The sequence below is a fragment of the Leptodactylus fuscus genome, chromosome 3, assembly GCF_031893055.1.
Source record: "Leptodactylus fuscus isolate aLepFus1 chromosome 3, aLepFus1.hap2, whole genome shotgun sequence".
Lineage (NCBI taxonomy): Eukaryota > Metazoa > Chordata > Amphibia > Anura > Leptodactylidae > Leptodactylus > Leptodactylus fuscus.
Window position 1 is genome coordinate 58,264,073 of NC_134267.1, and position 525,038 is coordinate 58,789,110.

Below are 525,038 nucleotides of genomic sequence, written 5' to 3' on the forward strand. Positions count from 1 at the left end.
AACATTGGGGTACCTTTTTCAAAAGATTAGCAGCAATGAGTTAAAAACGTGGCCCAGGCATGGAATATGTTGCAGGCTGCCAAGCTACAGAGCCAATCCCAGGTTACGGCCATTATCACACATGACAACATGCCTGGGCCCAGGTGCAGTGGCAAAAACCACATTGCCGTCTCATCGAGGATGGCATGACTCACTTTGTAGGCAGTGTGCTGTCTGGCCCCCAAGCTGATGAGCTTCAGCACAGCCCGCTGACGTCTCCCCACACCAGTGTTGCAGCGTTTCCAGCTCGTAGCTGGGGTCAATTTAACAGCGGAGGAGGGTGGTGTTTCAGCCCTCCTCCCAGGAATGTTGTGTGGGGAGACAAGTCAGGCCACCACATTTTGCGACCCGGTCCACGCCTCAACTACATTCAACCACTGTGCCCAAATTGAAAGTTAGCGTCCCTGTCCGCATGCACTTGTCCATTCGTAACTGGTCACATGGAACTTTAGGGCTAAGCGCTGAATTTAGGGACCGCCTCATGTTTGGGGGAAAGTGCTGGTGTGGACGGCACAGTGCGGTGGCGCAGTAGACACTCTGCCCAAAAAGGGCAGAGTGTCCCCCAGCCGGGATTCCAACATCTCCTGGGCCAGATTTCTTGAGATGAGGCCGTTGAAGCCTTGGGCATGTGGGTGGGTTGCGCTGTACTTTAGCATGAAATGAAAGGCTTGGGAGATGGGGAGTTGCTGGGAAGAGGCGCATGATGGCGCGGGCAAAAGGAGAAATGGCAGGAAAAGGTGAGGATAAGGGTGAACTCCCCAAAGTGTCAGAGGCAGATGTGGAGGTGTCCTGGCTCCTGGTCTGGACTGCAGCGCCAGCCCTGTCAACAGTGGAAGAGGCAGTGGCCGCCAGCCCAAACGACGATTATCCTGCGCTTGCTCTCACCCACTGAGCCCAGGGCTTGCCTTCCAAATGATGGCACCCGCAAGAGGTGGTGAGATTCCTCTCCGCAGATCTCCAAACCATCTTGGACTTGCAAATTGCACTAAATTTGTCATGTAACTGACATGTATATGATGAGTCTATCCATTGTCTGTTCATTTTGGTGAAAGTCAGCCTGTCAGCTGACAGACAGCTGTGCTTGTCAGTGATGATGTCACCGGCTGCTTGTACCCCCAGTTTTTGCTGCTTAGCTTGCCTCCACATCCACACTGCTTTTGCCCCTACACATCACCCCTATCCATGCCTGTGCCTCTAGCCATAAGTCTGCCACCCATGGAAACTCATGGTGCAGAAAGTGAGGGAGCTGACTCTGAGGAACCCTTGGGTTTTGTAGCTGGTACTCCATCAAAGGTCTCTGCTGCTCACACACCCTGCTGAACATACGGTATCTAGGGTTAGAGCGTGTGGTGACCTCGCACAACAGTAGGTGCTTCAGGCAGATGTAGGCCTTGCTGGAGTGTATTGCGGCTAGCTCCAGGTACTGTAGACTTGGGAAAGTGGGTGTCCAAGTGCCGCACTTTCACCCTTAGCTCAGCTAATTTGGGGTATGTTTTTAAAAATCATTGCACCACTACATTGAACATGTGGGCCAGGCATGGAACGTGTTGGAGGCTGGCAAGCTCCAGAGCCCTCCAACAAGCTAAAAAACCTGGCCCCAGGGGCAGCGGGGATAAACAAATTGCCATCTCATCCAGGATGGCATCCCTGACCTCAGAGGCAATGTGCTGTCCGTCTCCCAAGCTGATGAGCTTCAGCCCAGCCTGCTGACGTCTCCCCACACCAGTGTTGCAGCGTTTTCAGCTCGTAGCTGGGGTCAATCTAACAGCGGAGGAGGAGGAGGGTGGTGTTTCAGCCCTCCTCCCAGGAATGTTTTGTGGGGAAACAAGTCAGGAAAATTCTTGAAACGGGAGAGTTTTGCATCTTTGCCCTTGCTGCCTATGGACATCCCTTTGCCTCTAGCCACCATTTTCCCTGCTTTGCTTGCCTCCACATCCACACTGCTTTTGCCCCTAGACATCACCCCAGTCCATGCCTTAGCTTGTACCCCCAGTTTTTCCTGCTTAGCTTGCCTCCACATCCACACTGCTTTTGCCCCTAGACATCACCCCAGTCCATGCCTTAGCTTGTACCCCCAGTTTTTCCTGCTTAGCTTGCCTCCACATCCACACTGCTTTTGCCCCTAGACATCACCCCAGTCCATGCCTTAGCTTGTATCCCCAGTTTTTCCTGCTTAGCTTGCCTCCACATCCACACTGCTTTTGCCCCTAGACATCACCCCAGTCCATGCCTTAGCTTGTACCCCCAGTTTTTCCTGCTTAGCTTGCCTCCACATCCACACTGCTTTTGCCCCTAGACATCACCCCAGTCCATGCCTTAGCTTGTACCCCCAGTTTTTCCTGCTTAGCTTGCCTCCACATCCACACTGCTTTTGCCCCTAGACATCATCCCTATCCATGCCTCTTCCCCTAGCCATAACTCTGCCACCCCTGGAAACTCATGGTGCAGAAACTTTGGTTGCTGACTTTGAGGAACCCTTGGGTTTTGTAGATGGAACTCCATCAAAGGTCTGTGCAGCTCACACACCCTGCTCAAGATATGGTATTGTAGGGTTTCAGCGTGTGTGAATGACGGACAACAGCCTGTGTTTGGACAGATGTAGGCCTTGCTAGAGTGTTTTTAGGCTAGCAGCGACTCCTGTGCACTTGCAAAAGTGGGCGCACAAGCGCCGCATTTTCAACAGTAGCTTCGGTACATTTGGGTATGTTTTTAAAAAACTTTGCACCACTAGGTTAGACGTGGGCCAAACATGGAACGTGTTGGAGGCTGGCAAGCTCCAGAGCCGCTACCAGGTTCCAGCCATTATCACAGGCGTAAAAATGCCAGGCCCCAGGTGTAGCAGGGAAAAAAAAATGCCATCTCAGCCAGGATGGCATCCCTGACCTCGGAGGCACTGTGCTGTCTGTCCCCCAAGCTGATGAGCTTCAGCACCGCCTGCTGACGTCTCCCCACACCAGTGTTTTAGCGTTTGCCGCTAGTAGCTGTGGTGGAGGTTGCAGCGTCGTAGGGTTTCAGTCTACTCCTGCCATGAATTTTGGCCTGGGAGAGGAGATAGGCCACCCCAGTTTGCACCCGGGGAACAGACTCCACCACATTCACCCTGCCTGTCATTAAAGATAAGCACTGCAGCATCCCTGACCACAGGCGCTTGTCCAAGTGTCGGTGGTCAAGTGGACCTTGCAGCAAAGCGCGGAACTAAGGGCCCACCTGATGTTGAGTGACACGTGCTGGTGCAAGGCGGGGACGCCACACCGGGAGAAGTTGAGACGGCTAGGGACGGCATAGTGAGGTGCCACAGTTGCCATCAGGTCCGGGAAGGCGGGAGTTTCAACAAGCCGGAACGCCAACCTCTCCTGGGCCAGCAGTTTAGCGATGTTGGCATTCTAGGCTTGCGTGGGTGGGTGGTTAGCGGTGTATTTCTGCCGGCGCTCCAATGTCTGAGAGATGGTGGGTTGTTGTAAAGAAGCGCCTGATGGTGCCTTTGATGGTGCAGGAGAAGGAGATAAGACAGAAACAGGGGAGGATGAGGGAGAAGTCAACAAAGTGGCGGAGGCAGATGAAGTGATGTCCTGGCTCGTCCTCTGGAGTGCATCGCCAGCACTGTGAGCAGAGGCAGTGGCATGAACGGCGGGCGACGTTTGTCCTGCCGTTGCTGCCTGCCACTGATTCCATTGCTTGGATTCCAAATGACGGTGCATTGAAGTGGTGGACAGGTTGCTCTTCTCAGGGCCCCTACTCGATTTCGAGAGGCAAATTGTGTAGACGACACTATATCTGTCCTCGGCGCATTCCTTGAAAAAACTCTACACCTTCAAGAAACGTGCCCTCGATGGGGGAGTTTTTCTGGGCTGGGTACAAAAGGGAACATCTTCGGACATTCCGGGTCTGGCCTGGCTTCGGCAAAGCAGCTGACCTCTGCCTCTGGACATGTCTCTGCCTCTAGCTACCCTTTTTGGTGCTGCACCTGCCTCAACATCCACACTACTTTCCCAGCTTGACATCTGCCTTGTCCAGGTGGGGTCGGTGTCCTCGTCGTCCACCACCTCCTCTTCCAACTCCTGTCTCGCCTCCTCCTCCTGCACAATGCGCATGTCAACTGGCTGCCCTGACAGCAACTGCGTCTCATCGTCGTCGATGAGGGTGGGTTGCTGGTCATCCGCCACCAAATCGACCGGAGATGGAATGGAGGAGACTCTAGTGTTTGAGCATCTGGACACAGATACTCGTCTGTTAGGTCCGTGGAATCGCGAAATGGAGGGGCAGGTTGCGGTACAGTCAAAGGAAGGGAGAACAGCTCTGGGGAGCAGGGACAGTTGGGGTTATTGTTCTGGGAAGATTGGGAATTTTGGGTGGAAGGAGGACAAGACTGTTGGGTAAGAGGAGGTAGAGGCTGACTGGCTGGTGGACAATGTGCTTTAAGCGTTATCCGACAGCCATTGCAAGACCTGTTCCTGGTTCTCGGGCCTACTAATCTTTGTACCATTCAGCCTAGTTAATGTGGAACTTTTGTGCAAAGCGCAGAACTTAGGGCCCGCCTGATGTTAAGGGACACACGCTGGTACAAGGCTCAACTCACCCTAAGTGCCAAAAACACTGCTGGTGCAAGGCTCTACTCATGCCAAGGGCCTCAATCTCTGCTGGTAGCTCAGCTTAAGGTCATGTAACTTTGTTTGGAAGGGCTCATGTTAAGGGCTAGAAAAGTGAATTTTGGAAGGTCTTACCACATCACACACACACACACACACACACACACACACTCAAAATGACAGTTAAGGGTGAGGGCTTTTGGAATTCCCATTGCCTATTCCATTTGTGGTTGTCATGGGGAACGTGATTTAAAGGGGTGGTTGTTACTGTTTGTTGAGCTTAAATTGGGGTTTGTGTCCATCCATTTGGGGAGTAAAGAAGGTTTCCAGGTATTTTCCCACTTTGATAGAGGTTTTTTTGAATGTGGAAAGTGTGTAGTTGTTAGGCAGTGATGTTGGGGTAATAGAGGGTCTTTGGTGTGTTAGATGCCCCCAGACATGCTTCCCCTGCTGTCCCAGTGTCATTCCAGAGGTGTTGGCATCATTTCCTGGGGTGTCATAGTGGACTTGGTGACCCTCCAGACACGGATTTGGGTTTCCCCCTTAACGAGTATCTGTTCCCCATAGACTATAATGGGGTTCGAAACCCGTTCGAACACACGAACATTGAGCGGCTGTTCGAATCGAATTTCGAACCTCGAACATTTTAGTGTTCGCTCATCTCTATTAACAATGAACGACAGTTTGACTCCCTATAAAAGCCCATGGAAACAATGACCAGAAGTGATTTATGGAGCAATGTATTAATATATTTTATTGTGGTGGGGGTATATTGTGCTGAACTACAGGAAATACAAATGTCGATTAGTAAATATTCATAATCCTATACATGAGGGATTTATGTAGCAATAATAACTTAAAGGGGCTCTATCAGCAGAATCATGCTGATAGAGCCCCACATATGCGTGAAAGGCTATTCAGGCACCGTAAATGTTATATTAAACTACCCCCCCCCCCCCCCCCCGTTTTAAAATAAAACCCTAAAAAAGAATGTTATCTACTTACGCATCGTGCACGCTGGGCGGGCATTCAGGGTGCGCCGTCTTCTTCATCCACGCCTTTTCTTCCTCCGATGTCCTCCGGTCCCGTCCTCCTCCGGCGCTCGCGAACTGACACTGAAATGGCCTGGGCGCCTGCGCAGTAGCCGTAGTAGAAGCTGCATGCTACTGCGCAAGCGCCCAGGCCATTTTTTTATATCAGTGTCAGTTCGCGAGCGACAGAGGAGGACGGGACCGGAGGACATCGGAGGAAGAAGAGGCGTGGATGAAGAAGAAGACACACCGTGAATGCCCGCCCACAGTGCACGATGCGTAAGTAGATAACATTCTTTTTTAGGGTTTTATTTTAAAACTGGGGGGGTAGTTTAATATAACATTTACGGTGCCTGAATAGCCTTTTTAAAGGCTATTCACGCATACGTGGGGCTCGATCAGCATGATTTTGCTGATAGATCCCCTTTAAGGGTGGGAATTGTACATGGCCTCCTAACTAAGCACCTTTTTTACTAAAGGCCAAGCCTACCACAGTTAATACATTCAGCCTGTAATGCTTTATGAAGTTATCCAGTGTTGCCCATGTTGTAACTTTACATATCTGCTCTAAGGATACTTGAGCAAATTCAAACCAGGAGGGAGAAGAGGAACTGGTTGAGTGAGCTCTAAGTTCAAGAGGTGACCACAAACCTTTCAGTTGATAATAATGAGAGATAATACATCTTGAAAAAGTGGTTGAAATTCCTCTACCCGGTATGAGTAAGACAATACTCCTCTTCTAACATTCAAAGTATAGAAGTTGTTTTACTTCTTTTTGTAGAATTTTCCAAGATATGGAATGTTCTATGGAAAACTGTGAGGGAATCTTAGGAAGGAAACCAGGCAAAACACAGCGTTTGAGACAATCCTCAGCAACCAGGAACTACGGTTCATTCATAGACAGAGCTTAAAGAGGACTTTTCACCAAATCGGGCACAAGCAGTTTTATATACTGCTGGAAAGCTGACAGTGCGCTGAATTCAGCGCACTATCAGCTTTCCCGATCTGTGCCCGGTGTAAAGCGCTATCGGTCCCGTTACTGTAGGGCTTTACAGTCAGAAGGGCGTTTCTGACACTTAGCCAGGGACGCTCTTCTGCCCAGCAGCGCCTATCGCGCTTTGCTGTGGAGTGGGGAGGAACACCCTCTCCCCTCCTGATAATACTCATCTATGGACGAGCACTGTGAGCAGAGGGAGGGGTCGTTTCTCCCCCTCCACAGTACAGCGCGATAGGCGCTGCTGGGCAGAAGGGCGTCCCTGGCTAACTGTCAGAAACGCCCTTCTGACACTAAAGCGCTACGGTCCCGGGACCGATAGCGCTTTACACCGGGCACAGACCGGGAAAGCCAACAGTGCGCTGAATTCAGCGCACTGTCAGCTTTCCAGCAGTATATAAAACTGCATGTGCCCGATCTGATGAAAGGTCCTCTTTAAATTACACTTATTCTGCTAACCACTGTTTTCCAGGATAGAAATTTAACGGAAATTTCCTGAAGTGGTTCAAAAAGTCCCACAATGGTACTGGTGGATTTGAGGATGGTCTGATTTTCATGACAGCCCTAAAGAATCTGTGTACTTGGGGATCATTAGAAAATATCCACTCCAGACAAGAGTTCACTGTCAGGGTATTTAACTTGAGACCCTTGCTCAGGCCTTCTTGAAGCAACTGAAAGAATGCTGCAACTATATCTGGAGATGTGTTGCTATTTGTGCACCAATCTGAATAGATGTGTCATATTCGAGTATATATTCTCGTGGTGTTAGGTTCTATGGAGGAAACTATAGTATTAATTATATTACCCAAAAACCGTGGTCCTCTGAAGATCTGTCTTTGAGTTTCCAGGCCGTGAAGTGGTTGCAGACTGGGTTGGGGTACTAGAGCTTGTTCTAGATTAGCAGTTCTTCTCTCCCTGGGAGTTTCCAATAATCCCCTGTGAGCGGTTCAGGAGAAGAGGGAAACAAGCCCTCCTAGGCCAAAAGGGGATAATTGCAATCACTAATATATTTTCGCTCTTGATCTTCTGCAGCACTTTTGGGACCATAGGATGAGGTAGATTGACATCAAGAAACTTCACCACACCACATTGGAGGATATACCTGTACATGAAAATGTTCCAGAAATGTATAGTCTTTCTGTGTGTTTGGCACTATAATACTGGTGTACAAGAATATAACAACTATAATACTGCCTGATGTGTACAAGAATATGACTACTATACTATTGCCTCCTATGTATATATATCTACTATAATATTACAGTTAATTACATCGGATGGCTGCAGTTGTTAATAAACTCTATCAACCCATTTTTTTGGCACAAAGAGCCCCCAGTGTGCATTACAATTGAGACTCATCTTGGGGGCTTTGCACCCCAGATTGCAGGGAGCCCTTCAGCTATGAAGATGTTCCTGCACTCAGGATGTTATTTGCAGCATTTAGCATGGTTTAGGGGTTACTCTCAGACTGTCTCAGTCATTGCCTGACCAACAATTATTTTAGTAGATAGTGTATATTACAGTTTTTCTGATTTGGTAATTTACACAGGAGGACTACTACTTCTCCATCCATGTAAAGCCGCCGTGTGTAAAATTACCTTACACAAGACTGCTTTAAATGGAGGAAGAAGCAGCAGTCTCATTTTGTCATATGTCTTTCACTCCATTATAAGCAGACATACATAACATACTTTACACTGGACCACCTGCTTTAAAAGTAAAGGCAGCCGTCCTATGTAAGGACACAAGCTTCCCAGGACATCCCTTGGCAAATCATGGTTTGCAGAGTATAAGGGACCTTGCCAACCAAGCAGTCCATATTTAGCATCCAGCTGGTCAGCCCACTGGGAACATTTCTAGTGGCATACATAGCCAATCCACCCCTACATGGAGGTACAGTATGGGATTGTGCCAATCTGTTGGAGCCTTATTACAAATCCATATTACAGTCATGTGCATAAATCTTTACTGTTACTGGCAGTCAGATCATCACATACATGTTATTTAATGGGGGAACATTTATCTTTTTATCTGTACTGGTTTTCAGATGCAGCAAAAGTGTAATTTTTTTGGTGCTGCTCATTTTTTGCAAAGTATGTTTTGGTGTATTAGGATTGCAGGAATTGCAACAGGATTTATTTCATTTATAAATTATTTACATTGCGATATATATAAGTGAAGCATTTTATTATGCATACATTACTTAAGATGTAGTGTATTATGCATGACTTTTACATATTTATATAGGCTTTGTATGTTTTACGACTATTAATATTTAAGTAAGTGTGTTAGTTGGGTTGTGCTGGTTTAAGTAGCATTAATAACATAAAGTGCTAAATCCACTAGGAATAAAAACACAAGTCGTGTTGTGCTGGTTACATATGTCTTCTTTAGTAAAATGCATTTTACTTAAAGGGAGTGGGGTAGCAAAAACAAGCTATTTGTAGACCAAGTTTAAAGAATTTTTAAAGAATTTTTTGTTATTGTGTTATAAAATGATTAATGTTAGGGTATGTTCACACGGCATTTTTTGCAAGCTGAAAAAAATCGCGTCACAGTTTTTCCACCTCCCATTGACTTTAATGGGTTTTGCTAGACGGAATCTGCCTGAAAAAAAAAACGCTAGCGGAAAAAAAAAAAGCAAGCGGTTCCCATTGAAACGAATGGGAGACCTTTTTGCAGGTGGACCTTGAGGCAGATTCAAAATCTGCCTGCAAAAAACTCTGTGTGAACAGACCCTTACTATTTAAATATATATATATACTAGCTGGTACCCGCGACTTCATCTGCGGTGATTGTAGAAGTGGGTATATACAGGCGCGGGTAAGGTTTTCGTACTGTGTATAAGGTATGGGATATAAAATGTAACTTTGTATCTTGTTGTTGCTGTAATTCTGAGAATACTCTTGAGCAAGCCACATAAAGTCTTTCCCTGTGCATGACAGTTTAGTAACTCCATGTGCCTCATATTAATAGCAATAAACCCCATCATGTCCCTAACATTAACCCTTGTGTAAGAGTTACTGATAGAGATGAGCGAGTACTGTTCAGATCAGCCGATCCGAACAGCACGCTCGCATAGAAATGAATGGACGTAGCTGGCACGCGGGGGGGTTAAGCGCGCCGGCTACGTCCAAGCGGAAGTACCAGGTGCATCCATTCATTTCTATGGAGTGTGCTGTTTGGATCGGCTGATCCGAACAGTACTCGCTCATCTCTAGTTACTGATATGTGAGAGACTTGGAGGTAATAATTAAGTATCTTCATTACTGAGGTCTGTTATTAGTACCTCCATATGTCTCACATATTAGTAACCCTTATATGAGGCACACAGGGGTTAATATGAGGGACATGATGGGGTTTATTCCTATTAAGGTGAGGACATGGAGTTACTAATACTAAACTAATAACCCCAAATGCCTGACATTAATGAGAATAGGAACTAAAGGAAGGGAGCTGTGTGTTTCTTACTTTCAGTTTGCTAGCAGCTTCCTGTCCTCCTCGGAAACGTTTGCAGGGTGCAGATGGCAGGAGCTATCACTATAGCAGGCAGAGACTTGAGCGATTAAGCTCCACCCTCTGGGTTTCCTGCACCCCTCTCAAAGGGGAGTGTCCTTATGCCTCAGCTCTAGCAGAGCACTGAAGGGACCTCGGACTTCATTTAACTCTTGCAGGTCCTTTGCTGCTGGCATGCCAGTGAAATATGGCAGGAGTGCCACTCTTGGCACGTGTGCCAGGGGTTGCTGACCTCTGCTGTAGAGGGTAATATGAATTTTGTGGCTTGCTATGGTCCAAAGTGTGTGAGATTGCAGAGATAGTGATGTGAGTTTGGGTTTTGTTGGGGTCCTGGGAAAAACGTATGTGCGCTATTGTGACAAAAAAGTAGCCTATTGCGCAATCCAGTGTAGTAACTATGTTTGTGGAAAATTTCAGCCAAATCAGTGGAGCGGGTTTTGCGTGATTGACCGCCAAACATCCGAACATCCAAAGTCACAAACCCACAAACTCACAAACATTTCACATTTATAATATTAATAGGATATATATATATATATATATATATATATATATATATATACTCTCACTGGCCACTTTATTAGGTACACCTGTCCAACTGCTCGTTAACACTTAATTTCTAATCAGCCAATCACATGGCGGCAACTCAGTGCATTTAGGCATGTAGACATGGTCAAGACAATCTCCTGCAGTTCAAACCGAGCATCAGTATGGGGAAGAAAGGTGATTTGAGTGCCTTTGAACGTGGCATGGTTGTTGGTGCCAGAAGGGCTGGTCTGAGTATTTCCGAAACTGCTGATCTACTGGGATTTTCACGCACAACCATCTCTAGGGTTTACAGAGAATTGTCCGAAAAAGAAAAAACATCCAGTGAGCGGCAGTTCTGTGGGCGGAAATGCGTTGTTGATGCCAGAGGTCAGAGGAGAATGGCCAGACTGGTTCGAGCTGATAGAAAGGCAACAGTGACTCAAATAGCCACCCGTTACAACCAAGGTAGCCAGAAGAGCATCTCTGAACGCACAGTACGTCGAACTTTGAGGCAGATGGGCTACAGCAGCAGAAGACCACACCGGGTGCCACTCCTTTCAGCTAAGAACAGGAAACTGAGGCTACAATTTGCACAAGCTCATCGAAATTGGACAATTGAAGATTGGAAAAACGTTGCCTGGTCTGATGAGTCTCGATTTCTGCTGCGACATTCGGATGGTAGGGTCAGAATTTGGCGTAAACAACATGAAAGCATGGATCCATCCTGCCTTGTATCAACGGTTCAGGCTGGTGGTGGTGGTGTCATGGTGTGGGGAATATTTTCTTGGCACTCTTTGGGCTCCTTGGTACCAATTGAGCATCGTTGCAACGCCAAAGCCTACCTGAGTATTGTTGCTGACCATGTCCATCCCTTTATGACCACAATGTACCCAACATCTGATGGCTACTTTCAGCAGGATAATGCGCCATGTCATAAAGCTGGAATCATCTCAGACTGGTTTCTTGAACATGACAATGAGTTCACTGTACTCCAATGGCCTCCACAGTCACCAGATCTCAATCCAATAGAGCATCTTTGGGATGTGGTGGAACGGGAGATTCGCATCATGGATGTGCAGCCGACAAATCTGCGGCAACTGTGTGATGCCATCATGTCAATATGGACCAAAATCTCTGAGGAATGCTTCCAGCACCTTGTTGAATCTATGCCACGAAGAATTGAGACAGTTCTGAAGGCAAAAGGGGGTCCAACCCGTTACTAGCATGGTGTACCTAATAAAGTGGCCGGTGAGTGTGTATATATATATATATATATATATATATATATATATATATATATACATTACTTAAAAATATTTCAAATGCTTCAAATATGTGTTATGATGTGGCTGCTGAGGTCCCCGGGAACTTGTGACATCAGAGAAGTGTCTGGAAGAGGCTTGAAGATGATAGGGAATGCACAACAGACGCCGTGAGGGAACCCAGGAGTAGTGAGGGAAAGTGAGTATCAGTGTTTTTTATTTCACCACACCTCCCCATAGCATACAATTATTACACTCTGGGGTCTGAGGAGACCTTGGCATCAAGTTTACTACCTTGAAGGGTGTCAAAGGTACCGGGCTAGGGCTGTCAGAACTGTGCCACCATCTTTGAGTTGCTGAAGGGAGCAGTGCGGAGGTGTGTGACAGAGATCAGAATCCAAGATGGCACCCACTGCCTTCCCTTCCTTCACTGCCAAGTGCTGGCTGCATCTTTGAGGGAAAGTGGAGAGTTGGTCCTTCTGTGTCCAACTCTTGTGGACCACGTACAATGAACAGGGGGACGGGATTTGGCCCATGGGCTAGAACAGGGGTAGGGAACCTTTGGCTCTCCAGCTGCTGTGAAACTACAACTCCCAGCATGCTCCATTCACTTCCATGGGAGTTCCCAGAACAGCAGAGCCAGTATGCATGCTGGGAGTTGTAGTTTTGCAACAGCTGGAGAGCCGTACGTTCCCTACCCCTGGGCTAGAAGAAGAAAGAATTAAACTGCCTTTTCCACAACTACAAATGTAGCAGATTTAAACTGAGTTGGTTAAACTGTTGCAAAAAATTTTTTCTATTGGAAAAATGTTTGGGCACAGTAACTGCAACAGAATGAATGGTTATGTAGATAACCTGTTTTCCCTAAGTCCCAACAGCGGCACAAAATGGGGTATTTTCTGCCCCTGTGTGCTGGTAGGACAGGCGGAATTTTTAATTAGCCAAGTTTTAATCACCTGGCTGGTCCCTATAAGAGGGCACCACACCCCTCCCCCTGCGTGTTAATACAAAGTAACCAACATAGGTCCTATACATAGCATCTAGTACATTGTTGTTATGTTTATACATCCTTATATACACAACACACATCAGTTTTACATTAAAATGCACGTAACAATCAGTACATGTTTTGTTTTGCTCTCCTCCAGTGATTTCTAGGGAGGGAGACTTGTGCCGCTGTTGGGACTTAGGGAAAACAGGTTATCTACATAACCATTCATTCCCTTGCGTCCCACCAGCAGCACAATATGGGGAGATAACAAATAATTCTCCACTTAGGGTGGGTTTTGGCGCTCAACTGAGCTAAACACTGTCCAGCCAAATGCCGAGGGCTCAGCAGTATGGCTGGCTAGCCTATAGTGTTTCACAAATGTGGAGTCTGAGCTCCACGACGCTGCCGCACAAATCTGCTCCAGCGGCAAAGCGCATCTCTCTGCCCAGAAGATGGCTACCGCCCTTGTGGAGTGCGCTGTCAGCAAGGAAGGTGGAGGTAAACCTTGGGACGTAAATGATATTTTAATGACCTCCTTCACCCACCTAGATATGGTGGGTTTAGAAGCCGCCAGCCCTTTCAATTTCCCAAAGAAATTGACAAACAGGTTTTCTGCTCTCCTGAAAGAGCGAGTGCGCTCTATGTATATCCTTAGACATCTGGATAAGTCCAATGAGTGCAGCTTGACTTCCTCCGCTGTAGAGGGAGCTGGATGGAATATAGGAAGCGTGACCAACTGACTTCTGTTGGAAGCGGAGGGTATCTTGGGTGTAAAACCCAGGAGGAATCTCAATTGGACCCGGTCCTCAAAGAAACTGGTATAAGGCTCCTTACAGGAAAAAGCCTGCAACTCACCCACCCTCTTGGCCGATGTTACTGCCAAGAGGAATGCCACCTTAAAGATGAGAAACTTTGGTTCAACAGTCTCCAGAGGCTCAAATGGCTTTTCGCATAGTGCCGTCAAGACCGTGCTGAGGTCCCACTTGTGGACAGGCACAGATACTGCGGGTCTCAATCTCCCTGCGCCTTTTAGGAAGGTGCTTACTAGAGAGTTTGAGAAAAACGCCTCCCCAGACAGGCGGACAGGGCGGCCACATGCACCTTCAGGGTTGCGACTGCGAGCCCCCTGTCTAGGCCGTCCTGAAGGAAGTCCAGGATCACCCCCACTGGGGGATCCACGGAGTCTACTTCGTGCTCCCGGCACCAGTCATTAAATATGTTACCGATCCTCTGGTAACTTTTGTTTGTTGACACTGCGCGGGTACATGACATCGTCTTCAGGACGGCTCTTGAAAGTCCTCTATTCCTTAATAGGGACTGGTCAACTTCCAGGCTGTCAAGTTGAATCTCCACAGATCCTGGCAGATCAGCTCTCCTTGAGTTACCAGGTCTGGGAGGGGGGGAAGCCTCCAGTATATGCCTTGACTCATCCTCATGAGCTGGGCAAACTCATGAGGATGAGTTTGCCCAAAACGCAAGTCCTTTTTGACCAGAAAGGGATTATGGCGATACCCGAGACTTGGTCCTGTCTTATCTTCATCAATACCCTGGGTATGATGGGAACTGGAGGGAAGATGTAAATCAACCTGAACCTCCATGGGATGGACAGGGCATCCACTGCCAAGGGATTGTCCTCCTGATACAGGGAACAGAAGGTTTCCACCTTGGCGTTGAGTCAGGTCGCCATAAGATCAACCTCTAGGCGACCCCATCTTTGGACGATCTGTTGGAACACTCCTGGATGAAGTGACCATTCTCCCGATACGGTGATACCCCGACTCAACTGATCCACTACTATGTTCAGGGAGCCCTTGATGTGAACGTGAGCGGATAGATGGGACAGGTTCTTCTCTGCCCATGTGAAGATTAAGTTTGTGGTTCTTTGAAGGGCCGGGGATCTGGTGCCGCCTTGCTTGTTTATATATATAACCGTTGTCCTGTTGTCTGACCGGACCTTGACTGCCCTCCCTTTGAGGAGGGGGGCGAAATGACACAAGGCAAGGTATACTGCCTGAAGCTCCTTCAGGTTGGGTGACCCCTCTTCCGGATGCGCCCAAACGCCGTGTATAGTCCTGTCGTGCAGGTGGGCTCCCCATCCCCCGTGGGACGCATCTGTAGTCAGCAGGATCCATTTTGTTGGAACCGTGGACCTTCCGTCTTTCAGGTGTATCCACCATCTGAGGGAAAGATGGGTACTGGGAGAAAGGAAGAACTTCTCCTGCAGTCCCCGTGGAGACCTGTTTCAGGCGCTCAACACTTCCTTCTGGAGGGGACGCAAATGCCATAAAGCCCAAGGGACCACCCTGGCCGAGGATGACATCAGACCTAAAACCTTCATGGCGGTCTGGATGGTCACCCACCGAGTTCTGAGGAGGAATCGGGCGGCCGCCTCTATCTTTAGTTTCCTTGGGCTGGAAAGATAGATCTGCATGTTCTGGGAATCCAGAATGAACCCGAGAAATTTCTTTAGGGTGGCTGGCACTATCTCGGACTTCTCCCAGTTGATCACCCATCCTAACTTCTGCAGGAAGGATACGGCGATCTGAAAATGCTGAAGAAGCACTGAAGTAGACTGAGCTTTTATGAGCCAGTCATCCAAGTAAGGAACCACGAAAAGGCCTTCTAATCTCAGAGCGGCGGCAACGGGGGTGACCGTCTTGGTAAAGACGTATGGGGCTGAAGATATGCCGAAAGGGAGGGCAGTGAACTGAAAGTGCTCTCTGTGGCCAGATCTCCGGCTGGCAATTCTCAGATATCTTCTGTGTGGAAGGAAGATAGGCATGTGTAGGTAAGGGTCCTTCTGATCCAGGGTTACCATCATCTCGTCTTGTTACATGAAGGCTGTCACGGAGTCTATAGTTTCCATCCGGAAGGGTTTTCTTTATAGGAACCGGTTGAGAAATCTCAAGTCTATTATCATCCTCCAGTCCCCGGATGGTTTGGGGACTAGGAAAACAGGGGAATAGACTCTGTGCCCTACTTCTTGAGGAGGGACCTTCTCCAAGGCCCCCTTTTGACCTGTCTTCCGGGACCGCTGCCTCTAGGATGCTCTGCTGGGCAGCAGGAAGGACCCTTGATTAAATAATTCCGCACGGTAGCAAAGTGGGCCAGACGGCCACCCACGATGTTCGGCCACCAAGAGCGGCGTACCTTTAAAAGGTCGGCTTCCTTTTTGGCTCCTCCCTGGCGCGCCCCCGGCCTGAACCTCTGGACCGGGACCTGGACCGCCTTTGAGGTTGGGCTCTGGGAGAGGCCCTGCGACCCCTCACCGGAGGAGGACTTCTACTCCTGGAGGCTTGCAGCAGAGATCTGCCTTTATCCTCAGCCAGACCCTCCATAAGGTCATCCAACCCGCCCCCGAAAACCTTACCAGGTTGGAAGGGTAAGCCGCAGAGTGCCTGTTTGGACAGCAAATCCGCTCTCCAAGGGCACAGCCACAATGGTCTCCTTGCGGCCGTAGTCTGAGCCATCGTTTTGGCAGATAACCGTAACTGCTGTCTTGAGGATTCCCCCAGGAAGTCAGCTGCCAGATGAACAGGAGCCATCGACGCCAGGATCTCATCTCTTCTGGATTTCAGCATCTATGTCATGCTCCAGCTGCACCAGATGGGGACGGAGAAAATCCGAACCTCAGTGGAGGATATTGCTACCGCCGACTGTGCAGATGCAGTGGAGTACGCCTTTTAAAGGTGGAATCTATTCTCCTGTCCAGGAGATCTTGCAGATTGGACCCATCCCCAGAGGAAATATGGTCCGGCGGGATAACTTCACCACCGCGAGGTCCACCTTAGGAGGAGGACCCCCGCGGTCGAGCTGGGCCGAGTCCACAGGGTACAGATTTTTGAACACTCTGGAGGCGACATGAGCCTTTTCCGGGACTTCCACTCTTGCTCCATAATGCCAGATAGGGCTGCGTCTACATGGAAGGCCCTCTGCCCCCCAGAGGTAGATGCGGAGGCTTCCCCCATACCATCCTGGTCCCTTGACCGGATGGCCTTCAGCAATGTTGACGTTTTGTCCCATTGAAAAATGGGTTTGCTGGCAATACTCGACTGCACCTCAGGAGTCATCCTCGACCTGCAGTCTTTCCAGGGAGGGAAGGGAAGCAGAGCGCCACTCAGTGCGCTGCTTCTTAGAGAGCTGGGTAATGGAGGTACGAATGTCCTTTAACGACTCATCCTAAAAGAAAGGAGGAGGAGCTTACCAGAAGTGAGGAAACCACTTTTCCACTTGTATTCTGTGCCGTACTCACCATATACTCCTTTACCCACACCACTATGTCTCTAGGGGAGTGTTCCTCAGTAGGGGGGCCTCTGCCAGGGAGGACCATACCACCTACACCCCTGTACACGCTTACCAACAGGTAAAGCGATGTCACAGTCCCGACAGGAAAAATGTTTCCTCTTAGCGGAGGATTTCCTTCTCTTCTGGGACCCAGGGGGGTGGTGGAGGAAGACATGGTGGAAAAAGGGTAGCAACTGCTACACTCACCTAAAAATTATTGGGTAAGAGGAATACAACCATAAGATAATAAGAGATTTCTCACCAGGCGTAGGTGATAATGCCCGAACTGCCCACTGGCGGCACAATACACGACGATGCAAGTTGTACTTAGCCGCTGCTGGACCGTAGTCAAAGACTAGGAGCCCCACTAGGGGATCTAGGAAGGCAGGGATACAAAGCACTGCACTACCTTTTAATGTGCCGCCTTTTTTTTTTTTTTTTTTTCGGAGGGGCGGGGCCACCTGGGAGTCTGCCCTTAACCCGCCCCCCCTTAAACCTCATACAGCCATCCAAAAGAGGGGGGCAGGGGAGAGGAGAGGGGAGAGGAGGCCCCTGCCTCCCTATATTCTCCTAAAACCCCTTTGCCAAGGGGACCATAATTTGATTCAAACGGTCGCCGCCGCGACCGGAAGTGCGGTTGCACTGGAAGTGTGCGGCCGTGAAATCTGTCCTCCCAACACAGAGGACCCTGACTAGGGTTCCGCCTCGCAGCAGTCCACACGCCGGAGCCAGATACACGCTGGGGAAGCGCCGGACCGCACGCTCCCCGGCCGAAGATGCCGGCACGCTGCAGGAGGTAAGTGAAGGGAGGGGGGAGGACGGGAGGGAGGGTTGAAAGCTTTGCTAATCCCCTCTGCTTCCTCTAGGACCATGGAAGCAGGAGGAGACAAGAACAGGACCCAGGACCAGGTAGACTTACCTTAGCCCTGAGCCCTATAGGAGGACACCAAGTCCTCCCCACCTGTCCACACACAAGACAAAAAAAAATACGCAGGGGGAGGGGTGTGGTGCCCTCTTATAGAGACCAGCCAGGTGATTAAAACTTGGCTAATTAAAAAGTCCGCCTGTCCTACCAGCACACAGGGGCAGAAAATACCCCATATTGTGCCGCTGGTGGGACGCAAGGGAAGTTCATTTGTCCATGATTTTATGGAACAGCTAACCTTTGTCCTAAAGACAGAATAACACCTCCATAAAGAAAAACATTTACAATTTTTCTTTGAGATATGGAATAGTTTTATTGCACAAAATCAGGAGCAACTTCTTTTACGTTCTTCACCAGTGTGATTGTCTATTACCATTATGTTTCTTGCAGGGACGCCAAAGGATTTCTTGTACCTTTAAATTCCGGTATCTCTATTCTAACTTATTATTCCTCCATGGTCTGTTGAAACATTTATGGCTATATATTTTCTCTTTATAAGGGCTAGTTCACACGGGGACATGGACGCTGATTTTGACAGCGGATTTCGCAGCCAAATCAGCGTCCATACAATGTATCCCTATGTGAACTGCTCGCTTTTTTTTTTCTGCTAGCTCGCTAGCAGAAAAAGAAGCGACATGACCTATCTTTCGGGCGGAAGCCGCTCGCGATGAGCCGCGGCTTCCGCCCAGCCGCAGCGCCCTCCGTGTCGGCTCATTCATTTGAGCCGACAGCGGAGGTGAAAGCCGCAACCGCGATGGTCGCGGCGGGAGCAGTTCACATAGTGTGGACATTGTATGGACGCTGATTTGGCCGCGAAATCCGCTGTCAAAATCAGCGTCCATGTCCCCGTGTGAACTAGCCCTTAGGTGAACTCATACTCCTTTGCATGATATGTATTCATGTTAGAAAGGTCTACTCAGGGGCGGATCCAGGGCCGGGCGAGCCGGGCAAACGCCCGGGGCCCCGCGCTTAGCCGGGCCCCGGGGCGCGGCCGGGACCTAACAAAATGGTCCCGGTCGGCATGTCCCGATTCCAACTGAGCTCAGCGTTAAAGCAGCTCAGCTCCTGCTGTAACGCTGAGCTCCGGCTACAATATGTGTATGAGGGAGAGAGAGGAGAGAGCTGCGGGGGAACGAGGAATGGTGAGTGCGTGTGTGTGAGAACGTGAGAACGGCATGACACTGGGGCAGATGGAGGGGGAGAACGGCATGACACTGGGGCAGATGAAGGGGGGGAGAACAGCATGACGCTGGGGCAGATGGAGGGGGAGAACGGCATGGCACTGGGACAGATAGAGGGGGAGAGAACAGCATGACAATGGGGCAGATGGAGGGGGGAGAACGGCATGACACTGGGGCAGATGAAGAGGGGGAGAAAAGCATGACACTGGGGCAAATGAAGGGGGAGAGAACAGCATGACACTGGGGCAGATGAAGGGGGGAGAATGGCATGACACTGGGGCAGATGAAGGGGGGAGAATGGCATGACCCTGGGCAGATGAAGGAGGGGAGAACGGCATGACACTGGGGCAGATGAAGGGGGGAGAATGGCATGACACTGGGGCAGATGAAGGGGGGGAGAACAGCATGACACTGGGGCAGATGGAGGGGGGAGAACAGCATGACACTGGGGCAGATGAAGGGGGGAGAATGGCATGACACTGGGGCAGATGAAGGGGGGAGAACGGCATGACACTGGGGCAGATGGAGGGGGAGAATGGCATGGCACTGGGACAGATAGAGGGGGAGAGAACAGCATGACACTGGGGCAGATGGAGGGGGAGAATGGCATGGCACTGGGACAGATAGAGGGGGAGAGAACAGCATGACACTGGGGCAGATGGAGGGGGAGAATGGCATGGCACTGGGACAGATAGAGGGGGAGAGAACAGCATGACACTGGGGCAGATGGAGGGGGGAGAACGGCATGACACTGGGGCAGATGAAGAGGGGAAGAACAGCATGACACTGGGGCAAATGAAGGGGAGAGAACAGCATGACACTGGGGCAGATGAAGGGGGAGAATGGCATGACACTGGGGCAGATTCCAGAGGTGTTGGCATTAGAGATGAGCGAACACTAAAATGTTCGAGGTTCGAAATTCGATTCGAACAGCCGCTCAATGTTCGTGTGTTCGAACGGGTTTCGAACCCCATTATAGTCTATGGGGAACAGATACTCGTTAAGGGGGAAACCCAAATCCGTGTCTGGAGGGTCACCAAGTCCACTATGACACCCCAGGAAATGATGCCAACACCTCTGGAATGACACTGGGACAGCAGGGGAAGCATGTCTGGGGGCATCTAACACACCAAAGACCCTCTATTACCCCAACATCACTGCCTAACAACTACACACTTTCCACATTCAAAAAAACCTCTATCAAAGTGGGAAAATACCTGGAAACCTTCTTTACTCCCCAAATGGATGGACACAAACCCCAATTTAAGCTCAACAAACAGTAACAACCACCCCTTTAAATCACGTTCCCCATGACAACCACAAATGGAATAGGCAATGGGAATTCCAAAAGCCCTCACCCTTAACTGTCATTTTGAGTGTGTGTGTGTGTGTGTGTGTGTGTGTGTGAGTGATGTGGTAAGACCTTCCAAAATTCACTTTTCTAGCCCTTAACATGAGCCCTTCCAAACAAAGTTACATGACCTTAAGCTGAGCTACCAGCAGAGATTGAGGCCCTTGGCATGAGTAGAGCCTTGCACCAACAGTGTTTTTGGCACTTAGGGTGAGTTGAGCCTTGTACCAGCGTGTGTCCCTTAACATCAGGCGGGCCCTAAGTTCTGCGCTTTGCACAAAAGTTCCACATTAACTAGGCTGAATGGTACAAAGATTAGTAGGCCCGAGAACCAGGAACAGGTCTTGCAATGGCTGTCGGATAACGCTTAAAGCACATTGTCCACCAGCCAGTCAGCCTCTACCTCCTCTTACCCAACAGTCTTGTCCTCCTTCCACCCAAAATTCCCAATCTTCCCAGAACAATAACCCCAACTGTCCCTGCTCCCCAGAGCTGTTCTCCCTTCCTTTGACTGTACCGCAACCTGCCCCTCCATTTCGCGATTCCACGGACCTAACAGACGAGTATCTGTGTCCAGATGCTCAAACACTAGAGTCTCCTCCATTCCATCTCCGGTCGATTTGGTGGCGGATGACCAGCAACCCACCGTCATCGACGACGATGAGACGCAGTTGCTGTCAGGGCAGCCAGTTGACATGCGCATTGTGCAGGAGGAGGAGGCGAGACAGGAGTTGGAAGAGGAGGTGGTGGACGACGAGGACACCGACCCCACCTGGACAAGGCAGATGTCAAGCTGGGAAAGTAGTGTGGATGTTGAGGCAGGTGCAGCACCAAAAAGGGTAGCTAGAGGCAGAGACATGTCCAGAGGCAGAGGTCAGCTGCTTTGCCGAAGCCAGGCCAGACCCGGAATGTCCGAAGATGTTCCCTTTTGTACCCAGCCCAGAAAAACTCCCCCATCGAGGGCACGTTTCTTGAAGGTGTAGAGTTTTTTCAAGGAATGCGCCGAGGACAGATATAGTGTCGTCTACACAATTTGCCTCTCGAAATCGAGTAGGGGCCCTGAGAAGAGCAACCTGTCCACCACTTCAATGCACCGTCATTTGGAATCCAAGCAATGGAATCAGTGGCAGGCAGCAACGGCAGGACAAACGTCGCCCGCCGTTCATGCCACTGCCTCTGCTCACAGTGCTGGCGATGCACTCCAGAGGACGAGCCAGGACATCACTTCATCTGCCTCCGCCACTTTGTTGACTTCTCCCTCATCCTCCCCTGTTTCTGTCTTATCTCCTTCTCCTGCACCATCAAAGGCACCATCAGGCGCTTCTTTACAACAACCCACCATCTCTCAGACATTGGAGCGCCGGCAGAAATACACCGCTAACCACCCACCCACGCAAGCCTAGAACGCCAACATCGCTAAACTGCTGGCCCAGGAGAGGTTGGCGTTCCGGCTTGTTGAAACTCCCGCCTTCCCGCACCTGATGGCAACTGTGGCACCTCACTATGCCGTCCCTAGCCGTCTCAACTTCTCCCGGTGTGGCGTCCCCGCCTTGCACCAGCACGTGTCACTCAACATCAGGTGGGCCCTTAGTTCCGCGCTTTGCTGCAAGGTCCACTTGACCACCGACACTTGGACAAGCGCCTGTGGTCAGGGATGCTGCAGTGCTTATCTTTAATGACAGGCAGGGTGAATGTGGTGGAGTCTGTTCCCCGGGTGCAAACTGGGGTGGCCTATCTCCTCTCCCAGGCCAAAATTCATGGCAGGAGTAGACTGAAACCCTACGACGCTGCAACCTCCACCACAGCTACTAGCGGCAAACGCTAAAACACTGGTGTGGGGAGACGTCAGCAGGCGGTGCTGAAGCTCATCAGCTTGGGGGACAGACAGCACAGTGCCTCCGAGGTCAGGGATGCCATCCTGGCTGAGATGGCATTTTTTTTTCCCTGCTACACCTGGGGCCTGGCATTTTTACGCCTGTGATAATGGCTGGAACCTGGTAGCGGCTCTGGAGCTTGCCAGCCTCCAACACGTTCCATGTTTGGCCCACGTCTAACCTAGTGGTGCAAAGTTTTTTAAAAACATACCCAAATGTACCGAAGCTACTGTTGAAAATGCGGCGCTTGTGCGCCCACTTTTGCAAGTGCACAGGAGTCGCTGCTAGCCTAAAAACACTCTAGCAAGGCCTACATCTGTCCAAACACAGGCTGTTGTCCATCATTCACACACGCTGAAACCCTACAATACCATATCTTGAGCAGGGTGTGTGAGCTGCACAGACCTTTGATGGAGTTCCATCTACAAAACCCAAGGGTTCCTCAAAGTCAGCAACCAAAGTTTCTGCACCATGAGTTTCCAGGGGTGGCAGAGTTATGGCTAGGGGAAGAGGCATGGATAGGGATGATGTCTAGGGGCAAAAGCAGTGTGGATGTGGAGGCAAGCTAAGCAGGAAAAACTGGGGGTACAAGCTAAGGCATGGACTGGGGTGATGTCTAGGGGCAAAAGCAGTGTGGATGTGGAGGCAAGCTAAGCAGGAAAAACTGGGGGTACAAGCTAAGGCATGGACTGGGGTGATGTCTAGGGGCAAAAGCAGTGTGGATGTGGAGGCAAGCTAAGCAGGAAAAACTGGGGGTACAAGCTAAGGCATGGACTGGGGTGATGTCTAGGGGCAAAAGCAGTGTGGATGTGGAGGCAAGCTAAGCAGGAAAAACTGGGGGTACAAGCTAAGGCATGGACTGGGGTGATGTCTAGGGGCAAAAGCAGTGTGGATGTGGAGGCAAGCAAAGCAGGGAAAATGGTGGCTAGAGGCAAAGGGATGTCCATAGGCAGCAAGGGCAAAGATGCAAAACTCTCCCGTTTCAAGAATTTTCCTGACTTGTTTCCCCACAAAACATTCCTGGGAGGAGGGCTGAAACACCACCCTCCTCCTCCTCCGCTGTTAGATTGACCCCAGCTACGAGCTGAAAACGCTGCAACACTGGTGTGGGGAGACGTCAGCAGGCTGGGCTGAAGCTCATCAGCTTGGGAGACGGACAGCACATTGCCTCTGAGGTCAGGGATGCCATCCTGGATGAGATGGCAATTTGTTTATCCCCGCTGCCCCTGGGGCCAGGTTTTTTAGCTTGTTGGAGGGCTCTGGAGCTTGCCAGCCTCCAACACGTTCCATGCCTGGCCCACATGTTCAATGTAGTGGTGCAATGATTTTTAAAAACATACCCCAAATTAGCTGAGCTAAGGGTGAAAGTGCGGCACTTGGACACCCACTTTCCCAAGTCTACAGTACCTGGAGCTAGCCACAATACACTCCAGCAAGGCCTACATCTGCCTGAAGCACCTACTGTTGTGCGAGGTCACCACACGCTCTAACCCTAGATACCGTATGTTCAGCAGGGTGTGTGAGCAGCAGAGACCTTTGATGGAGTACCAGCTACAAAACCCAAGGGTTCCTCAGAGTCAGCTCCCTCACTTTCTACACCATGAGTTTCCATGGGTGGCAGACTTATGGCTAGAGGCACAGGCATGGATAGGGGTGATGTGTAGGGGCAAAAGCAGTGTGGATGTGGAGGCAAGCTAAGCAGCAAAAACTGGGGGTACAAGCAGCCGGTGACATCATCACTGACAAGCACAGCTGTCTGTCAGCTGACAGGCTGACTTTCACCAAAATGAACAGACAATGGATAGACTCATCATATACATGTCAGTTACATGACAAATTTAGTGCAATTTGCAAGTCCAAGATGGTTTGGAGATCTGCGGAGAGGAATCTCACCACCTCTTGCGGGTGCCATCATTTGGAAGGCAAGCCCTGGGCTCAGTGGGTGAGAGCAAGCGCAGGATAATCGTCGTTTGGCCTGGCGGCCACTGCCTCTTCCACTGTTGACAGGGCTGGCGCTGCAGTCCAGACCAGGAGCCAGGACACCTCCACATCTGCCTCTGACACTTTGGGGAGTTCACCCTTATCCTCACCTTTTCCTGCCATTTCTCCTTTTGCCCGCGCCATCATGCGCCTCTTCCCAGCAACTCCAGATCTCCCAAGCCTTTCATTTCATGCTAAAGTACAGCGCAACCCACCCACATGCCCAAGGCTTCAACGGCCTCATCTCAAGAAATCTGGCCCAGGAGATGTTGGAATCCCGGCTGGGGGACACTCTGCCCTTTTTGGGCAGAGTGTCTACTGCGCCACCGCACTGTGCCGTCCACACCAGCACTTTCCCCCAAACATGAGGCGGTCCCTAAATTCAGCGCTTAGCCCTAAAGTTCCATGTGACCAGTTACGAATGGACAAGTGCATGCGGACAGGGACGCTAACTTTCAATTTGGGCACAGTGGTTGAATGTAGTTGAGGCGTGGACGGGTCGCAAAATGTGGTGGCCTGACTTGTCTCCCCACACAACATTCCTGGGAGGAGGGCTGAAACACCACCCTCCTCCGCTGTTAAATTGACCCCAGCTACGAGCTGGAAACGCTGCAACACTGGTGTGGGGAGACGTCAGCGGGCCGTGCTGAAGCTCATCAGCTTGGGGGCCAGACAGCACACTGCCTACAAAGTGAGTCATGCCATCCTCGATGAGACGGCAATGTGGTTTTTGCCACTGCACCTGGGCCCAGGCATGTTGTCATGTGTGATAATGGCCGTAACCTGGGATTGGCTCTGTAGCTTGGCAGCCTGCAACATATTCCATGCCTGGGCCACGTTTTTAACTCATTGCTGCTAATCTTTTGAAAAAGGTACCCCAATGTTCCTGAGCTACTGGTGAAAGTGTGGTGCTTGTGCGGATAGTTTTTAAAGTGTATAGTTGCCGCTGCTAGCCTCTATGCACTCCTACAACGCCTGTACCTGCTGGAACAACGGCTGTTGTGCGACGTCTCCACACTGCTGGCACTAAACATATCATGTGTTGAGCAGAGTGTGTGAGCAGCACAGACCTTTGATGTAGTTCCAACTCCAAAACCCTCGGGTTCGTCAAAGTCAACTCCCTCAGTTGCTCAACCATGAGTGGCCATGGGTGGCAGACTTATGTGAAATCCCATCCCATCCATTGCACTGGACACAAAACATTAGCATGCGCTCAGCACAACTTCGGATATGGCAGATGCGTTAAGCAGGGTGCAGGGTACAACACAGACCAGGCCCGAGCACCAGGAACAGGTGTTAGAAATACTGCAGCATCTGCCATTTCCTTCCAATTTTGGGGTTTTGGACCCGCCACCGACTTGTCTGGACCTAAGTGGGGATCATGAGACACAGTTGCCATCAAGGCAAGCTGTGGTCATGTGCGGTTTGCAGTAAGGGGGCAGTGCGCAATTGGAAGAGGAGTTGGTGGATGACGAGGCCACCGACCCCACATGGACAGGGGTGATGTCTAGGGGCTAAAGCAGTGTAGATGTAGAGGGAAGCTAAATCAACAAAAAACCTGGGTAGAAGCAAAGGCATAAACTGGGGTGATGTTTAGGGGTGAAAGCAGAGTAGATGTGGAGGGAAGCTAAGCAGCAAAAACAGTGGGTAGAAGCAAAGGCATGCAAAACTCTACCCTGTTGGAAGACTTATTCCTAGGTCTGGAACACGTTAATGGCCCCCCTGGACAAATTACTGCCACTCAGGGGCCTAGTGTCACCAGGAGGGACAAGTATAGGCGCATGTTGTGGGAATACCTGGCCGACACCAGCTCTGTCCTCTCCGATCCCTCTGTGCTCTACAGCCTAAACTTATTTTCTCATCTTTTTTTCTGAACTGCACATCTCTTGCCTGCTTCCTTTGGGATCTTAGAAATGGTGGTCCACTTCCACAGATGGTAACTTCAATAGACAGTGTAACGGGAGTAGCTGAGGGATCGCTGTCTTAACCACTTTTTGGCACAAAATTAACTTCCAAAGCCAAATATGGTGCAAGTATATGATGCAAGGACACCTACACACCTATCTCTGACACATTGGGGAGTTCACCCTCATGCGCCCTTTTGGCCTGCACCATCATGCGCCTCTTCCCAGCCACTCCACATTTCCCAAGCTTTTCATTGCAGGCAGAAGTACAATACAACCCACCCCCATGCCCAAGCCTGTAACAGCCTCATCGATAAACTGCTGGCCCTGGAGATGTTGGTGTTTGTTTATGCTTCTGGAGACCCAGGCCTTCCGTCAGCAGATGGCAGCTGGGGCACCTCCCTATGCTGGGCCTAGCCGTTACTACTTCTCTTGGTGTGCTGTCTCTGCCTTGCGCCTGCATGTGTCCCATAACATCAGTCGGGCCCAGAGCTCTGCGCTTTGCTGCAAGGTCCACTTGACCACCGACACATGGACAAGCGCCTGTGGTCAGGGATGCTGCAGTGCTTATCTTTAATGACAGGCAGGGTGAATGTGGTGGAGTCTGTTCCCCGGGTGCAAACTGGGGTGGCCTATCTCCTCTCCCAGGCCAAAATTCATGGCAGGAGTAGACTGAAACCCTACGAAGCTGCAACCTCCACCACAGCTACTAGCGGAAAACACTGTAACACTGGCATGGGGAGATGTCAGCAGGCCGTGCTGAAACTGATCAGCTTGGGGGACAGACAGCACAGTGCCTCCGAGGTCAGGGATGCCATCCTGGCTGAGATGGCATTTTTTTTTCCCTGCTACACCTGGGGCCTGGCATTTTTGCGCCTGTGATAATGGCTGGAACCTGGTAGCAGATCTGGAGCTTGCCAGACTCAAACACGGTCCACGCATGGCCTACGTTTTCCAACTTGTTGGTGCCATGTTTCTTTGAAACCTACACCATTGTGCCTGATATACAGGTCAAAGTGGGGCCATTTTCGTAAGTGAGAACTAGCCTCTGCTAGGCAGAAAACATTCAGAGCACACTCCTCTCATCTTCGCACCGTTGGCTGGCGGAGGAAGACGAGGGGGTTGGAGTGGCATCTGATGTCCCTATCCCACACGAGGCTAGAGGGTGCACTTCAGTGCATCCCATTGCTTCACCACAAATGGTGTGAAGGGGAGTGGAAAATGGAGGAAATGGAGAGTGACCCTTACAGTTGGGGCCAGCAAAGGCATGCCAAGTAACACACTGGCACACATGGCTGACTTCATCTTGGGTTGCTTTTCAACACATATTTCACATCATGAAGAACAAATAATACTGGATTTTTTCAAGCCTCGAACCCCGGTCTAGGTCTAATGTCTGTTCCTTTCTTATATTAGGGGAGAGGGAAAAAAAATTACTTCAGTGATACGTTTAGCGTACATAGACTGACTATTAATGTGTATCCCACTTAGTGTTGTTAGGGTTACACACCGTCACAACCTGGCTAAAGCTTCTATAGCTGTTAATAAAGTCAACATAACTTTACGGTATCCAAAAAGACAGCTGGTACCGACAGAGAGCAAGACAAATGTCACCCAAAGCTGTGAGCTCTGAACACCCACAGTGACTTTGGCGTCATCATCATTATAAGGGAGCGGGTGGTAATAAATAACTTGGCAGTGCCTAAAACCCAAAAAGCTTATACAACTATATTTACATTAAGATACACAAATGAAACTTTTCAGTAGCATGTCATGAGACAAGCTGATAAGCTCTTCCTTTGTGCAGTGCTATTTGAAAGTTAAACGCTGCCTTTATTTTAATTCTGGAGAAGGTGCAGACATTAGATTTAGAACATGTTGTCTTCATTGTCCAAATCCTCTATATAGGTAACGTGTTTTTCGGGCCGAGCTGTCTGGGAACGAGCTGGTGCAGCACTGACAACCTGGGTGAATATGGCAAGAGCCTGAGATGTAGGGTGAATGAATCCCCAAATTATTTGTGGAATTCCCAGTGAGACAATGGCACTGTATACCAGTAGCAAAAATTGTGGGTGCACGTAACCCCCATATATTCTTTGAATTCCCAGTCAGACAATGGCACTGTATACCAGTAGTAAAAATAGTGGGTGCACATAACCCCAATATATTCTTTGAATTCCCAGTCAGACAATGGCACTATATACCAGTAGTAAAAATTGTGGGTGCACATAACCCCCATATATTCTTTGAATTCCCAGTCAGACAATGGCACTGTATACCAGTAGTAAAAATTGTGGGTGCACATAACCCCAATATATTCTTTGAATTCCCAGTCAGACAATGGCACTGTATACCAGTAGTAAAAATTGTGGGTGCACATAACCCCCATATATTCTTTGAATTCCCAGTCAGACAATGGCACTGTATACCAGTATTAAAAATTGTGGGTGCACATAACCCCCATATATTCTTTGAATTCCCAGTGAGACAATGGAACTGTATAGCAGTAGCAAAAATTGTGGGTGCACGTAACCCCCATATATTCTTTGAATTCCCAGTCAGACAATGGCACTGTATACCAGTAGTAAAAATTGTGGGTGCACATAACCCCAATATATTCTTTGAATTCCCAGTCAGACAATGGCACTGTATACCAGTATTAAAAATTGTGGGTGCACATAACCCCCATATATTCTTTGAATTCCCAGTCAGACAATGGCACTATATACCAGTAGTAAAAATTGTGGGTGCACATAACCCCCATATATTCTTTGAATTCCCAGTCAGACAATGGCACTGTATACCAGTATTAAAAATTGTGGGTGCACATAACCCCCATATATTCTTTGAATTCCCAGTCAGACAATGGCACTGTATACCAGTAGTAAAAATTGTGGGTGCACATAACCCCCATATATTCTTTGAATTCCCAGTGAGGCAATGGAACTGTATAGCAGTAGCAAAAATTGTGGGTGCACATAACCCCCATATATTCTTTGAATTCCCAGTGAGACAATGGCACTGTATAGCAGTAGCAAAAATTGTGGGTGCACGTCACCCCAATATATTCTTTGAATTCCCAGTCAGACAATGGCACTGTATACCAGTATTAAAAATTGTGGGTGCACATAACCCCCATATATTCTTTGAATTCCCAGTCAGACAATGGCACTGTATACCAGTAGTAAAAATTGTGGGTGCACATAACCCCCATATATTCTTTGAATTCCCAGTCAGACAATGGCACTATATACCAGTAGTAAAAATTGTGGGTGCACATAACCCCCATATATTCTTTGAATTCCCAGTCAGACAATGGCACTGTATACCAGTAGTAAAAATTGTGGGTGCACATAACCCCAATATATTCTTTGAATTCCCAGTCAGACAATGGCACTGTATACCAGTATTAAAAATTGTGGGTGCACATAACCCCCATATATTCTTTGAATTCCCAGTGAGACAATGGAACTGTATAGCAGTAGCAAAAATTGTGGGTGCACATAACCCCCATATATTCTTTGAATTCCCAGTCAGACAATGGCACTATATACCAGTAGTAAAAATTGTGGGTGCACATAACCCCAATATATTCTTTGAATTCCCAGTGAGACAATGGCACTGTATACCAGTAGTAAAAATTGTGGGTGCACATAACCCCAATATATTCTTTGAATTCCCAGTCAGACAATGGCACTGTATACCAGTATTAAAAATTGTGGGTGCACATAACCCCCATATATTCTTTGAATTCCCAGTCAGACAATGGCACTGTATACCAGTATTAAAAATTGTGGGTGCACATAACCCCCATATATTCTTTGAATTCCCAGTGAGACAATGGCACTGTATAGCAGTAGCAAAAATTGTGGGTGCACGTCACCCCAATATATTCTTTGAATTCCCAGTCAGACAATGGCACTATATACCAGTAGCAAAAATTGTGGGTGTATATAGCCCCAATTCTATTGCTAGGGGACTTGCAGGGTATTTCTGAGGTGAAGGTGGGGGGGCACACCGTTGGAACGGGGATTTGGGGTGTATATATGGGGTATACGGGAATACACTGTCAGTGTGTTCCATTCAGGATCCTGGGAAAGCTGGGTTGCGGCGATTGAGCCCGTCAGTGCCACGTTACACTGACAAGCTTCTCCCTGGAATTGAAGTTATATGTAAGCCCAATATATTCTTTGAATTCCCAGTGAGACAATGGCACTATATGGCAGTAGCAAAAATAGTGGGTGTATATAGCCCCAATCCTATTGCTAGGGGACTTGCAGGGTATTTCTGGGGTGAAGGTGGGGGGGCACACCGTTGGAACGGGTATCGGGGGTATATATCGGGTATACGGGAATACACTGACAGTGTATTCCATTCAGGATCCTGGGAAAGCTGGGTTGCGGCGATTGAGCCCGTTAGTGCCACGTTACACTGACAAGCTTCTCCCTGGAATTTAGCTCTTATAAGAGCTGTTGGTTGTCTTCTCCTTCCTATCTAGCCTGTCCCTGCCTACCCAGAATCTAACCCCTAGCTAACTGGACGGAAACCTCCGTCCCCGGTGAATTGCAAGCTCAGAATGACGCGAAGCTGGGCGGCGCTGTTCTTTTAAATTAGAGGTCACATGTTTTCGGCAGCCAATGGGTTTTGCCTACTTTTTTCAACGTCACCGGTGTCGTAGTTCCTGTCCCACCTACCCTGCGCTGTTATTGGAGCAAAAAAGGCGCCAGGGAAGGTGGGAGGGGAATCGAGTAATGGCGCACTTTACCACGCGGTGTTCGATTCGATTCGAACATGCCGAACAGCCTAATATCCGATCGAACATGAGTTCGATAGAACACTGTTCGCTCATCTCTATTTACTATATATATATATATATATATATATATATATATATATATATATATATATATATATACTGCAGTTATACAAATATGGAATTGGAATTGAATTAAACTTTATTTGTGAGAATGTAATGATGATCCACAGAACTTGACAAAAGTTTTAGGCACATATGGAAAACATGGTGGAAAGTGAGAATGTTTTCAAATATAGAAGTGTTAATAGTTCATTGTCAATTAATAAAATAAGTGAGTGAACAAAATAGAAATTTAAATTAAATCAATATTTAATGTGACCAGCCTTTGTAGTGCAGGAAGTCATGATATGTCCCCTACAGAGCCCTTATCTCAAAATCATCAGTCCTGTCTGAGATCACATGAAGAGATGGAATGGTATGAGCGGGCCTACATTTACAAAAGATCAGTGGCTACTTCACCAAGGTCATCTCCCTGCCGAGTTCTGTCAAAGATGGTGTCTATTTTAAAGGCCGAGGGTGGTTACACCAACTATTGAATTTATTTGTTTTTCTCCTTTGCTTATTCATTTACTTTTGTTAATAACAATTAAACTAGACTTTTACTTAAATTAGCTATTTATTTTTATCACACTTTTATGTAGTATATCCCTCCGATACAAGACATTATAATTTTATTTTACATTTACAAAGCTACATGGTTTTTATTGCAGATTTTGCTGCAAAATATATATAGGAAGTGCTTAAACTTCTTCCTTTTGCTAAATTTACTCCTGGCTTTGGCTCAAAACATCAGAAAAACTGCAACAAAAAAGCTGAGTTTCCACAACGTGGGAAACATGTACATGAACATAAGCATATTGACATTTGTAAGCAATTAAGAGACATTTTTTTTTACAAATATAAATAACTTACATTTTTGCAAAGTTTTAAAGGGATCCTATCATTCAATCACTTTTTTGCTCCCTAACACGTCAGAATAGCCTCAAGAAAGGCAATTCGTCTCCTACCTTTCGTTGATTTCTCTGCACCGCCATTCGCCTAAAATCCTGTTTAAAAAAATAGGCACCACATTTGTCTAGTGCCAGTCCTTTGGCACTGTACCAGTCAGAAGAGAGTCCCGTAATCTATAAACAAGAGCACAGCAATGACTGCAATGCTCTCAACAAGAACTCTTGGATGCAAACCATCTAGTTCTGGAGATCTTGATCAATAAGTTCTCTATATCTCACACAGCACTGAGAGATAGATCTTGGCCACCCAAACCTTTTCACCAGCACCAGCTGCAAAGCCAGATGGACTTGTGCAAATTTGGACTCTACAAAGTGAAGTCAAACCAGAACCCACAACAAAATCACAAGGCATATCTAAACCAAAGTGATGAATCAGAAGAATAAAAAGGTCAGACCCAAAAGGTTAATCCAAAAGATATCATCATAGTCAAAAATCAGAAGACAAGTGAATATCCAGTAACAGGTCAATGGTCAGTAATGCAGCAATCCGGTACAAACAAGTTCAAAGCATCACTAAAGTACAAACTAATAGCAGACACCTGGGTGGGCAGGAACAGAGTTTAAATATCCTTACTCTGGGGTTAGCACTGCAGCCTTTCAGCGCTGAAGTCCTGGGTTCGAATCCCGCTAGGAACAACATCTGCAAGGAGTTTGTATGTTCTCCCCGTGTTTGCATGGATGTCCTCCCATTTTACAAAGACATATTTAAATGAATAAATAAATGAATAAATAAATAAATAAAACGTACATTGTGATCCCTATATGGGGCTCACAATCTACATAAAAAAAAAATATCCCTGCTCTGCTGCTGATTGGATCATCATAGCAATACTCTGAAAACTGGAAAAGCTTCATATATTGGCACGACAACCTAAAATTATCGCAGCTAGTTATGCAGCACTGAGATTCCTAGCATGCAGCCCTTAACCTGTGCAAATTGGTCTTTACATGTTCTTGCCCATTCAAGCCTGAGTTTGCTTTTTAATGGTTTAGGTGAAATTTGATTAGTTTATGGTCACTGTTACCCCAAGTTTTTCACAAACAGTGATATCCACAACAATTTTTGCTTTGTTACATATTACGAGATCCCAGAGAGAATCGCCTTTAATTGGATTTTCTACAAATTGGTTTTTAAGTTTATCCTGCAATAAGCTGAGAAATTTTCTCCCATTTGCAGATGAAACAGAACCATTACCCCAGTCAATATCCGTTAAAATCTCGAATCATGACTGCTGTACCTGTCTGTGCCGCCTTCTCCATTAGTTATACAGCTGTTTAAAGCTATTTACGTTTTATGCTATATCTGAAGCTACTATATAGACTATAGCCACAGTAACATCTTTTGCAGAGAGACCCAAAGCCTTTGTTATCTTGTTCATGGAACAATGTACCTGCATATAAATGATGATAATTGACATTTCATTAACAAAATACTAGTTTAAATTGCAACATTTCTCTGTTCTTTCAATGACATTTTTTGCACCTTAAACTTGATATTAAAATTAAGCAAAGTAGCATTTTTCTGCCCATGGTAACTATGGAAACATGCTAATACTGTATGACTTTAAAGTCCACATGTACTAAAAATAGTTGAGGAGTTGACATTTTAAAAATAGAAGTGAACAGATTTTCTTGGTCAGTTTGTTAATAACAGTCATTTCAATCTGTCATTCACGAAAGAGCTTTTTTGAGCTTAATGACTAAATAAAAATAAATATAAAATTCATATAGCATTGTTATTTTTTATTTTATTGTTATGTACTATATATGTTTGCAACAAAGACAAATTGTTATTGTTATTGGTGATAAGTATACTGTGGTTGTTGTGTCTCCCTCACAACTCCCTAAGGTGAGCAACCACTTGTCATTACTTTTTTGTCTGTTATCTACAACAGTAACACACTGGGCGTTGCTCAGTGCCTGTTTTTAGTTAAAAATATGCAAATCTAGTCTCCTGGATGGAATTAGGAGAACAGAGTGCACTCTGTACACCACCCTATAGAGGGCAGCATCCTTAACATCGTGAACGACTCAGTTATAAAGTCTTTTAATCATAATGTGGATTTAATAGCTAAATCAGTATTTCTGTCCCAAAAGATTTAGCAATTAAATCCACATTATGATTAAAAAACTTTATAACTGAGTTGTTCATGATGTTAAGGATGCTGCCCTCTATAGGGTGGTGTACAGAGTGCACTCTGTTCTCCTAATTCCATCCAGGAGACTAGATTTGCATATTTTTTACCCATAATCCCTAGCGGAGCAGGAATGACTTGTAAGTCTCCGTACTGCCTATGTAGGCGAACACTCTCCCTAATGTGGACGAGTGCCCCCATACCCTGGTCTATAGTCTCTCACCATGCTAAATCAGTATTCCTACACTATGCTGAGGATGGCCCAATAGGCCGAAACAGCGCTGTCCATAGTTGGGAATCTGTTCCTTTTGGGACAGAAATACTGATTTAGCAATTAAATCCACATTATGATTAAAAGACTTTATAACTGAGTCGTTCATGATGTTTAGGATGCTGCCCTCTATAGGGTGGTGTACAGAGTGCACTCTGTTCTCCTAATTCCATCCAGGAGACTAGATTTGCATATTTTTTACCCATAATCCCTAGCGGAGCAGGAATGACTTGTAAGTCTCCGTACTGCCTATGTAGGCGAACACTCTCCCTAATGTGGACGAGTGCCCCCATACCCTGTTTTTAGTTATTCACAGTAAAGTGCATTGATCAGGGAAAAACACACGGATAGATCCTTTATTCACACATTAGTGCAAAAGAGTCAGTGTGAATAAGGTGTTAATTATAAAGAGCCCCATAGCAAGTGCTGAAGGCTAAAAGTACCAAATTCTCCCCCCCCCCCCCCCATTTTCAACTGGGTAAATATCTCTACATAATTTACATTTGTGGTTTGTAATCTAATAAGTGTCAGACTCGGAAACCTGTAGCTCACCAGTAAAAAATTTTATGTACAGTGACATGCAAACATCCATTTGCAAATACCCAAAACCGTAGCAACACATTTTACTCAGTTGTAGATTGCTGCCTAGTCTTTGCCTAAAACTGTTTCAGTCCTGTGTGCCCTATCAGTGAGCCATGGACAGGTGCTGCGTCTTGATGTTGTCTGAGTCACTTGTGTCTATACAATGTAGAAGTAAACTTGGTTTGCTGGTTGAGATGCTGTATGTTGGGTAACTTTTTGTAGTTCAGTCAGTGTATTGTGCCATGCACCAAATATGCTGGAGTGGGGGGGGGGGGGCTGAAAAGCACTTCATGGCCACTACCTAGCGTTATTAGTGTGTGTGTGTGTGTGGGGGGGATTCACTGCGGCAATGCAGTACAAATAAGAAGCTTTTTTGCTCATTCAGAATCTATGCTGTGTCCAGGTTTATATCATCATTAATTAAGTAATTTAAAAGAACATGTACTCTACATACAACAGTACAGTATGTGTACAGTATGTGTATGCAGCAGAGCTGCTTGTGTACGTCTGCAGCAGAGCAATGTGTATGTATGTGTAGTGTGTCTGCACATCTGAGCAGTAGAAGCAAACTGTTATCCATTCAATAACCCACTTTATCTATCCTAGAACACAATACCAAGTACCACACAACCTAGAACAAAATGCTATGTAAATGATACTAACCCCTCCATTCCCTTTGCCTTTCCCTCACCAGAGAGAGTTCAAATAGTATGAATAGTTTTATCCTATATTTTTTGCTGCCTAAACCTAAGGTATGTCAGGAGGCATTCACAAGGAGTAACACGGCGCTGATTCCAGCACGATAACTCATGTAAGAATCAGCGCTGCAAAACAGAATCCCATTGACTTCAATGGGTTCTGTTTAATGCGTGTAACACATTGGAATCAATGGGAGGCTTTTTAAACCATTGATTTTAATGTGTTACGCGCCTTAAACGGAATCCATTGAAGTCAATGGGATTCTGTTTTGCAGCGCTGATTCTTACGCGAGTTATCATGCCAGAATCAGCACCGCGTTACTCCATGTGAATGCCCCCTTATAGTCAGTCTGGAAAATAGGGGAAATAGTTCACACCAACGCAGTTTTTTTTTTCTTTTCAAAGTTAAATAACCTCTATTTTATAATCTTTCTGGGTACTGTAGTCCCATTCCATTAACTACTTTAGCTATCCACCTATGAACCAGCTTAAGCTGTTCAATTTTTTTTGTACCTGAAACGTCACCCAACGTCACCCAATGTCATATGAGTAGCTATTAATAAAGTAATGAAAACATGTTCACATAATGTGTATTTATGCCATTTTGGATGTGATAAATGATGTTATTTACCTCTGATGCAGCTGCCTGACACAGTTAGGTTTACTGTCATCTAATTCCATGCACACTCATGTGTTTTCAGCCAAAATGTAAAACAAAAACCACTACATAAAAAATTTAACTTCATTTAAACAATAGATCATTTTCTTGCTATAAATTCCCATTAAGAAACAACTGAAATCCCATCACATAGACTGAGGGTGACATTTGAACAAGTTACAGTTGCTTATTTTAATATTTTTTGTGTCATTAGTTTTTATTAGGATTTTTGATTTTGTATAGCATTGAAAGAGGGAATTAGGGAAGAAGAGAGTGGGTAGGGAAGGACATATGGTAAAACTGGGTATCGGTTTCAAAGAACAAAAAATAATCAGAATTAACAATATCATGGCTTGGTGTATGGCTAAATGAAACTGAGAAAAGTTTTTCATGGCACTTGGAAGGAATTATTTCAGTCCCAAACAATGGTACCCTGAGGTGATGTTCATTTACAGGAATAAGACGGTATTATTCTAGCCTTTCAACCAGGATTCCCATGTCCTCTCCAAGGAGGAAAAAAAATATACCAAAAGTTATCACTAATTCATTTTATAATTTCCGTCAATGAGGGACGATGTTGCTTTCCAGTATTATGCAGATGACCTGATCTTTATCAGTTTTGGTTCATTGTAACTAATGGCAGAGCTACTTGTGTTATAATAACATACTGCAAATAAAGGTTTACAATCCCATCATAAATGTTTTAATGTTCCTCGTTGTCCACATCTCTAATATGTATTAACGTTAATCCCATTAAAGACGTAGTCTAATTTGAGACTAGGGTTTTTCATCTTAGTATTATAGAAGTCATAACTCTTTTATTTCTTCGTAAACATATTAGGGCTTGCACCATTTTCTTGTACATATAAAGTTTTGTTAGTTTTTATTAATTTTTGGTGGGCCATACGAAAAATATACAATTTTTTGAGGTTCATTTCGTTTTTAGTGAGTCATTATGATTGTGACAATAGTAAATTTCTATGAGTTTGTATTGTTTTACCCCTTTTAGGCTAAGGCCCGAGGGGACGTCCCGTAGCAACAAAGCACTGCTGGAAAAACCGTGGCGGAAATGCATTGCGGTTCTTCCCGCAGAGCTTTAAACAGAAAATCTGCAGAGTTTTCCTCTGCGGACTTTCTGTTACAATTATGCTTATGGGGAAACCACCGGCGTTTCCATAGGTATAATTGACATGCTACGATTTTCAAAACAATGCCGGTTTTGGAGATCGCAGTGTGTCCGCACAGTGGCTTCACCAAAAAGTAGGCATTGGATTCACTAGAATCCCATACACTTTGTCATTGTGCGGGCAAATCTTGGCGCTTCTGTCCCATGGGGTCCCAGCCTTACAAAGGGTTTTTTTTGTGAAGAGTTAATTGTACATTTTGTTAAAAAAAAAAAAAGTGCTTTGAAGTGATATATTCTATTACACATAAGATTTTTACTTTTTTGTTAGCAATGTGAGGGTTTGATTTTTGTGGGCCAAGCTGTAGTTGCACACATCTGTACATGACAGCTTACTGGCCAATGTTAAGCATCATGGCTACCATGACAAACCCCTTGGAACTCCATGATTGTAAGGGGGTGAGAGAAGGAACGTTCCAATTTCTCTATACACAATGCAGTGATCAGCATTGATTATGACAACTAAGGGATTAAATCATTGAAATCAAATTTATTTCTGCGTGCTGGCTGTAAAACACAGTTAGCAGCCAGTAGAGATGGTGCGGGCACAGCTATTATGTCAGCACCATTGCAATGCTGAAGTATTACAATTGCAAGCGCTAAAAATGATCTGTTAAAAGCAATGCATTATTACAGCAGACTGGCTAGTAGTTTGCAGATCAGAACAGACAAAATCTTCCAATCACGTGCCAAACACTGAAGCACAGACACAATATAACTCAGGTTATGTTTTTGGCTGCTATGTCTGTATACTAAAACAAGGGTACGGTAATTGAAAATGGTGCAACGTTTAACATATAAATCTACACAAAACTACTATTTAGATTATCTTTAATAGTAGACAAATTAGGATAAATGCACTAAAAATATAACTGTTAATAAAAGCCCATCTAAAAACTTTACAGGTAAAATAATGAAAAACAGTAGAATATCAACACCATATTCAGATCAAAACAGAACAGTCTTAACAGTAACCATTAGTTTAGGGGCAGCTAAGACCAGTGTTGTTTGGGCAGGAGCTATAGTGGGATAATAGGATATGAGTTAGGGTCTGACATCACCCTCTACCTGGCTAATAAGTAGTAACAACTGTGGTCTCAACAGCTCTACCCTTATCTCTATATGGTATTGTTATTCTATTGTTTTTTGCTATTTGAGGTTTGACCTGAAAGGTTTTTATATAAGTCTTTATTAAAAATTATGTTTTAAATACATTTATCCTTTGCTGAATTGTCTCTATTGAAAATAAGGAATACTGAGAATACATTGAACACGACCCCTTCTTGTTGATTATTTAGCTTTAATAGTAGCTTGAGACGAAAAGGGAGAAGCATGTGCAGGGAGGAAGCACAGTGAACTTTTGGAATTTCTTTTAATTTCTTAGCCTCAGAGTGATAGCAGATGATACCTCCATATGTCACCATTTTATTCTTCACTTCAGGCAGTGCTTCTAGGGGAGAACAGTTCCACAATTTGGCATTTGTTGAAGCTTGCCACATTAAATGCAATATTCCTAAATAGAAGTTATTACTCACTACTTAGGAGAGCTGCAGTAACACTGTACTTCACATATACTTTCAGGGATATTGCACAGGTTTTAAAGGTTAAAGGGTTGACTCACGAGATCATGATCATGACACCCTGTCTATATACCCTATTAGGATTTTCCCTGCTTAGATTCACTTCACCTCTCTGTGCAAAAATGGACCCAGCATGTCTCTATTACATTCATGGACTGGTCAGATTGTAAAGTTACATGTTTTCTGCTATGGCTGTAAAGGAAATGTATCATAAGATAAGATAAGATAATCCTTTAATAGTCTCACCATGGGGAAATTTCAGTGTGTTATAGCAGCATAATATAGATACAGCATAATAACAGTAATATATAACAGAAGAAGATACACGTAATCTCAAAATAGCAGATAGGAGAAAAATACTAGGAATCAATAAATAGCTAAGGAAAAAAAAAAGACTTCAGGATCATTTAGCTCTCTCTTTTCATTTGGTCTTAGGGCCCCTTCACACGGAGGATACTCTGGCTGATTCGGAACGTATAAACGTTCCGAATCAGCAGTGTTTAAAGCAGGTCCCATTGCTTTCTATGGGAGCCGGTATACACGCGCTCCCCATAGAAATGAATGGGAAAAAGCAGCCCATTCATTTCTATGGGGAGTGCACATATGGCAGCTCCCATAGAAAGCAATGGGACCTGCTTTAAACGCTGCTGATTCGGAACGTTTACACATTCTGAATCAGCCAGAGTATCCTCCGTGTGAAGGGGCCCTTATGTAGATTATGTAGCCTGACCGCATTTGGGAGGAAGTACCTCCAATAGCACTCCGTCTCACACTTGGGGTGAAGCAGTCAGTCACTTACAGTGCTGCCAAGTGCCGTCAAGGTCTCATATATGGGGAGGATTTAATCTCCAGTATGGAGCTCACCATGTCAGTATCCTTCCCCAGAACAGAGCTGGCCCTTCTAATCAGCCTGTCAAGTCTATTTCTGTCCCTGGTTAATATACTGCTCCCCCAGCAGGTCACACCGAAAAAGAAGCAACCAGTTGAAAAAGGCTCTAAGAAGTGGCTAAGTCCAAACACACCACAAGTGTCACTGACCGCTCTACCGCATGTAGAAACTTGTTCACACTGAGCAAAAAACCGGCTGCACGGAAACACTCCCGGACTGCTACTCGGGATGAGAAGATAGATGCAAAAGAGAAAAGTTCCAGCATGCCGTATATAATAAATTATAACTTTTACTGAAGCATGATTAAAAACCTATAACAATAGGTATGGATCCATGTAAAAGAAATACATACAAAAGCTTACACGTTTCAGGTATTCAAAAAAGCGATCCCTTAGTCATAGCATGTTTTTAATCATGCTTCAGTAAAAGTTATATTTTATTATATATGGCATGCTGGAACTCTAAGAAGTGGCCCCTGGACTCCAAAGGCCCTCAGTCTCCTGAGCAGGTAGAGCCTGCTGTGACCATTTCTGTGCAGCACATCCAGCTGATCAGCCTAGTCCAGTTTATTATTGAGGAGAACACCCAGGTACTTATAGGTCTTGACTATCTCAATGCCTGTCATCTGGATTTCCACCGGAATCAGTATGAAGAGGAATGGGGCAAGACCTATAAGTACCTGGGTGTGCTCCTTCAGTAGCCATGGCTGAATGGTGTTGAACCACTGGAGAAATCAAAGAACGTTATTCTCACATTGTTCCCTGGTTTCTCCAGGTGAGAGAGAGCTCTGTGAAGAAGGTGGATGATGGCATCATCCATCCCAATGCCCGGCCAATAAGCAAACTTGAGGGGGTCCATAGCAGAACACACTAGAGGGCATAAAAGTGTCAGGACCAGTCTCTCTAGGACTTTCATCAGGTGGGATGTCAGTGCTACAGGTCTGTAGCCATTGAAGTCCATCGGGTTGGGTTTCTTTGGGACTGGTACCACACAAGATGTTTTCCACAATTGTGGTACCCCTCCCAGCTTAAGAGTCATATTGTACCTGTGCGTAATAACACCACACAGCTGGTCTCCACACATTTTAAGAACTCTTGCACTTATCCCATCGGGTCCTTAGGCCTTGTCTGCTTTAATCCTCTTGATTTCCCTGCACACTTGAGACTCAGTGAGGATCAGATAGCCAGATGGCAATTGAGTGCAAGTTGATGGAGGTGGGGTCTTGGTTAGAGATGAGCGAGCACTGTTCGGATCAGCCGATCCGAACAACACGCACCCATAGAAATGAATGGAAGCACCTGTGACGCTGACTTTGCCGGCGGCTGGCCGGCGTCACAGGTGCTTCCATTCATTTCTATGGGTGCGTGCTGATGGGATCGGCTGATCCGAACAGTGTTCGCTCATCTCTAGTCTTGGTGTGTGAGTGGAGGGCGGTTGACTGACATGCTGGTGAGGGCATAGTTAGGGCCCCTTCACACGGCTGATACGCTGGCTGCTTTAGAACGTGTAAACGTTCTGTAGCAGCGGCGTCTAAAGCAGTTCCCATTGTTTTCTATGGGAGCCGGCATACGTGCGCTCCCCATAGAAATGAATGGAAAAAGCAGCCCATTCATTTCTATGGCGAGCGCACGTCTGCCGGCTCCCATAGAAAACAATGCGATCTGCTTTTAGACGCCGCTGCTACGGAACGTTTACACGTTCTAAAGCAGCCAGCGTATCAGCCGTGTGAAGGGGCCCTTAGAGTGGAGTTGAATCTGTTGAAGCATAGATTCAGCTTATTAAGCCATTTCCTGCCGCCTTCTATCTGGAGATCTGCCTTCTGCTTGTGACCAGATATGCCTTAAGGCTATACCACACATTGCTGAACCTTCATTGTTCCATTTGTAGTTCTTGTCCATCATGTCTTAAAGCTAAGTGCCACCGTAGGAAAAAAACACGGCATAAACACATTGCATTTTTTTTCCCCACAGCGTTTTCCATTGTATCTTTGCAGAGTTTTCCTCTGCCTTCCCTGTTATACATATGCGATAAACAACAGCTTTTTGGAAATGCAGATTTTCTACTGCAAATTTTTTTATGCAACGTGTGGATGGCAGTAGCCAGAATCCCATCCACTTTAGACATACTGTAAAATGCTACATTTTCGCAATGTGGGGCTTCAACCTAGCTTACCTACCTGAACCCTAACAGATAAACATTGAGGTTACAGTAGTCAGATTCAAGGTGGTCAGCTGATCGCCCCATGTTGCATCATCTCCACTGCAAAACCCCCCAGTGTTTTACATTATCTGCAACATGGCTAATCCCATCCACACATTGCAAATTAAAATCTGTAGCGGAAATGCTGCAATTTCAAAAGTGCGATCTTTTCTGGAGTTTTTTTTTGGCAGAGATTCGCTATATGGGCCTTAGCCTCAGGCCAGGGCCCCATGGGACAGAAATGCTGCAATTTACCCATTCTACAGTAATGGCAAAGTGGATGGGATTCTATTAAATCCCATGCTCATTTTGCGTTAAAAACCGCCGTACGGATGCGCTGCATGTCAATTATACCTATGGAAATGCCGGTGGTTTCCCCATGGATATACTTGTATCAAAGTCCGCACAGGAAGATGCCGCAAACTTTCTGTCTAAAGCACTGCGGGAAGAACAGCGATGTGTTGCCGCCACGGTTTTTTTCACAGCGCTTTATTGCTGCGGGACATCCTGTGGGGAGTTAGCCTTAAAAAGGATTTGTCTTCATAGAGGACGGACCATCTCCAGGTACTACACTTTGAGGAACACACTGCTTAATTTGGGAGAGGTTATTGTATTACAATATAAGAAAAGGCCCAAGTTGTTTGGATTTTACCATTAAGATTTTGTTGATTCTACTAAAGAGAAACAAAAAAACAAAAAATAAAATAAAATCACACAATCTAATACAAATATGAAATCACTGAATTTTAAAATACCAGAAAGAAGTTTTAGTTTTACACACAGTTTAAAGCCAGCCTTTTGCATTCATGCTGTAGCTTGTGATTATTGTCAAAGATTGAAAGGGCTTTCTCTGCAAAGCAGCAATGTCGTATCTTAACGTAAGCCTTTATTTACTGCTTTGCAGAATTGCTTGCCAAATATTTAAACAGAAGCTATTAATTTCTGGTGTTCCCTAAGCTGCCAATCCTCTCTTCAAAACAATTCTTATGTTTAAGAGGACCAGGACACCAACTGTTCAGAAAAAAATGAAGAGTTTTCTTTCCAGATGAACATTAGTTCCAATAGCTTAGGTTAATTGCATGACATCTTACCAATTACAGGGAAAAAACATATTGACATCCATTTTCTAGGCATGTTATGTTTTCTAATTTCAATTTTAGTTTTAAGTGAATAAAATCTGAATAAAAATATATTCCAATATAACCATGAAAATCAGATTTTTTTTTCTCTTGATTTGAGAAATTGAGAAATTTGAGAAAAGCAAATTAAAAAAAAAATGTTTTAAATGGCAGTTATTTTCTTTCACTGAGCTTGGTATAATATGTAATAATTAATCTGAAACACTGCATGTATGCACCTCATTTGTATAATAACTATACATGTATTATTTCCCTTTATCTTGCACCTACCTTACATTCCATACTTTCCCTTTAAAACCATGTAGGCATTGGATGATATTTAAAATATTATGCATAGAAGGTTCACAAGATATAAATTATATACTGTATTTGACTCATGCCTCATTTGATTTATAAATCATATATTTGAATATAAAGTCTCAGCAGAAGCAAATTATATTACAATAGTTTTGGCCTAAGCCCAGGGCCAAGTGCAGCAAGTAGACTTCAGATGGACTATTATATCTAATATAAAATAAAATTAGCGGTATGAGATTTTCTTAGGTTTCAATGAAGAGAAGCCTCTGGCTTACTAGGTTTATTGTAATTGATTTAAATGTTTCCACTTTCTAATATATGGTCACAGTGCATATAAAGAGGTGGTAAACAGCAGCATGGAGTGCCTCACCAACAGTCCATACAATGACGTTTACATTTTCCAGATTATAAATAAGTAACAGCCCACAGAGGGACTACTGCCCCGCCTTAGGGATAAACAGCTCCCTGCTTCACCAGTGATAATACCAATTAGGATCAATGAAATCACAACCACACTAGCAAGAACTTTGCAACCAGTACTTTATTAAGGTAAGTCTTTAGTATAGCAGTGGTTAACTGAGAACAGCCGAATGGTTGAAGGAATGGACCCTCAGCCAACTTATGTTGATGACCTACCCTTAGCATTGATCAATAATTTTAGCCTGGAAACACCCTTTAGCAAGTACATAGAACAGCAAAGTGCAAGCACACAAGACTATCCTTAGTGAGGACATAGTGTAAGTCAATAAAAGGAAGTCTGCTCCAAAGAGGTAAGCTGTAACACTCTAGGAGGTGCTCCAATGATCTCATCTGCATATTCACAAAGATGGTGATACCTTGGCCGTGGAGGCACCAGAGCAACACTGTTTGATTTAGGTAACACTAAGTTATTTATCTGAAGGGTTGATGTGCTGGGATCTGATGGCAGATTCCTTTAAGATAAGTTATCACTTTTAGGTGATCAGGAGTCCAATTGTCAGGACTCCCACAGATCATCTGAACTGTGGACTTCCCAACAGTTGGCCTGCTGCTTATCTAAACTTCATGGCTTATCTTAAAGGGAGACATCTCCCCCGACAATATTCAATTGGCACCACTATGTTACTGAGCATGTTATCGTGATAACCAACCTACATTATGTTATGTATATCACTATTGTATATTTGGAGGAACACAACTGAAAGCCTGGCCCAAGTGCACCAACTGCATCATTTATATAAAACTTAAAAGCTGATTTTCTCCAAATCTACAAATGTAACAAAGGTATGTTGTTTGTAACTGTAACGTGCTCTGTAATACAGTAGTGGCAGAAAATGCTAGGGGAGGTGGTAGATTCCCTTTAAAGGGAAATGTTGCCAGGAAATGACCTATTGTTTAAGTCATGTTTTTATATAAAACTTAGTTTATGTGGATTTTTCATGATGTTTTTTTTTCATTTTTCATGTTAACATATTTATATGTATAAAAATCATAAACATCTTGCTCTCAACTCTTGTCACTAAACCTAAAATTCCCTGTCTCCTGGAGATGGACCATGAGCCTAAGACAAAATGGTGTGAAGAAGACCTTATGAATTTTATGGGAGTGTTTTCTAGGGTTTTTAAGATTTATTTATTTATTTTTAATAAAGATAACATGGAACATTTTTAAAAACATCACCAAAAATTATTTTATGTTTAAAATAGTCTTGCAATTCTTAACTACATAGTTCCTAAAATTGTTTAAGCTTTTTGCATATACTGAAATAGTTATTTTCAAGTAATTAAATGAAATAGACCTCTTTTACAGATTGTGCAAACCCTTGACATTAAGCTGCATCACTTTTGCATGTGCAGGGTGCCTGTATCTTCTGACTGCATACATAGAGCTACAAATTAGGCAGAATCTGTATCTCACTGCCCCCATATGCGTCAAAACTGCTTGAGCAACACGTCCACTCAGAACTCTCCTATCTCTCGTCCAACCTGCTCTTTGACAGACTACAGTCAGGCTTCAGACCTCATCACTCCACTAAAACGCCCTAACAAAAGTCACTAATGACCTTCTAACCGCCAAAGCCAAGCGCCATTACTCTGTCCTCCGCCTCCTTGACCTCTCCTCTGCCTTTGACACAGTTGACCACTCCCTCTTGTTAGAAATTCTCTCATCCCTTGGTATCTCAGACTTGGCCCTTTCCTGGATCTCCTCACTGGCCGCACATTCAGCATCTCCCACTCACACACCACCTCCTCACCAAGCCCTCTCTCTGTAGGTGTCCCCCAAGGCTCCGTCCTAGGACCCCTCCTGTTCTCCATCTACACCCTTCGCCTGGGCCAACTCATAGAATCTCATGGTTTTCAATACCATTGCTATGCCGATGACACCCAAATATACATCTCTGGACCAGACATTACCTCCCTGCTGGCCAGAGTTCCAGATTGTATAGCAGCCATAGCCTCCTTCCTCTCCTCCCGCTTTCTCAAACTCAACATGGAGAAAATGGAGTTCATCATCTTTGCCCACCCCTTATGGCCCCTCCACCTGACCCATCTATCAAAGTTAACGGAACCACACTTACCCCTGTCCCACGGTCCTGATGCCTTGGGATAACACTAGACCCTGATCTATCCTTCAAGTCACACATTCAAATCCTCAACACTTCCTGCCGCCTCCAACTCAAGAACATCCACCAAATCGACTCCTTCTTCACCCCTGAAACTACTAAGATGCTCGTCCAGGCCCTCATAATCTCCCGCTTAGACTACTGCAACACCCTTCTCCATGGACTCCCAGAAAACACCCTCGCCCCCCTCCAGTCCACCTTTAACTGCGCTGTTCGCTTAATTCACCTTTCCCCCCGATCTTCATTGGCTGCTCTCCTATGCCAGTCCCTCCACTGGCTACCCATAGCCCAGCGAATTGAGTTCAAGCTACTAACGTTAACATTCAAAGCGATCCACAACCTGTCCCCTCCATATATCTCTGAACTAATCTCCTGCTACCTGCCTACACGTAACCTCAGATCCTCCAATGACCTCCTTCTCCGCTCCGCTCTCATCCTCTCCTCACACAACCATCTCCAAGATTTCTCCCATGCATCCCCCATACTCTGGAACTCCTTACCAAGACACATAAGACTGACCCCCACAATCACAGGATTCAAGAAGGCCCTGAAGACTCGCCTATTCAGGAAGGCCTACAACCTCCAATAACACTATCACCACACCACCATCTGAACAGTCTCCCCCTCTCCATCTGTCTCTATCCCCCTTTCCTCGTAGATTGTAAGCCCTCGCGGGCAGGACCCTCTACCCCACTGTGCCAGCCGATCACTGTCAGTGTTATATCTACCTGTATATTTTGTGTATTGTATGTAAAGCACCATGGAATTAATGCTGCTATATAAATAAATAATAATAATAATAAGGGAGATTTGGAAACAGTACATATAGTAACTGTATGCAGAGCAAGTTTAAGACGTGTATGGCCCTAGACAAAATCAAAAGCTGGGCCCTCATGCTAAAATAGCAAAAACATTATATTCATTCATTACAGAAAGTAGTGCTGTACTCCCATGATAGTCCCTCTTATAAATAATAGTTCCTCCCAAGCCTTATAAATAATATTTCCTTCTTTTAAATAATCCCCTTCTAAAAAGATAGTTCCGCCAGCCTAAATAATAGCAGTTACCTTATAGCTAGCCCCTTTCTTTTAAATAATAGTTCTCCTGAATTATTAATAATAAGTCAGGGGGAACTTTTATTTATAATGGGGGAAAATTTAAGGAGGAACTATTAATAATGTAACGGTCCGAGTCTAGTTTGGAGTTTTAAGTTGCTACTACTTGGGGGCTGACTTACTTGCAAGGCAAATACCGTAGTCAGGAGCAAGCCAATGGTCGATGCAGCGTCAGTATTAGCAGCAGAGCAGGAGAGAGCAGCTAGATTACAGGCAGAGAGCACAATAATCTCATAAAGCAGAAAGGCTGGGTTTAAATAGGAAGTTCAATTAGAGAACAGGGTAGAGCAAACCAAAGAGGCGGGAACTGAAACTAGAAGCTCCGGGAACTAGGCTTCAAATCAGTACAGGAGCTATCCACGGAGCTGAATAGTCCCTGGGTTCAAGTTCTAACAAATACAGTAATAAGGCTGGAGGAACTATTCCCTATTTACAAGGATGAAATTTATTTAGAATTACATTGGGGAAACAATTATTTATAAGGGCAGCCTATTTCTAAGAAGAACTATTAAAAAGGCTGCAGAAACTTATTTATAAGTGGGGCTATTTATAAGGAGGAACTATTAATAAGAAGGATGAGGAAATTATCTATAAGGAGGAGCAATTTGTAATATGGCTGGGGAGATTATTATGTATAAGGGTGTAATTATAAGGATGATCTATATTAACAATAAGGCTGGGGGAACTATTATTTATAAGAGGGTATTTATAAGAAGATACTACTAACAGGCTCTCCGGCCTGTCATTCTATTTCTTCTATTAAAGGCTATGCTAGAGCTGGTATTTTGCAATGCATTGCATTGCATTAGGGTTCAGACCCCCTGTGGTTCAAGACCCTTAGGGGGTCTAACAAATGCAAAAAAAAAGTATAAAAAAAATAAAAATATAAAAAATTCAAATCACCCCCCCTTTCTCTAGATCACATATAAAAGTACTTACATACTGTGAAACACATACACATTAGCTATCCCTGTGTCCAAAAACACCCGGTCTACAAATCTATAAAAATATTTTTCCTGTATGCTAAATGCTGTAGCAGGATAAAAAGTCAAAAGTGACAAACCGCTGTTTTTTCACTGTATTGAATAAAAAGTGATCAAAGCAATAGACATTCCCCAAAATAGTATAACGGAAAAGTACACCCGACCCCACAAAAAAAGACGCCCTATGCATCCCCGTACACAGAAGTATGAAAAAGTTATGGGTTTTAGAATATGGCGACTTTTAGAAAAAAACTTCTTTAACACAGTTTCTAATTTATTTAAAGGGATTAAAATGTAAATCAAACCATATAAATTTGGTGTCCCTGGAATCGTACCGAAACATAGAATACAGGTGACATGTCATTTTGGCTATGCAGTGAACGCTGTAAAAATCTTCAATTCCCCCTCATTCTGAATTTTTTTTCCCAGCTTCTCAGTATATTGTAAAGAACAATTAATGGTAGCATAATGAAGAAAAATTTGTCCTGCAAACATTAAGACCTCATATGGCTCTGAGAGCAGAGCAGTAACGAAACATGAAAATCAAAAAATACTGCTGGCGGGAAGGGGTTAATAACAAGGCAGGGGGACTATTATTTATAAGGGGTATTTATAAGAAGGAACTATTAACCCCTTAGCGACCCTGGACGTAATACAACGTCCTGAGTCGCATGGGGATGTATGGAGAGGGCTCAGGAGCTGAGCTGAAACTAATATTTGTAAGGGAGTATTTATAATTTGGTATTAGTCTCAGAGAAACTAAAATTGATGCTGTGAGTAGATGATAGTGGGGCCAGCATGGCTATTGTCAGCTGTGGTCCCACTATCACAGAAGATAGCGGCAATAGCTCTCTTGTGATAGCGAGAACACTTCTGATAATAGTGACAGTGGACCTGCTAAGATCTATACATTTTTCTTCTGATAACTGTATCTGATATATGCTATGCTAATTGATAATAAAAGTCACCTCCAGTAAAAGATTAAAATGTGCTTGTGCTTATGTGTTACAGACAATGGGTCAGACAGTGGGCCCACCTTCTCACCTAACCAATTTAGTTGGCCACTTCCAAAGGCACTAAGTTGTCTTCCTTTTACACCCTTGCTGGACTTGCTGCAGGGAGATAATCAGGTCAATACCTCTTGGAGTGGTCCCGATATAGGTGATGGCTGGCCTAGGATCACAGAGACACCGTTATGGAGCATCAGAAAATTAGACAGATTGATCAGGCTGAAGGTATGTGACTGGCAACAAGCTTGCATAAATAGGCAAAACGCCAGGACAGGCAGCTCAGGTTTTACAGTAAGGATCATACACAGAAGGTTAACAAAACAGGGTCAGGATTAACAACAAAGCCAGAAACAAGCCAAGATCTATACATTTAGAATCATTTAGAATCCAGTAACAGAATACTCCATCAGCAACTAGCACGCTAAGAACCTACATTGCTCAAGCACTTGGCAAGATGCTAAACCAAGTTGTATAGGTAGGGATAGTCAAGGATAGGCTGGGGACTGATTTATTGGTGTACACTGGCCCTTTAAGAGAGCAAGAAGGCCAGCACATGCACCCTAAAGGAGCATAACTAAGGGGTAGGAGAGAGAAGGAGAACCCAGAAGGAGGAGAGATTTTTGGCCAAGGTTAGAGCCAGCAGCAGGAGGAGACAGAGTGTAGGGGCTATACATAGTAACCTTACAGCAGGGACTGCCAAAGTTACATAGAAGCATCAGCAGTAGCTAAACACAATAACCTGACAGTGGGGACCACTAGAGGCAGCGGGATAAGCTACTTGCATCACAATTTGAATTGATATGTTTAGCAACCATACACATTCTGTCATTTTGAATCAATTTATTATTTATGTATTTATTTTACTCATTTATACAGGGTCATACATATTCTACACTACTATGAAGAGATTTTCGTTACTTGCTCTTCATAAAATTTGAATCTAGGAGGTCGGACCCCAATACTGCAGGACAGTACTACTAACTGCTGAACCACCATGCTACTGAATGCCATGTATAAGAAAACTTAGGGAGTGCTAGTAGTGGGCGGGCTATGTAGGAAAACAGGGAAGGAGTGTGAATGACAAAGGGAGGGGGAGGGAGTTAGAGAGAGAGGGAGGAGGAAGTCAGCTCTGAGTGAAGTGCAAGGCAATTGTAGGAAAACAGAACAGGAAGCTACGACATGTAAACAAATGCAGAAGAGCCAGGAGCTCCCAGAGAATCCAGAAATCACTCAAAACACTGCTAACGCTAGGTTCACACCTGCGTTCAGGGTCTCCGTTCTATGGTTTCCGTCTTCTGCATGCCAGAAGACGGAAACCATAGACCGGGTCCGGCCGTGAGCGGCGGTGAGCGTTTTAGGCTCTCCGCCGCGAAACCGGATTTTTTTTATCCGGACACAGAGTACTGCATGTCCAACTCTGTGTCCTGATTATAAAACCCGGTTTCGCGGCGGAGAGCGCAAAAAGCTCACCGACGCTCACGGCCGGACAGCTTTCTCACCCATTCAAATGAATGGGTGAGAGAGACTCCTGCAGGTTTCCGTCTCCTGCCTCTGTTTTAGGCAGGAATCGGAAACCTCAAGTACGGAGTGCCGGCGCAGATGTGAACGAGCCTTAAAGGTATTTGGTTGAACTTATAAATTGCACTAACCGACCTTTTTTGACAATATATTTTTTGCTAGAAAACTCCTTTAACACTTGAGTGGAGGGCTGGCAGATACTGCAAATATTTTGGAGCTGACGTTTGATAGTAAATACATACATAAAAAAGGAAGCCTGAGTGACTTTGCAATTCCCAGTTTTTTAGATTTTTCTGCAAGTTGTTGTACACACCGCTATATCCATCTCACTTGTTGTTTTTGTCCCAGAGAGTTGAGGTAAACTTTAAATGGAGCAGATAACAGACTTAGATCTGAATGATTTAATATCATTTATTAAGACATACAATGTATTTTACATTCTTTGATTTATTATTTGAGCCATGCCCAAGTATCCTTTGTCAGAAATGCACCACTACCCGTTGTGAGATTCAACACACATCAAAAATTTTAGGTAAAATAACACAACAGGTAAGGGGCCCATTCTTTTTTTGCCTGAGGCTTTTCAACCTCTTGTATATGTGTTTACATTTTGCATAAACAATCAGAAAACGAATTTAAAACTTTGGACTGACCTTTCTATTTTTAGGATTCTACAAAATTCTATATATAAATACACGTTATGCATTCCTATAGAAAACCTTATAAGCATGAATAGCATCTTTATAGAAAATGAATTCAGCTGGCAGAATCTTTCTGCCAAGGTAAAAATAGACTACTATGTTGTGCCAAGAGAGGTTTAAGAGCTATTCAAAGCTTTCGAATAATTACCTAATCATACTCTGATATGTGCACTTGAGCAAACTTCACATTTTATGATATTACATTACTTACTGTACACATTTTTGCCAGCAACCAAATAAAGTTCCACTATTTTAGATAGTTATTGATGTGTTCTTTATGCACAATGTCAGTCAGTAACATTATGATATAGTAAAATTCAACAAGCCTGCTACAGTTGTCAAAAAGTAGAAAATATCATATATTCTTTCACATGGGGGGGATTTGCTAATACTGTCTAGGGCTGAGGCCCCACCATGCAGAAACACAGCCTTTTTTTGTTGCAGATTTTGTTGTGGTTTTTTGAGCCAAAGCCAAGATAGAGCAGAAGGGAGAAGTATAAGATTTTCCTATATATTTGCCATTACTTTTGTAGCAATTCTTTGCTTTGGCTCTAAATACCGCAGCAAAATCTGCAACAAAATAACTGCGTTTCTGTAACGTGGGGCCTTAATCTAAAAGTTAGATAGTTCAAAGTGAGACAAGAAAATCTTAAATGTGCAAGATTTAACATAGGATCTGTCCAGTGGCGTAACTAGGAATGGCGGGGCCCCGTGGCGAACTTTTGACATGCCCCCCCCCTGACACCGAAGATCTCGACCGAGTCCCTCCTACGCATTCCTGCGCGCTCTATTATGACCAATAGTGGCCCCTGCACACAGTATTATGCCCCATAGTGTCCCCTACAGACACTATTATGCCTCATAGTGGCCACTGCACACAGTATTATGCCCCATAGTGACCCCTGCACACAGTATTATGTCCCTTAGAGGCCCCTGCACACAGTATTATACCCCTACAGTGACCCCTGCACATAGTATTATACCCCACAGTGACCCCTGCACACAGTATTATGTCCCTTAGAGGCCCCTACAGGAATAAATACTGTCACGTCACTCGCTGACCGCTATACCAGGACAATTGTGGATAAAAAAATCTGGTCATGTGCATTACAATTTAGTAACTCCATGTGCCTCATATTAATAGCAGTTAACCCTATCATGTCCCTCACATTAACCCTTGTGTACCTCACATAAGAGTTACTGATATGTGAGAGACATGGAGGTAATAATAAAGTATCTTCATTACTATTACCCCCATATGTCTCACATATTAGTAACTCTTATGGTGAGGCACACAGGGGTTAAAGTGAGGGACATGATAGGGTTAACTGCTATTAATATGAGGCACATGGAGTTACTAAAACAAAAGTAATCACCCCAAATGCCTGATATTAGTAAGTATAGTAACCCTAGTATGTACCTGTGTACCTGATATTAATAAGCCTAGTAACCCCAGTATGTACCTGTGTACCTGATATTAATAAGTATAGTAACCCCAGTATGTACCTGTGTACCTGATATTAATAAGTATAGTAACCCCAGTATGTACCTGTGTACCTGATATTAATAAGTATAGTAACCCCAGTATGTACCTGTGTACCTGATATTAATAAGTATAGTAACCCCAGTATGTACCTGTGTATCTTTAGTTTCATTTTCCTGGAGCAGCAGCTTCTTCTTCCTCTCCTCTTGAGTGCAGGACGGCAGGAGCTCGGCAGGGATAAGCCCCGACTCCTGGGCTCTCCTCAGCCCTCTCATTGGTGGGCAGAGGACAGGCGGAGAAAGGGAGGGGGGAGAGAGGGGGAACGTCCTGAAGCGCTGAGAGGAGCCAGACCTGCAGCTCCTGTGTGTCAGCCGTTGCTGCAGCTTCGGGGCCCCCTGTTGGTGGAAAGTATTCCACCAACAGGGGGCCCCGATCATTATACTCGGGGGTCCAAAAAGACCTCTGAGAATAATGATAGCAGCGGTAGCAGCTGTCACCGGGCCCCTAATGTCCCGGGCCCTGTGACAGCTGCCTCTGCTGCTATGGTGGTAGTTACGCCACTGGATCTGTCATATTATTACACTATCTAGTTTAATCTTACACCTTCTATCGGTTCTCTTAGTTTATGTTAGAAAGATATGCCAAAATTTAGGGTATTGCAACTGAGGCCATGACTATTTTTAGATCATAGAGCGAGTTCACACGGAGTTAACACGCACGCATTCTGGCACGTATACACGTGTCAGAATGTGAGCGCTCAAAACAGATCCCATTCATTTCAATGTATCGTTACGGGCGTATAACGTGCGTAATTTTGCGCACGTAATTTTGCGGCCCCTGATCCCGGAACATCTGCTGCTGTGTGGGTACATATTCCTGGCTCACAGAGCAAAGAGTGCCCTAGTACAAGGCAGGAGCCTTGTGGGATATTATACAGTGTGCACTATGGGACATATTCTTAAAAAGGTTTTTCAGGAATTGAACAAGCTATGGAGGAGCTGGGGAGGATGTAACATTAAGACAAAAAAACACAATAAGCTGTCCAGTGTCTGACACTGCAGCCCATTCAGTCATGCACTGTTCTTCATTCCCCCTGCACTCCATGTGACCACCAAGGCCAATTAGTGACCTGGAGAGGCATCATATGTCGCCAGCCCCTCTCCAGTGACTGCTGAGGCTGCCGATTAGGCCTCAGCTGTCACGTGGGGTACATAGGTCCTGAATTTTTTTCACAGTGTTTTTCACAGAACGTCCACAGAGTTTTCTGCTTCTATTATACCTATACTTAAAACCCGACATGCTGCAAATTGCAAAAACACAAGTGTTTCTGAAATTGCAGCATTTCTCTTGCAGATTTTTTTCTGCAAGTGTGTGTGGGATTAGCCAGAATGCCATCCACTTTGCAGATAATTTAAAGGGGCTCTATCATTGGGAAAAGTCATTTTTAACTAATCACATCCTTGCATAGCCTTTAGAAAGGCTATTCTACACCTACCATTTGAATGTAAATTGCCTCAGTGGCTTTTGAATAAGTCCGTTTTTATTCACATGCTAATTAGACTGGGTACACGATGCATCGTGCACCCTCTTTGCTATTGTTTCCTATGGGTGTATACAGCTCAGGCTGCTGCTGCTGCTGATGACTCATCTTCCTGTTTGCTCACACACATAGAAGATAATAGCAGAGACAAGTGCTGCTGGGAACTTCCTGTGCTGGCTGGAAGCTCATTAGCATATGAATAAAAACAGACTTATTCAAAAACCACTGAGTCAATTTACATACTAAAGGTAGGTGTAGGAATAGCCTTTCTAAAGCCTATGCATGGATGTGCTTAGCTAAAAACTACTTTTCCCAATGATAGAGCCCCTTTAAGACACAGTGTTTTTTAATGCAATGTGGGGCCCCAGCCTCACATGGAGTGATATGTAGCAGTCCTGTATAAATTTACAGTTTTAGTCTGACATGATAAATTACATAGGACTGCTGCCTATCACTCCATGTAAAGCAAATCTGTGCAAAATTATTTTAGACAGGACTGCTTTATGCCTGGCTCACATCTACGTTTGGCAAATCCATTTGAAATCAGTATTTAACATCAAAATCTGATTTCAAACTGTCCGGATGAAAACTGTGTCAGGGCGAGTTCACACCTCTCCGTTATCGGGTTTATGTCTTCTGCCTGAGAAACTGAAAAAGACACAGAAACCAGCAATCACTTTTCAAACCCATTAATTTGAATGGGTTTGCAAAGTGTCCGCCTGTGAGCGTCTTCTGCCTCTCTGCGGCAAAACCGTTTTTTTAATTGGACACAAAGTTGGACATGCAGGACTTTGTGTCCAGTTAAAAAAAAAACTGGTTTCACCGCGGAGATCAGAAGATGCTCACGGGCGCTCACGGGCAGATACTGATTGAAGGGTTTATGTCTCCTGCCGCCAGAAGACGGAAACCCACAAAGCGGAGGCGGGTGCAGATGTGAACCCGCCCTAATCAGTATGTAGTCAGTATGTAATCAATTTTTGCCCAATCAGTCTTTCTTTTTCTTCCCCCTTCTTCATTTTGAGCATGTGCAATACAGACAGAAACTGATTGCTATCAGTATGTAATCAGTTTGTAATCTGTTTTCCATAAACCTCAATGTTAAAACAAAACGGATTGCTTGCTGTCCGTCTGTAAGGGTCGGTTCACATTACCGTTTTAAGGCTAAAGCCTCACATTGCAGAAATGCAGCATTCTTGCCACTAAGGAAACGCCACAGAAAAAAACCGCACTATTTTGTGAATGAGATTATGTTTTTTGAAAATTGCAGCATGTAAATTATACTTGCAGAAATGCTTGCACTTTCCCTACAGGTTTAATAAGGGAAGAAAATCTTAAGATAAAACACTCAGCAAAAACACAATGGAAAATGATGCGGAGAAAAATGCAGTGCATTTCCTGCTGCAGTCTTTTCAGCAGGGATTTTTTGTTGTGTTTCGCTACATGAAGCCTTAGCCTAAGGCCAAGGCCCCACGTGGCGTTTTATAGTCACAAGTGAATCCCATCCACAGCTTGCAAAAATATATGTGCTGCGGACACGCTGCGATTTCCAAAAACGTTGCAGTTTTAGAAATTGCAGCATGTCAATTATACCTACTAGAGATGAGTGAACACTAAAATGTTCGAGGTTCGAAATCCGATTCGAACAGCCGCTCACTGTTCAACTGTTCGAACGGGTTTCGAACCCTATTATAGTCAATGGGGAACAGATACTCGTTAAGGGGGAACCCAAATCCGTCTCTGAAGGGTCACCAAGTCCACTATGACACCACAGGAAATGATGCCAACACCTCTGGAATGCAACTGGGACAGCAGGGGAAGCATGTCTGGGGGCATCTAACACACCAAAGACCCTCTATTACCCCAACATCACAGCCTAACAACTACACACTTTCCATATTCAAAAAAAACCTCTATCAAAGTGGGAAAATACCTGGAAACCTTCTTTACTACCCAAATGGATGGACACAAACCCCAATTTAAGCTCAACAAACATTAACAACTACCCCTTTAAATCACGTTCCCCATGACAACCACAGATAGAATAGGCAATGGGAAATCCTTCAGTCCCACCCTCAACTGTCATTGTGGATGTGTGTGTGTGTGATTTGGTAAGACCTTCCAAAATTCACTTTTCTAGCCCTTAACATGAGCCCTTCCAAACAAAGTTACAGGACCTTACGCTGAGCTACCAGCAGAGATTGAGGCCCTTGGCATGAGTAGAGCCTTGTACCAGCAGTGTTTTTGGCCTTGGAGTGAGTAGAGCCTTGCACCAGCAGTGTTTTTGGCCCTTGGAGTGAGTAAAGCTTTGCACCAGTAGAGTGTTAGCCCCTTTAAAACTCTTTGCCCCTAAAACAGTGGTTCCAGAACCATCACTCTCATTGTGTTGGATTGATGCAGTGGATTGGACTGAGGACCCAGACATTGACCTTGATTTTGATTGGGAAATTGATAACTTTTTGGCATCAAGTCCTGGGGGTAATTTTTATTTAGAGGACCGCAAAGGTGGAGAATTGGCTGCAACCACTACTAGCGGTAATGGTTCTCTAATATCAGACTCTACATTACCTATACAGGGTTCTGATCAGGTGCTCCAGTACTTTAGATGTAGATCAGAAACCACTTTCCCTTCCGACACCAGATTTAACCAAGCTTCACCATCATCATCCTGCTGAGATGGAGCCACTAAAGGAAACCTTGCCTTCAAAGGCATGTTTTGGAGCTGCGACTGAGCCAAATGTAAACACAGAGTCCTTTTGAACTGAACAAAATTCACCAGCAGTGTTTTTGGCCCTTAGGGTGAGTTGAGCCTTGCATCAGCGTGTGTCCCGTAACATCAAGCGGGCCCTAAGTTCTGCGCTTTTCACAAAGTTCCACTTGACCACCGACGCGTGGACAAGTGCATGCGGCCAGGGATGCTACATCTCAATCACGGCACACTGGTTGAATGTAGTTGAGGCTGGGACCGGGTCGCAAACTGTGGTGGCCTGCCTTCTCTCCCCGCCCTTTATTCCTGGCAGGAGTGCTGAAACACCACCCTCCTCCTCCTCCGCCGTTAAATTGGCCCCAGCTACGAGCTGTAAACGCTGCAACACTGGCGTGAGGAGACGTCAGCAGGCCGTGCTGAAGCTCATCAGCTTGTGGGACAGACAGCACACTGCCTCTGTGGTCAGGGATGTCATCCTGGATGAGATGGCAATTTGTTTTTCCCCGCTGCCCTGTCTTGTTGGAGGGCTCTGGAGCCAGCCTCCAACACGTTCCATGCCTGGCCCACGTGTTCAATGTAGTGGTGCAACGATTTTTAAAATCATACCCCAAATTAGCGGAGCTAAGGGTGAAAGTGCGGCACTTGGCGACCCACTTTCACAATTCTACACTAGCCGCTGCTAGCCTCAAAACACTCCAGCAAGGCCTACATCTGCCCAAACACCGGCTGTTGTCCGTCGTCCACACACGCTGAAACCCTACATACCATATCTTGACCAGGGTGTGTGAGCTGCACAGACCTTTGATGGAGTTCCATCTACAAAACCCAAGGGTTCCTCAAAGTCAGCTCCCTCAGTTTCTGCACCATGAGTTTCCATGGCAGGCAGAGTTATGGCTAGAGGCAGAGGCATGGATAGGGGTGATGTCTAGGGGCAAAAGCAGTGTGGATGTGGAGGCAAGATAAGCAGCAAAAACTGGGGATACAAGCAGAGGCATGGACTGGGGTGATGTCTAGGGGCAAAAGCAGTATGGATGTGAAGGCAAGCTAAGCAGCAAAAACTGGGGATACAAGCAGAGGCATGGACTGGGGTGATGTCTAGGGGCAAAAGCAGTGTGGATGTGGAGGCAAGCTAAGCAGCAAGAACTGGGGATACAAGCTGAGGCATGGACTGGGGTAATGTCTAGGGGCAAAAGCAGTGTAGATATAGAGGCAAGCTAAGCAGCAAATACGGTGACTACAGGCAAAGGGATGTCCAGAGGCAGCAAGGGCAAAGATGCAAAACTCTACCCTGTTTCAAGAATTTTTCCTAGGTATGGGACATGTTAATGGCACCCCCTGGGCAAACTACCGCCACTGAGGGGCCTAGTGTCACCAGGAGGGACAAGTATACCCGCATGTTGCGGGAGTACCTGGCCGACCCCAGCTCTGTCCTCTCCCATCCCCCTGCGCCCTACACTCATTGTGTCTCCAAGTTTGATTTGTGGCTGGAACTTGCGCTGTTCGCTTTGGAGGTCCTTCCCTGCTGCCAGCGTGCTGTCGGAAAGGATCTTCAGCACAGCCTGTGGAATCATCACCGATAAGTACAGCTGTCTGTCAGCTGACAGTGCTGACAGGCTGACTTTCACCAAAATGAACAGCCAATGGGTAGACCCATCATATACATGTCAGTTACATGACAAATTTTGACAAACTTAGTGCAGTTTGCTCACTTTGCAAGTCTAACATGAATAAGGGATCTGAAGAGAGCAACCTCACCACCTCTTACATGCGCTATCATTTGGAAGGCAAGCCCTGGGCTCAGTGGGAGAAAGCAAACACAGGACAATCGTCGCCCGGCGTTGCCAACACTGCCACTTCCACTGTTTACAGTGCTGGTGCTGCAGGCCAGACCACCAGCCTGGACACCTACATATCTGTCTCTGACATTTTGGGGAGTTCACCACCATCCACCCTTGTTGCCTGCACTATCATGCGCCTCTTCACAGCCACTCCCCATCTCCCATGTGTTTCATTGCAGGCAGAAGTACAGTGCAACCCAACCACATGCCCAAGCCTTGAAAGGCGCTCATCTAAAAACTGCTGGCCCTGGAGACGTAGGATACTCAGGCCTTCCATCACCAGATGGCAGCTGGGTCACCTCCCTATGGCAGGCATAGCCGTTACAACTTCTCTTGTTGTGCTGTCCCCGCCTTGCGCTTGTACGTGTACCATAACATAATTCGGGCCCAGAGTTCTGCGCTTTTTCGCAAGGTCAACTCGCCCACCAACGAATCGACAAGCGCCTGCGGTCAGGGATGCAGCATATCTTTAATGACAGGCAGGGTGAATGTAGTGGAGTCTGGGCCCGGGGTGCAAACTGGGGTGGCCTATCTCCTCTCCCAGCCCAAAATTCATGGCAGGAGTTAACTGAAAGCCTACTACACTGCAACCTCCACCCCAGCTACAAGCGGCAAACGCTGTAACACTGGCATGGGGAGATGTCAGCAGGATGTGCTGAAGCTCATCAGCTTGGGGGACAGACAGCACACTGCCTCCGAGGTCAGGGATGCCATCCTGGCTGAGATGGCAATGTGTTTTTCCCTGCTACACCTGGGGCCAGGCATGTTTCTGTTGAGTGATAATGGCAGGAACCTGGTAGCTGATCTGGAGCTTGCCAGACTCAAACACGGTCCACACATGGCCCACGTTTTCAACATGTTTGTGCAAAGGTTTTTTGAAACCTACACCATTGTACCTGATGTACTGGTCAAAGTGTGGCCATTTTCATAAGTGAGAAGTAGCCTTGGCTAGGCTGAAAACATTCAGAGCACACTCCTCTCATCTTCGCACTGTTGGCTGGAGGAGGAAGACAAGGGGGATGGAGTGGCATTTGATGTCACTGTCCCACACGAGGCTTCAGGGTGCATTTCAGTGCATCCCATTGCTTCACCACAGATGTTGTGAAGGGGAGTGGAAAATGAAGGAAATGGAGAGTGACCCTTACAGCTGGGGGCAACAAAGTCATGCCAAGTAACACACTGGCACACATGGCTGACTTGATGTCCGGTTGCTTTTCAAGAGACAAACTGTAACATCTCTGCCTGTTCAGGCCTCTGTGCCACCCTCTGCTCGCGTGCTGCGGCGCAGGAGGCGGGTGCAGTTTGGTTCTTGGATTAAAGTTTTTGGTCGCAATGCGTGAACACAGCTCTAGTTCTGTGATTGCATTTGAACCACACCCGTCTTCTGCCTATGTTGCCTCTGTCCATTAAGTAGTTAATCTGGCCTTGCCCTGTGATTGACAGCTGCCTTTCTGTGAACTCCATGGGCGGGTTCTTCCTCCCTATTTAGCCTTGGTTCCCATTCACACCAGTGCTTGTTATTGCCGTGCTCTCACTGTCCCTGTTTTGCTTATACTATTATACTTGACCTTTGGCTTTCCTCATTGACTATTCTCTTGACTCCGATTTGGCACTGCATCGCTCTCCTGTTACCAAACCCTGGCTAGCTGACCTCCCTTTGTTGTTGTTCGTCTTGTCTGCGTTTTGTGTTTCAAGTATTCAGGGAGGGACTGTCCTCGTGGTTGTCGCCTATTACCTAGGATAGGGTCTGGCAATAGGAAGGGAAAGCGGGGGGCTTCAGCTTAGGGCTCACTGTCTCTTGTGCCCCTCCCAGGGTTTAACAGTTCTGGGAATTGCTGTCTTAGCAATTCCCTTACACAAACGCATACTTCACATCATGGAGAGCAAATAATACTGGATTTTTGCAAGCCTCAACCCCCGGTATAGGTCTAATGTCTGTTCCTTTGTTATATTAGGGGAGAGGGAAAAAATTTGCAAAAATAATTGGCACAAGCAACTGGTGCAGAATATGATGGAAATGTTTCCGTAAACCCTCTTCGGCGTCAAAGAGGATATTTCCTCCATGAGGCTCACAACTTCCATCCGCTGCACAACCACCAGGGGAACACTGTACAAGGTCTGGTACACGTTAATGTTTCCCCCCCCTCCCTGCCCACAATACTGCAAATTAGGGGCCTAGTGTCATCATGAGGGAAAAGTATAGGCGCATTTTGCGTGAGTACCTGGCCAACCACAGACCTGTCCTCTCCGATCCCTCTACGAATTACAGTAATTGGGTGTATAATTTGGACCTGTATCCCTTGGGTTGAGCGTACATAGCCTGACACTTGGTGTGTATCCCACTTAGCTTTTGTAGGGACACACCGTGGAATGCTGGGTTTAGCGTACATTGTCTGACAATTAATGTGTATTGCACTTAGTGTTGGTGGGGTTATACACCGTCACAACCTAGCTAAAGCTTCTATAGCCTGACAATTAGAATGTATGTATGCCAAGGGTTTTTGTTTTTTTTTTTTGGGGGGGGGGCTACACACTGTCACAACCTTAGTGAAGCTTCATTAGCCTGACAATTAAAGGGGCTCTATCAGCAAAATCATGCTGATAGAAACCCACATATGCGTGAATAGCCTTTAAAAAGGCTATTCAGGCACCGTAAAAGTTATATTAAACTACCCCCCCGTTTTAAAATTATACCCTAAAAAAGAATGTTATCTACTTACAGATCGTGCACGCTGGGCGGGCATTCAGGGTGTGTCTTCTTCTTCATCCATGCCTTTTCTTCCTCCAATGTCCTCCGGCCCCGTCTTCCTCCGGCGCTCGCGGACACTGATATAAAAAAATGGCCTGGGCGCATGCGCAGTAGCATGCGGCTTCTACTACGGCTACTTAAAGGCTATTCACGCATATGTGGGGCTCTATCAGCATGATTTTGCTGATAGAGCCCCTTTAAAATGTATGTATGTATCCCCAAATAATTTGGGGAATTAACACTGACAACCTGGGTGAATATGGCAAGAGCCTGAGATGTAGGGTGTATGTATCCCCAAATTATTTGGGGAATTAACACTCAGAACCTGGCACTATATGCCAATAGCAACAAATGAGGGTGGTATGAAGGCCACAATTTAATTTGGGGAATTAACACTCAGAACCTGGGTGAATATGGCAAGAACCTGAGATGTAGGGTGTATGTATCCCCAAATTATTTGGGGAAGTAACACTCAGAACCTGGGTGTCTATGCCAATAGCAAGAAATGAAGGTGGTATGCAGGCCCCAATTTATTTGGGAAATTAACACTCAGAACCTGGGTGAATATGGCAAGAGCCTGAGATGTAGGGTGTATGTATCCACAAATTATTTGGGGAATTAACACTGACAACCTGGGTGAATATGGCAAGAGCCTGAGATGTAGGGTGTATGTATCCCCAAATTATTTGGGGAATTAACACTCAGAACCTGGCACTATATGCCAATAGCAACAAATGAGGGTGGTATGAAGGCCCCAATTTAATTTGGGGAATTAACACTCAGAACCTGGGTGAATATGGCAAGAGCCTGAGATGTAGGGTGTATGTATCCCCAAATTATTTGGGGAATTAACAGTGACAACCCAGGTGAATATGCCAATACCCAGAAATTTTAAATGTATGTATCCCCAAATAATTTGGGGATTTAACACTGACAACCCAGGTGAATATGCCAATACCCAGAAATTTTAAATGTATGTATCCCCAAATAATTTGGGGAATTAACACTGACAACCCAGGTGAATATGGCAATAGGCTAAGATTTCAGGTGTATGCATCCCCAAATAATTTGGGGAATGAAAACAGTCACAACCTGGGTGAAGCTTCATTATCCTGGGATTTTGAATGTATGTAGAGGAAATCTGCTTTAAGGGGATTACACACCGTGACAACCGTGATGCTGCATATATGCTCCGAATTTTCCAGTGTATACAAGTTAGGTGCGGGGGGGGTGTGGGCGCACACTGTCATACCCTATATACCCTTAATCCACATTCTATGGGCTGAACATTTCAGTGTATGCCATTTAGTTCCGGGGGGTACACTGTTAGAACGTGGATTAAGGGTATGTAGAGTATGTGGGAATACATTTTCAGTGTATCCCACTTAGTATTATCCCCACTGCGGAGAGCTGGGTAACGCTGATGCAGCCTGTGAATCCCACGTTAGCGTTAGTGGGTAGACACTGTGACAATCATTTTTTTTATTCTCCCTTCAATGTAGCTCTTAAAAGAGCTGTTGGTTTTCTTCTCCTCTCCTATCCTATCCTACCCTGCCTAGCAGAATCTAATCTAGAATCTAGCGGAAAAGGGAACCCACTGAAGTCAATGGGAGGCGCTTTTTTTTTAAGTCCATGGGAGCCTTTTTTTCCACATGGATTCTGACGCGGATTCAGCATCAAAATCAGTGCCAAAAAACTCAATGTGAGTGGACCCTTAGGGTTGGTTCACACTAGCGCTTGTATTCCGTCCACGAGGAGTCCGCATGGAGACCTCCCCCCCGAACGGAATACCAACGCTAATGCAAGAGCTGTGCAGTTAAGCACACGGAGCCCATAGACTATAATGGGCTCCGTGTGCTTGCCGCGCACTGCCCGCACAATTCATTCGTGCGGGCAGTGCGCGGCAAGCACACGGAGCCCATTATAGTCTATGGGCTCCATGTGCTTTGCAAGCACAACGCTTGCAATTGCGATTGCATTCCGTCCGGGGGGGTCTCCATGCGGACTCCTTGCGGACGGAATACAAGCGCTAGTGTGAACCAACCCTAAGCCTAAGGGCCCCTTCACACGGTGTAAGCGCGCCGCTCATTCTGAGCCGTACACGCGAGCGCTTCTAAACACTGCCCATTCACTTCAATGGGAGTGCGCATAAAGCCGGCTTTACGAGCGCTCCCATTGAAGTGAATGGGAAGTGTTTAGAAGCGCTCTTGTGTACGGCTCGGAATGAGCCGAGTGCTTACGCCGTGTGAAGGGGCCCTCAGGTAGTTTTTTCCATGGTAGTGTGAATGTAGCCTATCTCAGGGATCACCACATATCAATAATATGCTTATCTTGGATCATCTGATTATTACCATTACATATAAGAAAAGAGAGCTATACATATGAGGTACACTACTATACCCCACTGACATTAGAAAACTGAAATCTAAAAGATTTGCCAGTTGAAAGGTGTCTATATTCCTGACTTTTGGCTCTGTACCAATTTAATCAATTTCAATGACACTGACAACCCTGGTATATTTTATTTATATTTAATGACCGTACTTTACTTAAGCAATACATAAAAAGAATAGACGAAGACAGGATCATGGAAAAAGCTTTACTTCTCATTTCTTGTTTTGTGGCTGTGTGAAAGGGTTTGATTTTTTTTTTTCAACTGCCATGTGGGCTGAAATGTAATTCCTGCTGATTAGTAGGAGTAACTGCTGTGTGGAAAGAAAAAATGTAAGCTTTTATAATAACCAGTTTCTTTGAAGTTCATACTTATTTTGTTCCTGTTCTACATTTGTGACAAATGTATGAGCACTATTTTGAAAAAAAAGCAACAACCTTCTTATAAAGCATTAATTTGATACCTAATACAGTAAAGGCTCCATGAGATGATGCTTAAGCTTAGAACATATTCTGTTTTATTACTGAGCCAAAAGGTCTGTTGTAAAATGTTGATATACTGTAGACAAAGTAAAGAATTATTCTTATTTATTTATTTTTTAGGAAATGTTAATAAATTGTTCATCAGGTTGATTACATTGGCTCCATGGGAAAAAATAAATATTATTGACTTTTACAACTTTTAGTTAAAAATTGGCTTTTTTCTTTTTAATGAATAATTACTGATCAAAGAGCCCCTACATAAGGTTCACATCTGCGTCGGTAATCCATTCGGAGCGGTGGCCCCCCCCCCCCCCCACACACACACGAGATCTCCGCAGGGAACATGTGGACATGTCCACATGTGGACATGTGGACAGGAAAGTAGTTCACAATCCACTTTTCTGTCCGCATGTGTGGAGATCTCGCGGCAAGCACACGGACCCCATTATAGTCTATGGCAGGGGACCTCAAACTACAGCCTGTCGGCCATATGCGGCCCACAGAGGACATTTGTCCAGCCCGCTGCATGTGGCCCGCATGCCGTCACTCGGATCACTCAATAACGTGGAATCCGCTACAGGATTCCCCGTTAGTCTGCTTTTGCTGCTTTCAGTTGTATGTGCAAATGTACATACAACTGAAAGCTGTCAGTGTAGGCTGCGCGACCACGGCCTACACTGACTGCAGAATTAGACCTCTGCACAGACACAGGCACGATGATGTGAATCATTGCACCTGAAGGAAGAGGATGTGCGGCGGCAGCTCTTCATGGGTAAGTATAAGTGTGTGTAAGAGTGTGTGTGTGTACTGAAGAGCATTTAATTCTGTGTGTGTCAGTGTCATACTGAGGAGCATATAATACAGGGGGGTACTAAGGAGCATATAATACAGTGGGGGGTGTACTGAGGAGTATATAATACAGTGGGGGGGCATACTGAGGAGCATATAATACTGTGTGAGGGGTGTACTGAGGAGCATATGATACAGGGGGTACTGAGGAGCATATAATACTATGGCGTCGTGTACTGAGGAGCATATAATACTGTGTGTGTGGGGGTGTACTGAGAAGCATATAATAATGTGTGGGGGGGCATACTGTGGAGCATATAATACAGTGTGGCTGCATGTACTATGGAGCAGATAATACTGTGGGGGGGGGCGTACTGTGGTGCATATAATCTTATATTTTTTAAACTATATTTCGACCCTCCAGTGGTTTGAGGGATGGTGAACTGGCTCCCTGTTTGAAAAGTTTGAGGACCCCTGGTCTATGGGGTCTGTGTGCTTTCACTGCACACCACTTGCAAATGCGTCCAGTAGTCCGTTCGGGGGATCCCCATGCGCACTCCCCGTATGGGTTACCAAATGCAGATGTGAACCAAGGTTCACTCATGGCTTGTCTATTTTATTATTGACAACTGATTGATACAAGCTGGTGGTGGTCCTATTACTATCCAATAAGCACTGAGGGTTCACACTTGGTATTTTGGTCAGGTTTTTGAGGCTGTATCAGATCTTTTTTCCGAGAGCAGTTTTTCAGATCTTTTTTCCTGGAGCCGTTTGTTCCGGCTCACGGAAAAAGAAGCAACATGCTCATTCTTCAGGCTGATTCGCCCGCCAGCAAAGGTTTACAGAAACATTTCCATCATATTCTGCTCCAGTTGCTTGTGTCAATCATTTATACGATTTTTCCTCTCCCCTACCAGAACGAAAGACGAGATGTTTTTTTTTTATACTGGAGGTTGAGGATTGCAAAAATCCAGTATTGTTTGCTCTCCATGATGTGAACTATGCCTTTGTCTTTGGAGAAGCAGCCCAACATGAAGTTAGCCATGTGTGCCAGAGTGTTACTAGGCATGACTTCGCTACCCCCACTGGAAGGGTCACTCTCCATTTCTCTCCACTTTCTACTTTCCACTCCCCTTCACACCATCCGTGCTTAAGAAATGGGAAGCAATGGGTTCACACACCAGAAAAGGTGTTTTAACACATTGATGAGCCACATTGCAAAGGTTTCATAGGTAGGTCCCCCCATCATCACCCACTATTATACTCTTCTATAAGCTTCCCAAAACTGGAATTTTATATGGTGACATTCAATGGTTATGACTGGTGGAACTTTTTCCACCTGTCAGAAATGTTTTATACATATATCTCTAGTAATATTTGTTATTGCTATTATTTTAGCGTGAATATGAGCTTGGATTCATTTGAAAAAAATCTCATCTTTAAAATGATATCAAGACCATCATGATAACTCTTACAGATCCAGAGTGATTTGCTTTTGAAAACACTGTCGGGAATTGAGCTTTGCATTGGGATCTCAATGTCAAATAGGGTTTTTACCAGTGAATCACTCTGGATCTGTAAGGACTATAATGATGGTCTTGATGTCATTTTAAAGATGAGATTTTCCTCTTTAAGATGAATCCAAGTTCATCTTCATAGCCCTGCAGCTGTCCCCACAGTTTAATGTTCTTCTCCTACCATATAAAAAGAAAACAAAAACATCTCCAGTCTGGAGTCTGCAGGAAGCTTCAGGCCTGATGTAAGTGATGTCATCACATTGCGCCTGCAGCTCCTGGGGAGCAGGGAGTGGACTGCCCCCTGCTTCATTATTGTATGCAACTGGGCAACCTGGAATGGGACATCATATACAGGACTGTCCCAACGGGACCCCCACTACCATAGGGCCCAATGCAAGTGAACCTTTTTGGGGCAAAAGTCTTAACTTGTTGTTTTGTTTTTTTTTTTAACTCATTTTATTGAGAAAGTATATAACAAATTACAGTACAAGAAAAAAACAAGACATAACAGATGGCAAAGGGTACACAATCCAAAGCAGCCTTGGACCAAAAAATCTTGTCAAACAGAACAAGAACCAAAAACCATGCTACAAAGTCCATATTAGTAATTGAAGGCTTGCAAAAATCATCCAGTAGAAAGTCCAAATCCAGAAAGTCGAGATGGGACAATGGAGTTCACCAGCTTCCGCCGCATGGGGAGGGAGGGGGGTCTGGGAGCCATCCATTGCAGGGAAATCGCCTTCCTGGCTAAGAAAAGCGATTCCCATAAAAAGATATGTGAGTAGTGCGGCTATACCTCTTCATCTAAAACTCCAAACAGACATACTTCAGGTAAGAGTGGAATCGGAGTGCCCAGTATATCAGATAACAGGCCTACGACCTTTAATGATCGGACACTCCCAGATAATGTGCCAAAAATCAGCATATATACCAGTACATCGCAAGCACCCAGGGTGTCTCAACCTTCCCATTTTGTGTAAGTGTGCAGGAGTCAGATAGCTTTGATGCAGGATGTAAACTTGTATCAGCCTATTATTAACAGCAGGGGAAACAAACTGTGCTGACTCCAGAAGATCAGAGAAAGTATCGTCTGTGAGATCAGGGATAAGAGTGCGCCATCTCAGTAAAGCAGGGGTTTCCAAACTAGACATCTTAACCCATATAAGATGGTCATACAATGTCAAGATAAGACCTTGAGGACCTTGGGAACGGAGCATCACTATAAGAGGATATGCTGAAATGGTTATACTAGGTGAGGGGAACTGTGTAGAAATAGCATGACTGATTTGGAGAAATCTATAGAACTGGGAACAGGGGATACCAAACTGGGCGCTTAGGGATTCAAAAGTACAGAAAGCCCCTTGGTCATAAACATCAGCTGGAGACATAACACCAAGCTGCTTCCATCTCTGTGCACCCGGGAGGGCAAATAGTTCCATTAGACCCGGATTATCCCACATCGGGGTCTCAACTTATAAGGCGCTGTTTCCCAGGGAATCAATTTCTCCCTCTCCCTCTCAGTATTATATACTAGGTAATTCTAGATTTCCTGGGGGCATGTTATCTGGTTGTGGCGTGGGGTGGGAAAGCTTAGGACGATGCACTTCCCTGTGGATGACTGGTGGCTCTCCCCTGGTGACCTGCTCAACACCCCTGATCTGACCTCTTTGGGACTCAAAGAGCACTACTGCTTTTCGATTTCTAGTCACCTTTGCCATCACCAAAAGGTTCTAATAAACCTCTGCCTCCATTTGAGAATTCCTGCACTGGAGCTGGTCCTTTTTCGACACTCCCTGTTGGACTTCTAAACTCTGCTGTCACCGCTCCTCTTGGATACAAACCTCCATTTTTGGATAAGTGGGAAAACGATTTAGCCTTTTTTCTGAAAGCATCTCAGTCCTCCAGAATTCTGGAATTTCCTCAGAAGACCTTAATCACAAGCAAATATCAAGAAACCAGTCATAAACTGCTAACCAGATGGTACCATGTGCCATCAAAATTTCACAAGATTTTTATGACTGCTTTCTTACTTTGTTGGCAGTGTGGCGTGCAGGAGGGTACACTACTGCATATCTTTTGGAACTGTTTCGAAGTTAGAAGCATCTGGGAAAGGGTGCATTGGATGATTTCTAAGGTGTTTAAAGTCGAGCTCGCCTGAATACCAGCTTTTTATCGCCTACTCCTGTCTGATCTTTCTTTTTGAACATACCATAAGTCGACACTTAAACACTTCATAATGTGGAAGATCTTACTACTTCCTTTAAGATCACTCATGATTCATTAATGGCTGCCTGGACTCCTTAGATTCGCAGGAATATCGGGACCTCCTAAGTAGGAGTTGAGGAACTGGCTCTGTTTTGCTATGACCTACCTACCTTCTTGATGAGTCCCTGAAATTCACCTTTTTCCTCTTTTGCTATCATAGTTTTTCCTCCTATTTTCTTTTTTTTGGCAATAGTTTTGCCAAACTTGTCACTTGTCTTTGATCATTTCCACCTTGTATTCCCCTTTGAAATTGCCTTAGTTTGTTCTAATGTTCTAATATTTTTAGTGCCCTGCCTATTGATTTGGTAGTGGTTTGTTATTTCCATTATTTTGTATCAACAAAGAAAGAATTTAAATAAATAAATCTAAAAAATGTTTCTGACATTTGCATCTTTCCCCCAACTCATTTCAAATTTTGCCTCATTGTTCTTGTGTTTATTTATTCTTTATTAAAATTCTTCCCTACTGAACCTTATTTAATCCTTTAACATATTTAAAGTTTCAATCATGTCCCCCTTTCCCTTTTTCCTCGAGGCTATACAGATTAAAGGTTTTGTGCATGAAAAAAAAATCAATAAACTTATGTCTTACTAAGTTCCTTGAGTAAAACAAAAGCTGTTCTTATCTGTTTTTTTTTTCCATTGAGCATTCTTTCTCATACTCCGAAATCCTTATTTTCTATTTACAATCTGTTCTATGTTGAGGCTTTTGGCTCAGGAGCTTTCCCTACCACTGGGTACGTGTTATCTTCTTTGTATTTATTTCACCTGCACAGATTCAACTCACCTCTCTCCCTCTCATCTTTTATTGTCTAGTTTACATAACCATGAACACACAGTTTTGTGGTTAGTTTGTGTGCCAGCACACAGATCTCAGAGCACTCTCAATGATATTTATGAATCTTCTTCTCTTGTCCTCTCTGTGTGGTAAGAAGAACTGTCCGTGTTTCTTCATAGAGATGGCATGTTAATCAATGCAAAGCACTACATGCCTAGGATAGGCTTGTGCACAAAAGTGGAGGGAGAAGGTAATATCTGCATAAGGTCTTCTCTGAAGGATATTTCTGAGAACAAAACTGAGCCACTTACCGTGTATAGCAATACATGTAAACTGTAGAAGAGAAAAATTTTCATGTAAACCAACCTGAAAAGTGATGTTTATTAACAACTATATGCAATGGGCATAAAGGAAAAAAAAATGCTGATATAGCCTTTATATTCTTTAGTTCTGAGTCACCATGCTTCCCAAAGTTCTTCGGGTAGCACGGTGGCTCAGTGGTTAGCACTGCAGCCTTACAGCACTGGAGTCCCGGGTTTGAATCCTGCCAAGGACAACATCTGCAAGGAGTTTGTATGTTTTCCCTGTGTTTGCGTGGGTTTCCTCCCACACACCAAAGACATACTGATAGGGAATTTAGATTGTGAGCCCTATATGGGACAGTGACTGTCAATGTCTGTAAAGCGCTGCAGAATATGATGGCACTATATAAGTAAATAAATATAAATAGTCCTCTCCTGATATGTTTTATGCTTCAGACCCTAAACCAATTTTGCCAAGATGAAATCAGACAGCTAGTTACGTACATGTGCTGTGAATGACTAGCTGCTCTGGAAGCAGTGAAGAACTGTAGTAGAAAAGAGAAAACATCAAGCAGTCCATTCTTCATAAAACTTAAAGGGGTTGTCCCGTCACAAGGATCCTATCTATAATGCTTATTAATGTGAATGTAAGACTTTTCCTAAATACATTGCTTCAGCAAAACTGCTTTGTTTGGCCACTATCTTACTTTATTCATTTTTTTGTGGCCACAGCCCTGACCTAGCTGCTCCTGAGTCAAGTGATGTGTCAGCCTGCTCTCAGGGAGGAGGGGCTAAGTGCACGGGAGCGAGCCTGGAGGGGGGGGGGTAGTTTACCCTTTGGGGGAAGGGGCCGCCAATACAGGGTTAGACGCCGGCACAGGTGAAGCCAGCAACATCGCTATGCTTCTGCCCTGCATGAAGCCAGCAGCGGCAGAAGCGATGCTGCTATTCCGGGGAGGGGGGCAGAGGAGCGGGATAACAGCATCGCTTCTGGCTTCATGCAGGGCAGAAGCATAGCAATGTTGCTGGCTTCACCTGTGCCGGCGTCTACACTCTACGACTGTTAGACGCCAGCACAGGCACATCGCTATGCTTCTGCCCTGCATGAAGACAGCAGCGGCAGAAGCGATGTTGTTCCGCTCCGCTCCGGGGTCACATATGCAAAGCCAAGCGGCGAGATGCCGCCGGCCCTGCGTGCAAGCTCATAGACCAGTCTAGCCTTCACAATGCGAATACAGACCCGCAGGGTGTCGGGTCTGTATTTGCATTGTGAAGGGTAGACTGGTGTATGAGCGCGCACGCAGGGCCGGCGGCATCTCGCGCTTGGCTTTGCATATGTGACCCCGCCCACCAATGACGAAACAAAGCCGGAAGACAGAAGATTTTAAAGGAACGAAGACGGGTGAGTATGCGACGTGGGAGTACCCCTTTAACTTTTAATGGTTATTTAGGGTATAACATTGAAATTGAGGTTGCAAACAAGCATTGCCTCAGCTATACAAACAACATTGTGGGTCTAGCTGATGAGTTTTGGAGCACTCCTGTTTCCTTAGTTGTGGCTTTTTTTCCCCTCCCCCTATATCCTACTCTGTGATTAAGAACTGTAGTAGGAGGGATCATGTGTAAAGAAGGGGGCGGTGAGAACCAGGGAAGGCTGATGACACAAGCGGTGCTCAGGGAACATCAAGAAGATTTCCTGTGTTCCATGTAGGATAATTAGCATATCAATAAAAGCGGGCTAATTCAAATGAATAAAATATATGCCTGCAATAGCCTTTCTAAAGGTCATGCAAAGATATGCTTAGCTAAAAAGCCAATGATAGTCTCCCTTGAAGTCTAGGTCTTAGGTCCCAAGTCCTCCAACACAGCCCGGATTTAGTTCTTCATCCCAGCTCCTCTTGCATGCAAGACTCCCCAACATATTGTTCCAGATCCTCAACAATCCAAGGACAGTGGTGACTTTGACAAAGAAGTGGAAGATGCTCTTTTCTTCCATCCCTCATTACATGAGTGTGTTTCCTGATAGATGATAGATAGATAGATAGATAGATAGATAGATAGATAGATAGATAGATAGATAGAGATATCAAAAAGGGTACACTCCAAAAAAATGAAAAAAAAAAAAAAAAAAAGGAATGCGGCATACTTTATCAGCCCATACAGGGCCGGCGTCAGCGCACGGCATAGTCGGGCAAGTGCCGGGGCCCACAGAGCCTCTGGGGGCCCCCCGGCACTTGCCTGTCACAATTTCAGCTCATCGGCGTCCGTCTGCCGATGAGCTGAAATACATACGCGATGCAGGAGCTGTGAGATCAGCTCCTGCTTTAAAGCTCCGGCCCCGGCTTGCGTGTGTAGGCGCGATGACGTCATCGCATCACGCCTACACACGCAAGCCGGTCCGGAGCTAAGCAGGAGCTGATCTCACAGCTCCTGCATCGCGTATGTGATTGGAGGGAGAGCGGAGAGAGGAGCGTCGGGGGAACGAGGGAAGGTGAGTGATGTAAGTGTTTGTTTTGTATTACATATTAAGGTGAAACATAATGAAGGGGGCCCATGAAACTGGGGGGCAAATGAAGGGGAGGGGGGGAAAACGGCATGACACTGGAGAAGATGAAGGGGGTGGGGAGAGAACGGCATGAAACTGGGGACAGAGATGGAGGGGGCCCAAAGAAACTGGGGGGCAAATGAAGGGGAGGGGGGAACAGCATGACACTGGGGCAGATGGAGGGGGGGAGAACAGCATGACACTGGGGCAGATGGAGGGGGGGAGAACAGCATGACAATGGGGACAGAGATGGAGGGGGCCCAATGAAACTGAGGGGGCAAATGAAGGGGGGGGGAACGGCATGACACTGGGGAAGGGGGTGGGGAGAGAACGGCATGAAACTGGGGACAGAGATGGAGGGGGCCCAATGAAACTGAAGGGGCAAATGAAGGGGAGGGGGGGAACGGCATGACACTGGGGCAGAGACGGGGGACATTAAACTGTGGGCAGATGAAGGGGGAGAACGTGATGAAACTGGGGACAGAGATGGAGGGGAGACATGAAACTGGGGGCAGAGGAAGGGTGTATATGAAACTGGGGGAGAGATGGAGGGGGGCATATAATTTACGGGTGACTGTAGGAGGATTATACTGTGTGGGAGCACATAATAAATGAATGAGAATGGGTGGAATCAACATAAAAGAGGGCGGAGCTAAATTTGCAGCACATTTTGCCCCTCTTTCTACTCTTTAAAAGATTGGGAGGTATGGCGTTGGTGACGCCACACTCCTGCATGACGTCACTCGCTTCATCTGCAACGCACAGTGTCTCGACTCCCCCACCTCCTTTACAAGAGGGCCCACTGAGGCTCTGTCGCCCAAGGGCCCATAAAAACCTGGAGCCGGCCCTGAGCCCATACCTGCCTTTTGCTGTTCACACAGATACTCCAGCAAGTGCAATATGGAATTCTAGGGAGTTAAAACATTGCAGATGAGGCAGTGCAATATCAGGCTGGCTTGTTGCTGCAAATCCAGTAAAGTGTTCTTAGCCAAATAAGAATGACTGACATGTCCAGAGAGTTTCCTGGCCAAAAGCATTAACCGCTGAGGGCAATCAATGGCCTAAGGAAAGGGACATGGGCTGTCACAGGTAGTGACATTCCATGTCCTTCAGTGAGGCCATGGATTAGCCTCACTGAAGGACATGTGTGTTGAGAACCTCTGCCAAAATAAAACACTGGAGCAGCAGGATTGGATCACGCTGGGAGACACCATAGCAGCAAGGAGAGACGAGTATGTTTTTTTTTGGGGGGGAGGTTTTTGCATCACTCAGTCTAATTTTAAAAAAATATATATGCTGGGCAACCCCTTTAAGCTGCTATACTGTATAGCAAGACATCACCAAATTTAGCACATATCTGTGCAGGCACAAGGTGTTACTTTACTCCCCAATTGTAGATGACTGGGAGACATCCAGCGGGATATTTGCTGCTGCATACAGCGGATTAGTTCCTCTGCTGTGTGGCTTTTCTTCAGGGGAACTTGTGAGTGTAAATCTATGTTCACACGACAGTGAATAATGTCAACAGTGTCAAATGTGTTGTTTTCATGAATGTCACACAGCTATTCAAATGGTCATTAATTGACGGTCTGTTGTAATGGAGTGTCAAAATATAAGTCCTATTTTTTGTCCATTTTCACTCAGTTGTATGGGGGATCCATGTAAAAATGTGTCCCTTGGGCACAAGACGGCAATGAAATATGGATATTTTTCACCCCTGTTTTGCACCTTAATCATGTGAATGTAAACTAAGGCTGAGGATTTAAAGACATAACTCTTGGATTGAGGGTATAGTCATCAATCAATCAAGTGTGCACATAAGAGAGCTAAAAATATATCTAGACATATAGCATTATTCAATAAACCTGGAAAGGATATGATCACTTATACCAAGTAGGCAACTAGGCAACAACATACTAGGCTTGAGAAAGCACCTGTATTGGTGCGAAACGGCTGTTGCCAACGCCACTATATGTCACTTCTCCCTTCCGGCTCTGTTTTTAAACAATATGTTTTAATAAAAGTTTAAAGAATTTTTAAGAAAAAGATTGTCATTTGGGTGAGTGCCCCCCACTTTTTTCCTCTACAAAGTTTATCACTTATAACAAGGTAAGGATAACTATTAATAATCACACCCAATGGGATAAAATAAGAGCAGTTATTGCTAAACATTGATCTCTACATCTTAATCCTTCTCTGGAGCAATATATTACAACATTTCCAGCAATTACAACTAGAGGTTCCAAAAATTTGGGGGATTTTGAGTTCCATAGCCATTATCAGCAGAATAATCAGCACTTGATCTTGAGGGGAATGGCCCAAAGTGGGGTTTATACCCTTGTGGCAAGTGTAAGGTGTCCCCTAATATGGAAAGAGCTACGACTAGAGATGGGTGAACTGGCTGGTAGCTGGGTTTGTCCTGAATATTCAAAATAGTTTGGTTTTTAATAACTCCGAACAAATAGCAATTCTCTTTAGACTAACAAAAAATAGCTGCACTACATGAAAATGACAACTGCCACCAAGTGTTAGACCAGGAAATACAAAGCAGATAATGTCATGTGTTTGGTGACTTACACATCAAGTGATAGCAACATCTGAGTCTCAGCCAATAGACAGTGGTAGGTGGATCTTACAGTGCTAATGTCATATACACTATATGAATCGTGCACCCGTGACCAGCCTTTATTTGCTGTAATAGTGGAAATGCACAAACATCTATTTCAATCTATCTAATAGCTAATGCTATCCTATTAGCTAGGCTATAGGCAGCACAAGTCAGTAGAATTGAACTTTTAACAATATTAGTAGTGCAGTGCTAAGATAGAATTGAATATACAGACATTGAAAGACATATAGGATAGGTTCAGTCAGTGAGTCTGCAGAGTCTGCAGTTAACCTTTTCTTACCAAGCAATAATCTATATTGTCTGACAGTACTTGTAATAGAACAATTTCATTTCTTCTCTATACACATAATACATTCTTTCTAGCGTTGTCAATCTAAACAAAATATTATAAGCGTATAGCATATTTAATTTGAGATATATGTCACTAAAGTAAAAAAAAACAAAAAAAAAACTTTGTTATTTATTTTTTATTTTTATTTTTTTTGGTGAATATTTACCCACTACAATCTAGGCTGCTGTAATCTTAAAAAAATACATTTCTGAATAGGAATTTCATGTTTTTTTCCCCGCTCTGGTCTAGTGTAGTATCTGATCCAAACACAGTGTGAAGGTGGCAGAGCATTGTTGTAAATCTGTACAAAATATTTTAAGCATTTCTCTGTATGTGCAAGGCCACTATGTGTGCATATGTAATTGTCAATATATGTCACACACAATAGTAACGTAGTAGATGTGGCCGTGGCCGTGGTATAACTAATAGTGCATCCTTCGCTAATGTAAGAAAAGAATCTCTGTGTGCATTAAAATGAGTAGAAAAAAACGGGGCAGACCAAAAACAGGGCAGACAAAAGGAGGGGGAGGAGGAAACACTTGTGCAAGTACTACTATTAACTAATAACAAAGTGAGTGGCAAGAGCAACACTGCTTCTGGTTTTGGTGGCTCCGCCAGTAGCTGCAGGATTGTTGTACTTCCTGAGAATGGTGGCAATGGTGGTAGGCAATCAAGAAGACATGTCCTATGGTCTGGTCCATCAAATTATGCCATGCCGTACTGCCCCACATCAGAAAAAACTTTCAAGAAAGGTATCCAGCAATCAATGGTTAAAGATGATATAAAATCCAAGTTTTTATTTTTGCTTCATTAAAAAAAAGTTTACAAAAATGCCATATTGTGTATGGTCATATTTGACTTACAAATTACAAGATAAAAGGACGCGTTTTGGAACAAATGTTCCTTAGTCGTAACCTGAGTAAGGAACATTTGTTCCGAAACGTGTCAGCCCGGACGCTCCTTTTATCTTGTAATTTGAGTCAAATATGGCCATACACAATATGGCATTTTTGTAAACTTTTTTTAATGCAGCAAAAATAAAAACTTGGATTTTAGATCATCTTTAACCAATGATTGCTGGATACCTTTCTTGAAAAATTTTTCTACTGCTGAAGTGCTCCTGGCTGAGGAGTAATTATCCGTGCAATCCACCTACATACTGAGGAATGTAAGTTTTTTTGAATCCTTTTTTATTTAACTTGGATCAGTGGGCTGTGTTTTCCCTTCTCCCCCTTTCCCCTTCACGTGGTACTGCTCCACATGTTGCCACAGATACCAAGTGCCTAGCACCACTGCCACTACTCAGAAAGATATGTCCTTTGGCCTGGCCAATCATATTATCCCCTGCCGCACTGCCACACATGGACATGCACTTTTCCCTAATAAATGGGTAATTTTTGGAGCGTTTTAAATGTTAAAGGCATAAAACTGAGTTTTAGTGCAAGTAATGGTTAACCCCTTCCCGACATCCGCCGGAATAGTACGGCGCATGTCGGGTGTGTAACTATGGCGACTGCCCCGCGGGAGCCGAGCGGTTGCCATAGCCGCCAGGTGTCTACTGCTTTAAGCAGTAGACAACTGGCTCTAGTGTCTCCGATCGGTCCCCGGACTGATCAGAGGCAATAACCCCTCCAGCGCAACGGTCAAAGGCGCCGGATGCGACATTTTTCCGGCGGCACATGGGCGCCGCCATTTTGCCAGTGATCGCCGTCTCCTGGAGCATGCTCCAGGGCTGACGTCACGTTGCATTGACAGCCGGGAGCCTTTACAAGGCTCCCCGGCCGGTCTGCAATCTCTTTCTTTTGCAGGCTGGTCTATGCAGCCTGCAAAAGAAAGGATGATTTTTTGCAATGCATTGCAATGCATTAGCATTGTAATGCATTGCATTAGTGATCAGACCCCCTGGGGTTCAACACCCCTAGGGGGTCTAATAAATGCAAAAAAAAAAAATTAAAAAAGTAAAGAAAAATATAAAAAAATATAAAAAGTATTAAAAATTCAACTCACCCCCCTTTCCCTAGAACACATATAAAAGTAGTTAAAAACTGTGAAACACATACATGTTAGGTATCCCTGTGTCCGAAATCGCCTGCTCTACAAATCTAAAAAAATATTTTTCCTGTTCGGTAAACGCCGTAGCAGGAACAATAATCAAAAGTGCCAAACCGCCGTTTTTTCACTGTTTTGATTCTGATAAAAATTTGAATCAAAGCAATAACATTTCCCGAAAATGGTAGAACTAAAAAGTACACTCTGCCCCGCAAAAAAAGACGTCCTATGCATCCCCGTACACGGACGTATAAAAAAGTTACGGCTGTCAGAATATGGCGACTTTTAAAAAAAAATTTTTTTAACACAGTTTCGGATTTTTTTTAAGGGGTCAAAATGTAAATAAAACCATATAAATTTGGTATCCCTGGAATCATACCGAAACACAGAATACAAGGGCCATGTTATTTTGGCTGCACAGTGAATTCCGTAAAACCAAAGCCCGTAAGAAAGTCGCAGAAACACATTTTTTCTTCAAATCCACCCCATTCTGATTTTTTTTCCAGCTTCCCAGTACATTCTACAGAATAATTAATAGTGGCATTATGAAGAAAAATTTGTCCCGCAAAAATTAAGACCTCATATGGCTCTGGGAGCAGAGAAATAAAAAAGTTATGGGGTTTAGAAGGAGGGGAGTCAAAATCGAAAAACGAAAATCAAAAAATGCCATCGGCGGGAAGGGGTTGAACTCTGAGTTTGTGTCCTCAGCTTACTGTTCATTTTCCTATAGATATACATGTCACATTCGCTTTGACATAACTTCAGCAGTGTTTGCATTATAGAGCTAGATAGGATCCTAGGATACGTTACAGATACATACCCATTGTTTTCAAGGGGAGGCAGAAATCACAGCAGGTCGCTGAAAAAATAATTCTTGCTATAAAGAAATCTTGCTGCGGATTCTGAGGCTGATTCAACCATGGATTCTGCAGCTCGGCATTGACTCCAGAGCTCTTCTGGCCGGTGACTGAGGCCCTACTCCCCAGGACTCACTGCTTTGGCCTCAGTGGTCATGTGGGTTTCAAGTGGAAACTGAGTGGAAACCACACAGACCCCATTATAGTTAATGGGGTCCACGGGTTTCCTAAGGTAACTGCTTTTTATGCGGATTAGGTTTCCGTTTGGGGGGTCCCTAAGTGGACTCCCTGAACAGAAACTCATGCGCAGATGTGAACTAGGCCTTATTGTGTCAGACATGAAAAACATCATTATGCCAGTGAGCGTCTCGTAATTCCTGGGGCCCAATCATATTGAGGCCTGGGGATCAGGGCTTCAGTCACCGGCCAGAAGAGCTCCGAAGTGGATGCTGAGCCCAGGACAGGTGAATATCTGTATTTTTTTATCTATAGTCACAAAGGCACCCCCCTGATCTCACTGCGGGGAGGTGACGAGGGGGCCATGTAGTATGGCAGAATCCCTTGAATGCCGCAATCATGTTTGACCATGGCATCCAAGGGGTTAAACCCACTGATTGGAGCTGTGTGATTCATTACCATGAAGTGCGAATCGAATAGTTCCTGAAATTAGGATCGAGTTCCACTTCATCAGCTTTGATTCGCTCATCTGTAATTGCAATATGACAACCACCATGCTAAATGACCATCTAAAATGTTAAATGCACAAAATATTCTTTAATCACAAGCAGCCATGATGACTGCTCAAATCCTAAGTAAGTACCATGTTTTAAATTGCCGTCATCCACTATACTATTGTAAGGATTGGAGTCAGGGGCAGGCAGTGCAAAGTGACACAGCTAGGAAAGCAACACTGTGCAGCTAAGGACAAAAGGGGTCGCAGGCCCTGCAGCTATAACTATGCTGTAACATCTGAGATGAGGCAGACCCATGCACTTCCTAATTGAAGTGCGCCTAAACAGAAAGCACAGCGTAACTGCAATGCAAAACAAAAGACTAAAACAGCATGGAACCAGGGAGGACCACAAGTCCCAGCAAGACACAGAAGAGAAGGCGAGGTCAGACGAGCAAGAGGTCAAGCCAGGAGATATAATATAGGTACCAAATCAAAAGACAAGGGATAGTCAAAAATACAAGCCGGGCAGATTAACCAAGAAAACAGACCGAATATTAACAGACAGGGAATCAGACTGAGCAGGGGGACCAGGAAACCCAAGTGAATGGCTGGCAAGGATCCATGCCTGGGTGGAGTTTAAATAGCAGCAGAGAACACACCTGATGGCTAATGGCATGGAGACTGAAGGTAAGGAAAAGATTAACCCTTAATCACCTAAGCACACCCAATAGAACTCCTAACACGTCTCCCAGGGAGACGCCGCGCAGCAAGGAGACCGCGGCGACTCCGTATCCTGACAACTATTATGACAGATTTTGGGAAGGGATCACAACTGCATTTGGGTCATTCCATTCCCCTCTCCGCATGAAAAAAATGCGGAGAGAAAAGTGCTGCTTGCATTTTTCAAGTGGAAACCGAGTAGAAACCACACGGACCCCATTATAGTTAATGGGGGCTGTGGGTTTAAGGTAACTGCTTTTTATGCAGATTAGGATTCTGTTTGGGGGGAGTCTTCAAGTGGACTCCCTGAATAGAAACCCATGCGCAGATGTGAAACGGGCCTTATTGTGTCAAACATGAAATATAATTGGTATCACTGCACTCATAACTACTAGAGATGAGCGAGTAGTATTCGATCGAGTAGGTATTCGATCGAATACTACGGTATTCGAAATACTCGTACTCGATCGAGTACCACTCGCTATTCGAATGTAAAAGTTCGATGCAGAACCAGCATTGATTGGCCGAATGCTATACAGTCGGCCAATCAACGCTGGTTCTTCTCCTACCTTAAGAAGTCTTCTCCGTGCAGCTTCCCCGCGGCGTCTTCCGGCTCTGAATTCACTCTGCTAGGCATCGGGCCTGGGCAGAGCCAACTGCGCATGTCCGCTTGTAGTGCGGGCATGCACAGTCGGCTCTGCCCAGGCCCGATGCCTGGCAGAGTGAATTCAGAGCCGGAAGATGCCGCGGGGACGCTGCAAGGAGAAGACTTCTCAGAGGATCCAGCCCGACCCTCACTCGTGGACTTGGTAAGTACAATTTGATCGAATGTTGCCTACCCCTGAAACAAGCATTTTCCCCCCATAGAATATAATAGGGTTCGATATTTGATTCGAGTAGTCGAATATTGAGGGGCTACTCGAAACGAATATCGAATATCGAACACTTTACTGTTCGCTCATCTCTAATAACTACCTAACCTATAAAAATATAATTTAACCAACATAGTGGATACTGCAAAAAAATGTACCACAAAAATGGAATAAAAAGTTATCAGAAAGTCATGTATACTCCACAATTATAACAATAAAAAACATCAACTCATCATAAAAACAAGCCCTCACCGCTCTGTCTATAGAAATAAAAAGTTATAGACCATACAAAATAAATTCTTGCTTCTTAAAGCATTTTTATTATGCAAAGAAGTAAAACATAAAAAACGATATATATATTTAGTATCATTTTATACTGCACAATGAATAGAACAAATCTATAATGCAAAAACCTATTGCAAAATAGCTGCTTTTTTAACCCATTTGCCCAAAGGAGTTAATAAAAGTTAATCAATTAATTATCTCTAACCCCATTTTTTTTTAAAAAAAAACTACTGTACTCAACCCAACAAAAAAAAAAGAAAAAGCAAAATAAAAAAGTTATGGCTCTTGGAATGTGATAATTAAATATTCGAAAAAATGCTCAGATAATAAGGCCTAGCATAGCTGCTGCCTATAAATCAATTTAAGGCAAGGCTTTTTTCCCGCAGCGCTTTTCACAGAAAGTCTGTAGAGGTTTCCTCTGCGGACTTTCTCCTTCAATTATACATATAGGGAAACCGCCAGCATTTCTCTAGGTATAATTGACATAATGTGATTTGCAAAAACACGTGGGTTTTGGAAATCGCAGCATTTCTACTGCGCATATATTTCTATGAAAAGTGCTGCGGGATAGGGGCCACACGGTGGCTCAGTGGTTAGCACTGCAGCCTTGCAGTGCTGGAGTCCTGGTGTTCAAATCCCGCCAAGGGCAGAAAACCATCTGCAAGGAGTTTGTATGTTCTCCCCATGTTTGCATGGATTTCCATCCCATATTCCAAAGACATACTGATAGGGAAAAAATGTACATTGTGAGCTCTATGTGGGGCTCACAATCTACATTTGAAAAAAAAAAAAAAAAAAAAAAAAAAGAAAAGTGCTGCGGGAAAAATTGCAATGAGTTACCGCCATGGTTTTTCGCTGCATAAAACATAATTAAAATAACTTAAAGAGGAACTTTCATGGATTTGGGCACATGCGGTGTTATATACCGCTGGAAAGCTGACAGTGTGCTGAGTTCAGTGCACTGTCGGCTTTCCTGATCTGTGCCCCGGGTGAAGAGCTAGCGGTCCCAGTACCGTAGCTCTTCACAGTCAGAAGGGCGTTTCTGACACTCTGACAGGTACGTCCTTCTCCACAGCAGCGCCTATCGCGCTGTACTGTGTGAGCGGGGAGGAACGCCCCCTCCCTCTGCTCACAGTGCTTGTCCATAGATGAGTATTATCAGGAGGGGAGGGAGCGTTCCTCCCCGCTCACACAGCACAGCATTGTGCATCTTCCAGTGATACTGTGCTAATTTATTTACAACCATTTCTCATTACTGACTGCAAACATGTACTGCTATGAAGAGAGCTAAGCAGAGCTGGCTTTGCCTGTGAGACAGCATATGAAACCCTGTGCACCAATGTACCGAGAAAACCAGGAAGTGAAAAGAGCATACAACCTGCAAGTTGGTGAGCAGGCGAGTTGGGAAACCCCTTTAAGAGTCCTCTCAGAATTGACTTAATTTTCTTTTTCCTTAGAAGCCCTTTTCCAAATCATATAACCTACCATGGAGAAGAAAATAAAGTATGACCCACTCTGTTACTCTTCTGATAGGGACTTTTTCTTTTATCCTGGATTAAAATAAAGATTAGTTGTTTTCCTTTAAAATAAAAAGCACCGGATTGAACTTTCCATTATTGATTTTTACACCTACCAAGATGGGATCCGAGCGCCAGTCAAGAATGGATCAAATATTCTCTGGTGGCCTGGACTTTTTTTTTTACTTTGATATTTATTAATGTGCTACACTTCTCATTTTCTATCATATCCTGCTCTCAGGGTAGCATAAATCATCTAGCAGACTTTCTATAAAATCTTGGTAATTTTGGGCTTAATTGCCATTTTGGATAGACATGTTTGAGAAAAACAATTCATTATTTAGGACACATGGTAGTCCTAAATATAATACAATATAAGTGGTTTAATTTGTATTTTAATATTTTATTCAGATTGTTATTTCTGTTCTACCCTTGCTCATTTAGGAACATTGAGATCATTTGAAGTTATTTGTTAAAAGATCTAAAAGAAAAATAAATACCGTATATACTTGAGTATAAGCCGACCCGAATATAAGCCGAAGCCCCTAATTTTAACACAAAAAACTGGGAAAACTTATTGACTGGAGTATAAGCCTAGGGGGGAAATGCAGCAGCTACTGGAAAATTTCAAAAATTAAAATGGTCGGAGTTTTTGGGTGCAGTAGTTGCTGGGTGTTGGGGAAGGGGAGGGGGTGCTTTGGTTGTCTGTCTGCCCCTTCCCTGAGCTTGAGGACTGAGTTTTTTCTTCCCCCACTTGGAATTCAGTCTGGCTGAATATAGGATATCTGCAGTGCTCCTATTAACCCCTTCCCAACGGAACAGGAGCACTGCAGATATCCTATATTCAGTAGACCGGGCACGTTCAGACACAGGGATACTTAATGTGTTTGTGTTTCACAGTAATTTTCTACTTTTATATGGATTCTAGGGAAAGGAGGGATTTAGAACTTTTATTTACTTTATTTTTTTTTAAAGCTTTTTTTTTCACTATTTTATGGGAGATTCTATACATTACTATTGTGGCTGTTTTTTTTTTTTTGGTTTTTTTTTTTGCTTGACTCGAGGGGGGCTTTTTCAGAGGTTTACATTCACTATATAAAAAGACACATATGCATGTTTTTCTCACTATCTGACATGAAATCAGAATAAACCTTTCCTGTTTTAGGTGAATTAGTATTACCAAAATTATTTATATCTGCTACATACCAGAATAATGAGAGAGAGGGATTAAGGCATTTTTATTACTTTCTGCAAAGTCAAACGTTTACAAACATTTCAATAGTTTTTGATACCATTGCCCTCAAACTTTATGACTTGGGTCAAAAGTTTTGGATAACCTTCCACAAGCTTCTCACAATAGTTGATAGGAATTTGGGTCCATTCCTCCTGACAGAACTGGTGTAGCTGAGCCATGTTTGTAGGCCACCTTGCTCACAAATGCCTTTTCAGCTTTGCCCATAAATTTTCAAGACCCATTTGCACCCAAGCTTTAACTTTCAGCCTGATATCTTGAGATGTTGCTTCAGTATTGCCACATAATATTCTTTCCTCATGATGCCATCTATTTTGTGACGTGCACCAGTCCTTGCTGCAGCAAAACAACCCCAAAACATGATGCTGCCACCCCCGTCTTTCACAGTTGGGATGGTCTTCTCAGGCTTGCAATCTTCTCCCTTTTTCCTCCAAATGTAACGATGATCGTTATGGCCAAACAGTTCATTTTTAGCTTCGTCAGATCATAGGACAAGTCTCCAAAAATTAAGGTCTTTGCTCCTTTGTGCATTTGTAAACATTAATCTGGCTTTTTTATGTTTTTTTTTGGAGTAATGGCTTCTTCCTGGCAGAGTGGCCTTTCAGACCATGTTGATAAAGTACTTGTTTCACTGTGGATAATGACAGATCCTGACGAGCTTTAGCCAGCATCTTCACAAGGTCTTTTGCTTTTGTTCTTGGGTTGATATGCACATTTTGTATCAAAGCATTTTCATCTCTGGGAACACAGAACCCATCTCCTTCCTGAGCAGTATGATGGCCGGACATTCAGGGATAGGCTGTACCTCAAAGGGGAAGGTGCAGCTGTGGTGAGGGAGAGGGATAGAAGGTTGGAGGAATGATTAAATTAGGGACTGTGGGGAAGGACATAAATGGTATATGAGGAAAATATAGTGAAGATAGTTACAGGGGATTAGCATGGAAAGAGGGGGTGGAGCGAAGGGTGGTGTTAGAACAACTAAAGTCTATCTATACTAATGCCAGGAGCCTCAACAAGATTGAGATTTTAGAAGCAATACTTTTGGAACAGAGCAGTGGCATAACTTGAGTGAATGCAGAGGATGCAATCGCACAGGGGCCCATAAGCACTGGCATCAGAATTTAGATTGCAGCTTCCATCTGGCACATAATCCAAGGAGATACACAGATGTAGGGGTGAGATAGGAGGCACTGGACAAAAGATTGTACGGGCCCACAAGTCATTAGTTACGCCACTATAGAGGATATATGTAAGGAAAATGAACATGTAGATGTTCAAAGGGAGGTAATCAGGGAAAAAATCAGGGAAAAATAAAAATAAAATACTAATATGGGTTTGTTATAAATCTGCAGTGGAAGAAGAAAAATGATTACTAATAAACCAAACCAAATAGAGGAGTCAGATAAAAATAATGAGGTAATTATTATAGGGGGACTTCATATACCTCAGTATAAATTGGCAAACTTGCAAAGTAAAATGTTTTTGGCAATAATTAATGCTTTCCCGACATGTTGGATCTTTAAAGATGGTGGCTGCTTTGATTGTGGTCATTGCTAACTGTGAAACCCCCCCCAAAGTAAAAATTAATTCCTGCGGCCCCCATACCTTTACTATTGCTATTATTACTAATAGTAAAAAAAATAATACTAAGATAAAAAAACAAAATAATAAGCTAAAACTGTCTCTAGCGTTAACCTGTTCCAAACAGCCACCATAATAGTACAGGACAGCAGGGAAGGACTTATTGCAAGCCACTGTACTATTATGGCAGAAGCATAGTGCGCACCATGCTTAGCTGTTGCCAGGCGTGTTTAACCCCTGAGATGCTGCGGTCAAATATGCCTCTATGGGGATTTTACTATATATTGTCGCCCAACGTGTTTGGGGGGGGGGGGAATTGTTCTGTATACGCAGCATGGAGTCTAGTCAGTGACCCTGCCCATAAAGAACCCTGTTAGCCTCTGCATGTCTATAGGCTCACAGCCTCCTATACACTGCAATACATGTGTAATAGATTGTATACCTTTTGAACCAGCAATTAGTAGTTTGCAAGTCCAAGTCTCCTTTTGGAACAAAAAAATAATCCATGGAATCCCTAGCAATAAAACTGAAACATTATTTAACCTGCTCAGTGAATGATGGAAAAAATAATGTAGAACATATTGATTTTTTTGCTATCTTGCCTCAAAAATCTTCAATAAAAAGTGATCAAAAAGTGAGACGAACCCACAAAATGATAATAATAAAAAGCACAGCTCTGTACACAAAAAAATAAGCACTCAACCTATTCTGTCAACAGAAAAATAAAATGTTACACCTTTCAGAAGATATATACTGCTAGAAAGTCGACCGTACACTGAATTCAGCACACTGTTGGCTTCCACGACCTGTGCCCCAAGTGAAGAGCTATCATGCCGGTACCGTAGCTCTTCACCCTCAAAAGGGCGTTCCTGACAGTCAGTCAGGAATGCCCTTCATCACAGCAGCGCCTATAGTGCTGTACTGTGAGAGCGGTGAGGAACGCCCCTCCTGATAGTACTCGTCCATAGACGACTACTGGAGGAGGTGTTCCTCATCGCTCTCACAATTCTGTCAGGAACGCCCTTTGGACGGTGAAGAACTATGGTAGCGGCACCGTTAGCTCTTCACCTGGGACATGGATCGTGAAAGCCAACAGTGCGCCGAATTCAGCTTTCTAGCTGTATATAAAACTGCATGTGCCCCAAGTAATGAAAAGTCCTCTTTAATTGTTTTTAGAGTGTGTGTCTCTGCTGACACAAGCTGGGTGTGACATATCAGGCAATGAAATGGTGTATCTCAGTAAAAATTTAAATTTTAACTTTTCACTGCACATTTATTTATATAAAATAAAATGAGGAGTAAAGGGGGTAAAACTGTTTGATATGCCCCTTGATACATTCCTTGAGGGCAGTAGTTTCTAAAATACAGGTCCATTTTTTTTTTTTTTTTTGCCTCAGTCCATCTGCAATTGCTCGCCAATGCAGTGTAATGTACCAAATTAGGTCTCAAAAGTGCATGGTGCTTCTTCATTTCTAAGCCCTGATGAATATCGAGGCAAAAGATTATGGTTGCATGTAGGCTTTTTCCAAAATCAGGAAACAGAGCATAACAAATAGAGAGCTCACTTTTCACAGTGCCATGAGATGGGCATAACATGATGGGCATTGAAATGGAAAAATGTCAAATTTCATTTTGTACCATCTGCTGCGTATTTATTTTTTGAAAGCATCTCTGTGGTCAAAATGATCACTATACCCTTTTGGGGTGCAGCCTCCAAAATGAAGTCACTTCTTGGAGCAAATGTGTCATGGCACCAGAGAATGTTTCTGCTCTCTAAAAGCATAATTGCACTCCCTGCCTTCTTTGCCCTGCCATGTGCCAAAACAGTAGTTTTCTTCCACACGTGGGGTATTTCGGGAGTCAGGAGAAATTGCATAGCAAATTGTTGGATATATCTTCTCTTTTAACTCCTTGTACAAATTGTACAAATTGTACAAATTTATTGCAAAAAATGTTATTTTTAATTTTCACTGACCAATGTTAAAAAAAAAGTTTTCCGGACAAATTTTTGTATTTTTTTTTAAAAGGTCTGTTAGAGCTATTAATGGGTTAATAAATTCACCCAAATACTTTTGGGATAACAGATGCAGATCTGGGCTAATACGGAGAACCAGTACTAGATACTCAGATTTAAATAGTAAATACGGTGCTGTGTGTTCAACACGTTCCGGGCTGTACCAACTCCAACCCCACAATTGGCTTTCACCAGAGCCCCAGATAGTGGGGATGGACTTGGCTGCACTGCTGGGCAGAGTGGTACAGGTCGGGAAACGCAAACACACAGCGCACCACAAATCACACTAAACCAGACACTGAGAACTCTTGCCAACACACGTTTTCAGGTAGCAGTGTAGGTCCAGGATCCATAAGGCATCATTCATCTGGCTCAGTGGAACAGCAATTTACACTTGAGAAAGGGCGGATACGTGCCTGAAATGCATTGTGTGACTATTGTCAATAAATTCTATTTATCTGACCCACTGTGGAAACACGGTTCCTTTTGTTTCCATTTTTCCGAGTGAAGAATAGGATTGGTCTCTGTTTTCATTATCCATACACCTCTGGGTGTGAAAGAAACTGCTGCATGCCACTTAGGAAGGAATCCTCCAAAATACTGGTTTTGATGCTCAACTAAGGTGTTGTGGTTATCCACAACTCAACCAGGTGAGACTCCTTAATCTTCTCACCAATTTTTTGTTAATACAATTGAATTAAGGGGCCACATGGTGGCTCAGTGGTTAGCACTGCAGCCCTGCAGCGCTGGAGTCCTGGTGTTCAAATCCCGCCAAGGGCAAAAAACCATCTGCAAGGAGTTTGTATGTTCTCCCCATGTTTGCATGGATCTCCATCCCATATTCCAAAAAGACATACCGTATTTTACGGACTATAAGGCGCACTGGACTATAAGCCGCATTGCCCATGAGCGCCTTATAGTCCGTCTCGGTTCATATATAAGGCGCACCGGACTATAAAGCGCAGTCCGGTGCGCATTATATGTTATTGAAAGCGGCGGCAGGCAGACTTTGCCAGCGGCCGCTTAACCCCCCGCGTGCCAGCCGCTTCCATTGGAAGCGCTCGGCAGGCGAGGAGGGGCTCTATCAGCAAAATCATGCTGATAGAGCCCAACCGTAAAAGTTATATTAAACTACCCCCCCCCCCCCCCGTTTTAAAATAAAAGCCTGAAACAGAATGTGAAACTTAGCGAGCGGTGCAGGGTGGGCGGGCATTCAGGCCTCCTCTTCCTCCGATGCTCCGTCCTCCTCCTCCGGCGCTCGCTAACTGATAATGGCCTGGGCGCATGCGCAGTAGCCGTAGTAGAAGCATTATGATATTGCGCATGCGCCCAGGCCATTATCAGTTCGCGAGCGCCGGAGGAAGTGGTCAGGACATCGGAGGAAGAGGAGGCCTGAATGCCCGCCCGCCCTGCACCGCTCGGTAAGTTTCACGTTCTGTTTCAGGGTTCTGTTTCACGCCGGCGTGACAGCAGGGCTGCCGGACACTTCCCATTCATTTCTATGGGTGCCGGCATGCGAGCGCTCCCCATAGAAATGAATGGACTGCTTTTTTCCATTCATTTCTATGGGGAGCGCTCGCATGCCGGCTCCAATAGAAATGAATAGGAAGTGTCCGGCAGCCCTGCTGTAACGCTGGCGTGTACGGCTGTGATACACGCCGGCGTTCCATAGTGTGAATGCACCCTTACGGTGCCTATTATGTATGTATGGAAGCGGCACGTAGACTTTGCCGCCGCTTCCATCCATATATAAGGCGCACCGGACTATAAGCCGCACTTACGATTTCTGAGGAAATCGTAGGTTTTTATGTGCGCCTTATAGTCCGGAAAATACGGTACTGATAGGGAAAAATGTACATTGTGAGCTCCATGTGGGGCTCACAATCTACATTAAAAAAAAAAAAAAAAAAAAAAACTATTGAATTACGCAATGGGGCGCTCGGTGTCCTCTCTTTTTTCTTCGTTTTTTCAGACCTCAATAAGTCCCTTGAAAAATGGGTTTTGGAAACGTTCTTGGAAATTTTGAAAACTGCTGTTTGACTTGTAAACCTTTTAACGTCTTTAAAAAATTAAAGGATGATAAGAGTTTGATGCTAGCATAAAACAGAGAAATGCTAAATTAGATTTATATACTAATTTGGGTGGTGACTCTCTGTATGAAAAGCAAATCATCTCAAACTTTTTAAATTGCATATGTTTCAAAATTTCCACCAAATTTCCTATTTTATCATAAACACAAAACATATCAACTAAAATTTACCAATAAGACAAAGAACAATGTGTCACAAAAAAAAAAAACATTTCAAAATCACTTTGACTAGTTAAAGTGTTCCAAAGTTATTACCACTTGAAATGATTTCAAAAAGCAAGATCTGTCAGGAAGTCAAAAACTGGCTGCGGCAAGAAGGGATTAAAATAAAGATCCCGATCTACAAATATATAAAATATTTTTGCCATAACGCAAAAGCCAAAGCAGCTAAAAAAAAAAAAAATCAAAACAAACTACCACATTTTTGCCATTTTGATTCTCTTAAAGGGATCCTATCATTAAAATAATTAAAATACAATTTTTTCTTCTTAACATGTAGGAATAGCCTTAAGAAAGGCTATTCTTCTCCTACCTTTAGATGTCTTCTCCATGCTGCCGTTCGGTATAAATCCCAGTTTTCGTCGGTAAGCAAATGAGTTCTCTCACAGCACTGGGGGCGGGTCCCAGCGCTCAAACAGCGATGCCTCCATCTTCTTCAGGAACATCCTCTTCACGCGTCTTCTTCCGGTACAGGTGCTCAAACTTGTAGGCCTCAGGCAGAGCCAATTGTGAATGCCCGCGGCCACAATAAAAATGGCCACTTACACAGTAGCCTTTCTTATAAATAGCCTTTCTTAAGGCTATACCTACGTGGTAGGCAGAAAAAAATGTGCTTTAATGATAGGATCCCTTTAAAAATTTGAATAAAAAGCGATGAAAACATCAGACATTCCTTATAATGGTATAACTAGAAAGAACAACTGGGCCTGCAAAAAAGATGCCCTATGCATCCCTATGCACCTCCAAGTATATGAAATAGTTATAGGTGTCAGAATATGGTGACATCAAGAAATTTTTTATTTTTGCAAAGTTTTGGATTTTTTTTAAAGGGACTAAAATGTAAAACAAACAATATAAATTTGGTATCCCCATAATTGTGTTGACCCATAGAATACAGGAGACATGTCATTTTGGCTCCAGAGTGAACATGGTAAAAACAAAGCCCATAAACAAAGATACATAAATGCAATTTTTCCCAATTGCACCCCGTTCTGAATTTTTTTTTTTAGTGCATTGTACAGAATATTAATTAAAGTACAATTTGTCCCACAAACATTAAGCCCTCCTATGGAACTGTCAAGTTATGGGAAGACAAGAAGTTGAAAATTGAAGATCTTACAGAATATCAAAAGTGAATAATAATACATTTTCCAGTATCCCTTAATAAGATGTTTAGTGGAGAAGGTATAAACACACTAAACTTTAGAAACACCAGTTGTCATCAGCTAAGGGATGTCATTAGGACCATAAACTGGGACAGTGTCCTTCAAAACATAAGTACACACGTTAAATGGGACATTTTTTTTAATAGCATGTTAAATACGACATATACAGTATGAAAATAAACTTGTTAGGAACTAAAAAAAAACAAATCAAAACACTGTTGATATATATAACTGTGAAAAAAGCAATAAATGATAAAAATAAAGCATTTAAACCACTAGAAGAGGAGGGAAGTGATGAAGTGTTAAATAATTATAAGGAAAAAAACAAGTAGTGTAAAAACAAACAAAGGCGGCAAAGATTTAGACAGCGAGGTTCAGCCAGGGAAAGTATAAATAACCCCAAAATATTCTTCAGTTTACATAAGTAAAAGCTTAAAAATGAAAATGTAGGTCCTCCAAAAATAATCTAAGCATAATAGTGGAGGAGGATGAGGAAAAGGCAAATCTATTAAATGACTTCCTCTCTACTATATTTACATAGGGAAATGCAATGAAGGGTGACATGGCAAGAGATAATGTAGATTCTATACGAACTCCACTGTTCAACTGTTGCGTCCGTAATATGAATTACCGTTAACCCTGGTGCAGTTAAACCACCTATAATTAATATAATATTGAAATGTAAATATTGATCTGGGGTGAAACCCTTTCAGAGCGGCATTACCATACCTATCTTCTGGAGTGCAATGATTATTCTAACAATTGACCTCCAACATAGACATAACTGAATTGAAGTCACCCCTCAGAACTTTGTAGGGTTCCCCATCAGCCAAGATTGTGGAAGTTCAATTAGTATAAAAGGTGATGTGTGTTTGGGGTATAAGCATTATATAGACTAAATGTGCCAATGGTACATGAAAGAATGAAGTGGGGAAGTCATCCTCTCCTGGCGCCGCACTAAGTGGCTGCCTCGATACAGAGCTCCAAGCTGGGAGCAACCTTTATCTTTCCTTTTTCACTCTTTTTTTCTGTATCTTCAAGAATCCTCTAACTAAGCAAACTAGCACTATGAATTAGCAACTATAAATCGAATGGAAGACCCTGTGGAGTATTTTGTTCCTTTTGTTTCTATTGTTAAAGCATGGACAATGACTCAAGACCTGGAGTTTTCCTGTGTGCACATGTGCCTGTTACCATCCCCCCAGGAGCTAAGGACAGCATGTCTCACCATGTGGCATGGAGGAGAAACCTGCATGGAAGTGTGGACTTCTTCTTTCAAGGAGATGATTTTTGGTGTGTATTGCTGGTGTTTGAAGATGTCTACAGCTGACTGGTATTTCTTTCTTTTACTGTGGACACATGGGACTCTGTTACAACCTGGGAACCTACCATCACCCACCTACCCCACGTGTTTATGGAAGCTTGGCAAGAGAGCAGCACCCTGTCTACCGGGATGGCTTCAGACTTCTCTGGGCAGTAGAACACAGTGGTAAGAAGAAAGGAGGAGGGCTTGTGATGAAGGACATTTGGGGCATTTTTTTTTTTTGTGGTTAATGGACAATAGTGCTGATGCAAGATACCAAACTATCAGCTGTGAGCATGAGCTCTCACTACCTATCAAAGGCACTGCCACATGTTATCATGATAGCTGCATATGTCCACCACCTCTGCAAAAAACATTTTTTTGACTGTTATATCTACATGCTGTGACCCCCTGCTCATGTCCTCCAACCACATTCGGCTGTATTATTAACATCACTTCACACAGAGAACTAAATGATCCTGCAGTGTTTCTGTGTTTCTTTCTTTTTTAGTTGCTATGATTCCTAGGATTTCTATATGCCATGAGCTTGTATGTGTTTTCTCTCTTGTTATATACTACTGTACCATCTATGAAACTGTATCACTGAAATTTCCCCATTGTGGGATTATTAAAGGATTATCTTATTTAGAGAGAACCATTTGTGAGAAATTTTTGCCCCAGCCCACAATTTGTGCATACGTGCAAAATCAGAGGCATTCAGATGGGTCTTCTGTAGGGTTGAGAGATTGGGATCGGAAAAGATTGGATCCCGACCGTCGATCGAGTAAATTTCATGATCGCGATAAGGTTCCAATCCCGCCTAAAAAAGATCGGAACGGAATTCCAATCCCAATCGCTCAACTTACCTGCACAGAAGTGCTGCCGCTGCTGCTCCCCGTTCTTCTCACTACTCTTTTTCGTCCTTCACATGCCTTCAGAGCGCCCTGTGCGCTCCCGCCTCCCTAGACTAGTGTTAGAAGTGCTGGGAGAAGGCAGAGCTTGTGGCTTAGGAGAGTGTGGGTGGGTACTGTGAGGGGAGATGTGAGTGATGCACTCACGTCTCCCCACCCACACTCTCCTAAGCCACAACAAGCCCCGCCTACTCCCATAATCTCTAACACTAGCCTAGGGAAGTGGGGGCACGCACGGCACTCTGAAGGCATGCCAATGAGAGAGGACCAGACCGAGAAGAACAGAGAGCGGCAGCGGATCTGTGCAGGTAAGTGGACACCAGGGGGGCTAAGTAGCCTGGGGATTTTTTTTCATCACTACACAGCGTGGAGTCCAAAAATGTAAACAATTTTACAGCACTCCATGCTGTGTAGTGAATAGGATCGTTTTTAAAATCCGATCTTCGATAATTAAAAAAAATCCCATTGACTTGCATTGGGATCGGAATTAGGATGGGGTGCAGATGGAAAATTATTGGAAATTGGTTTTTAAAACGATCCTGAAATTTCAAGATCGGCTCAACCCAGTCTTCTGTAACAAATCTATATCCACTTTAAGGTGCTTGAGATGGCACAACACTATCTCTCTCTGAAGCCCTTTCAGATTCCACGTGACAATAATCATTCAAGTGTGATGAATAAAGAAAATGCTGAAGATCATTTCATATGTTCCCTACTACCTTCCAATTTTACTTTCAAAAGTATTTACTGCATCTCTCACTCCCTCCCCCTCCCTTACTCATTCAGACCCCCTTCCTATTTCCCTAGCTAGCTTGCCCACTACTAACCCTTCCTAACTAACTCAACCCTCACACTATCACACTTACCTGTCTTACAGGCAAGATCTTCTTGGCATGGGATGTCACTTATTCAGGGCACACCTGCGCAATAGAGCCGGAGTGCCGGCATGCCCAGAACAAGTGACATCCCATGCCCAAAAGATCTTCTCAGGAAGACAGGTAAGTATATGATGGTAAGTATAGGGTGTGTGGGGTGGTTAGTATTTGCAACGTTCCTTTTCTGGAAATGGGAAAACAGAACGACACTGAAAATGTGTCTGGGTAAATCTAGGTATATATAGATTTTTTGTGACCTAAGTAATTTAGAAGTGTGTGTGTGTGTGTGTGTGTGTGTGTGTGTGTGTGTGTGGGGGGGGGGGGGGGGGGGTAGTTTAGATCATTTTATTCTGGACAACCCCTTTAACCGTGAAATTAAAATCTCTGCACCATATTATGTTAGAGAAATCAAGGTGTCTTAAGCTCATGAAAAAATACTGGAGGTTCGGTGGAAACATAGAAATTAACTAATTGTTTATCTGTGCCATGGATAGAAGCAGTAAGGTCCTCCGTTTGTTGCATCTCCTTGTCTCTGCTGAACCACATTGTTGGTATGGAAGACTGCCACCACATAGCAGGAATACATGACCATGCAGCGTTGATGAGGTTACAAATCACAGATCTCTGGTATGTGTAAAAAGGAATAGTACTGAGGTGGAGGAGGAAGAAAGCCAGGGCAAAGGGCAATGGGTGGTCAGTCAAACTTGATGTAATAGCCCAGACTTGCACAATGATCAGGCAATCCCAGAAGATGTGGAGTAGAGTGTTCTGGGCCCCCACACTACCAGCAGAGGCACCAGTGAATGCAAGTGGACGGGACGCTATACCATCTAGGCAAAATCTAAAATGGCATGAGTTGGGAGGACGTCGACAGATTGTAAAGTTTACCATAATAATCGCAGAGAGAATCTACAATCTAATATGGGAGGTAGACTTTAACATTTAAAGGGGAGTGAATGTGGGGAACAAATTTGCATATATGGAACAAGTCAGCCACAGCCAAAGTTTATACTTGTAAAATGGGGCACGGATCAGGGCGCTGCATGTGCAGCGCTATGACTAAGTGGTAACAACACCTCGAAACGCGTCAGCGGTATCATCATGTCAATGTAGGTTTTGTGGTTTTTTGTCTTAATGTTTTTGTGGATTGACATGTTTTTTGCATTTTTCAATTTTTGATATATTTTTTATTGCACTTAGGTGATTACGCTGTACAGATATACAAAAAAACTTTTTTAAGACAACAATATTAAAAGTCATGTTTTATTAGAATATTTTGGCTGGAGCTGGATCTGTTTTCTTTCTTTTTGAACAAATTTGCATGCCTATTTCCTCTGCAGGGCCTTGGCCGGGTTTGTTAGCGAATTCCTAGAAATGCCTAAGGCATTTCACTAGGACTTTCTAAGCTTTTGTTTTTGCAAGAATAGGCACTAGAGATGAGCGAGTAGTGTTCGAGCGAGTAGGTGTTCGATCGAATACTACTAGCTGTATTCTAAATACTCGTACTCGATCGAACACTACTAGCTGTTTGAAGTTTAAGGTTCGATGCAGAACCAGTGTTGAGTGGCAGAATGCTATACATTCTGCCAATCAACGCTGCTTCCTCTCTTACCTTTAGAAGTCTTCTCCATGCAGCGTCCCCGCGGCGTCTTCCGGCTGGAATTCACTCTGCCTAGGCAGAGCCGACTGCACATGCGCGGGCATGCCCTCGCATGCGCAGTCGGCTCTGCTCAGGCGTCGGGCCGGGCAGAGCCGACCGCGCATGCGTAGTCGGCTCTGCCTAGGCCCCGATGCCTAGGCAGAGTGAATTCCAGCCGGAAGACGCCGTGGGGGTGCTGCGCCGGGAGAAGACTTCAAGGAGAATCCAGCCCGACCGTCACTCGTGGACTTGGTAAGTATAATTTTATCGAATTTTGCGTACCCCTGAAACGAGCATTTCCCCCCATAGACTATAATGGGGTTCGAAATCTGTTCGAACAGTCGAACAGTGTGCGGCTGTTAGAATCGGATTTCGAACCTCGGACTTTTTAGTGTTCGCTCATCTCTAATAGGCACTTAAATTGCTCACGCAAGGACTGAAGTTCTGCACCCACTATACCAGCTGCTGACAGCTTGTGTACCTTCTCCAGATCTTCGATTTTAGCCAAGAGAGATGTAACCTGAAGTGCTCATTCCCTCTTCAGTTGTGCCCCACACTTAATGAAAGTGCTTCAATTGAAGCATTTATGGGCTTCCCATACTGACTGTAGGTTGGAGTCGGGGGTGGTGTTAATGCCAAAATATAGAAAGAGGTCAGTGACAATCTCAATCTGAACTCCGAGGGTCCTGTAAGACAGAGTCATTTAAATGCCATTGCCAAATGGTAGAGGAGGGCACCAGATAGGTGAGCCTAAGAGGAAGCATAGCGTGATCGTTCCCTTTATTTAGAAAAAACTATTGTTGTAAATCTCTACCACAGCTATGGTAAGTGGCCATGTTTAAGGATAAAGCTGTCAATTTTGGAGTATGTGTCATGTAGAGTTGAGTAGAATTTGTAGTCACAGTTGGACAGATGGAGGAGCCATATGTCCGCCAACCGGTATGAGTGAAAAAGCATGCGTAAGTTTTCTATGTGCCGATGAGGGGGGCGTAATCTGTCAGCATGACATGTCTAGGGGTCAAGAACCAAAGTCAGATCCTCACCTAGTATCAGGATCCCCTCACTGACGCCTTCAAATACCTGCAGCAAAATCTGCAACAAAAAAAGCTGCTTTTCTACAAAGTCGATTTTTCTGGAGTCTGTGTTGGTGTAATTTGCACAAAATGTGTCAAGTGTTACACAATAATTGATAAATTGTATCTAAAACTCTGATGTATCTATTCTGAACTGTTAATCCACTTTTTATGACACCTACTAACTGGAGTCAGTTTACAAAATTTGTGTAACTTTTTAAAAACGTATAGTTAATAAATTTGCAATGCAAACAGCTAAATAGGCTAACTGTGTCCACTTCCCTACTCACTGTTTATAAAATGGACTGAAATCAAAAAGTCCCAAAATTTTGCACAAAGTTTGCTCACGCTTTTTTGACGCGGACTTGTCAAAAACCGTGAGGCATTTTTTGAAGATAATGCATGGACACAAAAAATGCCTCTACTAGCAGAAAAAGGAACCCATTGAAGTCAATGGGAGGCTTTTTTTTTCAGTACTGAAATTCCACACCAAATTTTCCTCCGTGTGAATGGACCCTAAAAAAAAGCCTCCCTTTGATTTCAATGGGTTCTGCTAGTTTTTTTTTTTCCACTAGTGGAATAAAAAAAGCTAGCAGAACCCATTAAAATCAAAGGGAGGCTTTTTTTTTAAAGCTTGGATAATTCCACGCCAAATTCCTCACCATTTTCCTCCATGTGAATGGACCCTAAAGGGGTTTTCCTGCCCCAATGATGTCAGCTTTTTTAATTGACCTCACATGGTAGCATTAATTTAAGTGAATTGGGACTATTCTCAAGACGGTTAGTGACAAATATGGGTCATGTCCTATTTTAGGCCTTTTTCATTGATTCCTCCATACACATCCGTCTGTCATTATCCAGGTATCAGACCCCTTACTGTGTCAAGATACAGACAAATGAGGAGCAAAGTGGATGTGAAAAATATCCAATTTTAATGGCAGTTTTGCACCCAAGGGGCAACCTTTTCCACTTTGCTCCTCAGTCGTATGCATTTTGACACAGTATGGGGTCTGATACCTGAATCATGCACGGATCAGCCGTTAGTGGATGGGGAGCAATTCCAGCACTGTTCCATTGTAAGTAATAGGTGTGGCACAGCAGACGCCTCCACTGCATAGAGTTTCTTCCAGGAAATTGCCTATACTTGTATAGGAGCAGGGCTATACACACTCCTATACACTAGCACAGTTGCAGGAGACGTTTAGGGAAATTGCAAAGGAAGAAGTCACTTTAAGGCAAAGTCCCACGTATATATAGGAAGTTCTTATACTTATGCCCTTTGCTCAATCTACTCCTGGCTTTACCTAAAAATAAAATCAGCAAAATCTGCAACAAAAAATATCTGCGTTTCCACAATGTGGTGCCTCAGCCTGAAAGGCTCTGACTCAAGAGCTGCAACCTTGGTCTTGATTTAAATCCTGGCTTTAAAATTAGGTCAAGTTCATGTCTGTAATGTCTGTAATCCACCTGGATCTTGCAATATCACTGGTTAAAGTGGAGTTTTACTTTAACCAATACACAGAAGAACAAGTAAAGCTGCAGGTAGAAGAGAATGATGGTTTTATTCTCCTGTCCCGGTGACTTCAGATGACACCAGGGGAGGGGGGGAACATGAAAGTTTGTTCATAACATCATCCCCTCGTTATTATTCAGAAATCCTTTTAACCCCTTAGATGTTGTGATCAATGCTTATCACAGAAAGGGTCCATTCACACGGAGTAAACGCGAGCTCATTTTGGCAAAATACACGTGTAAAGAATACACGTGTAAAAATAAGACTCCCATTGACTTCAATAAAATGTCATTGAAGTCAATGGGAGTCTTATTTTTATACGTGTACTTTTTACACGTGTATTTCGCCAAAATGAGCGTGCGTTTACTTTGTGTGAATGGACCCCAAAAAGTGATAACAGACAGAGGGTATGCACTGTTTTCTTCTGTGGAATTTCTATCCCTATTATACCTATACGGAAAATGCCAGCATTTCCGTAGGTATAATTGATATGCTGCAATTTACAAAAACGCTGCGTTTTTTGAAAACGCTGCATTTTCGCTGCAGATATTTTTTTGCATTGTGTTGATGGGATTAGCCAGAGTCCCATCTACTTTGCAGGTACTGTAAAATGATACATTTTTTGCTGAAGCATTTCCACAGCAACCAAATCGCAACATGGAGCCCTAGCCTTAAAGAGGAAATAAAAACAGAACCAAAAGTCTTGTGTACCTAAAAAATACAATGGTCTTGTAGGGCTACATTGGAATGAAATGTAAAAAGATATGAAAATGGGATAAAAGAGAGATAAAATGTTATTGGTTTAAGGCTAAAATGTGTTAGATCAATAAAGGGCTAAAATGTACATAAGGCATCTGAGCTTTGTGCCCGTAATATTCATTTCAGCCTTAAATTTAAAATTGGGGTAAAAGGACCAATGACTCAGATTCGTTCTGAATCCGGAAATGAGGAACTGCGCTCTCTTATTTGGTAGTTATAAACACACGGTTTTATTGACTTCAGACAAACTTTCACACAACGCGTTTCGGGCGTTACACTACGCCCTTCCTCAGGTGTATTAGTTTCCTGGGCAGCTCTCTCAGCTGGTTGGCATCCAACAGCAGCTCCTCCAGACTCCGGCTGTACCTGTAGATCTCCTCATTTCCGGATTCAGAACGAATCTGAGTCATTGGTCCTTTTACCCCATAATATTACACCTGCGAGGTGTCAGGAACTTTGCTGCCTCGACCTAGGAGAAGCAACTTTGCATATGCATGTGCAATAGTGTTCTGGCTTCCATCCACAACCCTCCAAGGTGAGCCTTTTTCCTCATTTGAGTATCCATTTATCTAGAAGTTACCACACCACGGTTTGCTCAGTGTCCCTTTTTGTTTTTGAGATTAAATTTAAAATTGGGAGGGTTTTTCCAAATTTTGTTTGCACCCCCCGTGATGTTGTTATAAGTATGTTCTGTATGTTCTTTTCTGCTCACCTATTTTGCTTTGTCGGCCTAGCAACAGTGAAGTAGTAATGGAGGAGGAGCTGAGCTTAGAGGGAGGAGTTGCTAGACAGGGAGCCATGATGGAAGCATGGAATAAAGAGTTCTTATCTATAAAAGTAACTATCACGTAGTGGACTTCTTCCAGAAGACCTGCATCCTCACTACAACACTACACCCCCTGGTTGTGAAAAAGCGACGGCATAAAAATGCTGTGTTTTAGGCTCCGTTCCCACGGAGTAACGTGACGCGCATTCAGACACGTATACACATGTCAGAGTGTGAGTGCTCAAAACAGATTCTATTCACTTCAATGTGTGCCGGCTTACGGGCGCTACACATTGAAATCAATGGTAGGCTTTTTAACCCGTTGATTTCAATGTGTAGCGCGCGTGAGCCGACACACATCGAAGTGAATGGGATTTGTTTTGAGCGCTCACACTCTGACACGTATATACGTGTCTGAATGCGCGGCGCGTTACTCCGTGGGAACGGAGCCTTACAATACAGCAAAGTGGAGTTGATTCTTACTAGTTCCATCCACACATTTCAGAAAAAATTCTGCAGCGGTAACGCAGTGATTTTAAAAATGCTTGCAGAATAGATATAATGGAGGCAGGAAACCTGCAGAGCAAAACTCGGAAACGCTGTGGAAAAAACAGAGATACATTTCCGCCGCTGTGTTTTCTGCAGCTATTCGTTGCATGGGGCCTTATCCTGAATATTACAGGTGGTTAACCACTTCAGTACCGAGCCCATTACTGATCCAGGACCAGACACATTTTGGGGTATTTTGTATGTATGGTTTTGAGGGCTCTAATATGTTTATCATTTAGGCTATCCAACTCATTTCTGCATCTTTTTTCGGTGACATATATGATTTTATTTTTATGTAGTTTTTATTTTTGCATGTTTTTAATTTGTTTTATATCTGGGAAAATGTAAACAATAGAGAAGGGAAAACCTGTCTGTTTTTCACTTTTAGTTTTATTTTTAATTTAATAGCACAAAGAGTTAATAAAAAAACTTTTTAAAATAGTTTTTCCTCTTTGTTCAGTAATTTTTATTTTGTATGGGGGCTAGAACCTGTAATAAGGGCATGTTTTTGATGTATCACTTTATTTTTTTTAAACTTTTCTATTCATTTTATTTTTTTCACATTGTGTCCCCATAAGGTCATAATAGACTTTATGGGGTCATCTGATCACTGTTTTGTTTGTGGGGCAGGCTATTTCCTCTGTAACTGGGGCTGGTGCATTTAGCCCCAATTGCAGGAGGAATACAGCCTCATGCACATTACTATAGAACTTGCAGGACCCAAAGCAGCTCTAACATACTCTCATCCAAGCGGATCACGTGATCACAGGATCAGAGCGCAGCTGCATCATGGCGGTGCCCATAGCAGTGTATACAGCGCTCATCGAGCACTGTGTACACATTGATCGGGAAGGCAGGGACAGTAATAAACCTTCCCTGCCTTCTTTCTGGGACCTCTGGTGGCAGTTTCAGCCGGCTCTTTGTTTCAGCAGCTGCACGATTTTGCACCACTTGTGAAAACTGCTTGAACATACGAGTACATCTTTGCAGAAGAAGGATGTATGTAGCCTATGGCTGGTCTGGAAGTGGTTAAATTGAAAAACTCTGGTCCTAAACATATAGGTGATATGGATAACAACATGTGCTATCTATTACTGCAATTAGAAGCCACATGCAATTCTTCAGCCTTATGTCCTGTTCACATCTGCTTTTGTGTTCCTTCCGGAAGGAGTCCGCATGGAGACCCCCCAAACGGAATACAAACGCAATTGCAAGCGCTGTGCTGCAAAAGCTCAGGGACCCCATAGACTATAACAGACCTGGGCAATGTCCGGCCCGCGGGCCACATCCGGCCCTCTGACTGATTCTGTCCGGCCCGCATAGCTAGTAGAAGGTTTTTCAAGGACCTGAGAAGATGTCATCACAGTCTATCACCAGGATAGGCTATGACTCGTTAGTGGGCGGAGCCACACGGGACTGTGCTTGCTGCAAGCTGCCGGCAATGGAGGCTGCTGGATGATAAAGAGAGAAGAGACAGCATGTGTGAGCAAGAGGGGGGAACTAGGGGCAGTTAAACTTAATGCACATGTAGGGGGACATTAAACTAGGGGGCAGATTTAGGGGGCAGCTGGAGGAGGATATTAAACCATGGGGGGGTAACTAGAGGGGGACATGTCTGCCTCTAGTTGCCCCCAGTTTAATGTCCCCCTCCAGCTGTCCCAGTTTAATGTCCCCTCTAGTTTCTGTTGGTTTATACTGGGGCACCAGGAGAGGAACTTAATACTGTGGGGCATTTGGAGGGAAACGTTATAATGTGGGGGTGTATAATGTTAGGGTGACTGTAGGAGGATTTTACTTTGTGGGGCACATGGAAAAATGATTGAGAATGGGCAGAGTCAGCAGAGAAGTGGGTGAAGCCAAATTTGTCACGGCGCACATGGCCCTCTAGAACCGTTACAATTTCTCATGTGGCCCCATAGGAAAATTAATTGCCCACCCCTGGATTATAATGTAGTCCATGTGGACTCCTTCCGGACGGAATACAGAAGCAGATGTGAACGAGGCTTTAGCTCCATGCACAATCCACAGACATGTGCATTGTCAGCATACTAGCTATGTCTATCTTGGCTAGCACACTGACCCATTGAGGGTCACTTATCATCAGCCCCTTTTTAGGCCATACTTTTTGCAGGTGTGTTATTTTGGACTAGTTTTACTGTGGCGCTTATTTATGATGTAGGCGCTGCTCCTTGTTAAACATTGTGCACATTTTGGTTAGTTTAGATGCCTTGTGCTTTTTAGGTCATGTGCACTTTGACCCTTTTTTGTTCAAGAAGGCGCAATTGTTAAAAAAATACATTGCACAGTCGCCCCTTTTTATGCAATGAAGTACTGCGGGCACATAACTGCATTGTAACTGTAATAATGTGACTATATATAATATACTATACAGGTCACCGGTATAACAGGCACTAGAATGAAAACCTCCACCTTATTGTGCCGTGGTAGACACATGCTACTCACAAGGCTGTGGTTACCCTATTTTTTGGCAATAAAGCATGGTGTAAACTCGGCCTAATAAAGGAAATCCAATAATATGTGAAGCCATATGGCACAGACTTGGTTTGTTTCTTCATTGACTCCGGGTGATAGTTGCACATGATATGACATCTTAAGTACATGCCAGCGTTTTCTAAGAAAAAATGGCCGAGAAACGTCTACATCGCAATATAAGGTGGAAAGAAAATGGTGTGTGGAAATGAAGTGATATCACAGTTTTGTGTCATAGAGTATTTGTGGTACCACAGCCATGGTACAGGTAGCAATGCTGGCAGGGGGCAAACAGCTTCACTGGCTGGGTTACAGGTCTATTGGACGACTGGCTGCATGGGGAAGACATAACAGGACTAAGAACATGCCCAGGTGATAGGATGGACATGACAGGGAGGAGGCGGGAAAGTAAGGGGAGGGCACCGCGAGCACTGACAGGAGGGACTGGGCGGGGCCTATGACTGGCTGACTGAACACACAGGCGGCAGGTGTAGCCGAAGACACTGGAGGACGCGGAACTGCAGCAGTACAGGCAGCCGAGCCGTCATTTTACTGGAGCAGCCCATTCCACAGTCAGAAGCCGGGACTAGCGCTAACATGGAGGCAACAGCAACGCTGACAAACAGGAAAATGTGACAGTGAGGGAAGGGGAGGGGAGTAGCCGGAGAAGAGAGGAAGGAAGGGGAGGGAAGAGGAGCTGGTGGCAGCGGCTGTCACTTCCAGTGCAGCACAGGCAGGAGACAGGGATCCTCGTTCACAGCACCCAGGCTGGCACCTCTGCCCACTCCACCTGGGTGCCGCACTGTGGGATCTATACATGACTGGCACTAGCCGTGGATTATCTCCTCTCCCAGCCTGCTGCTTCTGCTCGGTCAGGGGCTGCTGTCTCGTCTGGAGAACACGATAAGCATCAGGAGAAGCCCCCTACTCCATAGCCCTAGCTGTCCCACCTCTTCACACAGATCACCTGCAGCCGACCCCCCTCCTCCCCCCAGCCCCAGGGGCCAGGACCCTTCTGCGTGTGGGGTGCCCATCAGCCACAGCACCAGAGAAAGAAGAAGGGAGGAGGAAGAGGGAAAGGTGGGGGGTGAGAGGAGAGAGGGATCTGGAGGAGGAGGTGGTGGAGGAGAAGGTGGTGGAGGAACCAGAGGCAGAGAAGGGAAGCGGTGACCATGTGGAAATTTAAGGAATTCAGGAAGGTGCTGGATGGCCTGACGGCCGCGTCCTCCTCCTCTTCATCGTCTGCTTCATCTCAGCCCGGGAACAGGGAGGTAGACATCCCAGAGACGCTCCAGTCCGAGCACTTCCAGCTCTGCAAGGTGACTAGTGATGAGTACTATTTATTGCTGGCATTGTCATCATGTCCTGCAGGAGGCCCTCCCCCCTCCCCCGTGTGTGTATAGCATCCAGCTACTCCAGGAGCCTGCACCTTCCTCCATCATCACATCATTGCTCATCCTCCTAGGCCCCCACATGAATGTGCATATTCAGGGGCCCCAGTGCTGCTCCCCTCCACTACTCTGTGTGTATATATATATATATATATATATATATATATATATATAGCGCCTGATGATCTGCAGGTCCCTGCACACAGCTCTATACACTGTGTCTATGAAGCACACTGTATACTTGTTTATGGTCTGTGCACATCTCCCACTCATTGGCTATCTGCTTCTGCTTTGTGGCATTTTGCGCTGGTCTTGTCCTCGGGTGGCTTGAAGGGCATATGGGAAAGCTCTGCACCATTTACAATTCTTTTTTGGGCTGTGTTTGCTGAGATCAGGCTCCCCCCACCTTGTCAATTCCTCCCCCTCACTCCTCCTCTTGTCAATTTCCCCATTCTGATAGCTGTAATGTCAGCTGTTGTCAAGGCTCGCTCTTGTTGATATGTTTAGTCATTGGGGCTACATCATTCTTATGATAACGCTGCCAGGTACTATGCTGTCTTGTATTTAGGGTGATGTGTTATTCCCAGTAGTCCATTGCTCTCCTGCAAGTTCTAGCCTTGTGTTTAGACAGCTGCAATATATGTGTTGTCTGGTTTTATATCTCCTTTATCTATATTGACTCTGGTCAGGTATAAGGGAAGGGTGGAGATGGTCATTTGTACTCTTAATAGGTAAGTGACGTTGCAGGCCTATGGCACAGGCAGTAGAATATAGGGCTGGCACAGCTTATTGCACATGGTGGGCACAGACAGGGATAGCTGTCACGTTACATTGTTTTGGATTTGTTTACAATAAATAGATGTGAGATCTGACTCTACGATTTCTGCATTTGGTTGTTTGATACGTGATTTATATAATGCTGAAGGAGATCTGATAGGAAAAGACACAAGAACATAGTGCAATGTGTACACAGCTGAACCTTGAGTGCAATGCATCTGTCTGTATATTTAATCTAATCAATGGATTGACAGATCTCAGGAGCTTGGTGACCAAGGCAGCCATAACATTACTTGAGTCATGGTAATGGAGGGCAGTGGACGCTCATCTTCTCTGGGTCATAACCGTTAATAGCAGCTATTACAGTGACAAAAAGGGGGTCATCTGTCCTGTAAATGGGGGCCTGTGATGGCTTCATTCCCTGGCCCCCCAACCCCAAATGGTAATTCTGCTGGCGCACCTTTGATGAATTGAAATGATCCAAACAATAAATGTTTATATAGTGACTTTTTGATGATTCAGCGCTGTAGTATTAAAGGGGTTGTCCCACGTCGCATACTCGCCAGTCTTTGCTGCAGTAAATTCTTCTGTCTTCCGGCTTTGTTGCGTCATTGGTGGGCGGGGTTACATATGCAAAGCCAGCGGCGAGAAGTCGTCGCTTCTATGCCGCTGGCCCTGTGTGTGCGCTGCCGATGCACTAGGCATCGGACGTACAGCCTTCACAATGTAATACAGACCCGGCATCCGCTGTAATAGAGAGGCGGATGCCGGGGAGTGTAGACGCCGGCACAGGTGAAGCCAGCAGCGGCAGGACCGATACTGCTATTCCGCAGTTTTGCTGAAGCAATGTATTTAGGAAAAGTCTTACATTCACATTAACAAGCAGTATAGATAGGATCCTTGTGATGGGACAACCCCTTTAATTATTATGGCTCCAAAGTGGAGCTTATGTAGAAAATGGAACCCAGAAGTGAAGCCCTAATATAATTTTGCATCCTGTGTTAAGCAGGCCTTTCACATTTGATAGGCAAAATACAATTCCCTTTCTATCAGTCGTTGATCCACCAAACTCGACAATATTGGATTTTACATTCCAACTATGGAGACCTATTTTTACCATCTTTTCAGACACGAGTTCATAGGCTAAAACTTGTTAAAATTGCCCACTTAGGTGGGTGGCTTTCTAGTCTGTCTGGCCAGCCAAATTCTGTGTCCTTAACTTAAGTGTATTTGTTGCTGGATAACCATGTGAATGAAGAGGCTATATGCTGCTTGTGCATGTCTATTAGAAGTGAACCTGTCATACTGAATATTCAGTGCAATGTGCAGGCAGCATGGTGTAGGGTAGGGGGAGCTGAACAGATTGAGAAACTTGTTTTTTGGGGAAAGATTAAATGTTTAGTTTTCTGCATTGGTTTGAGCCAAAGTGTCTTGAAAATGAATGGGAAATATAAAGGAATCATGGATACTTTTGCCTTTAGTTAAGTCTTTCACAGCAAAGCAGGTTTCTCCCAATGTGGGGTCTTGGCCTATAAGGACTGTTTGGCTTCAAAATGACTCTTCATACTGATGACCTTCCCATGGGATAGTTTATCAGTATGTGACCTAAGGAGGACTGAAACCTGGACCCCAGGTAGACCAGTGGTTCTGGCATCCCCCGGGCAGCAGAAGTTACAGCAGAGGGCTGGGAGTGCATGGTGCTGCTCCTGTTCATGTAATAGAAGTGGTGCAGCAGCTCCTTTCACTGTATTGTGGTGGTACCAGGGAACTGCAGCTCCACTCCTATTAATTGAATAGAAAAAGCTGCACTTACTCCCTGTCCAATACTGTAACTTCCAGCACCCAGAGGCTGCCGAAACAGCTGATCTATGTGTAGTATCCGTGTTGGACCCTCACAATCACATACTGATGATCCATCTCATGGATAGATCGTCAGTATGAAAAATCATTTGGGGTCTGGAAAACTCATTTAAGTATAACAGGTAACAAGTTTATTTAAAACTTTAATTATTCTGGGCTTGAGTCAGGTGGGTGGTCGTACTTAGTGGCTTTAAGGCAAAGGCCCCACGTTGCGGAAATTAAGTTTTTTTTTTTTTTTTGAGCCAAAGTCAAGAATGGCTAAAAGGGAAATGTATAGAAAGTTCTTTATACTTCTGCTCTATCTGCTCCTGAATTTGGCTCAAAAAAACGCAGCAAAATCTGCAAAAAAAAAAAATCTGCGTTTCTGCAATATGGGGCTTTGGCCTCGGGATTATCCAGCTTCCAAAAGTTATCTGCAAATATATGCATAGCAATGCAAAATTTTTACTGTTCCCTTGTATCAATGTTAATGTCATGCACTGAATCTGTGGACAAACTAAATTTCCCATGATTCATCTTGCAAATGAAACTTTACAGCAGCATGTGAGCTTGGATGTGGGAGTGATCTATTACCTGTGATTTCATTGGAGGGACACACAGAGAGTGAGAGCAGACACATGAACCTTGGGAAGTGTAGTTTGTCCATGGATTCACTGCATGTATATAGCAGTGATACAAAGAGCAACGAGTAAAAGAAGGCCAAGAAAAGGGTGCACAAAGGAACAGTGAGGATTTTGCACTGCTGTGGATGTCTTTGCAGATAAACTTTGGAGGATGGATAACCCCTGTAACTGTGTATACGAGTAGCTGTCAATCACTGAATAGGACCGCCCATTTTAAAATAATAATCAGATCTATAAATGAGATTTATATTAGTTCAGTCAGTAGTGAACAGTCAAGACAGATCCATCTATTGACTGACTGCAATGGATCCTGAGGCATCATGTAATGGGGACTGTCATTTATCTGCTATATTTTACGTTACTTTGCCAGAGAGAGACGTCCTGCATGCAATACCTTAGGTAGACAGATTAAAACCTGGTGCTATAGTTTTGCTGGGAAAGATTCAACATTTTGGTATGATTGGTTCCTCCTGCTCTATAACATTACGCATGCGGACTGCACTATAGTTGCAGTGTTTCAGGTTTCCTTTAAAGAGGACCTTTCATGGTTTGGGGCACAGGCAGTTCCATATACTGCTGGAAAGCCAACAGTGCGCTGAATGCAGCGCACTGTCGGCTTTCCCGATCTGTGCCCCGGGTGAAGAGCTATTGGTACCGGTACCGTAGCTCTTTACAGTCAGAAGGGTGTTCCTGACAGTCTGTCAGGAATGTCCTTCTCCACAGCAGCGTCTATAGCGCCTCCTCCCTTTGCTCACAGTATTCGTCCATAGACGAGTATTATCACGAGGGTAGGGGTCGTTCCTCCCCACTGACACACTACAGCGCTATAGGCGCTGCTGTGGAGAAGGACGTTGTCAGGAACGCCCTTCTGATGATGAAGAGCTACAGTACCACTACCAATATCTCTTCACCCGGGGCACAGATCGTCACCTCGACTAGACTTTACCTTCTTTTAGTTATTCTTAATCAACCATTTCTATTCTATACCCGTTTCTGCTGATCATATAGGGCAGGGGTAGGGAACCTTCGGCTCTCTAGCTGCTGTGAAACTGCAACTCCCAACGTGCACCATTCACTTCCATAGGAGTGCCAAGAACAGCAGAGCAAGTATGCATGCTGGGAGTTGTAGTCTTGCAACAGCTGGAGAGCCGTACGTTCCCTACCCCTGATATAGGGTCTATAGTGCTGGTATCTGGATGTTACATTCACAATGTCAAACCTGAATGAGGCCATTAATGGGTTCACAAAATAGTACATGCATTATAACATAGACTGTGCTGTGTTATAAGAAGGGATAAGCTTCGGGGATTGTGTTATTGTTAATGGTAGAAATAAGACAAAACTAAAAGCAATTGGTGTCACTAGTAGTTGATGCTCTGGAGCAGGCCTTATGCATAAACGTCATCATCTTGTCTTGTAAGTTAGAATAGCCGACCTGTCAGTTTCTGTGCACCCCTAGATCAATATGTGTGTTATTTCTGACTCTAGGTTCACACTTCGATCAGGTTTCCATTCTTTAGGCTCGCTTGGGGACTCTATAAATGGAAACCCAATCCGTTTACAAAGCGGTCACCCACGTACGCCATAGACTATAATGGGGTCTGCCATGTTTCTATTGGGAAAAATGCAGAGAGAAAAGTCCTTGCAGGCCTTTCTTTTTCTATACGTTTTTAAAGCAGATTCAGGGACAGAAATCTCAAACGGAATCTTGTGGCGCAGGTGTGAACCGAGCCTTACAGGAACGTTTTAGTAAGGACTTGTCTTCCCTATGAATTAACAATTTTTGGGATTGATTCCTACAACTCTGGATTGTATAGTTCTCTCCTGGAAATTTATTAATAAATTAACAATTGGATGTTACCAGTTTATTCATAAATTGCCAGGATGAAAAACAGTGACATCAAAATTTCGCAGTTGCAATAAAAAAAAATGCAGAAGAATATTTTCTGAGGTAATAAGAGTATTTCCTTCCACATATAAGGAGAGGTGATCAATTTTCTTAAAACTATATTGGGGCTGACTTGTCAAATCCGTAAGACAGTCACCAATAGCAACCTATCACAGTGAAGTTTTTATCTATGCTGTGATTGGTTGATCCCTTTTACGTATATAGTTATATGAACGGTGACAGATGCGATTTATCAGGACCTGTATTTGTGTCAGTTCTCGCCACTCAGTTGCTTTTGTCAATACATTACAGCTCCCACTGGCATAGCGTAATCTCTATGAGCAAATCATTTGTTAAATGTATTTTATTGGTGGCATTTACACTGCAGTACATTGCACTTTGTATACTGATGGAATTAATGAGATTCAGCCACATATAATGGAACCAGAAACATATTTACTAATGTCAACACTGGGGTTGTATGGTAAGAAAAGAAATATGAGCGCAGCGGGTTTTATGTACATGAGTAATATCAAGCTCATGTCCCTCTCTGGTCCTTTACTACGCTTTACTTCATGGTGTCTTAAAGGGTACCGAGTGTTCATGAAAAGTTACAGGAACTTGCTGGGCAGTCTGTTCTGACTGTATAAACTTTCATACATGGTGTCCTTTGTGTTTGTGTGCAAATTATGGCTAAAACCATTCACAAGTGTGTCTCAGCACCCCCCACCCCCGCTGATAATGTCCTGCCACTCTGCAAGGTGTAACTATATAACTATACAATTGCAAACAAATACCTGAGAAAAGCCCAAGTGACCATAATATAGGAGATCCAGGAACACTGGAATGTAAATACAGGGCAAATACAGACAAACAAGCAGATAAAAACACAAGAAAAAAAAAATTGAGCACAGTCAGTAAGGTTGCTTGTTGTCTGTGAATAATATCTGTAATTACACAAGCATTCAAAAGTAGAAGTCCTTTGTACCTAGAATCTCCCCTTCCTCCTTCCCTTCAGTGTGGGGAGAGAGAAAAGGACAGCCCCCTACACTCACGGATATAAGCAAGACTGAATACAATGTATCGGGGACAGATTTCCTTAGTAACAAAAGTGAACCATAAAGTATCTAGAAGGGGAAACTCCTAGCGGCAGAAATTTTATGTTAGGGCCCTTATGTTGCATAAAAGCATCACTGGAAAAGCCTAGAAATTAGGTCCATCTTTAGTGGCAAGTTAGCACTGTGGCCAGTGATTGGCTGAGCGGGCATCCTCAGGTACCAAGTGTGTGGGGTGACAGCAGGTCAGGACCAGAGGGGATCCAGGCAGAATTACAGTGGCTGGGGATTGGAGAAAGGCAAGTATGGCTGTAAGTTCTTCTGTATCCTGCTGGAGGGGGAGGGGCAGTCTCTTTACTGTCTTTTTTTTTTTTTATTCAACAAGTTGTATGAACTTGAAAAAGGTTTGTGGGATAAAACAGGTTGCGGAGTGGCCCAAACAGTTCCTCAGATCTGCAATTCTCTGTTTGTGGAAAAGATGTCAGAGGTAGAAGTAGAGAGGTGCAGTCGGGATGACTCCTGGCACCCCCATATTTTGTTATTCTATACCTTTGCAGTAGTAAAATCTGATACTCTGAATAAATGTTAGAGTCCTACAAAACTGTACAATGTAATTCAATCTACTGTATGTGCAGAAAGCAAACGCCAGTGACAGAACACATTTATTACTGGATATCTGGATGGTAAATTCTGCTAGCTGAAGATGTTTTGGCTTTAGGGTACATACACATTGATGCTATTTCATTACTTTGTTAGAGCGCAGTAAATGTATGGGGAAATATAGGTACTGCTACGCAATATGTCGGCCATTGCTTAGTGTTTAATTCATCGTGGTTACTGCTGGTCATGTGCAATAAAATACCATGTGATATTACAGCAGAGTAGTATGCCTGGGTGAATGAATTAGATCTGTCACGTAGGTGCTGAATGACACACACACACACACACACACACACACACACACACACACACACACACACACACACACACACACACACACACACACACGTTAGAGGGGAACACACACACAGGTTAGAGGGGAACACACACACAGGTTAGAGGGGTCAGCCACCAATTCTCTGATGGGTATGGCCAGTTGTAGACACGCTTATAGTTTTCAGATCAAAAACTCTCTAAAGCTACGGGCCCACGATGCGGCAATGCAGTGGAAAAAAAGCTGCACTTTATAGGACCAGCAAAGTGAATGAGATTTTGTTTAATCTTATCCACACACTATGCAAAAAAACCTAACAAACAAAAAAAAAACCTAGCTCTTTCAAGTACACAGCATGTTAATTTTAGCCGCAAAATCATGAGCGGTTTCCATATAGATTTAATAGGATAGTTACTTGGTCTCTGCTGTAGAGTTCAAAGCTAATGCCTGTGATCAGAGTTCATTCTGGATCAGGGGCAATATAAGTCAGGGACCCCCCAATGAAAAAAAATGCCCCTTGGGACTGAGACCTGCAGAGCAGCTTCAGCACAGCGAGATTTCCTGGTCCTTGTACGACAGCTATTGAGGGTGGTCGATGATCAAAAGTGCCAAATTGCAGTTTTTTTTTTTCAGTTTTGCTTCCCATAAACATTTGAATAAAAAGTGATCACTTTGGTTTTTTTTCTTTTTCGAAGGGGATATAGCGTAAAAAAAACTTGATAAATTCAATACCTCTGGAATCGTACTGAACCCTAGAATATAGGTGACGTGTCATTTAGCTGCACAGTCAATGCTGTAAAAACGAAGCCCATAAAGTTGCAAAAAGTTTCTCAAATTCCACCCCATTCTGAATCTTCTCCCCCTTCCCCCTCCAGTACATCATATGTAATATTACAGTATGTTGCTGGGAAGCAGAGAATGCTAGTATCATACATACTATAATGCTATAGTCCTTCTCCTGGCATAATGTACAAGTTTAGAAATCCTACTGCTTCTCTTGCAGCTCTTCTTGAGGGTTTGAGGCTTTTCTGGCTCCAAAAGAATCTTGAAAAGCTCCTGAAAAATCTTCCCATTGTTCTCAGTTGGCAGTAGCTAGTTTGTTTTTTTTTTTTTTTCCCAGAGCTGTTTTATAGTCAACCAGCTGAAAAAAGAAGCATCCTACCCTGTCTTGAGGCAAAAAAAAAAAAATGCCATTGTAGTTTGGACTACTGACTTTACAACCCTGCAAAAAAAACCTTCTTAAAACTCAGGGATTTAAAAATACTTGAAAAAAACAAACCATTTAGAGACAGATGCAGGACTGGTTTTTGGTCAGGCACTTGTCTTCATTGATTCTATGGAGAGACGTTCATGTAATGCCACCCTAGAGGCCCCACCCTGGAGCGACGCACCCATGCACCAACCTCTACTATACTTAGTCTGCTGAAGACCTCTTATTATAGTAACCTCGTATTTAACATAACTCTCAAGTATCAAGAATTAAAGTGCTATTTGTTTGGATCCTGTGCACTTGCAGGCTTCCACACTTTGTACATTGTATATACATTTCCTGTGGATAGGATGTTGCAGTTATTGCTGTATTTTCACAAATGTATGTAGCGGCCTAGGTAAGCAGCCAGCGCTGCATGCAGTGGTGGTGGAGAGTCAGGATTAGGTTATTTAGACTAAGGCCTAGTTCACATAAGTGCATGGGTTTCCGTTAGAGTGCCTGCTTGGAGACACCCCCCCCTCCCCCCCATCCCCAATAGAAACCTAATCAGCATAAAAAAGCGGTTATCTTAGGAGACCTGTGGACCCCATAGACTGTAATGGGGTCTGTGTTGTTTCCGCGTGAAAAATGTGTAGAGATAAGTGCTGCTTGCAGGAGACTGGAACGGAATCCCCCAACTCGGATGTGTCCTCGGCCTTACAGATAAACTGAGCATTACATTCGCTGTGTTTAAAGTGACAAAGGCAAATAAACCAGTTAATTCTGAATCCATTGTTCTTGCCAACTAGTGAAATAGCAGCTTTCACTCTTTATTCTATAAGTCCATGGCTATGGCTCTTAGCATTAGCACTCTTTCTTCTCCTTATTCCAGCAATTAGAAATAATAACTAGAAATAATATAGTCTGTAACATGTTTCTTTCCATCAAAATGATATGACTCTCCTGATGGAGCCTACTATGCCACTAGAATTGGTTCAGGGCGCTATTCTGTCCCCCCTCACACCTTCCTTTTAGTTTGAAATTACTTATTCTAAAGCAGATTATTTGGGAGACTTTTCAAGACTATCCTTATAACATCCTCAGAATAGGTCATTTAATATCAGATTTGTGGGAGCCCCCCCCCCCCCTAATCTGCTGTCTGAAGACCCTCGATGTACAGGCAAGTGCTAAAGCCTTTTTATTCCCAGGCACAACACTATAGTTTATCTAGCGGCTGTGCTTGGTGCTGCACACAACCATGTCGCATGAATGGGACAGATGTAGATGTAGTAAACTGCATTACCACACGATATGTACTATGATGTGTATGTGCTCTGTGAGGGGTTACTGTAAAGAGACCATAGCTTCTGCTGGGGGTGCTGGGGCATGTCCTAACAATAGACCAACCATCTAAAATTCCCCAAAAACCATCTGATGGCAAGTTTACATGCTGAATTTGGAGTTCATTTTAAAGGCAAGTTCAATGTCAAAATTGTCTAATTTCCATGTGCAGTTTGCCTCCTGTTGTTTTCAATGGTAAGCAGCGCCAGCACAGAATAAAGCGTCCTGCTCAATCTTGCTGAAGTTTCCATGGCAGATTCCACCGCAGAATCCGCAGTACAAGACGCTGCGATTTAGTTTCATTATCTCTGGAGCTAAACAAGGGGTTATAAAGGGGAGAGGAATCAGGACATGTTCCGCTGTGTGAACCGGGCCTAACCTTACAATGCTTTTTAGATTCATAAGAAACACTTTGGCTCTAGATTTGACTGATTGGTTTCTCGAATATTTGTCCGTATCAAGTTTCTTTCCATCTCTATTCCCTTACCTTGTGTTTCCATGTGTGTACAGATGCTTTACTGTGTCCACTTCTTTAATGGATTGCAGTTTTCATTCAGTGCACCAGATATTTATGAGAATGAGGGAGGGAGAAGCTCCAAAACTACAGCCCAGCCAAGTGGATGTTGATCCTTTCATTGTCGATTTTTACCGTAATGAAATGGCTTTGTGCTGTAAACTGCTTAATGTAGAGATACTATAAGTAGGTTAGATGTTGTACAGTAGCTGTATATCATTCACACTAGACATAGTAGTAGTGCCTGCACGATATTAACCTCTGCAAGTGAGAATTCTCCATTTATAACAGGCTGGACATGAGGTCTAGGTATTGTACCTTACATTTACACTGCAGTAGTTCTGATTCTGAACAATTTATATGAATTATTGATCACATCTACACTTATTACTAAATAATTCCAGGGCTCGCAGCAACTTTACCCTTGAAACTTACCCTTTTTGGCTGTCGCATGTATAGGCCTCACACGTGGACGTTTTCAGTGTCCATATCATGGATCTAGAAAATGGCACGCATTAAAATCTTTACTCCTCATCCTGTAATTTATATGTTCCCAAAACCTGCCTCCAGTAATAGAAGAATTCATGAGGAAAAAAAAAATACATTGTATGACAGAGGTTTTCTCCCTAGAAGTATTGCTGCTTGACAATCTGCCTCCTTGGAGGCACCTTCTGCCTTTAGGTAAACTGTGCTGTCAAAAAGAGCCCAAAAGGTGAAACTGTTAAAATAAAAAAGAACAAACAGAACTTTTGATTAAATCAAGAAATGTTTTATTTTTGTAGAGGCGGCATCTGACTTTCGGATATGTTCATTGCATATAAATAGTATAAGGCATTACCTGATCAATGGAGGGGGATCAAGACTTCAAGATCAAGCCTAATGAAGGCTCCCAGGCCGGTCATCGCTACATTACTATTACGGCTGGTCTATTACCAGCCGTAATAGTAATGTAGAGAATCTCCCATAGACGGCAATGCACTTGTATTGCTGTCTATGGGACTTGCAATCAAATGACTGCAGGTTCAAGTCCCCAAGGGGGGGGCTAAAAAAAATAGTAAAAAAAAAAAAAAGTTTGAAAAAAATATAATAAATAAAAGTTCTAAATCACTGCTTTCCCTAGAATACATATAAAGGCGGGTTCACACCACCTGATCTCAGTTATGCAGGTTTCCGTTTTCTGTCGGCAGAAGACAGAAATCGACATTCAGTGTCTGTGGGTGAGCGTCTTCTGCTGCCCATGGCGAAACCGTTTTTTTTTTTTTTTTTTGTACAGGACACAAAGTCCTGCATGTCCGACTAAAAAAAAAAACAAACAAAAAACGGTTTCGCTGCGGAGAGCAGAAGAGGCTCTCTAGCGGACACTTTTCAAACCCATGAATGTTTCTTGGGCAGGAAAGGGAAACCTGCATAATAGAGATTGGGTGTTGATGTGAACCTGCCCTCAAAGTAGAAAATTACTATGAAACACATACACATTAGGTATCCCTGTGTCTGAAAGTGCCCAATCTACTGAATATAGGGTACCTGCAGTGCTTCTATTCCGTCAGGAAGGGGTTAATAGCAGCACTGCACATACCCTATATTCAGCCAGGCTGAATTCCAAGTGGGGTTAAAAAACCCAGTCCTCAAGCTCAGGGAAGGGGCAGACAGACAACCAAAACACCCCCTCCCCTTCCCCAGCAACTACTGCACCCAAGAACTCGGCCTTTTAAATTTTAGAAATTTTCCAGTAACTGCTGCATTTCCCCCCCTCGGTTTATACTCGAGCCAATAAGTTTTCCCAGTTTTTTTGTGGTAAAATTAGGGGCCTCGGCTTATATTCGGGTCTGCTTATACTCAAGTATATACGGTAAGTTATACCCTAGGGAAACTGCTGGCATTTTTGTAGGTATAATTATGCTGAGATTTCCAAAACCGTAACTGTTTTGGAGATTGCAGTATGACTGTATTTTCCCGCAATGTGGGGATGGGATTCACTATTATCTCATCCACTTTTGCAGGGACTGTACAACGCTGCATATTTTTTTTTTTTTCCCCACGGCGGAAACGCCACATAGTGCCTTGGCCTCAAAGGGATTTTCTTGGATTTCACCTTGATGGCCTATCCTTGAGCTGATACTAAACAAAGTGCTGCAGTAAGTGAGGAGACCTAAATCATCAGTGCTAAATTTTTTCAAGCCTTTTTTATGTTACTCACAATATATGTGCATGTACGTGTGAAAATTCTACATTTTATTTATATGTGACAATTCTTCTTGTCTTTTGTGTTTAGACGGTTCGTCATGGATTTCCCTTTGAGCCATCCTCAATGGCATTTGATCCCGTGCAGAAGATTCTTGCTATTGGCACAAATCATGGGGCTCTGAGGCTGTATCCTTTTCATTAACTATCCATAACTGCAACAGGTAAAGGCGGAGGAAGAAACTGGACCAAGATCTCGTTGGTAGCAGGTATTTTGGGTCAGAGAATGATGTCAATAATTCACTTTTAGTTTTACTGGATACATTTTGGAGTGGATTCATTTAGATGGCAATGATTTGTCTTCAACCAGGCACAGGGTTTCATATCTTAAGCACATATTATCTGTCCATTTTGTAGACAACAAAAGTTAGATTGATGGGACTAGAATGTTCAATCCCCTATCAGTCTCTAGGACTGGGGATCCCCATTTTCATATTCACTGATTTTGCAGGGTATTTACAACTCAACCCTTCATCACTGAGATCCGAATACCCGCCGCTGTAGCAGCCTGAGGTGGCCAGGACTACAGAAATGGTGGCGAGGGTTTGGAGTTAACAAACCATGTATACCAGCAAGCTTCTTTTAGCTACACCATCTCTAGGTTTTGTTTTCTGTTGGAGCTATAGAAATGGCATAGAGCAGTCATCTCAGCTGTTTCCATACTCCTGGCATATTGATTTGTAGGTCTATGGAAAACCATGAAGTACAATGTATCTTTTATGTAAAGACACCCCTACTGAGAAGCTGTTCTCAGCAGCCAGTACAGAGAGGATGGAACAGGAAGCAGAAAGTGCTGTGTAGTGGCGGAGCTAGGGCACTACAGCTTAACCCCTGTTCATGTGACTGTGAGCTGACCTCCAGTAACCTGATCTTGTCACTACACAGGGAACACAGCTTTCTGCTCCATTCCCTATGTATAAGCTGTTGGGTAGAGGTGACAAAAGTCTGACCCCACCCCTCTTACATGAGGGATTGGTTTTGTCATACTATGATCTTCTGAACTATGGGAAGAATATGCAAATCCGCCTTCCATGATGTAATTAGGAAGACAGTTGCTGCCTCATTGTTGCAAACCAATAGAGGGCGCTCACTGGAATGTGCAAGCCTGTCTTAAGACAGGATTCCAGTGAAATAACCCAATAATGGCTGCTCCCTTTAGCCTCATGCCCGACCTTCCAAGAGGCCTTTGTTTAGCAATGACGCTGGGATTATTACCAGGTTATAGTCTCTTAATCGAGGACAGCTGTTTCGATCTGGTTGGATCTCATCATCTGGTATGATCTTCTGAGAGTAGTTAAGTTCTATATTGGACCTGGGTGACCTAGTTGTTATGTTATAACTGGTGTTTTCCCAAAGGATGTTATATATAAGAATGCTGGAACAGAAAAAAAGGACTTCTGTGAAGGATATAAAACAAATTGTCATCATTGGTAGAACGGGTCCAGATATCAGGTTGTATTAAAGTGGTATTCCCATCTCATCCATTGACTATGTGGCTGTACAGGGTGGGAGTTACAGAAACAGCCAAACGTGGCTGTTTTATATTGTTTCTGTCACTGCCAAAGAGGTAAATAGAAGTTACTAAAGCCGCATAGCGATCTATGCTGTACTTAACTTTGGGGATTACAGATACTCTGCCTATCGCTGTGCTGGGATGTTTCTGTAACGCCTCATTAGGGTTGTTACTCCAATGCAGAACATGTACAGCTCCTGGCTACATCAGAGTGTCAGAAACGCGACCATTTCCATCTGTCATAAGAAGCTGAAATGGAAAAATTCTCTCTTTGATTTGGTATAAAATATCATAGCACAGGATAGGCCATTATTATATTATATTACAGTTGGGTTACATTAGTAGTTTGATCAGCGATGTGGCAAATCTAAGGTTAGGCAGTTGGAATGGGAAAAACAAAAATCTCCATTGAATATTAGATGAGCAGGCAGTGTGTGAGATCCATGGAAAAGGACTTTGGGATATTAGTGGATGGTAAACTATAGCAACCAATGCCAGGCACCTGCTGCCAGGACAAATAATACATTGAGATGCATCAAATGGGCCATAGATGCACAAGATTACAACATGGTTTTACATACTGCCGACAGCCAATACTGACTAGGGAAAAGTAAAGCTTCTGCTTTACAGGTGGAGGTTTTTTTTCCTGGACATATGGTGAAGGTATATGTAGTGGCGGTCTACTTTATCCCACTGCCTCCAGTGTAACCCACACACTTTTGTATTTTCCATGTTTGATTGCCTGCATATAACCAAAGTTATTCATACTTGGGTTACCGTATATTATTTTTATAGCTACATGAAGACAGTGTCATTGCACCTAGAGGGATTTTGTCAAGTAGTCCTCCTGACATAGGCCAAGTTCACATCTTCACCGGAGTCTTGTGGAGAATGTGGCGCAGAAACAGCCAGAAGTCGGTGGAGAGAAAAGTCTTGCATGGAGGACTTTCTCAGTGGGTTTCCATCTTAAAACGGTGAACACTTGGCAGACTCCTCGTAGTCTATGTAATGTAGTTGGTGTTTGCGGGTAACCGCTCATTTATTGGTCAAGCTCTATGCTATCCGGGTATGCTGGGGAAGAGGCAGATGTGAACGTAGCCCTACTGGGATTTTTAATGTTGTTCGCAATCTTGATACGTTCACTTTATCATGGAAGTTAGGAGTGTTTTCTGCTATTTTGATTGATCTATTGGTTACACAATCTGAAGCCTTAAGGGGCCACACGGTGGCTCAGTGGTTAGCACTGCAGCCTTGCAGCGCTGGAGTCCTGGTGTTCAAATCCCGCCAAGGGCAAAAAACCATCTGCAAGGAGTTTGTATGTTCTCCCCGTGTTTGCATGGATTTCCATCCCATATTCCAAAAAGGCATACTAATGGGGGAAAAAATGTACATTGTGAGCTCTATGTGGGACTCACAAGCCACAAAAAAACAAAACAATCTGAAGCCTTAGAGACCTGGTCAGATTATGTATTAAATTTAATTTGCTGCTGTTTTGTGTAGCAAACCTACAGCAGCACTATCCCAAGGATCTGGTGAGGATGCAGTAGTATGTGGTAATCTCAGAGGTAGAGTCTGGAACTGTTAACTTGCTGTATTCTATTTTCTGTAGGTGTACACTGTATAGTGTGAAAATATATAGTATTACTACTAATACTCCTGGGCAGCCTGATTTTACAGTATATTCTATATAGATTAGATTTTTGAGCTTTAAAATATTTAAAGATGGCAACGATTCTCACTAGCCCATTACTTTTTTTTTTTTGACTGAAGTGATTCAAAGGATTACACAGGTTTTATTTTCCTGCTCAATACATCGATCACTGTGTAGCCTACACGGTTCTTTCCTATAATGCTCTGTTCAAATCCTGTGTGAGCCTTCTCAGCCTTCCCTTAGACAAACGTCAGCAGCATTGCCTGATGTATGCTTCCAAATGTACAGGCAAATGGGGCTAAAACCCAATCTCCATATCCTTAGCTATGTCTGCATTTTAGCAGAGTTAGGGTTACTTCACACGGCAAAAAATGAAGATGAGTTCCTCTTTTTCTGCCGCTGTTTTCTGGCTGCCCACAATGGGATGCTGCTGATGGGCATGGTGACTTTCTGCTGTTGCTTATGCCCAGATGAATGAGCCTTATCGGCCGGGAAGTCTCCTGTTATGGAATCGGTGGCTGTGGCAAGATCGAGCAGGAAGTTTATTTTATTTTATTTATTTTTTTAATTTATTTTCATTGTCCTGCTGTGATCTCTGCCTGATTTGGGGGCGACATCCACAGCAAATTCTTCTTTGTGAACTTACCCTAAGATTAGCATTATTGTATTTCTGTCTTTAACGCGGCAACATTTGTTTCAGAACTTTTTAAAGGGTGTCTACCACCTCCCTAACTGTATATATGTAGCAGCTTGTAGAGTGCTCAGTCAGCTTTACAAATGTATCTTGTGACTGCGGTTCAACATGTTCTTTTGGGTGCATTAGAAGTGCTCCCTCTGCTGGTAGTGCAAGTTTAAAAAATATCTTAAAAGTGTGGATTCCTGCCACTGAGTCTGGAACAGATTGATACACGATACAGTCAAATGTATTAGGACATTTACAGGAGTATTTCACATCCCATTCTAAATTCATAGGCATTTATTAGTTAGTCTCTCATTTGCAACTAAAATTGCCTCCACTCTTTTGGAAAGGCTTTTCGTTAGTGTGTGGGGAAGGGGATGTGTCTATTGCAGATGTTCCTCTGAAGTCAGTGATGTTGGACAAGAGAGCCTGGCTTGCAATCTCAATTCTAGCTCATCCCAAAGTTTTTGGGGTCCAGGCTCAGTGTGGGCTAGTAAAGTTCTTTCACATCAAATTCTCCAAAGCCTTTATTTGTGCATTTAGTGCACGGTCGTGCTCGAACAGAAGAGGGCCTGCCCCACACTGTTCTCAAAATTGGAAGCTTAGAGCTGTCAAAAGTGGTTTGGTATGCTAAAACATTAAGATTTCCCTTTGCTGAAACTAAGGGCCCTAGATCAACTGTTGAAAAACAACCCTATAGCGTTATACCTCAGACAGGTCATGTTCTCCTGGTAGTCGCCAAGCCCAGACTCCTCCATCTGACAGCGGCATTCAGGACTTAACAAACCACATTTCTACCTTTCTTTACAATGTCCCATTATTTATTTAATGTTTGTAAAGGCGGACTACATGGCTTGGTGCTGGAATTTATTTACCTGAACAAAACGCCTGAATTTAGAGATTAACAAGTGTGCCCCAACACTTTTGTCCTTACAGTGCATGTGTATTGTGCAGGATGAGGATATATCTAATACGATGTTCACATCTACACTGGAGGTTCTGTCAAAATTCTTGGATGTAAAAGTAATATATGTAGTATCATAGTTAAAATTACAGACCATCAGGGGTCCATCAGGAACAGTTTGTGTAGAGCTATATTTACACTGCCTATGGATAAAATGGCTATGAAAAAGGTACATTGTCCGCTGCAGTTTTGTATCTGAAGGGCACTCGTGTTTTTTTTTTTTTTTTATGTCTTTTGGAATATGGGATGGAAATCCATGCAAACACTGTGAGAACTTACAAACTCCTTGCAGATGGTTTTATGCCCTTGGCGGGATTTGAACACCAGGACTCTAGCGCTGCAAGGCTGCAGTGCTAACCACTGAGCCACCGTGTGGCTCCAGGCACTCGTTTTTCATGGATAACTCATAGATTTGAGTTTGAGGGATCTGTGAAAACTGGTAAAAATTGGCCACAATGAATAGCCCCATTGGCATGAATTGATTTTAATGCATTTGTGTGATATTGGCTTTTATAAAAGCTGCCATCACATCTGAGAGTTGTTCAATGGATCTGTCCTATAATTGAACTGAGAAATGATAATCCCAACAGATATGACAAAGCCTTATTTTTATAGATTGCTGTGTTTGGTCCAAAAAATGGTGCTTGTGAGCATTAAAATCAACTGTACCATGTGGCTCAGACCTTTGAATAAACCCTACTAATGGTCAACTGCACCATAATTTACATTATAAAGGAATATTTCATTCCATTTCCATTCCATATGCTGCTCTGTCTTGGCCGCTGTTCAGTTTGAGTTTCAGAACTTTGAAGAAGCACTCCCGTAGGATTTTTGGCAGTTGGAATTAAGACTGGCGTGTAGTATGTCTGTCATGAACTATCAGCTGTGAGCATGAGATCTCACCACCTACCAAAGGAACTGCCACATGTTATCATGATAGCTGCATATGTCCCTCACCTCTGCAAAAAAACCTTTCTGCCTGTTATATCTACATGCCGTGACCCCCCCTCGTGTCCTCCAACCACGGTCGGGCTGTATTATTAACATCACTCCGCACAGAGAACTAAATGATCCTGCAGTGTGTCTGTGTTTCTTTCTTTTTAGTTTCTATGATTCCTAGGATTTCTGTATCTGCCATGAGCTTGTATGAGTTTCTCTCTTGTTATATACTACTGTACCATCTATGAAACTGTATCACTGATATTTCCCCATTGTGGGAATATTAAAGGATTATCTTATCTTATCTTCTCTTATTAAAGGAGGCAGAAGTTGCATCTTTTATCCCAAAAAAGGTGTACAGACTATAGTGAATCCCTTTCCCCTTTTCATGTATAAACGGAGGTCAAACTTGATGCCAATCTATTGGGAGCTTCAATCTGACTACTGTAGACTTGTTCATATTCCTGGAGGGAGAGGGAATGATTTGCTTAGGGTTGGAAATGTGACTCTATATGTAAAATGTCCGTGCAAAATAATCTAAGCCGTAGATAGTGGTAAGGTTGGCAAAAGTGTCTTGCACCAAATTTATCTCTGTTTGTGCCACTGTCATTGGTGCATTTTCTGCCTGGTGTAAGTTTACACTGTTAATGTGCTTCTATTTATTTAGTTTTGGTCGGGGTAGTCTAATGCTGGCCATATAAATAAACAACTTTAAAGCTTTTTTTCATATTTTCCCTCCCAGTCTTGAAAAATTCCTAAGTAATTATTTTTTTTTTCTTCCTGTCGACATGGCCATATGAGGTCTTGTTTGCGTGGCAAGTTGTACTTTCATTTGCCACAGTCTTAGAGTTCATGTAATGTTTTGGCTTTTATTTCCGTTTATTCATGGACCATGTGACGTAACGCAATCCTATAATTTTTTTTTTTTTATGCATTATCTTCTTATCAACATTCACTCTGCAATAAAAATAACATGGCAGCTTTATCCGACGGATCATTACAATGACGGGGATACCATATTTTATATTGGATTTTTGAACTTATATTTCACTTTTTGAACATGAAGGATTTTCTTGGAGTCACTATATATTCTGATGCCTATAACTTTTTTTTTTTTTTACTGTACGGTTCACAGTGATGGGTCAGGGCTTTTTATTTGAGCGACAAGTTGTACTTTCTATTGGTACCAATGTTAGGGATGTATAACTTTTTGATAACTTTTTGTTGTTTTTTGGTGAAAGCAAAGTGAGCAAAAGAACAGTAATTTGCCTAGTGTGTGTACGATAGTGAAGGCTTATACACACGTGGGGACACCTAATGTGTTTATTTTTATTTGGTGCACATTAGTTCCTATGGGAACTTTACATTGTGCGCCAGGTGATCTTGCCCCTGAACCCCTTGGATTGCTATTGATCATGGCATCCAGGGAGTCAGATCTGCTGGAGTCAGAATATCTTCCGACTTTGCCGGCTGGTCCTGGTCCTCAGCTGTGTAACACTGCCGAGGGTAGGATGTAATGCTGCAGGTACAGCTTGTGTGCCCAAGGCATTACTATATGAGCGATAACTATATGCTCGGCGTGGACATAATAGTACGGCCCAAAGGGTGGGGCAGCACGGTGGCTCAGTGGTTAGCCTTGCAGCGCTGGAGTCCTGGGTTCAAATCCCACCAGGAACATCATCTTTAAGGAGTTTGTATGTTTCACCTGTGCTTGTCTGGATTTCCTCGCATTCTACAAAGACATACTGATAGGGAAAAAAAATGTACATTGTGATTCCTATATGAGGCTCACTATCTACATTTAAAAAATAATAGTATGGCCCAAAGTGGTAATTAAAAGCTTACAGGCTACGGCACTTCATGTCTCCTGTTTATTTTAGAAATCCTAAAGAGCCCCCAATGTGTAGCCTGATTAACTAGTTCAGTAGACTGGAGTGTGGTCTGTAAATTCCTGGATGGATCATTCATTTGTTCATCAGCGCACCATTGGTAGTGTTTCCGGCTGGAGTGGTGATGACTAAGTGCGAGGAGGCTGCTTATAGGAACTGCGGTTGAACCCGATTATGCCGCACGTGAAGGAGAAGACGCTGAGCTGATTAGGAATTCAGTAACAGCTGTGGGTTTGTTTTATCTGTAGGAAACTTGGTGATGCTATGATCAATTTCTGTAACAGGAGGAAATGGAATACATTTTTATTTTTTTTTGTTTTACAGTATCAATCTGTGCAGATTGTGAACGGTTTCAAGCTGCCTTTGGCGTCAATCTGTTATTAAATAAGGATATAATTTTGAAAACTGCCTTTCTCTAGTCATGTGTGTTGCGTTATTTACTTTTATTTTTTGCCGTTATTTTCTTGAATTTACATACAAGCAGAGAGGCTTTATCCTTTTATAGTAATGTAACTTTGCTTTGGCCACCTGTTCTCTGAGAATTGTTTTGATAAAGGAACTCAACCTAGAATTGAATGGTAAAAGTACAGAAGAATTCTAGTTGTCCTTTCTGCATTTCAGCCTGTAGCATTTTCTAAATACGGTATCTTAATGATCCTGTAGGAATCAAATGGGGTACCATATATACTCGAGTATAAGCCGAAATTTTTTGTGCTGAAAAAGCCCCCCTTGGCTTTGGCCAGCCGCAATATCAATGTATAGAATCTCCCATGAAATAGTGGGGGGGGGGGGGAAAGAATTTTTTTTTTTTTAAAGCTTAAGTTGTAAATCCCTCCTTTCCCTAGAATACATACAAAAGTAGAGAATTACTATGAAACACATACACATTAGGTATCCCTGTGTCTGACAGTGCCCGGTCTACTGAATATAGGGGATCTGCAGTGCTCCTGTTCCATCGGGAAGGGGTTAATAGGAGCACTGCAGATACCCTGTATTCAGCCAGGCTAAATTCCACGTGGGGGAAAAAAACAAGCTCAGGGAAGGGGCAGACAGACAACCAAAACACCCCTCCCCTTTCCCCTTTCTCAGCATCTACTGCACCCAAAAACTCCGACCATCTTAATTTTTGAAATTTCCAGTAGCTGCTGCATTTCCCCCCCTCGGCTTATACTCGAGCCAATAAGTTTTCCCAGTTTTTTGTGGTAAAATTAGGGGCCACGGCTTATATTGGAGTATATACGGTAATCTGTTTGTTAGTGTCTATCTTTGGAGACTCTGTGGAGTGGGGTCTTTACACAGAGGACTTTTACTTCTGCTGGTTACAGTGTAAAAACTGGGGACACCCGACAGACCCCATTATAATCAATGGGGGTCCGCCAGCTTCTGTGTAAATACTGATATAGTGGTCTGCGGAGTGTGAACCTAGCGTAGCCTGCAATCCCAAACTCTGCAACATAACACAGCGGTTTTTGTGTTTAAAAAAATCATGTTGTTGTTGTCTTTGCTCTTGCAGCCTGTTTAGTGTGTTTGTAAGTGTATGAAGGCTAACTGTAGCCCTGGACAATAAGGCTGCTTTACCTCATCACTTAAAGGGGTTGTCCCATCACAAGGATCCTATCTATACTGCTTGTTAATGTGGATGTAAGACTTTTCCTAAATACACTGCTTCAGCAAAACTGCTTTGTTTGGCCGCTATCTTACTTTATTCTTTTTTTTTTTTTTGACACATCCCTTGACTTATCTGGTCATAAGTCAAGTAATGTATCAGCCTGCTCTCAGGGGGGAGGGAGGAGGGGCTAAGTGCACGGGAGCGAGCCTGGAGGGGGGGGGGGTGTAGTTTACCCTTTGGGGGGAAGGGGCCGCCAATACAGACACTGCCGGCGTCTACACTCCCCGGCATCCGCCTCTCTATTACAGCAGAATAACAGGAGCTCCTGCCGCTGCTGGCTTCATGCAGGACAGGCACATAGCAATGTTGCAGGCATCTGTGCCGGCGTCTACACTCCCTGGCATCCACCTCTCTGTTACAGCGGATGCCAGGTCTGTAGTCGCACTGTGAAGGCTACACTGGTCTCACTATCTATGAGCGTGCACGCAGGGCCAGCGGCATCTCGCCGCTGGCTTTGCATATGTAAACCCCGCCCACCAATGACACAACAAAGCAGGAAGAAAGAAGAATTTACAGCAACGAAGACTGGCGAGTATGCGACGTGGGAATACCCCTTTAATGATTGGTTTGTTGATGAAGGAAAAGTTTCTACTAAGCAATGCCAACCTATAGGAAGATTTCTCAGTATTGTTGTAAGCTATGAGCTGGCAAAAGAATAGAGCACATAGGATAATTGAAGAAATATCTGGTTTTCCATTTTTTTTTTAAATCTTTAAAAAACAAAAAACGTACATCTGTATTAAATGACTACTGTATTGAAAATCTCAACAAAAAAACCCATGCAGTTTTTTTTTTTAAGTGGTGCACATCCAGCAGCACCATTTGAATACATCACTAGTCTCATATCAGCCTTTGCACATTGATGTTGAGGCCTACGCTTGCTTTAACCTTGCATTGGCTTATGTTGGATCACATAGGATGAACCTGCTGCAGAATTTACATCCAGTAAAATCTGCTTTTGCAAAAACCTCTTCTAAACAAGGTTTTTGCCATGTTGCATCTTTTAGGATCTCTGTAGGTTCCCCATACTGTTCAGCCTTTTGAATTGCAAAGGTTTAAAGCCATGGGTGAAACCCTCATCAATAATGGACATGGTGTGGGTTTAAAACCCGCAGCCCAGGTCGCCCTACACTACAGGTTTTAGTCTCCGCATGTGAGACTTGGAATAATCTACGCTTTTACTGTAGGTTGCAGTTGGTTAGCTTCTGGTGTATTTGCATATATGTCCCTAGATTTACTGCAAGCAATATATGACCAGTCACTAACTGCAGTGATGCAAAGGTATGTAAAGACCTGTATGTGAATGTAATCTAATAATAATAATGATGATAATATAAAATAAAAAAAAAAAAATAACATTTTGGTGTTGCTTGCCTTTTTCTCCGCTTTTGCCATCTGCAGTCTTCCTCATATGGTTGCATTTTTATTTATTTGTAATGTAATTACTTGAGATGGAGGATTTTGGCTACTCACCTACAGTCATTTGCATGTTGTTCTTATTATAACTCTGTCTTCAGCTTCCTATACAAACCAGCCCATTGGGAATGACATAGCAGATGGATGGTAGGCAAAATTTGAATTACGAGAGTTATTCAGAAGTATTGGCTGTTTTATTCAGTTCAGGGTTTTCTTTGTAGATGGAGATGAATCAGTTCGATGTCATCAGATGACCTTGTCATAATTTACACTTTGCTAAAAAGCGACAGAAATCCATTATTTTATTAATTCCTTGCTGCGGCTCAGAGCTGTTACATGTGAAGATACTGTATTGTTCAGGGCCCACCTTAACATTTGCTTTTCTAGAGCTAAATACTGCATAAAAGAGGAGGGACAGCTGTTCTCACCATAGTAGGAAGCAATCTAATAATCATTGTGGGTGTTTATAAGCCTGTTGAAGGTAGACTTTCTGTGCTATTACTATGGGAGAGCAGTAGGATTGTTAGATCACGGTTTGCGGTATAGTGTACCATAACAGTTTTTCTTTCCTCGAGTGCTTATAATCACAAACATCATTTACTAATTTCCTTAATTAAGCTGCTGATCCCACTGCTTTTTATATGCATATTACGTGTGACTTAATCAACACTCTGTCTGTCAATAAACTCTCGAGGCCTCTGTGTAACAATGAGTGCCATAGGCTTTTTTTTTTTTTTTTTAACCATCCACATTCCTTTGCATGTGCTGTGTCTTTATTAGGCATAGGTAGAGCTTGGATTGTTTGCCCTTATAACCATATATTGCTTCAGTGGCTGCTGTATCTAATGATTAGATTAATCAAATCAAATAGGCTTTATTGGCACATCCGAATGGATATTTGGCATTGCCAAAGCTAGTAAAGTGGGGGGAGGGGGGAGTTGGAGTCGAGGGTGAGAGTATGGGGTAAGGGGGGGGTGACTGATTTGGGGTATAACAGTCCATGGAGTCTCAACTTCCTCTTAGTTGGAAGTTCCTTAGTTGGTTCCTCTTAAACCTACAATAGATTGTCTTCTTAAAGGAGACCAACAGGCGCTAAGAGCACATAGAACGATAATGGAAATGCTGTTTGGAGTCCATCCTAGTCTCCTACCTTGTTTCCCCGAAAATAAGACAGTGTCTTATATTAAATTCTCTTCCGAAATATATGACCTGTCTTATTTTCGGGGGATGTATTATGCAGCGGCTGGAGCGGGGGACAATTGGCAGTCATGCCGGCACTTCCTTAACGGGGTGCCGGCATGACTGCCGGTTGTAGGTGGTGCAAGAGGTGGTGGTGGTGGGGGGAGGTATGCTAGTTACCTTCCCCATCTTCATAGCAGTGCTGGTGCTGCTGTTGGTCACGGTGGTGGAAGTGGTTGGCGGGGCTTAGCAGAGATTAGCGAGGCTTCTGGCGGTTGTGCCGGAGAGCCTCACTTAGTGGGCACTGCAGCCGGCTGAACGCTGTGCTCCGTGTGCACAGGAAAGCTGGCTGCCTCCTCTGCTGTGATACCACTGTATCGGCTGCTGTAGGATGAGCTGGGAGAGTGGACTCCCCGCAGCATACAATGCTTTCCCAGCTCATCTTACAGCAGCAGGAACAATGGTATCACAGCAGAGGCAGCAGCCGGCATACCTGTGCACACGGAACATCGTGCACAGTGTTCTTCCGGCTGCAGTGTTTTTGGGGATGCCTTATTTTCGGGGGGTGCCTTATATTAGGCAATTTAACAAAACCTCCCCCCATGCCTTACTTTTGGGGGATGTCTTATTTTCGGGGAAACTGGGTATGCCCAGGTTTGCAACAACATTAGAACAATTGCGGTCTCTTTGATATAGCTTACCAGTTAGGAATCAGAGGCATGACTAGTTAGCAGCCTATTCATCTTGTTGTGGATTCTTTGGCTGGTTCAGCTGTAGAGTCCATGGCTCAAGACTACAAATTCATCTGAGCCTAATAAGCAGCAGAAGGTCACCGTGGAAAGCAAAGCTCTGCTTCGGCCTTCTGTGGAGTGCGGCTAACAATGTGAACTTGGCCTAAGAATGCTCCAAACTTATCCCAGTGGCTTATACTGCATGATAAATTTTTATGCCTCTTTAGGGGACAAGAAATAAGACAGTCTACTCTCCACCAAATGTATCAAAATAGAGCACATAGGATAACTCCCTGAAAAAAAAAAAAAAAAAAAAAAAGTAGTTTTACTATGGTTTTCCATGTATGGGGTGTTTTTTTTTTTTTTTTTTTTTTTAAATAGAAACTTCTATACTGAAAATCACAGGAAAAACCCATGCAGTTCTTATGATTGAAGTGATTATGCAGCTGATTTGGCAAAAAAAATAAATAGATGGGGTTATTTATTTATTTTTTGCCGTGTTGCACTTTTTCGGATCTCTGTAGGTCTCCTGAAGCATTTAACCTTTTCATCGACTTGCTTTTTGCTATTTTTATTTATGTGCGATTTAGCTCATGTCATGTCAAACGGGTAATAACCATGGCACATAGCATCTCTGCCAGCTTCGTGGTGCAAATTAATCTAGTCTAGTGCATTTAGCTTAGAAAATTCCCCCCATTTTTGTGCTTTTACAAGTATTAGTTACATATTTTTGGCTCTGTGCTTTTAATACTTCTACAACTTTTAAAGATGTGTCTGTTTTTATAGTGTAGTAGTAATGTTTGCCCACGAACCCTTATATTTCATAGAGCTTTGCAGGAGGAGAACTAGATTTTGTGAAGCGTCTAAATGCTGCCCAAACCCTAAGAATGCGTCTTCCACCCTCATTTCTGTAGGACTGTAGCTAAACTGCATTACTGAGGGCCCAGTAATATAATCTGTGATAGAATAACACTAAATGACTATGCAGTTCTTTATCATCATAGTGTAACACACTCCAGAATTTTTTGAGTGTAGAAATGTAGAATGAATACCTCCATACCTTAATGGGGTATTCCCATTCTCAATGATCCTATCTATACTGCCAGATTATGTAAAACACAGTGTTTTTCTAAATACCTAGTTTTTATGCAATTCTGCATGGTTTACCTTCTATGGGAAATTCCTCCCATTGTCTACCCAGCTGCGTTCTCTGTATTACTTTCAGAGCGGTTATGTTCAGCTAATTACAGTTTGCTGATAAAGGCTTAGACAGCGTTAATTATGGAAACACAAAGAGAACATTGATTTCTTTGCACGTTTGTCTGTCTTGGCTGTAACTGTGTAATGTAATATACATTTACTGTACATATTTGATCTACATTATTATATAGTCTAGTATTAATAATAAACTCTCATGGTAAAGGCAATAAGAGAGAATTTATATTGCTCTGTTAAACTGTGGACTGTGATGAATCTGAGGTCATGTGTTAGCTCCCAACAGCAAAGGGAGACTTCCTGTTTACACAGCAACCCATGGTCTAAAAAAGAGGTCACACTGTGAGCATGTAACTTACTGAAGGTGAAAGCAGGATCAGGAAAAACATTGTGAATAGAAAATATTGTCTGAAGGACAATCCCATCAGAAGTAGGCGTGCCTAGGTCTCCATAAAGTTATAATCTAACATGTGGAATAGGCATTATAGCTAAGTAACTGGTCAGCAGCACTGGCTATAATCTTAACAGCGGGGCTGAACTTCTCAATTCCTCTATAGGGTGTGCATAGAGTAGTCTGAGAAACTGATGGATGCTGTAGATGAATGGAGATGCGACCATTGGTGTGTGTGTGTGTGGGGGGGGCATTGCTAAAATAACTTAAATTCTGATGAAAATCAGAATTATCAGGTGTCCTATGTTTCTCCTCCTAAAGCAGCCTCAGTACTTGAATTTGCAGAAAAACTGATATCTTGTTCTTGACATGAAAATGGGCTTGATCTCGAACACATTCATTTCAATCATCAATAAAGCTTATTAAACTTGTTCCACGGGAATATAATTAAAATTTGACAATGAATATAGTAGAAGTTGGGGAAAAAACAAAACAAAAATAATCATTGGCAGCAAAAATGAACAAACAATGTACTCTTATTGAGTATAGATAAGGATTGTGTAAAATTCTGTTAAAACTGTTAACAACGTCTTCTATCCTCATAACTAAGCCATCTTTAGGTGCAAAACTTGTGTATGAGCCCTAATGGTAGAGAGGTAAATGAAGTAACTTGCGGTACTCTATCTATAAGTAGTTACCTTCTCTAGTTGGTACAGAAAGAAAATGGAAGGAAGTCATTATAGTAATCTGTGAGCCAACCAAGGCTGGTCCTTGCTGCTATACAATGTATTAAGAAAGATTTAGTTTTTCTATACAACACAGAACCAGGCGTTGGTGTATTTCTACTATATAGGCTTGATCAGGAGTCATATGTAGTTGTAAGCAGTTTGGTAACCCTCACCCCTTTAGTGTGGGACTAATGACAGCCAAGTTATTGCCTATGAGCTGCCAAATTTTATAGAAAGCCACCTCAGTGCTGGTCTTCAACCAGGAAGTAAAGTATTTGTATGCCATGATTGATAAAACCACTACTAGAGACTTATGTAATCCTGAACAAAACTCACTTTGGCAAACAATCAAAATCGATCCTTTCAACTTGTAGTATTTACTGAGGCAAGTGAGCAAGCCCTGAGGCTTGTTTAGACCAGGCAACAGAATTTAAAGGGATCCTATCATTAAAACGACATTTTTTTTTCTTTCTCGATAACTTATAGGAATAGCCTTAAAGGCTATTCTTCTCCACGCCACCGTTTGGTAGAAATCTCGTTTTTTTTTTCGATATGCAAATGAGTTCTCTCGCAGCACTGGGGGCGGTCTCCAATGCTGTGAGAGAAATCTCCAGCAACACCTCTATCTTCTTCTGGAACGGCCTCCCCCTGCGTCGTCTGCCGGAAATGGGCTTCAAAATTCTAGGCAAGTGTAGTTGGCTCTGCCGTCGGGCCTTGGACAGAGCCGACTGCGCATGTCCGCCTTGTGTAAGTGGCCATTTTCTTGTGGCTGCTTACACAGTAAGCGGGGGTAAGCGACCACAATAAAATGGCCGAGCGCATGTGCAGTCTGCTCTGCCTGAGGCCCGATAACAGAGCTGACTGCGCATGCATAGAAGTTTGGCGCCAGTGCTGGAAGAAGACGTGGGGAGAGGCCGTTCCAGAAGAAGATGGAGGCGTCACTGGAGATTTCTCTCGTGGCATTGGGGATGCCCCCAGTGCTGTGAGAGAACTCATTTGCATACCGAAGAAAACTGGGATTTCTACAGAGTGGCGATGCGGAGAAGACTTCTAAAGGTAGAAGAATAGCCTTTCTTAAGGCTATTCCTACTTGTTAGTCAGAATAAAAAAAACAAAAAAACCAAAACATTTTAATGATAGGATCCCTTTAATACAATCCTTATTTGCAAGTAGTGAGCAACTAAACGTAGGCTCCACGAGTAGATTGATTTTTAACTGGCAATTAATTTTTTTTCTTCATTTCTGTTTAGTGATACACATGATAAAACTCCATTATTTGTTGTGCAGTAAGAGTTTAGTGCATTGATCGTCAGTACCATCCGCATTGTCTTTCATCCTATCTGTGGACTTGCATGGCCTATGTGGACAGGGTCGGACTGGCCCGCCGGAGCACCGGGGAATCCCCCGGTGGGCCCCGACTTAAAGTTTTCATTTTAACAATGCAGATGCATTGGTCGGGGCCCGATCGGGATGGCCAGGGGCCCCCAACCGGGTACCTGGCCAATGCATCTGTCTCCACACACAGGGGCCCCTATTAGCTGATGCTGAAGCTGTATAACATGTGCAGCTTCAGCCTCAGCTAACGGCCTCTCCCTTCACTTACCTGCAGCTGCTTTGCTGCTCTCCTGTGAGGTCTCCCCCTGCTGCCGGCACACACTTCCTCTCTCCCCCCTCCCCCTCCTCCTCACACGGAGTCCTCTTACATCGCAGCGTGTGGGGAAGACAGGAGTCGTCTGCTGAGTTTGCTACTGCTGGAATAGGTGAGTAAATTCTTTTTGTAAAATCTGTATGTTTAATATGTATTCATGTGTACATTTGTGTAAAGTATGTGACTTGTATACTGTGTGAGTACTGTATGTTTGTATACAGGTATGTGTGAGTATATACAGTATGCTATAATGTGTATGTATATATGTGTGTGTGTATATATAGTATTCATACAAGTATATATATGAGTTATATGGTATATGAATGTATATAAATGTATATGTGCTATAGTATTGTATATGTGTGAGTATATATGGTATATGTATAAGGCCTGGTTCACATCTGCGTTCGGTGAGTTTGGGGAGTCTGCATGGGAACCCCCCCCCCCCGAACGGATTATCAAACGCATTAGCAAGCAGTGTGCAGTGAAAGTATGCGGACCCCATAGACTATAATAGGGTCCGTGTGCTTTCCACGCGGTGTCCGCACGAGTCATGTGGACAGGAAAGTAGATTGTGAAGTACTTTTCTGTCTGCATGTTCTTTGCGGACACTGCACAGAAAGCACATGGACCCCATTATAGTCTATGTGTGCTTTCACTGCATACCACTTGCTAATGCGTTCGGTAGTCTGTTTGGGAGGGTCCCCATGCGGACTCCCCGAATGCATTACTGAACGCAGATGTGAACCAGGCCTGAGTGTGTAGGTATATAGTGAGTGCAATCCCATCCACACATTGCAGAAAAACACACATGGCAGACACACTGCAATTTCCAAAAGGGTCATTCCATATCAAGTGATCCAAATAGGAATATTTTTTTTTATATTTTTATTTAATTTTTTTATAGACTTCTAAAGTTTTGAAAAAGTGTGAATTTTGGCCTGGTATGGCTTTACATTTTTTAACATATCTTGGGCTAGAATTAAGATAAATAGGTGGGAGAGGCGTCATTTTTCTCAGAGCGGTACTGGCTTTCATTTGATATGTCACAAGACGATGTTTCTTTATATTTTGTTTTGGAGAAATCAAATTCAAAATTTTGATGCGCAATTGTGAAAAAAACGTATGTTTTAAAATTGTGAAAAAATGCATTTGTGTTACTTGTGTTCTTGGTTATATTTGTACAGGTTTTCAACTTGGGACCAAATTGGGATCAATTTTTATTTTTTTTATTTTTTTTAAGCCTTGAATCATCTGATTTTATGTTTGTGTGAGCTTCTTCCTTTTTTCTTTTCAAATTACATCTTGCTGAATTCAACATTTATATGCAACAATAAAAAAACCATAAAAAACAAATCCTGTAAGTGCCAGAACAAATACATGTTATCATCAGAACACAGCTTGTTCAGCATTTTCAACCTGAATGCATTGAACAAACCAAAAGAAAAAAACTGCTCATATCCTCAAGTGGGATTGTCTAAATCAGGGGTCCTCAAACTGCGGCCCGCGGGCCACATGCGGCCCGCCAAGCACTTCTGTCTGGCCCGGCCGACAACGCCGGCAGGCGTGCATTTATAATGAAGCTCCTGGGGAGCCCGGGCCAGGCCATGGAGCGCACTTCACTTTACCTATTGGAGGGCACCGCTCCCGATATCTGTGCGACCTGCTCTGCCTCCAGCCCACTGTTTAAAAAGTTTGAGGACCCCTGGTCTAAATAGTCTCATCCTAATTATATGTTAACAAGAGTACAAGAACCAATATTTATAACACCTATTTCTACATGTAACAATTGTTTTTTATTATATCACTAAACATGTAATTTATTAAGAAAAATAGTCCAGTAGATAAATCCTCATTCTATAAAATATGAACTAATCAAACAATTAATAGGACATTTTTAAACTACTGGCCTTTTATCATCATCTTCTTGTGGTTATCTGAGGTGAATTACAATAAGTGTCCTACCAGAAACACACCTCTGAGAGAGATGGTCCCAGTCTAGTGTTATTTTACAGGACCTGTATACTGCTAGTCTGACACTAGTTAACATTAAAATTTTGTGAGGTGGCTCATTCTCTGTACATATCTCACATACAGACCCCACACTTTTAGACCACAGGCTGAACAGATCTGAATTCAAGATTTTCGGAATGACACTGTAATAGTTATATTTTAAAATATTATCCCATCGCGATCCCAACTTGAATTTTGGTACAGATGTGGCTAAGGGCATAGCAGGCCCATGTGCATTTTTTTGAAATTTTTAAATAAAACGTTTTTTTCGGAATGCATTTTAAAATTTTGCGTTTGCGTTCACATGGGTAAAATATTAACAAAGATACTCTTGTGACATATTTGGTGAAAGCCTGTATAGTTCTGAGTAGAAAGGCGTTTATTTTGTTTCTCTATCTTTTTTCTAGCCTAAGTTATGAGGAGAAATGTAAAGGCAGGCAACACAGAAATTCGCACTTTTTCTGAACTTTGAAAATCAATTAAAAATCCAAAAAAATTTCTAGAATTTTTTTTTCTTCACATTTTGCATTCTCTGACACACTATTACCAAATAACAAAATCTCAAAAGAATTAAAAATATAGAGGGAAAAATCATTGGTTCACTTGACACGGAATGACCCACAACTGTTGCGGTTTTGGAAATCGCAGCATGTCACTTATATCTGCAGAAACACCTGCAGTTTCCCTATAGGTATAAGTCTAAGTTCACACAGGGTTTTATGCTCCGGAACCTGAGGCGGAGGCTGCCTCAGGTTCCGGACCAAAAAACAGGTAGCCTTGACTGAATGCTGGTGCACTGCACCGGTATCCAGTCACGCACTCTGCTCCAGATTAGGCACAATAAATGGGCCTAGATGGGAGGAGGGAGTGTCTTCTGGCCGAATCGTGAGGCGAAATGACCTGAAGAATGAGCACCTCACTACTTTTTCCAGGAGCTGGAACAAAACGGCTTCTGGAAAACATTACGGGGGACCAGTGAAGTGGCCATAAAATATTTGTCCCAGACAACCCCTTAAAACAGGTTGTCTATAAACTGGAGTGATCGCTGTGGTGGCCACCAGGGAGGTGTAAAATATTTTTTTTTTTTTTTTTTAAAAGCCTACTCACCTGTCCCCCGCACCCCGTTGTCCCCAGCTGTGTCTGTTTGGTCTCATGGCTTCATTTCTGGAAATCCTGTACCTAATTGGTCTCAGCGATCACATGAGGTGCAGGACTCCCAGCATGGAGGCTCCGGCACGAAACCGAATAGACACTACCGGCGGACAACGGAGCACCGGGGACAGGTGAGTATTCTTTTTTTTATTTATTTTTTTTATTTTACACCTCCCTCCCAGCACATGGGTCGCTCCAATTCTTGAACAATCCCTTTAAAGGATTTAGCCATGTTTCTAATATTGATGGTCTGTCCTTAGGATAGGCCATCAATACTACATATGCGATGATACAACAGCCTGGACCTCTGCAGATCAGCTTTTTCCAGGACACTTCAGCTACGGGTAATAGTAACATTTCTAGGAGCCATGCTGTTCACTTGCCATACAGGCTGTAGCAGTAGGTATATGTACTGCACATGGTATAGTGCGTGAGTAGCATGGCTCCCAACATGTTATAACCTTTAACCACCCTGTCTCGGTACCGCTGATCTGCAGGGTCCTGGCGGTGGGCCCCTAGAAACAATTCCACTGGTGGGCCCTAGACACCCCAGTCCGACCCTGTATGTGGATAGTGCATTTATCTGGCACTGCTCAGAGAAGTGTATGAACCATTTTCCGTATGTTCTTAGTATAATGCTAATGTATAGTACTCCACAAACTGTAGCCCAGGGGTAGGCAACCTTTTTTGTTCGGCGTGCCGATTTAAATTAAAAAATCAAAGATGAGGTCCTCGGAGTGCCGGGCAATAATTGTAAAGCTGACGACACCTACACTAAAGTCATATAGCACAAACCACAACATAGGGGTGCTGTCATTCTGTGCTCCCAGCCACATGCACTTACCACTATTTGTCTGGATACACATGTTCTTTTCCTTTAGAAGCAATGTAAGTACATGCGTAACCCACAATTAGTGGTAATGTATGTGACTGGGAGCAGAGTAAGGTCATACCTGTGGCAGTGGACACTAGCTGTCGGACACCGACGGTAGTGTGAACGCTCCTTAAGTGAAACGCAGATTAATTTCAGTCACTTTCAGTTCCTGGCGGTGTAGTAACAGCAAAACCCCAGCCAGGAATTAATGGGTGTCACACTTTCAACAAAGTGAATGCACTGGTGCACAGGAACTGGATTTGACTTTAATTGCATCTAGTTGCAGTGTCACCACCCAATAGAATCACACTTAGGGTGCATGCACACTGAGTAACGCCGGGCGTGTATGAGAGCCGTACACGCCGGCATTATAGCAGACTGCCGAACACTTCCCATTCACTTCAATGGGAGCGCTCGTAACAGCGGCGTTTACGAGCGCTCCCATTGAAGTGAATGGGTAGTGTTCGGCAGCCCTGCTGTAACGCCGGCGTGTACAGCTCTCATACACGCCCGGCGTTACGTAGTGTGCATGCACCCTTAAGGCTGAGGCCCCACATTACAAAAATGCAGCTTTTTTGTTGCAGATTCAGCTGCGGTTTTTTTTTCCGTCAAAACCAAGAATGGCTAGAAAACGAATGGGAAATATATAGGAAGCTTCTTATATGTCTCCCTCCTGCTCAATCTACTCTTGGCTTCGGCTCAAAAAAACCAGCAAAATCTGCAACGAAAAAAAGCTGTTTCTGCAACGTGGGGCTTTAGCCTAAGGCCCTCACGTTGTTGGAACACAGCTTTGTTTGTTACATATTTTGCTGTGTTTTTCTGAGCCTAAGCCAGGAGTGGATTGAGCAGAAGGGAGACATATAAGAAGCTTCCTATATATTTCCCATTCCTTCTGTAGCCATTTTTAGCTTTGTTTGAAATAAACCGCATCAAAATCTGCAACAAAAACGCTGTGTTTCTGCAACGTGGGGCCTCAGCCTTACGCCTCCTGCATACAAATGGCACGGATGTGGTTTTCACTGACCTATATGTTAAAATGAATTGACAGGGCTGCAAATGCAGACAGATATAGGGGATGTATAGGACAGATATAGGGGATGTATAGGACACATATAGGACCTGCTCCATAGTTTTCAGCTCTTCAATTTGGCCCAGATACAGAGCCACAAAAAGAATGGCTGTATATATGGGTCAATTGAAATATATAGGTCTGTACTTTATCCACAGTTGTAGATAAAGAGTCTGGTCATGTGCATTGCAGGTTACAACTCAATGTGCCTCATATTAATAGCAGTTAACCCCATCATGTCCCTCACATTAACCCCCTGTGTGCTTTACATAAGGGACACTGATATGTGAGACATATGGAGGTAATAAGTGAATATCTTCATTATATAGGTCCTTTATTAGTACCCCCATATGTCTCACACATCAGTAACCCTTATGTGAGCCACACAGGGTTAATGTGAGGGACATGATGGGGTTAACTGTTATTAATGTGAGGCACATGGAGTTACTAAAACTAAAGTAATAACCCCAAATGCCTGACATTAATGAGAATAGTCAGTAACACACGTACCTGGTGTAGTTTTTACTTTCACTTTGCTTCTCCTCCTCAGGGCTGCAGACGGCAGGAGCTCCTCCTCACATGTAGCAGCAGGTCCAGGGAGCCCTTATCCTGTGCAGTGAGAGGCTCACCTCTGATTGGTGGCAGGGAGAGAAGGGGGCGTGTCCTACACCGCAGCTCTAGCAGAGCACTGAAAGGACGCTCTCTCTCAATTAGTGTATGAAGGTTGCGGGCTGCCTGCCGTGCCAGCAAAATATGCCTCGCGTGCCAGTCTTGGCACGCGTGCCAGGGGTTGCCGACCCCTGCTGTAGCCTTTTATACCTTTGACTGAAATCTGACAACTAAAGCAGTTTAGTGATTGGCGAGGCTTGATGACAATGTGCACATTGCTGCAGAGTTTACCACCTTCTCTGTTGGCAATTTCTACTGTACTCCTATTTTACTGACGTTATAAAATTAGCAATGAGCTGTTTGGGCAGTAAACATCTCAACATTCATAAGACAGTGCGCATACAGTATTCCAGATACAATAACTATGTCTCCAAAAGAGTTTTTCTAGGTTTTTTTTTTTTTTTTGCTTGAATTAGGCAGACATTAGACTATTTATCTGACAGTTCTTCAGTCTTGTACTTCAGTAAATCACAATGTTCAGATGTTGCTTTATAAATAGCACTATGAAAATAACAGACTGGAAAGTAGTGGACAATTGATATTAACACTTGCACGTGTCCATTTTATAATTTATTTCAGATGATTGACTAAAAAGGCTTTGAAATATAAAAAAAACTAAAAACTTACAAGTCTTCAGTAGGTGATACCTTTTTTAATGGCTAACTCATAATGATGACAGAATATGACGTTTTGAAGCTTCCTCTGGCTTCTTCTTCAGATATATCTAAAAACACTTTCTGCAGGCTGCATATTTATGTATAACTGGACACAGGGATAGGATTTCAGGAGGGAGGGGGGAAGAGGCTTATTACTATATACATATAAAAACAAATAAAATAAAAAGGCTTTAAGATCTGAAGACTAGAAATGCCAACTTAGTATGTGTAAGATGCTTTTGACGTCTTTGTCTAAGAGAACAAATAGCACCGCATGAGCAAAAATTTGAAGCTTTAGACTTGTGACCTCTGGAGTGGAGCCCCAGCGTAATATTTGCAAATGTCACATGGGATTGTTGTTGGGTTTTTTTTGTAACCATTTTTGCTGTATTTGCTTTTATTTTAAAAATTACACTCTTGTTTTCTGTAATCTCTACTGAAAAAAATCAAATAGATTTTTTTCTATTGACTTAAATTAATCTCTTTAAAGAACATCTTCACTGTATTGTAGGGGTTGATCTCATTAGAGTAACGCAGATACTTCTATTGTTGGTGGTGGCCAATTATGACCTAAATAAAAAATCGTGATTAATTGAATATCTAATCCTGATTGATTAATGAACGATTATTTTAGGACATTTCCTTCTTTACATGGCAAGCCTCCTATGTATATGCCATTCTGCTGATTTGCCATTTGACACAAGATTTCATGGATGCAAAATAATTGAAAAAATTGATGGGAGTAATATCAATTAATTGAGCGGACTTTCAATTTACGTTATCCTGCAATTAGTGGCCCTGTCCTGTTGGTATGTGTTATGATGAGCCCTCCCCTAATGGTAGTTTGTGTGGTTTGAAGAGTCCCCAAAGTATAAATTGGCAAAGGCCCATGGGAGGTGAGCGAACATAAAAATTTTTTGAAAGCGTTCCTCTCCTCCCTTGGAGACTGGAAGAGCACAAAGAGCAGTATCTGAGCCCAGTGGAGGTGAGTAACTGTTTATTCACCTGGCCTAAGCTTCTGCTAATTATATCCTGAGGTCTGACAATGCCCCAAAAATTCAGTGTTCGGTTGTACCACAGAAAAAAATGCTTGTTCAGCTGAAAACAGAATTGTTAGAAAATCCCTATGCAGGCTTTTATTAATATAGGGGCCACTTGGGGACATTCTACTGCATGAGGACCCCCATGGCACTGTGAGGGTTATTCTACATGTGTAGGCCATTGTTACATGTGTTTCCCTGAAATTTGAGGGCCATTATACTACATGTGGGGGCATTGACTGAGCCAGTACATAATTAATGAAAGCTCCAAACAAAGCCTTATGTTATTAACATGTATAAGGGATTGCTAACTTTGGGGGTACACGGTTACTGTGACATATTCTCACTAGGGGGTACTTGAACCATTGAACTCAAACAGATGAGAAGCCACTTCTGTTTTCACAGCAAAATGTCAATGTTTGTTGCTCAAATCTTATGAATGATGAGCGCAATGGACTTTCATAACAGTAGTGTAGCTGCTGTATGAAAGAAATCGCCTACAGAACAGGGAGTATAAGCACGTACTTTGACTAAGTGGCTAATTTGGGCATTATTAGATTTTTTTTTTTTTTTAAATGTAGATAATACAATTGACAATTAAAAATAAACTCAAATACTAGGTGATTTGGTGACGTTCCTCTATTAAAATCTGCCATGTGAAAGTAGCCTTAGCTTAGTATGTCACTCATTGCAATCTTTGTGGACTGTAGCTGTTAATAGTTAAATAATTCAGTAATGCGCATGACGTGTCAGTGTAGCCACTGCCTTATGGTAAAGACTTAAAGGGGATGTCTGAGACAAATGTAAATCCCTACACTAATCTAAATACCCTCCCCACTACTACATTCTAAATAATATAATCAAACCTGTATATTTACCCACATGACCGCCCCAGGGACAGTTGCTGGTTGTCCAGTGACTATCAGTTTCCAGAAAACTGAACATCAGTACTACTCTCCCCCCCATATTATACTTGCCTTCCTGGCTTTTTCCTGTGGAACGGCCATCCTTCTTTTCTGATTCTGCTGATGTGCACTATAGTGCAGCGCTGCTTTGTGTTCTGCTGCAAATAATCCGCCTCTACTGTGCAGCTCCCACACATACACAGTAGAGGTGAATCGTCACTACAGAGCAGCTCTGAGACCATAGTGCACGCCGGCAGAATCAGAAAAGAAGGATGGGCCATCCCGCAGGGAGGTATATAATGGAGTCGAGGGTTAGGCTGAGTAGGTTGGGAAGAGCTAGTAGTGGGCAGGATAGCTAGAGAGACAGGGAGGAGGTGTATGGGAGAGAGGAAAGGTGGAGTGAGGTGAGAGGGGTAAGTGTGGAAGTTACATAGCATGAAGCTGAACCTTGTAAACAAATGCACTAAAAGCTCCCAGAGATACCCAGACACTCAAAACACTGCTAAAGTTATGTTTATTAACCCATTAATAGCACTATCGGACCTTATTTTAAGGAAAAAAATATTTTTTTTTTGCCAGAAAAACTGTTTTATTTATATCTTGGCATAGGTTAGCAGGTGTGCAGGTTTTGAAATACATATTTTTTTTTTTTGTACAGTATTTTAAGACTAAAACCAGGATTGGAATAGTTGGAAGCCTCTGTTCTGTGCAGGTCCCCCATAGTCTTGTTATACATTCTTGTTTGCCTGGTGGCTGCTCAAATGTATTTTCCTTCACAAAAATGTGAAGGTGTTTATGGTATCTGTGTAGCCATCTGTGGGATTTCCACATAAGTGTAGAAATGGGGTATCCGGACTCCCTGCGTGACACTCCCAGAGTGGATTGGATGAGATGGAGAGGTCTCCATTCATTGCGTGCGGCAGCCTTCATTATAGTTCTCTAGAAGTAGTTGTTTCACCAAAACCACTGTAGAAGGGGAACCCCATTTTCCCAATAGGTTGTAGTCTTGGAAGTGAAATTGACACTTGGGGCTGTGAAATCGGTAGGCCAGACCTCCAACGACTCTTCCTCAATCCAGCTCCTGCTCTGACGTCATGAATGACTGGACAGTAAAAATCCTCTAATTCATTAAAAGTTAGTGATTTGACTTCATATTAAAGTAAATACGCAACAAACTATCTAATTGTATTAATGATAAATATTCAGTAACTATCTAATTGTATTAATAACAATATATGTTCAGCTCCACTCAGTCAGGCAGTGTGGCCCTTGGACTAGGAAAGGTTGAACAACACTGCTATAAACATAACTGTGAGTCTAAATAGAAATAAATGTTGTTTTGTGCCTTTTACATCCTAGCACGTTTCTTTCTATGAGGGCTGTCATTGCACAATCATGTTACTGCCTAGCAGGAAAAGGGAAACCCTTCAGCTTTAATTGTTCTGATGAAAAACATCTATCACATACTAAAATGTGAATACCCTTAAGTTTTTAATCTATTTTATTTATCTCAAAAACTCTGGGTAAACCTGTTATTTATTATTATTTCCCCCCCCTCTAAGAAACAGTCGCGTAGTACAGTACAGTCAGCAGATGACTTTGCTTGATCTCTGTGGAGACCTCGTGTTACTGACATGACTTGGTAGGATAGAGTCAAAACCATCAACAATTTAGGTACTACATGCAAGAGGCCCCATCCCTGTATTCTGTAGTCCCTAATTTGGATTTTATTAACATCAGTGTGAAAAGCAAAGTATATCAGAATGTGTCACTTTCCACGTCATTAGGCTGACTATAAAATTGACAATCTTGTGTATATACGGACAATCCAACATGCTCATGTTTTCTAAGTGATGTTAGGTTCAAACTAGGTTTAGATGTTGCGGCGCCAACGATTGGTTCTTTTTGTTTATTTTAAATTTGCCTGTTTAGCCGAGAAGAGTAATATATATGAGGGAGCTGTCCTATATATATATATATATATATATATATATATATATATATATATATATATATATATATATATATATATATATATATATATATATCTGGACTATAACCTGACCCACCAGCGAATAACAGAGCTGTTGCATTTCACCAGTATCTGAGGTGTAGGTTTCTATCCATGTAGTAATAGTACAATGAATAGAGGTCTACCAGCAATAAAGAGGCAGAGGGGTAAAGACCCCATGCATATTGCCACAATGTGGTTTCCTGAGGAGAATATCTGTGTTGCCTACTCCACTGGGCATGCTCTTTACTTCGGGCACATGAGCAGAGAAGTGAAGTATACTGACTTCACTATTTACAGTGCACATGTGCAGGAGTCATTCATCGAGGCACCAAGGCTCTTCTACCTTGGGCTGCTAATGATACAGGCAGGATGTGGTAGGATACGGTAATTTGGGTCCCTAAACCCTAGCTGCGTAATTTAGGGGTCTCGCACAACCTGATAGGCTCCCTTTAAAATTTCAGGAGATCTGTTTGCAAATGCTAGCAGACTGGCATACAGTAGGTCCGTACAGTTGTTTATTCCAAATGCATAAGGAAAGACTTGCAATAGCATTTCCAAATCAGAGTTGAAGTGACCCAAGGCATGCATATAGCTATTGTATTTCTAGCTAATGTTGCAATTTTTCCAACTCGGATGACTACTTGGGCCGTTCTGTTTTTTTCTAATCCTGAGGGTACCTGACCTGTCGCCTTGTTAGTTGAGTGGCTGCAGCTCCCGGCTGTAAGAATATGCCCTCTTGTCTTTGAAGCTTAAACCACTCACCCCTGTCATGCAGTCATTTTTTGTTTTGCTCATGGCGTAAAAATCCTAAAACTATTTTCATATAAATCTCCATTGTTAATGTATTCTGGCATCGGCTAGGTTCTGCTAGCAGTTTTTTTTTTCCTTTCCATTATTGATGCAAATTGGCAGTGTTTTCTGCACAGAGAAATATTTCATTTGTTGTCAGCAAAAACCCAGAGGTTAAACTGCCAGTGGTTTAAAAATAGCTCCTTGGAAGCTGGCTACTATCCGCAATGTGTATCGCAGGGAAAAAGTGTAAATGAAGCTGTTTACAGTGGATGCTTAGGTTTAATACTATGCGGAATTAGGAAAGCAGGAGTCTCTCTCTGATTTTTGTGACATTGGGGATTCCTGTAGTGACACATGAGTCATGGTATTTTCATTGCTTCAAATAAAGCTGTGTGTGTGTGTGTGTGTGTGTGTGTGTGTGTGTGTATATATATATTCAAAACCAGATAATATCTCTGCATAGGATTACCAGAGTTTCTCTATTATATCCATATGCATTTTACTAGCATGGAATTTTGAGAGTCTGTGTTACCAGTTCCAAATATGCAGCTCATGTATCTGCAGTACAGTCTGAAAGTTATGCTGAAAAGCACTGTGCAAGCTCCCATGGAGCAATGTAGTATTTTTCTACATTTTAGTGAAACAAAATCAAAGTACAATGGAGAATATTTTTTCACGTTTGCTGAATGTGTCTTGTGTTTAATCACAGGGCTTTAAGTTGATTTCAATCAATGTATCATATAGGAAAAAGCTATGCAGCCCGGCTCGTGTTTAAAGCTAAGTTCACGCGACAGAGTTTAACCTGTGAAACTCTGTTTCTGTTTTAGCCGGATTTACTGGCCTGAACAATATGGTCCCTGCCTCCCAGCAACATACTGCCCTGTACTGTAAATTGGTATGGGACAGTACGTTGCTGGAAAGAAAGGTATCCTTGTATCTTAGATTACTATACTCCTAGGAGTATATTCTAGTTAGTCTTCTGTAACCCAGTCCCAGTTTGATAGCATGAATCCTTCTCTATTTTAGGTAAAAAAACCCCATAAAAGTGTGTGTTAATGCCCACCACGTAGTGCCAATAGTTTATTTTTTTCTTATTTCAATGGTTTTGTATAATTCTGTGCTGCATCTTTGGTTTTGATGCTACTAGGGCTTGCAGTTTATTGGTCTATGTAAAGGACGACAATCCCCATGATTCCTCTCTGCCTTACATACATTTCTTCCATTTATGACACTTCTATGAGACTGTTGAGCTGCCCAGCTTGAGAAAGACAATCCCTCCAGAAGGTTTTGTAATATATTTTACCAGAAAGAACTCCCTCTTTCTGCTCCCCATTACTAAACTACCATTGCAGGTCACATGACTCCTATCTGAAAAAAATCTATGGCGAAGGAAGGTGATTGGACCTGTCAAGAAATGCAGGAGATGGCAAAAGTCAGGTTTAGATGGTTGCCGGAACTGAATATCGCAATTAAAGTGCTTTAATCCCATGAGTACTTATCAGTATTTCTCTAACAGCAAGTCTCTACCCATCAGCTTAGAGAAAACTGCAAGCCCCAAATCTAGCCTACAGAGGAGGAAACTGCTGAAAACTGTAAGGTGTACACCAAGTTATGTAATGACCAAAAAGTGTTAGTCCTCATGTACACACACAACCTGGTCAAGGAACCATTAAAGAGTAAGTTACATGGTATTAACTTGGAGTTCAGAATTCCAAAGAATTTATATAAAAAAAAAAAGAAAAAAGTTATCTTGTCACATACTAGAAAATGGCAATACTTGGGCATAACTTGTGCAGCATTTTTCCATTTCTGAAATTGATGCTTGTATCCTTTAGAGGCTCCTTTCACAATACATGACTAGTCTGAGACTTTGTAGTCATGGCATGTGCTTACGTCTCCTTTGTCTCCATATCTACAAAAAAAGTCAATACCCCAAGTATATCAGAGTTCAATTACTTCTTATTATGCAATCATTCAGCTTTATTTGCAGTAAACGGAAACTCCTTTAATCATTCTTTGTATAGCATTGGGAAACTAGCATATGAGAAAGGGTGGGAAATATAAGCGTACACGATTTCACACTCTTTGTATGTGGGGAGAATAGAGAGAAGTGTCACATCTTGTGTTTCCTGCTAAATGAAAACTCCTTGAATTGAATTGGACAGCTGCCATATTGGATGGCAACACAAAATTGAAGTTATCATGGGCAATTCAAGCCTGATGATCTAGGATAGGGTAGCTACTCCCTCAACAATTGTCAGCTGATATTGACTTTGACTTGCTTTAGTAAAGCTTCATTCTTCTGGAAACAGAGTTTTGTCTACAGAGATGTACATGCAGTGAATTCTAGGTGTATTTTTTTACGTCTTGGTGTACATTTCTCTGATTTGGTTATATTATTTCCTCTCCCTATATCCTGTTTGACCCCATGAATTGGCAGGTGCTGTCAAGCTCTTTTTACATCTCTAGGTAATATCTTATGTGTTATTTAACTCTTGTAATGAAATGGAATTTGGTCCTAATTTTGAGTGAAATTTTACCATGTATCTGCCTCCCATCGTCCTACTTGATCTAGTCGCAGATTCTGGGGTTGATCTGCCATAGAATCTTTAGGGTGAGTCTTTCAGTTGATCAATTGCAGAAAAATGGGGCCAAAGAGTAAGTGAAAGCCATGGTAGAAAAGTGACGGCGAGGTGGAAGTCCGCCTCAGTGTCTCCATTTTCTACCACCTCAAGGAGCCCTTATTCAGTATCCGGACTGTGACGATTCCTCCTTATTTACCACAGATTGTAGAAGTTTAGTACAACAATTTAAAGTTTTAAAAATTTAGAAACTGTCAAAACAACTTGTAAATTGGTTTGTCATCTTGACTATCTCTTGCCAAGTCCTGTAGGAAATATGGATTATGATATGAGATGGAAACCTGCCCTCTACTTTGGATCTCGGGTTTTCTCTCTGCCATCCCCTCACTCTCGTGGACCTGATCTGTTTCTGTGCTACATGGTCACCCATTCTTCTCATCTCCTATTCTGGTCTTAATAACTGTTGCACTTTTGCAAATCAGATTAAGAGTCGCACGCTTGTTTAAAAAATCAAAAAATCAAAACATAATAATAATTTTGTGCATCTTTGGCTGTCTTTACCCTTAGAGGATAACTTATTACCACGATATTCCTTCAAGGCTGCGTTTTTCTTTTGAACCCAAGCCAAGAGTAGCTTCAAAGCCAATGGGAGATCTAAATGGGACATGTATTTTCTCTCTCCTTCCTTCTGCTAAATAATAATCTGACAGGACTGTAGGTTCACTGTAATATCCAAATATCGTGGTTCTCAATTATATTTCACTATCATTTCACTACAATTTCTTTTTTTTCCTCTCTCTCGTTGCTACACATTTTGCCAAGAATTGACAAATAACATGTGACTAGTGTTTTGTGGTTAGATGCAGCTGACTGTTAAACTACAAACGTGTTTTGTACAAAATGACTTCATGTGACTATTTATCAGCCAGACTGTCTTTACATGACCGTAACAGACTTAACCTTTTGTTCTTCTGCCAGTGCATTTTATTAGGCCGTGTTCGCATGTTAGGCACCTCCATGGCATAGTATGTCAAATGTGCTAGACAAAATAATGCAGCACATTGCACTTTTTTTTTTTTCTTTCCCTGTAACGTGATGGAAACATGACTGTTCCTATTCTAGTCCGTGGGATCTGTTGTTTGGTGTTGGTGGTCTGGCACTGCTCCTATGATGGAGGCAAACATTGTGAAAGAACAAAGCAGATGACAATATTCACATTATTCATGTATTTGACGTGTAATAGATCTATATATCTTCCTTGATACTTTCTTACAACACATTCTTGCATAGGAGCTTTTTATATACACTTAATGGTGAATGATTTTTTTCAGTAATTTCCTTTTATGAAGCAAGAAAATCCTGCCCTTCCTGAATCTGTTCTGCCTCATTGGACAAGCTGCTATGGGAGGAACGCTCCAAGCTGTGATCCTGTCAGTCAGTCTCCAACATGACAGAATATTCTAATAATTAAAAGGTCATTGTAAATGGATTTATGTATATGTGCCCTAAAATATATTTTAGCATTAAATCCATATGCTGTTTAAAGGGCTATTCTCATTTGGGAAATCTGTGGCCTATCCGAGATTTGCCCAAAGTGTCTGATAGATGCGGGCCCCTGCCTGTATGTGTGCTTGGCCGTTTCAGAAATCCCAAAGTGAATCAAAAGGCGAATGTAATTGGGAATACTGGTGGTGGTGAGGCTTGGTTTACTCCATAAATGTCTGATGGGACTACCCCTCTAATAGTTGACACTTCAAAAGCAACTAGTCAAAATATTATAATAGTCATTTCAATGACTGTGGTTTCTGCAAAGCATTTGAAAAGGCGGCCTTCCCAGTCACCATACCCCAGACAGCCTACACCTATCATGTAGACAGGAATTATTCAGTATAAAGCACATGGGAATACAAATGCATACAGCCAGATACGCAAGTCCTGAATCAAAACGTAATCAATTATGTGAAATATAAAAATAAAATGTGGTCCCTCACATATAATGTCCATAAGCCCTGGTGCAGAGGTGGGATCCCTTAGGAAATGGTGCCTGGGCAATCTCCACCGGTTGAGACAAGCAATGAACAAGGAAAATATAGAAAAGCCAGCACTCTGAGATCCATCGTAATTAAGGATAAAACTTGAGCTTAATTTCATGGGAGATATACTCCAAGTAAAAATAAGTAGTGAGTTCAAGTGCAGAGGTTGGTAAGTGCTCTAGCCTAAGTGTTTCGGGGCATATAGCCCCTTAATCATGGCATAAAGGCAGACCTGGACACACATACTTATATAAGTCCATGTCTGCCTTTATGCCATGATTAAGGGGCTATACGCCCCGAAATGCATAGGCTAGAGCGCTACCAACCTCCATTTGAATTCACTACTTATTTTTACTTGGAGTTTATCTCCCATGAAATAAAGGTCAAGTTTTATCCTTAATTACGGTGGATCTCCTAGTGCTGGCTCTTCTATATTCTTCCTTGTTCAATTATTCAGTATATCTATATAAGAGCTTTCCAGATTTCTAGTGTTGTGCCGCCTCCATGCTTGCTTAGCAGTTATTCCGATCGCATACAATGAAATGGACAGTGTAACACATTTGTGGCCACCTCTTGATTCACAAGGGAAGTTGGCAAAGATACACCTTAAGAATATTTATTAAATTATTACAGTTTCTTAGAGTGGCATGGAATAAAAAGACTGGTTAAATTTATGGTCTTGCTCTTGCTTTTAAAAGCATATATTTGCCATTGCTTGTTGAAAAAGGAGTCCACAAAAGAGGCATCTTATCACTGCTTTCTTTCTCCCCCCCCCCTTTTTTTTTTTTTTTTTTTTATAAAATTTTTTTTTAAACATTTAAGTTAATCAGATGTTGCCAAATGATTGTTATAAGCATTTATTTCTTCTAAACCATTTTTGATTTTTTTTTAGTCTGTGTATATGCAGGCAACCCCCCCCCCCCTGTGTGGGTGGGACGGCACCTGGAAGTTTACCAAATATGTCCAATGAGAAGGGTTGGCTGTGAGGCATTCGCATCAGAAGAAAAGGACCACATGCATCCGCACTACCTCAGTACCGTTTGAGATCGAAGAGATGTTAAATAGAACAGCCAGCAAAAGAAGTTTTAGAGTCTTTTATTGTAAAGCCAGATAAAAGGTAGCGTGTTTGGTTTAGTACACCTTCATTGGACCTCAATGACGTGGTGGCCCTGCATGGGCTGTCATTTATACAAACTTGCATCTTGTGATCTTTTTAATACAGGTAATGGATCTTTCAAAAAACACTTAACATAATATACAAGGTAACAAATACACTTATTATAAACCAGAAGATGTTATGCTCAAATATGTTTCAAATGCTGAGAAATGGCAGTAACAGGAATGTCAGAAGCTTTCCTATGTTTAATGAGCCAACGGGGAGCTATGGCAATAAAAGTAAATAACAATACAATGTGTTTCAATGTCATAAGAGGCGATCAGCGGGCTTTATGTAAGCAGCCACCAGCTGATGGCAAGAGTGTTGCTTCAACTATTGGGAGTGGTGTATAGATGAAGGGTCAATAAGAGTGAAGAGATCGGAGAGAGGAAAAATTCCTCCAATCGTTGCTCCAACCTTCGTGCGTGCCCACCGTGGTTTTTACTATGCCTTTTGTAATGTTGTGCAGCAGAGCATCTAAGCCAATCCTCTGCGCATGCACAGAATGGCCAGGGCTGTTATAGTCGCCATATGTGATTAGGAAAATATGTATATACTGCAAAGATCATCACTGAAAAAATGCTATTCACAATAAAACACAAAGGAAAAGTGTTGAGTGAAGTTTCTAAAGGAATAATTGGATAATTATTAGTATGCGTTATTATTATTAGCAAACAAAATTAGGTTAAAAAAGGGACACTGATCAATCGTGGTCAATTAAATGCTTATGGCTTAGTTCACACGGGTGCGCGGAAGGGCGGATTTTGGCACTGTGAGTGACATAGGGAGCCGCGTCACTCTCGGGCCAAAATACTGCTGCCACGACAGTCGCGGCTTCTGACAGTCGCAGCTTTTCCTTCCGGAGTAGGCTCAAATGAATGCAACGACTCCGGAGGTCACTCCCGCGAGGCGGATGCCGCGGAATCCGCCTGAAGAAAGGGCAGCTCTCTTCTTTTTGCCTGTTGCCGCTAGCGGTCTCCATAGACCACCATTATGAGAGGGCGGATTATGGCATGGATTCCGCGCCATAATCCGCCCCCTCTGTGCCCATGTTGAACGGGCCTTTATAATCTAATAAATCCATGGAACGTGGGTAGATCCTGCTGAAGATCTCAAATATGTATTTGAAACTTTGAAAAGGAGGAATAAAGTAATGTAATCTGGCAATATGGAATGCACCAGATGGACCTCCAGGTCTCGAATGAGAAGTTTATTAGACATTCTCTAGAGTTTCATTCAGTCTTAACAGGGAAAGTGTATTGAGATGAGATTAAATATCCAATACATCTCTTATGTGGTTTTTTTTTTTTTATTTTAAATGGAACTTCAAAAGTTTACTCTGGGCTTCAAAGTGGTTCACACTTGCACCAAATTCTCTGTTTATTTACTTTTTAGCTGCCATCCTCTGGTTCATTAAGCTTAGCGGAGCGTCTGACGTTCCTTTTACCAGCATTTCTCATCAGTTGAAATTTATTTGAGCAGAATACACCTTCTGATTTGTACTTTTCCAAAGCTAATGCATTGTCTTTATTACAAGTGTATTTGTTTTATGCTTATTTATTATAATGTTATTACTTTACAGATCTAATACCTGTGACTTTTTGATCACAAGTTGTATGTAAGGTTGTATAAATGGCAGCACATGCAGGGACACCACCATGTCGGTAAGGTGTGTTGAAACATATAACCTTCTAAAACAGGGGTAGGGAACCTTCGGCTCTCCAGCTGCTGTGAAACTACAACTCCCAGCATGCTCCATTCACTTCCATGAGAGTTCCCAGAACAGAAGAGCCAGTATGCATGCTGGGAGTTGTAGTTTTGCAACAGCTGGAGAGCCGTACGTTCCCTACCCCTGTTCTAAAACGTCTCGTGCAGGCTCTATTTGACATCTCGTCCATCTCAAACTGTACTGAGGAAGCGCAGATGCATATAGTCCTTTTCTTGTAATGTGAAATCCTCACAACCAACATTTCGTAGTCCCAAATGAGTTTTTGGTGTTAGGAAATTGCTAAATTCTATGGTTTGGTGAGATCCATTCATATCTACCTGTTACACCAAAACTCTCCTGTGACTTATTCATCTGGTACTAATTTGTCAATCAGGAAACTGTCTTAAGGACCATCAATTCCTCAATATTCGGGTCACTGGATACCCTAATCGTATGTCACAATGAACCAGGCTTGGATTCTACTCAATGGACTGAAATGTTTTTTATTATTCATTCGTTATAACTTGGCTCCTTAATGAAACTCTTGGGGATATTTTAGTTTTGCCTTAGCACAGCAAGATATCTAGTTCCTTATATTTATAGATAAAAGTATGAAGAGGAATTTTCCTGTGCAGAATAAATTAAACCAATATGTCTTGCTTGGTGTTCCTAGATATATAATAATCATCCATATTGGAATAATTTTTCATGAGGTATTATCATAAAGTAAAGTTGAGGCACTGCCATTAATAGTCTTGACGTCAGAGAAATGTAATATCTGATCATTTGGGTTATCCACTTTTCTGTCACATTCAGAAGGTAATTTTTTTTTTATGTATTTGGAGATGTTACGATCTTTCTACATGCCATTGTCTAATAGCTGATGATTGCAGAAGAGAATATAGTGAATTGCATGGTATTTACTGTTACTTTGTTTTGTCATTGACATCTATATTTAATGGGTCAGAAAAATTGCTTAGGTGAGCCATTAGTTGAAAGCCTTTTTGAAAGACAATTCTTGTATTTATCTCCAGGACAGTTGTTTGCTATTAAAGGAGTTCATGGCAGGTATTTTATCTTAAGGAAAAAAGGGTCAGAATGGCATTAAAAAAAACTTGCAAAAGTGATATTTGGATCAGGTCACCTGCCATGACCGTCGTGGTCACAGTTTCCCCCTCCGGAGTCGGCTCAAAATGAATGGGCCGAGTCCAGAGGTCGCTGCCGCCACGTGGAAGCCGCAGCTCAGCGAGCCGTGGAATCCGCCTGAAGAAAGGGCAGTTCACTTCTTCTTTCCGCTAGCGTCAACATGCCGCTAGCGGAAAAAAGAACGCTAGTGGTCTCCATAGACCACCATTGTATGGAGGAGAATTTTGAGGCAACATCCACTGTCAAAATCCATCTCCTTGCCCCCATGTGAACTAGCCCTAAAGGGTTATTCCATTTTCAATTTTATTTATTTGTTTATAGAACAGGATATCAAACAATTTTCTAATATACATGTATTTAAAATTCAGTTGACATTTATATTGGTCTGACCTCCTACCTTCACAGTAGAATGGTACAACTCGTGAATCAGTTCTGCGTAATACATTCATGGGCTCATGGAATAGGGCTAAACATGACGTTGGCCCAGTGACACATTAGGAGTTTGGTAAACAGCTTGGTTACATACATGTGGACACCTCAGGGAGCACTGTAGGATGGCTGATGTCATAAGTAGGAGGATCAATTCGGACTGCACAGGATAGCGCAGGCAGGAGACGCTCTGGGTGTGAGTGGTAAGAGCAGTGCTCCAGGGCCTGTTCAGGGCACCAGCTGCCTTATTTGCGTAAGACTGCAAAGTTGTGTTCTTTCATATCTGCAAAAATGACATGTCTAACACAATTATTTCTCACTGTAGTGTGCTGTGTAACAGGGTGGTGGCAGGTGAATATGCTTGGGGAAGGTAATGGCTATGTTTTACACACACCGTTTTTAAATCAGTGCTGTAGTCTGGTATGGTAAGATATTAGTCCTGTGAAAAGGCATTGGTAGTGGACGAAACATGGTGTCAATCAGGTAACTGTCATATGCCAGGTGGTCCCTGGCATTGTCCATGTATGCAATTGGTAAATAGTTTATGAGCAGACGGTATGCAGTATTTCTATAACAGCATCTTATGATCATGCCTCGGTGTATATAGAGTATTACACTCTCCATCATCCTGTCAGTATGTTGAGAAGAAGCTCTTAATATAATTACTATAATATATATTTTAAATGTAATTTTATGAACGATCTGATGACTTCATCTATAGAAGGCAGTCCACTCATGTAAATACATGCACAGTTAAGCAGTTACAAAAATCTTTTTCTACCACTATTCCTATTTAGTTATCACATGAATGTATTGTGTACCAGCCGACCGTCTATGTAACCCAGTTGCCTACTGAATGCCATGATGCCACATGAACAGTGACATGTTTAGTCTTATTCTGTTAGGCCATGGCTATGTTATAGCAAGGCTATGGAGTCAGTAGGCCAGATCAGACTTCATTTCCATTGTTTCTGCAGTCCAACTCTGATTTCTTCATAAATGACTGACTGCCATTCAGCTCCGCTAATTCACAAAAAAACTAGAACTTGAATCCTTAGAAAGTAAATGTGCTTCAAGCCATTCGTCTATTATACAATATTAATAAATGTATAATATAACTATAAATTTTTTTTTTATTTCAAACTGAGTCTGTAGCGGTTTTAGACTCCACAGCCTTGCTTTACTCAGGCTGTATCCATAGACTACACCATTCAGACTACACTCATTCGTGAGCAGAACTTTAACTGCTTGTAGCTTAGGAAGTTGTTTTAATATTCCATTCTGTAGGCCAATACATTAAAAAAAAAAATACAAATTAATAAAACGTTTACCCCTTTAAAGCATGTTTCCTTTAAAGGGGCTCTATCATTGGGAAAAGTCATTTTTAGATGAGCACATCCATGCATAGCCTTTAGAAAGGCTATTCCACACATACCTTTTGTATGTAAATCACCTCAGTAGTGTTTGAATAAGTCAGTTTTTATGCATATGCTAATGAACTTCAACCGTGCACTGGAAGTGTCTGTTATCACAGTTTGCTCTGTGTATGCATGTCACCCGGCGAAAATATCTAAGATCTGATGAAGGGGTTGAGATTCTTGTTTAAACTCTACTGCCCCGAAACGCTTTATCTTGCCAAATAAAACGGTGTGTTAAATCTACATCATCCTCCTGAGATTCATTGGTCACTGAGTGAGCACGACTACCGGTTTTGTTGTTGACCCAATCCCACCTGCATATGTTCAGTCGACCCTGTGTCGCGATCGGTAAACGCTGCCACCTATACTCTGCTCTCTACATACACAAGAGTGCACATAAGACGACATCTGTTTCTTGAATACCGACCTGGATCTTGGAGAAGCGTGGTCTCTCGTGTATATACATCTTGCAATTGAGCCTCTGTGTATGTATAGCAGAGATGAGTCATCAGCACAGTAGCCTCTGCTGTACATACACATAGAGCAAACAGTGCACAGTGAGACTTCTGGTGCACTGTCGAAGTTCATTAGCATATGAATAAAAACGGACTTATTCAAACACTAGCAGGAAGGAATAGAAAAAAGCTCCGCAACTCTCCGAGGTTTTCTTTTCATAAAAAATTAGTTTTTATTCCATGGCATTTTTTTATCTCTTGTTTTTCTTTTCTTTTGTATGTCCTCTTTTTTACTATAATATGGAATAAAAACTAATTTTTTATGAAAAGAAAACCTCGGAGAGTTGCGGAGCTTTTTTCTATTCCTTCCTGCTTATGTTGAAGCCCTCAGAGTCCGAGGGAGAAGTCTCGTGCACCCCGAAGAGTTTCATTACATACATGTTGAGCTCCAAAAACTTTTTTCTATATTTGCTTATTCAAACACTACTGAGGCAATTTACATACGAAAGGTAGGTGTGAAATAGCCTTTCTAAAGGCTATGCAAGGATGTGCTTATCTAAAAATGACTTTTCCCAATGATAGAGCCCCATTAAAGCAGATCTCTAGTGATCCATTGGAAAACTTCTTGGGCTATTCACCTCAGTGTGTAAGTCTAAGCTTTGCTCTGTGCAACTTAGTCATTTACTTTTTACAGTATGGAGTAAAGTGGGAGACTCTGAGCACTGCAGCCTTCATTACCACTCTACTTATTTAACCTGCAGATAGATATGTAGATATACAGTGTTGGCCAAAAGTATTGGCATCCCTGCAATTCTGTCAGATAATACTCATTTTCTTCCAGAAAAAGATTGCAATCACAAATTCTTTGGTATTATCTTCATTTAATTTGTCTTCAATGGAAAACCACAAAAAGAATTGTCAAAAAGCCAAATTGGATATAATTCCACAGCAAATATAAAAAAGTGGGTGGACAAAAGTATTGGCACTGTTTGAAAAATCATGTGATGCTTCTCTAATTTGCGTAATTAACAGCACCTGTTACTTACCTGAGGCACCTAACAGGTGGTGGCAATAACTAAATCACACTTGCAGCCACTTGAAATGGGTTAAAGTTGACTCAACCTCTGTCCTGTGTCCTTGCGTGTACCATATTGAGCATGGAGAAAAGAAAGAAGACCAAAGAACTGTCTGAGGACTTGTGAAGCAAAATTGTGAGAAAGCATGAGCAATGTTAAGGCTACAAGTCCATCTCCAAAGACCTGAATGTTCCTGTGTCTACCGTGCGCAGCGTCATCAAGAAGTTTAAAGCCCATGGCACTGTGGCTAACCTCCCTAGATGTGGACGGAAAAGAAAAATTGACGAGATTTCAACGCAAGATTGTGCGGATGGTGGATAAAGAACCTCGACTAACATCCAAACAAGTTCAAGCTGCCCTGCAGTCCGAGGGTGCAACAGTGTCAACCCGTACTATCCGTCGGCGTCTGAATGAAAAGGGACTGTATGGTAGGAGACCCAGGAAGACCTCACTTCTTACCTAGAGACATAAAAAAGCCAGGCTGGAGTTTGCCAAAACTTACACGAGAAAGACAAAAACGTTTTGGAAGAATGTTCTCTGGTCAGATGAGACAAAAGTAGAGCTTTTTGGGAAAAGGCATCAACATAGAGTTTACAGGAAAAAAAAGAGGCCTTCAGAGAAAAGAACACTTTTCTTGCTTTGCTGCCTCTGGCACTGGACTGCTTGACCGTGTCCATGGCATTATGAAGTCTGAAGACTACCAACAAATTTTGCAGCATAATGTAGGACCCAGTGTGAGAAAGCTGGGTCTCCCTCAGAGGTCATGGGTCTTCCAGCAGGACAATGACCCAAAACACACTTCAAAAAACACTAGAAAATGGTTTGAGAGAAAGCACTGGAGACTTCTAAAGTGGCCAGCAATGAGTCGAAACCTGAATCCCATAGGACACCTGTGGAGAGATCTCTTGATGGCAGTTTGGAGAAGGCCCCCTTCACATCTCGGGGACCTGGAGCAGTTTGCCAAAGAAGAATGGTCTAAAATTTCAGCAGAGCCTTGTAAGAAACTCATTGATGGTTACTGGAAGTGGTTGTGCGCAGTTATTTTGTCTAAAGGTTGTGCTACCAAGTATTAGGCTGAGGGGGCCAATACTTTTGTCCGGCCCATTTTTGGAGTTTTGTGTAAAATGATCAATGATATTTGACTTTTTTTTTTTTTTTTTTTTTTTTCATTCCCTTTTTTTTTTCATTCCCTTTTGTGTTTTTTCATTGCAAGCAAAATAAATGAAGATAATAATACCAAAGAGTTTGTGCTTGAAATCATTTTCTGGAAGAAAACAAGTATTATCTGACAGAATTGCAGGGGTGCCAATACTTTTGGCCAACACTGTAGATAGATAGATAGATAGATAGATAGATAGATAGATAGATAGATAGATATATATATTGTGCTAAAATATCTTAAAAGAAATTACAAGTTGATTTTGTGAAAATAGAGGGAAAAGGGTCCTACAGCAATGCACTGTTAGTGTATTAAGAGGGGAATTGGGAGGAGTGACACTTGGAACCAATGACTGGTGGTGGGGCTGTAAGTCAATGGTAGTTTTATTTTTCACTGTAATTATGTATGTTCTTAGTATTTTAAGTACTGTACATTGCTGCATAGATATTACATTTTCTTTGCAAATCTGTATTGTGAAGGCAAACATTTTTCAAATATGTGCATCAGGTTTTGTTAGAAGAACTTTTTTTTTCCTTGCATCAATACACTTATTTTAAGTGCTTTTCATTGTCATGAAAAGTCTCGATACAAATGTCAGCATAAAAACCTGCTGTCAAACTGCATGACCATGCTTTCCCTTACAATTACAGGGAATCAAATTCCCGAGACAGTGTGCAAAATAAGATATCTCAAAGAGAACCTGAAGAGAATACTCAAAGGGTCAGGTTGAGTTAAGCACCTTTATGAAATGAATCAGAACCCTATGAATGGACATTTTGCTTTATAATTATTACATTTATAATTTTACATTTAGTGATATTTTTGTAAGCCTTCTGAAGTACCATGGTAGATTTTATGTATTTTATTTATTTATCCCACAGATGTCTGCTTTAAATATGGCAAAAGAAAAAAATATCCTTGTACCATGTTAGCCAGGGGATATGAAATGAAAGAAATTTTTGAGAGAAGTCCTCAGCAGTTGATACCTTTTTTTAATGGCTAACTTAAAAAGTTTTTTGATGACTGACATATCGAGCTTTCGAGACTACTATAGAGGTCTCATTAGGATGGTATAACACAATTTCTGAAGTTAGGCATATATATATATATATATATATATATATATATATATATATATATATATATATAGAGAGAGAGAGAGAAATGCAGTGTTAGATGCAAAATAGATGGAAAACAGAACATGTAAATAAACAGTAGAAAAGCCCATATATCAGTTCACAGGAAAGTTCTGTGTTTATAGCTTCTTTGATCAGTGACATGTTGTCTAGTGGTTGTAAAAGGCCATAAAACCATATGAGGCGATCTTTCCTGAGGGAATTTTAATAACAGGAAAAATCGTCTCATATGGGAGTTTAAACTTATGACGACCTTCAACACTCTCCAAAGGGGGTTAAATCAGGCCCAGGGTTTTATAACCTTTTACAACCACTAGACAACACGTCACTGATCAAAGAAGCTATAATCCCAGAGAACTTTCCTGTTAACATATGTTTTTTTTTTTTACTGTTTATTTACATGTTCTGTTTTCCATCTATTTTGCATCTAACACTCCATTCCTCTTATATATATATATATATATATATATATATATATATATATATGCATGCCTAACTTCAGAAATTGTGTTGTACCATCCTGATGAAGAGACCTCTATAGTCTCAAAAGCTCGATATGTCATCAAAAAACTTAAGTTAGCCATTAAAAAAGGTATCAACTACTGAGGACTTCTCTCAAAAATTTCTTTCATTAAATATGGCAGTCACCATAGCCACTGTGATCAGAAACTGCTTTGGTCATGGATATCGTAGAAGTGGAACTACTCCGACTTTTCTGTGGCAGACTCACATAGACTCCAATATTGCATATCTGCACAGTTGTATTCCAGTCTGTAGAACAAGTGATTTCAGTGACCGCAGATTAAAGGGGCTCTATCAGCAAAACCTAAAAAAGAATGTTCTCTACTTACGCATCGTGCACGCTGGGCGGGCATTCAGGGTGTGTCTTCTTCTTCATCCACGCCTCCTCTTCCTCCGATGTCCTCGGGTCCCATCCTCCGGCTCTCGCTAACTGACATTGATAATAAAAAAATAAAAAAATGGCCTGGGCCATTTTTTTTTTTTTTTTTTTTTATCACTGTCAGTTCGCGAGCACCGGAGGAGGACGGGACCCGAGGACATCGGAGGAAGAGGAGGCGTGGATGAAGAAGATGGCGCACCCTGAATGCCCGCCCAGCGTGCACGATGCGTAAGTAGATCACATTCTTTTTTAGGGTATTATTTTAAAATGGGGGGGGGGGGTAGTATAATATAACATTTACGGTGCCTGAATAGCCTTTTTAAAGGCTATTCACTCATATGTGGGGCTCTAGCAGCATGATTTTGCTTATAGAGCCCCTTTAAAACCCCCTAGGGGGCTAATAGAATAGTAGAAGAAAACTTAAAATTAAAAAATTGAAGCCAACTTTAAAATTCAAGTCTCTTTTCTTTGCCTAAATCTCACATATAAACAAATTGGGTATCCCTGCAATTCTGGCACCATATGAAAGATGAGATTCACACAAAAACTGAGCAGTTTCTACAGATTGGGTTTGCTATAGTGGAAATTGTGTTGTATGTAACACCAGATCACACCATTGCCCTTCTCCCTCCCTGCACAGTGACTTGCGCGTTGGTTCAACCCAACATTCTTAAATATACTTGTACAAACTGGCCTATGATCAGTCAGTGTTTCTTGTATACAGTCTCATAAATCTACTCTAGTGAAACTAAAGACTTCTGACTATTCAGATTCTGCTCAGAGTGAGCTCATAATAAACCAGTTAGCTTCTAAATCCTGTATTTTGTAAGGGCTGTACAAGGGTTGATGCCCTCATACATTTTTAGTAGCCATTTTTGGTAATGGGAGTCTGTCACCAAGTTTGGGCACCTGGACAACTAGTGCATCATTGTATCTGGGGATTAGGGGCTAGTGTAGTATATAACTTTCTGTAGATGAGGTCTTGGCTCCACGTCTCATCCTCCTGAACATCTAATGCACAGTGAAAATAGAAAACTGTGCTGAACGGTTTCAATTATTTTGGTTGACGCATAAATGTGTCCAAAAGTTTTTGTGTGAGAATTAATTTTTCTGCCTGCCAGAGGATTTTCCTCCTACAAATTGGTAAGATTAAGCGCTTTCAAGCACTGCATGATACCAGAATGTTACTGTAGTTACGTCAACACAGCCTGGTAAACCTGTTCTTTTTGTAAGCTCTGCAATTGCAGATTGCACACATTGTGGCTTTCTAGACTACATTTACATGACTTTAGTTTCTAGTTCAAGGCACTTCAGCACCATGGCTAGTAACTATAATTGACATTGTTATGTAGAGAACTCTGAGTCCGTCCTAGTCTGTCACTTGAAGACCTATTCTCCAATTTCAGAAATGCACATTATAGAATAACATAGTTTATACTTTATTAATAATGTCCTGTAATATGATTTTCTGTTAAAATTAATAGGGAACATAAGGGCACAGTTGGTGTCGCCATTTGTGTGCGGTGTGTTTTTTTTTTTTTTAATATATAATTTTGAGTGATGCTTTTACACACTTTACAGCTTGGTATTAATAGTAAATGCATATTACATACATCCTTGGCTATTGAAGTGCATTGTAGCTGGGATGACATAGTGTTTGTAGCAGAGAAAGAGATAAAACTTGGTTTGCTGCCCCACATTTCAAACATAAGAGATTGCATTAAAATGACTAAAACTTGAACCATAGCCTGTATTGATTTTTTTTTTTTTTTTTTTTTTTTTTTAGCACTATCCCCATACCTAGAGGTAGTACCAAATAAAGTATAATAGGATGATATCCCACGTAATGTAACTTTGCAGATTTTAAATGTCTTTAGTGTTAACGTTATAAGGACAAAGAAATATTGATCCAGTGTTGTCTGGACATTTATTGCATGGATGAATAGATCATCTTCTGTTTACATTCAGCTTGTGTTATACATTGTAATAATCTTTTAAACAATCTTATTTCTTATGGGTGAGCTTTTCGCTTATTCATACAGCATGTGGAGAAATAACCATCAGTATAATATGGGAAGACTAATTTATTAAATATTTGTGTAAATGCTTTTCATGGGTAAAGATCATTGGAGTCAAACTAGTGTTTGTGGAGCCCTATTGGCCTTTGGTGTCCCTGCATGTGGCTCCCAACTTGGCAGCTACATATACATTTATACAGTTGATACTAGAGATGTCATAACCTTAAAACACAAACCAAAACTTTGCACCAGAGTCTGAGCTATATGATTGGGACTTTGCCCTTTGATCGAGATGACACAATTGCCTCACAAAGATGACTAGTATGCATTATCATAGAATTAAAAATGTCACTGGAAATATGGTCACCAACCAGGACAGCAACAAATACTGTACATGTGTTGCTGGAAAAAAAATGGCAAATAACAAATGGATCACTTAGGATCTGTAAACATGCAGGAATCTGGTCTGGAAAATCCATTATGTACATACAATCTAGATTTCCTGGTTTGAATTTACCATTCATTCTATGCCAGAAAACTAGTGTATATTGGGTAGTTGTGGAGCATCTTTGGTGTACTGCAAAAATAAAGTTTGTATTTTTGATCTTTTCATGTTTCATTTGCCACTTTCTGGAAGGTAGGCAGGGTACGGATGCCTCAGCCTGACAAACTTACTAAAACTCATGCCAGTAAACTGGTGTAGTTATACAAACAGTCTACAGTAGTCCATCACTAGTGTAGATTTATTTTCTAGCACACGTGGCCACCCACAGCACTCCTAAATAAAGAGACTGTAGCCACTTAAAGGGAACTGGTCATAATGATCTTATTAGTAAGACTTGAGCAATAATTAACACAGCATAATACCATAAATATGACAGTCTGCTGAGGAAGGTTCCTAAGGACTAAAACAGAGGCGCTGCTAATGTCCTCTAACGTTTATGAACCTCAGAGAGAGCCTTCATGACACATTTGGGGATGTTCTTCAAGACCGACATCTTGATAACCTCTGCGTCACTTGATGGGAAGGATACCGCCCTACCAAGCCGCTTGTCACACCTGGTGATCCCCTTCTTCCTTTCTACTCATGCCCCGTGTGTCTGGGCCTTATAGGATAATACAAAACGAGCTTTCTAAATTTTATAGATTAACCCTGAGTGGGTCACTTAACATATACAGACGTACGTATCAATGATTGACAAGCAGATACAGTTACAGTACGATACAATAATACATAAAAATGGGATTAAAAAGTATAAATGGAAACGATAGCAAATGAATCTCTGAAGCCTATCTCCTAGACTCCAGGGCACACTCTTAATCAGTAAGAGATCCTTAGCCTTCTCATATGGCTTCCAGCAGTAGAAACACTTGTCTCCTCATGGGAAACAATACATCTCTCCCCATTCTCCTCCCAGAATGAGGTAATTAGGGAGGAAGTCCAACCCTTCATCCTTGAAACCATATAATTAAGATCAGTCATAATTCCTTGCCTGATGATAATAGGGTCTGGCCAGTGGTATTATGGGGTTCATAGTGAGGTCCCCATCGTGTAGACACCATGGATGACACTCCCATATCCTTTGGGTAGTGAGTTCCGGGCCTGTACCCTTCCCCTGATCCTAACACTAGCGAATATGAACTTTGAGTGTCTGGATAAGCCTGGCACACCTGAGGAATTTACCAGTGCAACTGTAGCATGTCCTCCTAGGCAAATATCAGAAAACCATATCTCCTTTGAAGTCTCACCCAGAGACAACCTGTCTGATGCGTATTGAGCTCCTTCAGTATACACGTAAATGCTCCAAACACACACTTGTGGATGGTTTTCTCAACCCATTAAGATCAATAAGTTTTAAAATGAACTGTGAACAGCTTTTGAGACTGTTTGAAAAACTGATTTTGTGTGCAGGGCCAAAAGCAGATGTGAGCCCAGCCTTCTATCTAATTCTATGATAAATCTGATAGTTTAGCCCATCCCCTCCATTGAAAGTGGAGAGGCCGACACAAACGTCATATGGCAAATTTTTGGCAAAAACCCGTAAACTTACTTAAATGTTTAATAAATTCACCTCCCGCAAACCAGTATGTCTGTTTAGAGACTGTAGCAGCTACTTGGAGTTAAGCTGCATCAGAACTACTGCTTGTTGAAATTGAATAAGCAAAAAATAAGAGTTTGCTTATTTATACAGAATACAAGATGTCATGGAAGGAAAAAAAAAGCCTGAAACCTTATTGTCTTGGTTTGATTTTATGAGAAACTTCTTTGTATGAATACATTAAGTGTATACCTTAAAGCACAATGAGTACAAATAGAGCATTAATAATGTACTTTAGGGGTTCCAAAAGTTACTGTAGCTCTGTTGCTTTTCATGGCAAGATTAATTAAGCACCGTTTCTCATTTAAGACATAAAAGAGCTATTGTGAGCCTTTAATGAACTATGGAAATATGTGCTGCTTAGAAATGTATTAAGATTTGAGCAGTCATGCTTTCTCTGGAAGGATTTGTACGTCTGTTTCACATGCAAAACATGTCAAGTGCAAAAACTATTGCAGGCGATTTTACAAAATAGGCAATTAAAAACAAAAAAATTTGACTGGGGGGGGTGGGTCGAAAATCCAATACTATCAGTATGGAACTATTTAGGGTTTAGGCATGCAGTGGTTTGGGGTTTAGAATTTCACTGATCAGGTGCATTAAACAAAATGGTTTTAAGCTAGGGCAACGTGTGAAGAAATGGCAACCACTTTATGTATATTATTCATTTTGCTTATTTATATAGCGGTGTAATATTTCTATCGCAAGTGGTGGCACAGGCAGGAGTTCTTAGGGGGCTGAGTGACAAAAGCAATGCTCAGGGCAGCTGAAGTGTGTGTGTGTGTGAGTGAAAAAAAATCTCTCTCTATATCTATCTATTGGAAGAGGTGATAGACTTCCTCTAAAAACTGCAGCACTCATTCACTGTGTGAACCCCCTGCCTGAGGCCTATTTTTTTTGTTTCTGTTCATTAAAGCATCCTTCTAGTTATAAAACCTAAATGGATAGGACTGATTAATCTAAAACTTTGTAATGCATCTTTATTAAGGAAGTCTGTTTCCTTCTCAACTTATTGGTCTGTTTTATATAGAGGAGAAGAGCCCACAGTCTGAGTGAAAATAAATGTTTCCTTGTTTTCCCTCAAACCTAGAACTCTATGGAGAGAGGAGGGGGAGGAGGAAGCTGTTGATTTATTGCCTCATTCTATGTATTTATTGACTGTTATTGTTGAGATCTATTTGACTCCTATCAGTGTGTAGCATCTGTAGTTATTTGTAGATCTTTTCTCTCCCCCCCCCCCCCCCCATAAACATCATGTTAAAAGAAACTGCTTGATAAATGGAGAAGGAAACCTAAACAGAACATAGAAACACTTTTTGCAATATTTACTATTAATTTATGCATATTGTTTACCTAATCTGAGTGACTTTAAAGTCAACTATTGAATATCTACTGTAACTAACAATTAAAATGACAGCTAACATATCTATTATAAAGCTAAAGGCAGAGAACACGCATCACACAAGTCACAATAGGTGATAGTGACAGCTCAGCTCCTTCCCCTTCCGCACTCAGTGACCTCTCCACAGATCACAAAGCATTAAAGTCAATGTGTCCTCTCCAGACACCATTTCCTAAAGTATATCCATTGGACTGCTGTAAAGTGAATCACTGAACTGCTGTTAACAGAGACACAATGGCTAACTCGCAATCTTGTACAGAAAATCTACATTTGGAAAATAAAACAATCCTAGTAAACTATATTTCAGAACCAGGCTTAGATTAGTAAGAATAATCTGGGCGTTCCTTTTAACAAATCTTTCTCTTGGCTTCAGTACTTGTGCACTTTTGCTCTTCAAACTCTTGTCCATCCCCATGCCTTTATAAGATCAACATCTGTTAGGTGTTGCAGGATGTAACATCACGATTTTTACAGAAGAGGGGTAGAAAGAAAAAATGTCGGATTCCAGATATTTTAGAAGATAAATTTTCTGGATAACCCTTGGCTTTAGATTGAAGCAAAATCTGAAAGAAAAGTTAGGCAAGCACTTTAGATCAGTCTGCTCTATGTGTATGTATAGCAGAAATGAGTCATCAGCACAGCAGCCTCTTAAAAACTGACTTTTTCCAAATCTTCTGACGCTGGGTTCACACCAGCTTTTGGGTCTCCGCATGCAGAAGACGGAAATCTGTCATTCCAAGTCCGGCCGTGAGTGTTTTATGCTCTCCACGGCTAAACCATTTTTTTTTTTTTTTTAACTGGACGCAAAGTCCTGCATGTCCGACTTTGTGTCCAGTTAAAAAAAACAAACAAAAAAAACAACTTTCGCTGCGAAGAGCAGAAGGCGCTCACGGCCGGACATTTTTCAAACTTATTCAAATGGGTTTGAAACATGACTGCAGGTTTCCGTCTCCTGCCCAGTTTTGTGCAGGAAACGGAAACCTGCAGAACGGAGACCCGGGGCGCAGATGTGAACGAGCCCTGAGTCCATTTACATACAAAAGGTAGGCGTGAAATAGACTTTCTAAAGGCTATGCAAGGATGCAAGCCACTGTAACTGCCAAAGTATAGTATACATCCTCGTAAAGTGCCATAGGCACACTCAATCTGCCAGTGTCAGAAAGTTTTTAAATGTCAGGAACATATGGATATATATATATATAATATATATATAATATATATATATATATATATATATATATATATATATATATATATATATATATATATATATAATTTTATTTTTCTAATTCTCTTTTTCTGCTTTGGAAGGATATTGTCCAGTTACCCTTTTTCTGGTACATGTGTAGTAGAGTTAACCTGAGGTTGGTTAAATTGATTCAGTATGATCTTTAACCCCTTAAGGACACAGCCCAAATGTATGTTAAGGACCAGGCCTATTTTTTCAAAATTGACATGTGTCACTTTAAATGGCAATAATTTTGAGACGCTTTAACTTACACAAGTGATTTTGAGAATGTTTTCTCGTAACACATTATACTTCATGTTAGTGGTAAACACTAATCAATATTTTTGTATTTACTTATTAAAAAAATAGGAAATTTGATGGAAATTTGGAAAAAATTGCAATTTTCAAAATGTGAAATTCTCTGTTTTTCAGGCAGATAGTTATACCACCCAAATACAGTAATAAATATTATCTCCCATATCTCTGCTTTATATCGGCATCATCTTTTGATTGTATTTTAATTTTATTTTGGACGTTATAAGGCTTACAAGTGTAACAGCGATTTTCCAGATTTACAAGAAATGTAACTTTGTTTTTTTTTGTTTTACACTTTATTTAAAAAAAACCAAAACTTTTTTACATTGTTTTATTTGTGCTGCAAGCACACTAGAACCAGTGATCAGAGAGGATCTCTGGTTCTATACTAACTACAGACTGCAATACACGTGTATTGCAGTCTATAGAGGAAGCTAGCTATGCAGATGCATAGACTAGCTTCCCCTCGTCCTGGCATCCAAGGGGTTAACCCTCCCCCCATCGGAGCTCGCTCCGATGGGGGGAGGGATTAAGGAGCAGCGTGTAGCTGTAAATTACAGCTCACACAGACTCCTGCTGCCTGCAACATGCTTTATAGCCCGGCCAAACCCCTAGGGTGCCATGATCACTATGGATCATGGCACCTTAAGGGTTAAACAGCGGGGGTCGGTGCAATCACCGTCCCTGCTGCTACAGGGGAAGCCTGGCTGTCAGATACAGCCGGCCTCCCGTGGAGATCGCACGGGCTCTGCTTCTGAGCCCGTGCGATCTCAATCACGTACAGGTACGTGGGAATGCGGGAACTAACCACATTCCCTGACGTACAGGTACGTGATTTAGCGTTAAGGGGTTAATCCTAGAAAACGACACAAAACAATGAAAAGTCATTGCAAAATGTTAATGCAATGACTTTTCATTGGTTTATATTGTCTTCTGTGATAAGAGATAATGCTGCAGAAGTGCGGGATAACTCTGCTACATCTGTACGTTTTACATGTTTTTATTTTAGCTCCGGAAACAGCGATTCACATATTTGTTTAAACATTTATAGTTTGGTTAACTAAGGGATTGTCCCGATATGGCAGTCAGCAGCATCTTTAGAATTGGGTCTGAGCAATTCTAAACTATATTTTGTCCCTTTACCAGCCAGTGTCCTGAGAGCACCTTTTGGGACAAGGGCAGATTACCTTGTGTCCTGGTCATTGTTACATCATATTTTTTTGACGACCATTTCCTTTTCATAGCTACTGGTACATTATCCTCAATGTCTTAAGGATCAGTTTCCAGTAATTTATTGCTGTTCCTGGTAATATTTACATCCTGAAAACTGTCTCTGACCACAGCCCTGTAAGTAAACGGACTGCCTGGTACATCCTTTCATACAGCAAATGTACTTTGTGTATTGATGCAGTAAAAGACATTTCCCAGAGTTAACAGCAATTTGTAAATAAAATCTAAAATGTTATTAGTATTCTTTATATTTTCCTGTTCTTCTCCACTGTTGATACTTCAGCGTTTTTTGTGTCTTTGCCTGTCAGACGACCTCTGTTAACTTCAGTACAAGAAAACAATAGTAGATCACTCACCAGAAGAAGAAAAGTTATGTAGACACTTACAAGTCATAATACTATGCATGTAACCAGCTAGTTAATTCAATGCAACAATAGGATGATGGACTTTTTCACAACCATATCGTTTTGCTTTTTGTTTTAGTATGAAAGATTTTAATACTTAGAGGACTTTTCTCCAATCTCCAATAAGTGCAGTATATTTTAATAGGCTCTGCTCCATTGATTCCAGAATAGTTGGAATTTTTTCATTAGCCCCCACCATTCCCAAGCAATCTATGCCTTTAGTTGTCTGATATGCTATTTAGGCTCTGTACTGTCAGGAGGGTGGTGTCTAGCAGGGGGTGCGATTCTGAGATCTGACACTGGCTGCCTCTGATTGAGGCTCTGAATCACACCCCCTGCCTGACATTGCCTTTCTGACATTACAAAGCTTACATAGCGCATCACACTGCAAAACTAACTGCACTTGTTTCTCAGGAATGGTGGGGACTAGCTAAAAAATTCCATCTGCAAAATATGGAGCTGATCCTGTTCTTTTCCATATTTGTGGTACAGGCTAGTTCATAAAAGTATTTATTTTGCAGTTCCTTGATTTACATATGGACGTATGGAGGGAAAGCAGAGGGAAAAACAGTTGTCTGTTTTTATATTCCTTTGCTGTAGTAAGATATAAGCACAGATTGTACTTCTGTTTGCTTTATCACACACAAGGGCCCTCCACCCACCTGAGAACAAAATTCTCACATTGTGATAAGACATTAGGAAGGGTGGAGTGCATCAGACAAATATGGGTATAATATTTGATTAGATAAGGTCTTGTGTATGTAAGAATTAGAGGCTGCTTACTTGTTGGACTGCATAGACAGTATTTGTATGTGGTAAGTCTGTAATAATATATGTTTAATAAATGTGAAGCCTTGGTAACATGAAGAAATGTTTTATATCCATTATTTATAATCCAGTGTAGGCGGCATCATATAGATCCTTCTCAATAATTGTAGATACAAAAGTATTGTCAAAAATACTAGCAGGTAGATTAACGTTACTATAACCTCACGTTAAGATAACCAAAATGGATTAGTCAAAGGCAGATGTGGGGTAAAAAATATCAGGAAAGCATTTGCACTCTTTGTCTGGGCCAGGACATAGATTACTAAATAAAATGGTAATGGTGTGATAATGTGACATGGCCCTGACTCATCATGATACGTAGGGGGTAAAGGTATAGGTGGAGGACTCCTTAAGGCAATATTAGGGATGTACTGTATAGTAAGGTGTATGCTCAGGTTACTGTCACAAGGTTTAAGTTTTATGGATGTTCACTTTTCCTGCTACTATTAATTTCTGGCTTTAGGCATTAGCAAGAAATATTTTGCGAAATACTTGGATGAAGGGAATAGTGAAAATGTTTATTATACCCCTTGCTAATTTCCTTGCATGTAGTTTCCACAATAGGGTCATTTGTTGGGGGGTTTCTACTGTTCTCGTACCTCTGGGGCTCTGCAAATGCAGCATGGTGCCTGAAAATGATTCCAGCAGATTGTTCCCAACAGCAGTTTGCAACCACATGTGCTCAGGAGAAACTGTGTAACAAAAAAAAGTGGGATATAATCCTTTAACTCCTTGTGAATGTGTACATTTTAGGTGTAAATGGGATGATGATGATGGATGATTTATTTATTTTCATCTCTCTCTCTCTCTCTCTCTCTCTCTCTCTCTCTCTCTCTCTCTCTCTATATATATATATATATATATATATATATATATATATATATCTATATATATATATATATCTATATATATATATATATATATATATATATATATATATATATATATATATAATATATATATTAAAAAAAGGATAAACAGGTTATCTTTTGTACGAATAGATGCCATAAAATATGTCTGGGTGAAAATGGAGGAGAGTATGGCAGATGCAGTAGTAAGGGAGTTGGGTGGGTGGGGGGGGAAGGTACATATAGAGAATTATATTATTTAGCATTGTAATGTGTGTATGTATGTGTATGTGTGTGTGTGTGTATATATATATATATATATATATATATATATATATATATATTATATTTTTGTATGATATAGATATATATCTGTATCTTAGTTTCCTGTATAGTATCCTATATATATGTTCTCATGCTTTATGTTCCACACTTTTAGTTTTGGCTGGATTGATAAAATGCATAAAAAAAACACCTTTCTTTTCCTTAGGTTTACATTACACGCAAACTTTTTTTTTTTTGTCTGCTTTTCCTATAGTTTTTTTTCCCACCAAAGCTAGAAATGGATCCAGCTAGTGTATGACTACAGAATGGTGGTGTTAACTCTAAAAGTTAAAGCGGTTGTCTGGCTCATAATTTTGTTGTTTACGAGTGTTGCTACTGGGATATAAACATGAGAAACAAGTACTTGTCTCTGGGCTGAACTCATTCCTTGCGCTGTGATTGTGATTGTTCTGGCATCTCAGCAGCTCACTGGGATGCCATATAATGAGTGTGTTGTTGGCGTTGATGATCCGCGTGCTCCGGGGTTTTGGCACCTCTCAAGCTGGCCTGCCGCTGAACTTGTTTCTTGCACTGTACCTGTGATTGTTCAGGCATCTAAGCACCTCGCTGGAACGTCCTATAATGAGTGTGTTGTTGGTTTAGATGATTCGCCTGTTTCGGCAGCTGTCAAGCTGGCCTGCCGCTTAACTCATTCCTCCAGCTATGCCCATGATTGTTTCGGTATCTCAGCAGCTTGCTGGGAAGCCATATAATGAGCATGCTGTTGGCGTGGATGATCCCCCTTAGCTCCGCTTGAGTAGAACTCTGTTGACTTCTGGCTACCTTCATAGCTCTCGTTGTTTGTTTGCAGAAAATTAGATTTTCTTTTTCCAGGCATGTTGAAAATTAGCAAACTGCCAATTTGGGTTAAAGGTGTTTGCCATGTCAGTTTGTCATCAGTGCCTGAAGCAGATCAGATAATATGCAAATGTATGTACAAACACCACTGAGGGTTAGCTTAGTGTTTACACAGAGAGATAACAGCCCTGGCTTTCTCAGAAGCTGAGATAAGAGCAGTGTAATATAGTATATGAACATTAATTCATAACAGTCATGAAGCCATGTGATTTACCGGGATAAAAAGTAGCCTATGTGTTAATCGGGGTTACAATCTATGTACTTGCCAAATTTCATTCAAATCCGTTCAGCCGTTTTTGCATGATTTTTTATAATATTAGTAGGATAGGAGGATGGTAGGATAGGATTAGTAGGATATATATATATATATATATATATATATATATATATATATATATTATACACAGTCCTATGAAAAAGTTTGGGCACCCCTATTAATCTTAATCATTTTTAGTTCTAAATATTTTGGTGTTTGTTGGACACAGTAATATTTCAGGATTGAAATGAGGTTTATTGTACTAACAGAAAATGTGTAATATGCATTAAACCAAAATTTGACCAGTGCAAAAGTATGGGCACCTCAACAGAAAAGTGACATTAATATTTCGTAGATCCTCCTTTTGCAAAGATAACAGCCTCTAGTCGCTTCCTGTAGCTTTTAATCAGATCCTGGATGAAGGTATTTTGGACCATTCCTCTTTACAAAACAATTCAAGTTCAGTTAAGTTTGATGGTCGCCGACCATGGACAGCCCAAATCATCCCACAGATGTTCAATGATATTCAGGTCTGGGGACTGGGATGGCCATTCCAGAACATTGTAATTGTTGCTCTGCATGAATGCCTGAGTCGATTTAGAGCGGTGTTTTGGATCATTATCTTGCTGAAATATCCATCCTCAATGTAACTTCAACTTCCTCACTGATTCTTGAACATTATTCTCAAGAATCTGCTGATGCTGAGTGGAATCCATGCGACCCTCAACTTTAACAAGATTCCCGGTGCCGGCATTGGCCACACAGCCCCAAAGCATGGTGGAAACTCCACCAAATTTTACAGTGGGTAGCAAGTGTTCTTTTTGGAATGCTGTTTTTTTTTGGACGCCATGCATAACACCTTTTTGTATGACCAAACAACTCAATCTTTGTTTCATCAGTCCACAGGATCTTCTTCCAAAATGAAGCTGGCTTGTCCATATGTGCTTTTGCATACCTCAGGCGACTCTATTTGTGGCGTACGTGCAGAAACGGCTTCTTTCTCATCACTCTGCCATACAGCTTCTCCTTGTGCAAAGTGCGCTGTATTGTTGACCGATGCACAGTGACACCATCTGCAGCAAGATGATGCTGCAGCTCTTTGGAGGTGGTCTGTGGATTGTCCTTGACTGTTCTCTCCATTCTTCTTCTCTGCCTTTCTGATATTTTTCTTGGCCTGCCACTTCTGGGCTTAACAAGAACTGTCCATGTGGTCTTCCATTTCCTTACTATGTTCCTCACAGTGGAAACTGACAGGTTAAATCTCTGAGACAAGTTTTTGTATCCTTCCCCTGAACAACTATGTTGAACAATCTTTGTTTTCAGATCATTTGAGAGCGGGCTGTCCATGCTTGGCCACCATCAAACTTAACTGAACTTGAATTGTTTTGTAAAGAGGAATGGTCCAAAATACCTTCATCCAGGATCCAGGAACTGATTAAAAGCTACAGGAAGCGACTAGAGGCTGTTATCTTTGCAAAAGGAGGATCTGCTAAATATTAATGTCACTTTTCTGTTGAGGTGCCCATACTTTTGCACCGGTCAAATTTTGGTTTAATGCATATTACACATTTTCTGTTAGTACAATAAACCTCATTTCAATCCTGAAATATTACTGTGTCCATCAGTTATTAGATATATCAAACTGAAATGGCTGCTGCAAACACCAAAATATTTACAACTAAAAATGATTAAGATTAATAGGGGTGCCCAAACTTTTTCATAGGACTGTGTGTGTGTGTGTGTGTGTGTGTGTGTGTATATATATATATATATATATATATATATATATATATATATATATATATGTGTATATATATATATATATATATATATATATATATATATATATATATATATATATATATATATGTATGTATGGATAAATGGTAGTTACATGCTGTCAGCTCCTGTAACAGTTGACGATACTGCTAGCATCCATATCATGGTGAATATACAGGATAGTCAGTCGGCGCTGCTGATCAGAAAAGGAGGGAATGCCCTGCCAATATCTTTGAGCAATTAGCGATGATTTTCTGGAAGGTATGTTCAAGGATGGTTCTTTATTGCGAATATGGTTATCTGGCACAGTGAATACGCTGTTGGAATTGAATTTGCTTTCTAACACTTAGTTTTTGCTCCATTTGGTAGCCTTTACAATCCAGATAGAGGTTCAGCCTACTGTTTATTATGGCATCAGGCCAGATCATGGAGCATATTACTAGAAGACCGTACTTCTGAGATGTGGCTTCTTGAGGAGGGTGGAATAGTTAAACTGAGATGAATTTTTACCGTGTTTCCATACTATGAAAGTAACTGAAAACCTTATATTTCCTGATGGGATCCAACACAAGTATGTCAACAATTCAGGACTTCAGTTAGCGTCGGATATTTAGCAATATATCAGCCAGTGTATGTGTAGATGACAGAATCCGTAGCAAACAAACCATAAAAAAAATTCTAAAAACATTAGAGGCCACATAAACCACTTGAGATGCCGATTTGATTTTCCTGTTTAAGGTATAAGATTTACCATAGACATCAGTAGAAAACATTGTCATGTTAAGCACCAGCTGCAGATTTCTGTGTATAGTAGCCGCCAAGCTACTAAATATGTCCAGTCCTAATGTAAAGTAGATATATGCAGTGTGTGTATATATACTCTTCTTGAACCTTGTATATACCACCTCCTTTTGCGTATTGGGTGATTTTTATTAACCTTCTTTAGAAGGTCATAAAACTAGATAAATTCAACCTCAAACAGACTGAAGCCAAAATGGAAAACCAGTGTGTGAAAAACACTACATCCACTGAATCGATAGCATTTAGCAGCAATGACTTGAAGTAATCCTTTTCCGTATGACTTTGTGTTTCCCATCATTCTTGAAGAGTTTTGTCCCACTCTTTACAACATTGCTTTTCTTTTCTAGCCGTTCTGTTGTAGATTTGCTGGTGTGCTTTTGATCTCCTGTTAGATGGCAGAGTTGTGTACATGGCCTTCTATTTGACTCTAGAATACTTTGGTATACAGAAGTGTTCACGGCAAACTGAACGGCACTAATGAAAAAAGGTGAAAGATAACTAAAACATAACTTTTAATATTTTTTAAAATGAGGATAAAAACCCATGTTATGTAATGATTAGAAAAAATCCCCAACACCTGTTGCTGGCTATTAAATATAATATGGCAGGCTATTGCTAATAAACAAATTGGAAGCCGTTGGCGAATTCTTAAAAATGTTCCGTAAAACACAAAATGTGCGTATTTGTAAAAGCAGTAACTCCTAGTAAAAGCATTATAACCATGATATCGCCATAACCGGAATGACCCGCCGGAGAAAGTTGTCATATTTTTAATGCAAATCTAATCTCCTGGATGGAATTAGGAGAACAGAGTGCACTCTGTATACTACCCTATAGAGGGTGGCATCCTTAACATCATGAACGACTCAGTTATAAAGTCTTTTAATCATAATGTGGATTTAATTGCTTAAATCCACATTATGATTAAAAGACTTTATAACTGAGTCATTCATGATGTTAAGGATGCCGCCCTCTATAGGGTGGTGTACAGAGTGCACGCTGTTCTCCTAATTCCATCTAGGAGATTAGATTTGCATATTTTTTACCCATAATCCCTAGCAGAGCAGGAATGACTTGTAAGTCTCCGTACTGCCTATGTAGGCGAACACTCTCCCTAATATGAACGAGTGCCCCCATACCCTATTTTTAATGCAACACCGTAAAAACAAAGTGCAAAAAATGATGAAGAAAATGTTGTTTTTTTAGAATGAAGAAAAAAGCCCCCCCCAAGAACATTAATAAAAGCTGATGGAAACATTATATATCCCAAGTTAAAGTACAACTCATCACAGAACTCGAAGTGCATTTCTACAACCTTTTATTTGGTTAGGAATATACAGTATTTTCTCAGATTTATGCCCAGTGAATGCACCTTTTTATATTTTGTATTGTGGGGGGACACTTTGCATAATACGCGATCCAAAGTGAAATGAAAGGCAGCTGTACAGGAGTTTTCTTTCATCTATTTTTACCTTTGCTCGGTCACTGTTCTCACCATTGCAGATTTATCTCATGGCATAGCACAAAAGGTTGTACCTGTTCTGCTGTTAGTTTAGCAATCTGGGGATGTTTTCTGTAGTTACAGAAATATCTACAGTCAGTCGCGGCCCATCAAAGTCGATACCTTTGAGGAGTAAGGCTATATTTTGGATGGTGAAAATTCATGTTTTCTTCTCAACCTTTTTCATTTATATCCGCATTCATTTAGGCTGTCAAATAGCAAAGTTTTATATTTTGGCTTCGAAAAGTATGTCTAAAAGTTACAGAATATATTTTTGGTATAACTAAAGTACTGAAATAAGATTTACAACTGTATACGATATATAAATCTTATTGAACTAAACCTAGATTACATTAGAAATTGGCATTATATTGTCAATTGAAACTTTAAGGCTAAACATTCCAGTATTTTCTGCTACGACTAAACTCTGGCATTTACAGTATGTGGGGCCCCAGCCTAATAGGGCAATCGCTTTCTATAAATCTGCACCCAGTCTTACTTTTTGACTGTTGCAGATGTGGTTTGTTGCAGTTTTTACCACAAATGCTAGGTTCACACCTGTGTTCAGGCTTCTGTTCTCCGGGTCCACTTGGGGACCTGAAAAACGGAAACCCAAACCCAATTGTCATCACTGTAAAAATAAATAAATAACAGGCAGATTTTGGTAATAGTAGTGATAATTTTCAAGGGGTTGTCCCATGAAAAGTATCCTATCTATACTGCTAGATTATGTGGATTTAAGACTTATCAAAACTGCTTTGTTTGGCCGCTATCTTAATTTATTCACTTCATTGTTGACACTGCGTTTCTATGGCCACTGGGCTTATCTGCTCATTTCCCAAGTGATGCAGCTGCCTGCTCTCAGGAGGGGAGGGAGGGGCTGACAAGCAATGGAGCTCCTCAGATAGGGGAGGGGGGAGGATAGTGCTCTGGGATTACTGTGCTGTCTATCTTCAGCTTTTCCGCTTATCGTTTAATTGAATTTGGCTGATGAGGACTGAGATAAGGAGTCAGTTACCGCTGTATGTAATGCAAGCTGACTCAAATCCAGTTCTGCTACATCAGTTTCCACATCAGCTTTATACTGTGGTAATGCATTTACAACCAATCCCTCATTACTGACTGCAAACATAGCAGATAGCAGAGCAAGTGAAACCCTGCCCACCAATGTGCCGAGAAATCCAGGAAGTGAAGAGAGCACAGAGCCTTGCAGGCTGCAGAACAAGAGTTATGGGAATACCCCTTTTAAGTGGTTATTTTTTCTTTTTTTGCCTGTGTGTGCTTCTCCACACAGAAGACATAGGATCTAACTACTGTGAGCTGTACCCAAGTGCGCTGAAACTAGTGAAAGGAGATTAATGATAGATAAAAAAAAATAAATAAATCAGCTGCAGTGTAGGTAAGTAAATTTTAGATATTATGATCAAACATTAAGACTAAAAATAACATCGACTCAAGTAAACCTTTGTCCAAGTGTGAGCAATTCTCCATCAAAGCTGAGCTTAGCATCTTGCAATTTAATTTCAAGTACACTATTTTATTAAAATGTTGCTCGGAAGATTTCCTAGAAATTAATCTTCTGCCTTCAGTAAGGGATACTTTCGTATTTGTGCTGCTAAATAAAGAAGGGATTCTTAAGGAAGAAGGTAATTACATTTATCCTTGTAGCAAATATAATCGAAATAAGTCTACTGTATAGACAGTTTGTCAGTCAAGAATCTCAGCAGGTTGGCGTAACCATGCCCCATCCATCTGTTCAGATTCTGAAGGTATTACTCAGCTCCTGATGGTGATATAAAACGATGCAGGAGACTGGAGCAGCCAAACGTCATGGCACTCTCATGAATACTGAAGATTCACATCCAGAGTAAGATCAGGCTGTGACTATTTTTAGAACCTCCCAGTTCAGCCGCATGTATATGCATTATTGGACAACAAATATATTTTAAAGTTTTCAATTTAAAGCGTACCTCCTAGTTATAAATGGCTTTTTGTAAATGAATAGTACATGTGAAAACAAGAAACTTAGTATTATATCTCTTTATGGAGGTCTGTCTCCTTCACCTTTTATTTACGCTACAGTCACACCTACGTTCGGGTTTCCATTCGAGGGGTACCCCCAAATGGAAACGTAAACTGCTTTAAAAAATAAAGCAGTTATCCATGGAAAACCACAGACCCCTTAGATTATAACTCTGTCCACCAGGTTTCCACACGATTTCCGTCAAAAAGGCGTGAAAAATTCAAAGAGAAAAGCGCTGCTTGCAGGACTTTTCGCTTCACATTTTTAAAGCAGAATGGGGAATGGAATCCCCAGGTGGAATGCAGGTGTGAACCTAGCCTTAGCTATTCTGCTCATCTTCAATCTGCCTGCTTGTTTAAGTGTTATCTGTTTCTGTGTTCAGGCTCTCACCCAGATCTCTATGGAGCATGGAGGGGATGAGTAATATTCTCCTGTTTTTATGCTCCATTCTGTGTACTAGTAGGCTCTTATCTAAAACCTAGCAGTGGGGAAAACAAAAAGTAATAGTGTAACAGCAAAAGTTATTTGAATGTCTTTTCTAATCCATTTCCCTCTTGATAGACTAATATCAAGAAAGTAACCGCCTGAAGAGCAGAGAAGAAAATACATTTCTTTAATAAACTATATTACAAGGGTTTTTTGGTTTTGTTTTTTTAAATATTCACCTGTATTCATTTCTGAAAAGTTACTTATAACTGGAGGTACACTTTTAAGAGCCCAGTTATTCTTCAGAACATTTGATGATATTAAATGCTTTGAAAGAAGCTCTCATGTGTTAGGGGGCGTTCACACTACCGTCTGTGTCCGACAGGTAGTGTCCGCTCAAAATCTGTCACGGACATTAGGAGCGGACACTAGCTGTGTCCGTGACACCTGTCATTTATTTAAATGGGCATCGGGTGCGTTCTTTTGCACTCTGTGCCCTTCCTTCCCTGTCCGCATGTAAAGATGTCCGACTTCTCAAGCGGACAGAAAAACCCGACGTAGGGTTCTTCTTTTGTTTTTTTTTTAACTTTGTGTAATAGCTCCCTTTTTAAGGGGGTTACATGGAGACACAAAACACTAACAATATGACCCCCGATTTTTTTTTTTCTTAAATGTGGGCTCTTTTACTCATTCACCCATCAATAACGATCAGGGAGTAGTATCTTTTTATTCTTTTTATTATTTATGATGACATGACCCTACTAAAGTTCCTGAACGCAGTGAGGGTAATGGATAATGTTTGAGCCTCCTGTGAGTGTTGCGTCATGTAATCACACTCAAGTCCCCATTCTGAATTACAGTCCAACCAACCCCTTACTTCACTTACGTCATGTGAACTGTGATGATCTGATACCAACAGGAGGTTCAAACACCCCCTCACTGCCCACAATCACATGACTGGGGCAGTGGAGTCATGTTGTCACCATAACTGAATGAAAGCCTATTTGCTTCTTCATCAAAATTAGGAATGTAATTATCCTGGAAGTAATGGCTCATTCTTTATTCCTAGAGAACTCCTTATAACATTCCATAGAATGTACTGGCAAGATGGAAGAAAGTTTCACAATCTGGTAAAAATGACACATTATGTATATATTTTGTGGTGGAGTATGATCACAGTGATACCAAATTTAGGCTAAGACCCCACATTGCGTCCAGCAGCAAAAAAGTGTGACAGGAAAACTGTGTTATCAATGCATCGCATTTTTTTCTATAGCGCTTTTCACAAAGTTTGCAGAGGTTTCTTCTGCGTACTTTGTTATATCTATAAGGAATCCGCTGGTGCTTCTTTAGATATAATTGACATGCTGCAATTAACAAAATCACAATGGTTTTGGAGGCTGCAGCATGTTTTTTTACTGGCACTGTGGGATGGGATTCGCTAGAATCCCATCCACTCCACAGTGCCTGTAAGGGCTAGTTCACACGGGGGGCAATGAGGCAGATTTTGGCAGCAGATTTCGCCTCAAAATCTGCCTCCATACAATGGTGGTCTATGGAGACTGCTAGCTCTCGTTTTTCTGCTAGCAGTTTTTTGCTGCTAGCAGAAAAGACGCTTCATGACCTTTCTTCAGGCGGATTCCGCCTGAGGAAAGCAATAGAAGTGAATGGGAGGTGGAAAACGCCTAGCGTTTTTTTTTTTTTACAGTCCATGCATTTTAGGGGAGGGGAAAACCACTTGCTGTTTTCTGAAACAGTTTTTACCAAAAACTGCTCCAGAAAACGCTCCAAAAAACGCCTCAAGGTCAAAAACCAGCTTCTTTAAATAGGAAGCGTTTTTTTTTCGGGACCAAAATAAGCCAGGCGGTTTTTATGTGCAATCTAGCCCTAAACTGACTTGGCCTTACATAGTTTATCAGGTTTTCATTGCCTAAAATTTTATTGTGTGTTTGTGTATAATAAATATATATATATATATATATATATATATATATATATATATATATATATATATATATAATTTGTTAAAAAATGTCAAAAATTTTAGTCTCCATATTGTGAGGCCTTCAAAGATAAATGATAGTTAGTGATTAGTCATATAATCAGTCGGCTTTCAAACAAAAATATGTTGGTTACATTACAAACAATGTAGCATCCCTTATACAAGTATACATACAGTATCTTTGTAAAAGACGACATAATGTCAGTACCTATAGGAACAGTATATTTTGTGCTCTGGATTATTTGGTTTTCCAGACCAACTGGTGCCAGATTAATTGAATCTTACTGTACTGATAGATTTGATATTCTACTTGGTGTTGATTTATTTTCTGAACCCTACGTCTGCTCCTGCTTTATTCTGCCACAGAGAAATTCTGTTATACAGGGTTGTAACTGGTCTCTTTCACAGGTCAATTCCACCGTAAAGCATTATTGATTTTAGTGATGTTTTGTGATGCTAGGTCCTACCTGCATTGCATTAAATTTTGTTTAGAAAGCATCCCCGAAACGAAGATCATAGGGTTAGTTTTCTACCAAGACCCTCAGCTGAAATCCAAGATACTGACTGCAAGTGGTCAATTACTCCTTAGTATATGTTTAGTGATATAGGATATCTGTATGTATGTAGTGAGTCTTCCAGAATGAGCCTCTCTCCACTTGTAGAAGAAGGAATCCATATTATTCACTTTTTAAGCCAAATTTTCCTTTTTACACTTATTTTGTCTTTGCCTTCCGAGTGCTATCTTTTTTTTTTTTTTTTTTTTTTTTTTTTTTTTTTTTTTTAATAATATAAAGCTAGCATTTAAAATTACATGTAGCCTATGGAGAGACTACAATAAATAAATAAAAATAGGAGTGAGGAACAAGATTGCAATTTTACTATCGGGTTTTATTTTATGGCATTCACTGAATGGTAAAAGGAAGACTATCATGTAGCGTATCGAAGAGGTTGAATAGACAGCTCCATAAATGTATGACCTATTGCAGGAAACTGTTAAAAGAAACCTAAATCGGAGCTGTCAGTCTATCTACTCGGAGGCTAAGAGTCATCTAGCCTGGCCCCAATGTACTGCATTTGTACTCTGCGTGTATATGGCTCTTGATTGTGCGATTTTTCTTTTTACCGAAGAATATGAAACAAAAAATGACAGCTGTACATGAGATTACTGTATTGTTAGAATAGATTATTCCATTGTTTTGAGAGTTCAATGCTTTTTAAGGATATTCAGAAAGGTTTAAGATAATTTGTATATAAAATGATTAATCACAAGAAAAGGATAAAGAAGTAAAATTTCAGAATTGCCGTCCTGATTAAAGCTTTCTTTTTTTTTTATTCCTTCCCTGTTTATGTGGTGCGGACAATTGCAGAGCAGTTTGTTAGATGTAAAAATGAATGTCTTCACTAGTGTGTTGACATAATAGACGTTTAGGGCGAGTTCACACAGGGGCAAGGAGGCGGATTTTGACAGCAGATTTCACCTCAAAATCCACCTCCATACAATGGTGGTCTATGGAGAGGTCTACTAGCGGAAAAAAGAAGCACGCTGCCCTTTCATCAGGCGGTAGCAACCTTCGAAGTCGGCCCATTTATTTGAGCTGACTCTGAAGGGAGAAACCGCGACGGTCGTGGCAGGCGGGTTTTGACCCGAGAGTGACGCGGCTCTCCGCGTCACTCTGTGCCAAAATCTGCCCCACCGCCCCCCGTGTGAATGAGCCCTAAGATAGACCGTACAATTGATCCCAGATATTTTGACACTCCACTTGCATTGCATACAAAATTCCCATTCTACTTTCTTGTTTCTCCCCTACTTTATGGAGCACTCCCATTTCTATCAAAAGTTAAAAATTCTCAGTATGTACAAGTCATTGAGTTATTGCATATTCTGTGGCAGTTCTATTGTGGTATTTTTTTTAATTTTTTTTTTAATTTTTATATTTCTGCATTAACATACAATTATCAGGGCTTAATTTTTTTTGTGTTAAATTGTGTACATTCTAATGGCACCGTTTAATATTCTATTCAGTGTACTAGGGAACTGGGAGAAAAATAAGAATAGGGTGGATTTATTTTTTTTAAAAAAAAAATTTTACATTCTACGTATTAAAGTATACACAGATGTACAGTGTGATGGCAGATTGTCTCTATCATAAACTTGCATGTGGTGCAGGAGATTGTCCCCTTACCCTGCTGTCACTGCAGTGTGTGACAACTTCTTTACAATCTCTGAATGGCAGTACGCTCTCCATTTTTTAGGCTTTCCAGGCATCCCTCTGTGGGTATCTCCTACTCAACTAGCTGGCTGTTGGGAAATCTGGCAAATTGGGTCTTCCATTGGTGGACTTGCAAGCCGATTTGTATATTCATAAAAAAGATGAGCATCTCTCATTGATTTTTCAGTTTGTGGTCACAAAGGTAGGTTTGTAGGTTAGACTTCCTTTCATCTCTTACTGTGCTCAAACCTATAACTGGTAAAAAGATGCAGTACACTCAGCAATGCAGTATGGTTCAACAAAAGGGCTAGAAACGAAATGCTAATGTCTAGGAGCACCTCACGCTTTTGGAGATGCTGTCTGAACTAGAAATATTCCGAATTGTCTTGAGTCTCCTTTAGTGAATGTAGAACTGAAATGAAGGGTATGTATTGTACACCTTTTTGTACGCTTATTACCGCCTCATTCTGCACCCAACTAGCATTGTGCATGCTGTGAAGTTCTCCACTCCAAAGATGACTTTGATTTCGGGCATTTAATTAATCAAATGCCCTGGTCAAAGGCAAATTCTCCCGTGGTTTAGTTGTGAGAGCTGACCCTTTAACTCGGCAGCCAGGAACCTTAAGAAGGCAACTATGCCAGCCACAGTATTGTAGCTTTTGAATCCTGACTGGAGTAATATTGCAATTTATGGCATAAGCAAAAAAAATAAAAATAAAAATAAAAAAATATAGTTTTTAAAAACCTTAAACTATAAATTGTCCCCTTTTCCTAGATCATCTATAAATATAATTAAGAGTAAACATAAACTCATTAGACATCCCCATGTTTGAAAATGCCATTAACTATTAAAATGTAAAAACATTTGTTCCATTTGGTAAACACTGTAGCTGAATAAAAAATCTAAAACACAGGGTTTGGTTTTTTTCCCGGTGCGTCATCTTCTTCCAAAAAAATTAACTAATCTAAACATCATACCTTCCATGAAAAAAACACTTTTATACAACTAAATACACTAAACTTTAAAAAAAAAAAAAAAAAGTTATGGTTGTCAGGGAATGGCAACTCATAGAATTTTTTTGTTTTTCTATTCTAAATATTCTAAAGGCTAAAAAACAAACAAAAAACCCCATATAAATATGGTATCGTGGAGATTGTACCGACCCGGAGAATGAAGCTGCATGTAATTTTTACGACTTTGTGATGGCTATAAAAACAAAACTTGTAAGTAAATTAATGGATTTTTTTTTTTTTTTTTAAATGCCACACCATAATTTTTTTCCAGCTTCCAAGTACATTGTACAGAATATTAAGAGGTACAATTTGTCTTGCAATAAAACAAGCTCTCATTTGACTAAAAACGAACACTCAAAAAATATATGTGCGTCCCATAAGGCTTAATTAAACACAGTAAAGAAATTTTTTTAGTCCAAAGTGCATAAATTTCAAAAATGAAGAAAAAAGTTAAAACTGTATTTATACTAAATATCATGAGTTAAACTATTCATGTGAATGAGACACAGAGTTGATAGGCAAACCACACATGGTGTGGTTATTCTTAATGGTGGTCACACTTACAGGCTTAAGCCCCAAGTTGCAGAAATGCAGTTGTTTTTGTTTCAGATTTTGCTGCGGTTTTTTTGAGCCAAAGGGTCATTCCATATCAAGTGATCCAAATATGAATATTTTTTTACCTGACGTCGCTAGATTTTTTTTTTTTTTTTTCTGAAGTATTTTAATTATGGATGAAAGGTTTTGAATTTTTTTTTTTTTTTTTTTTTTTTTTTTTTTTTTGTACATCAGTTAATTTTTAACAGACTTATAAAGTTTCAAGAGCACGAATTTTGGCCTGGTATGACTTTACATTTTTTTGTCATGTCTCAGGATAGAATTGCTAAAGAGGTGGGAGAGGCATCATTTTTCTCAGAATGGTACCGGCTTTCATTTGATATGTCACAAGACTATGTTTCTTTACATTTTGTTTTGGAGAAATCAGATTCAAAATTTTGATGCGCAATTGTGAAAAAAACGTATGCTTTAAAGTTGTGAAAAAATGCATTTTTGTTACTTGTGTTCTTGGTTATTGGTTATACTTGTACAGGGATTCAACTAGGGACCAAATTGGGATTTTTTTTTTTTTTTTTTTTTTTTTTAAAAAGCCTCGAATTGATTTTATGTTTGTGAGTTTCTTCCTTTTTTTTTTCTTTTCAAATTACAACTTATTGAATTCAACATTTATATGCAACAAACAAGAAACACAAAAGACGAATACTGTAAGTGCCAGAATAAATACATCTTAATCATTATAACACAACTTGCTCAGCATTTTCAACCTGAATGCATTGAACAAACCAAAGGAAAAAAGGTGATCATATCTTCAAGTGTGATATTCTAATCATATATAATAGTCTCATCCTAATTATATGTTAAAGGGGCTCTATCATTGGAAAAAGTCATTTATAACTAATCACATCCTTGCATAGACTTTAGAAAGGCTATTCCACACCTACCTTATGTATGTAAATCGCCTCAGTAGATTTTGACTAAGTCAGTTTTTATTCAAATGCTAATTAGCTTCTCTGTGCACTCTGGAAGTCTCTTTGTGCACTGTTTGCTGTATACACAGCATAGAGAGGAGAGCTGGCTGATAACTTCCTGTGCACGCTGGAACTTAGCATATTGATAAAAACGGACTTATTCACACACTATTTACATACAAATGGAATAGCCTTTCTAAAGCCTATGCAAGGATGTGCTTAGTTAAAAATGACTTTTGCCAATGATAGAGCCCCTTTAACAAGATTAATAAAAACCAATATTTTTAACACCTATACTATACTTGTACATGTAAGGGCTCGTTCACATCTCTGCCCAGTCTCCGTTCATGCAGGTTTCCGTTTCCTGCACAAAACTGAGCAGGAGACGGAAACCTGCAGGACTCTTTCATATCCATTCATTTGAATGGGCTTGAAAGATGTCCGGCCGTGAGCGCCGGTGAGCGTTTTATACTCTCCGCCACAAAACCGTTTTTTTAAAAAAAAAATCGGACACAGAATCGGACATGCAGTACTCTGTGTCCGGTTTAAAAAACAAAACGGTTTGGCGGCAGAGCGCATAAAACGCTCACCGGCGCACATGGCCAGATCCGGTCTGACAGCTTTCCGTCTTCTGCATGCAGAAGACGGAAAGCTAAGAACGGACTCCGGGCGCTAGTGTGAACCTAGCGTAACAATTTTTTATTATATCACTAAACATATCATTTATGACGTGTTTAAGAAGAATAGTACAGTAGTTAAAGCCTCGTTCTATAAAATATGCAGTAATCAAACAATTAATGGAATGGTTGTAAACTGTTTTTTTTTAATCATCAATTTCTCCCTTCTAGTGGGTGAAATGTAATCTTGTCCATAAGCGCTTACTAGCAATGTCAGAGTATGTCCGGCCTGTCATGGTGTTCGGCTCCACCTGACTTAATATCTGATTTTTGTTAACTTTTAAAATGTCTGGTTTTCTGGATACACAAAGGATGGCGCTGGATGAGAAGAATGCAAAAAAGTCAATTCTGCGTCTTCATTTTCACAGTCTTTGGAGAGTCCAGTAGCAGCCACCAGCGCTGATCATATTCATAGGTCACATAACCAGTTATGTCATCCATTGCCAATCTTGTGCCACCTTCTACCACTTCATGGACTTCACTGTCATTGCTGAATGAAAAAATCAGATATCCACTGTAATAGTTATGTTTTAAAAAATGATCCCTTCGTGATCCCAAATTGAATTTTGGTACAGATGTGGCTAGGAGCATAGCAGGCACATTTGCAATTTTCAAAACTTTTTTTTTCTTTCGGAAATGCGTTCACATGGGTAAAATATTAACAAAGATACTATGACAGATCTGGTGAAAGCCTGTACAATTGTGAGCAGAATGGTGTTTATCTTGTTGCTCTCTTTTTCTAGCCTGAGCTATGAGGAGAAATGTAAAGGCAGGCAGCACCGAAATTCGCACTTTATCTGAATTTTGAAAATCAATTAAAAAAAAAAAAACCCATCTAGAATTATTTTTCTTCACATTTTGCATTCTCTGACACACTATTACCAAATAAAATCTGAAAAGAATTAAAAAATATAGAGGTAAAAATTAGAGTTGAGCGAAAAGTGTTCGAAATGCAGTATCGAATCCCTCGCTCCATAGGAATGAATGGGAGCGGCCGCACGCCGGCTGCCGAAGCTTAACCCCTTGCAGTTCGCCTGCTCCCATTCATTCCTATGGGAGCGAGGTATTCGAAACTGGAATTTCGAATAGTATTTGCTCATCTCTAGTAAAAATCATTGGTTCACTTTACATGGAATGACCCCAAAGAGCCGAGCGTGGCTACAAAAGGAATGGAAAATAAATATGAAGTTCTTATATTTCTCCCTTCTGCTAAATCCACTCGTGGCTTTGATTCAAACAACCGCAGCAAAATCTGCAACAGAAAAAGCTGCATTTCTGCAACGTGAGGCCTTAGCCACAGACTGGACAACACACACAGGTGTACGCGGAGAGCTGGGTGGAGTCCTTTATTTCTAAACACGAGAACTACAACTATGAAAGCCTGATAATGGACCGCGGACAGCTGATACATCTATGGTTCATCTATTTTTCCTGCATCTACATGAAGTGTTTTTTTTGTAATATATAGGAGTTTGTGAGAGACCGTGGCATATACCTTTCCTGTGCTCAGGGGTCTTGAAAGTGTTAATGGTGACTCTGTATTCTGTTATATTTGTAGCACTTGCTGGCACAGCATTGTGACCTTGAAGTAGTCCTCTAGCCAGTGGAGCATACCCTGGAATAGACAAGAATAAGATTTGTCATCACAGACAAAGGCTGTATCCTGGGTCACCTCTTTATTACGACTGGGGAAAAACAAATTGTTTGAATAAATGGAATTTGCTCTCTTCCTTTTAAAGCACAAGTGACATCCTACTTTCCCAGCAGTAAGGAAAGCAATAAGTTGCCATGGAAAGCTATTTAATCTCGTGTATGCAGCTTGCACCAGAAATAAGTTTTGTAAATACCCGCATTTCCATTACGGCTCGGCTTCTCACTTGAAGGTAATCACGTTCCTAATTGTAAGTAGTGTATTGTTTCTTTTGGTGTAGCTTAGGGTTTATGGTATATCGATCGGCTAGAGTTATAAGCATTCTCATTCCAGTGCTAATTAAAGGGGTCTTCCTATCTTGGCAATCCTATTTAATATGGTAATCGATGTAAAAATATTTTTATGAATCAATAGAAACGTTTCAAAAATGTTAGATTTTCCTGTTGGATATCAGTCCCCAGCCAGGGTACCCTTCTTATTTGGCAGCCATTGTTATGGCCAATGCCACAGCCAAGCGGTAGCGCATGCACTTGTGCAGTCGTATCACTTAATTTTCTAAGGCGGCTGGTCAGCACCTCAGGAACGCATATGCTAGGAGGGTGCGCAGTGGTTCCATGTCGGCCATCTCTCTACCATGACTTTATTTTTAAATACAGCGGAGGAAATCTGAAAGGGTGGAGATGAGACTGGCCCCATTTATAAAGCATAAAAGAAAGGGGTTATCTGATTTTTACTATTTATGGCCCCCTCAGATCTGATATTGAGGTCTTATCTGTGGAATAGGCCATCACTACTAGCAACTGGATAAGCCTTATATTAATACAGTTGCATCTAATAAACTTTGTTGTATGTCTTATGTTTTTTTTGTTTAGTTTTGTTCCTTTGGGTGGTATTTTTGTGTGGTGCCCTTCTTACTTTATCCATAAGTGATCTTCTGAGATTTCTGAAAGAAAGTTGTAAAATGTAGAAGTGTTTTTTAAAATAGCTAGACTTTCCTATAAAAAAAATAAAAAAAAATAAAGAAAAATTTAAAAAAAAAAACAAAAAACAAACTCAAAACCCATTAGTTGTTTCTGAATCATGAAATAATTGGACTGAAAAAAATGAATTTAAAAATATTTAACCCATGATGTGAACACAATAGTGGGAAAATTATTCAAAATGGCGGAATGATAATTTTTCTCTATTCATCTCTCCAAAAAAATTTAAATAAGCTGATCAGACTGCTGGAAATAGTTTTCTGTGCGTCTTTTGGCCACCTTTCCCGGGCAGTGGGTCCTGGCTTTCAACTTTTGCATCCAATTGTCAAGCTATGCAATGCACACGGAGCTATGACATATATAACGGGAATCCCCGACACATGACACTAGACAGGATTGTTCCTGCAGCATGTGGATGCGATTTTACTGCTGTTACTCTTCACTGTCTGTTATCCACCAATGATTTCTCAGTGTCCCCCGGCCTCTGAATAGAATACCTATTTCACTTCCCAGGGATCAATTATACAGATCCACCAAGTGTAGCAGATGACCCAATAAAATTTTGTTCCTGAACACTTTGTTCCACAATTCTTAGGGAACATTCACACTACAACGATAGACTCCTCTGTAATGTAAACCACAGGATGGACACTTTCTTCCATAAAAAGTCCTGCATGTGAGAAAAATGAAAAACTCGGAAGAAAGATTGTCATGTTTAACATGGGAAAGTATGCAGATGGACACCACTATAACTGATGAGAGCTATAAACATAAATAATTGTAGTGTGAACCTACCCTTAGGGTATTTTCATTGCAACATGTCAGAGATGCAATGTTTACACTACACCTGCATATTGCAAGCAATGTACCTAGTGATTGTATATATGCTGGCTCCTTATAGAGTCTGTACAATGAATAAGTGAATTACCTGCCTGCCATACAATACTTGCTGCCTGCTGTTATGTAATATTCTGACGACATGTTCATGTGGAATACAAGTGCTTTGATGATTCCTTTCTTGTGGCATTTACACAGCTTGTTATAATCTCTCCTTTATCATTTCTATTATGTTCTATTATTTTGTCCTTTCTTGAACGGTTCTTCCTTAACACAATTAATGTTAGGTTTGGTCGGCCAGGAGTTGAGTGCTATTGCCAGCATGACAGTGGTTCTTCAGTAATCCAGCTTCAGTTCCTGATTAATGAGGTTAGTGAAATCACTTTAATCTCTCCTCTGACATCACTGGCTCATGCGGCTCTTCTCTCCTTCCTTTCCTATTGTCCTTTTGTTATCTGTTACTTTTGTACCATAAATATATGTATGTATCTAAAGAGATTCCTTGTATACTACATACATTCCTTTTAGTCTCTACCTTCAAATAGAAATAAATATAAGGCCTGGTTAATACACTGTGTTGCACTAGTAACTCTGACCAGTAATGAATACTAATGAGCATAATATCAAATTAATTCATTGCTCCTGTTTTATAACCTGACACACATGTATTATAAGTGACATATGCTGCATTATATATTTAAAGGGATCCTATCATTCAGACGATATTTTTTCTAAGTACCACGTCGGAATAGCCTTTAGCCGTATTTTTCTCATACCTTTCGTTGTCTTCTCTGCGCCGCCGTTCGCCAACAATCCCGGTTCTTGTCGGTATGTAAATTAGCTCTCTCGCAGCACTGGGGGCGGGCCTCAGCGCTCAGACAGCACTGGGGGCGGCCCCAATGCTGCGAGAGAACTCTCCAGCGCTGCCTCCATCTTCGTCAGGAACGGCCTCTTCATTTTCTTCTTCCAGTAGTGTCTTCTTACTTCTAGGCCTCGGGCAGAGTAGACTGCACATGCCCACAGTCCCCAAGAAAATGGCCGCTTACAATACTATGCAAGCGGCCATTTTCTTGTGACCTATGGGCTTGTGCAGTCTGCTCTGCCGAAGGCCTTAGAAATTACAAGCCACCGCCGGAAGAAGAGGCTGAAGATGACGCTGCTGAAGAAGAGGAGGCAGTGCTGGAGAGCTCCATGCAAAATCTCACCCCGTGGGGTCAAAATGATCACAAGAACGGTGAGCAAAGATCCCAGAACCATGCGGGGGGACCTAATGAATGAACTGCAGAGAGCTGGGACCAATGTTATAAAGTCTACCATCAGTAACACACTACTACGCCGCCAGGGACTCAGATCCTGCAGTGCCAGACGTGTCCCACTGCTTAAGCCAGTACATGTCTGGGCCCGTCTGAAGTTTGCTAGAGAGCATTTGGATGATCCAGAAGAGTATTGGGAGAATGTCCTATGGTCTGATGAAACCAAACTGGAACTATTTGGTAGAAACACAACTTTTCGTGTTTGGAGGAAAAAGAATACTGAGTTGCATCCATCAAACACCATACCTACTGTAAAGCATGGGGGTGGAAACATCATGCTTTGGGGCTGTTTCTCTGCAAAGGGGCCAGGACGACTGATCCGGGTACATGAAAGAATGAATGGGGCCATGTATCGTGAGATTTTGAGTGCAAACTTCCTTCCATCAGCAAGGGCATTGAAGATGAAACGTGGCTGGGTCTTTCAACATGACAATGATCCAAAGCACACCGCCAGGGCAACGAAGGAGTGACTTTGTAAGAAGCATTTCAAGGTCCTGCAGTGGCCTAGCCAGTCTCCAGATCTCAACCCTATAGAAAACCTTTGGAGGGAGTTGAAAGTCCGTGTTGCCAAGCGACATCCCCAAAACATCACTGCTCTAGAGGAGATCTGCATGGAGGAATGGGCCAACATACCAACAACAGAGTGTGCCAACCTTGTGAAGACTTACAGAAAACGTTTGACCTCTGTCATTGCCAACAAAGGATATATAACAAAGTATTGAGATGAAATTTTGTTACTGACCAAATACTTATTTTCCACCATAATTTGCAAATAAATTCTTACAAAATCAGACAATGTGATTTTCTGGATTTGTTTTCTCATTTTGTCTCTCATGGTTGAGGTCTACCTATGATGTAAATTACAGACGCCTCTCATCTTTTTAAGTGGTGGAACTTGCACTATTGGTGACTGACTAAATACTTTTTTGCCCCACTGTGTGTGTGTGTGTGTGTGTATATATATATATATATATATATATATATATATATATATATATATATATATATATATATATTATTCAGTTTGGACTTAGAAGTCCAGTAGGCGTTTCCATTACAGCCTTCCCCTGTCATTGAGTGTGTGGTAGCAACATTTGCTCCATAATATGCTGCCCACAGATTGAACTGCAAGCTCTGAAAATGTCCATAAAGATAGAAGAAAAAATGTAAAATAAAAAAAAAATATATATATATATACACACATACACATACATACACACACACACACACACACACACACACGACTCCATTTTTATGATGAGTGGGGGTCCTAGCAGTGGAGGCCCCAGCGATAAGACACTGTTCAAGGGCAACCTCTCTAAAAGGGACCGAATGCAATCACAGTTATTTTTAATTGTTGCTGTAATTAGACTACCAAAGACTGACCGTGGTTCACACTATATGGCCCCCATGATGAGGAACCAAATACCCTTCAAGAAGAACCATTCAAACCTATGTATGCATTTATGTAAAAGAGACCAATGAATGGATTACTCTTTAATTCAAAACATTCTGTTGCATTAGAAGTTCACAACTAATGTGGCCATACAGAATAGACTGTAGTGCAAAACCCAAAGTAAAAGATACAATTTTTGTTCATGCAGTTTTATTCATGCATTTTCCTAGGGTGCCACAAAGACTAAGAATGTGGGCAGCGTGGTAGATCAGTGGTTAACATTGTTGCCTTGCAGAGATGGAGTTCTGAATTTGCGTTCAGCCAACGACAACATCTGCATGGAGTTTGTATGTTCTCCCTGTGTTTGCGTGGGTTTCCTCCCACACTCCAAAAGACATAGTGATAGAGAATTCAGATGGTGAGCTCCACTTGAGTCAGTGAGTGATGTCAATATCTATAAAGTGCCGCGGATTGTTTGTGCTATATAAGTAACATATGCTATCGTTTCCAGACATACAAGCATACCATTTTACCATGCTGTATTTCCTGACTCTATCTATCTATCTATCTATCTATCTATCTATTTATATATATATATAATTTTTTTTTTCTTTCTCCTATATTAAAGGGAGCGCTTGTGAGTGCCTTGACGGATGACACCTTACATCTTTGGAATCTGCGACAGAAGAGACCCGCCATACTGCATTCCCTGAAATTCAGCAGAGAACGGTAAGAAAATACAGTTCTTATGTTACCATTGGCCAATATTTTAGTGATTGGCGCCTTTATCATAAACCACTAATGGCTAAAATTCCTACTTTTTATTGTACCTGGTTGTGTTTGAATCTGAAGCAGCAGCTCTGTTATGTTCATTATGCGAAGTACGGAATCCTCCTGAATGTATTCATTGTCACAATAATAATGGGACTGGTTATGAAGAAGTCTTTTTCACAGTTTCTTGCTACTAAGTACAGACTCTAAGAATACTTGGTGTTTCTATGCTGTAGTGTTACGTTAATCCATTATTAGTCTTGTTTGTATCTCTCTGGCAGGCTATTGGGGTGTTTTTTTTTTTTGTTTTGTTTTTTTTTTGTTTTTTTGTCAGATGTATCTTTTTTGTGCCAAATTCACAGAATTGGGTCTATGGCGTCTGAAAAAAATGTTGGAGACTCCGGCTTTTAAATAAAATATTTTCAATCCTTTTATACAATTATTGGCATTGTATATTTAAATAGGTGGCTAGAAAGTTTGTTGCATATTTACAGTCATGTGAAGTCAATCACTCGATTTCTCATGAATTATATGGTCTTCACTGCTTCTGACTGACCATGGCAGCCATTTTTGAAGGATGACGGCGCAGGAGTCTGTCAGTAGATTGGTCTATTAACTCCACAGTCCTACACAGAATATTACACTTGTGTATGTAAGTTTTACTCCTGTACTATGCATTTCTTCATCCCTGTCAAAAAATAAAAATAAAAGAATTAAAAAAAAAAAGTGTTGTCCAAGAGAAATAAGTGACTGCAGAAAAATTAAGAATGTAAAAAACCCCCCAAAACAACCACACACAAAAGCAAAACTGTGAAATCCTCCGCTTGCTGCAGTTTTAAAGCTGCAATTCTGAGGTTCTAGTTGCTACATAGCCCAATATATCGGTACCTGAAGTGATCTTCCCCCTCCATTCTCTGTCACTTTTCTCAGCTCATTTACATACAGACTTATGAGTTATGTTAAATATAAAACAGCTGAGAAGGATATTTCCCTCCTTAGGTGACAGGGCTGTGCAGGGTAATTGTGATTCTCTAGAACAAGATCTGGGGAGGGGGAGGGGGGTGTTGGTCTGTTACAGCTTCCCAGGCCTGTCTTCTCCATACTTCTATTATGGGAGTAAAAACAAAAATCAAAATATGACTGAGGCGGGTCAGGGGTTAAAGGTAACTGGCCTATTACATTCACCTAATGATAGGTTTGATGTATAATGATGGGCCTTGTGTGACATTTCCTATTTGCAGTATGTGGCAACTCCGCGCTGTAGCCGTGTTCCCTTTTGGACAGTGTTGTAATCCACATATGTACATGTAGCATTGTCATTTCTAACCATTCCCACATTACGTAAGTGTTTTGCAAGTGGTTAAACTTGAAATCCCTCTCTGTATTACTATGGCTTGTGTGTGCATGCGTCCATACATACATAAGGCTTCTTACAAGTGGATACTGTGGCTAGCAGAGGATTCATCTTTGGAATGGTTTCATGTTTTATTATGGACCTTTAGATTTAGTAAATCAGCCATTTGTCTCCCATCTGATGTTTCTTACAACTCTATTGACTAGTAACTCAATATTAATCAACATCTTAAGGCTTGTGGAAAAGCCATTAGCGTTTATATCTGCTTTATTTCTGTGACTTTGTCTCAAAGTCATTCTGATGATGTCAAGTCCTTTACTATTGCACGCATTCAGATATGAATATGATTTGTAATAAGGGAAATACTGTAGAATGAAAGACAAATGTTAAATGTTAGAATTAAAAGGAAAAAGTAGAAACGTTTATTCTACTTGGCTTCGGTAAAGAAAATGGTCCAAATCACAGTCTGGGGAGCCCCGTCCACCGTCTTGTGGCTCAGAAGTAGGACATCGGCAATCTCCAGAGCTTTTTGTTGACCTCTACTTGCAGATTCAACAGATCGACTTGCTTTTGGATTTATAAAACAGGGAATCTAGACAAGCTTCACGATGCATTAGATAGGAGATCTGAATCCCTTTCTTGTTGTATGGAGATGAATGAACATCACACTGTTCCTGGAAGCACAGGCTGCTTTGATCATTTTAAGGGAGGATGTATCTGTTCGGCGAGTAATTGCAGGTTTATAGTGGTTCTATGTGATAGCTGATGTTTGCTTTTAATAGCTCTCTCCTGATTCAGAGCATGTTAGGAAAGCTTGTTTTTCTCTGGGAACAGGGATTTTGTTCAATTTAATGTTAACCCTTTTGTTGACAGATCAGACTCTATGCTAGTGTATTAGGGATACATGAGGTTAAATGTTTTTTTTTCCCCACGTTATAATCTATTGACTGGTATGTGCACGTATGTATTGGTATTTCTTTCCTTTTATATGTTCTGTGAGACACGACTAACTGTATTTATATTTTCTGTTTTAAAATTGTTTTTCTACGTTATATTGAAACAAATGGTGCAGGAGTTTTAATTAGAGCAGGGATGGGCAATTAATTTTCCCATGGGCCACATGAGAAATAGTAACGGTTCTAGAGGGCCATGTGCACCGTGGCAAATTTAGCTCCACCCACTTCTCTGACTCCGCCCATTCTCAATCATTTTTCCATGTGCCCCACAAAGTAAAATCCTCCTACAGTCACCGTAACATTATACCCCCCACATTATAACGTTTCTCTCCAAATGTCCCACAGTATTAAGTCCCTCTCCTGGTGCCCCAGTATAAACCAGCAGAAACTAGAGGGGACATTAAACTGGGGCAGCTGGAGGGGGACATTAAACTGGTGGCAACTAGAGGCAGACATGTCCCCCCTCCAGCTACCCCCACGGTTTAATATCCTCCTCCAGCTGCTCCAGTTTAATGTCACCCTCCATCTGCTCACTAGTTTAATGTCCCCCCCTCCATGTGCATTCAGTTTATCTGCCCCCCTACATCTGCCCCTAGTTCCCCCGTCTTGCTCACACAAGCTGTCATCTAGCAGCCTCCATTGCTGGCAGCTTGCATCAAGCACACAGTCCTGTGTGGCTCCGCATACTAACGAGTCATAGCCTATCCTATTGTTAGGCTGTGATGACATCATCTCAGGTCCTTGAAAAAACTTCCACTAGCTATGCGGGTCGGACAGAAGCAGTCAGAGGGCTGGATGTGGCCCGCGGGCCGGACATTGCCCAGGTCTGAATTAGAGTAATGCAAGGTTGTGTAGATGTACTGAAGGTAAGAATTGTACTGAGCTGGATAAAATATAGATTAACAACAGGATGTTGGGAATATATCTGCCACTCACAAAACCCCAAAACCTAAGGCATGTAGTACGAGGACCTCAACATGATACTTCAGGGTTTCATATTAGATTGCATTTACTTTGCTTCCATTCATTTTGAGATGTTGTTGGCTCTACTTGCAGTTTCTTGGATTTGAAAAGCCATTTTTATTTAATGTGGTATAGTAACATTTCCTTTCAAGGAAACTTTGCTTATGAATGTCATAAGAAGTAATTTTCCAGTACTGTAGGATGGCAGTGCTATGGATTTGGAGTCCGTAGAAATGTTCCAACTCTAGCTTCAAAATAACAGATATTGTACATTATTGTATAGCTTTTAATGTAGTTTTAAGTGGGAATTTTGAAGTTGATTCTGTGTGTGTGATGGGCAGCCAGTGAAGACACTGACAAAGATGAATCTAGACTACGGTATATATCGAAGTCTTAGTCTGTCATAGAAAATACATATATTAGAGTTGGGAAATTGTCAGAATGTGTACGGTGGTGAAGGCTGGAGAGGAGGCGAATCTGATCTAACCCTCTCTTCACTCTCCTTAGACTTCATTGTAAATGGACACCGCTTGTGTATGAAGTACATTATAGTTAAAGACAAAGGAATTTTGATCAATTTTCACTTAACTGTGACGTGTCTCTCCTAGATGCTACAGTGTACAGAGCTGATCAGTCGGGGTGCCTGGAGTCAATCTCTATTATTGACTGCCTAAGGATAGGTTTTCAAGAGTGAAGTCTTGGCCCACCCTTAAAGGGATTCTACCACTAAAACACATTTTTTTCTAGTTAACACGTCGGAATAGCCTTTAAAAAGGCTATTCGTCTCCTACCTTTGGAAGTGCTCTCCGCCGTGCCGTTCGTTCAAAATACCGGTTTGTACCGGTATGCTAATTAGATCTCTCGTAGCGATGGGGGCGTCCCCATCGCAGGAGCAGCGATGGGGGCGTCCCCATTGCAGCTCGAAGACCGCAGCGCCGCCTCTATGGTCTTTGGTATCCTCCCCTTCCTTCTTCAGCGTCCTGTCAGACGCCTGCGCAGTACGCTCTGTTTGGCGAAGATTGCTGAACGTACTGTGCATGCGCGAAATTGCGGTGCCCGTACTATGGCTGGGACGCATTTCTAAAGGCTATTCCGACGTGTTAACTAGAAAAAAGTGTTTTAGTGGTAGAATCCCTTTAAGTTAGTCAATAGCTTTATATACCAAAAAAAGGGACCCTTAAAAAACTCAACTTCTACTTCAAAAATAAAGCAGAAATAACATGTTTTATTCAGCTTATCTGCCGGTCACCAGAACAGTCCCTTTCAAAGCATAAGCACAGTCTCCCCGAAGTCCTAAAATAGCATAGTTATTTAGGGGTTATCGAGAAATTCTCCCGCTTCTTCTATGTCTGTATTGTAACTAATGATATTCATGGTGAAATAACAATAGTGAAGGCTCTTTCCTTACAATTCTATGTGGCGTTCCTCCTCCTAGAAATCGATCCATAAACTTACAGCTAGATGTTACCAGTCCATACAATGTCCACACAGTCCCGATACTGTCTATGAATTTAGACAAAGAGAACGGGGACAGTTGTCAATTTTTTTTTTTTTTTCATTTGACAATTGAAAAAGAAAGGAAACTGCACAATGCAAAGTTGTAAGAAAATATTATCCAGTATTTTCCATTTCATGGGGAATACAAGTATTTAGTAAAGCAAACTTGTCTGAAGGGGGGGGGGGGGTCGGCTGTAATGCAGTGATCAAATAACTTTTTGTATTTACTTTATTGGTTGGCGGGGAACCAAAATTCTCAGTAAAATCTTTATAATGCAGGCCTCCCTTTGCTGACAGCCATGGTATATGTGCCAGCATCTTCTGTCTCCAAAGCATGTGGTAAATCTGCCAATTGGGATGCTCAGTGAGTGTTGTCCAGGTGCCGGAGAACTTCTCCTACAGAAACAAAAAGTATTGTGTGCTAAGGCCAAATTCACAATCTAGGACTAATTTATGGTCAATGTTTAGACTGTAATGTTCAACAAAGTCCTTGACTAGGAAAAATATAGCTTCTGACTTAGCCAATACGTCACTGGCATTCAGATGCTAATAAAGCTTCATCCCCTTAGCGTGCATTAGCTGCTATCATCCTCCATTCATTCACGTGCACCAATCCTCTGCTCTTTTTCTAGAGGTTAACCACCCCCGTGAATAGTTTGCTGCAAATTCATGTTGGCAGAACAATTTACATATTTCTTGTATTAGTTTCCTTTTTCTCATTCATGAAAATTTTCATTTTCTCTTGGTGTTTTTTATTTTTATTTTTTTCTTCAGCTTTACTCAATAGACCATCATCCGGCAGAAGATGTGCTATTTATAAACTATATGTTGTTTGCAAAATTTGCATGATGTGGAGCTGCAGGATAGCGGCTTTAATCTCAGGCTTGCTTATGAGAAGAGGTTTACGGTTTTCATTAGTTCCTCCATTGCTTCTTTCTCAGTTTTCCTACTAATAGTTTTGCTTGGCAGCCACATCTATGTGCTGATCCTTCAAGTTATGCTCCCCTTCCCTATACATACAAATAGAAGTACAGGGTATATTTGATATTTTACATACGTTACTTTGCTATTAGTTATGAGTGTATTCACTTGTTGCAGTCCTATTGTGGTTAACCTCAAAATGAATAGTGGAGAATTGGCTGACCTAGATGAATAGAGAATGGGTAATACAGAGTGAAGGAATGATAATGAAAGTTATCCTTGCTGCCTGACCTCTCTCTAGAACTGCTATGTCTTAACCAAATCCACAGACCTTGCCCCAAAAGCAAGTTGTACCTTCTTATAAGACAAATACAATGAACATAGTATCCCTGCCCCACCTTCTGTGTTCTGTACCCTGACTACCCCTGTCGTCTTAAAAAATGTCTCCCAGTAGGCATCGCCGATCTTTAAGTTAATTTGGAATGGGAAATGCCCCCAGATTGTGTGAAGAATTATGCATGATCACAAATGATTAAGGGGTCCTTCTGTCCCAAACTAATAACGCTGTTATGCTGCTTGTGTATTTTGGTTATTTTTGGAGCAGATGGGAGAGCACTGACCTGATGTGGCTGATGTCACCTGTTCACTCCCTGACACCCCCAGTGGCCAAATTTACCCAAGATTTGCTCTTGAGGTCACATGCTGTGAGAGTATGAATTCTAGCTCCAAACTGATTTCTCCAATGATACCACTACTCCATAATCCAATTCGAACCAGGATGTTCGACCCTAGATGGTACAAAACAGGGGGCTTTAAAAGGCTACGTGATTTTTATCATCCGTTTTTAAACTAACTTCCATAGCAACTTTCAGAGCCCAACATGACCCACCACATTCAGAGACCCCACTTCTCCACCAGATGTTTTTTCCTTCCTATATTGTTAGGACAGGTAGAAACAAGCTATTCTGTGCTGGACTCCAGAGCCCTCTGACTCATTAAAACCAGGATTGCTATGCCTCATTTAAAGCTACATAAATCAACTTCCTAATGCCGAGAAATTGCCATTTGTTTAAAGTGGGAAGGGGGTCTTGATGTTCAATTCACCCCACAGAAGTGGACAAATTGTGATACTTCTGGAGAGACACCAGAGAAGAATAATGGTTCATGGGCATCTAACCCCCAAAATTTGGAGTAAACGGTGTAGTCTTTTTATAGGGCATTATAATGTATGCAGGGGGCTACTGTGAGCCATTTTACTGTGTGGAGGGCCTATTGTAAGAAACAATGTGTGGAGGGGCAACAATTGGAAATTATAGTGTGCGGAGGGACTACTACGGGACAATATACTGTGTCCACTGTGGGATATTTTTAAAGAGGTTGTCCAGAATTGGTTCATAATGTTCAGCCTTTTGGTTTCAAAATGTTTGTGTGTGTATATGTATACTGTGTGTGTGTGTATATATATATATATATATATATATATATATATATATATATATATATATAAAATTTCTTTCGTTATTTCCTTCCTCCCTCTAAAAACTAGTTGCGTCTTATCAGGTGCATCTTTATGAAGTGAAATATGCAGAATATATTTAAGTCCCGTTATTCTAAAGGTTTTGGCATATTTTTCATGAGTTGATCTATGTATTGAGTGGAAGAAGTAAAATATGAACAAAGTAACAGTTCACATTCATTGTATTCTTAACATTCTTAAAAATGCTATTGTTTTTACAACCCCTTGAGGATATTTTGATTTGTTGCTAAATAGTTTCCAGAATGAAGCTGCAGCAGTGCATTATTTTGTATTAATCCAGTGCCATGGGATATATTGTATTTGATTGATTGGCTTCAAAGCTTTATACATTAGCATGCTAGAGACAATCTTCATTAGCTTCTAGTTAACCTACAATCTTTTATAATCCAATCGGCATAATTTAACAGGTTTGGTGATATTCTCCAATATTACCAAATCCAAAAAAGGCAGCTTTTATTAGTGGAGTCTCTGTCCTGTGACCCACAGTTTGTAGCTGAAAATCTCCCCCTGCTGTGAGATCTACAGTCTAGTTTAATCCAAGGTAATCTGCATGGGAAATTTCACTTAAAAGATCTCCGGCCAATTTTATACAGCAGAGTTTGGTCTGGGAATCTTGGTGTGTTTAGAGGGGTTGTCTGGGCTTGTGTTTTTATGGCCTATCCTCGGGATCCTACATGATCAATACTCGGCCTCCTGGACCTGTCAGCTGTACGGATCCACTTCTGGTGCCCATCCTGTAAACAATATGGGGTGAGAAGCAGAAAGTACCATATGCTGTGTAGTGCCCTGTACCTTCACTGCAGTGTTAAAGAGGTTGGCCGGGAAAAAGTTCTATTTTTTAAATAGGCCCTATAAAATTGGAAGGGGAGAAAAGAAATATCATACTCTCCTGTTGCTGGCGTTCCGGTGTCCTCCCAGTGCGGTCCTGTGCTGTCGAATTGAAGTCAAATTCCTTGCAGGCTGTGATGTCCCTTCCGATGAAGCCCTTGATTGACCTCAGCGGCCTAAGGAAGGGATACGGACGTCACAGGTAGACAACAATGGACCGGCAGGATTGGTCTGCGTTGGGAGGCACTGGAGCACCCCTCACCTAATGCAGTTACAATTAAAATAATTTTTTTGCCGATACAACTCATTTAGCACTCACTACTCCTGAGGATAGGCCATAAAAAAATATCCTGAACAAACCCCTTTAATGGCCCAGACACTTTCCACCTGAACTGCCATGCTCAGTTTAGTTCAGTCGAGCTGTTTACAAGCTAGTTATTGATGTTGTCATATGAACTTAGTTTGTGAGCCTGAACTTGGACATTTGAAGCCAGTTTTGGCCTTTAATCGCCCAAGCAAGTTGCTCAGCCCTGTACTGTCTGTTACCTGTTAAGGTAATGCTTACTTTTTATTTCCTTCTTGACTTGGTTCTGTGAATAGAGCATTAAGAGTCTAGAAGTGACATGATTCGCAATCTTCTTATTGCTGGGAGTCGCAGGTCTCCCTTGATGTCATCTACTGGTGTGTCATAAGATGTTTATCGTCTGTTGTTGCACTTTATTTGTTCCTTTATGACTTTGCCAGGAGTGAATCAGCCTGTAGCATTTGTATCACAAGAATAATCCTAGCAATAAGAAGTTATAGCGTACCTGTCATTTCAGGATAAGCTGCAGTGTGGGTAGAAGAGCTGCATTCACATTGGTCAGGAAACTGACTCAAATTCCTCCTCCAAAAAACGCCTCATTATACAGTCCTATGGTGAGGCATTTTTGGAATTTGAGTTAGTTTCCTGACGAAATTCCAGCCCAAAAACGACTTATTCATCAGTCTTTAGAAGTTTTTCTCTGCATTTTAGGTTTAGAATTTTTGGATGTCTGGTACGGGGAGACTAGCTGCCATACACTGTACACAGAAAGTACAGGAGAATCTGCTCTATAACTGTCTATGGCACTCAGAAGCAGCACCAGGACCGTGCAGGACATGTATAGAGAAGCACCAACATACATTTTCGATTTGTTGTGATAAGCTTCGATTCAGCATCATCTTCTCCCCCTTCCCCCTCCTGTTATCTCCTGCATTTACTCTTTCATTCTTTGCTCCCATACCCACCCCCCTTTCCCCAGTGCATAGATTTCTTTAGACCTGAGTCATGTGACCTGGCAGCCCACTTTGAGATGGATAGAGCAGAATGCAAAGCGATATATTTCCGATGGCTTTAGCCGCTGAGAAGCCGCGCTTACCTTTTGCAGCAGGGTAGATCCTAGTGGGCTGAAGGACCTGTGATGATGTCATGACCATGTGATCGGACTCTGGTGTGGGCGGAGCTATTCAGTACAGTGCCGAGTTACACAGGAAGAGAAGGCTGCAGTGAATGGAGACTGGAAGGTAAGATGGAGGGAGGAGACAGCAAGTGTAAGCAAGAGGGGGGGGGGGAAAGGTTGTGCAGGCTGTGTGTGAGCATGATAGTGGGGTTCAGGCTGTGTATGAGTATGATAGTGGGGTTCAGGCTGTGTATGAGCATGATAGTGGGGTTCAGGCTGTGTGTGAGCATGATAGGGGGGTTCAGGCTGTGTGTGAGCATGATAGTGGGGTTCAGGCTTTGTATGAGTATGATAGTGGGGTTCAGGCTGTGTATGAGCATGATAGGGGGGTTCAGGCTGTGTGTGAGCATGATAGGGGGGTTCAGGCTGTGTGTGAGCAAGATGGGGGGTGTTTCAGGCTGTGTGTGAGCATGATAGAGGGGTTCAAGCTGTGTGTGAGCATGATAGTGGGGTTCAGGCTGTGTGTGAGCATGATAGGGGGGTTCAGCAGATTTAGTGGAAGAGAGCTTTTGTGATTAATCACTATGTTTAAATTATGTTTGATTTGTAGCAATGAGAATACATAATGCATATCAGGTATTTACATTCCGAATCATAACTGTAGCAAAATTAAGGCCCGTTCACACAGAGGGGGCAGATTATGCCGCGAAATCCACGTCATAATCCGCCCCCTCACAATGGCGGTCTATTTAGACCGCCAGGCTTGTTTTTTGCGTGAGCGGCATGCTGCCGCTCACCGAAAAAGAAAGCGGGCTGCCCTTTCTTCAGGCGGATTCCACGGCTCGGTGAGCCACGGCGTCCGCCTGGCAGCAGTAACCTCCAGAGTCGGCCCATTAATTTGAGCCGACTCCGGGGGGGAAGCCGCGACAGTCGTGATAAGCGTGTTTTGACCCGAGAGTGACGCTGCTCTCTGCGTCACTCTCAGTGCCTAAATCCGCTATAAATCCGCTATACCGCCCCCCTGTGTGAACTAGCCCTTACAGTTATGAAGTAGCCAACAAAATTATTTTTTGGTTTGGGGTCACGGCAACATGAGGAACTGTATTGCGGGGTCACGGCATTAGAAAGGTTGAGAACCACTGGTCTAGAAGAAAGAATGTGGCATTCACTAGAGCTCAATTAAAGTGCCTTCATTCAGTTGTCAGATGGGGTAGTACAAAAGTGTTTCATGCAAACTACCATTCCCCAAAATTGGTTCAAATCCGGCACGTGCGCAGTATCGCTTGCCTCAAGGACGCGAGCATACTGCCATTTAGAAAAATGGCGCAGGAGCGTGCGCAGTAGCACTCCGGAGGAAGCGATAGTGCGCATGCGCCGGATTTGAGCCAATGTCGCCGGAAGAAGAGGACGATGAAGAGCCAGGACTGGAGGGCGTCGCTGAAAGAAGAGGAAGGCGTGCCAGAAGATAACGTTGGACCGTGCATAAATGCCCATTGTGCACGATGAGTATAATTTGCATATATGTTTTTATGGGGTTTTTTTAAAAAAAGGGGGGGGTTAAAAACACTAGCGGCGCCTGATTAGCCCTTTTAACGCATTCACGCATATGTGGGGCTCATACAGCATAATTTTGCTGATAGAGCCCCTTTAAAGAAGAGGTTTTCCAGGCTAAAAATAATGACCTATCGTAAGGATAGGTTATCAATATCAGATCGGAGGAGTCAGACACCTGGAACCTCCATTCGTCAGCTTTTCACAGGGCTGGTACAACTCTGTCCTCTGAGCAGTTGCTGAATGAAGTCGCTACAGATGATCTCTTATTCAAGTGAATGGGAGCTGACCGCAGTACCCTGGTCTGATTTAAATCACACTGTAAATGGTACAAAATTTAAACCATTAGAAGGCAATGGTGGAATTGCCGCTTTTATTATATTCCCTCCCAGAAAGCATTAATAAAATGTGTCCCTAAATGTTGTCATTAAACTTTGCAACCCGTCCTACAAAGAACAATTCCCCATATAGTTACATTGATGGAAAAATGAAAAACTCAGAGGTTGTTCACTGCCGGCCAGGTATGAGAGGAGTGGGGATCTGTGAGTAAAATATCAGACGCTACCTTTTGGAATCAAATAAGTATCAACTAAACTCCTGTGGCACCAGCGGACGCAAGCGAAAACAACAAACTGTTATACTCTCCTCTCCTGGGCATCCAGCATCTGACATCATACAACTGTGATTCGGCCTCAGCGGTGACCCCTCTGGTGCATGACAACACCAGACACAGGTAAGGGGCCACACGGTGGCTCAGTGGTTAGCACTGCAGCCTTGCAGCGCTGGAGTCCTGGTGTTCAAATCCCGCCAAGGGTAGAAAACCATCTGCAAGGAGTTTGTATGTTCTCCCCGTGTTTGCATGGATTTCCATCCCATAATCCAAAGACATACTGATAGGGAAAAAATGTACATTGTGAGCTCTATGTGGGGCTCACAATCTACATTTAAAAAAAAACAAAAAAAAACACCAGACACAGGTGGTAAGAGGTGAAGAGGATGTCGCATGCCGCAAGGGGAGAGGGTGAGGCAAGTGTTTATTTTATCTACTGTCCGGGAGCCAGAAAGGGGGTAATATACTGTGTGGGGACTAGTAAAGGGGACAATATACTGTGTGGGGACTAGTAAAGGGGACAATATACTGTGTGGGGACTAGTAAAGGGGTGTTGTACTGCATGTGGGCCAATTAAGGGGATTTTATGATCCACAAGTGAAAGAGTCTTGCGTACAATTTTAATTAAGGGGTCTTTTTTTGGAACCAAAGATTGCTGGGATCTGGTATTTTTATAGCTTTCGGGCACAGAGGCGAGGTTCACCTTTGGGGGAGCTAATGTGTTTAAGCTTAATAACCGTCCAGATTTGTCTTACACTTACCGATTTTTTTTTTTTTTTGTTTCATAAGAGCCATAACTTCCCCCCCACCCCCTTCATTTTACTGTCAACAGAATTGTGTGAGGACTTTTTTAAAAAAAAAAAAAAAAAAAAATTATGCAAGACGAGCCGGTATTTGTATTGGTGTTGTTCTTGGGGGCATAAGATTTTTTGATTTATTCATTATAACTAAAACTAACCCAACAATTCAGGTGTGTTTTTTTAATTAAGCGTTTATTAATTTTATAAACCTCATACAAACCCAAAATCAGTAATGTCAAAGATGATACATCACTTATTCATTATGATTTTTGTGTGTGTCCCTAGGTGACCTGAACTTGTGATCATTTTATCTTGCATAATAATACACTGCATTTCTTCTATAATGGCATATAGTATGAAACTGACAGGTTCTCTGTCATTGCCTAATGGCATACACTGTAGGATCCTGGGCACTTCGTTAAAGGGAGTCTATCATCTATTATATGATTGTATTGGTTTGGACTCATGATGTAATGGCTGATGTCACATCTCCATATTTCTACCGATGTTGAACGTTATAGGCGTAGTCACAATATGACGGCACCGGATTGGCTGGGGAGGAACGGTACTGCGCATACAGTACTCTGACACCCAGAGTATACCTGTGCTTACATAGACACAGTAAATATACATATATACGCCTATATCGTATAGACATATATAGTAGTGGTGTTCTGTATGTTAGTACTGCCTTGAAAAATAACCCAATCCTTTATCAGGTTAATGGGCTGCAAAACATAGATGAATTGCTACCTTTATCTTCTCACGCCTCACATACCAAATGAGTTTGGTATTGCAATTGATTGTGTCTCTAGTGTGTTTTGTTTTATTTTTAGAGGCAGTAATACAAGTGTTAAATGGTGTTCTACTTGTTGATCATAAAAAAAAAAATTGTCATCAGCTTTCTGCAGTGAAATTTTCTATGTAAATTCCTTCTACGCTGTTCTTCATCTGGAGGTTTCTTCTTATAAATATAATTTTCTGTGTTGCGCTTACTGCTAATTTAGGCTGGATCAGTGTAGCTTTAGAAATGCTTCAATTGGCCTAATTACTTGTTTTGCTAATTATATTTTTTATTGATCTAAACTTTTGCACATCTGTATTAGGTGTGTGTACATAATCAGCCATAACCAACCTGGGAAATTAATGCGTTCCTTGTAACTGATGGTAAATGGCTATGATTAAAGAAATTATATTCTACTATACTATGCTGGTGATGGAACTGTACAAATGTCAGCTTTCTGCCTCATCAAGGCATCCTGTGGGAAATTCTTATGCACAATGATATTACATGGGGCCTTTATTGGACTTATGCCTACTGATTTTATACGATGGCAAAAGTGGCATTGTCTGTCAGATGTCTTTTACACATTGAAGCTATTGCTTCTAGGGGTAAAAGCTTCATGTATACAGCACTTGACAGCCCGTATGCTTGCACATGGACCCATACATTCATTCTCTGTTCACTCAGCTGTAAGGCTCTGCTTTCTTAGCTTGAAAAACCTATATATTTGCAGTTATGCCATAAAAAAGCAGTTGGATGTTGAATAGGGCACTGGGTAAAGTAGAAAAAAGAGAAAGGAAAGAGCTACTATGTAAGAGTAAAAATGATATAAATTTAGGAAATAAAACAACATCAGGTTTAACTTTCAGTACTAAATATAGCCTGGAATATAATGATATTATTAAAATAGTGAAAAAGAATCTAACTATTTTAGAAACAGATATAACAGCTAATAAAATTTTACAACAAGGAGTTAGATTTGTTTCCAGGAGGGGGGATACAGTAGGTAGCACTTTAGCACCTAGTTTTTTTGCACCCGTTGACAGCTAATAACAATGTAGAATTACCAGGTTTTTTTTAGATGCAAACAACCCAAATGCCGCACCTGTCAATATACATGCGATATGGATACAATTAGTAGTTATGCCTCTAATTTCAAAGTGAAATATCATACTCATATGGATTGTAACACCACATTTGCAGTTTATTGTATTAAATGTGAGGAATGTAAAGTAGATTATGTGGGTTGCACCACTAGACCCATAAGAACTCGAATTTTGGAACACATCAAAGACAGTGAAAAGAGTACATTAGAAGGTATATCTGCGGCTTCAAAACATTTTTTTGTTGATACATAAGGGCTCCATGAGAACATTGAAATTTTGGGGATTAGAAAGTGTAGCAGATTCCATCAGAGGAGGTAATCGTAAAAAATTATTACATAAAAGGGAGGCTTTATGGATCTATAGGTTCAATAGTAGACAACCAACAAGGTTAAATATGAGAACAGATCTTACCTTCATCTATTGATAATCTAGCTGCGCTAATTTAAGCACACTTACCTGCAGGGTGTGCATTATGTCCGATAGGTTTTCGGCCAAGAATAGGATTCCAGGCGTAGTGAGGGTTAATAGTTAATGGAAACTCCCACAGATTGTATCATGAGAAGTGAGAAGACCGCTCATTGGCTGAATTTAGTCACGTGGTCTCATAGCACTAACAGACAAGCATGGGACTACTTGATAGGAGCATTAACATCACGTGACCGGAGAGTCCAAGGGTTTGAGTGTACAGCGAGAGCTCCTCGTAATACAAGGTAATGTCATCTAGATTAGAATGTCACTTATGGTAAAAGGATGTCACACACAAGGATTAGTAATATCATAATCCTAGGGCCTGATGCATTGCCTTTAATGTTTAATATAACATCGGTATAGATATCATGAAGTAAAGTAATTGATGAAGGGCTCATTTAGAGCCACTTGTTATATGCATATCAACACGATTTATGTTTATTCTTCCATAAGCTGTATATTTGGTGAGCAGTATATCCACGGGAAAGCTGACATATGATACTTACATGTTTCTATTTACTGAATTACGAGTAGTAGCCGTTTGAAATCCCCAGTGACGTAGCTAATTATGTTAATGGGTTATATCTGCTAAGTAACATTATTTAAACTCACCAGTTTTGCCAGTAGGCCAGCAAATACGTACAAGAGCTATGATTAAGGGACCAAGTCGGTCCCGAAACGCGTCAGCTACAGTTATGCGTTACTGACAGCGGTTTTTATATCGTCCTGTCCAACTATCTGTTGTGTGTGTTTTTTCCTATCTTTATGGAGTGTTTATTGTGATTTTTTTAAAGAAGACGACATGAATAAAATCATTGGATTTTAAAATTTATTGAACAAGTGTTGCAGATCCTTCTATGTTATACTACAAGTTGGAATAGAAATTACCTTGGTCCTCAGTCCCGGAGGCATTGGATGGTGCACCTTGTTCATCTGGAAATGGTGAGCAATATTGGACTTTTCTTTTTTGTTATTGAAATTGCTATTCATAAAAAAGCAACCCCGAAAAATAAAACTTAGTCTTGGAATCTGATATACACTCCCCAACACTGACATTGTAACACCAAGAAGGAAGAGTCTTAGAATTCTAGATCACTGAATCGACTTATTAATATGCAAATGATAAAAAAGGAAACAAAATATTAAATGTGTCTCCATTTATTCCATATCTGGTATGAGTACCATGCACAGAAAACGCCCACACTTATATGCCTTAGCGTGCCATCTGTGAGGTTATTGATGGTTGTCTGGCGAATGTTATGCCACGCTGAACGCATTTCAGTATCACCAAGATTGCCTCCTGGTAGCTCCCTTTGCATTTGCCGACCTATAACGTCCTAGATGTGCTCAATGGGAGACAAGTCTAGAGACAACGTGGGTCACAGAGGCTTCTAACAGTAGCACGAGCAACATGTGACCTTCCTATTGGGACACTGGAGAATTGGCCATGCCACTGTTTTCACAACTAAATCCATGTAATGCCAAGCTGTTGGTGTACCGGACATGAAGACTAGAGGCTTCCAGCTGCCATACATTATGCCATATCAGAACCCGGGGAGTAGGGTTGGTGCGATGTTCCCTTGTTGAGGTGTATTTATGGTCCTGCCCATGTGGTCTCCAGATTTCCAGCTTTTATTGTGTCTGAGACAAAAGTGGGACACTCTTTATTTAATAGGCAAGACCCGTCATGCTGTGTATGTTGAGGGCCCTTTACAGCTGATGGTGTGAGGTCAAAGGAATACCCGTAGATGGACGCCTGGCTCATATTCCAATGTCATGTAGTCACTGTCTGATGGCTTTTGTAAACCGTGTTTACCATCCTACGCTTGGGATGTGATGTCTAATTTCACATTCACAGAATGGTTCACTATGCGTTATTCCTCCATTCAGAGGTTTGCCTCTATGGACCTGGCATTCCAGTTAGTTGTTTTTTTTTCCCTTACACCATTGTGTGTCCATTAGGACAAACAATGTTAGGCAGTGCCGACCTCTCGGTGTAGGATTGTAGCAATCTCCAGAGTAATACACCGGTGTTCACGGATTCTGTCTTCCTCAGACTGCCATAACTGGCACGTCAATGAACAAGAGGCATCACACAATTCTACTTGGTCTGGTTTTTGAGGTCCATATACTAGGGCTACCTAAAAATAAAGCTTGTCTTTTTTTTTTTTTCTTGTCCCCAAGCCTATAGGCTTTAACCTCAATTTTAATGTTTTTGCTTAAAGAAATGTAAAAAAGCTATGGTATATTTGCTGCAGGTTTCCTCATCCTACCACCCAACCACTGACTAAGAGTGAAGATACAGTTGGTGATACAAAGCCTACATAGAATATCAGCCTCGGGGGTAGGACTTACAGCGAATGCACAGTTCTGATGAAAATCAAGACCTTGGTTCTTTTTAATGTTGAACACACAGAATTAATTGTACAACTCTACTGTGAACCGAAATATAATATGTGTCCTTCAGATCTTGGCAGGGGTGCAATGTCCAGCCCTTTGTTCTTCTCAGAACTTTACTTTAATAGCAGGCTGTTCACCATGATTATGGATGATTCTGTTCCATAGGGAAATGGTTATTGTTTAATTTTCCTATACAGATGTGGAGTACAAGTCTATAAATAGAAGAGAAGAACATAGCACTGTAGAAAGACTATTTATTTCTCTATTGTTACTGTATCATAGATCTTTTCCTTTCCCGATCACTGGAGTTAATACAAATGACTTTATGCTGCCATCAAAGTCTGTTTCTCTTCATCATCCTCCTAACTAGTGTGAGATATGTCATGGATAATTGAGGTGACAATATCCCGTAGTCTCAGCAACAACATTGAGAACTCTTCTCTGCTCAGCTCTCGATTTATCAAAGAGAAGATTCAGCAAACACAGAAGGATGTGGAGGTAATAGGGGGGGTAGTCTATGAAACACACTTTGTGTAATGAACGTGCAAACAAGTTGAGAAATTCTTGAGATCGTGAGGCTTGTACCAAAGTGTGATGAAATCTACTTATGTAAGCTTCCTCTGCTCAGTGGTGTTGTAAAGCTCAGTTAATGTTGAAAATATGATGTGACATTTCATAGCTTAGGAACCGATATTTAATGGTTGAGAATAGCAAAAGTAGACAAGGCTGTAGCGTTAATTATTTTTTTTCCTTCAGTTGCTTTTGGTATCATATGGTTGAAAACAGTCGGAATTAGGATATTTATCCTGTATCCAACTGCATTTACTGTATATATCCCCAATCCCAACGGTTTTCAACCAGTGATATCTCTGTAAATGATATAGGTAGAACTGAATCTCCATTAATATGGCACCAAAAGCAAATTTCTACGTTTTTATAATGCCTTACGCTAGGTTCACACCTGCATTCGGGTTTTTATTCATGGGGTCCACATGGGGAACCCACAAATGGAAACCTAATCCACTTGTGAATTGGAAAAAGAAGTTACCCGCAGACTATAATGGAGTCTGCTGGATTTCTTCCCGAAAAAGGTGGAAAAATGGAGAGAAAAGTCCTGCTTTCAGTACTTTTACTTCCACATTTTTAGGCTGAGGCTCCAAATTGTGGAAACAGAGGTTTTTTTTTTTTTTTTTTTTTTTTAGCCAAGGCCAGGAGTGTATTAAGTAAAACTTAGAAGTATAAGAACTTCTTATGTTCTTTTTGTAGCCATTTTTGGCTTTGGCTCATAAAACCAGCAACAAATAAAGCTGCGTTTCCGCAATGTGGGGCCTTGGCCTTAAAGGGGCTCTATCATTGGGAAAAGTCATTTTTATCTAAACACATGCTTGTATAGGCTTTAGAAAGTCTATTCCACACTTCCCTTTTGTATGTAGATTGCCTCAGTGGTCTCTGAATAAGTCTGTTTTTATTAATATGCTAATGAGCTTCCAGCTAGTACAGGAAGTTCCCAGCAGCCTCCTCTCTCCTATTATCTTCTATGTGTGTGAAGCAAACAGGAAGCTGAGTCATCATCATCATCAGCAGCAGTCTCCCATAGAAAACAATAGGAGAGGTGTGCACGATCTATCGTGCACCAGTCTAATTAGTATATGAATAAAAACGGACTTATTCAGAAACCACTGAGGCAATCTACATACTATAGGTAGGTGTGAAATAGACTTTCTAAAGGCTATGCAAAGGTGTGATTAGTTAAAAATGACTTTTTCTAGTGATAGAAAAGTCATTTTTAGCTAAGCATATCTTTGTATAGGCTTTAGAAAGTCTATTACACACATACCTTTATTATGTAGATTGCCTCAGTGGTTTCTGAATAAGTCTGTCTTCATTCATATGCTAATGAGCTTCCAGGCAGCACAGGAAGCTTACATACAAACTCCTTGCAGATGGTTTTATTCCCTTGGTGGGATTTGAACACCAGGGCTCCAGCGCTTCAAGGCTGCAGTGCTAACCACTGAGCCACCGTGTGGCCCCCTGCACATGAAGTTCCCAGCAGCCTCCTCTCTCCTATTATCTCCTATGTGTGTGCAAACAGGAAGCTGAGTCATCAGCAGCAGCCTGTGCTGTATACACGCATAGGAAACTATTGCAAAGAAGGTGCACGATGATGATGCACCAGTCTAATTACCATATGAATAAAAATGGACTTATTCAAAAACCACTGAGGCAATTTCCATACTAAAGGTAGGTGTGGAATAGACTTTCTAAAGCCTATGCAAGGATGTGATTAGTTCAAAATGACTTTTCCCAATGATAGAGCCCCTTTAAAGTGGAATAGGGAACGGAATCCCCAAGTGAATACCGCGCACAGTCTTACTAGTCTTAGATATAGCCCTTTGAAGTGACTGTACACAATGAGAAATAGAGATGTAGCCCCATACTTTGTACACAATGAGAAGCTAAGTAAGAGATAGCTCAATCAATAGAGATGCAAGGAAAAGACATTTAAGATCCAGGGTTTCCCAGAAAGGGGCCAACAGTTGTAAATAAAATATATTACAAAGTCTACTCATGACACAAATGCTGCCAGAAAAGCAAAAGTTGACCAAAAATTTAGTTGCGCTTTAACCAGTGCAGGGAATGCACTGATGAGCTTTATTATTCTCTGGATAAGCCCTTTTATTCTATCTTTTTAAAGGTCAAAGCTCTCTTTTTCCTGATTCAGTAATTCATATTATTAAAATGTTTTGTAAAGTTTTTAAAACTTTTTTTTTTCCCCCATCAAAAAGTTTTCTTACAATTTTCAAAATAAAAAAAAGAACCAGTCAATACAAAGACCAGCAACTGTAAGAGGGGAGGGTAATGGGGTACAATGAATAAAAATACAGGGGAGGGGGGAGGGAAAGCGGGGCAGTGAACATGGCAAAATTGCTCACAAGTGAGTAGAGAGAAAAATAGAGAGTGGGTGGAAATAGCCATTGTGGAGACTGGAGGATGACCCCGATAGGAGGAAGAGGAGGGGTGACAGTTTGGAGAGTAGTAGAACTTATTCCAGAGTAGCCAAATTTTATGGTGCGTACTGTCGTCTTTTAAAACGACCTTTTGATTTACTGCCATCACTTATGGCATTAATAGATGTTGTAATATACAGGTGTAGCAAACTTAACTGAATTTCTGCAATTGTGGGAGGAATATGCAAATCTGTCTCTCAAGATGTAAATAGGGAGACGGTGCCTCTGTTATGCTGCCCTCTATAGGAAGCACCCTGAACAACATGCCAGACTTTCCCAGAAGCCTTTACTGCATAATGTGTTTTTTTTTTTTTTTCTGCAATTGGTTAAACTTCTGCGGGTGGAGATCTTATTGCAGAAGATTAAAAAAAAGAAAAAGAAAAAAAAGATGAAAGTTATTTAAATGTGTTTTTTTTTTTTTTTTTTTTTTTTTATCAGATATCACACTGCAGAAGTTCGGGTAAACTCTGCTACATCTGTGTGTGTTTGACTCATTTCTGTGGAATACAACCATAAAATTGACTTTGTGTCTTACTTTTTTTTTTTATTTGCCAGTTCCACCTGTATTATTTTGGAGATCTTTCAGTTGAAAACATTGTTGGGATTTGGGAGGTCTATATACTTTGTTTTGTTAGTGAAGATTCAGGAAGGCCTACAACCTTCAAGGTCATATTGAAGCTTTTGATTGTGGGGGACAGTCTTGTATGTTGTTGTGAGTTCTAGAGAATGGGGGATGCACAGGAGAAGTCTTGGATGCGGTTGTGTGAGGAGCGGGTGCGGATAAGAGCAACCTGGTAGAGGTAGATTATTTAGAGTGGAATCGTCATGTTTGCAGATGATACCGAGCTCTCGAGTTGTGAGCGTTGAAATTCCAAGTGAATTAATGTGGCTAAATGTAAAATGCTGCACCTGGGTAGTGGAAACAAACCTTATAAATAATAAAGCACTATGTAAAACTACCACTGAAAAAAAAACCTTTGGGGATGTTGGTGGACAGTGGCAAGTAGCTGCATGAGTTCCTTTATGAGACTAGCCGGACCACGTGGAATACTGCGCACAATTCTGGGCACCTGTTTACAGGAAGGACGTGGCTTAACTAGAAGAGCTGCAGTGAAGGTTGACTAAGGTAATTTAAAGGGGTCAATCCAGCTTTCAAAAATTAACTACAAATACATCCACAGCAGTGCTAAATACTCACTGTTCCCTTGTGCGCCCTTTGCTTGGCTTTTTTTTACTTGTGGCTCCTTGTCTCACTGTTATATATATGAAGCGAATCTGTGAACAAACTACATTTCCCATGATTCATCTGCCTGCTCTCACTCTGAACCCCTTTCTTCTCCACTCTGCTGAGTGCACAGGGTCTGTCTTGTCTCTCTTCTTCAGTCAGAGCAGCATCGCGCCCCTCCACATATCTGTCCAGGCAATAAATCACTCCCATGAGTGGCTTCAAGGGGCAAATAGGTCACATGCTGATGTGATGTCTGCTGGCTCAACTGCTCACAGGTAGGGGTAGTGAACATGCAAATAGTGTCACAGCTGTAATTTACCTGGAAATAAATCGGTTAAACTGTGTCAAATTTGAACAGGATATATAGTAGGAAGTATTTTGTATTGATGGTTCCTGATGTTTTACTTATGTTTTCTTAAAAACTGGATAACTCTCCTAAGGGGAGTATGAAGATCAGGAATTAATGTTGGGGGTTATTAAGGATGCAAAAAGCCTGCTTAGGGCTCGTTCACAGTCTCCGTTCTGCAGGTTTCCGTTTCCTGCATAAAACAGGAATGAATGGGTGAGAAAGATGTCCGGCCGTGCGCGTTTTACGCTCTCCACTGCGAAACCGGGTTTTTTAATCCGGACACAGAGTCAGACATGCAGTAATCTGTGTCCGTATTAAAAAAAACGGTTTCGCGGCGGAGAGCATAAAACGCTCATCACCGCTCACGGCCGGACCCGCTTTCCGTCTTCTTGCATGTAGAAGACGGAAAGCACAGAAAGGAGTGCTGAACGCAGGTGTGAACCTAGTGTTAGTGGTAACCTAAACTATATAAATATATGAATGGACCACGCTGAGATCTTTGTAGTCTGTTTTCACTTAGGCCTATAACTATGACAAAGAGGCATCATTGTGTCTAGAGAGAAAAAGGTTTGGTCATAAACTGGCTTGTTACAGTAATAGCGGTGAGATTACAGAACTCTCTGCTACCGCCTGTGGTGATGGAGACGACGTACAGATTTAAGAGGGGCCTGGGTGCTGGGATTTGATCCAATTGCTATACTTGAGAGTTGGGAAGGAAGTCTCTCCCCTAATATGGGGAACTTGACATTGCATGTGGCTGTGTCTCTCTCCCCTCTTTACAGGATTATAGGTTGGACTTGATTGTCTCTGGTCTTTATCCAATGCTACTTGCTTGTGTCCTACTTATTTGTATAGGACACATATCTTACACGCACGCACGTATGTATGTGGGTTTTTTTTGTTTTGTTTTTAAGCTAAACACATATTAAGCAGTCACTTGCTATATAAATGGAGTCATTTTTCCTCCCCTGTGATATCCTTTTTTTTATCAGTAGGAAGCCAGTTAGATGTTCCCCTGCAGCAAGGAGAAAAAAAAGCCATAAGTGTATAGTACGTGATTCCCACATCTTTTGTTAGTCTAATCTGTGCACAGTTTATTGCTCTTCCTTTGTTGTCTTATGTTGAGGCGAATACAATTAAATAGAGAAACACTGTTTTGTTCCCATTCCACATCACCAGTTTCTGCTCCTCTAATGACTTCTGCAGAGAGCATGCAACTGCTGAGAAGAGACTCCTGGATCAATCTTAAGGTGGACCAGGTGATGCATGAAGCATTTAACACAATGTTACACTGTTATGAAGGGCTTATTAGCTGGCGTTATTTTTAGGTGATGTCGGCTCATGAAGACGCGGCTGCAGCTTTGTACATCTCGGTAATTAATGTGCGCAGCCTCCTGTTCTGATCATGTTTAGTTCACATTAGTGCCACAGTCAGTCACTTCAATCCATAAAAATCTGTCTACAAGATGGAACATCTTTATCTGCTGGATGGATGATAGATTTTTTTTTTTCCTACTGTATTTTTGATATTTATATGTAACTGAAGAATTTAAGATTTACTGGATAGTTTGTGGAGGTTTATGTAATATTTAGTGGATAATGTCTGCTGTTCACTTACGTAAAGGTGTGCATGTCTAGTATACAGAGGAATGTTAGGAAAGACATTATGACACTGTCATTTCCACAGATCTCCTATTAAAGGGGTTATTCCTATCCACAAGATGGATGATAGATTTTCAGTTTCAGAGTCATTTCGGTGAAGGAGTGGTCATGCATTTGCCCTGTGTCTCAGATTTTGGCTGTTGGTTGGTGCACGCCTTCTCAATCACTACCCTTCCTCACCTTGTCTATAGTAAACACCCCTTTTCTTTGTTACCCTTAACAAATGGTTCTTGGCTGTCTTTATGTAAAAGGGTTTGCCTCCTATACTACACACTGACAGTGCCCATCATAAATGACAATATCAAACTGTAAACACTTATGATGAATATGGTGATGCCCAGTTTCCTTTTCTTTGACATCTGAACCAGACTGCCATGATGACTTCCCCTGGTAACTTGAGTTTGCCACTTATCAATTACCGCACTGGCAAAGGGTGTCCCCAGCCCCCAGCAACAGGAAACAATAAGGAAGCAATGACTAGAAGGCCCCATCCTCTTTTCGGTTTCAGTTGTTTCCTGTCCTTTGGGAACTGCAAGGAAGATACTGTGTTATTGCTGGGGATGATGGGAGTTATCCATGTAGCAGAGTCTCTGTCCCACTATGGCAGTGGGGGCTGCACAGTGAACTGAGACTGTGGGTGCTATTGGCATCCAAGGGCTGTTTTGTACTTACAAGCAACATCCTGGAAAGCCCTGTAGCTTGGTATGGTTGGTCCCTCCTCTAGTCCCAGTTGAAACAGTGAATTTATATTTTTTTGGAGTGACTTTTTTTAGGTGCAATATCCTGCTGCTTCTAAGACCCATAACCACTCTAAAAAGTGTGCCATATGTAAAATGTCTGATGGCTTAACTTAAAAAATCACTTTGCAAAAAAAATGCATTGAGAAAGTAGTAATGGAAGAGTCTTCCTCTTTTCTCAAGTCACTCGTATGTCTCAGGTTTTCTTTCCCTCTCCTTCAGTTGTGGATTCCGTGTCCTTTCCACAAGGAGCTGAGCATACTTCCAATGACTGTAAAATCACTGATTTAGACTTTAGCTAACTTTTAAGAGTTTTTCTGGCCTCAGAGTTTTCATACTGCTACCTGTCCACGAGTCCTCAGTATGTGATTTGTACCAGAAGCTGGTGCGGTGCTGCAAGCAATAGGGGTGTAGCATCCTCGTCCCCCACTGCGTAGTGGCAGTTCTGGAGAATTGCAGCGTTGCTCCTCACATAAAAAGGAGCAGCCTGTATGTGCTCCCTATCCACTGCATCGGCTTCTTGTAGCCTCTAGGGAAGGTATACTCCAACTACTTTTAGTAAAGGTCCGTTGACCAGTGTCTGCAGTCAAGTAAGGGTCCATCCGAGCAGAACACATCCAGTGTTTATGGTATTTATTGTACAAAAAGGCACACATGACTATAAGGCACTATAATTTTTTGCATAAAATGTTGACCTAAAAGAAGGACTTTCATTCAGCCAATGCCATTTCGCTTTATCAGCAGCTAGTTTTGGATAGTCTGGCGTATAAACTATTGGGTGAATCCATTTTATCACAATAGAATGAAGCATACTGCTGTCTGGAGTTTCTTGTTCTGTTTTATGGCGGACCCAGCCCATCGGCTTGAGTCAGCTAGAACAGCAGAAGCCTGACGCAACATCGATGAACTGGGATTATCTCGGAGACGACACTTTGATGCTTCACAAGCTTCTATTAGTCACTTTGTCTTACTGCTTGTAGTGCGGTAAGAGGCCTTAAAGGGATTTGTCAGCTGAATATGTAAAGGCAGCATATTATTGCTACATGTGTATACTTCGGAGCCAAAGTGGCACAAACATTTGGCTAATAGGAGCCATGATAGACTACTTCTAACGCAATTTTTTTTTTTTATCCAGTATTTTCTGAATACATATATTTATGTTCCAAGATATAACTCAAAGGGTTGATTCAAAAATACAGTAACCTTTTAAAAGTGTAAAATACCATTAAACAAATTGGATTAAATGCTAATGACATGCCGACTGTACATGCCTGCCGGCCACAAGAAAATGGCCACTTACAATACTGTGTAAACAGCCATTTTTCTTGTGGCCACGCGCATGCGCAGTCTGCTTTGCCCGAGGCCTAAAAGTTTGAAGCCAACCCCCGGAAGAAGACGCGGTGAAGACCCCGTTCCAGAAGAAGATGGAGGCGGCGATGGAGAGTTCTCTCGCAGCATTGGGGATGCCCCCAGTACTGTTTGAGCGCTGGGGCCCGCCCCCAGTTCTGCGAGAGAACTTATTTGCATACCAGCGGAAAACGGAATTTAACCGAACGGTGTGGCGGAGAAGTCATCTAAAGGTAGGAGACAAGTAGCCTTTCTTAAGGCTATTCCGACATGTTAGGGAGAAAAAAAAATATTATTGGTAGAATCCCTTTAACAGTTGCATATTGTACCTGTTGTCACTTTTTTGTTCAGCTGAATAAAATGTTTAGTTATCGGTTGTATGAAGGGCTGAAATCCTCTGTCTGATCAGCAGCTTACATTACAGCCATGAAGTTATGTAGAACTTTTGTTCTTTAGACGTCAAATACATGGTCAAAATAATAATGAATGGGTCATTCTGTGTCAAGTGAACCAATGATTTTTCCCTCTATATTTTTAATTCTTTTGAGATTTTATTTGGTAATAGTGTGTCAGAGAATGCAAAATGTGAAGAAAAAAAAAATTCTAGAAATTTTTTTGGATTTTTAATTGATTTTCAAAGTTCAGAAAGTGCGAATTTCTGTGTTGCCTGCCTTTACATCTCTCCTCATAACTTAGGCTAGAAAAAAGATAGAAAAACAAAATAAACGCCATTCTACTCAGAACTATACATGCTTTCACCAAATATGTCACAAGAGTATCTTTGTTAATATTTTACCCTTGTGAACGCAAACGCAAAATTTTAAAACGTATTTCTGAAAAAAAACGTTTTATTTAAAGATTTCAAAAAAATGCACATGGGCCTGCTATTCTCCGAGCCACATCTGTACCAAAATTCAAGTTGGGATCGCGATGGGATAATATTTTAAAATATAACTATTACAGTGTCATTCCGAAAATCTTGAATTCAGATCTGTTCAGCCTGTGGTCTAAAAGTGTGGGGTCTGTATGTGAGATATGTACAGAGAATGAGCCACCTCACAAAATGTTAATGTTAACTAGTGTCAGACTAGCAGTTCCATACAGGTCCTGTAATATGACACTAGAGTGGGACCATCTCTCTCAGAGGTGTGTTTCTGGTAGGACACTTATTGTAGTTCACCTCAGATAACCACAAGAAGGGAGGTTCCAATCTTCATGTTTGATGCATGTCCCTAATTATTAAAGGTAGAGTAGAGTACGGTAATTAATACAGAAGTCATGTTATGTTCTCATATTGCATTGCTCAGTATATGTTGATGCAGTCACTGATGTAAGGAATGACTGAGGACTTGATGCTAATGTACAATTACTAGGTAGTATGGAAGGACACTTATTGTAGGGCACCTCAGATAACAAGAAGAAGGGAGGTCCTAATCTCCATGTTTGATGCATGTGTCTTATTATTACAGATGAATGTTAATAAAGAATATAACCCCCCCCCCAACCACACCAGTGTCAACTCATTAGGTGTGCAACATATAATTACCAAATAATCCATGATTTTTAGATATCACTGTATTATTTTATTATGTTGATGATAAAAGGCCAGTAGTTTAAAAATGTCCTATTAATTGTTTGATTAGTTCATATTTTATAGAATGAGGATTTATCTACTGGACTATTTTTCTTAATAAATTACATGTTTAGTGATATAATAAAAAACAATTGTTACATGTAGAAATAGGTGTTATAAATATTGGTTCTTGTACTCTTGTTAACATATAATTAGGAGGAGACTATTTAGACAATCCCACTTGAGGATATGAGCAGCTCTTTTCTTTCAGTTTGTTCAATGCATTCAGGTTGAAAATGCTGAACAAGCTGTGTTCTGATGATAACATGTATTTGTTCTGGCACTTACAGTATTTGTTTTTTATGTTTTTTTATTGTTTCATATAAATGTTGAATTCAGCAAGTTGTAATTTGAAAAGAAAAAAGGAAGAAGGCTTAAAAAAAAAAAAAAAAATTGATCCCAATTTGGTCCCAAGTTGAAAACCTGTACAAGTATAACCAAGAACACAAGTAACACAAATGCATTTTTTCACAATTTTAAAACATACGTTTTTTTCACAATTGTGCATCAAAATTTTGAATTTGATTTTCTCCAAAACAAAATATAAAGAAACATCGTCTTGTGACATATCAAATGAAAGCCGGTACCGCTCTGAGAAAAATGATGCCTCTCCCACCTATTTATCTTAATTCTAGCCCAAGATATGTTAAAAAATGTAAAGCCATACCAGGCCAAAATTCACACTTTTTCAAAACTTTAAAAGTCTATAAAAAATTAACTGATGAAGAAAAAAATTCTAAACTTTTTATTTGTAATTAACTTAAATTGTACTTCATAAAAAATAAAAATAAAAAAAATCTAAAGACGTCAGGTAAAAAAAATATTCCTATTTGGATCACTTGATATGGAATGACCCGAATGATCCTGTACTGAGGTCATATCGAGACTGGCAGATACTGTGGGAAATGGTGTTATTGGATTCATTCTTGTTATTGGATCTTTCTGTGCAGTTAAAGGTGTTGTCCAGCCACAAAAAAAGTTCTATTGTTGTATTCCAAGTGCAAATAGATTAAATTTCCCCTTTTTTTTTTTTTTTTTTTTCCTAAATTCACAAGCTGCTCTAATGTCCTGTTTTTAGTTTTATGGCAATAGCTTCTTCCTTTCTTCCTCCTCTGCGTCAGTGACGTGCCTGAAGGGGGCAGACTGTCTAACTCAAGTCATCAGATTAGTTCCTTTCTGTCTATTCTGAGGTGATATAGCCAGTGTTGTGAACCAGAGAGCCAGTCCCCTTCCAAAATGTTACTGAAGCCAAATAGGGCAAATTGGAGGAGAAACAAAAAAAACTAAATTTGTAACTTTATAATATTTAAAATTACTTTACACACGCAGTGTCCACTCTGAGCAATATCTTGGCACAGCCTTAGGCAGGGTTCACACTACAGTTTGATTACGTTATGAAGGTGTCCGTTTAAAAAAAAATAATAAAAAGACACCTATCGTAACAGACATTAACTGATGTTAATGTGTTTGTTTTTTTTAATGGATCCGTTAAAAAAAAAAAACAAAAAAACAAAAAAAAAAACCCAAACAACTAAACAGATACATTAACGTTAGTTAGCATAAGGGCTCGTTCACACCTGCGCCCGGCCTCTGTTTATATAGGTTTCCGTTTCCTGCCCGAAACTGGACAGGAGACGGAAACCTGCAGGCATTTTTCAAACCCATTCATTTGAATGGGTTTGAAAAGTGTCCGACCGTGAGTGTTTTATGCTCTCTGCGACGAAACCATTTTTTATTTTTTTTTTAACTGGACACAAAGTCGAACATGCAGGACTTTAAAAAAAAAACTGTTTCGCCGCGGAGAGCATAAAACGCTCACCGGCGCTCATGGCCGGACCTGGCATGACAGGTTTCCGTCTTCTACATGCAGAAGACGGAAACCTAGGTACGGAGACCGAACGCTGGCGTGAACCCAGCGTCAGTTGGTGTCGGTGTCCGTTTTTTTTTGTTTTTTTTATTGCTGTTTCTGCTTTCTGAGCATGCGCTGAAAATAAACAGACACAAAATAACAGACAGTAATTGATGGCTATTAGAGATGAGCGAACAGTGTTCTATCGAACACATGTTCGATCGGATATCAGGGTGTTCGCCATGTTCGAATCGAATCGAACACCATGTGGTAAAGTGCGCCAAAATTCGATTCCCCTCCCACCTTCCCTGGCGCCTTTTTTGCACCAATAACAGCGCAGGGGAGGTGGGACAGGAACTACGACACCGGGGGCATTGAAAAAAATTGGAAAAAGTCATTGGCTGCCGAAATCAGGTGACCTCCATTTTAGACGAATAGTGGATTTCAAATCCGGGTCATATGAGAATGTGAACTTTGTGACTATGAGACAGGGATAGCTGTACAGGCAGGGATAGCTAGGGATAACCTTTATTTAGGGGGGAATGTTATTAAAAATAACTTTTTGGGGCTCTATCGGGTGTGTAATTGTGATTTTTGTGAGATAAACTTTTTCCCATAGGGATGCATTGGCCAGCGCTGATTGGCCGAATTCCGTACTCTGGCCAATCAGTGCTGGCCAATGCATTCTATTAGCTTGATGAAGCAGAGTGTGCACAAGGGTTCAAGCGCACCCTCGGCTCTGATGTAGCAGAGCCGAGGGTGCACAAGGGTTCAAGTGCACCCTCGGCTCTCCTACATCAGAGCCGAGGGTGCGCTTGAACCCTTGTGCAGCCTCGGCTCTGCTACATCAGAGCCGAGGGTGCGCTTGAACCCTTGTGCACACTCTGCTTCTTCAAGCTAATAGAATGCATTGGCCAGCGCTGATTGGCCAATGTATTCTATTAGCCTGATGAAGTAGAGCTGAATGTGTGTGCTAAGCACACACATTCAGCTCTACTTCATCGGGCTAATAGAATGCATTGGCCAGCGCTGATTGGCCAGAGTACGGAACTCGACCAATCAGCGCTGGCTCTGCTGGAGGAGGCGGAGTCTAAGATCGCTCCACACCAGTCTCCATTCAGGTCCGACCTTAGACTCCGCCTCCTCCGGCAGAGCCAGCGCTGATTGGCCGAAGGCTGGCCAATGCATTCCTATGCGAATGCAGAGACTTAGCAGTGCTGAGTCAGTTTTGCTCAACTACACATCTGATGCACACTCGGCACTGCTACATCAGATGTAGCAATCTGATGTAGCAGAGCCGAGGGTGCACTAGAACCCCTGTGCAAACTCAGTTCACGCTAATAGAATGCATTGGCCAGCGCTGATTGGCCAATGCATTCTATTAGCCCGATGAAGTAGAGCTGAATGTGTGTGCTAAGCACACACATTCAGCACTGCTTCATCACGCCAATACAATGCATTAGCCAGTGCTGATTGGCCAGAGTACGGAATTCGGCCAATCAGCGCTGGCCAATGCATTCTATTAGCCCGATGAAGTAGAGCTGAATGTGTGTGCTAAGCACACACATTCAGCACTGCTTCATCACGCCAATACAATGCATTAGCCAGTGCTGATTGGCCAGAGTACGGAATTCGGCCAATCAGCGCTGGCTCTGCTGGAGGAGGCGGAGTCTAAGGTCGGACCTGAATGGAGACTGGTGTGGAGCGATCTTAGACTCCGCCTCCTCCAGCAGAGCCAGCGCTGATTGGTCGAGTTCCGTACTCTGGCCAATCAGCGCTGGCCAATGCATTCTATTAGCCCGATGAAGTAGAGCTGAATGTGTGTGCTTAGCACACACATTCAGCTCTACTTCATCAGGCTAATAGAATACATTGGCCAATCAGCGCTGGCCAATGCATTCTATTAGCTTGATGAAGCAGAGTGTGCACAAGGGTTCAAGCGCACCCTCGGCTCTGATGTAGCAGAGCCGAGGCTGCACAAGGGTTCAAGCGCACCCTCGGCTCTGATGTAGGAGAGCCGAGGGTGCACTTGAACCCTTGTGCACCCTCGGCTCTGCTACATCAGAGCCGAGGGTGCGCTTGAACCCTTGTGCACACTCTGCTTCATCAAGCTAATAGAATGCATTGGCCAGCACTGATTGGCCAGAGTACGGAATTCGGCCAATCAGCGCTGGCCAATGCATTCTATTAGCCCAATGAAGTAGAGCTGAATGTGTGCTAAGCACACACATTCAGCACTGCTTCATCACGCCAATACAATGCATTAGCCAGTGCTGATTGGCCAGAGTACGGAATTCGGCCAATCAGCGCTGGCCAATGCATTCTATTAGCCCGATGAAGTAGAGCTGAATGTGTGTGCTAAGCACACACATTCAGCACTGCTTCATCACGCCAATACAATGCATTAGCAAGTGCTGATTGGCCAGAGTACGGAATTCGGCCAATCAGCGCTGGCTCTGCTGGAGGAGGCGGAGTCTAAGATCGCTCCACACCAGTCTCCATTCAGGTCCGACCTTAGACTCCGCCTCCTCCAGCAGAGCCAGCGCTGATTGGCCGAATTCCGTACTCTGGCCAATCAGCACTGGCTAATGCATTGTATTGGCGTGATGAAGCAGTGCTGAATGAGTGTGCTTAGCACACACATTCAGCTCTACTTCATCGGGCTAATAGAATGCATTGGCCAATCAGCGCTGGCCAATGCATTCTATTAGTGTGAACTGAGTTTGCACAGGGGTTCTAGTGCACCCTCGGCTCTGCTACATCAGATTGCTACATCTGATGTAGCAGTGCCGAGTGTGCATCAGATGTGTAGTTGAGCAAAACTGACTCAGCACTGCTAAGTCTGCATTCGCATAGGAATGCATTGGCCAGCGTTCGGCCAATCAGCGCTGGCTCTGCCGGAGGAGGCGGAGTCTAAGGTTGGACCTGAATGGAGACTGGTGTGGAGCGATCTTAGACTCCGCCTCCTCCAGCAGAGCCAGCGCTGATTGGTCGAGTTCCGTACTCTGGCCAATCAGCACTGGCCAATGCATTTCTATGGGGAAAAGTTAGCTTGCGAAAATCGCAAACTGACAGGGATTTCCATGAAATAAAGTGACTTTTATGCCCCCAGACATGCTTCCCCTGCTGTCCCAGTGTCATTCCAGGGTGTTGGTATCATTTCCTGGGGTGTCATAGTGGACTTGGTGACCCTCCAGACACGAATTTGGGTTTCCCCCTTAACGAGTTTATGTTCCCCATAGACTATAATGGGGTTCGAAACCCATTCGAACACTCGAACAGTGAGCGGCTGTTCGAATCGAATTTCGAACCTCGAACATTTTAGTGTTCGCTCATCTCTAATGGCTATCAGTTACTGTCCGTTATATGTCCTTTGCCCATAGACCTCAATGTTAAAAAAAAAAAAAAAAAAAAAAAAAAAACCTGTAAGTTTTTTTTGTCTGCTTGAAAAAACGGACATGGTTGTTTAGTGGTGGACACTAAAGGACACAAGATAAAATCCCATTGAAATGAATGGAAATTGCAAACTGACCAGCTAGTGTACGTTGCTAAAATCTTGTAAGGACAATAGCTACGGACATTAATGAGCGGACAAAAACGTTAGTGTGAGCGCCCCCTTATACACATTATGAACTTTCAGTAACCTCTTAACGTGATGTTTTTAAAGGGACAACACGTATATAAATTTTTATATTCATATACACCTTTTCAGCTGATGGAATTCTTGATGCGCATCTTTCTTGAATAACACCCTTTTATTATATGAATGTTATATAGTTATAGATTATCTGTTATGTAAACATGTTTCTAGTGTGTATGTGTATATATCATTTATATTTTTTATATACAGTACATTACATACATATACACTTTTGGAAAATTTGTTTCAATTGGATTAAGCATATTGTCAGCACTGACTGTTTACTGCATTGATGGAATAAGCAGCACTCCTCCAGATCCTTGGGGCGAGCAGCAGCTTATTAGCTTGGTATAAGGAGAAATCTGCAAATCTCTCTCTACTGTGACATCTAACTATCCCAATGATAAGATCAGATGGAAGCTCCATTGTGGATATGTTTTTTCCAAATCCCTATAAATGGGCAAAGAATCTCTCCTGTGTTGAAACAAATCTGGAAGGACAAAGGCCAGGCCATAGAACAGGGCTGAAAATGGGACATCTAGGCAGCTCTCGGAAGTCTGTCACCAGAACTCAGCATATTGATAGGTTAGGATCTCCTGAATCGGTGTATTTCCTATGTGAATCTTTGCCTCCACTGCCAAGACATTGCTGATTTTGTCAATATGCAAATGATCCCTTTGGAGTGATGAGGAATCTCGATTAGATTTGTTTGCTTTGTACACATTATTATAAAAAGTCACAAATTTGAAAAATTTAGACTTACTAAAACCTAAAATGCCTTTACCACATTCCTGAAAAGCATGTGTGTGGCAAAGGCACGCAGAGGGCAAGTGATTTATGCTGGTGGCTATTTGGTTATTTTTTTGATTAATTCCTCAGCCTTCCGCTTATTACCTTCTGCTTATTACCTTCTTTACCCTTCTATCCTTTCTAAAAGCAGCTTACATGTAACCAGAATACCCAAGTCCTTCTCTTATTATGTTGTCTCCAGCGTTTCATGATGACATGACAGAACATACAGTATAAGTTAGGACAACCTCACAAATCTAAATTGTGAATTTAACTGTAAACCGAAAACTAGTGGCAAAGAAAGCATTACAATTCTCTGAAAACAAAATTAAGAGAAGCGGCTCCTTCTCTTTACTCTTTTACAGATGAGCAGTAAAACCTTAGATTTTCTTGATCTTTCATTTTGCTGCACATCAGCGACTCTTCTCGTGAGTCAAGTTGATTGGTGCAATTTGGATTTTTCAAAGCCTGGAGAAAATCCGTGTACAATTTTTTCCCCTGATAGGTTTATTTCAGTGTAATTGATTTAGCCTTTGTCAAAAAAATTGCAGTGATCTGGATGAATTTATTTGCAATATGCCCTTTCTGAACTGTCTCCCTGACTTTAAAGTCTTGGTAGATCACAGAAATGTATTGTAATGGGGTTATTTGTCTCCCTGTGTCAGTAATCACAATGCATTAGGCATTGTATTAGAGCTGTGAGATCTTATGGAAATCTAGTATAAAGTACATATGCCAGACACACATTCATTTAGTCTACATAGACAGTTGTAATTGTTTTTTTTTTTGTTTTTTATTTCCCTTACCATGAACGTACAGCTGATTTTCTAGAGGTCTCAAAGGATCCTGTTTGAGTTTTTATGAATAAATGTTTATAGACCTAGAATGTAACATCCAATGGATTAAATGAAGAATGTGATAACTTCTTAAGGCTTTCATTCTAAACATGTATGTATATACTTGGCCTTGATGTACAAATTATGATCCAAGCCCAAAGGTTAATATTTTATAAATAAGGTTCATAGGAGCAATAAGGTCACACTATACAGGGGCACCTGGAAAAAGGAAAGCAGCCACAACCTCCAATCTTCAACCCCAACAATCATATATCTATTGTGTCCTTATTCATGCTACAAACTTTATTTATAATAACTTCAGATGTCAGAAGTCAGGTATCAGAGCTATAAACTAGCAATAATCTGATGTTTAACTCTGATATCTGAGGATGTCCTAATATGAACACTGTACAAGAGTGCGATTTGAGAGCTCAGAATGTCTGTCATGTATGCTCCTGCCTGACACCGCCCACTTGACAGTGAAAAGCCTATGTAGCATATCGAAAACAAAAGCAAAAAACAGCACCGAGCTGTATATTAACGCTGCTTTTTCCCATAGTGCGGGAAATATACTCCCACGCCCACCAATGACCTATATGTGCTTGCCGCTGTGGGGCTGGTACGCAACTGGGGGCTCGTCTGTGAGGAGGCGGAGTCTAACATTGGACCACAATGGAGACTGCTGTGGGCCGATCTTAGACTCCGCCTCCTCAAAGACAAGCCTCTGGCAGAACCAGCGTTGATTGGCCGAATGCTATACACTGGCCAGTCAACGCTGGTCAATGTATTCCTATGACAAAAAGTCAGCTCCCTTGTAACAGCAAGCTGCCAGCTCTAACGACTAGCAAGGACGAGCCTGCTGCAGAACCAGCGTTGATTTGCCGAATGCTATACACAGTGTATAGCATTCGGCAAATCAATGCTGGTTCTGAATCGAATATTTACTGCGAATAGCTAGTAGTATTAGAGTACGAATATTTCAGTGTGGGTTTTCAATTGTGGACCATTTGCGGACACATTATATTCAACGTGGCCTCTTACACCACCGGATATTTTATCTGTGGTGTGGCCAGGCTGCAACCGTGGTGCGCAATTTATAGGACATGTCCGTAATGGACGTGTATTGCGGCACTGCACAAACTCACCTATAGAACTCTTGGGGCGAGTGCGGCAGGACATGGACATCTGTGGAGCTTATGTTGCCGATCAGCAACTAGTGTTGCTGATGAGCAACTTACGGACCGTACACTTAATATGGTTGTGTAAGACCAGCCTCACAGAAAGTTTTTTTTTTTTTATTATTCTATCAGTATAGAGCAATATGAGAGTATACAGTGGAGGATGGTGTGACACTAATGTGCTTGACAAAGCAGGGTCCCTCCTGAAAAGAGTTGGGTGCATAGGAACTAGTAGAGGGGAAATCCTGTATGGCTTCAGGGGTGGTGGTGCGCCAATAAATGTTATGGAATATCACTGAAAATAGGCCATGTTTTCTGACACTAGACTAAAATACTAGTTTAGTCTTAGTATGGACTTTCGGAAACGTGGTACGTTGTGATGAAGCAGCTTTGCATCTTGTTTTTATAGTTTTTATAAGGACTTTGCTTAGTCTAGGTTACTTTCTTGTTTTTATTATATTTTTTGATATGTTGCTCATTGTTTACATGATGTTTTGCTTCCTATGCCCCTCGCCTGTTTCCTGCCTGGATGTTGGATAGGGCTCACTGTACCCAGACAGCAGTTGTTGTTAGTGGATTGTGGAATTACTGCTGAATTGTTCCAAGGCTCAGATCTCGAGGTGCTTTCTCACACGGAGAACCTGAATTGTTCTTAAGTACTTCACTGAAACAAAGCATGGTGTGCATGCATAAACAATGACATTAAAGTTTCATTTTGTCTTCATACAGAGGCATTTCTATCTGACTAAATTTAGATTTCTTAAAAACAGATAACATGTGGGGGATGCTTTATCACAGGCATATACAGAATGTTTGTTTGCTTTTCCATTTTTTTTAATGGAATAGTGAGGTTTCTTCACTTTGTCCAGTCTCTACGTGTTATAGTGGTCCATTAACAGTGAGCTGTCCACATAGTTTTCCCTTACTTGGGCGCCCAGCAAACAGCCGTAGTCTGTGGAGAAATCTAGCATTTAGGCTTCATGCACACGCCCAAATGTGCCATCTAAGGGGGAGTCTGAGGTTCCATTCTGCTCCGATGAAAATAGACCAATTACTGTCATGCTCCATTTCATTGGAACAGAACAGATTGGTAGCTGCCATAGAAGGAAGTGCGAAACACAATGCACTCAGATGTCACTCCAAGTGTCATCCAAGTTTATGCCACTGCAAAATCGGCTTGGTTGTGTGCTTGAGATCTTAGGAACTTAAAGGGGTTGTCCCATCACAAGGATCCTATCTATACTGCTTGTTAATGTGGATTTAAGACTTTTCCTAAATACATTGCTTCAGCAAAACTGCTTTGTTTGTCCACTATCTTACTTTATTCAATTCTTTGTGGCCACAGCCCTGACTTAGCTGCTCATGAGTCAAGTGATGTATCTGCCTGCTCTCAGGGGGGGAGGGGCTAAGTGCAGGGGAGCGAGCCTGTGTATCTAGCTATTCCTGTGTCTATACCATGTGACCTAGCTTCCTGTTAGCAGATAGGGGAGAGGAGCTGCTTTCATTTCTTCTGTTCTCCCAGTTATCAGGCTAGCTAATTGCAGTGTTCATCATGGCAGAGACAGGCAGTCTCTGTATGTAACACAGAATGGAGTTGCTGCTGCCTGTACTTCATAGTCCAATATGGGTGGGCGGAGCTACACATTAATTTGGGGGCGGAGCTAAACGGCAGGTTGCATGTGAAACCCCGCCCACCAAATGATGCAAGAAACCAGGAAGAAAGAAGGTTTTACAGCAGTAAAGACTGATGAGTATGTGAGGTGGGAATACCCCTTTAAGCAGAAGTTATCAAAATGGCAGAGGCTGTACAAGTGAATGGAGAGATGCTTGTATATGCTGCCACATTACATTCCCAGGTGTCCATGAATGTGGGGCCCCATGCTTGAGTTAGATACAGACCCTTATGACATCCTGTGGGTATAGCCATAAAGGCCGGGATAGTACACAGTACCTGTTCAACTGAATCCACTGTATGTATTATGCAGAAATGGCTTTTCCAGTAGAAATGCTCTTTGTAACTGTGCAGCTCTGCCCAGAAGTTATGAGGATCCTCCATAACATCAGATCATAAATAAACTAGACTGGGCTGGTCACCTGAAGACGCTGCACAGAAAGGCCCACAGCAGGATCTACCTGCTCAGGAGGCTGAGGGCCTTCGGAGTCCAGGGGACACTTCTTAGGGCCTTTTTCAACTCTGTGGTTGCTCCAGCCATCTTTTTCGGTGTGGCCTGCTGGGGGAGCAGTATATCAACCAGGGACAGAAATAGACTTGACAGGCTGATCAGAAGGGCCAGCTCTGTCCTGGGGAGCCCCCTGGACCCAGTACAGGTGGTGGGTGACAGAAGGATACTGTCCGTGGTGACCTCCATGCTGGAGAACAAATCCCACCCCATGTATGGGACCTTGATGGCACTTGGCAGCACTGTAAGTGACCGTCTGCTTCACCCCAAGTGTGAGAAGGAGCGCTATCAGAGGTCCTTCCTCCCATCCGCGGTCAGGCTACATAATCTACATCAGACCAAGCGAAGATCACTCCGCACAGAAAACTAATGATTATGAAGCCTTCCTTCCTTCTTTCTTTCTTCTCTTCCTAAGCTGCTACGGACTCCTAGTATATATTCTCTTCTCAGCATATGTGGGTCTACTTCCGTAATATGTTACTGTGTATTATCCTGTATCTGTATTACTATGCTGCTGTAACATACTGAAACTTCCCAACTGTGGGACTATTAAAGGATTATCTTATCTTTTCAGGGCCCTGGAGTTGGTAAGCTAATTCTGACTGCTTTTTATATTGTACTAGCATTACCCGCGACTTCGTCCGTGGCCCTCCACCCCCTGCGTGCCTCACCTGCAGTACCACCTGGGCCCCCCCGCCTTTGCCTTGTGGCCGCAGTGGGCCCTTTCAACCCCAGTGCGCTCATAGACCCCCCACCTTGTGCCCCGCTAGCCACCTTCCCTTCCTTTCCCCCCCTGGCCCCCCACTTTTTTCCCTATCCACTCCAACATTCCCTTGCTCCATTCTCCCTCCCCAACCCGTGCAGCGCAGCTGCTGCGGTCATGTGCGGCACAAGTAGATGTCGATCTGTGGGAGTGCGGCACAGTTCCCTGTACCCCTTCCGACCCCCGGGGCACCGTAGGACTCACCGCTCCACGACGCGCGCCGGGCTACAGCGAGGCCAGCAGGTGCGGCTCTCAGATGCCAGCATTTTCTTTGTGTGAGTGGGTGCACGCCGGCTTGTGGGTCTATAGCTCCGCCCACACAGTTCCTGGGCCAATCGGAGCCCTGCGCATGACGTGGTGATGTCAACTCAGGTCCTTCAGCCCTGTTTGTTCGACCGAAAATCACTGCTGCTGGTGCGGCTGTCTGCAGAATGTGGGGTGAGGCAGCCTCAATCTATGCAGGCTCCATGCTGCCAACTGGCATGGTGTCGTCGCTCCGAGCCAGGAGCAGCCGACATTTTCTCGGGCGGAGACTTTCTCAGTGGTGCCGCCCACGCAAGCCCACCAACGTATTGGGCTCTGCTTCCCCTGTTGCCCGCTCCCAGACTGCAGCCAAGCAATCGGAGCCCCGCTGAAAGACCTGTGATGACGTCGTCTCAGGTCCTGCAGTGGAGCCAAAGAGCATTTTCGCTAGTCACGGAATTGCGGGTGAGTGTGGGACCTAAAAAGTAGCCTATGTTTCCTTCCTAGTGAATATCTAGGTCTGTGGAAAATTTCATGCTAATCCGTTCACCCGTTTTTGCGTGATTGAGGAACAAACCTCCAAACACACACTATTAGTAGGAAGTAGGATAGGATATTAGTAGGATGACTTTGCTTACTATACTGTCTAAAGAAGTGAGTTTAAATAAAGTATAGCACTAGCCATAAGAGTACAGCAGGCATCTTCATGCTGTGACCAAAGAGGGAAACCTCAGTAGTTCTGAAAGTTTGCTGTTTAGTCTTATTTTGACTTCATTTAAAAGGTGCTGTATATTTCCCAAATCGCCAAGCACTCTTTCCTTCCCAACCATCCTCACTTGGCGGTGCTACAAGTTTGGTACATTCTTATATGTATAAACAGGAATGCAGGGATTGTGTTTAGACATCCGCACATTTCACCCTGGTGGATTAATCCGCAGAGCCTGGGCACACATCCTGACATTATAAATGGCCAAAAAGAACATGAGAGAGTGCGTGATAACAGATTTCTGCTCACATTCCAGCCACCGTCAAAGGCATAAAATAAAGCAATTAATGGACACACTTTAGTCAAGAATTAGATTTGAACGAAAAACAAAACGGTTTATTGTTGAGCTGTAAAAAAACAGATTATAGGACCAGAAGGAAGTAAAGGAAAGGACGGTTCCTCAGAGTACGATGTGATGTAGGTGCCAGAATGTTATCTTCATTGGAAAGGGCTAAATTGCTGCAGGATTTGGGGACTAGTTAGTATGCAGACGCAGGCACCGAAGTAATGATTTGTGGACATTTAGTGACGGTATTATTTGCTATTTTACTCTTATAGATATGTTTAGTATTTCTTTATTCATTAGATAGATATATTTTTTAATTTTTAATAGAGCTATGGCCACTAGGTTCACTGCACAGTATCAGCTTGTGCTGTTTCCGCTGGGTTAACCAGTGGCTAACGATAAAGTCAAATTAATGTAACCAAAACACCATTTATAAATGGAACCTGTCATCAGGTTTATAGTAGTCCAACATGGGCAGCGTGAAATTCCAACGGGGTCCCCTCATAACCGAGACCTGATTTTGTTTTTTTGCAGAGTACAACGTAACTTTAGATACAAATGGGCACAGGAAGATGAGTTTGGGAACAGGGACATGTCTGCTGTGTGGCTTCTCACCACCCTGCTCTTGTTTGTGTGTTTTTTTTTTTTGTCTTTCTATATTTTGGTCCTCTAAAAGGTGACTGTCATGAGGAACCCTGGTGGGACTTGATGGTGGGCTCCGTTTCAACACCTTCCCATATACATGCTTTCTGAGTAATAAGTGTTGTTAGTTTTAGTACAGACTATGCTAATTAGAACCTCTATGGTCAGCTGGACAGTCTGAGAATGGAGGAGACGCCGAGGACCACCCACCTGACAGAGCCGAAGTACATTGGGTGCTGAAACTAACTAAAGTCAAATTATGTCAGAATCAGTGGAACAGCAACTATTAAAGGATGCAAAGAACTAGAGATGGTGGAGGTGGTGAAAGGTCTTCTCTAAGGGTCCAATCACACGGAGGAAAATAGTGCTTTATTTGGCGCTGAATTTTCAATGCAGAAATAAAAAGCTTCCCATTGATTTCAATGGGTTCCGCTAGCTTTTTTTCCCGCTAGCAGAACCCTTTGAAATTAATGGGAGGCTTTTTTTTTTTTTTTTAGCGTGGAAAATTCAGCGCCAAATAAAGCACCATTTTCCTCCTTGTGAATGGACCCTAAAGATCCCGCATTTGCTAAAAACCTCCATCACTTATTAGAAGTGCCAGCCCGTTGCGATCATGTGATAACTTAGCCAGCACTTTGCCTCCCTAAACCAGGTTTTTACTTGTCTTGTTCATATTGTATTGATAATATGAGCATAAGAGGCCGGTGCTTTTAGGCCGCATTTTCACGTTCCAGGTGGTTGTTTTTTTTTTTGGCTATGTGAAGCCAAAAGCAGGCTTACTTCACTAAGGGGGTAGAAAGTATATATGACAGGTGCTACTACTTTCTTCAATCCTCTGAAACTAGCCTTTTTCTCTGTTCAAAAACGAAACCAGCCCTTCGCCACCATGTGTTTGGTGATGTGCTGCCATAAGAGGATGAGGCTGCTGTCATAGCGCTGTGTCAGTACATCACTGCATACCAGGAGAGTACTGAGCTGCCTGTACCACATGACTCTATGTAGTCAGAGGAGTCACAGAGCTTTACCGATATGACCATTTTAGTAAGTGCTTTTACTTTGTGTTTCCTTGGTGATCACCCTCTGCCAGTGTAATATTTTCAAGTGATCTCGCTCTCTCTCTCGTAAATTATAGGCAAAGATAGTACTTCCTCCTAGTTTCTTCATGTTAGTTACAGATAGTACTGCTCTCTGTGAAGTGTCATCATGTCATACAGTGAGTGAAAGAAAAATTTGTTGGGCTCAGAAAGGTTATAGTAATGGTTTTGACTGTAAATAGTCATTGTTGGGTTCACATCTGCCCTGGAGGTACTGTTGGAGACTCCGTTACAAAAATCGGCGAAAAGTCCTGCAGTGCTGTTACCGTACAGCTGAGATCACAGCACTAATGTGAACCTAGCTCAAGAAGTATAGCAGTACCGTATATTTTTCTATCAGAACAAAAAAAAAGATAAATGTAGGCTACAGCTCACCATGTATTCCGGATTTTCGGGGTGCACGACTCCTAGACCTCTGGACTTATGAGGCATGAAGAGCTTGTATGAGAAGAAAGGGAAGAAGTCCGCACTAAGCCGAGGATCTCTTAAAATGTAACTTTTCATCCATCTTGATTAAAAAATAGATTCCAAACATACACAAAATACAAAAAAGTGATAGTAGGAAAACATGAACACAAACTTGGTTAAAATTGCAGATACGTTTTGGGGTATTCTACCCCTTATTGAATGAATAAGGGGTAGAATACCTTGAAACGCGTCAGCGATTTTAACCAAGTTTGTGTTCATGTTTTCCTACTATCACTTTTTTGTATTTTGTGTATGTTTGGAATCTATTTTTTAATCAAGATGGATTAAGTTACATTTTAAGAGATCCTCGGCTTAGTGCGGACTTCTTCCCTTCCTTCTCATACAAGTATATTTTTCTATTGTTGTCCTGGCCACACCATAGTCTTATCTTATTTCCCTGTTTTCAGACTGATTCATAGTTATCCTTCTCTTACTAGGCATTAATAGCAGTCTAGTCTTGGGGGAGGGGGTATTGCTTCATTTATATTTTTAAACTGTTTTTCCACACAGATTTAGATAGGGATTGGATAATATATATATAATATATTATTATTATTATTATTATTATTATTATTATTATTATTATTATTATTATTATTTATTATTATTATTATTTTTATTTATTTTTTCTCCTCTACCCCATGCCCTTTATTCTGGCTTTGAGTCCCCTTTCCAGTCCGTTCCGTGCTGGTTGGTCACATGTTCATATCACTGGTACCGGACGTGATTGCTGAGGCCAGTGATTGGCTGCAGTGGTCTCATACCCACCCCCCAGTAATGTAACTGACATATATGGCTCACTAAACTGTTCACATGCACAAAAAATTGCTAAATACATAGATGGGCTCAGATTTATGAAAGGTTTCAGTCTTCTTTCTTCTGCACCTTAACTGTAATTATATAATATTCCCTGCCGAGAGCTGAGAACTATCCTGAAGGGACTGAGTTAGAGGAAATATCTATATACAGGAGAGTTGTCCGAGAGCTCAGCTCCTCATGTGTTTACCTAAAGGCTTCCTCATCTCTTGTTGGAATCCCACAAGACCTTTACATACAATATTTATTGCAAATGTATTTTTTGCAGTACAAATTGTTAAAAGCTTTGTTTGCTGTGGAAGCTATTTGTCTTGACATCAACCCTTTGTAAAAGCAGAATTTAAAGCGATACATCAGAACACATGAATCGTTCCTTCTAGACAGCCCTTCAGTGTCCTTGTGAAGAGAAGCATAGGAGCAAGGAACCATATTTTATTTATTTTTTATTTTTTTTGCTCTCTGTGATACGATTATATCCCATTAAGTAAAATTTTGCAGAAATGTGTACAGACGTCTGTTTGATATAAATCCTTGACCATAGCTGTTAACTATTTCCCAGCTCTATGTAAGAGAGATGAATCACTAGTGTTGCACTCAGCATTGTAGTAAGTTTATTTTCTTACTAGCTGTTACCCGCGACTTCGTCTGCGGTGATCTTAGAAGTGGGTATATACAGGCATGGGTAAGGTTTTCGTACTGTGTATAAGGTATGGGATATGAAATGTAACTTTGTATCTTGTTTTTGCTGTAATTCAGACAATACATGAGACTTTTGTGTTGAAGTTAATTTGTATTTGAGCTGCTATACGGTGTTGTGAGAAACTTTACATAGTGACTTTGGGACAGAAGTATTTGAAGTTCCCGCCGATGGCATGTATATGAGATTGTGTGGGGTTAGGGGCTAAGCTGTAGAGGGCAATATGAATTTTGTGGCTTGCTATGGTCCAAAGTGTGTGAGATTGCAGAGATGGTGGTGTGAGTTTGGGTTTTGTGGGGGTCCTGGCACAAACGTATGTGTGCTATTGTGACGAAAAGTAGCCTATTGTTTAATCGGGTGTATTAACTATGTTTGTGGAAAATTTCAGCCGAATCGGTCGAGCGGTTTTTCCGTGATTGAGGAACAAACATCCGAACATGCAAACATCCAAACACACAAACCCACAAACTTTCTCATTTATAATATTAATAGGATGAAGTCATTTTGTGCTTAAAATTTTTGTTTTCTTTAGAAGAAACTGTTTTTCTGTTCATTTTATTATCATTTATTCCATAAAACTGGAATAAATTATGACTAAAGCCCCTTTTGTTCAATTCAGTTCTGAAGCATGGATGACACAAAATGTGCCACAGTGACCATGAATGAACCTTTATGGTGGCATATCTCAGATATGACTACAGATTAACACCAAGATATAAACAGACGCTCTTGATAAATGTTCACACTGTTTAAATTTCAAGCCAAATCCACATCAATGACCATTTAAAGGGATTCTTCTGGATTTAAAAAGGAAACGGAAAAAAAGAAAGACTAAGCATAGCGATGTTCTAAAATCTAGTAGCCAGCGGTCACCTGTTAAATACCCTCCCCTTCAGGTCCATCACTTAGGAGGACTCTGTCATTCACCGCTCATTGTGATGCAGCAATGATGTGCCATACATCCAGGAAGGGAACGGGGAAAACGGTGGTTTAATTCAATACCAAACTCTTTCCTTGAACAGCATCATGCTCCCCATACTCTCGCTAGTAAGCTCCTTTTGTTCTATGATCTGCTTTCAAATCAGAACCAGTGGAGGTCGCAAGACAAAAATTCATAGCTCAGGACACCCCTATCATAGGTGAGAAATGGATGCTTTATTGAAAGTCCTGACCAAGTACTAAACAAATTTAGGCTCTATTCACATCTGCGATCAGGTTTCCGTTCGGGGAGTCTGCTTGAGGTCCCTCTGAATGGAAACCTATATGCATTATAAAGTGGTTATCTGGGAAACCCGCTGACCCCATGGATTATAATGGCATCCGTGTGGTTTCCACTCTGTTTCCGCACAAAACATGTGTAGAGAAAAGTCCTGCAAGCAGCAATTTACCCTCTGCATGACTTGTGCAGAAACCACATGGACCCCATTATAGTGTGTGGTTTCCTTAGGTAACTGCTTTTTAATGCGTGTAGGTTTTCGTTGGGAAGGGGGGGTCCTCAAGCAGGCTTCCTGAATGGAAACCCGAACGTAAATGTGAACTGGGCCTAAAAGAGGTTTTCTGGGCAAAAAAGTAATAATTTTATCATTTTACAAAAAAGCTAGTTAGTACTATTAATAAGTGCAACCAAATACCTTTAGCAGTGTTTTGAGTGTTGGGTTTCTCTGGTAGCTCCTGGCATCTTCCTGTTCTGTTTTCCTACAACTACAATGATGCCTCGCACTTCACTCAGAGCTGACTCCCTCCCCCTCCCCATCTCCCTCTCTCACCCCCAAGCCCCCTTCCTCCCGTTTCCCTAGCTAGCTCAGCATAGCATATTACATACGGAGAGCGGTAAGTCTTAATGTTACAATGCTGAATAAAGTTAACTTACTGCTGAGCAAAAAATATATAGTCATGTATAACTAGCCATGTGCACCAATTGCATATAAACTATAAATACATGCAAGCCAGCATTGTCTGTCACAACAGCACCTACCTATGACCAGTATTGCCGATTTCCCCATGCGTATCGCCTGTCTGAGCTGGCTCAGGGGAAAATTCTGTGTACCATCAATAGTACCTCTTTATATATCTACTACAATGATATAACAATGTCTCCATAATCACAGTGCAGAGACGCAATGATGCTGCCTCAAAATCAGCCTGCAAAAAAACTCTCTGCGCATTCTCTAAGGCGGCTACATTGTTTGGCATCCTTGGGGCAGGAATATTCAGGGATCCCTCACAATTGAATATACTGGTAGATCCATGGAAATGGACAAATATAGAACATGTCCTATTTTTGTTGGTCTATTAAAACAGACCATCAAAAAAAACTGAGTCTCCCCAATGAATTCAATGGAGTAGATTTAGTAAATTGTGTTTTAAAGAGAATATTTTTTTGTACAGAATGAAAGCTGCACTGTGGTTGTTATGGGATAATAAGACCGTTTTAATAAATCTGCCCAATATGTGTTGAAAACAACCGCATGACAGCCATTTTTATTTACTATTGGGTGCATGACTCCTTACACAGTGCATCAGAGTGGCACGGTCTCATTGAATAGCCCATGCATCAGAGTTAGGGAGATTTCGCTGTGAAATGTATGTAAATCTGTTGTCCAAGATGGAAACTTGGGGTAAGTGGTAGTCTCTGTTGAATTCAATTCCATCTATTCTTAGGGAAATCCCGATTATATATATATATATATATATATATATATATATATATATATATATATATATATATATATATATATACAATTTATTTTTTATTTTTTTTTGCGGTGGAATCCACCCTCACATCACCCTTCCCCCCCCCCAAAAAAAAAAAAAAAAAAAAAAAACTGCTCCCAACTCACCTACTACCTTCAATAGGAGACGGAAATCAGCTGTGAGGGCACAATACTGTGTGACTTTACCAAGAGATTTTCTGTTTTGTCTCTTTAATATTCAGTTCTGAGCTAGTCTTGTATCTGGAATTAGAACGTGTACATGAAAATACCATCTGTAGACAACCTGAGCAAGTACCGTGAGCAAGATCTATAGAAGTCTGTACAAATATGTGTATTGTGTTAGAAAAATTGACACCATTTTTTTGGCAGTGTATCTGTCTTGTCTATACTGTGTGGCTCTGCTGTTACCTTTCACTTCATCTTTTTTTTTTTATTCTTTCAGGATAACATTTTGCCACCTGCCTTTCCAGAGCAAATGGCTCTACGTGGGTACCGAAAGAGGAAATATTCACATTGTCAATGTGGAGATGTTCACGCTCTCAGGCTACGTCATCATGTGGAATAAAGCCATTGAACTGTGAGTGTTACGTAGTCGGTGACATTAATGAGAACATTTGTGCCAATGCTGCATGACAATGCCCCGAGCAACCCTCTAGAAAACAGGGCACAAAGCCAAGTTAAAGATGCATAAACTCCTTCTAATTGGTTGCAGAGAATCTGATGCCTCACTAGATTATCAGTTTATATACGTCAGTTCTTGCTCCGAGAGCTAATTACTTTTTGGAGGCCTAAATGTTGGCTGCGGAGAAATCCAAGCAGATAAAATCACTTGGAGCATTTATGTGGCATGACACGGTTCCCAAGCTGAGCTTGTACTCCGTGCCCTTATTCTTTTCTTTTTTTTTTTTGTAAGCTTTTGACAGCTGCATGATTTTATTAAAACCACTCTTGGGTATAATCCCAGAATTTACATGGTCTCCTCTTTTAGAAAAACTAATAATAGATCTGGGCTGAGTATGTATGTCATATAGTAGGGAAGTTACTGTACTAGTTGTCAGTTCAGTGGGAATAGAGTCTGGCTTGGATTTGTCATTGTGCGTTGGTAAACACATGGGCATGTCTCTTTCACCAGCTTTGCTGACCCATTCTGGAAGCATCTTTACAATTATTACAGCTTTTAAGCAGCTTTGTAAACTGTTCCCAGCTGGCACTGATAAGGTAACTGTATCTACTGGCAAAGTGATTGATATTGGCAGCAATGTTAGAAATGCCACTGTGGCTGTGAAGACAAGCTGGATAATATGGTATTTGGATCCTGAAGAAGCATCCAGTGATATTATAGCAAACAAATTCAAGCAACTATCACCATGATTGGCTGGTTGAAGTGATCGCAGCGGTCGGTGAGCTCTGCGGCCTCCTCGCTCAATACCAAGCACAGTGCTGTACACTGCTCAATACAAGTAAAACTTTTATCTGCTGGTGGTCGGTTTTCTATGGCAACTAACTACAGCATTTATTGTACACTCACCGGCCACTTTATTAGGTACACCATGCTAGTAACGGGTTGGACCCCCTTTTGCCTTCAGAACTGCCTCAATTCTCGTGGCATAGATTCAACAAGGTGCTGGAAGCATTCCTCAGAGATTTTGGTCCATATTGACATGATGGCATCACACACTTGCCGCAGATTTGTCGGCTGCACATCCATGATGCGAATCTCCCGTTCCACCACATCCCAAAGATGCTCTATTGGATCGAGATCTGGTGACTGTGGAGGCCATTGGAGTACAGTGAACTCATTGTCATGTTCAAGAAACCAGTCTGAGATGATTCCAGCTTTATGACATGGCGCATTATCCTTCTGAAAGTAGCCATCAGATTTTGGGTACATTGTGGTCATAAAGGGATGGACATGGTCAGCAACAATACTCAGGTAGGCTTTGGCGTTGCAACGATGCTCAATTGGTACCAAGGGGCCCAAAGAGTGCCAAGAAAATATTCCCCACACCATGACACCACCACCACCAGCCTGAACCGTTGATACAAGGCAGGATGGATCCATGCTTTCATGTTGTTGATGCCAAATTCTGACCCTACCATCCGAATGTCACAGCAGAAATCGAGACTCATCAGACCAGGCAACGTTTTTCCAATCTTCAATTGTCCAATTTCGATGAGCTTGTGCAAATTGTAGCCTCAGTTTCCTGTTCTTAGCTGAAAGGAGTGGCACCCGGTGTGGTCTTCTGCTGCTGTAGCCCATCTGCCTCAAAGTTCGACGTACTGACGTACGTTCAGAGATGCTCTTCTGGCTACCTTGGTTGTAGCGGGTGGCTATTTGAGTCACTGTTGCCTTTCTATCAGCTCGAACCAGTCTGGCCATTCTCCTCTGACCTCTGGCATCAACAACGCATTTCCGCCCACAGAACTGCCACTCACTGGATGTTTTTTCTTTTTCGGACCATTCTCTGTAAACCCTAGAGATGGTTGTGCGTGAAAATCCCAGTAGATCAGCAGTTTCTGAAATACTCAGACCAGCCCTTCTGGCACCAACAACCATGCCACGTTCAAAGGCACTCAAATCACCTTTCTTCCCCATACTGATGCTCGGTTTGAACTGCAGGAGATTGTCTTGACCATGTCTACATGCCTAAATGCACTGAGTTGTCGCCATGTGATTGGCTGATTAGAAATTAAGTGTTAACGAGCAGTTGGACAGGTGTACCTAATAAAGTGGCCGGTGAGTGTATGTTTCCACCTTCTTCACCCATAGTTAGGTGAATCTGTAGTATTGTACTCTCTGCTACATGTGGAACAGTTGACTAATAAGGAATTCACCTTTTTTGTTTTGAGCAAAAGGTTTACAATACATTGTAATTTTTAACATTTACGCAGTGGTAGCAGAAAAATAAATTCTGTGCGTTTTCGTGCAGGAATTGACTATTTCATGATGCATATTCTTTGTTTTTCTCTTAAACCACTTTCAAGTCTATGATAGTTGATTTATCCCCTCACTTATTTTTTTTTTACAGACTGCCTTTTGGGGAGGTTTCGTTGTGTGTGTGTGTGTGTGTGTGTGTGTGTGTGTGTGTGTATATATATATATATATATATGTATATATATATGTATATATATATGTATATATATATGTATATATATATGTATATATATATATGTATATATATATGTATATATATATATATATATATATATATATATATTGGTCTTATACAATTGGTTGAAATGTAGAAAGTGTATTTTCTGACATGCTGTTTAGATTGGCGCATTTGTTACGTATGTAAAATGATTCAGAATGCAAGGGTTAAGAACGCCAGACTTTGCAGACTGTGTGATGTCAATTAAATAGTATAATTTTAGAAACGAATATATGTTTTGTCAAGAATGTCTCATCTCCGAACTTCATTAATGTCATTTGATTTCCAGAACTTGACATCAGTGATGCTAATATAAGTTCAGTCTGCCTCGGCCAGAAATGAATATGAAGTGAAATCTGTGGTCAGATGTTCAGAACATAATTAGCGGCTGAAAAATCTGATATCTGCTTACGCCAGTACTATTCCCGCCCGGGCCGGTGAAATGACATATAGTTACAGCTCACTGCATAGAAAGCGTAATGCAACTTTTCAGAGCAGTGAACATCTGGTGTACAGTACAAATCATTGTAAAAATTGAGAATAAGTGAAGGAATAATGGCAAAATCTAAAAATGGCTATATAAAAATAAAGAAGGAAAGATGGGAAGGGGAAAGGGTTGTTGTGGTGTTGCAACTGAGAATTTGAGTCTTTCACATGTTTTTTGTTCTTGGGCAGTGATGATGAACCTTTTAGAGACAGTGTCAAAACCGCAACCCAAAACCCACTAAATTATCGCAAAGTACGAACATAGCAATTCAACCTTAATACTATGCGGATCCACAATTCTGGACAGTCACAGAATCTCAAAATACAGTTATGTAAATGGAGCTTTACATAGCTTTCAATAATGCAAACAACTTTGTACTGAAAGGTAAAGGTCTCTGCATTTGGTACTTTTGAACAATTAGGCCCTATTCACACGGGGCAAGAGGTGGGCGGATTTCGGTGCGGAATTCACATTATAATCCGCCCCCTCACAATGTTGGCCTATGTAAACCGCTCGCGAGCTGCCCTTTCCTCAGGTGGATTCTGCGATTGAATCAGCTGTGGTGTCCGCCTCGCAACAGCACCCTCTGGACTAGGCCCATTCATTTGGGCCTCAACCAAAGTGGAAAGCCGCAATGGGATGCCGTGCACTGCACCGGCTTCTTGTCGCGGCAGCCGCGACGTAATATGCCCATGCGTATTTATATAACAATCTACCCCACAGTGGCCCCCAGACAGTACAATGTACTCCACAGTGGCCCCCAGACAGTAGAATGTGCTCCACAGTGGCCCCCAGACAGTATTATACGTTCCACAGTAGCCTCCACACTGTAGTATACGCACTACAGTAGCCCCCCACACAGTATTATATGCTCCACAGTAGGCCGCACACAGTATTATATACTGCACACTAAGCTCGCCCTCCCACAGTTTTATGTACTCCACAGTAGCCCCCCCCCAGTATTATATGCTCCATAGTAGGCTCCACATTCAGTATTATATACTCCACAGTAGCCCCCACCCAGTATTATATTTTCCACAGAGGGCCCTCACACAGTATTATATGCAACTTACCTAGTATGCAGTCCCAGAAAGGGCGTCCTCCATCTAACTTCTAACTTATGTCATCGCACCTGCACATCACACTCTTCAGTCATTGTAAGCTGACCCACAGCCTACACGGACAGCTTTTAGCTGTACTGGATTCCCCGTTAGTGAGCGATCAGGGAGACTGCGTGTATGGCCAACAGAGAGGGCTCTGCATGCCCTCTCTGGCACATATGCCATAGGTTCGCCATCAAGGTCCTAGGGGATTTAAATATCCGTATCCGGTTCTGCACATTACCATTTTTTTTAACCACAGCATTTTTCTCCCTTTGCTCTAAAACAAACTGGGTGCCCCTTTTTTTTTCTGGTGTTCCCTAGACACCCCTGTCTGACACTGAATGTATTTATTATACTTTATCCTGAAGAAAAAAAAAATCTCTCTTATAGCTATGAGTAGAGAGAGATGATGCTTGAAATGTGACAACACAAATTATTTTCTAAAAAGTGTTTCTATTATGCAATAGTAAACCGAATTTTGGCATCACCATAATTTAAACAATGTACAGAAGAAAGTTAGCATACTATATTACGGTACTTCACAATCAGTGGCGTAACTACCGCCAACTACTAACTTTTTGGACCCCATAGTATAATGATTGGCGGACCGGGAGAGGTAAGAAACATAAAAAATACTGTTACTTACCTCTCCACGATCCTTGCAGACTTCGGCCTAGTCATCTGACGTCTCATGACCCCGGCCTGTGTCCCGGGTCATGTGACATCTGACGTCATTGAAGATCGACTACTTCGGAGGCCGAAAGCGTAGGAGACGGGAGATAGGTTAGTAAAAGAGGGGTTTTTTTAAATGTTTTTCTCCCCCTGGGTCTCCGATTAGTATACTCTGGGGTCTGAAAAGTTCACCTCGGGGCCCCGCCATTCCTAGTTACGCCACTGTTCACAATGAATCCCAAATAACAATGAATTTTCCTGTTAAAAGAAACTTGCCTCTAATCATGTAGTCAAAAAAAATATGTGCATTATGTACATATTATATTATTATAAATAAAGCAGAATCCAGTTATCTGCACAGCTATTTCCCCATGCTGTGATGTACTTCCCCTTTGTGGTTTCCACAGTAATGACCATCAGCAACTGTGAAATGGCGGACACACCTTACCCACACTCTGTTTGCAGGTTCACACATACAGTGCCTACAAGTAGTATTCAACCCCCTGCAGATTTAGCAGGTTTGATAAGATGCAAATAAGTTAGAGACTTCAAACAAGAGCAGGATTTATTAACAGATGCATAAATCTTACAAACCAAAAAGTTATGTTGCTCAGTTAAATTTGAATAAATTTTAAACATAAAAGTGTGGGTCAATTATTATTCAACTCCTAGGTTTAAGATTTTGTGGAATAACCCTTGTTTTCAATTACAGCTAATAATCGTCTTTTATAAGACCTGATCAGGCCGGCACAGGTCTCTGGAGTTATCTTGGCCCACTCCTCCATGCAGATCTTCTCCAAGTTATCTAGGTTCTTTGGGTGTCTCATGTGGACTTTAGTCTTGAGCTCCTTCCACAAGTTTTCAATTGGGTTAAGGACAGGAGACTGACTAGGCGACTGCAACACCTTGATTTTTTCCCTCTTGAACCAGGCCTTGGTTTTCTTGGCTGTGTGCTTTGGGTCGTTGTCTTGTTGGAAGATGAAATGATGACCCATCTTAAGATCCTTGATGGAGGAGCGGAGGTTCTTGGCCAAAATCTCCAGGTAGGCCGTGCTATCCATCTTCCCATGGATGCGGACCAGATGGCCAGGCCCCTTGGCTGAGAAGCAGCCCCACAGCATGATGCTGCCACCACCATGCTTGACTGTAGGGATGGTATTCTTGGGGTCGTATGCAGTGCCATCCAGTCTCCAAACGTCACGTGTGTGGTTGGCACCAAATATCTCGATCTTGGTCTCATCAGACCAGAGAACCTTGAACCAGTCTGTCTCAGAGTCCTGCAAGTGATCATGAGCAAACTGTAGACGAGCCTTGACATGACGCTTTGAAAGTAAAGGTACCTTACGGGCTCGTCTGGAACGGAGACCATTGCGGTGGAGTACGTTACTTATGGTATTGACTGAAACCAATGTCCCCACTGCCATGAGATCTTCCCGGAGCTCCTTCCTTGTTGTCCTTGGGTTAGCCTTGACTCTTCGGACAAGCCTGGCCTCGGCACGGGAGGAAACTTTCAAAAGCTGTCCAGGCCGTGGAAGGCTAACAGTAGTTCCATAAGCCTTCCACTTCCGGATGATGCTCCCAACAGTGGAGACAGGTAGGCCCAACTCCTTGGAAAGGGTTTTGTACCCCTTGCCAGCCTTGTGACCCTCCACGATCTTGTCTCTGATGGCCTTGGAATGCTCCTTTGTCTTTCCCATGTTGACCATGTATGAGTGCTGTTCACAAGTTTGGGGAGGGTCTTAAATAGTCAGAAAAGGCTGGAAAAAGGGATAATTAATCCAAACATGTGAAGCTCATTGTTCTTTGTGCCTGAACTACTTCTTAATACTTTAGGGGAACCAAACAGAATTCTGGTGGTTTGAGGGGTTGAATAATAAATGACCCTCTGAATAAACTTTTCACAATTTAAAAAGAAATTAAACAAAGAAATAACATTCTTTTTTGCTGCAGTGCATTTCACACTTCCAGGCTGATCTACAGTCCAAATGTCACGATGCCAAGTTAATTCCGAATGTGTAAACCTGCTAAATCTGCAAGGGGTTGAATACTACTTGTAGGCACTGTAATAGTACGTGTTCCTTTCACTATGTATGGATGACCTCAATATAGCTTATACCCATTAAACACCCTTGTGTATCAGGATACAAGTGTATGTCAGCCATGTAACAGTAACTTTTTATGTCCCATACACACAAATATTGTAACCCATTGTTTTTAACTTTTTATGTAAATACACAGCTAATTGTGCAGTTATCAAAGCACCCTGTTCATCTTGGGCTAAGCTGAAAATTAGCAATTGGAGGGGAGAGGAGATAGGAGAGCAGGAGAAACCCTGACATTGGAAAACCCATTAACCCCTTGGTGTCGCAGCCAGTTTTGGACTTTGACACAACCCCTTTTTTTTTTCAAATATGACATGTGACACTTTGTGGTGATAACTTTGAAATGGTTTAACGTTTCCCGGAAGTTTTGAGTGTTTTTTCGTGTCCCATTTTACTACTTGTTTGTTGCAAATTTGGGTCAAAAGTTTAAAATTGTCCTCTTTTCATAAATAGTTATACCTCTCAAATTAGTTAATAAACTTAATTTACCATATCTCTGTTTTATGTAGACATCAAATTTTAAACGTTCCTTTAATTTTTTTGGGATGTTATAAGGCTTACAGTCTAACAGGAATTTCCAAGAGAATTTACCCAAGAAAAAATTTAAGGGACTAATTCAGTTACAAAGGGGCTTTGAATGGTCTTTGTATTAGAAACCCCTAATAAATCACCCCATTTTCAAAACGGCACCTCTCAAATAATTCAATATAGCATTTGGGAAGTTTGTTAACCGTTTAAGCATTTCACAGGAATTAAAACAATATGAAGGCGAAACTTAGAAATATAATTTTTTTATACAATGAAAACCCTCTAAAAGTCACCCCATTTAGGAAACTACACCCCTGAAAGAATTTATCAAGAGGTATAGTGAGCATTTTAACCCACAGCTGTTTCAGAGATTTTATTGACATTGGGATGTTTAAATGAAAAATTACTAAAATGTCACTTTAGCCCTAAAGTTTTCATTTTCCCAAGGGGTTAAAGGAGAAAAAGCCCCCCACATGCAGTTGCACAATTTTAATTGAACACGAGAGTAGCCCATATGTGGTTATAATCTGCTATATGGGTGTGTGGGTGCTCAGAATAGGAAGAACGATATTTGACTTATGGAGGACAGATTTTTTTCTGCAATGGTTTTCTGGTGCCATGTCTGATTTGCAGAGCCTCTAAAGTACCATAAATGTGGAATCCCCTAAGGGCCCGTTCACATGGGCACAGAGTGGGCGGATTATGGCACGTAATCCAAGTCATAATCCGCCCCCTCACAATGGTGGTCTATGTAGACCGCCAGGCGGGCTGCCCTTTCCTCAGGCGGAACTGCGACAGTCGTGGCAGGCGGGTTTTGACCCGAGAGTGACGTGGCTCCCCGCGTCATTCTCGGTGCCAAAACCTGCTATACCACCCCCTGTGTGAACTAGCCCTAAGGAGTTGACACCATTGTGAATACTGCACCCCTCAAAGAATTTAGCAGCTTTGTTGCCTAATCTTGTAGTTCTTTCTAATTTTTTTGGTGCTTCCTCTTCTAGTTTTAGCAAGGCTAGCATCATGAGGTGGAATTTGGAGAGGAATTTTTTTCCAAATTCAAAGCCTGTGGACACAATTGGGGGCTAATCCTCACATCACGTCTTCTACGACTGGCTCACCTGAAACACCATAGAAAAATGACCAGAAAAGTAAATGCAATCAACATATAATATTAATAAAAATATGGATGGAAATAGCCAAATAAACGCACACAACACAAAAAGGGGCAACTGAACAAGATAGTATGTATGCAGGTAATAAGTTTAAGTAATCAATAAATATTGTAGCCCAACATACACTTGAAAGTATAACTACACACCATAAATCATGGCAAAACAATCAATTTTGTAGTAGGAAATTATACTATAGAAAGACATTGGTATAGTATAGTATAAAAATACCAGCCATATACAGTATACTAGTAACACTAAAGGCAAATCTGAACTAGCAAAATATTATCACTCAATGTGCGCTAGACAGACACAGAAATATATACCAAAATGCCCGCCATAAAAGTGTGCTAATAATGTTATAGGCGAGTCTGACCTAACAAGATCTAACCACAAAATGTGTGTTAGACAAATAAGCCATAACTGGATACCACAATAGTAACCTACTGCAAAGAAAGTGCATCAAACAGCGCAGGAAGAGCAATTAGTATACCTATAGCCATGGTGTGTAAAAAGCAAGATGGAGGTCTCGGTATATGGCCCCAGATCAACGCCTCTACGACTGGCTCAGCCATGTGAAGATCTTGTAACATTACACTTCTTTTTTGTGTCCAGTAGGCATCTCCAGGCTCCAGATTATGCCATATAAATGTAGCCTTAGTGTGGCAGAAATGGATAACAGGATTAGTTTCTAGCCTGTTACGATGGACATGAATAGTAGTAATAATCTTTACGGGAGTTGTATACACAAAAGAGGATATTTTTGATGAGGAGCATTTTTTTTTTCTTCCTATGCATTGGAAAAAAATGGTTTTCTACATCTGTTTTTGGCCATTTCATTGCATTCTCTGGAGCGTAACCTTTTTGCCACATAGGGTATTACTATTGATTGATGGTTTACCAGCAGCATTGTGTGTGTCTCTGCTTTCTGCATTGGCTTTTGACAAGTTATATTCTTTTAATACCTCGTTTTACTGAATAACCTTCAAAACACCTATGTTATCTGCTCAGCAGTCACAATGTCCCCATACCAACGCTACGGAGGTTATTTGTCAGTGTGTCCAGTGGACATCCAGGTGGATACAATTTACTTAAACATCTCTATCCACATTTTGTAGCATGCTTCTTTCCTGATATCTTCTTCCATTAATTTAATGGAGAAAAATGCAAAACGAAAATCTTGAAATCTTGTAATAACATTGTTTCTAAATCAACTATCTATCTATTATACTGTATATCTACTTTACATATCTAGCATCTTAATTGGTGGAATTGTCTGAGGCTTTTTTCACACACATTTGACTGACATGCTCAGTTAAAAATGGCTGGTAGGGAAATTTCAGAATTCCACACCACACCTAAGGGAGCCACCACTAGAATTTAGAAATTGACAACCTTTTTCACTTTTTTTTTTTTTTTTTTTAGTATCGGTGTAGCGGAGTATGCAGGCTGGGCAATTTTTTTCTAAAAATATAATCTCTATTCTTATAACTCTTATGGGCAATTCTTGATTTTCATGTTTTTCTTTAAGTAACTGCCATTTTAATTTTTTTGCTATTGTGTTGGGGGTTGTTTGATGAATATTTATGTAATACTGGCCTCTGCGTATTGTTGGCGTTAATGATCAGCCTATATTCAGCAAATTGCTTCCATCAATGGTTTGGCAGCTCTTAAGCTGTCCTGCTGCTGAACTTGTTCCTCACACCATGCCTGTCATTGTTCCGGCATCTCAGCAGCTCGCTGGGACGCCATATAATGAGCATGTTGTTGGTGTTGATGATCACCCTGCTCAGGCATTTTGGCGACTGTCAAGCTGATCTGCCACTGAACTCATTCCACGTGCTGTGCCCATGATTGTTCCGGCATCTCAGCAGCTCGCTGGGAAGCCATATAATGAGCGTGTTTGTGGCGTTGATAATCCTCCGGCTTCGGCGTTTGGGCAGCTGTCAAGCTGGCCTGCCGCTAAACTTGTTCCTTGAGCTGTGCTCATGATTGTTGCGGCATCTCAGAAGTTCGCTGGGATGCCATATAATGAGCGTGTTGTTGGCGCTGATGATCCCCCACCCTGAGCTCCGCTTGAGGAGAACTCTGTTGACTTCTGGCTGCCTTCATAGCTGTTGTTGTGTTAGAATTTTGCAGCAAATTAGATTTTCTTTTTCCCAGCATGTTTAAAAGTAGAAAACTACCAATTTGGATTAAAGGTGTTTTCCCATCCAATGTGTCAGCATGTTGCCTGGAGCTGATCAGGTAATATGCAAATGCATGTACAGAATCCACTAAGGGTTAGCTGAATATTTACACAGAGAGATAACAGAACTGGCTTTAACAGAACCTGAGATAAGGCTGCTGCAGTGTAATATAGTATGTGAACATAAATTCATAACAGTCGTGAAGCCATGTCAAGTAGCCTATGTGTTAATCGAGGTTACAAACTATGTGCCAAATTTCATTCAAATCCGTTCAGCCGTTTTTGCGTGATTGTGTGTTTGGATGTGTTTGTTCCGCAAACTTTCACATTTATAATATTATAGTAGGATACTTAATTAACCTATCTAACTTAGTTTTAATAGAAAACAGACTCTAAAATTCTCTCTAAAAATCATCTGCTGTTGCCAGGAAATTCTGTAGACATTTGTTTTGCTAGTCTTTAGAGCTATAGCTGGTGGTGCAAATGGCTAGATGTTCAGTTTAGTACAATTTGGTTCTGTTATCACATGAAAGCTGAGATTCTTGGCTTTCATGTGCTACCAAGACTGCAGTATTAACTATAAAATAACCTGAAATATCACTGCCTCTGTTGTTATATCTAAAGCTGCAATCCTTTCTGTATATGAAAGCGAATCCCAAATCAGCCTGTTTTTTGTTAAAATGAAGTTGGGTTACTTTAAAGGGGTTGTCCAGGTTAAAATGTATTAATTAATTACCGTAATTAGGCTAGGAGAGATGAAAAAAAAAAAAAGTCTTGTGTCCCTGGTGGTCCGGTTCCTTCCTGTGTGGTTCAGTCCTCCAGCTCTGTTATTGTCACAAGGGAACTGAGACATCACATCCGGAGGGAAACTCAATAGCAAGGCGGCAGCTGAGCTGCAGGACTGGACCGCGCTGGGAGTGCAAAAGAGACAGGTTAGTATATGGGTGTGTGGGTTTTGTGGGGTTTTTTTTTTTTTTTTTTTTTTTAAAATGACAAAAAAATAAAAAAAATAAATAAAATTATTTTCATCTCTTCGGGCCTACTATGAAACTGATGTTTATCCTGGAAAACCTCTTTAAAGCCGGAGCCCCACTGGCCGGAAACATTGCAATTTGGCCGCGGCAAAAATGCCGCAATAAAAATTCCGGTGTTTTACAGTACTTGCGAAGTGGATGGGATTCATGTGAATCCCATGCCCACTTTGCGTAAAAAATTGCAGCACGGACATGCTGCGATTTCCAAAACCATCACCAGCGGCTTTCCTATAGATATAACTGTAACAGAAAGTCCGTGGAGGAAAACTCTGAACTTTCTGTTGAAAGCGCTGTGGGAAGAGCAGCGATGCGTTCACGCCGCAGTTCTTCCCGCAGCGCTTTAGTGCTGCGTTTCCATCCAGTGGGGCCTTAGCCTAAGTATGTTACACCAAACACCTCCCGACACAATAGCAAAAAAAAAAAAAAAAAAAAAAAAAAAATGGAGTTGCACTTTAAAGAAATATTTTATTTTTTTTATTGAGCTAGCAAAGGAAAACATTGTCAGATATATCTGATACCGAGCTTCCTCATCCCATCGCATCTAGGAAGACAAAGCCTACAGGGCAGGGCTAACAGTTAACAGAGAAATTGTATGTATTTATTTATTTATTTATTTATTTATTTATTTGGCATGGCAAATATTTAGAATGAATTGTACAGCCCTACATGTAGGTCTGGGAATAAGTGATTGAGTTCTCTTTACAACCTCACTATTGCTGTGGCAGTGTAATTGTTATCTTCTGTCTCATCTGATGGGAGGAGAAGAACTTCCATGGCCTAAGATCCGCCATAACTGAATTGCAGTAATTGCCTATGTCTGTTTTACCATTGTAAGAAATATATGTTGACATTTTGCAGTAATGACCTGCTCTGCATTGTACATATTGGTCATATCATTCTGTAATTAATTTGACGTTATTGAAGATGCTCATCTGACCTAATTTTTATCTGTAGGGTAATACTACTATTTATATGGCAGCTGTTGTACACGCAGTAGGCTTTTTCTGGAGAAAAAAAAAAAGGAAAAAAAAAAGCTATGACCAGCCCATAGTAAAATTACGTCGGGCAATCAGGATATGTTTTAACCCTATCAGTGCCGAAATTCACCAGGTTTTCAGCTAATAACCTGGTGAACATCCGTGGGCCGGCCATTACTCTACCCCAGTCCAGCGATCGTCACTATTCATTGAATAGTGGCAGCGGACATCTTGAAAGGCCTTGCGGTCTAAATTTGTAGTTTTTAGGTCACATCTCCGATCAATGACGGAGATGTGGCCTAAAACCTATAGATTAGGCCTATACTTACTTACCGCTGCGCTGATCTCTGCGTTTAACCCCCTCTCCGCTGGCTGGTAGATCCAAGATGGTGGCGCCGTTTTTTTTGTTTTTTTTTAAGGTTGTCTGCTAAGTTTAGAGTTTTTAGGCCACATCTCGGATCAAATGTCCCTAAACTTAGGGTCCACTTACCCTCCTGCTGGACCCTTGCTGCTCCGCGTCTTCTCCTTCTGGCAGCCAGCTCCAAAATGGGACTGTCACCGGCAGCACACATGCTGGGCTGGAGGAGAGGGAGCTCAGGCAGCTGACAGCAAGGAGAGGTGATCAGAGACACGCATAGAGGGTCTCCTATATGTTGATCACCGGTATACACTGTATACCGGTCATCAGCAATGTGTAAAAAAAAAAAAAAAAAAAGTGAAAGTGATAGAAAAAGTTAGTTTATTATCCCCCCCCCTCCCAATCAGTCGGGGAGGGGGCAATAATAAACGTTACACAGGCCCCCTCACACAAAGCACACATAATAAAGTTTTATTCACATACTGATAATCTCCCTCCTGACATCTCCAGCGCTGCTTCTTCCAGATCTGGCTTCAAATTTCTACGCATGTGCAGTCGGGTAAGCTTGGGGTAAGCGGCCACAAGAAAATGGCCGCTTACACCAGGTGGGCATGCACAGTCTGCTCTGCCTGAAGCCCAACGGCAGAGCCAACAGCGCATGTGTAGAAATTTAAAGCCAGCTCCGCAAGAAGACGCGCAGAGAAGGCTGTTCCTGAATTCAGCGCACTGTCGGGTTTCCAGCATTATATAGAACTGCCTGTGCCCAAACCCATGAAAGGTCCTCTTTAAGGCTATCCCTACGTGTTAGTCAAAAAAATTGCGTTTTAATGACTGAATCCCTTTAAGTTAAAAATTAGAGATGAGCGAACACTAAAATGTTCAAGGTTCGAAATTCGATTCGAACAGCCGCTCAATGTTCGTGTGTTCGAACGGGTTTCGAACCCCATTATAGTCTATGGGGAACAGATACTCGTTAAGGGGGAAACCCAAATCCGTGTCTGGAGGGTCACCAAGTCCACTATGACATCCCAGGAAATGATGCCAACACCTCTGGAATGACACTGGGACAGCAGGGGAAGCATGTCTGGGGGCATCTAACACACCAAAGACCCTCTATTACCCCAACATCACTGCCTAACAACTACACACTTTCCACATTCAAAAAAACCTCTATCAAAGTGGGAAAATACCTGGAAACCTTCTTTACTCCCCAAATGGATGGACACAAACCCCAATTTAAGCTCAACAAACAGTAACAACCACCCCTTTAAATCACGTTCCCCATGACAACCACAAATGGAATAGGCAATGGGAATTCCAAAAGCCCTCACCCTTAACTGTCATTTTGAGAGAGTGTGTGTGTGTGTGTGTGTGTGTGTGTGTGATGTGGTAAGACCTTCCAAAATTGACTTTTCTAGCCCTTAACATGAGCCCTTCCAAACAAAGTTACAGGACCTTAAGCTGAGCTACCAGCAGAGATTGAGGCCCTTGGCATGAGTAGAGCCTTGCACCAGCAGTGTTTTTGGCACTTAGGCTGAGTTGAGCCTTGTACCAGCGTGTGTCCCTTAACATCAGGCGGGCCCTAAGTTCTGCGCTTTGCACAAAAGTTCCACATTAACTAGGCTGAATGGTACAAAGATTAGTAGGCCCGAGAACCAGGAACAGGTCTTGCAATGGCTGTCGGATAACGCTTAAAGCACATTGTCCACCAGCCAGTCAGCCTCTACCTCCTCTTACCCAACAGTCTTGTCCTCCTTCCACCCAAAATTCCCAATCTTCCCAGAACAATAACCCCAACTGTCCCTGCTCCCCAGAGCTGTTCTCCCTTCCTTTGACTGTACCGCAACCTGCCCCTCCATTTCACGATTCCACGGACCTAACAGACGAGTATCTGTGTCCAGATGCTCAAACACTAGAGTCTCCTCCATTCCATCTCCGGTCGATTTGGTGGCGGATGACCAGCAACCCACCCTCATCGACGACGATGAGACGCAGTTGCTGTCAGGGCAGCCAGTTGACATGCGCATTGTGCAGGAGGAGGAGGCGAGACAGGAGTTGGAAGAGGAGGTGGTGGACGACGAGGACACCGACCCAACCTGGACAAGGCGGATGTCAAGCTGGGAAAGTAGTGTGGATGTTGAGGCAGGTGCAGCACCAAAAAGGGTAGCTAGAGGCAGAGACATGTCCAGAGGCAGAGGTCAGCTGCTTTGCCGAAGCCAGGCCAGACCCGGAATGTCCGAAGATGTTCCCTTTTGTACCCAGCCCAGAAAAACTCCCCCATCGAGGGCACGTTTCTTGAAGGTGTAGAGTTTTTTCAAGGAATGCGCCGAGGACAGATATAGTGTCGTCTACACAATTTGCCTCTTGAAATCGAGTAGGGGCCCTGAGAAGAGCAACCTGTCCACCACTTCAGTGCACCGTCATTTGGAATCCAAGCAATGGAATCAGTGGCAGGCAGCAACAGCAGGACAAACGTCGCCCGCCGTTCATGCCACTGCCTCTGCTCACAGTGCTGGCGATGCACTCCAGAGGACGAGCCAGGACATCACTTCATCTGCCTCCGCCACTTTGTTGACTTCTCCCTCATCCTCCCCTGTTTCTGTCTTATCTCCTTCTCCTGCACCATCAAAGGCACCATCAGGCGCTTCTTTACAACAACCCACCATCTCTCAGACATTGGAACGCCGGCAGAAATACACCGCTAACCACCCACGCAAGCCTAGAACGCCAACATCGCTAAACTGCTGGCCCAGGAGAGGTTGGCGTTCCGGCTTGTTGAAACTCCCGCCTTCCCGGACCTGATGGCAACTGTGGCACCTCACTATGCCGTCCCTAGCCGTCTCAACTTCTCCCGGTGTGGCGTCCCCGCCTTGCACCAGCACGTGTCACTCAACATCAGGTGGGCCCTTAGTTCCGCGCTTTGCTGCAAGGTCCACTTGACCACCGACACATGGACAAGCGCCTGTGGTCAGGGATGCTGCAGTGCTTATCTTTAATGATAGGCAGGGTGAATGTGGTGGAGTCTGTTCCCCGGGTGCAAACTGGGGTGGCCTATCGCCTCTCCCAGGCCAAAATTCATGGCAGGAGTAGACTGAAACCCTACGACGCTGCAACCTCCACCACAGCTACTAGCGGCAAACGCTAAAACACTGGTGTGGGGAGACGTCAGCAGGCGGTGCTGAAGCTCATCAGCTTGGGGGACAGACAGCACAGTGCCTCCGAGGTCAGGGATGCCATCCTGGCTGAGATGGCATTTTTTTTTCCCTGCTACACCTGGGGCCTGGCATTTTTACGCCTGTGATAATGGCTGGAACCTGGTAGCGGCTCTGGAGCTTGCCAGCCTCCAACACGTTCCATGTTTGGCCCACGTCTAACCTAGTGGTGCAAAGCTTGTGCGCCCACTTTTGCAAGTGCACAGGAGTCGCTGCTAGCCTAAAAACACTCTAGCAAGGCCTACATCTGTCCAAACACAGGCTGTTGTCCGTCATTCACACACGCTGAAACCCTACAATACCATATCTTGAGCAGGGTGTGTGAGCTGCACAGACCTTTGATGGAGTTCCATCTACAAAACCCAAGGGTTCCTCAAAGTCAGCTCCCAAAGTTTCTGCACCATGAGTTTCCAGGGGTGGCAGAGTTATGGCTAGGGGCAGAGGCATGGATAGGGATGATGTCTAGGGGCAAAAGCAGTGTGGATGTGGAGGCAAGCTAAGCAGGAAAAACTGGGGGTACAAGCTAAGGCATGGACTGGGGTGATGTCTAGGGGCAAAAGCAGTGTGGCTGTGGAGGCAAGCTAAGCAGGAAAAACTGGGGGTACAAGCTAAGGCATGGACTGGGGTGATGTCTAGGGGCAAAAGCAGTGTGGATGTGGAGGCAAGCTAAGCAGGAAAAACTGGGGGTACAAGCTAAGGCATGGACTAGGGTGATGTCTAGGGGCAAAAGCAGTGTGGATGTGGAGGCAAGCTAAGCAGGAAAAACTGGGGGTACAAGCTAAGGCATGGACTGGGGTGATGTCTAGGGGCAAAAGCAGTGTGGATGTGGAGGCAAGCTAAGCAGGAAAAACTGGGGGTACAAGCTAAGGCATGGACTGGGGTGATGTCTAGGGGCAAAAGCAGTGTGGATGTGGAGGCAAGCAAAGCAGGGAAAATGGTGGCTAGAGGCAAAGGGATGTCCATAGGCAGCAAGGGCAAAGATGCAAAACTCTCCCCTGTTTCAAGAATTTTCCTGACTTGTCTCCCCACAAAACATTCCTGGGAGGAGGGCTGAAACACCACCCTCCTCCTCCTCCGCTGTTAGATTGACCCCAGCTACGAGCTGAAAATGCTGCAACACTGGTGTGGGGAGACGTCAGCAGGCTGGGCTGAAGCTCATCAGCTTGGGAGACGGACAGCACACTGCCTCTGAGGTCAGGGATGCCATCCTGGATGAGATGGCAATTTGTTTATCCCCGCTGCCCCTGGGGCCAGGCTTTTTTGTCTTGTTGGAGGGCTCTGGAGCTTGCCAGCCTCCAACACGTTCCATGCCTGGCCCACGTGTTCAATGTAGTGGTGCAATGATTTTTAAAAACATACCCCAAATTAGCTGAGCTAAGGGTGAAAGTGCGGCACTTGGACACCCACTTTCCCAAGTCTACAGTACCTGGAGCTAGCCGCAATACACTCCAGCAAGGCCTACATCTGCCTGAAGCACCTACTGTTGTGCGAGGTCACCACACGCTCTAACCCTAGATACCGTATGTTCAGCAGGGTGTGTGAGCAGCAGAGACCTTTGATGGAGTACCAGCTACAAAACCCAAGGGTTCCTCAGAGTCAGCTCCCTCACTTTCTGCACCATGAGTTTCCATGGGTGGCAGACTTATGGCTAGAGGCACAGGCATAGATAGGGGTGATGTGTAGGGGCAAAAGCAGTGTGGTTGTGGAGGCAAGCTAAGCAGCAAAAACTGGGGGTACAAGCAGCCGGTGGCATCATCACTGACTAGCACAGCTGTCTGTCAGCTGACAGGCTGACTTTCACCAAAATGAACAGACAATGGATAGACTCATCATATACATGTCAGTTACATGACAAATTTAGTGCAATTTGCAAGTCCAAGATGGTTTGGAGATCTGCGGAGAGGAATCTCACCACCTCTTGCGGGTGCCATCATTTGGAAGGCAAGCCCTGGGCTCAGTGGGTGAGAGCAAGCGCAGGATAATCGTCGTTTGGCCTGGCGGCCACTGCCTCTCCCACTGTTGACAGGGCTGGCGCTGCAGTCCAGACCAGCAGCCAGGACACCTCCACATCTGCCTCTGACACTTTGGGGAGTTCACCCTTATCCTCACCTTTTCCTGCCATTTCTCCTTTTGCCCGCGCCATCATGCGCCTCTTCCCAGCAACTCCCCATCTCCCAAGCCTTTCATTTCATGCTAAAGTACAGCGCAACCCACCCACATGCCCAAGGCTTCAATGGCCTCATCTCAAGAAATCTGGCCCAGGAGATGTTGGAATCCCGGCTGGGGGACACTCTGCCCTTTTTGGGCAGAGTGTCTACTGCGCCACCGCACTGTGCCGTCCACACCAGCACTTTCCCCCAAACATGAGGCGGTCCCTAAATTCAGCGCTTAGCCCTAAAGTTCCATGTGACCAGTTACGAATGGACAAGTGCATGCGGACAGGGACGCTACCTTTCAATTTGGGCACAGTGGTTGAATGTAGTTGAGGCGTGGACCGGGTCGCAAAATGTGGTGGCCTGACTTGTCTCCCCACACAACATTCCTGGGAGGAGGGCTGAAACACCACCCTGCTCCGCTGTTAAATTGACCCCAGCTACGAGCTGGAAACGCTGCAACACTGGTGTGGGGAGACGTCAGCGGGCCGTGCTGAAGCTCATCAGCTTGGGGGCCAGACAGCACACTGCCTACAAAGTGAGTCATGCCATCCTCGATGAGACGGCAATGTGGTTTTTGCCACTGCACCTGGGCCCAGGCATGTTGTCATGTGTGATAATGGCCGTAACCTGGGATTGGCTCTGTAGCTTAGCAGCCTGCAACATATTCCATGCCTGGGCTACGTTTTTAACTCATTGCTGCTAATCTTTTGAAAAAGGTACCCCAATGTTCCTGAGCTACTGGTGAAAGTGTGGCGCTTGTGCGGATAGTTTTTAAAGTCTATAGTTGCCGCTGCTAGCCTCTATGCACTCCTACAACGCCTGTACCTGCTGGAACAACGGCTGTTGTGCGACGTCTCCACACTGCTGGCACTAAACATATCATCTGTTGAGCAGAGTGTGTGAGCAGCACAGACCTTTGATGTAGTTCCAACTCCAAAACCCTCGGGTTCGTCAAAGTCAACTCCCTCAGTTGCTCAACCATGAGTGGCCATGGGTGGCAGACTTATGTGAAATCCCATCCCATCCATTGCACTGGACACGAAACATTAGCATGCGCTCAGCACAACTTCGGATATGGCAGCTGCGTTAAGCAGGGTGCAGGGTACAACACAGACCAGGCCCGAGCACCAGGAACAGGTGTTAGAAATACTGCAGAATCCGCCATTTCCTTCCAATTTTGGGGTTTTGGACCCGCCACCGAGTTGTCTGGACCTCAGTGGGGATCATGAGACACAGTTGCCATCAGGGCAAGCTGTGGTCATGTGCGGTTTGCAGTAAGGGGCCAGTGCGCAATTGGAAGAGGAGTTGGTGGATGACGAGGCCACCGACCCCACATGGACAGGGGTGATGTCTAGGGGCTAAAGCAGTGTAGATGTAGAGGGAAGCTAAATCAACAAAAAACCTGGGTAGAAGCAAAGGCATAAACTGGGGTGATGTTTAGGGGCTAAAGCAGTGTAGATGTGGAGGGAAGCTAATTCAACAAAAAAAACAGGGTAGAAGCAAAGGCATAAATTGGGGTGATGTTTAGGGGCTAAAGCAGTGTAGATGTGGAGGGAAGCTAATTCAACAAAAAAAACAGGGTAGAAACAAAGGCATAAACTGGGGTGATGTTTAGGGGTGAAAGTAGTGTAGATGTGGAGGGAAGCTAAGCAGCAAAAACAGTGGGTAGAAGCAAAGGCATGCAAAACTCTACCCTGTTGGAAGACTTATTCCTAGGTCTGGAACACGTTAATGGCCCCCCTGGACAAATTACTGCCACTCAGGGGCCTAGTGTCACCAGGAGGGACAAGTATAGGCGCATGTTGTGGGAATACCTGGCCGACACCAGCTCTGTCCTCTCCGATCCCTCTGTGCTCTACAGCCTACACTTATTTTCTCATCTTTTTTTCTGCACTGCACATCTCTTGCCTGCTTCCTTTGGGATCTTACAAGTGGTGGTCCACTTCCAAAGATGGTAATTTCACTAGACAGTGTAACGGGAGTAGCTGAGGGATCGCTGTCTTAACCACTTTTTGGCACAAAATTAACTTCCAAAGCCAAATATGGTGCAAGTATATGATGCAAGGACACCTACACACCTATCTCTGACACATTGGGGAGTTCACCCTCATGCGCCCTTTTGGCCTGCACCATCATGCGCCTCTTCCCAGCCACTCCACATTTCCCAAGCTTTTCATTGCAGGCAGAAGTACAACACAACCCACCCCCATGCCCAAGCCTTTAACAGCCTCATCGATAAACTGCTGTCCCTGGAGATGTTGGTGTTTGTTTATGCTTCTGGAGACCCAGGCCTTCCGTCAGCAGATGGCAGCTGGGGCACCTCCCTATGCTGGGCCTAGCCGTTACTACTTCACTTGGTGTGCTGTCCCTGCCTTGCGCCTGCATGTGTCCCATAACATCAGTCGGGCCCAGAGCTCTGCGCTTTGCTGCAAGGTCCACTTGACCACCGACACATGGACAAGCGCCTGTGGTCAGGGATGCTGCAGTGCTTATCTTTAATGACAGGCAGGGTGAATGTGGTGGAGTCTGTTCCCCGGGTGCAAACTGGGGTGGCCTATCTCCTCTCCCAGGCCAAAATTCATGGCAGGAGTAGACTGAAACCCTACGATGCTGCAACCTCCACCCCAGCTACTAGCGGAAAACACTGTAACACTGGCATGGGGAGATGTCAGCAGGCCGTGCTGAAACTGATCAGCTTGGGGGACAGACAGCACAGTGCCTCCGAGGTCAGGGATGCCATCCTGGCTGAGATGGCATTTTTTTTTCCCTGCTACACCTGGGGCCTGGCATTTTTGCGCCTGTGATAATGGCTGGAACCTGGTAGCAGATCTGGAGCTTGCCAGACTCAAACACGGTCCACGCATGGCCCACGTTTTCCAACTTGTTGGTGCCATGTTTCTTTGAAACCTACACCATTGTGCCTGATATACGGGTCAAAGTGGGGCCATTTTCGTAAGTGAGAACTAGCCTCTGCTAGGCAGAAAACATTCAGAGCACACTCCTCTCATCTTCGCACCGTTGGCTGGCGGAGGAAGACGAGGGGGTTGGAGTGGCATCTGATGTCCCTGTCCCACACGAGGCTAGAGGGTGCACTTCAGTGCATCCCATTGCTTCACCACAAATGGTGTGAAGGGGAGTGGAAAATGGAGGAAATGGAGAGTGACCCTTACAGTTGGGGCCAGCAAAGGCATGCCAAGTAACACACTGGCACACATGGCTGACTTCATCTTGGGTTGCTTTTCAACACATATTTCACATCATGAAGAACAAATAATACTGGATTTTTACAAGCCTCGAACCCCGGTCTAGGTCTAATGTCTGTTCCTTTCTTATATTAGGGGAGAGGGAAAAAAAATTACTTCAGTGATACGTTTAGCGTACATAGACTGACTATTAATGTGTATCCCACTTAGTGTTGTTATGGTTACACACCGTCACAACCTGGCTAAAGCTTCTATAGCTGTTAATAAAGTCAACATAACTTTATGGTATCCAAAAAGACAGCTGGTACCGACAGAGAGCAAGACAAATGTCAACCAAAGCTGTGAGCTCTGAACACCCACAGTGACTTTGGCGTCATCATCATTATAAGGGAGCGGGTGGTAATAAATAACTTGGCAGTGCCTAAAACCCAAAAAGCTTATACAACTATATTTACATTAAGATACACAAATGACACTTTTCAGTAGCATGTCATGAGACAAGCTGATAAGCTCTTCCTTTGTGCAGTGCTATTTGAAAGTTAAACGCTGCCTTTATTTTAATTCTGGAGAAGGTGCAGACATTAGATTTAGAACATGTTGTCTTCATTGTCCAAATCCTCTATATAGGTAACGTGTTTTTCGGGCCGAGCTGTCTGGGAACGAGCTGGTGCAGCACTGACAACCTGGGTGAATATGGCAAGAGCCTGAGATGTAGGGTGAATGAATCCCCAAATTATTTGTGGAATTCCCAGTGAGACAATGGCACTGTATAGCAGTAGCAAAAATTGTGGGTGCACGTAACCCCCATATATTCTTTGAATTCCCAGTCAGACAATGGCACTATCTACCAGTAGCAAAAATTGTGGGTGCACATAACCCCCATATATTCTTTCAATTCCCAGTGAGACAATGGCACTATCTACCAGTAGCAAAAATTGTGGGTGCACGTAACCCCCATATATTCTTTGAATTCCCAGTCAGACAATGACACTGTATACCAGTAGTAAAAATTGTGGGTGCACATAACCCCAATATATTCTTTGAATTCCCAGTGAGACAATGGCACTGTATAGCAGTAGCAAAAATTGTGGGTGCACGTAACCCCCATATATTCTTTGAATTCCCAGTCAGACAATGGCACTGTATACCAGTAGTAAAAATTGTGGGTGCACGTAACCCCCATATATTCTTTGAATTCCCAGTCAGACAATGGCACTATCTACCAGTAGCAAAAATTGTGGGTGCACATAACCCCCATATATTCTTTCAATTCCCAGTGAGACAATGGCACTATCTACCAGTAGCAAAAATTGTGGGTGCACGTAACCCCCATATATTCTTTGAATTCCCAGTCAGACAATGGCACTATATACCAGTAGTAAAAATTGTGGGTGCACATAACCCCAATATATTCTTTGAATTCCCAGTGAGACAATGGCACTGTATAGCAGTAGCAAAAATTGTGGGTGCACATAACCCCCATATATTCTTTGAATTCCCAGTGAGACAATGGCACTGTATAGCAGTAGCAAAAATTGTGGGTGCACGTAACCCCCATATATTTTTTGAATTCCCAGTCAGACAATGGCACTGTATACCAGTAGTAAAAATTGTGGGTGCACATAACCCCAATATATTCTTTGAATTCCCAGTGAGACAATGGCACTGTATAGCAGTAGCAAAAATTGTGGGTGCACGTAACCCCCATATATTCTTTGAATTCCCAGTCAGACAATGGCACTATATACCAGTAGCAAAAATTGTGGGTGCACGTAACCGCAATATATTCTTTGAATTCCCAGTCAGACAATGGCACTATATACCAGTAGTAAAAATTGTGGGTGCACATAACCCCAATATATTCTTTGAATTCCCAGTGAGACAATGGCACTGTATAGCAGTAGCAAAAATTGTGGGTGCACGTAACCCCCATATATTCTTTGAATTCCCAGTCAGACAATGGCACTATATACCAGTAGCAAAAATTGTGGGTGCACGTAACCCCAATATATTCTTTGAATTACTAGTCAGAAACTGGCACTACAGTCCTATGAAAAAGTTTGGGCACCCCTATTAATCTTAATCATTTTTAGTTCTAAATATTTTGGTATTTGCAACAGCCATTTCAGTTTGATATATCTAATAACTGATGGACACAGTAATATTTCAGGATTGAAATGAGGTTTATTGTACTAACAGAAAATGTGCAATATGCATTAAACCAAAATTTGACCGGTGCAAAAGTATGGGCACCTCAACAGAAAAGTGACATTAATATTTAGTAGATCCTCCTTTTGCAAAGATAACAGCCTCTAGTCGCTTCCTGTAGCTTATAATCAGATCCTGGATAAAGGTATTTTGGACAAACAATTCAAGTTCAGTTAAGTTAGATGGTCGCCGAGCATGGACAGCCCGCTTCAAATCATCCCACAGATGTTCAATGATATTCAGGTCTGGGGACTGGGTGGCCATTCCAGAACATTGTAATTGTTCCTCTGCATGAATGCCTGAGTTGATTTGGAGCAGTGTTTTGGATCATTGTCTTGCTGAAATATCCATCCCCGGCGTAACTTCAACTTCGTCACTGATTCTTGAACATTATTCTCAAGAATCTGCTGATACTGAGTGGAATCCATGCGACCCTCAACTTTAACAAGATTCCCGGTGCTGGCATTGGCCACACAGCCCCAAAGCATGATGGAATCTCCACCAAATTTTACAGTGGGTAGCAAGTGTTTTTCTTGGAATGCTGTTTCTTTTTGGACGCCATGCATAACGCCTTTTTTTTATAACCAAACAACTCAATCTTTGTTTCCAAAATGAAGTTGGCTTCTCCAAATGTGCTTTTGCATACCTCAGGCAACTCTATTTGTGGCGTACGTGCAAAAACGGCTTCTTTCTCATCACTCTCCCATACAGCTTCTCCTTGTGCAAAGTGCGCTATATTGTTACCGATGCACAGTGACACCATCTGCAGCAAGATGATGCTGCAGCTCTTTGGAGGTGGTCTGTGGATTGTCCTTGACTGTTCTCACCATTCTTCTTCTCTGCCTTTCTGATATTTTTCTTGGCCTGCCACTTCTGGGCTTAACAAGAACTGTCCCTGTGGTCTTCCATTTCCTTACTATGTTCCTCACAGTGGAAACTGACAGGTTAAATCTCTGAGACAACGTTTTGTATCCTTCCCCTGAACAACTATGTTGAACAATCTTTGTTTTCAGATCATTTGAGAGCGGGCTGTCCATGTTCGGCGACCATCAAACTTAACTGAACTTGAATTGTTTTGTAGAAAGAAATGGTCCAAAATACCTTCATCCAGGATCCAGGAACTGATTAAAAGCTACAGGAAGCGACTAGAGGCTGTTATCTTTGCAAAAGGAGGATGTACTAAATATTAATGTCACTTTTCTGTTGAGGTGCCCATATTTTTGCACCGGTCAAATTTTGGTTTAATGCATATTGCGCATTTTCTGTTAGTACAATAAACCTCATTTCAATCCTGAAATATTACTGTGTCCATCAGTTATTAGATATATTAAACTGAAATGGCTGTTGCAAATACCAAAATATTTAGAACTAAAAATGATTAAGATTAATAGGGGTGCCCAAACTTTTTCATAGGACTGTATATAGCAGTAGCAAAAATTGTGGGTGCACATAACCTCAATATAATCTTTGAATTCCCAGTGAGACAATGGCACTGTATAGCAGTAGCAAAAGTTGTGGGTGCACGTAACCCCCATATATTCTTTGAATTCCCAGTCAGACAATGGCACTATATACCAGTAGTAAAAATTGTGGGTGCACATAACCCCAATATATTCTTTGAATTCCCAGTGAGACAATGGCACTGTATAGCAGTAGCAAAAATTGTGGGTGCACGTAACCCCCATATATTCTTTGAATTCCCAGTCAGACAATGGCACTATATACCAGTAGCAAAAATAGTGGGTGTATATAGCCCCAATTCTATTGCTAGGGGACTTGCAGGGTATTTCTGAGGTGAAGGTAGGGGGGCACACCGTTGGAACGGGGATTTGGGGTGTATATATGGGGTATACGGGAATACACTGTCAGTGTGTTCCATTCAGGATCCTGGGAAAGCTGGGTTGCGGCGATTGAGCCCGTCAGTGCCACGTTACACTGACAAGCTTCTCCCTGGAATTGAAGTTATATGTAAGCCCAATATATTCTTTGAATTCCCAGTGAGACAATGGCACTATATGGCAGTAGGAAAAATAGTGGGTGTATATAGCCCCAATTCTATTGCTAGGGGACTTGCAGGGTATTTCTGGGGTGAAGGTGGGGGGGCATACCGTTGGAACGGGTATCGGGGGTATATATCGGCTATACGGGAATACACTGACAGTGTATTCCATTCAGGATCCGCGGAAAGCTGGGTTGCGGCGATTGAGCCTGTCAGTGCCACGTTACACTGACAAGCTTCTCCCTGGAATTTAGCTCTTATAAGAGCTGTTGTGGTTGTCTTCTCCTTCCTATCCTAGCCTGTCCCTGCCTACCCAGAATCTAAGCCCTAGCTAGCTGGACGGAAACCTCCGTCCTCGGTGAATTGCAAGCTCAGAATGACGCGAAGCTGGGCGTCGCTGTTCTTTTAAATTAGAGGTCACATGTTTTCGGCAGCCAATGGGTTTTGCCTACTTTTTTCAACGTCACCGGTGTCGTAGTTCCTGTCCCACCTACCCTGCGCTGTTATTGGAGCAAAAAAGGCGCCAGGGAAGGTGGGAGGGGAATCGAGTAATGGCGCACTTTACCACGCGGTGTTCGATTTGATTCGAACATGCCGAACAGCCTAATATCCGATCGAACATGAGTTCGATAGAACACTGTTCGCTCATCTCTATTAAAAATCCAAATTTTGGGACCACTCTTTTAGCAAGGCTGTAAAATATATGATCTTTTAGTAAAAATATTTTTCTAGTATTATACACTCATTCACAAAAATTATGCACAAGAAAGAGTTGTTGGAATCGAATGAAGCTTTATGCCAGTAATTGTAATGACGATAAATGTCCTCTAGCTTGGAAATATGATGAGAGAAGGTTTGGTGTGGAGGCATAGTATTGTGTATGGTGGTGCATTTCACCACATGCTGCTAGTACTACTGCGCATGCACCCGCGCCATTTTTTTAAATTTTTTTTATCAATGTCAGTTTGCGAGTTAGACGGGACCTGAGGACATCGCTGGAAGAGGAGTTGTGGCAGAAGATGATGTTGGACCCTGAATGCCTGCCCCCCGTGCACGTTCGATAAGATGAACATATTCTGTTTTAGGGTTTTATTTTAAAACGTGGGGTAGTTTAATATAACTTTACCGGTGCCTGAATAGCCTTTTTAAAGCATTATTTTGCTGATGGAGCCCCTTTAATGTCTAGCAGATGGCAATCTCTCACCAAAAGGTACACTATCCAAAAGTAGCTTCTGAGAGCCTTTTGTGGGACAGTGGACGGAAGCACGTTTACATCCTCTTTTGGCAAGACCCAATGTCTAATATGATTAATTTTAGTCATTGCTGCTAAACCTGGCATGCAGTTATCAGCTATTTGTATATGGGGTGTGTGTATATATAGGGGTCTTCTAACAAGTATGGTCTTGCCTGCCTTCCTGTATGTGGTGGCTGGCAGGCAGGGAATAAAAGCTCTAGCTTTCTACCTTCTGTACTATGGGATACTTTGTAATGGTCATTGTGATACATACTGTGTACTGTTGTACACCTCCCTACATGCAGCTATCAGATAATCTGTACCAGGCGTGTACTTCTGGCTCTCCTGCTTTCCTTCTAGCATTTGCCTTAGTGAATGATCTTTTTCCATGATATCTCCTCTTTTAGTCTCTCCATTACCTGTTATAATGGCCTTTACCTTTTGGTGCTGGAATGAATAGCCCAGAAATCCTCTACAATATTAAATCTATACACCTTATGGTGTTTATCAGGCCCCCTATATTTTCTGTCAGTGCAGGATTTTGTAATACATTATTATTGTCTTCTGATAATGTAACCCATGGTAAAATCTGAAAGAAATGGTGTCATTCTGGAAGTAAAATAAAAGCTCCGTCCGCACTGCCCTCCAGTCATTCTGTGAGTTGCTACAACCGTTCTGTTGTTGCTTGGCAAGCTTTTCTTTAACAGAAATAGATGACCAAGTGATACATATCCAGCGGTGTCTGTCAGGAAAGCAGAATGTGTTGTGACAATGACAAACAGGAAATGGCGGGCTAAACAGATAGGGCAAACATGCTTATTTTTGCTTGACTCAACAGCAACTAATATGAGACAGAACATGAAGAGAATATTATTATATTGACAGGCTCTGCCTGAAATGCGTCAGCAATCCAAGGAGCTCATTAACTTACAATAAGCTATACTGCAGATATCTTTAATGCCTCGCTGTATAAATAGGTCTAGAGGCAGCAGGCTATTCTCATTGAGGGAGTCATTTCAATGGGATTAAATGAGTCATATGTGAGACCTACAGTATGTCCGCTGTAATGAACTAAACATACTGTACATTTGGAAAAAATAAATACATTGTAGAGTTTGTACAACCCAAAGTAGGTGGGTGGCTCAGTGGTTAGCACTCTGATACCTTGCGTCGCTGAGTTCAGATATGTCCAGAGGCAACATCTACGTCATGTTCTGCCTAGGTTTGTAGGTTTTTTGTTGTTGTTTTTTCTTTCTTCCATGCTCAGCAAATGTGATGACATACATGGAATTAGTCCTCCCGTGTACAGTACAAGTAATGAGCTCCACTGAGGGTAGGCATTGATGTGGAGTATGTCACCATGATAAGCAATGGGATATAAAGGAACGTGGGGAAAAGCAAAGGATGAGTGCTATATTAGTCATGTGTCACCCATGCTATATTAGTCATATGATGCCAAAAGACATGTCTAACCTTGTCAACTAGAAGTACCATTAAAGCAGTTTTGCGGTCAGTCTGTGTGACTTTATGTAAGGGCAATGTATTTGGTGGATAGGTCCACTCTCCTATTAGACAAAACTTCACAAAATATATTGGACCACATTTATTATTTCTGATTTATTGTTACAGCCTAAAACTTAGACCAGTCAGTAGTAAGTGAAGAGGGTAAGGTGGTCTGAAGTGCTTGCTGGTTAATGCTACCGCCTGCATATTGGAAGTGTGTAATATATCCAGTATTCGGAGAAACTTGTGATCACGTGTTGAGAGAGGGGGCTTTGATGAGAACCAGGGCAATTGAACCTGTGGGAACACCCCAAGAAACACTTGTCGACTTATTTGTATATATTTATAAATCTGAATCTCTCAGTATTGGACCAGTATACAAAAGGAATCTGTTCAATCTATGTGAGCTGCCCTACCATACTTTCACTTATAACTGGTGACTCTGCTCTAAAACTCCCTTTTACATTTATTATTGCCGTACATTTTCATTGCCCTATGACCCAAGTTGACTATTACTGTAACATGAGTTTTATTGTGATTATTATTGCCTTATGCTCGTTGTGCTTGTGTATAGTAAACCTTGTTTTATGATACCTTGTTTCTGTGTTACCATTAGTAGTTCTTGTTTCCATAACCACAGGTGGTTTTCCAAGTAATTCCATTTCTACCTTTTCACATGTATCCGAACAGGAAGAGAAATGTTACTTGTCTCTCCACCTCCCTTTTGTTGTGAAAGTGCTTGCTTGACTGCCTGCAGTTTGTATACGTAAGCTTGAGCAAGCACTCTCCTAACAGTGGACTGCCTAGAGTCCACCCCAAGCCATTCCTCTATATTAAAGATTCTATCTTATCCTTAGGTCCTTAGGATAGTTCATTAGTATTGGGTCAGTGTGAGACTGATCTGGATTATCCTGCACCACGTCAACAAAACAGACAAGTGATACAGGATGGGGGAGAGAGAAGAAGAAAGGGGGTGCAATCCCAAGCCCAAAGACTCACTCCAAAAGGAGAGGGGGACAGGTCACCCATCAATAAACCAGCATTGTTCTCTCATCAGTACTCTATTCTACAAGTCCGTATTATGCGATACAGAATACATAGAATTATTTAAGGCTTACATTCATTCATATCTTTCACTGTTTTAGCAACTTGAATAACTTTTATCCCATTGGGGGATTTTTTTTTTATCTAATAATAATAATAATAATAATAATAATAATAATAGTTTAACATATTCTGCATTGGGATACCACTATTATACCCAGGCACATATTAGGCCATGCCTGAGGACAAAATATACTCCCTTCCCACTTCTGTATCCCCTGGCTATCAGTTGTTATCCCTGATACAAGCAGCGTCTGCTCTTAGGTTGTATTAGAGTTCGTTCACACGGGGACAGAGGGGGCATATTTGGCACAGAATCCATGTCATATTCCGCCCCTTCACAATGGTGGTCCATGGAGACCGCTAGTGATCTTTTTTCCATGAGTGGCAACATGCCACTCATGGAAAAAAGAAGCGAGCTGTCCTTTTTTCAGGCGGGTTCCGCGGCTCATTGAGTCGCAGCGTCTGCCTTGCGGCAGCACCCTCCTGACTAGACCCATTCATTTTGTGCCTACTCCAGAGCGGGAAGCTGCGACTCACAGTAGCGGCAGGTGTATTATGGTCCCGATTTTGATGCACGTCAAAATCGGGATCAAAATACGCTATTCTGTGCCCGTGTGAACTAGGCCTTACATGTGGACATTCAGTTGATTTAGGGGCAGCTTTCCTCTTTGGTTTATAGAGGGGAGTCTTAAAGAGGGAGATTCTCCTCTATGATGATTATATTAAATCCATGTTGGATCTTGCGGTGTAGACAAAACCAATTGTGTACCTTATTTTGCATCAGGTATAACGTATTAATTTTATTAGACTGAAATACTTAATTTTATTTTGAGTGCACATTCATCTCTTTAAGGAGTTTGTCAGGTCCAAAGTGTTTCCTAAACCAACAATAGTTCTGTGTACAGACCTTTATTCTCTTTACTTTGTGGCCACAGACCTAGGAAACAAAGTGCAGATAGTAAGGTGTACAGGGGGCGGCACAGTGTGTCCGATTGGCCTACAGACAGCCATGAAGCAGTCGGGCTAAAAGTGTCAGTCACAGCTGAAGAGATGGTTTTGGGTAGTGACTCTAGATGTCAACTTGAAACTGTATGTAGACAAATCAGACCCGACCCCAATACACTTGCAGGTGGATTTGCAGTTCCATAAAAAGATTCTCTGCATCAGTTTCTGACCACAAAGGTATGTTTCTTCTCCCCCTGCATAGAACAATTACTAACTTGGGCAGAAGAAAAGAGCTGCCCTTTCTTCAGGCGGATTCCGCGGATGAATCAGCTGCAGTGTCCGCCTCTCGACAGCACCCTACGGACTAGGCCCATTCATTTGGACCTAATTGGAGCGGATAGCCACAACAGGATGCCGGCAGCCTCAATGGAATATGCACATGCGTATTTGCGCGTGAACTTAGCCTATAGGAGCGGCATCGGATGGGGATTCTATGAGACGCAGAGTGTGGCTATGGCTATGAGCTTGGTTCATACTAGCCTTCAGATTTCTGTTCTTTGGGTCCTCTTGGTGGACCCAAAAAATGGAAACCCTATCAGCTTAAAAGTTGTTACCCATGGAAACCCATAACTATAATGGGGTCCGTCAGGTTTCTGTCTGAAATCAGCAGAGACAAAAGTCATGCTTGCACTTCTTTTGGTTTGGGAGGGGTTTTGGAACCGGAGGAGACAATTTAAAGTATTCTGGGAAAATGTTCTTGTTTGTATGTCAGGTTGGGTAAATAGATGTGGAGTCAAAAATCCTCTCCAATGGTTTATTCCTGAATTTTCAGCCCCCTCTTCTGGTTCTTCCCTTATGCCATGGGATCTGCACTAACTTTCTGAATGTTAGACTGTGGTCAGAGGAGCAGAAGTCAGTCCTCCAGTACATTCCTATGAGAGTCTCAATGAGTATCACATAGGAATATATAGAGACCCAGAGATGGCTGTATGATTCAGAGTCAGAATGCGGTCACCTGCTGCAACAGAAGGACCGGAACGGAGGCTGAGAATTTGGAAATAAAGCGCTTGGTAATATTTAACTATTTAGCTGATGCAACATTTCAGAGTAAAAGATGAACATTTTCCTGGAGTGCTCAAAGTATTTATCATGCAATTCATAAGACATAAACTTACCTCGTGTTATACATTTGTGCATATGATGACTGTATTGCTTTAGTTTTTAGGCTAATCTGTTGGATCTGCATATTGTAGCTGGTGTAAAACTTTTATGTATTATAAATCAGTAGTTCAGGTGAAGGGCACAAACTTTGCAGTATATTCCAATACTTATGTCTTTAACTACTTCTGTTTTTACTGCATATGAGTGATTTTGGTCCATACACTGTAGATACTGTTACTTTACAATGTGGTCTATGGAGAAAGGAGGTGGAGGAAGAAAGACACGTGTGTCAGTCTACAAACTTCAATGAGTTCTTTCTGTCAGAAGAAGGCTGGATAGCAATTTCTGATAACCCAGTTGTTGTGAAAGTGAACTGTCACTCTGTAGTGTAGACATCTCTCTACTCCGAGGAGCTCTCTACTTCCTCTGCCCTCTGTATAGGAAATTGTCATATAATTTTCAGTCTAGCTCAATATGCAGAAGTGATCAAGAGTTTGCCCTGATTTTATTATTATAAGTATAAAGGTTTCCAACAGAGTGAATTTGTCTTAGAAGAGACTTGGGGTCTGCTAAGATTATTATACTAAAGATGCCTGATATAGTATTCAAGCCATTTGGCAAGCTATTGACACAATGCATAATATATTTATTACAAATTTTGTTACTCCCAGTTTAATAAAGGAATATATTGCACGCTTCTATATTTAATTTTACTTACTTTCGCATGTTTTTTTTTTTTCTTTTCTTTCCTAGGTCATCCAAATCTCATCCAGGGCCAGTTGTCCACATCAGTGATAATCCAATGGATGAAGGAAAGGTAGGTATTAGAGATGAGCGAACACTAAAATGTTCGAGGTTCGAAATTCGATTCGAACAGCCGCTCAATGTTCGTGTGTTCGAATGGGTTTCGAACCCCATTATAGTCTATGGGGAACAGATACTCGTTAAGGGGGAAACCCAAATCCGTGTCTGGAGGGTCACCAAGTCCACTATGACACCCCAGGAAATGATGCCAACACCTCTGGAATGACACTGGGACAGCAGGGGAAGCATGTCTGGGGGCATCTAACACACCAAAGACCCTCTATTACCCCAACATCACAGCCTAACAACTACACACTTTACACACTCAATACCACCTCTCTGACAGTAGGAAAACACCTTGAAACATGTGTATTTGGCACTTGCAGTGAGGAGAGCTTGTCACCAGCAGTGAATTTGGCCCTTGTAGTAAGTTGAGGTTGGCACCAACATTTGTTTTGAAAATCAGGGTGGATTGAGCCTCTAACCAGCAGAGTTTGGACCAATTCATGGTGGAGGGAGCCTCTAACCAGCCCAGTGTGGGCAAATTCATGGTGGAGGGAGCCTCTAAAAAACCCAGTTTGGACCAATTCATGGTGGAGGGAGCCTCTAACCAGCCCAGTTTGGGCAAATTCATGGTGGAGGGAGCCTCTAAAAAACCCAGTTTGGACCAATTCATGGTGGAGGGAGCCTCTAACCAGCCCAGTGTGGGCAAATTCATGGTGGAGGGAGCCTCTAAAAAACCCAGTTTGGACCAATTCATGGTGGAGGGAGCCTCTAACCAGCCCAGTTTGGGCAAATTCATGGTGGAGGGAGCCTCTAAAAAACCCAGTTTGGACCAATTCATGGTGGAGGGAGCCTCTAACCAGCCCAATTTGGGCAAATTCATGGTGGAGGGAGCCTCTAAAAAACCCAGTTTGGACCAAGTCATGGTGGAGGGAGCCTCTAACCAGCCCAGTTTGGGCAAATTCATGGTGGAGGGAGCCTCTAAACAGCCCAGTTTGGGCAAATTCATGGTGGAGGGAGCCTCTAAACAGCCCAGTTTGGGCAAATTCATGGTGGAGGGAGCCTCTAACCAGCCCAGTTTGGACCAATTCATGGTGGAGGGAGCCTCTAACCAGCCCAGTTTGGGCAAATTCATGGTGGAGGGAGCCTCTAAACAGCCCAGTTTGGACCAATTCATGGTGGAGGGAGCCTCTAAAAAACCCAGTTTGGACCAATTCATGGTGGAGGGAGCCTCTAAACAGCCCAGTTTGGGCAAATTCATGGTGGAGGGAGCCTCTAACCAGCCCAGTTTGGACCAATTCATGGTGGAGGGAGCCTCTAACCAGCCCAGTTTGGGCAAATTCATGGTGGAGGGAGCCTCTAAACAGCCCAGTTTGGACCAATTCATGGTGGAGGGAGCCTCTAAAAAACCCAGTTTGGACCAATTCATGGTGGAGGGAGCCTCTAAACAGCCCAGTTTGGGCAAATTCATGGTGGAGGGAGCCTCTAACCAGCCCAGTTTGGACCAATTAATGGTGGAGGGAGCCTCTAAACAGCCAAGTTTTGGGAAATTCATGGTGTAGGGAGCCTCTAACCAGCCCAGTTTGGACCAATTCATGGTGGAGGGAGCCTCTAAACAGCCCAGTTTGGGCAAATTCATGGTGGAGGGAGCCTCTAAAAAACCCAGTTTGGACCAATTCATGGTGGAGGGAGCCTCTAACCAGCCCAGTTTGGACCAATTAATGGTGGAGGGAGCCTCTAAACAGCCAAGTTTGGACCAATTCATGGTGGAGGGAGCCTCTAAAAACCCCAGTGTGGACCAATTCATGGTGGAGGGAGCCTCTAACCAGCCCAGTTTGGGCAAATTCATGGTGGAGGGAGCCTCTAAACAGCCCAGTTTGGGCAAATTCATGGTGGAGGGAGCCTCTAACCAGCCCAGTTTGGACCAATTAATGGTGGAGGGAGCCGCTAAACAGCCCAGTTTGGACCAATTCATGGTGGAGGGAGCCTCTAAAAACCCCAGTTTGGACCAATTCATGGTGGAGGGAGCCTCTAAAAAACCCAGTTTGGACCAATTCATGGTGGAGGGAGCCTCTAACCAGCCCAGTTTGGACCAATTAATGGTGGAGGGAGCCTCTAAACAGCCAAGTTTGGACCAATTCATGGTGGAGGGAACCTCTAAAAACCCCAATTTGGACCAATTCATGGTGGAGGGAGCCTCTAACCAGCCCAGTTTGGGCAAATTCATGGTGGAGGGAGCCTCTAAACAGCCCAGTTTGGGCAAATTCATGGTGGAGGGAGCCTCTAACCAGCCCAGTGTGGGCAAATTCATGGTGGAGGGAGCCTCTAAAAAACCCAGTTTGGACCAATTCATGGTGGAGGGAGCCTCTAAACAGCCCAGTTTGGGCAAATTCATGGTGGAGGGAGCCTCTAACCAGCCCAGTTTGGACCAATTCATGGTGGAGGGAGCCTCTAAACAGCCCAGTTTGGACCAATTAATGGTGGAGGGAGCCTCTAACCAGCCCAGTTTGGACCAATTAATGGTGGAGGGAGCCTCTAACCAGCCAAGTTTGGACCAATTAATGGTGGAGGGAGCCTCTAAACAGCCAAGTTTTGGGAAATTCATGGTGGAGGGAGCCTCTAACCAGCCCAGTTTGGGCAAATTCATGGTGGAGGGAGCCTCTAAACAGCCCAGTTTGGGCAAATTCATGGTGGAGGGAGCCTCTAACCAGCCCAGTTTGGACCAATTAATGGTGGAGGGAGCTGCTAAACAGCCCAGTTTGGACCAATTCATGGTGGAGGGAGCCTCTAAAAACCCCAGTTTGGACCAATTCATGGTGGAGGGAGCCTCTAAACAGCCCAGTTTGGGCAAATTCATGGTGGAGGGAGCCTCTAACCAGCAGAGTTGGTGGAAATCAGGGTGGAGGGAGCCTCTAACCAGCAGAGTTGGGGGAAATCAGGGTGGAGGGAGCCTAGTATTAGCAGAATTGTGCAACGCTTATGGTGGATGAGTATGAGGATGCGGAGGAATTGGAGAGGTTGAGTACAGACATGGAGTTTCATGTTGGGGTGCTTTACACAGGTGGGCACAAAAATGACGGCTCTACCCAGTGGTGGTTCATTTTTATCAAAGTGAGCCGGTCGGCACTCTCAGCTGACAGACGGGTGCGCTTGTCAGTGATGATGCCACCGGCTGCACTGAACACCCTCTCAGATAGGACGCTGGCGGCAGGACAGGACAGCACCTCCAAGGCATATAGGGCAAGTTCAAGCCACAGGTCCAACTTCGACACCCAATACGTGTAGGGCGCAGAGGGGTCGGAGAGGACAGGGCTGTGGTCGGAAAGGTATTCCCGCAACATGCGCCTATACTTCTCACGCCTGGTGACACTAGGACCCTCCGTGGCGGCACTTTGGCGAGGGGGTGCCATCAAGGTGTCCCAGACCTTAGACAGTGTGCCCCTCGTTTGTGTGGACCGGTGAGAACTTGGTTGCCTACTGGAGGAACTGCCCTCCCTGCCGCCAACGTCACATGCTGGAAACATCTCCATCATATTCTGCACCAATTGCCTGTGGCAAGCATTGATGCGATTGGCCCTCCCCTCTACCGGAATAAAAGACGAGATGTTGTTTTTATACCGGGGGTCAAGGATAGCAAAGATCCAGTACTGGTTGTCCTCCATGATTTTGACAATACGCTTGTCGGTTGTAAAGCACCCCAACATGAACTCAGCCATGTCTGCCACAGTGTTAGTTGGCATGACTCCTCTGGCCCCACCGGAAAGTTCAATCTCCATTTCCTCCTCATCCTCCATGTCTACCCATCCGCGCTGCAACAATGGGACGATTCGAAGTTGCCCGGAAGCCTCCTGTATCACCATCACATCATCGGACAACTCTTCTTCCTCCTCCTCCTCCTCCTCCTCCTCCTCCTCCTCCTCCTCCATTAAACGCAGTGAAGCGGACAGATGTGTGGACCTACTCTCCAGCTGTGACGGATCGGATGCTATCCCTAACTCCTCTGTGTGATCTGAGTTATCCCTGATGTCAATCAGGGATTCTCTCAGAACACACAAGAGCGGGATTGTAAGGCTCACCATCGCATCCTCAGAGCTCACCCTCCTTGTGGACTCCTCAAAGACCCGTAGGATGTCACAAAGGTCTCTCATCCATGGCCACTCATGGATGTGAAACTGAGGCAGCTGACTTTGTGGCACCCTAGGGTTTTGTAGCTGGTATTCCATCAAAGGTCTCTGCTGCTCAACCACTCTATTCAACATCTGAAACGTTGAGTTCCAGCGTGTGGGGACGTCGCACAAAAGCCGGTGTTGTGGCACATGCAGGCGTTGCTGGAGAGATTTTAAGCTAGCAGCGGCTACTGTCGACTTGCGAAAGTGGGCGCACATGCGCCGCACTTTCACCAGTAGCTCTGGAACATTGGGGTAGCTCTTTAGGAAACGTTGCACCACTAGGTTGAAGACGTGGGCCAGGCATGGAACATGTTAGAGTCCGGCAAGCTCCAGAGCTGCTACCAGGTTCCGGCCGTTATCACAAACGACCATGCCTGGGCCCAGGTGCAGCGGCTCAAACCATATTGCCGTCTCATCGAGGAGGGCATCCCTCACCTCGGAGGCAGTGTGCTGTCTGTCCCCCAAGCTGATCAGCTTCAGCACAGCCTGCTGACGTCTACCAACGCCAGTGCTGCAACGTTTCCAACTCGTAGCTGGGGTCAATCTAACAGCGGAGGAGGAGGCGGTGGCGGAGGAGGAGGCGGTGGCGGAGGAGGAGGCGGTAGAGGAGGAGGAGGAGGAGGGGGGTGTTCTTCTCGTGTCCCTGCCAGGAATGTTAGGCGGGGAGACGAGGTACACCGGGCCAGTTTGGGAAGCAGTCCCAGCCTCAACTACATTCACCCAGTGTGCCGTCAGTGAAATGTAGCGTCCCTGTCCGCATGCACTTGTCCACGCGTCGGTGGTCAAGTGGACCTTTGTGCAAAGCGCGGAACTAAGGGCCCGCCTGATGTTGAGTGACACGTGCTGGTGCAAGGCGGGGACGGCACACCGGGAGAAGTAGTGACGGCTAGGGACGGCATAGCGAGGTGCCGCAGTTGCCATCAGGTCCAGGAAGGCGGGAGTTTCAACAAGCCGGAACGCCAACATCTCCTGGGCCAGCAGTTTAGCGATGTTGGCGTTCAAGGCTTGCGCGTGTGGGTGGTTAGCAGTGTATTTCTGCCGCCGCTCCAATGTCTGAGAGATGGTGGGTTGTTGTAAAGAAACCCCTGATGGTGCCTTTGATGGTGCAGGAGAAGGAGATAAGACAGGACCAGGGGAGGATGAGGTAGAAGTCAACAAAGTGGCGGAGGCAGATGAAGTGGTGTCCTGGCTCGTCCTCTGGAGTGCATCGCCAGCACAGTCAGCAGTGGCAGTGGCAGAGGCAGAGGCAGTGGCAGTGGCAGTGGCGTGAACGGCAGGCGGCCTTTGTCCTGCCGTTGCTGCCTGCCACTGATTCCAGTGCTTGGATTCCAAATGACGGCGCATTGAAGTGGTGGACAGGTTGCTCTTCTCAGAGCCCCTAATCAATTTCGAGAGGCAAATTGTGCAGACAACACTATATCTGTCCTCGGCGCATTCCTTGAAAAAACTCCACACCTTCGAGAAACGTGCCCTCGAGGTGGGAGTTTTTCGGGGCTGGGTACGAACTGGAACATCTTGGGAGATTCCGGGTGTGGCCTGGCTTCGCCTAAGCTGCTGACCTCTGCCTCTGCCTCTAGCTACCCTTTTTGGTGCTGCACCTGCCTCAACATCCACACTACTTTCCCCGCTTGACATCCCCCCTGTCCAGGTCGGGTCAGTGTCCTCATCATCCACCACTTCCTCTTCCAACTCCTGTCTCATCTCCTCCTCCCGCACAATGCGCCGGTCAACTGGATGCCCTGACGGCAACTGCGTCACATCATCGTCGATGAGGGTGGGTTGCTGGTCATCCACCACCAAATCGAACGGAGATGGAGGAGACTCTAGTGTTTGAGCATCTGGACTCAGATGCTCCTCTGTTAGGTTCGTGGAATCGTGACGTGGAGAGGCAGGTTGAGGGACAATGAAAGGAGCGGAGAACAGCTCTGGGGAGCAGGGACAGTTTGGGTTATTGTTCTGTAAAGCTTCGGAATTTTGGGAGGAAGGAAGACAAGACTATTGGGTAATAGGAGGAGAGGAGGCAGAGTCTGACTGGCTGCTGGACAATGTGCTGTAAGCGTTCTCTGACAGCCATTGCAAGACCTGTTCCTGGTTCTCGGGCCTACTAAGGTTTGTACCCTGCAGTTTAGTTAATGTGGCAAGCAACCCTGGCACTGTGGAGTGGCGCAATGCTTGCTGCCCCACAGGAGTAGGCACGGGACGCCCTGTGGCTTCACTGCTACCTTGCTCCCGAGAACCATTCCCCCGACCTCGCCCACGGCCTCATCCACGTCCCTTTCCGGGAGCCTTGCGCATTTTGAATTCCTAGTTAGAAATTGGCACTGTATACCAGTAGTAAAAATTGTGGGTGCACGTAACCCCAATATATTCTTTGAATTACCAGTCAGAAACTGGCACTATATGGCAGTAGCAAGAAATGAGGGTATTTGTATTCCCAATATATTCTTTGAATTCCCAGTCAGACAATGGCACTGTATACCAGTACTAAAAATTGTGGGTGCACGTAACCCCAATATATTCTTTGAATTACCAGTCAGACACTGGCACTATATGGCAGTAGCAAGAAATGAGGGTATTTGTATTCCCAATATATTCTTTGAATTCCCAGTCAGACAATGGCACTGTATACCAGTAGTAAAAATTGTGGGTGCACGTAACCACAATATATTCTTTGAATTACCAGTCAGAAACTGGCACTATATGGCAGTAGCAAGAAATGAGGGTATTTATAACCCCAATATATTCTTTGAATTCCCAGTCAGACAATGGCACTGTATACCAGTAGTAAAAATTGTGGGTGCACGTAACCCCAATATATTCTTTGAATTCCCAGTCAGACACTGGCACTATATGGCAGTAGCAAGAAATGAGGGTATTTGTATTCCCAATATATTCTTTGAATTCCCAGTCAGACAATGGCACTGTATACCAGTAGTAAAAATTGTGGGTGCACGTAACCCCAATATATTCTTTGAATTACCAGTCAGAAACTGGCACTATATGGCAGTAGCAAGAAATGAGGGTATTTGTATTCCCAATATATTCTTTGAATTCCCAGTCAGACAATGGCACTGTATACCAGTAGTAAAAATTGTGGGTGCACGTAACCCCAATATATTCTTTGAATTACCAGTCAGACACTGGCACTATATGGCAGTAGCAAGAAATGAGGGTATTTGTATTCCCAATATATTCTTTGAATTCCCAGTCAGACAATGGCACTGTATACCAGTAGTAAAAATTGTGGGTGCACGTAACCACAATATATTCTTTGAATTACCAGTCAGAAACTGGCACTATATGGCAGTAGCAAGAAATGAGGGTATTTATAACCCCAATATATTCTTTGAATTCCCAGTCAGACAATGGCACTGTATACCAGTAGTAAAAATTGTGGGTGCACGTAACCCCAATATATTCTTTGAATTACCAGTCAGAAACTGGCACTATATGGCAGTAGCAAGAAATGAGGGTATTTGTATTCCCAATATATTCTTTGAATTCCCAGTCAGACAATGGCACTGTATACCAGTAGTAAAAATTGTGGGTGCACGTAACCCCAATATATTCTTTGAATTACCAGTCAGAAACTGGCACTATATGGCAGTAGCAAGAAATGAGGGTATTTGTATTCCCAATATATTCTTTGAATTCCCAGTCAGACAATGGCACTGTATACCAGTAGTAAAAATTGTGGGTGCACGTAACCCCAATATATTCTTTGAATTCCCAGTCAGACACTGGCACTATATGGCAGTAGCAAGAAATGAGGGTATTTGTATTCCCAATATATTCTTTGAATTCCCAGTCAGACAATGGCACTGTATACCAGTAGTAAAAATTGTGGGTGCACGTAACCCCAATATATTCTTTGAATTACCAGTCAGAAACTGGCACTATATGGCAGTAGCAAGAAATGAGGGTATTTGTATTCCCAATATATTCTTTGAATTCCCAGTCAGATAATGGCACTGTATACCAGTAGTAAAAATTGTGGGTGCACGTAACCCCAATATATTCTTTGAATTCCCAGTCAGACACTGGCACTATATGGCAGTAGCAAGAAATGAGGGTATTTGTATTCCCAATATATTCTTTGAATTCCCAGTCAGACAATGGCACTGTATACCAGTAGTAAAAATTGTGGGTGCACGTAACCCCAATATATTCTTTGAATTCCCAGTCAGACACTGGCACTATATGGCAGTAGCAAGAAATGAGGGTATTTGTATTCCCAATATATTCTTTGAATTCCCAGTCAGACAATGGCACTGTATACCAGTAGTAAAAATTGTGGGTGCACGTAACCCCAATATATTCTTTGAATTCCCAGTCAGACACTGGCACTATATGGCAGTAGCAAGAAATGAGGGTATTTGTATTCCCAATATATTCTTTGAATTCCCAGTCAGACAATGGCACTGTATACCAGTAGTAAAAATTGTGGGTGCACGTAACCCCAATATATTCTTTGAATTCCCAGTCAGACACTGGCACTATATGGCAGTAGCAAGAAATGAGGGTATTTGTATTCCCAATATATTCTTTGAATTCCCAGTCAGACAATGGCACTGTATACCAGTAGTAAAAATTGTGGGTGCACGTAACCCCAATATATTCTTTGAATTACCAGTCAGAAACTGGCACTATATGGCAGTAGCAAGAAATGAGGGTATTTGTATTCCCAATATATTCTTTGAATTCCCAGTCAGACAATGGCACTGTATACCAGTAGTAAAAATTGTGGGTGCACGTAACCCCAATATATTCTTTGAATTCCCAGTCAGACACTGGCACTATATGGCAGTAGCAAGAAATGAGGGTATTTGTATTCCCAATATATTCTTTGAATTCCCAGTCAGACAATGGCACTGTATACCAGTAGTAAAAATTGTGGGTGCACGTAACCCCAATATATTCTTTGAATTACCAGTCAGAAACTGGCACTATATGGCAGTAGCAAGAAATGAGGGTATTTGTATTCCCAATATATTCTTTGAATTCCCAGTCAGACAATGGCACTGTATACCAGTAGTAAAAATTGTGGGTGCACGTAACCACAATATATTCTTTGAATTACCAGTCAGAAACTGGCACTATATGGCAGTAGCAAGAAATGAGGGTATTTATAACCCCAATATATTCTTTGAATTCCCAGTCAGACAATGGCACTGTATACCAGTAGTAAAAATTGTGGGTGCACGTAACCCCAATATATTCTTTGAATTACCAGTCAGAAACTGGCACTATATGGCAGTAGCAAGAAATGAGGGTATTTGTATTCCCAATATATTCTTTGAATTCCCAGTCAGACAATGGCACTGTATACCAGTAGTAAAAATTGTGGGTGCACGTAACCCCAATATATTCTTTGAATTACCAGTCAGAAACTGGCACTATATGGCAGTAGCAAGAAATGAGGGTATTTATAACCCCAATATATTCTTTGAATTCCCAGTCAGACAATGGCACTGTATACCAGTAGTAAAAATTGTGGGTGTATATAGCCCCAATTCTATTGCTAGGGGACTTGCAGGGTATTTCTGGGGTGAAGGTGGGGGGGCACACCGTTGGAACGGGTATCGGGGTATATATCGGGTATACGGGAATACACTGACAGTGTATTCCATTCAGGATCCTGGGAAAGCTGGGTTGCGGCGATTGAGCCCGTCAGTGCCACGTTACACTGACAAGCTTCTCCCTGGAATTTAGCTCTTATAAGAGCTGTTGGTTGTCTTCTCCTTCCTATCCTAGCCTGTCCCTGCCTACCCAGAATCTAAGCCCTAGCTAGCTGGACGGAAACCTCCGTCCTCGGTGAATTGCAAGCTCAGAATGACACGAACCTGGGCGGCGCTGTTCTTTTAAATTAGAGGTCACATGTTTTCGGCAGCCAATGGGTTTTGCCTACTTTTCTCAACGTCACCGGTGTCGTAGTTCCTGTCCCACCTACCCTGCGCTGTTATTGGAGCAAAAAAGGCGCCAGGGAAGGTGGGAGGGGAATCGAGTAATGGCGCACTTTACCACGCGGTGTTCGATTCGATTCGAACATGCCGAACAGCCTAATATCCGATCGAACATGAGTTCGATAGAACACTGTTCGCTCATCTCTAGTAGGTATTTAATGTTTTTTTGTTTAGTGGAAAAAGTATTTTTAAATATTGCACAGTTTGCTGTCAGACAGGTTATATACCGTATTTTTCGGACCATAAGACGAAGGTTTTAGAGGAGGAAAATAGGGAAAAAAAAAATTTTAAGGAAAAAAAATTGGTGAAATATTTAATAACCTAATAATATAATATTTCACCAATGTAAATAGAACCGGGGGCTTTCGGACACAGGGATACCAAATGTGTATGTGTTTCACAGTAATGTTTTTGTTTTATATGTATTCTAGGGATATGGGGGTGATTTGAACATATATCTCTATCTATCTATCTATCTATCTATCTATCTATCTATCTATCTATCATCTATCCGTCTGTCTGTCTGTCTGTGTCTGTCTGTCTTTCTGTCTATCTATCTATCTATCTATCTATCTATCTATCTATCTATATCTAATCTATCTCATCCATGGATGGAAAGAGACACCCTGCAGTGAAGCTATGCAAGAAGAGAAAAAGGGGCGGGCCAGACGGGTGAAGGAGGTGTGGTTTTCTAAGCAAACTTGAAAACATGCCTCTTTCACCCATCTGGCTCGTCCCTCCTTCACTGCCTCTCACATCTTGCTCCGGCAATGAAGCCACACAGACAGGGAAGTAGGGGCGGGCCAGACGGGTGAAGGAGGTGTGGTTTCAAGCTTGCCGAGAAAACCACGCCTCCTCCTCCCGTTTGGCCCGCCCCTCCTTCCCTGTCTGTGTGGCTTCATTGCCAGAGCCAGATCTGAGAGACAGTGAAGGAGGGGCGGGCCAGACGGGAGAAGGAGGCGTGGTTTTCTCGGCAAGCTTGAAACCACGCTTCCTTCACCTGTCTGGCCCGCCCTTACTTCCCTGCCTCTCATATCTCGCTCCTGCAAACATGTGACACAGACAGGGAAGGAGGGGCAGAGCAGGCAGGCACCGTGCTGCTCTCCTTTTGATTCACACAGACGGGACACAGACGCTGCACACGCTGCATTCGGACTATAAGACGCACACACATTTTCCTCCCATATTGGACTATCCCTTATAGTCCGAAAAATACGGTATTTGACAAGTTTATCATTATGGGTGGGGGGAGCCTAGCCCCTCTGCTTCCTATAGAAAAGCGCCCAGCCCACCATATGAATAGCTCAGTGCTAAGAAAACAACCAGAGAGCCACAGAACACTGGCTGAAAACCCCAGCCAACAGTGGTGAACCTAGCCTCTCTGCTGCCTAAGGTAGACTATCAAAAGATGCCGCTTACACTGATACGTAGACGTCTGAACAAGTGCAAGGAGAGTGGCAGCTCTCCTGTGCTGGTTCAAAGAAAAAAAAAAAAAATCGCCCGGGCTGCCGCTGCCCTCCGGTGCGCCGCCCGAGGCAGGCGCCTCATTAGAGGTGCGGCGCTGCCAGCCAAACACCACCAGAAAACACACAAATTTTGGGCAACACGGTGGCTCAGTGGTTAGCACTGCGGCTTTGCAGCGCTGGAGCTCTGGGTTCGAAGCCTGCCAAGGGCAAAAAAACATCTGCAATGAGTTTGCATGTTCTCCCCGTGTTTGCATGGATTTCCATCCCATACTTCAAAGACATACTGATGGGGGGAAAAAAAGTAGATTGTGATCTCTATGTGGGGCTCAAAATCTACATAAAAAAAAAAAAAAAAAAAGTAAGAAGTGTGCCCAGCCCAACCAATCAAATTTTTGGTTTCATGATGAGGCCACACTAATTAAAATTGTAGGCCCCACCAAATTGTAGGCCACTGTAATGCCGCTTAACTGACCATCACAGTATATTACCTTATTTTTGGGCCCCCATACTGTGATAAATAAGCCTTAAATTTGACCTTAATTTTCAAAAAATTTCTAGCTAAGATCCTACAGGCCGATCTAACTTTAATGTAATGTCCCTAAAACATGTCAAAATGAGGCTCAGTAGTGTGTGTGGCTCCCACATGCCTGCCTGACTCAGTAGTGTGTGTGGCCACCATAGCTTCAATGCCTTTATCTTGCAGGAACTGCTGACACACTCCAGCCACATGAGGTCTGGCATTGTCCTGCATTAGGAGGAACCCAGGGCCAACCGCACCAGCATATGGTCTCACAAGGGGTCTGAGGAGCTCATCTCGGTACATAATGGCAGTCAGGCTACCTCTGGTGAGCACATGGAGGGCTGTGCGGCCCTCCAAAGAAATTCCACCCCACACCATTACTGACCCACTGCCAAACTGGTCGTGCTGAAGGATGTTGCAGGCAGCAGATCACTCTCCACAGCGTCTCCAGACTCTGTCACGTCTGTCTCATGTGCTCAGTGTGAACCTGCTTTCATCTGTGAAGAGCACAGGGCTTCATTGGCAAAGTTGCCAATCCTAGTGTTCTGTGGCAAATGCCAAGCATCCTGCACAGTGTTGGGCTGTGAGCACAACCTCATCTGTGGACGTCGGGCCCTCATACCATCCTCATGGAGTCAGTTTCTAACCGTTTGTGCAGACACTTGCAGATTTGTGGTCTGCTGGAGGTCATTTTGCAGGGCTCTACAGTGCTCCTCCTGTTCCTCCTTGCACAAAGGCGGAGGTAGCGGTCTTGCTGCTGGGTTGTTCCCTTCCTACGGCCTCTTCCACGTCTCCTGGTGTACTGGTCTGTCTCCTGGTAGCGCCTCCAGTCTCTGGACACTATGCTAACAGACACAGTAAACCTTCTTGCTACAGCTCACATTGATGTGTCATACCGGATGAGTTGCACTACCTGAGCCACTTGTGTGGGTTGTAGCGTCCATCTCATGTTACCACAAGCGTGAAATCACAGCCAACAGTCAAAAGTGACCAAAACATCAGCCAGAAAGCATTGGTACTGAGATGTGGTCCGCAGAACCCTCCTATATTGAGTGCGTCTCGATAATTGCCAATAATTTCCATGTTTCGTCTATTCCATTTGCACAACAACATGTGAAATTGACTGTCAGTCAGTGTTGCTTGCAGTTACATGTGTTGCAAGTGTTCCTTTTATTTTTTTGAGCTGCTTGTGTGTGTGATATAGATAGATATATATATATATATATATATATATATATATATATATATATATATATATATATATACAAAAAAAAAACCACCCCTCAGTTTATGCCAGGGGGCACAGCCTGAGGTCGTGACCTCAGATCATCGCCTTTTGGCAGGTGCAGCTCTTTTTATCATGACAAATAACTCAAGATTATTGAAGGTCTTGAGTTTTTAGCAAGCTCATTGTTAACAAAGAATAAATGCCTAGTTATTAAGTTTCAATACTTCTCAGCAGAATGAGCAAGACAAAGATAGATACAAACAAAATGTATCCTGTCAAACACCCAGCCCTTGGCACGTGATCTTATCACTATGATACCATATATAAAAGCTATACTATCTGGCATCACCTTGCAGATATACTGAAACCCCCAGTATCCCTGACTTGTTCATACTGTGCTTGGGGTGACTGAAGACCCAGTATTCTGCATTTCCCTTGGCAGTTTTAGCCATCTGACAACATAGTTATTCACCTGGGCACAGATTTGAGAGAAACAAGATGTATCGCATCAAAATCTACAAAACCGGTCACCTTGCAATAGGGCTGGAGTCTTTGAGCTTTCAATAGAAACTAAAATGGGCACTTAGCTTAGACAGCTGTCATATTGTCAAGTGGTATTGCACAAGGACAGAGTACAATGTAGAAATCCATGAAAAAGCCTAACTTTGAAATAAGTATTTTATCCTGAAGCTAAATGTAATAAACTTTTGATTGACGTGATTTGGGACCAGAACTGAATAACTGCAATGGAGTCTGCCTCTTAAAATGTATGTCATGAGTTTGTTCAGTGACCTTTACTATTGAACTTCTCATACATAATCTTCTACGTAAGTATTCCGCTTTTAGCAAAAAGGGGTAAATGGAACGAATAGTGCTCAAACTTTGTAATGTCAGCTCTGAAGAATTTTGCCCTAGGAGCTGATCTCTGGGACAATGGCTGCTGGGAGTGTAGCGGTGTCATTTCATCTTTTACATGCCATCATGCCCTGTAGGCTACTATGTAGACAGATTCTACATGCATGGGTGTGTTCCCCAAGATTTTCTTCTGAAAACAAAATGTACTTTAGATTACGCATATGCTTATCCCATTTTAAACCTTTTTAGTAGTCCCACTTTCCCTATATGCAAACTCTTGTAAATGTTCAGGAAGAAGCCCATACCATTCTTACCATTTGTTACCATTTTGCTGTTGTTGCAATTATTACAGAATTACAGCATTTTATTTCTAACCACAGCTACCATAGCCTGCAAAAGAAATATGAGTTAGTATCTTTAAAGTTCATAAACTACGCCTTCGATTTGAAGACAGATAAATTCTTCACTGGGATAGGCATAAATATTTCAGGTTAGACAATGTAAATCAGGACTTCATGGTAAGATGTCTGTAATACCACTACTACCGAAGGAGAGAAAAAAAACCCTGCTGGGACATCATACTAGTGGAAATATGCTCTTTAGCTTGAGTTATTTCAAATTGATTTTTATTTAATTTTTTTGCTTCGACCACTGTATTCTTCTGCTAAAATAAGAGGATGATGCCTGGATGTCTTCAACAGTGTGTTGGGTATAAACTTGCTGGGGTTTGTCAAAATGTACATTTTCGGTGCTGTAGTACTATGCAAGCATTGTGAGCCAGGAGTCCCTGAGGATTAGTAAGGTGTAGTGTCCCACTTCCGCTCACTGCTGCTTGATGGTGGGCAGAGATTGCAGTTTCAAGCATATGCCAGACTCCTGGTTCACATTGCCCCCAGTCCGCTGCATCACATTAATTGCAAATTTGGTCAGGCTGCATTCACACTAGCGTTCTGTGACCATTCCACTTAAATTATGCAGAGAGAAAAGTTCTGCAAGCAAGACTTTTCTCTCCGACGATTTCATTTGGAAACCTGGTGGAAGCCCAGGGACCCCCATTGTAGTCCATTGTTTATGTGGATGGGGTTTCCATTCGTATGGTCCTAAGGTGGGCCCATAGAACAGAAACTAAGAGTATGGGTATGTAGGAGCTGTAGATTTCCTCCGTCCACTAACTGCTGGTTAGCATTTTCCTTATTATCATGATTAAAGAGAAATCTGTCCACTTAACCATACTGTTGAGGCGTTCCAGGCTATATGGTCAGGGAGGCATACTTTATTTTGAGTGGTCTCTGACTGCTTCCCCTTCCCTTCCTCCCCCACCCCCTCATTTCCACACTCAGGTTTTTGTGATGTGTATACGTTCCCAGTCTATTTGACGGTGTGTGCATTGCTTCACGTTCATGTTTTTTATGTTTTCAACTCTTGTGTTGTATTGTATTTTACAAAAATTTTCAATAAAAATTACAGTTCCAAAAAAAAAAAAAAAAATTCAATCCCAAGCAATGGTGGGGGCTCACAACAATATACCAATAACAATATACCAATAACTGAATAGCATATTTTGGAACTTTTAGGCTAAGGTCTCACATTGCAGAAATGCAGATTTTACTGTGGCTTTCTGAGCCAAAGTTGGGAGTGTTTTGAAAGGTAATTGAAAATATAAAGCAAGCTCGTAGAAGTATCCCTTATGTTAAATCCACTGCTGACTGTGCCTAAAAAACGCAGCAAAATCTGCAACAAAAGTCTTTTTTTTTTTTTTTTGTTCTTTTTAATTGTATTTGCAATTTCCATTGCACTTACAGTATTTACTTAAAGGTGTTTCCTTTTAGCAAGTTATCCCCTGTCCGCAGGATAGATGGTAAGTGTGACCGCTGAGGGTCCAACAGCTGTGACCTCCAGCAATGACTAGAATGGGACTCCCCATTGCATGGCCACTGATCTTTTCACTTCAATAGGACTGACGGGACCACGTACTTGGCTATCTGTCAGCCACATAGTAGTGAATGAATTGGTGGTGATGCCTACATGGGAACTGTTTGGCATCTGTACTGATGATACCTGGGGTCTCAGCGGCTAGACCCGCCCATGCTTATCTCCTGTCCTGTTGCGTCGTAAATGTGATAGGTGGGAAAGCCCATTTAAAACACACCTTTAAATGTCCTAATCTTTGCACTGCTATTGTGTGATTAGTGTAGGTAACATCACATTAGGGTTAATATTTGCTGATATTTGCGTGACTGCAAGTCAACGTACACCAGGTCCTGCTTAGGTCGGCTTTAGAAATCTACAGGGTTAAGAAATATTCCTTATCTATACTAACTATCTGATTGTGATATTAGAAAAGAGAAGTAACAGCACAACATGGACGAAGTTCTGTTTAGTAGTTTGCTAAATTCTTACCATGCGTATTCCTCAGTGCTGACATCTGTTGTAAATGACAATGCATTTTCTCCACTAACTACAAATTAAAGTCTTTCACAGCGTAATTTGAACATCTGCTATTCTCTGATATGGTTCTGCACATCTTGATAATTCGGCCAAACGCCTGTGATGAAAATGCAATTTCCTTCCATCTTTTCTCTTTCTTATAGTCACCTAATACACTTCATCTTGTTGTTCGGAGTGGAGGGGGGTAATTCAGATGCTTAATAATTAAAACAGAGCTTTCTCCATCTATATTGAAATGTTAAAAAGTAAATTTTAAATTTGAGTGTTTTCAGTAAAATCTCTAACATTACAGTTTTGTCTTTTAGCTGCTAATTGGTTATGAGTCGGGCACAGTAGTTTTATGGGACCTCAAGTCAAAGAGAGCGGACTACAGATATACCTACGATGAGGTATGTAACTTCCATGTTGTCTAGAATTGTCAGAATTCATAAATTTCTATGAAGATAAATAGAAATCTGCAGTTCACATTCATGTATTCTTATCCAGAAGGAGGCTGGGGAAGGTGAAACAAAACAAAAAAAAAAAAAAAAAAAAAATTCTTACTTCCTTGTCCCTGGCACTTTAATGTCTGGTCCAGGACAGGCCATTCCATTGCTGGAGTAAGACCGGCGATGCAAGTGACTGCTAAGGCCACTCAGCGGCCACAGGAAAGGCACTGGTGATGTATGTGAGTGCTTCACCGGATCACTTCCTTTGGCTCGTGATTGGCTTCTGGAGTCACGTGTGGTGAAGGACTTCCACTGACAAAGGCACAGCAACGGACAACAGAGTGCTGAGGAAAGTCAAGTATGTGTAGTGTGCTTTTTGTTTTGTATCTCCAATCAAGAACAAAATCTGCGAGAACTTTGGGGTGTGGGAGGACACATGGTGAGAACATACAATGGCCGGGAATTTAGATTGTGATCCCTATATGGGGTCAATGACTGACAATTGTTGTAAAACACTGTAGAATATGTTGGCTGCCATGACAGGTTCTATTGGGACTGTGGGAGGCAAATAGAAAAGGTGTTAGAGGAATGCCCTTTAGCCAGTTAATACTTTACCCCACATGTGAGCCATGCACCTATAATACCATCTTGTGATGTAATGTAGTTAAGGCTATGTTCACACCTGCATTAGTCACCCAGTCTACCCATCAGGTTAGTGGACCAGAACAACGGACACACATGTAGACTGATGCATGTCTGTGAAGACGCAGGACAAGAAATGGTATATAGAGCACTTTTTTGCCCAGTGATTTAGATGGACTTGGCAATGGAGTCTCTGAATGAAGACTTCAATGAAGATGTGAACATAGCCTTACATGACAGCTGTTTACATTGGGAGAATATACTGTAGCATAACCAAGTAGAATTATGTCAGTAGGTGACAACCCTTGGACACTATAGTGGTGCTCATTAGATTTTGTCACCCCACATCCTAAAATACAGTAGTTAGTAGAGAATATTGTTACAATTCACACAAATGTACAACTTTGGGACCTCTATGGTCAGGTAAGGGTGCATTCACACTACGTAACGCCAGCGTGTATCACAGCCGTACACGCCGGCGCTACAGCAGGGCTGCCGAACACTTCTCATTCATTTCTATGGCAGCCGGCATGCGAGCGCTCCCCATAGAAATGAATGGAAAAAAGCAGTCCATTCATTTCTATGGGGAGCGCTCGCATGCCGGCTCCCATAGAAATGAATGGGAAGTGTTCGGCAGCCCTTCTGTAGCGCCGGCGTGTACGGCTGTGATACACGCTGGCGTTCCGTAGTGTGAATGCACCCTAAGATTGTATTTTATGGACAGAGATAAATTATGTAGTGTGTATATCACATGGTGTTTGTGTTCTGAAAGTGTTTCTATGTCCTATAGTTTCCTATTTGGCTAAGGCTCTGTTCACATAAGTGTAGTACTGGATCCTTTACATAATAGAAACTTGCAGCGCCCTAAACAGCCTTACTTATGATGGGTCTGTCAATTTCTGCCTAGGTGTCAGTAGTTTTAATGTATTTTTTCAGATAAAATTGCCACAGTCTGCAACAAATGCTCTGACATAGGTGTGAACAGCGCCTACACTAAATATGGATTTCCTGCAACATGCAGCAGATGATGCTGCGGGGACTTTATTCTATGTGAATGCTTCAGATTGGGACGATTAGGAGGATTTTCTTACAGCGTTACCTGTCATGTTAATCATTGTAAATAAACATGGCTTCAGCTCCAGAGCTCACACTTTGCCCCTTTGGGATGCATTAAAAGGGGGGATACTGGTGGGATTACTGAGAGAGTACAGTATTTGTGTGTATTTTCTACATCACCATATCACAAGCCCTAGACTGACTTCACTGCATAGACTGTCTTGTCATTTATCACATGGGTTTATTATGTTTAAGTCCACTCTCTGTTGTCTCGCTCGGCCAGACTTGCCTCTTTGCTGAGAGTATAATAGTAACAATTACCATTGTCGGAGACTCAGCGAGCAGCATTCACTAGGAATTTTGGCTATCATGCAGTGTATCCAGTCTTAACACAGAATACTTACTGCTTAGAAGATAACCTCTTTAAGCAGAAAATGCCAATTGGGGGATTAACATCTGGCAGCTAATACTCCGTCTGTTAAGTAACGGCATTGAAAGGTCATGTGAGGAAACTCCATGTACATCTGTCATTAGCCCACTCCCTACTGACTAACTTTTCCTAATGTTTTTAGCCTACATCTGAAACCATTACTACAATTTCCACAGATGGTTTAATCCCACTTGGTTTTATATCTGCTACTAATAATGTGAAATAAATCTTTAGATTGCAAAATGTGTAGGCTTCCATTTGTGGTGGGGGCTAGATAAGCCGGGGGAAGCATGCCTTGTGTTTCTCATCCTTTTGATTTGCCAGTATTGTACTTCCTTATATTAACCATATATGTATATACTTAGCAACTACTGAGTTAAAGAAGGGATCTGTGTAACAAGATAATCTTTTTAGATATCGCTGACAGCACAGCCTTTACTACTCAGTGGTGAGTGCCACAAGTCTACGGCTAGTCTTTAACAATATGAAATCTTCTGAATAAACGTTCCTAAAAAGGATGATTATACAGCATGCTACCATAGGGTGGAGCTCTGGTCTGTAACCTATCACTACCACCTGTAATTCCAATTCTTTGCAGCCAATTTTTTTTTTCCTGATCCTGGTGCAGTTGGAACTTTTTTCTCTAGCTCCCCACCATCAACCACCACCACCATTGCTGAGCACTCATTTCTGTTAGGTACTCCCTGGAACCTAGAGCCAAAGATCGCCTACTTGACGGGTTAATTAGCATATTGGGTGCTAACATGAAACTAATGTGAAATGATTGCTTGGGAATGTTGGGAAATTTAGAGAAAAAAAATTCCAGATGTGACATTGGTGTGTGGGTTGTGAAAAAACTTCACTAATACAGGGCTATTACCAGTGAAATGACCATGCTGATTTGCTGGAACCTAATGGTCGAGTTTCAAGTTACTATGTTCTTTTATGGAACATTGTATGTCGAAAATATAGTATCCTGAGGCCATTGTAACTATTATTGTTCTTGTTATTTTTTCAGCTATTTGTTCCAGTTGAAATCTTTCCTGATTCAGTGACCATTCTCACTGCTAGGGCTATGCTGGCCATTTGGATCCAGTCGAATGTCTCTGTTTAGGTCTCTGGTCATTGTTTATCTGTAACTATACATGAGTGTGTCAGCCAGGCAATGGCTGATCACTGATGCTTCTTTCAGCACATCAATGCTTAGCCAGTGGCATAACGATCACGGTTACAAGGGGTGCGGCCGTGACCAGGGCTGGAGGGGTATGGGTCCTGTGGCCAGCTGGAAACAGCCATGGCCCAGGACCACCATGATAGTTGTGGGGGAAAGCCTGGTTTCCCCGACCGCTATACATATTGTTAATGGAAAGAGGTCCAATCGGGGAGGTGTATTAAAAAAAAAACTTATACCCACCTTTCCTGGGCTGAGCATCCGCTCCGGAGCTTTTCCTGCCGGTAACTGATATCACGTAAGCAGTCACATGAGGTGCCCTGGCGTAATGGTTAAATGGTAATGGTGCTGTCCTGCTCATTCACCATATTCTTGATAACTGCAGTTGTGGGTACTAAAGCTGTACCCCTTTCATGTATCTGAGATATCGCTTCAGCGCCTGTAACCGCAATATCAAGAATTCGCTCTACGAAGGGGGTAGGGGGCCCTGGATAAAAGTTTGCACGTGGACTCACAAGACTTTAGTTCTACCACTGTGCTCAGCCATTGTTTGCTGGACACACTCCTGTATGTCCCAAAGGTCAGAAAGGCCAATGATCTGAACAGAGACTCTCCACTGGATCCCAGGCCAAACAGATAGGTGAGCATATAGTATTTGTTTTTTTAAAGTCTTCCAATGTGTTAAAAAAGAAATGGAACTTCTAACTTTGCTTTTCAATGTGAAATCAGTATGAAAGCCAATACTGTCTTTAAATAGTTCAATTAGAATGTACACAATTCTATTGATTATTTCATATCTACATATAGATAGATGGATATATATATATATATATATATATATATATATATATATATATACACACACACACACTGTGTATGTGTTGAGAGAAAATTGATATTTTTATATACTTGAAATTGAGTATTTCTTTTTTTTTTATGTCGAACCTTTAGGCAATCCATTCTGTTGCTTGGCACCATGAAGGAAAGCAGTTTATCTGCAGCCATTCAGATGGTACCCTGACCATATGGAATGTACGCTCTCCTGCCAAGCCCATACAGACAATCGTACCACATGGTAAGAGATGTTTATCTTCTATTACTTAAATTTACTCCACATGGACATCCAAATGTTCACTCCCCTCCCCCCTTTATGAACCGCCATTAAATTTTTGTAACAACCAAGCCCCAGTCTGAACACATACGCTGTCTGGATGTAGCCTATCCCAGTATGCTGTAGCAATTTTTCATTTATGCATTTGCAGGGGTTCCTGCCTGTTGGACCCTCGCAGGTGTAATACTGATAGCTTGTCCAAAGGATAGACCATCAATGAAAATGTGGATTCTCTATACTTAGGGTCCATTCACACAGAGGAAAATGGTGAGGAATTTGGTGTGGAATTTTCCACGCTGAAAAAGAAGCCTCCCATTGTTTTCAATGGGTTCTGCGTGCTAGCACTGCTAGCTAGTGGGGAAAAAAAGGCTAGCAGAACCCATTGAAATCAATGGGAAGTTTTTGGGTTTTTTTCAGCGTAGACTATTCCACACCAAATTCCTCACCATTTTCCTCTGTGTGAATGGACCCTTAAGCTGTTTGATACCTGGCTATACCACAAAAGGTTATATTTATGTACTCATATGAAGAAACCTCTAAAATTTGCCTGTGATATCTGTTCACGTCTTCAGACTACTCTATGGATCATGGAAAACATATATTACTACTTAGCTAAACAAATAGGTAGGTTTGCTGTTTGATCAAGTTCTAGTGAAAAGTAGAGCAGGAAACAGCGGTGAAAGGGTTGTGTCCTCTGGACAACACTTGTATATTTGCTCTGTTAGGCTGGTCCTACAAGTTACAATGGCCAGCCAGGAACCAATTCATGTATGGTGAAAACATTGTAACTTGAGACCTTAACTGTATGGAAAATGATAGCCTCTAAGCTCAAAATAGCTGTAAAAAAAGTCGGATAACTAACTAATCCAGGTGAAAGCTGGTCCTTATATGTAAAAGTCAGATAGATTGGAAGTAGTCATTCATTTTTTATATTGACTCCCTTATATTTTAACTCCCTTCAGATACCTTGGCCAAATGTGACCTCAACAACAGAGGGCTTTAAACACTTTAACTGTAGACTATAATAAAGTCATATTGCAGCCTATTATATAAGCAATGTAATCATTGCAGGTCCAAGTCTCCTAGAAAAGGAGGCAAAAATGGACAACCCTTTTAAAGTTTAAATAAGCTAGGGGTAGTGGGAAAAATAAAAGTATACTCACCTGTCCCTGTTGCTCTGGTGTCCTGCTGCACCTCTTGTCATCTGCTCCAACAGCATCTTCTGGCGTTATGCTGAAGCCGCTGATTGGCTTCAGCAGTCACGTGACCACTGAGGCCAATCGGAGAAGGGCCTGAATGTCACTACCTGTGATATCACGGGTCCTCTTCCTGAGGCCGCTGACTGGGCTCAGTGGTCACGCGACCACTAAAGCCAATCAGCAGCTTCAGCACAATGCCCGAAAGAGACTTGGGATAGCAAATGAACCTGAAACTGGGACAGGTGAGTGTATTTTTTAATTTTTTTTTCTCACTGGCTCCAAAGTATTTAAACGTTAAAAATTTAGCCAGGACAACCCCTTTAAGGCTAAGGTCCCATATAGTGGGCTGCAGCAAAAAAAAAAAAAAAAAAAAAAAGCATGTGGGAAAATCTTCTGCAGCAATGCATCAGTGTTTTTCCCGCAACGCTTTTCACAAAAAGTTCACAGAAGTTTCCTCTGCAGACTTCCTGCTTCCATTAAACTTATAGGGAAACCACCAGCGTTTTCCTATGTATAGTTGGTATACTGCAATTTCCAAAACATCAACTGTTTTGGAAATGACAGCGTCTCCAGGGCCTACCACCCTAATAATATTAATAATAATAATAATAATAATTTTTATTTATATAGCGCCATTATATTCCGCAGCGCTGTACAATTTGTAGGGTTCAAATACAGACAGAAAGATACATTACAAAGAAAGTCATTTCACACAATGGGACTGAGGGCCCTGCTCGCAAGAGCTTACAATCTGAGGTAGAGGGAGTGACACAAGAGGTAGCAGAGGCAGCATTGCTTATGCAGAGGTCAGACACTTTCGTAATAGAGGTTACTGTCATTACACAAACATAAAACTTTATGAGCCGTCAGCAGTCGTGTCCTTTAACATGTGGATGAAGCTTGGATTTGTAAAGTTAGAATGAGATGACATCATATCATGTGGGGAAATGTGGGAGTGGGGACAGAGAAGGGTTAAGGGTTTACGTTAGAAATTGTGATAGGCCTGTCTGAAAAGATGTAGCTTTAGTTTGCGTTTGAAACTGTAGAAATTGGGAGTTAATCTGATTGTCCGGGGTAGAGCATTCCAGAGAAGTGGTGCAGCTCGGGAGAAGTCTTGTATACGAGTGTGGGACGTTCTGATAATAGAGGATGGTAAGTGTTAGGTCATGGAGTGAACGGAGAACACGGGTTGGGCGGTAGACAGAGATGAGGGAGGAAATGTATGGAGGTGCGGCATTATGGAGAGCCTTGTGGATGAGAGTGATAACTTTATATTTTATTCTATAATGAATAGGCATCCAATGTAGTGACTGGCACAGACTGGAGGCATCGCTGTAGCGTCTAGCCTGATAGATGAGCCTGGCCCCTGCATTCAGAATAGATTGTAGAGGGGAGAGTTTAGTGAGGGGAAGACCGATTAGTAAGGCGTTACAGTAGTCAAGGCGAGAATGAATCAGAGAGACAATAAGTGTCTTTAGTGTATCTCTGGTAAGAAAAGGGTGTATTCTGGAGATATTTTTGAGGTGGAGGTGACATGAACGTGCGAGTGATTCAACATGAGGGGTGAAGGAAAGGTCTGCGTCAAAGATGACCCTGAGGCAGCGGGCCTGCTGCCTAGGAGTTATAGTAAGGCCTGAGACTACAATGGATATATCAGGGACAGATCTGTTAGATGTTGGAAACAGTAGTAGTTCAGTCTTGGAGAGATTTAGTTTCAGATAGAGCAAAGACATGATATTTGAGACAGCAGAGAGACAGTCGCTGGTGTTCTGTATGAGTACAGGGGTGATGTCACGGGAAGATGTGTATAATTGGGTGTCATCAGCATAAAGATGGTACCTGAAGCCAAATCTGGCGATGGTTTGTCCAATGGGGGCTGTGTAGAGAGAAAAGAGCAGGGGGCCTAGGACCGAGCCCTGAGGAACCCCAACAGCAAGGGAAAGAGGGGAGGAAACAGAGCCTGCAAATGATACACTGCAAGTGCGGTCTGAGAGATAAGAGGAGAACCAGGAGAGCGCAGTGTCATTGAGGCCAACTGAGCGGAGCATAGTGAGGAGGAGTTGATGGTCAACCGTGTCAAAAGCTGCAGAGAGGTCCAGAAGAATAAGAAGAGAGAAGTCCCCATTGGATTTAGTCATTAGGAGATCATTGGAGACTTTTGTGAGAGCCGTTTCAGTAGAGTGCAGAGCGCGGAAACCAGATTGTAAGGGGTCAAGCAGAGAGTTAGCAGAGAGATAGCGGATTAAACGAGAATAAACCAGGCGTTCCAAGAGTTTAGAGATGAAGGGGAGGTTAGAGACGGGTTGATAGTTAGCAGCACAGGACGGATCCAGGGAGGGTTTTTTCAATAGCGGAGTTATAACAGCATGCTTGAAGGAGGATGGGAAGATTCCAGAAGAGAGAGGTTAAATATTTTAGTAAGGTAAGTAGTGACAGCAGGCGACAGAGATTGGAGAAGGTGTGAGGGGGTCACTACTTCAGGTTGTAGGGCGAGATGAAGAAAGTAGTTGGGAGACTTCCTCTTCTGTAACAGGTTCAAAAGATGAGAATGGACAGTCTGAAGTGCGGTTGGTAAGGGGATCATTACTATGGTAGGTGATGGGATCAATGCCACCTGTGGCTTGGGCAGTAATTTCCTGACAGATCTTATCAATTTTATCATGGAAATAAGTGGCAAGGTCATCGGCACACCCTCCTCAGAAATAGAAAAAATAAAACAAGTGATCAGATTTCCCCAAAGGTCTATTATGATCTTATGGGGACTCAAAGTGTAAAAAAAAAAAAAAAAAAAGTAAATAAAATAATTATACATAAATTATGTCAAGAAAACGGCCTTATTACAGGTGCTAGCCCCACCCTTAATGACACCATTGAAAATAAAAATTACCATAACTGAGAGGAAAAACTAGTTTTTAATTTTTTTTTTTTTTTTTCCTTGAAGCACTTTGTGGTATTACACTTTTATTTATTTATTTATTTATTTATTTTGTTTGACATGTTTTCCCCTTCTCTTGTTTATATTTTTCTGGATATAAAAAAAAATTAACACATGCAAAATTGAAAACATAAAAATAAAGCCCTATGTGTCACTGAAAAAAAGACGCATACATTAGTTGAATAACGCAAACCAGAAAAATGTTATATCCCTCAAAACTGGACATACAAAAAAAAGCTGAAAATGTATCTTGTCCTGAACCACAAATTGTGGCCTGGTACTGCAGTGGTTAAATAGGTGCCATGCATTACAACACATGCTATAGATAAGAAATTGCAGATGCTGACTTGTCTAGTGTTAACAGCTATTGTAGGAATTCTACAGGTAAGGGCTCGTTCACATCTGCGCCCGGGGTCTCCGTTCTGCAGGTTTCTGTTTCTTGCACAAAATTGGGCAAGAGATGGAAACCTGCAGGCATTTTTTCAAACCGATCCATTAGAATGGGTTTGAAAAGTGTCCGGCCGTGAGTGTCGGTGAGCATTTTATACTCTCCGCGGCGAAACTTTTTTTTTTTTTTTTTTTTAACCAGACACAGAGTCAAACATGCAGGACTTTGTGTCTGGTTTAAATAAAAAAAAAAAAAAAAAAAAAAAAAACGTTTCGCCGCGGAGAGCATAAAACGCTCATGGGCGCTCACTGCCGGTCACGGTCTGACAGGTTTCCGTCTTCTGCATGCAAACTGAAACCTAATAACGGAGAACCGAACACTGGTGTGAACCCAGCATAAAAGTAACTTGTAATGCTATATGTATTACAGTAGAATACATGATTTAGAGGCAGGGTATCTCTCTGAAATATTTTTTGACACTGAATATGTTGTGATGTTGGGTACTCACCAGGAGAGAAATAGTATATCAGGATATCAAGCAAATGCCACTTTGCTGTACATAAATTACCCTCACCAGTGGCAATAAGATACCACACAGTACAACCCACACAATACCTGTAGTAACACCCAAAACCACACTGCCACAGAAAATATCTCCCTATAGTTCTAAATACCAGCTTTGATTTCTAAAGAAGGACCTTCCCTAGTAGCAGAGAATGAACACCTAGCTGGAGCAACTTTAGAGAGGATTTTCAGGCAGAAAACAGCAACATTTTTACATAATGTGCGTTACATTTTAGTTCAGAATCACTTGCTCTATTAAATGACATTTGTTGTCTAAAAAGTTAGTGACTATTTAAGACTAGTCAGAGTATCTTCTGCAGTTAGTGAGCGATTTCTGACATTTGTGTCTACTTTATCAGTTAGATTGGATCTAAAGCGGTACAAGCAATGGAATTTTCACAGAACATGGTTGTCATGATTATAAATGGACACGGGGAAGAGACAAGGAACTTGCAAACCTGATATTAACTTCAGTAGGATTGCTAATAGCACACACTTGTGATTGGACTTTCCTGAGGCGGGAGAACAAAAAAAGTTCATAAATCCAAACTTCCATTGTTTTTACTAGCAGCACAGAAACAAATATTGGCTCACTCAGGTGTTTAATGCTTTTGAGGTTCAGCGCTCTTAAAGTACAGCTTGTCTTGTTTATTTCAAAGCCAATTGTGTGTCCCAGCTGAATCACAATAGTTCCATATCTGCCTAATGTGCGTGCAAGGTCAGGTTGGAAAAGCTGCGGCATTGAGATGAGCAGGTTATAATTTATTGAAGGGCTAGCAGCCTTCCTCCGCCATGATGCAGCAGGAAGTGCCAAGCAGCACAGAGCATGTTGTCTAGGAGTTGAAAAGAAAGAAAGTGGTGCGATGAATAAGATGATGAAAAGGTACAGCTGTTATTGACATCGAGTACAGAAGCAGCGCATTAAAGTTTAATTAAATACACTACATAAAAGCAGCAGGATAGCGTCATTTCCACTCTTACGGAAGAGTTTCCAGAGAAACAGAAGTTAGAAAATCAGTTGTGTCATAGCGTTAAAGAAAGAGAAATAATAATAATAAAAAAGCTTACTAAAGTAAACTTTTTATAAATTCTGTTTTCATCCATAGGTATATTGAGCTCTACATTATTACTAAATAATTAGGATTCTGTGGAAATTCTCAACCTTATGTCAATATTTGTGCTTCCTTATACTGGAGTGCTGCAAAAATCTGTGTGTGAGGCCTGGTTCACATCTGTGTTCGAAAAGTCCGCTTGGGCCCCCCGATTGGAAACCTATACACATTAAAAAGCGGATTCCTGTGACTCCCTCAGACCCCATAGACTAATAATGGAGTTTGTGTGGTTTCTGCACTAAATATGCAGCGAGAAGTCCTGCAAGCAGCACTTTTCTCACCACGTTTCGTGCGGAAACCACACGGACCCCATTATAGTCTATGGGGTCTGCGGGTTTCCTTTATGTAACCGCTTTTTTATGCGTATAAGTTTTCATTCGGCAGGTCTCCAAGCAGACTTCCTGAACGCGGATGTGAATCGGGCCTTAGAATGATACCAGGTTAAAGCCTTCCTAGCAAAATCAAGGATTGATGGTTTCCCTTTGCTAAATATCACAAGGTGGCTTTTGCCTTGGCTGTCATCCGAGCAATCCACCATATCAGGAACTATTATTCAAAGGGGAACCTAATGGCTACCCCTTGATATTTATAAGGGACATCCTTATTGCACAGGATTTTGGCACCTGGTATAGTGAACATATAGTAAGGAAAAAAAAAAAAAAGTACAGTCCAGGGCTTCAAACCAGAGGATTTCAAAGAAACTCCTCACAAGGCCAAGCAGATGTAGTTGAGTTTGCTTTAAAAAAAATAAAAAAAGAGAAGGTGAAGTTCTAAGAATCACTGAATTCAGGCCCCCCTGGGTCACCACTTCTGGGCACTTCTTCACTATGAGCTTTCGTACTACCTGGCTTTAATCCAGTGACTGCTGCCTACAAACCTGCCGGATGTCATTTGACTTTCTTGCACCTTTATCCAGCCTTTTACTACAGTGTCTGTAATCCCGTCTTTGTTCATTTTTTCTGATGTAGTTTTGAAGCTGAAACCAGCAATGGATTCCGAGTATAAAGAATTAGTCCCTTGTCCCTTACACTGTCAGCCCCTTTTCTGATCCTCATCTGATTTTAGTTTGAGATCTGCATCATAAATATTTTTTTGATAAATATTTAGTGCAAGTGAAGGGAACAAATGGTTAAAGAAAACTGCCTGTGTCTTACACCTGCCGAGCCCCAGTGCCTCCTTGTATGAGCGCAGTGAGGAGGATTTTGGCTGGTGCTTGCACGTAGTCTGTGGGACTTTGCTCAAATTCCAACCCTTGGCTTTCTTAGTTACTGCACTACATGCACCAGTTTAGTGAATACAGGGGGCACCAGGTAAGCCATTGAAACCTTTCCAGTGGCCTCTCCTTTGTTGGGCAGCGCCCGTACTACACCATATAGAAAGACAAAACCTAACTCTACGTCAAATGATTTCTTTTGAATACTGGGGTATGAACAATAAAAATGTATTGTGTGTATGTGACACATGCATATGTCCGTGAGACAGAATTCTAAACCTACAAGGCTTAGCTGCAACTGTATTGTTGTATTCCTAGAAATGTCATTAAATATGTAACAAGACAGGCTGGAATGGAGATGCAGTCGTACTATTGGAATCATATTCTAGTCGTGCATTTGCAGGCACTAGATCCTTGTTTATGGTTCCAATTAGATTGTGGGAAAAAGAATCCCCATGGCAACAACCGGCATGTCATGTGAAAACAGCATTATCAGGTCCTGTCTCATAGAGGTTGCAGCTTATTGCCAAATGACAACTGACAACATGTTGTCTAAATGGGTGGAGATGTATTTAAGTCGTGCAAACAAGCAGTAATGCAGGGATTGTAATGATTGGAAAGGGAAGGACACATAAATGCATAGGGTTCCCATATGTTGTGGCCAGTATAACAGAAGAATGGATTAGTACATGTTATTTACAACACAGGGTGACAATTGCTCTATGTATGATAAAGATACCTACATGCTAGTTGGTGGGTTCTTGGTTCTAGTGACCCTGTGGTTTGATTTGACTCTTGATGAAAATTTTAGTAACCAAACTTGAAAAATCTGCAGGGTTTTGTTGGGCTGTTAGTTCTCTGGTTTTATAAGTTTTTATACATGGTATCTTATCAGTATTTCTGCAGCTAATAGCCGCGTTATGACTGCAGCACATTTCCACTTCTCTCTGAGGCAGGGGGAGTGTACATTACAGAACAGTCTGTTCCCCCCATCCATTATTACTACTGCTAGTTTCTATGGCTGTAATTCTACCAGAAGGAACTGTAAAATAGCAAAGAAACGCCCAGGAGGACATAATATAGGAGGTCCTGGGACAATAGTTTTCTACCACTTTGAAAGATGCCTTTGGTGTAGTTGGAAAGCGCAGAGTCTCAGCAGAGCGTCATTGTAGCTTCAGCTGCAGCACTTTTCTGGCTATTTGAAGTGACCCTAGCCCTTTTGATATTTGCTATATCGGTATATACTGAGGGCTAACACAGGAGAACTTTACAACTTATACATTAGTGCAGTTTACAGGAAAGCTACACACATAGATAAAGGTGATATTGATAATTATAAAAAGCAGTGTCCGCAAATAGGAAATTTTTAACTTTTAATTTGACTACCATAAATTATTGCAAATTATATGCTGCACCACGGTGTAATGGAATTGCTGCTAAAACAATTTCCACGTGATGGATTGCTGTTTAACCTTTCCCAACATCCGCCTTACTATTACAATGGGTGTGGGGTATTTACAGTATATATGGCAGCCACTCAGGAGTTGAATAGCCGTTACAGCCGCTTGTCCTCAGCCGTATTATACTGCAGACACATGGAGGCAATGCCAGTATTCAGTGAAAATTAAATATATTAAAAAAAAGTTTAAAATCGCCCTCCTTTCACTAGAACATAGCACACCTTAGGTATCACTGTGCCTGGTCTACAAACTTAACAAAGAACGGTTTTGTTTTTTCTTCTTTATATAGTGGATGTCTTAGCAGGAAAAAAGAGCCAGACCGCCAAGCAAAATAAGACATGATATAAAGAAAAATTTATATAAAGCCCTGCAAAAAAAATTCATCCCTGTACACCGAAGTGTTTTATACAGCAGACACCCGGCACTAATACCCGCGATCGGTACCCTCAAAGCTGACCAAGACGCCATTTTACCGGCAGCGTGTGGGCGCCGCCATTTTACCGGGGATAGCCAGCACCCAGGGCAAGCTCCGGAGTCAGCATCCTGTTTCTGTGGCAGTCAGGAGCCTTGTGAAGGCTCCCAGGCCTGTCATTCAATACATCTTCTATGTTTTCATACTCTATGTAGCCTGCAATAGATCTGTCAGATTTTTGCAATGCATTAGCATTGTAATGCACTGCATTAGTGATCAGACCCCCAGGGGTTCAAGACAAGGGGGGTCTAATATATAAAAGTACTTAAATACTGTGAAACACATACATATTAGGTATCCCTATGTCTGAAATGCCCGCTTTACAAATATATAAAAATATTTTTCCCGTACGGTAAATGTTATAGTGGAAGAAAAAAAAATCAAAAGTGCCAAACCACTGTTTTTTCACTGTTTTGCCACTGATAAAAATCTTAATAAAAAGTGATCAAAGCAATAGCCAATTCACAAAAATGGTATAACTGAAAAGTACACCTAGTCCTGCAAAAAAAAAAAAAAATCCCTAAGCATCCCCATACACGGAAGTGGTGTCAGAATATGGTGACTTTAAAAAAAAAAAAAAAAAAAAAAAAAAGTTTTGGATTTTTGTTAAAGGGTTAAAATCTAAATAAAACCATACACATTTGGTATCCCCGGAATTGCGCCGAAACTTAGAATACAGATGATGTGTAATTTTGGCTGCACAGTGAACGCTGTAAAAACAAAGCCTGTAAAAGTCGCACAAATGCTTTTTTTTTCTTCAAATCCACCCCATTCTGAACTTTTCTTTTTCCAACTTCCTAGTACAGTGTACAGAATAATTAATGGCAGCATCTTGAAGAAAAATTTATCCTGTAAGCATTAAGACCTCATATGCCTCTGAGAGCGAAGAAATAAAAATTATGGGGTTTGGAAGGGGGGGGATGAAAATTGAAAAGCCCGCGGCAGGAAGGGGTTAAAGGGGGGGGGGCAACAAACCTATATCAATTTGGTATAGTCATAATTCTACCGACGCACGGATTACAGATGACACTTCATTTTATCTACACGGTGTATGCTGTAAAAAGAAACTACACAGTTTTTCTTTAATGCCACCCCATTCCGTTGGTGTGTTTTTTTTTTTTTTTTTTTTTTTTTTTATTCCAAGTACATCATATGGAATATTAAATGATACTGCACTGTGAACGCAAAAAAAAAAAGTTATGGCAGTACTTTTCTCTCCAAATGTTTCATGCGGAAACCACACGGACCCCATTATAGCCTTTGGGATCTGCGGGTTTCCTTAGGTAACAAGTTTTTTATGCTGATAGGTTTCCATTCGAGGGGTTCCCTAAGCAGATTTCCCGAATGGAAACATGAATGCAGGTGTGAACCAGGCCTGACGCAGAGTTAGACTTGTAAGGATAGTAATCTTAAAGCAACGGTTGTTGAAGGCTACAATTAAACAAATTGAAGTTTGGCTAAAATATTTCCCGATATTTAATGTGGCCTGTAGCCACAAGGTAAAATAATAGACACAAAAAATCAAGAAAAGAAATTGAATTCATTTTTGTAATCTAAAAGCTTGAATTTATTTTCTAGTCATTTTACTGATGCGAAAATTGCCTGAGATTTTTAAGATGACTCCTTCCAAACCAATTTATTTGGCATGTCGATGAATAACAGTTTACAGCTCCATTATCTTGTCATTTACAAAGATTCTGAATTGTCTGCCTGGTAATAAAAACTTAGAAACCATCTTCTAAAATAGGAAGAAAAAAATAATTGAAAGCATTCATTAGGAGAGGTTTATTAACCCCTTCCCGACATGCGCCATAATAGTACGGCGCGTGTCGGGTCTGTAACTATGGCGACCGCCCGGGAGCCGGGCGGCCGCCATAGCCGCCGGGTGTCTACTGCTTTAAGCAGTAGACAACCGGCTCTAATGCCTCCGATCGGTCCCCGGACCGATCGGAGGCATTAACCCCTCCGGCGCCGCCATTTTGGCAGGGATCGCCGGCTCCTGGAGCATGCTCCAGGGCCGACCCCCCCCCCCCCCCCCCCCCCCCGTTGCCATGACAGCCGGGAGCCTTGTTAAAGGCTCCCAGCCGGTCTGCAAATTCTCTCTTTTGCAGGCTGGTGTATACAGCCTGCAAAAGAGAAGATGATTTTTTGCAATGCATTGCAATGCATTAGCATTGTAATGCATTGCATTAGTGATCAGACCCCCTGGGGTTCAACACCCCTAGGGGGTCTAATAAATGCAAAAATAAAAATAAAAAAAAAAGGAAAAAAAAAATATAAAAAAATATAAAAAGTATTAAAAGTTCAAATCACCCCCCTTTCCCTAGAACAAATATAAAAGTAGTTAAAAACTGTGAAACACATACATGTTAGGTATCCCCGCGTCCGAAATCGCCCGCTCTACAAATCTATAAAAATATTTTTCCTGTTCGGTAAACGCCGTAGCAGGAAAAATAGTCAAAAGTGCCAAACCGCCGTTTTTTCACTGTTTTAATTCTGATAAAAATTTGAATAAAAAGTGATCAAAGCAATAACATTTCCCGAAAATGGTAGAACTAAAAAGTACACCCGGCCCCGCAAAAAAAAAGACGCCCTATGCATCCCCGTACACCTATGTATAAAAAAGTTACGGCCGTCGGAATATGGCGACTTTTAGAAAAAATTTTTTTTTTTTTTTGTAACTCAAATTTTTATTGAAAATTTTTTACAATAAGAAAAGAAAAAACAAGTACAAGGTACAGGGCGAACACCCGCCCTGCGAACAGGAAAAGCACACAGTGCAACACAAAATACAATAAAAAAAAAAAAAAATAATAAAAAAAAAAAAAAATATTAAAGACAAAGAAAACAACATAGAAGAAAGAAAAAGGGGAAAAAAAAAAAAAAAAAAAAAAAAGGGAGGGGGGAGGGGGTTAGTGGGACAGATGGATGGGGGAGAGGACTAAATGTGGGGGGAGAAAGGGTAGGTAGGGGTGAGTGTGAGCAGCCAGGAAACCAGTGAGAGCACTCGCCAGGTCATCCATACCACAGCCAGTTGGGAGGGGCTCGGGAGCAACCACTGGTCAAATAAATGAGACGAACAACAAGAGTATCAATCAGAGGAGGGGTCAGAGCCCAGAAGCGTCCGGTACTCTGCAGACTGTTGAAACCTGAACCAGTAGAACCAGGTTTTGATGTACGCCTCAGTCGTGCCATGCAGGAAAGACGTGAGATTTTCCATGCGCATTATCTCGTTGACCTTCGAAATCCAGAGGGAGAGAGGAGGAGGATCCACTCGTTTCCAAAAAAGGGGGATACAAGCCCGGGCAGCGAGGATCAGGAATCTAAGTAGGGAACGCTTAAAGACCTTTACAGAAGACTCACAGTGATTAAGAAGGAACAGGGCAGGGCCCAAATGGTGAGAAGTTTCAGTAAGCTGGAGGGTTATCCGTTTGACCCCCTCCCAGAAGGACGAAAGGGCAGGACAGGACCAAAAGATGTGTAGCAGCGTGCCTTCCTCGTCGCCACAGCGCCAACATAATGGGGAGACCTGAGGAAACATAGCATGGAGTCTCGTAGGAACCCTATACCAACGGGACAAGATTTTGTAACTGGCCTCCTGGTGGCGAGAGCTGATGGAAGCAGCATGAGAAAGGCGAAAAATGCGCTTACGCTGCTCCTGAGAGAGGGAAAGGGACAAATCAGATTCCCATTTCAGCAAGAACGGCGGAACAAAATCCTCCGGAGGTTCAACCAGGATCCGGTAAGCAAGCGAGAGGGAGTGGCGGAGGGGGCCAGCACCAACACAAATCCTCTCCAAGGGGGTAGGTTCGACGCGGAACTCTGCAGGAGCAGGGAGAGAATGTAAAAAGTGACGAAATTGCAACCCCCGCCAAGCATCCAAAGGGGGCAGCTCAGGAGGGGCCTGGGAGTTCAGGAGTGTAGTCCATCCCCCTGCGTCCTGGAAGTGACAGGCACGGAAAATCCCATGACGGCGCCAATTACGAAAAACTCGGTCAAACATTCCAGGTGGAAAGGCAGGATTGCCCAGCACTGGAAAAAGAGCGGAATCCTTAGGGAGGAGAGTGGAGCGAACAAGGCCCCTGGAGCAAATCCGAAGCGTGGGACCAAGGGTAGGGTGAGAAAAGAGAGACGACAATGAGGAGGAGTCCAACCAAGGGGCAACCTGCAAAGGGATCGGAGAGAATGCCTGTTCGATGTAGACCCAAGGTTTAGAAACAGCATGCCTACACCAGTCCACGACACGAGTCAGGTGGGTAGCCAAGTAATAGGACTTCAGGTCCGGAAGCGATAAACCACCGCAACTCTTGGGACGAAAGAGAAAAGCCTTGCTCACTCGGGCGGGTCTGCCCGACCAGATGAACTTCAGTTGAACGGAAGTGAGGGATCTAAGAAAAGACAGAGGGATGTGAATGGGAAGCGCCTGCATCAAGTAGAGAAGACGAGGAAGAATGTTCATTTTAAAAATCGCGCATCTCCCGAACCAAGTAAAGGCTCCAGCGGACCATCGAGTACAATCAGCCCTGATAGACGCCAGAAGTGGGGGGAAGTTGCAACGAAAGAGATCTTTTGGGTTCGGAGTAAGATAAACCCCTAAATATTTGAGAGAAGTGGGGGCCCAATGAAAAGGGAAAGATTGACTCAAGGAGGAGGCCGCCGAGGAGGAAAGGGTCACATTAAGGGCTTCCGACTTCGAAAAGTTGATTTTAAAATTCGAAAGGGTCGAGTAAACCTGAAAGGCGAGCATCAGAGCCGGAAGAGAGACATGCGGGGAGGAGAGAAAAAACAGCAAGTCGTCTGCATAAGCCGCCACTTTGTACAAACGGGAAGAATGAGCAGCGCCTGAGATGTTCGGGTCGGCTCGAACTTGGCGGAGGAAGGGTTCAAGAGTCAGGACGAAAATGAGAGGCGAGAGGGGGCATCCTTGCCTAGTGCCATTTCAGATAGGGAAGGACTGGGACAATAAACCGTTCACCCTGACCATCGCTTTAGGGAGAGAGTATAGAGCCATGATCCAACTCATCATGCGATGTCCAAGACCAATATGTAACAGGGTCTCTTCCATGAACCGCCAGTTGACCCTGTCGAAGGCTTTCTCAGCGTCAGTTGAAAGAAGCATGAGAGGAGAGCCCGACTGTTTAGCCCCATACAGGAGGTTGATAGCTTTGGTAGTATTATCTCGAGCCTCACGGCCGGGTAAAAATCCAGCTTGATCCGGGTGAACAATATCTCCTAACAAGGGCGATAAACGGGTCGCAAGGATCTTGGCTAAAATTTTTAGGTCAACATTGATTAGCGAAATGGGGCGGTAGTTAGAGCACAGAAGAGGGTCTTTTCCGGGTTTGGGGATAACCGCTATGTGAGCACGCAGGGAGTCACGACAAAGGGCCGAGCCATCAGTGAGAGAATTGAAAACTTTTAACAGTCTGGGGCGGAGTTCAGGGCCAAGTTTCTTATAGTATACCAAGGTAAGGCCGTCTGGACCTGGGGCCTTACCCGTTGCCATACTGGAGACAGCTAAAGAAATTTCCTCTTCAACAATAGGAGATTCCAAGGCCGTCAAGTCTTCTAGGGACAGCGACGGGAGACCAGAGGAGGAGAGATAAGAACGAATGCGATCTCGGAACTCCGTTTCAGGGAGAGGAGAAGGGCCAGAGTCTACAGAATACAGAGAGGCATAGTAGTCCCGAAAGGCAGCCGCAATATCGAGGGGCATGTGTAATCGAGTACCCTGGGCGGAACCGATGCATGAAACATAGGTGGAGGACTGCTGAACCCGAAGGGCCCTAGCTAGGGAACGCCCGCTCTTATTTCCGAACTCGTAAAAATGACGTCTACATTTAGCTAGAGTACCCTTCACCCTATCAGTGACGAGCGTACGCAATTCCTCTCGGGCGCTGGCAAGCTGAGAATAAACATCAGGAGTGATTTGGCGTTTATGAAGAAGTTCCAATGAGCGGATCCGCTGCAGCAGAGATTCAATGCAAGCCCGGCGTTCCTTGTTCAAGCGGGAACCATGTTGCAACAGGATACCCCGGATAAAACATTTGTGAGCCTCCCACACCATTGGAGGAGCAATCCCCGACAGTTCCTCCCTCTCAAAATATTCCCCCAAACGGGTCTTAATGTCATCCAAGATGGTTGCGTCATCAAGAAGTGACGCGTTAAGTTTCCACTGACGCTGGAAGGGAATAGGGGAGGACAAGGAAACAGACAAAGTAACCAAAGCATGGTCGAAAAAAAAAAATTTTTAACACCGTTTTGGAATTTTTTTTAGGGGTCAAAATGTAAATAAAACCATATAAATTTGGTATCCCTGGAACCGTACCGAAACACAGAATATAGGGGACATGTCATTTTGGCTGCACAGTGAATGCCGTAAAACCAAAGCCCGTAAGAAAGCCGCAGAAATGCATTTTTTCTTCAAATCCACCCCATTCTGAATTTTTTTCCTGCTTCCCAGTACATTATATAGAATAATTAATGGTGGCATCATGAAGAAAAAATTGTCCCGCAAAAATTAAGACCTCATATGACTCTGGAAGCGGAGAAATAAAAAAGTTATGGGGTTTAGAAGGAGGGGAGTCAAAAACGAAAATCAAAAAATGCCGTAGGCGGGAAGGGGTTAAGCAAACTGCACCAAAATTCTGGCATAATTTGCACCAGAAAACTGTCCAACATGCATCACTTGTTTTTAGACAACTTCCAATTTGTCCAGAAAAGGGGCACAGCCTAACTTGTGGCCATGTGCACCAATTGTGCAATTGCTAAAACTGGGAGCCGGCTGTAACTTCAACCGGAGCTCTCAGAGAGAAGACAGGGAAGATTTATTCCCTTCTCTGACTTCTCGTTCGCTGTGTATACAGCGCTCAATGATCACTGTATACACAGCTATGGGCGCCACCATGATGCAGCCGCTCTCTGACCCGGCGGTCACGTGATCTGCTGGGATCAGCATCTTGCAAGAGTTGCTGGGTCCTACAGGACCCAGATCAGCTCTGTATACTGTGTATACAGTGTGCAGGAGGCTGTATTCCTCCTGCAACTGGGGGTAAATGTACCAGCCCCAGTTATAGAAGTTAGCCTCCAGTACAAAAAAAAGTGATTCGATGTCCCCAAAGATCTCTTATGACCTTATGGGAAAACCATCTGAAAAAAAAAATATAAACAAAAAATACCGTATTTTTCGGACTATAAGACGCAAATTTGGGGGGAAAAGAAGGGTGCGTCTTATAGTCTGAATGTGGCCACAATACAGACCCAGGAGGGGGGGGGGGGGGCTAATAAAATAGTTTAAAAAAAAAAGCTTTAAAAATATATAATTAAAAAAAATGAAATAAATAAGAGTTCTAAATCACCTCCTTTCCCTAGAATACAATCTGGCCTTGCAGCTGTTGCAAAACTACAACTCCCATATATTAAATATTTTACCATTTTTTGCTTCAAAATTTTTTCCCCCTATTTTCTTCCTCTAAAACCTAGGTGCGTCTTATAGTCCGAAAAATACAGTAATAAAAAAAAGTTGTTTTTTAAAAAAAAAATGTAAATAAAATAAGTAAAATGTTCAAGGGATACAGACTTCGTCCCAGTGTAGAAGCTAGGGTCCCACCCCGTATCAATAAGTAAAAAGAAGAGCTTCACACAGATGTAAATGCCAAAACAAACACGTGTGTTTATTGGTAGAGCTTTAGCTGGAGCAAACGTTTTCGGTCTGAATAGACCTTCTTCAGGCTCTACATAAAAAGACAATATAACACAAAATGATACAGTGATAAGATCCCAAATGATCATAATAAACACAACACAAAAACAAATCAACAAATTAAATGTATGCTGTTTACAAAGAACCAAAATGTAGTCAGAATGCGTTTGTTATCCGTGAGGAAACCTTGGAAAGATATGAGAACATTGAGTCAAGGTAGATAACATGTCATAAAATAACATACATAACGAATGTTATTAAGATCCACCCTAACTTCACTAATGTAGGATAAAGAGTACAGTTCCAAAGTGAAGCATGACCAGGGGCGGAAAATATGTATCCATAAATAAGAGTTGTAAACAAAAAAGTATCACAATACCTGTAATGTATAATACAAAGACGTAGGTAGCTATGGTCTGGGGGTAACTGGAAGTGAAAGGAGCCAGTAACCTGAAGATAGCATGTGATAATTGATTAGATCTAATTGCAATACCATAGGTATAACAGTCATAAGTATAAGAGGCCATAGTTCCCTATAGACAAGGCTCGTTGCTAGGGGTTCCTTACCTCTGCCGACACCAGTCCGTGGCCCGCTCACTCCGTGAAAAAAATCAGCACAAAGAATATGCAATGTAGTCTGCGCATAGAAAATAGGCTAACCGCCGCAAGCAAGCGCGTCCGTGCTGTGTCTTGCGGGTCTTTAAATAGTCTGCCGGACCAGGTTCGTCCGGAACGCGCATGCGCCCATACACCAGTTCAGGTGTAATATAAGTGCGCATGCGCGAATACGCTTGTTGCGTAAGAATTTCATGCAGAGTGAGGAAGCAGGAAGAGACCTAAACAGCGCATGCGTGCGCTGTGTCCGTACGTGTAGATGATGTAAGTCACAGGTTAAGTGCCGGTATTGAAAGTAAACGAGTTGTGAGAAACAATGAGACTAACAGAAAAGAAGAATAAGACTGACACAGAGACCAGGCTGCAATACAATGAATCAAAGGAAGTTAGAAAGGAGTAACAGGTAAATGTAAGAGAAAAAAGGAAAAATGAAAGCATACTATAAAAAGAAAAAGAAAAGAAAAGATCACCCAAGTGAAAATGAAAGGATGAAAAATAGAAAAAAATAAAAAAGTGAAAAGTAAAAATAAAATGAAAAATAGAAAAAAATGAAAAATATAAAAATAAAAATAATAATAATGATAAAAAATGAAAAATAAAAAAAATAAAAAATAAAAAATACAAGATAAAAAAATGTCTGAAAAAAGTCTATAAAAAACCAACAAGAAATAGAAAATGAAGAAAATTATAAAAAAATTAAAATAAAAAACAAAAGAAAAAACCAAAAAAAATCAAAAATTGCGTTAATAAGGATACCAAGATGGGCGGGCCCGGTGGGGTCAGTCAGATGGTGGCCTAGCGAGTCTGTAAGAAAACATATACAGGTAAGTGAAAAATCATGACATGTTAAGAAAATGAACAATTAGAATAACTGCTAAACAGATAGTGACACCTGGTTCATAAATATGCCTGAATCTCATAATCCCTATTGAGACCACGTGGCTCCATAGTTTGTAATTTGTGTATCCAGAATGCCTCCCTCTTTTTAAGGAGGGAGATTCTGTTACCACCTCTTCGTGGATTCTCCACATGTTCAAGCACTTGAAATCGGAGCTGAGAGACACTATGCCCTGCCTGAATAAAATGGGATGGGATGGGTAAAAGTAAATTACGACAGCGAATATTTGATTTGTGTTGTTTGATGCGGTCTCGCACACGTTGGGTGGTCTCCCCAACGTATGCGAGACCGCACGGACACTTAATAAGGTAAACGACGAAGTTTGAATTGCAAGTGAAGAAATCCCGAATGGGGAAGGTCTGACCTGAATGTGGGTGGTAAATTTTATCGCCCCTCAATATATTAGAGCACTGATGACAGCTAAGGCATGCAAAAGTCCCATGTCGTGGGCTGCTCAAAAAAGTTTGGCGAGATTGTTTGATATCAGATCCTAGGTCAGCTCTTACCAATCTATCACGTAAGTTCTTTGGTCGCTTAAAACAGGCTCGAAATGTGTTTTTGAATTCTGGGATTTCAGGGTATGCTCTAGTCAGCAAGGGCCAGTGTCTTCTCAATATATTATGTATTTTATAGCTGTAAGGGTGGTATGTGTGTACAAATGTGATTCTTTTATCCTCCCGCTCTGGACCTAGTGAAGTTGGTTGAACAGGAGCATCACGTCTAACTTCCCTAAGAGCTGCGTCCAAGATTTTTTTGGGATAACCACGAGTTGAAAATTTATTCCCCATCTCACTATATCTAGTCTCCCTTGCCCCTATTTCTCGAACAATTCTCTTAACCCGAAGGAATTGGGATTTCGGGAGTGAATCTTTTGTGGGTTTAGGATGGCAACTAGAAAAATGTAAAATACTGTTGCGATCAGTCTCTTTGGTATAGATGTCAGATGTCAATGTACCTATTTCGGATTTTGTGATGAGTGTATCTAGAAAACTGATCTTATTAGAATCGTGATGGAGTGTAAATTGTAGCTCGGGCCACACGTTATTGAGGTAATGGACAAATTCCAAAAGACTCGTGACAGTCCCCCTCCAGACGCAAAACACGTCATCAATATATCTCTTCCAGATAATTGCATGTTCAACAAATACAGTGTTGGTGTACACAAATGTTTCCTCAAAGAAAGCCATATAGGCATTGGCATAGGGCGGTGCTACATTAGAGCCCATGGCGGTCCCTCTTCTTTGTGCAAAAAAGGTGTCCTGAAACATAAAATAATTCTCATTGAGAATGATATCTAATAGGTCAATGACCAATTCGATGACTTTCGGATCCACCCTGTTAGATTCCAAAAGGGTGCGGCTCGCCAGTATGCCTTTTTCATGTTGTATCGATGTGTACAAACTTGCCACATCTAATGTCACTAAAATCGCATCTGGTGGGAGGGTGTCCATATTGTGTATCAAGTTAAGGAATGCAGATGTGTCGAGTAGAAAAGAACGTGTATTCTTGACGTATGGTGTCAAAATTTTCTCAACAAATATTGAGAGGGGGGAGAGGACAGAATCACTTGATGCTACTATTGGGCGACCCGGAGGGTCGGTTAAACGTTTATGTATCTTAGGTAGCACATATATAACTGGAGTAATTGGGTTTTGTTTATTCAAAAAGTTGGCAGTATATTTGTCGATAGTATTTAAGGCCAGGTGTTTGGATAGAATTCCATTAATGCGGGAAACAATCCTGGGTAGAGGGTTATGATGTAATGGGGTGTAGACCTCAGCATCAGCTAGCTGTTTCTTAATTTCTGAAGTATATTTGGACTTGTCCATAATGACGATAGCCCCGCCCTTATCGGCTGGTTTTATAATCAGGGAATCGTCATTAGTCAACTGTTGTAATGCTATCTTGTCGTTTTGGGAAAGATTGGATACACACTTCAGTTTATTCCTCTCAACACTATTCCTGAAGTGTTCTAAATCTTTCTGAATCAATGAAATTACTGTTTCTACAGCAGGGGAATTTTTTGGAGGACTGAATGTGCTTTTAACAGATAGACCCAGTTCTTTACATGACACTAGGCTTGGTGTATCCTGTGTGTCAGTAATCCCAGGGGATTTAGAAAAGTGAACTTTAAGTCTAAGTAATCTATATAGCCTATGCATGTCTAGGTCATGTTGAAAAAGGTCAAAACCGTATGTGGGGCAAAAGGACAAGCCCTTTTGTAATAAGTTCATTTGAGCCGGACTCAGAATCTTGGAAGATATATTAACCACCAAAGACTCACTTCCATTATGTGGGGGAGTTGGGGATATTGTCCCTACCTGTGATCTTGTGGCCATTATGGAAGAAGAAGAAGTTGTGATGTTTTGTCTTCCCCTTCGTCTTGTTGTACCTCTGGAGAATTGACCGGTGGTTCTACTTCCGGAAGATTTATTGCTCGTGATGCTTGAGTCTGAGGTATCTGGGGAGGCAAATCTATGGCGATAGTTAGGGCGATTCTCAAGATACCCCTCTTTCCATCTATAGACCCTATCGGTTCTGTAATCCTCCTGATCCCTAAGGAATTTTTTCCTCTTCTGCGCCTGAATCTCTTTACGAAACTGTGATAATGTATTATCAAGCTTCTCTTTCAGGGCAGAAAATTCACCGTTAGGACATGAAGAACGTAACTGGAGCTCAGCCCCTTCTATCTGTTTTTGCAGTGTAACTATGTTTTTCTGTAAATAGGTAATAGTTAAAGTCATTAAATCAAATGAACACTTATTGAGTATTTGCTCAAACTGTAAACAATAATCTTTGTTATCTTTAAACAAAGTCGGTATAACCGTCATTCTGAGGCCCCTAGGGATCCTCAGACTTTTCACATATTCCGCAAGTGTGACACAATGCAGTTGCATACCAATTAATTTTTTGTGATCACGTTCTAAGTCCCTCGTCTTAATTTCGACAGGGGCTGTTTCCAAGAAATCCTTATCAAAGGTAACACCAGCAAGGATATCTGCAGTTTCTTCCTTATTAAAAGAGAAGGTAAGTTGATCCATGGTTCTCAGGAACTCGCTGTAAAGGGTAGTCTTCAATGTTCAAGGGATACAGACTTCGTCCCAGTGTAGAAGCTAGGGTCCCACCCCGTATCAATAAGTAAAAAGAAGAGCTTCACACAGATGTAAATGCCAAAACAAACACGTGTGTTTATTGGTAGAGCTTTAGCTGGAGCAAACGTTTTCGGTCTGAATAGACCTTCTTCAGGCTCTACATAAAAAGACAATATAACACAAAATGATACAGTGATAAGATCCCAAATGATCATAATAAACACAACACAAAAACAAATCAACAAATTAAATGTATGCTGTTTACAAAGAACCAAAATGTAGTCAGAATGCGTTTGTTATCCGTGAGGAAACCTTGGAAAGATATGAGAACATTGAGTCAAGGTAGATAACATGTCATAAAATAACATACATAACGAATGTTATTAAGATCCACCCTAACTTCACTAATGTAGGATAAAGAGTACAGTTCCAAAGTGAACCTGGTCCGGCAGACTATTTAAAGACCCGCAAGACACAGCACGGACGCGCTTGCTTGCGGCGGTTAGCCTATTTTCTATGCGCAGACTACATTGCATATTCTTTGTGCTGATTTTTTTCACGGAGTGAGCGGGCCACGGACTGGTGTCGGCAGAGGTAAGGAACCCCTAGCAACGAGCCTTGTCTATAGGGAACTATGGCCTCTTATACTTATGACTGTTATACCTATGGTATTGCAATTAGATCTAATCAATTATCACATGCTATCTTCAGGTTACTGGCTCCTTTCACTTCCAGTTACCCCCAGACCATAGCTACCTACGTCTTTGTATTATACATTACAGGTATTGTGATACTTTTTTGTTTACAACTCTTATTTATGGATACATATTTTCCGCCCCTGGTCATGCTTCACTTTGGAACTGTACTCTTTATCCTACATTAGTGAAGTTAGGGTGGATCTTAATAACATTCGTTATGTATGTTATTTTATGACATGTTATCTACCTTGACTCAATGTTCTCATATCTTTCCAAGGTTTCCTCACGGATAACAAACGCATTCTGACTACATTTTGGTTCTTTGTAAACAGCATACATTTAATTTGTTGATTTGTTTTTGTGTTGTGTTTATTATGATCATTTGGGATCTTATCACTGTATCATTTTGTGTTATATTGTCTTTTTATGTAGAGCCTGAAGAAGGTCTATTCAGACCGAAAACGTTTGCTCCAGCTAAAGCTCTACCAATAAACACACGTGTTTGTTTTGGCATTTACATCTGTGTGAAGCTCTTCTTTTTACTTATTGATACGGGGTGGGACCCTAGCTTCTACACTGGGACGAAGTCTGTATCCCTTGAACATTGAAGACTACCCTTTACAGCGAGTTCCTGAGAACCATGGATCAACTTACCTTCTCTTTTAATAAGGAAGAAACTGCAGATATCCTTGCTGGTGTTACCTTTGATAAGGATTTCTTGGAAACAGCCCCTGTCGAAATTAAGACGAGGGACTTAGAACGTGATCACAAAAAATTAATTGGTATGCAACTGCATTGTGTCACACTTGCGGAATATGTGAAAAGTCTGAGGATCCCTAGGGGCCTCAGAATGACGGTTATACCGACTTTGTTTAAAGATAACAAAGATTATTGTTTACAGTTTGAGCAAATACTCAATAAGTGTTCATTTGATTTAATGACTTTAACTATTACCTATTTACAGAAAAACATAGTTACACTGCAAAAACAGATAGAAGGGGCTGAGCTCCAGTTACGTTCTTCATGTCCTAACGGTGAATTTTCTGCCCTGAAAGAGAAGCTTGATAATACATTATCACAGTTTCGTAAAGAGATTCAGGCGCAGAAGAGGAAAAAATTCCTTAGGGATCAGGAGGATTACAGAACCGATAGGGTCTATAGATGGAAAGAGGGGTATCTTGAGAATCGCCCTAACTATCGCCATAGATTTGCCTCCCCAGATACCTCAGACTCAAGCATCACGAGCAATAAATCTTCCGGAAGTAGAACCACCGGTCAATTCTCCAGAGGTACAACAAGACGAAGGGGAAGACAAAACATCACAACTTCTTCTTCTTCCATAATGGCCACAAGATCACAGGTAGGGACAATATCCCCAACTCCCCCACATAATGGAAGTGAGTCTTTGGTGGTTAATATATCTTCCAAGATTCTGAGTCCGGCTCAAATGAACTTATTACAAAAGGGCTTGTCCTTTTGCCCCACATACGGTTTTGACCTTTTTCAACATGACCTAGACATGCATAGGCTATATAGATTACTTAGACTTAAAGTTCACTTTTCTAAATCCCCTGGGATTACTGACACACAGGATACACCAAGCCTAGTGTCATGTAAAGAACTGGGTCTATCTGTTAAAAGCACATTCAGTCCTCCAAAAAATTCCCCTGCTGTAGAAACAGTAATTTCATTGATTCAGAAAGATTTAGAACACTTCAGGAATAGTGTTGAGAGGAATAAACTGAAGTGTGTATCCAATCTTTCCCAAAACGACAAGATAGCATTACAACAGTTGACTAATGACGATTCCCTGATTATAAAACCAGCCGATAAGGGCGGGGCTATCGTCATTATGGACAAGTCCAAATATACTTCAGAAATTAAGAAACAGCTAGCTGATGCTGAGGTCTACACCCCATTACATCATAACCCTCTACCCAGGATTGTTTCCCGCATTAATGGAATTCTATCCAAACACCTGGCCTTAAATACTATCGACAAATATACTGCCAACTTTTTGAATAAACAAAACCCAATTACTCCAGTTATATATGTGCTACCTAAGATACATAAACGTTTAACCGACCCTCCGGGTCGCCCAATAGTAGCATCAAGTGATTCTGTCCTCTCCCCCCTCTCAATATTTGTTGAGAAAATTTTGACACCATACGTCAAGAATACACGTTCTTTTCTACTCGACACATCTGCATTCCTTAACTTGATACACAATATGGACACCCTCCCACCAGATGCGATTTTAGTGACATTAGATGTGGCAAGTTTGTACACATCGATACAACATGAAAAAGGCATACTGGCGAGCCGCACCCTTTTGGAATCTAACAGGGTGGATCCGAAAGTCATCGAATTGGTCATTGACCTATTAGATATCATTCTCAATGAGAATTATTTTATGTTTCAGGACACCTTTTTTGCACAAAGAAGAGGGACCGCCATGGGCTCTAATGTAGCACCGCCCTATGCCAATGCCTATATGGCTTTCTTTGAGGAAACATTTGTGTACACCAACACTGTATTTGTTGAACATGCAATTATCTGGAAGAGATATATTGATGACGTGTTTTGCGTCTGGAGGGGGACTGTCACGAGTCTTTTGGAATTTGTCCATTACCTCAATAACGTGTGGCCCGAGCTACAATTTACACTCCATCACGATTCTAATAAGATCAGTTTTCTAGATACACTCATCACAAAATCCGAAATAGGTACATTGACATCTGACATCTATACCAAAGAGACTGATCGCAACAGTATTTTACATTTTTCTAGTTGCCATCCTAAACCCACAAAAGATTCACTCCCGAAATCCCAATTCCTTCGGGTTAAGAGAATTGTTCGAGAAATAGGGGCAAGGGAGACTAGATATAGTGAGATGGGGAATAAATTTTCAACTCGTGGTTATCCCAAAAAAATCTTGGACGCAGCTCTTAGGGAAGTTAGACGTGATGCTCCTGTTCAACCAACTTCACTAGGTCCAGAGCGGGAGGATAAAAGAATCACATTTGTACACACATACCACCCTTACAGCTATAAAATACATAATATATTGAGAAGACACTGGCCCTTGCTGACTAGAGCATACCCTGAAATCCCAGAATTCAAAAACACATTTCGAGCCTGTTTTAAGCGACCAAAGAACTTACGTGATAGATTGGTAAGAGCTGACCTAGGATCTGATATCAAACAATCTCGCCAAACTTTTTTGAGCAGCCCACGACATGGGACTTTTGCATGCCTTAGCTGTCATCAGTGCTCTAATATATTGAGGGGCGATAAAATTTACCACCCACATTCAGGTCAGACCTTCCCCATTCGGGATTTCTTCACTTGCAATTCAAACTTCGTCGTTTACCTTATTAAGTGTCCGTGCGGTCTCGCATACGTTGGGGAGACCACCCAACGTGTGCGAGACCGCATCAAACAACACAAATCAAATATTCGCTGTCGTAATTTACTTTTACCCATCCCATCCCATTTTATTCAGGCAGGGCATAGTGTCTCTCAGCTCCGATTTCAAGTGCTTGAACATGTGGAGAATCCACGAAGAGGTGGTAACAGAATCTCCCTCCTTAAAAAGAGGGAGGCATTCTGGATACACAAATTACAAACTATGGAGCCACGTGGTCTCAATAGGGATTATGAGATTCAGGCATATTTATGAACCAGGTGTCACTATCTGTTTAGCAGTTATTCTAATTGTTCATTTTCTTAACATGTCATGATTTTTCACTTACCTGTATATGTTTTCTTACAGACTCGCTAGGCCACCATCTGACTGACCCCACCGGGCCCGCCCATCTTGGTATCCTTATTAACGCAATTTTTGATTTTTTTTGGTTTTTTCTTTTGTTTTTTATTTTAATTTTTTTATAATTTTCTTCATTTTCTATTTCTTGTTGGTTTTTTATAGACTTTTTTCAGACATTTTTTTATCTTGTATTTTTTATTTTTTATTTTTTTTATTTTTCATTTTTTATCATTATTATTATTTTTATTTTTATATTTTTCATTTTTTTCTATTTTTCATTTTATTTTTACTTTTCACTTTTTTATTTTTTTCTATTTTTCATCCTTTCATTTTCACTTGGGTGATCTTTTCTTTTCTTTTTCTTTTTATAGTATGCTTTCATTTTTCCTTTTTTCTCTTACATTTACCTGTTACTCCTTTCTAACTTCCTTTGATTCATTGTATTGCAGCCTGGTCTCTGTGTCAGTCTTATTCTTCTTTTCTGTTAGTCTCATTGTTTCTCACAACTCGTTTACTTTCAATACCGGCACTTAACCTGTGACTTACATCATCTACACGTACGGACACAGCGCACGCATGCGCTGTTTAGGTCTCTTCCTGCTTCCTCACTCTGCATGAAATTCTTACGCAACAAGCGTATTCGCGCATGCGCACTTATATTACACCTGAACTGGTGTATGGGCGCATGCGCGTTCCGGACGAACCTGGTCCGGCAGACTATTTAAAGACCCGCAAGACACAGCACGGACGCGCTTGCTTGCGGCGGTTAGCCTATTTTCTATGCGCAGACTACATTGCATATTCTTTGTGCTGATTTTTTTCACGGAGTGAGCGGGCCACGGACTGGTGTCGGCAGAGGTAAGGAACCCCTAGCAACGAGCCTTGTCTATAGGGAACTATGGCCTCTTATACTTATGACTGTTATACCTATGGTATTGCAATTAGATCTAATCAATTATCACATGCTATCTTCAGGTTACTGGCTCCTTTCACTTCCAGTTACCCCCAGACCATAGCTACCTACGTCTTTGTATTATACATTACAGGTATTGTGATACTTTTTTGTTTACAACTCTTATTTATGGATACATATTTTCCGCCCCTGGTCATGCTTCACTTTGGAACTGTACTCTTTATCCTACATTAGTGAAGTTAGGGTGGATCTTAATAACATTCGTTATGTATGTTATTTTATGACATGTTATCTACCTTGACTCAATGTTCTCATATCTTTCCAAGGTTTCCTCACGGATAACAAACGCATTCTGACTACATTTTGGTTCTTTGTAAACAGCATACATTTAATTTGTTGATTTGTTTTTGTGTTGTGTTTATTATGATCATTTGGGATCTTATCACTGTATCATTTTGTGTTATATTGTCTTTTTATGTAGAGCCTGAAGAAGGTCTATTCAGACCGAAAACGTTTGCTCCAGCTAAAGCTCTACCAATAAACACACGTGTTTGTTTTGGCATTTACATCTGTGTGAAGCTCTTCTTTTTACTTAACATAAAATAAGTAAAATAATACGCCAATAAACTTCCGTTATTAAAGGTTATAGCCCCACCCCTGATAACTCCATACAAAATAAAAATTACCGTAATGGAGAGGAAAAACTCTTCTATAAAGTTTTTCAGTGGTACTTTGTGTTATTAAAAAAAAAATAAAATAAAACACATTCGAAAATAAAAACAACATAAAAATAAAGCCCTATGTGCCCCCGAAAAAGACGCAGAAATTAGTTGAATGAGATTTATGAGAAAAATGTTACAGCCCTCAAAACTGCACATCCTATTAATATTATAAAGGTGAAAGTTTGTGAGTTTGGATGTTTGTGGGTTTGTGTGTTTGGATGTTTGTTCCTCAATCACGCAAAACCCGCTTGACCGATTTGGCTGAAATTTTCCACAAACATAGTCACTACACTCAATTGCGCAATAGGCTACTTTTTGTCACAATAGTGCACATACGTTTTTCCCAGGACCCCCACAAAACCCAAACCAACATCACTATTTCTGCAATCTCACACACTTTGGACCATAGCAAACCACAAAATTCATATTACCCTCTACAGCAGAGGTCAGCAACCCCTGGCACACATGCCAAGAGTGGCACTCCTGCCATATTTCACTGGCACACCAGCAGCACAGGACCTGCAAGAGTTAAATGAAGTCCAGTCCCTTCAGTGCTCTGCTAGAGCTCAAGCATAAGGACACTCCCCTTTGAGAGGGGTGCAGGAAACCCAGGGGGTGGAGCTTAATCGCTCAGGTCTGTGCCTGCTATAGTGGTCTGCATCCTGCTAACATTCCCCGAGGAGGAGAGGAAGCTGCTAGCAAAGTGAAACTGAAAAACACACAGGTACATAGCATTACTGTTCTCATTAATGTCCGGCATTTGGGGTTATTAGTTTAGTCTTAGTAACTCCATGTGCCTCACATTAATAGGAATAACCCCCATCATGTCCCTCATATTAACCCCTGTGTGCCTCATATTAATAGGAATAAACCCCATCATGTCCCTCATATTAACCCCTGTGTGCCTCATATTAATAGGAATAAACCCCATCATGTCCCTCATATTAACCCCTGTGTGCCTCACATTATTAGGAATAAACCCCATCATGTCCCTCATATATTAGGAATAAACCCCATCATGTCCCCCTGTGTGCCCCATATAAAGGTTACTAATATGTGAGACATATGGAGGTAATAATAAAACACCTCAATAATGAAGATACTTAATTATTACCTCCAAGTCTTTCACATATCAGTAACTCTTACACAGGGGTTAATGTGAGGGACATGATGGGGTTAATTGCTATTACTAAAAGGCGCATGGAGTTACTAAACTGTCATGCACAGGGCCAGACTTTATGTGGCTGCTCGAGAGTATCCTGTGCCCAAAACTTACATGTACTGGCGGAAAATAACAAATCATACAATGTCGTATATGGAAGTATATTAACCTGAAATCCCTCTGTCCCAAAGACACTATGTACAGTTTATACCAACACCGTATAGCAGCTGAAATACAAATTACATTCATCACAAAAGTCTCATGTGCTCTCAGAATTACAGCAAAAACAAGATACACAGTTACATTTCATATCCCATCCCTTATACACAGTACGAAAACCTTACCCGCGCCTGTATATACCCACTTCTACAATCACCGCAGACGAAGTCGCGGGTACCAGCTAGTACAAAATAAACCTAAAATGTGTCTGGTCCTGGACCACAAATTGGCCCAGTAGTGATGTGGTTAAAGGGGTTGTCCACTATCAGACCAATATTGAGAGACAAATGTTATCCTATTAATATTATAAATGTGAGTTTGTGTGTTGTTTGGATGTTCGGATGTTTGTTCCTCAATCACGCAAAAACCGCTCCACCGATTTGGCTGAAATTTTCCACAAACATAGTCACTACACCCGATTGCGCAATAGGCTACTTTTCGTCGCAATAGCGCACATACGTTTGTGCCAGGACCCCCACAAAACCCAAACTCACACCACCATCTCTGCAATCTCACACACTTTGGACCATAGCAAGCCACAAAATTCATATTGCCCTCTACAGCCTCACCCCTAACCCCACACAATTACATATACATATACTTTACCACTTTGCCCCTCACCTTAACGATACTCCAGGAGGCGCTCTTTAAAGCTCCGGAGCAGCCATGTTTGCCGACCCCCACCGCTCTGACAATCCGCGACACCTCCCACCCATGTCAATACCCCTAGGCGGTCTAATAAATGCAAAAAAAAAAAGTTTTAAAAAAACTAAAAAAAAATATAAAAACAAATAAAAAAGATTAAAAATTCAAATCACCCCCCTTTCCCTAGAACACATATAAAAGTAGTTAAAAACTCTGAAACACATACATGTTAGGTATCCCCGCGTCCGAAATTGCCCGCTCCACAAAGCTATACAAATATTTTTCCTGTTCGGTAAACGCAGTAGCGGGAAAAATGGTCAAAAGTGCCAAACCACCGTTTTTTCACAGTTTTGATTGATAAAAATTTGAAAAAAAAGTGATCAAAGCAATAACATTTTGCGAAAATGGTAGAATTACAAAGTACACCCAGTCCCGCAAAAAAAGACGCCCTATACATCCCCGTACACACAAGTATAAAAAAGTTACGACCGTCGGAATATGGCGACTTTTCAAAAAAAAAATTTTTAATACAGTTTTGGATTTTTATAAAGGGTCAAAATGTAAATAAAACCATATAAATTTACTATCCCCGGCATCGTAACGAAACACAGAATACGGGGGACATGTCATTTTGGTTGCACAGTGAACGCTGTAAAACCAAAGCCCGTAAGAAAGTCGCAGAAATGCATTTTTTATTCAAATCCACCCCATTCTGAATTTTTTCCCTGCTTCCCAGTACATTATATAGAATAATTAATGGTGGCATCATGAAGAAAAATTTGCCCCGCAAAAATTAAGACCTCATATGGCTTTGGGAGCAGAGAAATAAAAAAGTTATGGGGTTTAGAAGGAGGGGAGTCAAAAACGAAAATCAAAAACTGCCATCGGCGGGAAAGGGTTAACTTCAAATACTTCTGTCCCAAAGTCACTATGTAAAGTTTCTCACAAAACCGTATATATAGCAGCTCAAATACAAAATAACTTCAACACAAAAGTCTCACGTATTCTCTGAATTAAAGCAAAAACAAGATACAAACATACTTACATTTCATATCCCATACCTTATACACAGTACGAAAACCTTACCCACGCCTGTATATACCCACTTCTACAATCACCGCAGACGAAGTCGCGGGTACCAGCTAGTGGTTTATATAATAAAAATTGTACAATTTTCCAATATACTTTCTGTATCGATTCATCGCAGTTTTCTAGATCTTGGCTTGTTGTCATTCATTCTGTTTATCTCTAGTGGATGAAACTCTGACCATGGTCATGTGATTTCCGGTCCATGGTCATGTGATGAGCACACAGGTGCCGCTCGTTATAGTCACAGCACAGTAATCAGACATCTGCCTGGTAATCAGCTGTGCACCTGTGCGCTCATCACATGACCATGGACCATAAATCACATGACCATGGCCAGAGTTTTATCCTCTAGAAGTAACAGAATGAATGACAGCAAGCAGAGATCTAGAAAACTGTGAGGAATTGGTACAGAAAGTATATTGGAAAATTGTATATCTTTCTATTGTACAAACATTAATATTTGTTTCTCAATATTGGTCTGAAAGTGGCCAACCCCTTTAAAACGTTCACTTTTTAAATTTTTTACCATCACAATATTAAGGAACATGACTGCCTGTAGAAAAAAAACAAAAACAAAAAACTCAGTTTAGACAGATATATCAATATGTGTATGTATAAATGTGTGTGTGTATATATTTCTACTATATGGCTTTTATTTCTCAGGCAACACAACATGGACTATACCACACAATGTGCTGTCACTACCTACTGCTGATATGACAGGTTGCAGTCTCCCTGACTCTATATCTTTTGGTCATTTCAATTACTTGGGAGAATATGTAAAGAAAAAGATAATTCCACTGTTCCCCAGCAGCAGTGTCAGTCCAGTCCTCTAGCTGCCCCCATGATGCAGCGCCTTAACTTTCAGATGGACACTTTCTTTTAGAATCCATTATTTACTATTTATTGTTCTAGTTGTGCTATTTCACATTTTGTCTAGACATAGAAAAAGCGTTACACAAGAAGAAAGTTACTTGCACCACACCAAAACAATGAAATCTCTCAATGTGCCATATGTCTGCTTACACATATCATAACTGGAAAGACCAGAAATCTGGTTTTCACTGGAAATTGTAAGAAATTAACAAATTATTGCACAATCTGAAAAGTTAGTGCACTCCTAAACCATATGCTGTAGATTTCATAAAAATAAAATAAAAAAAAACGCAAAACTACTGTAGATAATGAGACCGCAAACCAAATTCTTAAAGAGCGGCAGTATGCGCGGGTGTCTCACGTAAATGTAAATGCATAAAGCTATGTCATAGCCTTTTCTGTTCAAGTTTATGGTGATGCTTATGTGGTTATTGCATGTGTCTTGTGCAGATATTTACCCATTAATGGCTGCCATTACACGTTTTTACAGATGCCATTACGGTGTTCTTACAGCACTTTAGAATAAGCCCTGAGATGTGTTCGCTGCCTTCAGATCATACAGCAATTTACGTGTAACTCTAAGCAGGGGTGGAAAAATACAACTTGTCATCCATGAAATATAGCAAATGATGAAACCTGCCATGTTTTTTGCCCTTGACGAGGTGCAGCATGGATACATTTCTGTGGTTGTTATATTAGAAGACTGGGTTCACTGATTTCATTTTCTGAGATGTGGACTCCGTTCTAGTCGGGGTGGTCCACCAGTCTCCGTGTGTAGCCGCTGTTGTAGCAGTCAGGCTTTCCATCGTTCTGGTCCCCGGACAATAAAGAACATGACACGTGTGAGTGTGAATCTACTGTAAGCCTGTGTTTTTGGTTGTGTGCGTAAGACTTAAGACCAGAATAGCTGTTTCATGACGTATACATTTAATGGAGAAAGTTCTAATGTTATGATGTTGTCTCGCTGGCAGATCTTGACATACACATACTTCATGTATACAGTTGTAAATATGCTGAGGGAAATTTATGGGTGGCAGCTTCCATCCTGATCTGGCGTAAATAATCCTAAATCTGGTGTGGCCGATTGCCATGCTCCATTTCAGGAAAGCGACAAGGGTGCTGGCTTGTGACTTCTTTTTTCTTTTAATGCTACAAAAATGGCAAAGTGGTAAATGTGCCCGTTATATTATTAGGCCCTTTTTAATTAATCAGTGTCATGTTTCTGTCCTAGGTAAGCAGATAAAGGATGGGAAGAAACCAGAACCATGCAAGCCTATCTTGAAAGTGGAGTACAAAACAACAAGAAATGGGTGAGTAAACTAGCATCAACAATCTGTAAATGTACTACAAAGTGGATTAATAAGGACCTTTCACGTCCTTCCTGATGTGCAGTATTATGTATTGCTAGAAAGCCAACAGCTCCGCATCATCACTGGACTATAGGGAATGCTCCCTCTGACAGTATAAGTCCATGGAAGAGTGCAGTCAGGGGGGCCTTCCTCACAGCCACAGCTCTTCTGACTGTGGGGAGATAGAGGTGGTGAAATTAACAGCATACCTCTCCAGCACCGAGGGTCATACCTGGAAAGCCGACTGTTCTTTAAAGGAGTATTCCACTATGCCAGTCGACAGGTGCTCCACCACTGGAACCCTCACCGCTCTCAAGAGGGCACCTGGTTGGACATTTCGCTTCACACCACTAGTTTGAATGGACACTGCCAGAGATAGTTGAATGCTTTTTCAATTAAATGAATGGAAAGTTGTGCATTGTACCACCAGGAGCCCTAGTCATAATTGAGGAGCCCAGTTCTCAAGATCGGTGGGGGTCCCAGTGCTCAGCAAGGTACCCCCTTTAGATATGGGGTAACTGGTTGTTACTGGAATACCGTTTAAGCCTTTTTTCACCTCACTTTTTTCTTTAGGTGTATGTAGAGGATGTAAAAAAAATAAAATAAATTGGTAGCCTACTCAATAAGGAAGCACAACAGCCTTATTTTATTTTATTTTTCTATACAGTTAATGAAATAAAATCCAGCTAAAAGCTCTCTGGTTTGATCCTGTTAGATGATTGAGGGATATGTTTGAAGTCTATAGCAGGATCTTTTGTGCTAAATGTAATAAAAAACACGTAGAAGCAGCCTAAATTTGATATACTCTATAACGTGGTGGATTTCTGCTGTTGAGTACTGCAGATGTGTTTTGATGTATCCATTCTCTTGCCTGGGCATATCCAGAGATGTAATGACTAGCTTCTCAAAACATGATTTTACGACATTCTGTCATGAGGCGTCTATCTTTTGTATCTATGTGCAGCCTCCTACTTGTTTTTTTTTTTTTGTACTGCAGCTTATCAATGGTTTTGCTACCATGTCATAATGTTGTACTAAACGGGTTTAATGAGAAATTGAGGTCCCTAAACATATTGGATGTATGGCTGGACTTGTATGTAGGTAAAGTAAGCACAAAGGCCCGCATTTGCTAATGGTTAGTTAAGCTAAACTTAGGCAGTCTGAAAATACCCCACATCACAGAGGCTGAGGATGGATCTCTACACTGCCTAGTTTTTATACCAACTTTTCGTCGGCTTACTTTGAGCTAGTATTTTACAATTCTCTTTTTGCACATTTTAAGGCATTTAATCCATGTCCTTTTTTCTTTTTCAATTCTAATATTTCTTAAATTTTAAAGACATATTTAAATACATATACAATAATAAAACAATATAAAATAACATAAATAACAGCCATAAGTGACAATGAAATACAGGGGTCAAACACCCAATACAGGTAACGGTGATAAAAGCAAAAATGAACAAGAAATAAGGAACTCAAGGAGAGGGAAGGGACGGAGAAGATGGGATAATCTCCTCAGGAGTGGTTAGAGGTCACAAAGTACCCAAAAGGTATCTATATGGCTGGTCCTCCTCATCATTCAAATAAGCCAAACTTCTAGCAAGCCAGGGAAATTTTATCTCTAACTAGATTAAATTTATTGTGATCCTGGGTGCAAATGTAGTGGCTCTGTCTGTCAGCTGGGGGAGAATGACAATTTAATATAAATACACTCACCGGCCACTTTATTAGGTACACCATGCTAGTAATGGGTTGGACCCCCTTTTGCCTTCAGAACTGCCTCAATTCTTCATGGCATAGATTCAACAAGGTGCTGGAAGCATTCCTCAGAGATTTTGGTCCATATTGACATGATGGCATCACACAGTTGCCGCAGATTTGTTGGCTGCACATCCATGATGCGAATCTCCCGTTCCACCACATCCCAAAGATGCTCTATTGGATTGAGATCTGGTAACTGTGGAGGCCATTGGAGTACAGTGAACTCATTGTCATGTTCAAGAAACCAGTCTGAGATGATTCCAGCTTTATGACATGGCGCATTATCCTGCTGAAAGTAGCCATCAGATGTTGGGTACATTGTGGTCATAAAGGGATGGACATGGTCAGCAACAATACTCAGGTAGGCTTTGGCGTTGCAACGATGCTCAATTGGTACCAAGGGGCCCAAAGAGTGCCAAGAAAATATTCCCCACACCATGACACCACCACCACCAGCCTGAACCATTGATACAAGGCAGGATGGATCCATGCTTTCATGTTGTTGACGCCAAATTCTGACCCTACCATCCGAATGTCGCAGCAGAAATCGAGACTCATCAGACCAGGCAACGTTTTTCCAATCTTCAATTGTCCAATTTCGATGAGCTTGTGCAAATTGTAGCCTCAGTTTCCTGTTCTTAGCTGAAAGGAGTGGCACCCGGTGTGGTCTTCTGCTGCTGTAGCCCATCTGCCTCAAAGTTCGACGTACTGTGCGTTCAGAGATGCTCTTCTGGGTACCTTGGTTGTAACGGGTGGCTATTTGAGTCACTGTTGCCTTTCTATCAGCTCGAACCAGTCTGGCCATTCTCCTCTGGCATCAACAACGCATTTCCGCCCACAGAACTGCCGCTCACTGGATGTTTTTTCTTTTTCGGACCATTCTCTGTAAACCCTAGAGATGGTTGTGCGTGAAAATCCCAGTAGATCAGCAGTTTCTGAAATACTCAGACCAGCCCTTCTGGCACCAACAACCATGCCACGTTCAAAGGCACTCAAATCACCTTTCTTCCCCATACTGATGCTCGGTTTGAACTGCAGGAGATTGTCTTGACCATGTCTACATGCCTAAATGCACTGATTTGCCGCCATGTGATTGGCTGATTAGAAATTAAGTGTTAACGAGCAGTTGGACAGGTGTACCTAATAAAGTGGACGGTGAGTGTATCTCTCTATCTCAAAACAAAAACATCGTAGAGTAGTAAAGACTTGTATCAACTGGTGCAGTTGTGGTAATGTAGGCTCAACTCTGATGGTAGAAGCACTAATGAAGAGGGCCACACGGTGGCTCAGTGGTTAGCACTGCAGTCTTGCAGCGCTGGAGTCCTGGTGTTCAAATCCCGCCATGGGCAAAAAACCATCTGCAAGGAGTTTGTATGTTCTCCCCGTGTTTGCATGGATATCCATCTCATATTCCAAAAAAAGACATACTGATAGGGAAAAAATGTACATTGTGAGCTCTATGTGGAGCTCACAATCTACATTAAAAAAAAAAAAAAAAAAAAAAAAAGCATTAATGAAGGACAATCGATAGACTGCTGCAGTGCCTGGACTCCAGAACCAGAGGAGAAGATGGCGTAGAAGAGCTCTGGGTAGGGATAGCGCTGCCCAACAATTATGACCAAGGAAAGAGGATTATAGAACGCAATACTCCACCTCCCATGGTCATAGTACTTGGGCAACACAAGATCTACCTGGACCTCCTCTCTTTCATCTTCCTTAATATATGGTGAGTTGTAGTAGGCAGCTTTGTCAGGCCTTACTCTCAGGAAAGAAAGCTTTGGCTAGATTTTTATTAAAGAGCTTTCACAGGAGCGAGGTAGTGCAGTGCCACATGTCCCAGGTGGTATGTTATTTGAGTTGCGGTTTGAGATGGACATGGAATTTTATATGTCCTGCGTATCAGCTTTGTTTCAATAGATGGTACCACATGGACAGTTTTATGGTACAAGCACACAGCCATTGTGGTGTGTGTGAATATATATATATATATATATATATATATATATATATATATATATATATATATATATATATATATTTCACAATATAAAAAAACAATGAAATAGTTAAATTTACAGCTGAACGTTTTCTGGCATAGATGGGTGTTAATGTGGCACATCAAATCAAATCAAAAAAGCTTTATTGGCACATCCGAATAGATATTTGGCATTGCAAAAGCTAGTAAAGTAAGTGTGTGTGGGGGGGAGTTGGACTCGTGTGGGTGAGTGGTGGGTATGGTGAGGGTAGGGTTGGGTGGTTTGGGGTATAACAGTCCGTGGAGTCTCATCTTCCTCTTCGTTGGTGACCGTTATATGGGGAGGTGGGGCGGGGCGGTTGGTTTGGGGTATAACAGTCCGTGGAGTCTCATCTTCCTCTTTGTTGGTGACTGCTATATGGGGAGGTGGGGGTGGGGTGGGGCGGGTGTATTGGGATAAATATAATAGTCTGTGGAGTCTCATCTTCCTCTTATTTAGTGACAGCTGGACACGTATTGGGCAGCGATCTCCACAGTGGCCTCTTCTTCTCCCAGTAGGATGTAGAGTTTCCATATTATATATTCCACATATTTGAATGACAAATTCTGTAATTTTGTTATCATTAGCAACTATGTAATTGACTAGTATACTGGACATAATTTGCATATGTGACATTTATGCCAGATGCAAGTTTAAGAATTAACTTGCATTCATCTTAAAATACACAGCTGTAGCATTTACGTTTCAAAACTCGTCATTTTTAGTTAATTTAATCTTAAAACTGGTGAAGAATATCTAGCTCTGCAAATCCAAGTATAACAATAGAATAGAAAGTATTTAAGAAAAATATTAAAGGTCTGTGGACCCCCTAGTGGATACAGTGGTAGTGGTCTCTTATTTAGATATATTATTAGAGCTCCATTTATCCTCCTTGAGTTATTATAGAAGTTGTTACTTCTGGGTTTTTAGGGTTGTTGCTTCTGGGTCGTCTTTGACTTTTGGGAATGTAATGACTTTCTGTCTAATTTGGTATTTAAATTGGTTTTCAATCATTTAGATTATCGGGGCTCTGTCCCCCAGCATGCCTGCCGATAAGCTGACCACTGGGGCCTCTGCTCTGTATACTTAGCTCAGTGCCATACATAATTTAGTAGTTGTGCCTCTTATTGAACCAAGTGACTGGTGGCTATGTTCTCACTACGAAGAGTCATGTGGGCCTTCTTCTCTAGGTCAGTCACATGCAAGTGAAGGGGACTGACCCACAATACCATGCACAGCTGGTAGATAATGTATATACCGGATGTCTGTTATTCAATGAAAAGGCTACAGTGGTCGCATAGTCACAACAGCCCCTTCAGTGAGCTAGTCTTCAAGGGTGATGGGAGTCAGACCCCCACAGATCTGATTACTTATCCTCAGTATAGTTCTTCAGCATAAAAGTCTTGGAAAACCCATTTAATTTTTTCCTCTATTTTATGTTCTTTTGATTTGTTGTCAAATACTGTAGGTGAGCTTTGTGTTGACAACATAGAGATAACATAAAGACTTGCTGTGTACGCTGTGAAAGGGCATACAGTGCTTTATCTTTAGACAGCACCTTGTGCACATCATTTCGGGGATTAACTTTTTGAATGGGAGTGAAGAGCTGCATTATTTATACATCCCTTTCATCGGGCAATGTGGTTGGAGTCTGAAAAATGTTCCCAACGCTGATCCCAGCTTTAAAAAAATATATATGTTGTTTTAAATTATATTAAGCAATTATCAATATTATAATATATACATAATTAGAGTTAGGTGCATAGCTGATTGCATATTTAATAAGAATTCAATCATTAGTTTCTCTTGTGCATTAGATAAACTTTACTACGTGTGTGTGTGTGTGTGGCCATGGCTGTCAGCCATTTATGAAGGAGCTGGATTTGGAGTAGAAGTCCAATTTTGACTGTGGAAAAATAGGAGACCAAGTTGGAGGTTTGGCCCTGGTATGATGTCTGTGTCCAAGTCAATATCACATGAAATATTGAAAATTATACAAGTTATTAATGTCACTTCCACTAATTGACACAGATATAATGATCATAAAGGATTTTTATGTAATGAGCTCTTCTGTACAGTTTAACAAATATAAAGGTGACAAGATGTGAGAAATGCTGGTTATTCTAAACTGTGCTTCAGAAGGGAAATGAGAATCTCCTTCTAGCTTTACATGGCACCCTTGAGAGTCTTTCCCTGAAGCCTGCAATGTTTTTACTCTTCAGATCTGCTGAATTGCCTCCTGTCCATTTGAATGTATGGAGATCTCCAGCTTTTATTATGACACACAAGTGGATATTACTAGCATGTTCACTGTGTGGGGACTCAAGACTTAAAGGGAACCGGTCATCATGTTCAGGGTTCCTAAATGAGAATCACGGGTTATGATCGCAATACTGTATTCTAGTTCCCATCTCTCACTTTTAGTGTAAGAGCTATGCCTGTGCATTGAAGCCAGAGTATACCATACTTAAGGCCTTATTTACACATCAGTGTTTTGGTCAGGGATTTGCATCAGTGTTTGTAAGTGAAACCCAGGAGTGTTGCAGAAATACTTTAAGGACTTGCACTAAGGATGTCTTGTTCAATTTTTTTTTTATCCCTGTAGTAGAAGACATTGATTTATAATGGACAGTGCAGTCACTCAATCGGACCATCTAACCGCCAAACAGGTGATCATGTGATTGGCAAACTGAATGGGTTAAAGAGGATCAGTCACTACATACCTATACTATATACCATACAGCACTGTATGCAGCACTGCGCTCCTGATCAGTTTAGGATTTTTATTCTCTTAATTCCGTCCATCCGATTATTGGAAATGACTCCTGGAAGACTATATGTAAACTGGCTCGGATTCTTCATGTGGGCCGGGGGCCTTTAGTTTTTTTAGAGAAATACAGAAGGTTCCCGCCCACTTGGAGAATCAGAGTTAATTCATGTATAACCTTCTACAGGCCATATCTTTTGAACAGATTTTAAAAATAACACCAACTTGTTCAGAGAAAACAGAGAGCAGCACCGAGCGGATCTTCGTGCATTAACCAACGTAACTGGACAAAAATGATGGGGTTGTGCAGATGTCACAACAACCCTTAATGCATGTAATAAACAGATGGTGTGGGGTCCAGGGCAACTGCTGTCAAATGCCACACGGACCTCAAGGTAATGGTGCAGGATGGACCAGCCTCCTCACAAGATTTGGCCAAAAAAGAACAGATATATGGGAGGGGTGAAAATATCCAGAACTTGACCAATAATAATAATCTTATCCACACTAGGAACCGGTTGCCATGGCATGAATGGATAATGAACTGCTTAATCAATATGCAAATCAAATAAATAGATAGATAAATAGATAAATGCATGCAAGAACTAAACTACTCAATAAATGATTAAAAGGACAAATAAATAAATAAGTGAAAAGCTAAATAAATAGCTGGATCCATATCCACATGAACCACCAGTAGGAAATAAATTCCATAATAAATTAATAAATGAATATGTCCAAAACTAGGGTATACACAATAGATGAACTGGGTGAACCAAAGATAACCCGAATAGTACATGTATATGGTACATGACAGAAATGGTTATAGCCTGCAATGGTTAGGAAATCAACATATCAATTGGTCATATTGACATATCCAACACAAATTTCCACATAGTGCCACAAGGGGCTTCAAAATAAGTTACGTATACACAGACTCTGTACTAGGGGATGAATCAGTACCGTGGTAAAGATCAGTATAAATAAATAAAATCTATTGCCCATAAGACTGACCCTGCCACATTGGGCCAGAAGCATGGCGCCACTGTGTAGGGTGTCGTGTTATAAACCCTATTGGTTGTGCGGTGGGAGTAGCGAAGCACCAAGCGGAGGTGCCAGCCTGCACACGCACGCAGGCCGACCTCCGCGTCAGGAAATGGAGAGTGCTCATGTGAGGAGGAGAGGCCGGGCACAGTGAGTTCGATCTCACTATGCCCAGCCCGAAATAGAACGTGCAGAAACAGTCATCCAGGGAAAAAACCTTTGATTTTTGGCACTAGAATAGTAGGTTGTAACCAATGGTAACCATATTACGTGAAGGGTATATCCAAATAATTATGCAAAAGGTCAAGCATAGCACAAATAAATAAATACATATTAACAAAAATACTATACTATAATGCATGTTAGGAGGGTTACAAAAGTACAATAAGTAAATTTCCTCCAAAAAACACACAACCAGGATAATGTTGAAACGTCCAGAAATTGGTACAAATAAAGAAAAGATGCGGAGCCACAACACTAGGACAATATTGTGGATGTTACGGCAATGGTAATATTAAAACAATAATTAGATGATATCATGTGCATACACATTAAGTGATACATTGCCATAGGGAAGAATCAACACATATAAAATATAAACACGTACTGTATATGATATATTGAAACGCGTTGTGTGTCAATATAGTAGTATTACTGTTACCTTTGGACGAGCGCTGTTCTTTTTTGGCCGACTCTTGTGAGGAGGCTGGTCCATCCTGCACCATTACCAACTTGTTGAGGGGACACTAAGAATCAAATGATGTACGACATTAACTTGGTTTACTTGTTAGTCTCTACTTTCTGGTCCAATCTTGACACCTAGGGAACATCTGCCCAACCAACCAATCACTGGGTGGCTAAAGGGTTGACCTGCATCAGCCAATAATTGACTAAACTGGTATTGTCTGTGTGATAGTGTGTCAAGGCAGGAACAGGAGATGTGGGTAATTCGTGAGGTAAGTGCCCATCCTCCAGCTAGCTAAAGAGTAGTGGTCTCAGACAATGAGCTGTAAACACTGAGGAGTCATAATGAGCAGTAAACAAATGGTAACACCCCTATACAGACCTATCAAGCCTCCCGATTTGTCCATTTTAGCAAATGGTATAAAATTAGTAATTAGGTAGTGTCTCCTCTTTGTCCTTCTAGGAATGCGTGGATAAATTGACAACTGGATGTTGGTAGTAATACATAGATGGATAGGAAAAAGAAAATTTAAAGCAGCACAGCACTATACCAATGGTGGGTGCAAATCCAGGAGGAATACATAGATTGTAAGCCCTTGCGGGCAGGGCCCTCTACCCCACCGTGCCAGTCGGTCACTGTTAGTACTATATCTACCTGTATGTATGTAAACCCCCAAATGTAAAGCACCATGGAATTAATGGTGCTATATAAATAAACAATAATAATAATAATAATACGGCCACTTCCCAAGTATAGTTAAAGACAAAACTGGCAGCACTCCAAGAAGTCAAGGCAATCCGTATTTCGGTTCTACACTAGAACTTGAGGAATGTTGAGAGGTTCTAGATGAGGACCAAAGCCTTGCATCTGGAATAAACACTCATTGCTCTGACTTCTTGGAGTGTTGCTGGTTTTGTCTTTATCTAGATAGAGCACAATAGTACACTTACACCAAAAGTCTTCATTACTGTGGAACAAAGCGCATTTTATTAAGAGACTGGATTTCATAGCACAGTAATAAAGCTAATGAAAATGTTAAATGATTGTCTCCTGAGGGATTCCAGACAATGAACATGCGATTTGTGCAGATTCTGCCACTGTGATTGTGGTCTTCTGACAAAGTGCTCCATGTTTTGGTTCTTTAGAAATAAATAGAATTCAAGGACTCAACCTATTTCCACCACAGATCCCGTTAAATCAGCGATCACAGCAGACTGATTAAAGCAGAATGCATTCTCCCAGCTTTCAGCTTTTATTTAGGTTAATGCAGTCACTGATATCTAATGCAGTGAAGAATAGCAGTGAAGGTTAAATATGAGGACATCTCTTTTTACCAATACCCCAGCTAAGCATTAATGAGATTAAGGAGAGCAGTTGGATTGGTGGAGTCAGAATATACAGAAAAATTCAGGAGGCCAGGAAACAAACAATGCTACAAAGGACAATAATTTTATTTGCTGCATCAAACTGATTTTCTTAGTCTTTCAAGACCCGTAGAAACCTCACATGACTGAATGTTAAGTATACTTATCTATACATAGCGCTGTACATATACATACATAATAAAAAAAACAGTAGCCATTCTCAGGTGGGAACAAATGTTACTGTAACTTCGTCACAATTGCATCCTTTGTAGGGTATCTGTCATATGTGAAGTAGTTACTAAGCAAGCCATAGTACCTTGTAGTGTAAACTATCCTCAGCGTACTCATAATTGCAGATTGCTGATTCATTTCTGGGGGGAAAGAAATTGTCTAAGTAATTGAGCCCCTAGTACCACAGGGACATGTCAGAGCCTGGATAGGCTTTGTGCCTAGAGCAGTCTCCTAGCTGAAAACTCTACTTGGCGCTGATGGTTGATGTCCTTGTTTTTAGCTGGCTGAGCAGCTCACCATGAGTGTCCCTGTGCATGCGCATCACAAGCCCAGGCAACAAAAGCCTTGGAGGAAATGTATGGCGCATGCGCGGGCCAAAGAACACGGTCAGTCAAATGTTCAGGGGCCCTGCTGGGCAGATTTTTCAGCAAAGAGGCAGCTCTGGGAACTGAGCCCATCCAGGCTCTGATATGCCCCTTTTGCGCTTGTGGCTCCTTTTATTTATTTAGATTCTGAAAAATATTGTTTTCTTCAAAGAGAGCGCAACAACCTACAGTTAGAAAGGTATGTGTGGGATTAGGAAAGTTTACATTACAGGATACTGCAGCTTGTTTATTAACCATTCCACTGCTGACAGATTGATATAAGGCTCTACCATATTTAATTAATTTTGAACACACAATTTGTCCATGACCCAAAACCTCATTTTTAAGTAGTATAAAGTATATAGTTTTTCTCCCACATCACTAGCTGTGGCTTATCTCTTTCTCTCTTTCTCTTTCTTTCTTTATCTATCTATCTATCTATCCATCTATCCATCTATCCATCTATCCATCTATCCATCTATCCATCTATCCATCTATCCATCTATCCATCACATTTGTATAACCTCCGAGAATAAAGACAGTGTTAAGAGCACAGCACTTGTAAAGCGATGTTGGTACTTTGTGACCCCAGAATATTGCTTGAATAGTGATCAGAGATTGATGGCACATCTGAGTTCAAGGTCATGAGTGAAGAATACTTTGGACAGCACAGCGAATGTTTTTTTTAATTTTTTTATTATTATTATATTCAGAGGACACTGCTCTATAGACATTTGGAACACTATAATACAGTGTCAGAACGTGCTATCTATACCCCCGGGTGATATTTGGGCTTCTTTGACATCTACATTGGAGGCTCCAGTGTAAAGTCTGTCTAAAGTCACAAGTGAAACTTTGTAACCTGGGAAAATCAGTGAGAAAATGCTTGACCCCATAATAGACAATGGGGCCCTTTTGGGATCCATTTTTGTCAGTCATTAGAGGGATCTATTTTAATATATAGTCTCCTCTTCTGTTCCTATGAAGTAACAGAAGAACGGGCTAAAATTACACCCAAGCTTTGTATAGTAACTAGATTTTAGAATGAAAACCGTGAAACCTTTTCTGACTTCAGTAATCATTTAATATCGGATTCATAATTATTGTCTAAAAATTATCCGCCATTGTATGTGACAAAGTAGCCGGTGACATGAAAAGAATCTTTAAAAAATAATGTAAAACGCTCTCATTTCTGTTTCTCCAATTGAATTTAAACTTTTTGTACTTGTCCCATAACTCAATAGCACTTTTTGCAAGATTTAGAAAATAATTTTCCATATCTAGAAGAAAAACTAACAAAATAGATATTTGCTATTAGTTGGAGATTCCTCAATGTGGATCCATAAAAAATAAATAAATCTTACTAGTGAATCCTGACTTAGTCGTCCGCTATGGTGCTTCAATCTGCCTATTCATGGCCAAATTTTATTGCACCAATAAATGCTAGTGGGCCATTTACATCATGGTGTTTTGACGGGCATCATAACCTAATGGGTTTCAATGGGTTCTCTCAGTTTTTAAAGTGAGAAAAAAAAGAGAGTAGCATAATATGCAATTACAGATATCCAAGTGCTAAAACTGAGAGACAGAACGTAACACTGGAGCAGACATGCTGTAGCCTTATAGTGTTGTATGGTATAGCAGCATCTTAGATCTTGATTCCTCATAAATTGCTGTAACCAGTAAATGGCACAGTCCTTGTTCCAGTAGTCTGTTAATTTATATTCTGTTTTCAATGGCACTTTGCACTCTTTCACACAGCGCCATTGGCTAGGTCAGGCTGTGACATTACCAGTTATCTGTACGTAGGGACAACAGAAAAGACAGTTCATGTGTTCTTTCCAAACTCTGGTCCCATTAGTGAACGTTAAAAGGTTAAATACAGAAAAATGAATAATTAAAAAAAAAATTCTTCTTTCTGCACATTTTCTTCCCGCGTTTTTCCAGCAGACCCCATTATAGTCTATGGGGTACATGGGTAACCACTGTTTAAAAAGATAGGATTTCTTGCCTATTTCACTGGGGGGGGACAGCACCTTGGGTATAGACCTGGTCACTAGGAGGCGAACACTAGGAAACAAAGGCAATTGCCTCCGCCCACACAGGCTATACCTTCTCCCTGGTAGCACACTCAAGCAGTTTTTTTTCCTAGTGTTGTAGTAGGCAGTCACGGCCTGTGTCAGGTCTTTCTGTCTTACATCGTTTTTATTTTTCTTTTCTTTTTCAGGGGCAGGTGGTTGTCAGTGTATATGCTACACTAGTCATACCCCCTGCCGGCGCAAGCGTTCTATGACAGAGCGCCCTGCAGTCACCCAGTCCCCTTTTGGTCTGTTGCTGCATCGGCGGTTGGAAATTCCGGTGACCCCACTTTTAGGTGTGAGGTATCACCGAGGGGGTGAGTCTGTGGCGCCTGAAGACGCTGGACCGGGTTGACGACGCCTGGGTTCAGGAGGTGATCTTGACCGGCTACTCCATAGAGTTTTCTGCCCTCCGAGAAGGAAGGTTTTTCGTTCCTTTTTACCTTCTTCCCCCCGTGTGGGCGACCGCTTTTCTCGAGGCGGTCTCCAGACTTCAGCAGCAAGGGGTGATTGTGGCTGTTCCCTTTTCTCAATGTTTCCAGGGGTTTTATTGCAACCTGTTTACTGTTCCAAAGAAGGACGGTTTCCCCGTTCCATTCTGTACTTGAAATCTCTCAACAGGTTTGTTAGAGTCCGAAATTTTCATATGGAGTCTCTACGTTCTGTGGTCGCCTCTATGGAGCCAGGCGAATTCCTTGCGTCAATCGATATCCGAGATGCGTATCTCCACATTTCCATCGCTCTGGCCCATCAGAGCTTTCTGCATTTTGCAGTAGGTTCGTAACATTTCAAATTTGTTGCACTCCCCTTTTGGTTGGCCACCGCCCCGCGGGTGTTCCCCAGTGAAACAATGAGAAAAGGATTTTACAGATGAGTACACAAAAAATCCCTTTTTCTGTTTATTGGGTCCCGAAGTGGAGCCTATGAAAGGAAGCCCAAATGCATATGTGAACCTAGTGTTGGTTTATATCGGGGCAAAGCAACTTTTGACCTATCCTCAAGCTAGACCATAAATATCCATTCAGTGGGGGGTTGACAGGCAGTCCCTGTATATATCAATTGTATGGCCCACTACAAACACCCGTACCAGCTTCTGGCCGCCACTGACTACTTTGTTTTTTGGGCGGAGGAACAATAACAGAAAAAGTGATTCAATAATTTTCATTTTTTGCCCTGATAAATGTTCACAGTATAGGATAAATAATTTTATATTTTGTCAATACATTTATTTTTTGTTGGTTAATATTAGAGATGAGCGAACAGTGTTCTATCGAACTCATGTTCGATCGGATATTAGGCTGTTCGGCATGTTCGAATCGAATCGAACACCGCGTGGTAAAGTGCGCCATTACTCGATTCCCCTCCCACCTTCCCTGGCGCCTTTTTTGCTCCAATAACAGCGCAGGGTAGGTGGGACAGGAACTACGACACCGGTGACGTTGAAAAAAGTAGGCAAAACCCATTGGCTGCCGAAAACATGTGACCTCTAATTTAAAAGAACAGCGCCGCCCAGGTTCGCGTCATTCTGAGCTTGCAATTCACCGAGGACGGAGGTTTCCGTCCAGCTAGCTAGGGCTTAGATTCTGGGTAGGCAGGGACAGGCTAGGATAGGAAGGAGAAGACAACCAACAGCTCTTGTAAGAGCTAAATTCCAGGGAGAAGCTTGTCAGTGTAACGTGGCACTGACGGGCTCAATCGCCGCAACCCAGCTTTCCCAGGATCCTGAATGGAATACACTGTCAGTGTATTCCCGTATACCCGATATATACCCCCGATACCCGTTCCAACGGTGTGCCCCCCCACCTTCACCCCAGAAATACCCTGCAAGTCCCCTAGCAATAGAATTGGGGCTATATACACCCACAATTTTTACTACTGGTATACAGTGCCATTGTCTGACTGGGAATTCAAAGAATATATTGGGAATACAAATACCCTCATTTCTTGCTACTGCCATATAGTGCCAGTGTCTGACTGGGAATTCAAAGAATATATTGGGGTTACGTGCACCCACAATTTTTACTACTGGTATACAGTGCCATTGTCTGACTGGGAATTCAAAGAATATATTGGGAATACAAATACCCTCATTTCTTGCTACTGCCATATAGTGCCAGTGTCTGACTGGTAATTCAAAGAATATATTGGGGTTACGTGCACCCACAATTTTTACTACTGGTATACAGTGCCATTGTCTGACTGGGAATTCAAAGAATATATTGGGGTTATAAATACCCTCATTTCTTGCTACTGCCATATAGTGCCAGTTTCTGACTGGTAATTCAAAGAATATATTGGGGTTACGTGCACCCACAATTTTTACTACTGGTATACAGTGCCATTGTTTGACTGGGAATTCAAAGAGTATATTGGGAATACAAATACCCTCATTTCTTGCTACTGCCATATAGTGCCAGTTTCTGACTGGGAATTCAAAGAATATATTGGGGTTACGTGCACCCACAATTTTTACTACTGGTATACAGTGCCATTGTCTGACTGGGAATTCAAAGAATATATTGGGGTTATAAATACCCTCATTTCTTGCTACTGCCATATAGTGCCAGTTTCTGACTGGTAATTCAAAGAATATATTGGGGTTACGTGCACCCACAATTTTTACTACTGGTATACAGTGCCATTGTCTGACTGGGAATTCAAAGAGTATATTGGGAATACAAATACCCTCATTTCTTGCTACTGCCATATAGTGCCAGTTTCTGACTGGTAATTCAAAGAATATATTGGGGTTACGTGCACCCACAATTTTTACTACTGGTATACAGTGCCATTGTCTGACTGGGAATTCAAAGAATATATTGGGGTTATAAATACCCTCATTTCTTGCTACTGCCATATAGTGCCAGTTTCTGACTGGTAATTCAAAGAATATATTGGGGTTACGTGCACCCACAATTTTTACTACTGGTATACAGTGCCATTGTCTGACTGGGAATTCAAAGAGTATATTGGGAATACAAATACCCTCATTTCTTGCTACTGCCATATAGTGCCAGTTTCTGACTGGGAATTCAAAGAATATATTGGGGTTACGTGCACCCACAATTTTTACTACTGGTATACAGTGCCATTGTCTGACTGGGAATTCAAAGAATATATTGGGGTTATAAATACCCTCATTTCTTGCTACTGCCATATAGTGCCAGTTTCTGACTGGTAATTCAAAGAATATATTGGGGTTACGTGCACCCACAATTTTTACTACTGGTATACAGTGCCATTGTCTGACTGGGAATTCAAAGAGTATATTGGGAATACAAATACCCTCATTTCTTGCTACTGCCATATAGTGCCAGTTTCTGACTGGTAATTCAAAGAATATATTGGGGTTACGTGCACCCACAATTTTTACTACTGGTATACAGTGCCATTGTCTGACTGGGAATTCAAAGAATATATTGGGGTTATAAATACCCTCATTTCTTGCTACTGCCATATAGTGCCAGTTTCTGACTGGTAATTCAAAGAATATATTGGGGTTACGTGCACCCACAATTTTTACTACTGGTATACAGTGCCATTGTCTGACTGGGAATTCAAAGAGTATATTGGGAATACAAATACCCTCATTTCTTGCTACTGCCATATAGTGCCAGTTTCTGACTGGGAATTCAAAGAATATATTGGGGTTACGTGCACCCACAATTTTTACTACTGGTATACAGTGCCATTGTCTGACTGGGAATTCAAAGAATATATTGGGGTTATAAATACCCTCATTTCTTGCTACTGCCATATAGTGCCAGTTTCTCACTGGTAATTCAAAGAATATATTGGGGTTACGTGCACCCACAATTTTTACTACTGGTATACAGTGCCATTGTCTGACTGGGAATTCAAAGAGTATATTGGGAATACAAATACCCTCATTTCTTGCTACTGCCATATAGTGCCAGTTTCTGACTGGGAATTCAAAGAATATATTGGGGTTACGTGCACCCACAATTTTTACTACTGGTATACAGTGCCATTGTCTGACTGGGAATTCAAAGAATATATTGGGGTTATAAATACCCTCATTTCTTGCTACTGCCATATAGTGCCAGTTTCTGACTGGTAATTCAAAGAATATATTGGGGTTACGTGCACCCACAATTTTTACTACTGGTATACAGTGCCATTGTCTGACTGGGAATTCAAAGAGTATATTGGGAATACAAATACCCTCATTTCTTGCTACTGCCATATAGTGCCAGTTTCTGACTGGTAATTCAAAGAATATATTGGGGTTACGTGCACCCACAATTTTTACTACTGGTATACAGTGCCATTGTCTGACTAGGAATTCAAAGAATATATTGGGGTTATAAATACCCTCATTTCTTGCTACTGCCATATAGTGCCAGTTTCTGACTGGTAATTCAAAGAATATATTGGGGTTACGTGCACCCACAATTTTTACTACTGGTATACAGTGCCATTGTCTGACTGGGAATTCAAAGAGTATATTGGGAATACAAATACCCTCATTTCTTGCTACTGCCATATAGTGCCAGTTTCTGACTGGGAATTCAAAGAATATATTGGGGTTACGTGCACCCACAATTTTTACTACTGGTATACAGTGCCATTGTCTGACTGGGAATTCAAAGAATATATTGGGGTTATAAATACCCTCATTTCTTGCTACTGCCATATAGTGCCAGTTTCTGACTGGTAATTCAAAGAATATATTGGGGTTACGTGCACCCACAATTTTTACTACTGGTATACAGTGCCATTGTCTGACTGGGAATTCAAAGAATATATTGGGGTTATAAATACCCTCATTTCTTGCTACTGCCATATAGTGCCAGTTTCTGACTGGTAATTCAAAGAATATATTGGGGTTACGTGCACCCACAATTTTTACTACTGGTATACAGTGCCATTGTTTGACTGGGAATTCAAAGAGTATATTGGGAATACAAATACCCTCATTTCTTGCTACTGCCATATAGTGCCAGTTTCTGACTGGGAATTCAAAGAATATATTGGGGTTACGTGCACCCACAATTTTTACTACTGGTATACAGTGCCATTGTCTGACTGGGAATTCAAAGAATATATTGGGGTTATAAATACCCTCATTTCTTGCTACTGCCATATAGTGCCAGTTTCTGACTGGTAATTCAAAGAATATATTGGGGTTACGTGCACCCACAATTTTTACTACTGGTATACAGTGCCATTGTCTGACTGGGAATTCAAAGAGTATATTGGGAATACAAATACCCTCATTTCTTGCTACTGCCATATAGTGCCAGTTTCTGACTGGTAATTCAAAGAATATATTGGGGTTACGTGCACCCACAATTTTTACTACTGGTATACAGTGCCATTGTCTGACTGGGAATTCAAAGAATATATTGGGGTTATAAATACCCTCATTTCTTGCTACTGCCATATAGTGCCAGTTTCTGACTGGTAATTCAAAGAATATATTGGGGTTACGTGCACCCACAATTTTTACTACTGGTATACAGTGCCATTGTCTGACTGGGAATTCAAAGAGTATATTGGGAATACAAATACCCTCATTTCTTGCTACTGCCATATAGTGCCAGTTTCTGACTGGTAATTCAAAGAATATATTGGGGTTACGTGCACCCACAATTTTTACTACTGGTATACAGTGCCATTGTCTGACTGGGAATTCAAAGAGTATATTGGGAATACAAATACCCTCATTTCTTGCTACTGCCATATAGTGCCAGTGTCTGACTGGGAATTCAAAGAATATATTGGGGTTACGTGCACCCACAATTTTTACTACTGGTATACAGTGCCAATTTCTAACTAGGAATTCAAAATGCGCAAGGCTCCCGGAAAGGGACGTGGACGAGGCCGTGGGCGAGGTCGGGGGAATGGTTCTGGGGAGCAAGGTAGCAGTGAAGCCACAGGGCGTCCCGTGCCTACTCCTGTGGTGCAGCAAGCATTGCGCCACTCCACAGTGCCAGGGTTGCTTGCCACATTAACTAAACTGCAGGGTACAAACCTTAGTAGGCCCGAGAACCAGGAACAGGTCTTGCAATGGCTGTCAGAGAACGCTTACAGCACATTGTCCAGCAGCCAGTCAGACTCTGCCTCCTCTCCTCCTATTACCCAACAGTCTTGTCTTCCTTCCTCCCAAAATTCCGAAGCTTTACAGAACAATAACCCAAACTGTCCCTGCTCCCCAGAGCTGTTCTCCGCTCCTTTCATTGTCCCTCAACCTGCCTCTCCACGTCACGATTCCACGAACCTAACAGAGGAGCATCTGTGTCCAGATGCTCAAACACTAGAGTCTCCTCCATCTCCGTTCGATTTGGTGGTGGATGACCAGCAACCCACCCTCATCGACGATGATGTGACGCAGTTGCCGTCAGGGCATCCAGTTGACCGGCGCATTGTGCGGGAGGAGGAGATGAGACAGGAGTTGGAAGAGGAAGTGGTGGATGATGAGGACACTGACCCGACCTGGACAGGGGGGATGTCAAGCGGGGAAAGTAGTGTGGATGTTGAGGCAGGTGCAGCACCAAAAAGGGTAGCTAGAGGCAGAGGCAGAGGTCAGCAGCTTAGGCGAAGCCAGGCCACACCCGGAATCTCCCAAGATGTTCCAGTTCGTACCCAGCCCCGAAAAACTCCCACCTCGAGGGCACGTTTCTCGAAGGTGTGGAGTTTTTTCAAGGAATGCGCCGAGGACAGATATAGTGTTGTCTGCACAATTTGCCTCTCGAAATTGATTAGGGGCTCTGAGAAGAGCAACCTGTCCACCACTTCAATGCGCCGTCATTTGGAATCCAAGCACTGGAATCAGTGGCAGGCAGCAACGGCAGGACAAAGGCCGCCTGCCGTTCACGCCACTGCCACTGCCTCTGCCACTGCCTCTGCCTCTGCCACTGCCACTGCTGACTGTGCTGGCGATGCACTCCAGAGGACGAGCCAGGACACCACTTCATCTGCCTCCGCCACTTTGTTGACTTCTACCTCATCCTCCCCTGGTCCTGTCTTATCTCCTTCTCCTGCACCATCAAAGGCACCATCAGGCGTTTCTTTACAACAACCCACCATCTCTCAGACATTGGAGCGGCGGCAGAAATACACTGCTAACCACCCACACGCGCAAGCCTTGAACGCCAACATCGCTAAACTGCTGGCCCAGGAGATGTTGGCGTTCCGGCTTGTTGAAACTCCCGCCTTCCTGGACCTGATGGCAACTGCGGCACCTCGCTATGCCGTCCCTAGCCGTCACTACTTCTCCCGGTGTGCCGTCCCCGCCTTGCACCAGCACGTGTCACTCAACATCAGGCGGGCCCTTAGTTCCGCGCTTTGCACAAAGGTCCACTTGACCACCGACGCGTGGACAAGTGCATGCGGACAGGGACGCTACATTTCACTGACGGCACACTGGGTGAATGTAGTTGAGGCTGGGACTGCTTCCCAAACTGGCCCGGTGTACCTCGTCTCCCCGCCTAACATTCCTGGCAGGGACACGAGAAGAACACCCCCCTCCTCCTCCTCCTCTACCGCCTCCTCCTCCGCCACCGCCTCCTCCTCCGCCACCGCCTCCTCCTCCGCTGTTAGATTGACCCCAGCTACGAGTTGGAAACGTTGCAGCACTGGCGTTGGTAGACGTCAGCAGGCTGTGCTGAAGCTGATCAGCTTGGGGGACAGACAGCACACTGCCTCCGAGGTGAGGGATGCCCTCCTCGATGAGACGGCAATATGGTTTGAGCCGCTGCACCTGGGCCCAGGCATGGTCGTTTGTGATAACGGCCGGAACCTGGTAGCAGCTCTGGAGCTTGCCGGACTCCAACATGTTCCATGCCTGGCCCACGTCTTCAACCTAGTGGTGCAACGTTTCCTAAAGAGCTACCCCAATGTTCCAGAGCTACTGGTGAAAGTGCGGCGCATGTGCGCCCACTTTCGCAAGTCGACAGTAGCCGCTGCTAGCTTAAAATCTCTCCAGCAACGCCTGCATGTGCCACAACACCGGCTTTTGTGCGACGTCCCCACACGCTGGAACTCAACGTTTCAGATGTTGAATAGAGTGGTTGAGCAGCAGAGACCTTTGATGGAATACCAGCTACAAAACCCTAGGGTGCCACAAAGTCAGCTGCCTCAGTTTCACATCCATGAGTGGCCATGGATGAGAGACCTTTGTGACATCCTACGGGTCTTTGAGGAGTCCACAAGGAGGGTGAGCTCTGAGGATGCGATGGTGAGCCTTACAATCCCGCTCTTGTGTGTTCTGAGAGAATCCCTGATTGACATCAGGGATAACTCAGATCACACAGAGGAGTTAGGGATAGCATCCGATCCATCACAGCTGGAGAGTAGGTCCACACATCTGTCCGCTTCACTGCGTTTAATGGAGGAGGAGGAGGAGGAGGAGGAGGAAGAAGAGTTGTCCGATGATGTGATGGTGATACAGGAGGCTTCCGGGCAACTTCGAATCGTCCCATTGTTGCAGCGCGGATGGGTAGACATGGAGGATGAGGAGGAAATGGAGATTGAACTTTCCGGTGGGGCCAGAGGAGTCATGCCAACTAACACTGTGGCAGACATGGCTGAGTTCATGTTGGGGTGCTTTACAACCGACAAGCGTATTGTCAAAATCATGGAGGACAACCAGTACTGGATCTTTGCTATCCTTGACCCCCGGTATAAAAACAACATCTCGTCTTTTATTCCGGTAGAGGGGAGGGCCAATCGCATCAATGCTTGCCACAGGCAATTGGTGCAGAATATGATGGAGATGTTTCCAGCATGTGACGTTGGCGGCAGGGAGGGCAGTTCCTCCAGTAGGCAACCAAGTTCTCACCGGTCCACACAAACGAGGGGCACACTGTCTAAGGTCTGGGACACCTTGATGGCACCCCCTCGCCAAAGTGCCGCCACGGAGGGTCCTAGTGTCACCAGGCGTGAGAAGTATAGGCGCATGTTGCGGGAATACCTTTCCGACCACAGCCCTGTCCTCTCCGACCCCTCTGCGCCCTACACGTATTGGGTGTCGAAGTTGGACCTGTGGCTTGAACTTGCCCTATATGCCTTGGAGGTGCTGTCCTGTCCTGCCGCCAGCGTCCTATCTGAGAGGGTGTTCAGTGCAGCCGGTGGCATCATCACTGACAAGCGCACCCGTCTGTCAGCTGAGAGTGCCGACCGGCTCACTTTGATAAAAATGAACCACCACTGGATAGAGCCTTCATTTTTGTGCCCACCTGTGTAAAGCACCCCAACATGAAACTCCATGTCTGTACTCAACCTCTCCAATTCCTCCGCATCCTCATACTCATCCACCATAAGCGTTGCACAATTCTGCTAATACTAGGCTCCCTCCAACATGATTTCCCCCAACTCTGCTGGTTAGAGGCTCCCTCCACCCTGCTTTCCCACAACTCTGCTGGTTAGAGGCTCCTTCCACCATGAATTTGCCCAAACTGGGCTGTTTAGAGGCTCCCTCCACCATGAATTGGTCCAAACTGGGCTGGTTAGAGGCTCCCTCCACCATTAATTGGTCCAAACTGGGCTGGTTAGAGGCTCCCTCCACCATGAATTTGCCCAAACTGGGCTGTTTAGAGGCTCCCTCCACCATGAATTTGCCCAAACTGGGTTTTTTAGAGGCTCCCTCCACCATGAATTGGTCCAAACTGGGCTGGTTAGAGGCTCCCTCCACCATGAATTGGTCCAAACTGGGGTGGTTAGAGGCTCCCTCCACCATTAATTGGTCCAAACTGGGCTGGTTAGAGGCTCCCTCCACCATTAATTGGTCCAAACTGGGCTGGTTAGAGGCTCCCTCCACCATGAATTTGCCCAAACTGGGCTGTTTAGAGGCTCCCTCCACCATGAATTTGCCCAAACTGGGCTGGTTAGAGGCTCCCTCCACCATGAATTGGTCCAAACTGGGGTTTTTAGAGGCTCCCTCCACCATGAATTGGTCCAAACTTGGCTGTTTAGAGGCTCCCTCCACCATGAATTGGTCCAAACTGGGGTGGTTAGAGGCTCCCTCCACCATTAATTGGTCCAAACTGGGCTGGTTAGAGGCTCCCTCCACCATTAATTGGTCCAAACTGGGCTGGTTAGAGGCTCCCTCCACCATGAATTGGTCCAAACTGGGTTTTTTAGAGGCTCCCTCCACCATGAATTTGCCCAAACTGGGCTGTTTAGAGGCTCCCTCCACCATGAATTGGTCCAAACTGGGCTGGTTAGAGGCTCCCTCCACCATTAATTGGTCCAAACTGGGCTGGTTAGAGGCTCCCTCCACCATGAATTGGTCCAAACTGGGGTTTTTAGAGGCTCCCTCCACCATGAATTGGTCCAAACTTGGCTGTTTAGAGGCTCCCTCCACCATGAATTGGTCCAAACTGGGGTGGTTAGAGGCTCCCTCCACCATTAATTGGTCCAAACTGGGCTGGTTAGAGGCTCCCTCCACCATTAATTGGTCCAAACTGGGCTGGTTAGAGGCTCCCTCCACCATGAATTTGCCCAAACTGGGCTGTTTAGAGGCTCCCTCCACCATGAATTTGCCCAAACTGGGCTGGTTAGAGGCTCCCTCCACCATGAATTGGTCCAAACGGGTTTTTAGAGGCTCCCTTCACCATGAATTGGTCCAAACTGGGCTGTTTAGAGGCTCCCTCCACCATGAATTTGCCCAAACTGGGCTGGTTAGAGGCTCCCTCCACCATTAATTGGTCCAAACTGGGCTGGTTAGAGGCTCCCTCCACCATGAATTGGTCCAAACTGGGGTTTTTAGAGGCTCCCTCCACCATGAATTGGTCCAAACTTGGCTGTTTAGAGGCTCCCTCCACCATTAATTGGTCCAAACTGGGCTGGTTAGAGGCTCCCTCCACCATGAATTGGTCCAAACTGGGTTTTTTAGAGGCTCCCTCCACCATGAATTTGCCCAAACTGGGCTGTTTAGAGGCTCCCTCCACCATGAATTGGTCCAAACTGGGTTTTTTAGAGGCTCCCTCCACCATGAATTGGTCCAAACTGGGCTGGTTAGAGGCTCCCTCCACCATGAATTGGTCCAAACTGGGGTGGTTAGAGGCTCCCTCCACCATTAATTGGTCCAAACTGGGCTGGTTAGAGGCTCCCTCCACCATTAATTGGTCCAAACTGGGCTGGTTAGAGGCTCCCTCCACCATTAATTGGTCCAAACTGGGCTGGTTAGAGGCTCCCTCCACCATTAATTGGTCCAAACTGGGCTGGTTAGAGGCTCCCTCCACCATTAATTGGTCCAAACTGGGCTGGTTAGAGGCTCCCTCCACCATGAATTTGCCCAAACTGGGCTGTTTAGAGGCTCCCTCCACCATGAATTTGCCCAAACTGGGCTGGTTAGAGGCTCCCTCCACCATGAATTGGTCCAAACTGGGGTTTTTAGAGGCTCCCTCCACCATGAATTGGTCCAAACTTGGCTGTTTAGAGGCTCCCTCCACCATTAATTGGTCCAAACTGGGCTGGTTAGAGGCTCCCTCCACCATGAATTGGTCCAAACTGGGTTTTTTAGAGGCTCCCTCCACCATGAATTTGCCCAAACTGGGCTGTTTAGAGGCTCCCTCCACCATGAATTTGCCCAAACTGGGCTGGTTAGAGGCTCCCTCCACCATGAATTGGTCCAAACTGGGGTTTTTAGAGGCTCCCTCCACCATGAATTGGTCCAAACTTGGCTGTTTAGAGGCTCCCTCCACCATGAATTGGTCCAAACTGGGGTGGTTAGAGGCTCCCTCCACCATTAATTGGTCCAAACTGGGCTGGTTAGAGGCTCCCTCCACCATTAATTGGTCCAAACTGGGCTGGTTAGAGGCTCCCTCCACCATGAATTGGTCCAAACTGGGTTTTTTAGAGGCTCCCTCCACCATGAATTTGCCCAAACTGGGCTGTTTAGAGGCTCCCTCCACCATGAATTGGTCCAAACTGGGCTGGTTAGAGGCTCCCTCCACCATGAATTTCCCAAAACTTGGCTGTTTAGAGGCTCCCTCCACCATTAATTGGTCCAAACTGGGCTGGTTAGAGGCTCCCTCCACCATGAATTGGTCCAAACTGGGGTTTTTAGAGGCTCCCTCCACCATGAATTGGTCCAAACTTGGCTGTTTAGAGGCTCCCTCCACCATGAATTGGTCCAAACTGGGGTGGTTAGAGGCTCCCTCCACCATTAATTGGTCCAAACTGGGCTGGTTAGAGGCTCCCTCCACCATTAATTGGTCCAAACTGGGCTGGTTAGAGGCTCCCTCCACCATGAATTTGCCCAAACTGGGCTGTTTAGAGGCTCCCTCCACCATGAATTTGCCCAAACTGGGCTGGTTAGAGGCTCCCTCCACCATGAATTGGTCCAAACGGGTTTTTAGAGGCTCCCTTCACCATGAATTGGTCCAAACTTGGCTGTTTAGAGGCTCCCTCCACCATTAATTGGTCCAAACTGGGCTGGTTAGAGGCTCCCTCCACCATTAATTTGCCCAAACTGGGCTGTTTAGAGGCTCCCTCCACCATGAATTTGCCCAAACTGGGCTGGTTAGAGGCTCCCTCCACCATGAATTGGTCCAAACTGGGGTTTTTAGAGGCTCCCTCCACCATGAATTGGTCCAAACTTGGCTGTTTAGAGGCTCCCTCCACCATGAATTGGTCCAAACTGGGGTGGTTAGAGGCTCCCTCCACCATTAATTGGTCCAAACTGGGCTGGTTAGAGGCTCCCTCCACCATTAATTGGTCCAAACTGGGCTGGTTAGAGGCTCCCTCCACCATGAATTGGTCCAAACTGGGTTTTTTAGAGGCTCCCTCCATCATGAATTTGCCCAAACTGGGCTGTTTAGAGGCTCCCTCCACCATGAATTGGTCCAAACTGGGCTGGTTAGAGGCTCCCTCCACCATGAATTTCCCAAAACTTGGCTGTTTAGAGGCTCCCTCCACCATTAATTGGTCCAAACTGGGCTGGTTAGAGGCTCCCTCCACCATGAATTGGTCCAAACTGGGGTTTTTAGAGGCTCCCTCCACCATGAATTGGTCCAAACTTGGCTGTTTAGAGGCTCCCTCCACCATGAATTGGTCCAAACTGGGGTGGTTAGAGGCTCCCTCCACCATTAATTGGTCCAAACTGGGCTGGTTAGAGGCTCCCTCCACCATTAATTGGTCCAAACTGGGCTGGTTAGAGGCTCCCTCCACCATGAATTTGCCCAAACTGGGCTGTTTAGAGGCTCCCTCCACCATGAATTTGCCCAAACTGGGCTGGTTAGAGGCTCCCTCCACCATGAATTGGTCCAAACGGGTTTTTAGAGGCTCCCTTCACCATGAATTGGTCCAAACTTGGCTGTTTAGAGGCTCCCTCCACCATGAATTGGTCCAAACTGGGGTGGTTAGAGGCTCCCTCCACCATTAATTGGTCCAAACTGGGCTGGTTAGAGGCTCCCTCCACCATTAATTGGTCCAAACTGGGCTGGTTAGAGGCTCCCTCCACCATGAATTGGTCCAAACTGGGGTTTTTAGAGGCTCCCTCCACCATGAATTGGTCCAAACTTGGCTGTTTAGAGGCTCCCTCCACCATTAATTGGTCCAAACTGGGCTGGTTAGAGGCTCCCTCCACCATGAATTGGTCCAAACTGGGTTTTTTAGAGGCTCCCTCCACCATGAATTTGCCCAAACTGGGCTGTTTAGAGGCTCCCTCCACCATGAATTGGTCCAAACTGGGTTTTTTAGAGGCTCCCTCCACCATGAATTGGTCCAAACTGGGCTGGTTAGAGGCTCCCTCCACCATGAATTGGTCCAAACTGGGGTGGTTAGAGGCTCTCTCCACCATTAATTGGTCCAAACTGGGCTGGTTAGAGGCTCCCTCCACCATTAATTGGTCCAAACTGGGCTGGTTAGAGGCTCCCTCCACCATGAATTTGCCCAAACTGGGCTGTTTAGAGGCTCCCTCCACCATGAATTTGCCCAAACTGGGCTGGTTAGAGGCTCCCTCCACCATGAATTTGCCCAAACTGGGCTGGTTAGAGGCTCCCTCCACCATGAATTGGTCCAAACTGGGGTTTTTAGAGGCTCCCTCCACCATGAATTGGTCCAAACTTGGCTGTTTAGAGGCTCCCTCCACCATTAATTGGTCCAAACTGGGCTGGTTAGAGGCTCCCTCCACCATGAATTGGTCCAAACTGGGTTTTTTAGAGGCTCCCTCCACCATGAATTTGCCCAAACTGGGCTGTTTAGAGGCTCCCTCCACCATGAATTGGTCCAAACTGGGGTGGTTAGAGGCTCCCTCCACCATTAATTGGTCCAAACTGGGCTGGTTAGAGGCTCCCTCCACCATTAATTGGTCCAAACTGGGCTGGTTAGAGGCTCCCTCCACCATGAATTTGCCCAAACTGGGCTGGTTAGAGGCTCCCTCCACCATGAATTGGTCCAAACTGGGTTTTTTAGAGGCTCCCTCCACCATGAATTTGCCCAAACTGGGCTGGTTAGAGGCTCCCTCCACCATGAATTGGTCCAAACTGGGGTTTTTAGAGGCTCCCTCCACCATGAATTTGCCCAAACTCTGCTGGTTAGAGGCTCAATCCACCCTGATTTTCAAAACAAATGTTGGTGCCAACCTCAACTTACTACAAGGGCCAAATTCACTGCTGGTGACAAGCTCTCCTCACTGCAAGTGCCAAATACACATGTTTCAAGGTGTTTTCCTACTGTCAGAGAGGTGGTATTGAGTGTGTAAAGTGTGTAGTTGTTAGGCTGTGATGTTGGGGTAATAGAGGGTCTTTGGTGTGTTAGATGCCCCCAGACATGCTTCCCCTGCTGTCCCAGTGTCATTCCAGAGGTGTTGGCATCATTTCCTGGGGTGTCATAGTGGACTTGGTGACCCTCCAGACACGGATTTGGGTTTCCCCCTTAACGAGTATCTGTTCCCCATAGACTATAATGGGGTTCGAAACCCGTTCGAACACACGAACATTGAGCGGCTGTTCGAATCGAATTTCGAACCTCGAACATTTTAGTGTTCGCTCATCTCTAGTTAATATGTTTATAGTTATATTTTTATAATGTGTGTGTCCATAGGGAGCTTCAACTGGCTATTATAGATTGATTATACCATAGACTGCAATACTAGTGTATACTGTAGTTATATTGCTATAGCAGGCCTGGGGGCCTTCAGAAGGACCCTGGCTGTCATAGCAACTCCATATGTCTATAACGTCTATAACCACACAGCCGTTTGGTACATAAAAATAGAATCCCTCATATACTGTGGTTACATCTGACCATGGCATCTAATGGAAAAAAGGCCTGTAGATCTTTCCAGTGACAAGCTTTGCTGCCAGGTTCTTGCTTTTCCAAACAGTGCGTATCTAGCGACTGTGATACCTGCTCGACTCCGGATAGGGCTCAATATTTAATATGCCCGCTTCTGACATAGATTCTCTGTGGGCTCATTGATAAGAGGATAAGGAGACTGAGGGTCAGTGTTTTAGGGAAATATAATGAAGGGAAGAATATCGGAAAGTTGGATAGTATCAGTTGTTCTGGTCTGTTTCTGTTTGCCAACTGTTGCCATCTGTTAAATCCATCGTTCATCATCATCTCCATTTGGCTCATTGTGTGTTGGTGAGTTCCCATTTGCTTGTGTTTCCTGTTGTCTGATGCATTGCTACAAATTATGGATCTTATTACTCTCTGGTTGTTACACCATTCAACCACGTTAAGTCCCTTGGTATCTTTTACGTATTCGTTGGAAAGCCTGTTAGTACTTTGGAAAGGTGACTGCTATACAGTAAAACCGACTTCTAATGTCTAGTGCCAAGCCAGTTACACTTCATATGCCCAATGTGGTCTTATGGAAGTCTTAGAGTGGTCTCCTTCCTGGGATCGCCCTGTATTAGCCACATGGAAGGGCTGCTGTAAAACAACCATTAAGGTTCAATATTTCATCCAGTTTCAATATTATTCAATGTTATTATTTGATCAGTACAATTTTTATCAAGTAATCATCAAACAATTATTTATCCCCACATTTAGTTATTGTATCAGGGATATTGACTTACCTACACACAATGAAGCTCGGGTACAGTAATTATATTATACTATGTTCATAAATGCCATAACAATCACAACCTACTTGTGGGATTTCTACCACATCAGTCTCCTTTGTGCTTCTTTGTTGATTCTAGAAAATAAAAATTAATATATATATATATATATATATATATATATATATATATATATATATATATACCACATGCAACTTTCTCCATGTTGACTGATTTGCTAATAAGCACAATAGTCAGTTGTGGCTGTGAATCAGGACATGGCGTCTAGAGTCTAGACAAAGTTATCTGTCAGTGTACTCACTGCCTTCAGCATAGTCTTGCAGATCCTCTATTAGTGACAAATACAAATGTGTTACTTCTGGTGTAAATGAAGACCTGAGGAAAAAGCAGCAGTATTTGAGGTGTGCACATTGATTGTACGTTGCCTCAGTGAGGTCCTAACCTTGTGTGCTAATGGAGGCTATTTATAGGAATGGCAGAGATTTGCTGCCTTCTACTGATAATTACCCAGCATTATAGTTTCCCTGTCATTTTCAATAACCTTTACAATGCATTTTTTTTTTTTTTATTGTTACACTTCAATATTATGGTCCGTTATTAGGTCATTATGTTTTCTGGAATGGAATTATCCTTCCGTGAGAGCATCATAGTTTTAGTAATGTGAGTATTGTATGTATTCTGCAGGTTTTATGTATAGCACTAGTTTACTGTATTTGAACAATACAACATATAAAAGGCCATTGTCAAAATCCTATTTTTTCCTGCTGCTGTTCCATACAGATAACAAAATAACGCGGCGTTTACGATCCACGCTCCCATTGAAATCAATGGTAGTGTATACAGTCCGCAAAATCTCACACGGCGTATACGTGCCAGGTCACGTGGCACGTTACTCCGTGTGAATTGGCCCTTAGATTGCTTTTTTCTTTTTTTTTTAGCTAGTGGGAACTACCTATTATACACTTCTTAATGTAAATGGGAAAATCTTCTGCGTGTCTCTCATTCCGAAACATCCCCCAAAAATGTATGTGTGTTCTCTATAGACTTCTATTGACAGGTCACCTGCCTGTGTCACACTCATGACTGATAAAACAGGGAAACTCAAAGTTTCTACAATCCCATGCGCTATTGATTTATTCATGTTGTGTTGAAAAGCTAGTCATCTAGTGACACACATATTTAGATATATCCAGCCACGAAGAAAGGTAAAGGATGTTTCTATATGTACTAGAGGTTATGGCACCAAAAAATCCCAAGGTATTGTTTTCTGTGGTCTAGAACATGGATTAAAAGCTAGATCTATCAAGTCGTAGACTATTCTGAAACTGTTATGCTCTTGTGACATGGAAGAGTTAAAGGGGTTGTCCCATCACAAGGATCCTATCTATACTGCTTGTTAATGTGGATGTAAGACTTTTCCTAAATACACTGCTTCAGCAAAGCTGCTTTGTTTGGCCACTATATTACTTTATTCAATTATTGTTTACACATTCCTTGACTTAACTGGTCAAAAGTCCAGTGACGTAGCTGCCTGCTGTGAGGGGGGAGGGAGGAGGGGCTAAGTTCTCGGGAGCGTGCCTGTGTCTCTCTATTTTATTAGTACCCCCCCCAGGGGGCTTGAACCTGCAGTCATTTGATTGCAATTCCCATAGACGTCAATAGAACTCTATTGCTGTCTATTGGACTTTCTGTATATTACTATTACGGCTGGTCACCAGAACAGGTCTGCTCCTGCGATATTGCCTCCCAGGAGCCAGCCTGCAACTGTACAGGTATGGGGTCAGTGGGGACTGGCCCTGGGGGGCAGGGTATTATACACCTTGGGGGGAAGGGACCGCCAATACAGACTCGGCATCTACTGTAATAGAAAGGCGGATGCCAGGGAGGGTTAGACGCCAGCACAGACGCCGGAGGAGCGGAATAGCAGCATCGCTCTTGCCGCTGCTGGCTTCATGCAGGGCAGGAGCGATGCTGCTATTCCGCTCCTCCGGCGTCTAACCCTCCCCGGCATCCGCCTTTCTATTACAGCGGATGCCGGGTCTGTATTGGCATTGTGAAGGCTGGGAAACTGACTGGTCTTCACAATACTGCATCGGGAGCGCCGCTTTGCATATGTAACCCCGCCCACCAATGACGCAACAAAGCAGGAAGAAAGAAGATTTTCCAGCAGCGAAGAGTGGTGAGTATGCGACGTGGGAATACCCCTTTAATGTTAGCAGATTTCAGGTAGCTTTTTCTGAATGGTTAGTTGCAGCTTGTACATCATAAAGTAAAATGCCTGAAAGATTACAAATTCATCCTTTTAATGTTTCCCTTCTAATTGATTTTCTTCAGTCCCATATTGCAATGGAAACTGTGAGAGAGATATACAGAATTCTTTTTGCAAACCTTTTTGTATAGCGGGTCCTACACATTGAGGGGAATTGATCAAAGCCTCGGCACCTGTTTTGTTTGCATAGAACAGCAGATTTTGCACCCAAATGGTGTCTTCTTGCCCTTTTAAGTTTGCATATCCCTTTCTTGAAAGTTGGGTGTTTCAGTTGGGGGGGGGGGGGGTGTCAGTATGAGGGGCCTTGGCTTTCTGTGGCCTGGTAGAGATATTGTTTAGGACACACACTTGCAATAAAGTAATAACTCAAATACATAATGCCATCTAGCTGGTGTAGAGTTGACTTTCCGGAGGGGCAGCAATGTGTCCAAATTTATTGATGGGTGACTCTTAATAGATTAGCTGTATCTCTGTTCTAATGCACAGGGAACTGGTGTAAAAAATTCTCCGTATTAGATGTATGGAAATTTAGAGGGACCATCTATTAGAGATGAGGACATCCCAGCTCTCCCCAAATACATACAATTTGTATACATCTTCCAGACTGACCGAGCTTTGTGTGAAGTTACGCACTTGAGAAAGGGCAGGTGTGCCCGAAATGCGGCGATTTTTTAGCGTTGTGCATCATTGTCTTTTTGAATAAAATCCTGTTATGACCTGAGAGCGCCGTCTTTCCATTTCATTGAAAACTCAGCTCTCCCCAAAGACAGATGTCAGGGAAGATGAGGATTGAGCAGTTGCTTTTATCTCAGGAGATACTTGGCTCCCTTCCACCGGTTACCCCAAATGAACAGAACTGTGTGGAGGTTACCACCTGCGTTCTCCACACGATCCCTACAAGTCTGTACACAGAATATCATTCATGCACATTCCCTTTTCCTTTAATAGGTCTATCGCCTGCTGCTACTCGAATGACCCTTAGTAATTTAGTATACAGTTGTTTGTGTTTCGCTTGTCATTGCTGGATCTCGTACAAATTGTGCCAGGAAATTATTTTCATGGTTAATAGCACAAATTCCCTTTCTGCAGAACCTTCTGCACATTTTTTTATTAGAAGACAATAGCACTGCAACATGATTGCATGTTCCCAGAAAAGCCAAGTTATAATTTGTTTGGGCAGCCACATACATTAAATCGGTGCTTATTTGCTTACTGCCATTTCCACAGATGGTATTTGCTCATTTGTAACAAGAAAAAAAAAAATGGTTTATCTGCTGTAACGTGAAACATAGAACGGTCACAGTCTTTTCTGGCTGTCGGCCTTCATTTTGAGACATGTAGACAAGGTCATTGAACAACTACAGCACTGCAGTGCACAAAGTCTTCTGGTTCCACCTGGCATCTCCCACCAAAATATACATGAAACAGCAGGAAATGCAGCATCAGGCAGTGTGACCTGGTGGCGGTGGCAATTATAGGGAACCTTTAGCTGTCACAGTATTATTATGCTGTATTATGGGGTAAAACTTTCATTTATTCTTCTCTTTCCCTTTAAAATCACTTCTAATTCAGTTGCCTACATAGTAAATGGGGAGGGGGGGGAATGATAGTCAGGATTCTAAAATATTACTTTCTCATAATGTGACTTTAAAAAATGGGGGGGGGGGGGGGGGTTGTTTTGTTTTTTCTTTTAAATCACTTGTTTTTCCCTGTTCATTAGGGAAGCCTTTTTTAATTTATTTATATGTAGTACCATGGTTAAATAGAAGTGGGTTTATGGAACATTACCTAGACATGCTTTTAAAAGGATTATCCCATGAATCTCTTTCATACATAAGGTCCTGTAAGGCTGGTATGTAATTTGCTGCTTGTCATTATTTTTTGCTTGCGTATGTCCTCCATGATGCTACTGCTAATCGGTTCTGCTATGCACTTGTCGGGGGAATCATAATACCCCAGAGATATGCTGTCTGTAAAGGAAAATTAATTAACAGGCCAAGATCGGCTACAGCCATCTTTGACCTGGAGAATCAACAGAGACACATGGTGGTAGTGTATCAAAATGGATTCTGGTTTAATGGTGGCTAGAACAAAGTATATATCACATGGCATAGACAGAACAGGATTGGCTAGTATAATTAGCCTAACATCTATTGGTGGAGAAGTTTGTAACAATAGCCCTGATGCATATCTATTGGATAAGAAACTGGACGGAGGTCACACCCCCCTGAGGGCTGAGTGGGGGTGTGAGTTGTAGAAGACACATGGCCTCTCTAAAATGGAGTCTGTGAGCTCATGGTATGCTGGCCGCATGGCCTCACAAAATGGCAGCCATCAGCACATGTCTCAAATACACACCCTAGATGTCTATCTCATGGTATTCTAAAGACAATAGACATCCTTGTTGGAGACAATTAGCTTAATTACCCTTCTCTTGTCCCTTTATCTTTAAAAGGGTCTTTGGTCTTTGATCCTTTCCTAACAATGCCCGTGGTTCCAGACGATCTGTCCCCATCCTTTGTAAGATAGCATCACCCAATACACAGAGCATAGTATTTACATAACCAGTCTGGCAAGTCTCCAAATTGCTTATCTCTGGACAGATAGAACCATCTCAGCCCCCACCTCTATACACAATTTTTCATAAGATATTATTAGCCCCCCACACACTGAATCCACTTTGCACAGAATCTCCTCTTCCCTTGGGTAGCAGACAATATAGTTGCTTCCTACTTTCCTTGCTGAACAAATCTTCTCATCTAGACTGCCTTGCTATTGCAGAGCAATAGGCTATTTATGCTGGCTTTCTGTGCTGAACAGAGAATCCCTATCCTTTCACCAGGCCCGAGGGGCAAGGAGTTGAGCATGGCGCTCCACCAGCAGTGATCACATGAATGCGCATGCTGCTATACACTTTGAGCAATAGGTGGCACCATACTCGTTAAAGGTCATAACTCCTCATTGGATAATTAAGGGCGGGGCCCCACTGGCTGGAAACGCCGCTGTAAAAATCAAGGCGTTTTACAGTACTTGCAAAGTGGATGGGATTCAAGCGAATCCCATGCCCACTTTGCGGAAAAAATTGTAGAGCGGACACGCTGTGATTTCCAAAACTGTCTCTGTTTTGAAAATCGCAGCATGTCAATTATATCTACAGAAACACTGGCGGCTTTCCTATAGATATAATTGTAACAGAAGGTCCATGGAGGAAAACTTTGCAAACTTTCTGTTGAAAGCGATGAGGGAAGAACCGCAATGCGTTCACACCATGGTTCTTCCTGCAGCGCTTTAGCGTTGCCTTTCCGCCCAGTGGGGCCTTTAGCCTTAAAGAAATTATCCAGGTTCTAAGAGCACATAGGATCTCAGTGAGGCATCGATGCAGTACCTACGCTCACTGCTATTGTTTTTATGGCGAAAGAGCTTTACCGGACTGCATCGATAGCGGGGTCCTGAGGCTATGCCACCAATTTACGAAACTGGATAAAAGCTTTAACAGCACATAAATGCTAAAACTTGTTCACCTTTTCTGATTTTTACTATGGATATAATGTTTTATATTGGGACACCATATTTAAAGGAAGTGTCTGAGATTCCAACCATGTATTTTTTATTTTTTTAATAAAGGATACTAATCATCATTATATTTTTTTCTTGTGTCCATAATAAATAAACTTCACCATGCCACATGTGGTGGTACTGGACCGACAAAATTATTCGGCTAAGTTTAATGAACAATCCTTTGTATTAGTATTATTTAGTGGTTGGAGCGGTCTGTCAAGTTTGCCCAAATCTTGGAAGCCTCCCCCTCCCCCCTTTTTTGTTATATTAGTTAATATATTTATTTGATGGTATAACTTATTTAATTTCCTCTTCACATATAAAGATGCATAATAATTAATGACTCTGCTTTCCTAAAAAAAAAAAAAAAATTCTAAACCAACTCTAGCCAGGAAAGAGGAAAAATAAAAACCCTCTTAATTCCAAGCAAACCACAACTTAACATAGTTTATCTAATTTGTTTTTTTTCTTTCATTTTTTTAAAGTATGACTTGGTAGCCTGAGTTAAGGATGTCCGTAGCATGGAGAACTTGACGGCCACACTTAAAGAGGACCTTTCACCATATCTGGGCACAGGCAGTGTTATATACTGCCAGAAAGCTGACAGTGCGCTGAATTCAGCGCACTGTCGGCTTTCCCGATCTGTGCCCGGTGTAAAGCGCTATCGGTCCCGGTACCGTAGCGCTTTACAGTCAGAAGGGCGTTTCTGACCATTAGCCAGAGACGTCCTTCTGCCTCGCGGCGCCAATCGCGCTGTGCTGTGGAGCTGGGAGGAACGCCCCCTCCCTCCCTGATAATGCTCGTCTACGGACAAGCTGTGTGAGCAGAGGGAGGGGGCGTTACTCCCCGCTCCACAGCACAGCGCGATTGGCGCCGCGAGGCAGAAGGACGTCTCTGGCTAATGGTCAGAAACGCCCTTCTGACCATAGAAGAGCTACGGTACCGGGCCGTAAGCTCTTCACACCGGGCACAGATCGAGAAAGCCGACAGTGCGCTGAATTCAGCGCACTGTCAGCTTTCTGGCAGTATATAACACTGCATGTGCCCAGATATGGTGAAAGGTCCTCTTTAAAGAGGACCTTTCACCACTTTTGGGCACATGCAGTGTTATATACTGCTGGAAAGCTGACAGTGCGCTGAATTCAGCGCACTGTCGGCTTTCTCGATCTGTGCCCATAGACGAGCATTATCAGGGAGGGAGGGGGCGTTCCTCCCCGCTCCACAGCACAGCGCCATAGGCGCCGCGAGGCAGAAGGACGTCTCTGGCTAATGGTGAGAAACGCCCTTCTGACCATAGAAGAGCTACGGTACCGGACCGTAAGCTCTTCACACCGGGCACAGATCGAGAAAGCAGACAGTGCGCTGAATTCAGCGCACTGTCAGCTTTCCGGCAGTATATAACACTGCATGTGCCCAGATATGGTGAAAGGTCCTCTTTAACGTTTCGGTCGTCAGACCTTCATCAGATATGATCTATGATCCTGTACATAGATCATATCTGATGAAGGTCCGACGACCGAAACGTTAATTTGATCTGTTGTTTTCCTTTTTGCTTATTGCTACATGTCCATGGCACAACGAATGTGTAATTTATGTAAAAAAAATGTGCAGCAGCATTTTTACATTATTTGCTGTTGGATCGAAGGATCCTTTCTGCTAGCACCACGCTATATATTATCCCTGAGTGTGCGGCACCATTGCTTTCGGTGTATACATTCTCAGTCTATTTGACGGTATGTGCATTGCTTCACGTTCATGTTTTTTATGTTTTCAACTTTTGTGTTATTACTAGAGATGAGCGAGTACTGTTCGGATCAGCCGATCCGAACAGCACGCTCGCATAGAAATGAATGGACGTAGCCGGCACGCGGGGGGTTAAACGGCCGGCCGGTGTCAAAGCGGAAGTACCAGGTGCATCCATTCATTTCTATGGTGCGTGCTGTTCGGATCAGCTGATCCGAACAGTACTCGCTCATCTCTATTTATTACAATTTTACAAAAATCCTTTCAATAAAAATTACAGTTAAAAAAAAAAAAAAAAGTACCCCAATAATTATTGATCCTGAAACATGACTGGGTCATATGCAAAAACACATTGTTATTATTCTGACATCTATTGCAGGTTGTCTCCTCTTATCTCCAAGCTTTGTATTGTTGCTGACATAAAATACATCGATTATTTTAAATTGAATTACTCTGTGATTTAAATTCTGAAAGACAACCCTATTTATTTTATAGTCTTGCATTGCTCGGACCAATATCCCTTTCATATTTACTATAAAATACACTAAAACCCTGGGATTTATAGCAATAACAAAGCAGTAATAAACCTATAAGTGCATGACAGAGATTTTCTTTCATCTTTCAGTCCATATATAAATTCAGTTCACCTATGTGAGTCAACATTGAACATGTTTTTCTACTTCTCTTATATTCGCATGCTATATCTTGAAAATATCTAAAATTGTGCATGACACCATATATGTTTTGGATATTTTTAAAGAAAAGACGGGTGCTATCCACAACTAGATATGCAACCAGAGTCATCCTCTTATAAATCTGTAGGTCTTCCAAAATATAAAATTCTTATAAAAAAAAAAAAAATGACCCCATAGTTGGGTTGGCTTTTCATTACTAATTTATTAAGAGGCCATTTTGGAAGGCTCCAATTCAAAGATTACACTAACCAGTCCTTTAACCCCTTAAAGGGGCTCTATCACTGGGAAAAGTCATTTTTAACTAATCACATCCTTGCATAGGCTTTAGAAAGTCTATTCCACACTTCCATAAAAACGGACTTATTCAGAAACCACTGAAGCAATTTACATACTAAAGGTAGGTGTGGAATAGACTTTCTAAAGGCTATGCAAGGAGGTGATTTGTTAAAAATGACTTTTCCTAGTGATAGAGCCCCTTTAAGGATATAGTGTCGTTTGGGTGTTAATGCTCTTCGACTTTTTTCATATTTTCCATCTCCACCTTCCAAAATTAATACTAAACAATATATGTAATATATATATAATTTTTTTTTTTCCTTCTGAGCTGGTCACCAAAATACATTAGTCCCTGCCCTGCTATAGGTAGGTAGATTATATATACAGTAAATAGAGAGAGGTTTTTTTTTGTTTGTTTGTTTTTTGCCATTCATCGCATGGGATAAATATTTTTAATTAAAAGGTAAGGATTTGTATTACTGTTTTACTTTTCCTTCTCCATGTTCTTCAGGGGGACTTGAATCTAGAATATCCAGATCCTTGGCACAGTATTTTGCAGTACATTGCACATTGTATTCATATATGCAATAAGGAATACCTCGTCAGATCTTGACCCCAAAGCACCCATATGGCCACGATTTCCATTGCAAGTGACAGCATTCTCTGACAGCTAGTCCCTAGTCTTGGCTGTAGTGTCTGTGGAAGTCTGTCCCTTTGAAATGAAAGTGCGGTACTGTTACGGCGCTGAGTGTTAACTTATATGCTCAATGCTAAGCATTAAGGAGTTAAACATTCTAATCCACACTGGCCTAGTCACCAAAATATAGAGCAATTGCTACCCAGTCTTTTCTGGAAAAAGACTATTTAGTCCAGATATTAAAGGAGTTGACCGGGATAAGTGGAAATCCCTACACTAATCTAAACATCCTCCTATTTTCTAAATAACCTCAAAAATGTATAGTTACCCATATCCCTGGGGCCCAGGGACATTTTCTGATTATCCGGTGACTATCCGTTTCCCCTCTTCTGGAAACGGATCATCACTACTACTCCCCCCAATCTACCCCATTATACTTAACCTCCGCGCCTCTTCCTTGGGGGTGGCTACTCCTCCTCCTTTTCTCACTGCCGCCGCTTCTCCCAGCGCTGCTCTGCGCACTGCTGCTGATAATACACCTCTACTGCGCAACTTCCGCATGTAAACAAATACAAGAGATACAAGGAGCTCCCAGAGACACCCAGAAATCACTCAAAACACGGCTAAAGTGATTTGGGTGCATTTATTAACCCATTAATAGCTCTAACAGACGTTTAAAAAAAAAACAAACATTTTTTGCCCGAAAACCCCTTTAATTTTTGTTCTAATGTAATGAGGAATTAGATTCAGTATAGTATAGTATACTTTTCTATCCTTCAATGTTAAGAGCAAGAATAAAATGTCAACATGGCTAATATGAGATTTTCATACATAAAACATCGGTGCACATGGAGGAGTCCAACAAATGCGCTTTAGTATTGGTTTTCTCTTTAGCCCCCACCATTCCCAAACAACAAATTCAGATAGTTTTTATATGTGATGAGCTATGTAAGCACTGTAATGTCAGAAGGGTAGTGTCAGACAGGGGGTGTGATTCAGAGCTCCTATAAGGGGCAGCCAGTGCCATAGCTCAGAATCACACCCCTTGTCTACTCCTGCCTGACTCCGCCCACCTGACAGTACAGAGACTAAAGAAGATATGAGACCACAACTACTACCGCACCTACTGTAATCAGTCTTGTAGATAATGAACAGCCCTCATCGCCCTCCAGCAGACCCACAATCTAGATATTGGGCTGTCTCAGTCTGTCCTATAAATCTATTATTTTAGCATTTAGCTCTTAATTTTCAGATAATACTCAGTCAGTTCCCCTCCCCTTTTATAGATTCCTTTCCCAACTTGATCTTTTCTCTCTAATGTTATGTAAATGATTGTGATTCAATACAACTCTGGGTTTTACAGGCATTACACCTTTTCACTTCAGACAATCTCTTTATAGATATCGCCGTCCTCTACCCCAGTGCCATCTGCACCATCTGGTTCCTCTATTTTCTCCTCTTTTAATGCAGAAAATCTAAACCCTGAGGGATTGGCACCACTCGTTTCCTGTCTGCCACTTTCAGTTAAGGATTTCTAGGCAAGACAGGTTTTACTTTGTGGTGACTTACAGAATTTCTCAATTTTAGCTTCCATCTTATCTTCTCTTTTTTATTAGAAGGCATTACCACCTGACTCCATAGATCGACTCTTTGCAGGTCTTGGAGCCATCTTCATAGTTTTGGTATTAACAGCCAAACTTCATGCACCCCGTCCATTGGGTCGTCTTCTGAGTCTCAACTTCCCTTTACTTAATTTCCATAATACTCAAACAGCTCACTTCTGAGAAAATTGTCCAGTGAAAACTAAATAGCCCAGCAATCCCATACAGGACAGCTCATTCACAATCCTTAGAATAAATCTGAACATAAATATGAATATTGTACCTCCACTGTTCATCCACAGCTATTTTTTTCATCATCCAGTCTCGCACAAGAGCCAACAGGCAGGTGGAAGTTAACCCTCTACCCTCCACAATCCTGTCAATATTGTCTTTTTGTGGGATCAGGAAAAGCCAAATCCGAATAATGTCTGTACTTCTGCTTATGTAAGTGTAAGGAACTTTACATAAGTCCCAGTGACAGGGAAGCAGCGGAGACTGTATCTGCAGCACTTCAACATTAGGCTGTGACCAGATTCACTTCCCAAATCTGGGTCTCTGCATTCCTCAGCATACTGTTATTGCAGGAGGATACTAGCAATGGAGCAGGTGAAGGAAGCAATGCCCTATGTCATGTAGCTCATGGTGATCTGTCATCCCAGATGTGTGGCAACCCCTTTTAACAAATAGTGCCATAATATATTTTGCTGATGTGTTAATTTTTGTAGCTTACCAATGCTTCTACTTCTACTACAAATAAAACAAGGAACCTGGAGATTGGAGTTTTAGCCATAGTTTATGGAGATATCCAGTTTATAAATGTTATGGGCCAAATAACGTGATGCTTCAATACAAATCACTCCCTGATATATATCTTGTTTAAATTCAGCGCCTTCTATCTGCTTTATTTTCAGGTCATTGACCACAGCTGTGACATTTTGTTTACAAGTTCAGCCAGCCTCACATTGGTGGTCTATGGAGACTGTCAGGCTACTTTTTTCCGTGAGTGGCATGTTGCTGCTCATGGAAAAAAGGAAGCAGGCTGCCCTTTCTTCAAGGGGATTCCGCAGCTCGTCAAGCCGCAGTGTCTGCCTGGCGGCAGCAACCTCCGGAGTCTGCCCATTCATTTAAGACGACTCTGGAGGGGGAAGCCGCAACCATGACGTGGCAGGCAGGGTTTGATCCGAGAGTGACGCGGCTCCCCGCGTCACTCTGTGCCAAAATCCGCCATACCGCCCCCTTGTGAACGTAGCCTAACATGGTTAGATATGTAGAGCAGCATGTACTGCAGAAGAAATGTGATACAACATAGAACCCAGGGAGGGTGTTTGTTTGCACACAGCCCTTGTGTGTGTCTGTGTGCGTTTCCTGTGGTTTCATTTCAGGTGAGAGTGGAGAAGGGAGAGGTACACTGAGAATTAGAACAGGAAGATGAGTCATGGGAAATGTAGTTTTTCCACAGATTAACTGCATGTAAATAAGGCCCGGTTCACATCTGTGTTCGGGCCATTCCATTTCCCTCTCCACATGAAAAATGCGGACAGAAAAGTCCTGCAAGCCGCACTTTTCTCTCTGCATTTTTCGTGCAGAAATCACACAAACCACATTATAGTGTATGGGGTCCACAGTTACCTTAGGTATTGCATGATTACAGATGAGATATTAATCAGACACCTAGTTCTTTCCTGACTGAGCTCATGGTTTTTTTGTTTTGTTTTTTTCTTTCTCCTGTGGTTTAGCTGTATTACTTAGTCCATTGTTCCTGGATCTCCTATGTTAAGGTCACTTAGGCTATTCTCTGTTTGCTATTGTACTGTTACACCTAGCAGAATTTTAAATAAATCAGGAGCATTAACGCTTCTACAGGTGTCTCAGGCTCCTATACAGGTGTTTTCACTCTTATTAATAATACCTACCCCATGTCCCACACAAAAAGACTTCTTACACAACTCTGTACACAGAAATCTAAACATATGACCATAATGTAGCAATATTCAGGTGCCACCTCAACGTGTTTCATCTGGATGCTTCAACAGGAAGGTGTAAAAATAAAAACCAAGGGGCAATTAATAATGTAATGGGCAACTAAGGAAATCCACTTGTGGCAAGAATTGCCGTATCTCACCATGATGGCGTTGGAAGAACCCAGACTGCGCATTTATATGTGTAATAGTATACAATATCGGGGCCACACGGTGGCTCAGTGGTTAGCACTGCAGCCTTGCAGCGCTGGAGTCCTGGTGTTCAAATCCCGCCACGGGCAAAAAACCATCTGCAAGGAGTTCGTATGTTCTCCCCGTGTTTGCATGGATTTCCATCCCATATTCCAAAAAAAAGACATACTGATAGGGAAAAATGTACATTGTGAGCTCTATGTGGGGCTCACAATCTACATTAAAAAAAAAATAAAAAAAAATAGTATACAATATCCTATAGAGAAGTATAAATAAGGATTAATAACAAACTATAATTTCATATTATAAATACTTAAAGAATATAGAATATAAAAATATAATGCACTCTATGTTGTTTAGATACTGCTCACTTGCCATACAAATTGTAGCAGAGTGTGTAGGTATTGCAGCGCTGCCCCATAGATGTCATTGAGTCAGCGCTGCAGTACCCACACTTGCCACTACAGTTTGTAAAGCGAGTGAGCAGTGAGGCACGTGGTATATAAACAATACCTCGAACCACACTGTCTCATTACCATTGACCTCGTGGGGGTCCCGGGTGTCCCACCCTCCCACAGATCTAATGTTGATAGCCTATCCTTATGTCAGAAACCGGATAACCCCAATATAAAATATCTGTCCCACACTGTGCACACCCAGCCAAATGATACCAGTGAAATGCATAGTTGCATGGACGGCAGCATAGAATGAAGGGTTAGAGTAGGTTCAGGTGTTTGTACTGGTCTGAGGTCACTGTTAAGAACATACTGGCTACCTCTGATCAGTGTATAGAGAAAAGATTAAAAAAAATATATATGCACACACTGTATGTATTATACCAGCCTAGGGTTTGGAAATGCCTCCATTTACATATCATTCTAACATTCGATGAACTCAACAGCATACGAAAAAAAAAAAATCTGCTCGCGTGGAAGAATTAAAATGTGTGGCATGTGTTTCATTGGTAAAGCAAGAAAGGGCAGTACGGACTAATCTACATCCTGTATCTCCAATCTAACCTCGCCAGTCTTGGTGATTGTTATCAATATGTCAAAACAAAGTCATATTGAAAATTTTGCTAAGCAATTTTTGTTTGCTAGCTGTGCACAAAATTATATAGTAATACCTTATTTCACTGAGTTTTATACAAAATTTCTTTATTACATGTTGTGAAAATGGTTGTATGTTATTTTCAAGTAAAAAAAACAAACAAACAAAACATTTCAAAATACTTATAAACAAAATACGTATAACCCCGTTGGGCAGAACTTGTTGTACAGTAGTTGTCCATACTACTCCTTGAACAATACTACTACTGAAGAGTTTTTTTTTCCCTGCTGGACAAAATGTAATGTACTCTCTGGTGCCAGTTTACTAAATGCTTCTGGTAGAGCCAGCTTATACTCGATGGGAACATAGAGCAAATAATTATAGAGACAACTAGTTAGGGTAGGGTTCAGGTTTTTGTAGTGGTCAGAGGTCACCTTTATAAGAGCACTTGCCTCTGCCCGCGACTTCATTGGCATGTTGTTGGTGTCGATGATCTACCTATATTCAGCGTCGATGGTTTGCCTGCTCCAACGTTTTGGCGACTCTTAAGCTGTACTGCTGCTGAACTTGTTCCTCACACCGAGCCTGCGATTGTTCCCGGCATCTCAGCAGTTCGCTGGGAAGTCATATAATGAACGTGTTGTTGGCATTGATAATCTGCCTGCTCCAGAGTTTCGACAGCTGTCCTGTCGCTGAACTGGTCTAACCCAATTTTGTTGATACCAAAGCCCAATGGTACTTGGCGGTTCTGCAATGATTTTAGAAAATTGAATGAGATTTCCAAGTTTGACGCTTATCTCATGCCCAGGGTTGATGAGCTTATTGAGAAGTTGGGTAATGCCAGGTACAGAACCACACTGGACCCGACAAAAGGTTACTGGCAAATACCTTTGTCTAAAGAATCCAAGGAGAAAACTGCCTTTGTTGTTCCAGAAGGTCTGTTCCAGTACAGGGTTATGCCATTTGGACTGCATGGAGCTCCTATTACCTTTCAGAGGTTGATGGGCCAGATCTTGCGGCCACATCGTGACTACGCAGCAGCTTACCTGGACGAAGTGGTCATTCATAGTCCAGACTGGGGAAGTCACCTCTCTAAGGTGCAGGCAGTACTGGACTCCATAAGTGAGGCAGGCCTTACTATTAACCCTGAGAAATGTGCTTTAGGGCTGGAGGAAGCCAAGTACCTGGGCTATGTCATTGGCAAAGGGTAATAAAGCCCCAAATCAATGAGGTGGAGGCAATACAAAATTGGCCAAGACCGCTAACCAAGAAGCAAGTCAGGGCATTTCTTGGCATTGCAGACTACTATCGGAGGTTTGTGCCAAACTTTGCCTCTATTGCAGCTCCTCTCACTGACCTGACGAAAGGTGGGAAGTCAGTGATGATCCACTGGACACCAGAGTCAGAGGAGGCGTTCCAGAGGTTAAAGCAAGCTCTATGCCAGTATCCAGTGCTGATAGCCCCTGACTTTAGGAAGGAGTTCTTGGTGCAGACAGATGCCTCAAATGCAGGTCTAGGAGCAGTGCTGTCCCAGGTGGTAAATGGTGAGGAGCATCCAGTAATGTACCTGAGCAGGAAGCGGTCTGAAAAACTGAGAAAAACTACGCTATTGTGGAAAAGGAATGCTTGGCCATTAAGTGGGCGCTGGATGCCCTGAGCTATTACCTCCTGGGGAGAAAATTTAAGTTAACTAACCAATCAATTCCTTTAAAATTAAGTTTTGTCACATTGTAAAAATGACTCCCACAATGTGCACTTCATGAGCGCTTTCTTGCAGTGTTTATCAGTTGTAATGTTTTGCTGCATCAAAGCAAATGTTCTGGGGAGAAAAAAAAGTATATGCACAATTTATAAGTGCCACCTACTGGTAAGTTTGAGCAACTAATCAATTAATTCACTATTTTAAATTAACACATTTTAGGGATTTTTGTCAGAATTAACAAATTATTAGAAACTGCCATTTCGAATAGTACTCGCTCATCTCTAGACTGTCTATGATTCTGCTGGAGACTTTAGTAATGTTTTGTTAATGCTTTTTTCTTTTTTCCAGTGGAAAAAGTAAGGGAAGCCAATGAGAGGGTCCTTCCGTTCTTATCATTGCTCATAATAAGTACAAGCAGACACTCCTTCATTTGTAGCAGTCCTTCTTTCACTTCCAATGTCCTATGTTCTAAACCTTTGACCGGTTAGAACTTGGACATTAAAAATATAGAGTGAAGATATAAACCTACACATTCTTTACAGCTAAATAAGGGGTCTGTCTCTGCACATTGTCCCAGGAGAATACCACTGGTGGTAATGTCATCGGCAAGTTTTAATTTGCTTGGGGTCTCACTGTAACTTGGAACATTATCGTGGCAGCGACTGAGTTTTTTGAAGCGCAGCTTAATGTAGCCCTAGCCTTAAGGAAAGCGTTCTAATAATCCGTACATGTTAAAAGGGTGTTCCAAGGATTTTTATTTTTTTTTTATTCTTATTTTTTAATTTGGATTGTGAGCCCCATATAGGGATCACAATGTACTTCTTTTTTTATTTTTTTATTTTTTTTTTTTCATTTAAGTATATCTTTGTAGAATGGGAGGAAATCCACGCAAACACAGGGAGAACATACAGACTCCTTGTGGATGTTGTTCCTGGTGGGATTCGAACCCAAGACTCCAGTGCTGCAAGGCTGCAGTGCTAACCACTGAGCCACCGTGTTACCCCTCCAAGGTTTTTTTTTTTTCCATTTTAAGAGGCCTAAATAAAAAAAAAATAAAAAATAAAAAATCTGCATACTAACCTCTCTGTCCAGTCAGGGATTCGGCAGTCTCTCGCCCCCATTTGCCCACATTTCAGCGATGCAGGTTGAGCAGTCATACCTCATCACTCCGCCACTGATTCTGACATGCTTACTTGTGGGCAGAAGATCAATGACATCGAGGGACCTGAACAGACACACTTCTGAATCCCTGGCCAAATGAAAAGGTGTATACATAGATTTATGGTTTTGCTGTGCATATAATTCCCTTACATAAAAGAATGTCTTAATGTCTTCTGTTAGCTTGTTTACCAAAAAAGAGAAAAGAAAATGGTAATTTTAAAAAAATTGAAAACCTTTTTATAAATCGTTGGCCATATCATCCAGGCCTGCCTTCAGGAATTCTTACATCAACATGAATATAGTTTTTCAAAATCGCCAAAACTGACAGAAACCCTGGCTGTAAAACCCTTCATTCTGCTCCACAATTGTAAATGAGTATGGTTCTCCAATGTTGCACCTTGTGCTTTGATCCTGGTATCTTCTTCAAACTACAATTCTGTAATACTGGTATCCCTAGTAAATCCCTGAACTGTAGTGTAAAAGGAACTTTACTTGGTGACTCTCTTCTTTGGCAAATAGATGAATATTAGACAACGTCTATTCAAAAACATGCTTGAAAAATTGCCAATACTCTGAGAAAACACTTCAAGTGGGTGACGATAGAAGTAACAAATCTGTCCCAGAGTTCTTGTTACAATACAATGTAGGTCTGTTGACACACTGCTGTGGACTCAGTCCGGTGTAGTCAGATTTGATGGCAAGAACAGCACTGTAGGCAAAGCAAAGGAAGCGCCAATGGACCCCTCACAGTTGGGATGTGATGTGCCGTTGGGAGCCATTGCATGACAGACCCAGCAATGTGTTGTGGCTTCCATTGTGAATGGAAGCCGCAGATTAGGAACATAAAGCAAACTTGTACATATCAGAAGTCAAGGTTGAGAACCCATGACTATGGAGATCAGTTGTGCCATGTAAGAGATTAGGTTTTATGCTTTTTCTTTTTTTTTTTAATTTTCAAAAACCGCTCTATATAAGGAATGATTTAGCTATACTTACAGAACTTGGTAACTTAAAATGAAGACAGAAAAAAGCATATAGATATCACTTTGCTGTCAGGCCATGTAACATAATGATTTCACTATTGAGGCGTAAAATTGCCTTTATTATAGCACAGAATATGAAAAGCCATTTCACAACACAATCAAAACTGGTGACAAGAGAATGAAGTGACTGAAAAAGATAAGAGTCACATGAATCAAAGATTTACAGCAAGAAGATGCTTTCTGTCATAGATTTAGATGAAAATTGGGAATGTATGAAGTAAAAAATGTAATCTCGAATGTCTATGCTCGCTGAGAGAGTGGGTGGGAGGTGTTTCATATTGACTATTAGCCAGTGCGAGCTGACAGAAGAATAAAGGGCCTTTAAACGAAAAAAAATACAGCAATTGTTTGCATAATGAAGTTATACAATTTCCCAATATGAGCCATGAAGCTGTGCGTCATCACATGACCATGGCGTGTACAATATATCACATGTCCATGATCCTTTTAATGTCTGGTACCTTTTTAATCCTGACTTACTTGATACCAGTAGCTGCATTGAGAGGCAAGATGAGTATCTCGTCTCAGACAAACAATTGCAGATATCCTGAGGAGGCGGCACTGAAATATTTTTTGGATTCGTCGAACATGGTTTGCTCAGCAGTTTTGTTCAGATCGAACATATCCAAAATGGCACTGCTGCAGTTATATTCTGGGGGCTCTCTACAGATCCTAAAAATATAATGAGCAAAGGCCCACAAGAGGTTATTAAAAAAAAAAAATTGTTATTCACCTCTTTGAGTAACCAGAGACCTGTGGCTGAGTCTCAGCAGTCATGTGAATTATATCAATTTCGTTGTGTCGTGATGCCAATCTGATATCATTTGTGACGTAATTGATAAAGTCTCTGTTCCCAGGAGAAGTGCGTAACACTGTTTGTTGTGTTTGATCACCTCCCTTGGGCTCGCTCATTATACTAGAGATCTCAATAATGGATTGGAGAGCATAATGGATTGTGAATGGCAAACCCCAAAAATTTGTAAAGAAAACCATAGAGGCCAGTATGGGATTCTTCACTGTGTGGAGGGGCCGCTATGTGGAGGGCTGGTATGGGATATTATACTGTATGGAGGCCACTATGGGACATCATAATATGTGAATGGGTCACTGTGGAATAATATGCATTGTACACGATGGGACATTATGCTTAAAGGGGTTGTCCAAGAATTGGTCAAACTTCAAAAGGGGCTGGGTAGGGGTAAAAACCACTTGTCTGTTCCCAGTACTCAGGTGTTCACCGCCACAGCCCTCAGTTTGATTGCGTGCCATGCCGTTGCCCCCACAAGCCTTGCGCCACACATAATAGTTGAGGGTGCTGGAAAGAGACCAGTGATGTCACTTACATAGGTCACCAGTCTCTCCAGCAATTGTTGAGGACGCTGATTAATGCAGAGCCAGGGACCGAGGCATGGGGTGATCAAATGGACTGGGGATGTGGACACCAGAGCACTGGGGACAGTTGAGTATGTGTGTTTTTGTTTGTTGCCCCTGCCCCAGGCCTCTCCATAGTAGGTCCAATTTCTGAATAATCCCTTCAAGCTGAGCACTGAAGCTTGGGTCTATGTCCTCGGCTTCCCTTCAGTAACTGCACATGTATCGGGGGCTCAGTGACTTATCTCAGTCAAGGGGCCTCACTGCTGAGTGATGCACATGCACAATGGTAGTCAATCCTAATTTTAACATTTTTATCTCAGACAGCAGAAAATGTAGAATCTTCCCTAGCTGCAGTGTATTACAACATCTGGGTTGAAAGCAGGCAGCTTTATGGCGATTGTAGGGCTGCTGGCTGAAATACCGCTCCTTGCGCTCCTCGGAAAGTGCCGCCTGAGGCCAAAGGCTGCTAGATGGTATAGCCATGAATCTACTGTACTAGCATTGGCAAAGCGTGCATTGGGGTTGGTTACCATGATTTCTACATGTACTCTGTTTCTATAGCTCAGGGTTATATTGTATGCTTTGTGTATATTTCCTTCACAGATGTGTATACATATATACTTGGCACCAGCGTTGATGTATTATACATCTGCATTGTAACCTTGTAGTCCTTTATACGATGATGTATATGTGTTTATTGATTTATACATGTATTTGCTTTCTGTTCCGTTGTAGCTTTGAGGTTTGGGGAGTCCTTGTTGCTTTTTGCCTAATATATTAGCCTTTTTTTCCCCCCTTTTTCCATAGTTTGATTTGGGTGAGATTCCTGCGGTTCTTATTTAAATGCAGCCGTGCTCCATGGAGTGACAAGCCTCCACTTTCACAGTGGTTTCCACGGAAACCGTTTTCAGCCTGTTGCGCAAAAAATAATAAATGTATTTTTTCTTCACCTTTCCAAGTCCCGCTGCATTATTTTGAATTATAGGTTACAAATATTTTTTACCTCCTATACGCTTTTACCTGTTTCCTCTGCTGCTATTTGTTGGAAAACCTCAGTTGCCCTTGTCTCTAGTGGCTGTGTACATCCAGCCAGCTTCTAAGGAGAATATATTAATGGATGTCAGAATGTGAAATTAGCTATAAATAAACCACGCACAGTAAGATATAAAATAGCCACCAGTGATTTGGTTAAGAAAAAAAAAAGCCTGTACATGATGTTAACATTTGCTTTCTGTTTTCTGTTTGTTCCTGTCAAACCAAGTGCTTCGCCTTGTGCACGAGATAAATATTCGGCTTCTTCAGTAACCTGTGTGTTTGCATACCTGTCCATGGAGTGTAAATCAGTCCAATGCATTGTTGTTATGGTAGAAAACGCCTTCTACTTATCCAGCCCCATTTAGCCAAGGGCTCGCACGTTCCAGTGGATCCTGTAGCTTTGCTGCAATAAAACAAACCCTTTCTCTCGCTGACCTTGGGACGATTTCTTTTCCGGTGTACAGCCAATGAATGGTTATCTAGATGACATTTTACAGACTAAATGAATCTTTTCTTCTGCCTCCTACTGTTAGAAATGTCGATAGATTATATAGCTTTAATGCTCAACACATGGATGTCCGTAGTTCACGTGTGACACTTTGCCATCCAGACAGTGGCAGTAGGGGGAAAACAATGTCAGAGATGAAAAGGAAGCACTGCTGTGATATAATCCAGTACTGTCAAGCCTCTCTTATGTAATACTTTGAGGTAGTCTAATAGCACATATAGAGGAAGATCTTGGTGTTCAGATATTGGTAACCTGAACTGTTGCCAAGATCACGTACCTGAAGCCACTGAAAGGAAAAAAAAAAAGTGTAAACACAAGTTAGCCACTATAAATTTTTATAAGATTTTATAATATCATAACGTTCATCTATCTCAATATATCAGCACAATATATCAATATGTCAGCACAAGGCATCCTTAATATTGGGACCTGGTGTATCAAAATAACTTTTGTCATGGGGTAGAGTCACATAAAGCAAGCATTTCTAGACATTGCCTTATGTCCACACTGCACAGGACCTTACTATAAAACTTACACAATAACTACAAGACATGCACACATGCCGTTGCTCAAGCCAAATATATATACACCTGAAAACTGTCAATGTAGGCTGCAGGACCCCTCCCCCCCCATTGTGGAGCATATTATACTGTGTGTGGGCCTCTGTGGAGCAGATTATACGGTGTAGGGGACCACTTTGGAGCATATTACACTGTGGGGGCCACTGTGGAGCAGATTGTACTTATAGCAGACATGTGATATTACTACAGGCTGTAATAACATTGCACGGTCACATTTTCCTGAAAGGAGATAAGTCACTGTCAGATGTGGCTGCTGTTGCTTATTCCGTTTTAAGTATTGAGGACACTTGCATTCTCAGCCTCAAGCATGAAGCCAATTTGAGACGTCTATATAATTTTAGCAATGCAGTGTTCAAAGTAAATCTAATCTTTAAGAGGAGGTCTTACAGTTTTACTTTTATACACCCTGATACCTTATTTACCTTTGCAGCTGCTGCCTGACATTGAGTACTACTGCTTAGCTTGCTTGCAACCAGAATACCAAGTACTTCTCTATTTTGGTATCCCCAGTTATATGTACATGCATTAATGCTATTACTGCAGCTTAGATATACCGTATTAGTTACTCTTTTTGCCTATGCTGGCAGTTATATTTTCTGTATATAGATATTTTTTTGTTTTGTTTTACAGTCCTGTTCAGTTTGGAGTCAGCGGCATTAGTTAGCACATTTGTCAGAACTGTTACTGTTGGTGTACAGAAGTTTTAATGAAAACATTTTTTTTGTATTTTTCCACCTATAGCTAAAGCTGTATTACGCGGTAGTAGTTTATTTTGGTGGTCAGTGAGCTTCATGTTCACACCTAATAACAGATGGAATTAGCAAATAGGTTTTAAGGTGTTCTGACTTAGCACTACTTACGTTTCTTAATCTTGGCAGGATGCTAAATTACATTAAAGCTTAATGTGGTTGCCTGCATGCCTACTTTATTTAGCACTGTGCTTAACCCATCTTGAACAATTTGCTACATTTTTTTTATCCTCTTATCTTTGGGAACGTTTTACATCTATTTTGCCACCACTTTGCATCACCATTGTTTAAACTCTATATTGTACTTTTTGAGGAAGTATTGTAGGACTAAATGACCTATATAGAATATGTAATGTTTTGTTTTATTTTTTTCAACATCCATCTCTGTATTTTAGATTTCTTTTTAAACTTGTTTTCCAGTTTTTCCTAATCATTATATCATGGATATCTCTGATATTTTCTAATAGTATTTTCAGGTTTTCTGTTGCTGCCAGTTAAGTATATACATACAAAGGGCCAGATTTACTATTGTGGTAGATACTGACATAAACATGGTGAATCTTTGGTGCAGTGTGGCGTATCCGCTTTGGGCTAGAATTTTTTGACAGGTTAGATATGTGAGTGGAATCTCAGAAAAAGAGGGTCTGGCTTAAACGCTCCAAAATAGTGTCAAAAATTCTTGCACAAAGTAAGCCATCTAAAAGATAGTATACATGCAAATGACAGACTAAAGACTTGCCGGATTTATCATCCAGCATCAGTAACTGTGATAAATCTGGTATATTTTCAGATGTGCTTACATTTGCAGTCTAACTTAGTAAATCTGGGCTAAAGTTTGAAAAACCATATAATCAGACTACTTGTACAATGCTATTTAGCTTAGGCAATCTTCTGTCAGCTGAATTTGTGAACCCTCCAAGTAATGATATCTCTACTTTTAGATGTATATCAGAGTGAACATGGGTTTGTGGCTGTGTCGGGCACTGCAGGTCATAAATATCTGATGCCGATCAACTATTCTCACCTGCTGATATAGAGAATGGAGCAGGAAGCAGACGGCTCTATTCCCTGTGTAGTGGCTTCATCAAGTCTCTATGGCTTAGCTCCTACAGTTTCCCCACGGAGAGGCTGCATACAGACACTGGCGGTTTGCTTTTAAAACCCATTCAAATGAATGGGTTTTAAAACTGACCGCCAGGAATCCGTCCCCTATGCAGCTTCTCTGGGGAATAGGACGGGGCCCCAACGGGCAGACAATGGTGCAAGTGTGCATGCCCCCTCACTATGTCTCATTTACAATAGTCACTGTGCATCGTAAACCCATAGTGCCAACTGCATTTCTCTGACTGGTTCCAGATCAGGTTGGGCTGCATGGGCAATTGACCCCTTTTAACCGGTTAAGGACCAGGCCCAGAAGTACATTAAGGACCGGGCCTCTTTTTTCAAATCTGACATGTGTCACTTTAAATGGCAATAACTTTGAGACGCTTTAACTTACACAAGTGATTTTGAGATTGTTTTTTCGTAACACATTATACTTCATGTTAGTGGTAAACACTAAGCAATATTTTTGTATTTATTTATAAAAAAAACTAGCAAATTTGATGGAAATTTGGAAAAAATTGCAATTTTCAAAATGTGAAATTCTCTGCTTTTCAGGCAGATAGTCATATCATCCAAATACATGAATAAATATTATCTCCCATATCTCTGCTTTATATCGGCATCATCTTTTGATTTGTCTTTTAATTCATTTTGGATGTTACAAGGCTTACAAGTGTAACAGCAATTTTCCAGATTTACAAGAAAATTCCTCAAACTAATTTTTTAGGGACCACTTCAGTTCTGAAAGTAATTATAAAGGCCTGTATAATAGAAACCCCCATAAATTACCCCATTTTCAAAACTACACCCCTCAAATTATTCAAAACAGCATTTGGGATGTTTGTTAACCCTTTAAGCATTTCATAAGAATAAAAATAATATGGAGGTCAAATTTAGACATTTCATTTTTTTTCACTAATACATTCATTTAGACCTAAAATTAACACATTCACAAAGGGTTAAAGGAGAAAATGCATCTCACATTTTGTTATGCAATTTCTCCCGTGCACAGAAATACCCCACATGTGGGTGTAAACTGATTTTTGGGCACACGGCAGTGCACAAAAGGGAAGGAGCGACACTGGGTGTTTGAACAGCATATTTTGCTGGAATAATTTTCAGGCACCATGTCGCATTTGCAAAGCCCTTAGCGTACCAAAACAATGGAAACCCCCCAAAAGTGACCCCATTTTAGAATCTACACCCCTCACAGAATTCATCAAGGGGTATAGTCAGTATTTAGATCCTACAGTTGTTTCACAGATTTTACTAACATTGGAATGTGTAAAAGAAAAATTACTAAAATGTCACTTTATCCCCAAAGTTTTCATTTTCACAAGGGGTTAAAGGAGTAAAAGCCCCCCAAAGTTTGTTAAACAATTTATCCTGAACACGGCAATACCCCATATGTGGCCATATTCTGCTGTATGGGAACATGGCGGGGCTCAGAATGGAAGGAGCGCTATTTTGCTTTTGGATGGCAGATTTTGCTGGAATAATTTTTAGGTGCCATGTCGCATTAGCAGAGCCCCTAGAGAACCAATACAGTGGAAAACCCCTAAAAGTGACCCCACTTTGGAAACTACACCCCCCACAGAACATATCAAAGGGTAGAGTGAGCATTTTGACCCTACAGCTCTTTCACAGATTTTATTAACATTGGGACATGAAAATGAAAATTTACTTTTTTTTCAACAAACTGTCAATTTAGCCCCAAATTTTTCATTTTCACAAGAGGATAAAGGAGAAAAAGTTCCCTAAAGTTCGTTACACAATTTCTCCTGAACACAGAAATGCCCCATATGTGGCCATAATCTACTGTATGGGAACATGGTGGGGCTCAGAATGGAAAGAGCGCTGTTCGGCTTTTGAAGGGCAGATTTTGCTGGAATATTTTTCAGGTGCCATGTCGCATTTGCAGAGCCCCTAGTGTACCAATAAAGTGGAAACCCCCTAAAAGTGACCCCATTTTGGAAACTACACCCTTCATAGAATTTATCTAGGGGTTTGGTGAGCATTTTGGCCTCACAGCTTAATCACAGATTTTATTAACAATGGGACGTAAAAATGAAAAATTAGTTTTTTTTCCAATTAATCGTCCATTTAGCGCCATATTTTTAATTTTGCAAGTAGCTGAAGAATTAAAAGCCCCCCAGAGTTTGTTACACAATTTCTTCTTAACACGGCAATACCCCATATGTGGCCATAATCTGCTGTATGGGTATACGGTGGGGCTCAGAATGGAAAGAGCGCTATTTGGCTTTTAGAAAGCAGATGTGGCTGGAATAGTTCTCAGGTGCCATGTCGCATTAGCTGAGCCCCTAAAGTATCAATACAATGGAAACCCCCCATTGTGACCCCATTTTAGAAACTACACAGGTGACAGTAAACTGGAATTCACCAAGAAGTGACCCCATTTTGTCGGGACAATTTTAGGGCCTCTGCAAATGTGACGTGGTGTCCAAAAACAAAGAATCTAAATCTGCACTCCAAAAGCACATATCGCTCCTTCACGCCCTGCTGGGTACCCAAATAGCGGTGTATGCCCACATGTATGACACTGGTGTACCCCGGATAACGTACTTAATGCCATATGTGGGTATAAATGGCTGTTTGGGCACAGCCGGGCACAGAAGTGAAGGAGCGCTATTTTGGTTTTTGGAGCACAGTTTGGTTTTTGGAAGTCATGCCACTTTTGCAAAGCCCCTGAATTGCCAATAAAGTGGAATCTGCAGACATGTCACCCCATTTTGGACACTACCCCACTCATGGGATTTATCAAGTGGCGTAGCGAGCATTTTTAACCCTTGAGTGTTGCATTTATTTAGTTTCCAGAAATGAAAACACAGCTGATAATGAGAAGTTAAAAATGAAATTTTTCCAGAGATTTGCCATTTTAGTGCCCGATATGTTGTGCCCAACTTATGTCAGCAGAGACACTCCAAAAACTGGTAAGCGGGTATCCCGGGCACAACAGCTTTCAGAGCGTTCATCTCTGATACAAGGCGGGCACAACATGTTACGCACAGAAATGACGGATTCCTGGAAAAATTGTCATTTTCACCTCTCACAATCAGCTTCGTATTCATTTATGGATAATAAGTTATAGCAACACTTGGGGGTTAAAAATGCTCTCTGTAGCCCTGGATAAATCCTTCAGGAGTGTGGTTTCCAAAATAAGGTCTCATATCAGGGGATTCCACTTTACTAGCGTTTCAGCTCTGCAAAAGTGTCATGGCATCCAAAAACCAAACCGTCTGTGCTCCAATATCCCTTCTTCCCTTTTGCATCCAGCTGTGCCCTAATATCAGTTTATACCCACATATGACATTACGTCCGATATAACGGGTACACCAGTGTCATACATGTGGCATAAACTGCAGTTTGGGCGCACAGCAGGGCGCAGAAGCGAAGGAGCGCTATACGGCTTTTGGAGCACAGATTTGGATGTTTGGTATCTGGACGCGATGTCATGTTTGTAGAGCTTGTAAGGTACCAGAAAAGCGGATTCCCCAAAGGAGTGACCCCATTTTGAAAACTGCACCCCTCAAAGAATTTCTCAGGGGGTGTAGTGAGTATTAGTATCCCAGACGTGACTGCACAGCGGATGGCGAAGAGGGAATATGTAAACTGTGCAGAGAACATTGCAGACACCAAATTCCCTACTATGTCCCAGTAGCTCCTATGATTGGGGGAGTCACTCTGGGGGTCACTTTGGGGGTCACTTCTGGTGTTTTTTCGCTCATAAGCTGTAAATCTGGGGTGTCCCCTGATATTCGCTCGCACAGCTTATATATTCCCTACCTGCCGCAGCCAGTTGTGTTCTAATAATTTGGCGATTTTTGGGGGGTTTTGTCTTCACATTGCTAGATGCTATATTTTCTTTATTTTTCTGGTGACATGGCCATATAAGGGCTTGTTGTTTGCAGGATGAGATGCATTTTGTAATGACACCATCTTTGGGTGCCTACAACATACTGAATACATTTTATTAACTCTTTCTTGCTGGATTAAAAAAAAAAAAATCAATCCTGCATTGAGTTTTACAATTTAAATTTTTCGCCATGCAGCATACAGCATAAGTAACATATGTCCTTTATTCTGCGGGTCGGTACGGTTACGGCGATACCTCATTTATGTTATTTTTTTTTGCGATACTAATTCTGCAGAACAAAAACACATATGGGGACATAAATCAATGTTTTTTGCATCGCCATCTTCTGAGAGGCGTAACATTTTTATTTTTCGGTTGACAGTGTTGGTTAAGGGCTTATTTTTTGCGGGAAAATGTGCGCTTTTTATTGGTACTGTTGTGGGGTGAATATGACTTTTTGGTCACTTTTTATAGCATATTTTGTAGGATGAGATGGCAAAAAATCATTACTTCCGGCGAGTTTTTTCCGTTTTTTTTTTCCGACGTTCACCGTGTACATTAAATATTATTTCAGTTTTATTGTACAGGTTGTTACGGACGCGGCGATACCAAATATGCATTGCTTTTTTTAATTTTTAGTGCTTTTTTTTATATAATTCATTTTGTATAGAAAAAAGGGATTTTTGGACTTTAGAACTTTATTACTTTTTTCATACACTTTATTTTTTTTTTTTTAAACTTTTTTTTTACTTTTTCATGTGTCCCTTTAGGACACTTGAATCAGTTGATGCTTTGATGAAAGCATCAGCTGATTCTACACAGTAGCTGACAGGACACGAGCAGGACATGAGCCTGCTCGTGTCTTGTAAGCTGCAGAGGAAGTGAGACACATCGCTCACTTCCTCCACCGCCTGGCAGGATCACCAGGTATGTGGGGGCTCCGGTAGTCTGGGGTCACTGGCCAGACCCCAGACTACCTTTTACTGACATCGGCACCCCCCGATCTCGCCGCGGGGGGTGCCGATCACTTTCAATTGTCGGCGGATCCCTTTCGATCGCGCCGTGATGTTTGACGGCGCGATCGAAAGGGTTAACACGTCCAGTCGGACTCAGTTCCGACTGGACGTTATGGAGGAAGGGGTTAGGTGTTAGTAACACCTAACCCCTGTCCCCCCTGCACCCCTCCCCCCGCCAGAAAGGTACCTAAAGGCCGGACGTATTTCGGCAATAGTCCGGTCTTTAGGTACCAGCACATGAGGCCGTAAATTTACGTACGGCGGTCCTCATGTGGTTAACAAATACAAAAAAAAAAGAATGTTCCTATAAATAGTCATTATGTTGTACTTCGTGTAAAAACTGAATTGGTGATCTACAGAACTGACCTGTTATCACACATTCACATGTTACAGTGCTGTAGTCTGATCTCCATGTACATTTATTACAGTCACAATATACTAGCATGGATCAATGAAAATACAGTTCAAGCGTCAGGTTTTGACCTCAACGAGTGTCTCCTTCAGTTTCAGTTCAGATCACATTTTTGCATTGGTTTAACAGATCCATTTAATGGATACAAACAGATGACCATCTGTTTACATAGAGAATGTTTCAAAAAACAGATCGTTGTGTTTTTTTGTACTGATACAGTAAGGATGGTATACAGATTGGTTTTGGGTTTTTTGGGGGGTTTTTTTTCCATAAACTCTGATCTCTATGTAAATGGCCTTCCATTTTTCCATCAGTTCTTTACATCTGTGATCTGAATGAAGCTTTATAGACATATATACATGCACCACATTAGGAATGTGCCAGGTTGTGGTGTGAAACATAAAAAACAAAAAACTTTGAAGTCTTCAGTAGTTGATACCTTTTTTAATGGCTAACTAATAATGAAGACAGATTACAAGCTCTCGGCTTCTTCCTCAGGTATATTTGAAAACTATTTCTGGATATTTATGTATAAAGGGGCACATAGGAATACAATGTTATTGGTACATGCAAGTAAACAATTGTCAGTTCCCAAGGTCCTGTCCACAGTTCAAACAGTGGTCTTTTATGGCTGCTTCAGATCAGATTCTAGGGATATTCTCACTCCTTAGGGAGAGACCACCATGTAGGTGTGTGGAGTCTTATAAAACCAATTTCGCTCCACTGTGGGGGATTATGGGAATTATATGCAAATGTGTTTCCCAGGAAGTAAATAGGGAAACATTGCCTCTGTATGCTGCCCACCACTTCTAGACTCCAAACACCTACATTATGGTCTCTCCCTAAGGAGTGACAATATCCCCATAATCTGCTCTAGAAGTCTCTCACCTCTGCCAAGTCAGTTCTCCCTAGACTGTGCTGATGAGATCCAATCAGATCGAAACGGCGCCGTCTGCAGTTGGGATGATACTGACTTGGCAAAACCCCGCATCATTGCAATATAGGCTTGTTGGAAAGTCGGGCATGATGTTCAGGGAGCTTCCCATAGAGGGCAGCATAGAGAGGCAGTGTTTCCCCATGCTTCAGATCAGTGATTTCTGTATGGGGCCATAAACCCATGTGACAGATTTAACCCCTCCTGGAGTGTTTGAAACCGTGTCATGAACTTGTATTCATAAATCCTTATCTCTTTCTTAGATTTGAAGTTTCCTCTTAAAATCTAAAATATAAAAATATAAAATCCCAGGTAAAATCTCTATCAACTACTGAAGACTTCCAAGTTTTTTGTTTTTTATATTTCATACCCACTGGCTAACTCGGTACAAAAACAAACTTTTTCCGGATTGTGGTGTTGATAAGAGGACATGCTAAGATATTGCGTTGAGAATTTAGAGGCGGTGTGTGCATTTGCTGTAAAATAGGTCAACCTTCCTAGAATATGTGTTTAGTTTACAAAATGAATGTGAAGTTATGCTGCATAATGACATTTTTCCTGTGGTAGTATATAAATTAGAATTGCCCTTTGTTACAGTTCATTATATTGTGCTTTTTGTTTTAGGGAGCCTTTTATTATCCTCTCGGGTGGTCTGGCCTATGACACAGCGGGAAGAAGACCTTGCTTAACAGTTATGCATGGAAAAAGCACAGCAGTTCTAGAAATGGATTATCAAATTGTGGATTTTCTTACCCTTTGTGAAACTCCGTATCCAAATGGTGAGTGAAAAAATTTAATTTAAACTTCCTGGTGCAAATCTACAGACTACACTATCTATCAGTAAAATGTTTTGATCTGGAATCAGAATTGGACTGAAGAGGCAAAGGTTATGCAGAATAAGACAAGTGCCATGGGTATAAGGGTCATTCACACGGAGGAAAAGGGTGAGGAATTTGGTGTGGAATTTCAGCGCTGAAAAAAAAGCCTCCCATTGAAGTCAATGCCACAACTTTCAGATATTATAGGTTTTCTTACGCTGCCTGTGTACTGAACTGCGGTTACCCTCTTCCTTTTTTATTTAAATAAATAAAAAAATGCACGTAATAAATACATTGTGAAATGCGTGATAAATCATGCGCGCACAGCATAAAACTTTTTTTTTTTAAAAAAAAGATTTTTTTAAAAAAATAAGCACAAGACGACTGATAAATGCCCACTCCCTTGTACTGTATAGAGAACAGGGGGAACTCAAAGGAAGAGATTTGCTAAGCTACATGTGAAAGAACTCTGACTCAGTGTGCACAAGAACAATTTATATATCTTGCACAGCATTTATTGTTGTTAAACAATTATGGAACCAAATTTATTATCTTGCATGAGACTGTGAGAAGTCTGGCAGGTAAGTCCTGTTACTTTTGTGTAGGAACATGTTTGATGTAATATGATTGTATATGCAGCATGAGTTATTCTACACAAAGCTCACCTTCCAGACAATGTCTTTTAACCAGTGTTATATATACATATTTTGTTCCAAGAACTGTGATCTTGATGGCATATAAAAATGGAGAATCTTTCTCTTCTAGGTGTTATAAAGGCCAAAATACAGCCATTTGAAGCCCGCCTCTTTGGCAACTGCTACATGTGTACATACTGATAAACTGTCTTAAATGATCACTAACTTTTCAGACAATTTAATCTCAATGAATAAAACTGATGACTCAGGACTAAAACGTAATGCACTTTAGAGAAGTTTTTTTTATGCAGAAACCAAATTTTAAGTTCCTGCCACTAGGTGAACCCCTCTAGCTAATTTTTAGTTAACTCCCTATTACTAGGAAAGTGCTGTCCGTAGATACCATTAAAAAAAAGCAAGATGTTTTCACAGTGAGTGGAAGGAGTCTTCACACAGTGAATGCAGAGGTGAGGGGGTGTTTTTCTCACAACCTCTACACATCTGTAATCTGCTTTCTCTGGACAATGGACTGAACATTGTGCGCATCCCATGGCATACAATGTAAGAAGAGTTTTCTATGTACATGTATGTACTTCTGGCTGCTTGTGTTTACATATTGGATGATGCTCACAAACAACAAGTATCTTTCCTGACTCTGCTCATAGATTGCTCTTTTCATGTGTAAGGAATTTTCTTTTTAGCTGCATCATGCCTGCATTTATTTTCCCTGTATTTGCAGTACAGTTTTCCTGGATCTCCTATATAATGCTCACTTTAGCTTTTCCCAGCTATTTGTGTGCTATTGTATAGTTACTCCTGGCAAAAGTAATGGCAAATAAGCCAGTAGTAGTTATAAGGGATAGGAGAAGGGGCAAGCTGCTCTTTATTGTACACTCCCACTGCCACATCGACTAATGTAAAGTGTGCTGCAGCCATAATGGAGGAAATTAGCAGTCACTTTAAATTGCTCTAATTCCTGAGCCATGCATGGTAGAGCTTTGATTTTTGTCTTGTCTATAGCTCATCTAGATTTTGAGATATCACTGGTTAAAACGGAGCTGTATATACTCTCTTGATTTTAACTATTGTGCAGGAGAGCTCGTGCAGCTGACAGTGTACAGGGAGTGAAGGTTTTATGTTTTGTTTTTTTTTTTTATTCTCCTGTCAGTGGAGGGGATAGCATGGACTTTTGTTCATGATATCACCCCCCTCCATTATCAATCAGAAACCATACTTGCGATTTAACCCTTTAGATGCTTCAGTCAGCGTAGAGCATGGTGTATGTCTATTTACAGGGAAAAAAAGTAAAAATATTTTGTATGACAAACGCCATAAATCTTACAATTCACTTGCCAGAATCAATGTTTTCAGTTCATCTCTCCTCTCAAAAACGAAAAGTATTAAAAAGTGAACAAAAAGTCATATGTACACAGAAAATACAAGGTCTTGTATCGCTATGCTGAAATAAAATGTAAAGTGATATGAAAGCGGGATGGAGAGTGGGATAAAACGTTACTAGTAGAGATGAGCGAACACTGTTCGGATCAGCCGATCCGAACAGTACGCACCCATTCATTTCTAGGGGTAGGTGCTGTTCGGATCGGCTGATCCGAACAGTGTTCGCTCATCTCTAGTTACTAGGTTAAGGCTATAATGTATTAGTTCACTGAAGGGTTAAAGTACACATAAGGCATCGGAGTTACTCGCCAGCAATGTTTATTTGAGCTCTAAATTCAAAATCTGCAAAGAAAAGGGGTTTTTTGCAATTTTTATTTGACTATTAAGAAGTTAAAGGAAAGCCTAGTTGTCTTAATTTCCCATAGTAAGCAATCACAGCACAGCTTTCATTTTTCAAAGCACTATAAGAGATGAAAGATGCGTTATAATTGGTAGACAACTAACACAATTTATCTGTTAGGGCGGGTTCACACCTTGTGCCCGGTCTCCTCTTTGTGGGTTTCCGTTTTCTGCCTGAGAAACTGGACAGGAGAAGGAAACCGGCAGTCAGTGTTCGCCCGTGAGCGTCTTCTGGTCTCCGCGGCGAAACCGTTTTTTTTTTTGTTTTTTTTTTTAACCGGACACAAAGTCCTGCATGTCCAACTTTGTGTCTAGCTAAAAAAAAAAAAAAAAAAAAAAAAAAAAAAGGTTTTGCTGCAGAGAGGCAGAAGACGCTCATGCACGGACACTTTGCAAACCCATTCAAGCGAATAGATTTGAAAACTGACCGCCAGGTTTCCGTCTCCTGTCCAGTTTCTCAGGCAGAAGACGGAAACCTGCAAAGTGAAGACCGGGCACTGGTGTGAACCCGCCCTAACGTAGTTTTTATAAATCTGCCCAATTGTCAAATGATTCTTCCTGGCGATTCTCAGGACAGTTGCTAGGGAGAAATTTAAAGCCTGTTTGCTAAAACTAAGAGACTAAAATAGGTGAATAAAGTACACTACAAAAATGTATAACAAATACACTCCTACTCAAAAGCGACTTTTCTTAGATTCTCTCATTGCTTTCCAAAATTCATAACCTTTTTTTTTTTTTATCAATAACTTTATTCTTTGAGACTAGTTGTACATTTTTTTTGGGGGGAAGGGGATGAGTTGTGTTTTTTTTTTTGTTGTTGTTGTTGTTTTTCTTTGACAAGAAATGACTTGTCAGTGTTTGTTCACCAGATCTGCATGATAAGTTATACCATATATATATTTAACCTTTATTATATTTTACTATGAAAATGAGCGATGTATCTTTTTTTTTTACATTATCAAAGTAGGAATCGAAAATCGTCCATAAGCTTAAGAAAAATTATAGATTTTTACTTTTTAGGGAAAACGGCCCAGTCCTCACTAGAGCCTATTTATGCATTTTATTGCCATTGTAATTTTAATAAAATTAAAAAAAATGGGGAAGGTAAGAAGTCCACTACTGAATGGTATTATAGGAATAGTAGTAAGATTAGTGTTTTCTTTTGTCGGAAATCTGAACCTGCTAACACGCAATTTACGTTTCATGTCATAGTTAAATGCATTTAATCCCATAAGATCCCCCAGAAGCTTAAATACTAACCGTGCTATGTGATTATCCCATGTTTATGTGCTGAGCCGTCACATAATGAAAGCTCTTCCACATCCTGTGCCTTGGGTGCCAACATTTCTTTGTCCTGCCAGTAGAGTCAGTGTAAATAAATTTAGAACAAGATGAAATAGATTGGAGAGACAATACAGATTGTATGCAAAGGCCTGGTGAATAGATCCAAGTGTTGCATCCTGTGAATATGTTGTTCAATTTAACCAGTGCAGTGCTGGGTAGTTTCCTAGCTGTAGACCCATAATTTCAATACTTATTTACCACTTTTGACTTGTGACATGTGGCTCCATACCATCACCAAATTGCTCCTGTATGATTGGAAAAAGTTGCTCCTGATGGATGTTTAGATGCCATTATTCATTCCAGTGTTCTTGGGCAAAATTGTGATTGAGCCCACTCCTTTGGACGAAAAGCAACCCCAAACCTGAACGGTCTCGGGATCATTTATTTACAGTTGGCATGACAAAGAACTCATAGTGGCATTCAGCTTTTCTTCTTTTTGACAGTCCTCCCTTCCAGAAGCCACTTCTCTCCCAGCAAAAGGGAGACTGACAGTAAGTTATTTTCTCTGTTGAAGCCGCTGCAGATTGAGACATCTGGAAGAATGACTATATGGCGATGAAAAAAATGTGCAATAACATGAGTCACTTACAATTTTGTTTTAAAGCACTGCCATAAATAATGAATAGAATCTAAAAATCATGCATGGGCAACTTTTTTCAACCAAATTTGGTGGTAAGAAAATGCTTTTTTCTAGCATTAATGGAGCACCGTGTCCCAATTGAAAAGTGATACGTGGCTCTATGGAAAAAAAAAAATGAAAATGTTGGGTACATGGCCAGGGAATTCCCAAGGTCTCAATCCAATGAAGAACCTGGGACCGTTCTTCAAAAAGGTGGACAAACTAAAAATGGAAATTGTGATAAACTTCAAGCACTGACTTTTAGACAAGGTTGCCATCAGTCAGGTATTGGCCTACAAGCTGATATCCAGCATGCCAGTGAGAATTGCAGAAGTCCATTTCTTTAACCAGAAACAAAGTCCTGCATGTCTGACTTTGTGTCCAGCTAAAAAAAAAAAAAAAACCCCATTTCCCCGCGTAGAGGCAGCAGGCGGGCGCGGGCAGTCACCTTTACAAACCCATTCAAGTGAACTGGTTTTAAAACTGACCGCCGGGTTTACGTCCCCTGTCCAGTTTCACCGGTGCTGAAGTCGGAAACCTGGCGAAAAGCACAAACCGGACACTGGGCGTATGTATGATAGCCCCCTTAGGGTCAGCACTAAATAGTAAGTCTTTCTATAAGCCTGGTGTATTTACTAAAAGCTTAAAAACATATTAAATATTTCTAATTGTAGTATATCATAGAAACTTATGACTATAAAATCTGAAAAAAAAAAAAAAGTTTTCAGTCTCAAACTGTTTAGCCACAGCTGTAATATTGCTTTGCAATAACGATCAAATGACTACAGCTTTCCTAGGGGACCAAAAAAGACAATGAACTTGATTTGATCCATGAATAAAAAGTCATTCTTTCAAAAAAAATTAAAAATCTTTTTTTTTTTTCCATCTGTTTTTAGGCATGTGTCCAGAACTAGTGTTATATAGCACAGGTCACAGATAAAGCTATAAAATGCAGATCCATGATTCCAACACTTCTTATTTCAACACCTGTAGAGTACTATCGAAGATTTGCTAAGTGGCATTGTATTGTACATTCACTTACTTCATGATACTGTAGCAGAGTCTTCGGCCATTTAAATCGGTGGCGTATTCTTTAAAGGGGCTTTATCAGCAACATTTTGCTGTATGAGCCCCACATATGCGTGAATAGCCTTTAAAAAGGCTATTCAAGCACCGCTAATGTTATTTTAAACCCCCTCCCATTTTAAAATAAAACTATAAAAACATATATGTAAATCATACCTTATCGTGCACGCTGGGCGGTCGTGCACGATCCGACATCATCTTCTGACGTTCAAATCCGATTGGTTCAAATCCAGCGCATGCACACTGCCATTGAGAAAAATGACGCCTGAGTGTGCACAGTGGCATAAGGGTCTTCATCTACAATGTCTGTACTAGGTTTATCTTTTTTTATTCCGAGATTTCTCAAATACTTTTGCTGTCTTGAGTTTATACAACATTTGCAATGTTACTAGGACAACAAAAACAGAAAACTATAAACTGTAATTTACTGTAATCTGCAAATGTAGCATTGCTAAAGTCTGGTAATGTGGCAATTATTTGTTATGGTTCTAGAACTCAAATTATTACATTAAAGGGGCTCTATCAGCAAAATTATGCTGTATGAGCCCCACATATGCGTGAATAGCCTTTAAAAAAGCCATTCAGGCACCGCTAATCTTATTTTAAACTCCCCTCCCATTTTAAAATAAAACTATAAAAACATATATGTAAATCACACCTTAGTGTGCAAATCCAATTGGATCAAATTTGCCGCGTGCGCACTGCCATTAAGAAAAATGGCGCTGAGCATGCGCAGTCGCTCCGGAGGGAGTGCTACTGCGCACGCGCCAGATTTGAACCGCCGGAAAAAGACGACGATGAAGCCAGGGAAGAGCCAGGACCAGACTGCGTCACCGAAAGAAGGGATTCACATCTCTGTCCATCCATCTTTTGTATTACTCTTCTTTAACCACTTCTGGACATCTAGTTGAATATAAAGCTCTGGACGGTCCACTCTTCACCCTGCAAGGAGGAACCCATATGTCCTTATAGTTCTAGAACCACTCTGGGCGACACAACAATAAGTGTTACCTCCATAAAAATGCCTGACACAGGGAGGGATAACTATTTGGAAAAAAAAATGAAAAAATTAATTTTTTAAGTCGCACTTTGTCGCGCTATAAAAAAAAAATGAAAATCAGACATTTCCCCCCTTTTTAATAAAATAAATAATTGTAAAGAAGAAAAAAAATGTATGCAAAATAAGAGCATTGGGCTGGGCCATTGTATTTATTCTGCTCACAGAGAGAAAATTCACAATATATATCACAGCAAAGTGTCAGTAACCCACATCTGGGTTTTATCCTCTTGGTTACTTCCATTATATATATATATATATATATATATATATATATATATATATATATATATATATATATATTAGTTTTATGTAGTTTTCTTGTAGGATTACCTTCTCGCTGCTGTTTCGTTACATGATGTTCTCAGTAGTAGAAATCACAATAAACACTCGCAAAGGACTTTTACAGATTGAAGCTTTTGTAAGATACATCCCAAGTGTGGGTGGTCAATGACAGCATTATACAAAGTTACAATAATGGTTATTATTGCTGCGGATGTAGGGAGCTGACTGTGATGGCTTTGCAGCTGTGTTCTTCAGAATAATCTACATCATGACTATCCTATATGGAAATACTGTAGTAAATGAATTCCCAAACTAGCGCATTGCCACTGTATTCATGGTCTACGTGACTGCTGCTTCTCCCAGTCCCTAGATAATGGAGACTAGATGGACTGGCAGTGTACATGCACATCCTGCTGCTCTATTCACATGAAGGTCCTTGTGATTGGTGGGAGTCCCACCAGTTGGACCCTCATGGATAGGGGATAACATTAAAGTTTGGGCCATCCCATTTAATGTTACAAGGCTGTTTCTCAAGGCTTAGACTAAGCCTCTTATCTCCAGTGACTAATAATATAAATGTTACAACACACATAGGCATTTTTGACAATTGTATGTTTCTAACTTTAGTGGCAACAATTTGGGAGGGACCCCTTTTAGTTACTACATTACTGTGCTCCTCTGCAAAAAGCAAGGCCGTAGTACATAGTAGTATGAGGTTTTATTGTGGAGGATCTCTCTGTGCTACTTGCAGCTTTATACCTCAGCTCCATTAACACCTTTGGAATAGATTGAGAGTCAAACCTTCTTGTCCAACATCCGTATGTGAGCTCACAAATGTTATTTTGTTTAAATGGATACAATTTCTCACAGACACACTCCAAAATCTTGTGGAAAGCCTTTCTGGAAGAGTGAAACTTGGGATTGCTGCCTTCAGCTTCACTTGTAGGCCTGGTTCACACCTGCATTTGGTATTCAGGTCAGGTAGTCTGCTTGGGGACCCCCGAACGAAATACCAAATGTATTGTCAAGCAGTGAACAATGAAAGCACACAGACCCCATAGACTATAACGGTGTCCGTGTGTTGAGTCATGCGGAGAGGGAAGTAGTTCATGAAGTACTTTTCTCTCCACATGTTCTGTGCGGACACTGTGCGGAAAACACGGACCCCATTAAAGAATATGGGGTCTGTGTGCTTTCATAAGCTCGCTGTTTGTCAGTGCATTTGGTATTCTGTTTGGGGATATACACCAGAATACACCAAACACAGATGTGAACCAGGCCTTAGATTGGGATGCCTAGCAATCTCAGGTATTGTAGGTGTTGTGGTCCACAAACTTTTTGGCCACATCATGTATGTATGTATGTATGTATGTATGTATGTGTATATGTATGTATACATGTGCTGTATATATGTGCTATATACATTGATTCAGGGTTTTGGGAATACAAGTTGTAGATTATAAATGAGGATTGCAGTGATGTGTATCCTCTATACACCACACATATTTAACCATAGAGTTTGCTATTAAGAATTAGCTAATAATCATTTAATAACTATATAAACTCATATGAAAGTATTTGGTGATTCCCGAGCTATTACTACACTTGGTATTTGGTTATGTACCTGCTTTGCAATCGTAGTATTTTCTACAGAAAGTACAATAGCGCCATCTACTGTTAAAGAAGATAATTGTTTTTACTGTGTGTTATGCTGTGAGCCTTCTTAATATCGATCATTTCCATCATGCTCCATAGCAGATTTTAAGTATGTTCCCATAACTTTTCTGATTTGGTTTTAACATTTCAGTATAATATTATTGTTGTTATTATTATTATTATTACTACTGATAAATCACTTTTCTCTTTTGAATGTTCTCTTCCTGTTTTGAGTTAGTAGTTTACTTCTTCTTCAATGTGAACATGATTAAAAATTGGAATCTGTTATTTTCCTGTGTCAATTTATCCATCTTTCTGGATCCTTATTCCAATGACTGCAGAAGGAATGATGTGTACCGTTCTTTAGAGTCTGGATAATACAATTCCTCACTACCTACACATTCCCCTTCCTGTTTCCTTTAAAAAAAAAATGACAATTGACATTTTTGGAAACCTTTTGTTCTGAATTATTAGTTATTATTAAATTATTAATATACATATCTTGCAGTTCCCTTTGAAATCATTGAATTTATAGTACAATATAAAGCCTCAACAAGCTGCATGTGCTAGACCAAGAGACTTTGTGCTCTGACTGAGATCCTGAATGTGTGTCTCCTAAGCGTTGTAGTGTTTAGAATTCCAGTAGAAAATGTTTTTTTTCTTTTTATTTCTAGTTACTATTATAATTACTATTTTCTTCTTTTATCTTCACAGATTTCCAGGAGCCCTACGCTGTGGTTGTACTTTTAGAACAAGATTTAGTAGTCATAGATCTTGCACAAAATGGGTAAGATTAGACTTAATGCCAACATTGCCTCTTTCATGAGTATGTATTCCACCTATTGCATGCCTGACTTATGTAGGTATGGCCATACACATTAGATGATTTTGGCGGGCTGGCAACCATCTAATTTGTCCTGACTCTCCAGCAATGGCAGATGTCAGGACACCACAATGGAAACACAACATTGTAGCTGGATTTTAACTGCTGAGTCTATTTCCAGCAAATAAATCCTGCCAGATGAGAGTGACAGTAACTTTACACATTCAGAACACATACATAGCTGAGCCAAGTATGCATGTGTAATGGGGGTGGGCAAAATGACTGTCAGACGTTGGCTGTCTAAGGCCTGGTTCACTTCTGCGTTCCGTATTCTGTTTGGGGAGTCCACTTGGGGACCCCCGGAACGTAATACCAAATGCTCTGACAAGCAGTGAGTAATGAAAGCACACGGACCCCATATACTTTAATGGGTTCCGTGTGTTTTCTGTGCGGTGTCCACATAAGTCATTCGGAGAGGAAAGTAGTTTATGAAGTTTTTTTCTCTCCGCATGGGGTCCATGTGCTTTCATAAGCTCACTGCTTGTTAATGCATTCAGTATTTTGTTTTGGGGGGTTCCCACGCAGACCTCCCGAACAGAATATTGAACGCAGATGTGAACTGGACCTAATGTGTATGCCCAACCTCTCAGTTGCTTAAAATCAATAATGTAAATATATAGTCCATTGATGAACCTCAACCGCAGACCAATAATGCTGAAGAATAAGAAATGATAATAAATGTTGGTCAATTTCAGAGAAAATCATGCGTGCCTGTACCACCTTATTATTAGTTATCAAACGTGGCATATCAATGAGACAACAAAACATAGAACAGTTCTATCCTACAGCCCCAGTGAGAATCCATCTTTCATATGATACCAAAATCTGTTCTTAGTTTTAAAATGCCTAAGAGAAATCTATTCTGAAGTGCTAAGTCACCCCCTCCCCAGCCGCTGCTTCCCTGCATGACCCACGGCACTGTCCACCTGCACCCCAGCGAGAAGCATTGTACGGGATTCAGCTGCAATAGACAAGAAGGAAAGTCTTTCAGGCCAGGCTTTCACAGAAATGAGCTAGAGATTTGTTAATAAAGTAGATTACAGAATTTATTACTGTCACAAGTGCTGACAGAAAATCAGAGTTGCCCCAAAATTGAATTACACTTTAACATTTTTTGTTTCTAAATTTTTTTTCTGTCAGATATCCTATATTTGAGAACCCTTATCCTCTGAGCATACACGAGTCTCCCGTCACTTGCTGTGAGTATTTTGCGGACTGCCCTGAGGACCTTATCCCTGCACTTTATTTTGTTGGAAACAGGCAGAAACGGCAAGGTTACAGTAAAAAGGTGAGTACATCTGACATTCATATACACTATGCACTTATGTCTTCTTCCATTTTGTTCATAATTCTGCTCTTTTTATTTTAGGAATGGCCCATCAGTGGTGGTAACTGGGGTGTTGGCACTCAAAGTTACCCAGAAATAATAATCACAGGGTAAGTTGCTATCGCTGTATGGTAGCCATTACTTTATATTGCCCTGTCAATTTGGAATAAAACATTCGTTATTATTTAGTGTTTTCAGCAAATGGAATTTTCAAATTATACTTCGTGTCTCAAGGATCTTTGCGTGGTGAGACACATTATTGAAATCTCTGCCCTGGTAAAGTTAGTGCCCAGGTATATGACATGACACACACTTCATTCTTTACCTTTTCTTCTTGTCTCAGTATATCCCGAGATTAGATGTATGACATAACCAGCATTGACAAAAAACATGATTGTGCAATACTCATTTGATAGAGGTTTGTGCTTTGTGTTGATACATGGATACCGAGTAGTTATGTCTATTGCAACCTATCATGGCTGTCGGTATCATGTAGAAATAATGTATTGAATTTATTTAGGGAAGAGTTGGCATATTTAAAAGAACATTCCCTTCTCAGGTTTATATACAGAAGTATATGGATGCTGAAAGGGCTCAGATTTATATTGGCGTGCAGATCCTGTGAAAAGTTCTTGCGATATGCAGACTACACTCCTGGTTTGGCCTTGAATTCTCCCAGGTCTCTATACAATAAAACTAGAAAGAGAGCGCACTCTAGACTAACTATTATTGTTATTAATATTATTATTATTTCTTTATTTATAGAGCACCATTAACTACTTCCGGAGCACCCATTGGGTTTTTACGTCTGGAAGCTGGCTGCCTTGTTCTGCAAGGACGTACCGGTGCTGAAACTGGGAGCCGGATGTAACATCAGCCGGAGCTCCCAGAGAGAAGGTAAGGAAGGTTTATTACCTTCACTGCCTTCTCCATCGCTGTGTACACAGTTCTCAGTTAGCGCTGTATACACAGCTATCGGCGCCGACATGTTGCGGCTGCCCTCTGACCTTGGCGGTCACGTGATCCGCCGGTGCCGGTGTCTTACAAGAGCTGGTGGGTCCTACAAGACCCAGATCATTTCTATTAAGGTGTATATTAGCATGCAGGAGGCTGTATTCCTCCTGCAACTGGAGCTAAATGTACCAGCCCTAGTTGTAGGTAAATCAGTCTCCAATACAACAAAAAAAGCGATCAGATGTCTCCAAAGGTCTATTATGACCTTATGGGGACACAATGTAAAAAAAAAAAAAAAAATAGAAAAGTTAAAAAATAAAAGTAAATAGTCATTTAAAAAATAAAAAAATACGGAAATAAAATACTATTAAAGATTATTGCCCTACCCCCGATGACACGATACAGAATAAAAATTACTCTGATAGGAAAAACTATTTTATAAAGTTTTTTAGTAGCACTTTGCGTTATTAAAGTTAAAAAAAAAAAAAAAAAAAGTGAAAACCAGACATGATTTCCTTCCTATTTTGTTTATATTTTCCCGGATCTAAAAAAAAAAAATTCAAATACATGCAAAAATAAAAACATTAAAAAAAAGCCCTATGTTCAACCGAAAAAAGATGCAGAAATTAGTTGAATAATCCAAACGATAAAATTGTTACAGCCCTCAGAACCGCACATACAAAAAAAACCTAAAATGTGTCTGGTCCTGGACCACAAATTGGCCTGGTACTCAAGTGGTTAATTCCATGGTGCTGTATAGGGTTTGTATACAGTACACAAAACAAGTACACTACTGAGGGCGGGTTCACACCTGCGCCCGTGTGCGCTTTAGGCAATCCAGCTGTCTTTTCATCTTCTGCCCCGAGAAACTGGACAGGGGACGGAAACCCAGCAGTCAGTTTTCAAACCTATTCAAATGAATGCGTTTGAAAAGTGAATGTCCGTGAGCATTTTGTACCTGTCCGCGTGAAACAGTTTTGGTTTTTTTGGGGTTTTTTTTAAACCGGACACAAAGTCCTGCATGTCCAACTTTGTGTCCGGTTAAAAATAACTTGAATGGGTTTGAAAACTGACTGCCGGGTTTCCATCCCCTGTCCAGTTTCTCGGGGCAGAAGACATAAACCCAACTGGATTGCCTAAAGCAGAGACCGGGCGCCCTAACAGTGACTAACTGGTACAGTGGGATTGAGGGCCCTCCCCACAAGGGTTTGCAATCTATGAGAGAAGGGCGATAGTCAGTAGGTGAGGGTAAAGGCTGTTCAGATGGTGGTATGGTGGCGGTATTGTGTTATTAAAGGTTGCAGGCCTTTATACTTCTATATGTTGTTCCCTACTGGAGTAACCTGGAGTAACCCTATTTACTTCCCAATTCCTGCTCCTGCTCACGCCTCCACTTCCCCCTTCAACCATCAAGGGTACCCCATACATTACGTATCATGTCACTGACTGTGAACCAGCATCAGCACATTGTTGACGAGAGTATTTGTTGGGTGAACCTTGCCAGATTTGGAACACATCTGAACTGAAACTGCTCTTATACTTTTGGGTCTCTTCAGAAGTAAGTAGCGAGCTGATTTAAGACATAAACAAGAAAGGTTTCAATAACTATAAACAGACAAGCTGAGATTATGAAACCTTTAACCGGATAACTGCAATACAGAATAACCAGGTTCTCTTTGTTGAAGTCAGCATATGTTTCTACTTTGGTAATACAAGTTATACCATTTCCTTTAAAGAGAGAGCAATGTGTTATTGGAACTGAGACAATGGTTACTCAGTTAGACCTTATGTACCATGCCATGCTATGTCATGGATCTGTGCTGTGCCCCAATGGATTATATTGGGGTCTGTTTTGTTCTTATTGTAATATCCATAAGATTTCCAGACAATATAAGGCAATGTAAAAGGTATTACGGTACATTGGAGTTACACACTAAAGTCAAAGACAGTAACAGGCTTAATTGGATGTTTTCATGATGTTGCTCAGAATGTTTTAACTATCATTGAAATAAATGCAAAGTGTGTTTTCTGTCCTTTGGGGAAAAAAAATGTATTTACTACACCTTCCCTGTACCCTCCTTCAAAATGTCAAAAATGTTATTTTATTTAAAAAGTTACATAAATCAATCCGTTTGTACAGAATGTGTATGACTGCATAAAGTGTTCTGTGAATGGAGCACTAAAAGAAAAAAATCTCAGCTGGCCACTGCTTCAATGAACACCATGCTGTCAAGTGTCGTTCATAATTAAAATCTGGGTCAAATGATCATTAAACTTTCATACCAATGATTTTAAGAGCAGCGTTTGGGGAAAATGGACCAGCTGTAAGGCGGGTTACTGCTACATTTTTAAAAATGCATTGGTGTACAGGAACATGCTCCAGTCAAAAGCTATTTCTGGGAAATATATGTTAACTGTTGTAAGGAAATGGCGTTAAATGAAGTTGAAGTCTATAAGGAGTTAATTATTATGTCTTTACTGTCTAAATTTGCTTGTTGTAAAGTTTCAAAATACAGAAGATAAATGAATAAAACTATTAACCACAACACTAGACTCGGGATATTTAAAGAGGACCTTTCAACAAGTTGCACCAATTCTAATTCTTAGGGAATCTGTGAATTGGTGCCACTCCACCGATTCCAGCTTAGTTTGGATTTTCTCTCTATCCCTACCATTTCTGAGCTATGATTGCGGTTGGTTTTGGTGCCTGGTGTGTTGACCTCTGTAATGCCAAAAGGGCAATGTCAGGAAGGGGGGAGTGATTCAGAGCTCAAATAGCAGGCAACCAGTGTCACAGCTCCCCTTGCCTGCTCCTGCCCGATGCCACTCCCTTGATAGTACAGAGACCAAGTAACATGCCAGGCACCTAATTAACAGCATTGATTGGTTAGGAATGGTGGGCTAGAGAAAAAAATTCCAATTTTTCCATAACTAGTGGAGCAGCACCTATAAAATAATGGAAAGAACTGGACTTGTTGGAGGTGGTGAAAGTAATATTTGCAATTTTTTTTTGGTGATACATAGGGCTTTTGTTTTAAAGTAACTTTTATTTTTGCATCTTTTTTCCTTCTTTTAATTGTTGATTTATTTTTTTTATAAATGGTTTTCCTTTTCTATGAAAATTTGTATGTAAAGTAACCTAGTTTTTTCCTGATCTTTTCGTCTATTGGTGAGATTTTTTTTAATTTTTTTTTATTTATGATATGAGCTGTCTGGTGCAATGAGGGCATCACCGTTGCTCTCTTCACACCTCTCTGCTATGGACAGGACCTGGCAGTGTACATGTCATGCGCTGGAAGGCACAGCTCTTTGGTGCAATGAGCGCAGGCAGCTCAATAGCATATGCAGAAAAATGCTTATATCTCAGCAATGAAAGCACAGATCCGGATGCAGGAAAACAAAACACTTTATACATGTGAACCCCAGCTATCTGAATGTGCTTATAGCTCAGTAAGAAGTGTTATTGAACTGGTGACTGTATCCTTTTTAATCCTCATGCATATAACTATTACACATCCATAGTCACACAACATAGTGCACCTACTGCACTAAAAGTCTCCTTGTGCTGCCGTCATGAGGTACTGTGTTCTTCCCGTGAGGCAAGACTCAGAATAACTTTTTATAACCCAGCACATGTAGGAGCATGCCATCTTTTTTGTTCTAGTATCGGCGAGGAAAAATGTGAACCTGTGCAGGGGAACATTATCTTATTTTTATGAGAGCAGTATTTGGGATCTATGTGTAATGATTCTCCATAATGGCTCCATGTGAGAAACCTTACTAACATTTTTGGCAAGGTAGTTTTAAGGCCACAATACACAAAACCAAGTATGCAAATCGTGATTGGAAATAGATGTTCCTTAGACGTACACCGTTTCATATATGGGACGCAACCCCCGCCAGTGCAGGCAATATGAAGACTGGTGTCGAATACACCAGGGTTCATCATCAAAGTTCTCCAAAATGTATGATTAAGCAGTCAACTTGCAGCACATTCAATATCCTGGAAAGGTTGATCTGGTTGGTCATAAATTTGTCTTAAAGGGAATCTGTCAGGGCAATTTGAGACACAGAACCACCCAAAGGTCCTTATGGACAATAGGTTTAGGTGTCCAGAATCGCCTTGTTATAATGCAATGTGCAGCTGTGTTAAACATTAAAATAGCTGTGTACTCTCCTATCTGTTGTGCCCTCTGAGCTGGCGCATTTCTTAAGTGAATCCAAGTTGTACATCCTTGGCTTCACTGAAGAACAGCGCAGGCAGCAGGAGCACATGAGGTGAGTCTGAGACTCATTGGACTCTGCTCTAAAGTAGGTATAAAGTTTTGTTTTGTTTTTTTTGGCAACATTCCAGTATGGGACACTAAACCCCTGGCCCATAATGATCTCTGGGTGGTTTAATATTCCAAATCAACCTGAGTATTTCTTTTTCCCTTTTAAGTCTGCATTAGACCTTCAGATTTTCTGAATAAAGAACTACCGTAATAGGTGGCAGAACACACTTGTAAAATCATTGGGACCATTAGTCTATGTACAATCAACAGTTCTGCGTGAACTTTATCTAGTCTATTTTTTACATTATGTATATGCTGATGTTTCATGAGATGTCTGTATTTGTACTTTTCAGTCATGCGGATGGATCAATCAAATTTTGGGATGCTTCAGCAAGTAAGTGGTGGTGTTTTTTGTTTTTTATTTGTTTTTCGTATTGCCATTTGCATCCAACTTGAAATAATGTAAGCGTTATTAATAATTTTATACACTATACACCAGTTGCAGAACAGTTTTAGTGATGATACCATTAGCTAGAGCCTATACATACATATATATATATATATATTTATATATATATATATATATATATATATATATATATATATATATATATATATATATATATATTAAGGTGTGATTTACATATATGTTTTTATAGTTTTATTTTAAAATGGGAGGGGGGTTTAAAATAAGATTAGTGGTGCCTGGATAGCCTTTTTAAAGGCTATTCACGCATATGTGGGGCTCATACAGCATCATTTTGCTGATAGAGCCCCTTTAATGTAATAATTTGAGTTCTAGAACCATAACAAATAATCGCCACATTACCAGATTTTAGCAATGCTACATTTGCAGATTACAGTAAATTACAGTTTAGAGTAGTAGTGTGAATATGTTGCTAATGGTTTTCTGTTTCTGTTGTCCTAGTAACATTGCAAATGTTGTATAAACTCAAGACAGCAAAAGTATTTGAGAAATCTCGGAATAAAGAAGATAAACCTAGTACAGACATTGTAGATGAAGACCCTTATGCCATCCAGATGATCTCCTGGTGCCCAGAAAGCAGAATACTGTGTGTGGCAGGTGTCTCAGCCCATGTCATCATTTATAGGTTCAGCAAACAGGAAGTGACCACAGATGTCATCCCGGTAAATCCTGCATTTTACTTCTGCATGCCTTCTTGTGCAGCTCTAAATTGATGATGGCAGTCTATGATGAATGATGAATCTATGATAAATACTTTTTGGCTGCGATAAACATAAAATGTCACTCAGAGCTGCACCGAGCATTATGCACTCCGAATTGGGAGCAACCATTTGTAACACAAAAATACATTACACAAAATTGTTTTAGAACTAAACAAAATAATGGCAGTTGTTGTACGGAAGAAAATGACATAGTGTTTCTCTTACCACTGAAATACTGAGCGCCATAATTTATGGTTTAGAAAAATGGCTTCAGATTGCTCCAGACTAAAACATTTCAACTACAGCGGGGGCAAACCCAAATAAGACTAGCTGGCATTATATACAGAGATGCTTATTACATTCATTATTACGGTACTGTATCTAATGTACATATTTTGCTCTTACCTCCCCTTTGCATTCTTTAAATGAGTCTGCAGGAAAATCTTTGGAAAGTGTACAAGCAGACCTAGAAGGCACTTTTGTTAGTTCGGTACCAATTTTCCCATTGACACATTCCCTTTTAAAGGGGTGTCCAGTTTCAGCAAGCGTTATTGTTTGTGAAATGAAAGTTGTACAATTTTCCATAAGTGTTTGTAGCAATTCCTCACTGTATCCTCCTCTGTATCTCTGCTTTGTCATTCATTCTGCTTAGCCCTAGTGGATAAAGATCAGTCCATGGTCATGTGATGGACACACAGGTACACGGCTCGTTGCCAGGCAGAATTTTGATTATTATGATGTGACTGTAACAAGCTGTTCTCGTTTGTGTCCATTACATGACCATAGACTGATTTTTATCCACTGAAAGGAAGCGGAATACAATGACCACCAGCCGAAATCTGGAAAACAGTGAAGAATTGATGCAGAGAATACATTAGCTAATTTTCCTATATACTTTCTGTATCAATTAATCAGTGAATAAAATCTAACCTGGTTATGTGATGCACAGTCCATGGTCATGTGATGATAGCAGGTGCACTGCTAGTTACCAGTGAGAAGTCTGTGTGTTTATCACATAGCCATGACCTGTGGAGTTATCCAGAATTAACCCCTTCCCGTCATCCACCGTAATAGTACGCTGTGTGTCTGGTATTTAAATATGGCGGCCACACATGAGACCCGGTGCTAAAGCTGAGGCACCATTTTGACAATGGCACCTGGGCGATGCCATTTTGTCGGCAGCATGTGATAGAAGTGCGCAGATTTTCCTATATACTGCAATATATTAGTGCTGCAATGTATAGTATGAGCGATCAAACCCCTTAGGTTTCGAGGTCTCTAGGCAATCTGAAAATAAAAGTTAAAGAAAAAACAAAGTTTTTAAAACTATAAAAAAAAAACAACTCACAAAAGTTCAAATCGCCCCCCTTTCCCTAGATCAAATATAAAAATGAATATACAATAATAATCATAAATTGTTTATTATTGTCTCTCAATAAGTAGGATGCAAAAGCTTTATGCAATTGACATACGTGTCACATTTAGGTGGGATTATTATTATTTTTTTTTTTTCCCTTAACTAAAGGGATGAAAAGATGAGCATTTTATAATGTACTTTATTAACTTACTTTCTTGGAGCAAATAACAGGTTCAAAAATTCTCCTCCGTAATATTCACTCTATTGCTAGTATATAAAGATATAACAAATGTCAAGCGGGAGAATCTTTTCAAGTAGCTGTATCTTCAGTTTTATACCACCTAGAAAAGTGCTTCTGGCATCATAAGAAAGCCGCTGCCTATAAAAATCACATTCATATAGCGCTACATCTAAGATATCAAAGCTGAGACTGTTCAAATGGCACTTTGGTATAAAACAGGAGATACAGCTATTTCAAACCTTAGGATTTCTTTTCGTTGTATCTATAGATATATACTGGAAATACACGGTGAATACGAGACGGATCTTCCTAGCAGCCATTAGTTAGTGCCTTGATGGGGGGAACTTCTGAGCCTGTATTCTGCTAAAAGAAAGTACAATAGGTTTCTCTATGTTCACACCTGCGCTTGGGTATCCATTCTTTGGGTCCACTTAGGAACCTGAAAAACAGAAACCCAATCTGCTTAAAAAGTACCGTATTTTTCGGACTATAAGACGCACTTTTTTCCCCCCAAATTTCGGAGGAAAATGAGGGTGCGTCTTATAGTCTGAATGTGGGTGGAGGAGTGGGTTTGCAGCATGGCCGCGCTACTGCCACCGCTGGTTTTCTTCAGCGGCAGGAGCGTGACAATCTGCAGGCCCCGGCAGCTAAGACACTCCCCGGCATCCGCCGGTCTATTACAGCAGATGCCGGGGACTGTCTTAGCTGCCGGGGCCTGCAGATTGCCACGCTCCTGCCGCTGAAGAAAACCAGCGGTGGCAGTAGCGCGGCCATGCTGCAAATCCGCTCCTCCTCCACAGGTCCCGGCCCCATACCTTTAGTGATGCAGGCCGGCTCCTGCACGGCGAGGCCGCAGGAGCCGACCTGTTCCGATGACAGCCGGGAGCCTAATGAAGGCTCCCAGGCCTGTCATACATATATATTACTATCGCGGCTGGTCTATGACCCTCCGCGATAGTAATGTATAGAATCTCCCATAGACGGCAATACACTTGTATTGCCGTCTATGGGACTTGCAATCAAATGATTGCAGGTTCAAGCCCCCTAGGCGGGGGATAATAAAATAGTAAAAAAAAAAAAAAAACACTTAAAAAAAATATAATATAAAATAAATAAAAGTTCACCTCCTTTCCCTAGAATACATATAAAAGTATAACATTACTGTGAAACATACACACTAGGTATCCCTGTGTCTGAAAATGCCCTGTCTACTAATATTTTTATGTACAGTGAACGTCAAAATCAAAAGTGCTAAACCACCGGGTTTTTCTCTCTGTTTTGCCTCTGAATTAAATAAAAGGTGATCTAAGCAATAAACATTTCCCAAAATGGTATATCTAAAAAGTACACCTGGTCCCACAAAAAAAACGCCCTATACATCCCCGTACAGCTGCAGGGTCACCTGTCAATGTGGCCTTGCAGCTGTTCCAAAACTACAACTCCCATATATTAAATATTTTACCATTTTTTGCCTGAAAATTTTTTTTCCCTATTTTTCTCCTCTAAAACCTGGGTGCGTCTTATAGTCCGAAAAATTCGGTAGTTACCTGCAGAAAAATGCGAAGCAGGACTTTATTCTCTGCATTATTCAAGCAGATTCAGGGACAGAATCCCCGAACGTAGAGTGAGCGTAGGTGTGAATCGAGCCTTACTTAGCTGGTACATTACAAAAATGTCCAGCAAATTTCTCCCTACACAGTAGCAAAAAAGTGAAGTGACAGTTCAGCTGTGCACTTTCATTCTTAGAAGATGCCGTGGCTCCTGACGCTTAGCTTGTGTAAGCCTTGTAGTCACACTCACTTTAATGCAAAGTTGTCTGAAAGCCCTCAGGAGATTAAAAAAAAATTAAAATATTTCCAGAATTTTTAAAAGTTTGCCCAGGGGTAGATAATGGTATAAAATAATTCAAATTCTACTACTTGCCTGTTTAGTTAAAACTGAATTATTAAATCTGTTCATGTGAAAAATCTGAAAACTCCGAAAACGAAAGGATCAAGGCCTAAAATGGGTCATTTACTGATCAAGATAAGAGAATGTATTACCGTACATTTATTTTTTATTTATTTATTTATTTGTTATAATTGAAATACTTACAGGTCTTTTTGGCAATTTGCTAGTTGTACTTTGGGCAGGCCTGTATGGATACCAAAAGCCAGGTAGCAATTTATAACTGTTTTTTATCGCCTGTCTCCTAAAAGAAAAAAAAAAGAGAAAAATTCTGAATGTTCCCCTTGCTGTACACATTCAACTAAAGGGGTCCTCTGAATTGATGCTTTAAACCATGGAGCACACCAGTGTCACTTATGTTACTTGTATTTTTGAACAATTTTTAATGGCGAACACTACAATACAATATGTAATGTTTTGGGTATTTTTTCTGCCAACACACCTAGTTCTAAAGTGAGTGCAGTTTTAATTTTTGTTAATTGACCTTTCATTGTGGTGTTTTTGTGTTTTCTTTTTCTATTTTGTGCTTTCTATTAAGATGCTGGAAGTAAGGTTGTTATACGAAATCAATGATCTAGAATCCCCAGACATTGAACAAGTGCCAACGCCCAGTGGAGGAGGCCCTAACCCCCAACCCATCGTTCTTCAGTCTCACCCATCTACAAGCAGCAGTTCATCTGATGGGATTCGGGACAATGTACCCTGTTTAAAGTAAGTGTTTTTTTCCAAGAGCCTGCAGGCCATTAACAGTAGATAAATAAGACATGATGGTTAAAGTGTAGCTCTAATTTTAAAATTACCAGTATATTTTCATTTCCATTTATCAGGTTGTATTAATTTTTACATAGAAGTCAGGGGGAGAAAGAGGCTGCTAGAATAGACCCGCTCTGCTACACTAAGCGAGAGCTCTTCTGACACTATGCAGTAGTAGCAGCCGTGGTGTTACCTTAATTTTTCTGAATTGTACAGTAGTAACTGTTAAGTCATGGTTGCAGCAGCTTGTGAATGACAATGCAAACACATTTATTTCTAATACCTGTCATGAAGTCAGCTCTACATAGCTGTACAACATTCATCAAAGTCGTAGTCATTGTGTAGTTCTAGCCTAATGGCTCCTGTTTATCGGCTTATTTTACCAATGGGATTCCTATTTTTGTTTTTCAGGGTCAAAGGCACTCCTTTAAAGCAATCTGCCGGCTATCAAGTAGAGCTGGTGATACAACTTGTATGGGTCAGTGGAGAACCTCCACAGCAAATAACCAGCCTAGCTGTCAATTCTGCATATGGCCTGTAAGTATATTTTCATGTTCTTTAAGTTGGAGAACATTCTATATTATGCTCGGCCTGCAGAATGTATTTGTGTGTTCAGTTTGATGCGCCATTGTCCAATCTTACTTGTCAAGGTTTATGGTTATTCGGTATTTATAAGACACACAATTAGAGATGAGTGAACACTATTCGAAAATGCCGTTTCAAATAGCACACACCCATAGGAATGAATGGACGCAGCCGGCACGCAGAGGGTTAAGTGGCCGGCTGCCGGCAAAGTCTGCGTGCCGGCCGCTTTCATTCATTCCTATGGGAGCATGCTATTCGAAATGGCAGTTTCGAATAGTGTTCACTCATCCTCTACACGCAATCCTTATAGGATTACTGAAGCATGCAAGCTTTTGCGAAAAGTGACAAGCTACAATAGTATAAACAAAAAAAAGTGTACAGTGAAAGTCAGTGCATTTTATTACATGACAATAGCAAAAAAAAAAAAAAAACACCTTTAAATAGTTCCACAACAAGTACATATTCAAGAATACATTCAGAGATACAATAAAAACAAGTTGCTCCATAAACTACCCTCCCCAAGTCAAGGTACAAGTAGCCACAACTATTTATTTAGTACTATGGCCTTAGGAGTTGTGCGAGGATTGGTGGCAAATATATGTACTTTTGCTTTAAGGAATTTAGGGCTCGTTCATACGTGGGGTGGGTTTTGACACCGAGAGAGATGCGGTGAGCCGCGTCACTCTCGGGTCAAAACCCGCCTGCCACAACCATTGCGGTCGCAGCTTTCCCCTCCGCAGCCGGCTCAAATGAATGAGCCGACATCGGAGGGTGCTGCCGCTAAGGAAAAAAGAAAGCTAGTGGTCCCCATAAACCACCATTGAAAGGGGCGGATTATGACGTGGATTGAACCATGAGGCACCTCTACCTTTTATATACAATTGCTTACAATCCGAACCTCTTATCTTTGCCTTTTCTGCTGTGGGGCTTTACAACTAAGGATGCTGGACTTTATACCCAATGACTGATTGAGCAGCTAGTTAAACCTCATGTGCGAGTATTTTCATGTTAAACAATATTTTGAACCACTTTAATTTTTAACCAAATTAATTTTGTATATATGTGTGTGTATATATATATATATATATATATATATATATATATATATATATATATATACACAATGTGTGTGTGTATATATATATGTATGTGTATATATATATATATATATATATATATATATATATATATATATATATATATAAAATGTATAATTTTTTTTTTTTGATAAAAATTTTATGCATGTTGCTACATTCAAATTATTTATTTATTGTCGCCATGTGACAGCTGTAGGCATTCACTGGACTCGGCAGTCACGTGTTCATGAATGATCGTGAATACTGAGGCCAGCTGGTCATATGTGTGCATAAACACCACATGACCACTGAGGAAACTGATTAACTATGTCATGAACGAATCACTACTTATGGTCTCACTCACTTGTAAACCTTGATATCTTGTTGCAGGAGTGATGTGCCCACAGAGCAGGCGTGCTAGCCTTTCAATAAACTTAATTTTCAATCTAAAGATGTTTCTAAGCAGTTTTCCAACATATGTTCATGAACCTGACTCTATTATAGGTAGCTTTATTATTACTGCTTAGTGTATGAAAGAGAGACGGCTTCATCAAGCCGACACCTCTGTCCACAGTAATTATTTCAGGTTATCAGTAAGCCGCTGTTGGTCAGAGTGAAGCGTTCTTGTAATTCATCTTAATGAGTGATGTGCGGAGCGGCTGAATGTGTCAGGAAGCAGAGCGGCCTTTTTAGGCACAGATTTAAATCACTTTTCCAGCAAATGGCTTCTTTACATCCCATCTGTCTTGTCACTTTCTAATGTGTCTGATTTGTTTACTGTATTGAAGGAATTACTGAACAGATTCTTGCAGTGTCAGAAAATAATCTTTAAACGCGCTGCTCAGTGAAACAAGCGATTCCCATTTGGTTTTCTTTTTTTACATTGTCTTGCCAAAGGACTTTACCCTTTTTGAACTTTATTTACAAGGGAGTCTGTTCATTAAAACTATCTAACTTCCAGCTATTAGAATGTGGGCTCTAAATGACTCCCTTGCAATCCCCTGAGATTGTGGCAAGGGCAAACCTGTATACATTGTTATTGTCAATATATAGAGCTGTAACTATTGCCAAAGAGGAGATGGTCACCTCAAAAGGCTGTATCCTTGGTTTTATTCCACCGAATAAGGTGGTTCTGGTAGCGAATGATATGTGCTGAATGTAAAGATCGCATTCCTAACTGTGTTTTTAAATAGTGACATCTGTTTTATTCTAGCCATGTAGAAGAACCACTTTTCTAGATGGAATAAAACTGGAGATAGAGCCATTTGATGTGGCCACCTCGCACCCCCCCACCCGCACCCCCGCCCCCTACATCTGTATAGCATTTGGCCAATCAATGCTGGTTCTGCATTGAACTTTTGCATTCGAATAGCGAGTGGTACTCGATCGAGTACGAGTATTTCGAATACCATAGTATTCGATCGAATACCTACTCGATCGAGTACTACTCGCTCATCTCTATTAGCTTTGCTTATAACAGTAGTCAAATTTGTAAGACCTAGGGGAAGATGTCTGCAGAACGCTGCTCTAGAACGTAGTAGCAAAAAGTGAAGTATATCTAACAATATAATGGAATAAAATTTTTGTTTTTTGCTTTCCTTTTTTTAATCTGTCAATTTCCAGAGTAGTATTTGGGAACTGTAATGGTATTGCAATGGTGGATTACATCCAGAAAACAGTCCTATTAAACCTTGGTACAATTGAACTATATGGCTCAAATGACCCATACCAGAGGCAACCACGTTCTCCACGCAAAACAAGGCAACCGTCAGGAGGTAAGCAGTTATGATTGCACATTTTGCGATCTTTGAGTTTATGGTCCTTAAGGTGAGAATATGACACATGCAAGATTTCTTTCATTCATCTTTTCTAATACAAAATACATATTTTACAATATTTAGTGTATGTGTAATTTATAATCATCTTGAGATTTTCATTTATTTTGACGATTCAAATGTATCCATAATCGCATTGATTTTTTTGATGCAAATGAAACGATCTGCCATTTTCAAGGATCTGGAATCCCTACCGACTTGATGAAACAAAGTACTGTTGACTCTTTGTCCTCCAATGTGCTGGTTGCTACTTAATTTTGCCTTCAACGTCTGATTTATGGGTGTATCAGAGTTCCAGCGTTGTGCTACTAACTGCATTTTCAATATCTCATTCCACCCACTCTCAATCCTGTCATACATCATCTACATGATCCCACCTAGCCATCTGTCTGACTAAACATTCAAAGTCTGCATTGCGTACATGTACATTCAGCACAAGAGCCAGTCATTAGTAACAATGCATACATTAGTGGTAGAGAGTGGTCAAGATGGGTCATGTGTTTAATGATTGATCTACAGCTTTCGAGGTGGAACCGGATCATGTGAGCGGTTTCAAAGGTGTTGAGTTACTTGTAAAATGTAAATGTACAAAGTGTCTCACAAAGTTGAACAATACTGCTTTTGGCTAAAAAAGTTAATCCTGGAAAATCACTATGAGGCCAAGGTCACACATTGCAAAAAAAGGTGTTATGTTTTTTTGTTTGTTTTTTTAATCCCAATCCTTTTAGTAGATTTAATTGAAATGGGAAGTACTTCTCCCTTTTCTCCAATCCACTCCTGGCTTTGGCTGAAAAAAAAAAAAAAACACAGCAAAAACTGCACACACAAAAAATCCGCATCGTGGGGCTTTAGACTTAGAGGACCTTTCATGTCCTCAGGCACATGCGGTTTTATACCACTAGAAAGCAGACAGTGCATTGTATGGTAAATGCTGACTGTATAGCATACGCCTGGTTCACATCTACAGTCGGCAAATCCTTTCAGAATTCTTCAAAAACTGATTTCAAACTGTCTGAGTTAAAACCTATTGATTTCGATGGGTTGTAAAAGTAACACAGTTCTGCGACTGAAAAGCTGTTCGATTATCTTCACCTAATTTCCATGTATTTTGGTGTGCTGAAAACAAAGAAAAGGATTTGCGACAAAATGCAGAATTGTCTCCAAATTTATCAAATTACACAGGTCTGCAAAAAAAAATTAAAAAATTTCAAGAGCAGTTTTGGTTATTCCACATAATCTTTGTTTTTTGGTGCGCTGAATCCAAAAATGTCATAGGACATCACGTTTCCTGACAATTTAGGTAACGACTGGAGATTAGCGAACAGTAAAATGTTCGAGGTTCGATACTCGTTTCGAGTAGCCCCTCAATATTCGACTACTCTAATCGAATATCGAACCCTATTATAGTGTATGGGGGGAAAATGCTCGTTTCAGGGGGTAGGCAACGTTCGATCAAATTATACTTACCAAGTCCACGAGTGAGGGTCGGGCTGGATCCTCCAAGCAGTCTTCTCCTTGCAGCTTCCCCGCGGCATCTTCCGGCTCTTCATTCACTCTGCCAGGCATCGGGCCTGGGCAGAGCCGACTGCGCATGCCCGCACTACAAGCGGACATGCGCAGTCGGCTCTGCCCAGGCCCGATGCCTGGCAGAGTGAATGAAGAGCTGGAAGACGCCATGGGGAAGCTGCACGGAGGTAGGAGAAGAACCAACATTGATTGGCCGACTGTATAGCATTCGGCCAATCAATGCTGGTTCTGCCTCGAACTTTTACATTCGAACAGCAAGTGGTACTCGATCGAGTACGAGTATTTCGAATACCGTAGTATTCGATCGAATACCTACTTGATCAAGTACTACTCGCTCATCTCTAGTAACGACTTAAACCTGGAAACGGAGATCGGGCGCTGGTGTGAACCCAGCATAACTGTTAAATAAAGCAATACTTCAAAATAAGTGGAAATAGACTTATAAAATTAATGTTTTTTTGCATGACCTGTGTCATCCACATGTATCAGTTTGTGCCGTTTCCGTCTAGTTTCAGCTTTTTGTGCGGAGAGAAAAGTAGAACTTGAAGGACTTTATCTCCATACTAAAAATGAGGATTCCAAACGGACAGCAAGTAATCCGTGTTTTGTTTTTTTTTTTTGTTTTTTTTTTCCACATTGAGGTCTATGGAAAAGGTTTACAAACTGATAGTATTCAGTTTGTGTTCATTTTGCAATCAGTTTTTCCCTCTGCGCATGCTCAGAATGAAGAAGGGGGAAGGAAAAAAGAACTGGTCAAAACTGGTCACAAATGGTCAATTTTTTTTGAACTGAGGCCTGTTTCACATCAGTGTTCGAGTTTCCGTTTGGGGAGTCCGCTTTTTAATGGTTTAATTCAAGCGGTTACCTAAGAAACCACACGGAGGTCCTTGTGGTTTCCACACGAAACATGCAGAGAGAAAAGTGCGGATTTACATAAGATACTAAACAGCCTACATTTCCCAAAAAGAAACACCTGTTTACTAACTAGACAAGAGTCTGGCTCATATGTACTGAAGCCGGGATGTATTTCTCTGGCTTTTACTAATGAACTGCACCAGAGGTACAGGAGCCAGGTGAGTATAAATGTAGTTTGTTTCTTTAGTTCTGTCGTGGGCATGGATGTCTTTTCATAAGGACCTGTGAGTGGTTTAGTGTCCCAAATTGCTATGAAAGGTTCAGCATTCAGTGTCCATGTGGCAAGTGTGGTGAATATTTCCTCAAGCTTCAATATCACTTTAATGTCTTCTATAAGATGATATACAGTATACATTGACAAAAAAAAAAATTAATAATGCACCCAGAATTCAATGAAACTTTGTGTGACTGTATTGATGATACATGTAACTGATGACATTATTATAGAGAGAGGATAAGTTTTATTGAGGGAAAACTGTACAATTGAGAGGAGGCTCTAGTACCCCATTGGGTCCCCTTTAGCCTGAGATGAGAGGCGGTTATACATGGAGGCATAACAATGCCATATAGCATCCTGGGGTATATTTGTCTACAGATGTTGCAGCTGGACCTGTAGAACCTGCACACACGTAAGCTGGTGAAGCTGGTGTCCTAAATGGTTCCACAAATGGTTCTGGCAACCAGGCTGGTAAAAGAATTCTTGATAAGCCCTTACTGTGTGGGGGCAAGCATTATCCTGCTGTAAAATGCCATTTTGAAGCCCTCCCATAAGAGGAAACAAATGTGGCTGCTGGATGACCTGCACATATTACTGAGCTGTTAGTGTCTCTCATATCACTACTAGGGTTAGAGCGAGGCTATTGCCTTCCCCAAACATATTTAGCTGTCACCACTGTATTACAGCGCACATTACAGTGACAAACATCAAATCTTTATGTATAGCATATTTGTAGATTTGGAGAAAAACTTGGGAAGGACTTAAAATATGAAGGCTTATGCGAATGGTCCTTCATATCCCGGAGAGCACATTGCTCCTCAAGTAAGATGGGTGATGTCATAAAAGTAGTAGGATCAACTCACTGCATGGGGTGAGCCAGGCAGGAGGAGGTAGGGATCTGAGTGGTAGTAATTCCCCTTTTCTATCAGGGTGCCTTTTTTTGTTTGTCACTGTATGTCTAGATAAGTTGCCTGTTCTATGCCAAAAAGTGCGTTGTTCCTCCCATTCATCATTTTAATTTCTCATTGTTTTCTTTTCTCCCTTGTTCTTGCATTCTGTTTCTATAAAGATGACATTTATGTTTTGAAGTTTATTTTATTTCATGTATTTCATGTTCCTTGTATTGTTTTGGTGTCTGTCTCTTCCTTTTCTCATCGCTTCACTAAGGTATGCTGACTGTGGCTTCTTGCATGTGCGGCCTTTCTAGCTTATATTCTGAGTCTGTGAAAAAGCTGCGCTCCTCTAACATAAGTAAGTCTACTCATGACATTCAAGTATGAAATGTATTCTCTTGTGTAAACTGCCATTGTTTCATAGTAAATGACACCGTGCATGTAAAGTCTTATTCATAATAGTATGGTGGACTTCAAAACTGAAATGTCACTAAGTGAATCGTATGAGATGTTTGACTTTTGGGTGAAAATTGTTGTTTCCCTAAAGAAACTAATGAATCCCATCCACACATTGCAGATAAATATATGCAGCAGAAATCTGTTGTGGTTTTGGAAATCGTAGCATGCCAGTTATACCTACGGAAACGCCAGCCGCTTCCCTATAGGTATAATGGAAGCAGAAAATCAGCAGAGAAAAACCTCATCGGACTTTCCGTGAAAAGTCCTGTAGGAAAATCTGTGATGCGTTGATGTCTACGTAGGGCTTTAGCCCAATAGTACCTGCAAATTGGAAGGAATTCTGGCTAATCTCATCCACCCATTACTGAAAAATATCCGCAGCAAACATGCTGCAATTTCAAAAACCATTGCATTTGTTATGTCCATTATACCATTTTGTGTCGAAATATTTGCATCTTCAAGAAGTCCATGTTGAAGATGCCCCAAAAGAATTAGCCATCCAGCACCCACTGAACGAAGTCCTTGATTAATTTTGCCTGACGTTTTGCCAAGCCATCCAGATTCGCTCTTTGTATCCATTGGGTTAACCCTTCCTGTTTATCTTGCAGGTCCTCCTATTTGGAGGTGATCTTCAATACATATTTTTGCTAATTTAACTAATAAAAGTGTTTGTTTTTTCCTTGAGTTGTTCAGCTATACATATTTGCTAATTTTACATATGTACAAGTTATCTTGCCATTATATTTTTTAATGTAAAAATGCTTGTGTTTCATCTTGAGCCTTATTTAATATATGCCTACCATAACACTTACCTTGGGTGACCATTTGGGAATTCCATTCTCTTTTCCAATTTCAAACAGAAACCTGGTGGGCCCCTTTAGTCTGTGGGGTCTGCGGGTAACTGCTTTTAAAGCAGATCTAGTGTACTATCACTAGTGTGAACCTAAAGTAACATGCAATTTTGAGGAACATTGCAGAAAAAGATATCAAATTGTTTAAACACTGTAATCTGGCCTTCTCTTATGGTAGTGCTGAAGGACTGCACATGTACTTAAGAGGCCCTACAACACCACTTGCCATGGGTATTCTGGCTGAGAGCCATACTGTATATGTAGCTTTTGATCTAATGGTTAAGAAAAACATTTGTATTTTTTAAATATATGTGAAAATTCAAGGCAACCATTCAGTACCCCAAAGCTCAGTTCTTTATATAATTTAATAGGTGTCGCTCCACTGATTCTGGCACAGTTGGAATTTTCTCTCTAACCCCCGCCATTCCTCAGCAATCAGTGCTCTTAGTTTTGGTGCCTAGTATGCTATTTATACTCTGGACTGTTAGGTGAGGGGTGTCAGGCAGGAGCATGCAAGGGGTGGGATTCTGAGCTCTATATTAACCAGCTCTGATTGGAGTGTTGAATCATGGCCCCTGCCTGACACTGCCCACCCGACAGTACAGATCCTAAGTAGTCCTTACAGGCGACGACATTTCCAATCAGAATTGGGATACCAGATCAGGCACGCATCCATTAACCATACTGTGCTTACATGTAGAATACCATGACCTTCACAAAAACTGGCTCACGTTTCATTAACAGAAATAGCTAGCATTGATGGATTATAACATATGCAGAATGAGGTTAGACTGTGGTCCGCATGATAAACATGTTTAACTCTTTATGCTCTTCAAACTACCATACCGGTTGGTAGTACACATCACAATAGTGATTAAAATAGAGCGTATTACATTTAAATGTCTTCGAGAATGAAATATTTCTAAATGACTTCAATTGATTGCAGTTCATTCTTATGATAATTTGTAATAGTTATGTAATGTTTTTTGTTTTAGCTGGTCTTTGTGACATTAATGAGAGTACCACAGCCTCAGAAGATCGTTGCAAATCCCCCACCTCAGGTAAGCATGGCTTTGTGAGCTTGGTCTAATTTGCATGTCTGTCTAATTTCTAATCTAACAGTACTACTTCTTCTGGCTGTATATTGTGTACTGCTGGACATGAAATAATCGCATGTTTAATAATCGAGGGAGATTGATTTCTTTATTAGTGGTAGAAGTAGAAACATTTACTAAAAGCAGAATATGCATTTTATTTGCTTTACTCTTTGTAGAAAATTAGTGGTTAAACATTAGAAACGAGAAAAATGAAGAACTCTACCTTGGTTTGTAAGGTGGGTTTGGCAACAAAAATGTGTGACTTTAATGCAGTTTCTTTCAGTGGTCCGGAGATTCATGGTCATTCATCAAAGTGTGTCTCTGATTGGTTTTATTTGATATATATGATAAATAATATATATTTTAAAAACTGGGCAGTTTGCACCAACAATGTTGAATATTTTGTTGAATGTACAGTACTTGGTGCTTTAGAAGATTTCATGATGTGTATAAGAAAAGGTGGGGCCTTGATGAAAGTGGGCACAGTCTAAGTTGTGGCTCTGTGTAGACCTGCTAAAATTTTGGCACGTTTTTTGGACTTAAAAGGAGTCTTTCAACTAAAAAAATCTTTATCAAACTAATGACAATACCTCTTAGACCTGTTTTTACACTTTACAAAGATGTCTGTCTTATTCTACCTAGCAGCTCCATTTTCATAAAAATCTGAGTTTCATTCTTAAGTAAATTAGCTAAAAAGAGACTGTCTTCTGCTAGGGCTTCACTCTCTGGGCAGCTCCACCACCCATTGGTAGCGTGACTTCTCCCGCTTCGTCACTCTTTGTCTACAGTTAGGGTTATTTATTAGAGGAGAGTGAACCCGTGACAGGAGAAGAAACGCTGAAGCCCTTTTCAGGTATTTTGGATACAAATTACTGACTTTCATGAAATTGGTGCTCCAATGTAGAATTAAGTTAGACTAGGCAGACTAATAATGTGACATCGAGCATCAGTTTGGCACATTTTTAAGAATAAAAATACTCAAAAACTGTGTCTAAAGGAAGGCCTCTTACTATTTATTATATAGCGTGTAAAAGTTAAACAATGTATTTCATAATAAAAGAGAATTTCTAAATTAAATGTAAAATAAAAAATTCAAAATGCAAATAAAATGAACATTCGTGTGTGAATTGATATTGAGTTAAAGGGGTTCTCCCATCTCAGCCTTTCAGCCAGGCTGCGTGTAGTGTCTGCTTCTCACTTCCTGTATTTCTCTCCCTCCTGCTGAACGGGAGACAGAACACTTCTACAGGTCAGATAATATGTAGATTCTTGTACAGAACAAACAGTGTTATCTGTGTGTTCACATAGAGAGATAATAGACTTGGATTTATCAGATAACTGCAATTATCTGAACGGATTGCCCTGCAGGCAAGAGCAGTGAGTAAGTGACGTCACTTGTCCTATGGGTCTGTGGTTATAGCAACGCAGCGTAAACCAATGGGGAGGAATAAAGTCACATACCAGGCAAACAAAGCAGAATTTCTAAAGCACTATATTTAGAAAAAGGCTTCAATTTACATAAGCTAGTACTGGTATAGGTAGGATCCTTGAGATGGGACAACCCCTTTAAGTTTCAATCCACAACCCTTCAAAATATCCCAACATTCCTGTATGAAATTACATACCATCCCAAAAAAAATGACTAATAGTTACATAGTAGACTCTGCATGATTTTTCTCTCTGACCTGGATTCTACTATGGTAGGTATTAGGTATTTATAAGGAAGGTATGGAATTACATACATGAATGTTGAGATATTTTGAGGTTTTGTGGGTTGAAGCATAAGGCCGTATCAATTCCCACTTTAACTCATAATTTTGGAACAATACTATAGTCTATTTTTATTTTTTTATCTGTTTACATTTTGTTTTTGTTTTTTTAAATCCTTTTGTTAAATACACATTTCTTTTGTTTGGCATTTCATAAGTAATAAGAGTTCCAAAGAGAGAGAGTTTTTGAGTATTGTTTTAATATTGGGACTGGTATAGATTTGTGTAATGTGATCGTTTTCTGGCATAAGTTATAGTAAATCTGATGGACCAGTGTGCCTTGGTTCCTGCTCGCTCCAAATAATTTCTTAAAAAATGTCAAGTGGACAGTAGAAACAAGGAAGCGGCACATCTTTAGCACTACTTGTGACCATGCACCAAAGTTTGACCAACCAAGGTCCTCACTATTTCAGCTTTAAAGGAGTTGACCAGGATTTGGAGCAACTTCAGGAATGGTAAAGTTGGATCTAAAAGAAAAATAAGCCTACTTCTTGTACTCCATTGCTGGTCCCACTCCTGTTTCCCTAACATGTTGGGACTTAGAGCACTGGAAGCCGTGTGGGCGCTAAGACCATTCTGTGATCTAAGGTTCTCTGGGATAGGTTAGTTTGTCTTGTCAATAGCTTCTCAGATTTTTTGGGTAAATAGTTTTCGGTGAGTACAAGAAACTTTGTAGTCCAAGAAACTTTGTGATCAGAGGAAATTGCTTCTATCACCTGTTATCAGCTTGCAGGATCTGGATTTCCGTGCTTTGCGCCAAAGCCGTGTCTCATTTTTGGTTTGAATGTCTTTTACAGGAAAGGACAGAAACTTCTCTGCGAGTTACTGATGGGCAGAAATGCTATTGTCACCACTTTCATGAAGATATTGGCAGTTCAACCTCCTGGACTGTATCCATAGGGTTTCTTAGTATATTTAGGATACTATAGAGCAGGGGTAGGCAACCTTTTTTGTTCGGCGTGCCTATTTGAATTGAAAAATCAAAGATGGAGGTACTCTGATTGCTGGTCAAAAATTGTAAGGCTCACGAGCCCTATACTAAAGGCTGAGGCCCCACATTGCAGAAATGCAGCTTTTTTGTTGTTGCAGATTTTGCTGTGTTCTTCTGAACAAATGCCAGGGGTGGATTGAGCAGAAGGGAGACATAAGAAGGTTCCTAGATATTTTCCTCCATTCTTTTTGTAGCCATTCTTGGCTTTGGCTCAAAAAATTGCTGCAAAATCTGCAACAAATATACTGCGTTTCCACAACATGGGGCCTCAGCCTTAGAGGAGCAGCAGAAAACCAGCAACATACTGTCCCGCACTGTAATTGATATGGGGCAGTATGTCGCTAGGAGGCAGGGACTGCTAGTATCAGATGACTGCACTGCCAGGAGTCCCACTCTCAGCTTGACATTCGAGCCAGTAAATCTGACTGACATACAGGGTTTCACATGTGACTTATACATGAAAAATGAATTGACAGGGCTGCAAATGCAGACACATATAGGACAGGTATAGGACACATGTAGGACCTGCTCCATAATTTGCAGCTCTTCAATTTTGTCCCAGACACACGTCTGCAAAAACAACGGCTGTGTGTACAGGACCATTAAAATATATTAGTCCACAATATTATCCACAATTGTGAATAAAAAGTCTGGTCATGTGCATTACAATTTAGTAACTTCATGTGCCTCATATTAATAGCACTTAACCCCATCATGTCCCTCACATTAACCCCCTGTGTGCTTCACATAAGAGTTACTGATATGTGAGAGAAATGGAGGTTATAATTAGGTATCTTCATCATTGAGGTCCTTTATTATTACCTCCATATGTCGCACATATTAGTAACCCTTATATGGGGCACACAGGGGTTATTGTGAGGGACATGATGGGGTTAACTGCTATTAATATGAGGCACATGGAGTTACTGAAACTAAATTAATAACCCCAAATGCCTGACATTAATGGGCATAGTAACCCCAGCATCTGCCTGGTATTTTCTTTTTTTTACTTTGCTTGGATCTTTCTCTGCTCCTTCTCTTGTATGCAGGATACACGGCAGAAGCCATCACTACAGGCAGGGTCCTGAAGCTTCGCCCCCTGAGATCACTTCTCTCCTCTCATTGGTGGGCAGAGGGCAGCTAGAGAAGGGGCAGTGTCCTGAGAGAACTAAAGGGACGCTCCCCTGCTGCAAGTCCTGTCTGCCATGCCAGGGAGATATTCCACGCGTGCTGGGGGTTGCCGACCCCTGCTATAGAGGGAAAAATAATTTTAGAAAAAATTTAAAAAATCAAGATGGTATCTGATCAGGAGGCTGAAGTGCAGGGAAATGGGTACAATAAGCATAAAGTGTAGTATGATACACAATAAGTATGGAGTAACATATAGACTACATTGTTCCATTCAGTGGTATCCAGTAGAAAATGCTTACATTATAATGTTCTTTACTATGGGTGTATATATTAACATGATCCTTATCGACTCCGTTTAACAGAACCTTACTATCTTAGAATACTACACAACAAATTGCTCTCTGACTTTAGGTTCATGAGGGAAAGCTCTATAATACTATATAGTGAGAAGAAAATTGGTTTTGGCACAGGAGCATTTTTCGTTAGCAGAAACCTTTTTGAGATAACTTCAGCGAGATAATTATATTTGTCTAACTTTCTCTACATCAGAAAGCCGCAGACGTGACCTATTTCATATCGTGGTCTATGATGATAGCTAGGTCATATTTTGGATTTAGCTTGGAATGGCTTGCTTTTTCGCTCTCTAAAGTATGTGTTGTACATATAGCAAAGCTGTATACCTATATAACTTGCTTACTTGTTTGTATGTTAACACAATTCACAGCTTTTTCTTATTCTGTGTGCCATTTAGGAGTGTACTTGACATTATGCCTCCAACGTGATAATGAACAGCAATTACTAACCTTGCTTTACCGTAACCACAATGGCACTGTTTTATGTCCAGCTTGATTCCGTGCTGTATGTGTGCAATAAATTTTGTCTTCACTTATATAGGTTGTGGCTCTCCCACATCCTCTGATGATGAACAGGCAATGAAATTATTTATAGCAAAGGGTACAGTATATATGTTGTTCATAATTACCCAGCTTTATTCAGTTTTTTCGCCGTCTTGATATTAGACACTGACATGTTGTATTGACGTGTTGTTTGCAGTGAAGAGCAAGGGCAGAAAGTTTTCCAGGGCGGTAGCCACTGATATAGGTAGGACGGACACAATTCTCCTATCATCCTGTTGTTGTGTCTTGCACTATAAGAAACTAACCACGAGGGGACGGGTAAACAATCTCTCCTTTGATTGCAACACAATAATCACTTTTCTGCTTCTGTTTCGGGGGTTTTGGGGAGTCAATTAACAAAAAAAAAATCACGGATGGGAAAATTAATTTTTTCAGGGTTAACACTTTCTTGGTTAATTGAGTTTGGGGTTATCTGAAAAGTAGCAAGGTTCAACAAATACAACATACTTGACAACCAACACATAGCTTCAACTTTTATCCATGGTAAATCTCAATCGCAAATAAGTTCATTGTCAAAAAACTCAGATTTCTTCAAATGAACATTGACACGATTAGTTGTATTTCTGTTGAACCATGCTATCTGACCAGGTACAAGGTGAGTGGACCTAAGCGCTTAGCTCAGGTGCTGGCTTTATTCATGTGTTCGAGTGCGAGGGGTTTTCTGCTATCTGTATTCACGGGAGGAGGAAGCATCTAATAGCACAGAAAATGTTTGTGTTCATGAACTAACATCGAAATGACTGTCAATTTATGCAGATATATTCAATCATCTCTTGTAAAAATTAAAGTCTGTGATTAGCTGATTCGTTATTCTTAATGCAAATTCTATTGCTATGCAAGTATTATTGAGATTTTTCCTCACCGTGAAAACTTCCTGTATACCAAGGTAAAGTATATCAGTCAAATAAACATAGTATTGTAAGCCATTATCCAAAATGGAAGAATGTGTGTTCTTCTTGTGATGGGTAAGTCTTGTGACTATTAAATCTGGTAATGCTGAGCACATTGAAGCACAGGCTTGATGCTAGACATACCTGACGCATTGTTGTAGTAGTTTATTTTATGTGCTGTAATATTACATTCTGTGCAATAGCGAATAGTCAGTGAATATTGCTACAGCAAAAAAAACCTGAAAGTGTTCTATAGCTTAAAATAACTTTCTGAAGGGGTAAAAGTGGGGTTAAGTAAAGGAAAGAGGAGGACTGGAAAAAAATTCTGTAGATCCTGAATTAGATAAGTTAAGATACACTTAAGATTAAAGGGAGTCTGTCACCATAACCCAGCATATCATCCCAGCTCTCCAACTAAATCCGTTAAAGTCACCTGAATCAAATTGGGTTTCCCCCTTGTGAATTGGTGTCTTCATTGCTGAGATATTACTGTAAATATGCAAGTGAGATCTTTAGAGTAAGGAGGACATTACTGCTGTTCAAAGAGGTTAGTAGCAGGATCCTTGTTATGGTGAAAAGCTCATTTGCATATTAAGAAAAAAAGCGATTTTTTTTTTTTTGGCAACACAGGCACCCATTTAAAGGGGACAGCACCATTTGATTGAGGTGAGTCTAATCTATGTAGTTGCAGAGTTGGCAGCTGGATTCTCTTTAACGTTAGCCAGACCCTGTTATCTTCTGATGTTTACTGGGCTCTCTGAGATCTTCCCTTGACAGCAGATTTCAGGGGAAAGAACTTTTGGGAATGTGTAATTTCAACTTGCCCGATTCTTTTGTGGTCAGGGATGATAAACCTAAGGAGTCTGAAAATAACTTACTCCTGTGAAGAAAACATGCATGTGGGGGGGGGGGAGAAGGGGCTGGAGAAACGGCTGCTGGCTAATCCAGCATTTATCTGACACCTGTCAAGTTTTATAGCATTTGGGGGATAAATCACTAGAATGAGGAAAACAAAAGGAAAAAAAAGGTATGTTTACACGGCAGAAAAGGGATTCCGCGTGTGAACATACTACGCAGTTAGCCGTGACGGAATGCCGATGCAGTGCAGCAGCATATTGCTCCAGATTAGGCCTCAATCAGGAGGGAGTCTCGCGCCGCGGACGCTGTGACTGAGTCGGTTGCTGAATCTGCGGCAAGATGGGTCATCTTGCTTCTTTTTTTCCGCTACTAGCTAATGGAAAAAAAGAAGCGAGCGACTCCCGTTGAAGGCAATGGGAGTCGTTTTGTCAGTTGGATTTTGTGTCGATTCCGCGTCAAAATCCGCTGCCAAAAAACTCAGTGTGAACTAGCCCTAAAAGTGCAATGGGGTGTGCTAGAGCCTCCAAGGGTTCTGTGGCTGGGGTGCACTCCATTGCACTTGAGCTTTATTGCATATTTATAAAAACTAGTTTTTCAAGGAAATGGTGCATCTTGTAGACTTGTGTTCTGTGGCTGGTTTGATACAAAGTTTCCTTACAACATCCTCATTTATTGTGGCTTACTTGCCTGAGAAAAATTAGCTGATAATTTTCTTACTCATGGTATAGTTACTTAGAACTGATAAACACTCTGCCCTAGTATATGGTATAATGAAAACCAGTATGCCATGTAGTGCCATCTAGTGGTTTGTGCTAGCACATGTTTCACTGTATGATAAAAAGGAAGCTGCAGTGGGGAGAGGCAAAGCAACAATCTGAGCCTACAATAAGCCCAGCACCAAAGGTGCATTACTGATCATGGCCATGGGTTATTATAGGAGACCAACAAAAAGTACAGCTAAAGCTCAAGAATAGCAGGTGAAAAATATCTATAAATACTGCGTCATATTTAAGACAGAGGAATCTGCAGGAAAGTCACAAAAAAAAAAAATCTGTAATTCCCAAACGCACAAGAAATATTTCAAGAGATGGTAAATTATTTCATAAACCTGCATTAATTTATATTTAAGAAATCATTGGCAGTGTTTGTAGACGGCCCCCGTAATTATGACCGGTTATGGCACTAATCCAGACATACAGTGTAACCTGTATGTGTGTTTGTAGGTGGCTACCATTATATTAAATGATTACATGAATTTAAGTTTTGTGTAAATCAATAGTGCAAGAAAATAGTAGTATCTTATCAGAGAAAAATGCGAATCCTCACTCCTAATATCTGCTGAGTCCATCTTGGTGTCCCAAGGCAGACTCTTAGCCCATGAAGTCTATGGGAAGGGAAAAGGAAAATAGTAGGAGGGGCCAGGTAAGGGAGAGGGAAAGACACAGGATGGATAATATTGTGGATAATATTAACTTGAGTGTCATCTTAAAATTACCTTTTTGAGTTTTTATATTCATCTTTTTTAAGATTTTTTTTTCCAAGGCGTTTTTTAAAAATAAATATGTTTATATTTTCAGTAATAGACTGAGACTTGACAGACAGCATTACAGTATTAGATAATTCCTCTCTAAAGATAACCCCACATAAGAACAATCACATCCACTAGTGACAAAAGATGTCCGAATTGATTTGATCCCTCTCCCTGCACAGACCATGGCCAGAAAACTCCCATAGACGTCATTGAGTCTCTAGTCTATTGCTGCCTATGGCCGTGACTATGCAGTAAAGAATATCATTAAATACTATTAACAGAGCAAAGGAAATCCTAGGGAACATTGCTCAAATTTGTATTTTCGTTTTAACGTGGGCAACGCTTTTGATATTTTTCTGCACAATATATTGATAGGGCTGGGTTCACATCTGTGCTGGAGAATCTGCATTTTTCTATAGTTATTTTAATAAATGTGTTTCTTGAATGAATTGTATGTTGACCATTGTAAATATTCTTTCATTATATAGTTGTGGTGTGGTTAGTATATGTACAAGATTGTGTGCAAAACTTTTTGTAAGTTTGTTTGTGGTATTTCAGATACTTGTTTTACTATTTGATCATATTACTCAATGTATTTATTAGTCCTCATTTGTGAGTTCTGGGTTTGTTTCAGGATTTTGGAGTGTGTTGTACTACAATCAAAGAATTAATCTTCAATTCCCTAATGATTTCTGTCCTCATTCTTGTACGCTGTCCATCAGCCAAGTAATCCGTGCATGAACACTTATACAACCCTGTAAGAATGTACAACACTCTTTTAAGAATGTTGTTTTTTATTTTTCAGCAAAGATGTCAAGGAAGTTAAGCCTACCTACTGAATTAAAGCCTGAACTAGGTAAGATGTGGCTGAGAAAGTTCTGGTTGTTTGTCTCCTCCAGGAATAGACTCTAAGAAGCAACATAAACATGTCATATTCCAGAGCACTGAGAGAGATGTAGGTCCACTTGACAACATTTATGGAAGAAATACCACCAGGAAGTCCAAGCAAGAAGTATCGGCCAGATAATGCAAAATTATAGGGGGGGGGGGGGGGGTAAAAAAGCAAACAGATTCCATTCTCTAGTGTTTCATAGAAATTATCATAGTTTTTATTTGCTCATCCCTTTTTCGAAAGCAAGAATAGTGTCGTCTTCAGCACCATCTTCATTATAGTATTCACCATATCGGTCATGACCCTTTGGGGGGAAAAGAAAGAATACATGAATGCTGAGATTTCCTTAATCATTTTTGGTATCTCCTCTGCACAGTCTTGAGCTATAATTTTATTTTTTTCAATTTGTGGTGTAAATTATAGGAAATTTGATGCAGTGGAAGGCCAGACCCCTTACTGCTAAGCACTTCCCATTTTTAGGAATGTTGCATGGTGTAACAGGATTAGTTCAGGGATCGTCATCTCCTCAGATAGACAAGCACTTTTTGGCACAAAAATGAAAGTTCAATCCAGCCAAGTATGGTGCAACTGGCCGCAACCATTTTTATTAGGAATTTTTCAGACAAAACAGAAACAATACAAAATAAAATCCTAGCCGTCCGCCTTCTACCTTCAACAGCAGGTATCCTAGCTATGAGAGCTGGGTCTTCTGCCCAGCTCCATAAACACAAAACAAAGCAGCGTTACTCACAGGTGAATTTCCAGGAGCAGAGACAGCCATATTCCTTTGGGCTGTCTGCCCTTTTATACACATCCTTCAGGAACACAGGAATTAACCCCACACATCTCAAAACTTGGAGTGGCTGAGTGGAGTAGAGACGCACCCAATTCTGCCATCTCCAGCAGCCAGACCTTTACCAGGGTTTTGGTAAAACCCTCCAGCCAAGAACACCACTTTCCTCAGCTGCATCTAGATCGTGTATGACATTTTAGCATTTATGATGTACACTAAATAACATACTGATTTTATTTTAGGGGTTGGTATAGATGTGGTGATAACAATTGTGTGCCTTTTTTTTTCATTAACAAGGGGGGGGGGAATCCATTTTTACTCATGCAAAATTACTGCAGAAGATAAGGTGTTAAATTGCAAGTATGCTTCTTATTGATAATGGTGGCTGATAAAGAAAGGTCCATGTTACTCCCCTCCTTTGAGGTTATCTGAATTGTCAGTGACAGGAAAATTATTAAATCAGGAGTTAGAGTTGTTTAAGGTTACAGTGTCTATGAACGTGTTCTTCCTGATCCCTGCTTGTTCAGAACTGTAGGGTAGTTAAATGGGTAATCCCGTCTCAAGGATCATATGTAGACTTGTATCTTAATCTAACTGAAGCTTTTCACCCAATACATTCTTATCTATCTTGCTCCATTTGTCAGCTACAGCGAAAAATTCCTCTCCAGTTATCACAGCTGGATGCCTAGTTCTGTTGAGAGATAACACTACTGTCCAAGATTTTATCAGCAAATTGCAATTAGCAGGAGATAACCGCTCCTGAGAGCAGCCTGATCCAAGAACTCAGCCCCCTCTCCTCCAAAGAGCAGTGCGTTACATCACCCTTCCTGTAATTCTAAATAAGAGAAGATACAGGCTGGGTTCCTTGTCAAAGTTGTGTAAATAATGGGAGGAATAATTTAGCATAGCAGGCAGACATTTTTTTAAGCAATGTATTTAAAGAGGACCTTTCATCAGAGCGGGCACGGGCAGTTCTATATACTGCTGGAAAGCTGACAGTGCGCTGAATTCAGCGCACTATCGGCTTTCCCGATCTGTGCCCCGGGTAAAGCGCTATCGGTCCCGGTACCATAGCGCTTTAGTGTCAGAAGGGCGTTTCTGACACTTAGCCAGGAACGCCCTTCTGCCCAGCAGCGCCTATCGCGCTGTACAGTGTGAGCGGGGAGGAACGCCCCCTCCCTCTGCTCACACAGCTCGTCCATAGACGGGGGGGGGGGGGAGTTCCTCCCCACTCACACAGTACAGCGCGATAGGCGATGCTGGGCAGAAGGGCGTCCCTGGCTAATTGTCAGAAACGCCCTTTTGACTGTAAAGCCCTACAGTCCCGGGACCAATAGCGCTTTACCCGGGGCACAGATCAGGAAAGCCGATCGTGCGCTGAATTCAGCGCACTGTCAGCTTTCCAGCAGTATATAGAACTGCCTGTGCCCAATCTGATGAGAGGTCCTCTTTAAGAAAACTCTTTACATAAACTAGAAGTATAGATAGGATCCTTAAGATGGGAATTAATGCCATGCTGTAACTGCATGTATTATAGACATAACTGCTTTTCTTGGCATTTCTAAGTATCCAGCAAGAATCTGATGGTGGTGTATATTACCATATCACACATTTTGTATCCCAACATGATTTGTGTTCATTTTTGTTGTTTATACAACCAATTATTTGTTTGCTTTTTAAATAATGCAAGTTTACTGACATTAATTTACATATATGTTGTAATCTTAGATGTCAGAGACAACTCATTCAGTCGGTCCCGGAGTTCTAGTGTAACCAGCATAGACAAGGAGTCACGGGAAGCAATATCTGCTCTCCATTTTTGCGAGACATTCACAAGAAAACCTGACATATCAACTTCACCATGCCTATGGGTTGGGACCACTTTAGGGACTGTGTTAGTTATTGTATTAAACTTGCCGCCAGGAAGAGACCAGAGACTTCTTCAGCCTGTTATTGTATCTCCAAGTGGTAAGTACCACATCCAGTGATTGAATTCCTGAATAGTGGATGACTTTTTTGTATAACTTTGAGTTTAGATGTCGGCACTGTTGGCTTTTTCTCTATTTACAGAGCAAAGTGTAGTTATTAGAGATGAGCGAATAGTGTTCTATCGAACACATGTTCGATCGGATATCAGGGTGTTCGCCATGTTCGAATCGAATCGAACACCGCGTGGTAAAGTGCGCCAAAATTCGATTCCCCTCCCACCTTCCCTGGCGCCTTTTTTGCACCAATAACAGCGCAGGGGAGGTGGGACAGGAACTACGACACTGGGGGCATTGAAAAAAATTGGAAAAAGTCATTGGCTGCCGAAATCAGGTGACCTCCATTTTAGACGAATAGTGGATTTCAAATCCGGGTCATATGAGAATGTGAACTTTGTGACTATGAGACAGGGATAGCTGTACAGGCAGGGATAGCTAGGGATAACCTTTATTTAGGGGGGAATGTTATTAAAAATAACTTTTTGGGGCTCTATCGGGTGTGTAATTGTGATTTTTGTGAGATAAACTTTTTCCCATAGGGATGCATTGGCCAGCGCTGATTGGCCGAATTCCGTACTCTGGCCAATCAGTGCTGGCCAATGCATTCTATTAGCTTGATGAAGCAGAGTGTGCACAAGGGTTCAAGCGCACCCTCGGCTCTGATGTAGCAGAGCTGAGGCTGCACAAGGGTTCAAGCGCACCCTCGGCTCTGATGTAGGAGAGCCGAGGGTGCACTTGAACCCTTGTGCACCCTCGGCTCTGCTACATCAGAGCCGAGGGTGCGCTTGAACCCTTGTGCACACTCTGCTTCATCAAGCTAATAGAATGCATTGGCCAGCGCTGATTGGCCAATGCATTCTATTAGCCCGATGAAGTAGAGCTGAATGTGTGTGCTAAGCACACACATTCAGCTCTACTTCATCGGGCTAATAGAATGCATTGGCCAGCACTGATTGGCCAGAGTACGGAATTCGGCCAATCAGCGCTGGCTCTGCTGGAGGAGGCGGAGTCTAAGATCGCTCCACACCAGTCTCCATTCAGGTCCGACCTTAGACTCCGCCTCCTCCAGCAGAGCCAGCGCTGATTGGCCGAATTCCGTACTCTGGCCAATCAGCACTGGCTAATGCATTGTATTGGCGTGATGAAGCAGTGCTGAATGTGTGTGCTTAGCACACACATTCAACTCTACTTCATCGGGCTAATAGAATGCATTGGCCAGCGCTGATTGGCCAGAGTACGGAATTCGGCCAATCAGCGCTGGCTCTGCTGGAGGAGGCGGAGTCTAAGATCGCTCCACACCAGTCTCCATTCAGGTCCGACCTTAGACTCCGCCTCCTCCAGCAGAGCCAGCGCTGATTGGCCGAATTCCGTACTCTGGCCAATCAGCACTGGCTAATGCATTGTATTGGCGTGATGAAGCAGTGCTGAATGTGTGTGCTTAACACACACATTCAGCTCTACTTCATCGGGCTAATAGAATGCATTGGCCAATCAGCGCTGGCCAATGCATTCTATTAGCGTGAACTGAGTTTGCACAGGGGTTCTAGTGCACCCTCGGCTCTGCTACATCAGATTGCTACATCTGATGTAGCAGTGCCGAGTGTGCATCAGATGTGTAGTTGAGCAAAACTGACTCAGCACTGCTAAGTCTCTGCATTCGCATAGGAATGCATTGGCCAGCCTTCGGCCAATCAGCGCTGGCTCTGCCGGAGGAGGCGGAGTCTAAGGTCGGACCTGAATGGAGACTGGTGTGGAGCGATCTTAGACTCCGCCTCCTCCAGCAGAGCCAGCGCTGATTGGTCGAGTTCCGTACTCTGGCCAATCAGCACTGGCCAATGCATTTCTATGGGGAAAAGTTAGCTTGCGAAAATCGCAAACTGACAGGGATTTCCATGAAATAAAGTGACTTTTATGCCCCCAGACATGCTTCCCCTGCTGTCCCAGTGTCATTCCAGGGTGTTGGTATCATTTCCTGGGGTGTCATAGTGGACTTGGTGACCCTCCAGACACGAATTTGGGTTTCCCCCTTAACGAGTTTATGTTCCCCATAGACTATAATGGGGTTCGAAACCCATTCGAACACTCGAACAGTGAGCGGCTGTTCGAATCGAATTTCGAACCTCGAACATTTTAGTGTTCGCTCATCTCTAGTAGTTATCAATAAGCAGTACAAAGTGAATTAAAGTAAATGCTTTATACCACACTTACTTGCTTATGTCCAAAATAAATTGTAGGTAATGTTTTACATTCCACAGGAACAATACTGAGGCTAAAGGGTGCAATATTAAGAATGGCGTTTCTGGACTCACTAGGGGCTATAATCCCACCAGCCTATGAAGCTTGGAGGGAACCCAATGCACCTGAAGATAAAGAGGACAAGGAGCGGTTGAAAAAAAGGAGGCCCGTTTCAGTCTCACCGTCTTCGTCTCAGGAAATCAGTGAAAACCAATATGCAGTAATATGTTCAGAAAAACAGGCGAAGGTGATCTCACTGCCCTCCCAGAACTGCATTTATAAACACAACATTACAGAGACTTCTTTTGTCCTCCGTGGAGATATAGTGTCAATGAGTAATAGTACCTGCCTTGCATGTTTCTGTGCCAATGGACACATTATGACATTTAGGTAAGAAATATTTAATATTCTATCTCTTGTGCATTTGCTGTATAGTTTTCTACACCTAGATTTTTCATATGGGGAGGTGAAGAAAGGAAAGAGCATATCTGCGATAATGACTATAGGGCCTGTTCTTGTGTAATCTATGAATTTTCCAATACAGTGTATTGGTCAGACTCTCTGGGGTTTCAAACCCATAAGATGTCCAAAAAGTTTCGGATCCAAAAAAACAATTCAAATCACACCCCTCTTTCCCCTAGTTCAGGAAAAAAATAAATAATACATATTCACATTACGTATCCCTGTGTTCATAAATGCCACAACTAGAAACTTGAAAATATTTTTCCATATGGTGAACACAATAGCAGGAAACAAAAAACAAAGAGATGAATTGCCTTTTTTTTTTTGGTCGTTTTAACTTCCAAAAAAAATTTGAATAAGGCAATCAAAATGTCAGAAATCCCCAAAATTCGCCTGACAGAATATGGTTACTCCAAGCATTTATTTCTTCAGGTTTTTTTTTTTTTTTTTTTTTTTTTTAAGGTGTTATAACAAAAAAATAAATAAATAAATTGTAATTGGAATTGCCTTAATTGTAATGACCTGCAGAATACAGGTAACATTGTTTTGGCTACACAGTGAACACTGTAAAAACAAAAGCCATCAAAATCCCACTCCTTTCAGGTTTTTTTTCTTTTTACAGGTTGCCAGTACATTTTCTGAAATATTATTGTGAACTTTAAAAAAAATTACAGCTTTTTGGAAGTCCAGTAGTAAAAAAGAAAAATGGCTGGTTAAAAAAAATGATAAAAAATGTACTGTACTTTTACTTCTACCTTCTAAAGTGATTGTCCAGCTAATTTTAGAAAGATTGATAAAATTGTAAATTATGTCTTTCACAAGTCCCTGGTGCTTCTCAGTCCCCCTATGTGATCTGCTTACTGCCCCTTAGATGGTCATTATATAAGGTGGGTCACCATTCTATTGACTGATTGGCTAAGGGAGTGATCAGACTTGCACCTGGTGTCCACCCTGTGCCATTCCGCCAGGTTTCTGTCCTCAGCCCCAAAAATCTGTAGAGGGGACGACTTCCTGGCGTCAGCTTTAAGGCCTGGTTCACATCTGCGTCGGTAATCCATTCGAGGAAGTCCCCCCCCCCTTCCCCAAACGGACTACCGAACGCATTGGCAAGCGGTGTGCAATGAAAGCACACAGACCCCATAGACTATAATGGGGTCCGTGTGCCTTCCGCACAGTCTCCACACGGAACATCTGACATAAAAGTACTTCATGATCTACTTTTCAGTCCACGTGACTTGTGCAGGAAAGCACACGGACCCCATTGTAGTCTATGCGGTCTATGTGCTTTCACTGAACACCGCTTGCCAATGCATTTGGTATTCCGTTCGGGGGAGTCTGCATGGGTTACCGATGCAGATGTGATCCAGGCCGAAAACCATACATTTGAATGGGTTCTTAACCCCTTCCCGAGATCCGCCATAATAGTACGGCGCATGTTGGGTGTGTAACTTTGGCGACCGCCATAGCCGCCGGGTGTCTACTGCTTTAAGCAGCGGTTTAAGCTTTAACCGGCGCCATTTTCCCGGTGGCGCATGGGCACTGCCATTTTGCCGGTGATCGCATGCTCCAGGGCCGACGTCACGTTGGCATGACAGCCGGGAGCCTTTACAAGGCTCCCAGGCTTGTCTGCAAGCTCTTTCTTTTTCAGGCTGGTCTATGCAGCCTGCAAAAGAAAGGATGATTTTTTGCAATGCATTAGCGTTGTAATGCATTGCATTAGTGATCAGACTCCCTGGGTTTCAACACCCATAGGGGGGTCTAATAAATACAAAAAAAATTTAAAAAAAAAAGTAAAAAAAAAAATATAAAAAAATATAAACGTATTAAAAATTCAAATCACCCCCCTTTCCCTAGAACACATATAAAAGTAGTTAAAAACTGTGAAACACATACATGTTAGGTCTCCCTGTGTCCGAAATCGCCCGCTCTACAAATCTATAAAAATATTTTTCCTGTTCGGTAAACGCCGTAGCGGGAAAAATAGTCAAAAGTGCCAAACCGCCGTTTTTTCACTGTTTTGATTCTGATAAAAATATGAATAAAAAGTGATCAAAGCAAAAGCATTTCCCGAAAATGGTAGAATTAAAAAGTACACCCGACCCTGCAAAAAGACGCCCTATGTATCCCAGTACACTGATGTATAAAAAAGTTACGGCTGTCGGAATATGGCGACTTTTAGAAAAAAAAAAATTTTAACACAGTTTTGAATTTTTTTTAAGGGGTCAAAATGTAAATGAAACCATATAAATTTAGTATCTCTGGAACCGTACCGAAACACAGAATACAGGGGACATGTCATTTTGGCTGCACAGTGAACGCCGTAAAACCAAAGCCCGTAAGAGTCGCAGAAATGCATTTTTTTCTTCAAATCCACCCCATTCTGATTTTTTTTCCTGCTTCCCAGTACATTCTACAGAATAATTAATGGTGGCATCATGAAGAAAAATTTGTCCCGCAAAAATTAAGACCTCATATGGGTCTGGGAGCAGAGAAATAAAAAAGTTATGGGGTTTAGAAGGAGGGGAGTCAAAAACGAAAAATCAAAAAATGCCATCGGCGGGAAAGGGTTAAAGGGGACAACCGATGCCTGCCGCGGGAAAACATTTTTTTCAGCCAGACTCAAACTTGGATATGAGGGACTTTGTGTCTGGCCGAAAAAAAACAGTTTCTCCACGGGGAAGCCGCAAATGAATTGGTTTTAAAGCTGACCACCGGGAAGCCGTCCCCTCTCCAGTTTCTCAGGGCTGAGGACAGAAAGTCGGCAGAATGGCACAGGGTGGACACCGGGTGCAAGCGTGAACACTCCCTTAGTAGCAATATCCTGCATGTTGAGGGAAAGCTGGAAAAAGGTTTCATAAATTTCATATACCATCATTTTAGTCTCCTACAGGTATGCATCCACATACTTTTGTCCCTTTTCAATTTGGTGAGAAAGAAGAAAAGTTATAAAAAAGTGGCACAATTATGTCCTGCATACCATATGTTGTGCAGGATATAGTATCATTTATGCAAGACTGGTACAAGACTACAGCAAATATTTTAGGTGGAAAAACAAGGCAGTTACTTTAACCCTTAAGTACGATCATGGTGTATATCATACACCACTATCATACACATATCATGATGATAGACACCATGATAGTACTTAAGGGTTAAAGACTCTTAAAATGTATTTAGAATACATGGTATGGATTGTGTATGCACGTGAGAAAGGAGTTTTTGAAAGTTTTTTTGTGTGTTTTGAATAGCTATAGTTTAAAGTCTTCAAGTGAAATTTTTTATTTGTTATGGACTTGGTCATCATGCACACAGTAGGTAGCATTCCCTGTTTACAATGGAGATTGATGAGAGCAATGACATCACATAACAGTGATCAAGGTAGCATTAAAAAAAAGCTGTAAAAAGTTCATTATTTTGCCCTCCAGTTGGTGGATATGCACACAATGTATGGGCTATGCTAACAATTAGTAACCTTTGTCTCTCTTGCTGCTATGAAACGACTCTTCCCAACATGCACACTAGCTTGGCTATTTATAAAATTCCCATAGAAATGCCGAAAGTTACTGATCCTGGAGTTATACAAATACCACAATGTGGTTTACACTTTAGTTTCAGACCTCATCCCTTGAAGAACGAGCTGCTGTGCTCCTAATCAGCACAGTGTCACAGCGCTGTGTAGCATGTGCTAGATAATCCATAATCACAGATTAGGGTAATAAATGGGCGTGTGCTAGAGAATCCATAATCACCCATTAGGATAATAAATGGGTGTGTGCTAGATAATCCATAATCACCCATTAGGATAATAAATGGGTGTGTGCTAGATAATCCATAATCACAGATTAGGGTAATGGGCATGTAGCTAGATAATCCATAATCACCTATTAGGATAATAAATGGGTGTGTGCTAGATAATCCATAATCACCCATTAGGATAATAAATGGGTGTGTGCTAGATAATCCATAATCACAGATTAGGGTAATGGGCATGTAGCTAGATAATCCATAATCACATATTAGGATAATAAATGGGTGTGTGCTAGATAATCCATAATCACAGATTAGGGTAATAAAAGGCATGTGCTAGATAATCCCTAATCACCCATTAGGATAATAAATGGGTGTGTGCTAGATAATCCATAATCACAGATTAGGGTAATAAATGGGCATGTGCTAGATAATCCATAATCACAGATTAGGGTAATGGGCATGTAGCTAGTTAATCCATAATCACTAGAGATGAGCGAACACTATTCGGAACAGCCGTTTCGAATAGCACGCTCCCATAGAAATGAATGGACGTAGCCGGCCGCTTCCATTCATTTCTATGGGAGCGTGCTATTCAGAATGGCTGTTCCGAATAGTGTTCGCTCATCTCTAGTGATTATGGATTATCTAGCTACATGTGTTCGCTCATCTCTAATAATCTCCCATTAGGATAATAAATGGGCATGTGCTGGCTTCCTTCCTGTTTGTGTAAATAAAATCTGAAACTTAACGTGATATAAAGATGAAAATAATTTTCTACTCTGTTTTCTTCTCAAGTTTGCCAAGTTTAAGGCCGCTGTTGGATGTAAATTATTTGCCGCTAACCAACATGCGGATAGCCCGAACATTCTGCTTCACAAACAATGGGCAGGCTTTGTATCTCGTGTCCCCTACAGAAATACAGAGAATTACCTACAGTCAAGAAACTTGCGAGAACCTACAGGTAACACAACTGGTTGGTTAATTCTACAATTCCAGAGTGGAATTTTGATCATATAGTACTGTGTTCACACGGAGGAATTTGCAATTGATTTGGGGGCAAATTTCGCACCCTAATCCAGGGCAGATTCCTCCCAGAATCACCTCCCATTGTTTTCAATGGGAGGCAGAGATCACAGCAGGACACAGAAAAAAAGAAGCATCCTGCTTGATCTTGCTGCAGAGTCTATGTTTCGAGACTCCCTGCTGATTAGGCCTATTCATCTGGGCCAAATCAGCAGCAGGATGCCTTGACGGAATGCCGATGCACTTCATCAACTTCCATTACGGCTAGACCGCGGCAAAAGTGCCGGCGGCAGAAAATGAAGAGGAATTCTTCTTCACTTTCCTCCGTGTGAACATACCCTAAGGCTGCGGAAACACAATGGCAAATACTGCAGCATTTTACATTACCTGCAAAGTGGATGGAATTCACCCGGAGGCTGCTAGAGCAGATGATCTGTGCATGGGCCCCTTTGTAGGACCCTGACAGATTCTGCGAATAAATCATCAGTATGAAAATTTGATTTGGGGCCAGAAAACTGCTGTAGTGCACATTTGGAAGGTCATCTCGAAAGGTTTCACTGTATATTATTAAAGGACATCATTCTGTTTTTGTAACGCGTGTTTTGGAATTTGGGTAAGACAAAGAGGATTCCTTGTCAGCCCTACATGACATGTTTGTGAAATGCAGACTGGTTGCTGTATCAGGTGGGGGGGGGCTAGGAATCCCCAGGTCTTCCATCCTAGATGCAAATATAATACTTTGTAATACATCTTATCAGAGATAATACATCACTTATCAGAAGGTGCATATTCCCCAATTTATCAGTTTCTCCCTTCCTCGAACTTGCATTTGAATGTTTGTCTTGTTTCTTATTTTGAATTTAGCCGAATATGCACATAATATAATATTTTAGTGCTGCCTTTATGTATATACCTTACTGTAATTACTCATTTACTGTATTGTATTTGTAATGCAAGTGAGTTTTATACACTCTAAAAAAAAAAAAAGTTTTTAATGTAGGAATATGATTTCAACCAATATGTGCAAATCTCCCAAGAAAATTAATTTGCAATTTATTCATATTTTCAATATGATTTATTCACAATGATATAGGAAATGCTAGGAGAGATGTTCACTCCAGTTGAAACGCCTGAAGCCCCTAATAGAGGTTTCTTCAAAGGCTTATTTGGAGGAGGAGCACAGTCGCTGGACAGAGAAGACCTCTGTAAGTTTTACATTTCACAATAAGCCATTGATATGTATATAATAGTCCACATCTTACATTGGAGGGATGTTAATAGTCATACACTAGTCATCTACAGTATAACAGTTCTGCTCTTCTCCTGCTAAGGTTTAGAGCAGAGTCCCTAACAGTTTAGAGCAAGTGGCATTGAAGCATTTGGGAAAATGGCTCTAGCTCAAGATATTTATTTGAAGCAAAAAATATTGATTTTAAAATAAAGACCACTGGTTGAAATGGGAACTGCATATACACACACTGACCACAGCACCTATGTAGGCTTTTTTTTCTTAAAAAAAAAAGAAAAACCACATTTGGTATGCCCACACCTGTAAAAACCCATAAAACGGAATTAATACATTATCCTACAAGGTGTATGCCATAAACCTTAACTATAACCCTTGCAAGGAGAAGCTCTTATTATTCCTGACTCTAACATGACTGCAGTATGAGTTATGTAAATAGTCAGATTAGTACTGATTAATAATCTAGGGATTAAAATTTGAATGCTATGAAAATGATGTTTTCTGATCCACACCTCTAAAAAAAAAAAAAAAAAAAAAAAAAAAAGTACTGTATAGACTCGAGTATAAGCCGAGTTTTTCAGCACAGTTTTTGTGCTGAAAAAGTCCGCCTCGGTTTATACTCAAGTCATTACGGTAATTCAGCGATATTTATAGTTACGGACCTGGCATACAGACACGGGTGGGTGCCGGGCCGCAGCATCGCCACGCTCATTTCAAACTGCAGAAGTACTTACGGTAACGTAACCTCAGGCCCACATCCAGCGTGTATCTGCGTTCCAGGCCAGTTTGAAATGAGCAGCATCGCCACGCTCCTGCGGCCCGGCACCCACCCCGGTGTCTGTATGCCGGATCCAGATGCCAGGACTGTGACGATAATGGCGCCGCTCTGCTCTAGAGCGGTTGCCATACCAACCGGCACCTCCGCTGTAACTTTTACAGTGGTAATGCCGGAGCTCCCTGAAGTCAGAGATTGCAGGCACGAGTTCTAACATCTCCGCTGTAAGTGTTACAGCAGAGATGCTCTACGATGATGTCCCAGTCCAAGGGGAACCAGCAGGCGCCGCCATGCTGCTGGAGGGAGGAGGGAGCGGGCACGACGGCTCTCTCAAGGGCGATCCTGAAGATAGGAACTGTGGCTGGCCGCCGGCAGAAGCGCTTCTGCTGGGGTTTTCCCTCCGCGCTCCTGCCGGCGGTTGGCTGCAGTTCCCCTTCAGGTTACGCCGGCTGAGGTTCTCCTTCAGGTCCGACGGGGATTCCCCCCAGCGCTCCTGCCGGGGATTCCCCTCAGCACCTCTGTAAAGGCTCCCTGGCCAGCAGAGCATCTCTTTTGCAGGCTGCTCTATGCAGCCTGCAAAAGAAATGACAATTTTTGCAATGTATTGCAATTCATTAGCATTGCATTAGTGATCAGACCCCCCAGGGTTCAAGACCCCTAGGGGGGTCTAATAAATGCAAGTATTAAAAAATTCAATTCCTCCCCCTTTCCCTAGAACACACGTAAAACTAATACTGTGAAACACATACATGTTACATATTCCTGTGTCCGAAAACGCCCGCTCTACAAATCTATAAATATATTTTTCCTGTACGGTAAATGCTGTAGCCCCTTCCCTGAGATTGAGTTCATCCCCCCCACTTGGAATTCAGCCTGAATACATATAGTCAAGCTAAATATAAGGTATCTGCAGTGCTCCTATTCCGTCGGGAAAGGGTTAATAGGAGCACTGCAGATACCCTATATGCAGCCAGGCTGAATTCCAAGTGGGGGAAAAAATGCATTGCATTTCCCCCCTAGGCTAATACTCGAGTCAATAAGTTTTCACAGTTTTGGGGGGTAAAATTAGGGGTCTTTGCTTATATTCGGGTCGGCTTATACTAGAGTATACACTGTCATAAAAATTAAGACATCATGTAAAAACGAGCATTCCTCATGCAGCCACATCAATGGCTCTTAAAATATGGCAACACACGAATAAATTCAACGTACGCTGACTGCTTATTGACAAACTGCAACAGAATTCAGTGACCGATAACCCACGGAGCCCTTAATACCTCTGGCCACTTTCAAACTATAAACACACTTTCCTCAACTATAAGTCTACAAAAAGCAATTGCATATCTGCATCTTGTCCTCTTCTTCATAGACTACTATAACATCCTTTCTTCTCGCCTCCCAGCAAATGTTCTTTCTCCAGTCCACAATCGGCTCTGCTACCAGGATAAGTCCCCTCTCGGCCAATCCCTTCTACTCTTCACACAACAGTCTCCAGAATTTGCCCTGTGAATCCCCCATACACTGGAACTTACTAGCCCAGTAAATCAGACTGCCCCCCTCAATCATCTTCTCAAAGAGCAACTTGAAAAGCCACAAACCGTGCATACCCTTTATTCTCCATGTTTCTATGTGAATTCTGAAAGCTGGAAATTGTGCAAATTTACTTTGTCGTGTTAAAGCTGTTTTGTTTTGGTTTTTGTAAAATCATTCTTATATTTTTGATCAATTAGTTTTTTTTGTCAGAATATAAACTTTACACTACAGGAAAGATTATAAAAATGACATTTTACTTAGAATGTTAGACGGTGACAGTGGCAAATTAATTGTGTATTTATTGTTTTAGTTGGAGAAACATCGGGGAGACCACGTCCAACTGTTGTTACGCACATTCCTGGACCAGGGGGCATGGAAGGAGTGAAAGGAGCTGCAACGGGTGTTGGTGCTGAACTAACACGAGCCAGATGGGCTCTGGATGAGAGGGGGCAGAAATTAGGAGAGTTAGAAGATAGGACAGCTGCCATGCTTGCTAGTGCGGACACATTCTCAAAACATGCTCATGAGGTATTATATAACAATTGTGTCATTTTGCCTGAATTCAAGACAACTTTTTAAAGGGTACTTAAATTTTCAGCTCACTTGGTAGTCTGTTCTCTGGCTGTGAAAGGCGTCTTACATGATTTCTTATCAGTTTTTCTGCTATTAATAGCCCCTTTATAGCTGCTGTATACCTTGCATTTCTGTCTGACAGAGCATTCTACCCTCCTTGTCTATCCATTATATCTATTACTGATAGTAACTGGTTTCTTTTCATGTAATTTTGCCTGGAGTAAAAGAGCAAACAACTGAGAAAAGCCCATGTGACTATAATATATGAGATTCATGGACACTGCAAATACAGGGTATGATGAAGATCCCTGACACAAAAAAGAGAGATCTGAGCCACATTAAGCTGCCTATGACTAATATCCTATCAGTAATAGAAAAAGCATCTATTCAGAAAAAAAAATACTCTTTCACCTGTGCAGTATAGAACTTGAGAAAGCTTTGTGGAATCTTCCCATCTCCCTTCACTGTGTAATGAAAGCCCAGCCCCTTCCTCCTGCACGCACTGTCAATCCATCTTGCTTTTTTAATAATATCTATAGACAGATATTCCCTAGCAACAGGGTGAACAGAAAATAGGCTAGAACGGGGACACCTAGTGGCAACAACTTTAGAGAGGATTTTCAGACAGAAAATGGCAACATTTTTAATTAAAATGCATTACAATTTGGTCCAGAATAACGTGCACTATAAAATGAGAAAAGTTAGTGACTATTTGTTTCTTTCCATATCTGGACCTGGAATATCAGATATGTATGGACATGGAAAAATAATATTCAAAAATATCATGTTGAATACCGTTACTATTCATGAGAAAGTCACCAGTGGATCTAAGGTCCTCTCCGCCTCATCTCATTGTTAATATCTTTTAGATAAGAATTACAACTTGAAGGGGCTGTCGGCATAAAAATCATACTCAGAAATGTAATGGTTTAAAGAGGGAGTCTGTTAGCAGTAATTTGGTTGGTTATAAACCTACCTAACAGTAGCTTGTAAAGTTAGTTCTAGAGTTTCCAAAAATGTCTCTGTTACTCAGCTTTGGAGTCCCATTTTCATGTAAACAACATTTTATTCTTTTGCAAATGAAGGGAAAGTACTTTGGGGGGTGTGCCTTTGTTTACCTGGGCTTTGGTCTCCGCTCTAGATTCCTGGGAAAAGCCCCCCCTTCCCCAATCGGCATATCAATAAAATGGAGATTTGATATTTACATGAAAATAAGCTCCATCTGCATAACTGAGGTATAATTAGACACTATAGAATCTCCTCTACAAGGTACTGTCATTAGGTTTATAACCGATTGGCGCTAGGTTCACACTAGTGTTTGGGTTTCTGTTTGGGGGCAGGGGGGTCTGCTTGGGATCCCCTATCAGAAATCCAATCTGCTTTAAAAAGCAGTTACCGTTGGAAACTCGCGGACCCTATAGACTATAATAGAGTCAGCGGGGTTTCTGTCCGAATGGAAAAATGCGGATTGAGAAGTCCGCTAGGCATCAGTGTGAACCTAGCTTTACTGCTGATAGACTCTCTTTAACCCTTTCCTGACATCACATGTACGGTTATGGCAGATTCAGGTCTTTTAATATGGTATAGTATTATAATACGGATTACCATTATGAAGTACAGTTTGTCCCTCAAAAAGTAAGCCTTCGTATGGCTATATGAACGGAACAAAAAAAGTTATGGCTTTTGGAAGATGAGTATAAAAACAAAAATTGAAAAATGGTTTCCATCGTGGTCCACAGAACTGTGGAGTGGGGCCTTCACCTTGTGGGCACAGGTAAGCTCTGAAGAGATTTTGTCAACTCCTTACAGCATTTTTGCAGTTTCTTTTGGCAACAACAGTTTTGCCTTTGACAGTAAGTGTGAGAATCTTATCATGTCGTAATAATACAAATACTGTTATTGTTTTTCTTTTGCAGATGATGTTAAAATACAAAGAAAAGAAGTGGTATCAGTTCTGATGATCCAGACCCAAAAAACATCTTAACTTTGCTGGGAAGGAAGATTTTAAACACAACATGCATCCATTTTCTCGCCATTTCTTTCTGCAGGACAGTTGAGAACAAGGGTTGAACATTCATATTTGGTTACTGTTTCCTAGCACAAATCATATACTGTCTTACCTCAGTGTCTTGGTTTTAACTGAGGAGCATTACATCCAAGAAAATAGAAACAAACTCAGTATTTGTCTCTAAGCTGTAGTTTGGTGACGAGATGCAAGAGATAAGGAAGCAACGAGATGGTGAGAAGGCACAAGAATGAGCAGTGGGAAATGTTTTGGGTTTTTTTTCATTACTTTAATATTTTTGTGATTTACAATTTTTTTTTTTTTTTTTATGTCTTTGACGGGTGTTTCACTTCTCTGAAACGAAGAGAAGTTAAGTTATGTCTGGACAATTAGCTGTAACCTTTATTGCTTCACCACAAATATCACAGGCTCTTACAGGGGATGGGACATGAAACAGTTCCAAGACTTGGCTAACTGCACAAGTGAGGTGATCACAAAGCATTCATCTTTAGACAGCTCAAAGATCTCCCTTGGGAAGATTTCATTGTTCATCCATTGCGTATTTTCCATTCATATCAAGCTCGACATAGGATTGGTAAACTCTTCATACAGATCTTTTCAGATGTTCTATCTGATGAGGTTTTTTTTTTTCTTCTGTGTTTGACTGCAATTTGTTTGCCTAGCAAAATTGGGGACTTCCTAAGTCACTTGATGATCCATTACTCACCCAAGAATTTCTCTGGTTCTCCTACCAAATACTTCTGCTGTTTCTCAGTTCATTGGGAGTGGGTGTACTGCACCAAGACTAGATTGTGGAGATATGTCCAGTTTACTGTTTGTTAAATAATAACTTTCATTTGGAAAAACTTTATTTCTGGACCAGTTTTGTACACGTCCTCATTTTAGGAGATTTTAGGAATATAGCAAAATGAGTTAAAGCATTACAAAGCCTTGGTCGAAAATGACTAACATACATTCTTTACCAAGCAAAAAAAAAACGTATCGGCGGATTGTTAAGTTCTTCAAAATAATCCCAAATTAGTTATCTGACCTGTACCAAAGTCCCACAAAAGTCTATGACTCCCTTGCTGAAGAATAGTACGCTGAGAAATGCACCATACACTATTAAAATAAGCAGAGGGAAGGGTTACTATATATTTGGACTATATATTTTGGACTGTTCATGAAAGACTCACATTTCAAGATTTTCCCCTTCATACAATAGGCATTGTCTGTCATCTTTTAGTAATATGCGTATGTGGTCCAGTGTTGAGGGATGACATTGTCTGCATATTAGCAGCTACTTGAAAAAAGGGCATCTAACATACATTGTGCAGTAAGGGGGTAGTGTTGGGGTATTTCTAACATAACAGGAGCCACATGGCTGTTAAGATGTCTTATTTTATCCTTCCCCAACTATTGACCTTACCCATTGGCTGAGGAACACCATTCATTTATTACTAGTTCATTTCTTTTAAGTGCCTATAATAGTAACTAGGAAATGAGGAGACATTTCTGTTACAGCAGCATTGTACATTTGTAGTTGCATGTTCAATTCCAGTATTATCACGTTTTGGCGCATGCAGTTCTAAAGATATATTTTTCTATTTATTTTAACCTTTCAAGTGGTGGTTGACCACAAATGTCTCTGGCAGGACGCAGTCATGTACTGACTTATGTCTCATGATTGTGATGTCATTTCTGTACTTTCAATATAATAAGTAAACACTCCAATGCCATTGATAAGGAAGCACTGCAGATAGGCACTGAGATCATTTTATAAGAAACCGAACACACAGACATTCGAGAATGGTCACGAGAGCAGTGCAATATATATTGTAGGAAAATAGAGGACAAGTGATGAACTTAGTATTATTTATCAGATGTGTTATTATAAATTGAAGGTGTTTTTCTTGTAATTATACAGAGTTTATGCATTTGTGTATATTTTTTTTCTTTGAGACTCTAGACAAATATTTTGTTACCAAGCACACTTCCAAAATCCCATTACACTATGTTCACATCTGCGCCGAGCAGAAAAACAGACTGCGAATGTGGCAGACACAAGCAGAGCCCATGGGACCCCTTGACTATTATGGGGGCCAGTTTTTGTTGTTGTTTTTTTATGAAGTCGCCAGACAAAATAAAAAGTCAGGCTTACAGCACTTTTTCGTCCAGTGGTTTCTAACCGACACTGCGACGGAGACTCCGCGCAGATGTGAATGTAGACTCGGCTATCAAACTTGAATATAGTATTTATTGACAAAATATGCACAAATTGGACTCCTGGAAATATTATTTTCAGGTTATTATTAAAGGCTTAGCTCCCTTCACATATGGAAACTTGTTCTTGTAAGCAGATGACGACACTTGTTGCTTGAATTCCAATAAGAATCCTATTTATTGCTGGCCTTTAGAACTACGTAGAGATAATGTACCATTCATTTTGTCCACTGAAAATATGCTCCCATCCAATTTTCAAGGCGTTGTCTAAGATTTGTTCTAGTCCAATTCGTTTATACCTTAGTCTGTCATTTGCACATACAAAAATAAATAAAAAATTACTGTTGGTTGAGAATATGTTAAGGCATTTGCACACTTGTGTATTTTGAGGAGTATTTTGCATCAGTTGGTTCAATACGAAATGGGTGATCTATATATTAAATTATTCGGTCTCTGTAGGATCCACCTTTGGTTTTTGCTTAGAAATACTGATGCAAAATACTGACCATGACCGATGTAGACTTACATTACTATACTGTTACTTAGTATAGTGATCTGTTTTCAGTCCTAGGCTAAAAAGAAAAAAAATATTATTAAATCAAATATATGCTTCAAAAATGACTTAAGTAGCTTTTTATATACCTAACATGAACATTACATTACTTTGTATATGGTTGTAGTCATTTTATTACAAGTAGGATCCCTGTCTCTTGGCAGACTTGACTCTGAACATTACATACATTAGCAGCTAGTATTATGAGGACGTGACCTCCTCCATTTTACAAGGAGCCAGTAAATTTACTGACTACTGTTGTGTGAATATGCAAAGTGCCTGAAATACAATATATCACTTTCTAAGTGACATAATAGACCCCTTTGTAAACAATGGCTTAATCCCTAGAATGGCTGCTGCTACTGTGTCCAAATCACTGATGCAATTTCACAGATTATAGTACAAGGTTTTCACTTAGTGTTATCAATATGCATACAGCAATGGTGTATCATGACTGACATCTGGGGAAAATGGAAAGGAGTGTAGAATTTTAAAACTTAAATGTCATATCACAAAATGCTGATTTTACATTTCATTACAGTACACCCCCAGTTTCAGAAGAAAAGGGACTATAGTGCAGGGCATGGCCCCATAGTCCTTTTTGTATGTCGTTGTATAAGGCATTACTGCCATCAGGCTGTGGCACGAACCGGCACTGCCGTCTGTACTGGCAGGTGTCTTGCTGTGGTTGTTAGAGAAACCTCTACAGTGCAGGAACCATAGAGATCCCATAATGCCAAGTCCTGCACTAAATAACAGATAATGACTATATAGAGGCAGTGGTGACACAGAGCTGTTGTATAATGTGCCAATAAAAGATAATTTTTACATATAGTGCATTGTGCTGCAGGTCAAATTTGCAGTATGTAAGATTTATAGCATAATGGCAGAATGCCTGACTCCATATTTAAAAGGATTTACGTGTTTTCCCCTTTTGATATATTTCTCTGTGTACACAGCGTCCTTAGGGGGTATAGCAGGAAAAGTGTGGCTTCGAACAGTTAAATATTTGGATATATCCTGCACTGTAATATTTTTGTTCTTCTGAAACCAGAGGTACGCTTTAAGTGACCACAGTGAATTCTTTAGGTTCTATTTCCAGATAAAACACTTTTTCATAATTTAAGAGCAGCATGTAAAATATAGCAACTTTATATAGCTTAGTCATTCTCCAGTGCTATCCAAACATTCCTTGGTTCATACAATTACAAACAATATGTGAATATTCCTAAAAGTCTTTCCACTGGCCAGTTATCACTGTAACTTGTTTCTAAGTGATCGAAAAAGTCCTTTATGTTCTATGTTCAGGGGATATTGCTGCGTAGAACAAAGTTCTGCTGATGGAAATGTTCATCAGATTCTTATTGCCTTGGCCACGCAGACGCCCCTCTGTAAGGTTCAGCTGTTACCTGATGATCTTTTATTTTTTTTATTTATTTTTTTTCTGTCTAGTGATTCTCATTCTGCCCTTGAGGTACTGGATATCGGCTCACAATGCAGGGGCTTCCTGGGGAGCCTGTGATAGACTTCTTTTATACACATTAGCCTAACAGAAGAGGCAAAACTGCAGAATGGAGAGAGGGCAGAAGCCTGAACCAGTGATGGAGGTGGGGGTATTCTCAGACTACCTCAATCTCATAGCAAGCACTGTAGCAAACCTATAGTGACCGACTATTGTTCTGCCAAAAAGCAGATGAGCTAAAAGTCATCCAGCTGCAAGTTGTGAGCAAAATAAATGACAGATAATATATTGCATATCATTTTTGAGCTTTTGACTCTAGCTATATTGACACCCTGAAGAGGACCATTGTCTTATGGGGTACTACAGGACTAGACAGATGAAAGGCTTGTAGAGAAGGTGAATATTTTTTGGTTTATCCATATCATTTAATACACAAGTGTAGTAAATTGATGACAGTATAAAGAGAAGCACTCCAATGACTTTTTTTCCCCTTTCATTATGTACCTATTCCCCCAGTATATATCATTCAGCCAGTATTACCTATATTACTTTCTATCCTTTTCTTCTGCTAGGTCATGTGACTCTCATGCTGATCTGATAAAATATAGAGGAATTAAAAATTAAGTTCTTGACTTCTAGTATCATGGATTGTACCGCACGGGATTTCCACGGGGAAGGGGAGGAACAGAAACTTCTTCCAATAACTAATAATAAGCAGACAGTTCCTGTCACACAGTTTAGGCAAACAGGTTGTTGGGTTTTGTTTGGGGTTTGGTTTGGTTTGGTTTTTTTACAGGTTAACTCAAAGATGGTCAAAAAAATTATATAATCATACCAGAATATAATAAAATAAGTGACATATACCCATCGTTCGTTGACTTCCAGAGGTGCTGGGCATCTTTCTTTTCTCACATGATCCAAGCTGAGGCGAATTAACAATTGCCTATAGAGTTTTTATAGTACCTTTGGGGAGGGGGTGGATCTGTGGATGTATATGAGCGGTCAACTACTAACCTGACCATTTATGATACAGGAATTTGAAGGAATGTTTAGCTACTGATCAGTAATAGAATGACATACAGAAATAAAGTGATCAGTAACAGAATAGTATACAGAACTACAGAGTGATCAGTAACAGAATAGTATACAGAACTACAGAGTGATCAGTAACAAAATAGTATACAGAAACACAGTGATCAGTAACAGAATAGTATACAGAACTACAGAGTGATCAGTAACAGAATAGTATACAGAACTACAGAGTGATCAATAACAAAATAGTATACAGAAACACAGTGATCAGTAACAGAATAGTATACAGAAATACAAAGTGATCAGTGACAGAATAATATACAGTGATCAATAACAAAATAGTATACAGAAATAGAACGATCAGTAACAGAATAGTATACAGAAACACAGTGATCAGTAACAGAATAGTATACAGAACTACAGAGTGATCAATAACAAAATAGTATACAGAACTACAGAGTGATCAATAACAGAATAGTATACAGAACTACAGAGTGATCAGTAACCGAATAGTATACAAAAATAGTGATCAGTAACAGAATAGTATACAGAAATACAAAGTGATCAGTGACAGAATAATATACAGTGATCAATAACAAAATAGTATACAGAAATAGAACGATCAGTAACAGAATAGTATACAGAAACACAGTGATCAGTAACAGAATAGTATACAGAAATAGTGATCAGTAACAGAATAGTATACAGAACTACAGAGTGATCAGTAACAATAGTATACAGAAATAGAACGATCAGTAACAGAATAGTATACAGAAACACAGTGATCAGTAACAATAGTATACAGAAATAGTGATCAGTAACAGAATAGTATACAGAACTACAGAGTGATCAGTTACAGAAATTATCCTACAGATCAACAGCAAAAAATTCCTACAGACAAGGTACTATGATTTTGTGGAAAATATATATCATATTACACGCAGCTACAAAGGAGCGGCTCACAGCTCAGCCTCCCTCTCTATTATATACTTCTAATCTCTTAGATTATTTAGGAGAATATAGAGAGAAGGATAATTGCACAGCCTCCAGCAGGTAGATGTAATACAGGCTGTCCATGTAATGCTGTGCTGATGCAACATGGGATTGATAGCAGAGTAATGAGAAATAAAGAAGCCAGAATTGGCTCTGACCAAAAGCTGAGGGGACGTGTGTGACAGACAGGCAGGTGAGAGGTGCAGGGATAGAAAAAAGCATTTTTGCTGGAGTTCTTGAAATGTATTGATGGTATATGTATTGGGACAAAACAGACATTTCCGAGCGTATTGTAAAATTATTTCAACAGATGCCTATTATTGTGAGTAATGTATTTGCTAAAATCTTCTTTTGATCTGAGAATCCGCACTGTCACTGCACTTGGTCAAAAATCTGTCTCCATGTCAGGCAATAGTTAATAGTTTATTGCTTATTGACATATATGCTAATCTGTATTTGACATATATGCTAATCTGTATTCGCACATGGGGTAAAATGCACAAGATGCATCATGTTTAGCTAAAAATGTTAAAAATGACTATGGTCATATTCATATGGTATAGTGTGATTATTGGAGTATGGACATCTTCTGTTTAAGGGGCTGTCTGCTTTTTTACGAGACATTTCTTCTTATAGCACGTTAAGGTGTTCATCCAGAGGAATCTTCTTGATTCTAGCTTCTGAGCCAGAGTAGAAAACGCCAAGGGGGTGTCTGTTAGGGAGATCCAGCATTACATAGAGCATTACATAAAGCTCCTTTTTCACGGCATGATACCAGATTAATTCCGCTCATCTTGGACCACGTTGTATGTTTTTCTACTATGATAAAGTACCTGGTACTAGTTTAATGTTTTTTTTATACCTGCTTGAGGCTTGGGACCAAGCATTTCAAAGTGATACTAGAAGGTCACATGTCAAATACTGCTCCGCTCATTGGTCATCACTTAGTGGACAACCAGTTACATGAAGCGGTTACTGTTTGTTTGGGGTACCATGTAGATTTCTACCACAAAGTTGAGATGGACCAAGTCGATCCGATACTATGCAATGGAAAAGTGGCTCAATTGCATTTTCATCAGAGACCTTTCTCATTAAAAGGTATTATCTAAAGCAGAGAATATCATGAACTATACACATCCTTTCCTTACCTTCTTAGTGTATGAACTAGCTGTGCAAACTGCATGCATAGAAATGCGTCGTGTTCTGCAGATGATCCAGTACTTCATTATTTTGTAGTTCTACTCCTATAATATAGATTCCTGACCCATGCTTCTTATTGAAATCATGTTATATGGTTTTCGATGTGTTTCAAAGTGTTACATTTTGTATTCCAAGGTCCCCTTGCATATACAAAGCAACCATTACCATTTTTAATGATCTGGGTTTCCAACTTGAAGGCCACAATAGGATGTTTGAGAGGGGGAAACCTTATATCCTTCTCCTCTCCAGCCACTCCACACACCAGTTATTACAATCTGACACATACAGACTTTGTGATTTTACATATAAATGCACAGCTAGAAATGTTCTGATCCAACAGCGATGCCACATAAGAAATATAACACTTAGTACACAATCAAATAGTTCTGGCATTGTAGTGTGCTCACTCTGTACATATTTCATAATGGACATACTGGATTTTCACTGTGTAGAAAACTGTTGAACTTTTATAAATGACCCTTAAGATCTTGTGTACATGGGCATCATACCGCAAAAAAAAGAAAAGAAAAAAAACTATGAAATGTCATGCCGTTGGGGGAAAATAAAACATATTCTGAAGGGTTTTATTTCTTCATTTGCCAAGCGATACTATGATAGTAATATATTTATATGCATTAGGATTACACAGTCTTGCACAACAAATAATATGCCAATTAAATGACTAAATATGATGCATGATAAGGATAAGCATGATGGCTTTGTACATGAACCCTCTAAACATTCTATTTTTTTAAATAATTTTGAACATGGATCAATACAATTGTTATCCATTGGATCCAGAATGAAATAAGTGCATTGCAGGTTTGGCCTCAACTTCAGTAAGTGGTGACATTATACAACTCTAAACATAGCAACATGATGAATACTACCTCAGCTTACCCCATTGTGTAACCACCTGTTCATCCATACATTGGCTACAAAGTTTTCTAAATACGAATTGGGATTTCAGCATTAACAATTTACAACCTATTTTAAGTTAGTTTAAACATATTTTTCTAAGTTGGACTTATAATAGTGACATTGCCAGCAGATGCCTTATGTTATATTTTCTAATTCTAATAGTATATGAAATATAGATTTATATTTTCTTTGTTTGATAAGGTGGAGTTTGTTGTAATGTATCGTATTTGTGTTAGCAATTATTTACAAAAGGAATTTGTGCCAAAACTTTCAATTCACATATGCTATAAACATTAAAGGGAGTCTATCATAGGCTTAGTTAAAAATCGACATAGTCAATCTTTCCATATCCTTTAGAAAGGCTATTCTAGGCATACCTTTCATTCATTGATCTACGCCGCTGTTTTTTAATTAACCCGGTTTTCTTGATCTGCTAATTAGTCTTCACAGAGCATTGGGAGCCTTCTCACTGTTCCCTGAACACTGCAACATCATCAGCCTTCCCCGGTTCTCACCCCCTCTTCTTTACGCAGGATCCCTCCGCTTGTAGGTCATGTACAGTGCATGTGCGAGATTCTAATCACACTGTACTTAACTAACTGCTCTGAAGAAAGCAGTGAAGAACTGTAGGAGGAGGGATCATCTGTAAAGAAGGGGACAGTGTGAACTGAGGAAGACAGATGACTCAATTGGGGCTCAGGGAACGACAAGCAGGCTTACGGTAAAGAGTAATTGGCATATCAAAAACTGGATTAATTTTAAAAAAACGCCGTTGTGGATTAATGAATGAAAGGTATGCCTAGAATAGCCTTTCTAAAGGCTATGTAAAGATATGCTTATTTAAAAACCGATCTAGCCAATGATAGACTCCCTTTAAGATTAGTTATAAAGCTGGGCATAGGGAGCAAATTTAGATGAGGTGGAAATGAGATAAGTACACAGTGGAGACCTCTATCTAAGGGTTTCCCGCTAATCTCCTTAGTGATTTATTAATATGGTTCTCATTGTGAACACTTTGGGATGATTCATTAAGTTTGACATATAGTATGACAGTCTTAATGAATAGCCATTTTGGAGTGAAATGCGCCAAAATTAAGAGGTTTAAGCCATTATTTCCACTTATTTTGGGGGGATGCAAAGCTCACCATTGCCGAAGAAAAGTGTCAGTTGTTGCACAGATGTGGTGGTGGGGGGTGATGTTGCAATTATATGGTCATGTGCCAAAAATGGCTAGTTTTGACACACCTTGTACAAATCACCCCTTAATTTTAATGTATTTACATCAGAAAACTGGTTTAAATACATTGCTAAATATCCTTTACAAAGATGAGTGATAAAACTTGGAGCCACCACTAGGGGAGCTCAAAGTGTAGGAGTGAATACATCTACCATTGAACTCAATGTCAGCTGTAAAAATCTCCTGACACTGAACCCCCTCTAGTGGCATCTGCAAAAAAAAATGCAGTGAATAAGTTTTGGGAAGCAGAAGGTTAGCAGCAGCTCCCTCTCTCCAAGTGCCACATAGCAGCTGCATGGTCTGCCTACATGGTAGGAAATCCATTGACGCCTACAAAGAAAAGGATGTTTTGACTGTCTACTTCCATTTAGATGTTCCTGGTTGTGTAAAATCATTCAATGTCTGTCAATCCAGTATATATTCTATATGGTAACAGTGATCTATGTAACATCTGTAAAAGATCCAAAACCAAACCTCATATCAGGGGTTTGACTCTTTAGTATGTCTTTTCTGTGGCGTCTATAAACCTGATTATACAGATAAGATAATGATTGTCTCCATTACATCTGATCAGTAACCTGTGGGATTATTTGTATAATGATCCCATTAGCAACACAGCAGACTAAACTGGCCAGTATGGGATCCAAATGGCTCACTCCATTGTCCTTCCATAAAGTGGCAATTGATTGACCTCACACTTGCAGCTTTCCAGATTTTCCAACCTAGCTCTTAACATTTAATCAATATAAGTTTCAATAAATAGAATAAAACCTGCTTACAAAGCAGCACGAGTCAATATAAATTTATACAAAAGGATAAAAATTACTACTAGAACGATAAGCTGGATCTAAAGCTGAATAGCTCTTAGCACATGGACATCTCTGTAGAGTGGCCACCATATTTTAAGGGGGAGTTAGAGAAAATAAAAGTAATACTAACTGAAGCTTTTTTTTGTATAATGTATATGTGACCCTATATAAAACAATTCTATTTTGCCGTTAACACAACTTTCTTGGATGTCTCTAAAAAATTTAAGAAAAAAAAAAGTGTAAAGTAGAAATGGGATAAAGTGATAGAAAGTACAACAAATATTTAAATCTTATGTAAAAATATTGAGAAAAAAGCCATTGTGTACCACAAAACTGTGCAGCATATCCATCGCCGCTGCTGCGACGGGATGCCGGTGCAGTGCATCGGCATCCCGTTGCGGCTTACCGCTCTGGATTAGGCCCAAATGAATAGGCCTAGTCCAGAGGGTGGTGTAGCAAGACGGACGTCCGCGGCTGAATCAGCCGCGGAATCCGCCTTAAAGGGCAACTCGCTGCTTTTTTCCGGGAGCGGGAACAAACTGCTCGCAGAAAAAGGAAATGACCAGCTCCTATTGATTTCAATGGGAGACGGTTTTTTAGCAGTATTTTGACACGGATTCCGCGTCAAGATCCTGACCATTTTGCCCTGTGTGAACTAGCCCTAACCGTTACTTTTTCAATTACATTAGGTGAAAAATGACTGAATTGAAAATTGGCTAGAACACTGAAAAGAAATAAATTAAATTCCTCTATAATAAGAACATAATAACGGGCACGTTAAGCAAAAAAAACTTAAAAATCCCCTACCCCCAATTAACTTCTCCAAGTAGGCTTGATGTTGCCATGCTCTGCTTAACTGTAGGGCATTATGTAGTAACGTTATGGAAGCACCAAACATATTGCTTCAGATGTTGCTTAAAGAGAGTATTGGGGTGTTTAGCAGGTCACTAAATTGCAGCTCTTAGAATTATTTTTTAGCTTTTGACTAAATTTAACAAAATCCAGTGTGGTAAAAATGTTTTATGCCAGGAATTGGCACAAAAATAAAAGGAGATTACACTTTTTTTATGATGTACAAAGTCATACTTTTTTTTTCTTTTTTTTTTTTTACAATTTTTTTTTCTTCCTTTTAAATTGTTTTGACTTTTTTTTTTTTTTTGCTGTTTTTACTAATGAGAAAATATAAAGCACAATAACAAGCTGTTTGCAGTTTCCAGCCTAAGCCTATAGCATGGAGTATACATTGTTACCTTCTTAGAGTACAGAGAATGCCGTATAATTATAGTTACTATTTGAATTTATATAGTATGGAATTAATAAAAAATTTTTTGCTTTGAAGTCCTTCTGCATATTGAAATGAAAATGTTTATAGTAAACTTGAAATGCTAGCTTTTTCAGTTTTATACGCATTTTTCTTGTCTACCATAAGGAGCTTTTTTTTTTTTTTTTTTTTTTTTTGCGGTACTATTTCAGCTTTCAAAGTTCTATATAGAACTTGTTTAGAGATCCATTATTTTTAATAACATATCCAGTGTTTTTAAATACGGATTGGATTCAGTGTTGCGTTCCTTTATTACACCATGGTTTCTGTGATTAATAAATCAATTTTGTAAAAATATGGGAACGCTGTTCTTCACTCCATCAGTGTTCCCACACAGCACTCGGGGTCATGACAATCTGATGACCATCTACAGTATGAGCGATTGGTAATGTATAACTAACTGCGAGGATAAAAGAAATACAAATGTGTTAAAGGCCAAAAATATATGCTTAAATGTAAGTTGAAACGCGTATAATTTATTGCTTTATTTTGGTATTTGAGACTCCAATATTGTTATATCACTGATATGACGTAAACTACACAATATATATATATATATGACCGCACCAGTATAGGTATAGGGTGCTCAGCAATGGGAAAAGGATTTGTCCCATTCAATATAACTCCAAACAAGCAGGCGGCACACCAAAATTGTGAAAAAAGCGAAGGAGGTTTATTGCCTCATACTGCGACGTTTCGGCTCGAAGAGCCTGTTTCAAGCCTCTTTGAGCCGAAACGTCGCAGTATGAGGCAATAAACCTCCTTCACTTTTTTCACAATTTTGGTGTGCCACCTGCTTGTTTGGAGTTATATTACAAAAAATGTTATTGCCCATGAACATTATATTTATACAGGCTTATAAAAACACTATTCTATAAGTGGTCTGTGTATGAAATTGTCAACCCATAAGATATAGTAGCAAGCATCATCCTGCCTTGTCTACTCATGGTAAATGTATAGTCTTACAAGTCAACAGTGAAAGAATGTTGTGCCTTATCTATCCATTTTAAGTCATCCAGTTCACTTATATTAGACAGCTGTTAAAATATTTACCAATACATATTTAAGAAATTAGCTTCTAGACTTAAAGGGTTGTGTGAGCATCTCTGCTACAAACGGCGCCACTCAGGACATGACTTGTGTGGTGCTCAATACAATGTATTATTGGGTTTTGTTTAATATTAAGCAAAACTAATGGATAAGAGTTGCACTGCTTTTCTAACTCAATACTACAACCCCTTTAAGTAGTACAGGAGCAAATCACATGTTTAATTCCCAGGTTTTATTTATTCGTTTAGGAGCCATACCTCTATATTTATATCAACGTGCACTGAAACACAAAACTTGAAAATACTTGTAGACTATATACACATTTTTATTTATTACTTTCAGATATTTGTTCACATTGCTGACTTTTCATTCGCTCGCTCTGCTGAAGTCTAAGCGATGCATATTCTACAAATCATATAGTGTGTGAATCAAATGATTCTGTAACAAAGAACATTTTTTTTCACCTGTATTTTGATGGCAAAATCATTGAGCACATATTTATCATTCATTGCAAAAAAAAATAAAATATGGAGATATCATGCACCCTATACAATAAGTATGGGTTATGATTACGGTATATAGATTATTTAGGATGGCATTGATGTGTTACATGTGCTTTCCTTAGATTCTTATTTGTTGACTGTTGTACACTTTAATCTAAGTAAAATGATTGGGTATAATGATAAACTTTACTGTTAACCTTTTAACACATTGTGACATAGATACCCTGAAATAAAGTAGTGCAGCACATACATGACATAACATTGCTCTTATTCCTGGTTACATATACTTAGTTAAGGTTATTATTAGTATGTAAGTTACTACAGCTCCCTGTAAAATACAATCTTTCCGGCTTAAACTGTTTAGTATTGGTTTAGCCTATGAAGATTCCAGGTTTACCTTCTGTTCGTATCACTTGTGCATGAGATATATGTATGGTGAGACAGTAACAATATACAATATGCAGTCTGTTGTTTTTCTTTGTTTTTTAATAGAATACAAATAGTTATATGAAACAAAAAACAGTACAGATGTCCCTAAAAGATCCTGTACCCGATGATAGGATTACTTGGGGTTCATGGTTGTGTGGGTTCTACGTATTCTTCACACCAACTTTATCACTTGGTGATAAGGGGCAGGGCCAAGATTAGGTAGTCACAGATTTAGGGTAACCTGCTTCATGGACAGCTTTGCAAGTGGAATAAAGGGCCAACCTGGAGCTCTATCTCTGTGGACCCATATGTAAGAATGTGAGCCCTCACAGCTTATTGGTCATAAGGTCTGCACAATATCTGTCCCTTCACTCTGCCACAGAAGCTCTATCCCTTAGATCAGTTATTTATCAATGCCGGTTTTAAGTTTCTTAATATTTTTTTTTTAAAAATGCTGTCTCCAAATGTTTGTGTGACGGTGGCATTGCACCTTGGACTAAAATGAAAAACAAAACAAATAATTTCAATCATAATTATCATTCATTGTGTGAAATGTAGCAATGATCCTACATTTCAGCTGACTGGTGACGGACATGTCATCATCCAAAAAGATGTGTGCAATGTTTAGTCTTTTTATAGTTACTAGTCATTAACAATGTCTAATACAGTCTGCTGCTACATGAACAATCTTTCTTTGAAGGAACACTCCCAGTGGAAGATAGTTGATCCTCCACCTAGTGCCGCAAAACATTTATGGCCAGGTTATAAGACTGAAATAATATGGCTGAAAATATTTATGGCTGTGTCAGCATAATGACTACTCAACCATAAACCTACTTGAGTCAAATGCTTATAGCCACATTTCAAGTGTCCATCTATTAGGCCCAATGTAGACAGTATCTGCAATCATGACTTGAAGGGGGTTTTCTCATCTCAGAGTTTCAGCTGCCCTCTTGTCTCCTCTCCCCTCCGCTTTGTGCTTTTCAACTCATTCTTTCACAGAGCATGTGCTGTAAATGGCAGCGTTATCTGTGGATTTACATGTAGTGATAACACTGCTCCAAGAAACTTGACTAGCCCTGATCAAGGCCAAAAACTGAAATCTATATGCTGATAAAGGGAGAAGAGAATATAGATGGCTGGGAATAGGGAATGATTCACCAGAACAAGCAGACAGCAGGTCTGTAACCTAGGCAGTCGTTTGTAAAATACTGAGGAGAGAGATTTTGTTGTGTCTAGCTAAGGGGTGGTTCACACTTGCGCCCTGTGTCCAGTTTGTGTATTTTGTCAGGTTTCTGTCTTCAGCCCCGGTGAAACTGGACAGGGTCGGTTTGAATGGGTTAGTAAAAGTGAATGGGTTTGTAAAGGTCACAGACTGCGGCCTGTCCCTGGGGAAAGTTTTTTTTGGGGGGGAGTTTTAGCCAGACACAAAGTCGGACATGCAAGACTAGACTTTCTGTTCGGCTGAAAAAAACGGTTTCCTTGTGAACAGGCAGCAGGCGGTCACCTTTATAAACTCGTTCAAGTGAATGGGTTTTAAAACTGACCGCCAGGTTTCCATCCCCTGTTCAGTTTCGCTGGGGCTGAAGACGGAAACCTGACGAAGTACACAAACCGGACACCAGGCGCAAGTGTGAACCGCCCCTCACAGAGCAAGATAGATAAAGCAATGTGTTGGGTAAAACACGTCGGCTTAAGTTACAAGTCTGAATATGATCCTTGAGATGGGAATACCCCTTTAAATGAAGCTACTAAGTATTGATTTATTGTATCAATCATAACCTAGCCTTCAGTCTTTTCAGATATTAAATAATGTAGTTAATATAAACTAAAGGAGAGACCCCTCACAGAGAAGAGAAACAATGTATTGAGTAAGCTATACTTCAGACTATACCAAGAGTTTCTGCAAATAAAAAAACACCACGGCAAGGTATATTCTTGTAAGAACAGGATACAGAAACCAGATAAAGAAATATGGTCATCTAATGTTTTTTGTTTGCTGTAAATGTAAAAGTTTAAAAAAAAAAAAATTAACCTAGAGTCAAAATGAATGGTGCATCCATATACTGCCTGTAATGCAGATTGCACATAGTATAGTGTTTTCTTCATTTTCCTAAAATTAGTTTTTGTTGCTTTGTTCGAAGAATGTTGCAATCCATGCAGAATATATTACTGAAGATTTTATTTTTTATTTTATATTCGAGTGTATTTTTTTATAAACATGCATAATTTAATAGATTTAAAAGAAAATATATGAAGAGCTAAGGGGTGGCATATTCTGCAAGGAGGACAATAACGTCACATAATATGTAGGTTTACTAAGATATCACATAAGTAACTTCACAGGACCACTCTTTATGCAACGTTCCAAAATGGAAATCTCTTTCCTCGGCATAACCCGATCGAGACTGGCATTACCACATCCGAAAGAGCGATTGGACTAGGGGCAACAGCTTTTACCTGATAAACTTTCCCATTTTATTTGGTAATGTATAATATGAGTTATCTATCACTGTGTGTGGAAAATACAGACTACAGTAAAATGTTCCCCTCTCTGCCACAATTGTATTTGATAAATATACAGTTGTGATAACATATTGAACTTTTATGATTATATGTGTATGTCATAGTTGTCATTGGAAGGCCAGGTTTTTCTCTATTGTCTTCAAAATATGGGAACTTAAACTCTGGTTATGAGTCTGTCGTGGTAATAACCAAAGAATACTTGATCTCTCTAGTTGTGTTATTAGTGATTGATCCTCCTAATGAATAATAGATGCCTAATGTCATCTCCTTTTCATGAAAACAACATTGTCAATGAGTTCAATTCTTCTTTGTCCTTAGATTTCTCAGTAGATTATGTAACTTTAATGAATGCCAGTGAGGATCCCTGACTGCCAACGTGTAGACTAGTTTTCCAGACCAACTCTTCATGAATCCCAGCCATAATATTAAAGTGATTTAAGATTGCTGCTGACTTTTTATCAAAGCTTTATTTTCCTGTCTGTCATGAATTTATCATCTCTTGAAGAAATGCTTATCAATTGCTTTTTCTATTTTCTCATGTGTATGTCCCTTGAGGTTTGGGCATTATTAAGTGTATGTGCTTGTACATAAGCAATTCTATGTCAATAGAAAGAAATGTATTAAAAGTGCACACGTTTCTTAAGAAACTATTTAATGGTTTTTAATGCTGAAACTCTGGAAAGTTTGAGTGGACAAAGAGACTTTCAAATTGGCTGTTCATATTATGTTTGTGACTGGCTGTAGGTAAAATTAGACTTGAATGGTGACCATTTTAAGATATTCTCAACCAGTATCGGAAGTGAATTTGCAGTAGGACTCAATACTGAATCTGATCCATGACATGCTTCTTCTTATAATGATGAACATCAGAAATTCTGGAGTCACATGTTAAAGTCGGGGATCAGGGTCAGTTATCGGTCTTATTACCATGGCTGATGCCTGACAATGTCCTTGGATGGATGCTGTAAACTTGGTTATTGAGTATATGGAGCCACTGTTCCTAGTCTATTGTTGTAGTGGCTGAGAGATCTGTTTCATCAAAATGAAGTGTCATCTAATGTGGTTTGCTTGTGCTGGACTATAGTGCGCACTAATGGCAATCGTCTGCATTTCCTCTATTTTATTAGATCACTTTTTTTGTTTTCCACATCTAGTGTCTTTATCTGATGAAGAATAATGTAGATAAGTAGTCATTCATCACTAGCCAGTTTTAAGACAGTGTGCCATTTTCAATTTCTGTGGGTGTGTAACTATCTGCTGCCTCAAAGTTAAACAATCAAAGAACTTGTAAATAGATATTAACTGTGAAATGGATCAAAAGTGTAATAAAACGTTTAAACAAATGTGTATTTTGATCAGCAAATCAAGATTATTTTTTTTAATTTAATAATCCATGTGAGTGCCATGTTATAAAAGGTTACAAGACACAATGACTTTTTTGTCCATTCATTTGCAACATTCATATCTGCAGTATCTAAGAAAACATCTGCAGTTTGTAAATTGCTGTTGAACAGTAATAAGATGCAGACAAAATACCTACACGTTAAACAGTTACAGCTACGGTTTCTAAAGTCAGGGTTCGGTAAGAGAATGATGGAAGAATTGTGTGTGTTTTCTATTTTATAATAACGTTTAAGATCAGCAGATCTGGGTAAGAATGGAACTTTATGCCTCCTATTGTATATTATTGAAGCTATACAGTTCAGTTGGTGCTTTCAGGGATTGTCGTTATGGATACTTTAATTGTCCGATTACTGGGGGCCTGACCGAGGGAACAGGATGTTCCAGGTTTCCAGCACTGTGTTCTCCCCTAGCACCCACAGTTCCATAGAAGGATTAGGGCTCCGGTTGGGCACGCACACTGGCACTCCATTCACAAGGAGGCTTTTGAGGGACTTTGTCATCCCATCTCTTCATTAGTCTGATTATTTTCTCTGGTCCTGTGGGCAGGGGATAAGTGTCCTTAATGGTACTACCCCTTTAAGCACTATTAGTGCCCTTAGTTATTTTATTGGAAATATCTCGAATTTTGTGGAATTGAAGTAAAAAATCGAAATCAAGTTAACCATTCAGGGTTTTTTTTTTTTTCCGATCTTCACATCAGTTTATTACATTGACCTCACTCTGGCACGCTGAGCCACGTCTATCAAACAGTCTAACAGAAAGCTTGGCTTAGCTGTCCATAGCAATCTATTATCGTGCTCTTTATTAGTTTTCCAGAACAGTATAGAACAATTGAAAGCCCAGGTGATAAGATGCTGTGGTCATAACGTCTAGTTTTTCTGTTTAGCTTTCTGGCACAGTTTACAAGAAGTGTCTTATGTCTTTTTAAATCAAAGAAGGAACGTTTTGTGATAGAAAGGAGTAGAGAGAGAGTCCACAATATTGCTGTGATCTGATCAACATTTTGTCCAAAAAGATGGACATTCGAATGGACCTTCTGAACATGATATACAGGAGGCCTTGGACATTTCGATAAATATGCCCACTCTTTTAGTTTGTAAACTAATCCTGTGCTGAGAATTTGTGACGTTAAATGAAATCCTAAACCTACTGTAAAATGTACATTGCGTGTTTGTAGGAAGAAGGGTGTATTGGTAAGCCATGAAATACTAATTTGTATAGAAAAATCCCACAATCTTTATCTGTGTAGGTTATAAAATTAATCCAAGTCATAAACTTGACATGTTTTACAAATATATGTTAAACCAATTATTCAAGTAGTTTCTTAAAGGCAATAATTCTATACCATAATAAGAGTTTATTCTCTATACAATAAATAAGAACAATGGCACCTTGGTGAATTACCATCTTGAGTATACATGTTCAGTGGAACTTTTTCCTATCATGAAGTTTAACTATTGGAAGCCACTTTGATAAATTGGTGAATTTTCAGAATATTTAAGTCCTGCTTCTTTCTATTGGTCACCACGTCATGCAGTACATTGTTGAGTGAAACCACAATAGTAACTAATAACTAATCCTACACCAAAAAAAAAATTAGCACTTGATGAATAGTTGGTTTAATATTTCTTGCACCATTTTCCTATTCTGATTGTGTACACCAATTGGGTAAAAAGTGACTTTTTAAACAAATATTTTTTTCCAAGCCTGTATTACATCAACACTAATATACTACAACATATAGATAAGAACAGGTACATGAAATGATCTATATATTTATTTTTCTTCTTCGTTGCTTTACACACTGGCGAGAAAATAATGGCATGCTAATAAGAGGAGATAATGGAGAATAATGCAGATATTAAATAAAACAAAGTTAAAAATAGTTGAAAGCTATTCTTAGACATTTTACTTCCCCTATATCATTCCACAAGAATATTTTAGTTTTGAAAATTAATATAACAAACTCTGACTATGGAATAATATAATAACACATGATGGATAATTCACGTCCATAGTTTTGTCCCACAAGATGCTTCTGCAACGACACTATTTGCTGTAATGTCTCAGATGTATTCTTGACATAAATGACAGCACTTAGAGACGAACAACAAGGTATTTACGTGATTTTAATAGTAGTAAGGTTACGACTAAAACAGGATATAGCATTCTTTATTTTTGAGAAGTACATGCTTGAACGGAATCACTGGAGAGATCTCCGGAGCATCAGAGAAACCACTTGACATTTACACTGGAGGACTATGTTGTCATTGAGTCCGCCTAAAGCTCTTCTAAGAAGTGAATACAGGGATATCATTTTCAATTAAGATTCACTATCACAAGGTGTAATTCAATGTCAATCCAATTTCACTTCAACAGAAATCGTTATAAAAACACTGCTATGTATTAGACAGTGTAGATTTACTTTACATTCATGTAATTGAACTAAAATGATCTTAAAAGAGTATACATAGGCCATTGCTTATTTTTGTAAATAAAAGAAAAACAACTTTACAAAACCTGTTTGACAACATTGATTCCTTTGCTGCCACAGTGCCCTGGTAAAATATTTGCAAAGCAACAATGTTCTGGTTGTCGGGGCAGCAAAAAAAAAAAAAAAAAAAAAAGTATTATAAATTAATGTTTCAAGGCGAAATGTTCATATGTATGTGTATAAGAATGTGTGATTATGCTGAAGGGCTCTATCGGGCAAATAAACTATTCAAATATGTCCTGACAGCATTTCATGTGTTTATTAAGCTGTAGATTTTTAGGCTGACCTGTTAATGGTCCGTATTTTCACTAACGGCAAAGTGTAGATAAGGTAGGTATCGCTAGAAAATTCTGGAACTTGCAAATTAATCTTAACCAGTAGCAGTCTGTTTACTACTAATAATTATACATATATATATATATATATATATATATATATATGTATATATATATTATACCGTATTTTTGGACTATAAGACGGTTTTAGGTTTTAGAGGAGGAAAATAGGGGAAAAAAATTTTGAAGCAAAAAATGGTAAAATATTTAATATATGGGAGTTGTAGTTTTGCAACAGCTGCAAGGCCACATTGACAGGTGACCCTGCAGCTGTACGGGGATGCATAGAGTGTTTTTTTTTTGCGGGGTCAGAAGTACTTTTTAGTTATACCATTTTGGGGAATATCTATTGCTTAGATCACCTTGTATTGAAAAAAAACCCGGTGGTTTGATATATAATTTTCTACTTTTATATATATATAGTCTAGGGACAGGAGGTGATTTAGAACTTTTATTTATTTCATATTTTTATTATATAGTTTTAAAGCTTTTTTTTTTTTTTTTTTTTACTATTTTATTCCCCCCCGGGGGGTTGAACCTGCGGTCACTTGATTGCAACTGTATTGCCGTCTGTGGGACATTCTGTATATTAGTATTCCGGCTGGTCGTAGACCCAGCCCCACAATACTAATATAGCAGTGACAGGCCTGGGAGCCTCATTAGGCTCCCTGCTGTCACCAGAACAGGTCGGCTCCTGCGATATCTAGAGAGGCGGATGCCGGCGAGGGATAGACGCTGGCACAGGTGCCGGGGCCTGAGACATCGCTACGCTCCTCTGCCCTGCATGAAGCCAGCGGCGGGGGGACGGAGGAGCGGAATAGCATCGCCGCTGCCACTGCTGGCTTCATGCAGGGCAGAGGAGAGCAGCGATGTCTCAGGCCCCGGCGTCTATCCCTTGCCGGCATCCGTCTCTCTATTACAGTGGATGCCAGGCGCCACATTCGGACTATAAGATGCACCCTTCTTTTCCCTCCAAATTTGGGGGGAAAAAAGTGCATCTTATAGTCCGAAAAATACGGGGGTATATATATATATATATATATATATATATATATATATATATATATATATATATATATATACGCACACGGAGCAGGTGAAATAAGTAGTGAACGCATCACCAATTTTCTAAGTAAATATATTTCTAAATGTGGTATTTACATGAAATTCTCATAGGTATCAATAAATTATGTATAATCATGAGAAATGACACTGGGAAAAAGTACTGAACACATGAAGAAAAAGGTGCAAAAAGCCATGGAAAGTCTTGACACCAGCTGAAATCAGGAATTAGAAAGCAATCCTGACACTTAGTGACAAATATCAGCTGGTTCAACTGATGGCCTATAAGAAGGTGTCTCATTACTAAGGTGCCACACAAGAAACATCTCATGAAGAGTAATATCAGTGAGCTGTCTCAAGACCTTAGAAATCTTAGTGTTCCAAGACCTACTGATGGCATTAGTTACTAAAGAATTTCTAAACTATTCTAAAGCGACTATGTTGACTGAAACCCTAAAACAGGTGTTCTGGCAGGGTGTGGGTTGGGACTTGAATCTTATATTTCCCCAGAGGGCAAAGATGGTAAGGCGTAAACTGTATATTCCAATTACTCTTCTTACATGACTATTAACCTGATATTGGGGCCCATTTTTATTGGGTGCCTCAGGTCAGGGCTGCTTCATGTTCATGGGAGTTACTGTTGTAGTCTCCATTCAATTCTTATTTGCAAGCAATGAAACTCTATTATAAGTGCCATAAGGAAAATATATACTATACTACCAGTGAGCACTTTTGGGGTCATCCAGAAGAGGGAAGAACATCATATCACCATAAACCAGCCATGACCAGGTGCTCCCCGCAGGATTTTAGAAGAGTGAAAAGAATTATTCCAGTTTTTTTAGGAGCCAAGGACCACCTGTTCTTATCTACAGAAAGATACCATTGTTTCAACAAAAAAGAAAACATTAAGTAATACAGTCAATCTCCATGGCCTGTATGAAAGCTCATGTTCAAGTGCATTTAAAGGCAAGCCTGGGAAATACTGGGAAAATATAGTCTGCTCAGATGAGACCAAATTTTAAATCTGTGGATGCTATAATGCACACCATGTATGTAGACCAAATGACATTGCATATTACCCCCAAAACACCATAGTAACAGTGAAGTTTAGAGGTGGGAACATCATGCTACCACCTGCCAACTATCAGGATGATGAAGATGAAACAAGGGAGGACATTTGAGTAAGACAATGATCCCAAACTCACAATTGGGTTCAAAGAAGGGCCCAGCCAATCACATGACCTGAACCCAATAGAAAAATCTATTAAAGGAACTTGTGATGATCAGAGATCAGTTTTCTTCTGTGTAATATGATGTTCTCTTGATCACAGGAAATCAGTATTACTGGTTTAATCAAACCCTTTGTTTTTCAGAGAGGCACTTATACACAAGTGCTAATCTGGTTATCTCCACAGGGGTTTCCCGTAGAGCATTGTAGCGCACCCTATGATCATCTAGCGAGGAATTATGACTCTGCATAGTTATTTGGTTCCAAGATGGAGGGCGGGATCCCCATGGCATCACCCTGGGAGGAGACTGAAAGAGTTATCTGGCATCACCTGTGGGGGGAGGGTCTCTTTGTTTCTGGACATCATGTGAGCAACCACGTGCTCTTTAACTGATCCTCCTGGTTGGGGGGGGCTTCAGAGATTTGTATTGTTTTCTTTCCATCATTATCCCCATTTTTTATGTATTGTATTATGCTTTTTATCTGTATTTGCTTGTCTCCCATGATATATATTTTTGAATATGTTAAGTGACTGGCGCCAACCCATTCATGGTTAATAAATTAAAAAAAAAAAAAAATTATATAAAATTTAGAAAGCTTGTTTCATATAATCCTATAAGGCACACTCTCGGGGCATGAGTGGAGAGTAAGAAAAAAGGCTGATCGCAAGGTGTGCAAAGTGGCTTTGGTTAGGTGGTATCATTCACAGAACTAAAGCTCAGAGTTCATAGAAAGAACCCTACTAACATTAAGGATTTGAAGAGTGTTTGTCTAGAAGAATGGGCCAAAATCAAACCTGAACAATACATGACTAGTTTCTCCATACAGGAGGTGTCGTGAAGCTGTCATCACCAACAAAGGCATTTGTATTACCGTATAAGCAGAGTTGCACAGTTTTTGTGCTGAAAAAGTCTGCCTTGGCTTATACTCAAGTCATTACAGCAATATCATAGTTACAGACCTGGCATCCGGACCCAGCATACAGATACCGGGAGGGGTGCCGGGCCGCAGCATTGCCCCACGCTCCTTCCAGGAGCGCAGACCTCGCCTCCCCCGCACTGCTCTATCACATGTGGGGTGACGTGGCCACATAACCTCAGGCCTGCACCTCGTGTGTATCTATGTTCTGGGCCTGCTAGCAGAAGTACCGTAAGAACTTCTGCAGTTTGAAATAAACTGCATTGCCATGCTCCTGCCAGAAACCCTGGTGTCTGTATGCCGGGTCTGTAGCTATAATGGCGCCACTCTGTTCATGAGCTCCGGCATCTCCGCTGTAAGAGATACAGCAGAGATGCCCTCCACGGGTAGTACTTGAAGACTCCAAGGGGAACCGCTGCAGGAAAGCGGCAGGCGCCATCATGCCCCTGGAGAGAGGAGGGAGCGGGCGCGACCGCTCTCTCGAGGGCGGTCCTGAAGCGCTGAGGGAGATCCCCTGCCGCCGTCAGAAGCATTGAGGCTGGACCTGAAGGGGAACTGCGGCCGGCCGCCAGGCCGAGGTTCTCATTCAGGTCCGCCCCTCAGCGCTCCTGCCAGGGATTCCCCTCAGTGCTTCTGTAAAGGCTCCCCAGCCTGCAGTGCTTTTCTTTTGCAGGCTGCTCTATGCAGCCTGCAAAAGAAATGACGATTTTTGCAATGCATTAGCATTGCATTAGTGATAAGACCCCCTGGGGTTCAAGACCCCTTGGGGGCCTAATAAATGCCCAAAAAAATTTAAAAAATAAAAATAAAAAATAAGTATTAAAAATTCAAATCACCCCCCTTTCCCTAGAACACATATAATTAATAACTAATACTGTGAAACACCTACACATTAGGTATCCCTGTGTCCAAAAACACCCGTTCTACAAATCTATAAAAATATTTTTCCTGTACGGTAAACGCCATAGCAGGAAAAAAAAAAGTTGTCTAACTGCCCCTTCCCTGAGACTGGTTTTTTTTTTCCCCCACTTGGGATTCAGCCTGATTACAGCCAGGCTGAATATAGGGTATCTGCAGTGCTCTTATTCCGTCGGGAAGGGGTTATAATAGGAGCACTGCAGATAACTTAGATTCAGTGAGGATGAATTCCAAGTGAGGGGGGAGAAACCCAGTCCTCAAGCTCAGGGAAGGGGCAGACAGGCAGCCAAAACACCCCCTCCTCTTTCCCATCATCCAGCATCTACTGTACCCAAAAACTCCGACCATTTTAACTTTTGCAATTTTCCAGTAGCTGCTGCACAGGACATGGGCTACAAGTGTTGCATTCCATAGTCAAGCCACTAAAACCAAAGTCAGCACAGCCGTCTACCAAGAAATTCTAGAGCACTGCATGCTTCCCTCTACCGACCTCTACCGCTTTTTGGAGATGAAAATTTTATTTTCCAACAGGACTTGGTACCTATCCACACTGACAAAAATACCAAGACCTGGTTTAATAACCACAATAGAGAATCTATGAATTTACTGTACATACTTTTCATTTGCCCAATGTTTTTGTGTTTAATTTTCTTTTTTACAGTTGGTCTTGCATAATAATTAGAGATGAGCAAACAGTGTTCTATCGAACACATGTTCGATCGGATATTAGGCTGTTCGCCATGTTCGAATCGAATCGAACACCGCGTGGTAAAGTGCGCCATTACTCGATTCCCCTCCCACCTTCCCTGGCGCCTTTTTTGCTCCAATAACAGCACAGGGTAGGTGGGACAGGAACTACGACACCGGTGACGTTGAAAAAAGTAGGAAAAACCCATTGGCTGCCGAAAACATGTGACCTCTGATTTAAAAGAACAGCGACGCCCAGCTTCGCGTCATTCTGAGCTTGCAATTCACCGGGGACGGAGGTTTCCGTCCAGTTAGCTAGGGGTTAGATTCTGGTAGGCAGGGGTAGAATAGGATAGGAAGCAGACGATAACCAACAGCTCTTGTAAGAGCTAAATTCCAGGGAGAAGCTTGTCAGTCTAACGTGGCACTGACGGGCGCAATCGCCGCAACCCAGCTTTTCCAGCATCCTGAATGGAATACACTGACAGTTATTCCCGTATACCCTATATATACCCCCGATCCACGTTCCAACGATGTGCCCCCCACCTTCACCCCAGAAATACACTGGAAGTCCCCTAGCAATAGAATTGGGGCTATATACACCCACTATTTTTGCTACTGGTATATACTGCCATTGTCTGACTGGGAATTCAAAGAATATATTGGGGTTACGTGCACCCACAATTTTTGCTACTGGTATATACTGCCATTGTCTGACTGGGAATTCAAAGAATATATTGGGGTTACGTGCACCCACAATTTTTGCTACTGGTATATACTGCCATTGTCTGACTGGGAATTCAAAGAATATATTGGTTTTACGTGCACCCACAAATTTTGCTACTGGTATATACTGCCATTGTCTGACTGGGAATTCAAAGAATATATTGGGGTTACGTGCACCCACAATTTTTGCTACTGGTATATACTGCCATTGACTGGGAATTCAAAGAATATATTGGGGTTACGTGCACCCACAATTTTTTGCTACTGGTGTATACTGCCATTGTCTGACTGGGAATTCAAAGAATATATTGGGGTTACGTGCACCACAATTTTTGCTACTGCCATATAGTGCCAGTTTCTGAGTGGAAATTCCCCAAATAATTTGGGGATACATTCACCCTACATCTCAGGCTCTTGCCATATTCACCCAGGTTGTCAGTGCTGCACCAGCTCGTTCCCAGACAGCTCGGCCCGAAAAACACATTACCTATATAGAGAATTTTGACAATGAAGACAACATGTTCTAAATCTAATCTGTCTGCACCTTCTCCTGAAATAAAATAAAGGCAGCGTTTAACTTTCAAATAGCACTGCACAAAGGAAGATCTTATCAGCTTGTCTCATGACATGCTACTAAAAAGTGTCATTTGTGTATCTTAATGTAAATATAGTTGTATAAGCTTGTTGGGTTTTAGGCACTGCCAAGTTATTTATTACCACCCGCTCCCTTATAATCATGACGCCAAAGTCACTGTGGGTGTTCAGAGCTCACAGCTTTTGTTGACATTTGTCTTGCTCTCTGTCGGTACCAGCTGTCTTTTTGGATACTGTAAAGTTATGTTGACTTTATTAACAGCTATAGAAGCTTTAGCCAGGTTGTGACAGTGTGTAACCCTAACAACACTAAGTGGGATACACATTAATAGTCAGTCTATGTACGCTAAACGCATCACTGAAGTAATTTTTTTCCCCTCTCCCCTAATATAAGAAAGGAACAGACATTAGACCTAGACCGTGGTTCGAGGCTTGTAAAAATCCAGTATTATTTGTTCTCCATGATGTGAAGTATGCGTTAGACTCTTGAAAAGCAACCCAACATGAAGTCAGCCATGTGTGCCAGTGTGTTACTTGGCATGCCTTTGCTGGCCCCAACTGTAAGGGTCACTCTCCATTTCCTCCATTTTCCACTCCCCTTCACACCATTTGTGGTGAAGCAATGGGATGCACTGAAGTGCACCCTCTAGCCTCGTGTGGGACAGGGACATCAGATGCCACTCCAACCCCCTCGTCTTCCTCCGCCAGCCAATGGTGCGAAGATGAGAGGAGTGTGCTCTGAATGTTTTCTGCCTAGCAGAGGCTAGTTCTCACTTATGAAAATGGCCACACTTTGACCTGTATATCAGGCACAATGGTGTAGGTTTCAAAGAAACATGGCACCAACAAGTTGAAAACGTGGGTCATGTGTGGACCGTTTTTGAGTCTGGCAAGCTCCAGATCTGCTACCAGGTTCCAGCCATTATCACAGGCGCAAAAATGTCAGGCCCCAGGTGTAGCAGGGAAAAAAACATTGCCATCTCAGCCAGGATGGCATCCCTGACCTCGGAGGTACTGTGCTGTCTGTCGCTAGTAGCTGGGGTGGAGGTTGCAGCGTAGTAGGGTTTCAGTCTACTCCTGTCATGAATTTTGGCCTGGGAGAGGAGATAGGCCACCCCAGTTTGCACCCGGGGACCAGACTCCACCACATTCACCCTGCCTGTCCTTAACGATAAGCACTGCAGCATCCCTGACCACAGGCGCTTGTCCATGTGTCGGTGGTCAAGTGGACCTTGCAGCAAAGCACAGAGCTCTGGGCCCGACTGATGTTATGGGACACATGCAGGTGCGAGGCAGGGACAGCACACCAAGAGAAGTAGTAATGGCTAGGCCCAGCATAGGGAGGTGCCCCAGCTGCCATTGCTGACGGAAGGCCTGGGTATCCAGAAGCATAAACAAACACCAACATCTCCAGGGCCAGCAGTTTATCGATGAGGCTGTTAAAGGCTTGGGCATGGGGATGGTTGTGTTGTACTTTTGCCTGCAATGAAATGCCTGGGAGATGGGGAGTGGCTGGGAAGAGGCGCATGATGGTGCAGGCCAAAAAGAAGTAGGCAAGAGATGTGCAGTGCAGAAAAAAAGATGAGAAAATAAGTGCACAGAGCACATAGGGATCGGAGAGGACAGAGCTGGGGTCGGCCAGGTATTCCCACAACATGCGACTATACTTGTCCTTCCTGGTGACGCTAGGCCCCTGAGTGGCAGTAATTTGTCCAGGGGGGCCATTAACGTGTCCCAGACCTAGGAATAAGTCTTCCAACAGGGTAGAGTTTTGCATGCCTTTGCTTCTACCCACTGTTTTTGCTGCTTAGCTTCCCTCCACATCTACACTGCTTTAGCCCCTAAACATCACCCCAGTTTATGCCTTTGCTTCTACCCAGGTTTTTTGTTGATTTAGCTTCCCTCCACATCTACACTGCTTTAGCCCCTAAACATCACCCCAGTTTATGCCTTTGCTTCTACCCAGGTTTTTTGTTGATTTAGCTTCCCTCTACATCTACACTGCTTTAGCCCCTAGACATCACCCCTGTCCATGTGGGGTCGGTGGCCTCGTCATCCACCAACTCCTCTTCCAATTGCGCACTGTCCCCTACTGCAAACCGCACATGACCACAGCTTGCCCTGATGGCAACTGTGTCTCATGATCCCCACTGAGGTCCAGAAAAGTCGGTGGCGGGTCCAAAACCCCAAAATTGGAAGGAAATGGTGGATGCTGCAGTATTTATAACACCTGTTCCTGGTGCTCGGGCCTGGTCTGTGTTGTACCCTGCACCCTGCTTAACGCAGCTGCCATATCCGCAGTTGTGATGAGCGCATGCTAATGTTTCGTGCCCAGTGCAATGGATGGGATGGGATTTCACATAAGTCTGCCACCCATGGCCACTCATGGTTGAGCAACTGAGGGAGTTGACTTTGACGAACCCGAGGGTTTTGGAGTTGGAACTCCATCAAAGGTCTGTGCTGCTCACACACTCTGCTCAACAGATGATATGTTTAGTGCCAGCAGTGTGGAGACGTCGCACAACAGCCGTTGTTCGAGCAGGTACAGGCGTTGTAGGAGTGCATAGAGGCTAGCAGCGGCAACTATAGACTTTAAAAACTATCCGCACAAGCGCCACACTTTCACCAGTAGCTCAGGAACATTGGGGTACCTTTTTAAAAAGATTAGCAGCAATGAGTTAAAAACGTGGCCCAGGCATGGAATATGTTGCAGGCTGCCAAGCTACAGAGCCGATCCCAGGTTACGGCCATTATCACACATGACAAATACCTGGGCCCAGGTGCAGTGGCAAAAACCACATTGCCGTGTCATCGAGGATGGCATGACTCACTTTGTAGGCAGTGTGCTGTCTGGCCCCCAAGCTGATGAGCTTCAGCACGGCCTGCTGACGTCTCCCCACACCAGTGTTGCAGCGTTTCCAGCTCGTAGCTGGGGTCAATCTAACAGCGGAGGAGGAGGAGGGTGGTGTTTCAGCCCTCCTCCCAGGAATGTTGTGTGGGGAGACAAGTCAGGAAAATTCTTGAAACGGGAGAGTTTTGCATATTTGCCCTTGCTGCCTATGGACATCCCTTTGCCTCTAGCCACCATTTTCTCTGCTTTGCTTTCCTCCACATCCACACTGCTTTTGCCCCTAGACATCACCCCAGTCCATGCCTCTGCTTTTACCCCCAGTTTTTTATGCTTAGCTTCCCTCCACATCGACAATGCTTGCGCCCTTAAACATCACCCCAGTTTATGCCTGTGCTTTTCCCCAGCTTTTTTTGTTGATTTAGCTTCCCTCCACATGCACACTGCTTTTGCCCCTAGACATCACCCCAGTCCATGCCTCTGCTTTTACCTCCAGTTTTTTATGCTTAGCTTGCCTCCACATCCACACTGCTTTTGCCCCTACACATTACCCCTATCCATGCCTGTGCCTCTAGCCATAACTCTGCCACCCATGAAAACTCATGGTGCAGAAAGTGAGGGAGCTGACTTTGAGCAACCTTTGGGTTTTGTAGACGGTATTCCATGAAAGGTCTGTGCAGCTCACACACCCTGCTCAAGATATGGTATTGTAGGGTTTCAGCGTGTGTAAATGACGGACAACAGCCTGTGTTTGGATAGATGTAGGCCTTGCTGGAGTGTTTGTAGGCTAGCAGCGGCTACTGTAGACTTGTGAAAGTGGGTGTCCAAGCGCCGCACTTTCACCCTTAGCTCAGCTAATTTGGGGTATGATTTGAAAAATCGTTGCACCACGACATTGAACACGTGGGCCAGGCATGGAACGTGTCGGAGGCTGGCAAGCTCCAGAGCCCTCCAAAAAGACAAAAAAAGCCTGGCCCCAGGGGCAGCGGGGATAAAAAAAAAATATTGCCATCTCATCCAGGATGGCATCCCTGACCTCAGAGGCAGCGTGCTGTCCGTCCCCCAAGCTGATGAGCTTCAGCACAGCCTGCTGACGTCTCCCCACACCAGTGTTGCAGCGTTTCCAGCTCGTAGCTGGGGTCAATCTAACAGCGGAGGAGGGTGGTGTTTCAGCCCTCCTCCCAGGAATGTTGTGTGGGGAGACAAGTCAGGCCACCACATTTTGCGACCCGATCCACGCCTCAACTACATTCAACCACTGTGCCAAAATTGAAAGGTAGCGTCCCTGTCCGCATGCACTTGTCCATTCGTAGCTGGTCACATGGAACTTTTGGGCTAAGCGCTGAATTTAGGGACCGCCTCATGTTTGGGGGAAAGTGCTGGTGTGGACGGCACAGTGAGGTGGCGCAGTAGACACTCTGCCCAAAAAGGGCAGAGTGTCCCCCAGCCGGGACTCCAACATCTCCTGGGCCAGATTTTTTGAGATGAGGCCGTTGAAGCCTTGGGCATGTGGGTGGGTTGCGCTGTACTTTAGCATGAAATGAAAGGCCTGGGAGATGGGGAGTTGCTGGGAAGAGGCGCATGATGGCGCGGGCAAAAGGAGATGTGGCAGGAAAAGGGGAGGATGAGGGTGAACTCCCCAAAGTGTCAGAGGCAGATGTGGAGGTGTCCTGGCTGCTGGTCTGGACTGCAGTGCCAGCCCTGTCAACAGTGGGAGAGGCAGTGGCCGCAAGGCCAAACGACGATTATCCTGCGCTTGCTCTCACCCACTGAGCCCAGGGCTTGCCTTCCAAATGATGGCACCCGCAAGAGGTGGTGAGATTCCTCTCTGCAGATCTCCAACCCATGTTGGACTTGCAAAGTGCACTAAATTTGTCATGTAACTGACATGTATATGATGAGTCTATCCATTGTCTGTTCATTTTGGTGAAAGTCAGCCTGTCAGCTGACAGACAGCTGTGCTTGTCAGTGATGATGCCACCGGCTGCTTGTACCCCCAGTTTTTGCTGCTTAGCTTGCCTCCACATCCACACTGATTTTGCCCCTACACATCACCCCTATCCATGCCTGTGCCTCTAGCCATAAGTCTGCCACCCATGGAAACTCATGGTGCAGAAAGTGAGGGAGCTGACTTTGAGGAACCCTTGGGTTTTGTAGATGGTACTCCATCAAAGGTCTCTGCTGCTCACACACCCTGCTCAACAGATGGTATCTAGGGTTAGAGCGTGTGGTGACCTCGCACAACAGTAGGTGCTTCAGGCAGATGTAGGCGTTGCTGGAGTGTATTGCGGCTAGCTCCAGGTACTGTAGACTTGCCAAAGTGGGAGCTTAAGTGCCGCACTTTAACCAGTAGCTTGGGTACATTGGGTTAAGTTGTTAGAAACCGTTGCACCAATAATTTGAAAACGTGGGCCATGTGTGGACCGTGTTTGAGTCTTGCAAGCTCCACATCTGCTACCAGGTTCCGTCCATTATCACAGGTGCAAATATGCCAGGCCCCAGGTGTAGCAGGGAAAAAAAAATGCCATCTCAGCCAGGATGGCATCCCTGACCTCGGAGGCACTGTGCTGTCTGTCCCCCAAGCTGATGAGCTTCAGCACCGCCTGCTGACGTCTCCCCACGCCAGTGTTTTAGCCTGTGACGCTAGTAGCTGGGGTGGAGGTTGCAGCGTAGTAGGGTTTCACAGTCTACTGCCATGAATTTTGGCCTGGGAGAGGAGATAGGGTACCCCAGTTTGCACCCCGGGACCAGACTCCACCACATTCACCCTGCCTGGCATTAAAGATGAGCAGCATCCCTGACCACAGGCGCTTGTCCATGTGTCGATGGTCAAGTGGATCTTGCAGCAAAGCGCAGAACTAAGGGCCCACCTGATGTTGAGTGACACGTGCTGGTGCAAGGTGGGGACGCCACACCGGGAGAAGTTGTGACGGTTAGGGACGGCATAGCGAGGTGCCACAGTTGCCATCAGGTCCGGGAAGGCCGGAGTTTCAACAAGCCGGAACGCCAACATCTCCTGGGCCAGCAGTTTAGCGATGTTGGCGTTCAAGGCTTGCGTGGGTGGGTGGTTAGCGGTGTATTTCTGCCGGCGCTCCAATGTCTGAGAGATGGTGGGTTGTTGTAAAGAAGCGCCTGATGGTGCCTTTGATGGTGCAGGAGAAGGAGATAAGACAGGAACAGGGGAGGATGAGGAAGAAAGTCAACAAAGTGGCGGAGGCAGATGAAGTGATGTCCTGGCTCGTCCTCTGGAGTGCATCGCCAGCACTGTGAGCAGAGGCAGTGGCATGAACGGCGGGCGACGTTTGTCCTGCCGTTGCTGCCTGCCACTGATTCCAGTGCTTGGATTCCAAATGATGGTGCATTGAAGTGGTGGACAGGTTGCCCTTCTCAGAGCCCCTACTCGATTTCGAGAGGCAAATTGTGCAGACGACACTATATCTGTCCTCGGCGCATTCCTTGAAAAAACTCCACACCTTCGAGAAACGTGCCCTCGAGGCGGGAGTTTTTCGGGGCTGGGTACAAACTGGAACATCTTGGGAGAATCTGGGTGTGGCCTGGCTTCGCCTAAGCTGCTGACGTCTGCCTCTAGCTACCCTTTTTGGTGCTGCACCTGCCTCAACATCCACACTACTTTCCCAACTTGACATCCGCCTTGTCCAGGTGGGGTCGGTGTCCTCGTCGTCCACCACCTCCTCTTCCAACTCCTGTCTCGCCTCCTCCTCCTGCACAATGCGCATGTCAACTGGCTGCCCTGACAGCAACTGCGCCTCATCGTCGTCGATGAGGGTGGGTTGCTGGTCATCCGCCACCAAATCGACCAGAGATGGAGGAGACTCTAGTGTTTGAGCATCTGGACACAGATACTCGTCTGTTAGGTCCGTGGAATCGCGAAATGGAGGGGCAGATTGCGGTACAGTCAAAGGAAGGGAGAACAGCTCTGGGGAGCAGGGACAGCTGAGGTTATTGTTCTGGGAAGATTGGGAATTTTGGGTGGAAGGAGGACAAGACTGTTGGGTAAGAGGAGGAGAGGAGGTAGAGGCTGACTGGCTGGTGGACAATGTGCTTTAAGCGTTATCCGACAGCCATTGCAAGACCTGTTCCTGGTTCTCGGGCCTACTAAGGTTTGTACCATTCAGCCTAGTTAATGTGGAACTTTTGTGCAAAGCGCAGAACTTAGGGCCCACCTGATGTTAAGGGACACACGCTGGTACAAGGCTCAACTCACCCTAAGGGCCAAAAACACTGCTGGTGCAAGGCTCTACTCATGCCAAGGGCCTCAATCTCTGCTGGTAGCTCAGCTTAAGGTCCTGTAACTTTGTTTGGAAGGGCTCATGTTAAGGGCTAGAAAAGTCAATTTTGGAAGGTCTTACCACATCACACACACACACACACACACACTCAAAATGACAAGGGTGAGGGCTTTTGGATTTCCCATTGTCTATTCCATCCGTGGTTGTCATGGGGAACGTGATTTAAAGGGGTGGTTGTTACTGTTTGTTGAGCTTAAATTAGGGTTTGTGTCCATCCATTTGGGGAGTAAAGAAGGTTTCCAGGTATTTTCCCACTTTGATAGAGGTTGTAGTGAGTGTGTATAGTATGTAGTTGTTAGGCTGTGATGTTGGGGTAATAGAGGGTCTTTGGTGTGTTAGATGCCCCCAGACATGCTTCCCCTGCTGTCCCAGTGTCATTCCAGAGGTGTTGGCATCATTTCCTGTGGTGTCATAGTGGACTTGGTGACCCTCCTGAGACGGATTTGGGTTTCCCCCTTAACGAGTATATGTTCCCCATAGACTATAATGAGGTTCGAAACCCGTTCGAACAGTGAGCGGCTGTTCGAATCGAATTTTGAACCTCGAACATTTTAGTGTTCGCTCATCTCTAATAAAAATCTAATTTTCTGAGATAATGACGTTTGGGTTTTCCTTGGCTGTAAGCCATAATCATCAACATAAAAAAACACTTGAAAAATTTCACTCTATAATTACTCTATATAATATATATGTAATATATATATATATATATATATATATATATATATATATATATATATAACATTTTGATATTCTAATTTATTTAAATGCACTTGTATATACATATATTATATATGTGTGTAGATTAAATAAAAAGACTAGGAACAACCCCGCTAAAGCTGAGATATGGCATGTCAATGCTGACCTTTTTGACTCTCTCAAACCATACCTACTAGTTGTACTTCCCTACTGAATAACTCTCTCTGTCTCTCTCTCTCTCTCTGTATATATATATATATATATATATATATATATATATATATATTTACTATTAATGTTGATTTCCAATGGAATACACGTTTTGTTTTTTCTCCATGGAGATGACAGAGGGCTGCCATGATCAATATGATAGTTTTCTTTCATTAGATATAATTTTTTGGCAATGTTTTTTTTGAGGGTGGGGTTTGCTTGCTAAAGGCCTTCTGTATTCAAAATCCAGAGGACAATCCCAGGTTGTTGCCGTTACAGGTACAGAGATGATTTACAGCAACTCAGATAATATTTTAGAGGCATTTGTTTCATTCTTTAAAAGGTGCACTCCTCTTCTTGGTCACATCACTAAAATTAAAATTGGATTTGTGTTCCCCAGATAGTTATTAGATGCTGCCCTCTAAAGGAGGGAATTTGAGAGAGTTATTAGTCAATCGCCAGGGGATAAATCCTCTGGGCCTGATGAAATTCCTTTTAAATTTTATACAAATTATTTAAAGCAATTCATAGAGAATTTGTTAATGGTGCAAAAGGCACAAATAGAGGAAAGCTTACCACCCTTAAGGATTGATGCTCTTCTTCTTTTGATTCTTAAGAAAATAAGGATGTATTGTTAATGAGGTTGTACGGTTCTCTATTTCTCCTTAATTACTTTGTGAAATTAATTGCTTAAGTCCTGTTGAATTGTGTGTCCTCTGTTCTAGAAAAGATTTATCCCTCCTAAAGCTATACATTATAATTTCATTATCTACAGATTTATAGCATATTGAACAGCTGGCCCTGGAACTAACTTTCCAACTACTGTAGAGCCGCTGATTCTTTTAAGTAGGATTCTCTATGGGAAGTGCCACGAAGATTTGGTTTTTGGGATTATTTGATTTCATGGATTAGGCTTCTATATAATATTCCCAATCCCACATTAGAGTGAATACTTCGAATTCTTCTCCCCTCACACATCTAGGGGTACTTATCAAGGCTGCTTTTTATCCCCTTTTATTCTTACATTTGTTATCGAATGTCTTGCATTAAGATTTAGAGCTTGTCATGACATGTCCCCTGTATTTTAGGCATGTTTTGGATGTGGAGAAAGTCAGCCATGTTTATCAGGAATTTGGGGCCTTTTCAGGTATCTATATCATTACCAGACTACTCTAACCAATGGCTAGTTAACAGTTAGATTTTTTTTATCTACTTCATATGTGTCAATGTATCTTGTATTTGCCATTTATCTCATATATTAATTTTTGAAGCAACATTACTTCAATGGTGCTTTACATGTAAAGCACAAAAACAAGTTTGGTGGACTAGAGTGACCAACTGGTATAGTAGGATAGAGGGCAATGGGATCTCATAGCAATCTATATCAAATCTATCTGTCTCATTTCTAAATAATATCCCATATCTATCTTTAAAAAGGAAAAAAGCAGTAATAAATGTGGATTCATGAGCTGTGATCAATAGTGGATCGATGAATTTTTTTATATAAAAATGGTCACACGCCAGTTGAAAACATAATGTGGACTTTTATAAGCCCAAAGTGCAATGTTCCAGTCCAGAAGTTAGGTGGGGGGGTAGTTTAGGGGTTAATTTTTACTTTATCCTGGAGAGCCCCTTTAATTAAAAACCAATTCCTATCAAAATGCATCCAAATTGGTAGTATTAAAACCAATATTGGTCACTGAAATAACTTGAAACAAAAATATTAATGTATTTAAATTTACTGAAAATCAACTAATGGAAATCAGAGATTTCTTTTGAATTGTGGTTCCATGAAATAATCTAAAAAATAAAAAAAAATTAAATGACCTGATTAAAAATTAAGGTAGAACAGATTGAGAATGATTTGACCATCGGGACTAAGGTGTGTCCTGTAGTTTGCTTAACAGAAGTCTTCAAACTTGTAATCCGTCTCCTTATTTTGAAGGGTGAAAAGTAGTCACTGTGATGTTTGGTATCTTGGTGTGTACTACACTCTAACTAGACCAAAAATAGCTAAGAAATTAGAGGAAGTCTCTGGCATTGAAGAGACGGATTTGAACAAATGGTAACCAAAGAGCCAAGAACTACTTTCAAAGAGTTTAGAGGTGAACTCCAAGGCTGTCTTTGGAAACCATAATCATAAAAACCAAGACTGGAATTTGCTAAAATGCATATCAACAAGCCACAAAGCTGGGAGAATGTCATTTGTACAGATGAGACAAAACTGAAGCTTCTTTTAAGGTTACATCAGCTCTATGTTTAGAGATGCAAAAAGGGAGCATGCAAAGAAAGTAACATTGTTCCTACTGGGAAACCTGGAGGAGCCTCCGTTTTGGGGCTGCTTTGCTGCAGCTGATACAGGGTGTCTTTAAATATGTGCTGGATACAATCTCAAGACTATTAAAGGGGTTGTCCCATCTCAAGGATCCTATCTATACTGGTAGCTTGTGTAAATTGAAGACTTTTCCTAAACATATTGCTTTAGAAGTTCTGCTTTGTTCTTCAGCTATGTGACCTTATTCCTCTCCATTGTTTACACAGCATTGTTATAACCATGGACCTATAGAACAAGTGACATTACTCACTGCTCTTGCCAGCAGGACAATCCTTTAGCTAATTGCAGATTTTCTGATAAAGCCCGGTTTGTTATCTCTCTATGTAAGCACAGAGATAACACTGAGTCCGTTCTGTACAAGCATCTGCATATTATCTGGTCTGCAGAAGGATTGTATGTCTCAATCAGCAAGAGGAAGGAGGGGGAGAGAAATGCAGGAAGTGAGAAGAACAGACTGCAAGCAAAGCTGCTGAAACACTGAGATGGGAAACCCCCTTTAAGGCTTTCTGGAGTGAAATATGTAGTCCACTGTCAGAAACATGGGTCATGAGTTGTACAACAGGAAACTGACCCAAAACACACAGCTTAAAAACATCCAAGAATGGCCAAGAGCAAAGTATTGGACTATTCTGAAGTGGCATTCTATCAGCCATGATCTAAATCCTATTGAACATTTGTGGAAGTAGCTGAAATCTGAAGTCCGGATAAGCTACCCTTCAAACCTGAGGCAGCTGGACCAGCTTGCACATAAGCAGTGGGCCATAATATCTATGAAAATGAACAAATTAAAGTCAGGCATTGCTTTTCGCTTCAGCAGAATTTTTTTTAAAAAAAATACTCATTAAATAGGCCTGGACAGAAATGACGGTTCCCTTAACTTTAATATTTTGTTGTACAACCTTTTGAGGCAATCACTGCAATCAAATGATTCCTGTAACTGTCAATGAGACTTCTGCAGATCTCAGTAGGTATTTTAGCCCACTCCTCATGAGGAAACTGCTCTAATTGTCTTGGGTTTGAAGGGTCCCTTTTCCAGACGGCATGTTTCAGCTCCTTCCAAAGATGCTCAATAGGATTTAGGACTGGGCTCATAGAAGGCCACTTCAGAATAGTCCATGGTTTTCCTCTTAGCCATTCTTGGGTGTTTTTAGCTGTGTGTTTTGGGTCATTATCCTGTTACAAGACACATGACCTGCGACTGAGACCAAGTTTTCTGACACTGGGCAGCATATTTCTCTCTAGAATGCCTTGATAGTTTTAAGATTTCATTGTACCCTGCACAGATTCAAGACACCCTGTGCAGTAGTGCAGTATGCCGCAAAGCAGCCCCAGAACATAACAGAGACTCCTCCATGTTTCTTTTGTATACTTGCAATTGGTAATAGTATTTTAATGCATGGACCTTTTCTAATCATATTGTATAGTTTTTGCAATACATGTAATTTTCTAGATTCCTTGTAAATTTTGTCACTTTTTTTTTTTTTTAAATATGACACTTTAGTGTAAATGGGCAAGTTGGGCAGTGACTTTATACTCTCATTCCCTGTATTCTTTCTATACTAGCTATGTGTATCTGATAAATTCTATTGCTAATGTTTTCTAGCTATGTCTTCTAGCTAATGCAGCTTCAAAGAGTGACTTCATATCTGATAGAGCAGCAAGAGTGACAGAATCCAGAAATCTGAATTTAACAATCTCACCATAGACGGAGAGTTCACATGTGCAATAATGGCTGTATATGTGCACTTGTTTCTGGCAGCTTCATTAGGAATTTTAGACATTGGCATGCTGTCACTTCTAGTACACCAAATTAACTTTTTTAATCTGTCTAAATCCCTATACTGTAACCTTTCATTTCACACTAGACACAAACTTAAACTTACGCTTTTTAGACTACAAGCTTATGATTTCCATACTTACAAACTTAGAAGACTTTCAACTTTGAGTTTCTCCTTGAAGCAACTTTCATCAACAAGTCTCAGTACCTCTAGCATCTGTAGTCCTCCTTCAGAGTTCTAGGTTCGCCAATATGTCCTAAAACTAGTGTCTATTTCATGAGATATGATGGAGTTAATGTCTTACTGATCAGTCTTTATGTATTTGTTGTATATCTATAGGAGTTCACTCTGTAGTTTTTGCCTGTATTTCTGTATACTAAGATTGGTTACTCTATATTACTCAGTAGAAAAAAATTTCTTCAAATTCGTGTACCATAAATGGTCATACTAAGCTAACCGCCATAAATTCAGCCCTTCGCGCTGCCCAGTGGTACTATAAAAACCATATACCTATTGTTTAATTAGCTTTGGCATGGACCATCAATAAGTGCGAGACATGCACCTCTGGAAGTCAATGAACGATGGGTATATACTGTGTTTTTCCGAAAATAAGATAAGTTCTTATATTATTTTTTTCTACAAAAAAGATCTAGGGCTTATTTTTGTGGTTAGTCTTAATGCTTTTTTATGAACAATCATCAAACATTTGCTTTTTCTGTAATTTTTTTTATCAGAGGTGAAACGATGAAAAAAAGGGCAGTTTGGCACTTTTGATTTTTTTTTCTTTGTTTTTCCCGCTACAGCATTCACCATAGAGGAAAAATATTTTTTTTTCATAAGTTTGTAGCGTTTTCAAATACAGGGATACCAAATATGTATGTGTTGTACAGTAATATCATAATTTTATATGTTTTGTAGTGAAGGGGGGGGGCTTGAACTTTAATTGGGGTTTTTTGGAGGGGGGTTCTCTTACTCCACGGGACTTGAACCTGCAATCATCCAAAAAGTTAACCTGTTTAAAAGAAAAAAACAAAAAAATGTTTGCTTACATTTGCCACATGTAAAAATATATTTTTGGGGTGATGATGGAATTCATACCCACAAGTAAGTTATTAGTGGAGGACTCGCTCTTATTAGAAGGAAAAAAAAAAAGGAAATTTATTGAAGTCTTTATGAAGGATGGATGCAGTAAATATATACAGAATAAGCAATATATGTATCAGCCATCCTGGTTTGAATGATATAGTATAGTATTTAGTGGACAGATTTTATCTAGGCTTCTCCATCAAAGTCCACTCCACATAAGTGTCACAATACCCAACAGACTTAGCAGCAAAAGCAGCAATCCTACATGTGCATCTGCTAATCATTTGTACCAATAGAGGTAGTGCGTCTTGGGACCTCAAATACTTATGTCACTCTATATATGGCTAACGCAAGTATAACTCATGACATGTCCTTGTGAATGATAATAAAAGTTATATCTAGTTACCTCTGTATGTCCCATTGATATGAATATTGTAAAACATGATATTTAACAGATGGACAGGACAATATTGAGTACCTCAGTAGACATTGCCTTTAGCATGAGAGATCATTCATTATGAGTGCTAGAAATCTATAAAAAGGCATATCAAATATGCACAATAAATGTATATTACATTACACTGGTTTGGAGAGAAATAAAACGTATATGCTGCAGAAGAGAGAATGGACTTACAGTAAACTCAGTTATCTTTGTGTTTACATAGAGAGATAACACACTGTCCGAGCCTTTATTAGCAACTTCAATTCATTGACCTAATTGCCCTGAAGGAACAGCAAGAAATAACAGTTCTGAGAGCTAGCACAATCTGGAGAACGCAGCCCTCTCCCCTTTCAGAGAGCAGAGAGTCACATCATCTTTGCTATATTGGTAGATAGGAGAGATACCAGGCTAGGTTCCTTGACAATGTTTTATAAATAATGGGAAGATATAACTTTTATGTGAATATATTGATGGCAGATGCCAACCAATGGCATCCATTATTCATCAGTTGTGAGTGTTCACAAATGAAAGAAAAAGCCTTAAGAAGCCTAAGATGGAGACTGACATGATACTCTGTAACGTGGGCAGTGGATCATGTACCCACTGTGCTATTGAATTGATTTGGCCTGCAGCATAGCAGATTCACTGGTCTTCAGTCTTTAAAGGGGCTCTATCATTGGGAAAAGTCATTTTTAACTAATCACATCCTTGCATAGCCTTTAGAAAGACTATTCCATACCTACCTTTTGTATGTAAATCGCCTCAGTGGTTTTTGAATGAGCCCGTTTTTATGAGCACCCTAGAAGTCTCATTGTGCACCCTCTGCCTATTATTTCCTATGTATGTATACAGCACAGGCTGCTGCTGCTGAGGATGACTTCCTGCTTCCTGTTTGCACACACAGATAGGAGAGAATAGCAGAGAGACAAGTGCTGCTGGGAACTTCCTGTGCTGGCTGGAAGCTAATTAGCATATGAATAAAAACTGGCTCATTCAAAAACCACTGAGGCGACTTACATGCATAAGGTAGGTGTGGAATAGCCTTTCTAAAGGATATGTATGTATGTGCTTAGCTAAAAATTACTTTTCCCAATGATAGAGTCCTTTGATGCAGGGAGTCTGCCAGGCTATTACCTCCTGAGATGGCCCTAGTTTGGCAAAATAAAACAGATATGTTATGCACTTCTCTAGGTCGTGTCTGGAGGTACTTGTGGATGAGGTAATTCACAGCAATAGTCACTCTTGCTTCAATTATATTTTATCTTTCTTTTCTAACAAAAGTTAATAGAAAAATCCACAGCACTCCTCACAATTGCTTCATTGTTTGGATCTGGCAGGACAGAACTGAAGACAGGACAAAATTACGTAAATGCAGAGCCATAGGCAACAGAACACAAAGCACAGGCCTTACATACTCCCACAGTAATGGCCAGAATTGGGGACGTGGGGGGTTAAGCGGCTGGCCGCCGTCAAAGCGGAAGTACCGGGTACATCCATTCATATCTATGGAGCGTGCTGTTCGGATCAGCTGATCTGAACAGTACTCGCTCATCTCTATTAATGACTACTATGATGCCTGTCTGGAAGAGTAGTTCATACTTGCTGCAAACATTTTAGGACTGCAGTCACTTGTCGTGTTTGCATGTTTTATGTGGCTGCACCCTTCTATGTAATCGGTGATGTATAAGCCACAAAAAAATGTATTGTGAATGAAGAACAATTTTAGTATTCTGCAGACTGTCTGATATTTGGGTGCGACAAGTTCAAATTGACCATAAAGGCATCGATCGGTGATCTTATGTAATTGTTGACTATAATTTGATAATGTGGCAAAAATGAGCAAGTGGCCATGTGTTTACTTGTATGTGGTCTAGGTGAACAACTACACAGGACAGTTATGAGCTCTTATTTCTGATGATTCGTCCAATAATGAATCGCGATAATCATTTGTGCCAAAATAAGTTCCAAAATTTGGCCATATTCTGTTTGAATTGCAGCATTTTGGGAAGTGGCGTGACCTTGTCACCAAATAAGTATAGTGCTGTTGACTTGTATAGCAATTGTTGTTGGTAACACAGCTCTACTTATTCACTTGATGGGATGTAGTTACAAACATACCATGTGACCATTAAACGTGTTGTTACATGGCTTATGAAGCGGAAACAATGTTCAACTCAAGGGGGAGGGGATTTTCAAGACTTGAATATTCAAGGCCAGTCTTCATATACCCTGCACTTTTGGAGGATGTGCCTCATTTATCAGAACAACAGACTGAAAAACTAATATATGGAGCACGTTCTATCTGGCTCCATCAACTTTCGCTCTAATATAAAAAGCAAAGATTTATTGTATTTTCTCTGTTAGAAACAAAAGGGAAAGTTCTGCATGAACTATTATATTTCTGTTTGACAAGTAAACAATATTGCACATTATTTGTCTTAATGCCATACATCAAACTGTTTGTCAATCGAAAGGATCTCTTTTAGGTGGATACACGATGAGTGAGTTGAGCTAATGTCAAAGAGCTCAATTTTTGTCTCTTCTGATCAATCTGGATGATTCTGCTAGTGAATGGGAGAAGGTGCTGTGATCAGATGAGACAAAAATTGAGCTCTTTGGCATTAACTCAACTTGCCATGTTTGGAGGAAGAGAAATGCTGCCTTTGACCCAAAGAACACCGTCCCCACTGCCAAGCATGGAGGTGGAAACATTATGTTTTAGGGGTGCTTGTCTGCTAAGGGCGCAGGACTACTTCACCGCATCAATGGGAGAATGTCCTTCCGCCAGGACATTAAAAATGGGTCATGGCTGGGTCTTCCAGCAGGACAATGACCCAAAACATACAGCCAAAGCAACAAAGGAGTGGCTCAGAAAGAAGCACATTAAGGTCATGGAGTGGCCTAGCCAGTCTCCACACTTTAATCCCATAGAAAACTTATGCTGAAGCTTCAAGTTGCCAGGCGACAGCCTCAAAATCTTAATGATTTAGAGAAGATCTGCAAAAAGGAGTGGACCAAAATTCCTCCTGACATTTGTGCGAACCTCATCATCAACTACAAAAAATGTCTGACTGCTGTGCGCACCAACAAGGGTTTTGCCACCACGTATTGGCTTATTTGCCAGAGGGATTAAACACTTCATGAACTACTTTCCTTTCTGCATGACTCATGCGGAGACCACGTGGAAAACACATGGACCCCATTATAGTCTATGGGAACTGTGTGCTTTCATTAGTTCACCGCTTGTCAGTGAGTTCAGTATTTCGTTCAGGGGGTCCCCATGTGGACTCCCCGAACGGAATACCGAACGCAGATGTGAACCAGGCCTAACATTGCAGTGCTTACAATCTCTTACTAGAGTTGGCACCTGGTAGTTGGATCACAACTGTAACATTGGAGGAAAATTCCTCTGACGAAGAACAGCTCTGTGTCTTCATCTATTGATGGGCAATATTCAGATCCAGATGTGCCACTAAGATCAGAGAATTCTTCCAAATACTCAATTAGATCAGCAACATCAAATGTACGCCTGCGAAACCGCATGTTGGCCTCCTCAACCGAATCCTTCCGCCAAAGCAGATGTCTGAATCTACGCATGCCCAAGCCGATTCAGACAGCAGCTTTATTGGCGGAAGGAGATAGAACCTTTTTACTCTAAATGGATAATAAATATGGAGATGAAACCATTTTGCATTCACGCTTTCTCAGTGAATATCACAGATAATGCTATACCGCTCAGACAGCAGGTAGATTGATGTACAAAGAACCTTGTGCCTTATTAACTCGCTTTTGACAAAAAGTGAAATAGAACCTTCTTGATCTAACGCCATGAAATGCCATGCGATGTCACAACCTGTGATATAATGGGTCTCCTTACTGAGGCCACTGATTGGCCTCATCGTTCACATGACTAGTGAGGCCAATCAGTGGCTTCAACAGAACTCCAGAAGAGTCCTGCAAAAAGCCGCTTGAGCAGAAGAACAGGGACACGCCTGGAGGATATCGGAGCATCGAAGACAGGTGAATTTTTTTTTTTTTTTTTTTAATTTTCATTGCCCCTGGCTGATTGAAAAGTTAAAGAGGTGGTTTTGCCTGGACAACCCCTTCAAATAACTGCAGACCCAGCACTGAACCCTGGGGTACACCACTTATAACAAAAGTAGAAATAGGGATACAGCCTTGGTCCTATACACGTGAAGTCAGGGTCCCAACCCTCAACTTGTGTCAAATAGAGAGACTTCACAGATAGTAGTGTTCAAACTTCGTGTTTTATTAACGTAAAGTTGAGTAAAACGTTTTTCGGTCAAAAGATCTTCCTCAGACTCTACAATAAAGCGCAATAACCCAGTATTAGGTGCTTATTCACACGCAGGTGATTGTGTATCATACATACAATATTTACAAAATACATAGACAAACAAAGAAGAACAAAACAAAAAACAAACATTGAACAAGCCATGTCCAGAAGAGTCGGTTGTAACAGCAGATGGTAAGCCAGTAAATAGGTAAACAAGCTGTTAGGGAATAAATAAGGATATACCAACACAAATTCTCAAATCATACAGCAAGAATACATAACTAAAAGGTATAGAAAACAATGGAATCCATTCACCTGTAATGAGTGGAGTAAATGTATGAATTCCATCACAGTGGTGATCTCTAGGTAAATGGTCTGGTGTAGCCTGGAGTTAAATTAAAAACACATGGGCTGTGATATCTGATCATTTCATAACTGAAACATATATGCTTGTTGTCCAGGGGTCCTTACCTCCAGTATCGCCGAACCAGGCCCGTCCAAAGATGAAAAAAGAAGAAAGAACGGCCGTAGTCAGGGTACCGTGCCACTCTGACCATTCGCTGGTTCCAACTGTTTTCTAGGAATAGACTATCATTCATTCCTCCAAAGACAGGAGAGTGACAGGGGAGCATTAAGCATTAAGAGCAGTACTTGGATATATATTGTTGCTAACTTGTCTTATTTAGGCCCCCAGCACTACAATACGAATGTCTATGAGATGACTCTGCCCCAATATGTACAGTAAAGGTGGAGGAAATCAGGAAATGTTGAGCTATTCTGTCTGGTTTCATGATCAGAAATATTTCAGAATTTTGTAATGCAGATAAAAAAAATAAAACAATCACCAAATGTTAAAATGATGTTTACAACAATAACAGACTAAAACAATTTTCAGATTTTTAAATCCTAAATTTTCTTTCCAAAAAAATGAATCCCCTGAAACGAACAGGGAAAAATATAAGAGTAATTTTACAAAGAAAGATGTATTTATTTTAGCTGAAAGGAAAATGATTCCAAGTACAGATAAAAACACAAACCATTCAGGTCTGGAGGAGGATGGTGTGGACCTTTTGATCCTTTTCTTTTCTGCAATCACAAAGTTATTTTTACTTTAGGGAACAGTTTAGTCATTAAAGGCAATGGACATTTTTGTGTCACTTTGAATGTACTGCAGAAATTGTATAAAAGTGACCTTAATGGTGTGTAAGGTGGCCGGCCAGCACTTACAAGAAGTCATTGAGCATCATGATAAAACTCAAAATGGCCTCTACCCCGAAAATGAGGGGAAAATTTTTTTATAGCACTACTTATAGTTAGAGGAAGTGCAATTTTGTAAAAAAAAATAAAAAATACATTTCTTACTTGTAAACTTCCAGGAATGTAGAGCCCTGATCCAGAGATGTTTGACTGCCATTAGGCGTTGGTTTCTACTTAATGGTGAACTGAGCATGTGCTACTAAAAGTGACATTTACTTGCCCAACTATGCGAAAGTGGAATTATTAACATGCATAAGAAAGATACAAAAGCTTTTTTTCTAACAGGTAGGAATAGCCTTAAGAAAGGCTATTCTTCTCCTATCTTTAGATGGTTTCTCCACGCCACCGTTCGGTAGATATTCCGTTTTCTGTCTTAATGCAAATGAATTCTCTCACAGCACTGGGGGTGGGCCCAAGCGCTCAAACAGCACTGGGGGCGGCCCCAGTGCTGCGAGAGAACTTTCCCGCACCGCCTCCATCTTCTTCAGGAACCAGCCTCTACGCGTCGTCTTCCGGCCTGGCTTTCAATCTTCTACTCATGCGCAATAAGCTCTGCCAGTGGGCCTCGGGCATTTTTTTGTGGCCACTTACTACAATCCAGGCCAGAAGACGACACGTAGAGGAACCTGTTCCAATACAGGTTCTGGCTTATAAAACCATACAATGCTGATCTAATACTGAGGTATAAATACCCAAACAAGAGGATATTGGTGCACAGTAAACTTAATACAAAGTAAACACCCAGAGTCTGGCACCTTCTGCCAAAAGAAATGAAATCATGGGTGCATCAAAACAGAGAGAAAAAAAATCCTAAAATCTTGTAGTTGCCGCTTTGGCTATTGAGCCTCATGATAGGCTGGCACCTCTCATAGTATGCTGCTCAAAAAAAAAAAAAAAAAAAGGGAACACTTAAAGAGGACCTTTGACCATCTGGAGCACATGCGGTTTCATATACCGCTAGAAAGATGACAGTGCGCTGAATTCAGCGCACTATCGACTTTCATGTTTTGTGCCCCCGGTGAAGCGCGATCGGTGCTGGTAACGTAGCTCTTCACTGTCAGAAGGGCACCCTTCAGTCAGGAATGCCCTTCCACACAGCAGTATCTATTGTGCTGTACTGTGATAGCGGTGAGGAACGCCTCCCTCCCTTCATGATAGTACTCGTCTATGGGGTGGGCGGTCCTTACCACTCAGCGTCATCACTGGGCGGTAAGCAATGCCCCCTCTCACAGTACAGTGCTATAGACACTGCTGTGTGGAAGGACGTTCCTGACTCACTCCACCCACCAATGTCACGTTCCACCACAGACTGTCCAGGAGTTGGCAGATGCTTTAGTCCAGGTCTGGGAGGAGATCCCTCAGGAGAACATCCGCAACCTCACCAGGAGCATGCCCAGGCATTGTAGGGAGGTTATACAGGCACGTGGAGGCCACACACACTACTGAGCCTTATTTTGACATGTTATAAGGACATTACATCAAAGTTGGATCAGCCTATAGTGTGTTTTTCCACTTTAATTTTGGGGGTGACTCCACATCCAGGCCTCCATTGGTTAATAAAGTTGATTGCCATTGATGATTTTTGTGTTATTTTGTTGTCATCACATTCAACTTTCATTCATTCAGATCTAAGATGTGTTATTTGAGTGTTCCCTTTATTTTTTTGAGCAGTGTATAATCCTCCACATTGTTCCCACACCATATAATATGCTCTTCAAAACTTCCACCACCACAGTATATTGTTCCACCGTAGTCCCACACAATATAAAATGCTCTCGAGAGCATTCAGGTGAAGCCCACATAGGTACTTCATTTCAATGATTATTCACGAGGTGGAGTCTGCTCGTTCTTTTTGGGGCCATTGTTGTACTCTCTTTTACTTACCTTCCCTGGGTCTGAAGAGACCAAACACTTACACTCATCTTGCCTCGCCTCTCCTGGGCATGCTCGCTTCAATCCAGCTCTCCCCAGAATCCTCTTCGGGATGCTCTGGCCTGAAACTGATGTCACGCAAGGTAGAAGAGCCCCAAAGAGTATGTCCTCAGAATCCGAGGAGAGGTGAGTTTAAGTATTTATTACTTGCCTCCCCTAGGCAAGCTTCTATTGGAATGGGGCCCAGCAGCATGTAGAGACATAACGCCGGGCCCCTTTACCTTAACAAGATGTATAACAAATGGCATTCATGGAACCAGGCTTTCACTAACAGCCATCTCCAGCAGGCTGCGGGCCCCATACCCCTCCAGTCATGGTTGAACCCTTGTGAATGTGATGATTATGGCATTGCTGAGAAGGTACAAGTCTATTTATCGTTGAGTATGTGTACCGATCCTCTCACTATATGCAGTCTGGACACTGCATACATGGCAACAGGATATGGACTTCAATGGAGGAATAGCCAATGGTGTAGCTGTTATTTTGGGGGACCAGGGAAGCAATGAGGACTGACACAGTATATTTCACAGATTAATTATGGTTTGGTGAGGTGTCTGGAAACACCTTATGGGTCTTTTGGATTTGTTCTGTTCATATTTCCTTTGATGTTAATCCGATTTCTAGATGGTGCAGGAAACCAAGTACCTGGCCAATGCCACCTTTACAGTAAAGAATGATTGTTTGATGATTTTTCCATCTAGCTTTACATGAAAAGAGAGAAGAAACCAAAATATGAACATGAGCCATCAGAGAGTAATACTGTACGTCACACCAATGTTACATGGACATATCGCATGGTTATACAGTACACTTTCCAATTGCTAGTTCACATAAAAGGAGCGGTCAGAGGTGTACAGTGTAGTACTGAAGATCAGGAGCGTGGTAGGAAGTGAGCTATGGCTCCCAATCGGTTGGCCTCCAATATGTTATATATAAAAATATGATTAACTGTTTCACAGACTGCTGAAGGACTGCAGTGTGCCAGTAGGTGGCAATATGTATTACGTGAGTTTGAATTCGGTCCAGGGCAATTTTAATAGATTAAGCGGCCTTGTCTAAATTAGGTGGTGATGATTTCCCCTTAACTAACTGCACATAAAGCCCTGTGCCCCTGCTCAGCAACCAATATTATATAAGAAAGAAACGAATACTCATCTAAACCCATTTTCACAGACCTGCAGGCTCGGACTGTAATGATGCAGTGCAGGGCTTCTCATGCTTCACTGTCACAGACACCACTTGAATAATGAAGCTCAAAGATGTTCCCTCCATGTTCCATTAATGACTTCAAACTTCAAACCTGCAGCCTGGAACATTGGGATAGCGCCCAAAATTTGAGACTGACTGTCCTGCTCAATCTGGGCCGGCTGATGTCCTGGTGAAGATGCATTGTTTGCCTTCCTAAAATCTGGAATAATAATGATCAAAAAGATTCCAAGCACCCACTTAGATGCCGCTCTCAATAGTGGTATAACACACACTTGGGAGCCCACTGAATTGGTAATAAGTTGCAGTGTTTTGCCACCACATTGAGTCTAAGTTATAAGAAGAACTAAGGCCACTCTCCCTTGTCATCTTCAAAGAATTAGAAATTAGCACTTGCTATGAATGCAGCACCGGAGTCCTGGGCTCGAATCACGCCAAGGACAACATCTGTAAGGCGTTTGTATGTTCTCCCCGTGTTTGTGTGGGTTTCCTCCAACATTCTAAAGACATACTGATAATGAATGTAGATTGTGAGCCCTATATGGTACAATGTCTGTAAAAGTGATGTGGAATATGAAGGCGCTATACAAGTAAGCTAAATAAATAATGCGGTGAAGGTTGTAAGCTGGCGGTGGCTCACAAGGCCCAAATTGCTGATTTGTGTCCATTCTATACCAGTGAAATAAAAAGTGATTACAAACTCATGCTAGACTGATGTAATCTCCACCATTTCTGATAAAGGAACCTATCTCTAAAGGATCTCCGGTACTATTCCGTTATCGGGCCAGCAGCAGCGCATTTCAGCACCAGCTTTCGGGACAGCAGTTCAGTTCAGCAGCGGGAATTACAATGACATCCGAGGACTGCTGGCCCGATGCTTGTGCCCAGTAGCCAGTACATCAATGACCCCCCCTCCATCTCCTCCTCCTTCCAGTGCTGCCCCCCAGCTCTCCTTACATCTACCCCGTACCCTCTCCCCGCCACATGACTAAGCCGATGCTGGCCCGATGATAGAGGCCGTGCTTGTGTGTAGTAGGCAGTACATCGATCGATGCCCTCATCCTCCTCTTCCTTCCAGTGCTGCCCCCCAGCTCTTCTTACATCTGCCCCGTACCCTCTCCCTGTAATAGGCCTCACCGTAAATCTTGAGCAATGAATGCTACTAGATAGCCGCCGGACGCTGCAGAAAGTTTGTCCCTCCGGCTCGCTGTAGCTCACCGTTCCTATAGTCGGCGTGTTTCTTGTCAGGGCCTGGATTGAGCCCCGGTGTCTTTCCTTTCGGTCTCGGTACTAGCGCTGAGGTGAGGCCTAGTCGTGTGGCGGGGAGAGGGTACGGGGAAGATGTAAGGAGAGCTGGGGGGCAGCACTGGCAGGAGGAGAAGGATGGGGGAGGGGGGTCATCGATGTACTGGTTACTGGGCACAAGCATCGGGCCAGCAGTCCTCGGATGTCATTGTAATTCCCGCTGCTGAACTGCTGTCCCGAAAGCTGCTGCTGAACTGCGCTGCTGCTGGCCCGATAACGGAATAGTACCGTATCTCCTTACATCAATTTGACGGCACTATAGAGAAAATGGCTCTGTCCCAGTCTACCTCATCCAAGCCACACTGGGCTCTATGGCTTGCATGCTCTCTGTATCTCTTACTCTTCATTACTTTCACTGACCTGTCAAGGATGCCTAGTGGGCTATTTATGACTGACTCTGATTCATCTCTGTATAACAGATTTAGTTTTTTTTACCATATAAAACAACTTGAGGGGGGAAAAAAGTAGTTTATGCCATAATTTTGCCAATACGACACCTTGTCCTACAATAAAGAGCCATTACACAGCTCTGTAGACTTAAATATAACAATGTTATGAGTATTTGCAAAAAAAATAAAAAATCTTTGTATTAACATATTCTGTTTCATTTTTTTTAAAGCTTCATGTTGCCAGAATCGCACTGACCCACAGAATAGAATACATATCATTGTTACTGTACAGTCAAATGAAGCACAAAAATACAGTGACAGAATTACGATTCTTTTCCATCCCACAAATAATTTTTACTGTTTCACAACATATTATCCTATTAATATTATAAAGGTGAAAGTTTGTGAGTTTGTGTGTTTGGATGTTTGTTCCTCAATCACAGCCAAACGGCTGAATGAATTTTGGGGAAATTTCACACACACACACACACACACACACTCACATACACACATTTCCCAGGAAAAGGTAGTAGGCTACTTTAAATGTGGGTCACTCACCCCAAATCGCCACCGTGACCCTCCAAACAATCCTCCGGCTGGGCTGTAGCAGCTGGCATTCCGCCAGCGCTGGTCTTTGCACGCACCTCCTATTGGTGCATGGCAGGCTGTGGGCGGGCTCTGGAGCCAGGGCTGTGGCACCATAGGTTGGGGGCTGAAGGTGGGCATGCCGATTCAGCAGGGAAACATTGAGGAAGATGGCGGCAGCTTACATGGTCCCGGCGCCGCAGCTATCCCAGGCCACCTACACAGTTCGCGGACAGAGGAGCCTGCTGCAGCCGACACACCACAGGTCAGTGCAGCGGGTACAGGGGGTTGGGGAGGGGGTGTCCCTGGGTCGGTGTCCCCAGGGATCAACCACATTCCCCAGCTTCATGTCCCCCCCCCTTCATCGGCCCCAGCATAGTTGGACTCACCTTGCCACGCTCCCCCGCCGCTCTCTCCGCTCGCTCACTGCACATAGGTGTCGGGCGGCAGGCTGCGTATGGCAGGTACACTGCAACACAGGCGCCAGTATTCGGCAATGCACTGTTTAATACCGGAGCCTTCATTGCAGTCTACCTGCCTAGGCTGCAATACAAGCGCACGCCTGACAGATCAGGGAGGCAGCGCGAGGCTCCGGCTGTCACAGCAACCTGACGCCCTCGCTGTGCCTCATATACGCCACATGCAGCCAGCCGCCCGACACCTATGTGCAGCAAGCGAGCGGAGAGAGCAGCGGGGGAGCGTGGCAAGGTGAGTCCAACTACACTGGGGCCAATGTGGGGGGGGGGGGGGACATGAAGCTGGGAGCAGAAATGGGGGGACAAGAAACTGGGGGCAGATGAAGGGGGGACAAGAAACTGGTGGCAGATGAAGGGGGGGAACAAGACACTGGGGGCAGAGATGGGGGGACAAGAAACTGGGGGCAGAGATGGGGGGACAAGAAACTGGGAGCAAATGACGGGGGGGACAGGAAACTGGGGGTAGAGAGGGGGGGACAAGAAACTGGGGACAGAGAGGGGGGGACAAGAAACTGGGGGCAGAGATGGGGGACAAGAAACTGGCGGCAGAGATGGGGGACAAGAAACTGGGGGCAGACATGGAGGGACAAGAAACTGGGAGCAGATGACGGGGGGACAGGAAACTGGGGGCAGAGATGGGGGGACAACCAACTGGGGACAGAGATGGGGGGACAAGAAACTGGACAACAAACTAGGGGCAGAGATGGGGGGGCCAAGAAACTGGGGGCAGATGAAGGGGGGGACAAGAAACTGGGGCCAGAGATGGGGGGTATAACAGTCCATGGAGTCTCATCTTCCTCTGGTTTGGTGACAGCTGGACACGTATTGGGCAGCGATCTCCACAGTGGCCTCTTCTTCTCCCAGTATGATCTGCAGATATGAAGTCTGGGATGTGGGCAGAGAGTCTTTGGTAGTAGACGGCCCTCACAGCTGAGTATTTGGTGCAGTGTAGCAGGAAGTGGGTCTCGTCTTCTAAGGCCCCCTGATCACAGTGCTGGCACAGTCTGTTCTCCCGTGGCTTGTACGTCTGCCTGTGTCGCCCCATCTCCATCTCCAGGTTGTGGGCACTCAGTCTGTACTGGCTCAGGGTCTGTCTGTGTTTGGGGTGAGGTATTCTCTCCAGGTAGGTGGCCATGGTGTAGTCCCTTTGCAGTGACTGGTACCCAATGAGTTTCTTGGAGTTATTTATTGCGCTTCTCCATTCCTCGATGTACCGCTCTCTGTCTCTCTCAATGACTCCTTTTATTTGAGCCTTGTTCAGGGCATGTTGGGTGTTTAGCTTGACAGATGGCTGATGCTTGGTTGGGGGTATCAGTTTTTCTCGGGGCTCTGTGGCTCAGCCAGGCTTGGTGGTGGTAAGAGCCAGGACTGCTGCCCTGTATGTGTGTCCAGAATGATAGCGCCCTCTTCTGCATGGTGAGCCATAGGGGGAGTCTGCCTAGCTCTGCCCTGCAGGCCATGTTGGAGGTACTGCGATGGACATGGAGCAGGTACTTGCAGAACTCCAGGTGGAAGTTCTCTGTTGGGCTGGAATCCCACTTTGACTGGTCTGGGTAGGTCACTGGGCCCCAAACCTCGCAGCTATAGAAAAGGATTGGAGCGATGACTGCGTGAAATATCTTCAGCCAGACCCTCACCGGTGGTTTGAAGTGGTACAGTTGTCTTCTGATGGCGTAGAAGGTTCTGCAGGCTTTTGCTTTCAGGGTTTCTATTGCTGCTTTGAAGCTTTCTGATTGGCTGAGCTCCAGCCCCAGGTAGGTGTAGCTGTTGGTTTTCTCCAGTGTGGAGCCGTTCAGTGTGAATTGTGGGGTGGGGGCTTTGTTGTGGCCCTTCTTCTGAAATACCATGACTTTGGTCTTCTTGTGGTTGATGGGTAGGGCCCATGTGGTGTTGAATTTTTCCAGCACTGACAGGCTTTCTTGGAGGTCTTTCTCCGTGAGGGACTGGAGTAGGAGGTCATCAGCATATAGCAGGAACCTCACCTCCCGGTTGTTCAGGGTGAGGCCTGGGGTTGGTGAGGCCTCCAGAGCTGTAGCCAGTTCATTGATGTAGATGTTGAAGAGCGTTGGGCTCAGGCTACAGCCTTGTCTGACCCCTCGGGCCTGTTGGAAGTATGCTGTCCTTTTCCCATTCACCTTCACACTGCACTGGTTTCCGGTGTAGGAGCTCTTGATGACGTCATACATTCTTCCTCCTATTCCACTCTCTAGGAGTTTCAGGAGCAGGCCTGGGTGCCATACTGAATCAAACGCCTTCTTAAAGTCCACAAAGCAGGTGAATATCTTGCCTCTTCTGGTGTTGTGGACGTGCGTCTTGATAAGGCTGTGCAGGGTGTAGATATGGTCTGTGGTGCGGTGGTTTGGCATGAACCCTGCTTGGCTCTTGCTGAGGACCCCGTGTTGTGTGAGGAAGGTGAGGATTCTGTTATTGATGATGCTGTTGAACAGTTTCTCCAGCGTGCTGCTGACGCAGATCCCTCTGTAGTTGTTGGGGTCATGTTGGTCCCCATTCTTGTAGATGGGGGTTATGAGGCCTTTGTTCCAGTCTTCGGGGATGTGTCCTGCATTGAGCACGAGGGTGAATAACTTTGCCAGAGCTGCGTGTATTGCTGGAGGGCTGTATTTGATCATCTCTGGTAGGATACTGTCAGGGCCACTGGCCTTTTTGCCTTTCAGCAGGGCAATTCTTTCCTGTATATCTTTTATGGTGATTGGTGAGTCCAGAGGGTTCTGGAAGTCTTTGATGACTTTCTCCATATCCCTCAGTTTTGTGGTTATCTGTTGCTGTTCTGGGGTTAGGTCTTCTTCTGGGATGTTTTTGTAGAGACCTCTGAAGTAGTTGAGCCAGATATTGCCATTTTGGATGTGGAGGGAGTTTTTCTTGGGCTTTGTGCCCATATGGTTCCAGGTCTCCCAGAATGAGCTGTCCTGGAGGGAGTCCTCTAGTTGCTCTATTTTGTGGGAGAGGTACCTCTGTTTCTTCTCTCTGAGGATGCCTTTGTATTGCTTGCATAGATTGTTGTAGGCTTCCCTCGTCTCTCTGTTGTTGGGGTCTCTGTGTTTCTGGTTGGAGACTGCCCTTAGAAAACGACGTAGAGCCTTGCAGTCGCACAAACCATTTGTGAGACTGTTTGTTAGTCGGTCTCTTGGGCTTTGTCTGTTTCAGGCCTGCTAGTTTTGCTGTGGTGTACAGGATGCTATTGAAGTCCTTCACTGCTCGGGTGACCCCTTGTTGGTCTGACTGGTAGGAACTCATATAGAAGTTTGTGAGTAGTTCCTTGATTTTGGGTCGGTTAGTCGTGTTGGTGTATTCAGTGGCCCGGTGACTGGCCCATTTAAAGGATGGTGGCAGGTTGTAGAGACCAATCTGGTGGGGCTGCTGTGTGAGTGGCTTATCAGTGGATCTCATGTACAGCAGGATCTGGTTGTGGTCTGGCAGGTGTGTCTCAGGGGTGACTATGAGAGCATCTATGTCTGCTGGGTCTGCGTCTGTGATGACATAGTCTACCACGCTGTTGCCCACGTGGGAGTTTAGTGTAAAGCGTCCCTGAGAGTCCCCTCTGGTACGCCCGTTCATTATGTACACATTATGTGGCACAGGTTCAGCAGCTGTCTCCCGCTCTTGTTGACGACTATGTCATAGCTATTTCTTCTTGTCTGTGCAGACTCCAGGACCTCGCCTACCGGGATGTGCAGGTTTCCATCAGTGGACAGGAAGTCTTTCTCTGTGCCAGTCCTGGTGTTTAGGTCGCCGCAGATCAGCCTTGGGACTTGTAGGATCTCATAGATGTCTGGGTTGTGGTAGGGGGACTCTAATGGGGGGATGTATACTGCACAGAGATAGATGTTGTGTTGGTGGTTGAGGATGGAGTTGCTTATTTTTATCCACATGTTGTTGTCACCGCGTTTGATGGCTTTCACATGTTTTTTAAGCTCCTCCTTGAACCATATTAGTATGCCTCCTGAGTGGTGGCCTAGTTTGGTGGTCTTGCTTTTCCGGGCAGCGACAGAGAATTCCTTGTAGCCCATGAGTGTTAGGGATTCATCTTCTGCCCGGGTCCATGTCTCTAGGAGGATTTGGATGTCGATATTTTTTAGTCTGTCTATAAAGTCTGGATCGTTTGCTTTTGATCCAAAGGCTGCGTTCAGCCCTTGGATATTCCAGCTACTGATAGTCAGTTGTGTCATCTTTGGTGGGTATACCTTGTAATGAGCTGTCCTGCAGAGGACAGGCTGGGTTCCTGACTGGTGGCCATGTTGTGTATCCCAGTCTGGATCAGTGTGTTGCACAGGGTGCTGAGCATGGTTCTTATCTCCTCCATGTCTGTGCTCTGCCTTCTCCCTAATGTGTATGATTACCCCCTGAGGCTGCTGTACGTAATAGTAACTGGTGGAATTTTGCAATGCAAAAGTGATTAGTTACAGTTTATTAAAAAAAAAAATACATTTATATATATAAAAAATTTTAAATTCAAATAACCCCCCACTTTTCTATAACACATATAAAAGTTAAAAAAATAAAAACAAAGTGAATACCTTAGATATCACTGTCTCCAAAAACAACTGGTCTACAAACTTATATGAAAATTTTTTCTCATACCGTGAATGCCGTAGTGGGTGAAAAAAAATAAAATAAAGAATGTCAATCCACGTTTTTCACTGTTTCGGCTCTCAAAAAAAATTGAATAGAAAGTTATCAAGACAATACAAATTCAACTTGAAGAAATGTTTTTTGTTTTTTTATTAAAAGGTTTTAGATTTTTTTTTCTAAGAAATTAAAACATAAATAAAACTGTACATATCCCTGGAATCGTAGCAACCAAATGATACAGGTGAAATGTTATTTTGGCTGCACAGTGAACGCTGTAAAAACAAAGCCTTTATATCACAGAAACACAGTTATTCTCGAAGTTCACCCCATTATGAATATTTTCTCAAAATTCCCAGTACATTGTATGAAATATTAAATTTAGAGACCACAAACATTGAGCCTTCATATGGCTCTGTGAATAGTAAACTAACAAAAGATAATGGGGTTTGGAGGGCAGGGAGTCAAAAACGAAAAATAAGTCCTTCAACTTGCAGGCAAAGATGAGATTCCCAGCTTTAAAACTCCAGAACCATCGCTCTAGGTGCTACAAGGACCAGCATATCGGAACCCTAATTTACCTCCTCCCCAGTGAGACTGGTTACAGCTAATTTGCATGCAGATTTGTTTTGTTTTTGTTTGGTTTTAATAGGTAAATTAGCAATTTTTAATGTAACAGAGACAAAACTAGAAAGAATATTTCATTCCCTGACAGAACTGTGGATTTATTGTTAAATATCCAGGTGATAGGTTCCCTGTAATCCACTCAAAGGACCGCACCTCAAATCATTTTTCATTGTCAACCCCTTTAATCGGCTGAAAATAAATTACATAAAACAGTGGAAAAAAAAATAAAAATACTGTTTTGAATGACGCAAGTCTTCCCTACTAGCCAAAGGCTACTATCTTCTTATTTTCTCAAACAGTAGCACATATTGCATTACATTTTACATGATACAAATTAACTGATCATATTACGGAAAACATTTTTGATGTTGACCCCTTTCTCTATATGTATTCCCCTTCAAAAAAAAGAAAATCTTTACATCTCTAAGATCAAGTGAGAGCCGCAATCCACAGGATTATTTTCTCTAAAAAATAAAAATCACGTTCCAAAATGTCTTCAGTCTTCTTTCCTTGTCACCAGGAAACCAGCCACAGTGCATAATAGATCACAAGATGCTGAGCAGGATCATACCTTTAGATAGTCCAATAAATTTCCTTCATAAGCTGATATATACTCACTGCATCATAATAAAGCAGCTTCTCAAAGGACACTGCAGCTCTTGAAGTATTTATAGAGGACCTTCCACCACCTCTAGTTCTTCACATCTGTGAAAAGATGCCGTTCAACTGATTTCGGCTTTTAGGGGGCATTCACACTACCGTCGGTGTCCGACAGCTAGTGTCCGCTGCTAATGTCTGTTCAAAATCTTGTGCGGACATTAGCAGTGGACAATAGCTGTGTCCGTGACATTTTGCATTGATTTAAATGGACATCGGGTGCGTTCTTTTACAGTCCGTGTCTGTCCTTAACTTTCCGTTCCCAAAGATGTCCGACTTTTCAAGCGGACAGCAAAACCCGACATTGTGCCAAAAATCACAGCGAAAACTGCATCATGATAAAAAAGTGTCATACAACAGTTTCCTAATTCCTGAAGCAGATTTTTTTCACCCAGCAAAAAACTCTGTGTGAGTCAGTACACACGGAGTTTTGGCGCTGATTTTGACGCTAAATATCTGACTCAAAATCATCCTCCAAAAAAAGCCGCCCAATAGAACTCTATTGGGAGGCTTTTTTGGAGGCGGATTTTGAGGCAGATTCAGCATCAAAAAACTACAGGTGCACTAACCCTGAACATACCCAAAGAGGGGAGAGGGAGAATGCAAAAGAAAAGAAAAAATTTACAGAGATTAATGAGAAAATTGCATTTGTGTCTCTGAGTCTTAAAGATTAAAACTGCAATTCCCCCAATTAATGCCTTTTGGGAAACTGGCAGAATGTAACATATTGGGACATGTCATACCATATGTATGGAGCATTTCTCTCATTGCATATTATTTGGCAGTACATTAAGTCCCACATGGTTCTGCAATACAGACCCCATAAGGCAGATTTATTAAAGTGCTCTAAAACAAAACAGTCCTAGTTTCCAATAACAACCAATCACAATGCAGGTTCCCCCATGTCCAAACCGCGGCAAAACAGATGAGGTATTCTTACCCCTGTGTGTGGTTTAGGACAAGTGGAATTTTAATTAATTAAATTTCGTCACTGACTCCCCCTATAAGAAGGTAAGAGGAACCTCCTCCCCTGGTGTTTTTTTCTGTCCTGTGTGCAGGACAGGTGGAAGAAGGTTTTTCTTACCTCCTTGCTCTTTTTTCTTGTCTCTGTGTGTGGGGAGCAGTCCTACCTGTTCCCCACTCCTGGCGCCACTGTGTCCGGCCTGCGAGCTTGAAGTGCTGGCTGTGCGGATTCTCTCTGGGCCGGCGCGTCTCTGTCAGCACGCGCGGCTGTCTCCTCAATGCGCAGAGAGTCCATGGAATGCCAGCTGTGTGTACAGCTTGTAATGCTGTTTGTCGGCACCCTCCCCTGTGTTTCAGGGGAGGGTGCTTTGCCTGACCATCTACCCTCCAGTCTCCCTGCTGAGAGAGGAGAGGGAAATTTGAAGAAAAAAAAAAAAAAGGGTTTCTCCTGGGGTTGAACCAGGTCCCCTATGGGTGTTGTGCTATAATGATAATTTTAAGAGAACGCTAACATATTATTTTCCTGTGGAGGAGACAGTGGTCCCTCCCCTTCCCCCTTGGTCCTATATAAACCTTGTCAGATCAGAGCGTTGGTGCTTGCTCTGTTGTTAGGACCAAGCTCTGCTGCTCCTGTAGTCCTTTGTGTGTTTCACCTTTTGCTAAAAGCTGCATTGTGCTTATTCACCACGGTAATGTTTTAACCCTAACCAGGCTATGGTGTCTGTTTTTTTAAATACTTAGTTTTTACCCTCTCTTTACAGATGTCTTCCTCTCTCAAAGGGGACGAGCCTCCGAGATGGAAGGGGTCATCCAAACGCAGGCACCTTGCCTGTAGGGATTGCGACATCCCACTCCCTGACAGGTATGAATTTAACAGATGTCATCAGTGTCGAGCCCCTCCGCCTGAAGAACCTGCCCTCTGTGATATGGTCACATGGGTGAAAGAATTTGGTACCGATTCCATGCTGGAAATGAAAGATGCCCTTGTCCACTCTGCCAAAAGACGTCGCAGAGAACCGCGGCCTTAAATGTATCCTTCGGAGGAAGGTTCTAATATTGTGGAGACTTCTTTTGATGAAGATTCCAACACTCCTAAAACCACATTCCCGGTGGTAAAGATGTCGAAACTCCTTAAGTCCATTCACCCAGGCGGGCGTGATGTTGACGAGGGGGAAGCCTCAGACTCCAAGTATAGAAGGTCTAGGACCTTCCAAGTGGATCCTGCCCTGACCAAAGCAATGAAAGCCGAATGGAAGCATCCAGATAAGGCGTTTTCTCAATCTAAAAAGTTCAAATTAATGTTTCCCTTAGAGGAAAACGAACGAGCCAGCTGGATGTCACCCCCCTAGGTTGACTTTGCTGTGGCCAAACTTTCCCGGCGCACTGTGGTTCCATCTGAAGATGGATCTAATTTGCCGGATGCCATGGATAGACGCCCTGAATGTATCCTAAGGCATATTCACACAGCTGCTTCCTCTCAGGCCTCCATTGGTATAGCCTCCTCTGAAGTCTCCAACCAACTGCGAATTAATCTGGCTAGACTGCAGCAAGATATCGATGATAGAGTCCCTCGTGATGACCTCCTAAAATCTTTTTCATCCCTGTTTCTGGCTACTGAATTTCTGGCCGAGGCTTCCACATACCAGGTAAAGGCAGCCGCCAAAGGTATAGCCTTATCTGCAACCGCCAGAAGGCCTCTCTGGCTTAAACCGTGGAAGGTCGACAAAGCCTCCAAATATAATATATGCACTCTACCATTTGAACCAGGTAGGCTGTTTGGGAAACAGCTGGATGAAATCATGGAGGGGCTGGCGGACAGTAAGAGGAAATCCCTTCCTCAGTCCTACAGAGGCAGACCAGGGACATCATCCCGTGGCAGAGGCTCCCAACGCCAGTCATCATCCAGGCCACAGTATAGAAGATCAGGCTTCCAGTCCAGAGGGTCTGGCCGCTGTTTCTCCAAGTAGGAACCAAAGAAGCCCTCCTTTTCACAATTATTGTATCCTTCCCATGGAGAAATCTCCACCCGTCGGAGGGCACCTACAAAAGTTTCTTCCAGCCTGGCGCCAAAACATCCAGGACCCTTGGGTCCTCTAACTAATTCAACACGGATATCGCATAGATTTTGTTTCTCCTCCTCGCACCAGATATATTGCAACCCGCTCTTTTTCAAGGTAAAAACAAGCAAGTCTGGAAGATATGATTCAGGAATATCTGGACAAAGAGGCCCTGGAACCAGTGCCTGTGGACGAGAGGGACGCAGGCGTATATTCTCCAGTCTTCCTGGTGCTAAAGGCATCAGGGGGCTGGAGGATGATAATCGACCTCAGGTTCCTGAATTGGTTTATTAGCAAACTACATTTCCGCATGGAAACAATAACGTTAGTGGTCGCCTTTCTCCAGCCTGGCGACGTTCTCGCCACATTGGATCTCAAAGATGCCTACCTCCATATCCCCATCTTTCCTCCCCACAGGAAAAATCTGAGAATAGCCATTTTAATGCAAGGCTGGCTATGTCATCTTCAGTTTGTGGCTCTGCCATTTGGCATCACCTCTGCACCCTACGTCTTCGCAAAGATCATAGCTCCCATCACTGCCTGTCTCAGGCTTCAAGGGCTGTTTATAGTCCAATATTTGGACGATTGGCTGCTAAAAGCCCGCTCAGAAGAGCTGCTAAGAAATCATCTACAAGTGACCACCACCCTCCACCAGTGACTCGGTTGGATAATCAACTGGAGCAAGTGAGACGTGGAACCCTCCACGACGAAAACCTTCCTAGGGTTTGTTCTGGAGTCTATCCAGATGACAGTGTCTCTTCCTTATCAGAAAAAACGGAAGGTCCACAGTCTGGATCCTGTTGACGACGGATACATCTCTCACCGATTGGGGAGCCCATCTAGATGAGATGTACGCAAGAGGGGCTTGGAATCGGTTGGAAAGAACCAAATCTTCCAATTGGCACGAGATCAGAGCAATCTACCTAGCGATTCTACATTTTGCCCCTTTCCTTTGGGGCAGAGCAGTGAAGGTACACTCAGAAAATCTAATCGCAGTCCTCTACTTGAACAAGCAAGGAGGTACCCGGTCACCTGCCCTTCTGAGAGAAACAGACCACATTTTCTCTTGGGCAGTTAAGAATCTCACGCATCTCATGACGGTTCACATCAAGGGATCCTTGAATGTGATAGTGGACCAATGGAGTCAGGGTCTGACGGTGTCAGGCGAGTGGTCCCTGAACAAAGAAATTTTTCACCAAATAACCGAGATGTGGGGAATTCCAGAAGTGGACCTGATGGCCACCAGGTACAACGCCAAAGTAGAGAAATTTTGTTCTCTCTATCTGGAGGACGAGCCCTTGGCGGTAGACGCCCTGTCGATTCCATGAAGGTTCTGGCTGGCATACATCTTCCCTCCGCTTTCCATGATACCGAGGGTATTGATGAAAGTCAGACAGGAGCAGGCGTCAGTGATTGCGATTATTCCATTTTGGCCAAAGAGGGCATGGTTTACCCAGCTCATTTAAATGAGCCAAGGGATATATTGGAGGCTCCCCCCACAGCACAACCTGGTCACTCAGGGTGCCAGAGTATGCCAAGATCTCAATAGGTTCAACTTGACAGCCTGGAAGTTGACCGGTCCATACTTGGACTAGAAGTATTACCTTCAGCCATCTGGAACACCATGGCTCATTTTAGAGCTCCAGCCACTAACCAGGTTTACCTCAGAATTTTTAATATCTTCAAGAGCTGGTGTACGGGAAAACAGGTATCTTAAGATAACCCTTCCATACAATCCCTGTTGGAATTCTTGCAGCATGGGCTGGATAAAGGCTTCACACATTAAAAGTCCACATGGCTGCCTTATCCGCCTGTCTGAACAGGCGCCTAACCCAGAATACTTATATATCCCGGTTCCTTAAAGGAGAAACCAGATTAAGGCCTTCCATAAGATCTCCAGTCCCTCAGTGGGATCTTTCAACCATCCTAGTAGGACTCTGCAATCCTCCATTTGAGCCTATGCAAGTAGTGGACTTTAAATTTATGTCTCTAAAATTGACCTTCCTTTTAGCAATTACGTCAGCTAAACATGTAGGTGAACTACAGGCTCTGTCAGCCCATGAGCTTTACACAGTTTTCTTTCCGGTGTCCAACTGAGATTTGTACCCGGTTTCTTACCTAAAGTCCCTTCTTATACTAATTTAAATCAGGTCATTTCCTTACCTGTATTTTTCCCTACTCCATCCTCTCCTGAGGAGGAGAAGTGGCGCACTCCAGACGTAGTAAGATGCCTACTTATCTACCTAGAGCGTTAAACAATTTCAGAAGGGATGAAAACCTGTTGGTTTCCTTTTTTGAGCGCTCCAAAGGATTGAAGGCCTCAAAACCCACACTAGCCAGGTGGATTAAAGAGGCGATAAGACTGTTTATTAGGGGCTTACTTCCCCAGATTTTGTTAAGGCCCACTCCACCAGAGCAATGTCTACCTCCAGGGCAAAAAAGCATTCGGTGTCCTTGGAACATTTCTTTGCAGCTGCAACCTGGCAGTCCCAGAGTACCTTTGTTAAACATTATCGTTTAGACCTTCAAAAGGTCAGAGGCTACTGCCTTCGGCCAAACTGTTTTATCATCTGTATGCCGAGGGGGCCCTCCCTAGGGGCAATCTCGCTACATCCCCATCTGTTGTGCTGCGGATTTGGACGTGGGGGAATCGTGGGTTATATAGATAACCTGTTACCCTTAGTCCAAACAGCGGCACAAGACTCTCTCCCTGTTATTTCTGTATTTCTATTATTTGTTATGATTACCTTACAACTAACACAAGGGGAGGAGGTTCCTCTTACCTTCTTATGGGAGGGGGGGGGTGGGGTGGTGGTCAGTGACTAAATTTAATTAACTAAAATTCCACCCGTCCTAAACCACGCACAGGGGTAAGAATACCCCATCTGTTGTGCCGCTGTTTGGACTAAGGGAAACAGGTTATCTATTTAACCCACGATTTTGTCTTTCAGAAGCAGAATACAAAACAAAACCTTTGCCGCTATTGGATGATATGGGCACTTAAAGAACTTTTCATGTCCTTGGACACATGCCACTTTATATACCGCTAGAAAGTCGACAGTGCGCTGAATTCAGTGCACTGTCAGCATTCCTGTTATGTGCCCTGGGAGAAGAGATATCGGTGCATTTACCATTAGCTCTTCACTGCCAGAAGGGTATTCCTGACAGTCTAGCTGGATTGTGAGGAACGCCCCCTGACAGTGCTCATCCACAGCTCTATACTGTCAGAATTCCTCTCCGCACAGCTAGACTGTCAGAAACACCCTTCTGACAGTGAAGAGATATCGGTGACAGCACCAATATCTCTTGCCCCAGGGTACATAATGGGAAAGGCAATAGAAAGCAAACAGTGCGCTAGTGGTATATAGAACCGCATGTGCCCAAAGACATGAAAGGTCCTCTTTAAACAGTTTTGCCTTTGGACAGTTTTCATAAATATGCCCTAGTATGGGAGAGATCTAAGACTTCTCTATTGTGTGTGAAGGCTTTTATAAGCAACTAAGTGTTGTTTTCTGGAAAAACAAAGTGTTGGAATATATTAAATAAAATGACGCATCACTTTGTTTGGAAAAAAAAATGCTTTATTTTGAAGAAAATAAAGTTTATTGAGCCAACAGATAAACTGAAGCGATATCTAGAATTGCTGCTTGAATGAAGTTAAAAATTAAAACAAATGAGACATGGACAATAAAAAAACTAAATAAAAAACAACTAGCACACTGGTAGTACCAGTAATGGAGTAGAAGGGGAAAAAAAGGCTGGTTTGGCATGGGGGAAGAAAAAACAAAACACAAAATTTTTATACCATTTCAGCTATTTGAAATTTTAAAAGGCAGCATTGGCCCTGACATGATGAGATGAAGGACCGCTAGAGGCGAGTCACCCAGGGTTAGAAAACAATCATTGTGATCAGACAAGAGAAGGGCTAAGACTACCTGGATTCAGCCATACATTAAAAGCTGCACTGGAAGTACGTCCTGGGAATTATCCGTTACGTAAGCAGTAAGGCACAGCAGGTTGTAATGGGATTTTCGTAGTTTAACAAAATAATTGGAAGTTTTTAATTGTATTTCAGTGAATTACACAAAAATTAAAATAAAGGTTAGCCAGACAAAATTCTGAATAAATTTGCTTAAAAGGGTATTCCAATAAATAACCTATCCAGAAAATAGGTGGTAACTGCTATTAGTATGGGGGTCTAACCACAGGGACCCTCAGGATGGGGGATGGTGTCTAATGTGTTTCATTTACCTTCCCAGCAGAAAGACTGAGGCCAGAAGATGTTGAATGTGGCGTTGTACACACCTTCAGTCCATTAAAAAGTGAAAGAAGGGGTAATGTGCACGCTTCCCGCCACTCTATATTAAACGTCTACTGGCTGTGGTAAAGCGAGGAACACATGCCCACTGTTCTGCCAATAGGTAATGCTACTGATCTAGAACTTGGCACCATATCCAGTCGATAGGTAATAACTTGCCATTACTGGAATTCTCCTTTAAATTATGGAATTTTTCTTTTCTTAAGTCATCAGCAACTTGTCAGGGGTGTTGATCTTTTGGTGACTTCTTCTAGTAACTACACGCTAAACCTATTTTCAAAGCCATCTCGTGCTTCAGCTTCACCAAATACAAAGTTTACATTAACTTTCAGACAGCTGAAAATCAAATGAGAGGCATTTTCTATGTAGTTCTAGATTTCTAACAGGTTAGTTATAATTCTATAAAAAAAAAAAACTAAAAAAAAACAAACAAACCACCAACTGCCCTCCATTAATAATAGGTCAGTCATTGTTTGCACTGAGGAAAACAAACATAATTATTAAACGTTTATGCATTTATTTAAATTTCTCTGAGTCAAAAAATCCTCGCTTCCCCAATATGCACAAATACATTTCAAACATGTTTCATCTACAAATACATTTCTTCTAAACTTCAGTAGTTCTACTGATATCAGGGAGGCCCTTACAATGTTCCAGTTCCATAAGGAGGGACAGAAGAAAGAAACAAAAAATAAAAAGTCCTCAAGGTCTGAATTATTTCTCACTGCCGCACTGCAGAAGGTGGTAAAAGGGACGGAAGAAATAGAAATGAAAGATGCTCTAGGTAAAAAAAAAAATATATATATATATTTATAAAATGTAGGAAATCAAGAATATACACAGCCATCAAAACTAATCTAGTACAGTTTCTTGCTCTTTTTTAATGGTTGTTAGCATAGAGTGCTCATTTTCTGCAGCTTCAGAGTCCCCACTGCTTAACAAGATGGACTTTCCTTCGTCTTCAAGAGCAAAGACGTCTGAGTTTTGGGCTTGGCACGTATGTTTGACCACCTCATTGGGCGTGGAAAACGTTTTGTCACACAAGTTACACTTATAACGTTTATTTGTTTGAACCAACATGTTGTCCATTTGGCTTCCTTCATCAAAGGAACATAGCTCTAGAGTTTGCTTATCTACCACTGTGTAGGTGTCAGAACTCTTTAGACACACGTGCCTCGCAGCTTGATTCGCCCTACAAAAGCTCTTGTCACAGGTGCTGCATTTGAATGGCTTGCCAGTGTGGATGTACATATGCTCGCGCCAATGGCTTTTCTGGATAAACTTACGACCACAAATGGTGCACTCATACTTTCTACGTTTCACTTCCCGTTCCTGATCAGCTTGTTCCAAGTTATCTATATCTGCAATATCGGTAGGCGGCGGAGTCTCGGCTTGCTGCTGGCCATCAATAATCGGAGAATCTGAGATCTGGGGCATTTCACTGTCACTGATGATGCCCGTCTCAGCAGGTTCCATTGACTCCTTTCCCATTTCTGATCCACTGTTGCAGAAGGAAGGGGAAATGCTTGTTTCTGTCTGCCCCGTAGAGGCACTAAAAGGGATTCCTGTGTGAAGCTGGAGATGCTCACGCAGGCTGCTTCGCAAGTTAAAACGCCTGCCACACAAATGACAAGCATAATACTTGGGGAAACTTCCATTCCTCTTCATGATGCTTGGTTTCACATGAGCAATTGTTAGGGACGAGTTTTGTTCTTCACTTGGAGTCTCCTCCATGCTGTTTTCCTCCAGAGTAGAAGCTGCAGGAAGGACAGAGGATGCTGGCTCTGGAGACATAGGTGCTTGAGCATTTTCAGAGAATGTTAAATTTGTCCGATTTGCTGCAGGCAGCGATGATGGGAGCTGAGATAACTGCGCATTATCTGACGGCGTATCCTGATTCATTCTGGTAGTCTGTGGTCGAGCCTCACGGTTATTTTTCTCAGAAGCAGGGGTTGCTTTTGCTGGAGGTCTTATCTGATGATCTGCTATCTGAATTCCATAGAGAGAGGAGGCAAGAGGAAAAACCTGATCTGGGTGAGAAAACCCACCATGACTTGCAATACTGGCTTCCTGAATTAATGGAAAGGCATGCAAAAATTTTATGCCTTGTTCAAGACGTACAGGATCAATGAGTTGTGGTGCCATTTTCCCAGTATACATCAGGTGTAGAAGATAACTGAAAATATCCGGCTGAATGTCTGTTGATTTCAAGCGAACACATTCACTGTAGGGAGGAAAAAATACAAAAAATTCTATAAATATGTTTAAAAAAAAAAAAAAATCATATACACATACAGTGGTAACAGTACAAAAGTAAAAACAACTCTACATCTCTAACTTATCACAATAACACTGTATTCTATGTGCTCACATCTGTGTCAGAGGCATTGTCAGGAACTCCCATTGCAAAATCTAGAATTTGCGTCTGAGAAAGTCCTGCATGTGGGAACTTTTTCCGTCTGGCAAATTGATGGGTACTAGAATTAATGCCTGAAGGAACCTTATAGTGCACTGGGCTCCGGTGGGGTCTGTCATTAGATTCGTATTTACCATTCTTCTGTTCCCCTGATGGAACAAAAGAACAACTCTAATGTGAGCTTACCCTTAGGCTGGTCTTACACGACCGTAATGCATTTGAGGTCCGCAAGTCGCTGATCAGCAACTCTAGTTGTTGATCATCAACTTACACTCTGCAGATGTCCGTGAGCTGCCGCACTTGCCCATAGAGTTCTATGGGCGAGTCCGTTCAGTGCCGTGAATTGCGGCCATTGCGGACATGTTCCAAAAAGTGCGGACCTCGGTTGCGGCCCAGCACACCACAGATAAAATATCCGGTGGTGTACGAGGCCGCATTGACTATAATGTGTCCGCAAAAGGTCCACAATTGAAAACCCTCAATTGCGGACCATTTGTGGACTTAAACTACGGTCGTGTAAGACCAGCCTTACACTACATTTTAGGATGCCACAGAATACAGTCAATCTGCAGTTTGGATGGCACTGCTCACGATACTGTGGCGCTTTAAACCGGAGGAGTTTCCTCAATAGGTCTTGATATGGGCCAGTAAATTACTGATTTATAATTTTTTTTTTTTTAAAAAGCCAAGTCAGTCAGATGCAGTTTATGAAGAAGTCATCAATGAGGCGTTCCATTGTCTGCAGCGGTCACCAGACAACAGAAAGCCACAGTAATAAACAGATGACCTGGGAAAGGTAGTTTTTGTCTGTATTTTATGGCCTCAATTTTCTGCACATATAGATCTGTAAAGACTGACAACAATATTGCATCTTGACATATGGAACATGTTCCCGCGGCTTTTGAGAACATTTCTTGAAGAACAGTTAACACAGCTTCATAGGCAAAAGTTCAATGGGCCAACATACCAGCAACAGTATGTACCAACCTTATGAAGACATTGCCAACATGGATATTTGTTGAATAATAAAAGTTTATTTGCATACTTATTTATATTTATACTATAATTTGCAAATAAATTCTTTCAAAATCAGACAGTGATTTTCTGGATTGGTTTTCTCATTTTGTCCCTCATAGTTGAGGTCTACCTATGATGCCAAATACAGGCCGACCTCATCTTTTTAAGTGGGAGAACTTGCACAATTGGTCACTGACTAAATACATTTTTTCCCACTGTACATTATTTCCTGTTCTAAAATTTATTTTACCATGACAAATATAAGAAACTTACAGAAAAAGGAGCAGCATCTCAGAGCTTCCAATTATTATAGGAAGCAGTTCTAAAATGTAGTGGCAGTATAGTGGCCTTTTTTTTTGCCAAAAACGCTAGCGTTGCAGAACAAACAAAAAACCTCCAAAGTAACTGATTGTATAAGTGACAACTGTGCGTTACTATCCATTGCCCAATAGACAAAGTTAAAAAATAACGGCCACTTAAAATCAGTTATAAGTCCATTATTTTCAATGGACCCAAACTCCTGCACCCTACGTTATTAGAGATGAGCGAGTAGTATTCGATCGAATACCTCCCCGCCATAGGTATCCGTGTAAACGGCCGAACACCAAGGGGTTAAACACACTGAATATTCGGTGCGCTTAACCCCTTGGTGTACGGCTGTTTACACGGATACCTATGGCGGGGAGGTATTCGATCGAATACTACTCGCTCATCTCTAGTTATTATGACTGCCAAAATAATGGACCTGTGACTGTTTTGGTAAAAAAAAATCTGACAATAATGGACAATAGAGCAAACCCCATTGAACTCAGTAGGATTTTTGACAGCTCTATTAGTGTCCGTTAACATTTACTAATGGATGTTAGCAAGAAACACTAACAACAGTAGTGCGAACTCCCATCCCCCCCCCTGGGGAGCGCTGAAACAGATGTGCTAGAGGTAAGTGACCTAAAAGGCAAGTAATACTTTTTGTTTAATTTTATGGCTTTTTTTTTTTTTTAACCATCGCCCCTTTTTTTGGTTGACCTCAGACAGCCCCTATAATAAGATAAACATCTATAGTTACCTTGTCTGGTGTACAAACAGCATCTTGAAATAATTTGAAAAGGATGCAAGGACTGATTTGTGCGCCTTAAAGTAGACATCGCCAATGGCAACAGTGCAGTCACACAGGAATCCAAACTCTCTCTGGGCATTCAACTGCTGCAGGAGTATAAGTCCATGGTTGGCCAAATCCATCTTTACAATGGAGCCTGCAAAAATAAAAGGGGAAAAAAAAAACATGTAGGATTAATTTGTAGGACAAAGTAATAAAGTGCAGTTTTACTAACTAAAGAGGGTTTGTAATGGATGTAATTTGAGGGAGGAGGCTGGCGCTGCCACGTACAAGAGATAAATACACCACTTAACCCTCTGCGTGCCGGCTGCGTCCATTCATTCCTATGGGTGCGTGCTATTTGAAATGCTAGTTTTGAATAGTGTTCGCTCATCTCAAGAATGCACCAGAATTCAAAAACTGGCATAGATTTTTGGGTATGAGTTATAGTAACTTTGTTGGACCAAGTCACCCCTATCTTGTCAAATCTTAGCGCAAAAAGAGCCACGCGCCAAGAATTTACAACATCTACACCACAAAACTGATGTAGATGGATTAGCAAATTGGACCCATTGTACTTGCAGTAGAGCTCTGCCAGCAACACACACACATTATTCCTTCAGCTACACATGGACACTTGTCTAATCAATCATTTCATTAATGTACCAAAACAGGTTTTCTTTACACAATATCATTATGGCGGTGACAAGACATTCTTTAGATGCTTTGCAAGATTTTAAAAAATAGCCATGAAGATTTTTCCCTCAAGCAAGCTTAAAGTAGAGCAAATGTTCCCAAAATGTGACACCACAACACTGAAATACAGAGTGGTGACTTGAGCGGTACAGACTGACTGCTGCTACTCAGAGGCAGAACAGTCTTACACTAAGCAATTATTGTTACATTTTGGTGTGTGTGTAACAATATTCTATTTGATGTGTTTTCCCACATTATATAAGAGATGAATCACATGGTCAAGGGCTAATCCTGTAGGAGACTTGCCCATGTGGTCATTTATATGATACACTGCCATAGTGCATTGCAATGTACTCTTCCTGTTTTACTAGCATGCACCCTATTAGGCTTGCACATGACAGAACTGGGATCTGTTAGGTCACTTGGCTGCTACGGTGGCAACTCCTATATACAGAAGTCACAGATACGCTGTTTCCATAACCGCTCTACCTCTAGAAGAGTAATGAAAATAGCAGGGCAGTGAAATAAGACTATTTTTGTAACTGGGGACCGGGAAGAATGAAGCCCATTTTTTTCTATCTCAGGCATGTTTGGCCAAACTGTGAATACCCCCTTAGTGTTATCTTAAACTTTCTTTTATTACAAGTAGACAAGTTTTTGGGTGAATGGCTCTCCAGTTACAGCCAAAGCTAATAAGAAACATCAAATGGAGAAAGCATACAGACATAGCGGAGCTCCCGATGGCTGTGATAAGTGTGTGACTGTGGAGATAGCTTCCTGCACACAGCAGACTTCCTGCTACCCACAGTCACACAGCGATCTGCCCTTTTCTCTATAAAAGTAGCTGAACAAAACAAAACAATGTTGGTTTCTGGTAAGCCGAACATACACCTTCAGTAGCCTATGGCCAACTATTCCTAACAAACTCCTCATACATACATAGCCTCTGGTGGTCACTAATATTCCTTGAAAACAAAGCAGCAGGCATGCTGTCATTCTTTGCCTATTCCTCCATACTACAAGTGAATTTGGTTGGTCTGGCTTATTAGGTGCTAACATTTGCCTGGTTAACCTCCGAATCGCCACATAGACAAAAATGCAAAAGAAAGGTCAGCAGCCTAAACAGTAGATAAGTATCTGAAAGGGAAATTATAAGCACAATATAGCATATAGAAGATAGACAGCATCTCGCAGGGCTTGAGTGAACTTTTCCTGAACTGCCTTTTTTATTGCTGGCCACTGCTTCAATTGAAAGAAATTCTGACTCTTAAAGAATATGTAATCTCCAGCTTCAGAGAGTGCTGCAGATCCCCCCCCCCCCCAAAGCCCTCCAAGATCCGCCAAACAGAGGGTGAAGGACAGCGCTCTATCCTTGCTCAGCTTTCAGAGGTCTTCAGCAAGTGCAGTACCTGCTACTGCAAACACCTGCTGATATCACAGTACACACTACTAGTACACGCTCCTGGGTGCACGCTCAAGTCGTGAGGCATGCACAGTACTAGCTCCAACTTTAGATGCTATTTTGCACTGACAGACTCCCTTTAACAATGATAGCAAAGTAACAAATTACCCTGTCTACAGGATAAGGGGTAACTTGTTGATTGGTTGGTGATCAACGTGGGCTGGGTAATTAATTGAAAATTAAGGATATATCACTGACTGTATACTATCTAAGTCAGTATTGCTAACATGAGACTAACAAAAATCCAGTAGGAAGGAAATAGGGAGCGTTCTAAAAGAATTATTCATTAATTGCAATTGAGGAAAAATGTCCGATGAATTGTGATTTTGGTCACCCCCAGTAATGGGGCTGTGGAGTCGGAGACAGGAAATAAAACCTTGACTGGGCAGACCCCCACCGATCATCAAGTTATCACATCCTTTGAATAGGAGGTAACTTGTTACCGAAATACCCCTTTAATGTATATATTACAACACCACTGTGAAGCAAAATTTCTATTAGTCAGCAATGACATTTCAGCTTAAAGCAGGGTCAGGTGATTTCCCTCTGTAAAGTTTGGGGAGGGGGAGACAAAACATCACTTCTGATGTCTGTATGTAAATGATCTCAGAACAGTTACATTGGCCTATTTACCAAGTCTCGTTGAGGTATGTTGGGCCCTGTGGTACGTAAAACCATGGTTGTTGTGTTATTTTAAAATAGAGTTTTAGCTTTAAACCCCAACCAGGCTCACAAGTCTAGGTACTACAGAAGTGGACCTTACAACTGTTAGGGCTAGTTGACACGGGGGCCAAAGGGGCGGATTTTGGCAGCGGAATCCACGTCATAATCCGCCCCTTTACAATGGTGGTCTATGGAGACCACTAGCGTTCTTTTTTTTCTGCTATCGGCAACTGCTGATAGCGGAAAAAAAGAAGCGAGCTGCCCTTTCTTCAGGCGGATTCCGCGGCTCGCTGAGCCGTGGCATCCGCCTGGCAGCTGCAACCTCCGGAGTCGGCCCATTCATTTGAGCCGACTCCAGGGTGGGGGAAGCCGTGACCACGACATCGTGGCAGGCGGGTTTTGACCATATTTTGACTTGGCTCCCCGAGTCAAAATATGGTGAAAATCCGCCCCCCCGTGTGAACGAGCCCTTAGACACAGACTAGGAGACTCAAACAGGTCCAGCTCCCATTCCTGTGTATCTGCATCTCAGCTTCTATAATATATAGAAACACATTCTTAGAAGGACTTTAACCCCATGTTCACATAAACATCATAACCGGCCACCACACGGCTGCATTAATATTCATTCATGTAAATGGGGGCTGTTCACACAACTGATATTATGAAAGTCTGTTGTAATGGATCATCAAAATATAGGTTATGTTTTGTATTGGTCCCTTTTCATGAATCCTTCCACACACTGCAATGTATGAGGGATCTGTAGGTGCCAAACGCCACGTAAAATAGATGTTTTTCATGTAGGTTGAACCGTTATTCTCCACTCCCATAAAAAGTAATTTATTGAGTACACCTGCAGTTTAGAGTGCTGACCCCTCCTTTACTTTCTTGTATATACTGAAAAGACTGTCAGATGAGCATTTCACACTCAATGGCTTGCCAGGCTGGCTGAAGGTGCAGTGGGCCCAAAAGACTAAAATCAATGGCTACCTTTAGATCATTGGGGACCCGCCTGCCTGCCTGCAACTGTTTTGTGGATTCACAATGCCATATAACACTGTGGTAGAAAGAAAACCAGCCAAGTGACTCAGTTATTTCTGTACCGTCCACAGAGTTGTACCGAGCGGCTGCACAGATGCTAGAGTCGCAGTCTGCCGGCAATGGTTCTCCTCTACAACCTTCTGTCGTTATACAGCGCTGACACTATGGAGAATAATTGCTGCAGTAGTATCACGTGGTAGTCACGTGGCTGCCAGATCACAACATGAATGGTGGGAACTCGAGTTACAAGAGGTTGTAAACATCAATGTGCAAGAATGTAATTCCTTAGGGGATCTGACTCAACCAGCACTTGCCCCCTAGTTGATGTGACTCCTTCCCCTTGTTGACAGGTAGTTGCCTGTACTATGGATGGTTTTACAATGATCTAGCCTTTCAGCCTCCATATTATGGGTATAGCAGAGAACACAAGGGTTGTGGTGTCCGGAAAACGAAGTTACTGACTCGCAGTCTTCAAAATAAAATGGTCACCAATTACTCTCTGCAATTATTGATCTTGCAGACTGAACCTCTATGAAAGTCAAACACTGGCTTCCCACCAGCTGATCATTCATGGAGGAGTCAGAGTCCGGCTGTGGATAAATAGAGGGGTCTGAGGTGCTAGTTTGGCCTCTGACTCCACAGCCCAGGTAAACCTGGAAGAGGGGGCTGGGTGCTAGGTCCAATCATGTGACCTGGAGGGCATGGAGAACTCTGCAGGAAGTGTATAGATATTTCCTGGATACCCCTTTACAAGTATTAGACCCCACAGTCACAGGACACCACCTTTATATGTCCACTGGAAATGAGCCCGGGCCGGGCACAGCCCCAGACACTTCTACTTTACGGGATTCGAACTCACAGCCCCGGCCGTATGGACGGAACCACTGCTGTGCTGCCTTGTGGGGGTGTTTAGGTCAGGGGTAGAGCATGTTGTATATGTGACTACTGCGGCTCTGCCTCTCAGCACTCCCCGCCAGTGTCTGTGCACGTTGCTGTGAATGTGAAGCGGACACAGAACACGCTGCCCTGCCCGACCGGATGCGCCGAGTGGTGAGGCCAGAGGCCGAGGGAGGAGCCAGGAGGCGCAGCCACTTCCGCGCAGCTGTGAGGGGGAAGGGGGGAGAATAACATAACGAACAAAGATGGCTCCGGCTTGGGTTGTCGCCTGAGCGGTGGAGGAGGCGGGGTGTGGAGGGGAGGAGGTGGACGAGCTGCCTCACATACATGGCGGCGGCAGGCGCCGAGAGGGGGATGGGAGAGCTATGGCCGCCGCTAACTCTTTGTCCGGCCGGATCCCTCGGCGGCCTTCGGGGCTCCAGAACGATAAAGCCGCGGTCAGAGGCTCACGTTATAGAAAGCCAGCGCCGAGAGAAATGCGCACATAGCCCGGCAGCGACAGACACAACCGAGTGTGCGGGCCCGACCAGGCCGCTCCGTGCGTCCCCCTATTAAATAAGCCCCCACATAACGTTACGTAGAAGTGTCCGGGCCTGTGAGGTATCGGCCCGCCGAACAAGTCCGGCTACATGAGGGAGCTGCGGCCCAGCAGCCGCTAGTATGACGTTACACGTGGTGCGGACGATGCAGAGCACTCACCTCTGCCGTGCGTGTCGTGCAGATCCCACAAGCCGTGCTCGGTGCTGCTGCCTCCTCCTCCTCCGGCGTCTTGTGCTCCTCTCCGAGAGGCGGGCGATAATAGAGGGGAAAAAAAGTGTCGGTGCTTTCCTGTCCGGTTACGTTAAGGTCACATGACCGGCAGCGGGGGGCAGTCGTGCAGTGAAGCTTGTACAGCTCTCCCGCCGGGAGTATGAGGCGAGAGTCGCCCTCCCCTCCCCCTCCTTCTTTCTCTGCGCTGTGTGTGTGTAATGTCTCGTTTCCTCTGGCGAGGGAGGCAGCCCACAGCACGGCCCCGCCATCGCCGCCATCTCCTCCCGCCGAGCTTCATGTTTCAGGCCGCCGCTGCTGCAGAGGAAGGAGAGTGTAGTACACACGGCAGCCGCTTATGGTGTTTTCTTTATTGGCCTGTGACAGAGTTTCATGGCTGAATGTGGCCAACCACAACCAGGGTCACGTCAAAAAAATAATTGTCGAATAATAAAGGCAACCAATACGATAATGGCAGGCTGCAGCGCCATAAGAGCGCGGTATATGGGGCAGCCCACAGCTGTATACAGCAGCACACTGTCATATGTCTGTATACAGCACACTGTCATATATCCTCACACGTGTTCTCATGGACATATATACACTGGTCCCACAATAACATGCTGCATGTGATACATTGTATTCCTCTAGATCACAGCCTGACATATACAACATCTACAATACAATGTTACTGAATACATTAGCACATATGGTGGTGGGTTTACATTCTCTTCACATTGACCCATTTTTATCACTTTTTTTCTTGGCACATTTTACTTACAAATAATGTCATGGCTACTTTGTGACACGTTTATTAACCAGGTACATAAGGGTCCATTCACACGCAGGAAGTTGGTGCTGATTCTGGCGCGATAACTTGCATCAGAATCTGCGCGGAAATAAAGCCGCTCATTGACTTCAATGGCTTCCATTTTGAAATCAATGGGAGGCTCACTCAACCCCCCCCGTTGATTTCAATGGGTTCCGCGCGGAAAACGGAAACCATTGAAGTCAATGGAAAGCTTTATTTCCACACAGATTCTGACGTGAGTTATCGCGCCAGAATCGGCGGCAACTTCCTCCGTGTGTATGCCCATAAGGGTCAGTGCACACGGAATTTTTCGGTGCTGATTTTGAAGCTGAATCCGCCTCAAAATCAGCCTCCAAAAAAAGCCTCCCAATAGAACTCCATTGGGAGGCTATTTTTGGAGTCTGATTTTGAGGGGAATCAGCGTCAAAATCAGCGCCAAAAAACTCCGTGTGCGCTGACCCTTAGTTTGTAAAAGGAGCGAAAAGTGCGGCTTGCTACTTGGCCAGCCTTGAGCTAGGTTCACATTAGTGTTGGGGTTTCTGTTGTTTGGGTCTGCTTGGGGACTGGAAAAATGGAAAATCCTGTTCGCTTAAAAAGCGGTTACCCATGGAGTCCTGTAGACACCATAGATTATAATGGGGTCCACCTGGTTTCTGCCTAAAATCGGCAGACAAGTACATAAGCAGAAGGGGGACTGAGTCCCGAATACTGGTGTGAACTGATCTTTAAAGTAGTTATCCAGCTTATTACAACTGATGTACTGTCTATAGGATAGGGCATTAGTATTTTAGAGTAGTGGGGGATTGACTGGTCCAGATGGTTCTTTGCCAGTGCAACTTGCCATACTTTTAGTAGCATATATTCAAGTCTATGGGGCCACTACTGTACTCTACGCCTGCTATTAAAAGTATGGTGAGTGAGCACTGTAGGTGACAGTAGCACTGGGAAACAGCTGGTCTGCGGGGGTTCTGGCAGTCAGATTCCTGCTACTTTTTAATTGATGTCCAATCCTGTCAATTACATATCAATTTTAATATGCTTGATAACAACTTGAAAGACACCTGGTACCTTTACAGATCAGCAGTTTGAAACAGGGACGGGACTCCACTTTACCCACACGTAACCTCAGATCCTCCAATGACCTCCTACTCCGCTCTGCTCTCATCCGCTCCTCACACAACCGTCTCCAAGATTTCTCCCATGCATCCCCCATACTCTGGAACTCCTTACCACAACACATAAGACTGACCCCCACAATCACAGGATTCAAGAAGGCCCTGAAGACTCACCTATTCAGGAAGGCCTACAACCTCCAATAACACTATCACCGCACCCCCATCTGTACAGTCTCCCCCTCTCCTTCTGTCTCTCCCCCCCTTCCCTCATAGATTGTAAGCCCTGGTGGGCAAGGCCCTCTACCCCACTGTGCCAGTCGGACTGTTAGTTTTACATCTGCCTGTATATTTTGTGTACTGTATGTAACCCCCAAATGTAAAGCACCATGGAATTAATGGTGCTATATAAATAAACAATAATAATAATATGTTCATCATTTACAGCCTGATCGGAGCTCAATCTTATTCAACGGTCAAGTGAATAGGCTGAGCTGTGTTACAGCTGCTGTAAAAATGTATGGCAATGTGCTTGGTAAGTACAGAAGAGGCTGCTGAGCTCACCGAGTGTTGTGACCTCTTCAAACAGCTGATCGGCCAGGGAACCAGATGCCAGACCTCTGCTGATCTTTAATTCTAAGCATAGATCAGCTACAGTGACTTTTGCCACAAGAGAAGTTATGTAGCGCTGCCTTCATTGCAACTAATGGAAGTGAATGAGGTTATGTGACTAGTAAGGAACCATGACAACAACACACAAAAATCCCTCAGTTAACATTTGTTTTTAGTATAGGCCATCAATATATTATTGGTGGGGTGTCTTACACTCAGGACCCCTGTCTATCAGCAGACCACTCCCTCTTGTTAGAAATGATCTCATCCCTTAGCATCTCTGACCTGGCGTTTCCCTGGATCTCCTCATACCTCACCAAGCGCACATTCAGCATCTCCCACCCGCATACCATCTCCTCGACACTGCCCTCTTTATGTAGGAGTCCCCCAAGGCTCTGTCTGTGGACCCCCTCCTGTTCTCCATTTATACTAAGTTGGAAAAAACTTAGTGGTTCAACCTATATCCTAGAAGCTATGGGTTTAAAAGGGCTCTATCAGCAAAATTATGCCGTATGAGCCCCACATATGCCTGAAGGCTATTCAGGCACCGCTGGTCGACGTCATCTTCGGTCCCGCCTTCTGCTGGTGTCTTCTAGCGACGTCCTCCCGTGCTTGCTCTTCCCCGCCTCCATCTTCTTACCTTCCTGCGGGCGCTCCGAACTTCCATTAACAAAAATGGTGTCAGAACATGCGCAGTAGTGCTCCGGAGGGTGCGCACGCGCGTTATTTGAACACAGCCCGAAGGAAGATAAGAAGATGGAGGCGGGGAAAAGCAATCCCGGGAGGACGTCGCTGGAAGAAGACACCGGCGGAAGGCGAGACCGAAGATGACGTCAACCAGTGCATGAACGGTGCACGGTAAGTATAATTTGCATATTGTTTTTTAGGATATTAGTTTAAGACGGAGTGTGTGTGTGTAAAATAAGATTAGCGGTGCCTGAATAGCCTTTCAGGCATATGTGCGGCTCATACGAGCTTTAATAATGGAATTACTGGATTTAATCTTTAAATTTTTTTTATTTGGGGCTGAATTTTTTCTTTTTCACTTATGCAGATATAATGTCCTTTAGGAAGACTTTGTCATAAAAAATATCTTGTCCTGGTGGAGTTATATAGACAACGTCTTCCTTTGTGGACAGGCACTGTGCAGGAATGAAATTGTTTCCGCAGGTTCCTGAATTAAATTAACCCCTTAAGGACCAGGCCATTTTTTGGTTTCGCATTTTCGTTTTTCCCTCCTCACATTTCAAGAGCCATAACTTTTTAATTTTTCAGTTCACAGAGTCACATGATGGCTTATTTTTTGCGGGACAAATTGTACTTTGTAATGGCACCATTCAATATGCTGTGCAATGTACTGGGAAGCTGGAAAAAAATTCAGAATGAGGTGCAATTGGAGAAAAAATGCATTTGCGACATTTTCTTATGGGTTTAATTTTTACAGCGTTCACTGTTTGGTACAAATGACATGTTACCTGTGTTCTACATGTCAGTACGAATGCGGTGATACCAAATTTATATAGTATTTGAAATGTTTTGATACTTTTAAAAAAAATGATAAACTTTGCAAAATAGAAAAAAAAATTTGTGTCATCATGTTCTAACACCTGTAACTTTTTCATATTTCCATGTATGGAGCTGGTTGTGGTGTCTTTTTATGCGGGACAAGATGACGTTTCTATTGATACCATTTGGGGAAAGATCTGATGGTTTGATCACTTTTTATTCAATTTTTTATAAGAGGCAAAGTGTTGAAAAAAACGCTTTTTGGCTGTTTTTATTTTTTTTGCCGCTACGTTGTTCGCAGTACGGGATAAATGTTTTAATATTCTAATAGTTCGGGCATTTTGGAGCGCGGGGATACCTAATATGTTTATGTTTAATGTTCTTTAATTACTTTTATAGCTAATCTAGGGAAAGGGGGGTGATTTGAACTTTTATATTATTTTTATTTTTTTAACACTTTTAAAAACTTTTTTTTTTCTTCTGTTACATTTATGATCAGACCCCTTAGGTACCTTGAAACCTAGGGGGTCTGATCGCCCATACTATTCACTGCAATACTACAGTATTGCAGTGAATAGCAAAATCACAGCACTTCTATTAGACGATGCCTCTGGCCTCTGGCATCGTCTAATAGATCTAGTGCAGAGACAAGCCTGGAAGCCTTCAATAGGCTTCCGGCTGTCATAGCAACCGATCACCGCCCTCATGTGACGTTCAGGAGGGTGGCGATCGGGGAAACATGGCGGCGCCCATGCCGCCTGCGCTGTTTACACGCTGCGGTCGCGTTTGACCGCAGTGTGTAAAGGGTTAACAGCAGCGATCGGCTCGGGCACCGACCGCTGCTGTTATTGGCAGGTCCTGGCTGTATTATACAGCCGGCATCTGCCGTGTATGGAGCGAGCTCAGCGTGTGAGCTCGCTCCATACATCCCCATGCGACCCATGACGTACAGTTACGTCAAGGGTCGCTAAGGGGTTAATGAGGACATTAGATTTACCTTGTTTTTTTCTGAGCACGAGGTCCAGTTTTCGGAAGTTTTGGTGACACTTAAGAACAAAAAAATTACTAATTTATATGTCAGACCTACAGATAGGAATAATATTCTTAGGTTTGAGAGTGGTCATCCAGGAACTATGATACAATCCTTACCGTATAGTTGGTATTTGAGAGTTAACGCATATATTAAGTTAGGAGGAAGAATTGTATATACAGTTGGACCGCATGACAGAAAAATTTAGTAGATGAGGTTATCCGGATAAAATTTGGGAGGTTAATAAGAAAAGACAGGATGTGGAGTGCACTACATTATTGAGACTGGTTGAGTCTTACTAGACTTATTGAGTCTGGTAAACAAAAACATTGAATAGAATACCCTTTAGCTCAACATATAATAGAGGTAGTCAACATATAGCACATATTATACATAAAGATTGGTTAGTAATGTCTATTAAGATATCAAATATACAAATGTGGTACTATTCGTAAAGGGTGCTACTGGAAAAAGGAGGTTCCTTTATACACAATTGTTGGGAATTTACAATCGATTTTCACCTAGCTTGTAACAGTGATTTTGTGATTCATATAATTAAATGTCTTTGTTATTTGGTTTACTCAGATGAGACTCTAAAAAGTAGATTATATCATCACAGATACACAATACATAAGAAACACACTGACCTTCCGGTTCCAAGACACTATTAAATGTTGTCATGTCAAGTTTACACTATACTGTACTTTTATTACATATTCTCAAAAAATCCAGCATGTGTAAACATGACCATGAGCAGGAAATGTAAAACAGCAGCACATTCAGACCTTGCAAAAACCAAAAAATGTTAGGCTAATGGCGGGTTCACACCTGCGCCCAATCTCCGCTTTCATTTTTCCATCTTCTGCCCGAGAAACTGGAAAGGAGACCGAAACCGCAGTCAGTTTTCAAACCCATTCATTTGAATGGGTTTGCAAAGTGACTACCCGTGAGCGTCTTGTACCTCTCCATGGTGAAACCAGTTTTTTTTAACCGGACACAAAGTTGGACATACAGGACTTTGTGTCCGGTTAAAAAAAAACGGTTTTGTCATGGAGACCAGAAGACGCTCAGGGGCGGACACTAACTGCCGGGTTTCCTGTACCTGGCCCTAAAGCCCCACATTGTGGAAATGCAGCTTTTTTTGTTGCAGCTTTTGTTGCGTTTTTTTGAACCAAAGCCAAGAGTGGTTGTAAAAGGAATGGGAAGTATATAGGAAGTTCTTATACTTCTATCCACTCCTGGGTTTGACTGAAAAAAACCACAACAAAATCTGTAACAAAAAAAGCTGCGTTTCTGCAACGTGGGGCCTCAGCCTTAAGCTGTCTGAAACATAGGAACCTATGTATGACAGTCACTGTGTGTATCCAATTGTAAAAAAGTATGTGACTGCTAGGCAGGAATTTGACATGACAAGACCTCTAGTTTTAGGCTAAGGCCCCACATTGTGCAAACACAGCAGAAAAAAAAGACAGCATTTTACATAACCAACATAGTGAATGAGATTCTAGCTAATTCCATCCACACATTGCAGAATTTTTTATTTTTATTTTTTTTTTTTAAAAAAAGGCAGCATGTCAATTTTACTTATGAACCACTTTTCCCTATAAATTTTGATAAGGGACATGAAAACGCAGTTAAAATGCTTTGGAAAAAAGACACAATATGTTTCCTCTGCGTTTTTAGCTGCGTTCCGCAATGTGAGGCCTTAGAGCAGAGCTTTCATTAACCTTTCAGTGACTGTTTTGGCTCAGTGATCAAGTCATTTTTTTTTTTTCTTTTTGCATTTTTTCCGTTGTCGCATAGCAGGAGCCATACATTTATTACATCAATGTAAATGTATGAAAGCTCGTTTTTTTTTTTTGTAGGACAAGCTGTATTGTTTAATGGTACTATTTGTGGTGTGTGTATTTCTTTCATTACCTCTTGTTAATTCTTCTTTGAGTGAATGGAAAAAACAGCAATTCCACTACTGTCGTAATAAACCCGACAGCCAAGATTTTCAACAGGATGGATCAGTTTTAGGCAGACAGAAGTCAGCTGTCACAAACATGACAAATGTTTAAATGTTCATTGGTCAAAATGGCAATTTCAGCCGACAGTGCATGTACCATGCAATACTGAGAAGAAAACAGCAGTCCATAAATATAATCAGACCTTGTCAGTCACCCCATTATACAGAGGAGCGAGTGTCCAATGTCAAACAAGTATCTAGTCATAGTTTACTACTTTTGGTGCACACATGAGCTAGGATATCATTTAAATGCATTAGTTGTTTTTTATTATCATATGATAATGTAGAAATACTATTTGCAATAATGTTAGATTTATGTTAAGCTAGCGTCTGCCTGTGACTTCGTCTGCATGTTGTTGGCGTCGATGATCCAGCTATATTCAGCAAATTGCTGCCACCAATGGTTTGCCTGTTCTGGCGTTTACGCAATTCTCAAGCTGTCCTGCTGCTAAACTCATTCCTTGCGCTATGCCCATGATGTTCCGGCATCTCAGCAGCTAGCCGGGACGCCATATAATGAGTGTGTTGTTAACGTTGATGATCCCCCTCACCTCCACTTGAGGAGAACTCTGTTGACTTCTGGCTACCTTCATAGCTCTCGTTGTTTTAGAATTTTGCAACAAATTAGATTTTCTTTTTCCCGACATGTTTAAAATTAGCAAATTGACAATTTGGATTAAAGGTGTTTTCCCATCCAGTGTGTCAGCATGTTGCCTGGAGCATATTAGATAATATGCAAATGCATGTACACAATGGACTGAGGATTAGCTGTGTGTTCTCATAGAGAGATAACAGACCTGGCTGCAAGAGCTGTGTAATATAGTATGTGAACATAAATTCATAACAGTCGTAAAGCCATGTTATTTACCAGGATAGCTGTTTTGCGTGATTAAGTAACAAACATCCAAATCCACAAACTTTCACATTTATAATATTAGTAGGATAATGTTAGATATACTAAAGTATGTCATTATAACAAGGGAAACATTCTACAGCATGTTGGATACCTAGTTTTGGTTACTAAGGCTGGTGGGATTGTGTTTTGTGCTATACATATGATATTGGTGAAATGAATACAAGAGTGAAGCAGTCTAGGAGATATTCAGAAAAGGAAATAAAAGCTTTACTGAGACAAGGAAGGAGCTGCTACCATCACTTCCTGTTTTTCATGAGCCACAATATACACTACAAGTAAACAAATGTTCTTTATCCCCC

At 42.1% G+C, this 525,038-nt stretch overlaps 2 protein-coding genes across 5 annotated transcripts; one reads left to right on the forward strand and one right to left on the reverse strand.

Annotated features, from left to right (window-relative positions):
• The first annotated feature begins 103,799 nt into the window (after positions 1–103,799).
• Positions 103,800–442,586, forward strand: STXBP5 (syntaxin binding protein 5). 4 transcript variants are annotated; one of them, XM_075267641.1, is made up of 29 exons: positions 103,800–104,666; positions 117,192–117,289; positions 189,677–189,758; positions 192,727–192,827; positions 239,433–239,567; positions 272,240–272,303; positions 289,248–289,331; positions 293,621–293,744; positions 326,755–326,833; positions 385,307–385,461; positions 394,694–394,766; positions 396,003–396,150; positions 396,232–396,299; positions 401,771–401,811; positions 402,346–402,566; positions 406,689–406,861; positions 407,315–407,440; positions 410,188–410,339; positions 414,226–414,309; positions 416,257–416,322; positions 421,144–421,203; positions 421,303–421,350; positions 425,251–425,301; positions 427,859–428,098; positions 430,371–430,740; positions 435,358–435,523; positions 436,679–436,790; positions 439,450–439,667; positions 441,629–442,586. In XM_075267641.1, the coding sequence occupies exons 1-29, from the start codon at positions 104,520–104,522 to the stop codon at positions 441,668–441,670; spliced, it is 3,528 nt and encodes a 1,175-aa protein (XP_075123742.1). In that variant the 5' UTR covers positions 103,800–104,519; the 3' UTR covers positions 441,671–442,586. The 4 variants fall into 4 exon arrangements, with proteins under 4 accessions (XP_075123742.1, XP_075123743.1, XP_075123744.1 ...); XM_075267642.1 differs by lacking the exon at positions 414,226–414,309; XM_075267643.1 differs by lacking the exons at positions 421,144–421,203; positions 421,303–421,350.
• Positions 442,587–506,001: 63,415 nt separating this feature from the next.
• Positions 506,002–517,251, reverse strand: ZBTB2 (zinc finger and BTB domain containing 2). The gene is made up of 3 exons (XM_075267646.1): positions 516,694–517,251; positions 511,206–511,392; positions 506,002–508,930 (listed from the first exon to the last, which is right to left on the reverse strand). Exons 2-3 carry the CDS (start codon positions 511,376–511,378, stop codon positions 507,559–507,561), a joined length of 1,545 nt encoding a protein of 514 aa, XP_075123747.1. The 5' UTR covers positions 511,379–511,392; positions 516,694–517,251; the 3' UTR covers positions 506,002–507,558.
• Positions 517,252–525,038: the final 7,787 nt, after the last annotated feature.

Bases quoted from the DNA above. Each gene is read 5' to 3' on its own strand.
- STXBP5 (XM_075267641.1), top strand. From the start codon at position 104,520: ATGTGGAAATTTAAGGAATTCAGGAAGGTGCTGGATGGCCTGACGGCC. The intron at 401,812-402,345 runs GTAAGTGGTGGT...CTGTTGTCCTAG, and splicing joins ATTTTGGGATGCTTCAGCAA to TAACATTGCAAATGTTGTAT. The intron at 406,862-407,314 runs GTAAGTGTTTTT...TTTGTTTTTCAG, and splicing joins GACAATGTACCCTGTTTAAA to GGTCAAAGGCACTCCTTTAA.
- ZBTB2 (XM_075267646.1), bottom strand. From the start codon at position 511,378: ATGGATTTGGCCAACCATGGACTTATACTCCTGCAGCAGTTGAATGCC. The intron at 508,931-511,205 runs GTAACTATAGAT...TCCTCCCTACAG, and splicing joins CTGTTTGTACACCAGACAAG to TGAATGTGTTCGCTTGAAAT.